Source organism: Phyllobates terribilis, unplaced genomic scaffold (genome assembly GCF_046119375.1).
Source record: "Phyllobates terribilis strain yellow unplaced genomic scaffold, ASM4611937v1 Scaffold_2__4_contigs__length_985480577, whole genome shotgun sequence".
NCBI lineage: Eukaryota > Metazoa > Chordata > Amphibia > Anura > Dendrobatidae > Phyllobates > Phyllobates terribilis.
This window is the reverse complement of record NW_027362762.1, coordinates 794,499,226-795,075,941: the sequence shown is the minus strand read 5'-3', so window position 1 is coordinate 795,075,941 and position 576,716 is coordinate 794,499,226. Positions and strand designations below refer to the sequence as shown.

General features: G+C 43.7%; 2 protein-coding genes and 1 pseudogene across 11 annotated transcripts; 2 read left to right on the top strand and 1 right to left on the bottom strand.

The window, feature by feature from the left end:
• Window positions 1-94,155: 94,155 nt before the first annotated feature.
• Window positions 94,156-116,455, top strand: RS1 (retinoschisin 1). The gene is made up of 7 exons (XM_073670735.1): window positions 94,156-94,207; window positions 101,991-102,059; window positions 106,547-106,572; window positions 111,989-112,076; window positions 112,383-112,524; window positions 115,339-115,534; window positions 116,303-116,455. The coding sequence occupies exons 1-7, from the start codon at window positions 94,156-94,158 to the stop codon at window positions 116,453-116,455; spliced, it is 726 nt and encodes a 241-aa protein (XP_073526836.1).
• Window positions 116,456-128,015: 11,560 nt separating this feature from the next.
• Window positions 128,016-535,583, bottom strand: CDKL5 (cyclin dependent kinase like 5). Of its 10 annotated transcripts, XM_073667416.1 has the most exons (22): window positions 535,440-535,583; window positions 501,629-501,730; window positions 441,409-441,449; window positions 363,710-363,895; window positions 353,788-353,959; window positions 349,137-349,171; window positions 270,905-270,950; window positions 238,124-238,260; window positions 215,399-215,519; window positions 204,198-204,257; window positions 200,195-200,285; window positions 195,898-196,087; window positions 170,818-170,898; window positions 167,247-167,404; window positions 163,704-164,718; window positions 158,501-158,605; window positions 151,040-151,142; window positions 149,345-149,468; window positions 140,533-140,629; window positions 134,413-134,535; window positions 131,435-131,554; window positions 128,017-129,199 (listed from the first exon to the last, which is right to left on the bottom strand). In XM_073667416.1, the coding sequence occupies exons 5-22, from the start codon at window positions 353,849-353,851 to the stop codon at window positions 128,816-128,818; spliced, it is 3,054 nt and encodes a 1,017-aa protein (XP_073523517.1). In that variant the 5' UTR covers window positions 353,852-353,959; window positions 363,710-363,895; window positions 441,409-441,449; window positions 501,629-501,730; window positions 535,440-535,583; the 3' UTR covers window positions 128,017-128,815. The 10 variants fall into 10 exon arrangements, with proteins under 10 accessions (XP_073523529.1, XP_073523527.1, XP_073523517.1 ...); XM_073667414.1 differs by lacking the exon at window positions 363,710-363,895; XM_073667415.1 differs by lacking the exon at window positions 501,629-501,730 and having other exon boundaries at window positions 535,440-535,573.
• Window positions 416,311-416,937, top strand: LOC141247870 (phosphatidylethanolamine-binding protein 4 pseudogene; annotated as a pseudogene).
• Window positions 535,584-576,716: the final 41,133 nt, after the last annotated feature.

Below are 576,716 nucleotides of genomic sequence, written 5' to 3'. Positions count from 1 at the left end.
ACCTCATTGTTCCATGGCCATCCACTGGGAGGATGGATGAGAAGACCACCTGCGCTCCCAATTCTTTCACTTTCTTGCCCAAGTCTTCAAAGTCACTGCAGATGGTTTCCAGGTCCTTTCTTGCGGTGTCATTTGTCCCCACATGTATTAGCAGGAATGGGTAGTGATCTGTAGGTCTGAAGAGTCTTGATATCCTGTCAGACACATCTTTAATTTTTGCTCCTGGAAGACAGCACATTTCTCTTGAGGTTATGTCTGGTCTGCAGATAGCAGCCTCTGTTCCTCTTAACAGGGAATCCCCCATGACCACCACTCTCCGTTTTTTCTTCACAACATTCTTCTTTCTCCATCCAGGAGGATTCTGAGGGCTTACAAGGTTATTCATTGCTGGCAAAGTCTTATCTTGCTGTATTTCTTCATGGTTCTCCTGCGAGAGAGCCTGGTACTGGTTCCTGAGCAGTATAGGTGCTGACTGCCTCTCTATCCTCCTGCTTCTCTGGGTCACATGCTTCCATTCCTCTGTTTCCTCAGGTGCAGTTCGAATTTCTTCTCTTTCTAAATCATGAAGAGATAATTCTGCTCTGTCTAAGAACTCTTCACCTTCCTTAATGATTTTCAAGGTAGTTAACCTCTCTTCTAGATTTTGCAACTTTTCCTCCAACAGGGACACAAGCTTGCATTTCTGGCATGTGAAGTTTGGCTTTTCCACTGGCAAGTCTGTGAACATGTAGCAGGATATGCAGCTCACCAAATGGCTCCTGGACTCTTCCATGTTCTTATTGTTAATGTTCTGAAAACTGGACCTTTGGTTTCAGCAGGTGACACTTCGATGGTTTCACCTTCAGGCCATAGCCTGCCAGGGCTTCGAACACCTCAGCCAGGTGTTTGAGATGGTCCTCGTAGGTCTTTGAATAGACGATCACGTCGTCCAGGTAAAGGAGGACCGTCTCGAAGTTTCGGTGCCCTAGACAGCATTCCATCAGCCGCTGGAAGGTCCCTGGTGCGTTGCAGAGCCCGAAAGGCATACAGTTGAACTCGCTCAGTCCCATCGGGGTGGTGAAGGCGGTCTTCTCCTTGTCAGCCTCTGCCACAGGAACCTGCCAGTACCCGCTAGTAAGGTCCAAAGTAGAAAAGAAGTTAGCTTATTTTAGTGCGGCTAAAGACTCCTCTATTCTAGGCAGCGGATATGCGTCTTTGTGGGTGATACGGTTGATTTGTCTATAGTCCACGCACATTCTCATGGTGCCGTCTTTCTTTTTGACCAGAACCAAGGGGGCTGCCCAGGGGCTACAGCTGTCTCTAATGACCCCAGCTTCTTTCATCTCTCTTAGCATGCCCCTTGCGTTCTGGTAGTGTGCAGGGGGTACAGGTCTGTGTCTTTCTTTTATCGGTGGGTGGCTCCCTGTGGGGATGTGGTGTTCTATCCCTTTTACTCTGCCGAAGTCTAGCGGGTGCTTACTAAAGACTCTCTCGTACTCCTGTACCACCCGGTAGACTCCTTGTTTTTGGTGCAGGGGAGTGGAGTCAGCACCCACATGGAGTTTCTGGCACCAGTCCTCCTATTGTTTCTGGGAGCCATTACCCTCCGCCTGTGGAGATGGAGGCAAGGGTTTCCACGGCCCTGATAGCTTGGTGTTCGACAACAAACAGTTTGGCGAGTGTAGCGTACCTGGGTAAGTGTACTTCCCTCTCCCCAATGTTGAGGATGCGGACGGGCACCCTCCCATGACGGACATCAACCACCCCCCGGGCTGTCAAAATGGTGGGCCTGCTGTCCGAGTACACGGGTTCTACCATGGCTTGGTAGTCTCTACCTCTCAACCCGATTGCAGTCCGACACCAGATCATCATTTCACTTTTGGGAGGCATGGAAATGGGGAATGGGTCACTCAGTCTTACGCTACCGATCTCACCACCAGACAGTTCTACCTGCTGCCGTCTCATCAGGGCTTTTATCTCCTTGTTGAGGACTCTCTGTTGGCTGGAACTAGCATTCACCGCCACCTGTTGTAAGATTACAATTACCTCTGAAAGACAATTTTCAATTATGTTAGTACCCACAGTTATTTTAGGGTGACTTTCATGACGGTCAATGTCCACAATAATCACTCCCTGTGCCGGCAGTTCAACTTTACCAATTTTAATGGTCATCTCCTTGAACCCCATCTGCGGCACGGGTAAGCCATTACTGGCGATGATGCTCAAGTTACTGTCTGGATACCGTGTGATATCAGCATCAGTCCAATACTGCTTAAAAAGTACATAAGGGATTGTGGTTACTTGCGACCCAGTATCCAGCAAGGCGCTCATGGGGATACCGTCCAGCACCACGGGTAAAACCGGGCGCCCCCCAACGTACTTATCACGCCAATTATAAGGGCCTGGTGATCTTATGCCTGGGGGTTGGCCCTCTGCACCAGGTTGGACCCGTTTAAATTACAGTACTTGGAAAGGTGTCCGGGCTGGTTGCATCGGCGGCAAATGGGTTGTCCATCCTCTGCGTAGCGGTCTGTGGGCCTCCCTCGGAACGACGGGATCCTCCTCTGTCGACGCCACGGGACATCCTCCGGACTTGAAGCCAGCTTGATGGGTCTTGACGGGTCCACTTGTAACGCCTGGACGGTCCTGGTCAACGCCGCGACGCTCCTGGTCAGCTCCTGGACTTGGTGGTGCAGGCCTTTCGACGGGGCTTGGTTCAGGGCCTGTGCATCATCCTCCACGGAGTCCATAGAGGAGGGCGCCGCCTCCTGGTGGTAGGTGATAGCAGGGCGCCGGGGGTTTATAGCGCCACTGGTTGCAGATTCACGGAGCACCCTTATGGCCCTGTCCTTAAATTGGGCAAAGGTCAGGTCGGGGTTCTGAAAGAACATGAGGCGCAGTTGGGCCCTGTGGGCACTAGACAGCAGACCTTCTATGAATTGTTCTGTTAGTAGCTTATCCGTTTCCTGCACACTGCCAGGGTCAGTTTGTTGAATAGCCCTCAAGGCTTCCTGCAGATTTAGGGCATAGTCTCTGATGCTGTCCTGTGCCCGCTGCTTACATCCATAGAACCTCATTTTAATCTCAGCGGAGGTACGTGTGTCAAAGGTACCCCGCAGCCGGGCCAGAATACCCTTCACAGTCCTTTTCTCCTCAGTGGGCCATGATTTTACCTCCCTTTGGGCTGCGCCAGTTAACTGCCCTGCTAGTATGCTGACCTTCTGTTCCTCTGTCAGGGGGTAAACCTGGAACAAACTGTACAGCCTTTCCTTAAAGTCAGTTAGGGCATGGGGCTCCCCTGAGTACTTGGGCAGCCAGGCCGCTCCAGGGATGTAGGGCAGGGAAAAGGGCATCACCGCTGCTGCAGCTGTGTTGGTGGTAGTGGGGGCCTCTGTGTCCGACATCTTCCTCCACCCTAGTCAAGCGTGGCCTACCTTCCGACGATCCTCTTCTGTAGGCCGCGGCTCCGCTGCTGCTGCTATGGACGAGGACCTGGCGTCGCGTCCTGATGACGTCAGCGTCGCTCTCTCTCCCTTCCAGGACCTTGCGCAGCATCGGTGCATGGGGCGGAGCTTCGGATCTCGCGCGGTTTTGACGTCCACGACCCTCTTCTTCCCGGGCGGCGTCCTGAAGATGGCGTCCGATGGCGGGAAGCAGCTGCGGATGGCGGGAAGACGGCAGAAGACGGCGGGAAACGGTCCAAGATGGCGTCTGATGGCGGGAATCGGCTCCTGATGGCGGGAAACGACTCCGGACGGCGGGAAACTTCGCCACAGGTAAGTTACAAAAGTCTTTTTCAGGCACGCAGTACCCGGTGGTTGCGGGCACGAAATCCTGCCGACTACGCCAAAGCTGACTCGCCCCCTGGGCCGTGGGGCACTTGGATCCGGGCAGTAGGGGAACGATGGGAGTAGTAGTGGCAACCCGGTTCCGTGGCTCAGGGTGGTTAGGCCAGTGGTAGTCCGTTATGCGCTGATGATTATGTCCGACTACGCCACCCGTGGATTGCGGTTATTAGGAACCGCCGCTGCATGCAGACCGCTGGGGCTGATGAGGTGTGCAGCTAGGGTAGTGTGACTCCCCACGGGAAGAGTGCGGCCCCAGGGCAGTATAATGGATGGTGGGAGTGATGGTAGTGAGAGTCCCAGTGCTGATAGTGTTGGAGGAGCAAGGAGCACACAGACAACAGGTTGCAATCCAGGGTCTTTACTGAAACAGGTAAACTGACCCATAAACAGTCCCAGCTAGGAGGGGACCTGGATGTCTGAGAGCAACGGGGAAATTGGCCCTGGTCAGGGTGAGGGTGTAGGCCTACCGTGCTTTCTGCGCTCCTTCTGGCTATCTCCTCCTGATAGGGTAACAGCCCACGTTTCCGAGCTTTCCGTGTTTTTTCGCCTGTATGGCCTGCGACGTGGGTTCCTTTCTGCTCCCAGCCTTGTACGGCTTTACTGGTCCCTTCGGTTGTGGCAGGGCCTCCAGGCTTCTTAGGCCAAGGAATGTACAGTCCCTTGCGGACTGGTTCTCTGCTGGGGGATGTGGAATCCTTCCAGCCTCAGACACCAAAGTCTGGTAAAATTAAGTCTTTTCTCTGCCAAGACAGGCTCTCTTCGCCTCTTGTCTCTGGCTTGTGGCTCTTCTCCTGCCACACTTCCTCTTAGGTGCAGTGCAACTGTCTGTCCCTGCTCTGCTGAGACACGTCTCAGTCCTGAGACAGGTCATCTGGGTTCTCCCTAACCCTGCCCCCAGCACCAGCTTTTATAGGGGCAGCCTGCTCCCCCTACTGGCCTGAGACAGGAGGCATTGCATGCTAATGTTCCCCTGACTAGAGAACCTCCCCCTTGCTCTCAGACACAGCTTTAATTACACTTGTGGCATCCAGGCCAGGGTGACACATATGCTGCTCCCCCCATTCCATGTATGGATGCTGTTTCCCCCATTCCATGTATATATACTGTTTCCCCCCCCATTTCATGTATATATATATATATATATATATATATATAATTACATCAACTTCTGTATGGACATTGTAGTACCTGTTCAAGAGATTCGGTGTTATGCAAACAATAAGCCATGGATTACAAAAGAGTTGAAACATTTACTAAACATGAAAAAACTGGCTTTTAAAAGGAAGGACAAGGACGCATTGAAAATTATACAGCGAGACCTAAAGGGGAAAATTAAGATTGCCCGTGAGGCATTCAGAGTTAAATTAGAAAATCAATTTGCACAAAAAAGCTCCAGAGAGGTGTGGGCTGGAATGAAGCTAGTGACTGGGTTTAAGGCAAGGTCGGAGCAGGGGGGTGGTGGACTTAGAATGGCTAATGAAATGAATGAGTTCTTCAATAGATTCAGCAATAAAGGTGCGGTAGCAGCAGGGAAGGGGGAGGAGGCCGGGGAACAACTAGCTAAATTAACAGGGGGTGAAATAGATCATTTCTCGGTCTCCAAAAATGACGTGAGGGACCAGTTTAGTAAGCTGGCCATTGGCAAAGCAGCAGGGCCTGACGGTCTCAGTCCACGTGTCCTCAGAGTGTGTGCAAATGAGTTGTGTACTGTCTTCCAGCATCTCTTTAACCAGAGCTTACAATCAAAGAGAGTACCAGTGCTATGGAAGACTTCCTGCCTGGTGCCGGTTCCCAAGACTACCTTCCCGGCTTCCCCGGGGGACTATAGACCGGTGGCCTTAACATCGCATGCGATGAAGTCCTTGGAGAGAATAGTACTTGCTCACTTGTGTCCGAGGGTGATGGCGCATACTGATGCTCTTCAGTTTGCGTACCGGCAGGGACTGGGGGTGGACGATGCTGTAGCGTCTCTGCTACAAACAGTACATTCCTTTTTGGACAATGATGGAACCACAGTGCGTGCTTTGTTCTTTGATTTCTCTAGTGCGTTCAACACATTACAGCCACTCTTACTGCTTGGAAAGTTGATTAAAATGGCGGTGGATGAGGGACTTGTGAATTGGATAATTGACTACCTGTCGGATAGGCCACAGTTTGTTAGGTGGGGGACGGCTACATCAGATAGTGTACTGAGCAGTGTCGGAGCCCCGCAGGGAACAGTGCTGTCGCCATTCCTCTTTACATTGTACACAGCTGACTTTCAGTATAAATCAGACCGTTGTCACCTCCAGAAGTACTCGGATGACTCTGTGATAGTTGGCGGTATTGGGAAGGACCAGGATGAAGAGGAATATAGAAGGGTGGTTGCGGACTTTGTAGTATGGTGCCAGGCTAACCATCTAGAACTAAATGTTAAGAAAAACAGGGAGTTGGTGATGAGCTATGGAAGGTGCAAGAAGGTATGCCTACCTGTTACCATTGACGGTCAGGATGTGGAGATGGTGGACAGTTTCAAATATTTGGGGGTTTACCTGGATAGCAAGCTAGACTGGAAGTGCCACATGGAGAAGGTCTACAAGAAGGGGATGAGTAGATTGTACTTCCTAAGGAAGTTAAGGTCTTTTAATGTGTGTGGCAAAATGCTTGAGGTGTTCTACCAATCCATTGTGGCTAGTGCCACCTTTGCGGCAATAATTTGCTGGGGTAACAGTGTGCGTGTTGCTGACGCCAACAAGCTCAACAAACTTATAAAGAAGGCTAGCGCGACGGTGGGCCTACAGCTTGGGACTTTTGAAGAGGTGGTAGAGGATAGGATTAAGAAGAAGTGCAGAGCTATAATGGGCAACAACACACACCCGCTTTATGAACTGTTTGCGAAACAGAAGAGCACATTCAGCAATCGCCTAATACAACTAAGGTGTAAAAAGGAAAAATACAGGAGATCGTTTGTTCCAACAGCTATGGGGGTGTTTAACAAATGTCTGAAAAGCAATGTCTAAAGCATTCCAAATGTTATGTTATCATATGTGTCATGTTCGAGATCTGTGTTCTGCTGCTGTGATACCGCAATTTCCTCCGGGATAAATAAAGTATATCTTATCTTATCTTATCTTATATGCTGTTCCCCCCTATTCCATGTATATATGCACCCCCATTCCATGTATATATGTTGTTTCCCCCCATTCCATGTATCTATGCTGTTTCCCCCCATTCCATGTATATATGCTGTCCCCCCATTCCATGTATTTATGCTGTTCCCCCCATTCCATGTATATATGCTGTTCCCCCCATTCCATGTTTATATGCTGTTCCCCCATTCCATGTATATATGCTGTTTCCCCCCATTCCACGTATATATGCTGCCCCCCATTCCATGTATATATGCTCTATCCCCCATTCCATGTATATATGCTTCCTCCCCATTCCATGTATATATGCTGTTCCCCCCCATTCCATGTATCTATGCTCTTCCCCCCCCATTCCATGTATATTCGCTGTTCTCCCCCATTCCATGTATATATGCTGTTCCCCCCCATTCCAAGTATATATGCTGTTTCCCCCCTTCCATGTATATATGCTGTTTCCCCCATTCCATGTATATATGCTGTTTCCCCCATTCCATGTACTGTATATATGCTATGCCCCCCATTCCATATATATATGCTGTTTCCCCCCCATTCCACGTATATATGCTGTTTCCCCCCCCATTCCATGTATATATGCTGTTCCCCCCCATTCCATGTATATATGCTGTCCCCCCATTCCATGTATTTATGCTGTTTCCCCCCCATTCCATGTATATATGCTGTTTCCCCCCCATTCCATGTATATATGCTGTTCCTCCCCATTCCATGTATATATGCTGTTTCCCCCCCATTCCATGTATATATGCTGTTTCCCCCATTCCATGTATATATGCTGTTTCCCCCCATTCCATGTATATATGCTGTCCCCCCATTCCATGTATATATGCTGTTTCCCCCCCCATTCCATGTATATATGCTGTTTCCCCCCCATTCCATGTATATATGCTGTTTCCCCCCCATTCCATGTATATATGCTGCCCCCCATTCCATGTATATATGCTGCCCCCCATTCCATGTATATATGCTGTTCCCCCCATTCCATGTATATATGCTGTCCCCCCCATTCCATGTATTTATGCTGTTTCCCCCCCATTCCATGTATATATGCTGTCCCCCCCATTCCATGTATTTATGCTGCTTCCCCCCCATTCCATGTATATATGCTGTTTCCCCCCCATTCCATGTATATATGCTGGCCCCCCATTCCATGTATATATGCTGTTCCCCCCATTCCATGTATATATGCTGTTCCCCACCATTCCATGTATATATTCTGTCCCCCCCCCATCCTGCTGGCACCGCTGCTCATCACATATAAAAAGACAAAAAAAAACATAATAAACACTCTTACTCACCTTCTTTCCTCTCCCGCGCCGCATCCTCTCCTGTAGCCAGCAGCTGACTCCAGCGTCCTAGCGACGGGGCACATGATGTCACTGCCATGCGTCCGGTTGCCTGTACGCTGATGTCAGCCAGCTAGTCAGCTGATTGGCCAGCAGCGTGTATTACGGCGCACGGGCCTGGCAACTCTTGCGCTGCAATACACTTCAGCTAGATGTGCGTCCGAGAACGCACATCTAGCTGAAGTAGGGACTGGCGTCGGCGGGCTCCGAGTACTCAGCTGCCGGGCATGGTCCGGGAGCGCTAGTGCTGCTGCGATGGTGGGAGGGCTCTGCGTGCCCCCTCTGGCACGCGTGCCATAGGTTCGCCAGCACTGGTCTAATCTAATGAGCACATTGCAAAGAACATATTACAAGTATTGAATCCCCTCTGCTGGATCCAACCTTGTAGATCGTTTGCCATATATGAGAGCAGAACTATAATCCACCTCTGCACCGACGGTATATGTGAAGATATTGGTTTATAATGAACAATCAATGGTGCAAGTAATGTATACCATAACTATAAGTGACAAGTAATGGTTGGCAGAGGACGGGGCACAGGTTTATCATAAGGGATATACATCTTTGCATTCTGCTGGAAGTTTTGGGTTATGTTAAGTAGATGAAGAATAAAATGTGATCTTTAGTCTTTTGCTGCATTTTGGTGCAACTTTGACACAATTTACAACAGAAGTGCAACAATCTCACAGCAATACAAGTCAATGGAGCCAAGCAAGACAGCATTGTCTAATATCTATAAACTGCTAAACACATAGAAAGGTTAAAGCGGTCACTTTGTGGTTATAAGTGATCACCAACATTAAACAGGGTTGTTCAGAATTATAGTCATGGCCGTCTTCTTTCAAAAACCGCCCCACACCTGCCTACAGGTTGTTTCTGGTAATGCAGCCAGGCTCCATTGAAGTCAGAGGGGCTGCATTTCAATTCCACATACAACGTGTAGACCGATGTGGCGCTGTTTGGGAAAAAAAGCAGCTACTGTATATTTTTGTGCTCCTGGAAAGCCCCTTTTTAGCTTGTTTAGAGGGTATTTTACTGTTTGAACGCTCAACAATTTTCAATATTTGTAGGGAAACCGACATCATATGTTTAATATCTCATGTGAAACGCAACATTACATGGTGTTCATTGAAACTGATGGAGTTTGTGTGTAATGCCCGGATGTATCAGGTCCTTTAGAGCTAGAAACGCTCTTTATAGGCACTCTCTTCCTCTGGCTAATACAGTGGCATCCTATGGGTTGCCTGGGGCAAGGCAAGAATTTTGAGCCCCTTAACCTGTGGAGCATTAGCATTCCCCGAGTCCCTTCCACCAGTCCAGAGGCCATGGCCGGTACATGATGGGGTTGGGTTTCCAGTTCAGATCCACTCTACTCTTGCAGTTTCTTGCACCTCATACACCAGATATCTTATTTCTGTTCCTCCTTCAGGTGTTCTTGGCCTCTGAGAAAGTCAGTGGGTGTCACCTGGCAATTAAGATGTTAAAGAAGAGACGACTATTAAAGGAAAGGAGGTCGACAGCGGCAATTAAAGAAAAACTGTTGTTGTAGATTGCAGAGCAGAGCCCCTTCCTTTGCGCCTCGTATGCCACGTTGCAGACATCGGTAAGAGCTTGCGCTTCTATCATTGACTCCTTTTACCTCTTAGCCCGTTTATATATAATCAGCACAATTCTAGTATAGTGCTATATAATGTAATATTATGTGAAGAATATCACCTGCCCAATATCTGCAAAAGGGGCTTGTAGACATGGGCATCAAATGGGGGTTTCTGGGTGTAAAATAAATACTTCTTTCTGTATTTTTTTTCTCTATCGAGGACTTCTCAAAGTATCAATATCACGATATTCTTATATAAAAATGTATTGATTTATTCTTGGATTGTCCATTAAAAAGAGTTATTGTGATAGTTACATAAAACAATTATATAGTTACAGAGTGATTGTCCATTTGTCCATAATTAGCTTAATAGTTGAGATTCACCCATCTTTTCCTGGGATTCTGGCTGGTAGATTGCGTCTGTCTGTGTCCAGCACGTGTGTCAGGATGACACCATGTCCGTTGGGCCTACATCAGTAGCTGGCTTACACACAGATCCTCGCCCTGTGTCCTGTGGAATGGCAAGAGGCCCCCCTGTCTCTAACATGGGCTTTTATAGGCCGGTCATATGGCACCTGCTCTTCTAATTATGGTGCTGAACCAAAAATACACAAATAGCGCATGTCAGCTAAAAACCCTAACTCGATGGCTGATGCAATCTACAGAATTAAGAATAAAATGAATATCCATAATTAATATTTAACACTGGGACATTTTGTGGGGTCTTAAAATGAGCAGCAAATTTTTGGAAGAAACATAAAATGAAGCATGACAGCTCATATCTTCATATTCAAGGGTGACTACTTTACATATAATCACTGGGAAACTGTCAGCAGGTTTGTCTTCAGTGACAACCACCACAATTCATTCTTTTATGGATCACTATGAATTATATCTTTGATTTAATGTCATCATCTCCTTCTCCCCAGGATCATCTCCTCTATGTGATGGATTACATGGCTGGAGGAGACCTCCATCATCTGATTAAGAACAAAGCCACATTTGACATTGAGACCACCAGGTAAGATTGGCCGGGGGTCTATAGGGTGAGCATAGGGGATTACAAGGGTTACAGAGCTACTCTGCCTCAGTTATACCCTTGTTTGGCCAGGAAGATTGATGACATCCACTGTCATCCACCCGGCACAGGCTGCGGGATAGAACAGATCTGTAGATGTGCAGCAATGAGTCCTCCATATCAGTGCGGATGAGGAACAGGGACAATTGAAATGTTTTTCTCTCTTTTCTATCAGGTTGTACACCGCTGAACTTACCTGTGGTGTCCAGTTCCTCCATTCCAGAGGGATTATACAGCGGTAATGAATTTTATAATATTCTCTTATAATCTTGTAGATTGGTTTTCGCTTGGTGTCATAGTGTGCCAAATGTCATCTGGAAAATATCAGTTTTACAACGGGAACGACAGGATGAGACTGAAAATGTCCATTTCGTGGGATAATCCAAACTATCCTCAAGACCTCAACCCCGAAATAAAGGACATGATTAACAACGTGAGTGGTCATATACTGTATATTGGAAATCAGGAAGCAATGTTGTAACGTGGGGGAAACACAGAGGCGTTACCCCAGGGGCCAAATTCTATGGAAAGCAATATTTCGGGATTAGGATTAGTTAGGGTTTGTTAATATTTAGGGCTAGGATTAGATATAGGCCTAGAAATAGAGCTAGGGTTAGGGTTGGAAGGGATTACGGATAGGATTAGGGTTCTGTCTAGGGTTAGGGTTACAGCTAAGGTATTAAAACATAAAAAATAGACAAAAAAATAAATAAACCAAGAGTAGGGAAAAAGTATTATAACATATCGTAGTGCGGCGGTGTTCACACTGTGCGAAAATAAGGCAGTGACCCAAGGAAAGTTCAACTGAAATGTCTTTATTTGCCAAAACTCACAACTCAAATGCAAATTCTGTCCTCCGGATCGCTCCAGGATATCCACATAGTCCATGTAAACCTGTTGCCATGGGAGACGGCCATGTCGTCAATTAGGGTTCATCAGATACCTTGCTTTCACAGGCCTGTGTTCAGCTTCACACAGGCTGGAATGGAATCTGTGTGTGACATGCAGAAATAGTGCTGTTGCCTCAAAAGCATCCAGCAACTGTAACACAAGCACAGGAGACAGGAAGTGTTGTGCTTCAGAAGCATCCAGTAACTAGAGGGGTTAACACAGTCACAGGAGACAGGGAGTGTTTTAGCAGAGCCCCAGGGGTATTGTGTGGAACTTGTTATTGTAGTCTGGCTGAAGGCAAAGAGGAAGGTGGTGTGTTATCTGGATCTGAGAGAAGGAAACTGAACAGGACTCAGATCAGAAAGAAACACAGGTCAGATAAACTCCCTGAACTAACAGTGCAGAGTATTATCGGGCATGAAGATAAGGACTGGAAGGAATTGTGTTACAGGGATCATCTCCCTCATCAAACCCTCCCCCCTCCATCTCCATGCAGGATAAAGAATGCTGTGTACTATTGAGTCCTTGTGAAGGAATAGCCTGTGGTTGTGTATGCATAGAAGTGTGCTGCTGAGAGATCTAATCTATTCTGAATTATGCTACTGAAGAGACTGTAATGCTGTGCCTTGTGAAAAAACTACTGTATTGTTACTGGAGCCGGTTGCTCAACAAACTCAGACTGTACTGTAAAGAAGATTTGTTGCTGTAATATCTCTGAATTGCACTGGCCGTGCTTCAGATTAAATTCCACAGTTAAACTGTTGAAAAAGACTCTTGTCAGATGTGTCTGGTCAGCAACTGAATCTATTGGGTGCCTGAGAGAAGCTGCAGCCTATGGTCGCCCTGAGTAACGGTTCCCCCAGGATTCCAAAGAATTCATGAATAGAGATGAGCGTTGTTCTACTCGAACTGTTCGCCAATCTCAAATTCGAGCTGTTTTGGGCGGTGTTCGAGCCGTTCGGCGAACACGAACGATTTGAGAAAAATTCGGCTGTTCGAGGTTATGTTCGATAACTGTTCGTGCACCAAAATCATAACTGGATTTTTTTTCAGTAATGATGAAAATTAATGTTAATACGCAGTTTGAGTGTACAGCGGGGTGGGGGGAGGGGCAGGGGATGGATCTCTGCAGGAATAATGAAGATCTCCATTTTTTTTTCTCTTTCCCGCATTTACAGTGGGGAGGTGCAATCTGTCAGCCTATCAGCAGCGCACACACGGAGCGAAGTGCTTTTTTCACACAAGCAAGGGCATGTGTCATTGGCAGTGTATGTCACATGTCCTTGCCCTATAAGACCAAGCCATTTTCCCCGTCGCCACCATTTTCTCACTGCTGCAGCTGCGTGTTAGACGGCACCGCTGTTGCTGTGTGCGCTATACCTTGTTAATTTCAAGCCAATTTTCGCACAAATCTACAGATAGCTTGGGAGTAGGGAATAGTTGTGATTGCAGTCCTTTTAAGGACTAGGTTACAGCATTTCCTACGACTTTTATCAGGCAGGTCTGTGCTCTTAAATAGATAGATTGTGGGAGTAAAGACTAATTGTAATTGCAGTCCTTTTCAGGACTAGGTTACATCAGTTCCCATCAGTTTTTGCCAGGCAGGTCTGTGCCAGTGCTGTGCAAGTTTTTTTCACAGCATTTGGCTGAATCTAGCAAAGCTAATCCTTTTTGGCCTATTGCAGAGTGTGTTAGTCAGTGGAGTAGCCTATCTGTGTTGCAAGATATACCACCTGTGTATAGAATACCAATTTTTTTACTGCACCTAGTGAAGTAAAATCTTTTGGGCATAGCATCATTCTATTAGTCCATCTATACTGACCTCCATCAGGTTGCAAATTGAATATAATTTTTTTCTGCATCTAGCTCTGAAAAAATATTTGGGCTTCTAGCAGTGTGTGGGACTTGTTCTATTAGTCCATCTATACTGACCTCCATCAGGTTGCAAACTGAATATAATTTTTTTCTGCATCTAGCTCTGAAAAAATATTTGGCCTTCTAGCAGTGTGTGGGACTTTCTCTATTAGTCCATCTATACTGACCTCCATCAGGTTGCAAACTGAATATATTTTTTTTCTGCATCTACCTCTGAAAAAATATTGGGCTTCTAGCTGTGTGTAGGACTTGTTCTATTAATCCATCTATACAGACCTCCATCAGGTTGCAAACTGAATAAAATTTTTTTCTGCATCTACCTCTGAAAAAATATTTGGGCTTCTAGCAGTGTGTGGGACTTGTTCTATTAGTCCATCTATACTGACCTCCATCAGGTTGCAAACTGAATATATTTTTTTTCTGCATCTACCTCTGAAAAAATATTGGGCTTCTAGCTGTGTGTGGGACTTGTTCTATTAATCCATCTCTACAGACCTCCATCAAGTTGCAAACTGAATTTAATTTTTTTCTGCATCTACCTCTGAAAAAATATTTGGGCTTCTAGCTGTGTGTGGGACTTGTTCTATTAGTCCATCTATACTGACCTCCATCAGGTTGCAAACTGAAAATAATTTTTTGTTTGCATCTAGCTCTGAAAAAATATTTGGCCTTCTAGCAGTGTGTGGGACTTTCTCTATTAGTCCATCTATACTGACCTCCATCAGGTTGCAAATTAAAAATAATTTTTATCTGCATCTACCTCTGAAAAAATATTTGGGCTTCTAGCTGTGTGTGGGACTTGTTCTATTAGTCCATCTATACTGACCTCCATCAGGTTGCAAACTGAATATAATTTTTTTCTGCATCTAGCTCTGAAAAAATATTTGGCCTTCTAGCAGTGTGTGGGACTTTCTCTATTAGTCCATCTATACTGACCTCCATCAGGTTGCAAATTAAAAATAATTTTTATCTGCATCCAGCTCTGAAAAAATATTTGGCCTTCTAGCAGTGTGTGGGACTTTCTCTATTAGTCCATCTATACTGACCTCCATCAGGTTGCAAATTAAAAATATTTTTTTTGTCTGCATCTAGCTCTGAAAAAATATTTGGCCTTCTAGCAGTGTGTGGGACTTTCTGTATTAGTCCATCTATACTGACCTCCATCAGGTTGCAAACTGAATAAATTTTTTTTCTGCATCTACCTCTGAAAAAATATTGGGCTTCTAGCTGTGTGTGGGACTTGTTATATTAATCCATCTATACAGACTTCCATCAGGTTGCAAACTGAATATAATTTTTTTCTGCATCTACCTCTGAAAAAATATTTGGGCTTCTAGCTGTGTGTGGGACTTGTTCTATTAATCCATCTATACTGACCTCCATCAGGTTGCAAACTGAAAATAATTTTTTGTCTGCATCTAGCTCTGAAAAAATATTTGGCCTTCTAGCAGTGTGTGGGACTTTCTCTATTAGTCCACCTATACTGACCTCCATCAGGTTGCAAATTAAAAATAATTTTTATCTGCATCTACCTCTGAAAAAATATTTGGGCTTCTAGCTGTGTGTGGGACTTGTTCTATTAGTCCATCTATACTGGCCTCCATCAGGTTGCAAACTGAATATATATTTTTTCTGCATCTACCTCTGAAAAAATATTTGGGCTTCTAGCTGTGTGTGGGACTTGTTCTATTAATCCATCTATACAGACCTCCATCAGGTTGCAAACTGAATATAATTTTTTTCTGCATCTACCTCTGAAAAAATATTTGGGCTTCTAGCTGTGTGTGGGACTTGTTCTATTAGTCCATCTATACTGACCTCCATCAGGTTGCAAACTGAAAATAATTTTTTGTCTGCATCTAGCTCTGAAAAAATATTTGGCCTTCTAGCAGTGTGTGGGACTTTTTCTATTAGTCCATCTATACTGACCTCCATCAGGTTGCAAATTAAAAATAATTTTTATCTGCATCCAGCTCTGAAAAAATATTTGGCCTTCTAGCAGTGTGTGGGACTTTCTCTATTAGTCCATCTATACTGACCTCCATCAGGTTGCAAATTAAAAATAATTTTTTGTCTGCATCTAGCTCTGAAAAAATATTTGGCCTTCTAGCAGTGTGTGGGACTTTCTCTATTAGTCCATCTATACTGACCTCCATCAGGTTGCAAACTGAATATATTTTTTTTCTGCATCTGCCTCTGAAAAAATATTTGGGCTTCTAGCTGTGTGTGGGACTTTCTCTATTAGTCCATCTATACTGACCTCCATCAGGTTGCAAATTGAATATAATTTTTTTCTGCATCTAACCCAGCCAATAGTTTTGGCCTAATACCACAGTTTGGCCACTCAGCTCTGCTCGGTTCCCATCCATTGTTTTTTTGTGCAAACAACTCCAGAATTTTGAATTAGTTAACCACCAAAATGAGTGGAAAAAGGCCTGCTGCTGGTGGAAAGGGGAATAGGCGTGTTGGGAAGGGGAAAAAAGGTTGTGTCCGTGGGGTAGGTGTTAAAGCAACAGTAACATCTGCAGAAGAAAGACCATCTTCCAGCCAAACTAAAATATCTACTTCTTTTAGCGGACAATGTGATAAGATCCCTTTCTTACGGCCACGCCAATCGCTACAAATTCCAGATGAGGCACAAAAACAGCAGGTGCTTCAACGGATATCAAGTGCTCCTTTAAGTGGGCTCTCCTCCACATCAACTTCAACATCACAAATACTCCAGTCCTCAAAGGTGTCACCCCAATCGCACTTGCTTCCTCACAGCTCCCAAATCTCCAGCTGCCCGTCTGAGTATGAGGTAGAACAGATGGTTGAGTCTGCAGAGCTGTTTACTCATACTATAGCCTGGGAATCAGAGGTCGACTCCAGGGCTTCTGTGAATCCAGATGAGGAAATGATCTGCACTGATGCCCAGAATCTTTATGAATCGGATCCAGGACCAGACGCAGAAGGTTCTGACCATAATGTAGACCCTCATTCCCAAACTGTAACTCCTGTTGGTGGAGACAATGAGGAAGACGATGATGAGACTCAAATACCTGATTGGAGCGACAACTTTAGTTTTTTGTCAGGGCAGGAACAGGTTGGCTCTGAGGACGACGGGTGTGATAACGCACAGGGTGATGATGATGAGGTTGGAGATCCCACTTACTGTCAACCCACAGTCAGCCAAGAGATGAGGTCAGCAGAGGAGGTGGAGGAAGATGCTAGTGACGATGAGGTCAGGTTGCGCCTTCCTGGACAGAGACGTAGTACTGGAAGCACGTCAACAACTGCATCCTCAAACACAACTCTGCCTCTCACCACAAGTCGTGGTGGCTCTTCAGGTCGCATGGGTGCTAAGCCTTGCATAGCCTGGGCATTTTTTCAGATCGATAAAGATGACCCAACTCGTGTTATCTGTAACATTTGTCAGCAAAAGCTAAGTAGAGGCCAAAAAATACATAGTTTGAGTACTTCATGCATGAACCGGCACATGGACATGAAGCATAAGTTGCAGTGGGAAGCTCAGTGTGCTACAATGCGGCCTAGCTGGCCGGGCCAACCACCGTCTGCCATATCTTGTGCATCCGCGGCCTCTTCATCCTCTGTGACTGGGGGGACAGCAGTCACACCTGTTTTGGGGCACCTGCCACCTCTTTACCCGCAACAGCCAGCGTGATTGGCAGGTCATCATTTTCTTTGGAGGTGGTAACACCAGCTGGTGTTGAGCGCTGTCCGACATCGATAGCACCACCTTTGGATCAAGGCAACCTAACATGTCCGCCTGCATCTTCCTCACAGACCGGCAGTTTGCCGGGGACACCCTTATCAACCCCGTCTAAGCACAATAGCCAGCCCTCGGTCCCTCAGATGTGGACAAGTAAAAGACCATTTCCTCCTAGCCATGAGAAAGCTAAGAGGTTGAATTTCACCATCTGCAAGCTCTTGGCTACAGAAATGCTGCCTTTCCGCCTGGTGGACACAGAGGATTTTCGAGACCTTATGTCCGTCGCAGTGCCCCAGTACCAGATGCCCAGTCGGCACTACTTCTCAAAGAAAGGTGTGCCTGCGCTCCACCAGCATGTCGCACACAACATCACCGCTTCTTTGAGAAACTCTGTGTGTGACAGGGTGCATTTCACCACAGACACTTGGACGAGTAGGCATGGACAGGGGCGTTACATGTCGCTGACTGGGCACTGGGTAACTATGGTGACAGCAGGACAAGGGGCTGCTGTCCAAGTCTTGCCTTCCCCACGAGTTGTGCGTCAATCCTCTTTATGTCAAAGTTCATCCACTGCTTCTGCCTCCTCAACCTCCTCTCGGTCTTCCACCTGCACCCAAAGCCTGTCTGGTCATGCCACAAGCTTTCTAACTGCGCAGAAGGGATCCTGCACACCTCCTTACTATGCTGGCAGTAGGGCTCAACGTCATCAGGCGGTTTTTACTTTGAAATGTCTGGGAAATGTGAGTCACACAGCTGAGGAGTTGTGGTCAGCTCTGGAGAACCAATTTCATGAATGGTTGTCTCCACAGGGAAGGCCGTGTGCGACAATGCTGCAAACCTGGGTGCGGCCCTTCGCCGGGGCAATGTCACACACGTGCCTTGTATGGCTCATGTGTTGAACCTGGTTGTCCAGCAATTTTTAGCCCACTATCCCAGACTAGATGGCCTTCTGCAGAGGGCACGGTCGCTGTGTGCTCACTTCCGCCGTTCGCATCCCGCAGCTCAGCGACTTACATCTCTACAGAAGTCGTTGGGCCTGCCACTTCACCGGCTAAAATGCGATGTGCCTACCCGGTGGAATTCAACTCTGCACATGTTGCAGCGACTGTGGCAGCACCGAAAGCCCTGGTGCAATACGTTCTGACGTATAGCCTGGGCCAACGAGATCCGGAGGTGAGGCAAATCACGCTGGAGGAGTGGTCTCAGATCAGGGACCTATGCACCCTTCTGCACAGTTTTGAAATGGCGACGAAGATGTTTAGTGCTGACGATGCCATTATCAGCATGACTATTCCGGTGATTTACATGCTGGAGCACATGTTAAACAGAATTCGGAGTCAGGTGGTGGCACAAGAGGAGGTGGAGGAAGTAGAGGAGGAGGAGTTGTATGCGGAAGGGCTAACATCTGCAAGGTCCAGACGGTCGGCAGCACCAAGGCGGCAGGCATGTGAGGGTGGGGGAGATGGTTTTACCAGGGCGCATCGTAGCAGCCAAACTAGTGAGGAAGGTGCAGGAGCCCAGGAAGAAGTGGAGGACGAACTGATGGAAGACTCATCAGATGAGGGAGACCTTGATCACATTTCTGTTGTGCGAGGTTGGGGGGAGAGGACAGAGGAAGGAAGCATGATTGTTACCTCGCCACCAACACAACAGGGACTTGGTGCTCCTGGATGCGCAACACACATGAGTGCCTTCTTGCTGCACTACCTGCAACATGACCCTCGAATTGTGAGAATTAGAAATAATCCTGACTACTGGGTTGCCACACTGTTAGATCCCCGGTACAAAAGTAAATTTGCAGAAATTATTCCTGCCATAGAAAGGGATGCACGCATGCAGGAGTATCAGCAGAGACTGTTGCAGAATCTTACATGTGCTTTTCCACAAAACACCAGTGGTGCACGTAGTGAATCTCACAGTTCCAACTTGCCAACCGTGGGACCGTCAAGTGTTCAGCACTCAAACCGTAACAGAACCACAGTATCTGCTGGTAACATCAATTTTGCGGAATCATTTCACCACTTTTTTAGCCCATCCTTTGCAAGGCCACAGGAGACAAGAAGTCTGACACATAGTCAACGCCTAGAGACGATGGTACAGGAGTATCTCCAAGTAAACATTGAAGCCATGACTGTGTCACTGGACCCTTGCTCTTTTTGGGCTTCCAATCTGGATAAATGGCCGGAGCTAGCCACTTACGCCTTGGAGATCTTGTCATGCCCCGCAGCCAGCGTTCTGTCTGAACGAGTGTTCAGCGCTGCTGGTGGTGTGCTGACAGATAAGCGCACGCGGCTCTCCACTGATAATGTAGACAGACTCACGTTCATAAAGATGAACAAATCATGGATCCGAAACGACTTTTCTACCCCTGTGTCATCCTGGGGAGAGTAAAAGCTTGATGATTGGTTAAAATCACCCTACCAACCGTTTTAAGCTTTCAAATTACTAATCATGTTTATCTGTATCTTGATTGGAAAATAATTTGGGCTTTGTAGCAGTGTGCAGCACTGATCCTATTAGCCCATCTATACTAAGCTCCACCAGATTTAAAATTAATAATAATTTTTAGCTGCATCTAGCCCGGAAAATAATTTTGGGGCTCCGAGATGCGCAAGACACATAAGTGCCTTCTTGCTGCACTACCTGCAACATGACCCTCATATTGTCAGAATTCGAAGTAATCATGACTACTGGGTTGCCACACTCTTAGATCCCCCAAACTTTTCGATCAACCTTTTCATTTTAATAAAGACCAAAAAAATGGTCATTTTTGAAATTATAAGCATTAGCAGGTTATTAGAAACTGAAATCAAACAGTTTTCAACTCAAAACTTTATTCTAGGTGATGTTACATTTTCACATAGGACCCCTTGTTCGAAAGGAGCTTCTGAACTCTCTCGTCCATTGAATTTGTCAGGTTTTGGATGGTTTCTGCTTCAATTGTTTTGCATGAGGACAGAATACCCTCCCAGAGCTGTTGCTTAGATGTGAACTGCCTCCCGCCATCATAGACACTCCTTTTGATGATGCTCCAGAGGTTCTGAATGGGGTAGAGGTCAGGGGAGCATGGGGGTCACACCATAAGTTTGTCCCCTTTTATGCCCATATCAGCCAGAGATGCAGATGTTTTATGTGCAGCATGAGATGGTGCATTATCATGCAAAAAAATGATCTTGCTGTGAAATACATGGTTCTTCTTCTTGAACCATGGCAGGAAGTGCTGTTTGAGAAAATCCACATACATTATGGAGTTCATCTTTAGCGCCTTCAGGGATCCTAAAGGGGCCGACAATCTCTCTCCCCATGATTCCAGCCCAAAACATTACTCCACCTCCTCCTTGTTGGCGCTGTAGCCGTGTTTGCGTGGGGTGTCCATCAACCAGCCATCCTCCACTCCATCCATCTGGACCATCGAGCGCTGCACGGCACTCATCCGTGAACAAAACAGTTTTGAAATCAGTCTTCATGTAATGTTTGGCCCACTGGAGCCGTTTGTGCTTGTGTGAAGTGGATAGAGGAGGTCGACAGGATGGCATATGCACAGCTGCAAACCTCTGAAGGACCCTGCATCTTGTTGTTCGGGGGACGTTGGAGGCACCAGCAGCTTCAAAAACTTGTCTGCTGCTATGACAAGGCTTTTTTGCCGCTGCTCTTTTAACCTGACGTAATTGCCTGTAGGAAAGAGTCCTCAATTTGCCCTTATCAGCACGCACACGTGTGTACTGTGAATCAGCTACATACTTCTTGATTGCCAAGACACTTCATCCTGATCATCGCACAATGTTGATTGTAGTCATGCCTTGACCTAAACACTCCACAATTTGTTGCTTCTCAGCAGCCGACACATCCTTTTTCTTTCCCATTTTGGCAGAAAATGTAGGCTGCTTAATAATGTGAGACAGCCTTCTTAAGTAGTCTTGCCTTTCATTGGACACACCTGCCAAACTAATTAGCACAGGTGTCTGCAATTGCTTACAGTGATATAAAGAGCCCTGACACACATCACCATCAATGAGTTTAACTGACAAACAAACAAATTCTTCCCTTATCACTCCTAAACACTTTTTGCATAATAATTTGGAACACAGTGTACATGTGCTTTTCCACAAAACACCAGTGGTTCACGTAGTGAATCTTACAGTTCTAACTTGCCAACCGTGGTCTGTATGGAGTTGTTCAATAAAGGGCCCAAAATTAAGATAACATAGATGGGAGAGGTCTCTATGAATAGGAATTCCTAAGTATTTGATACCCTGTGAGGGCCAGGCAAAGGGAAAGTTGGACTGGATGGAATCCTATATGGATTTGGGGAGGGAGACATCGAGGGCCTCAGACTTCGCTGCATTGATTTTAAAATTTGACCATGTAACAAAGTGATCTATTTCAGCCATAACAGCATGGATGGATATATGTGATTGAGTGATATATACTAGTACATCATCAGCAAATAGAGAGCACTTGTACTCGGTGCCTCCCACCTCAATCCACCTAATATTGGGGTTATGGCGAATTGATGAGAGCAGGTGCTCCGTCACTAGGAGGTATAAGAGAGGGGACAGAGGACATCCCTGCCTTGTCCCATTGGTGATTGTAAAAGGTGATGAAAATGTTCTGATGCACCCCCTGGGCCTTGGGACACCCGGAGCCGGACCCTTTTTGGTGGATGCTGGTGGATGTAGTCTTCGTGGCGGCGACCCGGTTCCGTGGCTCAGGGTGGTCAAACCAGTGGCGGAACTATTTATGTGGTTTTGATGTTTAAATGTCCGACTACGCCACCCGTGGATTGCGGTCAGAGTGAACCGCCGCTGCAGGGCAGACCGCTGAGGCTGGTGTTGTGGGTGCAGCAGAGCGTAGCATAACTCCCCACGGGAGGAGTATAGCCTCAGGGCAATGTATGCGGAGGATGGGGGTGATGGTGCAGGGCAGCAGCAGTAACGACACGGAGTCAGTGATGCAGTCCAGGGCCTTTACTCACAGTTCTTATTATCCAGACCACGTCTGCAGGTAACGGCTGCCCACGTCGTACTGTGCTCACCAGGTGAGGGGCTCAGACAACTCCCAGATAACTTTGGAGCGCTTCACAGGACCCCCTTTGTGTGTCCTTTGTCTGGCCTTTCTTACCAACCCTTCTGTCCGGCTGCCTCGGGCCTCCTCTTGGTAAACTTGGCGCCAGTTTCCCTGACCCTATGTGCTGCCCTCCTAGCGGGTGTAGCGAGGGACTGCGCCACATAAAATGTCACAGCCTCCGGTTTCTAGCTGAGGGTCGTTTCCTGCCTCCACTAGTTTCGGGGACCGGTCTCCTTTGACCTGACCCCTCCATGCAGGTGGATTCGGGCGTGCGGTGGCGACTCGCCCGTCCGCACCCCTGGGATCCCTTCGTTCCTGGAGCCTTCTCCGCTCCTCTTCCTTCCTTCTCCCTCTTCCAGGCCTGGGCCTCTGTTACTAGGCCCGCCTCCGGAGCAGAGCTCATGCAGAGCCCCTGCTCCCTGCCACTTCTGCTCAGACTTCTCTGCACTGAACTAAGATGGTGCCCACCTTTTATACTCCCTTCTCAATGCACCCAGGAACTGCTTCCTCCCTGCTCCTGCACTACAGGGTTCCCCTTCCTCAGTGTTCCCTCCCCCCACTCCAGCCAGGGACAGGGACTGTCGTGCCCATCTCAGGGGCATATTGGTCGCCCTGCCCCACGGCAATGTGGTGTAATGCATGCAGGTGTCGGGTCCTGATCCACACTCCATCCTTACCTGAGAGTGAGATATCACACCTCTGGGTGAGGTGCAATACCTCTGTAGCAACCGAGCCCTCAGGGTGCTACAGTTTCATTTATCTTCAGCCTAGGTGACGTATTGCGATACAGGGCCGTGATTTTGGCTATAAAAGGGTCCCCTAGACCCCTACCCCAAGCTTTTTAAGAGAATCATATATGGCGTGCCAGGAGACTCTATGGAATGCTTTCTCAGCATCCAACGAGAGTATCCAATTACAAATTTTTAACTGCATCTAGCCCAGGAAATACTTTGTGCCTAGTAGCAGTGTCTGCTAGTCAGCGGATTATCCCGGCTGTTAAGCAAGCTACACCACCTGTAGTTTGGACACTTAATTTTTTCAAAGGAAATGCTTCGGGACCACGGGATACTCAGTGAAGAGCATCAGGAGGCACCCCAAGGCATAGGGGCTGGGACTGGCAGTAGGATGCCTTGCGGTGGACAGCCGAACTCGATCCTTATAAAAGCTTTTTAACTGCAGCAGCTTTAGTGGACGCTACTGGAGCTGGAATTACGCGGCTGCTGGCATGAGACTTGCCCTCCAATAGATCCTTGTAAATGGATTTAAAGTGTATTCATTCAAATTAGAGAGACAATTTAAATTAAAAAGCTTAGAGCTGCCTCCACCACAGGGGGGCTCGCTCGACCCACCAGCGGACAGGCACCAGTATTGGGAGAGGGGGGCTGGCTGTCAGGGTTCACCGCGGCTCTGGCACAAACCCGGCGACACGGAGGTGGCACGGGCAGGAGCGGACTGAACGTGTCGGCTTCTCACTTTTTGGATTTTAGAAGGGCATGACATGCCTATATCTGTGTCTCCCCCTCCTTTTACTCCTCCACCTCTTTTCTTTTCTCATGACTATATGTACTTGTCACTTTTCCATGTGTTAGTTGTGTCTTCTGAGCAGTTTGTCAGCTTTTGGACACCTTTGAAGGTGTTTTCTATGTGTTTCTATGTGTTTTTGTTTGCCTGCCATTGGTTTTAACGGTGTTCGAAGGTGTTCGACGAACAGTTCGACGAACAGTTCGGCGAACACACGGGTGTTTGACGAACCGAACCGAACTCGAACACTACGGGGGTGGCTCAACACTATTCATGAAACCCGTTTCGCCCTATCTGAACCTAGCAGCGAGCTTGTAACATGTGGTCATGAGCCACTTGTAAGACCCGGGCTGGAGGGAGTGACCCGCCCCACTGCCACCTGTAGATAATCCCAAAATAAAAGCCCATGCCGGGTTTTCTTAAATCCAATTTAGCCAAATAGTTTGACCAAGTCCAAACTTTACTTTTATTCTGCACTGTAACCACAGCTATTTCTGTGATTGCAATGCACTCCAGCGGATTCAATATGCCTCTATCCTGGGGGATACATACTGTCCCTCGTATGTGATCCCCCTCACAGCCTCACAATATGTACGGTTATTTTTTTATTTGATGTCACATTTCACAGTATCATCATTCCTCTGTATTCCCCATGTGGTTGCAAATTTGCCTTGCATTCCCCGTGTAGGTGGTCACATTACCAGATGTATGTGTAGCACCCCGAGGGTTCGGCCGCTACAGGGGTATTGCACCTCTGCCAGAGGTGTGATATTCCACTCCCGGGTAAGGATGGAGTATGGACCAGGGCTCAGTTAGCTGCATGCATCACACACACCCCATTTCCGGGGGACAGCTCAACGGTGCTCCCATTTATACAGTAATGCAGGCACGACAGACCATGTCCCTGGCTGGAGTGGGGAGGGGGGAAGAAAACCCAGTGATGTAGGAGCAGAAGGGGACGGTTTCTGAGCATAGGTAGGAGCTCATTGGGTGCTGGTCACCTGAGCTCACACTCAGAGGGGAGGTATAAAAGGTGGGCACCATCTTAGGACAGAGGTCAGTCAGTCAAGTCAGTCAGTGAGAGGAGAAGACAGGGAGCGGAGGCTCTGTAGGAGCTCTGCTCAAAGGCAGGCCTAGGGTGAAGGCCGGAGCCTGGGAGGAGAAGGAGAAGTAGGCCTGGAGAAGAGGCTGAGGGAAGGAGGAGAAGAAGGAACAGGAAAGGAGAAGGAGTGACAGAGAAACAGAAGGGCTCAGAAACAAGAAGGCAGAGGGGACCCTAAGGACCAACATGAAATCGGGTGACAGGTCAGGCAAGAAAAGGGTACCAGATCCCAAATTGGTGGAGGTAAATTATCCCTCAGCCAAGAACCGGAGGTCGTGATCATCACTTGGTGCGACCCCCTGCTAAACCTTGCTAGGATGGCACCATATAGGATAGTGGGAAACGGGGCCCACGTTTACCCACATAGATCCGCGGCAGCTGGACAAAAGCTTGGTCACTGGTGGGGCACGAGCCAGAGGAAGGATAGAAGGGAGTCCTGTGCCATACTCCTGAATTGCCTGGGGGTTGACCGAGCCCCTCACCTGGTGGACGCAGCACGGCTTGGGCAGTCACTACCTGTACAGAAGTGGCTTGGAGTATACGAACTGTGAGTAAAAGACCCTGGACTGCAACACGTTGTCTTTGTGCTTTTTACTTCGCCAGCACTAACGGTACTGGGACTCCCTGCACCATCACTCCCACCATCTACACCTCGCTGCCCTGAGGCTACACTCCTCCCGTAGGGAGTCGTACTATTCCCTGCTGCACCCACAACACCAGCCTCAGCGGTCTGCACTGCAGCTGCGGTTAGCTCTGACCGCTATCCACGGGTGGCGCAGTCGGACATTGCAAAGCACATAGTAGACTACCACTGGTCTGACCACCCTGAGCCACGGACCGGGTTGCCACTACTACCCCCATCATTACATTGAAGCCCGGTTCCGAGTGCCCCAAGGCCCAGGGGGCGAGTCAGCTTTGGCGTAGTCGGCAGGATCGTGACCAACCCGCCACAAACGGGTATTGCGCGCCTGAAAAGAGACTGTTTCACTGTATTAAAAATGGCGCCCGCCCCAGAAGAACGGACGCCATAATGTGCGCGCCAAAAGACAACAGGAAGCCACCTCCCATCGTGGGCCAGGTCCCAGAATGGCGCCAAAGAAGGAGCCCACCCCCAACAGCCATGAGTGCGGCTGTGGAGATGTCCATCAAGGTGGGGGGGCTGCCCCTGAAAGTGATTGTCAGCAGATTGCCCCAAGACCACCCCCAATGGGGGTGGAAAAAGAAGAAAACTGCGGGGCCGGGTGTGGTTTGGATCAGTCTCACCGGACCACACCCGGAGATGGAGAGAGGAGCCAGCTCCAGTACTTTGGCGAGGGCCCTGCTACAGGCCGAACCACCATGCAGCTTCACGGAGCTGCTAGAACAGCTCCCCAGGGAAGACCCGGAGTATGTGTGGGCTGCGCTGGAGGAGTTGGACCGGAGGATGGTCCGGGTGCAGCGGGACGTGATTGCTGGGTGGAAGGAAGAGATGGCCCGGCGGACCGTGACCCAGCAGCAGGAGGCACCGCCACCACCCAGCAGCACGCCTGCCTCCGGGGGCGGTGAGAGTGGATCAGTGGCTGAGGACGACGCCGCGGAGGAGGCCATAGCCTCGGAGGCAGGTAACGGGGAAGTCCTTACCCCGAGTCCAGGGGCTGCAACCCTGTCCCTGTCTCCCGTCACGACACCCGAAGCCTCGGGAGCCGTAGCTGCCGCCACACCTCCCCCGCTACCAGCTAGGCCCCAGGCCGTAGACGCCGCCGTCGAGCCCCGCCCCGCGCCGTGCCCTTTAACCCCGGGCGCGACCGGAAGCCGACCACCGCACGCCTGGTCGCAAGGCCTAGTGCCCCCGGGCGCCGCTGCCCCGCCAACGCCCCCTGCCTCTGCTGTGCCACCCCCGGGTGCGACTAGAAGAAGACCGCTGCAGGCCTGGTCGCAAGGCCTAGTGCCCCCGGGCGCCGCTGCCCCATCAGCGTCCTCTGCCTCTGCCGTACCACCGCTGGGCGCGGATCTGTTCGCCCAGCACACCGGTCCGGATGGGCTCCCTTTCATCTGGCCCCCCGGATATGTTAACCCCCGCCTACGGAGAGGCCTGTCCGCGGAGGCCGGAGTCCCACCTGAACCTCTGATACCTGCTCCGGAGCCCATGGAAGTCTCCCAGCCCCCGCTTGAAGATGCCCAGTTTGAGTGGGACCCGACCGGAGAAAATCTAATGGGGTTCACCCAGGAGACACGGGCGGACGCAGCCCGCCGACGGGAGTCCTGTCGCCAACAGTTGGCAATGTTCGAGAGGGAGCAGCGGGAACGGCGTGTCCGGCAAGAGCAGCTACAGGCCCGAAGTGCAGAACAAAAGATGCGAACCCGGCGAGACCCCCGAGCTGCTCACGGTCCCCGAGCCACCGGGACTGTTGTAAAATTTCAAATGGAGCACGGCTGGGGATTCATCAGGGACCCGGACACGATCAGTGATGTGTTCGTGACCCGAAGAGACGTGGAAAGCCACCTGCCAGAGGGTCATCGTGGACGGGATTTGTATCCTGGCGACGTGGTGTCCTACACCCGACACCAAGGCGTGAAGGAGTGGTACGCCCTCCATGTTCACAGAATAGTAGAGGAGGAGGAACAGCACTACTCAGATCCAGAGTACCAAGAGGACCCGGACGGGTCTGAAGATCGTCACCATGAGGAGCAAGGCGCGGCTGGAGGGTATCGCTATCAGTGAACAGTGGCATACCATTGTATATAGTTACCCGACAGAGTACATGGGACTGTTACCTGCTAAAGTTGTCCCCTTCCCCAAGTTACCTGGCTGAGGACTGAGAACAGCCGCCCCTTTTCCTTAACCTGGCTGAGGACTGAGAGCAGCCATCCCCTTCCTAAAACTGGCCGAGGACTGAGAACGGCCGTCCCTGTAAATAGTTGCGCTTCCTAAAGCGCCCCCTATTGGTTTTATAAAAGAACTGCAACGTCTACCTCAAGACAAGTTTGCTAGAGTGTTGCACCTTTAAGAAGAATGAACACCTGGTCGCAAGTTGCACCGCGGCCAGTACCCAAGAATATGTTTTACTTAAAAATGTTTTATATGAAGAGTTTTATATGCTGCTACATGATAATGAGAATGTTTTATGTGACAAAAGAGTTCCGGTAGTATTAACAATGACAAAGAAAAGTGTTTCCCATAAAGGGAATTGAACAATGTCGTCCGTTTTCTAATGTGAAAAGTTTTGAAAAAGTTTTGCATGTCTTGTAATCAAATGTCTTTACTCTTTTCCAGCCCGAGGACGTGCTGTGGTTTACCAGGGGGGAATGTAGCGCCCCGAGGGTTCGGCCGCTACAGCGGTATTGCACCTCTGCCAGAGGTGTGATATTCCACTCCCGGGTAAGGATGGAGTATGGACCAGGGCTCAGTTAGCTGCATGCATCACACACACCCCATTTCCGGGGGACAGCTCAACGGTGCTCCCATTTATACAGTAATTCAGGCACGACAGACCATGTCCCTGGCTGGAGTGGGGAGGGGGGAAGAAAACCCAGTGATGTAGGAGCAGAAGGGGACGGTTTCTGAGCATAGGTAGGAGCTCATTGGGTGCTGGTCACCTGAGCTCACACTCAGAGGGGAGGTATAAAAGGTGGGCACCATCTTAGGACAGAGGTCAGTCAGTCAAGTCAGTCAGTGAGAGGAGAAGACAGGGAGCGGAGGCTCTGTAGGAGCTCTGCTCAAAGGCAGGCCTAAGGTGAAGGCCGGAGCCAGGGAGGAGAAGGAGAAGTAGGCCTGGAGAAGAGGCTGAGGGAAGGAGGAGAAGAAGGAACAGGAAAGGAAAAGGAGTGACAGAGAAACAGAAGGGCTCAGAAACAAGAAGGCAGAGGGGACCCTAAGGACCAACGTGAAATCGGGTGACGGGTCAGGCAAGAAAAGGGTACCGGATCCCAAATTGGTGGAGGTAAATTATCCCTCAGCCAAGAACCGGAGGTCGTGATCATCACTTGGTGCGACCCCCTGCTAAACCTTGCTAGGAAGGTACCATATAGGATAGCGGGAAACGGGGCCCACGTTTACCTGCATAGATCCGCGGCAGCTGGACAAAAGCTTGTTCACTGGTGGGGCACGAGCCAGAGGAAGGATAGAAGGGAGTCCTGTGCCATACTCCTGAATTGCCTGGGGGTTGACCGAGCCCCTCACCTGGTGGACGCAGCACGGCTTGGGCAGTCACTACCTGTACAGAAGTGGCTTGGAGTATACTGAACTGTGACCCTGGACTGCAACACGTTGTCTTTGTGCTTTTTACTTCGCCAGCACTAACGGTACTGGGACTCCCTGCACCATCACTCCCACCATCTACACCTCGCTGCCCTGAGGCTACACTCCTCCCGTGGGGAGTCGTACTATTCCCTGCTGCACCCACAACACCAGCCTCAGCGGTCTGCACTGCAGCTGCGGTTAGCTCTGACCGCTATCCACGGGTGGCGTAGTCGGACATTGCAAAGCACATAGTAGACTACCACTGGTCTGACCACCCTGAGCCACGGACCGGGTTGCCACTACTACCCCCATCATTACATTGAAGCCCGGTTCCGAGTGCCCCAAGGCCCAGGGGGCGAGTCAGCTTTGGCGTAGTCGGCAGGATCGTGACCAACCCGCCACAAACGGGTATTGCGCGCCTGAAAAGAGACTGTTTCACTGTATTAAAAATGGCGCCCGCCCCAGAAGAACGGACGCCATAATGTGCGCGCCAAAAGACAACAGGAAGCCACCTCCCATCGTGGGCCAGGTCCCAGAATGGCGCCAAAGAAGGAGCCCACCCCCAACAGCCATGAGTGCGGCTGTGGAGATGTCCATCAAGGTGGGGGGGCTGCCCCTGAAAGTGATTGTCAGCAGATTGCCCCAAGACCACCCCCAATGGGGGTGGAAAAAGAAGAAAACTGCGGGGCCGGGTGTGGTTTGGATCAGTCTCACCGGACCACACCCGGAGATGGAGAGAGGAGCCAGCTCCAGTACTTTGGCGAGGGCCCTGCTACAGGCCGAACCACCATGCAGCTTCACAAGGCTGCTAGAACAGCTCCCCAGGGAAGACCCGGAGTATGTGTGGGCTGCGCTGGAGGAGTTGGACCGGAGGATGGTCCGGGTGCAGCGGGACGTGATTGCTGGGTGGAAGGAAGAGATGGCCCGGCGGACCGTGACCCAGCAGCAGGAGGCACCGCCACCACCCAGCAGCACGCCTGCCTCCGAGGGCGGTGAGAGTGGATCAGTGGCTGAGGACGACGCCGCGGAGGAGGCCATAGCCTCGGAGGCAGGTAACGGGGAAGTCCTTACCCCGAGTCCAGGGGCTGCAACCCTGTCCCTGTCTCCCGTCACGACACCCGAAGCCTCGGGAGCCGTAGCTGCCGCCACACCTCCCCCGCTACCAGCTAGGCCCCAGGCCGTAGACGCCGCCGTCGAGCCCCGCCCCGCGCCGTGCCCTTTAACCCCGGGCGCGACTGGAAGCCGACCACCGCACGCCTGGTCGCAAGGCCTAGTGCCCCCGGGCGCCGCTGCCCCGCCAACGCCCCCTGCCTCTGCTGTGCCACCCCCGGGTGCGACTAGAAGAAGACCGCTGCAGGCCTGGTCGCAAGGCCTAGTGCCCCCGGGCGCCGCTGCCCCATCAGCGTCCTCTGCCTCTGCCGTACCACCGCTGGGCGCGGATCTGTTCGCCCAGCACACCGGTCCGGATGGGCTCCCTTTCATCTGGCCCCCCGGATATGTTAACCCCCGCCTACGGAGAGGCCTGTCCGCGGAGGCCGGAGTCCCACCTGAACCCCTGATACCTGCTCCGGAGCCCATGGAAGTCTCCCAGCCCCCGCTTGAAGATGCCCAGTTTGAGTGGGACCCGACCGGAGAAAATCTAATGGGGTTCACCCAGGAGACACGGGCGGACGCAGCCCGCCGACGGGAGTCCTGTCGCCAACAGTTGGCAATGTTCGAGAGGGAGCAGCGGGAACGGCGTGTCCGGCAAGAGCAGCTACAGGCCCGAAGTGCAGAACAAAAGATGCGAACCCGGCGAGACCCCCGAGCTGCTCACGGTCCCCGAGCCACCGGGACTGTTGTAAAATTTCAAATGGAGCACGGCTGGGGATTCATCAGGGACCCGGACACGATCAGTGATGTGTTCGTGACCCGAAGAGACGTGGAAAGCCACCTGCCAGAGGGTCATCGTGGACGGGATTTGTATCCTGGCGACGTGGTGTCCTACACCCGACACCAAGGCGTGAAGGAGTGGTACGCCCTCCATGTTCACAGAATAGTAGAGGAGGAGGAACAGCACTACTCAGATCCAGAGTACCAAGAGGACCCGGACGGGTCTGAAGATCGTCACCATGAGGAGCAAGGCGCGGCTGGAGGGTATCGCTACCAGTGAACAGTGGCATACCATTGTATATAGTTACCCGACAGAGTACATGGGACTGTTACCTGCTAAAGTTGTCCCCTTCCCCAAGTTACCTGGCTGAGGACTGAGAACAGCCGCCCCTTTTCCTTAACCTGGCTGAGGACTGAGAGCAGCCATCCCCTTCCTAAAACTGGCCGAGGACTGAGAACGGCCGTCCCTGTAAATAGTTGCGCTTCCTAAAGCGCCCCCTATTGGTTTTATAAAAGAACTGCAACGTCTACCTCAAGACAAGTTTGCTAGAGTGTTGCACCTTTAAGAAGAATGAACACCTGGTCGCAAGTTGCACCGCGGCCAGTACCCAAGAATATGTTTTACTTAAAAATGTTTTATATGAAGAGTTTTATATGCTGCTACATGATAATGAGAATGTTTTATGTGACAAAAGAGTTCCGGTAGTATTAACAATGACAAAGAAAAGTGTTTCCCATAAAGGGAATTGAACAATGTCATCCGTTTTCTAATGTGAAAAGTTTTGAAAAAGTTTTGCATGTCTTGTAATCAAATGTCTTTACTCTTTTCCAGCCCGAGGACGTGCTGTGGTTTACCAGGGGGGAATGTAGCGCCCCGAGGGTTCGGCCGCTACAGCGGTATTGCACCTCTGCCAGAGGTGTGATATTCCACTCCCGGGTAAGGATGGAGTATGGACCAGGGCTCAGTTAGCTGCATGCATCACACACACCCCATTTCCGGGGGACAGCTCAACGGTGCTCCCATTTATACAGTAATTCAGGCACGACAGACCATGTCACTGGCTGGAGTGGGGAGGGGGGAAGAAAACCCAGTGATGTAGGAGCAGAAGGGGACGGTTTCTGAGCATAGGTAGGAGCTCATTGGGTGCTGGTCACCTGAGCTCACACTCAGAGGGGAGGTATAAAAGGTGGGCACCATCTTAGGACAGAGGTCAGTCAGTCAAGTCAGTCAGTGAGAGGAGAAGACAGGGAGCGGAGGCTCTGTAGGAGCTCTGCTCAAAGGCAGGCCTAAGGTGAAGGCCGGAGCCAGGGAGGAGAAGGAGAAGTAGGCCTGGAGAAGAGGCTGAGGGAAGGAGGAGAAGAAGGAACAGGAAAGGAAAAGGAGTGACAGAGAAACAGAAGGGCTCAGAAACAAGAAGGCAGAGGGGACCCTAAGGACCAACGTGAAATCGGGTGACGGGTCAGGCAAGAAAAGGGTACCGGATCCCAAATTGGTGGAGGTAAATTATCCCTCAGCCAAGAACCGGAGGTCGTGATCATCACTTGGTGCGACCCCCTGCTAAACCTTGCTAGGAAGGTACCATATAGGATAGCGGGAAACGGGGCCCACGTTTACCTGCATAGATCCGCGGCAGCTGGACAAAAGCTTGTTCACTGGTGGGGCACGAGCCAGAGGAAGGATAGAAGGGAGTCCTGTGCCATACTCCTGAATTGCCTGGGGGTTGACCGAGCCCCTCACCTGGTGGACGCAGCACGGCTTGGGCAGTCACTACCTGTACAGAAGTGGCTTGGAGTATACTGAACTGTGACCCTGGACTGCAACACGTTGTCTTTGTGCTTTTTACTTCGCCAGCACTAACGGTACTGGGACTCCCTGCACCATCACTCCCACCATCTACACCTCGCTGCCCTGAGGCTACACTCCTCCCGTGGGGAGTCGTACTATTCCCTGCTGCACCCACAACACCAGCCTGCAGCTGCAGTTAGCCCTGACCGCAATCCACGAGTGGCGTAGTCGGACATTGCAAAGCACATAGTAGACTACCACTGGTGTGACCACCCTGAGCCACGGACCGGGTTGCCACTACTACCCCAATCATTACATTGAAGCCCGGTTCCGAGTGCCCCAAGGCCCAGGGGGCGAGTCATATGCATTTTGCAAACTTGCAGTCACAGACCCAACTAGACTCATCTAGCTTCTCTCAACTCTCTTCAATAGAGACAGAGTGATTTCAGACTTTTCATTTCAGCCTGAACCCCTTTATGACCACTCTTGTAGGCAAAGCCCCTTTGGGTAACTTTTATTCATAGATGTGAATTTAACTTTTTTTTTCTTCGTCTCACAGCATTTATTTTCATCCAGCATATCATCATCATCATCCAGATCGTCAATCATAGTTATCCTGTGATTATCATTGCTGTTCACCTCATGCAGAACATTTTTATGGACGAGCACACGATCATAATGCAACACATATCAAAATTTATCAATATAAAAATAGATTATAATACAATATAAGGGAAAGTGTGTACAAAAATGGAGGCAGTGTGAGTAATATAGTTAACACAGAGACTGCGGGACTGACCAACAAATCACTAATATGTCACATGGCATAGGTATTGTAAAATGACAAGAAGTATTGCAGTATAAATATATTAGGTAAGCCGGTGTACCGTGAGTTTCTTGAAGAATATGTATATACAGTATGTGATGCCCGCTATAAGGTGCTTACAGAAGTGCCATATACTGACAATCATAGAAAGATATAGCTAAAGGCAAATACCTGTGGACATGCTGACAAAGTATAGAGTTGGCCAGAATCGTCTAGGCCCTCGACGCGCGTTTCACTGCTGCTGCGGTTTTGTCTCCTGACGCCTAATATATTTATACTGCAAAACTTCTTGTCATTTTACAATACCTATGCCCTTGTATATTGTATTATAATCTATTTGTATATTAATACATTTTGATATGTGTTACATTATGATCGTGTGCTCCTTCAATATTCTCTATATGCTCATCTTTGCCTATTTATTTCAGTGCTGATTTATAGGTTATTTACTTCAGATATTATTCTGCTCTGTAATTGATCCACCAGTTTGAACCCGTAGATTAGCCAATATAACACACTGTGTACACAGTATTTTAAAATAAATACTTTGCTCAATAAATTTTTAGTACATAATAGATAAATGTATGGACACATTTAAGATTAGCCCTATATCAAGTACAGACCGATGATTATTATTCTGATCCCCTCCATAATATCATTCAGCATTTCCCACCTTCCATATAGGAACAGCTCCATTTCCTCTTGATATAGTGAATGAATAAACATCTTTTCTGCATGGTAATTGTGGTGAATATGATCTTTATAATTAAAAGTGACTAATCTAAAATGTTCTTCCATTTATAGGTAGAAAAAAGGAGGGACATACCACAGATATGTAAAGCGGTAATATACAACTTACAGCAGCAAACAAGAAAGCTAGTGTAAGTTGAGAGGGCCTGATGCCAAATGACGCTGCCTCCTCCCCCTTGACCTGGTGTTTCAGTTTCCACAGCATCTGCATTCTCATGATTCAGATACAGTTGAATACAATGGTGGAGCAGAGAGGACACATCCCTGCTCCACAATTCAGCCTGTGAATGTTGTGTTGTGTTCATACTGTGTTGGGGGGTACTGTAGGGACATCACACTGTGTTGGAGGACACTGTGCAGACTTCATTCTCCATTAAGGGGCACTGTGTAGGGCATCACATTGAGTTGGGTGCACTGCTGGCAAATTATACTGGATGCCATGTTGTATGCCTCTGCCATTCGTTCCTTCCATTTCCGAACGTACTCCGGATACATTCTCTAAGTCTCTGACACTGGAGTATCGAACATGATGTTGATTGGCAGTCTTGGCGATTGTCCATACAATAGGAAAAAGGGTGAGTAACCCGTTGCATCGCTCTTTGTACAGTTATAGGCATGTACCACTTTTGACAGAGAACTCTTCCAGTCTTTCTTCTCATCAGCTGTTAAAGTGTGCAACATCGACAATAATGTCTGGTTAAAACGTTCCACTTGTCCATTACTCTCTGGATGATAAGGCGTTGTGTGGGATCTCTGAATTCTGCAGTACTTTCCTAGCTTGGCAATGAGCTGGTTCTCAAATCCTCTTCCTTGGTCGTGGTGTAACCTCGTAGGGAACCCAAACCTCAAAGCAAAATCATTGAAGATCTTCTCTGCTGCTGTTCGACCCGATTTATTGGTGGTGTCATATGCTTGAGCAAATTGAGTGAAATGGTCCATCACCACCAAGATGTATTCGTAACCACCCTTGCACATCTCGAGATGTAGAAAGTCTATTGAGACCATCTCAAACGTATACGTAGTTTGGATGTTGCCCAGGTTGATGTGTTGGGACGTTTAACTTTCAGACACCCACAGTCCCTGGTCACGAACCTCTCAATATCTCTCTGCATGTACGGCCTGAAGAAACGTTCACGGATCAAATTTGTTGTCCTTTCCACTCCCACTTGTCCCATGTTTTCATGGAGTTCTTTGAAGATCAACCTACGGAATACTCTGGGTAGTACCAACTGACGGTTTTGTCCTCCTTTATGATACAGGATACCGTCTTCACTGAGGTAGAGCTTCGTTCATTCTTTAATTAAAACAGATACTGCTGGTGACTCATTGTCTCTCTCCCATTTACTTGGAAACTGATTTTGGTCCACATAAAGTAGTATTCTACCAATTATCTGATTTTCCCGTTGTGCTCTACGGATTTTCCCTTTTCATAGTTGTTGAATAGACCGGGGGTGATCTTGTTCTCTCGCTTTTATGGTGGTTTCCACCATCAACGGACACCACAATGGTGTGTCTTCCTCCCGATAAGCTTGTACTGCTTGGGTAGTGCTCTCAATTGCTTCCAGACTGACTTACTCCAATAATTCTTACATGAACTCCTCAGGCTCTAGTGGCATTCTCGACAATCTGTCAGCATCCACATTGCATTTTCCTGGCCTGTACTTGATGCTGTAATTGAAGTCAGCTAGTTCAGCGACCCATCTCTGACCCGTTGCATTCAGTTTGGCTTAAGTAAGGACATAGGTCAAAGGGTTGTTGTCAGGGTATACCTCAAACTCTTTGCTGTAGTAGAGATAATCTCTAAATCATTCACAGATAGCCCATTTCAATGCCAGGAACTCCAATTTTCCGGAATGTAGATGGTAATTCTTCTCAGCGTCTGTCAACGTTCTAGAACCGTAACCGGTGACTCTCAATTTTCCATCTTGATGCTGATACAGGGCAGCTCCCAGTCCAACTTGAGAAGCGTCACAATGAAGAACAAGTTGAAATCAGGATATCCCAAGATGGGTGGTTTTACCAGGTAGTCAACTAGTTCTTCCAATACCTCCTGGTGGTCTGCTGTCCAGAGAATGGGCTGTTGGGATGAAACAGCATTGTTTCTTTTAAGCCTGGTCCTACCCGCGTTCTTCTTTTTTTCCGTGGGTGTTGTTGTCTCTGTCGTCCCCCCCAAGAGGAGGTATAGTGGGGTGGCAATCCTGGAGAAGTTCGGAACGTAAGTAAGATAGTAGGATAGGAATCCTAATATCTGCCTCAACTCCCCGACGGTAGAGGGCCGCTTGTCTTTTAAGGCCAGTACGGGAGCGATTTCTACTGGGTCCATGGTATATCCTTCTCTGGACACAATTTTCCCTAGAAATCGGACTTATCCTTTGAACAGTTCACACTTATTTGGGGTTAACTTAACTCCGTGTTGTTGATACCGTTGTAATATGGTCCTCACGTGTTCAACATGTTCCTGGAAGGTTTTGCTGTGTACCACATTGTCATCCAAGTACGGCTGGCAGATGTTGTCCCTCAGTCCTTCTAAATATGTCTCCATGCTCCTCTGGAATTCTGCTGGAGCTGAACTGAGCCCAAAAGATATGCGTATCCTCTCATATAATCCCCACGGTGTGATGAATACTGTCAAGGGTCTACTGGACTCTTCAACAAACCCTTAGTGATATGTCTTACCCTGATCAAGGACAGAGAACCAGGTGCTTCCTGATAGGCTATCCAGCATAACTTGGATCTTTGGTATCGGGTGTCGATCAGGTACTGACTTTTGGTTTAGTTCCCGGTAATCACAACAGAGTCTCAACGTACCGTCCTTCTTCCTAACACAGACAATAGAAGAGGAATAAGACGACTTCGACTTTTGGACTCAACCTCTGTTGATGAGATCTTGTAAATATTCTTTCACTTCACAATGTAATGGTTTTGGCACAGACATGTAACTTATGGCTACTGGGGTCGCGTCTTTCAAATTGATTTTCAAATGCAACGATGGGATACAGCCTATATCAGAGTCATCTTTGGAGAACGCATGACACTCTTCTCTCAGCATCTGCTTTGTTACCGCTAGATCTTCAGCACACAAGTATTCCAGGGGTACTGGGGGATCCCAGGACCCTGAGGTGGGTTGCGCAATTTCCTCCCCTGGGCAACTCCTGTTCCTTGGTGGGGAGACTGGATTCACTGTAGGCCCCTGGGCTGGTCTCACACTGGCTGGATATAACGTTTTAACGGTTTCAGTGTGACCTAACACAATCTTTGGATCCAGTCTAATTTCGTGTTTCGTAGTATTCATCACTGGCACTGTCACTCGAGCAAACCCACCAGTAGGAATCGTAAGCACAGTCTCACCTTGAACTAGGCTTCTGGAAGTTCTGAGGAGTCTTTTGGCACAAACAGTCTTTTCCGGACTTTTCTTCCCGGTTCTACCCGGACTTCACACCTCACCCCCTCCATTTGGCTCGCAAGTCTACCTTGACTTCTTTTAGGTTCATTGTATTCTGTGCTTTCTTTACTCTATGAATCACGTTTTCCGCCACAGCATTGGATATTGCGAGTGATGTGGCGATTGCATCCACCACCAACACCCCTGTCTTGTGTTTCGTGATGACCTCACTGATTACATTATAACCCAGAATAGGAGCCTCTGCCACGTTCTGATCACTGGTCACGAGAAAAGGTACCAAAAGCTTGATGGTGTTGCTGTTCTTCGTGGCCCTGAGTTGGAAAGTCACTTCCACCCAGCCTATGAAAGGGATTTTGGTCTGGTTGACGGCTTTGACATGGAGTTCCACTGGTCCCAAGAGTTCTTTTAGTGACCGAAGGCAAGTGTGTGGCAGGTAGCGCCTTCTCCATTCTTCATTTAAAAGGCTCGCTTGGGGTCTGTGTCCCACAGTGCTTTTACTAGGAGTCCATTTAGCTGTCACTGTATAAAGCACCTTTCACCAATTTGGCTGACGAGGCTAACTTTACTGACTGAGGAATTCTCATCCCAGGAGTACATCGTTTGACCTCCGCACTGGGCATTAAGTATCTGATGCCCTGTCTCCCTTGCAGCTGTTGTAGACGGGAACACACTTGGGGATAGTACTGATGCAGCCATTTCACCTCATGCGCCGTTCTTGGGTTTGGTGAGATTTGGATTTGCTTCTGGGGCCTCCTCCGTGTCACGGTTACGAGTTGCCCCGCACTGGTAACCTCCTGTCTTTTAACCCACACGATCGTGATCATTGGCATTTCTTGGCATAATGTCCTTCCTCACCACATCTTAGACAGTGGACACACACCGTACTCTGATTTGATGAACGGCACGCTTCACAAGCCAGGTATCTTCTGTTTTGGAACTCACTCCTGGGTCTGAGGGATACCGGTCCTGGAACGAATCAACTTTTTCACCTCAATCAACTCGGCTCGCAGTTCTCCTATTACTTCCTCCCAGTCGACGCTGGCAGGCCTCTCTTTTGTTGGTGATTTAAGGTTCCCTCTCGGAGGTGGCACTGGAGGGTCTCTATGATGATCTTCGGACTGGCCATCGGGGTCTCCAACTTCAGCTGACTCATTTTGGTGATTTTAGGAGAAGAGCCTTTCTTTAACTTCTGTTCGCTCTCTGACTCCAAACTAGCGGCTTCATTCATTTTTTCAATTAGGACTTCGTCCAAAATGCCAGGATCTTCTAGGTACTGTTTCAGCTGCAACTTGATATCTTTGCTGATTAACCCCGTTCCCAATGATCTCAAAAACTTCTTCTGGACTAGTCCAACATCAAACTTTTCTTCTGCTTCTACATCTCTGGATCCAAACAACAGTCTATCCTTCAGTTTAATTGCTCTGAACAAGAAATTTTCGGGTGATTCATTATTTTTCTGTGAGAGGTTAATGAGTCGGTGGAACAATTTTGAAGTACTCTCTTCTTTATAGTGCCCTTTTAAAACCATCTTCAGCTGTTGCAAGGTCATTTGACTTTTAATTTCTAGCATACTACGGAGGTTCAGTCCTGGGATGATCACTTTCACCACCCGCTCAACGATCTCATCTGGCTGGTAGCCTTTCTGTAAGCCTGCATTGATCTGGTGTAACAAATTCCTATAAGACAGTCTCTCTTTCTGTTTACACTCTCCAATCTGACCCAGGATCTTGAATTCTTTCCTTATGGTGATTTGCGGTGTTACAGAGGACTGTCTCCCTGATTTATCTAATCCGAGCTAGTTAAAGGTCCTGTCTGAGTCTATCACCCATTCAGAGGTTTTGGTCGATTCCTGCAGGGCTGTTGTTAGGGCTTTGAATTGTTCTTTCAATTCCTGTAGTTCAGTCTGTGGACGGAGATTTCCGGTTTTGGTAATTGGTGCCGCCCCTCCATCCTCCAACTTCAACCTGGTTACAAACTGTGTTATTTCCTGGAAGAATGTCCCCATGACGTCTTCAGCTTCTTTCTCCCCCAGCTCATCCATTTTTGCATTAATGGCAGCTAACAGTTGCCTGCGGTTGTGTGCTTTGGAAATCTGTTCTAATGACATCTTTATATGTTCTGCTACTATTCTCAATTCTTCACAAGTTAACTGAAGAAGCAGCTCACTAATTCTGTCCAATTGTATTTCCACATCCATTGCTGCTAATGAATTTTCTTTAGGGCTGGTCTCCTTTAACTGGTGTAGCAGAGTTGAGTTGAGGTGCTGTGCTGCTGTGTTTTTCCAGACACTTTTCCTATTCTCCCTCTACATGCTAATTCCCGCTCAGGATTCCCCATATGGGCCACCAGTGTTACACGCATGCAGCTAGGTTCAGATAGGGGCGAGACAGGTTACATGAATTCTTTGGAATCCTGGGGGAACCGTTACTCAGTGCGACCATAGACCATGTTCTGCAGCTTCTCTCAGGCACACAGGTGTATTGACCCTCAGGCACAGACATGTAGGTTGTTTCACTTGCTGACCAGACACACTTGACAAGAGTCCTCATAAACGGTAGAACAGTAGCATTTAATAAGATGCCAAACAACCAGTGCAAGTTAAGTCTTGAGCAACAGGCTCCAGTGACAAACAGTACAGTTTCCTTAGCAGCACAGCAGTTCACAGTCTTCCCAGTAGTACAGTACAGCACAGTTCTAATGCAAAGGCACATTAATGAACTTCTTCACAGCACAGTGATATGGAGGAGAGGGGAGGGTTTGCTGAGGGAGATGATCCCTGTGACACAATTTCTTCCAGTCCTTATCTTTCTGCCTGACAATAGTCTGCACTGTTAGTTCAGGAACTATACCTGACCTGTGCTTAGCTTCACTCCTGACTTGAATCCTTTTCACTTGCAAGGGCCTTCTGTGAGATACAGAACTCACACACACCCTTTCTCTTCAGCTCCAGCCAGACAGTAAACAATTTCCCCACAATCCCCTTGGGGCTCTGCTAAAACACTCTCCTCCAGTGACTGCGTTAACCCCTCTAGTTGCTGGATGCTTCTGGAGCACAACACTTCATGTCTCATGTGCTTGTGTTACTTCTAATAGTTTCTGAATGCTTTTAAAGCAACAGCACTACTTCCGCATGTTACACTCTGCAACAGCACTACTTCTGCATGTCACATATATTGTGTTGGGACACTGTTGGGAAATAATACATTGGGGACACTGCAGGGGCATCATACTACAGGTATGTTCAGAGCGAATATAACAAAGCCAGCACCTGCCCAGTTTGGAGTCGGCTCTTTAGGCTGATGCATATACCTGACCCTGACGTGTACTGTATTCTTTCTTCCAGCATAAAGAGGACTTGGCATTTGCTCAAAAAAATTTCTTTAAATTGCTTGTAAAAATCCCCAAGCTCTCCTTGTCTCTGATGCTCTTTTCCGTTTTGCATGGCATTGCTGCAACTGGGCGTTTCTTCAAAGTATTCTAATTTACTGAGATAATGACTTTTGTGCTTTGATTGGCTGTAAGCCATAATCATCTACATTAACAGAGATAAACACTTGAAATAGATCACTCTGTTTGTAATGACTCAATATAATATATGAGTTTCACTTTTTGTATTAAAGAACTGAAATAAATAAACTTGTTGATATTCTAATTTTGTGAGAAGCACCTGTATGTTGGCGGCACTGTGTTAGGGTGCTCGGTGTTGGTGGCCACTCTGAGAACATCATGCAATTTTGAGAGCACTTTGGGGTAATCATGCTGTGTTGAGGTGTACTGAAGGGGCATCATATCGTATTAGGGGAATTGGTAGTGTTGGGGGACACTGTTTGGGCATCCTACAATGTTGGGAGCATGCTATGAGCATCACATTGTGTTGGTACACTGAGGTGACATCATAATGTTTTGGGGCAGGGAAAGGGCATCATATCATTTTGGGGTCACTGTGGGGGCATCATACTGTGTGGGGAGCACTGACAAGGCATCACATTCAGTTGGAAGTACTGGTGGGGCATCATATTGTGTTGGGGGCAGTGTGGGGCATAATACTGTGTTGGAGGAACTGTGGAGATATTGTACTGTGTATTGTAACAGTGTACTGTAGGGACATCATACCCAGCTGAGGGCACTGTGTGGACATCATGTGTTTAGGGACACTGAGAAGAGTATCATGCTTATACTATGTTGTGGGCACTGATGTGGTAACCTACTGTGTTGCTGGGAACTGTGGAAACATCATATTGTGATAAGGGTGCTGTGAGGACATTATACTATATTGGAGGAACTGTGGGGAAATTATACTGTGTTGGTAAAATAGTGCAGGGTATCATACTGTGTTGGGGTACTGTTGGGGCATAAAACTTTGTGGTGGCCACTGTAGGAACATCATACTGTGGCACAGTAGGGTCAACATAGAGTGTTGGAGGAACAGTAGGGTCATTATATTATGTTGGGGCACTGATTGACATTGTGGGGACGGCATAGTGTGTTAAAGTACTGAATGGGGAATCAAATTGTGGTGGGTGAAATATGGGGACAACATTTTGTATTGGGGCAATGTTGGAACATCAGCACATCATACTACTGTATATTGGGGACACTTTAGGAATATCATAATGTGTTGGGGCACTCTGACTGGGTTGGGAGGCATTCTGAGGACATCATACAATGCTGAGGGCACTGTGCACTGTGGGGGAACAAGACTGCATTGGGGGCACTGTAGAGAGTTTACTGCTTTTCGGTGGGCAGTGCGATTCTGAAGACAGTTTGTGTGGACCGCATGGCTGAGCCGCTGGCCTGAACTACGCGCTCTCCATTACTACTGTATGAGGCAGCTTTACCTCTGTAGCATCGGAGAAGTGCAGGGGGACTTTAGCTGGCCGGATCCAGAGACGCTGAAGCTACACTTATACCAGCACTGATAGACTGTAGTTTGTGGGAAAACTCATATGCAGATATATATTTTTTAGAATTTAATTATTTTTTTATTTCTGTATTACAATGTATTATTAGCAGGGGTGGATTAAGAGTAGCAAGGGCCCCGGGCAGTTTAGAAGGCGCGCCCCCCCCCCCACACACCTGATTTATCACGTGACATGTCACATGATCCCCTGTGATAGATCATGTGATAGTTCACAGGAAATTAATTTGGCACAATATTAATTGTGCTGCCTCATCTGAGAGCAGCACAATATTGGGGCAGATACCCTGATTCCAGAGATGTGTCACTTTTTCAGCTGCTTGTTGTCATTTTGAGAAAATCACCGTTTTATCTGCTGCAGATCTAGCAGCTCTCTGAATGCTGCGCTCTGTATAGCCCCACCCACACCACTGATTGGCAGCTTTCTGCCCATGCTCAGTGTACACAGAAATCTACTGATCAGTGATGAGGTGGGGTCCTACAGAACTTACTAGTCATCTAGTGATAATTACCTTCTGACAAATCAATGATTTTATCAAAACAACACTAAGCAGCCCAGTAAGTGACACATTACTGGAATCAGTGCCTCTAACCCTACATTATGCTGCTCTCAGATTAGGTGGCAAAAACCTGATGACAGATTCCCTTTAAAGGAGCTGTAAAGACAAAAAAGTTTGTATTAAAAAAAATACAAGCCATTTGTGAAATTAACTTTTTTTCATTGTTAATTCACATTAGACTGTATCTTCAACACTTTTGTCAGCAGGTCTTATTACAGACTCTGAATAGGGCAGCTCTCTCCCTCTCCCTCAGCAGAAAGTCACAGCATGGTTAAAAAACGGGATCTTTTATGATTTTCTCATAATAAATAAAAAAGGACATGCAAGTCCTCCAAACTATTTTCCGTTTCTCTATAGGGGAGGTCCTAAATCTTTCTTGTTCTTTAGTTGATCACATGTCAAAAAGGCAAAGCATTTACTATGAACTCGCCTAAAAAAATATACACTGGGAGAGTAATATCATCATCTGCATGTAAATATTCCTTGACTCTAAGGGCCCGCTCACACTGTCGTATAACACGGCCGAATGCTATGTGATGTTTTATCGGATAGGACTCGGCCCTATGTTATACTATGGGACAGTGCAGATCTGCTATTATTGGCATAAGAAAATAATCTCATTCGATATTCGGACCATGTGCACCCATACAAGTCTATGGGTGCACGTAAAACATTGGACTGCACTCGGATGTCATCCAAGTGCAGTCCGATGAACACTCACAGAGACTATAGAGAAGATGGAGAAATTAAGTTCTCCATCTTCTCCATATCTGTGCTGCGAGAGAATCGGATCACACTCAGTTGAAGCTCTGACAGAGTTTGAGCCGAGTGTCATTAGCATAATTGGCCCTATTCTCTTGCATGAGAGAATATATGACTTAGTGAGTGGACCCTAAAACTGAATAGTAGTGACGGACAGGCACCTCACAAGCGGGATCCATGTAGCTCTCAGATGTCATGTAGGTAGGGCTTCATTCCATGGGGTAGGGCTTAATTTCAAGGTATATAAAAAAATGGACTTCAAATAAAAATTAAATGAACACAAAAAGCACTAATTGAATAATTTTTTTCGTATTTATGTTTGCAGCCCCTTTAAAAACCCTTTGAGGACCAAGGCACATATATGTCCCATAGTTTTAAACTGGAAAAAAATTTGATTGAATAAAATTTAAGGTCCTCGAAGGTTTAAGTAGGTCATAAATTCATATGAATACTTGCTCATACAATTGCACATGCCAAAAGATGAAGAAGAACAGAATCAAAAATATGACATTAAGTGGAGCACTTACAGGTATTCAAGGTGAAAGAGACCAGCAAAGGCATCGTCTCGAATGACAGCAAATGAGTTAGAATTCAGCAAGCTGAAAATGAAGACAGCAGGTTAGAAGCGAACCAGACTTTATGGTGCTCAGAATTAGTCAAGCAGAATTTATTGACTGCTCTTGCAAAGCACTGAGACTCCCGCTGTGTATAGATGGCGCCGTGCGGCCTCCCGCTGTGTATAGATGGCGCCGTGCGGCCTCTCGCTGTGTATAGATGGCACTGTATAGATGGCTATGTGCGGCCTCCTGCTGAGTATATGTGTATAGATAGCTACGTGCGGCCTCCTGCTGAGTATAGATGCCGCACGGCGCTCCCCCCAGAGACAGCAGGAGGCCGCACAGCGCCATCTATACTCAGCGGGAGGCCGCACGTAGCCATCTATACACAGCAGGAGGCCGCACGGCAACATCTATACTCAGCGGGGGGCCGCACGTAGCCATCTATACACAGCGGGGGGCGCACGTAGCCATCTATACACAGCGGGGGGCCGCACGGCACGTCTATACACAGCAGGGGGCCGCACGTAGCCATCTATACACAGTGGGGGGCGCACGTAGCCATCTATACACAGCGGGGGGGCGCACGGCACCGTCTATACACAGCGGGGGGCCGCACGTAGCCATCTATACACAGCGGGGGGCCGCACGTAGCCATCTATACACAGCGGGGGGCTGCACGGCGCCCCCCCAGAGACATCAGGAGGCTGCACGGCGCCAACTATACTCAGCAGGAGGCCGCATGCAGTCATACACACACACACAAACATATACAGACACGCATAAACACATTTGAAACACAAAAATACATACAAACAGACATCACACAATGACATCTGCCCACACACACACACACAAACACACACACATACACAGACAGACATCACACACACACACCTGCCCACACACACATCAGTGTGTGTGTGTGTATGTATAGTGTGTGTGTGTGTGTATGTGTGTATGTATAGTGTGTGTGTGTATAATTTGTGTGTGTGTATTTTTTTTTAAGTTAAAAACAAGTAAAATGCATGTGGCATCAATATCAGGACTCCAGATATAAGGGCCTATTCACACTGAATTTTGCAATGCATTCATCTCCTCTTTCCAGGCTTCTATCTAAATCCCTGAAAAATGGCATTCAGATGGGCCTTGACATAGCCATTGATTTGAACAAAGGCAAACCGAGGCTAAAGTCTGAATCTTTAGGCTCCATTTGCTCTGCTTTCAGATGTCTCATTTCAGACAGCACAATCCTGAATTTCAGGGATTCAGTTGTAAGCCTTGTGTAAAGACCTGAATGCAGCGCTGAATGTAGTGTGAATAGGTCCTTACATCCTACACCACCTCAGGGGATTGTTGTTATAGAGTATTGCCCCTGGGTGGCCGCAGTTATGACCACCACCAGGGCTCGCGGTCACCCACCCTAGCTTTGGTATTCTGGGGAGCTGGTATAATGAATATCTGAGAAGAGCCCTAGAGAAGCAAGAACATTGGAGAACCAAGAGGTGGTGGCCTCAAGTCAGGTGTAGTGTTCAACAGGGCGAGACTTTCTAACCTGCCCACACACACACACACACACACATCTGCCCACACACACACACACCTGCCCACACACACACACACATCTGCCCACACACACACACCTGCCCACACACACACACACCTGCCCACACAGACACACCTGACCACACACACACACCTGCCACACAGACACACCTGCCCACACACACACCTGCCCACACAGACACACACACACACACACCTGCACACACAGACACACCTGCCCACACACACACCTGCCCACACAGACATCTGCCCACACACACATCTGCCCACACACACACACCTGCCCACACACACACACACCTGCCCACACACACACATCTGCCCCCCCACACACACACACACATCTGCCCACACACACACACACCTGCCCACACACACCTGCCCACACACACACCTGCCCACACAGACACAGACACACACACCTGCCCACACACACACACCAGCCCCCACACACACACACCTGCCCACACACACACACACACCTGCCCACACACACACCTGCCCACACACACCTGCCCACACACACACACCTGCCCACACAGACACACCCACCCACACACCTGCCCACACAGACACACCTGCCCACACACACACATCTGCCCACACACACATCTGCCCACACACACACACACCTGCCCACACACACACACACCTGCCCACACAGACACACACACACCTGCCCACACACACATCTGCCCACACACACATCTGCCCACACACACACACCTGCCCACACACACACACACACCTGCCCACACACACACACACCTGCCCACACAGACACACCTGCCCACACACACATCTGCCCACACACACATCTGCCCACACACACACCTGCCCACACACACACACCTGCCCACACACACACACCTGCCCACACAGACACACACACACCTGCCCACACACACATCTGCCCACACACACATCTGCCCACACACACACACTCACCATCCCCCGGCTCCATTCCTCCTGCCTGCTCTCTCTCCTCTCTGGTGGTAAGTAGCAGTACAGGCCGGGCGCGCATTGCGTGACGTCACAGCTAGGAGACACGGCCGCGCACAGGGCCGGGCCAGCACAGGGAAGTTAACTGCTGCAGTGTTGGCCCGGCCGATGAAGAAGTAGCGGCGGCCGCTGCTGGGGGGGGGGTCCGGGGTCCCCCCTCCCGCCACTGCTACCGGTATGTGCCGCGGTGGCCCGCACATATAATGAGGGCAATCCGGCATTAGACACCCCGCCCGGAGCCGCGGGCCCCCTGCAGGCTCGGGGCCCCGGGCGGTCGCCCGGATTGCCCTCATTATAATCCGCCTATGGTAGTGTAGTGCATCATAATGTGTTGGAGGGGCACAGTGAGGATATCATAGAGTGTTGGGTAATTTGTGGGGCAACATATAGTGTTGGGGACACTGTAGGGACATCACAATGTGTTGGGAGAACTTTTGGGTCATTATTCTGTGTTGGAGAGCACTGTATAGACATCATGCTATGTTGAGGGCATTGTGGGGGCATCATACTGTGTTGAAGGCAGGGCCAGACTGGCAATCAGCACATCTGGCCAACAGTCTGCATAGATTACAACACTGCTAACTGTATCGCCATCCTCATGTCACTGGTACTGTTAACAGCTTTCGTCAAGCACAGAGCCATTGGCTCTCTGCTCCGTCACCTACTCTAGAAGGATGCAGGCTACTTTTACCCTGAGGCCTGTTGGAAGTTGGAGCGGCTGACGCGCCCCCTGGGCCGTGGGGTACTCGGTAGCCAAGCCGGTCCTTTTCTATTGGGGTTGTCACGGTGGCAGTGACCCGGTCCGTGGCCCAGGGCAGTCAATAAAATAAAGTGAAGAGTCAATTGGGGCAATAAAGATTTGGGGATAATGTTCGTGACGCCACCCGTGGTATGCGACTATAGGGGGCCGCCTCTGCGGTGCAGATCCACTGGGGCTGATGATGACGCAGCAGAGAGTGCAGCTCTCCACGGGCAGAGCTAAGCCCCAGGGCAGTATATAGGACTTGATGAGGTAGATGTTGTTGGCAGGGACTCCCTGTGCTGGCTCTCGCCCTCCTGCCCTACGCCTCACAATCAGTGTCCCAAGCCAGTGGCCTCGGGCCTTGTCGGGCGACTTACTCTCAGTCCCCTGGACCCTATGTGGCCACCTTTTCAGCGATGTAATTGTGGATTTCGGCTGCAACACCTTGAAAATGCTGCGGCCTCCGGTTGGATAGCTGAGTCTGGTTGTTCTCCATTAGTCTGGAGCCGGTCCTCTTCTGCAGCACGGTCCCTCCACACGATGGCAGTTGGGTGGATGCGGGTCCCACGGAGAGCGTCAGCACTCCCGTGCCCCTGAGACCCCCTCTGTCTCTTCTTCCGTCTTCTGGGCCCCTTTCTATGGGCCCCCTCCTGTCTGGACCTGTCACAAGCAGGACCTTCCTCCTGGGCTTACAGCCCTGACTGAACCCCTTCTAGAAGGTTCCCTTTCTTCTTATACCCTCTGCTAGGGTGGTCCTCTTTGCTGCTTCCTCCACCCACACCCACTACATGGTTCCCTCTCCTTTGGTTCTTCCCCCCTCCAGCCAGGGACAGGGCTCAGCTGTGACCAAGTGCATCTTGCCCCGTCTGCTGGTCTGGAGTGGTGTAGTGCTGGATGCAGTTGTGTGGGTCCCGGGTAGTGTTACTTCCTTACCTGGGAGTGGGGTACCACACCTCTGGGTGAGGTGCAGTACCCCTGTGGCAACTGGACCCGCAGGGGCGCCACACAGCCACGCAACGAATATCGGGTGGTGTGATGACGTCAGTGCACCGTTCCACCCATTCCAGCTCACTGCAAGACAAGCCAGAAGAGGACACGGAGGCTGCAGTGGGTGAGTGAATGTAAGGTTTTTTATTTTTCTTATATTATTTGGCCTGCGAGTTGGATGGTGCGGGTATCATACTGTAAGGGGGGCCTTAGAGGACATCATAATGTATGGGGGGCTGTGCAGTACCTCATGCTGTGGAAGACATCATACAGTATGGGAGGCTGTGGTGACATTCATACTGTATGGGGGACTATGGGGACCATCATTTTTTTCCATGGCGCATGTGGGTCATAATACTGTGTGTGGAGGCTGTTGGGTCATAATACTGTGTGAAGAGGCTGTGGAACCATAATATTGTGTGGGGTGCTGTGGTGACCATAATAATATGTGGGGGTCTACGGGGACCATCATATTTTTTTGTGGAGCCTGTGAAATTGTAGGGGCCAGCCCTTATTGGACATTGAATGACACTGTGGCTTTGAAGTACTATGCTCCCCTCTGGGTTTTGTTGTTGGACTAGTCGCCTCTCCCTCCTGTTGTTTTTGGTTTCTGCTGAGGGAGATGAACCAGGAAGCAGAGGGACCTGTGTGTGTCTGAGGGAACAGAGAGGGTCCTGCTGGCTCCCTGATAAGGAGAGGCAATATAAAGAAGCTGTTAATCTATGGAAAGATAAGAGTACTGACTTTAGCAAGATTTGTTACCAGGATTGTGTCAAAGAGTAGAGGAATTCATCCCTTTTTCAAGAACGGTTTCCCTGATGACTGGTGACCTGAGGCAACAGAGAGCACAGAGTGTCAGCCATTCCTCAACAGTAACAACATTTGCCTGCTTACAAAGGAAAGAGATCCAATATACAGGAAAAAGGACTCAAGTGAATTGATTCAGCACAGTTACACCAGGAACAAGCGGCGGCCGCCATCTGGCATTGATCTATGCAATTGTGAGTGACTCACCGGTGTTGAATTGTGTTAGGGTTAAGCATAGTTTTCATTTGTTAGGACGCTGTAGCAGCGTGGCCCGAATAGCGAAAAGCCAGATAGAGAATTAACTTAGAGTAGTTTGTGAAAACTTGATGTGTACTGTTTATATTGAACTTTCATTGCCATAGCTGGAGCATAGCTTTGTGACTCTCTTCAGCTATATCTTCCTATATTCATGTTATTAATATTGTCATTGTAAATACAGTTATTCTCATTTCCCAGCATATAATTCCTTTGTACATAATAAAGCCGGAGTTTTGTTTCAGTCTTCTTGTCTGCTGTGCCATACTTGAATCCTGCCTTGCGGTGTTCTTTGGACACCTCTACAAAACCATCATACCTTGTATGTTTCCTGTGGTGTCATCATATGTATGGAGCCTGTTGGGCCATTATACTGTGTGGCGGGCTGTGGTAACAGGGCTGGCTCCAGGTTTTCATGGGCCCCGGGCGAAAGAGTCTCAGTGGGCCCCTTCAACACATGCCATGATTCATGATCCACAGATACGGCGTAGAGATATAGGTATAGTACAGTATAGAATAAATATGACCACCTATGCTGTGCCCTAAATAATCCCTACACTGTGCCCCGGAGTAAATAATTACCCCTTACTGTGCTCTTTGCAAAAAAATTACCCCACATTGTCAATTATGTTACATAGTGTCCACTCTGTCCCCTCTTATAAAATAATCCTATTGTAATGTTCCACTCCATATTGAGCCCCCTCTTCATACTGTTCCCCCACTCATTACTGAGCCTGTTCTTTACACTGTCCTTCCAATGCTGCCCCTTCTGCATTCTGATCCCCATACTGCCTAATCTCCAGTCACAAACTCCCCATATTGATCCATCTGCACACTGAGTATCCCCTATACTTCCCAATCTCCACACCAAATCCTCATATACTACCCAAACTCCATACAGAGCCACCCCCCTCTTTCAGACTGATCGCCATACTGTCTTATTTCCACAAAGTGACCCCCAACACTGCACCATCTCCATATTGAGCCCCAAATCATACAAAGTCCCCGTACACTGCCCCATCTCCACACAAAGACCCCATTACTAACCCATCTTTATAAAGTGCATCCCTATGCTACCAATTGCCATGCTAAGCCCCCTATACTGCCTAACCATCTCCAAAAAGAGTCCCCGTATACTTCCCCATCTCCAAAACAGAGCGCCCTATCCTGCCCTAACTTGATAAACAGCACACTATACTGCTCCATCTCCATACAGAACCCCTATACCACCCCATTTCCATACATAACCCCCCCATACTGCCCCATCTCTATACAGAACCCCCTATACTGTTTCATTTCCATACATAATCCCCTTATACTGTCCAATCTCCATAAAGAGCCCCATATACTGCCCTATCTCCATATAAAATACACTTACACTGCTCCATTTCTATATAGAGCCCCCCCTATACTGCTCCATCTTCATATTAAACTGCCCTATACTTCAGCATCTCCATAAAGACCCAGCTGTAATACTGCATCCCCATATGGGCCTGGGCGCCTTTCCATATTAATCCTTTATGTGTATATGGCCATGTCTTCAGCTCTACGAGCACTTACCATCTCCTGGCTGCTGCACCCACGCTGTCCGGTCCTCTGCGGTGCTTTCATGATGTCTGCAGTGTGATGAGATGAACTCATCATGCTGCACGTCAGGTGGGGAGAAGATCCCAGAAGTGTCGGCTCTTGTATCTTCATTTGCATTTGCGTCTGTAAAGATGCAAATACAAATGAATGACCGCATAATGTGCACTGCCTCCCCACACCCCCTGACGGCGAATGGGCCCCCCTGTTTGTTTAGGGCCCCGGCACTTGCCCGGGTGCACCGGGTCCTGACGACAGCCCTGTGTGGTAACCATCTTACTGTGTAGGGTGCTGTGGAGCATCATGCATTGTGTGGGGTTTGTTGAGCCATCATACTGTGTAGGTGGAGGGATGTGGGGAAATCATTCTGTGTGGGGCCATTTTTGGGGAAATCATATTCTAAGGGGGCAATAAAAAGGGTATCATAGTTGATGAGTACAATAAGGGGCTTCAGTAGGGGTAAAATAACTGAGTAAGTGCCGCAATACATATCCTTCTCCTTGTATTTCAAAGTTGGCAGGTATGCCCTAATGTGACTGCACTTATGTGCCATGATAGAACTTTTCCTATGAACTCCGTGATTTCTAATGTACTCCCCTGCTCAGAAGAATGATTACAATAATGAGGCACTGGGGGTCATTGTTATAAAGAGGCACAATGGGGTGGTAGCATTATTATATGTGGGCACAAGGGGATATTATTTCTATAGGGTGCTGTATAACTGTAAGGATGCACAGAGGAGTATTATAATTATGAGGAAGTACAGAGGGAGCTTTATTACTGTAAAAGGGCACAGAGGGGGCACGGTTATTGTGTGGAGCCTAATTGAAGGTTACTATTAATATGCAGGGCACATGAAGGACATTATTTTTGTGTAGAGCACTGGTTGTGGCTTTTATGGTTTGTATAGAGGTGGAGGAATCTGAGAAGGGGGCTGCAAAAGCAGTAAGCCAAAGATGTGTCTGTGTTATAGTTTGCAGGGACAAGATATGGATGGAAGAAGTAGTTATGGTGGTCTGGGCCAAATGGAAAAAGAAAAGGGAAACTAAATGAATATAATCAGTGAAACGTCATTGGTGAGAACCTGTACAGTATAAAAATTTATGGTCTGCACAACACTGGTGTGGGGATTATTATGGTCTGGTGGTATTTATCTGTTATATTGCAATATTATTTTTTCAATATTATTATTATTATTATTATTATTATTATTATTATTAAAGCTTATATTGTGGTATTATTGGTAAGATTGGTCTTGAAGTAAATCTTTACTTCCTCCAGGCATGGTAATATTAGTAATATTTATTAAAGAACCACAGTAAGGCATAAAATGGCAAGTGCAATCAATCATAGTTATAAGGTAAGCATAACTTAAATAGAATGCTTGTATATACTATTATTAATATGTGGATGTAATTACTGCTAGTATAAAATATACCATGACAGGCGCCAATAGAAGGTGAAATTCAGGGTAAATAAAGCATTTACGTTAGTTGTTTGGTGACATCCCCGCCGCCCCAACGCGCTTTTCGCCCTTTCTTCATCAAGGGACGTGAGTTTAGGGAGACGAGAGCCCATTTAAATAGGTTCAGACACCCAATCATGTGTAAAACAATTGCTTACATCTGTTTCATGGATGACGCTCTGGTTAATGATGGCACATGCGTCGTTGGGACTTGCCCCTCCACATGTGGATATTCCCGTTAGTGGGCCCGTGGACCGCAAGTGTTCCACCATTGCTAGGCAACGGCACATGCGCAGTTGTCCACCTTGGCCATTTTCAAGACGATCCAGGGGCATCCAAATTGGGCATGCACACTGCCAAACACGTTCTGAAAAGTGCCTACAGTGCTACTAGACTACTATCTGCTGCGTTTACTATGTGAACATAGTTTTTTACCCCAATTAAGATTGAATATGTATTTAGTGAATATAAATACAATATTTAGAAAGCAGCTATAGATTAAATATTATATATATATAATAATACCTAAACATACATTCATTCTAACAAATTAATAGTTAATCTAAGGGTATAACAATGTTCATGCTTTCCATAATTTAAACCATTAGGTGTGCCTATGAAATGAATAAGTCTGAGTGAGTGTATATGATTGATTAAACACAGAACCTGTGTATATTGAGACTGAAAAGTGTGAAGTGTAAATGAATATAAAATAAATGCATACACATACTGTATGTCATTATAAAATTTAAATAATTAAAAATGCAAACATCGCATATTGAGAGTGCATGAGTGAAAATAAGCACAAGAATTATGTAGGTAAAAATGTGAAGTGTGAATAAATATGATATATGTGTATACTCTCACATGTGTGAATGAATTTAAAATATATGTAAACCCTCACATGTCATAATAAAATTTAAGTCATGTAAATTATGAAAATTAAAAGTGCAAACATGGCATATTGAAAGTGCGAGTGAAATTGTACAAGTGAACTAGTCATCAAAAATAATGAAGATTGTGACACAATTAATTTCTTATACATATTGTCACACATATATATCGAAAATATGTGATAAATATGTGATAAAAAGGATTTAAAGCATACTAAATATCCATATTAGAATGCATAGGTACACATACAATGTGTATACCGTGGTATTATATTATGTTTGAATTAGGTGCTTATATATTTAGCACAGTACCATTTTGAACTCATGAGATCTGTAGTACTATATCATTGCATAATTTTATATGAGGTGGATATTGTAATTTGCATATGCACTTCAATCACAAATAACAATCCATTCACTCTCTAAAAAAGTATGTAAATTCAGTACTGCCTCTTATTTGCTTGCTATACGAGGTAAGGTGCCATACAGTGGTGGCCAAAAGTATTGGCACCCCTGCAATTCTGTCAGATAATACTCAGTTTCTTCCTGAAAATGATTGCAATCACAAATTGTTTGGTATTATTATCTTCATTTAATTTGTCTTCAATGAAAAAACACAAAAAGAATTGTCCTAAAGCCAAATTGGATATAATTCCACACCAAACCTAAAAAAGGGGGTGAACAAAAGTTTTGGCACTGTTTGAAAAATCATGTGATGCTTCTCTAATTCGTGTAATTAACAGCACCTGTAACTTACCTGTGGCACCTAACAGGTGTTGGCAATAACTAAATCACACTTGCAGCCAGTTAACATGGATTAAAGTTGACTCAACCTCTGTCCTGTGTCCTTGTGTGTACCACATTGAGCATGGAGAAAAGAAAGAAGACCAAAGAACTGTCTGAGGACTTGAGAAACCAAATTGTGAGGAAGCATGAGCAATCTCAAGGCTACAAGTCCATCTCCAAAGACCTGAATGTTCCTGTGTCTTCCGTGCGCAGTGTCATCAAGAAGTTTAAAGCCCATGGCACTGTGGCTAACCTCCCTAGATGTGGACGGAAAAGAAAATTGACGAGAGATTTCAACCCAAGATTGTGCAGATGGTGGATAAAGAACCTCGACTAACATCCAAACAAGTTCAAGCTGCCCTACAGTCCGAGGGTACAACAGTGTCAACCCGTACTATCCGTCGGCGTCTGAATGAAAAGGGACTGTATGGTAGGATACCCAGGAAGACCCCACTTCTTACCCCGAGACATAAAAAAGCCAGGCTGGAGTTTGCCAAAACTTACCTGAGAAAGCCTTAAATTTTTTCTAAGAATGTTCTCTGGTCAGATGAGACAAAAGTAGAGCTTTTTGGGAAAAAGCATCAACATAGAGTGTACAGGAAAAAAAAAGAGGCATTCAAAGAAAAGAACACGGTCCGTACAGTCAAACATGGCGGAGGTTCCCTGATGTTTTGGGGTTGCTTTGCTGCCTCTGGCACTGGACTGCTTGACCGTGTGCATGGCATTATGAAGTCTGAAGACTACCAACAAATTTTGCAGCATAATGTAGGGCCCAGTGTGAGAAAGCTGGGTCTCCCTCAGAGGTCATGGGTCTTCCAGCAGGACAATGACCCAAAACACACTTGCAAAAGCACTATAAAATGGTTTGAGAGAAAGCACTGGAGACTTCTAAGGTGGCCAGCAATGAGTCCAGACCTGAATCCCATAGAACACCTGTGGAGAGATCTCAAAATGGCAGTTTGGAGAAGGCACCCTTCAAATATCAGGGACCTGAAGCAGTTTGCCAAAGAAGAATGGTCTACAATTCCAGCAGAGCATTGTAAGAAACTCATTGATGGTTACCGGAAGCGGTTGTTCGCAGTTATTTTGGCTAAAGGTTGTGCAACCAAGTATTAGGCTGAGGGTGCCAATACTTTTGTCTGGCCCATTTTTGGAGTTTTGTGTGAAATGATCAATGATTTGATTTTTGCTTCATTCTCTTTTGTGTTTTTTCCTTGCAAGCAAATTAAATGAAGATAATAAGACCAAAGAATTTGTGATTGCAATCATTTTCAGGAAGAAACTGAGTATTATCTGACAGATTTGCAGGGGTGCCAATACTTTTGGCCACCACTGTAAGTATTCATATTGTTACATGTCTTTTGCAATCCTAATATCATTAACTTACCTCTATATGTTTACCTATGAATTGTAATATGGATATGTAGCACGCTTTAAATCCTTTTTATCACATATTTTCGCTAGATACAGTTAAAACCAGAAGTTTACATACACTATATAAAAAGACACATATGCATGTTTTTTCAATATCTGACATGAAATCAGAATAAACCTTTCCTGTTATAGGTCAATTAGGATTACCATAATTTCTAATATTTGCCAAATGCCAGAATAATGAGAGAGAGAGAATGTTTTAAGGCATTTTTATTACTTACCGCAAAGTCAAAAGTTTACATACTCTAAGATTATGAGAAAAACATGTATGTGTCTTTTTATATAGTGTATGTAAACTTCAGGTTTCAACTGTATGTGTGACAATATGTATAAAAAGTTTTAATCATATTAATTTTAATTATTTACTAATAAAGATTTACTATGGATTAATAAACTCTGGGTGTTGGGCTTTTTTCATGCCCGTACATATGCTTTAGGCCTGACTTATAGATGCCCACTGTCATAGCGTGGAGGAAGAACGCAGGAGCGGTGGCCATGGGGTCAAAATTCTTAGGGGAACAAAATTTCAAAAGATAAAAAAACAAAAAGAAATTACTGAAGACTTTGGCAGTGCACATGCCTCAGACTTCTGGCCGGGTTCCCAGGATCTCAAGGCGAGCGCCATTTGAACTGATCATCAACATGACGCTGAGAGTTGGATACTGTGGTAGATCCAGGAGCCCACCACTCTCCATCCTTAATGCCGCAGGCTGCTGTACACCTATGCTGTACACCGGCACAGGCGGCTCAATGACAGCACTGCACTGTGCCGCCTCTGCTGGCCGCTCTGTGTGCAGGTAGAAAAAAACCTTTCATGGATTAGGTGAGTATAAACTATTCTTTGTAGGAGGGGAGAGAGGGTCAGGGAGCTTCCACGTGTTCCAATTAGAAAAGGGTGAGGTTGGAATTAACGCTGGAGGGTGCCGATCCTGCTGGTGAGCACAGCCATAGTTGAAGAAGAGGGAGGATTCATTCCAGCACACCGACCAGGTAAAATGCAAAGAAGTTTATTTAGCCAGTTTAAAAGGAAAGGGGATTAAAACCACCCGACGCGTTTCTGTTGCCACAAATGCACCCTTAGTCATAGGATGTCAGTAAGAGAATGAAGGCTAGTATATAAAGAGAAAATCATCCAATCATGAATGCGGGAGATCATTACATAGAAAATACAACAGGTGTGAACACAAAGAACGACATGCTTCTCTAATCACAAGTGGGCAAGATTAACCCCTTTAAAGCCCATGACATACTAATACGCGTCTGTGCCCTGGGACTTAAGAGCCTGACCCGTATTAGCACGTCATCGCGATTGCGCGCACACACAGGCTGTGCGTGGCGCGATCGCCGCCGGGTTTCAGCTGATTGTCACAGCTGACACCCGGTACTATGTGCAAGGAGCGGTCCCGCTAAGGGGAGGTGATCCTCTTCCGGCCTCCAGCGCTGTCTGCAAAGGCTTCCCGGGTGTTGCCATGACGATCCGATGTCATCATGACAACATCCGGGTCACCAGATAGCAGGAAGATCTTTTGGTCATGCGCAGTGCATCTCCAAACAATCTTCTCACTGTGCAGCGCGATCAGAATAAAAAAAGTGAAAGTCCCAGAGTGGGACAAAGTAAAAAAGTAAAAAAACTCTCAGAAAGTGAAAAAAAAAATTAAAAATTTTTTAAAAAATATTAAAAAAAAAATAAAAAAAATAATCCACAAAAAAAAATATATAATGTACCCATCAATAAATATTATTATGAAAAAAAAAAAAACAATAAAAGTACACATATTTGGTATTGCCGCGTCCGGAACGACCTGACCTATAAAACTGTCCCACTAGTTAACCCCTTCAGTGAACACGGTAAAAAATAAAAATAAAAAACGAAGCAAAAAACAATGCTTTATCATCATACCGCCAAACAAAAAATGGAATAACACGCGATCAAAAAGACGAATATAAATAAAAATAGTATCGCTGAAAACATCATCTTGTCCCGCAAAAAACAAACCACCATACTGCTCCATCATCCGAAAAATCAAAAAGTTATAGTGTGACACCCCAGGGGTCTGGTTGCCACAGTAATAGAGATATTATGTCTGAGAGCAAGTGGGAGGTTTCTCTGGTCAGGAGCCCTAAACATGCAACACGGTCCGCCCAGACCTGGGAGGGGAGGAATCTGCCCTTTTAAACTGGGTCTGGGGCGGGATTAGAGCAGTCAGAGTCTGGAGAGGGAAAGTGAGATCAGGAGCTCTGGAGGAGCAGTAGCTGAAGTCCAGGGGCTGGAGCTGAGCAGAGTTCGCCCTGGACGAAGATACTAAAGCCGGACACAGGAGTCCGAGGCTGTGGGGACTGATATACACCCAGCAGCAGAAACCAGCCGGCAGGGGATTCCAGGTCCTCTGGCCATAGAAGCCCGGAGGCTCAGTCACAGAGAAGGGACCAGCGCCGCCATCCAGGAGCGGAGGCTAACAGAAGGCCCCAAGTCACCAGCCATACGGGTGAGCACCACACGGTATACTCAGGGACGTGGGCTACTTGTAACCGCTGACAGCAAGGTAGCCAGGAAGAGTGCAGATTAACGGGGAGGCCTACAACTCCACCTGGCCAGGGGAACTCCTGCTTGCTCGCAGACTGACCAAGCCCCTCATACTAGCCAGTACTCCCGGGAGGGTCTGCCTTGTACCATCAGTAAAGACCCTGAACTGCACCTCACGTCTCTGTGATTCCTTGCCGCTCCTGCACCATTAGCACTGGGACCCTCACACCATCACTCCCATCATCTTCCACATTAGCTGCCCTGAGGCAATACTTCTCCCGTGGGGAGTCATCCCATACTCAGCTGCGCAAACAACATCAGCTTCAGCGGTCTGCAACGCAGCGGCGGTCCCCACTGACCGCAATCCACGGGTGGCGTAGTCGGACACTTATTACAATACAAATAGACTGCCACTGGTTTGACCGCCCTGGGCACGGACCGGGTCACCGCCACGGAGGACTACAACCCCCAGCGATCCGGCTCCGGGTATCCCCCTGCACAGCACAGGGCCAGGGGGCGCGTCAACTTTGGCGTAGTCGGCAGGATTTCGTGCCCGCAACCACCGGGTACTGCGTGCCTGAAAAAGAGACTTTTATACTTACCTGTGGTGAAGTTTCCCGCCGTCTGGAGTCGTTTCCCGCCATCCGGAGCCAATTCCCGCCATCAGACGCCATCTTGGACCGTTTCCCGCCGTCTTCTGCCTTCTTCCCGCCATCCGCAGCTGCTTCCCGCCTTCGGACGCCATCTTCGGGACGCCGCACGGGAAGAAGAGGGGCGTGGACGCCGAAAGCGCGCGAGATCCGAAGCTCCGCCCCATGCTCCGCCCCACGCTCTGACGCTGCGCAAGGTCCTGAGAGGGAGGAAGAGCGACGCTGACGTCATCGGAGCGCGACGCCAGGTCCTCAACCCCGACGATCGACTGCGGAGCCGCGGCCTACGGAAGAAGAGCATCGCAAGGTAGGCCACGGTCCACTAGGGGGGAGGAGGATGCCGGACACCGAGGGGAGCTCCACTGCCACAGCCACCGCCAGCGCAACCGCTGCAACAGTCATGCCATTCACCATGCCCTATATCCCGGGGGCAGCCTGGCTACCCCAGTACTCAGGGGAGTCACATACCCTAAATGACTTTAGAGAAAGACTGGATAGCCTCTTCCAGGTGTACCCCCTCACAGAAGAGCAAAAAGTGAGCATCCTGGTGGCCCAATTAATCGGGGCAGCCCAAAGGGAGGTAAAGTCCTGGCCACCTGGGAGGAAGAGGACTGTCAGAGACATACTAACCCGGCTGAAAGACACATTTGACACCCGCACCTCAGCCGAAATAAAGCTCAGATTTTACGGGTGCAAACAGCGAGCACATGAGAGTATAAGAGACTATGCTTTAAACTTAAAAGAGGCCCTGAGAGCCATTAAGCAGGCAGACCCTGACAGCGTGGGAAATGAAGATAAGCTGTTGACTGAACAATTTATTGAGGGTCTACTGTGCAATGCCCACCGAACCCAGTTGCGGGCAATGGCCTTACAGGACCCTGACCTGGACTTTGCACAGTTCAAGGACAGAGCCATCCGGGTGCTCCGAGAACCGGCACCAGGTGGCGCTGTGACCCACAGGCGCCCTGCTATCACTTATCACCAGGAGACGGTGCCCTTGTCTGCAGGGCCTGTGGGAGCTGATGCGCAGGCTTTAAACAGTGACCCGGCTACAGACCTGCACCATCAGGTCCAAGAGCTAACTAAAAGCGTTGCCGCGCTAACCAGAACTGTGCAGTCTTTACAGGTCTCTTCTCCAGGAAAGATCCAGCTGTCATCCGGACCGGAGGACGTCCCGTGGCGCCGACTGAGGAGGACCCCACCGGCCAGAGGAAGACCCAGCGACAGATACAACGAGGACGGACGACACATCTGCCGCCGCTGCAATCAACCAGGACATGTAGCAAGGTACTGTCATTTAAACGGGCACAACCTGGGGTAGAGGGCCAACCCCCAGGCATAAGACCATCAGGCCCATCAAACTGGCGCGATAAATACGTAGGGGGACGTCCAATCTTGCCTGTGGTACTGGATGGCATTCCTATGAGTGCCCTACTAGACACCGGGTCACAGGTCACCACCATCCTGTACGTGCTCTTCAAGCAGTACTGGAATGACTCGGACATAACCCGCTACCCAGATGACGACCTGAGTATCATCGCCAGCAATGGTCAGCCCGTGCCGCAGGTTGGATTCAAAGAGGTGACCATTAAGATCGGTAAAGTCGAACTGGCGGCACAAGGACTGATAATAGTGGACATAGACCGTCATGAGAGTCACCCTAGAATAACCTTGGGAACTAATGTGATTGAAAATTGTCTTGCAGAGGTGATTCTCATTTTACAGCAGGTTGCCAAGAACGCCAGTTCCGGCCAGCAGCGTGTGCTCCAAAAAGAGATCCGGGCACTGATGAAGCGGCAACAGGTGGAACTATCTGGTGGTGAGATAGGTAGCGTGAGAATGTGTGACCCGTTCCCTATTGCCATGCCCCCAAAAAGTGAGATGATGATTTGGTGCCGGGCAGCTATTGGTCTAAGAGGTAGAGACTACCAAGCAATGGTAGAACCCGTCTACTCAGACAGTAGGCCCACCATTTTGACAGCACGGGGGGTGGTCGATGTACGCCATGGGAGGGTGCCCGTTCGCATCATAAATATCGGTGAGAGAGAAGTACACCTGCCCCGGTATGCCACGCTAGCTAAATTGTTCACCATAAACCAGAATTCTGTACAGGCCGTGGAACCCTTGCCTCCATCTCAACCAGAGGAAGGTAACGGCTCTAAGAAACCAGTGGAGGACTGGTGTCAGCAACTACATCTGGGTACTGACTCCACTCCCTCACACCAGAAACAAGGAGTCTATCGGGTGGTTCAAGAGTACGAGAGAGTGTTTAGTAAACACCCGTTAGACTTCGGGCGAGTAAAGGGGGTAGAACACCACATCCCCACGGGAGACCATCCTCCCATAAAGGAGAGATACCGACCCGTACCCCCTGCACACTACCAACACGCCAAGGGGATGCTTAGAGACATGAAGGAGGCTGGGGTAATCAGGGACAGCTGTAGCCCCTGGGCAGCTCCACTAGTCTTAGTGAAAAAGAAGGACAACACTATGAGAATGTGTGTAGACTACAGGAAGGTCAACCGTATCACACACAAAGATGCGTACCCGTTACCAAGGATAGAAGAGTCCTTAGCTGCATTAAAATCTGCTAACTTCTTCTCTACTTTGGATCTCACTAGCGGGTACTGGCAGGTTCCTGTAGCAGAGGCAGACCGAGAGAAGACCGCATTCACCACCCCGATGGGTCTCAGCGAATTTAACTGTATGCCATTCGGGCTCTGCAACGCACCAGGAACCTTCCAACGGTTGATGGAATGCTGTCTGGGACACCGGAACTTCGAGACGGTCCTGTTATACCTGGACAATGTCATCGTCTATTCCAAGACCTACGAGGACCACCTGAAACACCTGGCAGAAGTGTTCGAAGCTCTGGCAAACTACGGCCTAAAGGTGAAACCCTCCAAGTGTCACCTCCTGAAACCAAAGGTGCAATACCTGGGACACGTGGTGAGTGCTGACGGAGTGGCTCCTGACCCTGATAAGATCACCGTGATTAAGGACTGGCCAAGACCCTCCAGCATAAAGGAAGTGCGGCAGTTCCTCGGGTTGGTAGGCTACTACCGAAGATTCATTCCCGGTTTCACCAAAATGGCAGCCCCTATGCAGGACCTCCTGATAGGTCAATCTCGAAAAGCCAAAAACCAGAAGCCGCCCTTCAGGTGGGAAAAGCTGGAAGAGGAGTCCTTCTGCCAGCTGAAGATGGCCCTCACGGGGGATGAAATCCTGGCATATCCAGACTACAGCCAGCCCTTTATCCTCCACACGGACGCAAGCAACATCGGGCTAGGAGCCGTACTGTCCCAGATCCAGCAAGGGAAAGAACGGGTAATCGCTTACGCCAGCCGAAAGCTACGGCCCACGGAGAGGAACCCTGAGAATTATAGCTCATTCAAGCTGGAGTTCCTGGCAGTAGTGTGGGCAGTGACCGAACGTTTCAAGCATTACCTTGCCTCCTCCAAATTCACCGTGTACACGGATAACAACCCGTTGACACACCTGGACACTGCAAGGCTCGGTGCCCTGGAACAGAGATGGATGGCCCGTCTGTCCAACTTTGAATTCACCATCAAATACCGGGCAGGACGCTCAAATGCCAACGCGGATGCCCTGTCTAGAATGCCGAACTTACCAGACGTAGGGGAAGATCCAGAAGATCTGGAAGAAGTCGAGCTCCCTGCATTCCACCATCATGGGATTACCCTGTATTCCCACCGTGTGAAGGACAGGCGCTCTGTGACGTTCAATCCCTTGCCCCACTACAACTGGGCAGAAACGCAAGACAGTGATCCCGCAGTCCGTCTGGTGAAGGAAATGCTGACCCAAGCCGATGCCTGTCTTGACCCAGACGCTCCGGAGGAGACCAAGCAACTGTGGAAGGAGAAAAGTAAGCTGTTCCTCTACAGGGAGAAGCTGTGCCGGAGAATGGTTAACTCTCGAACACATGAGTTGACCTGGCAGGTAGTGGTCCCAAGACGAGACGCGGCTATGGTTCTGGAGGCATACCACAACGGAGCAGGACACTTCGGATGGAAGAAGCTGGAGTTCTTGTTGCGTGAACGGTTCTACTGGGTAGGCATGAGAGGAGCCATCGAGAGGTGGTGCAGAGACTGTGGCCCGTGCCACCTGAGAAGAAAAGACCGTGCCAGCCAGAAGACTCCCCTGCAGCCCATCATCACCAGACAGCCGCTGGAACTGGTAGCCCTGGACCATGTGAAACTGGCTCCAAGCAGATCTGGGTATGTCTACGCCCTAACCATCGTAGATCATTGCTCCCGGTTCCTGGTGGTGGTCCCGGTCAAGGACTTAACGGCTCAAACAGCAGTTAGAGCCTTCCAGCAGCACTTTTGCCGTCCACACGGGTACCCGGACCAAGTGCTGACAGACCAAGGACCAGCCTTTGAAGCGGAGGTCTTCCAGGAGTTCTGCAACCTGTATGGCTGCAAGAAGATAAGAACAACGCCCTATCACCCTCAAACCAATGGACTCTGCGAGAAGATGAACCAGGTGGTGATAGATCTGCTAAAAACATTGCCCCTGGAAGAACGCAGTCTGTGGCCTGAGAAACTGCCCGATCTGGTGGACCTGTATAACCACATCCCTGTAGGTTCCACCAACTGTACCCCGGCTTACCTAATGAGAGCAAGACCTGGTAAGCTGCCTATTGACCTGGATATGGGAGTCCTGACGCCTGAGGACACCTCGCCAGAGGCAGACTGGGATACAGAACGACAGCAGCAGTATCGGAAAGTACAGGAGAGCGTCGAGCGAAGTCTGTCTCAAGCTAGAGAAAGGCAAGAGAAGGCTTATAACCAGTATGCTCCCGCTGTTCCCCTGGTACCTGGAGAGCAGGTCTTGAAGAGAAAGAGGCGGCTCCACAAGTTGGACGACCAGTGGGAGAAGGACCCGTACACCGTACTGCCATCAAGCCATGAGAACCCAAAAATCTGCGTAATCAGTAAGGATGGAGGAGAAACCACAGCCATTGTCTCCAGAGACCCCCTGAAGAAGTGTCCCGAGCAGCTGCAAAGCCCTGAAGAAGATCAAGAAAACCCTCAACCCGCAGAGGAAAGGGAAGAAATGATCAGTACCGTACTCGGAGACTTCCCCCGGTCTTGGACACAAGTAAATGGCGCGGTCGTGGTACCCGTCCTCACCTTTCTCCAGCCAGCCCCGCAAGTGCCTACAGAGGAACCGGTAGAGCTGGAAGAGCAGCCGGCCCAAGAGGCAGAAGAGTCCACACCAGCAGTACAGGAGGATCAACCCTCTGCTAGTAGTGAGCCTGCCGTGCCCCTAGTGAGCCAAAGAGTGCGCAGAAAGCTGCCCAGCTTGCCCATAAAACCTCCTACACCCTGTAGTGCAGAACCAGTTAGTGAGCTCCGTAGGTCCACTAGAGTCACTAGAGGTCAGATGCCCGCTCGCTGGAGAATCTAAACCAATGCACTGTAAAGTTGACTGTTTATTGAAAAATGTTTATGGTTTATGTTTGTTGCCTGTTACTAATTATGTTTCTCAGTTACCCTGCAGATTTATTTGGACTAACAGGTTATGGACACTGGATAACCGGAACAGTTTTGTAGATAGTTGCACCTTGGTGCCTCTTGTGAAGACGGCCGTGGAAGAGAAAACCTGTCTGGCGTGGCCTACTTGCGGCCCAAAGTAGCTAGCTCCAGCCTTGCAGCCACGCCCAAGGACAACGCAAGGGGTTTGCTTTGGACAGGTCCCCTACTTCCCTTAAAACTTCACCTTGGGTGATATGGACACCCGGTTGCGGACACGCCGTGACCTCTACAGACTAAAGCTTCTTGTAAATATGTTGTCTTGTTATTGTTATACCTTGTATTTATGTTTCTTTAAAAAAATGTGTTTAGTCCCGGAGTACTAAAATTTACTAGGGGGGAATGTGACACCCCAGGGGTCTGGTTGCCACAGTAATAGAGATATTATGTCTGAGAGCAAGTGGGAGGTTTCTCTGGTCAGGAGCCCTAAACATGCAATACAGTCCGCCCAGACCTGGGAGGGGAGGAATCTGCCCTTTTAAACTGGGTCTGGGGCGGGATTAGAGCAGTCAGAGTCTGGAGAGGGAAAGTGAGATCAGGAGCTCTGGAGGAGCAGTAGCTGAAGTCCAGGGGCTGGAGCTGAGCAGAGTTCGCCCTGGACGAAGATACTAAAGCCGGACACAGGAGTCCGAGGCTGTGGGGACTGATATACACCCAGCAGCAGAAACCAGCCGGCAGGGGATTCCAGGTCCTCTGGCCATAGAAGCCCGGAGGCTCAGTCACAGAGAAGGGACCAGCGCCGCCATCCAGGAGCAGAGGCTAACAGAAGGCCCCAAGTCACCAGCCATACGGGTGAGCACCACACGGTATACTCAGGGACGTGGGCTACTTGTAACCGCTGACAGCAAGGTAGCCAGGAAGAGTGCAGATTAACGGGGAGGCCTACAACTCCACCTGGCCAGGGGAACTCCTGCTTGCTCGCAGACTGACCAAGCCCCTCATACTAGCCAGTACTCCCGGGAGGGTCTGCCTTGTACCATCAGTAAAGACCCTGAACTGCACCTCACGTCTCTGTGATTCCTTGCCGCTCCTGCACCATTAGCACTGGGACCCTCACACCATCACTCCCATCATCTTCCACATTAGCTGCCCTGAGGCAATACTTCTCCCGTGGGGAGTCATCCCATACTCAGCTGCGCAAACAACATCAGCCTCAGCGGTCTGCAACGCAGCGGCAGTCCCCACTGACCGCAATCCACGGGTGGCGTAGTCGGACACTTATTACAATACAAATAGACTGCCACTGGTTTGACCGCCCTGGGCACGGACCGGGTCACCGCCACGGAGGACTACAACCCCCAGCGATCCGGCTCCGGGTATCCCCCTGCACAGCACAGGCCCAGGGGGCGCGTCAATAGCTCTCAGAATAAAGCGATGCAAAAAAATATTTTTTTCTATAAAATAGTTTTTATTGTGTAAAAGCGCCAAAACATAGAAAAACGATATAAATGTGGTACCGCTGTAAACGTACTGAACCGAAGAATAAAGCTACCTTATCAATTTTACCACACGCGGAGTAGAAAAAAAAATAAAAAATTCCTGAATTGTTGGTTTTTGTTTATTCTGCCTCCCAAAAGCTGGAATAGAAAGCGATCAAAAAATGTCACATGCCTGAAAATGGCACCAATAAAAACGTCAACTCATCCCGCAAAAAACAAGTCATCACATGTCTTTGTCGGCCAAAATATGGAAAAATTATAGCTCTCAAAATATGGCGTTGCAAAAACTAGATTTTACAAAATATGTGTCTTTTAGTGTGTGACAGCTGTCAATCATAAAAACCCGATATAATTCTGGTATCTCTGTAGTCGCACCGACCCGAAGAATAAGGTCGTCTAATCACTTATACCGCACTAGAAACGGCGTAAAAAATAAACGCTAGGGCTGGGGTTGGGGTTAGGGTTGTGCTAATGTTAGGTTTGGGGTCAGGGTTGGGCTAGGGTAGATTTAGGGTTGGGGTTAGGGTTGTTTTTTTTTTTCAAAAGTAAAAAGCAACAACAAAAAAAAAAGATGACGATATGGCAACTAGTATTGAACGCAAGTGCTCGCTACTTGAGTTTGCATCGGGTGCTCGGTTATGCATTGAGTATCGCGGGTGCTCGAGTCTCCGCCCCATATGCTTCGCGGCCAAAAAAACCTCGCGGGGATTGCCTGCTATGCACGAGCGATCTCCGCATGTTTTTTTTTTGGTGTCTAATAACCGTGAAACATGCGGGCGGGGACTCGAGCATTTCACTTGGGCACCCATGATACATGGTGCATACCTGAGTACCCGATGCAAACTCAAGTAGCGAGCACTTGCGCTCAAGACTAATGACAACTTATTCATTATGATGACCTAATGTCATCAAATTCTGTGTCGTACCTCTGGGTTCAAAATGTTCACTATACCCCTTGATAAAATCCTTGAGGGGTGTAGTTTCCAAAACGTGGTCACTTGTGGGGGGTTTCAACTATTTAGGCACATCAGGGGCTCTCCAAACGCGACATGGCGTCCGCTCTCGATTCCAGCCGATTTTGCGTTCAAAAAGTCACACAGTGCTCCTTCCCTTCTGAACTCTGCCGTGCGCCCAAACACTGTATTTTCCCACATATGGGGTATTGGCGTACTCAGGAGAAATTGCAGAAAAGTTTTTGGGGTCCATTTTCTCCTCTTACCCTTGTGAAAATAAAAAAATTGGGGCTAAAACATCATTTTTGTGGAAAAAGTTTGATTTTTTTATTTTCACGGCTCCATGTTATAAACTTCTGTAAAGGACTTGGGGGTTCAAGGTGCTCACCACACATCTAGATAAGTTCCCTGAGGGGTCTGGTTTCTAAAATGGTGTCACTTGTGGGGGGTTTCCACTGTTTAGGCACATCAGGGGTACATCCGCTAATTATTCAAGCAAATTTTACATTCAAAAAGTCAAATGGCGCTCCTTCCCTTCCGAACCCGGCCATGTGCCCAAACAGTGGTTTTCCCCCACATATGGGGTATCTGCTTACTCAGGAGAAATTGCACAACAAACTGCATGGTGCAATTTCTCCTGTTACCCTTATGAAAATGCAAAAGTGGGGGCTGAAAAATATTTTTGTGGGAAAAAATGTGAAAATTTTATTTTTGCGGCTCAATGTTATAAACTTCTGTGAAGCACCTGGGGGTTTAAGGTGCTCACCACACATCTAGATAAGTTCCCTGAGGGGTCTAGTTTCCAAAATGGTGTCATTTGTGGGGGGTTTCCACTGTTTAGGCACATCAGTGCGCATTTAGCGCGCGCTGCTTCCCGGCCACGGTGCTTAGGGCGCGCGTGCGCGCGCTCCCCCTCTCTTAAAGGGGCGGCGCGCGCCGTCCTAAGGAGTCCCCGGCCAATGGCCGGAGGACTTCACCATATATAAGGCACCTCCTCCAAAATGGAGGTGCCCGAGCAATGTTGTTGCAAAGCCTTCACTCTGCTTCAGCCCTCAGGTCCCGTTTCCAGTTACCTGCCAGTCACCTGCCAGATTCCTGCCTGTTACCTGCCAGTCACCTGTCAGATTCCTGCCTGTTACCTGCCAGTCACCTGTCAGATTCCTGCTTGATACCTGCCAGATATCCTTTTACCTGCTTGCAAGCCTGCGGCCCGACGGTCTGCCTTCCGACACCTGTCAGTCTGTCTATGGACCAGCCTGCCCGCTCACCTGGGAGCACCCATCGGCTGCCTGCCTGCTAGCCTACCTGGAGGCTCCGCCGTCACTTGCCGTGACCACCTGCCAGTCCAGAGACTCTTGTCTGCTCACCTGGGAGCGCTCATCTGCTACCTGCCTGCTAGCCTACCTGGAGGCTCCGCCGTCACTTGCCGTGACCACCTGCCTGTCCAGAGACTCTTGTCTGCTCACCTGGGAGCGCTCATCTGCTACCTGCCTGCTAGCCTACCTGGAGGCTCCGCCGTCACTTGCCGTGACCACCTGCCTGTCCAGAGACTCTCGCCTGCTCACCTAGGAGCGCTCACCTGCTACCTGCTTGCTAGCCTACCTGGAGGCTCTGCCGTCACTAGCCGTGACCACCTGCCTGTCCAGAGACTGTCCCTGTCACTTGCCGTGAGTACCCGTCCTTCTACCCAGAGACTGTCCCTGTCACTTGCCGTGACTATCTGCCCTGCTACCCAGAGACTGTCCCTGTCACTTGCCGTGACTACCTGTCCTTCTACCCAGAGACTGTCCCTGCCACTTGCCGTGACTACCTGCCCTTCTACCCAGAGACTGTCCCTGTCACTTGACGTGATTACCTGCCCGTCTTCCCTGGGAGCCACCCGCTTCCTTACAAGGACCGCCCCCTTGTATAGTGGCTCAGAGGTTCCGCCTCCCAGACCCGTTACAGTTTGCTCGGGCCATGGAATCCGGTGTCTCCAAAGCTCCCTCGCTCTCGGACCTATGTCATGAACTGTCCCGTCAGAGGTCCCAACAGGAGTCCGTCCTGAGTCACCTGCGGAGTGTCAACTCTCGCCTGGACACTCTGTCTGCTCCACCTGCAACCACCGCTAGTGTCATGACTCGCAACCCGGCAGCACCGCTGCCCACCAATACCATGGTATCCTGTCCCGGACCCCGGCTTTCTGCACCTCCTCGTTTCGGAGGTGACTCCGCTCAAGCTCGGGGCTTCATAAACCAGTGCACCCTGCACTTTGAACTCTTGTCCCACCAGTTTATCTCCGACCGGTCCAAAGTAGCCTTTATCATGTCCCACCTCACGGGGGAGGCTCTGGCTTGGCTAAATCCTCTGTGGGAGAGAGGAGATCCCCTGGTGTCCGACCTGCCAGCCTTTCTCACAGCTTTCCGGAAAGTCTTCGACGAACCCGGATGGAAGACCTCATCCGCATCGTCTCTGCTACGCCTCGGTCAAGGAAATCTCACCGTGGGCCAATATGCCATACGGTTCCGTACCCTTGCTTCGGAACTGGCCTGGGATAACGACGCTCTGGTGTCTGTCTTCTGGGAGGGTCTGTCTGGCCGTATTAAAGATGAACTCGCCGGTCGGGACATTCCTACCACTCTCGACGACTTAATAACACTTGCCACCCGGATTGACATCCGATTCCAGGAGCGCGCCAAAGAGGTCACCCGAGAGAGGAGGTTTCCACGTCTAACCCCCACCTTCCAGAAACCCGTCACTCCCTCCGTTACTCCCCAGGCACACTCACCTGAGCCTATGCAGTTCGACCAGACCAAGATGGTCAAAACCCGTCAAGACTTACGCCGTGCCGAGGGGAGCTGCTTCTACTGTGGTAGTAAGGAGCACCGGATCCGTTCCTATCCAGAGAGGTCGGGAAACGCCTGTGTCTAGGATCGCTCAGAGAGGTCGCCCTAGACAAAAGTAAACCCTCTCCATCTCTGATGCTGTCAGTCTCTATCACCTGCGGAGAGAACCGCTATTTCGAACTGGCTCAACTTGACTCAGGAGCTGCTGGAAATCTCATTTCTCAGTCTCTGGTAGAGAAATACCGCATTCCCACCAAACCTCTGGCCGTACCTTTATCTGTCGCCGCCGTGGATGGGGGCCTCTTACCACATCCCATCCAACTCATCACCGAATCCATAACTCTGCAGGTGGGAATGCTGCATTCTGAGAGCATCTCCTTTCATGTTCTGCCTGGACTCTCTCACGCACTCTTGTTAGGCCTGCCTTGGCTCCAGAAACATGCACCCGTGCTTGACTGGCAGACCGGAGAAGTCCTTCGCTGGGGACAGGACTGCCATAGGACTTGTCTAGTTCCCGTTCATCCTGCTCGTCCTTCTCCTACCCCAGTCAGTCTACCCGGTCTACCTGTTCCCTATTGGTCTTATGCGGATGTCTTCAATAAAAAAGAAGCAGAGACATTACCCCCTCATAGACCATACGATTGTCCAATTGACCTGATACCCGGCTATACTCCTCCCCATGGGCGTATCTACCCTTTGTCCGCAGCGGAGACCCGGTCCATGTCAGAATTTATTGAGGAGAATCTGGCCCGGGGATTTATCCGGAAATCTACCTCCCCGGTGGGAGCAGGCTTCTTCTTCGTCAAAAATAAGGACGGCTCACTCCGTCCCTGTATAGACTATAGAGGCCTTAACCAGATCACGGTGAAGAATAAATACCCCCTTCCGCTCATTCCGGAATTATTTGACCGTCTGAGGGGGGCTAGAATCTTCACCAAGCTGGACCTCCGTGTGGCGTATAACCTGGTCCGTATCCGTCAGGGGGATGAGTGGAAGATGGCATTCAACACCCGGGACGGCCACTATGAATACCTGGTAATGCCCTTCGGTCTCTGTAACGCTCCTGCCGTCTTTCAAGAGTTGGTCAATGACATCTTCCGTGACCTTCTCTACTCCTGCGTGGTGGTGTACCTGGACGACATCTTGGTCTTCTCTCCGGACCTTCCTACTCACCGGAGGGATGTTCGTCAGGTCCTGCTCAGGCTCAGGCAGAACCACCTCTACGCTAAATATGAGAAGTGCATCTTTGAGCAGACCTCTCTTCCATTTCTGGGCTACATAATCTCTCAGACCGGCCTACAAATGGATCCTGAGAAACTGTCTGCCATCCAGAAGTGGCCCCGACCAGAGGGGTTGAAGGCTATTCAGCGGTTCCTGGGCTTCGCCAACTATTACCGCCTCTTCATACCGCACTTCTCTTCCCGGACTGCTCCTATCTCTGCGCTCACCCGTAAGGGTACTAATCCCAGAAGATGGCCGCCCGAAGCTGAGGAGGCCTTTCTTTCCTTAAAACAGGCCTTCTCCTCCGCCCCGGTGCTGCATCGTCCAGACGGCAACAAACAATTCTTCCTAGAAGTTGACGCTTCCTCCTCCGGAGCCGGGGCGGTACTTACCCAAAAGTCATCTTCCGGAAGAATGGTAACCTGCGGTTTTTTCTCCAAACTCTTCTCTTCTTCTGAGCGCAACTATTCTATTGGAGACCGTGAATTGTTAGCCATTAAGCTGGCACTGGAGGAGTGGCGTTACCTGCTCGAGGGGGCTCTTCACCCGGTAATAATTTACACGGACCACAAGAACTTGGCTTACCTTCAGAGCGCCCAGAGACTTAACCCGCGCCAAGCCCGGTGGTCCTTGTTTTTTGCCCGCTTTGATTTTGTTCTTCATTTTCGCCCGGCAGACAAAAACATCAAAGCTGACGCCTTGTCCCGATCCTTCCTGGTATCTGATCTAGAGGAGGAACCTAAGCACATCATTGATCCCGCCAGAGTAATGCAAGTGGCTCCCGTGAATCTAAATCGTCTCCCTCCCGGTAAGACGTTTGTAACTGTACCTGATCGGAAGAAGGTCCTACACTGGGGTCACTCGTCTAAGGTAGCTGGCCACGCCGGTCAGAAAAAGACCCTCCAGCTCATTACCCGGCATTACTGGTGGCCTACCCTGCACAAGGATGTAATAGACTTTGTTTCTGCCTGTGTGTCCTGCGCCCGCAGCAAAGTTCCGAGACACCTGCCAACCGGGCGCCTTCTTCCTCTTCCAGTACCTGATGCCCCGTGGCAGCATATTGCTATGGACTTTATAACGGATCTTCCTGTCTCTGCCGGTTGTACGGTCATTTGGGTGGTCGCTGATCGCTTCTCCAAGATGGCGCACTTCATTCCCCTGCCGGGTCTCCCGTCTGCACCCGAACTGGCTAAAGACTTTATCCGCCACATCTTCCGTCTCCATGGCCTGCCCCTCCACATCGTGTCAGATCGTGGGGTTCAGTTCACCTCACGCTTCTGGAGAGCCACATGTAAGTTGCTTGACGTCACTCTGGACTTCTCCTCCGCTTACCATCCACAGTCCAATGGTCAAGTGGAGCGGATCAATCAGAACCTGACCAGTTACCTCCGGCACTTCGTTAATGCCCACCATTCGGACTGGGTGGATCTCCTACCATGGGCCGAGTTCTCTTATAATAATCACGAGAGCGAATCTTCCTCCAAATCCCCGTTTTTTGTAGTCTTCGGTCAGCATCCTCGGATCCCATTTCCCGTCTCCACCTCGGTGGACAATCCAGCTGCGGAATCTCTCGTTCGCGAATTCTCCTCCATTTGGGAGAGTACCCGATCCGCACTCCTTCAGTCGTCCGAACGGAAGAAAAAACACGCTGACAAGAAACGCCTGGATCCTCCACAATTCCGTCCTGGAGATAAAGTCTGGCTCTCGTCCAAATATGTCCGGCTCAAGATTCCCTCCTACAAGTTAGGGCCTCGGTTCATAGGCCCACTGGAAGTTATCAAACAGATCAACCCGGTGGCCTATAAATTAAAACTCCCGGCCAACTTACGGATCCCTAACTCCTTCCATGTATCTCTCCTCAAACCCGTGGTACTTAACTCTTTTTCCAAGTCTACAGGTACGCCTCCTGCTCCGGTTTCCGCTGAGAACGAGTTTGAGGTAGAGAACATTCTGGCCACCAAAAGGGTAAGAGGAAAAACCTTTTTTCTGGTAGATTGGAAGGGGTTTGGTCCTGAGGGGAGAACGTGGGAGCCCCGGGAGAACATCCATGCCCCTCTCATCCTTGATAAATTTCTCTCTGGCCTAAAGAAGGGGGGCCTAAAGGGGGGGGTACTGTAGCGTCGGCGTCCCTGCCTCCTGCTAGGCAGGGACGCTGTTCCCCTCACCTCTCCGCTCTGTGCCCGGCGTCTTCCTCCCGCTCTGCTGGCAGCGCGCGCTGCTTCCCGGCCACGGGGCTTAGGGCGCGCGCGCGCTCCCCCTCTCTTAAAGGGGCCGCGCGCGCCGTCCTAAGGAGTCCCCGGCCAATGGCCGGAGGACTTCACCATATATAAGGCACCTCCTCCAAAATGGAGGTGCCCGAGCAATGTTGTTGCAAAGCCTTCACTCTGCTTCAGCCCTCAGGTCCCGTTTCCAGTTACCTGCCAGTCACCTGCCAGATTCCTGCCTGTTACCTGCCAGTCACCTGTCAGATTCCTGCCTGTTACCTGCCAGTCACCTGTCAGATTCCTGCTTGATACCTGCCAGATATCCGTTTACCTGCTTGCAAGCCTGCGGTCCGACGGTCTGCCTTCCGACACCTGTCAGTCTGTCTATGGACCAGCCTGCCCGCTCACCTGGGAGCGCCCATCTGCTGCCTGCCTGCTAGCCTACCTGGAGGCTCCGCCGTCACTTGCCGTGACCACCTGCCAGTCCAGAGACTCTTGTCTGCTCACCTGGGAGCGCTCATCTGCTACCTGCCTGCTAGCCTACCTGGAGGCTCCGCCGTCACTTGCCGTGACCACCTGCCTGTCCAGAGACTCTTGTCTGCTCACCTGGGAGTGCTCATCTGCTACCTGCCTGCTAGCCTACCTGGAGGCTCCGCCGTCACTTGCCGTGACCACCTGCCTGTCCAGAGACTCTCGCCTGCTCACCTAGGAGCGCTCACCTGCTACCTGCTTGCTAGCCTACCTGGAGGCTCTGCCGTCACTAGCCGTGACCACCTGCCTGTCCAGAGACTGTCCCTGTCACTTGCCGTGAGTACCCGTCCTTCTACCCAGAGACTGTCCCTGTCACTTGCCGTGACTACCTGCCCTGCTACCCAGAGACTGTCCCTGTCACTTGCCGTGACTACCTGCCCTTCTACCCAGAGACTGTCCCTGTCACTTGCCGTGACTACCTGCCCTTCTACCCAGAGACTGTCCCTGTCACTTGCCGTGATTACCTGCCCGTCTTCCCTGGGAGCCACCCGCTTCCTTACAAGGACCGCCCCCTTGTAAAGTTGCTCAGAGGTTCCGCCTCCCAGACCCGTTACACCTTATAGCTCCCCAATAAAAAAAAATTTTGGTTCCAAAATTGTGCTGATGTAAAGTAGACATGTGGGAAATGTTATTTATAAACTATTTTGTGTGACATACAGTACAGCAAAAGGTGGCTACTTTGAAGAACCTAGAATATAAGACATATTTTCAGTTGTTTCACACTTTTTTGTTAAGTATATCATTCCACATGTGTTAATTCATAGTTTTGATGCCTTCAGTGTGAATATACAATTTTCATAGTCATGAAAATACAGAAAAATCTTTAAATGAGAAGGTGTGTCCAAACTTTTGGTCTGTACTGTATCTCTCTGATTTAAGGACATAAAAATTAAAATTTTAAAAATTGCAAAATTTTAAAAATTTTCGCCAAATTTCCATTTTTTCACAAATAAAAGCAAGTGATATCGAAGAAATTTTACCACAATCATGAAGTACAATATGTCACGAAATATGTCAGAATCAGGGGGATCCGTTGAAGCGTTCCAGGGTAATTACCTCATAAAGTGACAGTGGTCAGAATTGTAAAAATTGGCCTGGTCATTAACGTGCAAACCATCTTGGGTTCTAAAGGGGTTAATATACACTGCTCAAAAAAATAAAGGGAACACTTAAACAGCAGAATATAACTCCAAGTAAATCAAACTTCTGTGAAATCAAACTGTCCACTTATGAAGCAACACTGATTGACAATCAATTTCACATGCTGTTGTGCAAATGGAATAGACAATAGATGGAAATTATTGGCAATTATCAAGACACCCTCAATAAAGGAGTGGTTCTGCAGGTGGGGACCACAGACCACATCTCAGTACCAATGCTTTCTGGCTGATGTTTTGGTCACTTTTGAATGTTGGTTGTGCTTTCACACTTGTGGTAGAATGAGACGGACTCTACAACCCACAGAAGTTGCTCAGGGAGTGCAGCTCATCCAGGATGGCACATGCGAGCTGTGGCAAGAAGGTTTGCTGTGTCTGTCAGCGTAGTGTCCAGAGGCTGGAGGCGCTACCAGGAGACAGGCCAGTACACCAGGAGACGTGGAGGGGGTCGTAGGAGGGCAACAACCCAACAGCAGGACTGCTACCTCCACCTTTGTGCAAGGAGGAACAGGAGGAGCACTGCCAGAGCCCTGCAAAATTACCTCCAGCAGGCCACAAATGTGCATGTGTCTGCACAAATGGTTAGAAACCGACTCCATGAGGTTGGTATGAGGTCCCGACGTCCACAGATGGGGGTTGTGCTCACAGCCCAACACCGTGCAGGATGTTTGGCATTTGCCACAGAACACTAGGATTGGCAAAGAATCACTGGTGCCCTGTGCTCTTCACAGATGAAAGCAGGTTCAAACTGAGCACATGTGACAGACGTGACAGAGTCTGGAGATGCCGTGGAGAGCGATCTGCTGCCTGCAACATCCTTCAGCATGACCGGTTAGGCAGTGGGTCAGTAATGGTGTGGGATGGCATTTCTTTGGAGGGCCGCACAGCCCTCCTTGTTCTCTCCAGAGGTAGCCTGACTACCATTAGGTACCGAGATGAGATCCTCAGACCCCTTGTGAGACCATATTCTGGTGCGGTTGGCCATGGGTTCCTCCTAATGCAGGACAATGCCAGACCTCATGTGGCTGGAGTGTGTCAGCAGTTCCTGCAAGATGAAGGCATTGAAGCTATGGACTGGCCTGGCCGTTCCCCAGACCTGAATCCGATTGAGCACATCTGGGACATCATGTCTCGCTCCATCCACCAATGTCACGTTGCACCACAGACTGTACAGGAGTTGTCGGATGCTTTAGTCCAGGTCTGGGAGGAGATCCCACAGGAGACCATCCGCAACCTCATCAGGAGCATGCCCAGGCGTTGTAGGGAGGTCATACAGGCACGTGGAGGCCACACACAATACTGAGCCTCATTTTGACTTGTTTTAACGACATTACATCAAAGTTGGATCAGCCTGGTGTGTTTTTCCACTTTAATTTTGGGGGTGACTCCAAATCCAGGCCTCCATTGGTTAATAAATTTGATTTCCATTGATGATTTTTGTGTGATTTTGTTGTCAGCACATTCAACTTTGTACAGAACAAAGTATTCAATGAGAATATTTCATTCATTCAGATCTAGGATGTGTTATTTGAGTGTTCCCTTTATTTTTTTGAGCAGTGTATATAAAATAAATAAGTTTAAAGTTCATCCCTTTTTGTGTCCAGACGTAAAATCCAGTATGTGACGCACCCCCTGGGCCATGTTGTGCAGCGTTGCGCATGCGGGGAATACCCGGAGCCGGATCTGATAGGGGTAGTAGTCCTCGTGGCGGTGACCCGGTCCGTGCCCAGGGTGTCAAACCAAGTGGCAGAACTTAGAATAAGATGTTATATTGTTCGACTACGCCACCCGTTGATTGCGGCTATGAAGCCGCCGCTGCAGGGCAGACCGCTGAGGCCGGTGGTACGGGTGTGCAGCGTGGATAGTATAACCCCCAACGGGAGGGGTATGGCCCCAGGGCAGCAGGCGAAGCGGGGATGATGGTAGTGATGTTATAGTAGTCCCCGTCCTAATAGTGCTAATGCGACAAGGAATCAGTGAGACGTACAGCTGCAGTTTTCAATGCTTTACTCACAGTTCTTTATCAGGTCCCTTGTGCGCAGTCAAGACCGCCCGAGTCATGCTGCGTCCACCAGGTCAGGGACTCGGCCAACTCCCAGGCAATTCCAGAGCGTGGTCCAGAGCTCCCCTCTCTTCCTTCCTACTGGCCGTCCCCACCAGGGACCCACCTTTGTCCGGCTCCCTCGGGCCTTCTGGTGGCGAAGCCTTTCCCGGTTTCCCTGACCCTATACGGTATGCCTTCCTGGTGGATATGGTGAGGGGTCGCGCCAAGACTTGACCACGACCTCCGGTTCCTGGCTAAGGATAATTGGCCTCCACCAGTTTGGGATCCGGTACCCTGTTCTGCCAACCCTTCACCCGTTATTCCGTGGGATCTTAGGGTTCCCTCTTTTCTTGCGTCTCTGGGCCTTTCCTGGTGTTTATGTTCCTTCTTCCTCTTACTTCTCTCTCTCTCTCTGCTTCAGGCCTCCACTTCAGGCCTGGCTCTGGAGCTGGGCCCGGACTGAGCCACAGCTCCCTGTCAGCCCTCTCTGGCTGAACTCTCTCAGACTGCACTCCTCTGCACCTCTCCTCTGTTCTATCATGGTGCCCACCTTTTATACTCCCTTCTGACACCCGAGCCCAGGTGACCAGCACCCAATGGGCTCCTACCTATGCCCAGAGTCCCTCTCCTGTCTGCTCCTACACCACTGGGATATTCCTCCCCCCTCCCCACTCCAGCCAGGGACAGACGCTGTCGTACCTGCACATCTATCTGGTGGGAGTACCGTTGATCTGTCCCCCGGAAATGGGGTGAGTGTAGTGTATGCAGCTAACTGAGCCCCGTTCCACACTCCATCCTTACCCGGGAGTGGAATACCGCACCTCTGGTTCGAGGTGCAATACCCCTGTAGCAGCCGAGTCCTCGGGGTGCTACATATGCTTCTCTGACAGTAAGGTATTTCTGCCAGTTATCTTCACGCCTGGGTTATGTGACTTTTTTTAGACCAAAAAATGCAAAATGGGTAAGCTCCCCATTATAGACAGAAACAAAATGTTTTGAGGCTCCCGAGTAAGTGCTGTTCTTACTATTAATGTTGGAGATATGCTCCACAATTCTTTGTTTTACGTTTCCTTGTAGTACAGCCAATGTAATGCATTTGACATGATAGGCACAAAATGCAATATACAACATATTTGGTGTCACAATTAATAATAGAGGTGATGTTATGATTAATAGTGGGAGATATTATGAAAGAACTGGTTCTACCCATTGCATATGTGCACACGTTACATCTGGTGCTAGTGTGGCGCCCCTGAGGGTTCAGTCGCCACAGAGGTACTACATCTAGTGGTGCCTCACTCTCAGGTAGGGAAAGGGTACTGTCCGGGACCCCAACACCCGCATTCAACACTACACTACTCCAGGCCGGCTGGAAGGGCAAGATGCGATGTGTTCTGCTGAGCTCTGTCCCTGGCTGGAGTGGGGGGAACCAGAGTGAGGGGGAACCTGAAGTGGGTGTGGGTGGAGGACGTAGACCAGGGGAGCACTTATAGAATAGATATAAAAAGGGGAGCCATCTTAGAGAGTCAAGTCAGTTTCAGTGAGAGGAGGAAAGGGAAGGGAGCAGAGTCTCTTCAGGAGCTCTGCTCCATAAGTGGGGCCTAGTAAGAGAGGCCCAGGAGGGGAGCAGAGGAGAAAGGCTCCGGTAACAGAAGGGATCCCAGGGGTTACGGTGAGTGCAGGACGGCACCCGTACGACCGAATCTGTCAAAAGTCAGAGGGATCAGGCCGCAAGAAGGGAACCGGTCCCTAGACTAGTCTTGTTACTCCAGGTCTCGACTAGAAAACCGGAGGCTTCTGACCTTTATGGTGCAGTCGCCACACTCGCACCCGAGTGGCCAAGAACGGTAGCCATTCAGGACCAGGGAACTCTAGGTTGCCCTGAAGGATCCGAGGACACCATCTTGGGGCTCAGTTTGCGAGGTGCAGGGCAGGATGGAGAGTCCCAGCGCGGGAAGTCGGCTGAAGAAAGGAACATAAAGAAAAGGGGGTCCCGCCAAGTACACTTGAACATCCTGAGGGACTGCTGAACCCCTGCCTGGCAAACACAGTGTGACGTGGGAGTCTGACACCTGGACAGTGTACCCGAGGAACCTAAAAAGAACTGTGAGTAAACTCGGATGACTGCACTCCACTGTCTCTGTCCGTTATTGCCGCTGCGCCATCATCACTCCTGCACTAGAACGCCCAGCATTCCGCCTACAACTTCGACACTGCCCTGGAGCTCAGCCCTACCTGTGGAGGGCTACACCAACACTGCTGCCCTAACATCAGCCCCAGAGGACCTGCTCCGCAGCGGCGGCTCCCTTTTGGCCGCATACCACAGGTGGCGTCACAAACTCTTTATACCAAAACCATCAATTCCCCTGTAAATAATATCCCCCTTTTGATTGACCACCCTGGGTCACGGACTGGGTCACCGCCACTGTGACATCACCCTTGGCAACGACCGGCCCGGCACCGAGTACCCCACGGCCCAGGGGGCGCGTCACTAGCACACTTGTGAAACCCTTTTGTTGTTAGCCAATTTTAATGTCGAAGTGGGATGTCTCAATGGACTAGGAGACAGTATTGCTGCCAAGGGTGAGTCCCCTCCAGGCGACACATCTACAACCCTTATCCCCTTCCTCTTTTTCTATTCTTTGCAGGGTTTTTATTCATGGTGGTGGCACAAAGATGGCATCATTTATTCAGGAGGGAGCACTCAAATGGCATCATTACTTTATATGGGGACATTAATTTCTAAAAGTGGCATTCAGTGGTGTATTATTTGTGTTACTATTACTCAGGTTGCCCCAGGTGCTGGCAGCTCACGTTGCACCACAGTAGATGCCTATAAGGTTAGACTGATAATGCATTGTAATAAAGAGATAAATCAATAAATCAAAATTAATGCATTATAAAAAAAAAAACATTTATTGCATGAGTCTGCCCACACAGTGAATGAAGATGTACATATTACTTGTGTGTCATGTAATGTCAACAAAAAAAAAGCTGCAAAAAGTGTTTATACTACATAACATCCTCCGCTGCGATTCACAAGGATTATATTCAGGGATTATCTCAACATAGTAGATAGGTAAAATTGCAGAGTTTATAAAAACAAGCGACATTGCAATTTACTTGTTTCTAAAAATCAAGAACAGAGAGATTTTTAAGTTTTTAGGTTACCACTCATAGCAAAGATTACCAGCCACCTCTGCAATCTATCAGTGTTGGCCGGTGTGTTAGTCATGAGTGCAGCTTCAATGTCCCAGGATTCGGCCAGCTTCAGTCCCCTTGCAGTTCTCTGATACTGCAGAGGTAAAGCTGCCTGATATAGCAGTATCGGTGAGCACACAGTTCGGGCCAGCGGCTCAGCCATGCCGTCCACCCAAAATGTCTTCAGAATCACACTGCTCATGAAAAAAGCAGGAAGCTGGGAGGTAGAGGACCGGTGTGCTCCTGAAGATTTAACATGAGAACAAAACTTTAATTGCCTCTAAACCCTTTCCACCACATCCATTCCAAAAATGATCTAATAGTCTAATCTAACAATCACATTGCAAAGAACATATAACAAGTGATGGATCACATCTGTCTGATCCAATCTTGTAGATTGTTTAGTACTGGGACATGCCAGGTGGGTGCAGCCATCATACTAACTGCATACGGGTCGTGTGGGTAGAAGGGGTGCAGAAGTTGCAATTGCAACTGGTCCCTAATGCCTTATGACCCCTCTGCCTTGTAAAAGAGCAGAACTATAATCCACCTCTGCACCTATATGTGAAGATATTGGTTTATAATGTACAATCAATGGTGCAAGTAATGTATACCACAACTATAAGTGACAAGTAGTCGTTGGCAGAGGCCAGGGCACAAGTTTATCATAATGGATAATACATCTTTGGACTCTGCTAGACATCTTGGGTTATGTTAAGTAGATGAAGAATAAAATGTGATCTTTTGTTGCATTTTGGTGCAACTTCGACACAATTTAAAACAGAAGTGCAACAATCTCAATGCAATACATGTCAATGATGGAGCCAAGCAAGACTAGCATGATGCCACTCCAGCATTGAACGGCTGCAGATGTCACAATACTTCTAATGTTCCATGTGGTTCCATGTGATGTCATGCTGCTCAGTGATGTTGCGTTGTTCTATGGCTGCAGGTGTCACTTCTAGGTGTTCCATGAAGTTACTTGTGATGTCATGCTCTTTTGTGTCATCACATAACCAGTGACTTATGCGCTCGGCCATCTTGATTCCTTCTGTGGACCTTTGCCATCTGACGAGTGAAGGTACATTTTTTCTTCCTTGTGCTCAGTGAACTTTTGATTGTGATAATATCACAACATGAGTATTAGAGCTGGAAAAAAACGGAAAAAGATCTCCAACAGAGAAGAGACCACTAGTTCTAACAACAAAAATGGTCTCTTATGTCAGAACATACATGTCCCTCATGACACCAGAGAGGACGCCAATGGGGAGAGGAATACCCCCAATGAGGCATCTTCACAGTATAACGTGAAGAACTCACATTCTCTCCAAAGAGAAAGAGAGAAGTCCAGGTCTCAGGATTCGAGGACAAGAGGCGAGGCTCCTTACAAAAAAAGGAGATTTATTGATGCTGCAGAGGGTCAAGCCCTAAACAGCCCTCAAAAAACTCAGGTGGACACCGGAGTTTTAAAGAGGAAGAGAGAAGAACAGGTGGAAGTGAAACAATCCATCACTGGAGGTGAAGGAACAAGCCAATCCTGTATTAATGTGGCCAAAAGACCAAAACCAGGCACCAACTTTTGCCCAGTAGCAGGTGAGATGGGAAATTAGTCTAAACAGAGGCATAATTCCAACCAATAGATGGTTGTATATAAAACTAAGTAATGACTTTAGAATAGCAAAGTCGGTGTGCAAAAAATGTGATCCTCTATGGACCATCTGTATTGCATCCAATTTTGACAGACACATTGCAATTATTAACAGAGGGAAGTGTATTTGGTTTAGTGAATTTCATTACCTGCCAGCGTATAAAACCAGGTGCCATATGGATGACAACACAGATGAAAAATTGTCTGTTTTTCTCTGGATGAAAATCAGACGATTTTTTATTATTTACTTTTGTGTAATTCGCCGAGCGATGATTCAATGTTTTATCCTCTTTATTTTTCACCAGGAGAAGACTCCATCCAGTCGGCCGACCTCTCACTCACTGTGCCAGACACCCTGTCTGTGGAAAGTTTCACCTACCACAAGGTTCTTGGTCAAGGACATTTTGGAAAGGTTTGTGATTCTTATTTTTCTCCAATTTGTACTTTTTTCACTAATGTCTATAAACTGCTAAACACATAGAAAGGTTAAAGCGGTCACTTTGTGGTTATAAGTGATCACCAACATTAAACAGGGTTGCTCAGAATTATAGTCATGGCCGTCTTCTTTCAAAAACCGCCCCACACCTGCCTACAGGTTGTTTCTGGTAATGCAGCCAGGATCCATTGAAGTCAGAGGAGCTGCATTTCAATTCCACATACAACCTGTAAACCGATATGGCGCTGTTTGGGAAAAAATCTGCTATATTTTTGTGCTCCCGAACAGTCCCTTTTTAGCTGGTTAGAGGGTATTTTACTATTAATAAGCCCAACAATTTCAGTATTTGTAGGGAAATAGACATCACATGTTTAATACACAACATTACATGGTGTTCAGTGAAACTGATGGAGTTTGTGTGTAATGCACGGATGTGTCAGGTCCTCCAGAGCTAGAAACACTCTTTATAGGCACTCTCTCATTCTGGCTAATACAAAAAGGCAGTGACATACTGTGGGTTGCCCGGGGCAAGGAAAGAATTTTGTGCTACCTAAGCCATGGACCATTAGCATTCCCTGAGTCCCTTCCACCAGTCCAGATATCAAGAGGCCATGGAGGGTTTGCAGTTCGGATCCACTCTGCTCTTGCAGACTCTTGCACCTCATACCCCAGATATCTTATTTCTGCTTTTCCTTCAGGTGTTGTTGGCTTCGGAGAAAGTCAGTGGACATCACCTGGCAATTAAGGTTTTGAAGAAGAGACAACTATTAAAGGAAAGGAGGATGACAGCGGCAATTAAAGAAAAACTGTTGCTGCATATTGCAGAGCAGAGCCCCTTCCTTTGAGCTTCGTATGCCACATTCCAGACATCGGTAAGAGCTCGAGCTTCTATCATTGAATCCTTTTACCTCTTAGCCCGTTTATATATAATCAGCACAATTCTAGTATAGTGTTATATAATGTAGTATTATGTGATTAACATCACCTGCCGAATATCTTGAAAAGGGCCTTGTACACATAGTCCCCAAATGGGGGTTTCTGGGACGTTTTGTGGGGTCTTTGAATATGTAACATCCTCGTCTCCTCCTCTCCAGGATCACCTCTTCTACGTGATGGATTACATGGCTGGAGGAGACCTCCATCATCTGATTAAGAATAAAGCCCCATTTGATATTGAGACCACCAGGTAAGATTGACCAAAATCTATAGGGTGAGCACAGGGGATTGGGTTACAGAACTACTCTGCCTCAGTTATACCCTTGTTTGGTCAGGTAGATTGATGACATCCACTGTCATCCACCCAGCACTGGCTCCGGGATAGAATAGATCTGTAGATGTGCAGCAATGCGTCCTCCATATTAGTGCGGATGAGGAACGGGGAAGATTGAAATGTTTTTCTCTCTTTCCTATTAGGTTGTACACCGCTGAACTTACTTGCGGCCTCCAGTTCCTCCATTCCAGAGGCATTATACACCGGTAATGAATTCTATAATATTCTCTTGTAACGTAGGTCATTATATAGATTATTTATGGGGTATTGCGAGGATTTACCCCTTCCCGACAGGGTAAATGTTCAGTTTCTTTGTTGTTTTTTATATCTCTATATATGTTAGTGATTAAAAAAACATTCAGAACTTTATAAAAAATAGATTGTTTTGTGTCGCCATTGTTTGACACCTGTAACTTTTTACATCAATGAAGCAATATATGATGAGGTGCTGTTTTTATTTTTAACTTTTTTGGGGTATATACAAAATGTAGATCACCCTTCATTTCACGGTGGCTCAGTAACCAAAAGATGTCAATTTCGGTGATGTGTTTTTTTTCTTCTTTACTCTGTTTTGTATACGGGTTAATTAGCTTAATATTTTCATACGTCAAACATTTCCAAACACATCTATACCAAATATATTTATTTTATGCTTAAGCTTTTATGGGGGGGTTCATATAATTTATTTTTTTAAAACTTTTCACATTTGGGACTTAGACCTGCGATCGTTTGATCACGTGTGATATACTGCAATGCTACAACATTGACGTACAGTGGGTACGGAAAGTATTCAGACTCTTTTACATTTTTCACTCTTTGTTTCATTGCAGTCATTTGGTAAATTCTAAAAAGTAAAATTTTTTCTCATTGAAGTACACTCTGCACCCCATCTTGACTGAAAAAAAAACAGAAATGTAGAAATTTTTGCAAATTTATTAAAAAAAGAAAAACTGAAATATCACATGTTCATAAGTATTCAGGCCCTTTGCTCAGTATTGAGCACCCTTTTGAGCTAGTACAGCCATGAATCTTCTTGGGAATGATGCAATGAGTTTTTCACACCTGGATTTAGGGATCCTCTGCCATTCTTCCTTGCAGATCCTCTCCAGTTCTGTCAGGTTGGATGGTGAACGTTGGTGAACAGCAATTTTTAGGCCTCTCCAGAGATGCTCAATTGAGTTTAGGTCAGGGCTCTGGCTAGGCTGGTCAAGAATGGCCACAGAGTTGTTTTGAAGCCACTCCTTTGTTATTTTAGCTGTGTGCTTAGGGTCATTGTCTTGTTGGAAGGTGAACCTTCGGCCAAGTCTGAGGTCCAGAGCACTCTGGAAGAGGTATTTAGCCAGGATATCTCTGTACTTGGCCGCATTCATGTTTCCTTCAATTTCAACTAGTCGTCCTGTCCCTGCAGCTGAAAAACAACCGCATAGCATGATGCTGTCATCACCATGTTTCACTGTTGGGATTGTATTGGGCAGGTGATGAGAAGTGCCTGGTCTTCTCCACACATACCGCTTAGAATTATCACCAAAAAGTTCTATCTTCGTCTCATCAGACCAGAAAATCTTATTTCTCATAGTCTGGGAGTCCTTCATGTGTTTTTGAGCAAACTCTATGCAGGCTTTCATATGTCTTGCACTGAGGAGAGGCTTCCGTCGGGCCACTCTGCCATAAAGGCCCGGCTGGTGGAGGGCTGCAGTGATAGTTGACTGCATCTCTGGAGCTCAGCCACAGTGATCTTGGGGTTCTTCTTTACCTCTCTCACCAAGGCTCTTCTCCCAAAATTGCTCAGTTTGGCTGAACGGCCAGGTCTAGTAAGACTTCTGGTGGTCCCAAACTTCTTCCATTTAATGATTATGGAGGCCACCGTGCTCTTAGGAACCTTGAGTAATGCAGAAATTCTTTTGTAACCTTGGCAAGATCTGTGCCTTGCCACAATTCTGTCTCTGAGCTCTTTGGGCAGTTCCTTTCAGCTCATGATTCTCATTTGGTCTGACATGCACTGTGAGCTGTGAGGTCTTATATAGACAGCTGTGTGCCTTTCCAAATCAAGTCCTATCAGTTTAATTAAACACAGCTGGACTCCAATGAAGGAGTAGAACCATCTCAAGGAGGATCACAAGGAAATGGACAGCATGTGACTTAAATATGAGTGTCTGAGCAAAGGGTCTGAATACTTATGACCATGTGATATTTCAGTTTTTCTTTTTTAATGCATTTGCAAAAATGTCTACATTTGTTTTGTTTTTTTCAGTCAAGATGGGGTGCAGAGTGTACATTAATGAGAAAAAAATGAACTTTTTAGAATTTACCAAATGGCTGCAATGAAACAAAGAGTGAAAAATTTAAAGGGGTCTGAATACTTTTCGTACCCACTGTATATAGTAAAAATCATCATTTTCTATCATGGGAGTAGAAAGATGGCAGCAATGGAGGCCGATAGACATAATCAGCAACCTGCAGCACTTGTGAAACTACAAGTCTCAGCATTTGCGGACAGTCACAGCAGGTTGAGTGCCACATACACACACCTACATACACACAGATACCCACACTATATACACAGATACACACCTACATATACAGCTGTACACATACTCGTAGGTATATTCACAATATGTCTATAAATTTATCTACATTCTCTCTAGTAACTATTTTTTCTTCTCTTCCAGAGACCTGAAGCCGTTAAATATCTTTATAGACAGCGACAGCCATGTCAGGATTGGGGACTTCGGCCTCTCGAAAATCAATGTATATGAAGATCAGAAAATTTCTGGATTTGCAGGAACTCGGAGATACATGGCTCCTGAAGTAAGGAACACGTCAGCATATTATATAGTGATTACTGGATGCCCTGTTACTAATAACAGATCATCAGGTTAAGAATGCAGAAGTGCCCCCCCAAACCACACTTTATACAGGGGAATCAGTGGCCCCCATACACTGCACAGATACCACACAGATGCCTCCCTTACACTGGACACAGGTAGATCCCACCGGGCTGCAACACACCCCCACTCTCGTCCAGAACACTGCACTCCCTTCTAGTGTGAGTCACGCCCCCTTCGGACCCCCATACTGTGCAGTACATGGAGGTCTGTTGTCCTCACCTGCTGGCTGTGCTACTTGTTGTTAAGCAAAGTCTCATCACTGGTTTGGCATTTGACGAGCAACGACTCATCCTAGAGGTTCCATAATGAATAAGTTCCAGAGACCAGAGTCATAGACCGAGATCGCTTCCAACTCACTGACCGTTTCCATCTCTTCCTCCTCTATGTTCTCATCACAGGTTTTCCGTGGAGAAAAATATGACGGAGTGGTAGATTGGTTTTCACTTGGCGTCATTGTGTGCCAAATGTCATCTGGAAAATACCCCTTCTACAATGGGAATGACGAGATGAGACTGAAAATGTCCATTTTGTGGGATAATCCAAACTATCCTCAAGACCTCAACCCCGAAATAAAGGACATGATTAACAACGTAAGTGGTCATATATATTGGAAGGCAGGAAGCAGTGATGTAACTTGGGGGAGTCAGAGGCATTACCCTAGGGGCCAAATTCTATGAGGAGCAATATTTCAAGATTAGGGAAAGGATCAAGGTTTGTTAGTATTGGGGCTGGGATTAGATATAGGCCTAGGATTAGAGCTAGGGTTAAGGTTGAAAGGAATCAGGGTTCTGTCCAGGATTAGGATTACAGCTAAAGTAAAAAAAAAAAACACAAAAAAATAATAAATATGAAGTATAAAAAAAAACATTATAACAATGTAGAATTCTATATTTTTAATTTTATGTCAGATTTCAACAAAAAGCAGAAACAAACTAGAAAGCCCAAGGGCAAGCTATACTGACGCCAGTATTATCTTTAGTTACAGTACATGTGCCCGGGGGATAAGGGGAACAATACTGGAGAGGTAGAAGGGACTCAGAGTGTGTGAACGCTCCACAGGTCAGGAATCACGAAATACTAACCTTGCCCCGGGCGCTGGCACCGCGCGCTACACCACTGCCAGGAAGAAGACATGATGGCTGATTGTCAGTCACCCAGGATGATGGACTCTTTTTCTGCTTATTCCTCAGCTTCTCTGTAAATCTCCTAACAAACGGAGATTATTTGTGAAAGAGCGACTCAAGACCCATCCCATGTTCGACACAATTGACTGGTTGGCATTAGAATCTGGAAAACTTTCTCCATCACTCCACATGGAGCTGGTAGGTACCTCTCTGGAGGCTTTCTTGGGAGATGACTCAAAGCAGTAATTGATATCAAATCTAGGTACAACTTTCGGGGACGGGTCTTCCAGGTATCTTGCAGGAAGTTATAATTTTGCTCCAGATATTAGTGAACTCTGAGGCCAAATTTTCTTTTCACAGACACCAGTGCAGGATGACGTCATTCCCGTTGTGACCATGCTAAACGCAAGAAAACTGCGAGGACCTCCAATAACAGCCGAGGAACAGCAGCATTTCATGAACTTCAGCAGTGTCAGTAGAAGGTGGAAAGATCTCCAGTCAGAGAACCTGCGGAGAACAATATCTAACTCCACCAGTTCTTCTGTACCAGGAGCCCTGATAAATAACGTGAGTCTTCTAACCCTAGATAATGTTTACTATGAAAACCAATCATGTTAAAGGGTTTGTCCAGGCTGAAATGAAAAGTCTGCAGATAATTATGTGATTGCAGACTGCCAAATCATAACTGTGCAATGCGCACGCTGTCATCATTCCTCTGTATTCCCCATGTGGTTGCAAACTTGCAGTCACGTGCCGACTAGGCTCATCTAGCTTCTCTCAACTCTCTTCAATAGAGATAGAGTGATTGCAGACTTTTCATTTCAGCCTGGACAACCCCTTTATGACCACTCTTTTAGGCAAAGCCCTTTTTGGGTAACTTATTCATAGATGTGAATTTAACTCCTTCTTTTTTCTTAATCTTACAGCATTTATTTTCATCTACCACATCATCCTCATCATCATCTGAATCGTCAATCATAGTTATCCTGTGATCATCATTGCTGTTCACCTCATTCACAGCATTTTTATTGAGGAGCCGCACAAACTGATGAAGACCTAAATTTACTGAACTCCTATGCCCAAGTGAAGGGTAGTCCTTCCATCACACTTCGTAGAGTTTTTCCCCACTGGGGTTTTTTTCCTCTACGATGTGCAGAAGGACATCTCTTCATAATTTGAGGCAAATTATGATCTCCTGTAGCTGATTAATCCATTCGTGAGACATCACATTCATTACAATATCTGAGAATGTTACTTTGTCTATGTGTTCTAATTCTTAATTGGAATGAGCGAGTCCTATTGTAGCCACTATTGGGCTTTAGTAGCCCTTTTCCCTCATTTTTATAATTCCTTATTGTAAGGAGTGGGCTTTGTGTATGGTCTGGTTTGACTGGAATGGTTATCTTTCCAATCCTTTCTGGATGAGTTGCCTTTACTAACATGGATTGAGCAAGAATATCCAGTATGAGATCTACATAGTTGTTTGCAACCATTGTTTTCTATGTCACTAATTTTAAGTCCTGATTGGAATAGATTTTATTGTCGCCACCATTGGGCTTCAGTAGCCCTTCCCTTTATTTTTTGGTAGCATTCTGAAAGCTGACACCCAGCACTCAGTGCCAAGCACCGCTCCCGGCACTTTAAGCCCCTAAATTCTATGATCGCTACAATCACAGCATTTAGCATGCAAGCAGAGGGAGGAAAGTCCCTCTGCTCTTGGAACGGCACCCCCACGTGAAGACGCGGGGGCCGATTGTAGCCATGGTAACCCAGGCACTAGTAAGTTAGTTAGATCATGCGCAGTGTATGATCTAACTAACTTGAGTCAATGCAGCACTGATAGTTATAAGGCATAGCAGTGATCCTGCATTGCTATGCCTTATAACTATGATCACAGTGCTGAAAGTGAAAGTCCCATAGTGGGACTAAGTAAAAAAGTAAAAAAATTGTAAAAATATTAAAAAGAAATCACAAAATAATAATAATAATAATAATAATAAAAAATATATTGTATCCATAAATAAATATTTTTATGAGAAAAAAAATCACAAATGTTTGATATCACCGCGTCCAGTACGACCCGCCCTATAAAAATGTTCCACTAGTTAACCCCTTCAGTGAACACTGTAAGAAATAAAAATAAAAAACTAGATATTATCATACTGCCGAACAAAAAGTGGAATAAAACGCGATCAAAAAGACAAATATAAATAAAAATGGTACCGCTGAAAACGTCATCTTGTCTCGCAAAAAATAAACCACCATACAGCTCCATCAGCCGAAAAATAAAAAAGTTACAGCTCTCAGAGTAAAGCGATGCAAAAATAATTATTTTTTCTATAAAATTGTTTTTATTGTGTAAAAGCGACAAAACATAAAAAACTATATAAATGTGGTATCGCTGTAATTGTACTGACCAAAAGAACAAAGCTGCCTTATCAATTTTACCACATGTGGAATGGTGTAAAAATAAATAAAACCAATTCTTCCACGGCAGAAGATTCCCTATCATTAGGCAGATGGAGACATTGCGGACGCTGTCTGACCTGTGATCCGGCGGCGTCCGTATTTTTAGGTGTGCATAAAAGCGTGGTCCAGACTAACTCTGCTGCCTCATAATAGTGAATGGATCCCTCGGAGGTTTCATCTGAATCACGTCACTCAGAGATTTAGATAGAAACCCTGATATAAGTGCTCAGCGTAGAGTGCAGGATAAATGTGATCCAAAATGTTATGTAAAAAGTTCCAAATTAAAGCTTTAAATCAATGCATATAAAAGCAAGTCCCCACTCAGGTCCGTCATATGTTGATGGAAATATAAGGGGCTTCCACGTTACTGGTAGTACAAAGGCTCTAAAAAAGTAAAATGGCTCCTCACCCCCCAAAATAAATTCAGCAAATTCTGCGCTCCCAAATCCAAATGCCCTCCTTCCTCCTCAGCCACAGTGTGCCTAAACCGCAGTTAGCGTCCACATGTTTGGCATTTCTGTAGGGATGAGAGCCTGCCTAATATATGGATGCATGTCTCCAGAAGCATGAGCTGGGCATAATGTACTGTTCACTACAATGCCAGTTTATAATTTTCACTTAGCAACATCCTGTTACGAAACTGGCATAACACTGCTGGAAACCAGTGGCTGAAGGAGCATGAGCAGGAACAGCAAGCAGTAGAAGAAGTTGTTGGAGTTAGCAAAAGGAGTTGTAGGAAATAATCAGTAGATAGGTGAGAACAGTGTGGGTAAGAATGTTCAGGAGCTGGAGACTGAAGGTAGGCTGACAGCTAGACACAATACTCAAGCAATGAGTGAGAGATCCATGCGGCTGTAAGTAGGCCCAAACAGAAAACAAGATGGATCCCACAGGTTCATATTCTGCCATCTTAGTAAAGGGCAATTGCAGAACACAACAGCAGCCTCCAGTGGTAAGGAGTGGGATTGCAGCACAATTATTAAGGTGAACAATGGCAGCCACTAGTGGTCACACTGTAGAAGCACAACATGAATTCTGACACATCCACTGCTGCTTGTTTCTGTAAAACACTCATGGAGTCAAAATCGTCACTACACCTGTAGATAAATTCCCAAAGGGGTCAAATTTGCAAAATGAGGTCACTTGAGGGGAGATTGTGCTCTTCTATCACTTAGCGACTATGTATATGGAGTCTGCAAACTATTCTAGGAAAATCTGTGCTCCACGAGGCAAATAGCGCTCTGTCCCTGCTGAGTCTCACTGTGTGACTAAGCAGTACTGTACAGCGGCATATTGTGTAATTCTTCATTCAGCAGAAATTGTGGGACAAATTTTAGTGCCATTTTTACCCATTTCCCAGTGTGAAAATGTAAAATCTGGGGTGAAAACAAAATTTTGGTAGTAAAAAATGTAATTATTTTTTCTTCTATGCCCAATGGTATACAATGCTGTTGGAGCTAAAATCATATTTTGTCGGAAAAATATTTTTTTTTCATTTTCACAGATCAACGTTGTAATATTCTGTGAAACACCGGTGGGTTCAAGGTGTGCACCACACATCTAGATAAATTCCTTGAAGGGTCTAGTTTCCAAAATGGGGTTTTCCACTGTTTGGGCACATCAGGGGCTCACCAAACGCGACATGACACCCGCAGACCATTCCATCAACGTCTGGGTTCCAAAACGTCACTCCTTCTTTTCTGAGCCGTGCTATGTGCCCAAACACTAATTTCCCCCCAAATGTGGGGTATCTGCGTACTCAGGAGAAATTGCACAACAAATTTTGGGGTCCATTTTCTCCTGTTACGCTTGTGAAAATGCAAAATTTGGGCCTAAAAAACATTTTTGTGGGAAAAATGTGTTTTGTTTTTATTTTCACGGCTCAACATTATAAACTTCTGTGAAGCACCTTGGGGTTCAAGGTGTTCACCACACATCTAGATAAATTCCCTGAGGGGTATAGTTTCCAAAATGGTGTCAATTGTGTGGTGTTTCCACTGTTTATGCACATCAGGGGCTCTCCAAATGCGACACGGTGTCCGCTAATTATTCAAGCAAATTTTGAATTCCAAAAGTAAAATGGCACTCCTTCCCTTCCAAGCCCTGCTTCGAACACATGGGGTATCAGCATGCTCAGGAGAAATTGCACAATACATTTTGGGGTCATTTTTTCCTGTTTCCCTTTCAAAAATAAAAAAAAATGGGTCTACAGTAATATTTTTGTGAAAAAAAAGTTAAATGTTCATTGTTTTCTTCCACATTCCAAAAATTCCTGTGAAGCACGTGAAGCGTTAATAAACTACTTGAATGAGGTTTTGAGCACTTTGAGGGGTGCAGTTTTTAGAATGGTGTCACTTTTGGGTATTTTCTGTCATATAGTCCCCTCAAAGTCACTTCAAATGTGATGTGGCCCTAAAAAAAATGGTTTTGTAAATTTTATTGGAAAAATGAGAAATGATCAACTTTTAACCCTTATAATTTCCTAACGAAAAAAAAAATTGTTTCCAAAATTGTGCTGATGTAAAGTAGACATGTGGGAAATGTTATTTTTTTTAACTATTTTGTGTGACATATGTCTCTGATTTAAGGGCATAAAAATTCAAAGTTTGAAAATTGCAAAATTTTCCAAATTTTTGCCACATTTCCATTTTTTTCATAAATAAACACAAGTCATATCAAATAATTTTTACCACTATCACAAAGTAAATTATGTCACGAAAAAACAATCAGTGGGATCCATTGAAGCGTTCCAGAATTATTACTTCATAAATTGACATTGGTCTGAATTGTACAATTTGGCCTGGTCATGAAAGTGAAAATAGGCTTGGGGTTGAAGGGGTTAAATATTTTATTATTTTATTTATAGCTTTTTAATGCTTCTTCACTTCATTACTGTTATAGTATTCTACATTTTTTCCATTATGTTACATTTTTATTATTATATATAATTATGATTTACATTATTATTATTGTTCATCCACATTTCTTGCTTGATGTTGCTATACCTTTAATTTATAGAAGGTATGTACCTCTGATATAAGATTTTAGATTCTTTTAAAAATATCCCTTCACTATATGTAGTCAGCAGAGCACATTCCAAAATATATAGATATAAAACCCCAGCTAGACCATTAAATTAATCCAGACCACAGGCTGAAAGCCAGGTGTAATTTAAACCATACAGCAGACACCAAAATAATTTTAGACCTCTGACCAAACTCTTCAAAATGATTTAGACTCCAAAAATCATCCAGACAATAGACCACACTCAAAAAATGTAAATATTGGATTTTTTTTCTCTTTTTTCACATCTAGAACTGATTTAACAGATTTTTTTTTATTAAAAATGTATTTATACGTTGTTTTTGCTGTGGTTATTGTCATCCTTATTGCTAGGATTTTCGCATTAACAGCAAAACAGCAGCTTCTTTTATGGAGCAGTTTTGTAACAATTTTGAATTTCACAGACAAAATATCTGTGACAGACACAAAAACGACTTGTGTGAATACAGCCTAAAGCTTCTTAGTGGTCCAATCATTAAATGACAATAATGTATCCAATGTTTTGATGACCCTCAATGACATGTTAAGAAGGTAGGGATAAAGTGCTTAATGAGGGACAGATTAGGTTAATCTCCCTCCCATGCTTTTCACCACAAAGATCCCAGAGTGAGACAGAAATGCATTTCCACAGAGGAACATCGCTATTCTTCTTTCTGTTTTGGCTGGAAGGTAAGGAAAATTCCTGCTAAATGTGCATAGTTACTCATTAATCTTTATAGCAAACACTATGAACACCAAGGGACAGTGCTAATTAGCCATGTAAGACATAGCTTGTTAACTTCCTTCTAGATTCTGCATAGAATGCTGTGACATACCGGGGCCGATTCACTAAAACTGGCATTGACCGCACTGTTAATAAAGGGCTGTGGTGGTGTATGATACACCTAAATCATTAAAAGACGCCACTTAGTGAATTCTGTGCATCTTCATAACGATGTACGCCTCTGTGCACCATGCCAGAAATACTACTCCAGTCAGGGGACAGGAGTAATATTTCTGGCATACGGTAAATTATGCCATCAAAGTGGCATAACTTATGATTAATTAGGCAAGTGGGCATCGCCATGCCCTGTTACTCCCATACTTTGCTGGCCAGGACTGGCGTAAAAACACCAAAGTCGCAAAATTTTTGTGCAACTTTGCATCGCACAGTAATTTTTCGATTTTTACTCTTTTACACCAGAAAATTGGAGCAAACACTTTGATGAATCGGCCCCATAGTGTGTTACATCTTATAACCACCAGTACTTTTTTCAATTAACTAAAAAAATACACATATATTAATATGTATCTTAAGGACTGTTATAATTAACAATAAACAAGAATTCCATACGGTGGTTGTGTATTTGACTGCATTTTGTTAGTCTTTAATAGTTCCTGGAATCTATTTTATAAGATGACTTATGCATAGTCAGTGATTACTTTGAGAAACTCAGTTTTCTGAACAAACTGTATTTGCATTTGAATTAAGGCAACTAATTAAGAGTTGAATTTCCATGTAATTCTATGCAAAAACCATATTCATATACACTAGTTGGGCATTAGGGTTCATTATTCCAGTAGATTCCAGTCCGCTCTTTCTCTCATTTTTACAAAAGTCTGAAGCCAGAGGACTTTTAGCCACCTGCTACTTCTTCAACCTGCTTACATCTATACTCAACTGGGAAGGGCATCAAGGAAAACTTAAAGAGTAACTACACTTCTACTTTCCCCCTCACTCCCCCTCCCCCCACATAAATCAAGATAACAAGCAGATATAAGAAACTTTGCAGTATATCTTACTGAAGAAAAATGCTTCTTTCCCATTTATAAGTTACTTTTTTTCCCTGGAGTCATAATTCACTCTCAAAATCTGCTCAAATCTGTCTTGAGTGAGTAAAAAAATACAGCTGCTACTCATAAAAGTCTATGGAGAGTGGAAGGAACTGTGGGGAAACAGGAGCAGAAAGAAAGAAAAAGAAAGGGCTGCGGCTCCTAGTGCGAATGGAAAATACTGGTGACAATGCCAGGTACAAGTCATATAAACGCCCCAATATACACACAGAAATACTTAAAAAAGAAAATCAGGAAGAAAAGGGCGCTTCCATGTGTGATATTGTTATAGCTATTGTAGGTGGTATATAAAATTAAGTGCTTACTTGGTGCACTACACAACCCAACTTACTAGTGTGCAAACTGAGCAGACTGCTGCCGGCTCCTATTCGCATCACTTCCTGGGTCTGTAGACAAGAGTAGTAGACAGGAAAATGGAAGTCCACTGGCGCAGTCTGATTAAAACCATTTTTATTGATGAGTAGAAACCAGGATAAAATTGTGGTAAATTACAAAAACAATAAAAAAAAATGTTAACATAAGTCAAATGACGGCGTTTTCGGTCCCCCACTACTGTACAATCTTCCACAGGTTTAATAGTTCAACAATGAACTATTAAACCTGAGGAAGGTCCTGGTGAGAGGCTGAAAATGCGTTTGTATGTTAACATTTTTTTTTTAATTGTTTTTGCAATTTACCACATTTTTTTCCTGGTTTTAACACTCCAGCAATAATAATGGTTTTAGTCAGACAGCACCATTGGACTTACTATTTCCCTATCTAATAATGTACACACATGATAGCTTGTTCTGAACAGTCAACTTAAAGTAACAAAAAATGGGGGCAATCTGCTCACCTGTCTGGTCCACGGCAAAAAGCCCTCCGTAGTAATATAGGTAGATCCACGTAGAAGCCAAGACTCATAGTATCCCATAGTATTCCAGTGCGGTCCTTACCTCAGACTAAGGACCGCACTGGTCAAAAACTAGTTGCCCGGATGACAGATTAGACGTGTGTCCATTCTCTGCCATTGTCATGTTTTTAATTAATTTTGTTGCTGCTCTTTTACACTCATGTTTTTAACCTGAACAATAAACAACATTTTTTATGGAATACAAAGAGTGCTGGCTTCTACGTGGATCTACCTAAGTCGCCTGAAAGTGCACTTACAATTTAGCTGTCATGGGGATACCACGACAGAGAGGGGCAGGAGGATTGTGACGTCTGGTTTCACGAACTCCTGCACTGGTTAGAAGTACTTCACCATCTTATTAAACAGTGCAGGTTTTTTCCTTGCTGGCAGTGCAAGGGTTAATTTGTTCAGTTGAAGCTCCTGTAGCTTTCCTATCTGGATTGTCTCAACTGTTCAGTGTTGGCCACTTCCATCTGCTATATATGCTGGCCTCTGGCACTTAGGAATTGCCAGTGTTAGTTCTTACTGCCTGGTTAGGAGTTGGAGGTGTAGTTTGTGGTTGGAGTTGGCGTTTGGAGATTTGGTCAGGAGATTGTTGCTTGGAGTTTTGTTTGTATGCACATCCTCATCCTCTCCTAATAGGATTCTTCTTCCTTTTACTCCCCTGTGTTCCACTCTGTTGTTTGGTGAGTGTATTTTGTATGATAGTTATTTTCATTTATCCCTGTCCGTTTTCCCTTGTTTGTCTGGTTAGTGTTATCCTATACACTTCAGCTTCCCACTTCCCTGGGTGGTGGGGGAGAAATATAAGGGTTGTTATAGGAGCATAGCAAGGCACACGAACCCGGCATCTCCACGTTCAGGAGTAATCCGGGGGACAGAGATAGACTAGGGCTTCCCTTGTTCTAGGGACCTGGTTAGCACTCACAGTCCCAAGGCACTGTGTGACATTATCCCTTTAGTGAATGTGATAGGAAAGTAGTGAATAAAGAATAAACTAAAAAAAATCTCAGCAAAAAATCAGCTTCAGTACTTGGAAGTATAGCAGCTCCTTTATTCTGGTGATCAGTGTCTTAGCAGGACAGGACCACATTCATCATATATTTTAATCATAATTTAATATGCCTTTAATGAATGGTAGTGTTGAACTGATTTCAGTGTTACTCTAAATGTATGCTTACTATTGGAATTGCTTCCTTCACAAATGGAAACAATCTGATAAAAAGGTAAGAAAGCTTCATTACCAGCCTATCGGACAATATACTGTCTGCTGCTTCCTCTACAAAAGTTCTTCCTGTTGCTTATGTAACATTTCGCATCACATAACACTGTCTGCCATTACTCACTTCAGACCTGGTCTTCATCGGTCTTTATCAGGGGGCTATCAATCAAATTTACAACATTTCAGTCATACAATCTAGGACAAGACTGAAGTGGGCATGAAGAGAAGATGGCAGTGCCAGGAGTCGATGATCCTGCAGGAGGAGTCAAAACTAAGTTTTTTATGAGCACCCAGAGGTCTTTTTAGATCCAGCCATATATGTTTAAATCATACTCAGACTAGGAAAGAGTTAAGAGACAATCTTCTTAAAGTATAAGCAAGCACAGTCGTAAACTAATGAACAGTGGACTGAAACAACCCTATGAGCAGGTGGGATCGAGCTCAGGATTTCAGAAACTAATAGACCATAAGATCAGTCATAATCATTTGGCCCGTCTTCCTTCCAACCTGAAGAAGTAATTTAATATCAGATCTCCAACATCTTGTCCTGTTAAGAAATAACTGAGATTTATCTGTTGTATACTTGGGAATTATTGGAGCAATGTCGTCAAAAACCACAGAATAAAGGTTCCTCGGTCATGATGAAAATGCAGGTGATGATACTTCTCCATACAAGCACTGAGAATATTGCCCTCTACTATGGATTATGGACCATGCCCCTTCTGCTTTAACCCTTCCTTCTTTCCTAATATTTCCCCCTAGGTTATAAAGTTTTACTTACAGGTGCATCTCACAAAGTTAGAATATCATCAAAAAGTTAATTTATTTAAGTTCTTCAATACAAAAAGTGAAACTCATATATTATATAGAGTCATTACAAACAGAGTGATCTATTTCAAGTGTTTATTTCTGTTAATGTTGATGATTATGGTTTACAGCATGAAAACACAAAAGTCAGTATCTCAGTAAATTAGAATAATCAACAAAAAACATCTGCAAAGGTTTCCTAAGCATTTAAAAGGTCCCTTAGTCTGTTTCAATAGGCTCCACAATCATGGGGAAGACTGCTGACTTGACAGATGTCCAGAAGGCAGTCATTAACACACTCCACGAGGTCCCAGAGTTCCAATTTTCATTTGGAAATCAAGGTCCCAGAGTCTGGAGGAAGAGTGGAGAGGCACACAATCAAAGCTGCTTGAGGTCTAGTGTGAAGTTTCCACAATCAGTGATGGTTTTGGGAGCCATGTCATCTGCTGGTGTAGGTCCACTCTGTTTTATCAACACCAAAGTCAGCGCAGCCGTCTACCAGGAAATTTTAGAGCACTTCATGCTTCTCTCTGCCAATAAGCTTTTTGGAGATGGAAATTTCATTCTCCAGCAGGACTTGGCACCTGTCCACACTGTCAAAAGTACCAATACCTGGTTTAAAAACAACAGTATCACTGTGCTTGATTGGCCAGCAAACTCGCCCGACCTTAACCCCATAGAGAATCTATGGGGTATTGTCAAGAGGAAGATGAGAGACACCAGACCCAACAATGCAGATGAGCTGAAGGCTGCTATCAAAGCAACCTGGGCTTCCATAACACCTCATAGAATCATAGAATCATAGAATCATAGAATGGTAGAGTTGGAAGGGACCTCCTGGGTCATCTGGTCCAACCCCCTGCTCAAAGCAGGATTCACTAAATCATCTCAGACAGAAGTCTGTCCAGCCTCTGTTTGAAGACGTCCATTGAAGGGGAACTCACCACCTCTCGTGGCAGCCTGTTCCACTCATTAATCACCCTAACTGTCAAAAAGTTTTTTCTAATATCTAATCTGTGTCTCCTCCCATTTAGTTTCATCCCGTTGCTTCTAGTCTTTCCCTGTGCAAATGAGAATAAAGATGATCCTTCTACAATGTGACAGCCCTTGACATATTTGTAGACAGCTATTAAGTCTCCTCTCAGTCTTCTTTTTTGCAAGCTAAACATTCACAAATCCTGCAACCGTTCCTCATAGGACATGGTTTTTAGACCAGTCACCATTCTGGTCGCTCTTCTCTGAACTTGTTCCAGTTTGTCTATGTCTTTTTTAAAATGTGGTGCCCAAAACTGTACACAGTATTCCAGATGAGGTCTGACCAAAGAGGAGTAAAGACCGATAATGACTTCACGTGATCTAGACTGTATGCTTCTGTTAATACATCCCAGAATTGTATTTGCCTTTTTTGCTGCTGCATCACACTGTTGACTCATGTTCAGTCTATGATTTATTAGTATACCTAAGTCTTTTTCACATGTACTGTTGCTTAGCTCTATTCCTCCCATTCTGTATATGCTTTTTTCATTTTTATTGCCCAGATGTAGTACTTTGCATTTTTCCCTGTTAAAAACCATTCTGTTGGTTGCTGCCCACTGCTCCAGTTTATTTAGGTCTTTTTGAATCCTCTCTCTCTCTTCTCTAGTATTAGCTATCCCTCCTAGCTTTGTGTCATCAGCAAATTTAATCAGCTTACCCTCAATTCCTTCATCTAAATCAGAAGATGTTGAACAATACAGGTCCCAGGACGGAGCCCTGTGGTACCCCACTTGAGACATTCATCCAGCTGGATGTGAAGCCATTTACAACCACCCTTTGAGTCCGATCACTAAGCCAGTTATGAATCCACCTAACAGTTGCCTGGTCCATTGCATACTTGGTCATTTTTTCAATAAGGATGGCAGTGCCACATGCTGATCGCCTCCATGCCACGCCGCATTGATGCAGTAATTGATGCAAAAGGAGCCCCGACCAAGTATTGAGTGCATTTACTGAACATACATTTCAGTAGGCCAATATTTCAGATTTTAAAAACATTTTTCAAGCTGTTATAAAGTAGTCTAATTTACTGAGATAATGACTTTTGTGTTTTCATTAGCTGTAAGCCATAATCATCAACATTAACAGAAATAAATAATGACTCTATATAATATATGAGTTTCACTTTTTGTATTAAAGAACTGAAATAAATTTACTTTTTGATATTCTAATTTAGCGAGATGTACCTGTATATTCCCTTATCGCTTATATTGTTAAAATTCCCCAGCTAAAAAGATATTGTTTAAAAAGGTAGAACAATCATGATTTTAAGCTTAGAGCTTGCTTAGTTTGTGGCTGCCCTGCTCCTCCATAAGAAGTTGGATGACTACAATGGTTAGGCATGGTGGTCTTCCCCTTTTTTTTAGGGATGACTTATAGTTAACACTGGCTCTGCAACACATTGAAGCATTCAGCAACTTCTGGTGACAACAATTTTTCATTCTTCCCACATATCAGTTTGGCTAAGTTCACACAAGCGTATAAAAAAAATCGTCTAATTTTAATTTAGAAAAAAAACACAATTTTTCATTTGTATTGTCTTCTGTATGCCATCTCTACGTACTGTTTTTACATACGGATGGTATAAATTTTTATACTTTAGCAGTGAATAACATTTACAAGACCAAAATACAGTTTCCTATGTTAATAATTTCAATGTATCCGTAAAAATTGCATGTAATATGGATGTTCTGTATGGGATCCGATTTTTTTTTTGCCTGAATAGATTTGAATAGGCGAATCTCATCTGAAATTCAGCAGAGAACAGTCCATGCTGCAATTTTCTTTCAACCGGACATTTGGTCCGTGTAAACGACCTGTCATCTGAACAGTCCTGTTGATTAACCTTGGTCAGTGTGCTGTCCGTGTAAGGTCATTTTTGGCCTTGGACTGAAGGTACAGTGGTGTGAACATGGCCTTATTCAACGCTAAATTTTTGTATCAGTGACCTACTGCATGGTATAAAATCATATAATATTATTGTGGCCATCATGACATTGCAAATAAGTACTGACCTGAACTGCAATTCAGGGTAAATATGGAAATCATCCGCTCACATTCTCTAGTGAATTGTCCGTGGCCTTTTCATAGGTTTTATTTTCCGGTTCTAATAATGATGCACAGCTTGGGTCCTTATTGCTTCTCATTTATCTTTCAGAACATTATTTTAATGGCAATTTGAAAAGCAAAGATATGCAAAATTATTATCATCAAACCAACTTGTCTAAGGTGACTACCTCTGTGGAGAGATGATTAGCGTAGTCTATAGTCTAACCAAAGAAAATGCCGACTGTCCACCGTATGATGAATAAGCTTCATTATCTGGTTACTGGAGAGGACATTACCCTGTATGTAATGAACAATAATGCTAGGGTATGTCAGACGCTTCATCAAAGATTTATGTTGTGCTGTGCTCTACGAGGCAGCAGATCCCCGCATGACGTCCCATCAGCATGTCTGCAGCTCCAGTGTGAACCCCCATACATTTTATAGCTGACACTATAATGTTAGAGAGAGTGCAACAAGTCCTGTTAGATGAGCTAGTCTAATTATGCCCAGGTCGTAGACATCATGTAGAGCACATGTCTAACAGGACATTGCAGAAATCTCTTTCTGTTTAATATTGTGTAATATTTGAGCTAACGATTCCCTTCATCCTGCAGTGGCTCAAGGAACTAAATCTTGGCACGATGACTTACAAGCTGATGGTGAGAATGACACATCAACAAAAGGTCTGGTCTGGTGTTTTCAAGGGTGCATTACTGTATCCATTTTTATGCAGGAACTGTCAAATATTTGCTTTCCAAATTAAAGGGAACCTGTCACGTTGTTCATGCAGTCCGATCAGTGGACAGCAGGGTATAGAAAAGGAGAAGCTGAGCAGAGTAGTATGTAGGTTTGTTGGAAAATATTCAGTATAACTTGTATTTTTATCTGTATGCATATGAGTCCAGTGGGTGGTAGTACTCAGTGACTGAAAGCTATATGCACAGTCATGCAGGAAAAACTGTCAATCACTGAATAGGACCGCCTACTGGACTCATGCATGCAAACATCAGAGATTTCAATAAATAAAATGCAAATTATATTGACACTTTTCCCCCAAAAAATATATCAATCAGACCTTGGGCATACATAGAAATTATAAAGCCCCATAGCAGAAGTCTTATAATGGCCATCACATAGCCCTCCAAACAGTATAATGGCCCTGACATAGCCCTCCAAACAGTATAATGGCCTCCACATAGCTCTCCAAACAGTGTAATGACCCCCACATAGCTCTCCAAACAGTGTAATGACCCCCACATAGCCCTCCAACCAGTGTAATGACCCCCACATAGCCATCCAAACAGTATAATGGCCCCTACATAGCCCTCCAAACAGAATAATGGCCCCCCACAGTCCTCCACACAATATGATCACACTAAGAGTACAATGTGCTCATTATTTTAAAAAATATACTCACCTCTCCTTGTTCCCCTGCTGCTCCGGTCTCTGCAGCATGTATTCTGAAGCTCTGCACAGCTTTGTGCAGAGCTGACATGTGAGAGATCAGACGCACAAGGAGAATGATGGAGGAGGGAGCTTATGGCTCCTTGTTCCATCACTGTTTTTAACTGTATATGCGTTAACGGTGCAGATATACTTCAAAGTGTGATGCGGCCCCCCTCCCCGAATCAATAGGCAAAAAATTTTTAATACCCTTTTTGGATATCCATAAGTGATGGAGTAAGTGGGTTCTCATGAGCCCCATATGTGAGCCTAAGAGCTGTGACCTTTTATATTATGTACATCCATAATACAAAATTGTCTTCCATAACAATTAACACTTGTTTAGAGTCATGACCTCGTAGTTTTCCTACACTAACTGTTTTCCTTGTTTTTTAACAACTTTCTTCTTGATAACACTTTCTTTAAGAATCTCATTGCATGCTGGTATACTCAAATGAAGCATCATCAGGGGTAAAAGCTGCAACCACTGCCACAGACCCTGCCCCCTACCTGAAACTAAGTATCATCAGAGACCTTTGTTTCAGGGGCTGGGATAGTCCCTGCTACGTCACTGTGCGATGTGCCCAATGACAGTGCGTTCTCTTGCTCGCTTAGATCAGTAGTTATGAGCGCATCCTGGATGCCAATACAGTTGAAAGCAATGATGGAAGAAGGGGCCATTCGCTCCCTCCTCTATCATTCTCCCTCTGGGTCTGAGCTCTGACGTCTCACCGGAGCGGGCATGATGACATCACTACTTCACACCAGCTGTGTCAAGCAGTGAAAAGCTTCAGAAGACATGCTACAAAGACCAAAGCAGCAGAGAAATAAGGAGAGGTGGGTATTTTTTTTTCAATCAATGAGAACATTGTATGGGCCATTATACTGTTTAGAGTGCTATGGGAGTGCATTATACTATATGGAAGGCTATGTGGGACTCATTATACTGTATGGAGGACTATGAGGGGCCCATTATACTGTATGGAGGAACATGTGGGCCCCTTTATACTGTATGGAGGGCTATGAGGGGCACAGTATACTGTATGGAAGGCAATGAGAGGCCCATTATACTGTATGGAGGACTAAGTGGGGCCCACTATACTGTATGGAAGGCAATGCGGGGCCATTATACTGTATGGAGGACTATGTAGGACCCATTATACTGTATGGGGGACTGTGTGGGGCCCATTATAATGTATGGGGGACTGTGTGGAGTCCATTATACTATATGGAGGACTATGTGGCACACAATATACTGTATAGAAGGCAATGTGGGGCCCATTATGCTATATGGAAGGTAATGTGGGGCCAATTATGCTATATGGAAGGTAATGTGGGGCCAATTATACTATATGGAAGGCAATGTGGGGCCCATTATACTATATGGAATTTACTGTGGGGCCCATTATACTATATGGAGGGCTATATGGGGGGCAATTATACTGTTTAAAGGCTATGTTGGGCCATTATACTATATTGAAGGCTATGTGGGACCCTTTATATTATATGGAGGGCCATGTGGGGCTCTTTATACTATATGGAGGCCTATGTGGGGCCCTTTATACTATATGGAGCGCTAATATATTATTTGGAGGTCTATGTGTGGGCCATTATACTATTTAGATGGCTATATGGGGCCATTGTGCTATTAGGAGGGCTATGTGGGAGACATTATACTATGTAGAGGGCTATCTAAGAGTCTTTATACTTTATGGAGGGCTATCTGTAGGACCACTATACTGTTTGGAGGACTATGTGGGAGCCATTATACTGTTTTGAGGACTATGTGAGGGCCACTGTACAGTTTGCAGGGCTATGTGGGGACCATTATACTGTTTGCAGGGCTATGTGGCGACCATTATACTGTATGAGAGAAATTATACAGTGTGAATGTTTGTGTGTGGTCCATCATACTGTGTGGAGAACTGTGTGGGGAAATTATGTTGTTTGGAGGGCTGTGTGGGGGCAGTTATACTGTTTGGAGGGCTAGTTGGGGACATTATACTGTGTGGAGGGCTGTGTGGTGGTCATTATATTGTTTGGAGGGCTAGTGGGGGCCATTATATAGTGTGGAGGGTTGTGTTGGGGCCATCATATTTTGTGTAGTGTTGTGGGGCAATTATACTGTATGGAGGGCTGTGTGGGGGTCACAGTTGGGGCATCATACTGTGTTGGTGTCACTATACTTTGCCATGTTGGTTTGGGGGGGGGAGCACAGTAGGGTCATCATACTGTGTGTGTGGAGGTTACTGTGGAGGAATTCACTGTGGGGTTAGTTATCATACTGTGTTTGGAGGGCACTTTTGTTGGCATTATACTTTATGGGGGTAATAAAAGGGGAATCAGAGACTTCACTTGGAGGAAAATTACTTTGTAAAGGCTGCAAAGCTGTGAGATATACTCTCCTGTGACCCTGCCGAATATTAAAGGAGTTGTCCACTACTATTCAAAATAGCCCAATGTGTTTTTATGTGGAATAGAAGCTTCTTTCTAATTACCTCCCTCTGCTATTTCTGCCTGTGAGAGGCGCTATCACTGGCCGCTCACAGGCAGCATGTGACCCCCGGCTGCAGCCGGCTCTGACATCCGCTGATGTCACGACAAGTCCAGGCCGAGGGTCCCTCTTCTGCATTCCACAGTGGCTGCTGGGTTGTGGATGGGGTTACCCCCCTGCGTCACACCCGGCATCCACCGCACCCTCTCCCTCTTCCCATTCATTGCTAAAGTGCAGGGTGGATGCTGGATGTGACGCGCGGGGTAACCCCGCCCACAGCCCAGCAGCCACCGCGGGGACCCCAGCGCTGAGTCACGCCTCACTTGAGGTGACGTCAGCGGGGGTAATGTGCTGCCTGTGAGTGGCCACAAATAGCGCCGCCCACAGGCAGAAACAGCAGCGGGAGATAATTAGAAAGAAGCTTCTTTTCATCATAAAAACACATTGGACGATTTTGAATAGTAGTGGACAACCCTATTAATATATTTTTGGGGGTAGGGTGGAGCCCAATTAGAAGTTCTACTATGAGGTACCATGATTTCTATATATGCCCCTAAACCGGAGTGCAGAGACCAGCGCTGCCCACCCAAGTGACACTTGCATCATCTGCCCCCTGATGACGCTTCGTTTGAGTATTCCAGTGTCAATTTGGATTCTTAAATGAAGCGTCGTGAAAAAGAAAGTTGCAAAAAAAAAAAAAGAAAAGGAGTTAGATAGTGTAGTTAAGGAACAGTAGGGAAGTTTTAATTAAAGTCTATTAGAAAATAGATTAGATTATGGCATGAAAATAGATAGACATTTATTTAATTAAAATTAATTTGCATTTTGGTCCATCCCTCTTAAATGATTTAAATGTAATTATTTATTGTTTAAATTATTGTTGAAGATTTTGAACAGGAAAATTGCACAATGGTTCTGTCATAAAACTATTTCCGTTCAATGAATGCAGCAGTTCATTACTACACAAGTTGAGCTTTATGTTCGTGCTTTTTTTAAGTGAAGGGATAATCTGCCCACAAAGAACTTTCAACTCTGAGACAATGAGGGCATGAATTGCTCTACGTTTCTGTTTGTTATTAGTTTAGGTTTTATGCTTTTTGAATATGATTACCAATGACTTTGCTTTAGATCAGATTCTCTATACACTATTATAAACAAATATATTATAATGGATGTGCTTTAATGTAATAAGTGTTTTCATAATAACCTCTTTTTCATTTTTTATGTCTTTAGCCTCCATTAATATAGTTAATAATGAGGTAAGAGACGCTTTTTCATTTTTACTGTACTGTTTCTTTTTCTATAAAAATGTGTAATATATTAAAGGCTGATCACATATGGCATTGGCAACATGACTATTAAAGGGAATCTGAGAGTGGCATTATGTAGGGGCAGAGACCCTTATTCCAGCGATCTGTCACTTACTGGGATTCTTGCTGTAGTTTTTATAAATCCCTGTTTTATTTGCTGCAGATCTAGCAGTTCTCTGAATGCTGAGCTCTGTATAACCCTGACCACACCACTGATTGGCTGCTTTCTGCATACGCTATAAATAGGCAGAAAGCTTCCAATCAGTGCTGGGGGGTGGGATCATACAGAGCTCAATAATATGGAGGACTCCCTGGCAGCAAGTTTACTAGTCCTCTAATAATAATCTGCTGATAAAATAGTGATTCTATCAAAACTACACTAAGCAGCCCAGTAAGTGACACATCACTAGAATCAGGGCTTCTGCACCTACATTATATTGCTCTCAGATTAGGTGACAAATCCTGGTGACAGATTCACTTTAATCCTTTACTTTTCTGGGAGGAAATTGAATGATCAGACATTTTAAATAGGCTGAAAATCTCTCCTGAGCACTGATGACTGTTTCGGATCACAAAGGGCACTCATTACTTACCCCCTCCATGCCGTTGGATTTTACAGATTTAAGTATTAGGAGGATAAAATGTGACTTATGGTCACATGATAGCAGAACACTAAGAACAATGTTATACCATGCCTAATGAAGAGACCTAAGTAGTTTCAAAAACTCGCTTTGTAAGATAATCTATTTTATTTTTGTTGGCCAGTAAAAGGTATCACATCTACTAGATTACTGTTTTGTTTCTCTTATTGAGAGCAATTCATCTTTTTTTCAACTGGATAATACAGTACCAAAACTTTTTTTTTCTTTTGGCAAAATACACTGCTCAAAAAAATAAAGGGAACACTCAACACATCCTAGATCTGAATGAATGAAATCTTCTCATTGAATACTTTGTTCTGTACAAAGTTGAATGTGCTGACAACAAAATCACACAAAAATCATCAATAGAAATCAAATTTATTAACCAATGGAGGCCTGGATTTGGAGTCACCCCAAAATTAAAGTGGAAAAACACACTACAGGCTGATCCAACGTTGATGTAATGTCCTTAAAACAAGTCAAAATGAGGGTCAGTATTGTGTGTGGCCTCCACTTGCCTGTATGACCTCCCTACAACGCCTGGGCCTCAATATCCCTCAATATCCTGATGAGGCTGCGGATGGTCTCCTGTGGGATCTCCTCCCAGACCTGGACTAAAGCATCCACCAACTCCTGGACAGTCTGTGGTGCAACGTGACGTTGGTGGATGGGGCGAGACATGATGGCCCAGATGTGCTCAATCGGATTCAGGTCTGGGGAACGGGCGGGCCAGTCCATAGCTTCAATGCCTTCATCTTGCAGGAACTGCTGACACACTCCAGCCACATGAGGTCTGGCATTGTCCTGCATTAGGAGGAACCCAGGGCCAACCGCACCAGCATATGGTCTCACAATGGGTCTGAGGATCTTATCTCTGTACCTAATGGCAGTCAGGCTACCTGTGGCGAGCACATGGAGGGCTGTGTGGCCCTCCAAAGAAATGCCAAACCACACCATTACTGACCCACTGCCAAACTGGTCATGCTGAAGGATGACTCTGTCACGTCTGTGACATGTGCTCAGTGTGAACCTGCTTTCATCTGTGAAGAGCACAGGGTGCCAGTGGCGACTTTGCCAATCCTGGTGTTCTGTTTCAAATGCCAAGCGTCCTGCACGGTGTTGGGCTGTGAGCACAACCCCCATCTGTGGACGTCGGGCCCTCATACCACCCTCATTGAGTCGGTTTCAAACCGTTTGTGCAGACACAAGCACAATTGTGGCCTGCTGGAGGTCATTTTTCAGGGCTAAGGCAGTGCTCTTCCTGTTCCTCCTTGCACAAAGGCAGAGGTAGCGGTCCTGCTGCTGGGTTGTTGCCCTCCTACGGCCCCCTCCACGTCTCCTGGTGTACTGGCCTGTCTCTTGGTAGCGCCTCCAGCGTCTGGACACTACGCTGACAGACACAGCAAACATTCTTGCCACAGCTCACATTGATGTGCCATCCTGGATGAGCTGCACTACCTGAGCAACTTCTGTGGGTTCTAGAGTCCGTCTCATGCTACCACGAGTGTGAAAGCACAACCAACATTCAAAAGTGACCAAAACATCAGCCAGAAAGCATTGGTACTGAGATGTGGTCTGTGGTCCCCACCTGCAGAACCACTCCTTTATTGAGGGTGTCTTGATAATTACCAATAATTTCCATCTATTGTCTATTCCATTTGCACAACAGCATGTGAAATTGATTGTCAATCAGTGTTGCTTCCTAAGTGGACAGTTTGATTTCACAGAAGTTTGATTTACTTGGAGTTATATTCTGTTGTTTAAGTGTTCCCTTTATTTTTTTGAGCAGTGTATGTTGGCGCTATATAAATATCCATCTGCATCGTTTGATTAACGATAAAGGAAAGTGCTTCAGACCGCAGGGGGGTCAGTAAAAAACACAGATACCATGCGATATATGCTTTTATTAGAAAAAATGGCTACAACTTGAAGGGGTAAACATGGAGTATTAACTGATATTTTGGCCAAAATATGCAAGCTTGCAACCTGCGTTCATACAATCATTGGGTTGGTTTAAAGTATAATTATATAATTATAACGAAAATATACAATATACTTACTGTATTTTTTGCTTTATAAGACGCACCTGATTATAAAACGCACATAGGTTTTACAGGAGGAAAATAAGAAAAAAAAATATTTTAAGCTAAATAGTGTGCTAAAACATTTAATTAATAAAATGTTATGTAACGGGGATCTGTGGATGACACACTTTTATGGGGATCTGCGGATGACGCGCTGTTATGGGGATCTGCGGATGACGCGCTGTTATGGGGGATAGGCGGATGACGCACTGTTATGGGGGATCTGCAGATCACGAGCTGTTATGGGGGATCTGCGGATGACGCGCTGTTATGGGGGATCTGCGGATGACGCGCTGTTATGGGGGATCTGCAGATGACCCGCTTTTAAGGGGGATAGGTGAATGACGCACTGTTATGGGGGATCTGCAGATGACGTGCTGTTATGGGGGATAGGCGGATGACGCACTATTATGGGGATCTGTGGATCACGCACTATTATGGGGATCTGTGGATGACGCACTGCTATGGGGGATCTTCGGATGACGCGCTGTTTTGGTGGATCTGCGGATGACGCACTGTTATGGGGATGTGCGGATGATGCGCTGTTATGGGGGATCTGCGGATGATGCGCTGTTATGGGGGATCTGCGGATGATGCACTGTTATGGGGGGATCTGTGGATGATGCACTGTTATGGGGATCTGCGGATGACTCACTGTTATGGGAATCTGCAGATGACGTACTGTTATGGGGGATCTGTGGATGATGCTCTTTTATGGGGATCTGTGGATGATGCTCTTTTATGGGGATCTGTGGATGATGCACTGTTATGGGGGATCTGCGGATAATGCGCTGTTATGGGGGATCTGTGGATGACACACTTATGGCGATCTGAGGATGACGCACTGTTATGGGGATCTTCGGATGATGCACTGTTATGGGGATCTGCGGATGACTCACTGTTATGGGAATCTGCAGATGACGTACTGTTATGGGGGATCTGTGGATGATGCTCTTTTATGGGGATCTGTGGATGATGCACTGTTATGGGGGATCTGCGGATAATGCGCTGTTATGGGGGATCTGTGGATGACACACTTATGGCGATCTGAGGATGACGCACTGTTATGGGGATCTTCGGATGATGCACTGTTATGGGGCATACAGTGCTTGGGTAGTGTTTACGGTATATTAACTGTGACTACGGCCCCCATCATCCTTCAGAATACACCTACCGTATGTACTGCACTGTCTGGATGCATTCTTATGGATGATTGGGGTTATTGTCATATTAAAATACAATAAACATTTTGACCTATTACCGTACAGTACAGTCCCTGTTTGACCACCACCCCCCTCATCCTTAAGAATACACCCACGTACTGTATACACATGGGTATGTTCTGAAAGATGAGGGAGGTGGTAGTCATACTTACAATAAACACTTTGGCCACTTATGGTACACTCCCTGGACTGTTTATACTAAATGTGACTACAATCTCCATCATCCTTCAGAATACACCCATTGGTATTGTATATTCTGAGGGATGATGGGGGTTGTAAGTTACTCCCCTTCAGTGTCTCTGCTCACCGCTGTAGATCTTGGCTTTCATACAAGGGACACTTTTTTCACCAACAGATCACTGATTGGTGGAGGCAGCTCAGCAGCGGCTCCGTCCACCAATCAGCATCCGGCCCTGCAGAGGGGGAGGAGAATCGCTCTCCTCTCTCCTCTGCGGTAAAGAAGGTCCTGGTCTGCTGCTGTGGAGCAGTGAATGCAGCTGACGTCATCCGGGCCTGCAGAGGGGGAGGGGAATCGCTCTCCTCTGCACTGAATGGACGACTCCTGGCCCTGTGCCTGCACGCCGCCCGCCGACCAGGATACACCGCCTGCAGCTCCCGCCGGCTGCCGCACACATCACCGCCGCCATACGGACTGCCCAGGGCCGCGGTGAGTGATGGCGCAGCTTGCGCTTTCATGTAAATGTGACTGTTCGCTTTATAAGACGTACTGAGTCTTTCCCCTCATTTTGAGGGGAGAAAAAGTGCGTCTTATAAAGCAAAAAAAACGGTATATAATTATATAACAGTGAAACAGAAACCAGAAATGGAGAATTTCTTAAAAAATATAATAATTCAAATAAGTTGATTGTTACTTTTATACTTTATTTTAATCAAAGCATTAAATGGAATCTGTCACCACTCACCAGGTTTTTGCTACCTCATCTGAGAGCAGCATAATGTAGGCAAAAAGACCCTGAATCCAACGATGTATCACTTAGTTTACTGGGTGCCGCCATTCTGACACGATCACAGTTCTTAGCTGTAGACTGCAGCAGAGCTGAGAAAGCTAACCCCGCCCACATCACAGCTAACCCGGCCCACCCCAGGCTCTCTGTGTATACAGTCTATAGACAATGAGCTGCTTTTCAAAAGAGGGGGCGGAGTCAGACTTGCATGCATGCACTGCTGTAGTCTGGACAATGATAATCACCAGGTGATAAAACCTTCATTATAAGTAAACAACACCACACAGCCTGATATGTGACACATTGTTGAGTTCAGTGTTTTAACCCCTACCTCATGTTGTCCTCAGATTACATAACAAAACCTTGCTAACAGATTCCCTTTAAGTACTATAGAAATAAGTATTGTATATAAAACCATGAAGAATGACTTGATCTATATTTGGTTTCCACAGTCGGTTACTAAAGCCTGTAAGTGTGACTGCCAGGGAGGAAGTGGATCAACATTATCCTCAAGAATCGCTGCAATGGATTGTATGCCAGGTAATAATTATGTGTGTGATGGGCTGTCCGTGGATAGTGCAACTGTTAAAGGGGTTTTCTGGTTTATAAAGCAAAGTCTGCAGTCACTCTATAGGACGGTGATGCACACACTGTCTCGATTTCCTTGTATGACCCCTGGCTAGGCTAGCTGTGGATTCCTCAGGCAAAATCATCTGTGTGCCAGGGGTGCTGCTACCAATCCCCCCGACATTTGCATTCTGATATAATGCAATTGGCCTAATACAGTTATATCCAGTCTTGCCGTCTGCATACACAATGTATATTCTTTATCTGTCTATTTTTCAGAATGTCCTTATCATAAGCCTATGGGATTTGAATCAGGAGCTGTCACAATCGATCAAATCAGTTGTTCCAACCACGATCAATACACAGGATGGTATTCATCCTGGACTGCAAACAAGGCACGGCTTAATGGCCAAGGATTTGGGTAAGCAAGTCACGTTCTGAAGTATGAGATACAAAGAACTATAAGAGACCCTAGTAAGATCATCTCTCGATATTGGAGGAATAGTGAAACAATGCATTTCAGTACGCTGTTTAGACCTTTTGAAGAGGTTTGGCTTCAACAAAACTGGTACCGTACTAAGAAAAGTGATAAGACTGAAAAAGTTGGATTTAGTATATGTAAAGACTCATTCAGATGTATTTTGTATCCAATTTTTTACCAGAGTTTGGTTAATTTGCAAGTTTTTGCCATCAGTTTTTCATTAGTTTTTCTGGAATGCAAAAGAAAACTGATGAAAGTTTCTTAAAGGAGCACTCCCATCAAAGGTTTTATCTTCTTAATACACTGACAAGCAAAAGGGTAACAATGTTTTGAACTTTTGACTTTCAGGCTCCATACCTCACCATCCAATATTGCTTCGAACGTGAGACTACCATCATTTTATAGACCTTCATCTTGGCTATCTCATAAATAAATTTGACTTACAACTATTTAGCATATGATCAGTTATGCTGATTTTTGTCATGTCACTGCATTGTTACTGTTTTGCTCTTGGTGGTGGAAAAATCTTTTCCTTCCTGTATACTACAAATTAAAACCTGTTCTCACATTTCTAATAGCTCAGTGTGTTATTAGGTTGATTCCCAAATGAAAGGTCACTGGTTTGAATCGAGGAGAAGCCATGAAGAAGATTTCACAAGAAAAGAGAAACAGCATCATCCAGCTCATCGATATCGGTCTCTCGGCCAAGAAAATTGTCAAACTGCATCATGTGAGCGCCATGACAGTTGGAAGAATATGAAATGAAGTCCGTCCATCCAATCAAAACCCAAGAGGTGGACGTCCAGGCAAAATATTGGAGTCAACAAGTCGGTTCATTACAAGGTCTATCAGTTCTGGCACGTCAAACATGGCTGTAGAGGTGGCTTGTACGCTTTGTAATAGTGAGATCACAGACGTCCATGCAAGCACGTGCAACGCATGTTACACAAGTCGAATGGTGGTTAAAAAAAAATGAAGGAGCCTTGATTTCAATATAGTCATAAGTAGCGTTGGCTTGAGTTTTCAAAAAAGTGCGAAAAGTGGACAGTAGAAGATTGGAAACGGGTGATTTGGAGCGATGACACGAAAGTGAATAGACTAGGCTCTGAAGGGTGCAAATGGGTCTGGAAGAAACAATGGAAAAAAGGGCTAAGGGATCAAGAACTAGAAGGAACTGTCATGTTCGGTGGAGGAAGCCAGATGATATGGGGTTGTTTCATAGCCAAAGGTATTGGATAGTTGACCAGGATTGATGGTGGTCTCAATGCTGTGCTATATTCGAGTATCCTACAAGACGAGTTACTTCGTACACTCGAATACTATGGGTATGAAAAGGACGACATAGTGTTCCAGCAGGACAACGACCCAAAGCATACGTCGAGATTGGCGAAAAATGATTCAATGACCATGAAGCAGAGGTGCTCGATTGGCTCCCACAGTCCACAGACCTCAACCCAATCGAACATGTGTGGGTAGAGTTGAAGAGAAAGCTGTATACATACCCAAGTGAGTTGACCAGTATGCACCAACTTTGGGAACGTGTAGAAGAGACCTGGGATCAGATTTTGGTGGAGACATGCTTGAACCTGATCGAGAGCATGCCCAGAAGGATTCAAGCAGTGTTGAAAGCCAAAGGTGGATTTACAAAATACTAACAAAATGATAACAATTTAGATTTTGTAGGAGCAAAACAGTAACAATGCAGTGACATGACAATAATCTGCACAACTAATCATATGCTAAATAGTTGCAAGTCAAATTTATGTATGAGATAGCCAAAATGACTCTCTATAAAGTGATGGTACTCTCACATTTGAAGCCGTAGTAGATGGTGAGAAATGGAGCCTGAAAGGCAAAAGTTCAAAACATTGTTACCCTTTTGCTTGTCACTGTATATTGCAGTCATCATATTATATAACGCTGTGCACTTACAATTGCTCATTTTGCCTTTCTACTCAGTTAATTCTTATCTTTTCTCTGCTCTATGTAGAAACACGAAGTCTATTTTCCCTGCAAAAATCATTCCCCTCTTCAACTACTGACACAGCTGCTCCCTCCTACCCCCTGCCAGTGACTTTTGCAGTGATTTATGACTCATACACCAAAAAGAGACTTCCTGTTTCTACATAAAGCTTAGAATTAACTGGATAGAGAAGAATTAACTGGATAGAAGGGCAAAAGAGCAATTGTAAGTACACAGTGCTATATTACTACAATATATGGACAGCACATGAAGCAGAGTGCTGCCTGATTTTTTCATGGACCCATAGACTTGCATTGGCAAGTTTGATCCGTGACTCCGATCAGAATTGGACATGACATCTGAATGAGCCCTTATTGTTCTTTTTTTGTGCTAAACATAAAAATAATGGGTCAAAATATCAACTTTGTGTTAAAGTTTAAAAAAGAATAACATGCACCTCTAAAAATATTTGGAACATTATACTCCAACTTACTTTAGCTTAAGACTGATGTATGAAAAGTCAGTGCTAATAAATCTCCCTCTTTATGTTGTAGCTATTTTGCCCTTACAATTTTGTTGTCAGTAAATGGTTTACATCCAGTGGATAAACTGTGCACAGATCTAATACTTGTCATAGATGAGATTTTGAGTTGCCATGTAATGCAACGTGCTGTCAGTGATGCCCAGGAGTAAATCTCTATGGGAGAAAGCTTACTGTATATGCTGGTGCCCTCCATATTCGGTGCAGGCAGGCATTGGTACTACCCTCTGTTATCTTTCCCCACATAAAGGTGTGCATGGTTATCCAAATTCCAAGATAATGGACAGTGGCTGCAGATTGACCTGAAAGAATTAAGAGTTGTATCTGGGATTATGACACAAGGAAGATGTGATACAGATGAATGGATGACGAAATACAGTGTCCAGTACAAAATTAATGATAGCTTGAATTGGGTTTACTACAAAGATCAAACTGGAAACAACCGAGTAAGTTCTCACTACCGTTACTAGGTGTACTAATGCTGCTTAATCTAAATATAGTGGTACAGGCAAAGGCATAGAGGAAAAATATCCAAAATGTCTGATACTACAGAATCCGTGCCCATCTCAACCTATAAGCTATGCCAAGAGTGCGCTGCATTCGCTCACGTTCTGCTGCCCAATTGACCACTTAAGTGCATAATTGGCAGCAGAGTAGATCTCTTCATTCAGCAAAGAGGACAAACTAGATGACCTCTGTATATGGCTTTAAATAAGGTTGTACAATTGCCAAAGAAGAGGACATTGCACAAAAAAATAACCAACTTTTACTTGTTAAATCACCTGCCATGCCAGTATGCCGCTCCGGTGCTCTCCACAAATCCTGAAGGCACGAAGTCACATAAACCATTCTTATGACCGCTGCATCCAATCACTTGCCTCTATAGTGGTCACATAAATGATAAACATGTCTTCGTTACAGAACTGGAGGGGAACACTGGAACAGCAGTGAAAGATTTAATGAGGGAGTAATGTTTATTTTTTATTATTATTATTTTATTATTTTTCTTTCTCTTTTGCAATTATTATTATTTTATTATTTTTCTTTCTCTTTGGCAACTTTTTTAAAACTTCCAGACAGCCCTTTATATATTTTAGATGTCTTTTTTTAGGTGCATTTTTCTAATGATCAACTTGAAACAAAGTGATTTTTATATTTGTTATTTTCTGTATCAACACAGCTACATTATAGAATCTAATTCTCTTTTTTACCAGGTTTTTTATGGAAACTCGGATCGAACATCTACAGTCCAGAATTTCTTGAGACCACCAATCATATCGCGTTACATAAGGATCATCCCGTTGGGTTGGCATGTCCGCATAGCGGTACGAATGGAGCTGCTGGAGTGCATGAGCAAATGCGGCTAAACTGATGATGCCGACTTATATAAATCATATCACAAACCATATTATGAAGTTTAGATGATGTTGGAGCAACACATTGCGTTTTAGTTACAACCACAGCACTTGGAACAGTTCAGTATGAAAAAATGTTCATTGAAATGTGAACATGGAAATGTGTTCTAGTGTAGAACAATCAATGTTTTCTCCAAAAATGTAGCTAATTTGATCTTGGCTTGCCTGTTCAGTGGAAGTTTAGAATAAAGGTGAAACCTGTCAGTAAAACCCTGCACTGAAAAATGTTAATTCTTCTCATGTTTCATGATCTTTCCAGCAGAGATGGATTGGGAAAGAAACAACTGGTCATCAATGGGGATCATATTCATGCTATCAAGTCCACACATACTGTATACACATCAACATCCCACTCTCCGATAATAAATTACTTGCCATCTCTAGAGCAGAAGATATAACTTTCTGTGCACATTACCTTTATTTAATAATTTATCTACCTAATTTATCACATTGTTCATATAAATGGCATTCGTGCACGCTTTACTTGTCTGGAAGTGTCACTATAGTGGCATACAGCACTCACAAATGTTTTATATGCACAAATAATAGTGTCATAAATCATTCTAATAAGTCACCAAAAGTCCAGTTATTATGGCAAAACCGACACTGTTGGAAGGTAAGAATGGCACACCTCTGTATATGTGGGCATAGAGGTGGATGGTGATCTAACTTCATAATGTCTTTTTGACGTTGGAAGAAGTGTCAGCTCTCCTGACATGTCTGTTTTAGTAAATTCTACAGTTGAGCAAAGAGATTCACGCTGCCCTGGTCTGGCGTGCCACCCTTGGCCCGGCATCCTTAGTTCCTCTAGTGCACACATGCCCATGGCCAAAACTGGCCCGCATGGTGATTATATTTGGACCGAGATACCACAGTCACCACCCCTATGTGGGGTCATTATTCTGTATGGAAGACTTTGCGGGGCCATTATACTCTTTGGAGGACTATGTGGGGCCATTATATTCTTTGGAGGACTATGTGGGGCCCATTACTATGTATGGAGGACTTTGTGGGGCCATTATTCTGTATGGAGGACTGTCTGGGGCCCATTATACTGTATACTGGTTGGCCCGCGACCTCGTCCTAGTTTTTCATTTTGGCCCTCTGTGTGTTTTGAGTTTGACATCCCTTTTCTAGTGTCATGATATCGACTCAGGCCTAATCACTAGGTTTCAAAAGTGGGTCCCAGGATGCCGGGCCGAAGATGCCAGTTGCTGAAGTGAAGACGTCATGGCTGCGGTGGAGGACCAGACTTGATACCGGCTCAGGGCAGCGCAAATCCTATTTCACAATTGTGAGTCTGTTTAGACTGCAAGATTATCATGAAACACACGTTCTTCTAAACGCTTGGCCATGATAATCTTGCAGTGTAAATGCATGTTTATCTGCTTTGAAATTATGAGCAGATTGACAATTAGATGTTACTATTTGCCTGGCCAAATGGGCATGTTACAACAAACTGACACTGTGGATTACAGTATATGTGGCAGCACACTCCAATATTCAAGGATTATTTTTGTAGTGCACGTCACAGATGACTCCACTATCTTGAACCAAAGGGAAATTCAGATAGCTAATTAAGTAGGGCAGCACACACTCTTTTCATTGTGCAGGTTTATTGGTCAAACACTGGCAACCCTTCTGGTATTGAAGCCCTCTATCAAGGCTGAGATGATAGTAGCAGGGAGCGGGCGACGGGGTCCTCAATGACTGGGCAGTGCAGATTGTGTAGGAACAGGTCCTTGTAAAATTGGTCCATTGTGTTTGGAGGATGTTACCAGTGCTTCTATATACAGTATCCATCATTCCTAGATAGTAGAAAGTTATTGCAGTGAACATCAGAGCTGGATTGTAGTAGGAAAGGGGTCTCTACCACCTTGTGTACCAATGTTAACATAGAAGGGCATGTTAATAATGAAATAATATCCAGCATTTCTATACAGGTATGAATCCTGGAAGAAGGATAACACAGTAGAGAAGTTGATGAAAATTAAACAACATATTTTTCAGATTTTAATTTCCTAATAACTTTAAGGGGTTCTCCAAGAAATGTACGAAAATAAATAAATGAAATAAATAATACACATTTAAATCTTGTATTTTTCTATTGTATGTTTTTCTACATAGCTTTGTATAGCAAAAAGCTACGCTTTATCTACTGCACTCCGTCAGGATTTCAAGATGGCAGATACCATAAATCACAATGTGTCCTCGATTTCAGAGGACGGGCTGCGTGAAGCCCAAGACAGAGGTGACATCGGAGCAGCATCCTGTCAGGTATAGTGAACGCAGATTCTACTGTTCAGTCAACCTGACAGGACATTGAGTGGAGCCGGACTAAAGGAGAAGATAAACATGTTTCTTTTGCTGAGAATGAACATCCATCTCTGACAGCCTGACAGTTTTACTGCATCTGTCTCCTGTCTTGTGCTTCACGCAGTCCGTCCTACTGTGTCCTGGCAGTTGCCATGATTAAAATTGTGACAGAGTGCGGTAGATAAAGCATACCTTTCTGATAAATAAAGGTATTTAGAAAAATGTTTAATATTTAATTGTGTATTATTTATTTAATTACATTTCTTGGAAAACCTAAGAGGTTTTGACCCTAAAATTCCTTAAGAACTACTTTTACTATAACTGAAACAAATCCAATCTCTTCTCTATCACTTTGTCGCAGTCCAAGTGATTTATGGGACAATAATACGACCGGTTTACAATTGCTAATTTTCATATGTAATAACAAGCTAGTTTTCAATTCAAAAGACCTTCATATAAATTAAAGTTGGCCAAACCCATCTAATTTGTATAAGGGCTTTCTTACTCTCTCCTTAAAAGATAGTGTTGGGGGAGAGAAAGTATAGGCAGTTTAATTTTGAATGCTCAATCATGGTTTCTGCACATTGTACTGTACATAGAAAACACGTGAACGCTGGACCAAGCATGTGTATGGGTAGTTAAGAAAGATAGATGTCTTATGAGTTTAGGTTACTCTTACAATGAGTGAAGACAGCAGAGACTACAACAAACAGAAATGATGATGGATCAAAAACTACGAGCAGCAATCTTCCACATTCCGCCATTTGTCAAAAGCCAGCAGCTGCTTTTTTCTGGATGGGCTCTCCTCCAAATAAAGTTGTATTTGTCCCTGTGCCTGCAATCTTTGCACTACTATGAAACCCTGCTATATTATTAATATTCTCATTTTAAATGTTAAAGAATATGAAAATTATCAAGATGGAGGAATATTTGCCCTGATCCCATCAGTATGTTAATAAAAACCATAGTCAAAGGTATTCTATGAACTATCCCTTAAATAAAGAGTCATGAAAGCACAAGAAAATGAGGCACATGGAGTACAGTATGCCCTTATGCCTATGTTACTTCACTCCTGGAATCAATTTTTGTAGTGTAAAACAAGGGGAATACAGAACACAACACATTTCTCATTAGATAAAATAATAAAATTACTGAGGATTTAAAGAAGGAAACACATAGAACAAAGCAAGTAAATTATTTTTTTATGTTTCAAAGCCTAAAATTCAGAAATAATATAACTAATTCAAGGCGGAATGTTTTTTTTTTAAAACAAGTAATTTGATATTGTATCTGAATGAATTTCATTCTATGAATTCATTATTTTGTGATTGTGATATTCTTCCTCCAAGAAGCTTCCATCAAGGTTTCCATGCATATTTTTAGACAAAAATAGATTTCTTACCTCACACTGAGATTAGACAAGAAACAAAGTAAGAAAAGGAGACTGATTTGCAGGTCAGTAATTGCGATAACTACATATTGTATTTTTGTAATGCCTGTCTACAATGGACTACAGTAATCCTGAAAAAAGAAAGAAGTTCAAGTAGTGCATGCACATTAGTATAAAGTTGCTCATTCTTGGAGTGATTTAAACATAGTATGGCTGATAATGCCGACAAACTATCATTGTCCAGAAAGAAGCCGGTTGTATTTTAAAAATTTTGTCCAATTGTTGATAAGTCACAAATGAACTTTCAGTGAAGAATTTACTCAGAAAAATGTCCTGTCCTTCACCGGCCGTTAATGGAATGTATGGCCAGTTTGAATGACTGTAATGGCCAAACTGGTATAAACCATGAATGTTTGATTTGCTCACCAGATAATTCTTCCTTCAACGGTTGTTCAACCAACAATCTGCTTCAATCTAATCAGTATGACCACCAAGGACAACACCTTCAAGGAGATTGTATGTTCTCTTCGTGTTTGTGTGGATTTACTCTTATATTCCAAAGATATACTGATAGATTGTGAGTCTAAAAATAAAGAAACCAAATACCCTCTTGAAAAAATGCTCTGACAAAAGCTTAACTTGGGTTTGGTGTTTGTGGCGCCACACTCTTCTAAATGGCGCTTCTGGATCATGAATTTTGAGAGAAGTCAAAAATGTTTTTTATTTTAGTCTTAAGGCTTTTTGCTTTAAAAAAAGAGTAAAAATGATTACTGTTCTTAAAAATGGCGCGAGTTTATAAAAATTCACATTTGATGAATGAATTTAGAAAATCTCAAAATGCCACATTGACATAAAAATAAAAAAATAAAGAAGTAAACTAAAGGCAACTTTAAAAAAGGTGCAAATCCTTTGATGAATTAAAAAGTCATTAATTAAAGAGTTACTCCAAAATACTGACGAAATGCAATGATGTATTGGGCTCTTGATGTTTTAAAAAAATGTAGAAAACATTGTGTGTGGGGAGGAGAGCCCTAATGGAAACTTACAGTTTATGTTCTCAAGAACAGGTTTTATCTTTGAGCCCTTCGTTTTTTTTCACTTTTTTTGTGAAAATTTGGCAACATCGCTGTTTCATTTCCATCTTAATATGGCAACTTATCATCCAAAATTAGAAGCTTGACTGCTTTTTACCAGAAACAGCATCAACAGTTCCTGTGTGATATTGCCACTCATTCCCATTCACTTCCATGGAATTATACAGCAAAACCAAATACAACCCATGGGCATGTGAGGTAGTAAATTTGGAAGAAGGTAGCCATGTGTTTTAATCTTATGCAACACCCTTAATGTTTGTAGATTACTTGACATCTGTCCTTGATGCAGCATGATCATTACTCTACTGTCTGTTGTAAGAGAATATGCTGAACAGCAATCTTGTGGCTAGCAGCCATCTTGGACAATCAACTAACTTTGCTAAAAGAGTTGAGGCTCTCCCCAGAATCGAGGTATAAAACAACCTCAGTGCCATAAAACAACCTCAGTGCCATTAGTAATGGATGGAGTCCAGTGAGACTAATTGGAACAGCCGCAGGGGACTGAGTTAATAAGTGGTATTGTATGGCAGTAAATAGTATACACTCATGGCCAAAAGTGTTGGCACCCTTGAAATTGCTCCAGAAAATGAAGTATTTCTCCCAGAAAATTACTGCAATTACACGTTTTGTTATACACGTTTTTCCTTTGTGTGTATTAGAATAACACAAAAAAACAAAGAAAAAAAGTCAAATCAGACACCATTTTACATATAACTTCAAAAATGGGACGGACAAAATTGTTAGCACCCTCAACTTTATATTTGGTTGCACACCCTTTGGAATAAATAACTGCAATCAATCGCTTCCTATAACCATCAACAAGCTTCTTACAACTCTCAAATGGAATTTTGGACCACTCTTCTTTTACAAACTGCTTCAAGTCTCTCATATTTGAAGGGTGCCTTCTCCCAACAACAATTTTCAGATCTCTCCACGAGTGAATTTAGATCCAGACAGATTGCTGGCCACTTCAGAACTCTCCAGCGCTTTGTTTACTTTCATTTCTTGGTGCTTCTTGAAGTATGTTTGGGGTCATTGTCCTGCTGGAAGACCCATGACCTAGGACGAAAACCCAGCTTTCCGACACCGGACACTACATTGTGACCCAAAATCCATTGGTAATCTTCAGATTTCATGATGCCTTGCACACAGTTCAGGCACTCAGTGCTATAGGCAGCAAAACAATTCCAAAACATCTTTGAACCTCCACCATATTTGATTGTAGGTACTGTGTTCTTTTCTTTGTAGGCCTCATTCCGTTTTGGGTAAAAGGGTAGAATGATGTGTTTTAACAAATCCTCTATCTTGGTCTCATCTGTCCACAAGATGCTTTATCAGAAGGATTTTGGCTTACCTACATTTTGGAAAACTGCAGTCTAGCATTTTATGTCTGTGTGTCAGCAGTGGGGCCCTCCTGGGTTTCCTGCCATAGCGTTTCATTTCATTCAAATATCGATGGACAGTTTGCGCTAACACTGATGCACCCTGAGCCTGCAGGACAGCTTAGATTTCTTTGGAACTTGTTGGGGCTGCTTATCCACCATCCGGACCCCCCTGCGTTGCAACCTTTCATCAGTTTTTCTCTGCCGTCCACGACAAGGGTTATTAGCTACGTTGCCATATGCTGTAAACTTCTTAATTGAGTTGCACACTGTGGACAAAGGAACATCAAGCTCTCTTGAGATGGACATGTAACCTTGAGATTGTTGATATTTTTCAACAATTTTGGTTCATAAGTCCTCCCACAATTTTCTTCTCTTTCTGTTCTCCATGCTTAGTATTAAATATACAGACACACAATGCTAAGATTGAGTTACCTTCTCCCCTTTTTATCTGGTTTCAGGTGTGATTTTTGATATTGCCCCCAACTGTTACTTGCCACAACTTTGTCCTGCTCATTTTGGGGATTTTGTGTGAAATGATTTCCAATTTGCCTTTTTTTGTGTTGTTCCAATACACACAAGGGAAATAAACATGTGTATAACAAAACGTGTAATTGCAATAATTTTCTGGGAGAAATATTTCATTTTCTGGAACAATTTCAAGAGTGCCAACACTTTCGGCCATGACAGTATACCGTATGTAGAATTAAGATAGAGACGAGAACCAAGGGCTGTGATGTAATGACATTAGCTAAAAGGAACATGCATTATGAGGTTTGTTTTCATACTCATAAATGTTGTCATGATTGAATTATTGCTTGCTGTGTTCTAAAATGTATACGCCTTTTTCCGCAGTATGTAGTTTTCTTTGTCTAGCCATGTATAAAAAGCCCCTTATACTATAGTTTGGGGCCAGTCCATTGTTACACCATCACCAGATTGCCCACCGTTGTTTTACTTGGCTGGACACCTGCGCGTGTCCGCGTGCTTCAGCTCACTGTCTCCTGGATCAGCTTTGTTTTCTAGAATAAAATACATTCAAATGTCACAAAAATTTTGCACAACTCGGTGGGCAAAAAAAAATTGCCATATTTTTTGCGACATTTGGCTTTTTTTTTACGCCATTTCCCGCCAGCACTGCCAAATTAGATGGAGCACGAGTAGGATGCGGTGTGGCTGGGACCGCCTGTTTAATTCATGAAAATTTTTGGTACTTTAGTGGTGTAAATTTCATCAGAAATTTCACCCAAAATTAGAAGAATGACTGCTTTCACCAGTAACATTTTTGGCGGCAGTAAATGCCAGTTGTGAGATGCACCTTATTCAATGAGTGACGTGCGCCTCTTAAGAAATTAAGATCCTCTCTCTCTCTCCCCACTGGCCCCATTGTACACACCAGTCTTAATGAATCGGGCAAAAAATATCCATTTTTTTTATCCCAGCTCTTCAGTTCAGGGGTCCTGTTGCCTTTTTGTGGAATGTTTTAGAATAGCAGAGTGGTCTCTGCATACATAGGATCTATAAAGGGGAGTCCCGTGAGCAGCCAAGTGACCGCTTTCTCAGTAGCCCAACTACATCAGTTTCTTTACAGGTGCTGAATAGCAGCTGAATGTGTCCAGTACATGCACAGGTACAGACAATTCCACTATCTGCATTTGCGCATAGGATTAACACATCAGCTATGGTGGATGCAATGGAAGAGGACTTATGGGTCAATCACAAAACTGGTCTCTTACCCATGCCATCTTCGAGCAGCAAGCGGCATTGATTTTGAAGAGCTGGGGTAAGGAACAAGAAGATTTCGATGGACAATAATGTATGGCATTATAGAAATTTTACTATTCAGTTCCCAACCCATTGAAAGTCTATACTTCCATGTGATGCGATAAATGGATAAAAGAACAATATTTTTGGTAATATCCATATATTTATGAACCATACTATGGATGAAGTGTAGCAGCAAATTCAAGACTGGAGGAATCTTAAGTATTTTCTGGCCCTATGAAAAGTATCTTTATTCTTTATGATATATTGGTAATATCAGGATACATACAAACAAGACAAAAAACCTGTCACCTTCATGTTCTACAAGTCGATGTGCAGCTTAACACGTGGGGTTTTGTGCTCAAACTAATGCAGAAAAAAAGTGAAAGAATCAGATCACCTGTTTTATTTCCTAACCTGTATTTGTAGAAAGATAGCAGCACTCTGACGGGTTAATGTGGCCATCATCTCCAGTTTTAGCTGTAAAGTTTCCGCTTAGCAGAAATACTGTTTGGTATTTGAACAGCGCTGTGGTACATCATGTGGTGCAGTATGGTACTAGATAAATGAACGACAAACACAAAATTCTACAGGACATTTTTATTTGAGAATTTAGGTATAATTTTCCGTGGGGGCCTCTTTCCTGAATATATTTACTTATTACTATTATGTAATGCAATTTTTCAGGGTTGTCTGTTATTCCGCAAAAGTGTTGTATTTTTACCTCCTTTTCAAAATGCCTGTGAAGGGCACACCATCCTGAACATGACCTACATGGACTAGGTTTATATAGGAATTGGGAAGAGAGAACTAGATAAACTATAGCTTAACCACTTATGAACGGGACTATTTGGGCCTTATTGATTAGCTACTTGTTTTTGTTTTTTGCATCTTAGTATTTCAGCAGCCATAATCATTCTTCATTTATTTGGATGTACGAGACCTTGTTTTACGCAAACAAAATAGATTTTTTTCCAGAATTATTTAGATTCATATATAAGTTACTTACATTTTTTTGCATTGTGAATACAGAAAGAAAGGTTTTCTGAATTTTTTACATCATTCACGTGTTGGGGGAATCTGTGTAAAGTGGCATCTTCCCCCACCCCACGCTGGACATTTAAATTTTAATGGAATCTGTATCCTCAATATACAGATACAGTTGAATACAATGGTACAGGAGGGAGCCGTTCACTACCTGCTCCACCATTCAGCCTATGCATCTGAGTCTCAGCACAGCAGACGTGATGACATCACTAGATCGAGCCTGCTGTCCATAGACTCAGTCCAGATGCTGCACAGAGAGAAGTAGCACATCAAGGGAAAAGGTTATTTTTTTTGTTAGGCAATACTTGTGGAATGCACTTTGGGGACATCACAATGTGTGTGGAACTGTGATGGCATCATACTGGGTAATGCGTGGGGGCAGGATACTGAGTGGGGGGGGAGGGCTGTGTGGTCATCATACTGTAGGTGAGGAGATCATGAGGGGAATCATACTGTTTGGGTGAACTACAGTAGCATCCTACTTTGTATGGAGTTATGGGGGGGCATCATACTGTATGTGGAGTGACCATGGGAGGCATCATACTGTGTTGGGGTTCTTTGGTATCATCATGCTCTGTGAGAAGTCTGTGGGGGAATCATTTGGGGTGAGGGAGACTGTTCATCATAACCTGTGGACCTATAGGGGCATTATACTGGTGGGGAGTCACTGTGTGTGCATTATGTTGTGTGGTATTGCTGTTGGGTTGTCATATTCTGCATGTGGGGGTACTGTGGGGGCAATATATATGAGGGAATTCACTGTGGGGGTTCATAGTATGTGTGGGGGTAATTTTTCAGGATATGAAAGGGATATCGTAGCATCTGTGAAAACCAAGGGGCTTCAGTAGGGTCATTATTTTTGTGAACATGCAATGCATGTCCCTCATCCTTTGTTTAAAAGTTGGGAAGCATGCCCTTCTGTGACTGTGCTTATATGCTGTGATTCTGCCTACTCCACCAAATACTTTTTGAGGGTGTTGGGAGACCCAATATAGACTCTTGTTATGGGGCCAAGTGATTTCTGTGTATGTCTCTGATGGTATTTTATGCCAAAGAATGTAATTTTTTTTGCTGACAATTTTTTTAAATTAAATTTTGGATTACATTTTTTACCCCCTTTGTTTTACTTTTTAAAAACTTTTAAACATATAATGTATTTGAGTTGATCGGACACAGGTTGCTGTTCTCAGAGTAATGCTTAGTGAGCCCTAACATCAGGCTAAGTATACAGACAGTCCTGAGGTCCTTTCTAAGTCTCCATGGCTGAGATCATTCAGTCAACAATCATGTCACAGGGAAATGCCTTCAAAAGAGAACATCGGTCATGCCACAATCACTCTTCGTTATGGCAACAAAGAGGTATAAACCAACAGGATTCAAGTAACATTTCCTCTTTCATTAGAAAGCCGAGCTTCTGCTACAGGGTGGCAGGGAATACCCATGATCATGTCGGGAAGAACAAGGCCCGGGCCTAACATAAAAACATGTATGGGAGAAGTTGTTAATACAGTCTAGTAAAATTCACGTATAACTACAAATACTGTTACTTTATCTAATTGAAAAATCTCACAGAAAAATAAATAGCCTTGCCAACACCAGGTCAGATTACCAATGTACTGGAAGGATGGAGCAGACCCCCATGGTAAAGGCGGGAGGGGGGGGGGGGCACAGGTGCAAAGGAGCTGCATCCTTCCAGTATTGGTAATCTTCCATGGTGTTGGCAAGGCTATTTATTTTTCTGTGAGATTTATGTTGAATTTATGTACTTTAACTAATTGCTTCACCTTTATAATTATAGATTGTTTGAATAAAGGACAAATATTGGTATGTCCACATGTTAAAAAGTGAATTTTACTCACTTTTTACATGATGAACAAATGGACAGATGGAAGGAAGGAAAAAAACAGACAAAGAAAGAAGGGAGGAAAGAAGGAAAAAGAAATACAGAAAGAACAAGAGAAAAAAAGAAAGAAATGAAGGAAAGAAAGAAATAAGAAAGTGAAAGAAAGAGAAATAAAGGAAAGAAAGAAATAAGAAAGTGAAAGAAAGAGAAAGAAGCAAGGAAGGAAAGAAAGAAAAAGAAAGACAGAAAGAAAGAAAAAGAGAAAAAAAGAAAAACAAAAGAGAGAAAAAAGAAAGACAGAAAGAGAAAGAAGGAAAAAGAAAGAAAGGGAAAAGAAAGAAAGAAAGAAAATAAAAAGACAAAATTATGCATTACAATTATAGAAAATATATTTTGTAAATGAAAATTTTCTCTATAGATTTTCTAATTGTCTCTGAAATCTTTGGTGAAAATTCTACAACATGGAAAGAAAAATAATTTTAATTGAGCTCTTGTCACTTACAAGGCAAAATGCCTTTGAAGCGGAAAGGAAGGAATATCTTCTGTCGAGCTGGGTCATTCTGACTTTCAGTAAGTTTCCCAGCAATAACATAAAGCAAACAATCAGAATAGTACCAGTCGAGTTTCCAAAGGAACCTTCAGACCTGCCCCTGTAGTCAGACAAGATTCACACTGCTGCAGGCACATTGACATCTCTAGTTTACTCCCTTTTATTAGAAGTACATTAATACTGCACAAATGTATAAAAATATGGCAGAGTTGTCATCATAACAATACTTTCTTCTCTATATGCTCGGAGTTATAAAAAAATGACAGTCATTTAACATATAAACAGACTACACACACAAATGTTTGCGTGTGCAGGTAATATATATATATTTATATTTTATATATAATACTCTTAATGCAATATATAAATGTTATACTGTAAGATTTCATATAAACTACTTTAGCTGTTGTACGGCTTCACAATGTATTTAAACAGCTCAAAATAACTTGACATTGTAACAATGATATGACTTCATGATGATAATAATCATAAATAAATATTACAAAAAATATCAAATATGGAAGGGTTAGTTCCTTAAAAATCTCTTGCTCTGGATAAACCCACTTTTACAGTATATTTAAAATATTGTTTTGTTCATTTCCCTGGATAAGGCCATTCGTTTGTGACGTATAAATATAATGGCGCCATTCTTTTCATTGTGTACAACTGGGGAGATCTTTTGGATCATGACAATATCTTTTTATAACACATTCTAATGTCACAAGGAAACTGGTAGCAGGTAACCAGACAATCAACAAAAGTATTAGTGGGTGGGTTTGCGGCACAGTGTAACCTCACACAAGCATATTGCACATAATCAATATAACTATAGGTACTTGCTTATATATTCTTTCACGCTCCTTCACCAAATTAACATACACCCAGAACTCATTTTGTGTACACACTGCCTTCTGCACACGGGTCAACTAAAGAGCGGTCTCTTTTAAGTCATTTAAATTTGGCAATCTGGTTCTTTTTGTCCGGTTAAAAGGCATCCCGTTCTGCCCGGGCTTGGCAGCCAGCTGGTCAGGGAAAGGAGGTCCCTCGCTAGTTCCCCTATTTACCGTGGAGACATGCCACAGAGGTTCTGGTTGTCCTGGAATCTGCAGTCCAGATCGGCTTTTTGGCTGTGGCTCCTGACGATGGACAGAGCTGGGAGGCTGACTCATCGGGTGTATTCTGGCTTCTGCAAAGGAAGGGGTTTTAGGTGGCTGGGTTGGCAATGGTTGAAATCTTGGATCTTGCGGTACTGAGTGATTTGAAGATGAAGAAGGGTGCAGAAGCTTCCACAGAGACTTTAGTGGTTGACTCTGGAATCATAAATGGGTACAAAAATTCACTGGAATGTATTAATATTAATGAGATTGAATGGGGGAGGGGGAGAAATGTTAAAGGGTCCATCAGTGTGTTAAAGCACCACGCTAGCGTTTTTTTTATTACAGTGCTGGAGTGGTGTCACTAATATAAGTTCCCTGACCCTAATATTATACTTAACAGCTGCTGTCTTCAGCTCTTCCCGGTGCCGCTTCAGTCCCGTGCCGCCATCTTGTGACTGCAACTTCTGACTGACCGGAAGTCAGAGGTAGCGGTCACAAGCTTTCAATGTAAGTCTATGAGATCCTCGCTGTGGCTCTCATAGACTTAAATTGAGTTTTGACTTCAGAATTCCCCAGCAAACACTAGAGCAATCTGGCAAGTCACAAACTGCTGGAGACTGGTAAGTATAAGACTAAAGGCAAGGAACTTGGATTAGTAGCACCACTCCAGTGCTGCAATAAAAAAATACTGCTGGAGTGGTGCTTTAAATGGGTAAGCCACTTTATTCTCATTTTTGCATATCACCTCACAAGGACAGTAGTTTTCATTGAATGTGTGATGCTTACAGCATTGCACACGTGCTATTCATGCTGTTTGTTGTGTTAGAGGAGGCTGGCAATGGACAGGTCAGGTCTATTGCCCCTCCAACAGTAGCGAAGGTCAGAGTAAACAATGGGGTGACAGCATAGGAATAAAGACTTTTGGCCAGGTCATCCTGTAACAATTTACTAGTAAGTGTTGGTTTCCGAGATGGGTGCAAAAATAAAGATAAAGTGGCCTACCCCTTTAAGAAAAACTTTGTGATATTGAATTTGCAGATCCTCACTGAGCAGTTCTTAGCAAATTTTATTGTGTGGATTTAAATAGATATCCCCATTATATGAGTTTTTCACTAATATGCTAATAATGAGCTTAAGATAAGTCACTAATATCAGATCAGTGGGGTTCTGATACCCGGCACCCTCTTCATCACACTGTTTTGTAGCCAATCCTGGGTACGACAAAGTTACGGTATATTAACTCCCATTCAAATATTAGGGGCTGTTGTACCCAGCAGTGGCTACTAAAACTGAACAGTGTGACGGATCTGTGGAGCTCCACTATGTACACTGCTTATATCCAGCCACAGCTAGAGCTGATCGCTGGGGGGATCAGAACCCCACCACTGTGATATTAATGACCTAAGCAAAGAAGAGGTTATTGATAACATACCAGGGAAAAACATCTTTAATGGGGATGCCAAAGTAAATCCACATAATAGACTTCGTTCAAAAGAACTGCTCACTGAGGGCCCGCAAAATTAAACACTGATCACAAAGTTTACACAAGTCTGAACTTGTAGGCCCTGAAGAGCAGTCCTTTTGAACCAAGCTTATTATGTGGATTTATATTGGCATCACTGTTGTGATTGGTGGATCCTCTGTTATCAGCTGTGTATAGAGGTGTTACCTGTCATTGCAATCCTGCCTCTGATGATAACGAGCCTACTGTAAACTGTTCATGAAATGACAGCATGTATGAGTCTAAAAAAGCCCCAGTGACCAGTGTGAAAATTGCAAGATTTTTTTTTTTTTTTTAATAAATATCGTGATGGGTGAAACAAACCGATTGCCAACATTTTTAAAAAATACAAGTGACACAAAAACCTGATCTAAACAATAGGACATTCCAGCATCTCTTTCATTTCATGGAATCAATGGTGCTATATAAATAAATAATAATAATAATCATTTATAACCCACTTGATCAGCATCAACTAGGAAGTGCGACAATGAGATTGAGATTTGGATTTGGACAACGTCCCTATTATAGCACTGAACTGTTATAACACAGACAAGATGTCACTTTAGTCGCTGATCAAATGGGTTGTGTGTGAAAAATGTTTTAGGAGTAGCTCCATTTCATATATAAAAAGACTTAAAGATTAAAGATTTCTACTCCTGGCCAACAAGACATTGACTGATTGCTAGAAGAAAGTTGGCCAAGTGCTTGACTGTGCCAATTTCGACTCCTTTAAGAATCTTCTACTTTTCTCTGGAGAAGTGAGGAAGGATGCAGACGGTTGGTAGACTATTAGCCCATTTTCAACTGCTCTCTGGTAGAGTACGCAGAGGTTTTCCTCCCCTAGAAACCCAATCTGTCAATAATGGCGACACTACACTGTGGCTGTCAGGAAAGTCAAAAACTGTAGTAACCTGGTGTAACATTGCCAAATCCAAAGAACTTACATGAGAGTGAATCTCTGCCATCTTGTCTGGACGCCACTCTTTGTGTCGGCTGCTTTTGTGGCTGGACGAGTGGGCGCTTTTCTGTATGTTGAGATGATCTTGACCATCTGTATTAGGCATCTATGTCACAATAAGATACAAGGTTCAGATACGAACAGGGACAAAAGTAAAAGCAGCAGCATTGTTTGTGGTCCTTTGGATCAGTTCTACATCGATATGCTACTTAGACACAGTAAAGGATTGAGAATTGTCATCTGGTATTTATTATTCTATTTTCTCTGAAGACTATAGAAAGCCAAAGTGATTGAGAACTGGGCGTTCAGCCATTCACGGCAAGTAGACACATCCCTTTTGGAATCAATACATTTTAGCATTTCACTTGGTAGTCGCTCTTCTCAGGATGTCAACATCATGACTGAATCAATAATGACACCTAGATCCAAAATGAGCCAGCAAATAACACTACTGCAATGGTACAATGAAGAAACAAAAAGATTCCCCTTCAGGTAGATTTCAGCCCACATATTACTCATTCCTCTGAATACTTTTCGCTATTCCGCATGCAGATTTCACCCTTTCCCGTAGCATTTACATGCTGTTAGTTCTAAGCAGAGGAGAAAATGATTGAGCAGAATATTTTATAATTTTATAGTTTTATGGGTAAAATTAAAAGAGTTTATGATGAAAACAAGTGTAAAAATCTGAACTTGGATAGGAATTGCTTTGGGAACATAAGGTATTTGTGTTGTGTTCTGGCCAAGCAAAAAAGTTGCCAAGAAATTTATCAAGGAGCACATTCTGCCTGGTCCTTTTCTCCTTAACTGTCTTTATTGTTGTACGATAATATATCACATTTTATATATTTTCGGTGTTTTGCCTAAATCTATAATTCGTTGCTATTTGCTTTATGAAAAATTACAGTGTATATGCAGTAAGCAAGAGCAACCAAAACTTAATTTGGGATTGATATGCTTGTTGGCCCATTAACTGGGTACACATAGCTTGTTCTTTATATGCTAATTAAACAGCCAAAGACTTGGAGCAATTCCGAGGAACTTGATTTCACTACTGCTTCCATGCCATATCTGCAGGGTGCAGGTAGTGATTCTGCCACTATAGCTAGCCATACACTTGTGCTGAAAGTTGGCCAAACCATTTGATTTTAGAAGGTTGGCTGATAATCTCATGTGAGCCTCGTGACTTATCACCAACAACATTTCTCAAAGGACAATCAGATCAACCATGCGAGTCAACTCATTGCCCAAGTGACTTGAAGTGACTTCTTCCACTCTCTTCATCAAACTAAATATGCATTTTCAATTTTCATCACTCAGCTATCATAAGTTTATGGACGACTTCCCTATATATTGGCATGTGTACCTACAACCAGGCAAATATTTTAGGATATATTTAATGCACATTGTATAGGCATAACTACATTCTTGTTTGAACAAATGCTGCATGGTACAGCTGACCATATAAATCAATGTTCTGTTATCATAAATGTCATGACAAATGTTTCCCGCTTTGCATGCATTATCTGTTTAATGGATATGTAAGATGCCCATGCTGCATTACAAAAATATAGTCCTAAGGTGCTGTCCTAGAAGGCTAAAGCCATTAGGTCACAGACAGTAAGGAGCACTGAATATGATAGTACAATGACTAGCTAGTGATGATAAACCTTGGGGGCTGGACAATTACTAAATTACTCTATATTCTAGAACTACAAAAGTGAAATCTAATATTTCCTGAAGTCTCGCGTTGTAAAAATTGGAATTTCCTAAAAAAAGGAGGTAGCCCTCAGGGACTTATGGTCTCATTTGCCTGATCCCCCATTTTGATGGATAAATAAAAAAATATGTAGCGTCCCATTGGAAAGCTATGATCTCTCTTTTAAAGTGAAGAGGGAAATAGTACTAAGCAGAGACCACTCCGCATCAGGAGGTGCTGTGGAGCACCACGCTACTTTCTATATTCTTGTTGGGAAGATAAGCAAACAGGAGTATTTTGGGAGTTTTATTTAATGAGAATGAATGGGTTGTCCAAAAAGAAAAATCACCTTTTGTTTGAACCAAATTTTTGTGTTACTTACATATTCTGATAAATTTTTTCTTTTTTTTTTCAGATCACAAATCAATAAAAAAAATTGTAATCTTGCAATTTTCACACTGGCCACTGTGTGTTTTTCAGACCTGTACTTCCTGTCCTTTCAGGAAGACTTTTCAGTAGGCTCCTTATCATCAGAGGCAGGATTACAATCACAAGTAACACCTCTATACACAGCTGATAACACAGGATCCACCAATCACAGTAGGTGATGTCACAGCTGACCTTGCTCCCCCCTCCCTTCACAATAAACTTTACACATGCTAATTAGATGCTTCAATACAAAAGATAGGATCTGAGTCTGTTCATTGCTAGAGTCTAAAGAAGTCCCATTGGCTAGGGTGAAAATTGCAAGATTTTTTTTTAACAAAGATTGAGAAATGGAAAAACGAAAACAATTAAAAAATGTACAATAAACACAAAAACCTGATTTAATTAATACTGTAGGTAATTTTGGATTACACGTTCCCTTCAAATTTTAGTGAGACTTAATATCTTTCTTGACGTATCACATCCAATAACCAGCACTTAAATTCTATAAATCGGTCTATTACAAGGAAACAACTGGTTTAACCCTTTCGTACTGCAGCATGGTAACATTGCAGAAATGTAATGTAAAAAAAGAATGTAATGTCCTTGGTGACAGACTAGTGGAAGTAAGCTGCCAAATGTGGCTTTGCCATGGAGATGGGCATATCTTTGTTAATGAGCACATCTTTCTCCATATGGTTCGGGTTCTAACAAAGTGCATTAAGATCAGGAAGTTGGAAAAAGGAAAGAAACCCTCTTGACAGCCCAAGTCCATGCTGTTTTATGTGATGGTGGAAGTATTAATGTTTTATTGCCAGCGTATTTAAAGAAAAGAATACCATCGGCAGATTGACTACAGGCAGCTTTTTCAAAGAAGAGCTGCGCTTTAAACTGTTCTTTGAACTAAAAAGTGGAAAGAGGCTTTTCTTGATGTTCGGTTTTTCAGGATCTGTGCATTCTGTCTGCAATATAAGATACAAATACACTAATTGCATGGATGCAGCATTACTACTGACGATTAGTTTTATCCGGTAATGATGACTTCTATTGCATTACATGAGTTCAAGGTTAAACAAGATATCCGCTCATAAGAAATATTTCCACATATTCTTTTTGCAGTAAATGAACCATCTCTTGTAAGTTAAGTGACTTTTTATTAAACTCCAAACTGAAAAAGGTCACACAAAACACAGGGTGAGTGAACAAAAATTCAGCAAGACAAACATCTCTTGCAAATGCAATCACCAGTCGCTTAAAAGAGTTTTCCCACAAAGTAAATTTTAATCACCATTTTAATCAATAGATCTTTGAATAATAATAACTTACACAATTGGATGTGTTTACATTTTTTTTTCCTGTTCTGTGATAATCTTATAAATGTGCCCCTGCTGTGTACTGTGTAATGGCTGTGTCTGACCGTACAGGAACATGGTCTGATCATACCACAGCTCCTGGGCAGGGGAGGAAGCAAAATAGAGTATAAAGACATTACAGCAGGGGGTCACAGCTGATTCTTTCTGTGAGGTAAAACATTGCTTAAAAACCAGCAGAGGAATGTTTTTCCTCACAAAAAGAATCATTTAATCATTTGTGATCCCCTGCTGTAATGTCTGTATCCTTTCTTTTGCTTTCTCCTCTATCCAGGAGCTGTGGTATGATCAGACCATGTTCCTACACAGTACACAGCAGGAGCACATATATAAGATTATCTCAGCACAGGAACTTTTTTTTTAACACATCAAATTGTGGAACTTATTATTATTTCAAGATCTATTGATTAAAAGTAACTTTGCTTGTGGGAAAACCCCTTTAATATCCAGTGACATTCAGTATATATTTGCTGGTAAGTGCTTAATCATACTCAACAAAGAATATATCTATCACGTGATGTTGTGGTTGCATGTCTTGTCTTTATGCCATAAATTACAATATCAGAGATACAGGTACATCTTACTAAATTAGAATATCATCAAAAAGTTAATTTATTGCAGTTCTTCAATACAAAAAGTAAAACTCAAACATTTGAAATAGATCACTCTGTTTGCAATGACTCTATATAATATATATATATATTTCTGTTAATGTTGATGATTATGGCTTACAGCCAATGAAAACACAAAAGTCATTATCTCAGTAAATTAGAATACTTTATAACAACAGCTTGAAAAGTGTTTTTAAAAAACAAAATGTATGTTCAGTAAATGCACTCAATACTTGGTCGGGGCTCCTTTTGCATCAATTACTGCATCAATGCGGTGTGGCATGGAGGCGATCAGCCTGTGGCACTGCTGAGGTGTCATGGAAGCCCAGGTTGGTTTGATGGCAGCCTTCAGCTCATCTGCATTGTTGGGTCTGGTGTCTCTCATCTTCCTCTTGACAATACCCCATAGATTCTCTATGGGGTTTATGGGGTTAAGGTCAGGCGAGTTTGCTGGCCAATCATTCACAGTGATACTGTTGTTTTTAAACCAGGTATTGGTACTTTTGGCAGTGTGGACAGGGGCCAAGTCCTGCTGGAGAAAGGAATTTCCATCTCCAAAAAGCAGAGGGAGGCATGAAGTGCTCTAAAATTTCCTGATAGACGGCTGCGCTGACTTTGGTCTTGATAAAACACAGTGGACCTACACCAGCAGATGACATGGCTCCCCAAACCATCACTGATTGTGGAAACTTCACACTAGACCTCAAGCAGCTTGGATTGCGTGCCTCTCCACTCTTCCTCCAAACTCTGGGACCTTGATTTCAAAATGAAAATTGGAACTCTGGGACCTTGTGTAGTGTGTCAATGACTGCCTTCTGGACATCTGTCAAGTCAGCAGTCTTCCCCATGATTGTGGAGCCTACTGAAGCAGACTAAGGGACCTTTTTAAATGCTTAGGAAGCCTTTGTAGGTGTTTTTTGTTAATTATTTTAATTTACTGAGATAATGACTATTGTGTTTTCATTGGCTGTAAGCCATAATCATCAACATTAACAGAAAAAAACACTTGAAATAGATCACTCTGTTTGTAATGACTCTATATAATATATGAGTTTCAATTTTTGTATTGAAGAACTGAAATAAATTAACTTTTTTGATGATATTCTAATTTAGTGAGATGCACCTGTAAATCTGATTCTGGCTTCATAACCCCTTGGATGCTGAACTCAATCGAGCCTGCAGCATCTAAGGTGTTTGACAGAGTAAGACAGCTTCCTATAATCTATTGTCCAACATTGCATGCAATAACAGTAAAACTGACCAGCCATAAAGTTTTGGAATATTGTGTATTACAAAGCTTTATTTTTCAACCAAGGAATTTCAGCTTAAAGGGGTTTTCCCACTATCAAAGTTAATTTTAAAGTATTAGATCTCTTGGAATAATAATAAGTTCCACAATTAGATGTGCTTAAAAAAATGTTCCTGTGCTGAGATAATCTTATAAATGTGCCCCTACTGTGTACTGTGTAATGGCTGTGTTTGACTGTACAGGAACAGGGTCTGATCATACCACAGCTGCTAGGCAGGGGTGGCGGGGTGGGGAAGGAAACATACATTTCACCATGATTACTGCGGATTCTTTTTGTGAGGTAAATCATTTCACTGTCTGTTTTTAAAAAATGTTTTACCTCAAAGATATAATTATTTTTGATCCCATGCTGTAATATCTGTGTTGTCTTTTGCTTCCTTCCCTGCCCAGGAGATGTGGTATGATCAGACCATGTTCCTGCACGGTCAGACACAGCCATTACACAGTACACAGCAGGGGCACATTTATAAGATTATCTCAGCACAGGAACATTTAATTTAAACACATCCAATTGTAGAAATTATTATTATTATTCCAAGATCTATTGATTAAAATGAACTTTTGTTTGTGGGAAAATCCCTTTAATATCTCTTAGTGGAAAAAAAAGGAAAAAGGGAAATATAAAGTGTAATAAAGTTTTATACTGACCCGAATAAATAAATTATTTCTGTGCTTAGCATAAAAAACTCTCACAATGGATTTGTGTTTTTTGATACCCACCAATAAAAAAATTAGTAAAAGCTTGTCAATAGTAATAAGCAAGCCAAAGTTTTTACTACAACCAGCCACACACAAAAAAATCCTTCATACAGTCATGTGAACAGAAACAAAGGAAAGTATGCCATTTGGAATGTGGCAACACATACAGTACAGACCAAAAGTTTGGACACACCTTCTCATTTAAAGATTTTTCTGTATTTTCATGACTATGAAAATTGTACATTCACACTGAAGGCATCAAAACTATGAATTAACACATGTGGAATTATATAGTTAACAAAAAAGTGTGAAACAACTGAAAATATGTCTTATATTCTAGGTTCTTCAAAGTAGCCACCTTTTGCTTTGATGACTGCTTTGCACACTCTTGGCATTCTCTTGATGAGCTTCAAGAGGTAGTCAACGGAAATGGTTTTCACTTCACAGGTGTGCCCTGTCAGGTTTAATAAGTGGGATTTCTTGCCTTATAAATGGGGTTGGAACCATCAGTTGTGTTGTGCAGAAGTCAGGTGGATACACAGCTGATAGTCCTACTGAATAGACTGTTAGAATTTGTATTATGGCAAGAAAAAAGCAGCTAAGTAAAGAAAAACGAGTGGCCATCATTACTTTAAGAAATGAAGGTCAGTCAGTCCGAAAAATTAGGCAAACTTTGAAAGTGTCCCCAAGTACAGTTGCAAAAACCATCAAGCGCTACAAAGAAACTGGGTGACATGAGGACCACCCCAGGAATGGAAGACCAAGAGTCACCTCTGCTTCTTAGGATAAGTTTATCCGAGTCACCAGCCTCAGAAATTGCAGGTTAACAGCAGCTCAGATTAGAGACCAGGTCAATGCCACACTGAGTTCTAGCAGTAGACACATCTCTACAACAACTGTTAAGAGGAGACTTTGTGCAGCAGGCCTTCATGGTAAAATAGCTGCTAGGAAACCACTGCTAAGGACAGGCAACAAGCAGAAGAGACTTGTTTGGGCTAAAGAACACAAGGAATGGACATTAGACCAGTGGAAATCTATGCTTTGGTCTGAAGAGTCCAAATTTGAGATCTTTGGTTCCAACCACCGTGTCTTTGTGCGATGCAGAAAAGGTGAACGGATGGACTCTACATGCCTGGTTCCCACCATGAAGCATCGAGGAGGAGGTGTGATTATGTGGGGGTGCTTTGCTGGTGACACTGTTGGGGATTTATTCAAAATTGGAGGCATACTGAACCAGCATGGCTACCACAGCATCTTGCAGCGGCATGCTATTCCATCCGGTTTGTGTTTAGTTGGACCATCATTTATTTTTCAACAGAACAATGACCCCAAACACACCTCCAGGCTGTGTAAGGGCTATTTGACCAAGAGGGTGAGTGATGGAATGCTACGCCAGATGACCTGGCCTCCACAGTCACCAGACCTGAACCCAATCGAGATGGTTTGGGGTGAGCTGGACCACAGAGTGAAGGCAAAAGGGCCAACAAGTGCTAAGCATCTCTGGGAACTCCTTCAAGATTGTTGGAAGACCATTTCCGTTGACTACCTCTTGAAGCTCATCAAGAGAATGCCAAGAGTGTGCAAAGCAGTCATCAAAGCAAAAGGTGGCTACTTTGGAGAACCTAGAATATAAGACATATTTTCAGTAGTTTCACACTTTTTTGTTAAGTATATAATTCCACATGTGTTAATTCATAGTTTTGATGCCTTCAGTGTAAATGTACAATTTTCATAGTCATGAAAATACAGAAAAATCTTTAAATGAGAAGGTGTGTCCAAACTTTTGGTCTGTACTGTATGTATATATATATATATATATATATATATATATATATATATATATATATATATATATATATATATATATATACACATACACACACATATATATGTATATGTTTGTTAAATATACAACGGCAAATATATTCATGAAGTTTTCTAGGAAATGACTCCAATTTTCTAAAGCTACTCTCCTTTATATGGCTTCTTGGAGAGAATGCTCCCAAAATGAAAGTTCTATACAAAGTATTGTAGTGTTATAGCGACCATACACTCGGCATGCACACAGATCTGTCACTTGCAGGCGGCCTAATCATGAATTTTGAGTTGAAAAAAAAAGATAGCAAAATAAAATTGGAAAGGAAGGAAATAAAAAGGACAAAAAAAGCACTGTTGGACAAAGTAAAAAAGAAGAAAAAGCCTATCAGATAAAAATTCCCATAAAAAACAGTCCTGTATCAAACTGATTAAAACTCATAACAACAAAGATTCAAATGGCACACAATGATCCCAAGTGAAATAAACAGAATTATGACAAAAAAAAAGAGAGCAAAAATGGATTCTAAATATACTCTCGATGTGGGCTGTATGGAAGTACATTTAGAATTAAAATTAACCATTTTTTATTGTTAAGAAAGCTGGATTGGTTTACTTAAATGTCATAAACTAATCTTACTGCCCTCCAAATTGTGCAGAGCCATAATAGGGAACAGACTTCTATGTGGCCCTTTGGCACATTTGTAAACCCCAGACATCAAACAGACAGACAGAGCATCTTTCTTCTGGATTTCATGTACATTTTTCCGAAATAAAATTGTGCCATGCTCTATCGGATGCTTATAATAGAGGAGTTCCCCTCTAGAAGTAGGGTAGGACATCTACTAGGGTAGACCTGTACTAGGGTAGGACATCTACTAGGTTAGGACATCTCGGACACACATTGGAGCCACGTAGTTCCTGTGGCTTTACAATCTCCAGTACACAATATTTCACTCTTAAGCTACAAGTATGAAGAATAATATTTGTAAAAAACGGGGTGAATTGAGTAATCTACAATTTTCCATTTTCTGTTACAATAGCTGATTTACTTTAGCCTTCAGCAAGGTTACTGTACATCCCCACGGGAAGTTTTAGCCACAAACTCATTGCAAAAATAAGAAAACATTACGTTACACAATTAAATCAACTTACAGCTTGAGACTTCTTCTTTTTCTTTTTTATAACTCGGAAAAAACTTTGCTTTTCCTTTTCTTTAATTTGTTCTGAATGGCTTTTTTCTGTTGCTTTCCTATACGAAAAAAAATATTATATATTAAACTTCAAGCACAACTTTATTTCCCTACAATATCGGAATCCAGTTAGTCATAAAATCATGGAAAGTAGTACATTTATTTCTTAATAATGTTTATGTTTTACATTGGGCCCACCTGCGAGAGCTCTCATTGTGTCCTGCTCCATCCACTTAGCCTGTCCTGTGTAGCAGAACATATTTCACGGAATTGAGTTTCAGTCCAGACTTTTCGGACATTAGTTTTAGATATTAACATATTACTAATATATAATAATAAATATCAGTTCTGAATACTAATTTTGGTTATTATGATAGATCCAATTACAGTGACAGGGAGATGGGCAGTAAAAGCCTAAAGTCTTGGGAAATCTTACATGTAATGCTCCCTAAGAAAAGTCATACAAATTACTGCTTCAATAAAGAAAGCAAACTGTATCTCTAATGGCATCCAGCAATAGATACTGCATAAGTCAACGCTAATCAATTAAAAAACCTGGAAACATGACTAGAGATTTGAATCAAGTCAGAGACACCCATCTGTAGTTGGTTGGTTTGGGGTTCTTGTCCCTCTTTTGTTTGGGGTTCTTGCCCATCTTTAGTATGTAACCCGTTGCTCGGTGCCAGTTAAAATGACTGGTCTAAGCCACTCATCATACAAAATCGGCGCATGTGCCCAAACTCTGTGTCTCCCCTATACAACCTGATTGACCACTGACTACTATTTGTAGGAGATTGTTCAAAGCACTATTAAAAGTTTTTTTTACAGGAATTAGATATTGTTGACCTATCCTTAAGATAAGTAATCAATATCAGATCAGTGGGATTTTGACTTCCAGCTCGTCCACTGTAGCTCCCGCAATGGCTGGATGTGCACAGTGTACAAAGCGGTAACACCACAGCTCCGTGCTCTCTGCAGTGTCCGTTCATGAGTTTTGTAGCGATGCTCTAATTTCCTTCAATGGGAGCTAAGCTGCAGTACCTGAGAATGGCCACTATACACGGCACGGCACTGTTGTGTTACAGCTTTGTACATGTGCACATTCAGCCATTGCGGGAGCTACAAATGCTGACGGGTGGAGGTGCCAGGTTCTGGACCACCACCATTCTGATATTGATGATCTATGAGTGGCCACCAAAATCCAACCCCTTTAAATATATAACTGGGGATGCAGACTGGGCAGTTTTACCAATTTTTCATTTGCATATAGGATAACATCTATGGAAAATATAGAAAGCCGGTACTATTCTACTGCAGAGAAAAGTCTTGATTGGTAAACTACTGTTTACTACAGCAAGAAAATATAAAGATGTTTTGTTTGTGAAAAACATAGGGGTGTGTGTGAATGCAGCTTTAAGTAGTTTAACAACTTGACTCTGACTTCTTCTAGAATTATACTGGTGTTTCAGAAACGATAGCATGTTCAATTATTCACAGCATTAACTCAGCAGCTATAGCAGGAATCCCAAGAGTAATGACTGCTAGGAGTCACAACCAGTGACCTCATTTTGAAGCTTCCCCTCCTAACGCAGGGAAACACACTGATGAGCTTAGCTCCACTTGTTTAAATTCATCATGCAAGTGTGCGCTCAATAAATAATACAGCAGAGAGCAGATGTAGGGAGTGCACCTTTTTGTCCAACTCCACAGGGAGCTGCTGTTATGACTTGTGATTTAATAACGTGGATGATATTGGGGCTGACAGAGAGAACTTCATCACATTTCCTAAAACTGCTCTTTTTCAAATTATCTTTTATTTTTAGGACACTTTGAACTCACTGAATATAATTTTACAGCATATCTCTAGATATGGAATTTATAGACATAAATGTGATGTAGTTATTAATTTGGATAACAGCCAAGTTTTCAATTACCATTCACTAATGCTAAATATGGCCAATATAGTTACTGCTTTTATGTCCATCCATAATTCACTGGATATATATCTATCTATGTTTGCCACAAGAGAGCAGGACTCCAGGAACAGCTGAGTGGACGACTATGCTTTGCTGCTTCCATAACTCCCATAGAGGTGAATAGGGTATGAAAACAGGGTAGCTCGCTTGTTTCCTCCTGTGGCCGATGCAAAAAGATAGCTATTCCTGTCTCAGCCATAAATGAGCCTTTAATATTTATACATTTTTTAGATTCTGCGCTCATTGATTTTCTAATACACTGTAGCTACATAGGGAAGTTCGGGTTCTATTGTCCTGTTTGTCTAGTTAAATGTATAGAATTTTGACTTCATGAAGCAATCACTAGGGGTAGCATGTGGATTACATAGGTACTATTGAGCTCAATGAGATCTGTAGAAATGGATGCCTTGCCTCTTCTGTGAGTTTGCTTACCAACCCCGGTTGTGTGAAAGTCACAACAGCCTATGAAGGCCTACAGGATACTACTCAACGTGCAACGTGTCCTTATCAAAGTTTTCACCAGCATTCTCTGATGTAGAAAAAGATCACAAAATGATCAGAACCAAATAAAACTCTTTTGGGTTCCCATAAAGGTTGTTTCTAATCCTGATTTTCTTGTTTTTTCTATATGCTTGCAATCTCAGTCTAGGACCGCCCAACCGGACTCCTAAGCAAAGAATGAGCAAAGATTTAAATAAATAGATTACAAGTTACAGTGGTGTGAAAAAGTGTTTGCCCCCTTCCTGATTTCTTATTCTTTTGCATGTTTGTCACACTTAAATGTTTCAGATCACAAAACAAAATTTAAATATTAGACAAAGATAACATAAGTAATCACAAAATGAAGTTTTTAAATGAAGGTCTTTATTATTAAGGAAAAGAGAAATCCAAACCTACAGGGCCCTGTGTGAAAAAGTGATTTCCCCCGCCTCCATAAAACATAAATTAACTGTGGTTTATCACATATTTGGGAAGCTGAGTTCAATTTCTCTAGCCAGGCACACACCTGATTACTGCCACACCTGTTCTCAATCTAGAAATCAGTTAAATAGGACCTGCCTGACAAAGTGAAGTAGACCAAAGGATCCTCAACAGCCAGACATCATGCTGCGATCCAAAGAAATTCAGGAACAAATGAGAAACAAAGTAATTGAGATCTATCAGTCTGGAATAGGTTATAAAGCCATTTCTAAAGCTTTGCGACTCCTGCAAACCACAGTGACAGCCATTATCCACAAATGGCGAAAACATGGAACAGTGGCGAACCTTCCCAGGAGTGGCCAGCCAACCATAATTACCCCAAGAGCACAGCGACTAATCATCCAAGAGGTCACAAAAGACCCCACAACAACATCCAAAGAACTGCAGGCCTCACTTGCCTCAGTTAAGGTCAGTGTTCATGACTCCACCATAAGAAAGAGACTGGGCAAAAATGGCATGCATGGTAGAGCTCCAAGACGAAAACTACTGCTGAGCAAAAAGAACATAAAGCCTCGTCTCAGTTTTGCCAGAAAATATCTTGATGATCGCCAATCCTATGGGAGAATACTCTGTGGACTGATAAGACAAAAGTTGAACTTTTTGTAAGGTGAATGTCCCATTACATCTGGCATAGAAGTAACACAGCATTTCAGAAAAGGAACATCATACAAACAGTAAAATATGGTGGTGGAAGTGTGATGGTCTGAGGCTGTTTTGCTGCTTTAGCACCTGGAAGACTTGCTGTCGTAAATGAAACAATGAATTCTGCTGTCTATCAAAAAATCATGAAAGAGAATGTCCGGCCATCTGTTCGTTCGCTGAAGTGCACTTGGGTTATGCAGCAGAACAATGATCCAAAACACAACAGCAAGACCACCTCTGAATGGCTTAAGAAAAACAAAATGAAGACTTTGGAGTGGCCTAGTCAAAGTCTTAACCTTAATCTGATTGAGATGCTGTGGCATAACCTTAAAAAGGCGGTTCATGCTAGGAAACCCGACACTGTGGCTGAATTGATCCTCTTCTTGTTCTATAACCTGCTATACACTGGACTGAGATACAGATTAGGGTTACCAGACATCCAGAGATTCCTGGACAGTCTGTAAAAAAGCGCATTCACCCCCCCTCTTCCCATACCGATCTGCAAAAATAAAACTTGATGTGTCCCTGAAGCTGGAGAAAATTATACAAATTATTATGATTGCAGTTATTATTTTTCGGTTCACAATGAATGCAGCCAATGTTCTCATATCTGAAGATCACTTTAGAATACTGATGATTTATCATGGTTTTCCAATGTGTCAGTAAAAAATAATGGCGGTCTGTGATTTTTTTTGATAAGCTGTTCACAAAAATTGAAAAATCAAGTTGGCAGCTCTGATTCAGATCACATTTTCATCATCACAGTTTCCTTTTAAAAACTCATCATTAAAGGGAACCTGTCACCAGAAAATTGCAGTCCAATCTGCAGGCACCATGCTATAAAACAGGGGTAGCAGAGTAGATTAATTAATAATAGATTTGCTAAAAACGATTCAGTATAACCTGAGTTTTAATTATTGAAATCATTGCTCTTTGTGGGATTTTCAGTCCAGTGGGCGGTCCTATCAGTGACTGACAGCTATCTCTCTATGCACACTTATGACCACCCACGGGACCGAAAATCCAGCAGAGATTTTAATGATGAAAGTCTGGTCCTACTGAATATTTTCTCACAAAACTATGTAACTATGTATCAATCTTCTCAGATACCCCTGCTCTATAACATGGGGCCTGCAGATTTCATTTAAGCCCAGTGGAGTAGTATCAGGGATTGCAGCAGCTTGAGTACTGTATTTGTACCTTATTTTTGTCATCATAGAAATTGCCATAAGAAATCACTGATTATTAAATAGCACATTTCTATTCCCTCCATTAATTAGTGCACTCTCTATGGAGTCCACTGATTTCCACATGCACCATCTAATGTTCCATTTTCCCAATGGCGGTGCTCCATGTACTAGTTGCCACTAGGTTGTCCTACAAATTACAGTAGAATAAGGGGAAAAGCAATATGACAAGATATGACCAGCTTATTTTTTATTAGCTCTTTTAACAAAAAGAGATTGTATAAGTGGACAATTGGTTTTCTCCTTTAGGTTTATTTTAGAGAAAACATAGAACTACGGTGTATAACAGAACAAGGAGAGCAGCAAAATGTCCCTGAAAGTTGTATTAAATTACTGGCATCTATTGTACCTGTGTGCCTGCAGTGAAGAGGAAGATGGAAAAATACACCCACTATTACTGGAGATTAAAGAATTTATATCTAAGTCAACAGCAAAAGAATAATGATGTGGAATGAAAGTATAAAGGCGCACGGAACCATGTGCAACAGATTTCCAGTGAGTCACATCGTTCCGAGCAGGATGCTCAAGTTCATCAGTTATCAAAGCTAAACATGTGCAGGTTAGTATGCTACAAAATAAAGAAATTCTGAATACATATCAATATATTGACTCTCAATCCTAGTTGTCAGAAGGGATGGCAGGCCATACTCCCAAGACTGTTCTATAGATCATGGACACCTACCAAGCTTCACTGGAACCTTGTATGAGTCCTCTATATCCGAATATACACACTATATACCCTATACATGGAGAATAAAAAATATTGCCACATAGGGTCAGCAGAAAAATGTAACATTCATCTGCTCAAAAGTAGGTGTGATAGTTATCAGAATGAGTCCATTAAAGCACAATTCCCTGTGGTATGAGGAGAAGATTGGAGTTCTGCCGCGGACTGCAAAGCGGATTTGCATGTAGAGTAGCCAAGCAGTAATTCAACAGAGCTAAACAGTTTGGTGTCTGTAATAATGGTGAACATGCTGTAGATCTTAAAATCTGAGAAGTCCTCACTTTTCTGCAATTATCTTTTTCTGGAGCCTGTGTATGGTGTATAAATACTCCACTTACATGCATTCCTGTCTGTATGCTAGGAAATTCTGAAATTTCAGTGTGTGAACAGGGCCAAATGCCTTCCAGAGTTTTGGGATAATCATATGTGTAGCAGTTACAGGCGCATCTCACTAAATTAGAATATCATCAAAAAGTTAATTTATTTCAGTTCTTCAATACAAAAAATTAAACTCATATATTATATAGAGTCATTACAAACAGAGTGATCTATTTCAAGTGTTCATTTCTGCTAATGTTGATGATTATGGCTTACAGTCAATAAAAATACAAAAGTCATTATCTCAGTAAATTAAAATAATTAACAAAAAACACCTACAAAGGCTTCCTAAGCATTTAAAAAGGTCCCTTAGTCTGTTTCAGTAGGCTCCACAATCATGGGGAAGATTGCTGACTTGACAGATGTCCAGAAGGCAGTCATTGACACACTCCACAAGGTCCCAGAATTCCAATTTTAATTTGGAAATCAAGGTCCCAGAGTCTGGAGGAAGAGTGGAGAGCCACACAATCCAAGCTGCTTGAGGTCTAGTGTGAAGTTTCCACAATCAGTGATGGTTTGGGGAGTCATGTCATCTGTTGGTGTAGGTCCACTGTGTTTTATCAAGATCAAAGTCAGCGCAGCCGTCTATCAGGAAATTTTAGAGCACTTCATGCTTCCCTCTGCTGACAAGCTTTTTGGAGATGGAAATTCCTTTCTCCAGCAGGACTTGGCACCTGTCCACACTGCCAAAAGTACCAATACTTGGTTTAAAAACAACAGTATCACTGTGCTTGATTTGCCAGCAAACTCGCCTGACCTTAACCCCATAGAGAATCTATGGGGTATTGTCAAGAGGAAGATGAGAGACACCAGACCCAACAATGCAGATGAGCTGAAGGCTGCCATCAAACCAACCTGGGCTTCCATAACTCCTCAGCAGTGCCACAGGCTGACCGCCTCCATGCCACGCCGCATTGATGCAGTAATTGATGCCAAAGGAGCCCCGACCAAGTATTGAGTGCATTTACTGAACATACATTTCAGTAGGCCAATATTTCGGATTTTAAAAACATTTTTCAATCTGGTGTTATAAAGTATTCTAATTTACTGAGATAATGACTTTTGTGTTTTCATCGGCTGTAAGCCATAATCATCAAAATTAACAGAAATAAACACTTGAAATAGATCACTCTGTTTGTAATGACTCTATATAATATATGAGTTTCACTTTTTGCATTGAAGAACTGAAATAAATTAACTTTTTGATGATATTCTAATTTAGTGAGATGCACCTGTATATGCTATAGGTGAAGCCTCCTAATGGTGAGAACGTGCAGATTTCGACCCGTCAATGAACCAATCACAAGTGCCGATTGACTGCACAAGTTGTTCTGTTCTAATTTACAAGGCTGTTTACATAACAAATGATGTGCCATTAATAACATGATTGTTCTGTCCCCATCTCCTTTTTACACGGATGAGGTGCTGCCTGATTTTATCATCCGATGAACATTGGGATTGTGATCACCGGCTTGTTTACACTGGCAGAAAATCAAGAATGAATTTGCCCAAAAAAAAAAAAAAATTTTTAGGAGAGCCTAATTTATTTGAAATTTAAAGTGGCTTAAATCCATCTGAAACAGATTGACTTATCTCTAGCAAGGGGCATTCCTACAGATATACCTCATTGTCTGCCCTACATGCCTAACACCATTGGGAACAGCAGTAGTGACCTCATTGAGAAGAATGTAAATATTACCATCTAGAGAGGACTGGAACGTCATGTTTATTTTCCTGGAATGTCATAACCGATCATTCGGGGGTGATTACTTCTCCAGTGGAGACCACCAGCTAGTATTGGAGACTTATAGGCCAGGCCATGCACTCTGTGAAACAGTATACAAATTATATCTCTTCTACGGGAGATGACATCCTCATCAAGGAGAATTGTGTTGCCTCTATCAAAAGCTTCTCACTCAGACATCCATTACAAAACCGCGGAATGAGGAAGGGCAAGAACTCTGGAACAGCTGTATGCTGATGGGTGTCTTTTCTCCTTCTAAAAAGACCTTGGTTTGCCTAAATATCCTAAAACATGCTCATTAAAGAGTTGGACAAATATTACTTTTTAGTTGCTATCTCTATTAGTTGGCACTAAAGAGCCAGTTGTCTTCCTCCTGGAGGAGGACTGGCCGATCATCTGTAATTAAACTGCAGCCGTGAATTTTAAGGCTTTTGTAGGTGTTGTGCTCCTATAACCTCCCCCAGGTGAGCACTAACATCACTCTCACCCTCTCCCATTCTGTTGTGCGCTACTGTCCCAACCAGATTTCAGCAACAGAATAAACATAGGATTCAGATCATTGGTTACTAGCCTTCCTTTTCTGAAGGTCTCATGAATTGAAGCACATGCTGCACACAGAGCCAGTTCTGACAAAATTGTCTCATGGTACAAATTCTTCAATAACGTAGATTGGAATGAAAACTTCATTCACCCTTCACGGCTCCACTCGAGTTTTATTATCTTCACTCTAACAAACTTTGGTTTCATATATATTATTATATATTGACGTGGCCCAACCCTGTCCAATCTCTGTCAGAAATCTCTCTATGGTGATGGGCCCAAGCATCTTATTACAGGATACCTGGATGAAAAGGTCATCAAAACGTAGGCATTTGTACACATCATGTGATCATTTTTAGGCTTAGTGTATCTATATTAAGAATGATTGCCCATAGTAGCAAATAGGAATATTATCTCTAAAGGTGGTATGGAAACTGAAGGAACACATGTCATGTGTAACACGTACATGTATATGCTCTATTAGATTGTGGTGTAATGTATTACCACCTCTTGAATAACCATAAACTACTAGTTCTCACCAATGATCAAAAGTGGTCTGTCTCTTCGAGTGATTTGTTCCGGCACTGCTGTCCGCTGGATGTGAGGAGCTTCGGTTTGACGCACTATTTTCATGAAATGTTCCCTCTGGCCGAGGTGATGGAACTATAGATGAAAATACTGTTATGTGCATCAAAAGCCAACAAAAACAACCACATCAGAAAAAATACTCTAAGTGCTCCGCTTCCCTCTAAATAAGGACTATTAATCTTCTTTACCTTCTATAAATGTAAAGATAAGGTCACTGCGATGATCACATTTGGAAAACAGATGGAAATATATATTTGTACAGTCAGTAAAGCTTTCGATAATGTTCCCAATTTTTTAAGAAATGAACTTCTTGAATCTAAAACACCAGAGCCAAAAAGTCCATTACGCATCATAAAAACATTTAAATCATATTTATTCCAAGTATTTTATATTGCTGTGGTTGAAAACACTTATCTTGGAAATTAAAGGTAGCAGGGCCATGGAGGGCTGATAGCAATGAGGCGTATTTAATGCTATCTACTTCTGTGAAGAGAAGACTCACCAATATTAATTTTCAAGAGGCTTTTTACGCAAAAAAAGTACTTTCTAAGTATTTATAACTTTGGCACAGAACTATTCAATCTCAGGTTTAATACTGGCCATTAGGTCTTGTTTTGTGGACTAGTACATTGACATTCAACTCAATGGGAAAGTTAAAGTGTAATTGAACTTTGGTAAAAAAAAAAAAAATAATAATTACATTTCGTAGTCTCTCAAAGGGATTGTCCCACCAACAAAGTACATTTTAATCAATAGATCTTGCAATAAAAAATAAGTTCCACAATAGGATACATTAAAAAAAAAAGTTCCTGTGCTAAGATAATCTTATAAATGTGCTCCTGCTAGGCAGGCCCGGGACAAGGGGTAGGTAAGGTGGCCACCCGCCAAGGGTGTTACCTCCTGCCTACCTGGGGGGGGTGCAGTTTAAAAAGAAAAAAATGACATTGCTGAATGTCTGCTGCAGCCTGGCACTTTCATCCGGCCGCAGACAATCAGCAAAGGGAAGACGGCAAATCACTGACCTATCATGCCGAATGAGGACAGGGAAAAAAGTCCTCTGTGCTGTATCTCGGTGCTCTGCTGCAGATTCAGCCTGGTCTGCTGCTCTGAACAAAGCAGGCAGGGCCCATAGGACGTTCCCAGATGGTGCTGCTGTGCCTCTGTCCTCCCTTTAATGCCTGAACTCACTCAGCAACTCACACAGGGAAGGAGCCGAGGAATCATTACAAGCACTGACGGTAGGGAGGGGGGGGGAGCGATGTCTGCAGCCATGGTGAGCCAAGGTCATGCCACAGCTCCTGGGCAGGAGAAGAAGCTGTCCTGTCTATATACTCTGCTTAGCTTCCTCCCCTGTCTAGGAGATATCATATGTACAGACCATGTTCCCGTATTGGTCATACACAACCATCACACACGACAACCCCTTTAAATTAACTGTAAATCGGTAGGTGTCAAGGGCCTGATTGCTCAAAAGACTGCTCAGAAGTGCACAACAAAGAAAGTCTATAGACTTGTTGGCATTCTTTTGAGCAATCGGTGGGAGTCTCAAGACCTGGACATCCACTGACCCACAGTCAATTTAAGGCACTACAAAGTATAAAATGTTCTACAAAACTTTAGTTATACTTTAATTGCTATAAGTTTACCTCTGTAGAAGCTGCCAACCCGTCTAGGGACTGTATCACTGTATATATGGCGGTTTTCTTTGGAGGACGGATCGTCAGAATGAGCATCATGATACGGTCCTCCCTATAAATGAAAATCAGAACATAATTTATAATCGGTGTCATGTGGTTTTGCAGTCACACCATAAAATATGATATAGATGTAATATGTGTAGAGGTGACTAATGCAAACAGATGAACAGAATATTAAAAAATGCAATCAGAGAGTCATTTTATATACCAATAAATGTCCACAAATTAGTTACTCCATAAATATTATTTTTCACCTTTTACAAAATAGGTAATTATTGGATCATTGGGTGTCAGAACTTATAAAAGCCAGCAAAAACATCAACATCAGGAAAAAAATGGAAAAAAATGGCTAGACCTAGAGAGAATATAGACTTCTGTGTAACACTCCTCATGAAAGCAAATTCTGTACGACACAGAACAAGTAAGGAATCCAGAGCTCAGAAGTTTGCAGACTTGTGAACGCAGCTCTGGCTTGGATGAAGAATACAAGAAAACTATGTTTTTACACAGTTACTTAGGGTGAGACTGTATGTAAAAAGGTGTTCACATAGGAGCATGCCATGGGAAATTAGCCCAGGACTGCGTAGTCTTTCTGTATACTCTATGCTCAGTCTGCCATAAAGAATGATAAAGGAAGGTGTCCAATAGTGATATTTCTTGTTCTGTGACCACTAAATGTTATTTATTAAGTGCCAGTATATCTCACTGCATCTGTTCTTCTCTGACATGATGTACCAGTTTCAAAGACAAAAAGCTTTCCTGTTGGAGACGCAGATGTGACCCACTTCTATGGAACAACTAATGTACATTTCGAAGTGCACCTGTCACCTACACAGAACAGCTACTTTACATGGGATCAGGCTAATAGAGATTATACATGACAGAGCGGCAGTCGCCCATTGCTGCTGAGAGATGAAACAATCAGAGGGGTTTGCTCCTTCTCCTCTCCCTGGAGATAATAGAGTCTGCACATTCCACTGGATTGACACTTTATTACCTGATATAATACTGTCCCTATTACATTAGGGCATCTGTATGTATATGCTGTGTTGCCCAATCCCCTTTCTTTAGATCATTCTATTTTAGTTCTAGCTTTTTATAACAGTTAGAACTCATCACTTTGATACTTTTTTTTAAACTAATTTACATTTTACACCAGACACTGCATAGAGGTCATTCTCAGATACTGCAGGTCCGCGTCTATATACCTTAATAGGACCCGAGCTGCAGTTCTCAGGAAATGGCCAAGCACACGGTGTATGGAGCTGTGCTGTTCCGGCTTTGTACACTGTCTACTTCCGGCTTGAAACAGCTGATCAGTGGTGGTATAGGGGGTCGGACACCTACTGATTTGACATGGATACCTTTCCTAAGTATTGTGTAGGCCATCAGTATATACAGTAGGTCCTAGACAACTGCTTTAGGTTGGGATCTGACTTCTGGTATTCTAACTATTTCAAGAATGAGGGGCCCCAAAATCCCTAATCTTTGCCAGAGTGCAAGATTTCCATCTCCATCTCTCCAATTTACTGTTAATGTGACCATCATAAACAGGTGAATAGGAGAGCAACAACATATGCTTGTCCTGCTTCTTGGGCAAGAACATTGATTTGGGCTCATCATTCTAGGCAACCCATACAGACCTAAATCTCCTTACTGCTCATAATTCCTTAATTTCTAACTTAAAGGGGTATTCCCATTTCCAAAATACTATCCCAATATGTAGTAGATGTAATAATAATATTAATAATATTAGCTAATACTTCCAATTAGAAATGTAGTATAATTATTCTGATAAGCTATATTGCTTACCCCAGGTGCAGGGCATTGCCACATGGGTCGCAGAAAGAAAGAGTCTACAGACGTTCATTGACTTTTATGGGGGACTGTTCTAGACAGTTTTTAATGTGTGCAAATTAAATTGTGCTAGAAGCAGGAAGAGGAGCTGAGATCACCTATTGTCTATTTGAAACCTGTGTTCTCAATCCTACAAGGTGTGATTATGACTGCTGAAAAAAGGTATCTACAGAACAGGAAGTTTTATTTCATTACAGGGTGATTCAGTCGCTACTTTATCCGAAAAAAATTGCTGTAACTTCTAAAAGACAGCTGACCGTACTGAAATTTGGACTGTACATACTTTGGTTCATGAGAAGTGAGAGTGCAAGAAACCTCAGCGACAGCAACGAGAAACATCCTTGTACCGAGTGGTCTCGCTGACTTATCACCCCGCCGGTAGTCTCCACTACTTTTTTTTTTTAAAATAATAAATAGTGATAAGAAATCTAAAAAAATTCTTAAAGTGTACCTATCTTTTCCTTGATTAATATATTTTCAGCATCTTACATGTCTTACAGATGGGTAGGGGTTTATGTTCGGAGACCACCACCTGTAGCTAAAAAAAATGCTCTGAAGCGCACTGTTTTGCAGGCAGAAGCACTGAGCTCCAACATGATCGTGCGCATAGTGTTGGCCCCCGCTGTTTTGCAAGACCTGTAACGGTCTCTTTACATGGGTCGACCAGCGGCACAATACGACCACTGATTGGTAAATCTTTACCGATCGGCAGTCATTTCAATTACAGTCAGATGGCAGTAAACAATGCACACGGAGCGATCTGTAATGAATTACTAAGTGCATTTAAATGGCCATGGCTCTCGGCAGTACGAGTCCCATTTACACAGGACGATGAACGGCCCAGAACGGTGATCTTTTGCTCTACACAAAACATAATTTCACCTGATGAACGAGAATTTTGCTTGTTCATTAAGTGATTGGCAGCATGTTTACACTGTAAGATAATCGTGAAACAAGCGTTTTTAAAAATGCTTGTTCACGATTATCTTTCAGTGTAAATGCAGCTATAATTAGGGAAAAGATATTTAAAAAATAGGTTTACTTTAAATATATGTTTAAAATAAAATTTTGATTTAAAAAATAGACCTTTTTCTGTTGACACTTTTTAAGCAGGAGAAATAACTCTGCTTCCATTGTTAAAGAGTAACCAAACTTTTTTTCTATTTAATTATTGATCACCTTTTGTAAAGCTATGAATCTTTGTAATATACTGCATTACTTTATTTTTGCTTCCTTCTATCTAGAATAGAATGCTGAATTTGTACTCCTATGTGAGCTTATAAGCTCACTCACTGAGTAAGGATCTTTGCTAGGCCTGTAGTTCAAATTAGCTACTAAGGTGCTGAGTTATGTTCTTTATGAAGGAGCCGCTGCCAGACCCCTTTGATGGTTTATCTCTTAGACGACAAAAGGAACAGATGTTACGAAATTGGACAGCCGGATCCTTATCTTCCCCAACATCATTAGTCGGGGGATAGTCAGGATGCAACTAAACATATTATACTGTCATCTGAGCTTGTTGATATCGATGGGTTCAGGCAACATTAGTCTAATGTGCATGGGGGTCTTAAAGAGAACCTGACACCTGATCCATGGGCAGCATGTATCAGGCACTAGCTGTGAGATCACAGCCAGGCATGTTTGACTGTGAAACGTAGTGGCGTTTCAGACAAAAATATACTCTTAGTAGCCTCCGGGGACTGAGACCACACTATAGACTAGTTGGACAGGCAGGTACCTGGTGGCTTCTCCCCGCACGCCGCCTGGATTGACAGGTCCCTATGTATAGACGCACACAGGGAGAGACCAGTTAATTTTCTCCAAGGTGCTGCACTTTCAGTACAGCGGCAGGGATCCTTCAGAACACTATTAACCTGCTGATTAACCCTATACCTGCAGGCTAATAGCGTTAAGCCCCCGTCACACTAAGCGAGATCGCTAGCGAGATAGCTGCCGAGTCAAAAGTTTTGTGACGCAACAGCGACCTCAGTAGCGATCTCGCTGCGTTTGACACTTAGCAGAGACCAGGCCCCTGCTGTGAGATCGCTGGTCATGTCGGAATGGTCTGGACATTTCTTTGATCGTTGAGGCCCCGCTGGGTAGCATGCATCAGTGTGTTTGACAACTTACCAACGACCTTGTTGACGACTCAGACACAGAAACACATAGGCGTGCATCGTTATACAGATCGTTGCGGGTCGCCGCATCGTTGCTGCGTCGTTGGGAAGCTCTGACTGTTTGACATCTCACCAGCGACCACATAGAGACGCAGCAACGATCCCTGACAGGTCGTATCCTTGTCGGGATCGCTGTAGCGTCGCTTAGTGACGGGGCCTTTATTGGACCTGACAAGTTCCCTTTAAGACAGCATGAAATAAGCAAACAACCCAGCACTTTCAGCATGGTGTTAAAGATAAAAGGAAGCAAAATAAGGTAATGAATCTATCTAGGTAAAGTGTACACTATCTGAAGTAGACAAGTGTATATTATCTTGCAGGAATATTCTTGTTCAGTAAAAAGACAGAAGCGCAGTAACATATTACATAGGCACAAATATCTTGCAAAGCAAGCAAGCATTTATTAGTTTGCATGCAAATGACGAACATTAAGAAAGCAAGCAAATTCTCCATTTATTTTTTTAAAGGAGGTAATGTTCTAGTGCGAACTTCTAGCAAAATATAAGTTTATTCTCATTACTAAACTACTACAGTGGTAAAGGTAGATGCAAATGCTGTCTCTGTATGGACCTTCCTGAGTTGACATTCAACTATTTTGCCACCTTATTTTATTATTAAAAAAAGTGTTGTTGTGTCAGTAAGCCTCTTCTTCCTTCCTCTTTCATGAGCTGATGAATAATTTGCAAAAGACTAGGACATGCCGTCTGACAACTCCACTGAGCTTGATAGGTAACTTGATCTCTACCAACCTCAATCACTCCTGGCATGCCATCTCAGGCTGTGGTATTATAGATTAATTCCAGTTGAAAACATCTTATATATATATATAGTACAGACCAAAAGTTTGGACACACCTTCTCATTTAAAGATTTTTCTGTATTTTCATGACTTTTAAAATTGTACATTCACACTGAAGGCATCAAAACTATGAATTAACACATGTGGAATTATATACTTAACAAAAAAGTGTGAAACAACTGAAAATATGTCTTATATTCTAGGTTCTTCAAAGTAGCCACCTTTTGCTTTGATGACTGCTTTGCACACTCTTGGCATTCTCTTGATGAGCTTCAAGAGGTAGTCAACGGAAATGGTTTTCACTTCACAGGTGTGCCCTGTCAGGTTTAATAAGTGGGATTTCTTGCCTTATAAATGGGGTTGGGACCATCAGTTGTGTTGTGCAGAAGTCTGGTGGATACACAGCTGATAGTCCAACTGAATAGACTGTTAGAATTTGTATTATGGCAAGAAAAAAGCAGCTAAGTAAAGAAAAATGAGTGGCCATCATTACTTTAAGAAATGAAGGTCAGTTTGTCTGAAAAATTGGGCAAACTTTGAAAGTGTCCCCAAGTGCAGTTGCAAAAACCATCAAGCGCTACAAAGAAACTGGCTCACATGAGGACCGCCCCAGGAAAGGAAGACCAAGAGTCACCTCTGCTTCTGAGGATAAGTTTATCCGAGTCACCAGCCTCAGAAATCGCAGGTTAACAGCAGCTCAGATTAGAGACCAGGTCAATGCCACACAGAGTTCTAGCAGCAGACACATCTCTACAACAACTGTTAAGAGGAGACTTTGTGCAGCAGGCCTTCATGGTAAAATAGCTGCTAGGAAACCACTGCTAAGGACAGGCAACAAGCAGAAGAGACTTGTTTGGGCTAAAGAACACAAGGAATGGACATTAGACAAGTGGAAATCTGTGCTTTGGTCTGATGAGTCCAAATTTGAGATCTTTGGTTCCAACCACCGTGACACTGTTGGGGATTTATTCAAAATTGAAGGCATACTGAACCAGCATGGCTACCACAGCATCTTGCAGCGGCATGCTATTCCGTCCAGTTTGCGTTTAGTTGGACCATCATTTATTTTTCAACAGGACAATGACCCCAAACACATCTCCAAGCTGTGTAAGGGCTATTTGACCAAGAAGGAGAGTGATGGGGTGCTACACCAGATGACCTGGCCTCCACAGTCACCAGACTTGAACCCAATCGAGATGGTTTGGGGTGAGCTGGACCGCAGAGTGAAGGCAAAAGGGCCAACAAGTGCTAAGCATCTCTGGGAACTCCTTCAAGATAGTTGGAAGACCATTTCTGGAGACTACCTCTTGAAGCTCATCAAGAGAATACCAAGAGTGTGCAAAGCAGTCATCAAAGCAAAAGGTGGCTACTTTGAAGAACCTAGAATATAAGACATATTTTCAGTTGTCTCACACTTTTTTGTTAAGTATATAATTCCACATGTGTTAATTCATAGTTTTGATGCCTTCAGTGTGAATGTACAATTTTCAAAGTCATGAAAATACAGAAAAATCTTTAAATGAGAAGGTGTGTCCAAACTTTTGGTCTGTACTGTATGTGTGCATATATATATATATATATATATATATATTATATATATATATACACATATCTTTTTTTAAATGGTCCTAATGGCATAAAAAAATGTTTTATTCACCTGCCTAATCCCCCATTGACCTCTCTTGTCCCTGCTTTTCCCTGGTCTCAACTTCCTAAACAGCCTACCCAGCCAACCACTAACTGAGATGCGTCACTGCATCCAGTGATTGGGGAAGCTGCCATTTCCTGGGTGTCAAGAGGGTCCAAGAAGTAGAGATCGTTTGGACCTGGTAAGCCCTGGCAGTAGCATCACTTTTTTTTTCTTTGTTATTTTTCTTATTTTTAAATATATTTCAAAAATATATATTGGCTGAACTACCCATTTAACCTTACCAATTCCCTGCTAAACATTGGCTGTAGCGGTGACATGTCCCTCCAATAACGTCACCATTGCAGGTAAAGATCAGATGCGGAGGTCACATGGTAGGTGGACACATCATTGATGGAGACTTGTGGAGAAAAGGGAAATGTCTACACAGAAGCAGCTGAGGGTTGGTTAGGTGAGTATTGCTCCTTTAGTTACTTTAGATTACTGTAAGCGGTTTCTAAAAAAAAAAAATCATGGGGTTTAACAACACCTTAAATATAATGCACTTGGAGCTCGAAATCCATTTTAGGGTCTGCTTTGGACGTGCATCTTCTGCTGCTCCTGTTTCCTGCCTAGGTTAGAAGGTTTGCCTGGAGCTGATGGACCTTTGCACATTGCCAAATGTCTGACCGGTCAACTGCTCCTGCCAACCCTACATTTTTCTTTTGAAGATTCACCCATGATCATCAATATATACTGTAGTCACTTTAATGCACATTACTGAGGATAAAGTTCTCGTTGATATTATTGTTAAGCACTGAGGCCTGAATTTATGGATCTAATTTGCTGTATATACAGATAATTGGAGATAATCACATATATACGGTACTCAATCATATTTGCTTAAATTTTAGTTTGGTTGTTAATATCCCTTTTTTACGTGATTCAGACCTCAGACTTTTGTCGTGAATGAAATGAAGCTGCGCCATCTCTGTTGGACTCTTTAGCTAGAGGTCTTGAGTGGATGATCCCTTCTGATGGAGCTGGGTCACCCTGCTAACAGCAAATAAAACAAATGGTTCATACAGTTTGTGAAGCAAGACAGCACACATATTGCCTGCTAAACAGGTTAGGCTTATATAGACCATATTACACGTATGCACAATGACACACAACACACACTGGGCTTTAGTCAATGGTTAAAACACTTGTCAAAAAACAGACCATTTTAGTAACGAGGTTTGCAATTTTAGCACAGAAGAGAAATATGTTTAAACCATTAGCATGGTGTTTAATTTGTTAAAACCAGCAGTAAAGAATGGAAAACAGCATTACTGTACATTTTGTATAAGCAATTACTATGAATAAAGGTCAGGAAATAAGCAAAGCACATAAAAGCAAGCAAATTGTGAATACGGCTGTGCTTTGTACTACCCAGGACACCACTTTTATTTGACAACCAAATTATGGCATTGGTAAGAACATCACTTTCTGTTGCAGAGGTCCTGAAAAACAGATTTCCTTAAAGCAATGGGGTACGTTGGCATTTATGAGAGTGAATTTATTTTGGTTTATAGGTGAAGAGCAAATTTATTGCAGAAATTTGGGGATGGAAAAATCCCTTCCATACAAGATAATGGGACTGTTATCACACAATGTGAATACATTTCTTCAAGCCTCATTTGGATGAAACTTATGCAACAAATTAAAAAATGTCAGCTACTTTGTTAATTGTGGTTTTGGCTATTGAGTTATCGTCTTATAACTAACGGCAAACATGATTCTAACCATTGTTAGCAGTTTTATGGGATTTTTATTTTGCCTCTATGTGATATTAAGAAAAAAAATAGCTATTATCTTAAAAAGAAACCTTTAATGTTGTTCTTGGCATTCACTAATAAAGCTCACTAGCCCGGGTGGGCGTCTACATCGAGAGCAGTTCGGTTTTACATGCTGTAATCACATCCCCTGATCTTGGGTGACATCAAGTCAGGAGGACGTCAGTCATGTTCAGGTGGACGTGATTACAGCATGTAAAGCCGAAATGCTCTCCGCGTCGAGCCCATACGGCTAATGAGGTTCAATAAAGGTTTATTTTTGTGATTAACTATCATCTCAGGAATCAGAGGCATAAATTAGATGCTTGATTAACTTTCTAATTGGTACTGGGCGGTACTGAGATTTGGGGGCTCTGACCGGTCCTCTTTAAGCAGTACCAGTTAGCACATCCTAGATTAGTAAATACTTTCGCAAGTTTCCCATTGTTATTCTGCTGTCAGTACATTATGTATCTCCTAATTAAGATACTACTACAAATGATCTTTAGTCACCACCCTCCTTAAATGCTTATCAGCATTTAGCGACTCAATGGATAAGGCCCAACCTCAGTGTCTGTTGAGCTCCATCAGTCAAAGGTAGAGGGGTAGGATTAGCGAGTTCTCAGCGGGTGCTAATGTTGGTCTGTACCCACCCATGGGACCATACGGCACTGATTACATAGGCAACTTTTAGAGGTATTCCAGACTGAAATGGGGAATGGAACTGATCATTAGGATCCTAATTACAAGGCACATGTTAGGAGAACTAAAGGGTTCATATTGACTTTTATGATTACCACATCCAATAGGTGGCACTAGAGTTCCTGCCTGCTTCCTCTCTGAAGAGGCTTTTTGCAGTTTATAAATATGCACAGTTTTCCAAATTTGTCCATATATCTTGAAGGGATTATCTTATCAGCGACAACCCCTATCAAAATGAGAGCTGATTGCTCCGCATCTTGCTCCTGGCAATACCAGCAAATAGCTAATCTTGTCAGGGAAACGTGGCCAGTCAGTCAAGCAATTCAGATTTATGGTTGTCCATCCGATACAAGGACGGATCAATCCTGGCAGAATAAGAGCTACTTGTACACAATGGCTCTCAGTTCTGGCTTATAGGGGTCTTCAGAACGGAGGACATTTTATGATATCCATATAATCTAATAGGTCATGTAGACAGGGGCTGTCATCACGAGAGAACCCTTTTACTAATAAATTACCTAAATTTAGGATTTTGCTTTATAATCAAATATATTTACCTAAATTTAGGATTTTGCTTTATAATCAAATATATTTACCAGGAGACTTTATTGCTTTGAACAGTGCAAATACAGAGATAACCAAACACCATAGTAATAGCATTTAATTGATGATTTGTAATCCTGATGGACCAATACATAGGCTATCAGTCACTCGTAAAGTCGTCCTGTTTACTGTAGATGTCCTAAATTGGCCAATCTCAAAGTTCATATAAATTCCTGTAAAGTGAATACTCCCTGGAGTTTCTTAGAAAGTTAGAACAATCTTGACAAAACCCTAGCACTGGGGTCCTGGGTTCAAATCCTACCACGGACAACATCTGCAAGGAGTTTGTATATTCTCCCCGTGTTTGCGTGGGTTTCTCCGGGTTCTCCGGTTTCCTCCCACACTCCAAAGACATAGTGATAGGGAATGTAGATTGTGAGCCCTAATAGGGATGATGTCTATAAAGAGCTGTGGAACTAATGGCGATATAAAAGTGAGTAAAATAAATAGATAAATTATTTACCGATCCCAAGTAGTTTATCATTATGGAAGAGAATAGTTAAAAAGGTATTCAGGTTGTACAAGAAATTGGAAAATATTTGCACAACCCACACACTAACACCTACTCGCTCGCACACCAAACACGAAGAGTGTTGTTTATTACCATAATACATTTGTTACTGTTTTAAGAAACAGCCTTACAAATGGAACAAATATAGAACGGCAAAGCAAGGCACAATTGAAGCCGAGCGTACAAAAAGCATGATTATCAAAAACTAGGCTAAAGCTCCATTATAAACTAATTCCGCCGAAATACAAATTATGCTCAGTGGTGCAAGATAATAGAGGTGTTTTGAGGCAGCAAAGTTTGCTATAGCCTAAAATTAAATTATTATGCTCCCTGGAAATGAATGAGTTGAAAGAAAAACAATGTCCTAAAAATAAGACGATGTTGTTCAGAAAAGGTAAAACGATAGCAGGACGAATAGCTGATATGTAAAAGGGGAACTTTAAGATTTTTCACTTGATCTTATCCAGTTAAGAAGGATTGATAACGTGATATTAGGATACAAAAATCTGTCTGAATACTGGGAGAGTTTTATTAAAAGCGGAACAAAGAAAAAATTAAATATGGATCTCTGAAAACTGAAAGGTGGAATCTGATTGCTATGATCTATTACTCTACTTTTGCCGTGAACTAATTTTGGTAAGTCTCCTACATGCCTCGCACTGGAAGAGATAATCAGAAACCACAAATTGGGAAAATATCACCAGGAAATCCACATAACCAACTAGACCCCTTTGCTGTGCTAGTGAATCCCAATTATGATCTAAGAACCACAGTAGTCCGAATAATAACGCTAAAATTGATTCCCATGTGTGTCCATTTTATGGCTTCTTATTATTAACATTGTATGGGCAATTCAGAAGATAATAGAGTTTTTAATTACAAACTTTCTTGTGTGTGACATGGACAGAGGTAAATCAGAATACAAAGCCAAATGTCCATCTACTGTATGCTCAATTACCTAATTGTGGATGGGTAGTTTTCTGGTTATTCTGTAGCTGATACAATGGTAAATTCAGAATTCTGTATCCGTAGATCTTTTATGGTATCATTACCTCTATATATAGGTAGTATTTTTCTTCTTCTATTGTTTTTCAGTGGTAATCCTAATGTTAATCGCTGAACCTTTATTCACATTAATAAATGGATCAGAAAAAAATCCACTTGATGCCGCTTTTACCAATACACTACCCAATATAACATGGACCAAGAAGGCAACCAATGAGAACATATAACTCTACCAAATCCTTACTACTTACAGAGCACCATTAAAGTCACTGTCATATTTACTGAATTACTAATTAAAAATTAGTTTCATTATGATGTACAATACTGACCATATATACGAGAAACCTGTTTTCTGAAATTTAATGTCTGTTTTTATATCTGCACAACTATAAATTTAGAGTATGTTCACATGGAACACAAGTCTTTTGGACAGATAATCCACTGGGATTGAATTGACAGTAACGTCAAAGTGGATGAGATTTTATCAAATTTCATTCACAAACGGAGCTAACAATCTGTGAGGAATCAGCACTGACATTGACCAGAATGTGACTTAAAGGTGTATTCCCATCTCCAAGATCCTATCCCAATATCTAGTGGGTGTAATAATAATAATATTAGCAAATACCTCCAATTAGAAATGTAGTATAGTTTTTCTGATTCACTATGTCTCTTTCCTCATGTGCAGGCATCGCAGGACCTTAGGTATCCATGGTTACGTCCACTGATAAAGTCACAGTTAGTTAGCAAGTTGCCAGTGGTCGTAACCATGGATACCTAAGGTCCTGCGATGCCTGCACATGAGGAAAGAGACACAGCGATTTAAAAATACTATACTACATTTCTAATTGGAGGTATTTGCTAATATTATTATTATTACACCTACTACATATTGGGATAGGATCTTGGAGATGGAAATACCCCTTTAAGACTGCAGATTTTTACAGAAGATTTTGTCCTTTGCAATACATAATAATGAACTCCACTACAGATCTGCAACAAATCTGCATGTCAGCTTCGCAGAATTTGCTGAAGATTCATCACCGATTTTTTTTCTGGTAAATTCACGCTCCATATAATGTATGTAAATATATATATTCGAGTTGAGCAAAGAAGTAGGATCCTGGTGCAGTGGCCATGTTGGTAGTCAACGGCAGCTTAACCAGAGCCCTGCAAACCGCCTCCTGCCTGCAGGCATCCCAGTCGCCTCTTCTCTTAAATAGGCCCGGAGGGACATAATCATTGTGACGTGTCGTATGCATGATGTTGCCCAGGAGTACTTATCACAAGAAGCATTGGGGATGCCAGAAAGTTCACAGGACTCAGGTCTGGCGGCCACAGACTACCAATATAGCCACTGAATCAGGATCCTGCATATCTTTTTGACTTGGACTTGCTTCAATTCTCAATTGTAAGAAGAAGTCAGATAAGCAAAACGGTGGATAAATTGTAAATATATACTATGAAATCAAACTAAAAAAAATGAAATTAAAAAATGCATGAAAATGTAACCAACCCTAGTATTATCTTCTGTGCAATCTTCACGCGAAGAACCAACAGATCTGGTCAATGTTCGATGTTGTACCTGAGGAGATAGCAACTGTAGACTGTTGGCCCTAGATGCCATGCCTTGCCCAACACTTAGTCCTGGGTCATTTCCCTTAACCCTCACTCTGTCCCGACTCACATACATGGAGTGTCTGTGAGGGCGTTGCTGGGAGGAGAAAGGACTAGTGTAACCCAGGCCATATGAAAATGATTCATGAGGAGCTGACAGTGAGTGAGTATGACTACCATCCATCTGATCCGGAAGCTTCAGCTCCTCCATAGTTCTGGAATGTCTTGTGGTAGGTCTCCTTGACTCCAAAGATCCTTCTTTCCTATTAGTCCTTCCAGAGGGGCTTAACATAGCTCTATTGTCACCATGCCTAGGACCAGCAGGGCTAGTTGGAGAATTTAAGTCATGACAGCTAGATGGAAAATATCTACTGTTAGGCTCCAGTCCTTGCCCTCTACTCTCACTAAGATTTCCCACTGACTTTGAATCTGTCAGAACACCATGACTTTTTGAATAGTTCATGTAAGAACCGCTTTTCCTTGAAGACTGTGGAATGGTATCAATGTAACTATGTCGAGCATGCTTTTCTCCAGGCTGTAAGCTGCCAGTTTTTCCTTCCATGAATGAATGCCTATTGTGCTGGGAACGTGAACTTGATTTCATGTATTTTGTTCCTGGCCCTTCACTGGTCTTTGGCTCAGTACCAAAATCAAATTCATTCTTAGACTTTGCTTCCTTTGGACTAAGAAGGTGTGGCAAATTGTTATTGGACATATCCTTGTTGCCAGACCCACTTTGGTTGCTTTTTTTTGGGTGGACTGTTGGACTGTGAGATCCTGCTGGATGACTCCCATTGATGAAAGTTTCATTTGGTGGATGAGTTTCTTCACTTCTTTTTGGTCCAACAGAAAGACTTTGCACATCTTTACTGTTTGATCTGTGATGTGGCTGAGAACTTTTAGTAGACGGTTTCCTAAAGAATAAAATTCACAGAGTAACTTAGAGAAAAAAATCACCCTAATACACTCTAATTGCTAGTTTACTACAGTAAGACATCTAAGAATATGCCTGAAAAAGTCTGTTCACCCCTATTTTCAAAACATAGAGGAGGACAGAGATAATTGGAAATCACTGAAAAATAAAGATGGAAGTATAGGAGGTAGTTTAGACTGTTTAAAAATTATTTAAAGAAGTGATCCCAATCACCTTGCTTTGGGCAGTTTTAAGAAAATGGGTGGGAAACCCCCTTTTACTGGGTTGTCAAGGACTTGTACATTGATGGTCTATTCTTAGGATAGTTCATCAATATCTGATTGGTGGGGGTGCGACACTCAACATTCCCGCCGATCATATGTGCAAGGTGCCGGCGCTGGGCGCAAATGCTCAGTTGTGGAGCTGCACAGCTTCATCAACTGTATAGTGGCAGTGGCTGGGTACTGCACATCCTCTATTCTAATCTATTGGGGGTGGATATGCAGTACCTAACCGCGGCTACTATACAGTTCATGGAGCTGTGCAGCTCTGCAACCGAGCACTTTCACCTGCCTCCGGCACCGGAAACAGGTGATTGGTGGGGGTTTCTGGTGTCGCACCCACACCAATCAGATATTGATGACCTATCCTAATGAGAGGCCATTAATGTAAGAGTCACGGACAACCTCTGCAAGTAATTTGAGTAATTTACTAGTATAAGAACCTAGAAAACAGTATTCTGAAAGTCTATCTTGCATCATATTCATAGAAGCTGTTGTCCATACATTTTTTTTAGATACAAATGATGATCTGATCATGGCATTTATGGGGAGGGGATAGACATGCTAATTCAGTCATAAACAACAATATTAACATCCCTGAATATTAAGTACACTATGTAAAATATATCCTGTATTAAAGTGTTTAGTGGAACTGTCTGGATTTACATTAACTCATATGTTTGATACAGAAGAGCACAAGATACAAAAATTACAAAATGAAAACATGGTAGAGGAAAAGAATACAAAATTGAAATCCATGCCAGGACTTGATTTATGGCAAGAATAAATTAGATAAATTAAGAAATAAGTTAGATAATTTAGATTCAGCTATCATCAACTTGTGAGTGTCAATGCTCACAGAACTAATTAGCCTACAATTGGTGGCTAAAGTGTACATGACTATCACCAAAACTCTTAGTATCCCGGTTTCAATGATTTCAAATGTTAAAGGGGTTGTCCAATACTAGGACAACCCCTTCTCGATCTGAATGTTGGCCCCATGAAAATAACGCTTTTATTCACCTCCGACCAGCCGCAGCTCTCACCCCCTCTTGATTACGTATACGTCTGAAGGTGGGGATAGTAGTTAGGTACCGGGCTCATGTGTCATAACAACCGCATGTGAGCCCCGGGAATGCGAGTGCCAACACGGCTGAAACAGCGCAGGCTTGAGAGGCGAGTATAAGTGTTATTGTTTTATCAGGCCCAAACATTCAGCTCGAGAAGGAGTTGTCCTAGAAGTAGACAACACTTTTAAGACGTTTCCTACTCATGGAACAGTCAAAACTCATTCAGGAAACAATATAAAGAGGATAATTGATTAGAGAACTCTACGAAATTAGTTTCAAAATGTGGGGAACAAAACCTTGCTCTATGGCCAAAGGCTAAGGAGGACCCCATTGCTAAAGAAAGGCATAAAAAAGAGAGACCTTGAACATGTTACATGGCCAATAAAATTAGAGGATTATCAGAGCATTTTAGAGCTTAAAGGGGTTGTCTGGTCTAAAATGAAAAGTCTGAAGTCACTCTGTGTGATAGCAGACTTCTGAATCTCCCCAGTGCCTGCACTGTGCGCGGTGAGGTTTTGACAGTTTCTGAGCTGGGAATGGCGGTGATGTATTCGATATGAATGCTCCCGGCCAGAGCCCGTCTAGTGGGCTTGGCCTCGCTCCATACACTTCTAATGAGTGAGGCTGCACCCACTAGACACCACACCCACTGGATGGCCGCATCACTAGACAGTATAAGTGTATGGAGCGAGGCTGCGCCCACTAGACTGGTTCTTCTCAGGAGTATGCATAATGCATACATGACCATCGTTCCTGACTCAGAAACAAGCGACTCCTCGCGGCACACGATGCGTGCGCTGGAGGTATTCATGAATCTGTAGTCACACAGAGTGACTGCAGACTTATTAATTTAGACCAGACAACTCCTTAATGTTCTCCCAAGTTTAAGAAAACTATTTTGAGTTTAACAAAATGGGTCCTAAAGTAGGATAATGACCTAATGGTTCACGGTTGGTACATATCCAATTGTTTCTAAAGATAATGGCTTTTTATAATAAACAAAAGCGCCAACGATGCTATCTTTCTGAGGCCCAACATTTTTTAGATTAGTTCAAATATTACGTAAGTGAACCATATTATTGTCTTGTTTTAGAAATTTTGATGAAATCTTCAAAGTTTTACACCAATTGTTTTTACTTTGGAAAAAATAATGACATTTTACTTAAAGAGACAATGACCTGCTTGATGAGTTACTGTCTGAGTGATGAGTTTTTCTCTTGGATGATCTTGAAGGAGAGCTCCCACCACGATCCAAGAGTCTTTGAGTCTGAAATGCTGGGTGGTTTAAGCACTGTTCGGTCAAATATCTATCAGATGGATTTAGCTTCAATAAGTTCTGGATAAAACAAAGTTTCATTTAGAATAATGAAGACAAAAGACTAAGAAATAAAACGGGGCATGTGTAAAGAGGAAACATCGATTGAGGGAGCAATTAAAGAAGTACTGCCGTTTCAAAAAAAAAACTTGTGACAAGTCAAGTTTTAGTCTGGTATGTATACTGAGACCTCCATCAATTGCTGATATGAAGGGACAGAAGTGTTCAGCTGAGCAATGCTGTCCTTGGTTACTGAAGATGGGCACATGGGGGCCGATACATCAAAGTATCTATGCCAGAAATATGGCATAAAACACTTTAAATAGTCATAAAATTGTTGTGCAATGTGGAGTATCATAAAAATTTTGTGATTTTTGGCTTTAAGCAGCAACGCCAAATTGGCAGAGCTGTGGAGGAGCCAGGGCAAGACGTGACATGGCTGCGCCCACGCATCAAAATTTTTTAACAAACCAAAGATTAAGATTTAGGGGATCATTTCAACAGGGTTTTCTAAGACATCGACAACAATTAATGGTGTTGTTTTAGTAACAGAACATTAATGGTCATCAATATCAGATCAGGTTTGCGTCTGACACTTGGCCCTGCGACTGATTCGCTGTTATCAACTCTACCTGCGACTGCGTGTAAACACTGAGCAGAGCTGCAAAGTACAGCTCCATTCAATGTGTTGCAGCTGCTGCTGGGTACTGCAGAACAGCTGCTATTCAAAAGAATAGGAGGTTTTGGATACAAGCTGTTGTGCAGTACAGCAAAAGCTTTTCAGCTCCGCTCAAAATGTTTACATCAGGCAATGCTGATCGATGGGAGTGCTGTGTGTCAGATCCCCATGGGTCTGATATTGATGACCTAAACTGGGGATAGGTCATCGATATTCTACTACCAGACAACCCCTTTAACAGCTACTTTCTAGTCATTATTACCAAGCTTTATAGGTCTAATTTACAACATCTGTTTCAACTATTTTGCTGCCTAATGGCCATTGAATGGTGCTTTCTCTCTGACAAATAACCAATTGACAGCTAATTTGGGGAAGATTTATCAAAACTATGAAAGGTAAAATGTTTTTACTACTTACACAACCAATTACAGTACAACTTTCATTTTACCAGAGCAGTTTAAGAAATGAAAGCTGAACACTAAATGGTTGCTATGAATAATAAAGCAGACTATTCTTTTAGACAATTTTGGTAAATGAGGAATTATTCTTTAGACATAGTGGAGGATTTTTTTGAAATCACTAAAATTGGAGTGAAAAGTGCAGTAATATAAAAGAAAAAGGCCATGTTTACTGATACAAAGGAAGGTTGGAAACCTGTTCCTACTAAAATACGGAGAAGCCAGATGGGGGCTGACAGGGGAAAAAAACCCTTGTACATCTACCATTCAGAAGTCATTGCCACAATCATTTTTGTAGAATACAGTCTGGCCTTATGATTTTCAAAGAAAATTAGAAGTCAGCACTTTGTCTAATATAATATTATGATGGGACCAATAGGCAGCTAATGACCATGGAGGACTAGACGTAACCGTGTCACTAGTAATATTTGTAGAATCTTTGCTTCTATAAAAATTCATGAAACTATAATAATAAGCAACCACCCCCTGCAAAATGGTGTAAAAGGGAATGTTTATTAGCATTTTGTACTTATGCAATATCATTAATATTCGGAGGAGCATTGCGTGGCTTATATGTCTTCTGATACTGACGTGGCACTCTCCACAAGAAGAAACTTTACCCCTTAGACCTCATACCTTCAAAGGGAATCTGACAACAGTTTTTTGTCACCCAATCTGAGAGCAGCATAATGTGGAGACTGAGACCCTGATTCCAGCAATGTGTCACTTACCAGGCTGCATGCTGTAGTTTTGATAAAATCACTGTTTTATCAGCAGGACTACCATGTAGTCCTCCATATTTGTGAGTTTTGTATAAACCCGCCCCCATCACTGATTGGCAGCTTTCAATGTTCATATACAGAAAGCAGCCAATCAGAGGTGTGGGCGGGGTTATACATAGCTCAGCAGTTTGAGAGCTGGTAGATCTGCACCAAATAAAACAAGGATTTTATCAAAACTACAGCAAACAGCTCCTTAAGTGATACATTATTGAAATCAGGGTATCTGCCCCTACATTATGCTGCGCTCAGATGGTGACAGATTCCTTTTAATATAACATGGTGGCTTGTCTTTATCTTACTGGAACTATTTAACCTGCCCTTGTATCAATAAGTAAGGCTTTTTAGGGATAGATACTGTGTTCTTCCAGTCGTAAAATAAAATCATAAAATCCCAAGTAAAGCTTTTTCTCATACTAGTAATTTATGAATTACTTGTGTAGATGTAATGGCCAGAGGAGGTTAGGATTATGGATACAACTACAATAATTGATCCGCAAAACACGACTTTTGTAACTTTTACCATGTGAATTCGAGCTAGGAAAAGTAACTCTATGGAAGTTACAGAAATAGCGTAACACAGCCCGCTTAGTTATTTCCATATTCCCAACCATCTCTGGTCACTACATATAAATAGGAATCCCCATCACAGCTACGAACTTCTGGGATGAGCATACTCCTCTAACGACCAATCAGATGTTATGAAAAAAATCGATTGAATGTTTTGCTCAAGGTGGGACATGACGTCTCTGATCGAACGACATCAAGTCTCAGGGAAGTCAAGCAAACAAAATATTTGTTCCATTTATTCGCAGCTTGGAGTCATGAAACTAGTTAAAGTTGAGATTTATCTGTAAAATGAAAATATTTTTTTTGTGGCATGACCGTTGTAATATGTCATAAGCTGCCACACGATCATATTGAAAGTCATTAGACGACATGTCACATTGCGACATTGTGATCTTCATGACACATGACCAGAGTAACACTAACCTAAATGACATGTCTTTGGCCAGTTTAAGCCATACTTCCCTCTTTAAGACACAAAAACGAATCAGCCATACAAATCACAGCTGGGAAAGGTGTAGGGTTACCTGCTGAGACTCTCATTAACTACATTTCTGTCTGCTCATGAATTTTTTATATCTTTTCATTTCCTAATGATATATTATATGTCATATTCACTTTTACATAGCAGACAATTTGTAAAAAGCTAAAAGTACACAGTCCTGCTATAAAAGGCAGAAAAGTAACCTTTAGCAGTACAACATATGCTGTGTACATAAATATCTATCAATATGTCTAGTTATATACTTGTGTCTGTCTATGTATCTAGCTCTATATATAATGTATGCATATTACTATAGATTTTAGTATCTTTAGCATTTAGACAAGTCTAGCATCAAGCTAAAAAGTTTAAAAAGTGAAGTTACAATATAAGCTGCATACATTAGTTTCATATACTAGTAAATGTGCAGGTTTCTCAGAATTTCTACATGGTATAGTACATGCTCTTACCTTCATGAGGTCAAGTAAAACACTACTTATGATACCCAAGTATCGTCTTTCCAAAGACTGAGGATGATTGACAGCAGGAAACTGGAAGAAATCACAAGCAGACAAGAACCATTAATATATGTAACAAAAGGGAACAGGTACCGATAAAATGAAATAATAAAAACATATGAAACAGAAACGATCTTCAAAACATAAAAAACACTGTACATTATGACAACAAAGCAAAAATAGAAAAAAAACTGAGCCTTGGAAATATGAAATAATATTTTAGGAAGTCTACAAAAAATGTTCCTCTTTTACTGGATAGGTGATATTTGTTAAATCAGTGGCACTGATGAATGTAGCATAGCGCAGAGCTTGACTATCATTATCACCACCATGGACACTAACTTCTCATGACCTCAGTATAAGGCCATGTTCACACGTTCAGTATTTGGTCAGTATTTTACATCAGTATTTGTAAGCCAAAAGCAGGAGTGGAACAACCAGAGGAAAAGTATAATAGAAACACATCACCACTTCAATATTTATCACCCAATCCTGATTTTGGCTTACAAATACTGAAGTAAAATACTGACCAAATACTGAACATGTGAGAGTGGCCTTACATGTAGGGAAGAACCAGTGGAGAATGGGGGACATGAGTCCAGGCAATTAGTGGAGGATCACAAATCTAACAATTATCCTCTATCGACTACTGTATATAGGTGATAATTATTGTAGCCTGGAATATTCCTTTAGACAACTTTGTAAATTAATTGTATCATTTTTCTTGTAGAGTTAATCCTAAATTTCACAATGTATTATCCAGGAGATGCTGTAAATGGAAAAGTGCACGCAGTAAGGTGACTCTATTAGAAGGAGAAAAGGTATCGCTCACTTAGGAGGTTACAAGAAAACCACCACAAAGACTGTCGCTGCTGCCTTGTGGTTGGGGGAACAGTGAGTTGGGAAACAATGCCTTAGGCTAAGTGCCCACAATGCAGAAATGCTCTGGATTTTTTCCTGAGTGTTTCTGCATCTCCCTGGCAGAAAAAACACATGCGGATTGTACATGCGGATTATACATGCGGATTGTACATGCGAATTGTACATGCGTTTTTCCTGACAGGGAAAAGCGGAAGTGAAGCGTTCTTCACATGCATTTCCGCATGCGGGTTCACAAGCGCTTTCCAAGCGATTTTAGCATCACTTGGAAAGTGCTTGTCAACTTGGTCACACTATATAAATCCATGCAGCCAGCATGGATTTATATAGTGTGACCGAAAGAATGTTTAAAAATAAAAAATAAATCTATACTGACCTTCCGATGGCCCCCGCAGTCTTGCTTCAATCCGTCTTGGCTGCCGGCACATCGCGGTACACTGAAGGACCTGCCGACGTCAGCATCGCGTGACCCGTCACATGACTATGACGACATCGCTGGTCCATCGCGATCTGCCGGCATGAGAGGACGAGCGCAGCGGGGTTCATCACAAGGTAAGTATAACATTTATTTTTTATTTTATTCTTTTTTTTTTACAGTTTTCTATGGTACCCGGGTCTGGAGGAGAATCTCCTGTCCTCCACACCTGGGTACCATCCGCACATTGAACGCATGTATTCCGCATGTGGTTATCTAGTGAAGCGGAATACATGCGTTCTAATGCAAGTCAATGGCGGCGAAAACGCAGCGCTTCTGCAAAATAATTGGTAGTGCCGCGTTTTTTTCCGCAGCGGAAATTTCCGCAGCATGTGCACAGCATATGCGGATTATCATTGGGGAACATGGCAGGCCTTCTACCATGCGTTTTTTAAGCGTTTCTGCAGCGTTTTTACCGCTGCGGAAACGCTTAAAAAACGCATTGTGGGCACACAGCCTTAGAAAGATTTTTAAGCACATTTTTCCCTCACCCACACCTCACTTCACATTTGTGAAATTATCAGCCATGCTGTTTATTGGCTGGTCTTCCAAGGACACTTCCATATGGCATACAAAACACATATATTTCAAAGGGGCATTGCCACTAGTACAGAAATGTGAAAAAAGTGCCATACAATAACATGCAGAGTATGTCCAAAAACATGTAGTGTGCATGCCACACATGCACACATACATATATACATATTATATATATATATACACTGCTCAAAAAAATAAAGGGAACACTTAAACAACAGAATATAACTCCAAGTAAATCAAACTTCTGTGAAATCAAACTGTCCACTTAGGAAGCAACACTGATTGACAATCAATTTCACATGCTGTTGTGCAAATGGAATAGACAATAGATGGAAATTATTGGCAATTATCAAGACACCCTCAATAAAGGAGTGGTTCTGCAGGTGGGGACCACAGACCACTTCTCAGTACCAAAGCTTTCTGGCTGATGTTTTGGTCACTTTTGAATGTTGGTTGTACTTTCACACTCGTGGTAGCATGAGACGGACTCTACTACCCACAGAAGTTGCTCAGGCAGTGCAGCTCAACCAGGATGGTACATTAATGCGAGCTGTGGCAAGAAGGTTTGCGGTGTCTGTCAGCATAGTGTCCAGAGGCTGGAGGCGCTACCAGGAGACAGGCCAGTACACCAGGAGACGTGGAGGGGGCCGTAGGAGGGCAACGACCCAGCAGCAGGACCGCTACATCCGCCTTTGTGCAAGGAGGAACAGGAGGAGCACTGCCAGAGCCCTGCAAAATGACCTCTAGCAGGCCACAAATGTGCATGTGTCTACACAAATGGTTAGAAACCAACTCCATGGAGGGTGGTATGAGGGCCCGACGTCCACAGATGGGGGTTGTGCTCACAGCCCAACACCGTGCATGACGTTTGGCATTTGCCACAGAACACCAGGACTGGCAAAGCTCTGTGCTCTTCACAGCTGAAAGCAGGTTCACACTGAGCACATGTGACAGACGTGACAGAGTCTGGAGACGCCGCGGAGAGTGATCTGCTGCCTGCAACATCCTTCAGCATGACCGGTTTGGCAGTGGGTCAGTAATGGTGTGGGGTGGCATTTCTTTGGAGGGCCGCACAGCCCTCCATGTGCTCGCCAGAGGTAGCCTGACTGCCATTAGGTACCGAGATGAGATCCTCAGGCCCCTTGTGAGACCATATGCTGGTGCGGTTGGCCCTTGGTTCCTCCTAATGCAGGACAATGCCATACCTCATGTGGCTGGAGTGTGCCAGCAGTTCTTGCAAGATGAAGGCATTGAAGCTATGGACTGACCCGGCCGGTTCCCAGACCTGAATCCGATTGAGCACATCTGGGCCATCATGTCTCGCTCCATCCACCAACGTCATGTTGCACCACAGACTGTCCAGGAGTTGGCGGATGCTTTAGTGCAGGTCTGGGAGGAGACCATCCGCAACCTCATCAGGAGCATGCCCAGGCGTTGTAGGGAGGTCATACAGGCACGTGGAGGCCACACACAATACTGAGCCTCATTTTGACTTGTTTTAAGGACATTACATCAAAGTTGGATCAGCCTGTAGTGTGTTTTTCCACTTTAATTTTGGGGGTGACTCCATTGGTTAATAAATTTGATTTCCATTGATGATTTTTGTGTGATGTGAATGTGTTTCATTCATTCAGATCTAGGATGTGTTATTTGAGTGTTTCCTTTATTTTTTTGAGCAGTGTATATATATATATATATATATATATATATATATATATATATATATATATATATATATGTACATAGATAGATAGATAGATAGATAGATGGATCTATATATATATATATATATATATATATAGATATATACATATTATATGTAGCAAAACAAAGAAATAACAGGGAGCGCCAGAAGAAATAAAACTCCAGGGCTTATGATTATTCGTTTTGATCGTTATTTCATAAGATACCAAGAAATTTCTGCAGATCAAGGCAGAATAATGTTTAATGCTGTGTGAGTTAATGTTCTTTGATCATTTGATTTTGGGTTCGATTCAAAGGCATGCAAATTCTCCAAAAATTCATCTGCAACATACTTATACAGGTAACTTGGCATTAAAATGTATGCAAAACACGTATATTACTTACCGGTAATGTGTTTTTTCGGAACCCACGACGGCACGAGAGAGAGGATCCGCCCTTCAAGAACAGGAAACCTTCAAGATAAAAAGGGCGGCGCCTCTCTCTGCATCAGTGGATTACAGAGCATGAGAAGACTCTCCGGTTAGAGCACATCATTTTATTAACGATAAACGAACTTCACCCATGTGAATCCTAAACACCCACCAACCGGAAGGTGAACACCATAGTAATAGGGAGGGAATGTAAAGGTGCCGTCATGGGTTCCGAAAAAATACAATACCGGTAAGTAATATACATGTTTTTCTGTCACCCATGACGGCACAACGAGAGAATTACAGAGAACTAAGTATGTAAGGGAGGGACCATGGCCTGCAGAACCCTTCTCCCAAATGTGAGATCAGAGGAGGCAGAAAGGTCAAGTCTATAGTGATTATAGAAAGTGGACGGAGATGACCACGTAGCCGCCTTACATATTTGCTCAATGGGCACGTCCGCTCTTTCTGCCCAGGAAGCAGCCATGCCCCGTGTAGAGTGGGCCTTCAGATTCTTAGGAGGATCTCTGCCTGATCCCGTATAGGCCATCGTGATGGCTTCCCGGATCCACCTTGATAGAGTGCCTTTTGAGACCTTTGATCCCTTTCGGGAGCCCTGAAAGGAGACAAATAGGGCCCTATCCTTCCTCCATGAGCTTGTGGATGCTAAATAATATATAAGGCATCTCCTGACATCCAGGGTATGAAATCTTTCCTCCTTGCTATTTTTTGGTTCAGGACAGAAGGAAGGTAGGGCTATCTCCTGAGACATATGAAATTTAGAAACAATTTTAGGAAAGAAAGCAGGGTCTGGTCTCAAAACTACCCTATTGTCTAGCACTAAGGTAAAAGGTGGATCTGCAGACAAAGCCTGTAACTCACTAACCCTCCGTGCTGATGTTAAGGCCACCAGGAGTATTGTTTTTAGGGTGAGTGATTTTATGGACCCTGAGCTAAGGGGCTCAAAGGGAGAACCTGTTAACGCGTTTAGCACTAAGTTTAAATCCCAAGAAGGGACCCTTATTATAGGGGCAGGATTGGCTCTACTGCATGCCTTCACGTACCTGGAAATCCATCTGTTACCGGCCAGATTATAATTATACAAGGCCCCTAAGGCAGAGATTTGGACTTTTGTGGTGCTAACCGCTAGGCCTTTCTCCAGCACTTTTTGAAGAAATTCCAAAATGGCTGTTATGGGAACCCCCCTCCCCCCAGGGAGAATCCCTGAGATGACAAGAACTTCTTCCAGACTCTACTGTAGATTTTAGTAGTGATTGGTTTCCTACTACCTAGAAGAGCAGTAACTAGATTCGATGAGAAACCCCGACCCTCTAGGAACGACCTCTCAAGTTCCAGGCCGCTAAGTGCAATCCTTTCACATGAGGATGGAATATAGGACCTTGAGCAAGAAGGTCGGGAATCTCTGGAAGAATCCAGGGGTTCGTGACTGACATGCTCCTTAGCCAAAAGAACCATGGTCTCTTGGGCCAGAAGGGGGCTATGAGGACCACACGAGCCTGATCCTCCCGGATCTTCCTCAACACTGCTGGAATTAGGCACGTTGGGGGAAAGGCATAGGCCAGACTGAAATCCCATCTGCACTGGAAGGGGTCTACTACTAAAGGGTTTTCCGTGGGATTCAGTGAGCAGAACTTTTTTAACTTGCTGTTCTGACGGGTTGCAAACAGGTCGACCTCTGGAGACCTCCACATGGCCACTAGCTGGCGGAAGACTGAGTGATTTAGAGTCCATTCTCCCTGCAATAATGGCCTGCGACTTAGAAAGTCTGCCTTCGTGTTATCCTCTCCTCTGATATGAAGGGCCTTTAAAGAGAGAACCTTTCCTTCCACTAGAGAAAATATCCTCTTCGCAATCTGCATTAGTGATTTCGAGCGAGTTCCCCCCTGGTGGTTTACATATGCCACCGTGATCTGGTTGTCGGACAGAATTTTTATGTGATGTCCTCGTAGAAGGGGTAAAGAAGCTGATTAGTGCCTTCTCTACTGCTCTTAGCTCCCACATGTTGGAAGACTCCAGACTCTCCTCCTCTGACCAAGTCCTCTGTATCTGTTAGAACCCTCCTGTTAGTTCTTTTTCTATTTTGTTGGTCACATGACTTTCTGCCTATATAATCCAGCTCCGCCCTTCTGGCCTTGCTGGACTTCAGTGTTACATTTACTCTTAAGCTAGCCAGGTGCCTTGTACCTAACTCTGTAGTTTGCTTGGTCTTTGGACCACTAGTACTTTTTGTTTGTTTGTCTTTACTCTGCTACAATTTCTGTTAGGAGGTGTCCAACTATATCCCAGTCCTTAGGTCTTGTAGGGACCCCTCCCTTATATCTATAGGTCTGCGTTCAGACTAGCCGAGGACTTAGGCGGGTCTGTTCACAAGGAACAGGTCCGCCGCTGCATCGTAGGGAATCAGCTTAGTCCTATTGTAGGGACAGTTTTCCTATCTTTCCTTAGTGCTTGTAGCAGTTCATAACAGTAAGTCCAGCCCAAAATAAAACACTCTAAGGAAAGTAATCCAGATATCAGCATGGTGTCGGTTCAGGAGTTGGCTCAACGCCTGCAGGGACTGTCTTTGGAGGTGGCAGAGCTCCAGCAACACGCGAGTAGCTGTCCTGGAGCGCATTTTGTCGAACCGAAGGTAGGACTGCCAGATTTTTTTTATGGTAAACAGCAAGATTTTTTTTCCTTTAAAAACGCTTGTTTATTATATTTTCGTTTAAGACCCAGATCCTCGGGGAATGAATCACAGCGCATTGGGTTTATAATGTCACTTTTGCGCAAAGAGCCACAGGGATGGGCCTTTTCTCTACAACCTAATGATCCGTGTTTTAGATCTGTGAAAGATTTTTTTTTCTGCTATGGGGTTGTTGTATGATGATCCTGATCGAGTCTCATCTGCTGAAATGGAATTAAGATGTTTGAATCAGGGATCAGGTGATGTGGAAAATTATTGTACATACTTCAGAAGATGGTCGGCCGAAGTGGAATGGAATGACTCAGCATTAAAATGTCTGTTTCTTGTTGGTCTAGGTGAAAGGGTTAAGGATCTGCTGATTGCCTTCCCAAAACCTGGAACCTTGCAGGAGGCAATGCAATTAGCTATACATGTGGACAGGAGACTGCGTGCTAGGATTAATGAAGAGAAATCTACTGCTATGGCAGCTCCTAGTTTTCAGAGGGTCTGCTCGGAAGGTGGAGAACCGATGGAGATTGGGGCGATGTCACCCCACTCTCAGGAAAAAGACCGCAGGTTTGCTAAGGGATTATGTTTTTATTGCGGTAAATCTGACCACTTTATTAAGAACTGTGTGCTTCGCTTGAACAAAGGAAAAAAAAAAGGTCAGTTAAGCCCGTATAGCTTGTTTAAAATCAAAACGAGTATTTCTTTCTGGAAGCACCTCATTCCAGGAGGAGTTGATTGAATTTCGGGTATTTGTGGATTGTAGTTCTACACTCAATGTGATTGATAAGGGATTTTTGGAAAAATTTAAATTAGAATCCAAACTTTTGTCATCTCCTATTTCTGTGGTTGCTGTTGATGGCTCCCCCTTGAAATGTATTACTCACAAGGTTTTTGAATTTCCCCTCACCATTAATGGTATTCACCAAGAGAATTTGGATTTGGCAGTATTAAATAATTTGTCTTCTCCAGTGGTTTTGGGGTTACCTTGGTTAAAATTGCACAATCCTGTACTGGACTGGTCTACCCATGAAATTAAGTCTTGGAGTCCTAAGTGTCATGATAAATGTTGTAACGGTCGCATTGCTGCTGTGGAAAGAGGGGAATTACCTGTATCTATTCAGGATTTTTGGAAGGTTTTTTCTGAGGAGGAGTCGCAAGTTTTGCCTCCTCATAGGGACTATGATTGCACCATTGAGTTTGTTCCTGGAGCTACTGTTCCCAAGAGTCGCTTATTTAATCTGACTATCCCTGAGAGAAAGGCCTTGGAGGAATACATACAGACAAGCTTGGCCGCCGGTCACATTAGACCTTCTAAGTCTCCTGTGGCTGTTTGATTTTTTTTTTGTAAAAAAAAAGGACGGCGGTTTACGTCCATGTCTGGACTTTCGCGAAATTAATAAAATTACCGTACGCAATTCCTACCCACTGCCATTAATTCCTGACTTGTTCAACCAGTTAGTGGGGGCCAAGTGGTTCTCTAAAATTGATCTCCAGGGGGCATACAATTTGTTACCTATGAAGGAAGGTGATGAATGGAAAACTGCTTTTAACACTCCGGTGGGTCATTTTGAGAATCTGGTTATGCCTTTTGGTCTTACCAATGCACCAGCGTTTTTTCAGAACCTTATTAATGACATCCTAAGACCGTTGATTGGTAAGAATGTGGTGGTGTATTTGGATGACATTTTGATTTATTCGCCGGATCTGGAGTCTCATTGGCAGAGCATACATGAGGTATTGCAGTTGTTAAGTGACAATTCGCTTTTTGCTAAGCTGGAGAAATGTGAGTTCGCTGTGCAGAGAATTAGTTTTTTGGGCTACATTATCTCCAGCGAGGGCTTCGAGATGGACCCGGTGAAGGTTCAGGCGGTGCAGGAATGGCCTAGGCCTATTGGTTTGAAATCGATACAGAGATTTTTGGGTTTCGCCAATTATTACAGAAAATTCATAAAGAATTTTTCTATAATTGTTAAGCCGCTGACCGATCTCACCAGGAAAGGTGCGAATACGGTTCAGTGGACTACGGAGGCCATTGAAGCTTTTGTGTTTCTCAAGGAGAGGTTCAGTTCTGCCCCCATCTTTATGCAGCCTGATGAGACCAAGCCTTTTTTGGTCGAGGTTGATGCTTCTTCGGTGGGGGTCGGGGCTGTTTTGTCTCAGGAAAACAAGGATGGAGTACATCCCTGTGCCTTTTTTTCCAAAAAATTTTCTGAGACCGAACTTAATTACGATGTTGGTAATCGGGAATTGCTGGCTATTAAACTCGCATTTGAACATTGGCGTCATCTCTTGGAAGGTGCTAAATTTCCCATTCAGGTTTTCACTGATCATAAGAATCTGATCTATCTTGATGCTGCCAAGCGCTTGAATGCCGGTCAGGCTAGGTGGGCACTTTTTTTTTTTGCGGTTTAATTTTTCTGTTACTTACATCCCGGGTACCAAGAATGTAAAAGCTGATGCTTTATCTCGCAGCTTTTCTCCCATGGTTGGTACCGAGGAGGAGGAGAGCATTTTACAGGAAGGTGTTGTGATAGCAGCATTGGACTCCGTTTTGGAAGATGGGATTCTGAAAGCCCAGGAGGATGCCCCGTCTAACCCTCCCCATGGGAGGTTGTTTGTGCCTAGGAACTTTAGGAGAGATTTGTTTGTGGAGTGTCATGAGTCTCGGTTGGCAGGTCATCCAGGAATTTCTGAAACTAAGAGACTTGTAGGTCGCAGTTTTTGGTGGCCTGGGTGGCAGAAGGAAGTCATTAAGTGGGTGCGTCAATGTACTGTGTGTGCTAGATCTAAGTCTTCACATACTCCTGCTGCGGGGTTGCTTTGCCCTCTGGAGGTTCCTAGTGCACCTTGGACGCATCTTGCTATGGATTTTATTACTGACCTTCCTGCCTCTGAGGGTTTCACTGTCATCTGGGTGGTTTTAGCAAGATGTATCACTTGGCTCCTTTCATCAAACTGCCCAGCGCTAAGACACGCGCTAAGGCTTTTGTTAAGGAAATTGTCAGACTCCATGGCGTTCCTACCGACATTGTTTCCGATAGGGGACCTCAGTTCGTGGCTCGTTTTTGGCGTGCCTTTTGTGACAGGTTGGGAGTTCATTTGTCATTTTCATCTGGATATCATCCTGAGTCTAATGGACAGACAGAAAGAAAGAACCAGGATGTTGAACAGTTTTTGCGTTGTTTTGTAGCTGACAAACAAGAGGGGTGGTCTGAGTTTCTGCCACTTGCTGAATTTGCTCTTAACAACCATACATCCTCTTCTGCTGGGTGTTCTCCTTTTTTTTGTTGTACTGGGAGACATCCGTCGTTTGGGTCATTCTCCAAATTGGTGTCGGCTGTGCCGGAGGAGGAGAATTTTTCCGGTGATTTGGAGAGAGTTTGGACTGATGTACGTTGTAACCTTCAAGAGGCTAATGAAAAATCTAAGAGGTACTTTGACAGGAAACGTCAAGAGGTTTTGTTTACGGTTGGTGACATGGTTTGGTTGTCCTCTAAGAATCTGCGGTTGAGGATTCCTTCTAAGAAATTGGGCCCGAAATTTGTAGGGCCGTTTAAGGTACTTCAGGTAGTTAACCAATCTGCTGTTAGGTTGGAGGTTCCCACCTCCTGGAAGATTAATCCGGTGTTTCATGTTTCCTTATTGAAAAAAGCTGAGGTTTCGGATAGGGACGCCACTGTCTCTGTTCCTCTGGTGGTGGAAGACGGTGAATATGAAATTTCTCGCATTCTTAATTCTAGATGGCATAGAGGGAGATTGCAGTATCTCGTCGCTTGGAAAGGCTTCGGTCCAGAGGATAACTCCTGGGTAAAGGCGGATGATGTCTCTGCTCCTAGACTTGTCGGAGCGTTTCACAGGAGGTTTCCTGATAGACCTGGGCCTGGAGGATCCTCATAGAAGAGGGGGTACTGTTAGAACCCTCCTGTTAGTTCTTTTTCTATTTTGTTGGTCACATGACTTTCTGCCTATATAATCCAGCTCCGCCCTTCTGGCCTTGCTGGACTTCAGTGTTACATTTACTCTTAAGCTAGCCAGGTGCCTTGTATCGAACTCTGTTGTTTGCTTGGTCTTTGGACCACTAGTACTTTTTGTTTGTTTGTCTTTGCTCTGCTACAATTTCTGCTAGGAGGTGTCCAACTATATCCCAGTCATTAGTTCTTGTAGGGACCCCTCCCTTATATCTATAGGTCTGCGTTCAGACTAGCCGAGGACTTAGGCGGGTCTGTTCACAAGGAACAGGTCCCCCGCTGCATCGTAGGGAATCAGCTTAGTCCTATTGTAGGGACAGTTTTCCTATCTTTCCTTAGTGCTTGTAGCAGTTCATAACAGTATCGGGCGGTTGTCTAGGTGCGCCCCCCACCCCCTGGGGCTGGCGTCCGTAGTAATCACTCTGGTAAATTGGGGAACCCAGGGGACGCGTGTCTGGAATGTGTTTGTCTCTAACCACCAGTACAGAGACTGAATTACATTTTGTGGGAGTGTTAACCTGCCCTCCAGATGTCCCCTGAGGATGATTTTGTTCTTTAGGACATCCCACTGCAATTCTCTTGAATGAAATTGGGCCCAGCATACCGCTGGGATGCAGGAGGTGAGGGACCCCAACAGAGACATGGCCCCCCTGAGAGTCATTACTGGGTCTTTTATGGCTGTCAAGACTAAATTTTTTATTTTCTCTCTTTTCTGCTCGGGCAGGCGGCATTCCTGTCGAACCGAATCCAGAGTAAGGCCTAAAAAGATTTGAGTTGTATGCGGGATCAGTTTTGATTTTTCTAGGTTTAAACACCATCCTAAGTTTTTTAAGATGGTGCACACCTGATCCACTTGGGCCAGGCAGTGATCGTAAGTTTTGCCCACTATTAGGAAGTCGTCCAGGTACGGAATGATCAATCTGTTCTCCTCCCTGAGATGAGCCATAACCTCCGCTATAAGTTTTGTGAATATGTGGGGCGCTACTGCTAGGCCGAAGGGAGGAGCTCCGTACTGGAAGTGCTTGACAACTCCCTGTACAGTTATGGCTACTCAGGTATTTTTGAAAGTCGTGATGGATTGGCACATGGTAATACGCATCCTTTAGGTCCAACACTGCCATGTAGCAGCCGGGGAATAGAAGGCTTATCGTTGATTTTATCGTTTCCATCTTGAATGATGGAATGTTCAGGAATTTGTTTAGGCCTTTCAAGTTGAGGATGACTCTGTATGAATTATCCGGCTTCTTTATAAGGAACAAGGGGGAATAGAACCCTCTTCTTTCATCTTGTGGCGATACCTCCAGCAAGACGTTCTTTTGCAGGAGACTGGAAATCTCTTCCTCCAGTGCCCGCTGTTCTGGTAGAGAGGATCTTAAGGCACTCGGGATAAATTTCTCTGGTGGGCTCCTCAGAAATTCCAGTTTTAAACCTGATTTTACTAAATTGAGGATCCACTTGCTGGAAGAGATCCTTTCCCAGGCTGGAAGGAAGAGAGAGAGCCTCCCTCCCACCTGGGATAGAGTGTCATTGTGGCGGTTTGCGACTATCCTGGGAGGGCCCACCGAACAAAAACCCTTTCCTGGAACGATCCTCCCATCTAGATTGTTCTGTGGACGTCCTTCTGCGGCCAAATTTCTTCCCCCGAAAGGACTGCTTAAAAGTTGAGAAGGAAGATTTAGGAAATCCTTTTTTGTTGTCACCTGCTTTCTCCAGAATTGTGTCAAGAGAGGCACCGAAAAGAAAATCTCCCTCACACGGAAGAGAACATAGTTTTTCCTTCATTTGTATGTCCCCCGGGCAACATTTCAGCCAGACTGCTCTACGGCCGGCATTAGACAGGGCTGCAGATCTTGCTGCTAATCTGGCAGAATCCGCAGAGGCGTCCGATAAGAAGCAGCTGCTCCTTTCAATACAGGTAGAGAGGCCAGAATGGAGTCCTGTGACTCGTTGTTCTTAACCTGGTCTTCTAACCTGTCTAACCAAATCATAAGGGATCTTACTTTACAGGTTGCTACTATGGCCGATAACTCCCAAGTACCCTTAAGGAAGGTATCTACCTTTTGGTCCAGTGGATCCTTCAGCATCCCTGTATCTTCAAAAGGGAGAGAAGATTTTCTAGAAGCTTTGGATACCGCAACATCAAGCTTCGGGGCTTTATTCCAGGAAGCAGTATCTTCCTCACTAAAGGGATATTTCCTTTTGAAGGAGGATGGAAGGGGACCCTTTTTCTCCGGCCTATCCCACTCCTTCTTGATAAGTCCCTGCACCTTATCATTAATTGGGAAAACTCTGTGTTTTTTCCGATCCAAGGTGCCGAACATAATATCCTGTACCGATTTTTTTGACTTCTGGTCAACTAACCCCATTGTGGACCTGACAGCTTTTACTAAGCTATCCACATTTTCCAGGGGAAAAATATGACCTGTGCCTGCCTCGCTATCCGAAGAGGAAGAGTCAGTGGAATCATCTAGCATTCCCTCATCGGATTCAGAGTCTGAAAGGGTGGGTGGGGTTTTTGCCCTATGGGCCTGGGATGCTTTGGAAAACGACTTAAATGATTTTTCTACCTCAGACCTAATGAGGGTTTTTAGATTTGAAAAAAAATCCGGAGTTCCCTCCAAAATTGTTTCCTCAATACATGGCTGGCATAATTTTTTGGGCCAGTCTTTAGTCAGACCCCATTCACACAGGGCACATACTCTGTACTTGAATTTCCCCGTACATTTTTTTAGGGACATCCTGACCATATAAGGAGGAAGGAGAGGGAGAGAGAGAGACAAAACAGAAAAAAGTCTACATTAATACGTCGACTTTCACGTAGCTCACTCACCACCCAGTAGATAAAAACAGGGTACCGGAACGGGAAGCAGGACGGTATCCGATACTTCTCCTCGGGAGTCCGCGGAATCATCAATCCTGCAGGAGCTATGCTGGCTGGATCTTGAATCCCTGGTGCTGTGAGTCCCAGAACGCCCACTGCTCTTGCTCTGCGGTGGACGCTGCTCCTGGGTGCGCTTCTGGTGCTGAGGCTGCCACGGCTGCTCCATCTCCTCGGGCTGCTGCAGCTGCAGCATGGACTGCTGCTCTTGCTGCTGATGCGGTGGAGAGGGCTGCTGTGAGGCCATTTGCACTGCGCCCCTGCCTGGCCGGTGATCTACCCTTAAGCACCCTTATGGTGCCAGGGAGATCACCGGCCGACGTCCCCGCAGCTTCCGGTACCTCCCCCGAAAATTACATCATCAGGGGGTCAGAGGTCCCGGCACGTGTCATCGGGGAGCGACTTCCGCGTCGCTTCCGGTCGTGCCCCGTGACGTCACATCCGGGAAGCGGGGTTTGCAGGCTACCATGCTGTGTAGGTGCTGCAAACCCCGTCCACACGCGGGGAGACCACATGTCGGCGCCCCCCGCGGCGCTTCCAGGAACCACGGGACCGGCCACAGCAGAGACTGTGCCCGGCCAGCACCGATCGGCCCCGGCCAAGGTAAGATGACTTGCTGCTGTCGCCGCCGACGAGAAGGAAGGTCCCTCATCAAGGACAGGAAACCACTGATGCAGAGAGAGGCGCCGCCCTTTTTATCTTCAAGGTTTCCTGTCCTTGAAGGGCGGATCCCCTCTCTCGTTGTGAAGTCATGGGTGACAGAAAAAACAGCCATTAGCAACATGTAAACTGAAGCTCTAAAAACACCTGTAGGCTTTGATTCAATTATTTTAAATACTAATTAACAAGGTGACGACACTCCTTGGTTTTGTAGATGATGCATGGCTTTAGGGTTAAAAAGAAAAAAAGAAGGTGTTATCATATAGTTATTGTTCAAACTATATTTGGACTCAAAAGCAACATTTTAGCCAAAATACAGAGGGGAATATTGAAAGGAAAATGTGGAAAATGCGGAAAATGCAAAGGAAAGGAACACAGCAAGAAAAATGACAAACTAAGCAGAACTTACCTACTAAAGCCCCTGCCACTCCAGTGCCGCCTCCCCACTGCTCTCTCCAGCTCTTTGCTAACAATACTGCAGCAGTGACATCACATCTACAACCAGACTTGGACTGGACCACAGGGGAACAGATGAATTCGGTGATGGACCCCTGCGCAGGAGTGGGCCTCCTGTTATGATCTGCTACAAGCACTAAGGAAAGAAAGGAGATCTGTCCCTACAATAGAACTAAGCTAGATCCCTACGATGTAACGGGGAACCTGATCCTGCGATCAGACCCGCTAAAGTCCTCGGCTAGTCTGTACGAAGACCTATAGATGCAAGGGAGGGATCCCTACAAGAACTAGGGACTGGGATAAAGTTGGACACCTCCTAGCAGAAATTGTAGCAGTAAAAGACAAACACACAAAATAGAACATAAAGGTCCGAAGACCTAGATAAACTGACTGAGAAAGGTAACTAAGCACCAGGCTAACTTAAGAGTAGAAATTACAATGAAGTCCAGCAAGGCCAGGAGGGCGGAGCAGGATTAAATAGGCAAAAAAGGTCATGTGACCAGCAAGATAGAAAAAACCTAACAGGAGAGTTCTAACAGTACCCCCTCTTCTATGAGGCTCCTCCGGATCCCCTAGACCCAGGCTTATCAGGAAACCTCTTGTGAAACGCTCTGACAAGTCTGGAAGCAGAAACATCATCCGCCCTCACCCATGAGTTATCCTCGGGTCCGAAACCCTTCCAAGCAACGAGATACTGCAAACTCCCTCTATACCGTCTAGAATTTAGGATGCGGGAAATTTCGTATTCCCCGTCCTCCACCACCGGAGGAACAGTGGCAGAGGCGTCTCCATCCGACACATAAGCTCTTTTCAACAGAGAAACATGAAACACCGGATTAATCTTCCAGGAGGTAGGAACCTCCAACCTAACAGCAGATTGGTTAACTACCTGAAGCACCTTAAAGGGCCCTACAAACTTGGGACCCAATTTTTTAGAAGGAATCCTCAACCGCAGATTCTTAGAGGACAACCAAACCATGTCACCAATAGCAAACAAAACCTCTTGCCGTTTCCTATCAAAGTACCTCTTAGATTTTTTGTTAGCCTCCTGAAGATTACCACGCACATCCGTCCAAACTCTCTCCAAATCACCGGAAAAACTCTCCTCCTCAGGCACAGCCGATACCAATTTGGAGAATGACCCAAAATACAGATGTCTCCCAGAACAACAAAAAAAAGGCGAACAACCAGCAGAAGAGGATGTATGGTTGTTAAGAGCAAACTCAGCAAGTGGCAGAAACTCAGACCACCCCTCCTGATTGTCTGCCACAAAACAACGCAAGAACTGCTCAACATCCTGATTCTTCCTTTCTGTCTGGCCATTAGACTCAGGATGATATCCGGATGAAAACGACAAATGAACTCCCAACCTGTCACAAAAAGCACGCCAAAAACGAGCCACGAGCTGAGGTCCCCTATCTGAAACAATGTCAGTAGGAACGCCATGTAGTCTGACAATTTCCTTGACAAAGGCCTTAGCGAGTGTCTTAGCGCAGGGCAGTTTGATGAAAGGAACCAAGTGACACATCTTGCTAAAATGGTCCACGACCACCCAGATGACTGTGAAACCCTCAGAGGGGGGAAGGTCAGTAATAAAGTCCATAGCCAGATGTGTCCAAGGTGCACTAGGAACCTCCAGAGGGCAAAGCAACCCCGCAGCAGGAGTATGTGAAGACTTAGATCTAGCACACACCGTACATTGACGCAGCCACTTAATGACTTCCTTCTGCCATCCAGGACACCAAAAACTGCGACCCACAAGTCTCTTGGTCTCAGAAATTCCTGGATGACCTGCCAACCGAGACTCATGACACTCAACAAACAAATCTCTCCTAAAGGTCCTAGGCAGAAACAACCTCCCATGGGGAGTGTTAGATGGGGCATTCTCCTGTGCTTTAAGAATCTCATCTTCCAAAACGGACTCCAATGCAGCAATCACAACACCTTCTTGTAAAATGCTCCCCTCCTCCTCAGCACCGACCATGGGAGAAAATCTGCGAGACAAAGCATCAGCTTTAACATTCTTGGTACCCGGGATGTAAGTAACGGAAAAATTAAACCGCGAGAAAAAAAGTGCACACCTAGCCTGACGGGCATTCAAGCGCTTGGCAGCATCAAGATAGATCAGATTTTTATGATCAGTGAAAACCTGAATGGGAAATTCAGCACCTTCCAAGAGGTGACGCCAGTGTTCAAATGCGAGTTTAATAGCCAGCAATTCCCGATTACCAATATCGTAATTAAGTTCAGTCTCAGAAATTTTTTTTGAAAAAAAAGCACAGGGATGTACTCCATCCTTGTTTTTCTGAGACAACACCGCACCGACCCCCACCGAAGAAGCATCAACCTCAACCAAAAATGGCTTAGTCACGTCAGGCTGCATAAGGATGGGAGCAGAGCTGAACCTCTCCTTTAGAAACACAAAAGCTTCAATGGCCTCAGTAGTCCACTGAACCGCATTAGCACCTTTCCTGGTGAGATCGGTCAGTGGTTTGACAATAATAGAAACATTTTTAATTAATTTTCTGTAATAATTGGCGAAACCCAAAAACCTCTGTATCGATTTCAAACCAATAGGCCTAGGCCATTCCTGAACCGCCTGAACCTTCACAGGGTCCATCTCAAAGCCCTCGCTGGAGATAATGTAGCCCAAAAAACTAATTCTCTGTACAGCGAACTCAAATTTCTCCAGCTTAGCAAAAAGCGAATTGTCAATTAATAACTGTAATACCTCACGTACGCTCCGCCAATGAGACTCCAGATCCGGTGAATAAATCAAAATGTCATCCAAATACACAACCACATTTTTGCCGATCAAAGGTCTAAGGATGTCATTAATAAGATTCTGAAAAAATGCTGGAGCATTGGTAAGACCAAAAGGCATAACCAGGTTCTCAAAATGACCCACAGGAGTGTTAAAAGCAGTCTTCCATTCATCACCCTCCTTCATGCGCAACAAATTGTATGCCCCCCGGAGATCAATTTTAGAGAACCACTTGGCCCCCACTAACTGGTTAAACAAATCAGGAATCAATGGCAGTGGGTAAGGATTGCGTACAGTAATTTTATTAATCTCACAAAAATCCAGACAAGGACGTAAACCGCCGTCCTTTTTTTTAACAAAAAAAAATCCAACAGCCACAGGAGACTTGGAAGGCCTAATGTGACCGGCGGCCAAGCTGGTCTGTATGTATTCCTCCAAAGCCTTTCTCTCAGGAATAGTAAGATTAAATAAACGACTTTTAGGAAGAGTCGCTCCAGGGACAAATTCAATGGTACAATCATAGTCTCTATGGGGAGGCAAAATTTGTGACTCCTCCTCAGAAAAAACTCTCCAAAAATCCTGAATAGGTACAGGTAATTCCCCTTTTTCCACAGCAGCAATACGTCCGTTACAACACTTGTCATAACACTTAGGGCTCCAGGACTTAATTTCATTGGTAGACCAATCCAGTACAGGATTGTGCAATTTTAGCCAGGGTAACCCCAAAATTACTGGAGAAGGCAAATTATTTAATACCACCAAATCCAAATTTTCTTGGTGAATACCATTAATAGCGAGGGGAAATTCACAGACCTTGTGAGTAACACTCTTCAAGGGGGAGCCATCGACAGAAACCACAGCAATAGGGGATGACAAAGGTTTGGGTTTTAATTTAAGTTTTTCCAAGAATCCCCCATCAATCACATTCAGAGTAGAACCACAATCCACAAATATCCGAAATTCAATTAATTCTTCCCGAGCAGCAGTAGTAGCAGAAAGAAATACCCCCTTAGTATTTAAACAGGCAATACGGGCGTAACTGACCTTTTCTTTTTCTTTGTTCATACGAAGCACACAGTTCTTAATAAAATGGTCAGATTTCCCGCAATAAAAGCACAAACCTTCAGAAGATCTGCGGTCTTTTTCCTGAGAGCGGGGTGCCATCGCCCCAATCTCCATCGGCTCTCCAAAGTCAGTACAGACCCTCTCAAGACTCGGAGCTGACATGGCAGAGGATTTACTCTCATTAACCCTTGCACACAGTCTTCTGTCCACCCGTATAGCTAATTGCATTGCCTCCTGCAAGTTTCCAGGTGTGGGATAAGCAATCAGCAAATCCTTAACCCTTTCACCTAGCCCCGCAAGAAACAAACTTTTCAAAGCTGAATCGTTCCACCCCACCTGGGCAGACCACCGACGGAAGTGAGAACAATATTTTTCCACATTACCTGATCCGTGCCTCAAACGTCTCAATTCAGTCTCAGCTGATGAGACACGATCAGGATCATCATACAACAAACCCAAAGCAGAAAAAAAACTATCCACTGATCTAAAGCATGGATCACTAGGTTGGAGAGAAAAGGCCCATCCCTGAGGTTCTTTGCGGAAAAGTGACATTATGAACCCTATGCGCTGTGATTCATCACCAGAGGATCTGGGTCTCAAACGAAAATACAACAAACAAGCATTTTTAAAGGAAAAAAATTCTTCTTGATCGCCAAAAAATAAATCAGGCAAACGTACCTTTGGCTCCACAAAATGTGCTCCAGAACAGCTACGCACGTGTTGTTGGAGCTCGGCCACCTCCAGAGAGAGTCCCTGCAGGCGTTGAGCCAAATCCTGAACTGACACCATGATGGAAACTGGAAGTCTTTCCTTAGAGATATTTTTGGGCTGGACTTACTGTTATGATCTGCTACAAGCACTAAGGAAAGAAAGGAGATCTGTCCCTACAATAGAACTAAGCTAGATCCCTACGATGTAACGGGGAACCTGATTCTGCGATCAGACCCGCTAAAGTCCACGGCTAGTCAGTACGAAGACCTATAGATGCAAGGGAGGGATCCCTACAAGAACTAGGGACTGGGATAAAGTTGGACACCTAGCAGAAATTGTAGCAGTAAAAGACAAACACACAAAATAGAACATAAAGGTCCGAAGACCTAGCTAAGCTGACTGAGAAAGGTAACTAAGCACCAGTCTAACTTAAGAGTAGAAATTACAATGAAGTCCAGCAAGGCCAGGAGGGCGGAGCAGGATTAAATAGGCAAAAAAGGTCATGTGACCAGCAAGATAGAAAAAACCTAACAGGAGAGTTCTAACACCTCCCACCTCCCTATTTAAGCAATAGTTTCCACAATACTCTTGCTTCTCTATTACTGTCAAAGATGACATCTCAATCATTTAACAAACTACTCAGTGTATTATTATATAGAAGCAAAGGTTAATTTGTGAAGGAGTATAATATAAAATTTGCATGTAGCTGAATAGTGGGCCCCAGAGTCAAGGTTACTGGTGGCACCACAGTCTGACACTATCTACAACAATGACCGCTGCAGTCAATCAATGGAATCAATGAACGCAGATGGCATGAGACTGCTAAACCTCGTGACTGGCTGCAGCTATGTCAGCTCAGACCAGCAGCGAGCAGATGAGAGGCAGTGGCTTCTGTAGGTAAGCTGCTGCTTGGTTTGGTCTTTACAGCATAAGCAGCCTTGGTTTTAATAAAACCAGACAATCTTTTGTACTTAGGTACCCTTTACATGAAGTAAAATATACTTACTTTGCAACTCTTGGACAAATAACTAAAATATGTAATTGCGTCCACACAAAAAGAGGAACTTTCTGTTCCCTTATTGTACAATAAATCAGAAGACTTGGAAAGATTGTTCCTGGGTTCTGTGCCATAACATGCAATTTATGGCTCATCCTAAAATAATAGGCTTAGAAGGCGAGGAAATAGAAAAATCGTGTATTGCCGGGGTCTATTTCGCAAGGATGGGATGGATACAGAACCTTAAAGCCACCTTTCAGAATGCTAATGCCAAGTTTATTACATTCAGAAAAACAAACATTTCATTTAAAAAGGTAAATATTGAGAATAAGGTGTCAATGTTTTGCTATACATTTAGCAAACTTACTTATAGAAGACTTTCATAGCAGAGAGATGTAAAATTACACATAAAGATACAGCAGTGACAAGTGTGTTTGCTTTTAAAAAGGGAAATGACCTTAATCTTGATGTGTTGGTTGGAACATATACAAAGTGGCATAATGGTGTACTTGTTACTTGTAGTTATCATTTCATGAAATCTGAGCATTATAAAGCAACTAGATGGTGGCCCGATTCTAACGCATCGGGTATTCTAGCATATGCCTCCCGACCCTCCTTTATAATGCCCCATGCAGGAAGTCACATCCCCCCTATATAATACCCCATGCAGGATGTCACTTGTTCCCCCATATAATGCCCCATGTAGGATGTCACCTCTCCCCCCATATAATGGCCCATGCAGGATGTCACTTCTCCCCCCATATAATGCCCCATGCAGGCTGTCACATCCCCCCTATATAATACCCCATGCAGGATGTCACCTCTCCCCTATATAATGCCCCATGTAGGATGTCACCTCTCCCCCCATATAATGGCCCATGCAGGATGTCACTTCTCCCCCCATATAATGCCCCATGCAGGCTGTCACATCCCCCCTATATAATACCCCATGCAGGATGTCACCTCTCCCCTATATAATGCCCCATGTAGGATGTCACCTCTCCCCCCATATAATGGCCCATGTAGGATGTCACCTCTCCCCCCATATAATGGCCCATGCAGGATGTCACCTCTCCCCCCATATAATGCCCCATGCAGGCTGTCACATCCCCCCTATATAATACTCCATGCAGGATGTCCCATCCCCCCATAGTGCCCAATGCAGGTCCCCTATGGCCCCATACAAAAAAAAAAAAAAACAATACTCATCTCACTGCTTCTCTGGACTCGAGCGCAGCCGGCATCTTCACGCTGTGCGCTGTGACCGGTCAGGAGAGAGCGCGGTGTAAAGACGTCACCGCGCCCTCTGACCTGAAACGTCACAGAGCATCAGCGGAAGACACAGGAGCTGCTGCGGAGGCACGGGGAGGGGTAAGTATGATGCCGGGTGCCGGGGTCCTGATCGAGCGGGGGGAGGGACGGGAGGAGAGGAGAGGGGAAGGGAGAGGAGGAGAGGTGAGGGGAGGGGAGGGGAGAGGAGGGGAGGGGTAAGTATGACGCCGGGTGCCGGGGTCCTGATGGAGGGGAGAGGAGAGGAGGGGAGAGGAGGGGAAAGGAGGGGAGGGGAGGGGTGTCACACTTGTCCTCGGGAGATAAGAAGCCGTAGCCGCTGATCTCCCGACAATAGCCGCATGTAGGTCAGCGGCGCCTGCGGTCGGGGGACTTATGCTGCGAGCAGCCGGCTGCATCGCCGCTGACCTCCGTGCCGCACATGACCCGCTAACGGCCGCCATGTTTTTCTGAAATGCCGCGTCGCTGATTGGTCGCGGCCGGACCAATCAGCGACCCGGGATTTCCAGGACAGACAGACAGAGACAGACAAACAGAAAGACAGACAGACGGGATAAGACAATTATATAGATAGATGTACATAATTGCTTGGATCATTTTCCATTATCAACCCCTTACCACCAAAGCCTATTTTCACCTTTCTGACCAGACCAAATATTTCAATACTGATTAGTATCACTTTATATGGTAAGAAATCTAGAATGCCTCAACATATCCCAGTAATTCTGAGACCGTATTTCGTCACACATTTTACTACATATTAGTGGTAAATTTAGGTTGAGATGATTTGCATTTATTGATGATAAAATTGGAAGTTTGATAAAAATATTGAAAAATTCACAATCTTAGAACTTGGAATTTGTATGCCCTTAAAACAGATGGTCATACCACTAAAAATTAACGAATAACATTTTCCACATGTCTACTTTACATCAGCATCATTTTTAAAATCTATTTTATTAGGGACCACTTCACATTTGAAGTGACTTTTGAAGGGACCTTTATGTCAAAAAACGCCTAAAAATTACCCCATTTTAAAAACTTCACCCTTCATGGTATTCAAAACCACATTTAGGAAGTTTGTTAATCCTTCTGGTGCTTCACAGGAATTAAAACAAAGTGCAAATAATAATTGAAAAATTAGTTATTTTCCACAAAAATGTTGTTTTAGCCACAAATTTTTTATTTTGTGGCAAGCGTAAAAGGGGAAAATGGATGAAACAATTAGTTGTGCTCTCCTGAGCACGACCATGCACCATATGTGGTCAGAAACGATTGTTTGGGCAAATGTCAGGGCTCAGAAGGGAAGGAGCGCTATTTAAATTTTGGCTGGAACAGATTGCAGACACCATATCGCATTTGCTGAGCCACAGATGTGCCAAAACAGAAGAAACACCCAAAAGTAACCCCATTTTGGAAACTACACCCCTCAAGGAATATATGTATGGGTATTGTGACCATCTAGGTCGCACAGGTTCTTCACAGAACTTGATAATATTGGAACGTAAAAATGAAAAATTAAATTTTTTATGCAAAATGTTGCTTTAGCCCCAAATTTTTCCCTTAGTTAAAATTAGAAGGAGAGAATGGACTGCACAATTTGTTGTCAATGTCTCCTGAGCATGGAAGGGAAGGAGCACTATTTAAACTTTGGAGCACCATTTTGGCTGGAATAGACTGCTGACACCATGTCGCATTTGAAGAGCTCCCCGGGTGCCAAAACAGCAGAAAACCCCGACAAGTGACCAGATTTTGGAAACCACACCTCTCGAGGAATGCTGAAGCACGGCTATGTACAGCACAAACGATTGGATGATTGCAACTTCTTCCTTGCAAAGTCCCATAAGAGTACTATTCAACACAGTAAAAATTGAGAACAAGTTTTTAAAATATATGAAAAAATAAAAAATCCCACAAGTTCAAATCACCCCCTTTTGCCCCATTAAAAAAAAAAAAAAATACTCATATTTGGTATCGTTGCGTTCGTAAAAGTCCAATTGGTAAATAGCATAATGAGAAGAAATTCAAAACGCCAGAATTATGTTTTTTTGACCGTCGCAACATTGCAATAAAATGCAATAAGAGGTGATGAAAACATATCTACTCCAAAATGATATCAATAAAAAGGTCAGCTCAGGGCGCAAAAAAAACCCTCACACAGCCCTGTATCCCATAAAATGAACACGTTATGGGTTTCAGAAAATGGTGACACAACCCAAAAATTTTTTCTTACAAATTTCAGAATTTTTTTCACCACTTAAATAAAAAAATATATATACATATTCGGTATCTAGGTACTCATACGGATCTGGAGAATCATACTGCCAGGTCAGTTTTATCATATAGTGAACATGGTAAATGAAAATAAAAACAAAAAACAATTGTGGAATTGCACTTTTTTTTGCAATTTCAAGGCACTTAGAATTTATTTCCCACTTTCCAGTGCATCACATGATAAAATGGATGTTGTCATTCAAAAGTACAACATGTTCTGGAAAAATCAAGCCCTCATACAGCTATGAGGACAGAAAAAATAAAATAATAAAATAAAAAAAAGTTATGGCTCCTGGAATAAAGGGAGGTAAACACATAAGCGCAAAACCGGAAAATTGCAAGGTCATGAACGGGTTAATAACCTTGGTTACTCTTCTCTGCACCCATTCTAGTACAGCTATGTCCTTCATGTACACTTGAGCCAAAAATTGTACCCCACATTCTAAGTGGGATCGCACTAGTGACTTCTATGGAGGCAAAACTATGTTCTTGTCATGAGCAGCTATGCCTCTTTTAATGCATGGCATGATTTTATTGGCCTTGGCAGCAGCTGCCTGGCACTAGTCACTAAAGATGAATTTGCTGTCCACCATTACACACAAGTCTTTTTCAATTCAGTTTTATCCAGTGGTTTAATATACAGTATAACTGTTTGTTTTAACTGATACTACCGGTAATTTGGAGTAAAACAACGTTTTGGTCATCATTGAGCCGAGATTTCAATCTGCGCATGCGCTGCCACCGTTACCATTTTACAGACACTTTCAACCAGATGGATCTGCGCGGCTAGGAACTATGAAGATACTTACACCAGAGGTAACTGAGTGGCCGTGGCAGAGATGGAAACCCTAGCCACAGCCCCACCCCACAGGCCTGCCCTGATGCATGAACAGCTTATTGCAGCAAAATTTCTAATGGTGATTAAAGAATAACCAGGCTGCGGATTTCTACAGTGAAGGTACCTTTTAAATCAGTAGCACAGCGCCTTTATGCACATACCTTTAGTTTACAATACCTGATCCTGATGACAGGTTCTCTTTAAACAGGTTTTCTGAGACTTTAATGATCATAGAATGTCCATTATAATGTACAGAGGAACAAATATATGTTTCATATAATGATAAATGTATTAGCGTATCCAGTGATCTAGCATAAACCTGGACCATAAAGCTTGTTGTCTATTGCACTTTGATATAATATAGAGACAAACAAATCCTCAGTACACCAAAGCAAAAAATATTTTAATTGAACATTCTTCGAACTTACCCGCATCCCATGAAAACGAGGATTGCTGTAGAACAGCTTCATTTGCTCTGGTGGAAGAGGTCCTAACACCTTCTGGATTGTGAAAAGTTGATCAATTTCACTTTCTCCAGGAAAAAGTGGCTGGCCATCACTCAGCTCTCCAAGGATACAGCCCACAGACCACATGTCAACAGCCTTCCCATATGGCGCCCTAATTAAAGACAAGAATTTGAAAGATGAAGAACATGAATTCTGTTTTGCACCCTTTCTTGATCTAAACAGCTTCTAAGAGCAGGATGATGTGTTTTAGCATCAGAAAGATCTTTAAAACATTCAATCCAGTTCTGATAATTTTTCCCCAGACTTCAGGGTCACGAAAAGATATCTAATGAATCTAGAGTAAAAGCATTGTTTGTGCTGTGCTATCTTCACAGAAAATAAATATAAATAGAAAATAAATAGTTTTATCTATTTTATAGGTCCCCTATTCTTCAAAGTGTTTACGACAGAAACCTGGTGTAAAACACTTTGAAAAGTTACAAAATTTTTGCCCAATGTGAAGAGGTGCAAAAATTTTGCAGCTTTTGTCTTCACACCAAAATAGGAAGAGCTGAGGAGGAGCCAGAATGGAAAGAGGCTCGGCTCAAATGGGTCTGCCCCATTGATTTCATATTTATATCTATTATTTTTCCTTTTTCCTCAATTTTTATGCCTGGATACTTCAAAAGTACAGAATGATAACGTGACTTATATAACCGTAAACTGTCTGGTAAATCTCGGCAAAGCACTCAACCCAAAAAGTTATTTCCTTCAACTGTTATAACACAGTTTGTCAAACTTCACACGTGTATAGCAGAACTGAGTATTAATGCTGTGTCAGAGGGATGTTACTTAAGCTGTACTTTCAAAGGTTCTTAAAAGGTGCAATTATACAGTATGTAACAAACACTGAAGCAAAACTGGGTTAATTAAATTAGCCTATTCCTGCTTGAAGCAAATGCTTGCTCTAGTTTCTAAAGAACTGTGGAAACATTGTTCCATCCCCACAAGAGCTGAATACAGGTGACTGCTCACCGTGCATCTCTACCATTCCTGATCCGTGCTATTAAAGAGTCAATAAAGATAATGGGGTCTCATACTTGTGATAAAAAGCAGACAACAGGAAACAGCTATTTATTGTGAAGGAGGACATGTTGAAGATATGCGTATTGTTTCCCGCTACGGCAAAGCTTCACAACAGCTACCTGCTATTATTCCATTAGATGTCTTTTTCTCTCTATTGCTTCTTTGTGTTCTATGTGGTCATTATTTTACCAATTTATGCCCCTTTACTGGAGTGACTATATGAAAGCTTAGACATCTGTGGCACCCCAGGGGTCTGGTTTCCACAATAACAGCAATGTTATGTCTGAGAGCAGGTGGGAGGTCTCTTGGTCAGGGATCCTATGCATGCCACACCTCCTGCCCAGTCCTGGGAGGGGAAGAACTTCCCCTATATAAACCTAGGGCTGAGGCAGGGTTAGTGAGTAGAGAAGAAGTAGAGACAGAGAAGAGAAGCAGATATAGGAAAAGAACATCAGGAGCTCTGTGGGAGCAGTGCTATAAGGAGTCAGGGGCTGGCAGCTGCAGAGCTCGCCCTGACTGAGAAGCTATCACCGGACCCGGAGTCCGAGGCTGTGGGGACTAATCTTTACCCAGCAGCAGAAACCGCCCGGCAGGGGATTTCAGGTCCTCTGGCCAAGAAACCCGAAGGCACGGTCACACGCGTGGGACCAGCACCGCCGTCGTGGAGCGGACGCCACTAGAAGGCCCCGAGTCACCGGCCATACGGGTGAGCACCACACGGTACACTCAGGGACGTGGGCTACTTATACCCGCCTCTAGCAAGGTAGCCAGAAGAGTACAGTCAGTTTGGGAGGCCTACAACTCCGCCTGGCCAGGGGAGATCCCATCTGCTCAAGGACTGACCAGGCCCCGATCGCTAGCCAGTACTCCGGGAGGGTCTATCTTTATCACCAGTAAAGACCCTGAATTACACCGCATCGTCTCTGAGTGATTCCTGCTACCCCATCATCCACGTCGGCTGCCCTGAGGCCATACCCCTCCCGTTGGGGGTGATACTATCACGCTGCACAATCCTACCACCGGCCTCAGCGGTCTGCCCTGCAGCGGCAGCTCCTTCGCAGCATTCAACGGGTGGCGTAGTCGTCCAACATCTACCGCTAATACAGCGCCACTTAGTCTCACTCCCTGGGCACGGACCGGGTCACCGCCACGAGACTACAACCCTCAACAGATCCGGCTCCGGGTAAGCTCCCGCGTGCGCAACGCTGCGCGACACAGGCCCAGGGGTGCGTCACATCCTAAAGAACCAGAGGATGTCTAAGCTTTCATATAGTCACTCCAGTATAATATACAGTATATAGTATAATCATGACCAAGCTTCAGCAGCAGAAGACAATGGTAGATGTATCTTCGGATCTTTATTCATTTCTTTCTTTAAACAAAATTAACATAGAATCACCTTGAAGACAAACATAGTTCATCACTCTGATAACAATGTAATCCAGAGATAGAGAAAATGCTAATTAATTTGCTATTCTTTGGAATAATTCCCAGACTGCAATGAACAATGGGGGCAGAATATCTGGCTCAATATTACAGATATGCCAATTATTTTAGTGAATTTTAATATTCTCTTTTATATAATGATTCCTGGAACTACATGAAGGGAACCGACCTCAGGAAACCAGGTAAAGGTAGTGTTTAATGGTTTGAAGCAACAGGATATGTTCCACTAACCATGAATATAAATAGGGATTCTTTCTGGGTCATTAAAAAGCCCTACTTTGCATCACTGACCAAGCACTTCTCATGTTTGCCAGAGGCAATTTTAATTAAACACATGGGTTAACAAGCATCTAGGACCAGAATGGTCCATCAGAGGATCCAGTGGTAAACTCAGGTTCTATCACAATAATAAGCACCTACAGCAGAGCTCCAAGTGGAGCAGACATTGGAGCCAATCATGTGCCGCTTGGGTCTATTTCTTGGTGGTTCACAATACGTTTTAGACCTTAGTAATGATGTATCTTGTGTATAACAGAGAATGCAATGCTATGAAAAATTATATTGAACATTTTTTTTTAAAGAAGGGCAGCAAATCAGAATCATTGTCTCCGCTGAGTGCAGGGAATTTCAGTTTTCTTTGCGCAGAGTTCACAGGCAATCGACTAATATAGGGTACCACCATTTGAAAGAGGTCACTATGACATGGCAGGCATGAGTGGTTTTTCTTTGGAGGGTGTTTTTTGGTGTATTTTTTCCAAAATAATTCTTATTTCTGTACTACTATTACTATATGATTATATTATTACTATAATTTATATTAACCCCTTAGAAACACACTTTTCAAGGCCATATCTGGAACATGGGATCTAGTTTGGGGCTCCAAGCTCTAGAAAGGATATTGGAAAGTTAGAGAAAGTTCAAAGGCGGGCAAGTAGATTAATAAGTGGGATGGGAGGTATCCTTAATAAAGAGGGACTTGTCTGCTTAGAAAAAAGGTGATATCGTTTAGATGTAAGATTACATGTTGTCAATACAAAGAACTGGAGGATGACTTATTCCTTTGAAGGACCTTACAAAGGACTAGGGACATTCATTACGTGAGTAGAATAGGCAATTTTGACATCTACATAGGAAAGGGATATTTACAGTTCGTGTAGTCACTGTGGAACAACCTACCGCAAGAAGTAGTAACGGTAGACACTATATCAGCATTTAATAAAGAGCTGGATGCTATTCTAGTTATAAACATGTATACTTGATTAAACTCGATGATCCTGTGTCCTTTTTTAACTTGCATTTAAAACATCATAAGTCATTAGGTTTAATGATTATGAAATGTCTGATAGAGTCACATGAAAAAGCCAACAACAAATAAAATAAAAAGTCACATTAATACATGTTCTTTTAGCCAATTAAAAATGAAAAACAATTGGAGTTCATGGGTAAAAAATGCCATAAAGTGACAGAAAAATCACCATACCTAGAGAATAATGTAAATTTGAAAAACTGCAGCAATATAAAAAAAACTGGAAGTACGCTGAATAAAAAAACAAAAAAAAAATCCCATCCCATTAAAAACACAGTAAGTGTCCTCCTGCATATCATAGTTTCTTATTGACTTTTGCCTCCTGGCGAGTGTCGGTATCAGAAGAATAGACTTCCACATAAGGTGAAATTGTTCCTTCCTGACAGACAATCTCTAAGCAACTTAAGTGTCATCTTTTAAATGATTTAGTAAAATCCTCACCCCAGAAGCAGCTCAGGAGAACGGTACCATCGTGTAGCCACATATTCAGTGTAATTGGCATTGCTGCCTTCAGACAAATTCCGTGCAAAACCTGAAAAAAGAAAATATTTCATTCTCATCTTTGCAAACATGATTAAAGAGTTATTCCCTAAACCACAAGTTATCCGTATCTATAGTGCCTTACTCGGCTTTATCCGGCAGCCCCATTAACAATGAATGAAATGGAAGTAGAGCAAGAACAGTCACAGGCAGAAGAGGCTACTGTGCACGAACAACACATGGGCTCTTTGCAGTCCAATAGCTCAGCATAATGCACAATTTTGAGCCCCTTTACCTCTTGGGCCCCTGTGTGACTGCACAAGTTGCACCAATGGTATGTACACCCCTGAGGCATAGCATGAGAACCTTTGCTCCATTCAGAATGAGACTGCAGAGCCTGTTTTCAGGGTCCCAGAGCCTTTTTCTCAGGTACAATGGAGTTCCAGCCAGTCAGACCCCATCGATCAGCATTTATCTCCCATTTTATGGATAGGTTATAATTAATTTTTTGGGGGTATGACCCTTTGAATAAAAAAAGTACATCATGTCTTTCTTTATGGAGCACTTTACTTGACATTGGCTCCTCACATTTTGCATCAGTGTAGAGATGGATGTTCTAGCAGTCAAAACACCATCAATGACCCCTTAAAAGTAGGGTTGTCCAAGTAGAAGAAAACTATTTACTGTAGATGTCTTTAATGAAATAATATACAACTTACACACATACTATCCTTATCAAATGTCCACAGATGCCCTGCTGTTTTACTTCCACCTTAGGTTAGATATGTAACTAATGATGTCTACAAGGCTGGCTGTTGTGTTTCAATAGATAACCAAGCCACTTTTTGTTTCGTGGTGGATTCACTGACATAGAAGGTGCCAGGTTTAGGAACTGACATGGGCCAGTCATCCACGCCCGTTCATAAAAAGGTCACATGCCAACACAGGAATTGCTCTTCTGTGGTGAACCCAAACTGGAAGTGATGCGGTTAAATAATATTGTCGTAAAATTGTCTGCATTTATTGTGGTTGAATAGTGGAGTGTAACATGGCATTCGAGGGGGTTTAAATAGCTCACAGTTCCACTCTAGCTGTACACCATACAGTTGCATCTCCGTGATAGCTCTCATATTCACTCAATTTACACAGTTTTCAGGAAGATGCGGGAACGCTCGAATTGTGAGTGATCTCAAAGCGTGAACTCCATGTAGAGATGCTACTACATCTGATGCAATTGGAAATGCTGCGACTTGTGGACCCGCGACTCTAGTGTGTAGTGTTAAGATATCTGAGCTGGAATATCGAAGACACATGGTTAGATTAGGATGTCCGTCAAACGAATTTCAAACCATACCTCCACTTCTCCCTCAATGGCATCTATATTGCGATACTCATCAATTCCTCTTTTTATACACTCTAAACATACATGGACCGGATCAAAAATACCTTAGACTGGATGAAAATATAATAAATCTTGGACCAGAGGCAATCAAGGTTTATTATGTTGTCACCCGGTTCAAAGTAGTTTTGATTTGGATGAATCTGGTCCAAGGTTTATAATGATTTCATCTGGTCCAGGGAGTTTTTAATCCGGTCTACATATATTTAGAGTATCATAATTGTAATATAATGCCATTGAGGAAGGATCGGAGATATATGTGTTTGGTTGACATCATAATCTGACCAACTTTATACAATATTCCAGCTCAGATATATTAGCATTATGCACTTTAACCACCAGTCACAGCAATATATCTCTTGCAATAGCAACTACATCTATCTTCAACAACAATAAATGCATGCAATCTTTTAAGACTGTACCAACATTTTTTAGTTGGCTGGAGTAAAAATTGACTATTATTTGTGAGGGCCATACAACAAGTGACTTTTTCTTTTATTTTTACTGCTACAATTTTCTTCGTATTTTTACATTTTTTCCTTGTACCAGATTTTTGTTATTCAGTACATGTAGAATTTATCAGGTTTTATACTGTTAAAAGGAACCTGTTACCAGGCTTTCCCAATATAAACTACAGCCGCCACCATTAATGATTTTTTACAGTATTCTAGCCAGTAGTATATAAGTTCCCAACTCCCTCTGCATAGCCCAAAAAATACCTTTTATAATCCCTCCATACAGGGCGGCCCAATCCAATGGGCACCGCTGGTCTTGCTTCAGGAGCTCCTCTCTCGTCTCAATCCCCGTCCTCCTGCTGGCTTCATGTGGATGACACGTCCTACGTCATCCACACAGTGTCCCCCAATCGCTCGTATGTGCAGGTGTACTTCACTCTGCTCTGCTGAGGGTAAAGTACTGTAATGCGTATGTACTGGCTTTACGTGGGGTCATCGGCGCTCTTTGGCCTCTCCTGGCGCATGCACATCACAGTATTTTGCTCTGCCCTTAGAAGGGCACAGAGAAGGATACCTGCGCAGGAGCGCGATTGGGGATACTGTGTAGCTGACGTAGGAGGTGTCGTCCAGATGAAGCAAGCAGGAGGACGGCGATTGCAGTGACAGAGGAGGCGCCAAAGAAAGACCAGCGATGTCCATCAGACCGGACTGAACTGTATGGAGTGATTATAAAAAAGGACTTTTTGTGCAATGCAGAGGGGGTTGGAGGCTTATATACAACTAATACTTAAACACTGTAAAAGAGGCAGTAATAATGGTAGCTATAGTATAAATTGGGAAAATCCCCGGTGCCAGGTCCCCTTTAATATAAGTCTAAATCAATGCTAAGAGGTATTTTTATATACTATATTAAAGTAAACGGATCTCAACACTGTGATATCTGGCAATCAGTTATTTATTTCTAATCCCATTTATTCTCACAATTAAGTATTTGAGTTATTGCCAGCACTCTCACTGTTGGGAGGTTTTTGAGTGCAGGTCTGTCCCCTATACCAATCTTTTGACATCTAAATATATATTTCCTAAATACCGGCAGCACGGTGGTTCAGTGGTTAGCACTGCAGCCTTGCAGCGCCAGGGTCCTGGGTTCAAAGGACAACATCTGCAAGGAGTTTGTATGTTCTCCCCGTGTTTGCGTGGGTTTTCTCAGGGTTCTCCGGTTTCCTCCCACACTCCAAAGACATAGTGATAGGGAATGTAGATTGTGAGCCCCAATGGGGACAGTGCAGTGCTGATAATGTCTGTAAAGCGCTGTGGAATTAATAGCACTATATAAGTGAGTAAAATAAATAAATAAATACCTAAATAGAAATGTGCAAGGCTCAAAATCAATAAAAAATATATTCTTTATTGGATAACAAAATAATTAAAAGCACAAAAGTCAGACATAAAATACTAAAGGTAAGTAAGTGATAAAAAACTCCCTTGTGTGAATACTACAAATCAATACAGAGTTATATTGTGTGCAATCACAGTATTGAGGACGGATACTCAATGGGTACAAGCCAAAATAGCCAGATAAACAGGGAGAGAGTGATATCACATAAAAGTACCCATAATAATAGTAATACACAGTGGCATGGAGTACACTTTACCTATCAAAGAAAATGCACCCGACGTGCATTTCGTGTCAAGCTTCGTCAGAGGGTATAGATTTTTTATTGATTTTGAGCCTTAGTTGTTTAGGTATTCTTGAATTTAATAGTGCATTTTGGCCCCTTATATATTGCTCCTTATACTCATGTAGGTGTTTTATATATATTTTTTAGCTGAACAACCCATTTTACAACCCGTTTTATAAATGGCAAATTATAGGAGACAGCAATATTGAAATAACAGATATTAATCATTGATATGCGCACAGTACAGGCCCAATTTATGCATAGCTATGTTAGTTCCAATTTTTACTTATATTTTCTTTTTTAGATACGCTACTGCATTTGTGATTTCTTGTAATCAAACTTATTTACTAATTTATGGCTAGTGTTAAATGAGAATGTTTTCCTTATTGAGAAATATATACAAAATGTTTGTGTTGTAAGTAACTTACCAAAATCACAAAGCTTTAAGATATCATTGTAGCTAATTAAGAGGTTTTCTGGTTTGATGTCTACGAGACAGAAACAAGAGATCAGAAGTCACAAAATAACATCTTTATGACTTATGTATGCAAAGAAAAATATTAAAACTTCTGACATATCTTGCTTATACAGTGCCTTGAAAAGTATTTCTACACTGTGAACTTTCCCACATTTTACACCTGCAAACTTAAATGCATATTATTGGGATTTTATGTGGTATACCAACACAACGTAGCAAGTATTTGTGAAGTGTAAAGGAAATGATACATGGTTTTCAAATGATTTTAAAAATATAAATATGAAAATTGTGACGTGCATTTGAATTCAGCCCCCCTGAGTCAATACATGTAGGACCACCAATTACTGCTGAAAATGTTTTGGAGCATGTCTCTACCAGCTTTGCACATCTAGAGGCAGATATTTTTGCCCATTCTTCTTTTCAAACTAGCTCAGTGAGGTTAGATGGAGAGCGTCTGTGAACAGCAATTTTCAAGTCATGCCACAGATTATCAATGGGATTTAGGTCTGGACTGTTAGACTGGTACTGGGCCATGCATACACATGAATATGCTTTGATCTAAACTATTTCATTGTAGCTTTGGCAGTATGTTTAGTATCACTGTCCTGCTGGAAGGTGAACCTATGCCCCAGTCTCAAGTCCTTTGCAGCCTCTAACAGGCTAATTAGTGCTCTCACTGCTTGGAATGTCAGTTTAGGTGGACAGCTATGTTTTAGTAGGTTTGCGGTTGTGACTTTCTTCTTCCATTTTTGAATGATGGATTGAACAGTGCTCCATGAGATATTCAGAGCTTGGGCTATTTTTTTTTATTTTTTTTTATATAACCTAATCATGTTTTACTCTTCTTCACAACTTTATCCCTGACCTGTCTGGTGTGTTCCTTGGTTTTCATGATGATGTTTGATCCCTAATATTCTCAAACAAACCTCACAGAACAGCTGAAGTTATACTAAGAATAAATTACACACAGGTGGAGTCTATTTACTAATTATGTGATTTCTGGAGACAATTGGTCACTCAGGATTTTATTTAGGGGTATCAGATAACAGGGAACTGAATACAAACACAAATCAAAAGTTTCATATTTATATTTTTAAAATAATTAAAAAAAATGTATCATTTCCTTTACATGTCACAAATACTTGCTACTTTGTGCTGGTATATCACATAAAATCTCAATAAACAAACATTTAAGTTTGTGGGTTTAACACGAAAAATGTGGAAAAGTTCACGGGGTATGAAAAGTTTTTCAAAGCATTAAAATTAGACCATTTTGATATCCAGCTCTAGAGGTGAAGCATTACATGTGCTCATTAAATCAAATGCAAAGCAAACTATCAAAATCAACAAGGCTTACAAATAGCTGTGGATAATGACCACTGATTCATTATGAAAGGAATCAAGTGTAAGGTCTCACACAGTTGCATGACAGCATCCCGAAATCTACAAGTTGTATGAAGCTGTAATACAGCACACCAAGAATATCACTTTTATTTAAGGTTTTTTTTCAGTTGCGGACCCCACTGGTTTCTGACCCATAGGTTTTCAGTACTTTAGCATTGTTAGCGCAGAGGAGTATTTATCTATGTTTGCATTTAGTCACCATTCCCCACTCCAGTGGTGTTAGTTCCATTTGCTGCTCTAATGCTTACGTAATTATGACACACTAGTTAGCATGGGTGCTTATGAACTTTAGTACTCAAAAAATATTGTTAAACTAAAAACTATATACACCTTGAATAAAAAGATATTTTTTATTGTGCTTTTCCTTCCCAAGTACATAGGTAAAGGGAATCTGTCAGCAGGTTTTGCCATGGAATCTGAGAGCAGCCCAATATAGGGTCAGAGAGCCTGATTCTAGCGATCCATCACTTACTGGTCTGCTTGGTGTAGTTTTGATAGAATCCCTGTTTTCTGTGCGGGAGATGTAGTGCTGGTCAGAATACTGAGATGTGTATATCGCCACGTGCACCCCTAATTGGCAGCTTCCTGTGTATACTGTGCAAGCAGCCAATGAGTCAGTCATGGGGTGGGGTTACACGGATTAACTGGACTTCCTTGCATGAGACACCAAGTCCAGTAGTGATAATCTCCTGCGATAATTCACTGATTGTATTGAAAATACAGCACACAGCCTAATAAGTGATACATCCCTGGAAACAGGGTCTCAGCTCCTACATTATGTTGATCTCAGATTAAATAGCAAAATAGCAAAAATCTGCTGACAGTTTCCTTTTAAGCAACTATCTAAATAGTCTTCATTGCAATTTTCTACAATTCGTCACTGTAGTTACAGTAAGTCCTATATTTAGCTCAGTGCTTTTGCAAAAATGTTATAAATGAATCAGAGCTGCTGCTCCTGGTTCTGACTTCTGTTTGCTCTTCCTCCCCCTTCTCTCATTGTGAGAGATAGCAGCAGGAATGGGGGATAGGGAAAAGATTGTACACAAATCTCTAGAGCATGGAGAGGGAGAAACTATTTCAGGGAAGGTAGAGAAAATAGGCTATAGAAAAAGAGAAAGCAATAAAGAGTAAATAAGTGCTGGATAGAAGCTGGGCTTATATATTGCCTAAAAAAAGATTTATATAAAACTGATGACTTCAACTGTAACAGTTTCTATATGCTACAAAGGTCCCAGCATTTGATCCTTAGTGATGTTGTTACATGATTATATGGCTAATTCCACATGCCCACTGTTTTTTTAGTGCTTTATCTTTCTTTGTTTGAACATTGTAAATAATTTGTTTGTTATTAATTTTAAGTTATTTGTTGTGGTTTCCCCCATTCACGCACATATCTGCCTTTAACCCCTTCACTGATTTTTCGTTTTATTTTTTTTCCTCCCGTTTTTCCAAGAACCATAACCTTTTTATTTTTCAGTCTCCATAGCCATATGAGGGCTTGTTTTTTGTGGGACGAGTTGTACTTTTGAATGACATCATTCATTTTATCATGTGATGCAGTGGAAAGCAGGAAAAAAAACTTCCAAGTGCGTTGAAGTTGAAATAAAAGTGCAATTCTGGAGGGGGGTTTATTTATTTACCATGCTCACTATACAGTAATATAATTCTCCCGGTCAGTATGATTACACAGATACCAAATATCTATTTTTTTTTTTTTATTTAAGTGAAAAAAAAAAATTGGAAATTTGTAAAAAAAAAAACAAACAAAACAAGCTTTGCTTGTGTCACCATTTTCCAAGACTGGTAACGATTTCATTTTCGGGATATGGTGCTATGTAAGGGATTCTTTTTTTGTGGCTTGAGCTGACATTTTTACTGATACCATTTTAGGTAGATACTATGTTTTGATCACATCTTATTGCATTTTATTGCAATGTTGTGGCAAAAAAACCAAAACGTAATTCTAGCATTTTGATTTTTTTCTCTTGTTACGCCGTTTACAGATTGGATTAATTTATACTCTGATAGATGTATTTTTTTATTGTTTTATTTTCAATGGGGCAAAAGGGGGGTGATTTGAACTTGTGTTTTTTTATTTTGTTCATATTTTTAAATTTATTTTTCTTACTTTTTACTGGATTTATTAATCATCTTAGTGGACTAGAAGCTGTGATCGTATGATTACTTGTGCTATCCATAGCAGTTCTGCTGTGTACAGTGAAAATAACGATCTCCTATGAACGAGTACAGGCTGGCTTTCACAGGAAATCGTCATTACTAGTACAGGTGTCTTCAACAGACCGCTGGCTGCCGTGACTACTCATTGGTGACCCGTGATCACATCACGGACGCGCCGTTGGGCACGTGGATGATGCGCCCCTCTGCCGGCGCCTGTCAAATGTCGCTGTCATAGATTGACAGCACATCTAACAGGTTAACAGCCATGGGCAGAGCCTAGCTGCACATGATGGCTGCTTAAATCAGCCATCATTTTCAGGGAAAGACGTGGGCTTAGCTTGCGAGCCTGTATCAAAGTCAGGGACGCGATATATGACGTACATGTACGTCATATGTTGTGAAGGGGTTAAAACGTGGGAAAAGTCATGGATGTTTTGTTTGCGCAGACAGTCTGAAAAATGACTTAACAGAGAAATTCTAAAATAAACTTTTTATATGAATGGCCAATCAAACATTACATAGTTAAGAAATGGTATAAAAGGCATTTAACGTTCTATTTAACTAAACAACCTAAAAAATCCTCTTATGAAATGTAATAATTCCTAAACAGCAATATAGTAAACCAAAAAAGAAAAGTGGAGTAATATCCACTACAATTATCTCCTTGAAGAGAGAGCAAAAAGAATAAGGAAGGGAGATGATCTGTGATCTCAAAAATATTAACTTTATTAAACATTATAGTATGAAATATATATACATAGTGAGCAGACAGCTAAAAAAAAAAACAGAGTCTGCAGGTAGCACAGTCGAATCTTAATGACCCAGTCCCTGTCAGAGTATACAGTACATCTTTAAATGAAAATAAAGTAAAACTTAGCCATATATCCCTTCTAATCTAATTGTAGTGATACGAGTATATATAAAAGAATATCTTGATTTACATTATAAACCACGATATGGCACCATACTTAAATATAAGCAAAATTGGTCATACTTTATGAAATTGTTTAATATCTTCCCAATATGGAAAGATGATAAGTCATATGACTGCAGTAGCTGAAGGCTTCCACAAGGTACATTGCTGTCACGGGTGTGTCAGATGTGACAGACAGTCGTCCTGCAGTTGGTTGCAGAAGATCTCTTCGTTTCGCATTGCAGACACCTTCTTGAATCTGTCTCACACTAGGACCCAACTGCTACCTCCCTCCTGCTATTTGACACCCAGGCCTGGGTGTTTAAATACTTTCAGTTTGCAGCAGGGAGGGGCCGGTGATATTCACATGTTCCCTTGTGAAGGCTTGGAGCTTCTGCAGTCTGCTTACTTCCTCTCTGATGCTAGGAGGACGTTTGGTGTAATCTCTCTGAAGTTGGCTCAAGCTAAGTTATTTTTGCCCGTGTGTCTCCCTTGTTGTCTTTAGTTGCTAGTGGGGACTGACTAGTGCTCATCCCCCCTCCCGTTCCCTATCCAAGCGCTAGGGAAATGTTCCTGTGCGGTGATTGGTGAGGAACCATTATAGGGATGATCGGGTATTTTGGAGGACATTTGGTGAAATCTCTCTGAAGTCTGCTCAAGCGAAGTTTCTTCACCTTGTGTTTTTCTCCCTTGTTGTATTTAGTTTATAGTGTGGACTGACCAGTGCTCACCCACCCCCTTCCCTATCCAGGGCCTAGCTCTAGAGATTTACAGGGCTTAGGTTTTCTGTTCGGCGATTAGTGAGGAACGAATATAGGGATGGTAGGGGAGACAGGTTGATATCAGATCAGTCTCCCCCTTTCCCTAGTGTCTGGGCTCTCTTCCCCTCTTCCTTTCGTGTTGCACTTAGTCGTTCCCACACTTTGCGTGACAATTGCATTACAGTCAGACAAGTTAGTTAGCAGATGAAATAATTATATCTGCAATGTAATATCTAGAATATGTATTGTAAGGACCATATGTTAATCTAGTTTGGTATTTACTAACTTTATAGTTACAATAGCTACCATTTAACTGCATTGTGTTAACAGCACAGAATATCAGTATGACTAAAAGCTCCCTGGGAGCACATGATTGTTACCTGCAGCATGGAAGGAGGATATATCATACTAGTATTCCTCCTCTTTCACATAATCATAATAATAATAATAATATTATTATTATTAATAGTAAATCTTGATAGAATATAGTAAGGACAGATGCAACACATCATAAATGACATAAGGGAAATGGTGCAAATAATATCTACAGTAATATGAGTGGTTGATACCTGAGGTCATGTTATTTACTGAATCTGTACCAGGTACCAGCACGGGGGACCTGTGGCACCTCGACATATGTTTCACCCTCTGGGCTTTTTCAAGAGGTGTGGCCAATTAAAAACTGGGCTCTTTAAATAGTATGTTGCGAATAGACAAAGTGAAACCTGTGGTGACTAATCCTGTGTGATAGCGAGGGGCAGACCAGCAGCATGCGTGCCAGGGCCTTGCCAGCAGAGTAGGTCACAGTCAGCATGTGTGTAATTAAAGATGGACCAATAATATAATGTTTGAGAAGGTTCTGTTACCTTCCTGCAATGTGTTCAGAAACAGGATTGGATGCAGCCACTGAATGGCAGACAGATCTAGCTCCACCCACAGAACTTGACTCTCCTAATCTGAATGTCTGCCTTTCTTTCATGCCCTTTCCACTTGCAAACCATCTCAGCATCTCTCTAGCTAAAGATAAGTGACACTAGAGAAGATACAGGGTATGGGAAGTCAAATGGGAGGGATACACCTAATGGCCAGGACTTTATAACTTTTTTTTTTGGGTGGAAAACATGATTTGGGTAAATAAAAAAGTAGTCATTGCATTGGCCATCAGGTAAGTAAAAGTTTATTGAAACAACTGCAACTATTTAAACCTTGGAATTCTTTAAAATGTCATTCAAGACAAATATTAATAGGAAATTATCAGGATCTCTTTTTAAATAATCAATCTATTTTATAATTGCTACAGAAACAACACCAGCATTTTTGCGCTATTTTCCAAATGCCTTATAAGCCATTATAACTAAATGTGCTTTCATGTCTCACATTAGTAGATGAATGATGTTATTGTTAGAAGCAAAGGATTGGGCATGTGGAAATACAACTTGTCAGATACTTTATGCCTCTGATGTCATATGTTTGGGGAGAATTGGGAAGCAGCCATACAGATATGTAATGGTTGATACAACCGAAATCAGCAGGTCAGCAGATTTTGCTTTCATTTGTTTAGACACCCTTATACCCAAACTAAGGGTATGTGCACACGATGAGGTTTTAATGCGCTTCCGTGGCGTTTTTTCTGCCGCGGAAACGCATTAAAACCGCTGGTTAACAGGTCTGCCTTGTATAGCAATGGTAATCCGCATGTACCATACACATGATGCGGAAATTCCGCTGCGGATTACCATTGCGGTAGAAACCGCAGCATTACCATTTATTGCGCGATTATGCGGCGAATTCGCGCCCATTGACTTGCATTGAATCGCAGCAAACCCACAGGTATAATATCTATACATGCGGATTTGCTGCTTTTCAATGACAGTCAATAGGAGAGAAAAAACTGCGGAATAGCACTGTGGGTGGTACCAGCATCGGGAGAGGAGGCTAATACTCCTCTCATCCAACTGCCGTTTCCGCTGATAACAGCGGGAGCGAAGTGGATGAGGGGAGCAGCAGTCTGCTCTTCCCAGCCCGCGTGCCTGTGGTAGTAAACAAAAGAAAAAAAAAAAGTAAAAATAAAAAAATAAACGTTTATATTCATCTGTCTGGTGCCCCCCCCCCCCCCGTGTCCTCCTGGTCCCCAGCGATGTTCTGTCCCCGTCGGCCAGCGGTACACTGCAGGGAGCGGGCTCGCACCCCGCAGTGTACCGAGCTGCCAGGCCCTTCAAGGACATCACTGATCAGCTGATGGTCACGTGACGAGCAGCTGATACTGACGTCACCGCTCAGCTGATGGTCACGTGACTGCTCAGCTGATCAGCTGATCTTCAGCTGGTCAACCCCAGTGAGCTCCTGTAGCAATGTACACTGACGGGGTGATTTTACACCCCTGTCGGTGTACATTGCTGTCTTCTTCAGCAGTGACATCAGTGATGGCTGATGTCACTGCTGTAGAAGTGACCCAGATTGCTGCGGGACACTTGGCATAATCATGGACTGCGTCATTGACGTCGGACAGGTGAGGGATATGGTTGTTTGTTTTTTTAATTTTTTTCAGGAGATTGAGGGCTTCGTGGACGGAGGGTAATAAAAAAAAATTGTAGAACTGTGTGTGTAGTTTATTTCATTAAAATATTATGGCAGTGTCTTTTATTGAAAAAGCGCCAACCATATTACTACGCGGTTAGTAATGGGGTCTATAGACGCCCTCCATTACTAACCTGGGCTTCACGTCAGCCGCCAATACAAGGCTGATGTGAACCCCAACCCCATTACCCCACTGCTACCACTACAGGGCAGTGGGAAGAGCGAGGCTAAGCACCAGATTTGGCGCATCTCATGGGTGCGCCATTTCTGGGACTGCTGAGGGATATTAATAGCCGCGGAGGTGGCTAGTATTCATGGCCCCTTCCCTGGCTATTAATATCAGCCCGCAGCTGTCTAGTTTAGCCTTCGCTGGTTAGATTTTATAGGGGGACCCCATGTAAATTTTTTTCTGGGGTCCCCCTGTAATCTAGCCAGTAAAGGCTAAACAAACAGCTGTGGGCTGATATTAATAGCCAGGGAACATTGTTGGCTAATGGCCCCTTCCCCAGCTACTAATATCAGCCCTCAGTGGTCGGCTTTCCCTCTGCTGGTTATAAAAACTCCGTGGGAGCCCACACCATTTTTTTTTTTATTTTAGGATCTGTGCCCACGTACTGGACTTAGCAGCTCCTTGGACGCAAATTTTTGCTGCGTCCAAAACATTTCATTCTATTGAACACAGGTAAATCCACATGTGTTCACTGAACCATGTGTATTTACCGCATTCAATACATTCTAGTGGTCAAATTTATGTTGCCGAGAGTAGCAACTCCGCAAGAGTATTTGACATGCTGCGGTCCTGAAAGACGTGCCGCATGTCAGTGTCCGTGGGTGATTCGCAGCCTGTGATGCACGCACAGTGGACATGGGATTTCTAGAAATCCCATCCACTATGCTACAACATCTGGATGCTGCGAGATTGAAGCTGTATAAACACGCAGCGTCAAACCTGCAGCGGCTCCTGATCGCGGCCACGTACCCAAACTCATCTGCAGCATGTCAATTTCTGTAGCAGACACGCTAGTCTCCACTGCAGATTTTGACCGATTGAAGTATTATTATATGTGGTGGATTCACATGTACCAACAACAAAACTGCAGCATTAGAACATCGCGTTTTGGACGCAACAAAAATATGCTGCGTTCAAAGCGCTGCTGAGTGCTGATTGGAGGGCGTAGTGGCTAACAAACCAGCTGTGGGATGTTATTTAATGTCCAGGGACCATGTTTGCCTAACGGCACCTTCCCAGGCAAAAAAAAAAACAGCTTAAAGCAGCAGCATAAATTACATGAATAGAAATGCTAATGAAGATTGGGTGAATGGGACTAGCTGACACCCAGCTCTTTTGTTTGGTGAGGACAAGGTGTCAATCAGACCTTTTCAAGACCAAACTTAATTAAATTAAAGTAAGGAGTTAAATAAACAAATAGACACAGAGCAAACACTTTATTTGAATTACAGCAGACAAATTCTTTACTCATTTAAATGAACCAATATACTCAACCTAGTTATGTGGTTTAAGCAATGTCCCACCCATTAACTTTATTTAGCTCCAAAAAGCATTCATTGATGTACAAAAACATTTTTTTAAAAAAGCACGTAAAAAACGCATCAAAAACACATGTAAAATCTGCATGCGTTTTTTCTGCCAGTGAGAGGCAAAAACGCTCAGGAAATTTCTGCTTCAAATCCGCATCATACGCACATACTCTAAATCTCGTTCTACTGAAACAATCATACATGTGTTTGAGTGTTACATCTCAACACATGCACAATTTAAATAAGAGAGAGAAAAGATAAAAAGTTTGCTAGGGTCTATAAAAAAATTGTAAAAAGTTTAATGTAAATCCATATTCATATCTATGGAAATCTATTCAAATGGATTTCCATTAAACTTTTTGCATTTATTTATGGAAGTTGGCAATTTTTTTTCTTTTTCCTCTGTTAATCTGTCAAGGATATGAATCTGGAGAGTTTGGACTCTCCCATTTTTTGCTGGTTCTGTTATGAATGATGCCTAAGAATGAAATTGTAAAAGAAGTTGGTCACTACTTTTTATTGATGGCTTAGCCTTAGAATAGGCCATCAATACCTGATTGCTGGGAGTGCTACACATGGCACCACCGCCGATCATCTGTTACCGGCACCGGCCAAAAGTTCTCGGATGCTGCCAGAACACAGCAGCTCCATCAAAACTATAGTGGTAGCGGCCGGGTACTACAGATCTACCCCCTATTAATGTGAATAGGGGCTGATCTGCAGTATTTGCCTGTGGCCACTATAGTAATGACGGAGCTGCTGTGTTAAAACAGGATCCAAGAAATTCTAGCCGCTGCGGGTAACAGCTTAGCAGGGTACTGGGTGTAGCAGATCAGATATTGATGGCCTATCCTGGGGATAAGCCATCAATAAAAAAGCAGTAGGAGTAACTTAAAGAGGTTGTTCACTACTTTTTCATTGATGACTTTTCCTTAAGATAGGTCATCAATGTCTTATCGGTCGGGGTCCGACACCCCCACCGATCAGCTGTTCTCAGTGTCGACGGCGGCGGCCTGCAGCCGTAACTGCTCGATTGCGGAGCTGCTCTGTTTTCGGATAGTGGCCGCCACATGGTACTGCACGTCCGTAACCTATTCAAATCAATAGGAGGCAGATGTGTAGTACCCTGCCGCGGCCACTATCAGAGGACAGAGCAACTCCGCAATCTAGCAGTTTCGGCTGGCGGCTGCTGCTGCCAGATACAGCTGTTCAGCAAGGATAGGTCCTCCATGAAAAAGTAGTGGACAACCTCTTTAATACCTATATTAGAAGATAGCAATTGCACCATTTTATTCATTTCTTACCAAGCTTTTTGTCTAAATATATATTAGCTTGGCTTATTCTGTCAAGTTACAATCAGTAATACTCAAGTATTTCTTAGTTATATCTCTTATATCCAAATGCAAGAACGTGACAAGATTGACATTGCAGCTCCTTTAGAATCTACAATCCTTTACTGCAATTATTGTTTGCCAGTCCCTTTACAAATATATAGTTTGTAAATTTGGCATTTTAACTGTTCCAGTCTATGGGCATCTGTATTGCCGACTGTCTTCTGTTGTCACATTTGAAACAGAAAGATGTAAGAAACAATTATAACAAAATGCAAAAAGTGTTACAAACAATACAAAGTATGAGGACCACTTCTATTTGGTATTTCTGGCTGTACGTAGAATGCACTTTACAAAAGTAGAAGTTATTTTTACCAAAGAGCAAAGATCTCAACACCTGATTACGTCTTGTAAAATTAGAAGCACTGTAGATATAAGAACCTCTCACCTCTATGAACAATGTCATTCTTGTGACACCAATGGATTGCCTTGATGAGCTGATAAATGTAGTTCTTGACTTTTTCCGGAGGAACTCCATTTGGCATTTCTTCCAATAATTCAAGCATGTTCTAAATAAGGAAAAGTACAACAGGGTTCAGTGTTAATCTTATTACACATTATTATCACAGCTCATTTCAGCTTCTTAAACCCACTTACAATCTGGTGCATTTGCCAGCCAAAAGAATGATGCCAATGCAATCATGGAAGCACAGCCTATGGGTCACAAGCCAGTTCCATACAATGTACCCATGCAAAAAATGTGTATTAACTGGTCAAATTAGAGGATACAGAGGCTTTGCCCTGTGCAGCATGAATAGAAGGAAATATGATTCATGTATTCATTCTGGCAAACTGTGCAGTTCACCAACTGCGGACTAATCATGAGAACTATATAAGGCCAGGTGCACACGTTCAGTATTTGGTCAGTATGTGTAAGCCAAAACCAGGAGTGGGACAATCAGAGGAAAAGTATAATAGAAACACGTCACCACTTCTGGATTTATCACCCACTCCTGGTTTTGGTTTACAAATACTGATGTGAAAAACTCTCCAAATACTCAATGTGTGCACGTGGACTAACGAAGATAACTGCAAACTCTGTATAAGGCTACATTCACACAATGAGCTTTTGATGTTACAGATTTTCTGCACCATTTCTGCCCCCATTCAGTAAAATAGGTTACTTGCATTTTTCTGAAAATACACAGAGTAAAAAACGCACCAAAAGCTCAGTGAGAACGTAGCCTAAAGCAGTGTGGACTGGCGTTGTTTTATAAGAAAATGACCTTTTGCCAAGATATTTAACCTTTTATCTAGAACATACACGTCAAACTCTGGCCCGTGGGCCAAATCTGGCCCGCAGGATGCTTTTATTTGGCCAGCCACACAAGAACCACCACCCCTATGTGCGGCCATTACTCTGTATGGAGCACTATGTGGGGCCATTATTCTGTATGGAGGACGATGTGGGCCCATTATTCTGTATGGAGGACCCTGTTGGGCACATTATACTGTATGGAGGACTATATTGGGCCCATTATACTGTATGGAGCACTATGTGGGCTCCATTATTCTGTATGGAGGACTATGTGGGGTCCATTATTCCGTATGGAGGACTATGTGGGGTCCATTATTCTATATGCAGGATTATGTTGGGCCCATTATACTGTGTGGAGGACTATGTGGAGCCCATAATACTGTATGGAGGACTATGTGGGGTCCATGATTCCGTATGGAGGACTATGTGGGGTCCATGATTCTGTATGGAGGACTATGTGGGGTCCATTATTCTGTATGGAGGACTATCTGGGGTCCATTATTCTATATGGAGGACTGTGTGGTGCCCATAATACTGTGTGGAGCACTATGTTTGGCTCATTATTCTGTATGGAGAACTATGTAGAGCCCATAATACTGTATGGAGGACTATGTGGGGTCCATTATTCTGTACGGAGAACTATGTGGGGCCCATTATTCTGTATGAAGGACTATGTGGAGCCCATAATACTGTATGGAGGACTATGTAGGGTCCATGATTCTGTATGGAGGACTATGTGGGGTCCATGACTCTGTATGGAGGACTATCTGGGGTCCATTATTCTATATGCAGGACTATGTGGTGCCCATAATGCTATGTGGAGCACTATGTTTGTCCCATTATTCTGTACGGAGCACTATGTTGGGCCAATTATTCTGTATGGAGGACTATGTGGAGCCCATAATACTGTATGGAGGACTATGTGGGGTCCATTATTCCGTATGGAGGACTATGTGGGGCCCATTATTCTCTATGGAGGACTATGTGGGGCCCATTATTCTGTATGGATGACTATGTGGAGCCCATAATACTGTAAGGAGGACTATGTGGGGCTCATTATTCTGTATGGAGGACTATGTTGGGCCCTTTATTCTGTATGGAGGACTTTGTGTGGGCCATTATACTGTATACTGGTTGGCTCGTGTCTTTGTCGAAGCTTTTCATTTTGGCCCTCTGCGTGTTTGAGTCTGACATCCCTGATCTAGAACACTGGTCTCCCAACTTTGGCTTTATAGCTGATACAAAACTACAACTCCTAGTATATCACAACAGTGATTTCCTAACTGTGGCTTTTCACCTAATACAGCAATCACAATTTGGCCCCATCAAAGTTGCTGAAATCCTTACGTTTGTGCATTATCCTGCTTCCAACACACTATCTTCGAGAACTAACTGTGCACATGCTGCTTAATACATCTCACTTCTTGACAGGTGCCACTGTCACTTGACAATTCCTGTTAGTCACTTCACCTGTCAGCGGGGTTTAATATTATGGCCAATCATCTTTTAATTATTGATCTGGGCCAGTGGTTTCCAGGAACCTTGAGGTTTCCTAAAGAGAACTTGTCACTGGAAATAGACAAGTTATATATTTTTTTACCATGTGAATGCCACTGTTCAACTAAATCTGTCATTATTTTTCTTTCTTGTTGCTTCATATATATTTTCATTCCTGAGATATGGCCCCTCCTTTTTTATGTAAATCTAGTCTTGTTAACCAAGGGGGCGTGATCATCAACTCTTCTCTCTGTGCCAGATCCTTTCCCCTCTGCTTCAGCCGCTGGATGGGCATGCCCATGTGGTTAATAAATCTTGTTTAGGTTTGATTACTCCTTCCTGAGAGCACTCGGTGGGGCTGTTGGCTATTTAGACTCCTGAGCCCCTGACTTCTACTTCCATTTGAAAAATTCTGCTTAATTGGTCTATAGCCCTAGTCTTTGCTCCTATTGAGACGTATCACAATTTCTGACCGCGGCTCCTATTTTGACCACTCACCTACTTTCTGATTTTGTCCCTGACGTGATCTCTTCATATTGACCCTTTCTTGCAGCCAGCTAGCTCCAGCGACCCGCAGCTGACTCCATGGCCCCAGCCAATAGGTCCCTGTATAAGTCCAGTTCCCTGTATATGGGTTAAAGAGTAAAGTCCAGGGCAACCCCTGGAATCTGGTAAACTTAGTGGCTTACACTAAGCCTGTACATGGAAGCTCGATTAATACTTGCCAGGTTTTCATGATTAGTGCAACCGTGACACTTACATGGAAAAAAGGGCCATATCACAGAAATGGAGACGTGCATGAACAAAAGAAAAATAACACCAGAGTCAGGATAACAGCAGCATTTAGAATAGGTAAAATTAAATATTCATGGCAAATGACAGGTCTTCTTTAAAACCTGGTTGGAGGTTACTCAGAACACAGCAGCATAAGTGCTGTTAATGAATGGCAGTATAATTTTGGACTGGCCAAAAATGCTCAGCATGTTTTATTTAAGGTGAAAATGGCAATAGGAATTACTTGGGAATGAAAACTTAACTCAGGGTTTCCCTTATGGAGAGAAAATTAAAAGCCAATATTCTAAGGTCAGTGTTCCCCAAACTGTAAGACTCTCCACAGTTCCTGGTGTGGTAAAGCTTATCTGGTAATCTGTGCACTGGCCTTTCTCTAGAAGAAGCAATCTCTGATTTGGCTACCTAACAAACTCTTATTTTAAAGTTCCATTAGCTTCAGGAGACAGTCTAGGACAAATCAATCTAATTTTCTTTATTTTTTGGCATTTTGGGTAAGGAGACATTTCAGTGCAGCTGCTTCGGGGCCCAGAGGTGGAGGGGGGCCCTCCGGCACCAGCGACTATTTTAGCTGGATGTGAGTCTCAGGTTATGCATAGTGTTGTCCCATTATTACATAGTATTATGTCTTGTTACATATAACACCGTCCTTTTCAAAGTGTATTCTTGTTATTTTTGTTAGTAACAGTGCCTCTCTCTATTACATAGTCCTCTCTTATTAGATATAAAATGACTACTGATGGGGCAGAATCTGACCAGAAGACCAGTCCGTCAGCCGCCTCCATCAGAAAAGAAGGTTTACCATGCTCCATCAGCCGTCATTTCATTCTATATCTGACTAGAGAGGACAGTATGTAATACAGAACAGGGGGCTATAAATAACAAAAATAACGAGAAACTGATAAGTAAGGGACGGTGCTGTACATAACAAGAGCAAGGTGTAATAAGGGACGGCAATATGCATAAGGAGAGGAGACTATGTAATATATATATAGCTTGGTTGCCATAAAAGGAGTGGGGCCCAAACTCATTTCTTGCACAGGGGCTCCAAGCTGTCAGTGTCCGCCCTTGGGATATTTCAATATATGCTAACGACGTTATGATATATTTAGAAAATTAGGTACTCCCGAAGATGGCCTTTATTATACAAGCAGCTCGGAAGAATTTCTGGACTTATAGTCGGCTAACCGCAAACAATCTTGATGCTAATTAACAAGGAAATATTCCTGCGTTTAAAAATCATAACTAAAGGGGAATCTTTCAAAGACTTAGGGATAAACACATTAAATTAGATAATTCAAAATAACGTGTCCTGGTTTCAATAGCACAGCGTAGCATCAGTGAGTAATTTAAAAAAACAGGAGGCAAAATTATTTTGGGGTGCCTAAAAAATGCTCAGCATGGTTTTAGGTTTTTCTTTAGGTGAAATGGGAATAGGAGTTGCTTGGGAAAAAGTGAGACTCACAGGATCCCCTATGGTAAAACAATCAGGAACTGAAGGTCTAGGCCAGTACGTCTCAAACTATGAGGTTCTCCACAGTCACAGCTGAAGCACATTTTAGGAGGAAGTTTGTGCACAGGCTTTTTTCTAGCAGCAGCAATCAATCTTTTAGCTACATAACCTACTTCTTTTGCTTCTATTTTAATGTTTCAAAAGGTTCAGGAGACAAATTCTAAAACAAATCAATTGAATTTTCTTTAATTTAGGCATGCATGACATCTAATGGTAAGGTCCAGACATCATAATATCCTGGCTAGTGAGGTTCTTGTAGAAAAACAGTGAAAATCCCTGGTCTGGGCAATGGTTAAAGGGGTGGTCCGAAATCCAAATGTATTTTCATCTTTAATGGCTATCTATTTGATGCCATAATCTAAACTATTTTCTAATACACTTGAATAAAAAAAATCCCTATCCTTCGCTAACTACACTATCTAACTGATTTTCTCTCTCTTTTTTTCTACTTCCTTTTTGATGACGCTTCGTTTGAGAATGGCAGCGCATGCTGCGATACTCAAACAAAGCGTCATCAGGGGTGAAGATGGAGGCAGTGACCCTGGCCCCTCACCAGTGACGCTTGTTTCAGGGGCTGGACTAGTTCCTGTGCGATGTGCACTGTGTGATGCGCACAATGACAGTGCGCTCTCTGTTACCAGCTCAGATCAGCAGTAAAAAGCAGACAGGAGAGCGCATTGTCAGAATACCAGGCTTGCAGAGACCACCGCTGCCCCCACAAGTGACGTCACTCACTTGCAGGGGCGGCGCTGGTCTAACTGATGACGTTTAGTTTCAGGGTGTGGGTAGAGGCTGCAGCATGCACTGGGATTCTCAAATGAAGCATGATGAAAAAGGAAGTAGAAAAAAAAAGAGAAAATCAGTTAGTGTTGTTAGGGAAGGATAGTAAATTTTTAATTCAAGGATATTAAAAAATAGTCTATATTAAGACATGCTGAGGATTTTAAGAACGTGAAATCTACACCAAATATGCAGTATGTGAATCCAGCCATATGTGCTCAGTGTCCACGGTCACACATGCTCAGTAGCTCAGTCTTATCAGCTTGATTGTGTTTCCCGCTACCAATATTTATCAGCGAGCCAGGAGGAGCTTGTTAACACTTGCAGTGAACACATTAAAATGTGAAAAATGTATACGTTTTGTGAAACAAAACACACAAATATCACATTTAACTGCGAAACATTCCCATTGATAATTTGATTTAATTAGAGAGAACTCTTCTGTAAAATAAAAAAGTCAAATGATAGCAAAGGGCAGCAGTTGCACTTTAGGAAACCTGATGTTACGGTGCCGGGTGGTGGAACCACTGTGCCGTGGTACAAGGAGGGACTGGAGAGGCGTAACTAGGGCCTCACCCGGACCGACCTTGGCTAGATGTCGGGTTAGTCGACTGCGTAAACCATGGAAGGACTGGGAAGGTGAACCAGGTGCTACTCCGGGGCCAACCTCGTGTGAGAGCAGGCGACTCCCACAGGAAGGATGACAGACGCTGACTGGCACAGCAGATAGGCACGGTTGGTAGGCAGGCACGGCGGGTAGGCAAGCATGGCTGGTAGGTAGGCAGGCGGGGACGGCTGATAAACAGGCTGGCAGGCAGCACTGGGACCTGAGGGCTGACAGGAGTGTTAGACACTAACAGTTGACATTGCTCAGGCACCTACATCTTGTGGGAGGTGCCTTAAGTAGTGGATGTCCTCCGGCTATTGGCCCCTTTAAGAAACATGGATCACGCGCACTTGCCCTTTATCACAGTGCCCGGGGATCTGTGTGCGGTGCGCGCACCCCGGGTGGGCACAGCGTGGGAGGCAGGAAGAGGAGAAGGCGCATACAGGACCCAGGTCGCGGCGGTAAGAGGGTCGGCGTCTCTTCTGGGGGAGAGAGGCATAAGGCAGAGACACCAGTGCACCACTTGATAAACTAACATGAGGGTAAACTTGTATGTTAGATACAGAAATAAAAAGATTCCATGGCTCTTTAAAATGTTCATGGTAAATTTCTATCATTTTCTGACTTCCATGCAGAGTTTCTAATTTGAATATGATTGCAATATGAAGCCACTAATCAGAACATCGTCGTGTAACGGTTTGAAGGCTACAGGGTTTCTCCGTATCTAGGACACAAGTCACGTTGATTACTGTGTAGGAAATAAAATGAGAGACTGCACAGCGCTGAGATCCAAGCAAGGTGTTTGAAGCAGAACACTGCCATATGCCATCCTAATAGAAGACATTGAGAGGCTAAAAATGCCCGTAGTATAATAAAACTGGCACCGTTTACCAGAATTAAACTGTATGAAAAAAACATGTAAGCAAATAAGCAACAAGCAAATAACCAGTGAGAATACAACTGGGAGAAAACAAACGGGACAAAGGATTTTCCAATCTTCTAAAGTGATGACATATCACTAGGATCAACTATCACTTTATGATCAGAGGAGTCTGACCTCTAGGACCCCAACCAATATTAACATTGAAGGGGACAGAGTACAATGTCATGCAAGTAACTGCTGGGTGACTATTCAAGTGAATGGGGCAGAGCTGTAATTCCTTGCATTGCAAAGCAGCTTGGAACAGTGATAACAAAAAAAGGGGACACAGCGAGAAGCCAATGCTGTATTTCCTTAATTTTCAGGATTGGTGGAGGTTCGACTATCGCAATTTTAAAGTGATGGCATGTTATAGCAGTATGACATCAGTTTATAATATGGGCAAACTGCTTTAGAATATACAATATTGTTTGTGCAAAGAGACAGGTACAGTACAATTATTTTAGTTCAGCATTAATTGGAAATAATTACGTTTTGGATTATTGGACTAATTTAAATTAGAATATAAAAAGTATATAAAGCATATAACAAAACTATAACTTCAGACCATGGATTGGAAACACTGCACAAGGACATGCTCTTTTAAAGGAAACCTTTTAGTGAAACCCAAACCATTGGCATTATGAATCAGAGCCTGGCTACCTGATTGAGGCCCGGTAAGTTTTTCTCTGAAGCACTCTGCATGTAAGGCTTTATTCACACATCAGTATTTTGGTCAGTATTTCATCAGTATTCGTATGCCAAAATCAGAAGCGTCTCCAAACAGAGAACAGGTGTACATTTTTCAGTTATAGTTTTTCTTTGATTGTTCCACTCCTGGTTTTGGCATACAAATACTGATGAAACATTATGACCAAATACTGACACGTGAATAAGCCCTCAGAGAAACCATAGTTTACAGAACCAGTCAGGGAACCTAGAGACCTGACTAGTCTAGTGTGGCCCCGGGCTGGCTTCTCCTCACATTGCTCTAGTTGATTGGTAGCTCTCTTCCAATGTACACATATGAGAAAGATGTGTCAATCACTTGGAACGCTCCGGCTCTTCAAATTATATTTTCTCTAAAGCAATGCCAGAGCGATTCAGAGAAAAACATACCAGACTGCAATGGTGCAGCTAGACTCTGATTAATGCTGTCCGTGGTTTGAGCAGCATAACTCGACTGACAGCTTTCCCTTTAACAAGGATAATTGCAACACACAATATTCAATTTACTCACACACTTAGTCACTTTATTAAAGAACCTTCCCTTTCACAACTGGAGGTTCAGAGCGGAATAAAATGAAATGGGAAGTTTTCTGTGGATCAGTTTTAAGCTATGGCACCACTATCAGTATTTGGTCAGTTTTTTATATCAGTATTTGTAAGCCAAAACCAGGAGTGGGACAATCATAGGAAAAGTATAATAGAAACACATCACCACTTCTGTATTTATCACCCACTCCTGGTTTTAGCTTACAAATACTAAGGAAAAATACTGACCAAATACTGATAGTGGCACCATAGCCTTAGTGTGAATCACCATTGGGCCACGTTCCTCCTTCAGTATTTGGTCAGTATTTTACATCAGTATTTGTAAGCCAAAACCAGGAGTGTGTGAACAATTCTATTATATTTTTCCTCTGATTGTTAAACTCCTGATTTTGACTTACAAATACTGATATAAAATACTGACCAAATACTGAGCGTGTGAACGTGGCCTTAGGGTAGGTTCACATGACCGTATTCTCTCCATTGGAGAAATGTAATCTGATTATTCTGATCAGACTCTGTTCAGAGTTTGATCAGTGTCATGAGTTTTTCTCAGCTGTGGAGAAAAGAAAGAAAAAGCTTCTCAACCTTCTCATTTCTGAGAGTCTGATGTCATCTGAGTGCGGTCTGATTTTTTCATGGACCCCCAGACTTGCATTGTCGATTTTGATCTGACACTTGGATCAAAATCGGATATGTCTTTGACATTTTCCTCAGACCACTCAGTCTGAGGAAAAAAATCAGACAGCCCCATAGCACTCGTACCCATGATGTTCTATCTGTGAAAACCACCGATAGTGCTCTTCTGAGAAAATTGGTCGTGTGCACAAGACCTTAAATTGGGAAATACAAGTGATCCACATAACTTCATGCAAAGCATGGCTTTAGGTGCTACACTTTCCGTGTCCATTATTTAAAAAACTGCCAACCTTGTGGAGTTTTCTTATTCAATGTTGTCAAGAGTATACTGAGAATGGCAGTATGGTGACTCAGTGGTTATCACTGCTGCTTTGTGGCGCTGTGGTCCTGGGTTCAAATCCCACCAATGACAACATCTGCAAGGAGTTTGTATTTCTCCCGTGTTTGTGTGGGTTTCCTCCGGGTCCTCCGGTTTCCTCCCACACTCCAAATACATACTGACAGGGAATGTAGGTTGTGAGCCCCGATGGGGACTGTGCCAATAATGTCTGTAAAGCGCTGTGGAATTAATGGCGCTATATAAGTGAGTAAAATAAATAAATAAAATAAATAAATGTGCAAACATCCAGCAAGACATCCACAAAAAACTTGTGGACAAAAGGGGTCGTAAGAGAATATTTAAAAAAATGCAGTAGACTAAAGTGGTCAAAAGAGAATGTTAAAAAAATGCATCCGAATACAACGCTTGTGTTCAAATCCAAAATCCAGATTAATGTTGCACCAGGCTGGTGCGAGGATTAGAATTTGGCACCAGCAGCATAAATTGCTTAACCCTTCTTCATGGAATGGAATCGGGGAATTGTTTGGACACAATCTGGGTCCTCTGTGGATGCACATCAGAACAATGGGGCATCATTCCCTCAGGAAACTTTTTACCCTATGTCAGAAGGACACTTTCTGCAAGGCAATGCACCATGCCACAAGACTCCTATAGTCAACAAGAATTCCTTGCTTCCCCTTCACGGCAGGGCTGTGGATTCGGAGTCGTTGAGTTGGAGTCGGTGTCCATTTTGGGGGAGTCGGAATCGGTATAAAATGGACCGACTCCAACTCCTAAAATATATAATAAATTGGGTACAATAGTTGAATGCAGTTTGTGGAGAATATTTTTTCATGAGAATTTGGGAAAGTTATGAAATGTCCTATAAATGTCTGTCCTATTCCTGATCTAAGGGTCTAGACTTTTAGCTCAGATGAATCTGTGCTACAGTAAATTTATCACTTAAACATGAGCCATGTACGAGGGAGTCGGAGTCAGAGTCGTGGAGTCGGAGTTGGAGTTGGTGTCATGGAAATTGAAGAGTCGGAGTTGGAGTCAGAGGTTTGGCTTACCGACTCCACAGCCCTGCTACACAGTCCCTAGGGCTTAATCCTATAGAGCATCTCTGGGATGAGGTAGAAAGCAGTTCACAACATGTCAATACCTTCATCTAATTTACGGCAACTGCAAAATGCTAGACTGTCTGCATGGGCCAATAATTGTACAGAAAGATATAAACACCTAGTGGAATCTATACCCGGACGCATTGCTGCACTTCTGTAGGCCAAAAGAGACCCAAGACGCTACTACAAGAATACCCCTTCTCACAGCATTTCCAATCACTGTAGGAGAAAAGCAGAATGACTCCAAGACAGTTTTCTCTTACTAATTTGCCAGTAGTGAAGTGCCCATGGACAGGGAGGGTGCTGCACAGGATGGACCTATCCTCTCCACAGGTCTCATAGGTATGCACTTGTGTCACATAACCACTTGCCTATTTTATTTATATGACATCTGCAAAGCTGAAAACAAGATTACCTTAGATGTGTGAAGGTACACAGATAGCATAGCTGAGTTTGTCATTTGATATGACTTACAGTGATATTTTATTTAGAACCTTAACTTTAAGAAGGTTCAAATGTCAAGAAGTTCATTAAGAAACAACATAAAACATATAATGGCAACAAGAAAAAGCAATCTGCTCACCTGTCTGGTGCACGGCAAAAAGCCCTCCATAGTGATATCAGTAGATCCACGTAGAAGCTAACATTCATAGTATTCCATAAAAAATTAAGTTTATTGTTCAGATTAAAAACATGAGTGGCAATGTCACGCACAGTGTAAGAAAGACTAAGTGCAACATGAAGGGATGAAGGGAAGGGAGCCCAGACACTAAGGAAAGGGAGAGTGGAGACCCCTAGGCTGATCTAATATCACCCTGTCTCTCCCTACTGTCCCTATATTGGTTCATCACTAACTGTCGAACAGGAAACCTAAGCCATGTAAATCCCTAGACCTAGGCCCTGGATAGGGAAGGGGGTGGATGAGCATTGCTCAGTCACCACTATAAACTAAAGACAACAACGGAGACAAACACGAGGTGAAGAAACTTCACTTGAGCAGACTTCAGAGAGATTTCACCAAACGTCCTCCAAAATACCAGAGAGGAAGTAAGCTCACTGCAATTGTTCCAAGCCTTCACAAGGTAACATGTGAATATCACCGGCCCCTCCCTGTAGCAAACTGAAAGTATTTAAACACCCAGCCAAGGGTGTCAATCAGAGCAGGAGGGAGGTAGCTGCTGGGTCCTAAAGTAAGACAAATTTAAGGAGGCGTCTGAAATGGCAAATGAAGTGATCTTCTGCAGCCAGCTGCAGAGCGACTGTCTGTCACATCTGACACACCAGTGACAAAAAAGAGCAGCAACACAAATATTTACATATATTTTTAATTACAATGGTAGGGAATGGACGCATGTCTATGTCCAGCCTGGATGCCTGAATAGAAGTGTGTCCATTCTCTACCATTGTTACATACTTTTTTTTAATTCTTTGTGTTGCTACTCTTTGCCACTTATGTTTTTAATCTGAAAAATAAAAGTAATTTTTTATGGAATACTATGAGTGTTAGCTTCAATGTGGATCTACTTATACAACATATAATGGCACAACTTACTGTGCATGAACCTTTTATAGTAACAGTTGTAAGAAGGTTGCAACCTCTTTTTATGAATGTGATGCCAGCTAACTGTGCTATAGTTTTACCAAGCATGTATGCCGCCTAGCTATATTAGTAAGTAACCTGGCACTGAAATGATTGCCTGCATCCAAAGGTTACTGTGCCATGTGGCCCCAGCCTACTGAACATCTTCAAAGACACATTACTAACCCAAACCCCCTTTTCTCCCACTCCAGAAATCTCATGACTTCAGCCTTCTTTACATTTGTACATAGCAGTGGTATTTTACCATCTGCCATCATTATTGAGAAGAATATGATTGCCCCATAGCAGCATCCCTAGAATAACTTAAAAGGGGTCTCTTTCATTTCATGCTAAAAATCAAAATGAGTCTATGCCCGAGTACGAAATCTACCGAATCCGTACCATCTTCAGTACTTGCACTGCCGATGGGTAAGAACTTGAAACAGCTGGGTGTCTGGTTTGGTTAATATAAGTTTTCTTCCTTTTTGGAAAAGAGTTAATTTGCATATTTTTTTGCATATCAGCAAGTTTACCCTGATAGATAGCTTAAAGGGGTTCTCTGGGAATAGAAAAAAATATAAGACAGACAATTTTAATTAGCAAATCACACTAGTTTTATCTAGAGAGGTAAAAACTGTGGTACATCAAAATGGCTACCATCTTGGTACAATAACAGAAACCTGTTGCAGAATGTAAGTAGGACAGATACTTGTATGTACTATAGGAATCTTTGCCCCTTCTCTTCATGCGTAGATGTGCTCCCGAAAGGCTGCTCACACTGCTGTCCATCCAGTCTTTCTGATCTAAAACTGGAGATATCATGGGTGTTGAGGAAAGAAGAGTCTGATCACACTGCTGTCCACCCGGTTTATATGAACTAATATTGGACATACCAGGGGTGCTAAGGTAAGAAAAGGATGCCATACTGCTGTCCACCTTGCCTTTCTGATCTAATACTGTAAATACCAGGTATGCTGAGGTATAAAGAGACCGATTAAACTGCTGCCCACAATGTATTTTTGATCTAATACTGGAGATATCAGGGGTGCAGAGGAAAGAAGAGACTGCTCACACTGCTCTCCACCCTGTATAACTGATCTAATGCTGGAGAAACCAGAAGTACTGAGACAAGAAGAGATGTAATACTAAAGATCCCAGAGGTGCTGAGGGAAGATGAGGCAGTTTACATTGTTTTTCATCTTGTCTTTCTGAATGCTTAGTGGCTGCTGTGACCAGGAGATACCTTTACAGTACGTGAGTTTATTTTAGGTCACTAAAAGGTCATAGCAGTGGAGCTTCCTACAACACATGTTCATAGACATTTGTTCTATTAAAACTTTAAATTAATGTACTACATTGATCACCTCCCTAGACCAGGGATGTCAAACTCAAAACATGCAGAGGGTCAAAATGAAAAACTTGGACAAAGTCGCAGGCCAACCAGTATACAGAATAATGGGCCCCACATAGTCCTCCAAACAGTATAATAGCCCCACATAGCTTCTATACAGTATAATGGGCCCAACATAGTCCTCCATGCATAATAATGGCCCCACATAGGGGTGGTGGTTTTCGTGTCAAATATAATCACCCTGCAGACCAGATTTGACCCACGGGCCAGAGTTTGACACATATGCCCTAGACAAAATAAGTCTGATTTTCTAATTAAAGCTATTTAGGAATTTATATAAAATTACATTTTCTTTCTTTTTTTTGGATTCCTGGAAAACCACTTTAACTTTAAATAAGAATCAGAATTCTGCCAACATGTGGTCCCTAATTGCTAATCTCTGGTATACAGAATACAGAACAGTTCAACTATATATGCCTGGGAGAGTCAATTAATTAAATCACAATGGAGTGCATAGTATAGAAGCAAAAATAGGGAAGATAGGATAAGTCTTACATATGTACGTACATACACTACAGTTCAAAAGTTTGGGGTCATTTAGAAATGTCATTATTTTTGAAAGAAAAGCACTTTTTTTTCAATGAAGCTAACATTAAATTAATCAGAAATACACTGTATACATTGTTAATGTGGTAAATGACTATTCTAGTTGCAAACGTCTTCTTTTTATTGTAGTATCTACATAGGTGTATAGAGGCCCATTTCCAACAACCACCACTCCAGTGTTTTAATGGTACATTGTGTTTGCTAACTGTGTAAGAAAGCTAATGGATGTTTAGAAAACCCTAGAAAATCCTTGCACAAGTATGTTAGCCCAGCTGAAAACGGTTTGGCTGATTTGAGAAGCTATAAAATTGACCTTCCTCTGAGCTAGTTGAGAATATGGAGCATTACATTTGTTTGTTCTATGAAACTCTCAAAATGGCCAGAAAAAGAGAAATTTCATGTGAAACTCGACAGTCTATTCTTGTTCTTAGAAATGAAGGCTATTCCATGTGAGAAATTGCCAAGAAACTGAAGATTTCCTACAATGGTGTGTACTACTCCCTTCAGAGGAGAGCACAAACAGGCTCTAACCAGAGTAGAGAGAAAAGTGGGAGGCCCCGCTGCACAACTGAGCAACAAGACAAGTACATTAGAATCTCTAGTTTGAGAAATCGACGCCTCACAGCTCCTCAACTGGCAGCTTCATTAAATAGTACACGCAAAACGCCAGTGTCAACATCTACAGTGAAGAGGCGACTCCGGGATGCTGGCCTTCAGGGCAAAGTGGCAAAGAAAAAGCCATATCTGAGACTGGCTAATAAAAGGAAAAGATTAATATGGGCAAAAGAACACAGACAATGGACAGAGGAAGATTGGAAAAAAGTTTTATGGACAGACGAATCAAAGTTTGAGGTGTTTGGAACATTTGTGAGACGCAGAACAACTGAAAAGATGCCGGAAGAGTGCCTGATGCCATCTGTCAAGCATGGTGGAGGTAATGTGATGGTCTGGGTTGCTTTGGTGCTGGTAAAGTGGGAGATTTGTACAAGGTAAATGGGATTTTGAATAAGGAAGGCTATCACTCCATTTTGCAATGCCATGCCATACCCCGTGGACAGTGCTTGATTGGAGCCAATTTCACCCTACAACAGGACAATGACCCAAAGCACACCTCCAAATTATGCATGAACTATTTAGGGAAGAAGCAGGCAGCTGGTATTCTATCTGTATTGGAGTGGCCAGTGCAGTCACCAGATCTCAACCCCATTGAGCTGTTGTGGGAGCAGCTTGACCGTATGGTACGCAAAAAGTGCCCATCAAGCCAATCCAACTTGTGGGAGGGGCTTCAGGAAGCATGGGGTGAAATTTCTCAAGATTACCTCAGCAAATTAACAGCTAGAATGCCAAAGGTCTGCAATGCTGTAATTGCTGCAAAGGGAGCATTCTTCGATGAAAGCAAAGTTTGAAGGAGAAAATTATTCTTTCAAATAAAAATCAATATTTCTAACCTTGTCAATGTCTGGAGTATATTTTCTAATCATTTTGCAACTCATTTGATGAATAAAAGTATGAGTTTTCATGGAAAACACAAAATTGTCTGGGTGACCCCAAACTTTTGAACGGTAGTGTATATAGTATATTATCCCGACAAAATCCTAGAAAGAACCTATTCCCTGCCTTGCCACGTAGGTTGGGCCCCTAACAAACGATATGAGACCCCCGCTCCTCAATGGCTATCCCTACAGTATCCCTTTTGAATCCCTTCCCTAGGGTAACAATATATATACACTGCTCAAAAAAATAAAGGGAACACAAACAGAATATAACTCCAAGTAGATCAAACTTCTGTGAAATCAAACTGTCCACTTAGGAAGCAACACTGATTGACAATCAATTGCACATGATGTTGTGCAAATGGAATAGACAATGGATGGAAATTATTGACAAATATCAAGGTACACTCAATAAAGGAGTGGTTCTGCAGGTGGGGACCATAGACCACATCTCCGTACCAATGCTTTCTGGCTGATGTTTTGGTCATTTTTGAATGTTGGTTGTGCTTTCACACTCGTGGTAGAATGAGGCGGACTCTACAACTCACAGAAGTTGCTCAGGTAGTGCAACTCATCCAGGATGGCACATCAATGCGAGCTGTGGCAAGAAGGTTTGCTGTGTCTGTTAGCGTAGTGTCCAGAGGCTGGAGGAGCTACCAGGAGACAGGCCAGTACACCAGGAGACGTGGAGGGGGCCGTAGCAGGGCAACAACCCAGCAGCAGGACCGCTACCTCCGCCTTTGTGCAAGGAGGAACAGGAGGAGCACTGCCAGAGCCCTGCAAAATGACCTCCAGCAGGCCACAAATGTGCATGTGTCTGCACAAACGGTTAGAAACCAACTCCATGAGGGTGGTATGAGGGCCCGACGTCCACAGATGGGGGTTGTGCTCACAGCCCAACACCGTGCAGGACGCTTGGCATTTGCCACAGAACACCAGGATTGACAAAGTCGCCACTGGTGCCCTGTGCTCTTCACAGATGAAAGCAGGTTCACACTAAGCACATGTGACAGACGTGACAGTCGGGAGACGCCGTGGAGAGCGATCTGCAGCCTGCAACATCCTTCAGGATGACCGGTTTAGCAGTGGGTCAGTAATGGTGTGGGGTGGCATTTCTTTGGAGGGCCACACAGCCCTCCATGTGCTCGCCAGAGGTAGCCTGAGTGCCATTAGGTACCGAGATGAGATCCTCAGACCCCTTGTGAGACCATATGCTGGTGCGGTTGGCCCTGGGTTCCTCCTAATGCAGGACATTGCCAGACCTCATGTGGCTGGAGTGTGTCAGCAGTTCTTGCAAAATGAAGGCATTGAAGCTATGGACTGGCCCGCCCGTTCCCCAGATCTGAATCCGATTGAGCACATCTGGGATATCATGTCTCACTCCATCCACCAATGTCACGTTGCACCACAGACTGTCCAGGAGTTGGCAGATGCCTTAGTCCAGGTCTGGGAGGAGATCCCACAGGAGACCATCCGCAACCTCATCAGGAGCATGCCCAGTCGTTGTAGGGAGGTCATACAGGCACATGGAGGCCACAAACAATACTGAGCCTCATTTTGACTTGTTTTAAGGACATTACATCAAAGTTGGATCAGCCTGTAGTGTGTTTTTCCACTTTAATTTTGGGGGTGACTCCAAATCCAGGCCTCCATTGGTTAATAAATTTTATTTCCATTGATGATTTTTGTGTGATTTTGTTGTCAGCACATTCAACTTTGTACAGAACAAAGTATTCAATGAGAATATTTCATTCATTCAGATCTAGGATGTGTTATTTGAGTGTTCCCTTTATTTTTTTGAGCAGTGTACTGTATATTGTGACAAAGTCACTGGCAAAGTGCTGGAGGGGAGGTATGTTTCACTTAGGCTATTAATTTCAATGATTTGAAACCCAGAAGTTTTGCTCCAGCACACTAAGTGTTGTGAGGGTATAAGCAGCCATTTTAAGGGCTGGGTTTTTGAGAACAACCATCGAGCGGGTGGGAGGTAGTTCTCCATATCTCCACCCCAGGGTGTGCTCTGGGGTTTAAATAGATGGCCTGCTGAGGCATTTGGTGTTTAGTGTGTCTGGAGAGGCTAACTCCAGAGAGTTGGTCCTGGTTATTGCCAACCTGAACCTTTTGTTTGCTAAACCCTGAGCGGGCGGATCATCGCTACCACAAGGATTGCGCTTTGTGTTACCACTTTGTTTTGTTTGGCCCAAAGGGCCGTGTGTACTTTGATGAACTCTATGTTGGTTTATGACACATTCTAATAAACCAACAAAAAATTTAAAGATACAGCGTACCTGTGTCTACCTCCGTACCTCCGAGTGCAGTCAAGTGAGCAGCCCTACCACTAAATATATATATATATATATATATATATATATATATATATATATATATATATATATATATATATATATATATATATATATATACATATACATATACAGTACAGACCAAAAGTTTGGACACACCTTCTCATTTAAATTTTTTTTCTGTATTATCATGACTATGAAAACTGTACATTCACACTGAATGCATCAAGAATATGAATTAACAAATGTGGAATTATATACTTAACAAAAAAATGTGAAACAACTGAAAATATGTCTTATATTCTAGGTTCTTCAAATTAGCCACCTTTTGCTTTGATGACTGCTTTGCACACTCTTGGCATTCTCTTGATAAGCTTCAAGAGGTAGTCACCGGAAATGGTCTGCCAACAATCTTGAAGGAGTTCCCAGAGATGCTTAGCACTTGTTGGCCCTTTTGTCTTCACTCTGCGGTCCAGTTCACCCCAAACCATCTTGATTGGGTTCAGGTCTGGTGACTGTGAAGGCCAGGTCATCTGGCGTAGCACCCCATCACTCTCCCTCTTGGTCAAATAGCCCTTACACAGTCTGGAGGTGTGTTTGGGGTCATTGTACTGTTGAAAAATAAATGATAGTCCAACTAAACGCAAACCGGATGGAATAGCATGCCGCTGCAAGATGCTGTGGTAGCCATGCTGGTTCAGTATGCCTTCAATTTTGAATAAATCCCCAACAGTGTCACCAGTAAAGCACCCCCACACCATCACACCTCCTACTACATGCTTCACGGTGGGAACCAGGCATGTAGAGTCCATCCGTTCACCTTTTCTGCGTCGCACAAAGACACGGTGGTTGGAACCAAAGATCTCAAATTTTGACTTATCAGACCAAAGCACAGATTTCCACTGGTCTAATGTCCATTCCTTGTGTTCTTTAGCCCAAACAAGTCTCTTCTGATTGTTGCCTGTCCTTAGCAGTGGTTTCCTAGCAGCTATTTTACCATGAAGGCCTGCTGCACAAAGTCTCCTCTTAACAGTTGTTGTAGAGATGTGTCTGCTGCTAGAACTCTGTGTGGCATTGACCTGGTCTCTAATCTGAGCTGCTGTTAACCTGCGATTTCTGAGGCTGGTGACTCGGATAAACTTATCCTCAGAAGCAGAGGTGACTCTTGGTCTTTCTTTCCTGGGGCAGTCCTCATGTGAGCCAGTTTCTTTGTAGCGCTTGATGGTGTTTGCAACTGCACTTGGGGACACTTTCAAATTTTGCCCAATTTTTTGGACTGACTGACCTTCATTTCTTAAAGTAATGATGGCCACTCATTCTTCTTTACTTAGCTGCTTTTTTCTTGCAATAATACAAATTCTAATAGTCTATTCAGTAGGACTATCAGCTGTGTATCCACCTGACTTCTGCACAACACAACTGATGGTCCCAACCCCATTTATAAGGCAAGAAATCACACTTATTATATCTGACAGGGCACACATGTGAAGTGAAAACCATTTCCAGTGACTACCTCTTGAAGCTCATCAAGAGAATGCCAAGAGTGTGCAAAGCAGTCATCAAAGCGAAAGGTGGCTACTTTGAAGAACCTAGAATATAAGACATATTTTCAGTTGTTTCACACTTTTTTGTTAAGTATATAATTCCACATGTGTTAATTCATAGTTTTGATGCCTTCAGTGTGAATGTACAATTTTACAATTTTCATAGTTATGAAAATACAGAAAAATCTTTAAATGAGAAGGTGTGTCCAAACTTTTGGTCTGTACTGTATATATATTATTATATATATATATATATATACACACACACACATACATACATACATATACACATACACAGTAGCATGTAAAAGTTTGGGCACCCCTGGTCAAAATTACTGTTATTGCAAACAGTTAAGCAAGAAGAAGTTTAAATGATCTCTAAAAGGCCTAAAGTTAAAGTAGACACATTTACTTTGTATTTTAGGCAAAAAATATGTATATTGTCATTTTTACACTTTAAAAATTACAAAAAAGAAAACGGGCTGGTGCAAAAGTTTGGACACCCTTGCAGATTTGTGTTCTCAGATAACTTTAACCAAGGTTTCAGACTTTAATTAGCCTGTTAGGGTTATGGCTTTGTTCACCATCATCGTTTGAAAAGGCCAGGTGATGCAAATTTCCCAGCTTTACAAACACCCAACCTCCTCTAACCTTCTGCCAAAAAACAGCAGCCATGGGTTCTTCTAAGCAGCTGCCTAGCACTCTAAAAATGAAAATAATGGAGGCCCACAAAGCAAGATAAGGCTATAAGAAGATAGCAAAGCTTTTTCAAGTTGCCCTTTCCTCAGTTTGAAATTAATTAAGAATTGGTAGTTAACAGGAACAGTAAAGGTCAAGATAAGGTCTGGAAAACCAAGCTAAATTTCAGTGAGAGCTGCTTGTAGGATTTCTAGAGAGATAAATCAGAACACCCGTTTGACTGCCAAAGACCTTCAGAAAGAATTAGCAGACTCTGAAGTTGTGGTACATTGTTCTATTGTTCAGAGACACCTGCACAAATATGGCCTTCATGGAAGAGTCATCAGAAGAAAACCTCTCTTGCGTCCTCACTATAAAATTCAGTGTCAGAAGTATGCAAAAAAAACCATCTAAACAAGCCTGATGCATTTTGGAAACAAGTCCTGTGGACTATTGAGGTTAAATAAGAACTCTTTGGCCACAATGATCAAAGGTATGTGTGGAGATAATTTCAGGAAAAGAACATCTCGCCAACCATTAAGCATGAGGGTGGATCAATCATGCTTTGGGGTTGTGTTGCAGACAATGGCATGGGGAACATTTCACAGGTAGAGGTGTAGCGCCCTGAGGGTTCGGCCGCTACAGAGGTATTGCATCTCAACCAGATGTGCGATATCTCACTTCCAGGTAAGGATGGAGTGTGAATCAGGACCCTGACACCTGCATGCATTACACCACATTTCCGGGGGGGCAGGGTGACCGATATGCTCCAAGTAGAACACGACAGTCCCTGTCCCTGGCTGGAGTGGGGGGAGGGAACACCGAGGAAGGGGGAACCCTGTAGTGCATAGGAGGGAGAGGGCAGTTCCTGGGTGCACCTAGAGGGAGGTATAAAAAGTGGGCACCATCTTAGAGACAGAGAGAAAAAGTTCAGTAGTTGGGAGAGAAGGAGGCTGGGAGCAGAGGCTCTGCATGGGCTCTGCTCCGCGGGCAGGCCGGAGAGAGCGGCCGGGGCCTGGAGGAAGGAGAAGGAAGGAAGAGGAGCGGAGGAGGCACCAGGAACAAGGAACGAAGGGACCCCAGGGGTGTGGACCGGCGAGTCGCCACCGCACGCCCGAATCTACCTGCGTAGGGGGGTCAGGCCAAAGGGGAAGACCGGTCCCCGAAACTAGTGGAGGCGGGGAACTACCCTCAGCTAGAAACTGGAGGCTGTGACATTTCAGGTGGCGCAGCCCCTCGCTACACCCGCTAGGAAGGCACCACATAGGGTCAGGGAAACGGCGCCAAGGTTTACCAGAGAAGGCCCGAGGCAGCCGGACAGAAGCGAGGTCACTGGCGGGGTATGACAGGCCAGAGAAAGGACACACAAAGGGTGTCCTGTGAAACGCTCCAAAGTTATCTGGGAGTAGGCCGAGCCCCTCACCTGGTGAACACAGTGCACCATGGGACGTTATGACCAGCTGTAGTAACGTGGATAAAGAACTGTGAGTAAATACCCTGGACTGCATTACAGGACTCTGTGTTGTTACTGCTGCTCCCGCGCACCATCACCCCAACATCCACACTTGCTGCCCTGAGGCTATACTCCTCCCGTGGGGAGTTATACTATCCTCTGCTACACTCACAACACCAGCCTCAGCCGTCTGCCCTGCCAAGGGTGGAGTAGTCAGACATTTAATCACAAAACCCTATAAATAGAATGCCATTTGGGTTGACCACCCTGAGCCACGGGACCGGGTCCCCGCCACGCAAGGACTACAACCCCTAGCATCCACAACGGGTCCGATTCCGGGTATCCCCACACACGCGCGGCCCAGGGGGCGCGTCAGAGGGAAGAATGGATTCAATGAAATTTCACTAAATTCTTGATGCAAACATAACACCATCTGTAAAAAAGCTCAAGTTGAAAAGAGGATGGCTTCTACAAATGGATAATGATCCTAAACAAATATTAAAATTCACAATAGACTACCTCGAAAGGCACAAGCTGAAGGTTTTACAATGGTCCTTACAGTCCCTTGATCTAAACATCATTGAAAATCTGTGGCTAGACCTCAAAATAGCAGTGTATACAAGACGACCCAGGAATCTCACAAAACCGGAAGAATTTTTCAAGGAAGAATGGATGAAAATCCCTCAAACAAGAATTGAAAGACTCTTGGCTGGCTACAAAAAGCGTTTACAAGCTGTGATACTTTCAAAAGGGGGTGCTGCTAGGTACCAACCATGCAGGGTACCTGAACTTTTGCATATGAAAATATATCTTTTGTCTAAAATACAAAGAAAATGTGTCATCTTTAACTTTAGGCCTTTTAGACAATTTCATCTTCAACTTGCTTAACTGTTCACACTAAGTAATTTTGATCACGGGTGCCCAAACTTTTACATGCTACTGTATAAATCTATATATGAATATATATGTTCCCTTTATTTGAAGACTTGTCTTATCTTCCCTATTTTTTGCTTCTATACTATGCACGCCATAGTGACCTAATCAATTTACTCTCTGGGGATATATAGTTGAACTTTTTTACACAAATTGATATTGATTCTTTGGTTTATTCTATATGCATCTTTTTAATACGGGATATTTTAATAGTTCTGAATAAAGGTATATATTTTAATAGGAGTGTCGTTTTTTTCTGGCATTAAATTGACAATGTATACCATATTGTTCTATTTTCTGTGAGTTGTATAGAATAAAGAAAAGCCAGGATATGTGCTTTATACGTGTTGGCAAAAATAGGGCTCTACATTTGCCAGTGACATTTATTCACAGACGGCCTTATTCCAGACGCAGGTGCTTGAACTGGATTTCCGGATGACATTTTGATCCACTTACCTTTTCAACATATTCAAAGACTAGGTATAATTTTCCTCTTCTTCTAAATGCTTCTTTCAGCTCCACTATATTTTCTTGCTTCAATGTGCGAAGCATTTTAAGCTCGCGCAGCGTCGTCTCCTTGACTTCTTCATTTTCTGACAAAACACAAAAGGGAATAGGCCAAAATTAAGGGTGTAGTGACAATGCTGCTCTGTGAAATAAATTATCTCTTAAAGTTGGTGCTTTACTCCTATTCTTTTTCTTAAAGAAGGTGAATTGAAGAAAAACATCCTAATTGCACATTTTCAAACTTCAAACTTTAAACTTGTTCTTAACAATAAATGCGTTAAACACCTACACAGTTTTAAGCCTCTCGATTTAGGCTGTCATATGATCTGCCAGCATCAATTTTCAGGTCTTGATGAAGAATTTTTTATTAGGGATATTGAATGAATCACATGTAAATTATTGTGCTAATTAAATATTAATATATTAAATGATTAAATTAATGTATTATTAATCCCTGTTATTCTTAAATAGTCATTGCATCTCCGTGGATATGTTGCCTTGCATGGCTTGAGTCCTGGGTTTGTATCCAACCTAGGACAAGATCTGGATGGAGTTTTCTCTGTATCTGCACAAGTTTTATACCAGAACATACTAGCAGGTTACCAGACTTACTATAAAATTGGTCTTAGTGTCTGTATCTAATAACATTAAGGGAAATCAGACAGCATTATACTAATGTGAGTGACGACAATCACTGCACACTATAATGGCATCCATTTAACAGATGTGAGGTTTTCAATACCTTCCTATAATGTATCTGTTTAACACATTGGCGATGGATGCTACTGTTATGCTTCCGTTTAAAGCATCCATCACCCATAGACTATAACTAGATCCATTTGACAGATAAGATTTTTCATAGCTTTTCTTGTTAAACAAATGCCATAACAGCCTATGGGTGATAGATTCCACTTTTGGGCATCTGTCAAGATAGACAGTAATGGCATCCATCCATCCAGGTACGACAGAAAAAGATATTGAAAAACTTATGATGTATATGTTTCCCGGATGCCCAGCAGTCACCCATAGGCCACCCATCCGTCACCCATGTTAAAGGGGTTGTCCACTACTTCTATCGTGCCCCAAATATACTCAGCTGCAGCAATCTCAATTAAGTCTGAGCAGAAATCCTCTGAAAAGCCTGCAAGCAATTAACGACCACTGATTGGCAGCAGCGGTCATGTGACATAACTTCATGTAACCGCTGGGAGACATTGACAGTAATATGAGCTGGGCATATGTGGGATTTTTTTTTTGGGGGGGGGGGGTGGAGGTGGAGGAGGAGGTGCCACTTCAGAATTATCCATTAGTTGACAGCTCCTTTCAGAAAAAGTATAGATTTTTTACCAAAAAAAAAACAAACAAAAACAAATGTGGAATAGCAGTTTTTTGTAATTTCACAGCACTTGGATTTTTTTCTTGTTTTCCAGTACACGATATGGTAAAACCAGTGATATCGTTCAAAAGAACAACTTGTCCTGCAAAAAATAAGCCCTCACATGGCCATATTGACAGAAAAATCAAAAAGTTATGGCTCTGGGAAGAAGGGGAGCAAAAAACGAAAACGGAAAATGCTCCGGTCATGAATGGGGTTAAAGATTCAACATATGACAGCAGCCTAATGAAGTGCATATACTTTGTGTCACATAAATGATACTCCTTGTAACATGCATGGTTCATTTAGATAAATAAAGTAAATTTAAAGGTGTGGTCTGGCACCTAAAATGTATTTTCTAAACATCTATCTAGCCTTCAAATGAGTCATCATCAGGGGTTGGAGATAGAAGCAGTGACTGCCTGCTGATGATGATTCATTTGAGGGTGGTGCTAGAAGCTGTGGGGCGGCACTGGTGTCACTCACTGCTTCTATTACTGGCCCCTGACAACGTCTTTCTTCACAGAAGCTATGGCAGCAGTGGAGACAGAAGCAGAGTGCCGGCGCTGTACTCACATCTGCCACAACATCCATCACCCATTGGCCAGGACATCTTCAGATGGGGCCGGCGATTCAAGAAACTAGTGAGTAACTGCAGCGTTGCCCCCTGTGACGTCCTGTTGCAGGAGGGGCAATGGGCGCTGCAGAGAGTGAGTGCAGCCCCAGCTTCCTGTGTCGTTTGTCTCAAACGAAATGTCACAGGAAGTAAAGTAAAAAAAACAAAATTTAGGGATTAGTTAGATAGGAAATGTATGGAAAATTGTTTAATAAAGGAAATGACAAAAGTGGTGAGGGTGTAAAGATAGATAATTAGAAAATACATTTTAGGTGCCAGATCACCCCTTTAATATTAAAAATCTGTAAATTAATTAATTTTCCAGTACAGAAACTGAGTAAATGGAAATAATGAAAACTTGAGGTAAAAAGATGCAAATCTGCACCTATTACTGTTTGGAAAATGTGAAAAAAATGCTAAATCTGGTTATAAGTTGTTACTAAAACTTGTCATCCTGTAGCCAATTCCTAGAAATGTAAACATTGCACCTAAATGTCCAAAACTTTATTCATTTGATTTTTAATAATGTTCCACTTTTAGAAAAAAAATGAATGTCCCTCTCCCCACAAAATACATGCTACTATACAGAATGGATTCAATTCACACCTCCACCAGACGGTCTCCAGATGATAAAAACATTCCCACAAACTTGCCACTTGCAACTAAAAACCCTAAATTTGATCTCTTTGACTTATCATTAGGAGGCATCACCCCTTACACCTCATGAACAAATGTCTTGCTGTAACATCTCTTAGATGTTGTGCCCCTTGTCTTATGAATTCATTTGGAATCTTGTCTGAAGAAGGAGCCTCTGTGCTCTGAAAGCTTGCATATATATATTTTTTTCTGGTTAGCCAAAAAAGGTATCACTCCGAGAATACTTGTCTCATTTTTGGGCATAAAAGTATTTTCATCAAAATGTTAAAGGGGATGTTTAATTTAGAAAGAGAAAACGCTATTAGTCAATGCTGATTAAACGGAGGGACTCAACGTGTCAATTGGAACTGTGCCCACCCAGGATACAATTATACCAAGCACAGATCAAAAAGTGATAAAAGTCAATGTAACAGCGCGATAATCTGGGCTGATATGCAACAGAAAAGCGTACAACATAAAATGATAGAGGCCCCCAAAAAGCATTTTCGATCTTTGAATTAAACCTAAAATTACAGGAAATAAAAGCAAAAGAAAAAAAAGTAGATGAAATAAAAAAAACATATAAAATAACCTCCTTGACTCTTACGCAATCACCCTAAAAAAGTAATATAAATTAATTAACAGTAGATGATAATGGACACAAATAAAAAGCCCCTTTTAATGTAACACTATATACTGGTGTATCTCACTAAATTAGAATATCATCAAAAAGTTAATTTATTTCAGTTCTTCAATACAAAAAGTGAAACTCATATATTACATAGAGTCATTACAAACAGAGTGATCTATTGCAAGTGTTTATTTCTGTTAATGTTGATGATTATGGCTTACAGCCAATGAAAACTCATAAGCCATTATCTCAGTAAATTAGAATACTTTATAACACTTGAAAAATGATTTTAAAATCCAACTGTGCAAAAAAAAAAGTACAAAACAATTTGTCAAGGCGTAGTGGAGTACGGTTGCGCAAAAAAAAATTGTGACTTTTTAAAACTAGAAAATGAGGAATTAAGTGAAAGCAACTGTATATATACAGTCATGGTCAAAAGTGTTGGCATCCTTGAAATTGTTCCAGAAAATGAAGTATTTCTCCCAGAAAATTATTGCAGACACACGTTTTGTTATACACATGTTTAAATCCTTTGTGTGTATAGGAACAATACAAAAAAACTGAGAAAAAAGGCAAATTGGACATAATTTCACACAAAACCTGAAAAATGGGCCGGAAAAAATTGTTGACACCTTTGCAAAATTGTGGTTAAACAATTTTGTTTCAAACATGTGATGCTTATTCAAACTCATCTGTGGCAAGGAACAGGTGTGGGCAATATAAAAATCACACTTGAAACCAGATAAAAATGGGAAAAGTTGATTCAATCTTTGCATTGTGTATCGGTGTGTGCCACAATAAGCATGGAGAACAGAAAGAGGACAAGAGAACTGTCTGATGGCTTGAGAATAGTGAAGAGTGAGCATGCTCGCTACTGCTCGGTGCTCGCCTGAGCATCTCACTGCTCGGGATGCTCGGCGCTCGCTGAGTATTTCCGGGGTTGCTCGGCGGGAGCTCGGGTCTCCTCCCTGCACGTTTTTGGCGCTCTTTAGAGCACCAATCAACATGCAGCGATTGCCTGCCACTCACTGTAATGCCGTAGCCATGTTGGTTGTGGCATTACAGACCTGGCGCCGCCATGCTCGGTGCGGCGTCAGGGAGAGATTTGCTTGTGTATTAGGTAGTGTAGGGAGGAAAACCGTTCATTACACATATCCGTCTTAACAAACAGTCCTTTGGAGGACTAACTAATCCATCTGCAGAGATATCCGGCAGGTAGGGTGTATAGGCAGGCAGGGTATATAGCAGACTGCAGTGCATATAGCACAAGAGACTCCATTCCAATTCTGCCTTCTGCTGCTGTTAGATATTTCTATACAAAGGCCCAGGTCTCAGGGGCCAGGAATACTTTTTTTTGGATCTTAATCCTCATTATTTGCTTAAAAAGCAATCCAGAGAACACGGTTTTTCTGCACCATTTGCTTGTTGGCACTGCAGAATACAGCCAGGTCCTTTCCATATTAGAGCGCTAGAAGTCCAGCTATTTAAAACCGTGTTTTCTCCGTCAAACGGAACATATACGTTGTCAGAAATTACTGCCATTTCTGGCCTCCATTAAAAATTTCCTTTAGTGTGTCAGTGAAGCAATTCACATCAGTTTGCTGTTCAAACTACTTGCCTACAGGCCAGGTATTTAAAACTCTGTTTTCTCCGTCACACGGATCACATATAAGTTCGCTCCAAACTCAGTCATTTGTAGTGAGCAGGGAAGATACTGTCCTCCATTTAAAATGGGAAAGGCACGTGGCAAGGGACGGGGAACTGGACGTGATGGTGATGGTGCAAGCAGAGGCCGAGGACAAGGCTGTGGGTAAGCTTAAATTGTGCCACAACAAACACCCACATCTTCTCGCCTGACCTTCCTGTCCCAATTGCTAGGGGACCGCAGCACACCACTATTGAACCCAGAGCAGTGTCAAAAGGTTGTTGGTTGGATAGCGGATAATGCTTCCTGTCACTCATCCAACATCACCACCCTGTCTTCCACACGGTCAAGTCTCAGTAGCCGTGAGTCTGGACCGCGTATTCCTCACCCTGATCCTCCTTCCTTCCACCATGCCGAGTGCCCGGAGACAACTGATCCCACACTTGGACATTCTGAAGAGCTGTTCACTTTTCCATTTATAGATTCGGGCCTCTCGCCCGGTCCACTTAAAGCGGGGCAAGAGGAGATCACGTGTAGCGATGCCCAAATATTTGAGCAGCCACAGTCACACAAAGGCGACGGTGGGAACGTGTCACAAGAGGTGGACGATGATGAGACACAATTGCCAGAAAGTCAGGAGGAGGACCAGAGTGCGGAAGTGGAAGACGAGGTGGTGGATGATGTAGTAACTGACCCAACTTGGCAGGAGGACATGCAGAGCGAGGACAGCAGCACACAGGGGGAGAGAGGCAGAGCACCCCAACAGGCAGGAAGAAGCAGTGTGGTGGCCGCAGACAGAAGGCAGGCAACCGTTCTCCATAACACCAACACGAAGGAAGTTGCCAGTACAACTGTTAGGACTTCCCGAGTCTGGTTGTTTTTTAAAGACTCTCCCGATAACCCCAAAAAGGCCATTTGCACCACCTGCCAGGCCAGCATCAGCAGGGGTGGCAAAAAGACCAGCCTGACCACCACCAGCATGATCTGGCACATGGCAGCAAAGCACCCGACTGTGTGGGCCGAACCCCAGGGTCCAGGAACAGTGTCTGCAGGTGGCACCATTGCTTCTTCCGCAGTTGTTCATGCAAGCCAATCCCCTGTCCATGGTGCATGCGAAGATGCCTCCTGCCCTGCACCTGTCATTGCACACTCTCAAGTAGCAGCATCAGGAAGCACATCCATGTCCTTGTCCCAGCGCAGCATTCAATTGTCCATACCCCAGTCCTTGGAACGCAAGAGCAAATGTGCAGCCAACGCCCCACAGGCCACACTACTAAATTCTCACACTACACGACTGCTTGCGCTCGAAATGTTGCCTTTTAGGCTTGTGGAGACGGAAGCATTCCGCAACCTGATGGCGGCGGTTGTCCCTCGATACTCGGTCCCCAGCCGCCACTATTTCTCCAGGTGTGCCGTCCCCACATTGCACAAGCACGTGTCCCAAAACATTAGCCGTGCCCTAAACAACGCAGTTACCGGGAAAGTCCACCTAACCACGGACATGTGGACAAGTGCTTGTGGGCAGGGACGGTACATCTAGCTGACGGCACACTGGGTTAACATAGTGGAAGCCGGCACCCAGTCGGACCTTGGGACGGAACACGTCCTCCCGACGCCATGGATTGCGGGCCCTAGGTCAATCAGGGTTGCCCCCATGGTCTACAGCTCCTGCACCTCATCCTCCTCAGCCTCATCCTCCCCTTCAGCCGCCATTTCCGAAATGACCACATCAGTCACAAGCTGGAAGCACTGCAACACTGCATCGGCCAAGCAGCAACAGGCTGTGCTGAAGCTAATATGCTTAGGTGACAAACCACACTATACTGAAGAGTTGTGGACAGCTCTGAAAGAGCAGGCAGATCTGTGGCTCACACCGCTGACCCTACAGCTAGGCATGGTCGTGTGTGACAATGGCCGGAACCTGGTGGCAGCTCTGAGGCGAGGCGAGCTCACACACATACCATGCCTGGCCCAAGTGCTTAACCTCGTGGTTCAGCGGTTTCTCAAATCCTACCCGGAGCTGCCGAATCTGCTTGTTAAAGTATGCCACCTGTGTGCCCATTTTAGAAAGTCAGCTACAGCTTCCGCCACCCTTGCCGTGTTTCACAGCGTTTGCAGCTTCCGGCTCACAGACTGGTGTGTGATGTCCCCACGCATTGGAACTCTACACAGCAGATGTTGGGAAGGATTCGTGAGCAGAAGAGGGCAGTTGTTGAGTACCAGCATCAACAAGGCCATCGGTATTCAGTTCAGACTCCACACATAAGACCTCAGGAGTGGACATGGATGTCAGACATATGTACCATCCTCCAAAACTTTGAGGACGCCACCAAGATGGTGAATGGCGATGACGCCATAATTAGCGTCACCATCCCGCTTCTCTGTCTTCTGAAACGCTCTCTGCTCACAATCAAAGAGGATGCATTGCAGGCGGAGCACGATGAGATGGAGCAAGGAACCATACAGGGTGATTACACACAGCCAAGCCTCACCTCATCCCAACGTGGATTGGGTGACAATGAGGAAGAGGAGGAGGAGGAAGGACAGGAGCTAGTTTCATGCACTATAGACTGTACTACCTGCACAGCTGTCATACCGTCTGTTCAGCGTGGATGGCCAGAGGACAGAGAGGAGGAGGAGGAGGAGTGCATGGTCAGTCATCCTCTTGCTGAGGACACGGAAGTCTTGCCTGTTAGTAGTCTGGCAAGCATGGCTGAGTTTATGTTACGCTGCTTTCCCATGACCCTCGCGTTCTCAAAATTTTGGGTGACCGTCATTACTGGTTGGTGACACTTCTAGACCCACGCTACAAGGAGAACTTTATATCTTATTCCTGAGGCGGACAAGTCTACAAAAATGGGGCTGTAGCAGAAGGCCCTTGTTGCGGAACTATTAAAAAAATTCCCATCTGAAAACACTGGCGGCAGAGGGCACACTTCGTTGGACAACCAAGGAGTACAGGCGAGAGAGACACAACTTCAATCCAGCAGAGGCAGGGGAACACTGTCAAAGTTCTGGGAGAGTTTTCATCCTCCACCACATCACCAGGGTGACCGTGGTCCGTGATGCAACACCCACATAATTTTTTTAAAGGGTATTTATGATGCCCGTAAAAATTTTTTTTTATACAGTATGTTCATGTGTACCCCCTAGGCGTAAATGTTTGTCAGCCCATACACTTCGTGCATGGGCATTACAAGTATAGGAGGCCCGCTCCTTTCTAATGGGAACATTTTTTTTTTTTTATGAGGCCCTCCTCCACGTCTCTTCCAAGGGGCATTGAAGTGCCTCCAAATTTTTGGCAGCCCTTGCATTCACTGCATAGGCCAACACTATGGGAGACTCTCTCCTTTCTAATGGGAACTTGTCGTTACTGTGGCCCTGCTCTATGTCTCTTTAAATTGTTAGTGGGGTTTTTCCTAAATTTGGTCAGCCGTTAGACTCACTGCATACCCTATAACTGTATAGCAGACTCTCTCCTTTCTAATGGGAACATGTCGTACTCATTACTGTGGCCCTGCTCTCTGTGTCTTTCAGAGTCCCTCCATCATCAATGAAACAGGATGTGTCTGATGATGTGTCACACACCACATTGCCAGATAAGGTTGTAAAATGTTAAAATGACATTTCCCGGTGAATGCATTTGCCTTAAAAAATAACATAAAAAAACAAACAGTAAGATCTTTCTTTAGTATAAAAACAGAGTCGCCAAGGTAACCTCAATGTAATCACATTGTTCAGCTCCTGCACCTCCTCCTCCATCTCCAAAATGACCACATCAGTCACAAGCTGAAAGCACTGCAGCACTGCCTTGGCCAAGCAAGCGGCAAGAGGCTGTGTTGAAGATAACATGCTTAATGCTTAGGTGACAAACCACGCAGCGCTGTAGAGTTGTTGAAAGCTGTAACACAGCAGCTTGATCTGTGGCCCTCACCGCTGAACATACAGCCAGGCATGGTCATGTGTGACAATGGGCAGAACCTGGTGATGGAGAAATGACAGCCGGAGTAGATACAGTTTCCCTCTATGCCAGTCCTTTCACCGAACTAAAGAATATGGCTATGGTGAAATACAAATCCCACTGAGAAGCTGTTTCAGATTGAAAAACATTGGGCCCACCAGAGGATTTGATTCTGAGGGCTCACCTTTCTCCCCCACTCAAGAGCCCCATAGCAGCTGCAAAGTTAGCGCTATCATGAACTCTCCTGATGTAGAAGCCAGGGACCGTCCAACCCTGCCGAGAAGCAGCCCTGGCTAAGAAAAGTGTGTGGGAACTTTCCCGGACACTCTATGGCTGCTTTTTTTACTGCGGTGGAAACCCACACAAACAAGGGGAGAACATACAAAATCCTTGCAGATGTTGTCCTTGCTGGGATTTGAACCCAGGATCCCAGCGCTGCAAGGCTTCAGTGCTAACCACTGATCCAATGTGCTGCCGTTCACCCTCTGATGTCTAACAGGCTGGAGAAACTTGCACCTACTGCCACTCTATCTTCAGCTCCTTTGTGAGAAACTAATATATTTGGGAACTCAGTCTACCAAATAAAATTCCTGAGAAGGAAATTGGGGAAGGCTTCGCTACTGGTACTGGGGCAGTGCTAATACCATGGCTTCATACCATAGTTCACTGGAAATATTCTAGGCTGGTAAGAGGCAAGCAGATTCCCACAGAAAAGTACCAGCAGTTATGTTCAGGGACCCGCACTTGTAGAAGGCGGAGACAACACCGGGAGAAATAGTGGCGGCTGGGGACTGAGTATGGACAGGAGGCATGAGGTTGTGAAAAGCTTCTGCCTCCACTAGCCTAAAAGACTACATTTCAAGTGAAAGCAGCTTTAGAGGACTTCCTGGGAGAAATGACAGCTGGGTAGATATGGTTTCCCAAGTCCTTTCACCAAGCTAAAGAATATGGCTGTGGAGAAATACAACTCCGCAAAAAAAGCTGTGGACTGGCTCCGTACCGTCCCTGGCCCCATTCACCTGTCCACGTGTTTGTGGTTAGGCGGTCCTTCCCAGTAAGTGCACTGGGGAGGGCACGGGTAATGTTGTGGGACCTGTGCTTGTAAAAGGCGGAGACGACACAGGGAGAAACAGTGGCGGCTGGGGACCGAGTATGGACACTCGGCCGCCGCCGGCATGAAGTTATGAAAAGCTTCCGCCTCCACGACCCTAAAAGGCCACATTTCAAGTGAAAACAGCTTTAGAGGACTTCATGGGAGAAATGACAGCTGGGTAGATATGGTTTCCCAAGTCCTTTCACCAAGCTAAAGAATATGGCTGTGGTGAAATACAACTCAGCAAAAAAAGCTGTGGACTGACTCCGTACCGTCCCTGGCCACATTCACCTGTCCACGTGTTTGTGGTTAGGCGGTCCTTCCCAGTAAGTGCACTGGGGAGGGCATGGGTAATGTTGTGGGACCCGTGCTTGTGGAACGCGGAGACGACACGGGAGAAACAGTGGAGGCTGGGGACCGAGTATGGACACCTGGCCGCCGCCAGCATGAGGTTATGAAAAGCTCCACGAGTCTAAAAGGCCACATTTCAAGTGCAAGCAGCTTGCGTTCCAAGGAATGGCGTAGGGACAACTGAACGCAGCACTGGGACAAGGAAGTGGACGGTGATTGTTGCAAGTCAGCAACGACAGGTGCATGGCAGGAGGCATCTTCGCATGCGCCAAGGATCACTTATGATGGGCACACTTTTAGGCAGTGACCTGGGAGTCAGAAATGCTTTTAGAGGCCTTCCCTATGCTGTTCCCATGTCTTTTCAGCACTGTATGCATGTGTCTGATGATGTGTCACACACCACATGGCCAGATAAGGTTGTAAAATGTTAAAATGACATATCCCAGTGAATGTATTTGTCTTGGTTGAAAGCAATGCAAAAGTGCAAAAACGCATCAAAAACGCTACGTGTGAACATAGCCCAAGGTGTGGAGGAGTATTTTTGGTTTTGGTTATTTATTTTGCCTTATATACAAATCATTACCCTGGAAAGGATGTTCCTTAACATATTTCCCAGGAAAATCCATTTAGGTTTCGTTTTTGTATGTTTTATTGTGAGTCCGTAAAAGTGGCATAATACTCTGACAACGTTGTTGGACAGCAGTGATCTGGGAGTTAGAGATGCTTCCAGGGGTCTTCCCCATACTGTTCCCATGTCATTTGAGCACTGTTCCCATCGATTTGGCCAATTTTTAGGCCCTCTGCAGGCCGCCGGGGGGAGCCGCCTGAAAAATGCTCGAGCTTCCCATAGACTTACATTGGGCTCGTCGCTCGGGTCGAGCACCCGAGTATTCCAATTTGTTCGACCCGAGCCACAAGTACCCGAGCATTTTAGTGCTTGCTCATCACTACTTGAGATCCAAAATAGCAACAATCTCAAGGTTACAAGTTTATCTCCAGAGATCTTGATGTACCTTTGTCCAAGGTGCGCAACATAATGAAGAAGTTTACAACCCATGGCACTATAGCTAATCTCCCTGGATGTGGACGGCAGAGAAAATTGATGAAAGGTTGCAACACAGGATAGTCCGGATGGTGGATAAGCAGCCACAATCGAGTTCCAAAGAAATTCAAGCTGTCCGGCAGGATCAGGGTGCATCAGTGTCAGCACAAACTATCCATCGACATTTGAATAAAATGAAACGCTATGACAGGAGACCGAGGAGGACCCCACAAAAGCTAGACTGCAGTTTGACAAAATTTACGTGAGTAAGCAAAAATCCTTCTGGGAAAGTGTCTTGTGGACAGATGAGACCAAGATAGAGATTTTTAGTAAAGCACATCATTCTACTATTTACCGAAAACGGATTTAGGCCTACAAAGAAAAGAACACAGTACCTACAGTCAAATATGGTGGAGGTTCAAAGATGTTTTTGGGGACGTTATACTGCATCTGGCACTGGGTGCCTTGGCTTTCTGCAAAGTATCATGAAATCTAAAGATTACCAAAGGATTTTGGGTCTTAATGTAGTGCACAGTGTCAGAAAGCTGGATTTGCATTTCAGGTCATGGATCTTTCAGCAGGACATTGACCCCAAACATACTTCAACAAGCACCCAGAAATGGATGGAAACAAAGAGCTGGAGAATTCTGAAGTGGCCAGCAATGAGTCCGGATCTAAATTCCATAGAACATCTGTGGAGAGATGTTAAAACTGCTGTTGGGAGAAGGCACCCTTTAAATAAGAGAGACCTGGAGCAGTCTGGAAAAGAAGAGTGGTCCAAAATTTCAGTTGAGAGGTGTAAGAAGTTTGTTGATGGTTATAGGAAATGATTGATTGCAGTTAATTATTCCAAAGGGTGTGCAACCAAATATTAAGTTGAGGTTGTCAACAATTCTGTCCAGCCCACTTTTGGGGCTTTGTGTGAAATTACTACATGTCCAATTTGCCTTTTTTTCCTCTGTTTTTAGTTTTGTTCCAATACATCAATACATACAAAGGAAATAAACATGTGTATAACAAAACATGTGTAATGGACAGTATATGTCAATATTAAACAGAAAGAGGGGCAAATGTAATTGGCACAACTAAAAAAAATAAAAATGTAGAGTAAGGGGACATGATGTAATATTAATGTATTATACTCATAAATATTCTGGAAACAGAATTGTTGGATGCAATATGAGTTTGAATTGGATGCCATACTATAGTAAATAACTTATTTATTGTTTCCTCACGAATGGCAAAGAAAATATCTGAGGAATCTTGATAAATGTAAGGAGGTTAAGAAACAGGCTTATAGGTTGTCAAATTAAAGTTCCCTTCACAAGTTCTAAGATGTCACATAACACATTCAGAATATGGAACACCTTGTCAGGTCCATTCTGGTTACACAGTTGTCAACCTGTCAGAAGGAAAGAATGGAATTGCTTCCCCGAACAGACATTTCCTTCCATGGTACAAGTAATAAATAACACAAGCTGCAAACCATTAATTTTCAAAACTTATGCTCAAACTTTGTGTTTTGCTGTAAGCATAGAATGGCAGTTTCCCGATGAAATGTCAGCCATGCTTTCCCTTCTAATCAAAATTACATGATGTGACAGATTTTGTTTGAGACATGTGCGAAACGCGTTGGAGCTTGTCTAGGAAAAAACTGGAACTAGGAATCTCTACATGGGCAATATAGAATTATGACAACCATATACTGACAAAAATATCTCTATCCTAGAATAAAAATCTGGGACTCCGTATAACCATTCCTTTCATTCATATTTTTGCCATTTTATTTCATGTTAAATTTAGAACAAATTATGCAGGAGGAAAGGTGAGGGCGTTGTACAACTGTCAAAAGAATGTGCTGATTATAAAGAATACACCGAGTATACACATATTATTTACATATACACCAGCGAAAAATTATTTTTACTACAACGATGTATGGACATGTAAGTAGTCTGGAAACACATTTTTACAAATTATTGCTAGAAACAGTCAATACATTTTTGACTGACATTATTGTAAAGTCTGTCCATGTGAGGTGTATGGAAAGGCCTTTCTGATTCAGCTTTGGAGGGAAAGCCATTAGTTGCTTGCTATGGATGGAAAGAGTAAGGTCACAGTGGAGGTTAGCAGAGTCATGTAGAGCACAATTTTTCCCTGTGGGGGGCAGTTTATGGGGTAGATTGCTGTTTCAGTTCTGTAGGGTTGGATACCTTGAAGTTGGTGTTATGCCGAGGAATGTACTACAACCCTTGGCAAAAATTATGGAATCACCGGGCTCGGAGGATGTTCATTCAGTTGTTTAATGTTGTTGAAAAAAAGCAGATCACAGACATGGCACAAAACTAAAGTCATTTCAAATGGCAACTTTAGGGCTTTAAGAAACACTAAAAGGAATCAAGATTAAAAATGTGGTACTCCGTAAGGGTAATTTTTTTCAGACCAAGCAGAGGAAAAAAATTATGATATCACTCAATTCTGAGGAAAAAATTATGGAATCACCCTGTAAATTTTCATTTCCAAAACTAACACCTGCATCAAATTGAGATCTCCTCGTTAGTCTGCATCTAAAAAGGAGTGATCACACCTTGGAGAGCTGTTGCACCAAGTGGACTGACATGAATCATGGCTCCCACATGAGAGATGTCAATTGAAACAAAGGAGATGATTATCAAACTCTTAAAAGAAGGTAAATCATCACACAATGTTGCAAAAGATGTTGGTTGTTCACAGTCAGCTGTATCTAAAATCTGGACCAAATACAAACAACATGAGAAGGTTGTTAAAGGTAAACATACTGGTAGACCAAGGAAGACATCAAAGCATCAAGACCGGAAACAAAAGCAATATGTCTCCATAACAGGAAATGCACAACAAAACAAATGAGGAACGAATGGGAGGAAACTGGAGTCAATGTCTGTGACCAAACTGTAAGAAACCGCCTAACGGAAATGGGATTTGCATACAGAAAAGCTAAACATAAGCCATCATTAACACCTAAACAGAAAAAAACAGGGTTACAATGGGCTAAGGAAAAGCAATTGTGGACTGTGGATGAAAGTCATATTCAGTGATGAATCGCGAATCTGCATTGGGCAAGGTGATGATGCTGGAACTTTTGTTTGGTCCGGTTCCAATTAGATTTATAAAGATGACTGCAAGAAGAGAACATGCAAATTTCCACAGTCATTGATCATATGGGGCTGCATGTCAGGTAAAGGCACTGGGGAGATGGCTGTCATTACATCTTCAATAAATGCCCAAGTTTACATTGATATTTTGGACAGTTTTCTTATCCCATCAACTGAAAGGATGTTTGGGGATGATGACATCATTTTTCAAGATGATAATGCATCCTGCCATAGAGCAAAAACTGTGAAAACATTCCTTGAAAGAAGACACATAAGGTCAATGTCATGGCCTGCAAATAGTCCGGATCTCAATCCAATTGAAAATCTTTGGTGGAAGTTGAAGAAAATGGTCCATGACAAGGCTCCAACCTGCAATGCTGATCTAGCAACAGCAATCAGAGAAAGTTAGAGCCAGATTGATGAAGAGTACTGTTTGTCACTCATTAAGTCCATGCATCAGAGACTGCAAGCTGTTATTAAAGCCAGAGGTGGTGCAACAAAATACTAGTGATGTATTGGAGTGTTCTTTTGTGTGGTTTTTTTCATGATTCCATAATTTTTTCCTCAGAATTGAGTGATTACATAATTTTTTCCCTCTGCTTGGTCTGGAAAAAAAAATACACTTACTGAGTACCACATTTTTTATCTTGATTTCTATTAGTGTTTCTTAAAGCCCTAAAGTTGCCATTTGAAATGACTTTAGTTTTGTGCCATGTCTGTGATCTGCTTTTTTTCAACAACATTAAACAACTGAATGAACATCCTCCAAGCTCGGTGATTCCATAATTTTTGCCAGGGGTTGTATAATGTCATATGTATGATTTAGGTGGTAGATTTTGGTGTTTTAAAGGTAACAGCAATTGTTGACTCTTGATATTTTCCTAAATGAAAGTTTGATAGGATCGATATAGTCTAACATGGCTTGCTCTCTGTCTTTATTTAAAATGGAGCTGCACTTTCAATAAAAACTTTGAATAAATAAATAAATAGTACAGGTGAATAAAAGAAACTTTGTAATACAGGTTATCAGAGAAAAAAGCTTCCTTTTCCACTTATCAGACTCTTCTTCTCCTCCCCCCTTGTCATCCACTTTAAAATAAAAAAAATAAAAAAAAACAGTTCAAATCCATCTTGCTCAGACAGTATACTCTCCAAGGAGAAGAGGAGGAAGAATGAGCGAGGAGCAGGGAAAAGAAACAAGCAGAGGGAGAAATAAAAATATCGAGGTGAGCTTTCTAACAAATCTTTATCTAATCCTAGAGCTGATTTAGAGCTTAACAATGCTGTATAAATTTCCTCCATGTTGCTTGTCTCTGTGTGCTAAAAAATGAATGAAGAGTAAGAATTCCTCTCTGCATGCCGTGCTATTTATGGCAGAGATCACAGCAGCTGGTCTTCTTTTCCCAGCTCCCACTTGATTGCAAATTAGAGATAGAGCATGCAGAGGATAATACTGGTAAATATGCAGGATACAAGTCAAAAAATGGCCAGATATAGTGTTATTCTTCATGTGCACACCGGACAGCTTATTCTGAAAAGTTACTTAAAAGTACAATTACCCTTTTCGACTCCCGACCACTGCTCCATTCATTCTCTATAGGCAGCGCTTGGTGGCCCACTAGGGAGTTAATGGAGCAGTGATAGAGCATGCACACTGCCGCTCCACTCTAAGGGGTATAAAAGTTTTCTGTTCTGCCAATCAGTGGGGTCCACTTGGTTAGACCCCCACTGATCAAAAGGTTATCACTAGTGATGAGCGAGTATGTTCTGTTAACCCTTTCGGCGAGTATGCTGGGGCCGAGCACCGAATAGTTACTGCTGCTCGGTGTTATGTTTGAATCGCTCCCGTGTGCATGATTTGCGACTGTTTGACAACTTTAATACATGTGAGGAATGTCTATTTCTTAAGCATTCCTTACATGTACTAAAGCTGTCAAACAGCTGTCAGGAAAACGCATGTACAATCCGCATGCGTTTTTTCTGCCAGGGAGATGCAGAAACGTTCAGGAAAAAATCCGGAGCATTTCTGCATCGTGGGCACATAGCCATAGATAGTTTTTTTTGTTAAATCTGAGACAAATCTCGGACAGACCTCATAACACTCTTCAGTAAACACTTTATTCCCCATTTTGTAAAGTGTAAACTCTCTGAAACCTGAAGAATCATCTCAATTCACAGTCAGCGCCTTTCATTATTACCGCACGCTGATACTCTGAAATAGATATACAGTACATGCTGTAGTAAGCCTTGGGTGAAATGTCATCAGCAAGAGTTAGAAAGAAGTTGTGACAGGTCTGGAATGATTTAGCAAGGTTTTCGAAGCAACTTCCAGAATCTAACTATAGCAAGGAGTCTTGCAGAAAATCTTCACACTTGGTTACATTCATCTATTAATAATTCAGTTAACATGCACTTGGGTAAAGATTCCACCAAACAACAGCTACTGATATAGAGAGGTAAATTAATAAAAAACACAACATCTTATGTCAAGAGGAAAAAACTCAATACAAGAATAGGCGTACTGGGGTCAGGCTCAGCCCAGGCCTGATGTTTTATCAGAGGACAACTTAGGACCGCAAATAAGTTCACAACACATGTAGTCACTTCAAAAATATATGTAATGGAGGCATAGATATAGATGGGGAAGAAGGATAAGAATATGTGGTACACACAGCGACAACCACAGCCCCCAATAGCAGTGATAGTCACAGCGCCCATAACAGTACCAGCTATGGGCTTCCAAAAAATGGCAGTGACAGCCCCTATGAGGGTAGCACAAATTCAGGCAGCACAACGCCTTTGTAGCAAATAGGATATGAGCACACGTCTTAGGTGAGCTGGCCACTCCTAAAATTCAAGTATCCATGCAAATAGAGAAAAGCAGAACAGCACACCAGAGTCTTACAAATTTGCCTAAACCATACATTTAATTAGTTATTCCAGATCCAAGAAAAGCAACGTCAGTGTAATTCTTATTAATTAAATGCCGCGTTTCCGATCAAGAGAAGTTTTATCAGCCAGGGTGCGTCAAGAGGTCTTGAGGATCCTATTGATAAGGCGCTAAAGGTGGTGTGGACCTAGCAGTATGTAGAGCGCTAGAGTGTTGTGAACCATGAGAGGCGCACCCACAGCAACTTACTTCCTCCTGGCTCCTCTTCTTCCACGTTAAAGGGGATATCGTAAGCAAACATAAAAGTTTCCTAAGGGCTTGGATTTTAAAAACAAACTGATACTGGCATTCACCTGGATCCAACACGGGCCGCTCCATGATCTGCACTAAGAAAGGAAGAGGAGATGTGAGCGTTCAACTAGCAACAGGACCGGGGTGGACCATGATTAGCTGCATCAGTAAGATGACTTGAGCAGTGAGTTATCAAAAAAAGTCCAATGATGCACTGTTCCAGTCACCTGACCACTGCAGCCAATCTCAGACTACAGTGGTGCAACGGTGAGGTCTACTCCTCCTCCTCCTGTCTAAGTACAGACCACGGAGTGTCCTGCGCTGGATCCAGTTAAGTGCCTGTAGGTAAGTAACAATTAGTTGCTTTCTTTTGGCCTGGACAACTCCTTTAAGGCATCTAGGCAGGTGGCAATATGACTTGCAAGAACGCCAAGTTCCCCTGCTCAGTATGCTGCCACTTGCTGGCTTGTAGCAGCTATGTAAATAAAACTGGACACCCATGGCAGCATCTGGAGAATTGATGTCACCATAGATCTTTTTTCGGAGTTATGGAAACGATGACTTACTATGGGCCAGGTCTTGATAAAATGGTATCGGTGTCATCAGTGTTTAGCATCAGTGTAACATCAATGTATGGTCCGTGTGTTCATTTTTACCATCAGTGTGTCAGTGTTTTGGAAAAATAAATAAATTATAAAGCTTCTTCTATACCTTGCAATGTTAAAATACAGACACTGTTACCATCCGTATTCTGGATGTGTCTATGATTTATGAGTTGATGTTTTGTCTATGTTTGATGTTTTATTTTTGTAACCTCTGTAAAGGGAGCATGGTGTACAGGAACTGATGCAAATGAAACAGACAGTGCTTCACAGGAAGAGACATTGATCCTCTCAGCTGTATTGCCATGGCAACCTGGGGGAGGAGGAGCAGCATCAGAGGACAAGACTGATTGGCTGAGCAAGCTGGAAAAGGAGGGTGTTATTAATGTCAGGCTAAATTCAGAAAAATTTGTGCCATTCTGCCACAACCAGATCTTTTAGACGATGTGCAAATGGGACTCGGGCATGGCAAAAATCCAGGAAGTTTGATGGTAGGTAGGGACCCCTAAATCTTTGTGTATCTGGCTGAATTATTTTCTGCATTTTTAGTTTACATACAGAAACAGAATCAAGGGGTGCCTACTGAAGAAAACACACTTTTGAAAGCAAGCTCTATTATACTTTTTCTGGTTGTTCCAGTCCTGATTTTGGGTTACAAATACTGATGTAAAATACTGATCGTGGCCTTGCTGGCAGTATTATCCTATCTCCAGCTTAATACATTACCCTATTAACCCCACATCCGGTATATTTTGCATCCAGATACTACCTATTGTGCAGGGCTACTCACAAAAGTCACCTTCTGAAGACCTGCTCTTTGTAGCGGTTTACTAGACCTGGTACTAATTAACAAGGCTGGCAGGTGACCTCGAGCCAACCCGAGCAGCAGATTCGGGAACCTCTGATATACTGCAATTCTGCAGTAAGTAGATAAATAACTATTTTCAGAGCTACACAGCCAGCACCTGCCCGGTTTGGAGTGGGCTCTTTAGCCTGCTGCATATACCGGACCCTGAAGTGTGCTGTATTATTTCTTCCAGCATAAAGAGGACTTGCCACTTGCTCAAAAAATTGCTTTAAATTGTTTGTAAAAATCCCCAAGCTCTCCTGGTTTCTGATACTCTTTTCCACTTTGCAAGGCATCGCTGCATTGCAAAGATATTCACATTTATTGCTTTCGGGGTGCAGTATGTGAAACTTCAGCTTGCAGTCCAACTGGGTGTTTCTTCAAAGTCTTCTCTGGGAGCATGTGCTTCCACCCATCCAAGATGATGGTGATGCGCACCCTGGACCGTGGGGTACTCGGTAGCCGGGCCGGTCGGTGCTGGGGGTGTCATAGTAGCAGTGACCAGGTCCGTGACCCAGGGCGGCCAATTAAAGGGAAAGGTAGAAGGGGAATAAAGTTTTTATAGATAATGTTCATGACGCCACCTGTGGTATGCGGCTATATGGGGCCGCCGCTGTGGTGCAGATTCTCTGGAGCTGATGGTGACGCAGCAGAGTTGGTTCAGCTCTCCACAGGCAGTGCTTAGCTCCAGGGCAGGATATAGTGATACTATAGGGTAGATGTTGTTGGTGCGGTGTAGTGCAGGTGATGGCGCAGATAATGACCAGTCCACAGCTTAATGGCGGTTTCTTCCTATCTTTACTTGCGGTTGTTAAGCAGACCGGGACACGGGTACTAGCTGGTAGTAGAGGTCCGGGCAGCCTGGAAGCAAGTTGGGAATCCGCCTCGCCAGGTGGAGTTGTAGGCCTTCCCTCTGCGCTAATCTCTTTGGCCTTGCTGCTTGTAGCTGTGCTGCAGCACTCGTCCCTGAGTAAAACATCTTTTCCTCACCCGTATGGCAGGCAGCTCGGGCCTTCTTTAAGTGTCGCTCCCACGTGGCGGTGCTGGGCCCTATGTGCTGCTGAGCCTCCGGGCGTCTGGTGGGGCCAGGAGACCTGCAGTCTCCTGCCCTCCGGTTTCTGCTGCTGGGCCTTCAGTGCCCCGCAGCCTCGGACTCCGGTTCTTCTGCGCTCCTCTCTGGGGTGAGCTGGCTTACAGCTCCACTCCCCAGGTCCTTCCTCGTCGCTGTCCTGAATTCAACTCCTCTCAACTAACTCTTACTAACCCCGCCTCCAGATCACAGTTGCTAAGGGGAGGAGCTCCCCTTGCTGGTCTGGAGCCAGGAAAGTGTTGTATGCTGATTAGGGGACCCCTCCATGCTTCCAGGCATGGCATCACCCCTTGTAAGGGAGGCAATGCCACTGTGGCAATTACAATTCGGCAGCTGATCTTGAAATCTCAGATGCTGTTAAGCTGTAATTGGCTGCTTTATTCCAGACAGAAACAGATGCAGTACTACATAAAACCTAGAGACTGTCATGACATTGCTCTTAGAAGACAGCATTGTTCATACAGGGGTTTTACGTGGATTTTGAAGCAGAGCAACCTGAAATCCAGATCAAAAAGTATTGGAGTATTTGAAGCAGTTTTGTTGTGGATTTTGGAGAGGATCTGTTATAAAGTATACATTAAAAACCTTTGCTAGAACATACCCTAAATTTCTTATGAAAAGCAACATACAGTAGATTTCTGGATGAATTTAGATGACCGGCTGTTAGGTGCAGAAATACTAATTGGCTGATCTGTGCTGAAAATGTTGTTAAAGTGTATTCATGGACCCTAGACATATCTCAATTCTGCGACAGCAATTGCTTTACTGTACTGTAATAATCTTCAACAAAATCACTGGGATGAACTTGGTGAAATGAACAATGCTGCTAGAAGCCTGAACATTTATTAGACTCATTGTAAAAACAGCAGTGAAACACAGCAAAGTCCTGAAGATAATGTAACACCAATACAAAAATAAAATACCATGATTATCTGTAATGGACTCCACTGCTTGCAACATATGACAAAAGAAAATAAAGACAGTTGTGTTCATCTAAAGACATGCTGAGCCTCTTGCTACAACAACTGGCAGAACAGTATGAAAGGCCTACTTTAATATGTGTATTGTAGCCTATGAATAAAAGTCTTTTATATCTGTGAACACTTTGCTTCTAGCTACACCGAGACCACATTCATCACATACGCAGAAAATCATTCAGACGTATGTAAGAAGTACAGGGCACCCATGTGTGATTTTTGTGCTCCATGGTGCATAGTACTCCTTGATGTGAGCACCATAACCCCTTTAGGCCTGAGCATCGCTGCTTGTACTGCTTGGACACCCCTGTGGTGTTACATGAGTGGTGACGTGATTAGCATTTCACCAGCTTAGAAGAACATAGAATAAGTCCCCTGGGTGGCATTGCAGGAAATAGGAGCTCTACCAGTTTATCAAACCCTTAAAATCTAATATTTATTTCAATATATTTAAAAAGACACCTATAGTCCCAAGTGTGAACAACAGGAAAACAAAAACAATACAAATATCCAGTCAAAAATAGACGGACGACTGAAATAGACCAATTCATTAAGTCCATAAGCCATTCGTGGGGTTGTCTCTTATAGCTGTATACGCATATATACTACCAAAGGTTTAGTGATCATACACGGACAGCCTAATCAGCTTATATAAATAATGTCACAGGCAAACCCACACTGACGATTTCAACTTCAACTTATGAAACAGATAAACCACCCAGGATAACCACTTCGGGCCTATACTACCCTAAAAGATGCATCTGCTAGCCCTGACTGGCAGTGGGGATTGGCACCCTAGATAACGAGGATTTGGCACCACCGTTCCACGGCGGCTATCTCTCACTCGCCCTCTCTGTCCCTATAGTAAAAGTGCTATGGGCACCTATGCTAGACAGAGTCCCACTATCTAGAAAGGGGCAAGCCAGAAAAAAATGGATGTGTTACTTATTCTGATGTGCATGGAAGGAGATGAAGAATCAAAACTCTGCCTCTAAACCTTTGGTAGTATATATGCGTATACACCTATAAAAGCTTCTATCCCTCACTTTCTCCTTCGGCCTCTCTCAATGGTCTTCCGCAGCCACTCACAAAGATGGACACCCTGGTCCTCATCTTCACCCACCTCTGTTGCCTATCCAACCTCTCTAATTCACCTCTCCCTCTTTGTGACCACAACTTACTCACATTCTCTTCCCTCTCCTCTCCAGGTCCACAATCCCCCATCCAGAAACTTGCACACCCTCGCAGAAATTTCAAACACCTTGACTTACACTCACTCTCTGAATCCCTTCTCCCACTTACAGACATAAATTCCTTACACGATGCAGATGCTGCTGCTGCTTTATATAACACCACAACAGCTGCAGCTCTCAATTTGGTCGCCCCCCTCACACATACCAAAGCTCACGCAATCAACAGGCAACCCTGGTACACCAGCCTGACTAAAGAACTGAGACTGGCTTCCAGAGTTGCTGAACGGAGATGGAAAAGGTCCCACGCCAACAAGCACTTCATCGCATTCAAACAGTCACTCACTACTTTCAAGTCCACATTCACTGCAGCAAAACAAACCTACTTCTCATCGCTCATATCCACCCTGTCTCACAACCCTAAACAGTTATTCAGTACTTTCAATTCTCTCCTCCATCCCCCAGCTCCCCCTCCCTCCTCACTCATCTCAGCTGAAGACTTTGCCTCATTCTTCAAGCCGAAGACTGACAACATAAGGCAAAGCTTTAGCCACAAGTCCCCACAGCCCCTTCTCATAACTACTCAACTCTCCTCCTCCAAAACCAGCTTCTCTGCCATCACGGAAGATCAAATTTCCTCTTTACTCTCCAAGTCACACCTCACCACCTGTGAACTGGACCCAATCCCGTCCCACCTCATCCCAAACCTCAGGACAGTCTTCATCCCAACCCTAACCCACCTCTTCAACCTGTCACTAACAATTGGTGTCTTCCCCTCATGCTTCAAACATGCCTCGATCACACCCATCCTCAAAAAGCCCTCCCTTGACCCATCCTTTCTGACTAGCTATCGCCCCATCTCACTTCTCCCCTATGCCTCAAAACTACTGGAACAACACGTCCATTTTGAACTGTCCTCCCACCTCTCCTCCTGCTCCCTCTTTGACAGCTCACAATCTGGTTTCTGACCTCACCATTCCACTGAAACTGCTCTGACTAAAGTCATCAACGACCTACTGACCGCCAAATCCAAGCGACACTACTGTCCTCCTCCTCCTGGACTCTCTCATCTCTCGGCATCACAGACTTGGCCCTATCTTGGATCTCCTCATACCTAACAGACTGGACATTCAGCGTCTCCCACTCACACACCACCAACTCATCTCGCCCCCTATCTGTCTGCGTCCCCCAAGAATAAGTTCTAGGACCCCTGCTCTTCTCCATCTACACCTTTGGCCTGGGACAGCTCATAGAGTCTCACGGTTTTCAGTACCACGTCTATGCTGATGACACACAGATCTACCTCTCTAGACCTGATGTCACCTCCTTACTAACCAGAATCTCACAAGGTCTGTCCGCTATTTCATCTTTCTTCTCTGATAGATTCCTAAAACTTAATATGTAAGCTGAATTCATCATCTTTCCACCATCTCACTCAAACCCCCCACCTGACCCATCTATCAAAGTCAATAGCTGTCTACTCTCCCCAGTCCCGCAAGCTCGCTGCCTGGGGGGAACCCTTGACTCTGATCTCTCCTTCAAACCTCATATTCAAGCCCTTTCCACTTCATGCCGACTCCAACTCAAAAATATTTCCCGGATCCGTACATTCCTCAACCATGAATCTGCAAAAACCCTAGTGCACGCCCTCATCATCTCCCTTCGACTACTGCAACCTCCTGCTCTGTGGCCTCCCTTCTACCACTCTCGCACCCCTGCAATCTATCTTAAACTCTGCTGCCCGACTAATCCATCTGTCCCCCGCTATTCCCCAGCCTCTCCCCTCTGCCAATCCCTGCACTGGCTCCCCACTGCCCAGAGACTCAAGTTCAAGACCCTAACCCTGGCATACAAAGCCATTCACAAACGGTCTCCTGCATACATCTATGATCTAGTCTCCCGCTACCTACCTGCACGCAACTTCCGATCCTCACAGGATCTCCTTCTCTACTCCCCTCTTCCCACAATCGAATACAAGATTTCTCCTGTGCATCCCCCACACTCTGGATCTATCTACCCCAACATATCAGACTCTCGACCTACTGACAAGCCTACAACCTGCAGTAACCCTTGCTGCATGACCAGCTGTGCCCTCACCTACTGTATTCTCACCCCCCCCCCATTTCTAGATTGTGAGCCCTCGTGGGCAGGGTCCTCTCTCCTCCTGTATCAGTCGGTGACTTGTTTTTGTTCAAACTATTGTACTTGTTGTTTGCTATGTATACCCCTTTTTCACATGTAAAGCGCCATGGAATTAATGACGCTATAATAATAAATACTCATAATAAGAGACAACCCCACAAAAGGCTTATGGACTTATTTAATTGGTGTTTATTTCAGACGACCGTCTATTTTTGACTGGATATTTGTATTGTTTTTGTTTTCCTGCTGTTCACACTTCGGACTATAGGTGTATTTTTAAATATATTGAAATTAATATTAGATTTTAAGGGTTTGATGGACGCACTGTTATTTCCCTTAAGATTTATTCTGCTTATGTAAGGCTCTACCAGTTTACCAGAAGAGGTGCTAAAAGGTGGAAGTAAGGAAAAGTTCTGGGTCATTGTTTGTCTTTCATGGGACTGGTAAATGCCAACAGAGTGTAAGTAGTTGAGCTGGTCGAAACTATTAGTTGATGAACCAGAGGGAATGTGATGTTGTGCTTTTACTGTACACTTTGTAGTTGTGGGATTGTCTTTCTGGGTCCTTTGTATTTTAACCTGTATGGCCATAGCCAGGACTTGTGTCAGTAACTTCAATAAGCTCAGTAGGTAGATTATACTGCACTGAGGGGTCTAAGTGGAGCTTACATCAGAATCACCGATTCACTTCAGTTAAGGATTCTTAGTAATAGGCAAAGAGCCAAAGTATGCATCCCTCACTTTGACTGTGAAGGTACTGACTGAAATCAACTAAGTGTGAGAGACCACCCAGCTGCAATATCCAACAATACTATATAACTTTGAGTGACCTGCTGCACCTGTTGTGTGAGGTTTAAGCTACTGTAAATGCCCACTTATGGGAAAAAAATAAAAAAATACAGAGATTAATGGGAAAAACTGCGCAGTAAACTTTTGTGTGCTGCAAAGTTAAAAGGTTTATCCAACTTATCAAAATTGTTTTCTGCAATATATTAAAATCAATAGTTATGTGCGAATGTGATTTTCATTAATAAAAACATGACTTTTTGTAAGGCACTTAATAAAAACTGAAATCCACAAAATAAGTAATTCACAAAATGTGACAATGTAATAAGTACATAATCATTGTTGCATGGACACTTTACTGTACCTGAATAAACATGACGGATACTAAAGATTACAATATCAGACCACCATCACAGATTAATTGACAAGCCATCCAAGTATTGACTGAAATGGTCATTAAAATATACTGCTGCATAACTCATTTTCGGTACATTTTTCTGACAAGGAAAAATGTAAAGAAGGGGTTAATGCCGTGCCCATGGCTGTACATTGCTGGATTACATTACGTCATAGACAATTCATTGGTTTTTTTATTTTCTCTTTTTTACTGCAATGTGTTATAGCTTGCATTGATTTTGTACATCCGCTGTTTATTTTTCTTCATCCTCTTATGTCCTATTTGCAGTGGCATGCTGTGAAGAACTATACCCCTAAAAAGATATATCTATACTCCTTCATTCAAACAATCCAAAGATAGCTATCTTGTCAATATTGTGAAAATAGAGGCAATATAATAAGAATGAAAATATTCTATTCCAGGATGAATAAAAAATGCATTGGCACAGACGTGGAAACTAATTTCTGTTATATTTAGCTGTCAGCTGATTGTGGAAATGAAATTAAAACAAAAAAAAGTTAAGAGCCCTATTATGTGATATACAGCATATATAATATTTGTACCTGTACAGAGAATATTTTAGTTAATAAGATAATAAAACCACATTTGATTGTTTCAAACTGACTTGCATTGTCCAGGCTCCCACCACATTGCAAAGTGCTCAAACACCTCCACAAGCAGCTGTTTGAATTTCACTCGCACATACAGTGCAATTAATGGTCATTGTTTGGTGCCTCCACGTATGTAATTTACTGCAATTACACATGAATTAAAGACCTTGTGGGATGAAGGAAATGGCAGATACAAGACAAGGCTCAGTTTATGGCAACCACAGGAATATTCCAGATTTATATAAATATAAAGATACATATCATGTTAGGTGAGAGGTATATATACGTTAAGTGACTTAATATAGAGAACAAAGAATACAATCAATAAGTCTAATAAGAGGACTACAAAGTGTAATTTTCAATTACACATTAATGTTTCCAAAAAAAACCCAAATGACTAAAAAATTAATTAAAACAACTTGTTTTATTTTCCAACATTACAGGAGCTCAGTACATTATAGGAGCTCAGTATAGCTATTGGCTCAGTGTTTTCTGAATTGAAGAGAGCCATTCTGCATACCATTTTCTCGGGAGCATTGTTTGCCTCAGGCTGAGTTCACACGATGCGTTTTTCATGCGTTTCCGCGGCGTTTTTGCAGTTGCGTAAACGCCGCGGAAACGCATGAAAAACGCATGGTAGAAGGGCAGCAATGTTCCCCAATGGAAATCCGCATGTGCTGTGCCCATGATGCGGATTTTTCCGCAGCGTAAACGCTGCGGTCAAAAATCCGCAGCATGTCAATTAATTTTGCGGAAACGCTGCTCTTTTGCCGCCATTGACTTGCATTAGACCGCATGGAATCGGCATCACTGTATATGTTGATGCGCTTTTCATGCGGTCTAATGTGCGGATGGTACCCGGGTGTGGATGAGAGGACTCTCATCCAGACCCAGGTACCATTAAAAAAAAAAGAATAAAATAAAAAATATATATATTCTCACCTTCTGACGGCCCGCGCTGCGTCCTGCCGGCTTCCCGGGCACTTCGCGGTTGAATGAAGGACCTTCGCTGACGTCAGAGTCATGTGACGGGTCACGTGACGCTGACGTCGGAAGGTCCTACAGTCTTCACTGCCGGCAGCCGGGACCGATGAAGCAGGACACCGGGGGCCATCAGATGGTAACGTATAGATTTATTTTTTATTTTTTGACATCACACACTATATAAATCCATGCCGGTTGCATGGATTTATATAGTGTGAAGTTGACAAGCACTTTCCAAGTGATGCTAAAATCGCTTGGGAAGCGCTTGTCAACCCGCATGCGGAAATGAAAGTGAAGACCGCTTCATTTCCGCATGTCCCTGGCAGGAAACCGCATGTACAATCCGCATGCGTTTTTTCCTGCCAGAGAGATGCAGAAACGCTCAGGAAAAAATCCTGAGCATTTCTGCATCGTGTGCACATACCCTTATGAGACGTCTTAGACCAGCTGACAGTCTCTGTAAAGTGAGGTATGTACAGTACTTGCCTAGACCAAGATCAGCAGCCTTTCACCCAGCCAACCAGTTCCCCAATCTATACTGATGAGGCTCAAGAACCCCAAAACAGCCATCTCAAGAAGGAAGTCTCTTTTCTTTAGAGAATACTCTGGTTCCTTCACCTTGCAAGGTCTGTTTAAATGGTCTGACAAGGTCTTTTTGGTTAGCTACCTCCAATAGGTGGCCCCAGAGAGACAGATTTCTTCTGTTAAAGAGCTAATTTGAAAACTTAAATGTAAAAAAGGCAATTCATTTGCCATAAATCTGTAATTTCCTTCTTGTGAAATCCGTTCTCTGCATCTAACATTTTTATGTTGCTTCTATACCTCTCGGTTACTAAGATATGGCCGCCGAATCTTCCTTGTATGTAATCTTTATCTATATATCATTGTGATCTTCAACTCTTCTTTATGGATGTCTTCTTAAAGACCATGCTCAGTTTGCTAAAATAGAAGATTTACATATAGGGAAGAAAAGCCATATCTCAAGAACAAACAGGAGCAGGAACGAAAAAAATATATGATGTTAGATGTAGGTGTAAAGTGGCACTTAGAATAGGTAAAAAATATATACACTTCTCAAAAAAATAAAGGGAATGCTAAAATACCACATCCTAGATATCACTGAATGAAATATTCCAGTTACAAATCTTTATTTATTACATAGTGGAACGCATTGAGAACAATAAAACATGAAAATGATCAATGTAAAACAAAATTAATATCCCACTGAGGTCTGGGTTTGGAATGATACTCAAAATCATAGTGTAAAATCAAATTACAGGCTGATCTAACTTCAGTGGAAATGCCTCAAGATAAGGAAATGAGGCTCAGTATTATGTGTGGCCTCCACGTGCCTGTATGACCTCCCTACAAAGCCTGGTCATGCTCCTGATGAGGCAGCGGATGTTCTCCTGAGGGATCTTCTCCCAGACTTGGATTAAAGCATGAGTAAACTCCTGGACCACATTGTGGTGCAATGTGGCGTTGGTGGATGGAACGAGACATGATGTCCCAGATGTGTTCGATTGGATTCAGGTCTGGGGAACAGGCAGGTCTCACAAGGGGTCTCAGGATCTCATCTCGGTACCTAATGGCAGTCAGGCTACCTCTGGCGAGCACATGGAGGGCTGTGCGGCCCTCCAAAGAAATGCCACCCCACACCATTACTGACCCACTGCCAAACCGGTCATGCTGAAGGATGTTGCAGGCAGCAGATCGCTCTCCATGGCATCTCCAGACTCTGTCACGTCTGTCACATGTGCTCAGTGTGAACCTGCTTTCATCTGTGAAGAGCACAGGGCACCAGTGGCGACTTTGCCAATCCTGGTGTTCTGTGCATTTATTTGGAGGGCCGCACAGGCCTCCATGTGCTCGCCAGAGGTAGCCTGACTGCCATTAGGTACAGAGATGAGATCCTCAGACCCCTTGTGAGACCATATACTGGTGCGGTTGGCCCTGGGTTCCTCCTAATGCAGGACAATGCCAGACTTCATGTGGCTAGAGTGTGTCAGTAGTTCCTGTAAGATGAAGGCATTGAAGCTATGGACTGGCCCGCCCATTCCCCAGACCTGAATCCGATTGAGCACATCTGAGACATAATGCCTCGCTCCATCCACCAACGTCACGTTGCACCACAGACTGTCCAGGAGTTGGCGGATGCTTTAGTCCAGGTCTGGGAGGAGATCCCACAGGAGACCATCCGCAACCTCATTAGGAGTATGCCCAGGCGTTGTAGGGAGGTCATACAGGCACATGGAGGCCACACACAATACTGAGCCTCATTTTGACTTGTTTTAAGGACATTACATCAAAGTTGGATCAGCCTATAGTGTGTTTTTCCACTTTAATTCTGTGGGTGACTCCAAATCCAGGCCTCCATTGGTTAATAAATTTGATTTCCATTGATGATTTTTGTGTGATTTTGTTGTCAGCACATTCAACTTTGTACAGAACAAAGTATTCAATAAGAATATTTCATTCATTCAGACCAAGGATGTGTTATTTGAGTGTTCCCTTTATTTTTTTGAGCAGTGTACAAACCTATAGGGCCCTGTGTGAAAAGGTGACCCCCCTCCCCACCTTAAAACATAAATTGACTGTGGTTTATCACATCTTTGAGAAGCTGAGTTCAATTCCCCTAGCTGCACACAGGCCTGATTACTGCCACACCTGTTCTCAATCAAGAAATCACTTAAATAGCACCTGCCTGACATAGTGAAGTAGACCAAAAGATGCTCAAAAGCTAGACATTATGCTGCAATCAAAAGAAATTCAGGAACAAATGAGAAACAAAGTAATTGAGATCTATCAGTGTGGATAAGGTTATTATGAACAATTTTTAAAGCTTTGGGACTCCTGTGAACGACAGTGAGAGCCATTTCCACAAATGGCGAAAACATGGAGCAGTGGTGAACCTTCCCAGGAGTGGCCTGCCAACCAAAATTACCCCAAGAGCGCAGTGGCGACTCATCCAAGAAGTCACAAAAGACACCACCACAACATCCAAAGAACTGCAAACCTCATTTGCCTCAGTTAAGGTCAGTGTTAATGACTCCACCATAAGAAAGAGACTGGGCAAAAATGGCATGCATGGCAGAGTTCCAAGACGAAAACCACTGCTGAGCTCGTCTCAGTTTGGACAGAAAACATCTTGATGATTGCCAATCCTATGGGAGAATACTCTGTGGACTGACGAGACAAAAGTTGAACTTTTTGGAAGGTTTATGTCTCATTACCATTTCATCTGGCCTGGAAGTAACACGGCATTTCAGAAAAGGAACATCATACCAACAGTAAAAAATGGTGGTGGTAGTGTGATGGTCTGGGGCTGTTTTGCTGCTTTAGGACCTGGAAGACTTGCTGTGGTAAATGGAACCATGAATTCTGTGGTCTACCAAAAAATCCTTAAGGAAAATGTCCGGCCATCTGCTTGTGACCTCAAGGTGAAGAGCACTTAGGTTATACAGCAGGACAATGATCCAAAACACACCAGCAAGTCCATCTCTGAATGGCTTCAGAAAAACAAAATTAAGACTTTGGAGTGGGTTAGTCAAAGTCCTGACCTTAATCCGATTGAGATGCTGTGGCATGACCTTAAAAAGGCGGTTCATGCTTGGAAACCCTCCAATGTGGCAAAATTACAACAATTTTGAAAAGATGAGTGAGCCAAAATTCCTCCAGAGCATTGTAAAAGGCTCATTGCCAGTTATCGCAAATGCTTGATTGCAGTTGTTGCTGCTAAGTGTGGCCCAACCAGTTATTAGGTTTAGGGGGCACTCACTTTTTCACACAGGGTCCTGTATGTTTGGATTTCTTTTTCCCTTAATAATAAAGACCTTCATTTAAAAACTGAATTTTGTGTTTACTTGTGTTATCTTTGTCAAAGATTTGAATTTGTTTTGTGATCTGAAACATTTAAGTGTGACAAATATGCAAAAGAATAAGAGATCAGGAAGGGGACAAATGCTTTTTCACACCACTGTATATGTCCCCAATCTGCTCTGCAAGGCACACAAAAAAGTTTTATTATACTTACAGACAGCACAGACCGCTCAGATGGGCGTCTCTGGTCCTGATCCGGCGCCTCCTCTCTTCTTATGACCGCCGTCCTCCTTCCCTGCTTTGTGTGGATGAAGCGTCCTATGTCATTTAAACAGTGTCCTCCATCACACTACTTCGCAGTCAGAGCAAAGTATTATAGTGCGCATGCACCAGTTTTACCTATGGGTCATCGGCAATCTTTTGTCTTTCCCCACACATGCTCATTACAGTTCTCTGCTCTGCCATCGGCAGGGCAGAGAGAAGTACACCTGCATAAAAGTGCGATGGGGTCATTGTGTGGAGGACGCGTCACCCACACAAAGCAGGGAAGGAGGACAGTGATTTTAAGAAGAAAGGAGGTGCTGAATCAAGACCAGAGACGCCCATTGGTCTGGACTGCGCTGTCTATAGGTATAATAAAAGCTATTTTTTATGACCTGCAGAGCGGATTGGGGACACATATACAGCATACTAGTATGTTGTAACAGAGGGCTTACAGGTGCTGGCCCTACTTTATATGGGGAAAACCTGGTGGCAGGTTCCCTTTAAGGTTAAACCCCAGAGAATTAGGTAGCCTTCATTTCTGGGTACAGCCAAAAGCCAAATCCATAGTAGCTTAATGGGTTCACATCATCTACTGTTGGGTGTATGATACTAAGTGATAAACTACAGAATGCAACTTCACATAAAAGAGAATCTGTCAGCAGGTTGGACCACAATGATAAAACCCAAGACAGAAACAAAATAAAAAAAATAAATAAATAACAACTCTGCTGTAAGTATGTATTTATTTAATTTACTTTGTTTCTGTTTTGGGTTTTGACTGTTTTTTGGCCAGTGTGAACATGATCCTATTTTGCATGCATACCAACTTAACTCCAGTCCATTTCTTTTTGTTTTGGACCACTATGATGTAGAGCACACATGTCAAACTCTGGCCCGTGGGCCACATCGGGCCCGCAGGGTGATTTTATGTGGCCCACCAGTAACATCAACTTCAGGGCCCCACTTTTCAGCTACACGCAAATATGACTTTACCCTCATTCACACATTTCTATAGCAATAAACTGGGTTGACTGTTTAATTAATAAGAAGCTGCCTTTGTCTGTATAAAGTGAATCAAGTGTATTGTGCCAAGTACTGCTCATATAAGAGGGTGGTGGCCCACTCCTACACAGGGGCCCACCGGAGGATTCTTCTGTTCTCCTGTGAGCCAGTCCGAGCCTGTAACCATCTATTACAGATCATTCTGCACACCGGTCGGGGGTCGATTAGTGGTAGTCGATCCTTGTAAACAGATCATAACTACCAGTGTGATTGTACTCTGCACTGTAGCACTTCCACATAACAGTTAAATCTATGTATTGCCATATAATATTAAAGTCATATCCAAAATCATACATACCTTCGCTGTCTTTAAACTTTTTAATTGCCACAATTTCCTTTGTTTCCTAGAAAAAGAAAAGTGACATTTTAATCCGGATCTCATGTTTTATAAGGTGTTACTGTTCAATAATCCAAAATGAAATGCATTAAATGAGTTCTGGGTGCCACCAAATGTACACTTCTGTCATTCAGCATCAATAGCACTCATCTCAGCTTAGTTACGTGTAAAACATCAATGTTCAGATGTCAATTTAGATATCATTACAATGCTGTGATGATCTGATCCCATGTTTCACAAAATGTCTTGCACGGGTGATCCGAAATACAAATACATTTTCATTCTAAATTCCCATCTATTTAATGTAATAATCTAAATAATTTTCTAATATACTTTAAATATTCCCTATCCTTCCCTAACTACACTGTTTTTCTTTTTTTTTCCTACTTCCTATTTGATGACGCTTTGTTTGAGAATCCCAGTGCATGCTAGGATACTCAAGTGAAGTGTCATCACAGGTGAGAGGCTGCGGTCACTGAAACAGATTCTGCCCCCTCCCTGAAATGAAGTGTCATCAGTGACACTCATTTCAGGGGCTGGGCTAGTCCCTGCTTGATGTGCACTGTGCAATGTGCACAATGACAGCGCTCTCTCTTGCTGTCTCTGATCAGCAGTAACAAGCCAGCAAAGAGCACACTGTTAGTGAGCGGTTGTAGGGGCGCAGCGCTGGTCTCTGAACGCCGGGTATTCTGACACCACAAACTGACATTGTACTCCGTTGCAGGCTCGGTACTGCTGGTCTGAGCCAGTGAGAGGGCGCTGTCATTGTGCACATTGCACAGTGCACATCTCACAGCCTCTGAAACGAAGGTCACTGATGACGCTGTGGTTCAAGGAGGGGGCTGCGTTAGTGACAGCTGCCTCAGCCCACTGATGATGCTTCGTTTGAGTATCTCAGAATACACTAAGATTCTCAAACGAAGCGTCACCAATAAGGAAGTGTAGTTAGGGAAAGATAGGGAATTTTTAATTAAAGTACAATAAAAAATTGTTGAGATTATGGATTTCAATATATAGGGATTTAGGATGAAAATTAATTTGTATTTCAGACTACCCCTTTAACTACGCTTCCCTCTCTGTAAAAAAATAATTAAGAATAAAATGAATATCCGTAATTAATATTTAACACTCTCCACACACAAATAACAAATTATGTACAGTCTTTGGCAAGGAAATAAACAAGGGAATCTAAGCAATGTCTAATGGCTCATTGAGATGAGCTGAACGCAGCTAATTAAGAAATTCTGGTCAGAATTCTATATGCACAGAACGATCGTTAATAAGGTTGCTCTGTGCACAGTGACTATCATCACCAAGAGTACATCTCCTGTTTAGGGCTCATGCAGGCGTCCATGCAATACGGTCCGAGCACTGACCGCAGGACTCCCGACCAGAGGGTGACAGCTTCTTTTAATTCTATGAGGTCTGTAATTCCAAGGCTAGTCTGCATTGCGGTCCGTGCTCGGACAGTGTTGCACACATATCTGCATGAACACAGGACGATTTTAATGGCTGCATGAACAATTTTTTCATCTGACGAATGATCATGTTCACACGAGCCATGTACCCTTAGACCTGTGTAAAACATAGCAGAGTCCTCAACCCAACTCATACTTCATAGGGCTTATACCATTTTTTGTTAAACCAATTTAAAACTATCCTGCATTATGTTTGGCATAGTGGCATCAGCAAAAGAATGAATATCAAATAGAAGTCAATATACAGTGGCTGGCAGCTTGGAAGATATTCTCTAATAAAGCCCATAATTATGCAGCTTGCTTTTGGAACATAGAACATTACTAAAACGCCATTTCAGTGTACAGAATACAGAGTTTCCGCAGCCTACATGACTGCAGGTTGTATACAAGCAGTTATTTATAATGAATCCAAAATGATATATTAGCACTGCATTCTATACATGTAACATAAATGTAAAATGTACCGTACATCAACAATTTCCATTCACCACTAAATTTAGACTAAATACAAGACGTTGCTTTTAGTTGTGCTTTGGTTCTCACATTGGATTTTTAAAGGGGTTGGCTCGAGTTCTTAAATGGTTAATATTGAAAAGTGCCTGTAAAAACAAGTAACTTTTCAATTTACTTTTTATTAAAAAACCTCTTCATGCTTTAGAACAAATTTTTTTTTAATTCTATAGTTTACAGCTCGCTGACACCTTGCAGTCTCAGAGTGGCCTGCTAACCAAGGCAAGAAGAATGCACCGCATGCAGGCTCTATGCCCTTGAGCTTGTAAGCGCCACTCTGAAGCTGGCCGGATGATTGGATCCGACCAGCTCCAGTCCCTCTGTGCTTCTCCAATGCTAAAAGGCAAAGCTGCCTCTGCTAGGACCATGGGAGAGTGCTCAGATGGGAGGGTGCTCAGTTTGGACCAGCTGTTAGTCTTCAGGAGCGCACCGTCCCCGACAAGCAGGAATCTGGGAGGCAGTGGAGCAGTGCACTCCCAAATATAGTAGATTAGGACAATTCCCTTAATTTACCATATCTTTTAGGAGGACTAAGTATTTGAAGTTTCCATACACTAGAAACAGGTCCCACAGCTTCAGAGGCATGGCAGAGGCAATACCAAGTCAGGCTGCACAAAGACCCTTTCCCATAGACTCATGTGCAAATGAAAAAGAATAGAGAATCATAAGTCTAATCTTCTCACTTTCTTAGTGGCTATCTGCTCTAAGTAATTCAAATCAATAAAGTCAACATTCCCTATAAAAGTCTTGTTAGAAAAATCACTTCAAGCACTGCATTAAAAATAAATGCACTTCAAAAAAGGAAAACAAATATACTTAAATTTTTTTTTTGTTTTAATACTTAAAGAGGTTGTCCACAATTGGTGAAATCTTTGGCTAGTGCCACTGCTTGCCGAATGCCAAAGGTGTGTTGTAATGCATATACCATTAGGATTCAGCTCTGCTTTCCAGTTCCAGCAGTCATTACGTGATCGCAAGTATACAGGCTAAAGTCTCAGTCAGACGCATCCGAGTTGCCCAAATCTCCATATATTATAATATATATATACACTACCGTTCAAAAGTTTGGGGTCATTTAGAAATTTCATTATTTTTGAAAGAAAAGCACATTTTTTTTTCAATGAAGCCAACATTAAATGAATCAGAAATACACTCTATGCATTGTTAATGTGGCAAATGACTATTCTAGCTGCAAACGTCTTGTTTTTATTGCAATATCTACATAGGTGTATAGAGGCCCATTTCCAACAACCACCACGCCAGTGTTTTATGTGTTTGCTAACTCTGTAAGAAGGCTAATGGATGTTGAAAACCCTTGCACAAGTATGTTAGCCCAGCTGAAAACGGTTTGGCTGATTTGAGAAGCTATAAAATTGACCTTCCTTTGAGCTAGTTGAGAATCTAGAGCATTAAATTTGTTTGTTCTATGAAACTCTCAAAATGGTCAGAAAAAGAGAACTTTCATGTGAAACTCGACAGTCTATTCTTGTTCTTAGAAATGAAGGCTATTCCCTGTGAGAAATTGCCAAGAAATTGAAGATTTCCTACAACGGTGTGTACTACTCCCTTCAGAGGAGAGCACAAACAGGCTCTAACCAGAGTAGAAAGAGAAGTGGGAGGCCCCGCTGCACAACTGAGCAACAAGACAAGTACATTAGAGTCTCTAGTCTGAGAAATCGACGCCTCACAGCTCCTCAACTGGCAGCTTCATTAAATAGTACACGCAAAACGCCAGTGTCAACATCTACAGTGAAGAGGCGACTCCGGGATGCTGGCCTTCAGGGCAAAGTGGCAAAGAAAAAGCCATATCTGAGACTGGCTAATAAAAGGAAAAGATTAATATGGGCAAAAGAACACAGACATTGGACAGAGGAAGATTGATTTGTCTCTCGACAAAACTTTTTTCCAAAGTTTGAGGTATTTGGATCACACAGAAGAACATTTGTGAGACACAGAACAACTGAAATGATGCCTGACGCCATCTGTCAAGCATGGTGGAGGTAATGTGATGGTCTGGGGTTGCTTTTGGTGCTGATAAAGTGGGAGATTTGTACAAGGTAAATGGAATTTTGAATAAGGAAGGCTATCACTCCATTTTGCAATGCCATGCCATACCCTGTGGACAGCGCTTGTTTGGAGCCAATTTCATCTTACAACAGGACAATGACCCAAAGCAGACCTCCAAATTATGCATGAATTATTTGGGGAAGAAGCAGGCAGCTGGTATTCTATCTGTAATGGAGTGGCCAGCGCAGTCACCTGATCTCAACCCCATTGAGTTGTTGTGGGAGCAGCTTGACCGTAAGGTTGCAAAATGTGCCCATCAAGCCAATCCAACTTGTGGAGGGGCTTCAGGAAGCATGGGGTGAAATTTCTCAAGATTACCTCAGCAAATTAACAGCTAGAATGCCAAAGGTCTGCAATGCTGTAATTGCTGCAAAGGAGCATTCTGTGACGAAAGCAAAGTTTGAAGGAGAAAATTATTCTTTCAAATAAAAATCATTATTTCTAACCTTGTCAATGTCTGGACTATATTTTCTAATTATTTTGCAACTCATTTGATAAATAAAAGCATGAATTTTCATGGAAAACACAAAATTGTCTGGGTGACCCCAAACTTTTGAACGGTAGTGTATATTATATATATATATATTTATTTAAACCAATTTAATGATTTCTTAGATGACACGCCATTTGACACTTTCCTGCTAATGGATCATGCCAATCAAGTTTGTTTCAACAATTTTTGTTGTACATTTTTATAGGTACACTTCGCATACATGATTAATTCATTCAATTCTTTCTTTTTGTCCTGTATTTACTAAGAATATGACACCCATCTTCCTTAGCACAACAACGGTTTTTATGCACAGCCCCCCAAAAACTCAACAGTAGAATTTATAAGCCACTTAGCAATGATTTTCAAAGGGTTGGAGGAAGCAGCTGCCCAGCCATGCCTACATGAGCTATGGTTTATGCACGCTTCAGTCTCTGAGCCAACTCGTGCATCAATTAAGTATGGACATTTTTGTGACTATAAAATGAGTCAGGAAAGGAAAATCAATCATTTATTAAACAGACAATGACAAGATAAAACAGCCTGCTGTCACAGTCGCAAGTGCCATGCTATAAACAGGGATTTACAAATAACACTGTACATACAGCTGCCGGAGGTTACCCGGAAACTCTACAGATATTTTTCTATTCTTCCTACAGTCAAATTGATAAATTGGGATTTACATTTGGTTCACAGTTTTTTCTTACTATTATAGCAATGAAATGATTAAAATCCTTACCACATGATGTTTAATTCACTTTATATGACAAAGTGATGGACAACCCTTTCTTAAAAAAAGACCTTTCACAAAATTTTTCATGTTGAACTGCACACATGATGTAACAGTGGCTGCAGAATGGAATAAAAAAAATTTGGGGGGGTTAATTTTGCCTCTCAGTTGCGGAGATAATGAATTAACTTTAGTTAAGTCCAAGTGGGTATTATTAGATACTTTTCACTGGGGGCTTGTACTTCTGCCTCCTTTATGCCACTGACCAATCATAAGCAGGCAGCTACATTGAGGTGCAGAAGCATTACACAGCACAGAAGTTCTGGAAATAATAACAGGAGTTACTAGCTCTACACTTCTGTGCTGTGTAATAGATCTTCAGTGCTTATATAGGCTGCACACTCTAGCTGGCAGAACCTGTGGACTCTGATCATGGGACCCTGATGACATCACCACCGATTCTTCTGCACTTTTATGTTGCTGCCTGCTTATGATTGGTCAGTATCATAAATGAGGCAAATATACAAGCCCCAGTGAAAAATATCTAATAACACTCACTTGGACTTAAATGGGTTGTCCCATGAACAAAGTACATATTAATCAATAGGTCTTAGAACAAAAATAAGTTCCACGATTGGATGTGTTAAAAAAATGTTCCTGTGCTGTGATAATCTTATAAATGTGCCCCTGCTGTGTACTGTGTAATGTCTGTGTCTGACCGTACAGGAACATGGTCTGATCGTACCACATCTCCTGGGCAGGGGAGGAAGCAAAAGAGTATACAGACATTACAGCAGGGGATCACAGCTGATTCTTTCTGAGAGGTAAAACAAGTTTAGAAACAGGCAGGGAAATGTTTCACCCCACAGAAAGAATCAGCTGTGATCCCATGCTGTAATGTCTCAATCCTCTTTTGCATCCTCCCCTGACCAGGAGATTTGGTATTTTTTTTTTTTTTACACATTCAATTGTGAAACTTATTTTTATTCCAAGATCTACTGAACGAACTGTACTTTGTTCATGGGAAAACCCCTTTAAACTAGAGTTAACTCATTAGTTAACACAAAATCAAAAATAGCCTCTAGTGGTCTTAGCAGTTTGACTTATGGTGTTATGGGCATGGGTAGGTGATGGCCTAGGGAACCACCTCACGACAAAGACTGAGGGTGCCAGCAGCGATTTCATGCACATCACATTTTTGCAGTGTTTTTGCTGAAGATAGTGGCAAGACCATGAAAAATCTGCAATTTATTGTTTATCTGTACAGGTCATCAAACCAATGAGAGGATCTGCAAAACTCCATAAGAGGCCATTAACAGTCGGTTTTGTTCTTCTACAAACATTATGCTGGGCAATTGGATCATGCGTTAGTTTTTTTTTACATCTGGATAGGGAGGGATACGATACGATTGTTTGAGCATGAACATATATAATATTATACTCTGCTATCGAATGCGCTCAACAACAGTCAGCACAGGTATTCCCCTATACAAGAAATAAATGAATAACTATGTTTACCTGCCTCAATGAAGCCAAGATTTTCTTTTAATACTGCTTGGATATTCTGCATGTAACAATAGCAAATTACAATATTGTGAGGCAGCAAGTGACTTGAAGGGGTTAGCCCATTAAGCAGCCCAATATATATTTATGGCTGGAGTCACTATGGAAACCAACTTTCTTGAAACTATGAATCATTCTTTATTCTTTGAGAAGCAAGCTGCAATTCTGTTCAGCCTCGGCTGTGCAGCTACATGACCGTGGCTGCTGACTAGGTGTTAAGCAATAGTGCACAATAATAACAATAATGTAGGGGTCATCCGGTTTCAGAAGAAAAGTCTGCAGTCACTATGTGAGTGCAAGCTGCTGAATCGGGACATTGTGAGATGAGCACACTGTCACGATGGCCCTATTTTCCCTAAGCGGGTGGTCGGTCATGTGACTGCATGCATGCGATTTGCATACTTATGATCACGTGGCGTTTAGTTTCACCCTGGTTTCTTTCAATAGAAGGGAATTGAGGAGAACGCAGGAATCTATTGAGCACACGACCACAAGTGCAAATTGCATACATACAGTCATATGCCCGGCTACCCATACAGGGAAGCACACACACACTGTACACCACTCGCACTGAGAATACAGAGGTATGGCGCAATTCAGCAGTCTGCAATGACATAGACTGACTGCAGACTTTTCTTCTGAGACCGGACAGCCACTTTAATACTGGTGGTCTCCAAAGAATATTTAGACTAAAGAGGATATTTTTATATTGGTCACATGGATAAATGTGAGTGTACTAAGACAATAAAGTGAGACCACTATGTTATCTACAAACACCTTATGTCCTATAACTACAATCATTGCAGGTTACATAAACCTTAAAGGCGTTTTCTAGGCAAAGAATGCTCTAATGCTGGGTTTCTTGATCACGTGATCTCTGCACTCTTTATTACCCAGCACCTGGCTCCCATTTCCTGCTGGACATCAGTGTTGTAAAGCTCGTGCTCTGGCTAAGTAGCCTGGTTTAGTTCTTCTTGCTTTGGACTATTGTTATCCTGGGACTTCTTGTTCCACCAGTTTTGTTTCCTTTAATTTTCGTTTCTGCAACTAACTTTTCTGTTAGGAGGTCTCCTGCTTTTGCTCCAAGACCTTAGATCTTTTAGGGACCCCTTTCCCTTTCCTACAGGTCTTCGTTTGAGTTCAGTGCAGGAGTTTCGGTCGGGCTATTCATAAGGAATAGGGCACCCACCCCAGCGTAGGGTAAAGCCGAGTCTCAGTGCAGGGACAGCTTTTCCCTCCTATTCCTTAGTTCTAAGTTGCGGAACATAACAGTATGTCCAGCCGCATTTAAAAAAATAGAAAAAATGTTTTTTGTTTTTTTTCTCCTCTCCTCTTCCTGGATTTTCTTCAGTATGTGTACCATCCAGGAGCTTGCTCAACGCTTGCAAGGGCTGACTCTGGAGGTTGCCAATCTTCAGCAGTACGTGAGTAAATACTCTGCAGAACGCTACAAAGAACCTAAGGTAGGATTATCTGAGTGTTTCTCTGGGAAACTACAGGATTTTTTTTTCATTTAAAAATGCTTGTTTGTTGCATTTTCGGCTCAGACCTAGATCTTCTGGTAGTGAACTACAGCGTGTAGGAATTATTATGTCTCTATTGCGTTAGGAACCTCAAATCTGGGCGTTTTCCTTGTCTCCTGTTGATGACTGTCTGAGGTCTGTGGAGGCATTTTTTGATGCTATGGGTTTGCTATATGATGATCCTGATCGGGTTGCATCAGCTGAGGCAGAGCTCAGACGTCTCAAACAGGGTTCTCTTGATGCTGAGAGTTATTGCACCCTGTTCAGACGATGGTCTGCAGAGGTCAGGTGAAATGACCCTGCACTCAAGTTTCAGTTTCTGGCAGGCTTGAGTGAAAGGGTTAAAGATTTGCTCATTGCATTCCCTGCACCTGATACTCTGCAAGTTGCCATGCAGTTAGCTATCCGTGTGGATAGAAGGTTGAGGGCTAGACAGAATGAGGAGAAGTTTCCTGTATTGTTGGATTCTGTTTCTCACGATATTCCTGCCGACACTGGGGAACCTATGCAAGTCAGGGTAATGTCATCCCGTTCCAGGGAGAGGGACAGGAGGTTCTCTGAGGGACTTTGCTTGTATAGCGGTAAGGCTGATCATTTTATAAAGCAATGTGAGGTTCGCTTAAGGAAAGAAAAAAAAATGGTCAGTAGAAATAACACTCCCGTTCACATTGCGTTTTTACATTCTGCTGGGGTGTTTTTTCCTGGTAATACCACCTGTCAGGGTCGTTTGATTGAGTTTCAGGTTATGGTGGATTATGGTTCTGCACTTAATTTGATTGATCAACAATTTCTTGAAAAATATAAGTTTGATTCTGAACCTTTGTCATCTCCTTTTCCTGTGGTGGCGATTGATAATACTCCCCTGGAGCATGGGAGCATTCTTCGAAAGGTCACTGGGTTTCCGCTTACTATAAATGTGGAACATCAGGAGCAGATTGACTTATTTGTACTTGCTAAGTTGCCTTCCCCGGTCGTCCTGGGGTTGCCCTGGTTAAAAGCACATAATCCTTTGCTAGACTGGTCGTCTGGTTCCATAAGATCCTGGGGTCAGGGGTGTTATGGTAAGTGTTGTAATGTTCACATTGCGGCTGTTGTGAAGGGGGAGTTACCTGAACCCATTCAGGATTTTTGGAGGGTTTTTTCGGCGGTTGAGTCAAAGCTTTACCACCTCATAAAGATTACGATAGCGCTATTAACTTCGTCCCTGATAATAAGCTCCCTAAGAGCCGGTTGTTTAATCTGACAATTCCCGAGAGGGAGGCTTTGAAGGAGTACCTTCAGACAAGTTTAGCTGCAGGTCACATAAGACCCTCTAAGTCTCCTGTGGCGGTTGGGTTCTTTTTTGTCAAAAAGAAGGATGAGGGTCTTAGGCCATGTCTGGATTTTCGGGAGATTAACAAAATCACCGTGCGCAATCCTTACCCGTTACCACTTATTCCAGATTTGTTTAACCAATTGACCGGAGCTAAATGGTTTTCTAAGATTGACCTTCATGGGGCATATAATTTGCTGTGGGTGAAGGACGGAGATGAATGGAAGACAGCGTTTAACACCCCGGAAGGACATTTTGAGTGTTTGTTGATGCCTTTTGGGCTTACTAACGCCCCTGCATTTTTTCAACATTTCATCAATGACATTCTGAGACCCTTGATCGGTAGGAGTGTTATTGTTTATCTGTATGACATTTTGTTTTATTCATCGGATCTTGAGTCTCATTGGCAGAGAGTCCGCAAAGTTCTTCAGATACTGTGAGATAACACACTCTTTGCTAAATTGGAGAAGTGTCAGTTTGCTGCCCAGAAAATTAGTTTTTTTGGGTTACTTTGTCTCTTGTGATGGTTTTGAGATGAACCCAGTGAAAGTTCAGGCTGTGCTGGAGTGGCTGAGGCCTGAGGGTTTGAAGTCCGTACCGAGGTTTGCCAATTATTACAGGAAATTCATAAAGAATTTCTGTTATCGCTAAACCCATTACTGATCTCACCAAGAAGGGTGCTAATTCAGTCCAATGGTCCACTGAGGCTATTGAAGCTTCTGAGTATCTCAAGAAGCAGCTCAGCTCTGCTCCTGTTCTTATCCAGACGGATGAGACCAAACCATTTTTGGTTGAGGTGGATGCCTCATCTATAGGCGTAGGAGCAGTTCTATCTCAGGAGGGTGAGGATGGGGTGCATCCCTGTGCTTTCTTTTCCAAAAAAATTTCTGAAACAGAGCTCAACTATGATGTTGGGAATCGTGAGTTGTTGGCTATTAAACTCGTGTTTGAGCATTGGCAACATTTTTTGGAGGGGGCTCGACATCCTATACAGATTTTCACTGATCATAAGAATTTGATTTATCTGGACGCAGCTAAACGTTTGAATGCCCGTCAGGCTAGTTGGGCACTGTTTTTTGCCCGGTTCAATTTTTCCGTAACCTTTGTCCCAGAGAAAAAGAATGTTAAGGCTGACGCTTTGTCTCGTAGTTTCTCTCCAGCGGTGAATACTGAGAGGGAGGAGTGTATTTTGCAGAGAGGGGTGGCGGTGGCCGCATTGGATTCTGAGTTGGAGAATAGCATCCTAGGAGCTCAGAGTGCGGCACCAACTAACACTCCGTGTGGTAAATTGTTTGTGCCTAGAGCCTTGAGGAGAGCGTTGTTTGTTGAATGTCATGAATCTCAGTTGGCGGGTCACCCAGAGATTTCGGAAACTAGGAAGTCTATTGGTCGGAGTTTCTGGTGGCCAGGGTGGCAAAGAGAAGTCATCAAGTGGGTGCGTCAGTGTTCTGTGTGCGCTAGGTCGAAGGCCTCTCACGCTCCGGCTGTGGGGTTGCTATGCCTCTTGGAAGCTCCTAATTCGCCATCGACGCACCTTGCCATGGATTTTATCACCGATCTTCCTTTATCGGAGTGTTTTTCTGTCATCTGGGTTGTTGTGGACCGGTTTAGTAAAATGTGTCATCTGGTTCCGTTCAACAAGTTACCTTGCGCCAAGACTCTTGCTAAGGCTTTTGTGAAGGAGATTGTCAGGCTCCATGGTGTTCCCATGGACATTGTTTCTGATAGAGGACCACAGTTTGTAGCTCGCTTTTGGCGTCCTTTTTGTGACAGATTGAAAATTCATTTGTCATTCTCGTTGGGGTATCATCCAGAGTCCAATGGACAGACGGAAAGGAAGTGGTCAGAATTTCTACCACTTGCGGAGTTTGCCCTTAATAATCATACTTCTTCCTCGGCTGGTTGTTTTCCTTTTTTTTGTTGTACTGGCAGGTATCCATCTTTTGGTCCACTTTCCAAAGTTGGGGCTGCTGTACCGGAGGAGGACAATTTTTCTGGTGATTTGGAGAGGGTTTGGACCAGTATACGCCTGAACCTTAAAGAGGCTAACAGGAGATCAAAAAGGTATTTTGACAAAAAAAGAAAGGAGTCCTTGTTTGCTGTTGGGGATATGGTTTGGTTGTCCTCTAGGAATCTTCGTTTGAAAATTCCTTCTAAAAAACTGGGGCCTAAATTTGTGGGTTCTTTCAAAGTGGTTCAGATTGTCAACTTGGCAGCTGTGAGGTTGAGCATTCCCTCGTCCTGGAGGATTAATTCTGTGCTTCATGTGTCGTTACTTAAGAAGGCGCACATGCCTGATAAGCAGGCGAAGCCTAGTGTTCCTCCTGTTGATGAGGACGGTGAATTTGAGATTTCTCGCATTTTGGATTCCAGGTGGCATAGAGGAAGATTACAGTATCTTGTGTCCTGGAGAGGTTTCGGCCCCGAGGATAATTCCTGGGTGAAGGCCGTGGACGTCTCGGCCTCAAGGCTAATTAAGGCTTTTCACAGGAGATTTCCGGTAAGGCTCGGCCTAGAGGATCCGGACGATCCAAGTAAAAAGGGAGGTACTGTTAGAATCTATGTTGTTTTACTATCGGCCATCTTGTTGTGGTTTGCTGGCTTCTAGTCTTTTCCTCTGGTGCTGGGTTTCTTGATCACGTGATCTCTGCACTCTATATTATCCAGCACCTGGCTCCCATTTCCTGCTGGACATCAGTGTTGTAACGCTCGTGCTCTGGCTAAGTAGCCTGGTTTAGTTCTTCTTGCTTTGGACTATTGTTATCCTGGGACTTCTTGTTCCACCAGTTTTGTTTCCTTTAATTTTTGTTTCTGCAACTAACTTTTCTGTTAGGAGGTCTCCTGCTTTTGCTCCTAGTCCTTAGATCTTTTAGGGACCCCTTTCCCTTTCCTACAGGTCTTCGTTTGAGTTCAGTGCAGGAGTTTTGGTGGGGCTATTCATAAGAAATAGGGCACCCACCCCAGCGTAGGGTAAAGCTGAGTCTCAGTGCAGGGACAGCTTTTCCCTCCTATTCCTTAGTTCTAAGTTGCGGTAGAACATAACAAAAATATAGTTAAGATATTTGGCCAGGAACCACAGCCGGAGACGAGACTAGTCTAGTGCCACCCCTAAAAGCTTTTCCCGCTGTGGTAGACACCTGTCAATCACCTGTTGCGCTTCTGGAAGAAGCCGTTTGGGTGTGATGCCGAATTACCGTAATCTTGTCTCCAACTATGATCCCCAGGCGGGTCATTTAAGTGCTGGAGCGTTTCAGAAAAAAATATACCTGGCTTGCAGATAGGCTCTGATTCATGCTGCCTGTGGTTCATGAATCGGGTGACCGGTTTCCTTTAAAAATAATAAAAGAAATGATACTCATGAACACTGAGGCCTTTTAAGTCCTTCTCTAGTGCTAACCAAGACCCCATTGTATTGGTGCACAATATAGGGACAACAGGGGCAGTAGCCCTGGGTGTAAAATTCTTAGGAGTTCCCAGGGCAAGTGTAACCTTGACTCTGAAGGGTATCAGCATCAATAAGACATTGATACTGTTGGATCTTCCCTGCTCTACAAATCCGTTCTGTGCTGGTCTATGTACAGGGAAGAAGGAACTTGGTCACTCAAATCAGGTGAGTGTAAACTTTATCTTTTTTTGTGAGGGGTGGCATGAAGGTGGCATTATTACTTTTGGAGAGGGCATCATTACTTTTTAATGTGGCACTAAGGGTGCATTAATACTTTCTAAAGGAGGAACTTAGGGGACATTATTTGTCTTAATATGGCACTCAGGAGGCATTATTTGCTTTCAGGGAACTACTTAGAAGTAACAGTACTTACCTTTTCCTAGGCACTGGCAACCCATGCTATGTCACTGCTGCACTGTGCTTCCTGGTCCTGTCTGTTGGCAGAAAATGGTTGCTCAGCCAATCACTGGCTGAGGCAGGTCACAACTGCAGCCAGTGATTGGCTGTGTTCACGTCCTTTGAGTAGAGGATATGGCCAGGAAGCACAGACACAGCACAGTAGAAAATTGGCCAGAGTTTGAGCAAGACCTGGATACGATTGGTAAAGGTCAGTATCAATCTCTTTCTTATTTTAAACCGTTCAGAGCCCTTTTAAAAATCATCACCTGAAAAACCCTGGAAGCTTGAAGAATCTTCAGAATACAATGGCTACTAAGTATGGTTCATTTATTTAAGTTAAAATCATTAAAAAAAATACTAGAATAAAAATAAATCTCTTCAAACGGTATATATAACTTAGCATATCTCCCCGAGAAAGCCTGCACTAGATATCCTCTTATAGAACATTGCTGCAGGAAGAAGCAGCCCATCATGGGACTCAACCTAAAATACAATCAGTTTAGAAATGCAAGAACATTGCAGAATGCTGCAGCACATGCTCAGGACCAAAAGATCAGTCGATAAATGGAACAGATACATTTCCTAATTTACAGCAGTATCAACCCAAAAACCTACCGGTACTTTCTCTATCCCAGTGATCACTCTGTAATGCCTAATGCTAATGACATCCACGTTCAATTTTCTAAGAAAGATTGGAGGAACCATAAAGTGAAACATTTTGGTTGTGGCTCCTAAGTTTAGCCTTAGTAGTAAAAATTTACTATCATGCTAATTACATACATAGATCATTAAAATAAGTTTTGTGATTTATATCCTGTTAAAAATTAAAACATATGACATTAACTTGCTAGTATAACACATAGGGTTGAGGAAAACGATTTGCAGAACGCTGGTCCAACAGCCACATCAGTATTTTGTGCCAGAGCCCCTTATGCGTCGCCCTGCAACGTAATGATGTTGCGGAGGCTTAATAATCCGAAAAGGCTCTGGGGATGCCACAAGTAGTAGTAGGTTCGCAGGTCTCGAGCTTTGCAGCCACGGACTACCAATGTGGTGGCTGGACCAAATTCCTGCACATCTTTTTGCTCATCTCTAATGGCACCTGGTATTCAATGTGTAAAGAAAATTGCAAATCCCTCCTATGAGCTGAGTGCTGGCGGATACAAATTCAGTTACTCTCTCCCTGCAGAGCAGCCAACAGGAAAAAAGCTTTCTACCCTGCTTATCAGGAAAGCATCACTGTCTGTAGCAGTATAACATGGAAGAATTCTTCTGCAGTGTAAGTGAGAAGAAACAATATTATCAGCTGCCAGAGGGGGAAGGAGGGTGGTTCTGCTCAGAACCTCAGTGAAATTATTAAAAGGGTATTTTGTTTACAGTAGAAATACTGCAGATTACTCAAAACAGCTATTAACAGCCTTTCAGACCTTCCAGTATGAAAATTAATCATTGGTTAACCCCTTTAAAATGCAGGGCCTGTGTGGGTGGTGCAGGACACAGGGATTGTCTCTTGACTAGTGTTGAGCGATACCTTCCGATATCAGGAAATATCGGATCGGATTGGATCGGGCCGATACTCAAAAAGTATCGGATATCGCCGATTCCGATACCGGAAACCAATGCAAGTCAATGGGACACAAATATCGGAATGAAAATAAACCCTTTCTTTCCTTGTAGGTTAATTCTACATGAAGGAAAACAACTAACAATAATGTAGAATGTATTGGGGGAGGTGGTTGCCCAAATCGATGGGAACAGTGCTCACAGTGAAACATGAAAAGCCGGCAATTCAGAAGCGGCATACACCGGTATCCGACAATTTAGAACAGAAAGAATAGAGCTTCACACATAGATTAGATAGATAGAAACATGTCAGTCACATATATAATAAGTACAGTGACAGTGTTGCTTACTGTACTTGTCATTTAGTGTAAAGGATTTATTTAAAAAAATATTAGTGTTTTCATGCACCGTCTCTTTAAAAAAGCCGGCCGGCAATTCAGCAGCGGTACCCGACAATTTAGAACAGAAAGAATAGAGCTTCACACATAGATTAGATAGATAGAAACATGTCAGTCACATATATAAGAAGTACAGTGACAGTGTTGGTTACTGTACTTGTCATTTAGTGTTAAAATAAAGGATTTATTAAAAAAAAAAATTGGCGTGGGGTTCCCCTTAATTTTAGTCTCTAGCGGAGGTTAAGCAGACGGCTGGGGCAGATGTTTGAAGTCTGGGAAGGGGGTAATACCCATGGAGCTTCCCAGGCTACTAATACCAGCCCCCAGCTGAATACCTAGCCTTTACTAGCTATTAAAATGGGGGACCCCAAAAAAAAATGACGTGGGGTCCCCCCTATTTTAATAGCTAGCAAAGGCTAGGCGGACAGCTGGGGGCTGATATTAGTAGCCCAGGAAGGGTGCCATGAATATTGGCCCCCTCCCAGGCTAGAAACACCAGCCGTCAGCCGCCCCAGAAATGGCGCATCCTATTCTGGCACTTAGCCTCGCTCTTCCCACTGCCCTGTAGCGGTGGCAGTGGGGTAATAGGGCTGGGGTTGATGTCAGCTTATAATGCCAGCTGACATCAAGCCCAGGTTAGTAATGGAGAGGCGTCTATAAGACACCCCCATTACTAACCCCATAATCAAAGTTACAAAAAAACACAAACACCCAGAATAAAGTCCTTTAATTGAAATAAACACGCAATTCTTTATTGTTCTAAATTAAACCATACTTACCATCATGCCCATTCCAGCTGAAGCCAACGATCTCCTGCAATAAAAGAAAAATAATAAACCAACATCATCCTTACCTTTACATGGTTCCCAGGACAGCTCCAGCTCTGCTACATCGAGATGACAGGCTGGACTGCAGCAGAAAGCTGCCATCCAGCCTGTCATCCCGCAGACACTGAGAAGTGCAGGTATGCTTGCGCTCCTCAGTTTCTGGCTGTGACGGCATCCAGATGAGCCGACAATGAACTCAGCTCACCTCATGCACGTCACTGACAGCGTGGGAGAATTCTCCTGCGCATGCGGTGAGCGTGAGAGAATTCTCATGCTGAAGCGCTTAGCGCAGGAGAATTTTCCCACGCTGTCAGTGACGTGCATGAGGTGAGCTGAGTTCATTGGACATGACCTCGGCTCATCTGGATGCCGTCACAGCCAGACACTGCAGAGAGCAAGCATGCCTGCGCTTCTCAGTGTCTGCGGGATGACAGGCTGGATGGCAGCTTTCTGCTGCGGTCCAGCCGGTCATCTCGATGTAGCAGAGCTGAAGCTGTCGTGGGAACCATGGAAAGGTAAGGATGATGTTGCTTTATTATTTTACTATTATTAAAGGAGATCGTTGGCTTCAGCTGGAATGGGCGATACGGTAAGTAAGGTTTAATTTAGAACAATAAAGAATTGTGTCTTTATTTCAATTAAAGGACTTTATTCTGGGTGTTTGTGGGTTTTTTTTAACTTTGACTATGGGGTTAATAATGGGGGTGTCTTATAGACGCCTCTCCATTACTAACCTGGGCTTGATGTCAGCTGGCATTATAAGCTGACATCAACCCCAGCCCTATTACCCCACTGCCACCGCTACAGGGCAGTGGGAAGAGCGAGGCTAAGTGCCAGAATTGGCGCATCCTATGGATGCGCCATTTCTGGGGCGGCTGACGGCTGGTGTTTCTAGCCTGGGAGGGGGCTAATATTCATGGCACCCTTCCTGGGCTATTAATATCAGCCCCCAGCTGTCTGCCTAGCCTTTGCTAGCTATTAAAATAGGGGGGACCCCACGTCATTTTTTTTGGGGGGTCCCCCATTTTAATAGCTAGTAAAGGCTAGGTATTCATATGGGGGCTGATATCAGTAGCCTGGGAAGCTCCGTGGGTATTACCCCCTTCCCAGGCTTCAAACATCAGCCCCAGCTGTCTGCTTAACCTCCGCTAGAGCCTAAAATTACGGGGAACCCCACGCCAATTTTTTTTTAAATAAATCCTTTATTTTAACACTAAATGACAAGTACAGTAAGCAACACTGTCACTGTACTTCATATATATGTGACTGACATGTTTCTATCTATCTAATCTATGTGTGATGCTCTCCCTTTCTGTTGTAAATTGTCGGGTACCGCTGCTGAATTGCCGGCCGGCTTTTTTTAAGAGACGATGCATGAAAACACTATTATTATTTTTTAATAAATCCTTTACACTAAATGACAAGTACAGTAAGCTGAGCGCTGCCATCCAGCTTGTCATCCTTCAGAGACACTGCAGAGCGCAGGCATTATGGGAACTTCCGATTCCGGTATTCGATATTCTAGAAGTATCGGAACTCAGTATCGGAACTCCGATACCGCGAATATCGGTCGATACCCGATATTTCAGTATCGGAATGCTCAACACTACTCTTGACCTTTAAGTATATTGCTTATGTAGTGTGCAAAAAACCTTTAATGTGCACAGTTGAGTCAACCTATGCTGCAAAATGGAAATGTCTTTATATTTTGATTAGTTAAATTAAGTACAAATTCCCATTCAATTGTTTTACAGTATAAACCCCCGGATATTTTTCTCACATCGATGAAAGAAATCATGTACATTACATTCACCTTGAAACAGGTCCCCTGCCAGCATGAACTTCGCAAACCATACAGCTCAATGAGAGTCTGCAGATTTTCCTCTACTGACAGATTATGTCTGCTGAACTGAATGGGGAATATATGATACTACGCAGCGGTGCCCAGTGACAGCTATACAAGTGCTATTTTTATCTTTCCAGCTGTGTTCCACTGAGATGGAAAAAATATTAAACTCTAGAGGAATGGCAGAATGAATACATAACATGACTATATATTCTCAATGTATGTAGGTGCACAGGCTTTATAATATTATTATTATTATTATTATTATTAATGCCTTCCTGAAAAATGTACTTGGATATTGGTACCTATCATAATAATAATATTTTTTTTTGCTTCAATGTGATAATAACTACAGGAATCTATCACTGACTCAGCTTCAGTGTGTATGACCAACTATGAGAACAAAATTCACAAAATTTAAAAATGTTGCTAAATTTTTGCAAAAAAGTGTTAGGCTAAAACTAGAACAATGGTATTTTACTGAATTCAACTGAAAATCTTTCCATTTTCCTGTTATAGGCACATCCAGAATTCAATGCCAATCTTTCCCAAAGTTGCTTTGGCATGTCACAATAAGGTGACCACAACTAGTGCGCTTTCCTCCATGTGTAGTCACAGTGCATTCTTAATGCTGGCTTCAGCCTTTAAGTAGCCACGCACATTAGATGTAATTCAGCTAAACTTGCCATTTTCAACATTGTCAGCTAACCATCTAATGTGCATGACGTCCTCATTGGGGAGATAAGGATCCGGCAGTTATATTTCAACTACCTGATTTTTCTGTTCTCAGTGAGATACGTCTCTGCCAGATGAGTCTTACAGTGTCTACTCCCCTCTTCCTACTCTTTATTCTACTTAAAAAACATGCACATGTAGGTCACAGAAAGTTGAATAAAATCTGCGATCCGATGTCTTATTCCAGAGAAATACACATTTTTGTTAAATGTAAATGAGCTGTTAAGACCTATGGGTGGAACAAAGAGCTCCCTAAGAATCTGCCTCCAGCGCATACTTTAAATGAAAGGTGGAGTTACCAGTGTGAGAGATGTATTGACTGACAGTCTGCTCTCCTAATTACACTGCAGAGCCGTGTGTGATTATAACTGAAACAGTACAACATTAAACAGATCTGCAGTTGTTCTCTCATAATGCTTCAGCTTCCATCTAACAGGCAGTCGGTGTTACAATACAGCAAAGCTGTGAGAGCTGCTACTGCAAATTTGTTTGTAATGACACAAAGTTCAGTTCTATTGGTCTGTGTTAGTTACATGTCTCGCACTGGTAACTCCCCATTTCATTTAAAATGAGCTCTAGAGGCAGATTTTCTGGGAGATCTAGGTCCAGCCCATAGATTTTAACAGCTCATTAACATAAGAAAAACATGGATTTCTCTGTAATAAGACATGAGATTGCAGATTTCAAGGTATCATTTATTCACCTTTCTATGACCTGTTTTCCCATATAGATGGCTTATTAGGATAGATCCAACTGACAGATTCCTTTTAAAGAGATTTCCCAGTAGCAGAAAGTTTTAATGGCGAGAAAGAGTGTAATAATTGAACTATTATACCGTTACTTTATTGCTCTGCTCAGGCCGTGCTATGTAAGTGCCCTTTTATTGGTCCTGCTTCCTTCTATTCTGCTTTCGTCCTAACACAGGTGTTGAAGTGTATGAAGAGTATTGTTTTTTTGTTTCATTAGCACAGCCATCCTGCTACACACGCAGGTGGCGCACGTGGTTCATGGACACACTGTGCCACAGACCTTGGAGGGGCGTAACTAAGCAGCTACCTTTGTGTTCACTGGAGCCTCTATTGGTGAGGTCAGGCTTGTGCGGCAGGTAGCTGCCAGGTGCCACTCCAGGGCGGCGGGCGGCAATAGCCGCTGACCCCAAGGGTCAGAGACGTTAATTCAGACAGGGAGTCCTAGACGGGGCAGGATGGCCACTTGGGACAGGAACAGACTGTTCAGCTTCAGGATAGCAGGCAGGACTGCCACTGGGACAGGTTAAAACTATGCAGTTTCTGGAAACAGTTCTGGAGCTCGCCGCACTAGTACCAGGGATACGGGTTCGGGACACTGGCTGCACAGGGACCAGGAGACTTCGGATTCAGGACTGGCAGCACTGGGGCCAGGGACTCGGGTTAAGGTAGTACCGACACGGTTTCAGGATGAGGATACCACCAATGCGGTCACCAGGAACATGGACAACTATACTAGACTAACGGGAACTCTGGATACGGGAATAACTTTAACAGACTAAGGACGGGGAACCTGGCAACATACAGTTGCACACGCCAACACACGGAGCACTAAACTATAGGGGTTGCTCAGGCATTTCCCAATTGGATAGGGTGCCTTTTATACAAGATGCCTCAAAGCTATCGGCTGGAGACACCTTGCATGTGTATACTTTAACTAAATGCCTTCCAGCTGTTAGCTTGGGGCATTTACCATATGCGCGCATTGTCCTTTTAAGAGCAGGGGGGCATGCGCGTGTGAAATATGCACGCCACTGGAATACAGTGCGGCGTGCACAGGAGAGGACATGGAGCACGCCAGGACCACGCCGAAGGGCCGTTGCGATGAGTAAGCTGGCGTCTCTGCATGGAGGATGAAAGGAACATCATGCAGGGGCGCTGACCATGGTGTTAAACATCCTTTTCTCTGTCACTGATAAATCAGACATAGAAGGGGGCTATCTTATCCACTGAACTGAGATTGAAGGCCTGCTCTGTTATCATATCACTGACACAGCCTGTATCCGAACTAATCCAAAGGGTAAAGGAAGTAAGACCAAGAGAGGGACACTGAAATAGCATGACCAAAGAAGACATGAACAGTCTACACTATTAGTGCAATTATTTTACATTTCCTAAACAATAAAACATATTTCTTCCACCAAACATCACACTAAACTTGAATTTTATTTGTATCTGTGGAAAAATATGGAGATCTAAAGATGTACATTAGTTTCAACATATCAAATTTCAGAGGAACACTTGCATTTTTTAGGAGACAAAAGTTAACAATTCAGTATTAATATATTTTATGTTCTATGGATGATATGTAGGACTTTGTCATGAGGCAGCAAAGTAAATTTCAGCACCACCATGTTTATCAATGAATTGCCATGTTTTTTGTTTAAACAATGTAGGACTTTGTTAAATGTACTATTTGTTATACAAAAAACTCTTTAAGATGCGTGTGCAGAACCACTTTAAGACACGTTGGCTTCAAATATTTTAAGAACCTATAAGAACAGTTTACAAGTGGACAAAGGTAGACAGTAGGTATACATCTGTAGTTTTGCCTTGAATATAAATGTAACCAAAGGCAGGTAAGTCATTAGCATTGTTATCAGGATTGGAAATAAAGTGAAATAGAGGTTCATAAGTCAGGAAAAACAAATAAGAGGTTAAATTTCCATATTCTGCCTTTGAGTCATACATACGGCATCAGAAGAAATGTGTACATTTTCAATTTTCTCATACTGGTTAATTGGTATAGAAAATGTAGCAATGTCATTCTGCCCACACACTGAAATGGATAGAAAGATGATCGATGATTTCATGCTATTAATTACTGGGTCATTTCCTATAATTAGTGTGAAAATACAAAATGTCAGGTGAACATACTGCTCTCACATTAGTTCAATCAGTGAACTATGCTATAGTATCGGGCGAGGTGGCCAACCATCACTCCTAGCAAACTATATGTAATTAAGGGGCAAGAGCAGATGTCCCAAGCTGTAGCTATTATGGTAAGGTTGTGTTCACACATTGCAGGTTATTGAAGTAATCTTTGAAAACACTATGCAGCTTTGCTGCCATTTTTGAAATCATAAATATGTTCTAAGTATCATATGTTCTAGTGTAATAGTGAGGAAGGATGTAACCTTCCTTTGGCACTGAAGTAGTTAAAGAAAATGTTCCCGGAGTTAGACCTCTCTGAACTGTTAGGCCAAAATAAGGGGTTAGCTGCAGTGGTCCAGCCAGCAGAGAAGAGGGGGAACTTAGTGCCCTGATCAAGCCTCGAGTGTTTATAGAGCTTGTTCCTGACATAATTCCTTGTGGGCTGCAGTACTTGTAATCGGCCACAAGATGCCACTGTCCCAGGTGCAGATGACAGGTTGAGTCTGCCAGCAGTATTGCAGACAGTGAAGGGGTTAAAGGTGTGTGATGACAGCCCACAGAGGGTGGGCACATCAGGAAAATCTCTGCTTAGTTTCCAGAAGCAGGAAGTGATGAGTAGTAAGAGTTAGGACAGTGAACCATACAGGCAGCCTGACTATATGGTAGCTGCTAGGGTAGACGGGAGCTCCATACCCTCAGACAGTGGGATCACCAGTGTAAAAGTCTCCCTACGCAAGAGTCCTGTTGGCTGGCCGGAGAAACTCAACGGAGGTATTGAGGACCCGGGGCACTCCTAGTCTGCAGGTAGCAGAGGAAGATAAATAGGACTCCAGCTAAGACGTGGGGGAGATATCGGATCCGGAACACTGTTGGTATTGCAGAAAAGTCTCTTGGGCTAGAGATTAGAGTCACAGAGATGCTTCACTTAAAGAGGGAACCAGGGCTGAAGATGTTGCCAGCGCCTGTGAGGGAGATAATAACCTGTCGGGCCTAATCCATTATATCTGCCTGTAAATATTGTACATATTCCTCTTCCCCAAGTAAAGTCCAAGTTCTAGTTAAGAACCTTGTGTCCTCTGAATTTATTGCTGCCCTGGTCCCAGAAGAGAAATGCCTGGAGACAGCCGCGATCGGATGGTTGGAAGTAAGTGGAGAGCACCACATACACAGCTGTACATCAGCGGGAGGACACGTATTGTCTGTAGGGTGCCAGAGCGAGCAGGGGCTACAGCTCGCCCACGACTACCTCGCTGGGGCACCTTACACTAGGACGAGTAAAATTAGGAGAGTCACTTGTAAAGAAGTATCTGGATATACTTGTAGGTCACAGACTAAATAACAGAATGCAAGGCTTCTTTGCTATAAGAACTACTAATCTGTGTAAGGCTAGAGTCATGCGACCGTATTTGCAGTCCAATTATGCCACTCACACTCTGATCAGAGTTTGATCAGAGTGTGATCATAGTGTGATCCCATTTTCTCAGATGAGGAGAACATGGTAAAAAAAATTCTCCATCTTCTCCATTCTGTTAGTCTGTGAAAATTGGACAGCACTTGGATTTTTTCCCCGGACTTATCGACTTGCATGGTCGAGTGTGATCTGAATCATTCAAATCATGCATGCTGAGACTTGGACATGTTCACGGCCCCACAGAATAACAATGGTCCGAGTGTGATATGATGTTTTGCCGGATCGCACTTGGACCGAAAATATGGTCGTCTACACGAGCCTTAATAGTCTACTTGAAGAACTAGTAACAATAGGAATTTGGTTTAAAAAAAAGCTTAAATGCTTTTTAGAAGAATGTTGAAAAAACCCTCTTCTCTACAGCACAGAAGACCTAGCCACCCCTTGTACTGCTGGCATCACCGATAAGCTATGAAAACACTACTAGAGCATATGACCATTGAGCCCACTGTCTGCAGCCGTCGCCTGCGAGATACTTGGGGAAGGGGGTCACTACAGACCTTCTACGCTGAATTGGAGGAAACGGGGGAGGTGAGTATTGGATTTGGTTGTTGTATTTTGTTTTTTTTCGTTTTTATAACATTTGCTGCTTTTTTATTTTTTTCAAAGGTTGGATAAACCTTTTAATTGAAATGTACAAATGGTTAAATGAATAATTTACAATTAATTACTTAAAGGGGTTTTCCCACAAACAAAAGTTCATTTTAAAAATTGTGTCGACCGTGTACGGAACATACCACATCTCCTGGGCAGGGGAGGAAGCAAAAGACAACACAGATATTACAGCCGGGGATTGCAGAGGATTCATTTTGTGAGGTAAAATATTGTTTAAAAACAGACAGTGAAAAATTTTACCTCACAACATGAATCCCCTGCGATCCCCTGCTGTAATATCTGTGTTGTCTTTTGCTTCCTCCCCTGCCCAGGAGATGTGGTATGTTCCGTACACGGTCAGACACAGACAATTTTTAAAATGAACTTTTGTTAGAGGGAAAACCCCTTTAAAAGAAGAAATTAGGAAAAATAAACAAAGCGATACTGTGTTGGAGCTAACTTCAGTAATAACGTGATAACTGTATTGTTAAGTATCTACTAAATCATCCTGACCATTTTCATATTGTTACTAGCCTAGTGCCAACTGGCAGCGACTTACTTCTGACTTGGTGCCAAGTTTTAGTAATAAAATGTTACACCTGGTGAAACTGCTGCACAATGATATCTGCAGCTGCCAACAAATAAAAAGTCATTTTTCTCCAAAGCCATTACATGTACTAGAGAATTTTAGTGTATAATGAAAAAAACAAAAACCCGGAACACAACAACAATATTGCTCCATGAAGTGACAAAGTGTCTACTGGAGAATATCTTCTATATAACGATGGAAGCGTCCTTCTGTCCGAAGCCGGGATGGGCGGTGCCGGAGTCAGGCGAGCGCATACCGCCCTATAGCGCCATTTTATTGAGGACACTGTGTATGCTAATTCGTAGATACAATGTTTTCAACAAAATGGCGCTGGATATAGCGGGATGCGCACGCATTTACTGCAGCGCCATTTTATTGAAGAATTCTACTACGTCAACATAGCAGTGAGAATGCTCCGGCCGTCGCCATTATCCCTATGACCGGCACGTGCGCACTGCTATGTTGACGTTGTAGTACATTACTTCAATGCCTCTGGCAGTTTAGAAGGCTTGGGCCCCCCCAGATACCGGGTGTGTGACTTGACATGTCACATGATCCCATTTGATAGATCATGTGATAGGTCATGTTAGTAACACACGCAAATTTTTCTCTTATGTACAGCGCCATACATTACAGAGCAGGGGTGAGAGACCGTGACTGTTCTGGAGGCCAACCAATAGGCTGAAATTAATTCAGCTCAATATTACCATAGTATCTATAATATACTTACCTTGTAATGACTTCACATCCTGTTCCATCTAGATGTGTCCGGATCTCAGAATTCCAAGCAGCAGAAGTTCGTCGACCGCCATTTTGGGACACCCAAGTGATGGGTGTCTCAATATGGAAACCGCTGGTGGTACCAGCCTCTTCCGCGGTACCACCAGCGGAACACCGTCGCACACACACACACACTGCATACGCAGTACGCACAACACACACACACACACTGTATACGCCGTACACACCACACACACACACACACACACTGTATACACACACACTGTATACGCCGTACTCAACGTAACACACACATGGTACCACCAGCGGAATACCGTCGCGAATACGCCGCCTCCGGTGAATGATTCACTGACCGCTGCCATCTTTGTACAGGAGGAGCACATGCGAAGTTTTAATGTGACCGCCGCTATCTGCCTGCACAAAGATGGAGGCGGTCTGATTTACTGCGCGGGGAGACAGCTCAAACGAGAGAACACATGAGGGAATTAGACAGCACAGGGGTGGAGAGAGAGAGCAGACAAGGGGGAGAGCACATGGAGTACACAGGTCAAAGAAGAGATCACATGAGAGGAGAAGACAGCAGATGGGGGAGAGAGAAAGCGCACAGGGGGGGAAAGAGACAGAGCACAGGGGGGGACAGCTCAAACGGGACAGCACATGAGGGGAGAACACAGCACAGGAAGGAGAGAGACAGCAGACAAGGGGGATAGCACATGAGGTAGACAGGTCAAAGAAGAGATCAAATGAGAGGAGAAGACAGCAGATGGGGGAAAGAGAGAGTGGATAGGTGGGTGAGAACATGGGGGGAGGGGGAGATTCTCAACGCTGCAAAGTCTGCCCCCATCGTGACATTACCGTCCTCCCGATGCAATAGCATCGGGCCTCCATCTAGTAAAAAATAATTATTATTCATAATTGTATGACTTAATATTGAGCAGAATTAAGTATCCTGACATCCCCGTATATACAATATGAGCCCCCACATAGCCCCCTCAATCAACAACCAAAGTGATCACCCTATGGGACCCTTAGAAATGTAAGCCCTAACAAAATAAACTTGAAAAATTCTCTTTTTATTTAGTTTAAAAACCCCAAAACATACAGACATAAATACACACACATAGCACAGAAAAACAGTGACATAAAAAAGAGCAGAAATGCGGGGAATTGGAGACTAGTTTTGCCCTTCACAATTCCCTTCTTGACAGTGGAGGTTGGCACCCTAAGTTTACAAGGTATGGCGCCCCCCCTCCTCGTCGACTGCCCCTCTGTAGCCCGACCACTACTCTAACTGACCAGGCATTCTCAATAGGTGATCAGATAATATTTAATAAACATTTATAAAATATAGATACTAGTAACCCTTCAGACCATAAATGGCCAGTTAAGTGGCAGTATAATTAAGTCACAAAACATCCATATAACTCACAGACACGTGAGGTATATAGCCCATACATACAGTATGAGCCCCCACACAGCCCCGTACATACTGTTTGAGCCTCCACAAAGCTCCCTATGTACAGTATGAGTTCCCACATAGCTACCTAGATTCAGTATGAAAACTCATTTAACTACCTATATAAAGTATAAGCCCCACATAGCTCCCTGCACAGCATCAGCATGCATCCCCACACAAGTAACATCACCCCCTTCTCCACACACGCACTCAGCATGCAGCCCTACATGAGTGACATTATCCTCTTCACTATGCAGACCCATGTGAGTAGCATCACTCCCTTCACAACACATCCCACAGCCCCACGCAGCCACCTTGCATGCAGCCTCACAAGAGTGACATTACCCATTTTCCCTTGCAGCCATCCAGCATTACCCACCATTCCCCGCACAGCCCCACATCACTCCCCCTCCACAGCCCCCTTCTCCACAATGCCCCTCATCATCATCATCCCCATCATCATCATCATTCCCCCTCCTCACAGCCCCCATCATCATCATTCCCCCTCCTCACAGCCCCCATCATCATCATCATTCCCCCTCTTCACAGCCCCATAATCATCATCATTCCCCCTCCTCACAGCCCCCATCATCATCATTCCCCCTCCTCACAGCCCCCATCATCATCATCATTCCCCCTCCTCACAGCCCCCATCATCATCATTCCCCTCCTCACAGCCCCATCATCATCATTCCCCCTCCTCACAGCCCCCATCATCATCATCCCCCCCTCCTCACAGCCCCCATCATCATCCCCCCTCCTCACAGCCCCCATCATCATCATCATCCCCCCTCCTCACAGCCCCCATCATCATCATCATCCCTCCTCACAGCCCCCATCATCATTCCCCCTCCTCACAGCCACCATCATCATCATCCCCCCTCATCATCATCATCCCACCTCCTCACAGCCCCATCATCATCATCATCCCTCCTCACAGCCCTATCATCATTCCCCCTCCTCACAGCCACCATCGTCATCATCCCTCCTCACAGCCACCATCCCCCCTCATCATCATCCCACCTCATCATAACCCCATCATCATCCCCCCTCCTCACAGCCCCATCATCATCCCCCCTCCTCACAGCCCCATCATCATCCCCCCTCCTCACAGCCCCATCATCATCCCCCCTCCTCACAGCCCCCATCATCATCATCATCCCTCCTCACAGCCCTATCATCATTCCCCCTCCTCACAGCCACCATCGTCATCATCCCTCCTCACAGCCACCATCCCCCCTCATCATCATCCCACCTCATCATAACCCCATCATCATCCCCCCTCCTCACAGCCCCATCATCATCCCCCCTCCTCACAGCCCCATCATCATCCCCCCTCCTCACAGCCCCATCATCATCCCCCCTCCTCACAGCCCCCATCATCATCCCCCCTCCTCACAGCCCCCATCATCATCATTCCCACTCCTCACAGCCCCCATCATCATTCCCCCTCCTCACAGCCACCATCATCATCATCCCTCCTCATCATCATCCCCCTCCTCACAGCCCCCATCATCATCATCCCCCCTCCTCACAGCCCCATCATCATGATCCCCCTTCTCACAGCCCCCATCATCATCCCCCCTCCTCACAGCCCCCATAATAATCATCATCATCCCCCCTCCTCACAGCCCCCATCATCATCATCATCCCCCTCCTCACAGACCCCATCATCATCATCCCCCCTCCTCACAGCCCCATCATCATCCCCCCTCCTCACAGCCCCTATCATCATCAACCCCCCTCCTCACAGCCCCCATCTTCATCATCATCCCCCCTCCTCACAGCCCCCATCTTCATCATCATCCCCCCTCCTCACAGCCCCCATCATCATCATCACCCCCCCTCCTCACAGCCCTCATCACCCTCCCTCCTCACAGCCCTCATCACCCCCCCTCCTCACAGCCCTCATCTTCATCATCATCCCCCTTCCTCACAGCCCCCATCTTCATCATTTCCCCTCCTCACAGCCCCCATCATCATCATTCCCCCTCCTCACAGCCCCCATCATCATCCCTCCTCCTCACAGCCCCATCATCATCCCCCTTCTCCACACAGACCCTCATCACCCCCCTCTTCTCTATACAGCCCATCATCACCTTCCCCATGCAGTCTCACGCATATAACATAAACCCTTTTCCTGTGAAAGCCCCCCATAAGCAGCCTTATACAAGTAGAAGTGGCCATTTCCCTATACAATACCATCATTCACACTTCTTTGCACCCAAAATTCATCTCCAGCCCACTCACACTGAGCCCTGTGTCCTCATTCCCATCTGCACACAGCTCCATCATGCAGCCTCTCTGTCCGCTTCAGCAGCCACAGCCCCAGCTCCACGCTGCTTCCTGCTATCGGATCTTCACTGGATTGAAGGAAGCCCCGCACAGCCCCTTGCGGTGACATCATCCCCTCAAAAAATCAAATCCACTCTATACGCTACCGAGCTGCAGATGTCGGTGCACAAAGGATTATATGAGGGCAGTCTGGCTACGGGACCCCTGGAGCCTCGGGCCCCCTAGAGCCCCGGGCGGTAGCCCAGATTGCCCTCATTATAATCCGCCTATGGCCTCTGGAGTCAGCATGTGCGCATACCGTGCTATCCGGTGCCATTTTATTGAAGACACTGTTTATGCAAATTTATAGACAGTGTCTTAAAAAAATGTCGTCGGATAGCGCGGTATGCGCACGTGCTGATTCCAGAGGCATTTTATTGAATTAATGTACCACAAAATCAAAGGGAACTTGTCACCAGAAATAACACTGTTATAGATATGCGGTTAACAGCGTTATTACACTGCCTGGCACCAGCATGGAGCCGAATGCAACAGGGAGAAAATTAATTTTATTCTCCCCACCAGCATTCAGCTTCAATCATGGGGGTGGGGGGCAGCGCCGGTTCAGTCACCACTTTGAGTATACATAGCGGCTGCTGTAACCGCTCACCCGTACTGACTGACACTCCCTCTGCATTGGGGCCGACTGTCAGTCAGAGCCGGGGGCGCGGTTACAGGAGCTGCTGTGTAACTGTAGAACTGGTTCAGCAGCTAGTAATCTAAAGTGCTATTCACATGTCCGTGTTTTATACAGACCATGCAGAACATAAGGAGACAGGTCCATTTTTTTCCGACAGCACGGATTACAAGGGCCATTATAAGTCTATGAGTCTGTGAAAAACATGTTCAGCACATGGATGGCGTCCGTATGCGGTCCATGATTAACATTGCAAAGTATTGGAGAAGATTTGTCATTTCTTTATTTCTTTATCCATCCGTGAAAAACACTGATGATAAACGGATGGTAAAAAATGGAGAAATGGCTGAAACATTGATGGTAAAAATGGACACGCTGATGACACCAGTAGTACGTGTGAATGAGGCCTTATACAGCGAACACCCGCCTACAACTGCCATGTTCAGAGCTTGCTCCAATAACTGCAGTTTAACCCTTTAGAAGTTGAGGCCAAAAGCGATCAAGAGGTGCAGCTAGGTGGTCACGGGAGCAGTGGCTTAATGAAGGTCTCTGTTCCTGCCATGTAAGTACTTATATTTGGCCCAGCAACGTTATAATGCATACAGGACAATACACTCTGGAACAGAAGAAAAATGTAAAACTGTAAATAAAAACAAAACAAAAAAAAACTTAAATCGCTTTCTCATTTGGCAATAGAAAAATAAATAAAATATATAAGTAAAGATAAAATCTCAAAATAAATAAATTAAAACATATTGAGTATTGCTGAGTAACCCAACTATTAAAATTGCTTAATTTCCTTCTGTGTAGTCAATGGTGAGGAAGGAAAAGCAGATTATAGAATTGTTGTTTTGCAGTCATCTCCCCTCCTAAAAAGAATGTAACAAGAATCAAACAAAAAGTTGTATGTGTACCAAGATAACACCAGTAAAAACAAAAGCAACAAGCCCTGGCACAGCTGTATTTATTTTGTAAAGTACGAGCTATTACATTATTACATTAAGTAAACCTTTTTGTGATTGCAGTAAATTTTCAGTTCATAAGACATTAGCCTTATAATCCCTTAAGTCACAAGTTGCATTCTTCCTCAAAGAGCCTAAGGGCCTGTCTACACGACTTGCTGACCCATGAAAGGGAATCTGTCAGCAGGATTTGACACTCCACAATATTTCACACTCCAAACTATTTATATGTGCATGTAGCTCTTTCAGAGACAATTCCGGCAAACTTTACATTCCTGTGTTACTGAGAAATCAGAACTTTAATTGATATGCAAATGATGCATATGATGAAGAGCTATATGTAGCTCTGAAGCCTCTGTCACTCCAGCTCTATCTCCCACCCAGCGACGCCTCCTCTTGCTCGACTGATGGCCCCTTTTGCCTGAAGTCACATAGCATAAAGGCTGTCAGTCAAACAAGAGACAGCGCTGGGCAGGGAATAAAGCTGGAATGACAGAGGCATAAGGTCAACCGTAGCCCACCAGCTTCATTTGCATATTTATTCAAGTGCTGGTTTCTCAGTAATGGAGGAACAGACTGGCCATGTAAAGGTAATGCTGGACTCTCTAAGAAAGAGAAGAGGTACATGTACAATATTAATAGTTTGGAGGGGTAAAATCCTGCTGAGAGATTTCCTTTAAACTCAATACTCAGAGAGTAGAACGAAGCATGCAACTCTTCTTTGGTCCAACCCTGAGATGAGTTTTCTGTATTCAAAGTCAATACGTTTATAACAAAATGACACAAAATTGATCAAACTCAGATAGAAAATCGTCTGTTTTTTTCACGCTTTTATATTGATCTGGACACGGCATAAATGGATGCCAATGTAGATATTTTTAAATAACAAACTATTGCAGGACACGGCATCATACTTTTATTTCCCAGGAATAGAACACAACCCCCCCCCAAATATAAATACAATGTAGTGGATGGCCTGACGAAGGCACTAGTTATACGCTGAAACGTGTTGTTTCAATAAAGTGACCTAATATCTACCTATGACCTGTACTTTCTAGCAGCGTCGGGTGGTTCCTTGCCTTTTCATACTCCACTCCTCATACTGTGACTGTCATTGTGCATTACTGACACAAGGAGGAGCAACAGCTGGCTTACATCTTGCAAACTTCTGGTCAGATACCAACTTGTTATGAGCACATCTTGCCAAAGTGACAAGTTCCACTCTGTGTACTTTGTTTCCTGAAACCACTACAATTTGGAACACCGCTTATCGTCTTTTTCCTTTAGAGCGAAAATTTTATTTTAATTAGCCATTTATGTCTTTCAAACTAGAGCTAAAAGGACTGATGCTCTGAAGAATGCATCAAATAACAATTTTTAGCCATGCTTTTACTGTGAAGTAATCTAGCAAGTGCCCAGTTGCAACTCTAGCGCTTTTTCGATACCAAAAGCAAGTTTGCAGCCCTCTTACAAATATCATAGACTTTTGCAATGTGAACCTCTGTGCTTCCTGCTGATCTGCTCAGGACTGTGCTAATGCCATGTTGGTGTCATGATATGTTGCTATCTGTAATTCCATGTTGTATGCGATGCGATGTATTTATATGTATGCTTTGTAAACAGGTTTCTAAGATGCAACACGTAGACAAGGACAAGGCAGAAGTAACCACCTTAACCATTTATTTTCTTAACACAGATATAAGGAGAGGATAATTTCGTAGATTATTCAAATACAGCATATTAAAAGTATACAATATTAGCATAGATGTCAATAAATACACAATAACACTTGCAGCAGGAATCCTCTACTCTATCTACTTCTAAATAGGTACAACGTCCGCTACAATAAGAACGCCACTAAAATGGTTCTCCAACACGGTTCACTTAAGTTACAGGCACTAACAGAGGTCACCGGTATTTCCCGCTAGTCCACAAATCCTTCTAAGCAAGTCAAGTAATGCTCTACAGGCCCTTCTCACACTGGCCGGCCCTCATCCCGTCTGCTGCGTTGGAAGTAACGGCCCGGTTCACTTGTGCCTTCTGACCATCACAGTGGACGCCCACTTCCGGATTGGGGTTCGCACCTGGTCTTTGGTGCTTGACTTGCAATGGTCCTCTATTGAGCCAAGGTAGATGAGCCTGCGCCTCGGATCTTGACCGGCGTAGGCTGGTTCATGGGTCTTGACTGGCGACGGGCTAGGCCTCAGGTCTTGACTGGCATAGTCTGGTTCACGGGTATTGATTGACAACGTTTGTAACCCACTTACTGGCTCAAGACTACCCGCTGATCTAGGCCTCCAAGCACGTACCGGTGACTCAGCTGAGGCGTCCCTCACAGCACACGTCATGCTGGCTTCACTTGGTGCCAATCTTCTTACCGCCTTGTCACTCTGGTCTTTTATATCGGGTAGCTGCGTCACAGATGTAACCTGACCCGGTGCTCTCTTCCCGCAAAACACTTCCCCCATCCTTTAGTTCGGCAGGGCTCAGTTTGAACAGTAGGTGGCACTCTCCAGCCACAAAGGCCACACAGCACTGGGGAATCTCATCTTTCATGGCACATCCCCTTACACTGCGACCACTGTGTGACAGATCCAGTGAAGTGCTGCACTTGTGATCTGAGGGATTGCAGTTGTGTACATAGAATAGAATTTGTAGGAAGACATGGTCTAACATACCCAGACAGTGGGCCACTGAGAAGAAAGAGTGATGTCTGAAGTGATGAATGCAGAGCATGAAGGGTTAACATGCTAAGCTTGCCTTTAGAAAGGCTGAGATATTGGGAGTGTGGAGTTGGCATTAGCATGTCTGCCCACTCCACCTTGATGTTTGGAGAGCGTGCTGCTTGAGCTAAGAAGTCGGCAGACAGAAGGAGGCAGCAACTTAAAGCCCATATAGTAAGCTAGAAAGTAAAGGGTAACACTTGCCAATTGGTGTGCCACCCCAGTGCTACAGAAGAGCATATAAGAAGCTCCATTGTGCACTGGAGTAGTTATACTTTGCACAAGGAGGAAGAGATAAGTCCTCTTGTATGAAAGAACCACCATTACAGACAGATTGGCAAAACAGAGGCACAAAGAGGCTTATTCCTATAAGTGAAAGATGAAGGAGACAAAACGACTGTCTTTATGAAGTAAGTGCTGCTGATGTAGTTGCTAGCTGACGTTTCCAAGTGTGAGCAAAGTATTGCCAATGTTAGCTAGTTGTAAACCAACTTTCCCCCTCTGTTCAAGTTGGTTACCTCTTAAAGAGATGTTGTAACCATCAAGCTTGTTAACTTTTAATAATTAAAATTCACCTAAACTACTGCTGCTGCCCATTTGGACTGTTTTTGCCATCCCAGTGTGGGCAAACCATTCTGTACACCAACGGCCAGTGTATCCATACAGCTTAAAAAACAAGTTTGGGGGAACCTTGTTGAAATATTAGATCAATACATTGCAAACAATTTCTTACACATATTGTTAAACAAAAACAGATTATGCCAAGCAGCATGAGTCTATCCAATAAGAACAGCTGCAGAAAAGTTGCATTCGGTAATCAATTGTTTTCTTTCTATAAATCATATTACAAAAATGTTAAAAACTGGTTACAGATTACAAACAAACATGTCTGTAAGCCTGACCCTGCACACGAGTGCTAATTCACTATAGAGGAGCAGAAGAAGTGGAGTAACACCTGAATTAAGAATCAGACAACAAATGGGGTTTGTGCACATTTTTTTATACATCTATATATGAGCAGAACTGTCTCTAAGGCCACGGCCCCACTATCAGTATTTGGTCAGTATTTTTTCTCAGGAGTGGGAGCCAAAACCAGGAGTGGATGATAAATGCAGAATTGGTAACTTGTTTCTATTATACCTTTTCTCTGATTGTTCCTCACCTGGTTTTGTCTCCCACTCCTGAGAAAAAAATACTGACCGAATACTGACCAAATACTGATAGTGGGGCCGTGGCCTAATAATCAGAGTATCAATTAAAGTATTATAACTGTGCCTGAGATGAAAAAAAAATATTGAGAATAAAAGTAAAAGAAAATATGCTGGATACCTGCAGTAGCCACTAGGGGGAGGTTTCATGTTATGGAGTTCAATATACAAAAAGGATGTCAACAATATTTCATAGAGGAATATATGTAATAAAATGTAGACTATATCTGAATAAAGGCTTATTATATCTATCTTATAAGATATATAGATAGAACATAAATGTTATGGCTCTTAAAAAAAACAATGGTACTAGTCTGTACAAGTTACCCAGAAAGCAGAGAGAAAATTTCCACAATGAAACAAAGAACAATGACTGCATTTATTAGCTATTAATAGCAGAAAGCAAGTGAGGATACTAATGTTTAGTGTTACTTCAAGACCCTCCCCCGCACATTATTGAGGCTTGTTTGCCTCATTATATGTGTGCCAGTTACCAGATAACCTTGCTTTTTGCTTTCACTTCACGTCGTTGACTTCTTAGTATGCTTGGATGAGTTGTATTTATAACAGCAGTCAATTTAAACAAGTAGAGCTGTAGTGTAAAGCACGGAGGAGAGAAAAAACAGCATCATGAACCTCTGATGAGACAGGTTGTGCCTGCTAACGAACTCAACGTGTAATACAGCTAAGCACTAGTGTGTCACCCTGGCCTGGATGCCACAAAATGTAATAAAGCTGTGTCTGAGAGCAAGGGGGAGGTTCTCTAGTCAGGGGAACATTAGCATGCAATACCTCCTGTCTCAGGCCAGTAGGGGGAGCAGGCTGCCCCTATAAAAGCTGGAACTGGGGGCAGGGTTAGGGAGAACTGGACGACCTGTCTCAGGACTGAGACTTGTCCCAGAGCAGAGCAGGGACAGAAAGTTGTATTGCACCTAAGAGGAAGTGTGGCAGGAGGAGAGCCACAAGCCAGAGACAAGAGGCGAAGAGAGCCTGTCTTGGCAGATAAAGGACTTAATTTACCAGACTTTGATGTCTGAGGCTGGGAGGATTCCACATCCTACAGCAGATAACCAGTCCGCAGGGGACTGTATATTCCTTGGCCTAAGAAGCCTGGAGGCTCTGCCACAACAGAAGGGACCAGCACAGCCGTACCAGGCCGGGAGCAGAAAGGAACCCACGTCGCAGGCCATACAGGCGAGAGTACACGGAAAGCTCGGAAACGTGGGCTGTTACCCTATAAGGAGGAGATAGCCAGAAGGAGCGCAGAAAGCACGGTAGGCCTACACCCTCACCCTGACCAGGGTCAATTTCCCCATTGCTCTCAGACATCCAGGTCCCCTCCTAGCCGGGACTGTTTGTGGGTCAGTTTACCTGTTCTAGTAAAGATCCTGGACTGCAACCTGTCGTCTGTGTGCTCCTTGCTCCTCCAGCACTATCAGCACTGGGACTCTCACCACCATCACTCCCACCATCCACTACACTGCCCTGGGGCCGCACTCTTCCCGTGGGGAGTCACACCATCCCAGCTGCATACATCATTAGCCCCAGCGGTCTGCCTTGCAGCGGCGGTTCCTAATGACCGCAAATCCACGAGTGGCGTAGTCGGACATAATCAACAGCACATAACGGACTACCACTGGCCTGACCACCCTGAGCCATGGAACCGGGTTGCCACTACTACTCCCATCGTTCCCCTACTGCCCGGATCAGAGTGCCCCACGGCCCAGGGGGCGAGTCACTAGCTGTGCCCTATCAGATGAAGGTCAATGCTTTGCAAGCGAAGGACGAAGCTTTCCAAATGACAGAGAGAGGGTCCCCGGCTCCCTGCTGTTCTACCTTATGTCACTGGCTGTATTACTGTGGTAACCCTTGTTCTTGTCCCCACTTCAAGGAGTGTTTACTACTAGTTCGCTATTCTTATCAGCCTTTATAAGAGGCATATTTTGGGACACCACACTGGTTAGTGGAGTTGATTAGTGCCTTATATCTCTTGACAGCACACAAATATTTATAGGTTCTTTTTGCACTTATGGTTATACATTGCTATTTTGTATTAGATATTGACATTTCAGGGTGTATATTCTTGTCCAGGCGTTTTCCCATCCAGTTTGTCTGTATTCTTCTTATCCTGTTTTGCCTCTTTACGAATGTTGTCTATGTATTTGATTTCAGATGTATTAATAAAGTTGTGGTTTTCCCTCAGTTATTGCCTTGCATTTGTTCTCTTGATACGTGTTGCCGTTTATAGTGCAGGACACATGGATATGGGTAGGAGGAGTAGGGGTGTCTTTCAGAGAAGAGCTAAAAAGCTACATGGAATACAGTGTAGATGCAACATGCTAAACCACTGTGGGTACAAGGAGCGGGCTGCCAACATATCTAGGTGTTCCTTTTGCCCTAATCTGACCTACTTCAAATGTAAAAAGATTCTTAAAGGGAACATAACAGCTGTCCATGGGCAGCATGTATCATAATATGGCTGTATGCGGTCAAAGAAAACCGAGACTGAGCTACACGGGAGGCTAGTCAGACAGGCAGGTCCCCAGTATCTTCTCCCCGTCCGCTGTTCTGGAATGACAGGTCTCTCCCTGCATGCAAGAGTAGGGAGAGATCCATCACTCCTGGGGAGCGGGCAGGGAGAAGCTGCCGGGGACCAGCCTTTCCAACTAGTCTCCCACGAGCCTTGGTCTCTGGCAGCTTTTAAACTATCTTTTTCTCTGAAAATGAAACAATGTCTCAGCAAAAGTCTGATACATGCTATCCGATCCATGGGCAGCATGTAACAGCTGCCAGGTTCCCTTTTCAGCAGAGCTGGGCAAAGTGCGGCTCATGGGCCACATCTGGCCCTCTGGCTGTTCCAGTCCAGCCTGTGGACTGAGACAGCCGAAGGGCTGAAAACAGTGGCCCACAGGCTGCACTATGCTTTCGCCCGTTGCCCGCTTCCCAATGTCACCACTATCTGCATCCTCTGGATCCATATGGCAGTGAATACATTGGTGCAGGAGGGGGGGGGCGCCGACTCCTTCTTTCACAAATCATTGTGTGAGACAGCAGACGCGATGATGTCATTGCATTGTGTTCGCTGTATGGTGCCTCAGTGTAAGGAGACAAGAGCAGAGTGCCGGGGGAACGGGAGTGAGCTATATGTTGTTGCTTTTTTTTCATATGTGTTATGTTTGCATGTATATAGGAGGCTATGTTTGAGCTCATATTGTATTTAGAAGGCTATATGGGGGATCATACTCTATTTAGTAGGCTATATGGGGGATCATACTCTATTTAGTAGGCTATGTGGGGGTTCACACTGTATTTAAGAGGCAAACGAGGGGCTCATACTGTATTTAGGAGGTTATGGGGGGCTCATACTGTATTTAGGAGGATATTTTAGGTAGGGCTTCCACTAGGAATTTCGGGGCCCATACTGGTAAATTTTTGGAGCCCCCATGAGACTCCACCCAGGCTCCACCACCAACCCCGCAGCCAGAAATAGCCCCCTCACCGGGCCAGAAATAGCCCCCTCACCGGGCCAGAAACAGCCCCCTCACAGGGCCAGAAACCCCCTAGCAGCCTCCCCCAATCCTCATACATAACACTGCCCGCTAATGCCTCTGTGGCCTCCTCACTGACACACACAGACAGACACACAGACAGACACACAGAAAGACACACAGAAAGTCACACAGACACTGGTCCACACACACACAGTCTGCCTACCTCCTCCTGCCGCTGCTGAAGTCTGCGTGCCTATCCCAGGTCCCAGTGCACATGTGGCACGCTGTTACTCTACTCCAAAATGAAAGTGAGCACGCAGTGTGTCACATGACTGGCGTCAGGACCATTATGCACTCGGTGGCGGTTTAAAGGTATAGAGCTCATTTCCAGCTGCTGGGTGCATTAAGGTCTGAACTGTTGCCCCTTACTCCCTGAGGCCCGGGGAGTACAGGTAAAGAGAGGGGGGCCCGGGCCCCCCTTTTTGCTTCTGTTCACCGGGCCCCATACAGTAGTAAGGGCAGTAATGCCCTGATGGTGGCCCTGATTTTAGGGTTCATATTGTATATAGAGAGGGTATGTGAGGGCTCATAATGTATATAGGAGGCTATGTGGAGGCTCATACTGTATATATAGGGAGCTATGTGGGGGTCTCCTACTGAATATAGAGAGGCTATGCGGGGACTCATACTGTATGAAGGGGGTTGTGTGGGGGCTCGTAATGTAAAGAGTGAGGCTGTGTGCAGGCTCATTCCGTATATAGGGGGATGTCAGCATACTTAATTATGCTTAATATTAAGTGAGAATATTAATATAAAATAATTATTAATATTAATTTTGAGCAGAATTAATTTCAGCCTATTGGCTTGGCCCTCCACAACATTCACGGTCTCTCATGTGGCCCCCTGAGAAAATTAATCGCCCACCTCTGCTTTAGAGTAAGGTAGCCACAATAGTACACTTCCATTTTCACTGTAAGAAGCAACACTCATAAACCACCTTTCAGAAGTTTACCAATACTCTGAAGATCACTCTCACCCCTTCACAATTGCCCAGTCTTTAAAACATTTCTCAAAATTAGCAATTGTTAAAATGGCTTCTCGTCAGCTCTTCTCAGACAGATCACTCGTCTCTTCTATCCTTGCTTTCTACCTATTCTACTTACAGTATTCTCCCAACTTCAGCAGGGCCCTCTTCACCATCCCGGGTCTATGCTTTGTATATACATATTTCCTTAATGTATAATTTATACCCCTAACTGTGAAATGCAGGACATGATGAATAATTTTGCAAAATTTGCAGTCTGAAAACTTTTTAATATTAGAAATCCCAATTTTCTGCTTTTTTTCCCGCACACACTGAGCACAGAGTCGAGTGCTAAATGCTCCCGGCTTTGCCTTTAAGCCTTTTTACTTCTAAAACTTCTCAGTTCTTCATACAAGTCCTTCCCTGGGGAAAATACAAAGCAACAGGAATACATTTTGCCTGTAGAAGATATAATATCATTGACGCAATCCCATCCTTCTACCTACTGGACGTGCTCTCACCAACACCATGAACAGAAGGATATTCTATGGAGGTGCAATGAAAGTTTCTAAAATGAGTATCTAGACATTGGGAATGCTTAAGTCCGCAATAAAAAAATCATCAAACTGACAAAAAAAAGTCCCAAATGCCTCTGTAAGGATGATAATGATGTACACTTCTTCTCCTGAAGTGAACGATATTAAGCTGCAGCAGATAAGTCGTCAGCCTTCATCCATAAACATTCAGCAAAAAAGAATCAATTACTTGTGTTGGGGCCACGCAGAGACACAAATCAGGGATTGACCAATTTCTATATTGCTGCGCTGAGAGTCTAAACCGTTATATAATGCTATGTTATGTAACTTATTAATCGCTACGTCAAAGCCATTTTCCATTTGTCATTTATTCCACTACTGAAGAATTATTGGTGAAAGGAACAGTAGAGGCCTGAGGTCTCTTCATCCACACATTCACTTCATATACAAGATGTCCACTGCCTCCCACGTCATGTCATCTGTGCAGGGGGTTAGCGACAGGCTTCTCTGTAACATATGGACCTTACTTTAAATATTACATTGGGGTTTCATTGAGTTACGTCTTTTGCACCACAAAGCACCTTCACAGCATCGTGTGCCATATTCATTAACGCGTCTCTCCATCCTGACAATAAAAAGTGACTTTATCTTACTCGTTGCCCTCAGTTTGCCTCCTCCCCCCTCATATTTCAGCTCCCTTTATCCTGCTTCCAAGATGGCTGCTGTAATATGATGGAAAGTGCAGTGATAAGTCCAAACCATCCTCCGCTGCCTATGGGTGGAGAGCTTTGTTTTAGAATTAGGCCACGTGCACACGTTCAGTATTTGGTCAGTATTTTACCTCAGTATTTGTAAGCCAAAACCAGGAGAGGAACAATCAGAGGAAAAGTATAATAGAAACACGTCACCACTTCTGGATTTATCACCCACTCCTGGTTTTGGCTTACAAATACTGAGGTAAAATACTGACCAAATACTGAATGTGTGAACGTGGCCTTACCAATGCTCTCCTCATGCTACTGCGGTGGTCATCTTGGATGCAGGAGAAAGGGAACTCCGATCTGAGCAGAGGAGGTAGAGGGAGGCGTATGGAAATGCCAAGTGGGGTGACGGTATATGAGAGATGTATTCTCCCTTTTCTGCCCCAGGGATGTGGGTGACTTGTAACATGACATACACCGTTTGAAAAATATACTTCAGTTATTGAGCCCGGCCCTGTCCTTTAGGGCAGGGTTCCCCAACTCCAGTCCTCAAGACCCACCAACAGGTCATGTTTTCAGGATTTCCTTAGTATTACACAGATAATAATTCCATCACCTGTGTAATACTAAAGAAATCCTGAAAACATGTTGGTGGGCCTTGAGGACTGGAGTTGGGGAACACTGCTTTAGGGGGTCTTACTTGCGGTAGCTCGTTACAACCAAAGCAGAAAAGTGGAGTTCATTTCTTATTTTAAATAGATTGTACAGTACAGGACCATAAAGCCTTTTCCTTCTACCACCTCACAAACATTAGAAAAAAAAAGTATAAAGTAAATAAGTCCTTCAGTCTGAAATCTATTGTTTGAATGTGATTTGCTCCAATTTTCTAGCACAATTGTATTGAAGAGGCTGAAAACCTGTCCTGATCCAACCTGTCCGACTGACACATCGGCAGAGCTTGCTCCAACTTGCTTTACCTTAACGATATGGTAAATTATTATTTTAGTTGGATTTTCTCTAAATGCTTTAGGATCAAAAGATCTATCTGCAAATATTAGTTATTTATTGAATGATATGTATTTTTTGTTCTCCTAGAAAGACTGCCACTCTACTACAAGGGTTGTGTCTAGTACTGCAGCTCAGCACGTTTTACCTGGTAAAGCCACGGCCCCACTATCAGTATTCGGTCAGTATTTTTTCTCATGAGTCGGAGCCAAAACCAGGAGTGGGTGATAAATGCAGAATTGGTGACTTGTTTCTATTATACCTTTTCTCTGATTGTTCTTCACCTGGTTTTGGCTCCCACTCCTGAGAAAATGCTGACTAAATACTGACTAAATACTGACCACACTCTGCCCGGAGTAGAGTTGTGCTGCTTTTGGTGCAGGTAATTCTAGAGCTTCTATAGGGAAATATGAAAACAGACAAGTTAGGAAAAATGAAATAGTCCTGGATTAACGCCTTCACGCCATTTTTCATTTTTTTGCCTTTGTTTTTTTCTCTCCTTCTTCCAAGAGCCATAACTTTTTTATTTTTCCATCAATATAGCTGTATGAGGGCTTGTTTTTTTTGCGGGACTAGTTGTACTTTTGAATGACACTATTCATTCTACCACATACTGTACTGGAAAACAAGTAAAAAATCCAATTGCGTTGAAATTGCAAAAAAAAATGCAATTTCACAATTGTTTTCTGTTTTTTTTATTTAGCATGTTCATTATATGGTAAAACTGACCATCAATACGATTCTCCAGGTCAGTAAAAGTATGCAGATACCAAACAGCTATAGGTTTTTTTTATTTACGTGGTGAAATTTGTAAGAGAACAAAAATTTGCTTTTGTCGCCATTTTCCGAGACTCGGAACGTTCTCATTTTTTAGGATATGGGGCTGTGAAAGGGCTTATTTTTAGCACCCTGGGCTGATGTTTTTACCATTACCATTTGGGGGTAGATACAATGTTTTAATCGCCTCTTATTCCATTTTATTGCAATGCTGCAGCAGTCAAAAAATCATAATTCTGGCGTATTGATTTTTTCTTTGTTATCCCAATATATAATAGGTGTAATAATAATAATAATATTAGCAAATGCCTCCAATTAGTAATGTAGTATAGTTCTTCTGATTCGCTATGTCTCTTACATCATGTGCAGGGCATTGCAGTAGCTTAGATATCCACAGTTACGGCCACTAACAACTATCTGCCACTATATGAATGGTCATATCATGGATAACTATAGTACTGCAATGCCCTGCACATGGGGTAAGCCTCATAGCGAATCAGAATAACTATACTACATTTCTACATGGAGGTATTTGCAATTATTATTATTATTACACCTACTACATATTAGGATAGGATGTTGGAGATGGGAATACCCTTTTAAGGTCCATTTACATTGTGTGATTCATATCATTAAACAATAGCTAACCGGTTGATGGATGTTTAGTAGCCTGTTTAGACAAGTCAACTCCGCTTCAGATGTGCACAGAACGATCAGTAATGGATCCTTCAGAGCATATATGTGGTCATTGTTCTCGGCAGCACAGGTCTTGTGTACACAGGACGATGCGCTATCGAGAAGAATGTTTAGACTGCACTATTATTGTGAAAGAGCTCAGCAGCAAGGTAGACAGTGCAAGAGACTTCTGGAACACAGAAAGGAGCAGCTCGCAAAATGCATCATTGGCAGTACTTGCTGTTTGGTAGGAGCAGAGCTTACTTTGTAATGTATTTAGAAAAATGAATATATGATCCTCACAAGTCCTTCTCTACTCCCCTCTTATCTCCTCTTCCCACAATCGCATACAAGATTTCTCCCGTGCATCCCCCCTACTCTGGAACTCTCTACCCCAACATATCAGACTCTCGCCTACCGTGGAAACCTTCAAAAGGAACCTGAAGTCCTACCTCTTCCGACAAGCCTACAACCTACAGCAACCCTCGCTCCACCATACCGCTGCACGACCAGCTCTACCCTCACCTACTGTATCCTCGCCCATCCCTTGTAGACTGTGAGCCCTCGCGGGCTGGGTCCTCTCTCCTCCAGTACCAGTCGCTGACTCGTTTTTGTTCAAATTATTGTACTTGCTGTTTCCTACATATACCCCTTTTAAACATGTAAAGCGCCGTGGAATTAATGGCGCTTTAATAATAAATAATAATATTGTACACACTCCTTCATTATAATCATTTTCTATATAACTGGAGGTACATTTTCAGTATCTATAAGCAGCTTGTTTTTGAATCAATGCATGAAAATATAAAAAACAACATCAGTTCTTGTGGTCCAGCTCTTGATCCCACTCTGTGCTGGAGCTGTACACTTTTCGTATCAGGCAGCACATTTTGGATAATGTTGGAAAAAAATATTCTACTTAAATAACTTGCAGTAAAGGGAACTTAATTATAGTAATTTTAGAAAAATAAAATGACAATTATCCCATTATAGCCACACTAAGTAATCAGAAATGCCAAATACTACATCAACCAAAGACGCAAGAGTGCTCTTTAATAGGGACTTCACATTCCCCATGTTAAAATACTTGTACTGTGCATTACTAGAAACCCCACAGAGCTATGTCCCTTCCTAATGAATAACTATTGATGTCTAGCTCTCTGTAAAATAACTCCGCTGCTATTAAAAGGATGTCGGATGACCTTAGAACATTCCTGCAGGAGTCAGCAAGGCTAATTATTGAAAATCTTTAATATCTTGATTTTTAAGGTCAGTAAATGTATAAAACTTCTCAACGTCTACTATTCTTTTCACAAAGAAGAAATAACAGAAGAAAAGTACCATTATTGAGAATTATTGGAATTGCACCATTAAGATGAAGACAACCTGTGGCTATATGGTTGTTGAGGGACTACATGTTCCAGTTTTAATAGAAGGACTATCGTAAAAAAAAAAAAAGGGGGGCTGGTAAAAGGGTAATGCTGTGAAATATTCCACATAGTACTGCAGTTAGTAAAAAAAAATTAAGGGATCTTTAATATTTGAAATGATAAGACCATTAATGAGGAGCTGTCAGCTTTCCTTATTTATCTGTTTTAGTAAATAGCCATTTCCCATAAAATAACAATTCTTGAGCATTTTTTAGGGCTCTTCATTGTGCTAGTCCTCTGTTACTTCTCCAACAAATGTATGACAACTGGTTGTCATTAATACGGGGGTGACTCTAAACAGTGACACTGTCCAACCAGTGCTAAAAGTGTTAGACTTTTGATAAAGCGAGGGGGTAAGGGCTGTATTGTCCCAATTTTTTCCATAAAAAGGCATCTACTGTCTATATCTACATGCAATCTATACCTCTGCATCCTTAAAATTCAGAGTGCTTTGACGCTGAAAACACCAATGATTCCAATGGGTCAAAAATACTTCTGGATTGCAATATTCCACTGAAACTCTGACATGTGCGTGACTTTCTGCCTGCTGGAAATGCGCAGTGCACTGATGTGACGGGGATTGTACATCCAACTTCATTGATCATTCCCAGGCAGGCAGTAAGTCGCGAGAATGTGAGAGATTTGCTGTGGCCCAGCGAAAAAGTTAATGTGCGATGGATGTCAACATTCTCATGGGCATGATTACAGGATCCCAGGAGAGACTAGTCTGGGGGAATCAACACCCCTCCGGACTAGTCCTACCTCATTTGCATATAACAAGCCTGACTTAAAAAATAGGATTTTTTTAAAGGAGAGAAACATTTCTATGGCACATAAAGGATTTGGTTTTAACTCATGCCAAGACTTATCTAACGTTAAGGTGGCGGTTTATTAGAGACATTGGAGCTGACATGTTCACTTTAAGTTGAATATATGAAACATATATTTGCTTATAAATTACGTTGCGTTACACTGGATATCCAATTTTACAAGTAATTGCTGTTACATCGACTTCTCCCAGAGTGTTAGTACTTTGCTCCAGTTTCTGCTCTGTGTGGCACCAGGCAATTTGATGATATTGAAAAGTAGGACATTACAAGTAGCTCTTCAGCACGAGGCTAAAACACTTTGCATCTGAAAGAGTAGTGATCCAACCTTCATGCTCAGAAAAATCCAAGTATTCTGTAATTTAGAAAGTTTTTGGGGCAAGAAAGTTTTTTTTTTTCAACTTAATAACTCTTCATTTGTTTCATCAACCAAATATCAATTAACAGAAGAAGAATATTTGAGGTCTGAAATAGAACAAAAGGCCTAACTCTCTAATACAGGGCCTATAGTTTGGCTGGCAAGCTAGGGGACAACTGTGGCTGGCATCTTGCGTTGCATCTGTGACAAGCCATGTTGGAAGCATCAGAGCCACTATTAAGAACAATGCCTTCTCCTGTCAGAGCAGAAGTCTACAGTGCCATCAGATATAGGATGTAAATTACAAATTTGTTAGTAAGTACTTCAGATTAGATGTACAATAAAGGGGTTAATGTATTAGAAATTATCAATTACTTGCTGTTATGTAGTAGCAACATGTTTCGCAGCATGGTACTGTGGTCAATCCCTGTCCCCAATAGAACTCACAAGCTAGTTTATCGATTTCAGAAACAAAACCAGGACTGTAATGCGTGCAGGACCAAAGTAGTTTAAAAAAAATAATAAATTGGAGCTTTTATTAAATATACAGGTGCATCTCACTAAATTAGAATATCATCAAAAAGTTAATTTATTTCAGTACAAAAAGTGAAACTGATATTATATAGAGTCATTACAAACAGAATGATCTATTTCAAGTGTTTATTTCTGTTAATGTTGATGATTGTGGATTACAGCCAATGAAAACACAAAAGTCATTATCTCAGTAATTCAGAATAAATAACAAAAAACACCTGCAAAGGATTCCTAAGCATATAAAAAGGTCCCTTAGTCTGTTTCAGTAGGCTCCACAATTATGGGGAAGACTGCTGACTTGACAGATGTCCAGAAGGCATTCATTGACACACTAAGTAAATGCAAAGTAAATTTTGCATTTCATTTGGAAATCAAGGTCCCAGAGTCTGGAGGAAGAGTGGAGAGTGGAGAGGCACACAATCCAAGCTGCTTGAGGTCCAGTGTGAAGTTTCCACAATCAGTGATGGTTTGGGGAGCCACACAATATCTTTCTGTTCAAGGACTCCCTCTACCTGAAGCTGAAGAGGCACCGTGATGGGGGCAGCTTGTACTCCATCATATGATAATCTCTTTCTAGGGCAATTTTTCAACACAATACCAATTCTCATGTTGCTTCTGCAGTGTAAACAGCCTGCATGTCAAAAACATGCTACCATGGTCTGCAGCATCTTCAGACTTATCTTCCATTGAGCACATCTGAAATGTCATTGGTCGGCAACTGCAAAGGGAACTGCCAACAGCAGATATTGATGATTTAAGTACCCAAGTGCATTCAGCATAGCAGAACTAACCTCGGACTGCGTGAAACTCAATGTTGCACAGCGAAAGCCCCGAAACCTGAAAGATCTGGAAAAGATCTGTATGGAGGAGTGGGCCAAAATCCCTGCAGCAGTGTGTGTAAACTTGGTCAAGAACTACAGGAAACACCTGACCTCTGTAAATGCAAACAAAGGTTTCTGTGCCAAATATTATAGACCTCTCCATTTTTTGTATGTGGGAAAACTTGCAAAAATCGGCAGTGTATCAAATCCTTATTTTCTCCACTGTATATAGTCATGGCTGTAAGTGTTGGCACCCTTAAAATTGTTCCAGAACATTAAGTATTTCTCCCAGAAAATTATTGCAATTACAAATGTTTTGTTATACACATTTATTTCCAATGTATGTATTGGAACACAAAAAAACAGAAAAAAGGCAAATTGGACATCATTTCGCACAAAACCCCAAAAATGATCTGGACAAAATTCCTTCCTATAGCCATTAACAAGCTTCTTACACCACCCAACTGGAGTTTTGGACCACTCTTCTTTTGCAAACTGCTCCAGGTCTCTCATATTTGAAGGGTGCCTTCTCTCAAAAGCAATTTTAAGATCTCTCCACAGATGTTCTATGGGATTTAGATCCGGACTAATTGCTGGCCACTTCAGAACTCTCCAGCACTTTGTTTCCATCCATTTCTGGGTGCTTCTTGAAGTATGTTTGGGGTCATTGTTCCAATAGAAGACCCATGACCTAGGATGCAAATCCAACTTTCTTACAGTGGGCACTACATTGCGACCAAAATCCACTGGTAATCTTCATATTTCATGATGCCTTGCACACAGTCAAGGCACCCAGTGCCAGAGGCAGCAAAAAAAAAAAAAAAATCTTTGAACCTCCAGCATATTTGACTGTAGGTACTGTGTTCTTTTCTTTGTAGGCTTTATTCCGTTTTCCGTAAATCGGTAAATCGTAGAATGAGGTTCTTAACCAAAAAGCTCTAATTTGGTCTCATCTTTCCACAAGACACTTTCCCAGAAGGATTTTGGCTTGCTCACGTACATTTTGGCAAACTGCAGTCTATTTTTTTTATGTCTCTGTGTCAGCAGTGGGTTCCTCCTGGATCTCCTGCCATAGCATTTCATTTCATTCAAATGTTGACCAATAGTTCGCACTGACACTGATGCTCCCTGAGCCTGCAGGACAGCTTGAATTTCTTTGAATTTCCACCATCTGGACTATCCTACGTTGCAACCTTTCATCAATTTTTCTCTGCCGTCCACATCCAGAGAGATTAGCTAAAGTGCCATGTGTTGTAAACTTCTTGATTATGTTGCGCACCATGCACAAAGGAACATTAAGATCTCTGGAGATGGACTTGACAACCAAAATTGATGAAAAATATCAACAATCTCAAGGTTACAACTTGTCAGTTATCTTCTCTTCTCCTCTTTCTGTTCTCCTGTGCTTAGTGTGGCACACACACACACACAAAGCAAAGATTGAGTCAACATCTACTGTATTTATCTGGTTTCAGGTGTGATTTTCATATTTCCCAAACCTGTTACTTGCCAGAGGTTTGAACGAGCGTCACATGCTTGAAACAAAGTTGTTTTCCCACAATTTTGTCTGGACCATTTTTGGGGTTATGTGAAATGATGTCCAATTTCTCTTTTTTCTCAGTTTTTTTGTGTTGTTCCAACATAGATCAAAATAGAAATAAACATGTTGTAAGGTGGCTGCCGGACATGTCGTGGACGGGAAGTATGTGTCCCTGAAGTGATGTATGACCCAGAGAAGCAGGCTCCAGCATACATAGTGCTGAGAGGAATTTAATGGGCCCGGATTACAGGGCCGTTTTTTACGAGCAGCTGAAAGAGCTGGGGGGGGGGGTGGGGGGGACAAACTGCTCACCTCTAGTCCAGGTCATGGAAGGCTAATTTAAGACAGCTGCGCCTGTCTTTGTCTGTCTGTGTTTGTTGGGCAAGGTGAGCAGACCTTGCATGTGCTTCTTAGACTCTGCAGGAGGCAGAGAAAAGCACCTTGTTTAAACGGCTGAAGCCGTGCTGCATGGACTTGTTATTTTGAGCTTTGTTCTGTTATTCCTTTTTGTGCCAGGAAAAGGCAATTACTTTTGTTTCTAAACTGGTGTATAGACACTAAATAAACCACCAGTTTGTTTGAACCCGTGGACTGCATCATTGTGTGAACCCATGCCTACCTCCATTGTGGCTCAGTGAGTACAAATCCCTACAATTGGTGCTAGAAGCACGGGCACAGATCCCAAGTGGCAGTGTGACTGCTACAAGAAGACGTATATGTCCTGGGTGAAGTCGGCCATAAGCCAGCAAGTGTCGCCGGACAAGATGTGGGACCTGCTTAAACATATCTTGCAGGCACAGCAGGCACAACAAGCGCAGCACCAGCAGCAACTTCAGCAACAGCAGGCGCAGTTTCAGCAGCAGTACCTGCAGAGCCAGCAAAGCATGCAGCAGAGCCAGCAGAGCATGCAGCAGCAGCATGGGAAGCAGCTGCAGCAGCTATGGGAGCAGCAGCAGGAAACAAATAAACTTCTGATTCAGCAGATCCAACAGCAGCAAAGACAAATGGAAATCTTGGCAGAGCAGATCTGTTGCAGCACGACTGCCACATCCTCAGGACCAGGTGATGACTCACACATCAGGAAGACGGTAAGAAGAGCATTACAAAAGATGACCCCGGGTGATGACGTTGAGGCGTTTTTGACGGTCTTTGAGAGGGTGGCAGAGCGGGAGAAATTGCCTTCAGAGCAGTGGGCGGAGGTACTGGCGCCATATTTGACAGGCGAGCCGCAGAAGGCCTATTATGACTTGGCCTTGCAGGACGCAAAAGAGTACGCTAAGTTGAAAACTGAGATTTTGGCACGCTTGGGAGTGACTGACTGTCAGGGCGCAACGGGTGCACCACTGGGCCTATTGCAGTGACAAAACCTCCCGGGTCCCAGATGTTCGACCTCCTACACCTGGTCCAAAAGTGGTTGCAACCTGAATCTTCCTCCCCAGCGCAGATGGTGGAGAAGGTCGCTATAGACAGGTTTATACACTCTCTCCCAAAGTCAGTGAAATCCTGGGTTGCCCAGGGAGATCCCCATAATGCCGATGACTTGGTGGGGTTGGTGGAAAGATACCAGGCGGTTGAGAGTCCGTTGGGAAAACAAGGGGTCATAGCCTCTCAATACTGGGGTTCCCAAAAGGCGCGGACACCCAAAAGAAGGGAGCTAGTGCCACATCTGGGGGGCGTCCTAGAGTTCGAGAGGGGTCTGAGTTGCTGCCCAAGGTCCCACCCCATAATATAGTGTGTTGGAGATATCATACCCCTGGCCAAATTGCCGCCCGGTGTCCCATAAACTCTGAGCCAATGGACTGCAACATGGGCCGGCATTGCTCTTATTTTGCCTACCCCGCCTGCAGCGCGGTTCGTCAACATGGCGAGGGCCCTCAGGCATGCTCAGTGTCAGTAAACGGGGCACAAGTCTCTGCACTATTGGACTCAGGAAGTTTAGTGACCCTGATAAGGGTCACACTCCCTCATCGGCTGGTTCCTGGGAAGGTGGTGGGTGTCCGGTGTATCCATGGGGACGCTAAGAACTATCCTGTGGCCCAGGTGGATGTAAACACGGACTGTGGCACCACATCTCATGAAGTGGCGGTCGTTAAGGACCTATTGTATCCCATAGTAATTGGACGTGACTTTGCATTATTCTGGGAAATGTGGGGAAAAGAGGGGACACCTGGTTGCTCGGACGACAGCCACATCGCCCCTAAGGAAACTTACCCACAGAACATAGTAGATGAGTTTCCCATGTGTGTGCTGGTGGGCGATGAGGATGAAGTAGCATCCCTTGAGGCCAATATCCCTGAGCTGGAGGTGTCAGAGGGAAGCTTTGGAACTGCCCAACTCAGGGATTTAACTCTGAAAGGGGCCTTTGAAAATGTTACGGTGTTAAATGGGGTGCCTCAGGAATCAGGGGCTGACACTCGGTTCCCTCATTTTGCTGTGAATGGGGATTTGCTGTACAGGGTAACCAAGCCAAGGGGTGAGGTAATAGAACAGTTGCTGGTGCCAACACATGGCTCATTCTCATGTGTTGTGTGGTCACCTGGGTGCAGACAAGACTCAAGAACGGATCATCCAAAGATTCTACTGACCAGGTTGCTATAGAGAAATAAAGAGTTATTGTGGTTCCTGCCCCACATGCCAGATAACCTCCCCAGTGGCCCACTTCCGCAGTTCCCTAGTGCCCCTACCAGTCATCGAGGTTCCATTCGAACGCATAGCAATGGATCTAGTGGGGCCTCTTGTCAAGTCCGCCCGAGGGCATCAGTATATCCTGGTGGTATTAGATTATGCTACACGGTATCTGGAGGCCGTACCACTACGAAACTCCTCCGCCAGGTGTATAGCCCGGGAGTTAGTCCACATGTTTTCAAGAACGGGGTTGCCAAAGGAGATCCTAACAGATGAAGGAACTCCATTTATGTCAAAGGTCATGAGGGAATTGTGCAAGACACTGCAGATTGCACAACTGAGAACCTCCGTGTACCATCCCCAGACGGACGGACTGGTCGAGAGGTTTAATAAAACCTTGAAAGCAATGTTGAGGAAAGCAGTGGAAAAGGATGGCCGAGACTGGGACTACCTGTTGTTCGCCATCAGGGAAGTTCCCCAAGCTTCCACAGGTTTCTCCCCATTTGAACTGCTCTATGGACGACACCCTCGAGGACTCTTGGATGTGGCGAAAGAGTCCTGGAAAGCTGAGACCACTCCCTATAGGAGCGTAGTGGAGCACGTTGCCCAGATGCAAGAGAGTATTGCCCACGTGATGCCTATTGTGAGGGAGCACCTCCTCAAGGCACAAGAGGCACAGTCCAGGGTGTATAATAGGTCGGCCAGGGTGAGATCGTTCAACCCAGGAGATCGAGTGCTTGTGCTAGTGCCCACAGTGGAGAGCAAGTTCATGGCCAAGTGGCAGGGCCCCTATGAGGTTGTAGAGAAAGTGAGGGAAGTCAACTATAAAATCCACCAACCAGGGAAGAGGAAGCCCTACCAAATTTACCATGTTAACTTGATTAAGCCATGGCAAGAGAGAGAGCCAGCGGAAGCTCCCTGTTTAGTGGCTGAGGCTGAGGCCGATGTGAAAGGGGTCAAGGTGGCAGAGTCACTGTCACGTGCCCAAAAGCAACAGTGCAAAGAGTTGTTACAGTGAAATAAAGACCTGTTTTCGGAGTTGCCAGGACTCACTCAGGTCACCGAGCAAGAGTTTCTCACACAGCCTCATGTTCGTGTCAATCTAAAACCATACGGATCCCGGAAGCCCGCAGAGAGGTGATCTCAAAAGAAGTAAGGCGGGTGCTTAACCTGGGAGTCATTGAAGAGTCCAAAAGTGGATGGTCCAGTCCTATAGTCTTCGTGCCGAAACCAGATGGGGAATGGCGGTTTTGCAACGACTATAGGAAGCTGAAGAAGGTCTCAAAGTTCGACGCCTACCCAATGCCTAGGGTAGATGAGCTTATCGAAAGGCTAGGACCCACTCGGTACATCACCACTCTGGACCTCACCAAAGGATATTGGCAAATTCCCCTGTCCAAAGACGCCAAGGAGAAGACAGCCTTCTCGACGCCAGATGGATGTTATCAATATGTCAGGATGCCGTTTGAGTTGCAGGGAGCGACGGCCACCTTCCAGAGAGCCATGGACCGGATCTTAGCACCCCACAAAAAGTATGAAGCGGCCTACCTAGATGACATCGTCATATTTAGCCAGGACTGGGAAAGTCATCGAGACAAAGTTCAAGCCATACTTGATGCCCTAAGGAAGGCGGGCTTTACTATCAACCCGAAGAAATGTGCCATGGGGATGGAGGAAGAGAAATACCTAGGGTACGTGGTTGGTAGAGGGGAAATAAAACCACAAATAAATAAGGTCGAGGCGATCTTGAACTGGCCACAGCCCCTCTCGAAGAAGCAGGTCAGGGCGTTTCTAGGCATTGTGGGCTACTATCGAAGATTTGTCCCTAACTTTGCCCTGGTAGCAGCCCCGATGACGGATCTTCTGAAAGGGACGAAGTCAGCTATGGCCAAGTGGTCCCCGGAAGCAGAAGCGGCCATCCAGGAATTGAAACTGGTCTTCTGTAAACAACCAGTCTTGGTGGCGCCCAACTTCTCCAAGGAGTTTGTGGTCCAGACGGATGCATCGGATGTCGGGCTGGGAGCAGTCTTGTCCCAGGAGATTAACGGAGAAGAACACCCTGTAATATACCTCAGTCGGAAGCTCTCCACTTGTGAGAAGAACTACTCCATTGTAGAAAAAGAATGGCCATTAAGTGGGCGTTAGACACTCTGAGGTATTACCTGTTAGGTAGAAGGTTCAGGTTAGTGTCAGACCATGCCCCACTGAGGTGGATGAGAGAAAAGAAGGGGAACAATGCCAGAGTGACTAGGTGGTTCCTGGCTCTACAAGATTTTAGCTTCCGGGTAGAGCATTGGCCTGGGAAACAACATGGGAATGCTGATGCCTTGTCAAGAGTTTATTATATGGTGACAGAAGGTGCCAAGCCCCCCGGCTTTGGGCGGGGGGGGAGAGTATGTAAGGTGGCTGCTGGACGGGTCGTGGACGGGAGGTATGTGTCCCCGAAGTGCCAAGCTTCGGTGATGTAGGACCCGGAGAAGCAGGCTCCAGCACACATAGTGCTGAGAGAAATTTAATGGGCCCGGATTACAGGGTCGGGTTTTACGAGCAGCTGAAAGAGCTGGGGGGTGGGGGGGGGGGGGGGCAGCTGCTCACTTACCTCCAGTCCAGGTCTTGGAAAGCTAATTTAAGACAGCTGCACCTGTCTCTGTCTGTCTGTGTTTGTTGGGCGAGGTGAGCAGACCTTGCAGGTGCTTCTTAGGAGGAGGCAGAGAAAAGCACCTTGTTTAAACGGATGAAGCCGTGCTGCATGGACTTGTTATTTTGAGCTTTGTTCTGTTATTCCTTTTTGTGCCAGGAAAAGGCAGTTACTTTTGTTTCTAAACTGGTGTATTGGCACTAAATAAACCACCAGTTTGTTTGAACCCGCGGACTGCATCATTGTGTGAACCTGTGCCTACCTCCAACGCGACTCAGTGAGTACAAATCCCTACAATGTGTATAACAAAATGTGTAACTGCCATAATTTTCCAGGAGAAATACTTCATTTTCTTGAACAATTTCTAGTGTTCCAACACTTTCAGCCATGACTGTACAGTCATATGAAAAAGTTTGGGCACCCCTATTAATCTTAAGCTTAATGTTTTATAAAAATTGGTGTTTTTGCAACAGCTATTTCAGTTTGATATATGTAATAACTGTTGGATACAGTAATGTTTCTGCCTTGAAATGAGGTTTATTGTACTAACAGAAAATGTGCAATCTGCATTCAAACAAAATTTGACAGGTGCATAAGTATGGGCACCTCACCAGAAAAGTGACATTAATATTTAGTAGATCCTCCTTTTGCAAAAATAACAGCCTCTAGTCGCTTCCTGTAGCTTTTAATGAGTTCCTGGATCCTGGATGAAGGTATTTTTGACCATTCCTCTTTACAAAACAATTCCAGTTCAGTTAAGTTTGATGGTCGCCGAGCATGGACAGCCTCTTCAAATGATCCCACAGATGTTCAATGATATTCAGGTCTGGGGACTGGGATGGCCATTCCAGAACATTGTAATTGTTCCTCTGCATGAATGCCTGAGTAGATTTGGAGCGGTGTTTTGGATCATTGTCTTGCTGAAAGATCCATCCACTGTGTAACTTCAACTTTATCACTGATTCTTGAACACTATTGCCAAGAATCTGCTGATACTGAGTGGAATCCATGCGTCCCTCAACTTTAACAAGATTCCCAGTGCCGGCATTGACCACACAGCCCCAAAGCATGATGGAACCTCCACCAAATTTTACTGTGGGTAGCAAGTGTTTTTCTTGGAATGCTGTGTTTTTTTGCCACCATGCATAACGCCTTTTTGTATGACCAAACAACTCAATCTTGGTTTCATCAGTCCACAGGACCTTCTTCCAAAAAGAAATAGGCTTCTTCAAATGTGCTTTTGCATACCTCAGCCGACTCTGTTTGTGCGTACTTGCAGAAACGGCTTCTTTCGCATCACTCTCCCATACAGCTTTTCCTTGTGCAAAGTGCGTTGTATAGTTGACCGATGCACAGTGACACCATCTGCAGCAAGTTGATGCTGCAGCTCTCTGGAGGTGGTCTGAGGATTGTCCTTGACTGATCTCACCATTCTTCTTCTCTGCCTTTCTGATGTTTTTCTTGTCCTGACACTTCTGGCCTTAACAAGAACTGTCCCTATGTTCTTCCATTTCCTTACTATGTTCCTCACAGTGGAAACTGACAGGTTAAATCTCTGAGACAGCTTTTTGTATCCTTCCCCTGAACAACTATGTTGAATAATCTTTGTTTTCAGATCATTTGACAGTTGTTTTGAGGAGCCCATGATGCCACTCTTCAGAGGAGATTCAAACAGGAGAACAACTTGCAAGTGGCCACTTTAAGTAGCATTTCTCATGATTGCATACACCTGGCTATAAAGTTCAAAGCTCAATGAGGTTACAAAACCAAAAAATGTGCTTTAGTAAGTCAGTAAAAAGTAGGCAGGAGAATTTAAAACAAGAAAATGATAAGGGTGCCCAAACTTATGCACCGGTCAAATTTTGTTTGAATGCAGATTGCACATTTTCTGTTAGCACAATAAACCTCATTTCAAGGCAGAAACATTACTGTGTCCAACAGTTATTACATATATCAAACTGAAATAGCTGTTGCAAAAACACCAATTTTTATAAAACATTAAGCTTAAGATTAATAGGGGTGCCCAAACTTTTTCATATGACTGTATGTGTATGTTTATAAATATTTCTTTATCATAACTTGATTTTAATAAGATACTGATATGAACTGCAAAGAGTATAACTCTCACATTTTGTTCTGCAAAACTTTGTAAAACTTTTAAAATAAGAAAGTCTAAACAACTACACAATCATATTAGAAAAATATAATAAGGTGAGCCAGATCGACATCTGACGTGTAAGTATTGACGGTAAATACATCATGAATTAAGCCTTTTACTGTACTGGAATTGCTGCACACTAAACCGAAACTTCCTGTGTTTATCACAAACAAAATCTGGATAGCACATGTAATGTCAGCATTCTGGTTAATATCTCAGCTGTAAGAAATTTCCAGAGGCCAAGACGGGAGAGACTCTAAGGTGACAGCTAAATCCTTTAGTCATCATCCAGACACTGCAATGAAAAAAATATGTGCTCCTAAAATTGTAATAACATAATTGTATGGTGGTAACAGCATGTTAGCGTGTTTATCTACACTTATTAAGCCATCATTCAAGATGCTATTAAATGCGTTGATGTAAATAGGATTCTACAAGCCCTTGTGATCCTAATCTCAAGAGAACCCGAGTAGTCACCATTCTTGACATGTCTGTTTCAGTAAATACTTGCATTAACCATCAAATATTTAGAATCATCAGTTATCTCCTTTGTAATGTACCTCTATTACTCCTCCTAATATTTTATAAATAAATTGACAACTGGGTGTTAACTTTGAATAGTGAGTGAGGCCTACATTTCTAGTAATATTAACCCCTTTAACCCCGAAGGTGGTTTGCACGTTAATGACTAGGCCAATTTTTACAATTCTAACTGTCACTTTATGAGGTAATAACTCTGGAACGCTTCAAAGGATCCCACTGATTCTGAGACTGTTTTTTCATGACATATTGTACTTCAGGATAGTGGTAAAATTTCTTCAATATGACTTGCGTTACTTTTTTCATGCCCTTAAATCTGAGAGATACATCACATAAAATAGTTAATAAGTGACGTTTCTCACATGTCTACTTTACATCAGCACAATTTTAGAACCAAAATTTTTTTTGTTAGGAAGTTATAAGGGTTAAAATTTGACCAGTGATTTCTCATTTTTCCAACAAAATCTTCTTTTTTTTTTTTTTTAGCAACCACATCACATTGGAAGTGACACCAATCTAAAAACTGAACCCTTCAAGGTGCTCAAAATCACATTCAAGAAGTTTATTATCCCTTCAACTGCTTCACAGGAATTTTTGGAATGTGGAAGAAAACAATGAACATTTAACTTATTTTGACAAAAATGTTACATTAGACCCAATTTTTTTTTTTGCAAGGGTAACAGGAAAAAATGAACCACAAAATTTGTTGTGCAATTTCTCCTGAGCACGCCAGTACCCCATATGTGGGAGAAAACCACTGTTTGGGCACACAGCAAGGCTCGGAAGGGAAGGAGCGCCATTTGACTTTTTGAATGTAAACTTTGCTTGAATAATTAGTGGACGCCATGTCGCGTTTAAGGAGCCCCTGATGTGCCTAAACAGTGGAAACCCCCCACATGTGACACCATTTTGGAAACTGGACCCCTCAGGGAACCTATCTAGATGTTTAGTGAGCACCTTGAAGCCTCGGGTGCTTCACAGAAGTTTATAACATTTAGCCGTAAAAATAAAATTTTCACATTTTTACCACAAAAATGTTTTCAGCCCCCAATTTTGCATTTTCATAAGGGTAACAGGAGAAATTGCTCCATGCAATTTATTGTGCAATTTCTCCTGAGTACGCAGATACCCCATATGTGAGAGAAAACCACTGTTTGGGCGCACGGAAGGGAAGGAGCGTCATTTGACTTTTTTAATTTTAAATTTTGCTTGAATAATTAGTGGACGCCACGTCGCGTTTGGGGAGCCCATGATGTGCCTAAACAGTCAAAACCCCTCACAAGTGACACCATTTTCGAAACTAGACCCCTTAGGGAAATTATCTAGATGTGTGGTGAGCACCTTGAACCCCAAGGTGATTCAAAGAAGTTTATAACATTGAGCCGTAAAAATAAAATTTTCACATTTTTCCCACAAAAATGTTTTTCAGCTCCCAATTTTGCATTTTCATAAGGGTAACAGGAGAAATTGCACCATACCATTTGTGGAATCCCCCCACAAGTGACTCTATTTTGGAAACTAAACCCCTCAAGCATTTTATCAAGGGGTATAGTGAACATTTTGAACCCAGAGGTACGACAGAATTTGATAACATTAGGTCATCATATTGAATAAGTTGTCATTAGTCTTGAGCGCAAGTGCTCGCTCTTTGGGTTTGCATTGTGTACTCGGATATGCACCATGTATCGTGGGTGCTCGAGTGACATGCTCGAGTCCCCACTCCGCATGTTTCACGGTTGTTAGACACCCAAAAAGACACCGTGCATGTCAGGCAATCCACGCGTGTTTTTTGTGGCTGTATAACAGCTGCAAAACATATGGGGCGGAGACTGGAGCATGTCACCCGATGCAAGGTAAGGTTTTTCCTCTCCTTGCTCCCAGAATGCTGCAATCAACTTCGATCGCAGCATTTTGGGGGTTAATGTGCTGGGAGCAGTGCGCGACCGCTTCTGGCACATAGTACCGGGTGTCAGCTGTCAGAATCAGCTGACACCCGGCGGCGATCGGTGAGGCATAATAATACGTACATGGTCATTAAGGCCCAGGTCACAGACGTTCTATTACGCCTCACGTCAAAAAGGGGTTAAAGTTATTCTGTCAGCAGGTTTTTGCTATTGAATCTGAGAGCATGCTATTGAATCTGAGAGCAGCATGATGTAGTAGCGAGAGAGCCTTATTATAAGGATGGGTCACTTACTGTACTCCGAAGTATAACAGTACAATCGTGGTAAAAAGTTTTGAGACTGAGTAAATTTTGGTTTTCACAAAGTTTGCAGCTTTAGTGTTTTTATATCTGAATTAGAATTGAATTCTACTTGAATTTGGCAAAATTCTACAGAATGATGTTTTTTTGGCACTTTATTCCGACATTCTGCTGAACCGTAGAGGGTAGACAAAAGGTTAAAAAACAACAAAAAAGTAATACTCATCTCACCAGTCACCTGAACTGCTCACTCCGCCTCCCCCTCATTCGGTCCTCGGCAACACTTCTGCGTACTAAAACCCTGGACATATTCATACTAGGCAGGGACTTCTGGCCACAACTAACCCGGAGATGTATCTGTGCATGTGCAGAGACATCCTGAGCCTAGTTGTGGTCGGACATCTTGGCTTAAAGTGAACGTCTTAAGGTTGCAGCACAAGTCGTGATATCACGACGTGCGTTACGACCTTAGGAGGAGGCGTACTCTAGGCCTGAATGTCTCTGTGCATGCGTTTTGTAAGGTCTTTGTGACGTCGGGCCATTTCAGGCCTAGTGATTGCTGGAAGTGCTGGCCCAGTGTGAAGATGCTTGTGATTTCAGAATGCGGCAGCAGTCATAAGAAGTGCCGCAGACCGTAAGGAGTGACAATGAGCATGATGGTGAGCAGTGAGGAATTAATTGTTTTTTTTTTAACATCTTATGTTTACTATGGGGGCTCTCCAGACTCTAGAGCAGGTGTTCCCAATACGAGGCTCGAGAGCCACATGTAACTTGTGGGCTCAAGATGTGTGGCTCGTGGCCGTCTGCCAACTTTGTGCATTAGCACCTGTTCTAGCAGCCAGCTATGAAGAGAGGGTCTCCAGATAGTAACTTTTATGAGTAGGCCAGCACAGTAGAGAAGATTTAGATAAATATACTTGCGGGGAGGAAAGAGAAAGAGAAATAAATATAGTAAGCTGGAGATAGGATGATACTGTTAGTTAGAGGGAATCTTAAAGCTGGATGCGAGTGTGTGAAAGGTGTGCTTGATCTGAAAATACCAAATGAGGGTGAAGTGGGAATCCTTGGACGTGATTATGCTGCCTATATGGGCGGAATGTCTCAATGTGCTTTCTGTAGGGAAGTTTTGGCAGTCATCATACCGGAAATGGTGTGATCCGAGTATCACTACTGGAGTGGGGAGAGGGCCTGGATGTGGGGAGCGACCATCTCTCAGAGTTGAATATGCCACCCAAGGTAAGAAAGGTTGGGGAGCGCTAGAGCATAAGAAGGGACATTCAATTTGTGGAGAATAAAGTTGCAGAAAATAGAATTTCCCAGTAAAATCTGTGGAATTTGGCAAATTCGAATGATATCAGATTTGCTCATCTGTAATTCCTATGCTGTACTGAAGTACAATTATAAGCATTTCATAAGTTTAATTGACAAATACATCAAATTGTACATCGATCGGCAGAAGAGGGATATTTTTGTTTTTATCCCTGACAGTGCACGTTTAACCCCCATTACAAAATCAGATGCCCAATCGACACTCCATTCATTCTATATTCTATATGGGTCTGCCGGAAAAAGCCAAGCAAAGTGCTCATCAGCCCCACAGAGAATGAATGCAGTGGTGTTCAAGCATGCACACTGCCGTCCATTCTAAGGAGGATAAAAATGTCCCGTTCTGCCAATCAGTGAGGGTTGCAGTGATCGGACCCCCACCATCAACGAAGTAATTACCTGAATATGACTTGGGATATTAGTCAAGCCAAAGATGGATTGATGAAGTGACTGTTTAGGTATACAGGAGCAATGGGGGGATGGAGTATTGCCAAGTTGCCCTATTTTTTATGTCAATCAGTCTTTAAAATAAATAAATAAATTGGTATACTGGACAATCCATAAAAAGGGTTGGACAGTGACTTGTAGGGTAGCACCAGTGAGATAGTATGAAAATAAGCTCTCTCCCAGAGGGAAGGAAACTGAGCATTGCCAATAAGACTATACACACCTAGCCTCCTAAACCGCTAAAACGGCATTAAAATGATTTAAGATAATATGTTAGGCATTTTAACATTTAGTCTTATTGGGTATGAAGCATATAAAGTAGTTAACGAATTGCAGAAAAATTTAGTTTTCTTTTTTTTTTTTTTTAAACAAAAAAATCTTAAAAATAATAAAATCCACTTTAGACTTTCACAGTGAGGTTTGTTTTGGCCATTGTTATCTACTAAAAGCTATATTTATAATGGATGTGGGCATGTAAGAAATGAATGGACTAAAGTGATGTATCACAGGGATAGGTTTTTTAGTCAATTATTTCAGCTTTTTGACAGACAAAAAGTCCTAAGGATGTACGCTAGAGACACAAGGCTGAATACAAATGGATAAAGATTAGGAACACTGAGATAAGTCATGAACAGAATAATACAAAAATAATGCAGGCATTGTAAGCAATACAAAATGAATAAAAGCTACCAAAAGTTTTGCATAAGAGGCCCTTCAGGCTTGAGCTATACGACTGCTGCAAGTTGTGCGAACATAACAAAATGCCTGCTGCTGTATAAATTATTTTTTTTCTTACTTTTAATTTCCTTTCTAGAAATTGCCTGTATGACAAAAGTTCAAAAACAACTAAAAGATTTATCCCATGTAGTATACATATTCATGTACAATGAAAAAAACTGTACCAATCGAGGTGTTAAATTAGTACCAAATCTCTCATCTATTTGTTGTGTTCCCAAGAAGCTTGTATCTCTGTGACTTTGGAATACCTGCATACTATTATGACTGCCAGAGGAAGTTGGCTAAAAAAAAGCTACCTCGGACCGAATTGGTGCTAGGAACTCTATCCAGCAGATCTCTGAGGAAACTTAAGCCTTCACTCTTAAACCCCTATACAAGGATCTGGACTTACATCGGAGTCTGCTGGTTTGCTACCAGGGGCTGCTGGCTGGAGGAGCAAGTCTCAGGCAAGGGAAAACTAGCTAGCCAAGTCAGTAACTACCATATTTTTCAGACTAGAAGACGCACCGGACCATAAGACGCACCTAGGTTTTAGAGGAGGAAAATAGAAAAAAAAATTTAAGCAAAACATGTAGTCATGATGCCCTGTTAAGGAGGAGGGGGTCTGCTGCTGACACTGTTATAGGGGTAATATCCCACAATTCTGTTAATATCCCCCATCCTGGTATATATGGCCCCCATCCTGATCCGGATATGCATGATACCCCAATCCACCATCCTGGTATGCATGGCACCCCAATCCCCCATCCTGGTATGCATGACCCCCTCATCCCTCTTTCTGGTATGTATGGCCCCCCTCATGCCTCATCCCTGTATGTATGGCCCCCCTCATCCTTATATGTATGGCCCCCCTCATGCCTCATCCCTGTATGTATGGCCCCCTCATCCTTGTATGTATGGCACCCTTCATGCCTATATGTATGCCCCCTCTCATTCTTGTATGCGTGGCCCCCCTCATCCCTCTTCCTTTATACGTATGGCACCCTTCATCCCTGTATGTATGGCCCACCTCATCCAGGTATGCTTGGCGCCCCCTGTTCCCAGTCACGCTGCACAGAAAAAAAAAAAATATACTCACCTCCTCTCTCCTCCATTGCTGTGTCCCGCTCTGCCTCCTCAGGGTTCTCACTGTGTGAGCCGCGCATGGCTTAACTGCCTTGCGCCCTCACACAGCGAGATGCTGTGCTGGAATAGTCACAGCTCCCCACGCCGGGACTGTGTGCGTGGGGAACAGTGACCGTTCATTCTCCATAATAGAGCGCACACTGTACCCGCAGCACGGCTCCTTCTGCACTCGGCTGTCAGCGTGCCTGCTATTAAAGTCCATGAATATTCACCACACCCATGGGAGTGGTGAATTTTTATGGGCTTTAATAATGGGGCATACTGACAGCCGAGCACAGCAGGAGCCGCGCTGCGGCTACAGTGTGCGCGCCATTAAGGAGAATGAATGGTCACTGCTCTCCACGAACGCAGTCCCGGCGTGGGATGCAGGGACTATTCCGGCACAGAGCTGGACACAGTGCTGGAGGAGAGAGGAGGTGAGTATAATTGTTTGCTTTTTTTCTGTGCAGCGCGACAGGGATCAGGGGGTGCCAAGCATACCAGGATGAGGGGGGGCCATACATACAGGGATGAAGGGTGCCATATATACCGGGAAGAGGGATGAAGGATGAGGGGGGCCATACATACAGGGATGAAGGGTGCCATACATACCAGGAAGAGGGATGAGGGGGGCCATACATACCGGGATGAGGGATAAGGGGGGCCATACATACAGGGATGAAGGCTGCCATACTTACCAGGAGCCGCGCTGCAGGCACAGTGTGTCGGCTATTAAGGAAAATGAATATTCACTGCTCCCCACGCCCATCGGCGTGGGGAGCAGTGAATACTCATTTTCTTTAGTAGTGGGCACAGTGTAGGCTGCAGCAGGCGGCTGCTGCCTCCTGTGCCCCGCTCATCCCCCGCTGCCACTCCACCCCAGCTCCTCCACCACCACCAGCCGAACATATGTTCGGACTAGAAGACGCATCCCCCACTTTCCTCCAAAATTTTGGAGGAAAAAGTCTTATATTCCGAAAAATAGGGTACATCAAGGAAATAAACATAAATCAAAAGCCGTAGTCAGAGAGATAGCTGGGGTCAGATGGGAGGTAATAATCAGTCAGAGACTGGTTGATCAGGCCTAGGTCAGGAAAGTGTAGAGAACAGAATTAGACAAAGTCAAGGTACAAGTTATGTCTGTATCAGGAATTGAAGAACAAGCAAATATCAGAGTCCATGTAGCTTCCAGGCACAATACCTGGCAACTAAAGTAGGATAGTGGGAGTTACATATAGGGTGTGGTACTGACCCATAGGCCACAGCAGGGGGATGATTACACCTGCTGGACAGCTGAATAGCGCACACCTATTAACAAGGCTGAGTGGAACCACAGGTTTGAGCTACACTAATTTCTGGCTGGACAGCATATGTGCTATCCAGAGACCCTGGCTACAATATCTCCAGCACGTCTTGCCGAGTGAATGCAATGCCACCTGGTGACTTAAGCAGTTATAGCTGGGGCAGATCCGGATGACTGGCTTATGGCTGGGTTCACTGATGGAACTCCATTTGGTATTGCTCAGAGAAGCTGCTGGTAAGCAGACATTTCTACACGTACCACTTAAAATCAATGGGCAATCGTATTATACAAGGTCACAAGTCCTTTAGAGAAAGCGAGAGAAATGCTCTTTGAATCAAATTTACACTGTCCCTGAGCCATGATATCCTGGAATATCCTTAATGTCCAGTATTACTGCAGAGGAGACAGGTCATGAAAAATGTCCCACATATTATCATTTTCAGCACACAACTGCTTTATGGTACATAATTTCAAATTAACTAGTAGTCCCTTGCAGAAAATGAGAAAAAAAAATTTGTACAGACAACCTCGGGTTAAACAAAACCAGTAGCTGAGAAATTAAGCAGTAAGAAGTAGCGGTACATTCTAACCTGTTGGGTTAATAGATTAATAAAGTGAGCGGCCTCTGTAAAAAGAAAAAAAAACTTTCTAAGGGCAAGGAAAGACAATTATAAATGATTTTAGACATTGTTCACACAAGGTCATGTCTATATGTGGTCAATAGGGAAAAAAAGGCCCAAAAAATGCACTTATCTAGCGCTTGCTCAAGACATACCCTGCCAGACATTAGCTAAATCTTAAGTAGCAAATATATAATATGTCAGTGAGTACTTCACAAATGTAAAGCAGAAAAAAACTATAGTGTGCCAGTACTTCACACTGGGTGATTACAGGAGAACCAAATGCCCGTAATCCCACAAATCAGCAAAAATAAAGGTTTGCGCCATGACAATTCTCTACTTTAAAGGGAAGCAATCATCAGAAAATGCCTATTGTTTAAATCAGATGTTTGTGTTACATGTATTTAAAATACATTTTCTTTTTTTCATTTCACAATTTTTATTTAAAAATTAAATTAGTAATCTTGCAATTTTCACACTGCTCACTGGAGCTTTTTTTAGACTCATAATTCCAGTCTCATGTATCCTTCTTTGTATTGTGTATTTACTTGCATCAGTGATGTTGAAAGCTATGCTGTTGGCAGTGTATTTTCCATCAAGGACACCCAAGGTGGACAGGTTTCAACAGAGGTGCCACACTAAGCATACTGTCCAGCGCCAGTCGGCAGCAGGATGTTGCGTGATGAAGTGGTTTGTATTGACTCCTTCATGGGTGCCACATTACTGAATAGAAAAAAGGCCTGGCAATCTACTTCCATATTATGCCAAGAAAACTTGATGGAAAGTACAGCTAAAATAATTTGATACAGTGCTGGAAAATGCGCCCCTAGGTTGGAAGGCACTCTACAAGCTACTGCGGAAGAGCCAATGGTTGACCTGTGTATGATCAATGCTCATGACGCGAGAGGATCAAAGCCACAAGGTTGTCTTTGTGTTGATGTCACTGGTCAAAAGGGAAGATCAAAAGATTCAGGGATATCATAAAGTTTGGAACTTGGAATGTATGAACCATGAACCAAGGTAAACTAGACACGTCAAAGCTGAAATGGACTGAATAGGACTCTACTTACTCAGAATTAGCGCATTAACATGGACTCAATTCGTACATTTCCAGTGAAAAGAACATTGGGTCTACTATTTTGACAATGATCACCGAAGACTAAATGGTGTTGCTTTTATCCTTAACTGTACATTGGCCGGCACTGTTCTAAAGTACAATGCAGTCAGTGATAGAGTCATCTCGATACAACTACAATGAGAGTCAATCCACTTCTCAGTTATACAAGTGTACTCACCAACAACAGATGCTGAGAAAGAGTAGGATGTTGAACTATTCTACTATCAAGTTCAAAAGGAAATTGACAAGACGCTAAAACAAGACTTACCCATTATTATGGGAGACTTGAATGTAAAACATGGCACCATTTTTGGAAACTTTGGATTTGATGAACGAAACGAGGCTGGAGGAGTATTCATTGACTTTTCTAATACAAATTATCTGTCAATCATGAACAGCTTCTTCCAAAATCATAAACTGAGACTCTACGCATGGATATCACCGAAGGGGGCTTATAAGAATCAGACCGACTACATACAGTCATGGCCAAAAGTGTTGGCACCCTTGAAATTGTTCCAGAAAATGATTATTGCAATTACACATGTTCTGTTATGCACGTTTATTTCGATTGTGTGTATTGGAACACAAAAAAAACAGTCAAATTGGACATAAATTTCACACAAAACCTTCAAAATGGTCCAGACAAAATTGTTGGCACCTTTCCAAAATTGGGGGTAAATAACTTAGTTTCAAGCATGTGATGCTTGTTCAAACTCACCTGTGGCAAGTAACAGGTGTGAGAAATATTAAAATCACACCTGAAACCAGATAAAAAAAGGGAGAAGTTGATTCAATCTTTGCATTGTGTGTCTGTGTGCGCCACACTAAGCACGGAGACCAAAAAGAGGAGAAGAGAACTGTGAGGAGGTGAGAACCAAAATTATTGTAAAATATCAACAATTTCAAGGTTAAAAGTCCATCTTCAGAGATCTTGGTGTTCCTTTGTCCACGGTGCGCAACATAATGAAGAAGTTTACAACCAATGGCACTGTAGCTAATCTCCCTTGAGGTGGACGGCATAGAAAAATTGATGAAAAGTTGCAACGCAAGATAGTCCGGATGGTGGATAAGCAGCCACAGGGTGCATCAGTATCCACGCAAACTAACCGTCGATATTTGAATGACATGAAACGCTAAGGCAGGAGACCGAGGAGAATCCTACTGCTGACATAGACATAAAAAAGCTAGACTGCAATTTGCCAAAATCCTCCTCTGAAAGAGTTTTGTGGACAGATGAGACCAAGATAGAGCTTTTTGGGAAAGAATATCATTCTACTGTTTACTGAAAATGGAATGAAGCCTACAAAGAAAAGACCACAGTACCCACATTTAAATATGGTGGAGGTTCAAAGAGGTATTGGTGTTGTTTTACTGCGTGCAAGGCATAATGTTTTGCTGTGTAGAAGGCATAATGAAATCTGAAGATTACCAAAGGATTTTGGGTCGCAATGTAGTGCACAGTGTCAGAAAGCTAGGTCATGGGTCTTCCAGCAGTACAATGACCCCAAGCATACTTCAAGAAGCCACAGAAATGGATGGAAACAAAGTGCTGGAGAGTTCTGAAGTGGCCAGCAAGGAGTCAGGATTTAAATCCCATTGAACACCTGTGGAGAGATCTTAAAATTGATGTTGGGAGAAGGTACCCTTAAAGGGAATCGGTCACCCCCTGGGAGATATCAGACCTCTATTATGGGCATACATGTTTACTTTTCTATAATCTATACATACCTGTATGGCCCATAGTAGAGGTTTGATTGCAGAGAAATGTGTTTTTTTATCAACTCAGTTTTGCACATACTTGGCGTCCCCTGGACACCAAGAAATCCCCGCCTATCTTCTTAGTAATCCCCGAAATCCCTTCCTATGTGTTTAGTTAGCATATTACAGAGCGCACTTTGTTCCCTCCCGGCCCAGTTTGTCTGTGCCCTGCACCGCAGGGATCTATTGCGCAGGCGCCGGGGAGTCACAGTATAACAAAACAAGTAATTTCAATAATTTTCTGGGAGAAATACTGCATATTCTGGAACAATTTCAATTTCGGCCATGACTGTATGTGTTAGCCAAAGATGCAGGTCGTTGATCATTACCATGAAAACAAGGCCAGGAGCTGACTGTGGACCTGATCATGAATGTTTGACATCAACGATTAGAGTCAAGCTGCGCAAATGGACAAGACAACAGGCCGTTTACAACTTTGATTTGACCAACATACCTGAAGTTTTTTTTTTTTTTTTTTATAAAAGTCTGCAAGACCAATTTACATAACTGGACACAGATGAAAGCAAGTCTGAGGAATTACGGACAGATAAAGACTATTACTTAAAAAGCCAGTAAGACAAACAAGAGGCAGAAGAGAGCCCAACAGTGCCATTAACAGAAGAGACCCTAAAAATCATAGAAGAAATAAGAATGGAAAAAGCAAAAGGTAACAATCAAGACACAGACAACATCAGTAAAAGACTAAAGAGAGCTGTTCAAGCAAATAACTTTTTACCAAAAGATATGTACAGAAATAGAAAGCGAACTTCTGGGGGCTAGACCAGGAGGTCATGCCTAAAGATCAAAGAGATACAAAGATAGTTTGTTCCTGTTGGCGTCTTTCAATATGACCGCTCTTGGTTGAAACTAGCTGAGCCAGGACAGATCAAGGAAAGATGGAAAAGTACATGAAACACCTCTACAAGAATGACTCAGTAATGTGGGAAGAAACTGATACTGAAAATGATAGAGAGTCGGACATCCTGAAAGATGTAGTCGTTGCTGCAATAAAGCTTCTGTCAAACAACAAAGTGCCTGGATATTTCAATAGAGCTAATAAAGTCTTCTGAAGCAGCAGTTGATGTCATCACATGCCTGTGTCAACAGAAATGGACAACTGGAAAATGGCCCAAGGACTGGACAAAATCGGTGTTTATTCCTATTCTGAAGAAGGGAGATGCTACCGATTGTGGAAACTATCGGACTATTGCGTTCATACCTAATGCCAGCAAAATACTACTGAAAGTCCTACAAAGACAGTTACAGACTTATCTTGACAAAGAGCTGGCAGAGGAACAAGCAGGATTCAGAAAGAGCAGAGGAAGAATAGATGTGATTGCTAACATTAGATGGATAATGGAAAAGACAAAGAATACAACCAGGAGATCTATTTTTGCTTCATCAACTACAGCAAAGCCTTCGAGTGTGTTCATCAACATAAACATTGGAATACCATGTAGGATATGGGTGTGGCGAACCATCTGATAAGCCTCAATAGGAACCTTTACATCTACCAAGAAGCAATAGTCTGAACTAAACACAGCGACACGGCATGGTTCAAAGTAGAGCAAGGCGTCAGTTAAGGCTGCATCCTGTCACCATTTTTCTTCAATTTATATGCAGAAGCTAATTTCAGGAAGGCTAGACTTGCCAAAAAAGAAGGAATCAAAATTACTGGACGAATCATCAACAATCTTAAATCCACATCCATACGACATTGATAGAAACAAGCGTAGTTGGAATGAAAGATTTATTACGGAGTGTCAAGATAGGAAGCTCAAACATGGGACTACTACGCAGCACAAAGAAGACAAAGGTATTGATTACTGCCAAGTATGACCGGGACACATTTGGCATGGACAGTGACAAACTGGAAGTTGTAAAGGACTTCAACCTACTCGGATCGATGATCACTCAAAATGCTGCAACGGCACTGGAAGTCAATACGAGAATAGCTATGGGCAAATCAACAATGAAGTCATTGTATAAGGTCTTCAAATTGAGGAACATATCAATGGCAATGAAGACACGGCTTGTACATACTTTGGTCTTTCCTGTGGTAACATATCGATGCAAAACCTGGACAATAAAGAAACAAGACAGAAGAAGAATCGAAGCCTTCAAAATGTTGTGCTAGAAAAGGATTTTATCAATGCCATAGATGGCAAGAAGAATAAACAAATACATTTTGGAAAAAATCAAGCCAGACATGTCACTCAAAATAAGGATCACCAAGCTATTACTTGCCGACTTTGGACACATCATACGAAGAGACCAATCACTGGAGAAGGACATCATGGTCGGAAGAATAGAAGGAACAAGGTGAAAAAGGAAGACCAGCAACCTGATGGCTTTATACTATCAAGATAACGGCAGAGAAGACCCTGGTGGACCTACAGTACAGACTAAAAGTTTGGACACACCTTCTCATTTAAAGATTTTTCTGTATTTTCATGACTTTGAAAATTGTACATTCACACTGAAGGCATCAAAACTATGAATTAACACATGTGGAATTATATACTTAACAAAAAAGTGTGAAACAACTGAAAATATGTCTTATATTCTAGGTTCTTCAAAGTAGCCACCTTTTGCTTTGATGACTGATTTGCACACTCTTGCAATTTAAATAATAGGTCAATTCATAATAGCTTCATTTTAAGAATGCATCAATACAAACAACATTCACCTCGACTGCCTTTGTCCATATGCCCAGGACACACGTCCCCCGTCCCCCCCCATGTAACAGAAAGAAGAATCACTATTGTAGAATTGTTTCCATTCTGATGGACCCATATGATCCAAATATTAAATAGATATAGGTTTACTTGACTGACTGGCATGTAATGCTAAATCTCCCCACTTTAAGTTAATAAAGCATTATCATCAGTGATCAGCTGACCACCATGGCACCCTTTTTAAAAATTGGTTGTTTTCATTAGACTTACTCCTTTAACACAAACACTTACCTAGAATATCCTTGTACTGGTACTGGGAACTCTCCCTACTATTGCTCCAATATTGTGTTTTTTGTAAAGCATTTATCATTGTGGTGTAATTGTGATGGTGGTGCGTTCTGGGTGACATAATGACACCAGCGAGTCATTTAATATGCACAAGCCCCTAGATGAGAAAACCCTTCTATTTTTGAGCAAGCTAAAATGTATTCAGAAATGTATTCTATGGTATTTTCTTCTTTAGACAAGAATAATGCAGCATAATTGTATGAAAACATTTAGCAACATTAAACTTGGTGACAATCCCAGACAGTTACTATAGAAACAGATCAGAGAAATATTAGGGTACGGGCTCGAAAATCTACAACAGCACGTTATTTGACACAAACTCATATACAAATAATAAGGCAGACATTTTTGGATTGGTATGTATAAAAGAAATCCTGGACTAAAATCCTTGGACATTAATCAACATTGTCCTTCCAGCACATCATGGGAACTGTTCAATGGCTTCTTAAATCACCACAATTGCATTTTTTAGTAGTAATATTGTTACACGCATGCTGCTAGGTTCAGATAGGGCGAGATGGGTTTCCTGAATTCATTGGAATCCCAGTGGAATAGTTACCCAGGTCGACCATAGGCTGCAGCTTCTCTCTCAGGCACACGATAGATACAATTGCTGACCAGACACATCTGACAAGAGTCTTCATAAACAGTTGAACAGTGGAGTTTAATCAAGTACGGCCAGTACCATTGAACTCTTTGAAGCAACAGGCTTCACCACAGTACAGTCTATAAAAGCAGGCACAGTAACGTCAGTCTCTTCAGTAGCATAATTCAGCACAGATTAGATCTCTTGGCAGCACACTTCTATGCATACACAACCACAGGTTTTTCCTTCACAAGGACTCAATAGTACACAGCATTCTTTATCCTGCATGGAGATGGAGGGGGGGAGGGTTTGATGAGGGAGATGATCCCTGTGACATGATTCCTTCCAGTCCTTATCTTTCTGCCCGATAATACTCTGCACTGTTTGTTCAGGGAGTCTATCTGACCTGTGTTTAGCTTCCCTCCTGACCTGAATCCTGTTCAGTTGCCTTCTGTCAGATACAGATCACACCACCACCTTTCTCTTAGACTCCAGCCAGACTAATAAACAAGTTCCCCACAATCCTGTCTCTTGTGACTGTGTTAACTCTTATAGTTGCTGAATGCTTTTGAAGCAACAGCACTACTTCCGCATAATATACTTACCAGCTGCCACTTTCTGCTTTTCCAGGCGCCACTCTGGTCCCAATCCACCATCTTGTGACCACAACTTCTGACTGACCGGAAGTCAGAGGTAATGGTCACAAGCTCTCAATGTAAGTCTATGAGATCCTTGTACCTCCACTCAGACTTACATAGAGAAGTGACCTCCGTCTCGCCCAGCAAACACTGGAGCGATCCAGTCAGAACCAGCAGAAGACGACCGCAGCGGCGCTGATAACAGAAGAAGATGGAGTCTGGTAAGTAGAATACTAGGGGCAGGGAGCTTAGATTAGTAGCACCATTACAGTATTGCAATGAAAAAAAACACCAGAGTGGTGTTTTCAATATAACACATGCCAACACTAGATGAAGGGTAAGGGCTCTTGTAAGGACCCATATATGTATTATATAACTACATATCTCTACTGCACCATACACAGGAATGCTCAGCCAAACATCCTGAGTTCTTTATGAGAGAACCTCTGACCATGGCTTCTCTCCAGGGAGAACAAAAGGATCCAATGTTGGATCTCCAACAAGCCGAGTCTTCTATTCCAGACATCTTTGGGATGAACATAGGGAGCACCCATACACATAAGACAGTTGGACAATGCTGCCAATATATCGGTGGTTACGCCGACTTTAGTGCAATGTGTATATAGGTCTTAAGAAGAATGGCTCTAGTTTGTAATTATGTTAAATGGTAATCAACCAATGTCAAAGGGTGTCCCAGGATCAGGAGCTGTATCCATGTGTCAGTGTATATTTCACATACTAGTTACTCCCTCATACTGGCCCCATCTATGAAGGAGAATATACCCCAATCTTAGGTATATATACACATTGTATTACTCTCAGAAGTTTTATTGACATATAAAAAAGTAAAGGGGATATTGTGTATCATGTCGTACAAACATATTTTATTGAAAAGGTATGTTTAGAAATGAAAGCATATATTCGTGTATAACTGGAAAGCCGCATTTCCCCCCTTTTTTTTTTTTTTTTTAAAGTTCCATATGATGTATTTTGTATCAAGTATTGAAGAGATTCCCTCTACCTGTGATGTATTATATATAGGCGTGTCTTTGTAATATTTAATTTGCAATATGGCATTAACATACATTTTTAATGAGCATTAACAATGACTTGTTTCTAGCACGGTAGGATTTGTCCTACATGTACACCTGGATAAGGACAAATCCAAAGGGCTGAATACTTTATCCACAATCATAGCTGGAGCGTTTGGCTGCTTTTCTCCGGAAGCAGCGCTTCTCCTGCCCATCGGCTATGTCTGATGTTGCTTCTCATTTCCTGACTGACACAAGACATAAGCCCATTCTGTTTTCTAATTCAGAACAAGCCTTTTTATAAATTACTATTTAACACCGGTACATAACGAGCTTTGGATAAGAAGAGCGTACAAGTAAAACAAAAATCCCCCTTCCTTGAAGCAGCAAACAATTTAGAAAGCCTCCATGCTGCTAAATGGTATTTTACACACTACTGGATATTGTAATCTCAAAATTAGCATCTGATGGGTTTAATAACATCTGCATCTATGATTTTAGGACAAAGACTTTTTGGACCTATCGGTGTAAAAAGTTCTTATTTGCACATATAAAACAGATACATCCACTTTTAATTTCTTGACAATCTTTGCTTTCATCATTGCACCCACACACATTATCAAAAAGGTTTAATTGGTTATTTAGGAATCCTTCCATAAGAAATAAACTCTAGTGGCTAGAACTGGAGAACAAAGTCATTTCTGAACAGGATTTCCTTCTACAGTACCTTAGGGCCCATAAGGGCAGGTGCAGATGACTGTATTTTTGGTCGGTGTGCAATCGGATAAAACATTGGATCACACTAGGACCAATGTTATTTTATGTGGTTGTGCACATGTCTGATAATTTCCTCAGACAGAGGACAGGAACATGGTTGATTTGCATCCAATATTCAGATTGCGCTCGACCATGCATGTCAATGAGTCTGTGGAAAAAAATTGGACTGTACTCCGATGACATCTGAGTGCAGTCTGATTTTCAAAGACTGACACAGTGGACAAGATGGAGACATTTTTTTTCCCATCTTCTCATAAGAGAAAATTGAATCAAACTCTAATCAGCATAATCAGCCCGATTCTCTCAGATGAGAGAAAATACGCTAGTGTGACTCTAGCCTAATAGTGTCAGGAACAGGGACCATTAGACAGCTCTTATTCAGGTGGGTCAGTCTAACTGTGCATGTAGAAGAGAAAGACGCGAGTGTAATTTTGCAGCAGCACTAGTTTTGCAAAACTGGTCTAATCTGTCACTATCAGCCAAAAAGTATTTATCAGAACTGTAGTCAATGAGCTCATCGCTAATGCAAAGTTCTACTTCAGTCACCTCTAATAACGAAGAGGAGTCTAGGTCACAGAGCTCTATTGATGTACACAGGTTGCTGTCTCAGCAGGAAGGCTCGCAGCATTGCGTGTAGTGTCAATATTAAGACCGTGCTATTAACAAACGCTCTCTACTCCCCCATTGATTACCTTCATGAAATATTCACAGGTTACTGCATGTGCTTCATTCCACATGAAACCTGCAGAGGCGTGTGGGTAGAACAAAATTAGCCAGAGGACTGGTAAATCATTAACCCAGTGTTACCCAGTCTAATTGGAAATACAAATACACTAAAAAGGTAAAAACATGCAACCAACATATCCTCTAACCAGCCGCAGACTGTCAATCAATAAGGGACAGTTATCAAAATGGTCAGAAACAAAGTGAATTAACAGAAACTAATCAGAAAATAAATCAAGAACTGATGTTGTTGCATTACTGCTTCCTTTTTGTTACAATTAAAACGTATTTCCATATATCTAAAAGTGTCAGAGAGACTGGAAAGCACTACCTGTAGTTTATCTTAAAAAAAACTGCATTGAAAACTCCATGTGTGAATTCTGACTTTTTGGTTGCTATCAACTAATAATAATAATAATAATAATCTTTTTATTTATATATAAACTGACTGCAAACCTAAAAACTACTGTGTAGTTGGTGATCTGCTTGGCAGTAGGAACTACATTGTTGGTGTTGGTGTTAACTTTACTTTTTACCTACAGGTGAAGTCATAAATTTACATACATTTAGGCTGAAGTCATTAAAATTCATATTTATCCCTTCCACAGATTCCAGGTCTACAGTAAGATGTTTCGGAAATCTACTTTGTACATAGCATGAGCAATATTTCCAGCAAATGTTCACAAACAGACCATTTCATTCACTATATCAGAATTCCAGGGATTTACATACAACAAGTTGACTCTGCCTTTATGTTTTGGCTTTCTAGACTAATTGATATGATTTGAGCTAATTGTAAGTGCTTTTGTGTCTGTATTTTGACACCTACTTGCCTCTTCGCTTGACATCAAGGGAAAATTGAAATAAATCAACAAAGAAAGCAGAAAAAAAAGAATTGTAAACCTCAACAAGTCTAGTGCAATCTTGGGAGCAATTTCCAAGGGCCTGAAGTTACCAAGTGTATCTGTTCAAATGATAATTTGCAAGTTTAAAGACAATGGAACCACACAGTCATCATACTATTCAGGAAAAAGAAGCACTCTGTCACCTGGAGATAAATGTAATTTGGTGCGAAAAGTACAAATCAATCCAAGAACAACAGCAATAGACCTTGTGAAGATGCTGGAGGAACCAGGGAAAAAAGTATCAATAACATCAGTAAAACCTGTCTTAATTCAACATGACCTGAAAGCCAACTCAGCAAGGAAGAAATCACTGCTCCAAAGCTGCTATAAACAAAAGTCAGGTAATAGTCTGCAACTTCACATGATGACAAAGCTCTTAGTTTTTGGAGAAATGTCCTCTGGTCTAATCAAACAAAAATTGAACAGTTTGGCCATAATGACCATCATTATGTATGGAGGAAAAAATGGAGAACATTCCTCACTAAAGAACACCATCCCAAACATGAAACTCGGAGTTGGCAACATCATGCTGTAAGGGTACTTTGTAGCAGGAGGGACTGGAAAGCTTTACAAAATAGATGTCATTATGAGAAAGGAAAATTACGTAGAGATATTGAAGAAACATCTCAAGACATCAGCCAAAAAGTTAAAGCCATGGCACAAATGGGTCTAATGGTCAATGACCCCAAGCATACTTCCAGAGATATGGCAAAATGGCCTAAGAACAACAAAGTGAAAGTAATAGAGCCATAAAACCATGACCTCAAGCCCATACAAAATATGCGGGCAGGTTTGAAAAAGCATGTGTGAGCATGGAGGCCTAAGAACCTGACGTATGCCAATTCTGCCAGTAGGAATGGACCAAAATTCCAGCAACTTACTGTGGCAAGCTTGTGGACGTCTGCCCGAAACAAGTGACCCAAGTTAGACATCTAAAGGCAACTCTACCAAACACTGATCATGTGTATCTAAGCTTCTGAGCCAATAGAAATGTGATGAAAGAAAAAGAAGCTGAAATCATTGTTTCTAGTATTGGATTATAGTAGTAATCCTAAGAGAGGGATGTGTACGAGGAGGAATTGTAAGAAATGGTGTAAAACTTTATATAAGTATTGCAGGTTCTCCTCCTTGATAATGCAGCCTTCGTCGCAGGCTGCTCAAAATGGCCACTGACCGTGGAGCAGATCTGTCCATCAGCTTCTAATTGAAAAACAGCTGTGTTTTTCAATTGGTGGGGGTTGATTGGTAGATCTTGTCACATGCTCTTCCTTCAGCGGCCATTTTGATAAGAGAGAGAGTAGTGCAGTCTGTGAGGAAAGCAGCCCTACATGAAGCCAACATGCTCAAGTCGGGAGACTCACGACCAGACTGTGCATTAGCATTCCATTCTCTCTGAATGAGCCCTTAAAGGGGATCTGTCCGATCTCCTGTTTTACTAAAAAATTGTATTCCATTTAATATAACAATAGTGGAGCATCTTCTCTTACATTTTGATATTGTTATGCTCCTCTATTATTCCTCTTAGAAATGTATAAATAATTTGGTAACTTTTTGGTTATTTGTTGATGGAGTGTCCCTACACAGTTTGTCCAATCAGAGTTGTTCAACCTTTTGACAATTTGACAAGGGTACTGGTAAGCACCATAAGTAAATTTATTCCTAAATTTCTAGGAGGAATAACAGACATGTCAGGAGAGCTGACAGGTCCATTATAATGGATAATATTCTACACTATTTTAATTACAAAAAGCATGAAAAATAAAATGCATTAAAAGGAACCTGTCACCAGGAAAATGCAGTCCTCTCTGCAGGCACCATGCTAGAGAGCAGGGTGAGATGAGCAGATTGATATATAGCTTTGTGAGAATATGTTCAGTATAACCTGAGTTTTAGTCACTTAAACTTCTGATCTTTCTGGGATATTCAGGCCAGTGGGTGGTCCTATCAGTGACTGACAGCTTTCTTTGTATTAGTGTGCATATAGGACAGCTGTCAATCACAGATAAGACCGCCCACTGGACTGAATATCCCAGAAAAATCAAACGTTTAAATGATTAAAACCCAGGTTATACTGAACATATTCTCACAAAACTATAGATCAATCTGCTCATCTCCCCCTGCTCTCTAACATGGTGCCTGCAGAGAGGACTGCATTTTTATGGTGACAGGTTCCCTTTAAGTAACTAAAATAACAGGTATTATGAAACTGGCACCAAGTCTGATGAAATCCTCTCTATGCAGTACAGTTGGTATTTTAGTCTTCAGACTATGCCGCCTTTCAAGGTGAACATAATAGAAGTCGCAGAACGCTCTGATTGAGTTCTATGTCTTTCACATTGGACTGGTGAGATAAGACTAATTTTCAGTCTCTGCAGACACCAATCTTGCCTGGAAAAGGTTACATTACCATTGACTTGTAGGTAAAAAATACCTTGACAAGTCGTACATTAGCGCAAATACTCTATAAGGTGCAGCTATTACTTACACCAACATCATTTATCAGAATACAGCAAATGTGTCCAGCGGATACTTGTTACATCTAAGTGCCACATGGCAACAATTATAGAAAGACCAGAGCGCAGGGGTTAGCCTTGGCATCTATTAACTAATGTATTTGCATCAGAGATGTTTTCTTCCTTCCCATCACAATTAAGTCCAGTTTTATGTGGAGCAAAGATGTAATCAGCTTCTATAGACAATATCTGAAAAGCAATTTCCACCTTGTTGTTGGTCACTATAACTTTCCAAAGAAGCTGCCAAGTGGGCAGTGAGTGTAATTAGCTATGTCACAGGTCATGGTGGTAGTAATAACCGTGACGTAGCATACCACCTGAAAATATATACTATTATATATAGGTGTTGTAGTTTAGGTCAACATCCAGGAACATAGGATATTAAATCGCAACCCAAGGGTAAGCCATGTACATAGAAAAGGGTAAGTATAATGCATAGTGCTGCTCCAGTGAATGTATGCCCATCTGAAATCCACAGATCTCTCATAATCTACCAAGGATAAAGGAAAAGTTTACTTAAAAAATCTGTTTTAAAGCTCCATGTTAATTTTTATATAGAAGACATTGCTGAAATTCTTAGTCATGTAGTCCGTACAACTTTGTATAATGGCATGATGCAGAACATATACATTTTAAAAAGATTTCAATACCTTTCCTCCCTGCCAGATGTTTTTTCCCTATTCAGTTAGGTTCTCCCTAATGGTCCTCTTTTCACTTCCCATCAAAATATAACCCTCTGTAGTCTCCCTACCTAATCTCTGCTGGTAGCCCAAAATCTCTGGGGGCAGGTTCTTTCTCTACTCCCTCCCCGATGCTCTTAATCACAACTCAGCTAGATCATCTGCCGAGCTGTGAATGGCAGCATCCGGGAGGGAGAGGTGAAGGCGCACACTCCCAAAGAAAACTCTGAAGAAATGCCCTGTTGCACTACAATCAGAGATTTCACATATTGCGCTCCAGAAAAAAAAAGTGAATATCTCTGCAATGGAGCACACAAAAAGGAAACGAGTAGCAAAACTAGGGGATATTAGGGATTTTTACCAGGTATTTAACTCATTTTTTTTGAGCAAGTGACAAGTCCTCTTTAAATATCCTAAAGCATTACTATGGCAATTTGTAAGGCCTACTTTGTTTTCACTTCATAGAATTTTGATTTTGGCTCTCCGATCTGCATAAAACAATGCAAACAATTGTTCTCACCTTGTGTCGACATTTAAGCACCACTCCATAAGCACCTAGAGGTAAAAAGAGGAGAACTAGTTACAGTAATTGTGTACATTACTTCATTCTGGCAAATCAAGATTACTATTCCGTGTATTATGAGTCACTCGAATGCATTTATCTACACCATTACCATAATCCTCATACTGTGCAGCATGTGGAGGACCTGCCAGCTCTCCTGACAAGTCTGCTTGAGTAAATACTTGTATTGTGTTGTGCTGTGCCTCTGTTATTCCTACTGGAAAAATATGAATAAATGTATAACTAGCATTCCCAGAAATGAGCGAATCTAAAAAGATTCAAATTCGCCAAATCGCCAATTGATAAAGTTTACTAGAAAATTCAATTTGTAGTGAATTTATTCTCTATGAATGGAATGCACCTTATAATGCTTTTGTGTCTGGAGAGACATCCCCAGGGCAAAATAAATCTAAGACATAGAAAAGAAAAACAATGAATACCCCTCCGATTACCTTCGCTGCTCAATGTCCCCGTATGTTCTTCAATGAAACCCCAGGCATCGTCACGCTAGACCGGGACTTCTGGTCACGACTAATCCCTTACAGTAAGCATGTAGGTAGAGCACACATCCTAAGGCCGCAGGGCACATAGAGACCGGATGTGCCGAGTCAAGTTGCGGCTGGAAGTCCCAGCTTAGCGTGTAATTGCCGAGAGGTAATCAGTGAGGTATTAGTTTTACATTTGTGTTTTAACCTTTTGCAGGCCCTTAACAGTTCACCAAAATGGCAGACAACCAGCCACCATATTACTGAATTCGCATGGAGCGAATGACAAAAAGAAATCAGTATTCTGATGAATACATATTTTTTAAAAATTCAAGTAGAATTTAATTCCACTTGAATAAATTCACCCAACTCTAACCATTTCCCCTGTCAGTGACCCTATACATGCTGACACTGTCCAATTACTACTACTACCAATGACAGATCATGTAATGACACACATATAGCTGTAAAAGTGACCTTCTTTTTATTTTATTTTTCTGAAAGTTTTTTAGGGGGATATTAATATTTATGTAATGGTGGTCCAATTCCCAACACCCCAATAGATGGACTTATTGAAGTGGTACAGCTTTGTACATTGTGTAGCAGCTGTGAATGGCTCTGCTAGCTATAACCAACCTTTGGGACCTTCATATGTCTCGGGAAAGGGCTCTGCTGTGCACCACTGGGAACGTTCGTGGCCAGGCCTATGCGGGAGGGGCCCCGACGAAACCAGCGACAATTTCAGCTGGCAGTGCATCCATCTCTCTTCACTGTAATATATGCCACCAGCCAATCACAGGACAGCAATTGATGTCGGCAGAACATCAAAGTCACCTCCCGGCCTCTGCGCCAGGTATGGAAGTGGACACTGAACGTTGTGGGAGCAGGGTAAAGGAAGAAGAAAAGTTAATTTTTTTTATTTTTTTTTTTAATTACGGTAAGTTGAAAAAGAGAGGCAGAACACAGGACATTTTTACTTAAATGGGCCCAGGATGATGTATATTAATATAAAAATGGGCTCAGTATGGAGTATATTATACCAGCAAGGGGCTCGGGATGGGGGACAGTATTATAGGAAGGGGCCCAGGACAGGGGACATTATGATAGGAAGGGGCCAGGATAGGGGACATTATTACGGCAAGGGAACAGAATGGGGAACATTATTATAGGAAGGGGCAAGGATGGGGGACATTATACCATGAAGGGGCCCAGGATGGGGGACATTATTGTAGGATGGGGTCCAGGATGGGGAACATTATTAAAGAAAAGAGCCTAGTATGGGGGACATTATTACAGGTTGGGGCCAATTATAGGATGGGGCCAAGGGTTGGCAATATTAATACAGGAGGGGATCCATGATGAGACATTATTAAATAAAAGGGCCAGGATGGTTGACATTACTACAAGAAGTGACCCAGGAGACATTAGTACAGGTGGAGGCCAGGACAGGGAACATTATTACAGGAAGGGGCCCAGGATGGTCACATTATTATAGAAAGGGGCACAGGATAGGGACATTATTAAATAAAAGGAGCCAGGATGGTTGACATTATTACAAGAAGTAGCCTATGATAGGACACATTATTACAGGTTGAGGCCAGGACAAGGGACATTAATTACAGGAAGGGGACAAGGATGGGAGACATTATTAAAGGAAGAGGCCAAGGATAGGGGACCGTATTACAGGTTGAGGCAAGGACATGGAATTATTACAGAAAGGGCCTCAGGATGGGGAACATTAATACAGGAAGGGGGCCAGGATGGTGACATTATTATAAAAAGGGGCCCAGAATGGGGGACATTATTAAATATAAGGGCCAGGATGGTCGACATTATTACAGGAGGTGTCCCATGACTATTACAGCTTGAGCCCAGGACAGCGAACATTATTACAGGAACGGGGCCAGGATGGTGACATTATTTTAGAAATGGGCCAAGGATGGGGGACATTATTAAATAAAGGAGCCAGGATGGTTGACTTCATTATAGGAAATGGCCTATGATAGAAGACATTGTTACAAGTTGAGGCCAGAACAGGGGACATTATTACAGTAAGAGGCCAAGGATGGTTGACATTATTACAGGAAGTAGCCTATGATAGGAGACTTTATTGCAGGTTGAGGGCAGGACAGGGTGGCATTATTACAGGAAGGGGCCAATGATGGGGGACATTATTACAGGAAAGGGTCCAGGATAGGGGACAGTATTACAGGTTGAGGCAAGAACATGGAATTATTACAGGAAGGGCCCCAGAATGGGAGACATTATTACAGGAAGGGGATCAGGATGGTGACATAATTATAGAAAGGGGCCCAGGATGGGGGAGATTATTAAATATAGGGGTCAGGATGGTCGATATTATTACAGGATGTGTCCCATGATGACATTATTACAGGTTGAGGTCAAGACAGGGAACAATATTATTACAGGAACAGGCAGAGGATGGTGACATTATTATAGAAAGGGGCCCAGGATGGGGGACATTATTAAATAAAGGAGCCTGGATAGTTTACATTATTATAGGAAGTAGCCTATGATAGGCTATGGCCAGGATATGATATGATATCTTATTACAGGTTGAGGGCAGGACAGGGGATATTATTACAGGAAGGGACCAAAAATGGGGGACATCATTACATGAAGGGGCCCAGGATAGGGGACATTATTAAATAAAAAGGCCATGATGAAAACATTATTATGAGAGGGGGCCAAGACAAGGGACATTATTACAGAAAGGGGCCAGGTTGGGGACATTATTATAGGAAGGGGCCAAGACAGGGGGACATTATTACAGGAAGGGGTCAGGATGGGGGGACATTATTACAGGATGGGGGGACATTATTACAGGATGAGAGACACTATTGCATGAGGGTGAACAAGTGTTTTTGTAAGATCTAAAATGCTACAAGGGTCCATACATCTGACCAACATGCAGGTGGGGGCCCAGGTCCAAATTTTGCACTGGGACCCACTGGACTTTAGTTACGCCACTGGCTCTCTCCATTCACTTGTGTGGTATTTCCATAAATTGATGAGCTAGTATGCTCTGCATTTTTTTGGCATTCCCATAGAAATAAATAAGTGCTGCACATCACCACCTGTCCACTGATAATGACATGCAACAGGGTACAATTCTTGAGATAGATATGGGTGCCAACATTTATGGATACAATATCTACATCTGTACAAACATGATGCAGGTATTTTGTGCTTTAATATTTTTTTTAAAAGTTAAGTATTTTTTTTCCATGTCACGATCTCTATTTAAATTAAAAATTATAAATCTTGCTATTTTCACACCAGCCACTGGAGCTAGACTCACACTTCCCGTTGTTTCAGGAAATCCACATGTACATTAGCCTCAATGAACAGACTGTGATCATATCTTTTTTTCATTGAGGCATCTAATGAGCGTGTACAATTGAAATTGTGAAGGTTAGGAGGAACAGCGTCAGCTGTGACATTGCCTATCGTGATCAGTGGATCCCAAGCTATCAGCTGAGTATAGAGCTATTATCAGTCAGTATAATCTTGCCTCTGTAGCCATAGTTGCCATTGTGAAAATAGCAAGATTACTAATTTTGTTTTTTAATAAACATCGTGAAATGAAAAAAAAAATAAAACATTGGCATTTACCAAAAAAATACATTTAACAAAAAAAAAAAAAAGATTTAAACAATAGGTCATCATTTTCTGACAACTAATCTCCTTTAAGGAGCACCTTTTCTTGGAACTCGATGCTGCGCCACTCTTCTGTTATCCATACTAGAAAGGAAAGTGGAAGAGAATTCTGATAAAACGCGATTCCCTCCAGACATGAGCTTTTGACACTCATCCATCGGAGAACAATTAGAGCTTTTCATGTTTCACAGAATCTTGGTTCCCTATGTGGTAAATTACCTCTACTGGACACTGCAGTCAATTTCATTCTGATGGAAATCTAAGCCGAAATCTTTTCTTTACTAAATGTAATTGAGTTTTACATTTCAGCATTTACTTTAAACCCATAACATGTGCTAGAGGTTGATTTGAGAAGTTTAAATTTCATTGGATACGGTATATAAAACTTTTCAGATTTTAATTTTAGATAGAGTTCATCAGTTTTTGGAAATTCTGAAACGTACCTTCACCTACAACTCCAAGGACCTCAAATTTATTCATCACATTACCAAGATTAGGAATCTTCATGAAGACAAACACGGCTTATGATGACAGCCACGAAACATGGCAGAACGGAGGTATGAGGGAGAATCTTCACGGCTTACTTGTCTCCAAATGATTGCATGATGCTTTTACCTATGGGAGTAGAACACAAAAGTTATCATCCAACTGACAATTTACCATTGGGTCCATATTACATTTTTAATTTTAATTGGTCATAAATCAGTTTAAAAGATGTTTCAGAAGAAAGACAACGACTACAAACTCTGTAGTCAGAACAGCATTCTAGATGAGACGATTGAGCAAGGTTAAACTTGACGGACCTATGACTTTTTTCAACCTATATAACAATGTAATCTTTTGAAATTCTAATTTGTCAGTTGCAAATTTTTCCCCAAAATTGCATTAGCTGCGAATTGAAAGTACTCCAAAGACTCCATCAGCCCTGAACTGTTGTATATAAAACTATTCTTTTTCCCCTCATACTTTAATCTTCATGCACTATCTATACAGTCTTCTTTGCTTTATGACTCTCCCCCTACCTCCTTAAGCGGTGTCTTCCTCTCACTATCCAGATTCACCAGAAAATGGCTGCTGCATTCTCTGCTTCTGATTTTATACAGGCTATTATTATTATTATTATTATAGAGCAGCTATTTTAGGCAATTTGTATGAAGTAAATTTCAAACTGTTTTAATTTCTAAAAATTCAACAAAAGTTCAATTTGCATTGCATTGATTTGAGCATCTCTTACTGTGATATATATATATATATATATATATATATATATATATATATATATATATATATATATATATATATATATAGAAGATAAACTGTCCAAAAGTTTTTAAATAAACTCTATTGCAAAAATGATTTTTAAGCAAAAATATATTTAAAAATATATGCATCTAAGTAAAAAGATAAAAAAGGAATGCCCGACCCCCAACAGTGTTCTCATAGTTTCTGGGTTATAGGTATGACTTTAACCTTGCAAAATTGGTAATAGGTGTATAAATGAGTCTATGTCTATAACTGTCTTATTAGGCTTGTAGGCATGAAATAAAAAAATAGCTGATAAAATTCTGATTGAAATAGATCCCAAGCAAAAAGCCTGAAATACTGTATAGATTTTCCAGTTAGGATTTAATTTACCCTATTACAATTTAAGAAAACTAAAAATAAAGCTTAGTTTTCTAACAGATGGTCATGACAAAACAGAATCTCTTCTGTCGGACTGTGTATGACAACTTCACATATTATTATTATTGATGCATCCAGTCAAAAAGAAAATCACTTTGCTATTTTCAGAAGCCAACAATAGTACTGCCAAATATAGAGCTTTATAGATTTTTGCCATATGGAAACTCTCAGTCACGATACAGAAAAGAACAGGAAGGTAGAACATTTTATGTAATGATGACAATGCATTGTGTGCCATATTGATGAATACGGCAGTGGTCAATAATTCGTTGGTTTCCTGCTGTTGCAAGGATCTCCGTGAGAGTGAATATAGCAGATGTATAACAAAATATGCACTTTTTGGCCATAGATTCAGTTCCTCATTTTATCTGTGACGAGAAAAGAAAGCTATAGGTATTAGGTCGGGACTGAAATATCAATTGTACAGTCAGCTGACAAAAAAAACATTTAAAAATAAATAGTGCAAGCTAAAAGTTAATTATCTGTTCTAAAGAGTCACAAATTTTGGTACATGCTACTACTTGCCCGAAAATTTGGGATATTTCCCTTCCCATGCAATATTTGAAAAAGGGTAAGAAAAGTGGATGGAGTGGGGCAGCACAGAAAGTATCTGACAAATTTAGCAATATAAGGGCAGGTGCAGACTGCCGTATTATCGGTCCGAGTGTAATCCGATAAAATACTGGATCGTACTCGGACCAATGTTAGTCTACGGGACTGTGCACATGTCTGAATTTTTTTCTTGCACAGAGTCTGTCCAACAAAAAAATTGCTGCATGTCCAAGTTTGATCCCAATATTTGGATCGCATTTGGCCCAGCAAGTCAACAAGTTTGGAAATCATGGATGACTTCTGAGTGCAGTCAGATTTACGCACACTGAAACAATAGAGAAGATGGAGAAATTATGTTCTCCATCTACTACTCACATTCGAGAGAATTGGATCACACTATGCCCACACTTGGCTCAAACACTAATCAGAGTTTGATCAGAGTGTCATTTGCACAATCGAATGAGAGAATCTACAGCTGTCTCTAAGAGCCCTAACAAAGAGAAAATGGTGCAAACTGTACTGCAAATCTATGTTTACACACAGCAGCCGTATATTTCATTTTTAGTCACAGGGGTGTACCTCGTAAAGGGAACCTGTCACCTAATACTGCCTAAGGCGTGGAAAGCATGAATCAGAGCTTGGCTATATGTTAAAATGTTCTGACATTTCATAGAAAATCTACTTTAAAGATCCAGCTGGAGAATGAGACTTGTCCGGTGCCACCTCTGACCGGTTTCTAGGTGATTGACAGTTCTCTCGCTATGAGAGAGACCTGTCAACCACCAGTAGGATTAACAGGTTGCCGGATATTTATAACATATTTTCTCTGAAAACCTGAAGCATTTCAGAGAACGATATAAGTGGCTGCAATCATGCACCCAAACTCTAATTCATGAGGCCCGCGGTTTGGGCTGCGTGAATCAGATGACAGGTTCCCTTTAAAAATAATTGCCACTAGTCACTCAGATGAACTATATTTTAAAGACTGGTGTATGACTGGCACCAACTGAACCATCAATGCTAAGTTATGGATAAAATGTTGCTAACAACCAATTTTTCAACTAACTTGTCAAGAATAATGTCAATGATTTTTCTCATAAAGTCCAAAAACTTCTATGATGATTGCTTAACCACTCCACCCTGAGGAGGCTGGGTATAGTTAAGTTATTTTCTATAGCTTCAACCCTATAGGACAAGAAAAAGTAATCCCCGACAACCCTTTTAATGTTGCTCAGGCGTCATGGGTGTTGACGCTGAAAAATGTTATAAGGTTAACAGCAGGAAGGAATTTCATCTCTGAAGGGAATTTTAAGCATAAATTTTTGAAAATACTTGAATTCCATTTTGCCAGACTACACAATGTGCCTGATCGGCTCCATTGTGTTGGAAAGCAGCAGAAAAAGCCTGGGCAGCTATTTTATCTACAAACTGATTTAACTGTTGGATGCCAGCCAGCACAATATCCCCCATTGCTAACGACACAGCCAATTGAAGAACTTCCCATGTGTTCCCAGTGAACAGAATTCTTACACATCTGATATTTAAAACTGAAGGAAAGAAAAACAAAACTGAACAGAAATTGGAGCCCGAAATCCATGTAGATTTAAGCTGCTACTCTTGTATTTCTAGAACAGTGAGCAGCTCCTTGGAGTAAACATTCAGATTTCCACCCAGAAGTTTCATCTGGGTTTCCAATTATTTTGGGTTGTGGGTAAAAATATGATTCTTGTTAAAAGATGGTTTTGTCTCATGACATTCACCATTAAGTTGAACATGATCTCCAAGTAAAATTAAACTATAATGAGAAGCCATATTTACTAGAATTAAATAATGATTCAATGGTGATTCATTCAGAACTGCATGAAAATCTACGCTTTTTTACTTGAATTAAATGCTCTATATATTAGATTACGGAAAAAGTGATAGTCAAGAGGAACAACTGCCCAAGAGGTCTACATAATGGAAAGGAACTGGAAAATGAAAATGTAATAGGGGAAGATTTATTCTACACCACAAACTGAAGTACAACGGGCATGAAAAGTTTTGTAGATGACGTGTACAAAACAAATGAAGGATGAGCACCACTCTCCAATGTACAATTAGATCAAAAAGTGAAACACAAAGTAACAAACAATAAAATGATTCACAATCAGACCTAACAATCATAATTAATAAAGTTCCCAAACACAATTTAAAAACCAATAATACCACGTAATGACTCTAGTTGATCAAAGCAATTTCAACAGAATTCAGCCGTAAATTGTAAAAGTTTGGGGCAACCGTGAGTTGCGCAAAAATGTTGCAACTTTTGGTATTTTCACATCAATTTCTCCTTACTAAACAAAAACGGCCATAGTTGGGGTGGGACAGGGGCACGGTAGGGGCATGATGCCACAGCTTGTCTAATTTACAGAGACTGGAACAAGATTTCTGACATAGCGCATGGAGGTACACACCACTCTTCAGACACTCCCGATTCATGAAAGCGCATGTACCTCTCCATGAATTAGGAGTATCAGACTCCACGACGGTCCTTCATCAAGACCGGTGAGAAAATCGACGACCTTAATTTTTTTTTGTTACTTTGTGTTAGACTTTTTCATTTGATTTTACATTTTGACATCTTAGGGCGCACATTGGAGAGGAGTTCCTGCATTACACAAGGCAGGTGCCGTGTGTTTCCTCCAACTATCATATTATGGGGAATTTTTTCTAGGTTTGCATTTTAATTGATTTTAGCTGAGTGTTTACCTTTATATTTGTGTTAATAAAATTAATAGATTTTTGCTTAATTGTTGAGTGTGCACAGATTTTTTTCTATGTGGTTATGTTTCTTGGAGTATTTGTAGAATACATGTGGAATATTTAAAGGGATTGTCACACAATTACTACTCCTGTCCATATATTTTATCATAACTTACTGATGCCATAAAGTACAACCAAAACCCTTTGAGAGCCATAAGATAAGTCTACTTTTTGAGCCCATGCATAACATGGTCGGCCATTCATTTCTATGGCTGGAATGTAATGTTACATTTCTCCAGGAAAAGCCTCTGACAAAACGGAAGCTGGAAACTTTTCAGAAAGTGGTTGTCTTCAGGAGATGACCCTTTTAGCTTAGATGGTTTTAAATACTGTCAACAACACAGAATATATAGCATTTCAAATAAATCTTTAGAAATGAAATGGTATATGGGTGTGGTTTGTGAGACATACCCTTTACATGCCTAAAGCTACAATACTCTTCTTATAAACATGTTTGAGATCTCTTGTCATATACATTGCTTTTTTTTTTCCACTTAGAGCCCAGACCAGTCCTATAGCTAGTAAAGTCTATTGCCAGAATTATTTGCAAAAGTAATTCTCTTTATTTTGTGTGCACAGTCAACTAAGTCCAACAAGTATTACAGAGAAGTCCAGCTCACCTTCTGGGATCTTTCTACTTTCACATCAAATCGCCTGTGAATTTCGAGTGAAAGTTCTTACTCATGGTGTTGAATTGTAGACAGAGCATTATATTTATGCCCCAACTCATTAAAGATCCACATTACACCTGGCAAACGAGCAAAACACTTGTTTGTTGGCGGAAACGATCTTTTGATTTGCCCAAAGATCATCGTTCTCGGCAGAGAATTGTCCTGTGTAAACGAGAGTTGTGCTGCTGAGAACAATATGCGCACTGAATGATCCACACTCATTAGTATGGGTGAAGTCTGTAGCAAAAACGCTGAAAGAATTGACATTCTGTAGATTTACATCTGCAGCACATCTGGAAGGAAGAAATAAGCAACGTGTGCATGAGACTTCAGGAATCTCATTCCTGTGCTGGAATTAGGAAATCCTTTGTGACAAAACTGCGCAGAAAAAAAAACATTGTGTGCACAGACCCTTACTGTGGTTATTTACCTTTTATCTAGCTATGAACCACTGGGGATATTCTTGTAAATACTCTAAATTGATGTGAAGAAACAATGTTAATCCAATGTTTCCAAAATAGAGTTATACATTGTATAACAAGGTGTGCTGGTCTTCTCTATGGTACATGCTCCTACAGAAAAAAAACAAAAACAAACCAGTATTCATAATGGATGGGGCAGACGGCCGTAGATTCTCTTTTCCAAGAGAATAAGGCCGATTATGTAAATGACACTCTGATCAAAAAACGTCTCCATCTTCTCCATTCAGTCAGAGAGTGGAAATCAGACTGCACTTAGATGTCATCCGAATGCAGTCCAAAGTTCCCCACGCACGCATTGACTTCCACGGCTGAGTACAATCCAAATATTAGATCAAACTCAGGCATGCGTGGCCCCATGCGCTAACATTGGTCTGATGCGTTGTCGGATCACACTTGGACTGAAAATACACTCATCTGCACCTGCCTTAAAGTTGGACCAGAAAATGTGGGCGATTCTGAATGAGCTTACTGTATTCCAATGATTTTTTTTCTTACAAAGCGATGACAAATTTTACTCAGTCCCATATTTTTAGCTACTCAGGGCGAGCATGTTAAAAATATTGAAAGTCTCTAACAAAATGTTGCCTTCTTGGCTCGAACATTTCCAGTGATAAGACTAATTGAAAACCATGCTGATTAGATCTGATCTGGAAAACAAAGTCACATAAAAATATATTTCAAAATACTAAAGATATGGCTAGAACCTAGTTACTGATACACAGTGGTGTGAAAAGGTGTTTGCCCCCTCCTGATTTCTTATTCTTTTGCATGTTTGTCACACTGAAATGTTTCAGATCACAAAAAAAATTAAATATTCGACAAAGATAACACAAGTAAACACAAAATTCAGTTTTTTAATGAAGGTCTTTATTATTAAGGAAAAAAGAAATCCAAACCTACAGGGCCCTGTGTGAAAAAGTGATTACCCCCTAAACCTAATAACTGGTTGCGCCACCCTTATTAGCAACAACTGCAATCAAGTGTTTGCTATAATTGACAAGAAGTCTTTTACAACGCTGGAGGAATTTTCGCCCACTCATCTTTGTAAGATTGTTGTAATTCAGTCACATTGGAGGGTTTCTGAGCATGAATCACCTTTTTAAGGTCCAGCCACAGCATCTCAAATCGGATTAAGGTCAGGACTTTGACTAGGCTACTCCAGGGTCTTCATTTTGTTTTGTAATGTAATGGGACATACACTTTCCAAAAACTTTAACTTTTGTCTCATCAGTCCACAGAGTATTCTCCCATAGGATTGGCAATCATCAAGATGTTTTCTGGCACAACTGAGACAAGGCTTTATGTTTTAGCTCAGCAGTGGTTTTGGTCTTGGAACTCTGCCATGCAAGCCATTTTAGCCCAATCTCTTTCTTATGGTGGAGTCATTAACACTGACCTTAACTGAGGCAAGCGAGGCATGCAGTTGTTTGGATGTTATGGGGTCTTTTGTGACCTCTTAGATCAGTCTTTGCTGCGTTCTTGGGGTAATTTTAGTCGGCCGGCCACTCCTGGGAAGGTTCACCACTGTTCCATGCTTTTGCCATTTGTGAATAATGGCAGTCACTGTGGTTCGCTGGAGTCCCAAAGCTTTAGAAATTGCTTTAAAACATTTCCAAACTGATAGAACTCAATTACTTTGTTTCTAATTTGTTCCTGAATTTCTTTGGATCGCAACATGATGTCTTCCTTTTGAGGATCTTTTGGTCTACTTCACTTTGTCAGGCAGGTCCTATTTAAGTGATTTCATGATTGAGAACAAGTGTGGCCGTAATCAGGCCTGTGTGTGGCTTGGGAAATTGAACTCAGCTTCTCAAAGATGTGTTAAACCAGTTAATTTAAGTTTTAGGGGGTGGGGGCAATCACTTTTTCACACAGGGCCCCATAGGTTCGGATTTCTTTCTCTCTTAATAATAAAGACCTTCATTTAAAAACTGCATTTTGTGTTTAATTGTGTCATCTTTGTCTAATAGTTAAATTTGTTTTGTGATCTGAAACATTTAAGTGTGACAAACATGCAACAGCATAAGAAATCAGGAAGGGGGCAAACACTTTTTCACACCACTGTATTACTATAATCAACCTTTTACTGATCGCTAAAGAGACAGAACCACAACTCACTTGGTGATACACGTTATGGATTTTTCACTGTACTGAAACATACCCCGTATAGCTTCCTCTCTGCATTATTGACTACATGTGTATTGCAACTAGAGATGAGCGAACCCAAACTGTAAAGTTCGGGATTCGTGCTGGGCACTGTGCTGAACTCTGAACACACACATCTCCAGGAAATCTCCAGGGGGCAGGAGACAGATTTTCCAGCTCCAAAGTTTGGGTCACCATTTATTTCTATTGGCTTCGAGTTCAGATTCAAGCTTGGATTCAGTTCTGGAACCCGACCGAACTTTGGACTTAAGTTCGGTCAAAGCCAACGCGCCCAGTCTGCTCATCCCTAATTGCAACGTGTATAATGTTGATACTTTACTATATATTGTAATCTTCATTTTTTTTGTTTGAAACTTTATTATGTAGCAGGAATTGAAATGTTACCATGTCTATTACAACTATGTGCATGCAGATTACATAGGTGGAGTCCATTTTTATATAAGCAGCAACATCATTTGATTACATAATTGTACATCGCTCTTGGGCTGATTACCTTATTAAGGGATATGACTGTTGCTATTTTTTTACATTTATTGTCAGATGATAAAATAGCTGTATAGATTTTTATACACGCCATGCAAAACTGGTTATGTCTTTTTTTTTTTATGAGATTTTAATAGATGTAGAGCACTTTCTATTTTATTGCTTTTTTGGGGGGGGGATTTCATAGAATCATAGAATGGTAGAGTTGGAAGGGACCTCCTGGGTCATCTGGTCCAACCCCCTGCTCAAAGCAGGATTCACTAAATCATCTCAGACAGATGTCTGTCCAGCCTCTGTTTGAAGACGTCCATTGAAGGGGAACTCACCACCTCTCGTGGCCGCCAGTTCCACTCATTGATCACCCTAACTGTCAAAAAGTTTTTTCTAATATCTAATCTGTGTCTCCTCCCATTCAGTTTCATCCCATTGCTTCTAGTCTTTCCTTGTGCAAATGAGAATAAAGATGATCCTTCTTCAATGTGACAGCCCTTGAGATATTTGTAGACCGCTATTAAGTCTCCTCTCAGTCTTCTTTTTTGCAAGCTAAACATTCCCAAATCCTGTAACCGTTCCTCATAGGACATGGTTTGCAGACCGGCCACCATTCTGGTTGCTCTTCTCTGAACTTGCTCCAGTTTGTCTATGTCTTTTTTAAAATGTGGTGCCCAAAACTGGACGCAGTATTCCAGATGAGGTCTGACCAAAGAGGAGTAAAGTCCGATGATGACTTCACGTGATCTAGGCTGTATGCTTCTGTTAATACATTCCAGAATTGTATTTGCCTTTTTTGCTGCTACATCACACTGTTGACTCATGTTCAGTCTATGATCTATTAGTATACCTAAGTCTTTTTCACATGTACTGTTGCTTAGCTCTATTCCTCCCATTTTGTATATGCTTTTTTCATTTTTATAGCCCAGATGTAGTACTTTGCATTTTTCCCTGTTAAAAACCATTCCGTTAGTTACTACCCACTGCTCCAGTTTATTTAGGTCTTTTTGAATCCTCTCTCTCTCTTCTCTAGTGTTAGCTATCCCTCCTAGCTTTGTGTCATCAGCAAATTTAATCAGTTTACCCGCAATTCCTTCATCTAAATCATTGATAAAGATGTTGAACAATACAGGTCCCAGGACAGAGCCCTGTGGTACCCCACTTGAGACATTCATCCAACTGGATGTGAAGCCATTTACGACCACGCTTTGAGTCCGATCACTAAGCCAGTTATGAATCCACCTAACAGTTGCCTTGTCCATTCCATACTTGGTAATTTTTTCAATAAGGATGGTGTGAGATACTTTGTCAAATGCTTTGCTGAATTCAAGATATACTATATCTACAGCATTTCCCTGATCCACCCAGCCAGTGATTCTGTCATAGAAGGAAATTAAGTTAGTCTGACATGACTTGTTAGTTACAAACCCATGCTGACTCTGGTTAATCACTTCATTGTTATCCAGGTACTTACATACATGTTGTTTAATAATTTGTTCAAAGATCTTTCCTGGTATAGAAGTCAGACTCACCGGCCTATAGTTCCCTGGGTCCACCTTCTTCCCCTTTTTGAAGATAGGAACAACATTTGCTCTTCTCCAGTCTTCTGGGACTTCTCCTGTTCTCCAAGAATTTTCAAAGATTATGGGGAGTGGTTCTAAAATTTCTTCTACGATCTCCTTCAGTACTCTGGGGTGTAATTCATCTGGACCTGGAGACTTGAACTCATTTATGTTAGATAAATATTCCCTCACAATCTCTCTGTTTACAGATAACTTGGATTCCTCTATTCCTTTAATAGGACAGTGAAGATCAGTAGATGTTACATTTTCTTTCTGAGAGAAAACAGATGCAAAATAGGAATTAAAAAGTTCGGCCTTCTCAACATCCTTTCTTACCATTTCACCATTTTCATCCTGTAAAAATCCTATAGCATCTTTGACTTTTCTTTTACTTTTGACTAGAGATGAGCGTTGTTCTACTCGAACTGTTCGCCAATCTCAAATTCGAGCTGTTTTGGGCGGTGTTCGAGCCGTTCGGCGAACACGAACAATTTGAGAAAAATTCGGCTGTTCGAGGTTATGTTCGATAACTGTTCGTGCACCAAAATCATAACTGGATTTTTTCTCAGTAATGATGAAAATTAATGTTAATACGCAGTTTGAGTGTACAGCGGGGCGGGGGGAGGGGCAGGGGATGGATCTCTGCAGGAACAATGAAGATCTCCATTTTTTTTTCTCTTTCCCGCATTTGCAGTGGGGAGGTGCAATCTGTCAGCCTATCAGCAGCGCACACACGGAGCGAAGTGCTTTTTTTCACACAAGCAAGGGCATGTGTCATTGGCAGTGTATGTCACATGTCCTTGCCCTATAAGACCCAGCCATTTTCCCCGTCGCCACCATTTTCTCACTGCTGCAGCTGCATGTTAGACGGCACCGCTGTTGCTGTGTGCGCTATACCTTGTTAATTTCAAGCCAATTTTCGCACAAATATACAGATAGCTTGGGAGTAGGGAATAGTTGTGATTGCAGTCCTTTTAAGGACTAGGTTACAGCATTTACTATGACTTTTATCAGGGAGGTCTGTGCTCTTAAATAGATAGATTGTGGGAGTAAAGACTAATTGTATTTGCAGTCCTTTTCAGGACTAGGTTACATCAGTTCCTATCAGTTTTTGCCAGGCAGGTCTGTGCCAGTGCTGTGCAAGTTTTTTTCACAGCATTTGGCTGAATCTAGCAAAGCTAATCCTTTTTGGCCTATTGCAGAGTGTGTTAGTCAGTGGAGTAGCCTATCTGTGTTGCAAGATATACCACCTGTGTATAGAATACCAATTTTTTACTGCACCTAGTGAAGTAAAATCTTTTGGGCATAGCATCATTCTATTAGTCCATCTATACTGACCTCCATCAGGTTGCAAACTGAATATAATTTTTTTCTGCATCTAGCTCTGAAAAAATATTTGGCCTTCTAGCAGTGTGTGGGACTTTCTCTGTTAGTCCATCTATACTGACCTCCATCAGGTTGCAAACTGAATATAATTTTTTTCTGCATATAGCTCTGAAAAAATATTTGGCCTTCTAGCAGTGTGTCGGACTTTCTCTATTAGTCCATCTATACTGACCTCCATCAGGTTGCAAATTAAAAATAATTTTTATCTGCATCTACAGTACCTCTGAAAAAATATTTGGGCTTCTAGCTGTGTGTGGGACTTGTTGTATTAGTCCATCTATACTGACCTCCATCAGGTTGCAAACTGAATATATTTTTTTCTGCATCTACCTCTGAAAAAATATTGGGCTTCTAGCTGTGTGTGGGTCTTGTTCTATTAATCCATCTATACAGACCTCCATCAGGTTGCAAACTGAATATAATTTTTTTCTGCATCTAGCTCTGAAAAAATATTTGGCCTTCTAGCAGTGTGTGGGACTTGTTCTATTAGTCCATCTATACTGACCTCCATCAGGTTGCAAATTCAAAATAATTTTGTGTATGCATCTAGCTCTGAAAAAATATTTGGCCTTCTAGCAGTGTGTGGGACTTTCTCTGTTAGTCCATCTATACTGACCTCCATCAGGTTGCAAACTAAATATATTTTTTTCTGCATCTACCTCTGAAAAAATATTGGGCTTCTAGCTGTGTGTGGGACTTGTTGTATTAGTCCATCTATACTGACCTCCATCAGGATGCAAACTGAATATATTTTTTTCTGCATCTACCTCTGAAAAAATATTGGGCTTCTAGCTGTGTGTGGGACTTGTTGTATTAGTCCATCTATACTGACCTCCATCAGGTTGCAAACTGAATATATTTTTTTCTGCATCTACCTCTGAAAAAATATTGGGCTTCTAGCTGTGTGTGGGTCTTGTTCTATTAATCCATCTATACAGACCTCCATCAGGTTGCAAACTGAATATATTTTTTTCTGCATCTACCTCTGAAAAAATATTGGGCTTCTAGCTGTGTGTGGGTCTTGTTCTATTAATCCATCTATACAGACCTCGATCAGGTTGCAAACTGAATATAATTTTTTTCTGCATCTAGCTCTGAAAAAATATTTGGCCTTCTAGCAGAGTGTGGGACTTTCTCTGTTAGTCCATCTATACTGACCTCCATCAGGTTGCAAACTGAATATAATTTTTTTCTGCATCTAGCTCTGAAAAAATATTTGGCCTTCTAGCAGTGTGTCGGACTTTCTCTATTAGTCCATCTATACTGACCTCCATCAGGTTGCAAATTAAAAATAATTTTTATCTGCATCTACAGTACCTCTGAAAAAATATTTGGGCTTCTAGCTGTGTGTGGGACTTGTTGTATTAGTCCATCTATACTGACCTCCATCAGGTTGCAAACTGAATATATTTTTTTCTGCATCTACCTCTGAAAAAATATTGGGCTTCTAGCTGTGTGTGGGACTTGTTGTATTAGTCCATCTATACTGACCTCCATCAGGTTGCAAATTGAATATAATTTTTTTCTGCATCTAACCCAGCCAATAGTTTTGGCCTAATACCACAGTTTGGCCACTCAGCTCTGCTCGGTTACCATCCATTGTTTTTTTGTGCAAACAACTCCAGAGTTGTGAATTAGTTAACCACCAAAATGAGTGGAAAAAGGCCTGCTGCTGGTTGAAAGGGGAATAGGCGTGTTGGGAAGGGGAAAAAAGGTTGTGTCCGTGGGGTAGGTGTTAAAGCAACAGTAACATCTGCAGAAGAAAGACCATCTTCCAGCCAAACTAAAATGTCTACTTCTTTTAGCGGACAATGTGATAAGATCCCTTTCTTACGGCCACGTCAATCGCTACAAATTCCAGATGAGGCACAAAAACAGCAGGTGCTTCAACGGATATCAAGTGCTCCTTTAAGTGGGCTCTCCTCCACATCAACTTCAACATCACAAATACTCCAGTCCTCAAAGGTGTCACCCCAATCGCACTTGCTTCCTCACAGCTCCCAAATCTCCAGCTGCCCGTCTGAGTATGAGGTAGAACAGATGGTTGAGTCTGCAGAGCTGTTTACTCATACTATAGCCTGGGAATCAGAGGTCGACTCCAGCGCTTCTGTGAATCCAGACGAGGAAATGATCTGCACTGATGCCCAGAATCTTTATGAGTCGGATCCAGGACCAGACGCAGAAGGTTCTGACCATAATGTAGACCCTCATTCCCAAACTGTAACTCCTGTTGGTGGAGACAATGAGGAAGACGATGATAAGACTCAAATACCTGATTGGAGCGACAACTTTAGTTTTTTGTCAGGGCAGGAACAGGTTGGCTCTGAGGACGACGGGTGTGATAACGCACAGGGTGATGATGATGAGGTTGGAGATCCCACTTACTGTCAACCCACAGTCAGCCAAGAGATGAGGTCAGCAGAGGAGGTGGAGGAAGATGCTAGTGACGACGAGGTCAGGTTGCGCCTTCCTGGACAGAGACGTAGTACTGGAAGCACGTCAACAACTGCATCCTCAAACACAACTCTGCCTCTCACCACAAGTCGTGGTGGCTCTTCAGGTCGCATGGGTGCTAAGCCTTGCATAGCCTGGGCATTTTTTCAGATCGATAAAGATGACCCAACTCGTGTTATCTGTAACATTTGTCAGCAAAAGCTAAGTAGAGGCCAAAAAATACATAGTTTGAGTACTTCATGCATGAACCGGCACATGGACATGAAGCATAAGTTGCAGTGGGAAGCTCAGTGTGCTACAATGCGGCCTAGCCGGCCGGGCCAACCACCGTCTGCCATATCTTGTGCATCCGCGGCCTCTTCATCCTCTGTGACTGGGGGGACAGCAGTCACACCTGTTTTGGGGCGCAGACCTGCCACCTCTTTACCCGCAACAGCCAGCGTGATTGGCAGGTCATCATTTTCTTTGGAGGTGGGAACACCAGCTGGTGTTGAGCGCTGTCCGACATCGATAGCACCACCTTTGGATCAAGGCAACCTAACATGTCCACCTGCATCTTCCTCACAGACCGGCAGTTTGCCGGGGACACCCTTATCAACCCCGTCTAAGCACAATAGCCAGCCCTCGGTCCCTCAGATGTGGACAAGTAAAAGACCATTTCCTCCTAGCCATGAGAAAGCTAAGAGGTTGAATTTCACCATCTGCAAGCTCTTGGCTACAGAAATGCTGCCTTTCCGCCTGGTGGACACAGAGGATTTTCGAGACCTTATGTCCGTCGCAGTGCCCCAGTACCAGATGCCCAGTCGGCACTACTTCTCAAAGAAAGGTGTGCCTGCGCTCCACCAGCATGTCGCACACAACATCACCGCTTCTTTGAGAAACTCTGTGTGTGACAGGGTGCATTTCACCACAGACACTTGGACGAGTAGGCATGGACAGGGGCGTTACATGTCGCTGACTGGGCACTGGGTAACTATGGTGACAGCAGGACAAGGGGCTGCTGTCCAAGTCTTGCCGTCCCCACGAGTTGTGCGTCAATCCTCTTTGTGTCAAAATTCCTCCACTGCTTCTGCCTCCTCAACCTCCTCTCGGTCTTCCACCTGCACCCAAAGCCTGTCTGGTCATGCCACAAGCTTTCTAACTGCGCAGAAGGGATCCTGCACACCTCCTTACTATGCTGGCAGTAGGGCTCAACGTTATCAGGCGGTTTTTACATTGAAATGTCTGGGAAATGTGAGTCACACAGCTGAGGAGTTGTGGTCAGCTCTGGAGAACCAATTTCATGAATGGTTGTCTCCACTGGACCTGAAACCAGGGAAGGCCGTGTGCGACAATGCTGCAAACCTGGGTGCGGCCCTTCGCCGGGGCAATGTCACACACGTGCCTTGTATGGCTCACGTGTTGAACCTGGTTGTCCAGCAATTTTTAGCCCACTATCCCAGACTAGATGGCCTTCTGCAGAGGGCACGGTCGCTGTGTGCTCACTTCCGCCGTTCGCATCCCGCAGCTCAGCGACTTACATCTCTACAGAAGTCGTTGGGCCTGCCACTTCACCGGCTAAAATGTGATGTGCCTACCCGGTGGAATTCAACTCTGCACATGTTGCAGCGACTGTGGCAGCACCGACAAGCCCTGGTGCAATACGTTCTGACGTATAGCCTGGGCCAACGAGATTCAGAGGTGGGGCAAATCACGTTGGAGGAGTGGTCTCAGATCAGGGACCTATGCACCCTTCTGCACAGTTTTGAAATGGCGACGAAGATGTTTAGTGCTGACGATGCCATTATCAGCATGACTATTCCGGTGATTTACATGCTGGAGCACATGTTAAACAGAATTCGGAGTCAGGTGGTGGCACAAGAGGAGGTGGAGGAAGTAGAGGAGGAGGAGTTGTATGCGGAAGGGCTAACATCTGCAAGGTCCAGTCGGTCGGCAGCACCAAGGCGGCAGGCATGTGAGGGTGGGGGAGATGGTTTTACCAGGGCGCATGGTAGCAGCCAAACTAGTGAGGAAGGTGCAGGAGCCCAGGAAGAAGTGGAGGACGAACTGATGGAAGACTCATCAGATGAGGGAGACCTTGATCACATTTCTGTTGTGCGAGGTTGGGGGGAGAGGACAGAGGAAGGAAGCATGATTGTTACCTCGCCACCAACACAACAGGGACTTGGTGCTCCTGGATGCGCAACACACATGAGTGCCTTCTTGCTGCACTACCTGCAACATGACCCTCGAATTGTGAGAATTAGAAATAATCCTGACTACTGGGTTGCCACACTGTTAGATCCCCGGTACAAAAGTAAATTTGCAGAAATTATTCCTGCCATAGAAAGGGATGCACGCATGCAGGAGTATCAGCAGAGACTGTTGCAGAATCTTACATGTGCTTTTCCACAAAATACCAGTGGTGCACGTAGTGAATCTCACAGTTCCAACTTGCCAACCGTGGGACCGTCAAGTGTTCAGCACTCAAACCGTAACAGAACCACAGTATCTGCTGGTAACATCAATTTTGCGGAATCATTTCACCACTTTTTTAGCCCATCCTTTGCAAGGCCACAGGAGACAAGAAGTCTGACACATAGTCAACGCCTAGAGACGATGGTACAGGAATATCTCCAAGTAAACATTGAAGCCACGACTGTGTCACTGGACCCTTGCTCTTTTTGGGCTTCCAATCTGGATAAATGGCCGGAGCTAGCCACTTACGCCTTGGAGATCTTGTCATGCCCCGCAGCCAGCGTTCTGTCTGAACGTGTGTTCAGCGCTGCTGGTGGTGTGCTGACAGATAAGCGCACGCGGCTCTCCACTGATAATGTAGACAGACTCACGTTCATAAAGATGAACAAATCATGGATCCGAAACGACTTTTCTACCCCTGTGTCATCCTAGGGAGAGTCTGTAGTAGGATGAAGTAGGTGCTGGTAAAAAATCCGCGCTCCTCCGTAGTGAAGAAATATGACGAGAGATTGTATAATTAAACAATCTTGTAGTTTATTGTTAAAAGCTACGATTACTACGCGTTCCGTGGACGTCCCGTCCACTTCCTCAGGTACATAGCTGATGTAGACCGATTTATCAAACGGTCTTATATACATAAAACTACACGTGGTGAAAAAAAAAAAAAAAAAAGGCCCGCTGTTATTCTTGGCGCCAAGACCAACCAACGGTTTACAGAGAGACAGTGAAATTATTTATAAATAGATTAAATAAAATTATTGGTCGACTAATTACACTCTTATGCAAATAAAATGAAAACCATAGAACAAATAATTAAAATGACCTCTGAAATGTAATGATCCAAATGTATTATTACATTTATAATTCAGCATACCAATTCCTTCCATGCATTTCCCGAGGTCTTCTACACTAACATCTATATACATATGCCACAGCACATAATAAGAACTAAGTATCTCAGCATTCTACAGCCACACAGCCATCTCCTCATTCCCCCACTCTTTCCTACAACCTGCCCCCTTCTATTTACACTGCTACTGATAACATACATAATACACCTTTAGCAGACTAGTACGTCCCACGGAGACTAGTTTGCATTTTCTTCTATTCCTTTAGTTCCCTGTCCTCTGTCAGTCAGCCGATGAGGTGTGAGATCCAGCACAGTGATCTGGAAGATTTTATCTCCAATACATTGTAATATACCAATCGTTCAGGAGTTTACACACTTGCGGTCCTCAGTCATCTCTACATGCCCGTCCTCCCTCCTTCCCCCCCTTTCCTCACTGACAAACACCTCATACCCAATACACTAATAGCAGGCTTGCACCTTCTGCCATTCCTTCAGCTCTTGGTTTTCTGCCTGTCAGCCGACGAGGTGTGAGGTCTGGCAGAGCGGTCTGGACGCTCTGATCTTTCACACATGATACAATAGAGCTAGGACTTTGGGATCGCATACACTGCGGTCCTCGATCAACTACAAATGTTTTATCCCATGTGCTTTAATATAAATGTAATAATACATTTGGATCATTACATTTCAGAGGTCATTTTAATTATTTGTTCTATGGTTTTCATTTTATTTGCATAAGAGTGTAATTAGTCGACCAACAATTTTATTTAATCTATTTATAAATAATTTCACTGTCTCTCTGTAAACCGTTGGTTGGTCTTGGCGCCAAGAATAACAGCGGGCCTTTTTTTTTTTTTTTTTTCACCACGTGTAGTTTTATGTATATAAGACCGTTTGATAAATTGGTCTACATCAGCTATGTACCTGAGGAAGTGGACGGGACGTCCACGAAACGCGTAGTAATCGTAGCTTTTAACAATAAACTACAAGATTGTTTAATTATACAATCTCTCGTCATATTTCTTCACTACGGAGGAGCGCGGATTTTTTACCAGCACCTACTTCATCCTACTACAGACTACCTACAAGATCCCTAGGGATTCTGTGCTGTCTGCAGCCCTTCGTCACTAATTCTTACATGAGTTGTGCATTTCACAACTCATAAAGGTGAGCACATTTTCTTTTTACCCACTTGGTTGTTGTTGGATAACAGCGCTATTGCGCCCCTATCTTTCTACTTATATCCTGGGGAGAGTAAAAGCTTGATGATTGGTTAAAATCACCCTACCAACCGTTTTAAGCTTTCAAATTACTAATCATGTTTATCTGTATCTTGACTGGAAAATAATTTGGGCTTTGTAGCAGTGTGCAGCACTGATCCTATTAGGCCATCTATACTAAAGCTTCACCAGATTTAAAATTAAAAATAATTTTTAGCTGCATCTAGCCCGGAAAATAATTTTGGGGCTCCGAGATGCGCAAGACACATAAGTGCCTTCTTGCTGCACTACCTGCAGCATGACCCTCATAATGTCAGAATTCGAAGTAATCATGACTACTGGGTTGCCACACTCTTAGATCCCCCAAACTTTTCGATCAACCTTTTCATTTTAATAAAGACCAAAAAAATTGTCATTTTTGAAATTATAAGCATTAGCAGGTTGTTAGAAACTGAAATCAAACAGTTTTCAACTCAAAACTTTATTCTAGGTGATGTTACATTTTCACATAGGACCCCTTGTTCGAAAGGAGCTTCTGAACTCTCTCGTCCATTGAATTTGTCAGGTTTTGGATGGTTTCTGCTTCAATTGTTTTGCATGAGGACAGAATACCCTCCCAGAGCTGTTGCTTAGATGTGAACTGCCTCCCGCCATCATAGACACTCCTTTTAATGATGCTCCAAAGGTTCTGAATGGGGTAGAGGTCAGGGGAGCATGGGGGTCACACCATAAGTTTGTCCCCTTTTATGCCCATATCAGCCAGAGATGCAGATGTTTTATGTGCAGCATGAGATGGTGCATTATCATGCAGAAAAATGATCTTGCTGTGAAATACACGGTTCTTCTTCTTGAACCATGGCAGGAAGTGCTGTTTGAGAAAATCCACATACATTATGGAGTTCATCTTTAGCGCCTTCAGGGATCCTAAAGGGGCAGACAATCTCTCTCCCCATGATTCCAGCCCAAAACATTACTCCACCTCCTCCTTGTTGGCGCTGTAGCCGTGTTTGCGTGGGGTGTCCATCAACCAGCCATCCTCCACTCCATCCATCTGGACCATCGAGCGCTGCACGGCACTCATCCGTGAACAAAACAGTTTTGAAATCAGTCTTCATGTAATGTTTGGCCCACTGGAGCCGTTTCTGCTTGTGTGAAGTGGATAGAGGAGGTCGACAGGATGGCGTATGCACAGCTGCAAACCTCTGAAGGACCCTGCATCTTGTTGTTCGGGGGACGTTGGAGGCACCAGCAGCTTCAAAAACTTGTCTGCTGCTATGACAAGGCTTTTTTGCCGCTGCTCTTTCAACCTGACGTAATTGCCTGTAGGAAAGAGTCCTCAATTTACCCTTATCAGCACGCACACGTGTGTACTGTGAATCAGCTACATACTTCTTGATTGCCAAGACACTTCATCCTGATCATCGCACAATGTTGATTGTAGTCATGCCTTGACCTAAACACTCCACAATTTGTTGCTTCTCAGCAGCCGACACATCCTTTTTCTTTCCCATTTTGGCAGAAAATGTAGGCTGCTTAATAATGTGAGAGAGCCTTCTTAAGTAGTCTTGCCTTTCATTGGACACACCTGCCAAACTAATTAGCACAGGTGTCTGCAATTGCTTACAGTGATATAAAGAGCCCTGACACACATCACCATCAATGAGTTTAACTGACAAACAAACAAATTCTTCCCTTATCACTCCTAAACACTTTTTGCATAATAATTTGGAACGCAGTGTACATGTGCTTTTCCACAAAACACCAGCGGTTCACGTAGTGAATCTTACAGTTCTAACTTGCCAACCGTGGTCTGTATGGACTTGTTCAATAAAGGGCCCAAAATTAAGATAACATAGATGGGAGAGGTCTCTATGAATAGGAATTCCTAAGTATTTGATACCCTGTGAGGGCCAGGCAAAGGGAAAGTTGGACTGGATGGAATCCTATATGGATTTGGGGAGGGAGACATCGAGGGCCTCAGACTTCGCTGCATTGATTTTAAAATTTGACCATGTAACAAAGTGATCTATTTCAGCCATAACAGCATGGATGGATATATGTGATTGAGTGATATATACTAGGACATCATCAGCAAATAGAGAGCACTTGTACTCGGTGCCTCCCACCTCAATCCACCTAATATTGGGGTTATGGCGAATTGATGAGAGCAGGTGCTCCGTCACTAGGATGTATAAGAGAGGGGACAGAGGACATCCCTGCCTTGTCCCATTGGTGATTGTGAAAGGTGATGAAAATGTTCTGACGCACCCCCTGGGCCTTGGGACACCCGGAGCCGGACCCTTTTTGGTGGATGCTGGTGGTTGTAGTCTTCGTGGCGGTGACCCGGTTCCGTGGCTCAGGGCGGTCAAACCAGTGGCGGAACTATTTATGTGGTTTTGATGTTTAAATGTACGACTACGCCACCCGTGGATTGCGGTCAGAGTGAACCGCCGCTACAGGGCAGACCGCTAAGGCTGGTGTTGTGGGTGCAGCAGAGCGTAGCATAACTCCCCACGGGAGGAGTATAGCCTCAGGGCAGTGTATGCGGAGGATGGGGGTGATGGTGCAGGGCAGCAGCAGTAACGACACGGAGTCAGTGATGCAGTTCAGGGCCTTTACTCACAGTTCTTATTATCCAGACCACGTCTGCAGGTAACGGCTGCCCACGTCGTACTGTGCTCACCAGGTGAGGGGCTCAGACAACTCCCAGATAACTTTGAAGCACTTCACAGGACCCTCTTTGTGTGTCCTTTGTCTGGCCTTTCTTACCAACACTTCTGTCCGGCTGCCTCGGGCCTCCTCTTGGTAAACTTGGCGCCAGTTTCCCTGACCCTATGTGGTGCCTTCCTAGCGGGTGTAGCGAGGGGCTGCGCCACATAAAATGTCAGAGCCTCTGGTTTCTAGCTGAGGGTCGTTTCCTGCCTCCACTAGTTCGGGGACCGGTCTCCCCCTTTGGCCTGACCCCTCCACGCAGGTGGATTCGGGCGTGCGGTGGCGACTCGCCAGTCCGCACCCCTGGGATCCCTTCATTCCTCGTTCCTGGAGCCTTCTCCGCTCCTCTTCCTTCCTTCTCACTCTTCCAGGCCTGGGCCTCTGTTACTAGGCCCGCCTCCGGAGCAGAGCTCATGCAGAGCCCCTGCTCCCTGCCACTTCTGCTCAGACTTCTCTGCACTGAACTAAGATGGTGCCCACCTTTTATACTCCCTTCTCAATGCACCCAGGAACTGCTTCCTCCCTGCTCCTGCACTACAGGGTTCCCCTTCCTCAGTGTTCCCTCCCCCCACTCCAGCCAGGGACAGGGACTGTCGTGCCCATCTCAGGGGCATATTGGTCGCCCTGCCCCACGGCAATGTGGTGTAATGCATGCAGGTGTCGGGTCCTGATCCACACTCCATCCTTACCTGAGAGTGAGATATCACACCTCTGGGTGAGGTGCAATACCTCTGTAGCAACCGAGCCCTCAGGGTGCTACAGTTCCATTTATCTTCAGCCTAGGTGACGTATTGTGATACAGGGCCGTGATTTTGGCTATAAAAGGGTCCCCTAGACCCCTACCCCAAGCTTTTTAAGAGAATCATATATGGCGTGCCAGGAGACTCTATGGAATGCTTTCTCAGCATCCAACGAGAGTATCTAATTACAAATTTTTAACTGCATCTAGCCCAGGAAATACTTTGTGCCTAGTAGCAGTGTCTGCTAGTCAGCGGATTATCCCGGCTGTTAAGCAAGCTACACCACCTGTAGTTTAGACACTTAATTTTTTCAAAGGAAATGCTTCGGGACCATGGGATACTTAGTGAAGAGCATCAGGAGGCACCCCAAGGCATAGGGGCTGGGACTGGCAGTAGGATGCCTTGCGGTGGACAGCCGAGCTCGATCCTTATAAAAGCTTTTTAACTGCAGCAGCTTTAGTGGACGCTACTGGAGCTGGAATTACGCGGCTGCTGGCATGAGACTTGCCCTCCAATAGATCCTTGTAAATTGATTTAAAGTGTATTCATTCAAATTAGAGAGACAATTTAAATTAAAAAGCTTAGAGCTGCCTCCACCACAGGGGGGCTCGCTCGACCCACCAGCGGACAGGCACCAGTATTGGGAGAGGGGGGCTGGCCATCAGGGTTCACCGCGGCTCTGGCACAAACCCGGCGACACGGAGGTGGCACGGGCAGGAGCGGACTGGCCGTGTCGGCTTCTCACTTTTTGGATTTTAGAAGGGCATGACATGCCTATATCTGTGTCTCCCCCTCCTTTTACTCCTCCACCTCTTTTCTTTTCGCATGACTATATGTACTTGTCACTTTTCCATGTGCTAGTTGTGTCTTCTGAGCAGTTTGTCAGCTTTTGGACACCTTTGAAGGTGTTTTCTATGTGTTTCTATGTGTTTTTGTTTGCCTGCCATTGGTTTTAACGGTGTTCGAAGGTGTTCGACGAACAGTTCGACGAACAGTTCGGCGAACACACGGGTGTTCGACGAACCGAACCGAACTCGAACACTACGGGGGTGGCTCAACACTACTTTTGACATACCCCCAAAATCCTTTTTTATTGCTTTTGACATCTCTTGCAAGCCTTAATTCATTGTCTGCTTTAGCTAACCTGATACGTGCCCTGCAGGATCTGCAGACTGCATTATAATCTTCTTTAGATATGCCTCCCTCTTTCCATTTGATAAACATTTCTTTCTTTCTTTTTAGCATGTGTTTAAGTTCTGTGTTCATCCATCCTGGTTTCCTTAAATGCTTACCATTCTTCCTACTTTTCGGGATTGTTAACGATTGCGCTTTGAGAATCTAATTTTTAAAAATTTCCCATCCTTCCTGGACATTTTTGTCCTTAAGGACATCCAGCCATTGGATCCCTCCTATTCTCTTTCTGAGTCGCTTAAAATCAGCCTTTCTGAAATCTAACCTTGAAGTTTGAGTCTTCACATGTCTTCCTCCTCTAGTTATCCAAAATTCTATAACAGCATGATCGCTGCCTCCTAGGGTCTCAGCCACTTTTACCTCCTCAACCATTTCATCCCTGTTTATAAGGATTAGATCCAAACTAGCAGATCCCCTTGTTTTCTCCCCTACCTTTTGGAAGATAAAGTTGTCAGCAAGAGAGGATAAGAATTTGCTTGACCTGTTAGTTTTACTTGAGAGAGATTCCCAACAAATGTCTGGATAGTTGAAATCTCCCATGACCACTACGTCATATTTTTTGGAGAATTTGGTCATTTGATACATAGAGTTCATCCATATCTTCAGCTTGCCCAGGTGGCCTGTAGTAAATGCCTACAATGGTGTCCTTTCCGTTGTTCTCTCCTTGTATTCTTACCCAAACAGTTTCCACAGAACTCCCAGTCTCTGCTTCAATCTCTGTGCAAATATACGCTTTTCTAACATACAATGCGACACCTCCTCCTCGTTTATCAAGTCTGTTTCTTGCAAATAGTTTGTATCCTTTTAGCCTTGTATTCCAATCATGTGTATCATCCCACCAAGTTTCAGTGATTCCAATGACATTATATTCCTTTTCCTGCGTTAGTAGTTCCAATTCTCCTTGTTTGTTGCCCATGCTTTGTGCATTTGTATAAAACCATTTTAGTTTGTGATTGGTTTCTCTTCCTCCCATATTTTTATTATTTACATTTTTTTGTCTTTGTTCTTCCTTTCCACTTCCAGTAGCAGAGATCTCAATAGTATTTGTCAGCTGTATGGCTTTTTCTGGCCTTTTGCTTCCCTTCCCACATTGTTCTAGTTTAAAGCTCTCCTGATGAGTGTAGCAAGGCAACTTCCAAATACATGTTTTCCAGTCTTCGTAAGGTGCACCCCATCTCTAGCAAGTAGTCCATCATATAGGTAATTCATTCCGTGATCCAGAAATCCAAATCCTTGTTGACGGACACCATCGACGTAGCCAGTTCACCTGTAGAATCTTATTCCACCTCATTGTTCCATGGCCATCCACTGGGAGGATGGATGAGAAGACCACCTGCGCTCCCAATTCTTTCACTTTCTTGCCTAAGTCATCAAAGTCACTGCAGATGGTTTCCAGGTCCTTTCTTGCGGTGTCATTTGTCCCCACAGGTATTAGCAGGAATGGGTAGTGATCTGTAGGTCTGAAGAGTCTTGATATCCTGTCAGACACATCTTTAATTTTTGCTCCTGGAAGACAGCACATTTCTCTTGAGGTTATGTCTGGTCTGCAGATAGCGGCCTCTGTTCCTTTCAACAGGGAATCCCCCATGACCACCACTCTCCGTTTTTTCTTCACAACATTTTTCTTTCTTCATCCAGGAGGATTTTGAGGGCTTACAAGGTTCTTCATTGTGGGCAAAGTCTTATTTTGCTGTATTTCTTCATGGTTCTCCTGCGTGAGAGCCTGGTACTGGTTCCTGAGCAGTATGGGTGCTGACTGCCTCTCGATCCTCCTGCTTCTGTGGGTCACATGCTTCCATTCCTCTGTTTTGTCAGGTGCAGTTCGAATTTCTTCTCTTTCTGTATCATGAAGAGATAATTCTGCTCTGTCTAAGAACTCTTCACCTTCCTTAATCATTTTCAAGGTAGTTAACCTCTCTTCTAGATTTCGCAACTTTTCCTCCAACAGGGACACAAGCTTGCATTTCTGGCATGTGAAGTTTGGCTTTTCCACTGGCAAGTCTGTGAACATGTAGCAGGATATGCAGCTCACCAAATGGCTCCTGGACTCTTCCATGTTCTTATTGTTGATATGTTATGAAAACAGTGAAAAACGCTTGCGGAGACTCTTCACTTATCCCAAAATGCAGTGAGAATATGCAAATTGTCTCCTCAGGACTCCTCCCCTGGTTCGATATAGAGTAAATTTACAACATTATACCAACAATATATTACCATGCTGCGCTTTTCCTTCCTGTAAAAAAACAGACACAAAAACCCCCCCAAAAAAACGGAATCTATTTGCAATTGGGTTTTTCTGTTGGTATTTGCTTCCATTATGTAATGGATTTGTTCTTTGCATTACTTTTTTTTCTCCATCTAAAAGACGGAAAAGAGAAAAATAAAAATACAAAATGCAGGTGTGAACAGAGGCTATTTACAAAATTATTTTTTTTCTCAGCTGCCTGATTCAAACTGTCCGAAAATGACCTTACTCATTCAAAAGCAAACTAACAAAAAAATAAAATGAGTCCACAAATTGCGCACATGGACCAATTACGCGCTCATGTGAACAAGTCCTTAGAAGTTCACACAACCACAGCCATAGAAAGAAAGCTTGTATTGCATTGGAGAAAATGACCCAATAAACATTTTTAATTGCTACTAATAAATGCATAAACATACAATTTAGTACAACTTAGGAAGTTTTAGAAAATACGGACACTACCTTTTATTCTATAAAACAGCTACATAGAAACAGTTTCTGCTACTTCGATCCCGGTAGGAGTTTTTAATTGATATCAGTACTCAGATTCAGAATTAGGCAGCTGAAAAGGCTTTTATAATTAGCGCTTGTTTTGATGAGACATAGTCGATGAGCAATCCCATATTACATAATCAAGTGGAGCACAGATTTCATAGAAAGCAATCAAAGGTCAAATGCTAGTTGTAATGAAGCAAATCAGAAGAACTGGGCGGCATCCAGTACCCGGCACATAGTACCTGACATTTTGGCAGGATAACGCTGTGTGGGGGGATCTGTAATCCTCGAATGTAGGAAGAATTACATAAAAATTCTAATACAATAAACAAAGAGGGTTAGAACAGAGTCAGCAGCACATCTGTCACACTGCTGGGAATCCAAAGTAACGTTTCCATCAAATCAGGTTAATTGTAAAATGAACATTGCATAAAAATAACACTAATTAGGCCACAAAAACTCACATTAGATAAATGAATTGTTTAGAATTAGTCATCAAAGATGGTTCTCGCAATGTGAACCTACAGGTGGCGTCGTGTTGGTGCACCAAAGTATTCTAATCTTTACAGGCTTATGAACAAGTAAGGACACCCCATTGGTTGGTTCTCATGTGTCATGACTGTACCGCTCATGGGACTTGCCTAGGAGAATAATTTCAGCTGTGCGATGATGGGGAGACTTCTTCACTGCACAGTTCATTTCACCACTATCCTCCACATGGGACATAGATCTGGTCTTCGACTTGGCCATTCAATAACCCGTCAAATCTTTTTCATGTTGGAATTAGTCTTTACTCCCACAGTAATCAGAGGAGCCATTGGCAATGGATGCAACAGTATTACTGACATCAAAGCAACTGCCCCACTTGTAAGTTAATGAGGTCCTTCAGATACCAATGGGATCCATCATATAAATTAATGAATTTTGTAGGAGCGGAAGCTCGATCGATCCGTGTAGCTTACTGGTATGCTTATGGCCAGTTTCAGGCAGGTTTAAGACAGATGTATTTTGGCATCTAGTGTTAGTATCCTTTAAATGCGTACTCCCATCTCCACATTTACTGTCTGCAGTCAGGGGCCAGAGATGGCTAGAATTACACAATCAGAAGAGCAGGCAGTGTTACTTCTATGGGAGGGAAGGATATAGTTTAGCAAGGCAACTAGTTTCCATAATCCTGGCCACCTCTGGCGGCTACATATAGATACATATGGCTATAAATGGCTGAGAGGGGAATATCCCATTAAGAGAACTTTAATATTGATATAAAACCCATATTAGTCTAATAATGTTCTACACATTCAGAGAAATGCTCACAGAGCAGCACAGTCATTACTGGGAGCATTCAGTGTGCTCTCATCTCCAGCTCAGAACATAACTTGGGAAGCTGAGGCTCTGCACATTTCCCTTCTTCTGTCATCCTTTCATAGCCAGATCTGCAATGATAAGCACTAAGTAACTGGTAATATACATAAAATGTACTTTATAAAACTGCTCCTTGGCTTGTATCCTGCTAAGGATGACTCATAGTACACAAGACTAATATTATACATGGCTGGACGCCCTTACTTCCATCATTGCTTGGCAGAGTCAGTGCAATTGCAACATTTATCCTGCCAAAGTTACTGTAAAATATCTGTGAACTCCCTATAATACATTTCATTTCTGTATCAAAATCCTGGATCAATTTTGTGTGGCACAGCATTGGGTATGTGTTAGGTCAGATTGTGAACAGACCCCATACACTATTTTGCATTTTAAAAGAATTAAACCTAGAAACGAGTGATCCAAGTAGTTAAAGGGAAACTGTCAGTAGGATCAAATCTCCTAAGCATTTTATATGGGCATGTATCTCATAGGAAGCTGAATAAAATGACACCTTGATATCTGTGATCCAATGTCTTATTCCAGAGAAATAAAGATTTTTCTTATTATGTAAATGAGCTGTTCAGGACTATGGGCCGGACACTGATCTGCATGAGAATCTGCCTTCATTATTTTAAATTAAAGGGGACATTAATTCCATTTAAAACGATTGGTGTAATTGGAAAGTGCCTGTAAAATCAAGAAAGCTACCAATTCACTCTTTACTAAAATTGTTCACAGTTATTCAGACTTTTTTTTAAAAAATTATTGTTTGTTACTTATGGTCTATGTCACTAGCCACCACTGCGGTATAGCAGCATTGGCCGAACACGCACAATACTTACAACCTCTTTCCAATAGGGCTTGTAAGTGCTGCTCTGAATCTGGCTGGCATCTCCTGAGTGCGCTGTTAGCTCCTGATCCTAGTCAGCTTGAGTGCTACTGTGCTCCTCCAATATTGCAGAGTCAAAGATTCCTCACATAACAGCATCCGAGAATGCACAGTATGCACTAGGGTTGTACCGATGCCACTGGTCTGAACTATCAATCACATATGAGTCCCGCTTTCCCAGCAAGCAGGTAGTTAGGAGGCTGGGGAGCGGTGTGCTCCAGATTAAAAACATGGTAAATTCTCGCAATTATTTAAGCTTGCTTTTTGTGCAGACTTCTGAAATACTGATGCAAAATACAGCAGTGTGAAAGTGTCCCAAGGGAAGCCCCCTTAAATAATCTGCCACTAGCTGGTAATTTTTTTTATTTTTTTTTTAGAAAGTTTAGGTTGTGCTTCGCAATGTGGCCCAAAGCCCAAGTGCCCTCACTTCTATTCAACAAGGCTGAGTGATTATCATGAAGAGCCTCCGGCAGGTACAGTGTCGTGGAATAATGTATTGCTCTGAATAAAAAGTAATGTATAAATAACTATGGGGAATCCTGAGGACAAAGTCCATTTAGGACAGTAGGACATAAATACACACAAATGCACACAGGTAATAAAGGCATCCCGAAACCTGACTATTAGGTTTATTTTTAAAAATGTGCAAGAAAAGATGAAACACCGGTGGATAAATTGCCGCTAAGGGAGCTGGATATTTATAGATCAAAGTCAGTGACTTCCGAGGAAAGCAATCCGGTCCTACAGTCGAATAAAAGAAAATGTCGCTTTTCACAAAGTCTTATACAGTAAAGTCATTTCTGAAAGTTTAGTTCAACTAACATGCTCCTTACATTATTACATGCCGGCTTTCATCACCGCATCACTCGGAAACAGCTCTCCAGCACACACCCCCAGAGACGACCATGAATGCCCCTTACTTTCTTTACACAAAATAGCGTTAAAAATCATTGAATGTCGCTTCTACTTCCCAAGTCTTTAATAATAATAATAAAAAAGTGGCATCTTTTATTGCTCGTAATAAAAGTTTCTATTATAATGCTGCCCATACAAGGCGGCACTCTATTCATTTTATAGTCTGTGGTTATATCCTATAAATATCATCCGGTGACATTTTGCTTCCCGGGGAAGTTAAAATTGCCGCTTCTATCTATATGCATTAAAACAAAGGTTGCCACGGTAACTGATGGAAATTCAAGTAATGAAAATAAGCTTTGAATCTATAATGATGTCAGGCAGCCATATAGGTATGACTTCATGGCTTAAAATGTTGCTATATACCATTTCAGAGATGTAAAAGTGTGAAAAAAAGCAACATTTTATTTTGCAATTTCATTTTATTACGTTCTGAAGGAAACACAGCTATTAAAAAAAAATTCTGTTCAATAATACCTATAAAAACACACATAAAAGCACCTAAATAACAAAAACAGACCAAAAAGGGACAGGTTTAACCAGTTCAAGACTGGGCCATTTACCCCTATTCCTGAACGAGCACATTGTCAGGTTTTTTCGTACATGCAGTTTAAAAGAGCTGCAAAAATTTTTCTCATTCAGATATTCAAATGATTTTTGCGTCTTTTTCACGATACATGAGGCAGTAAATATATGTCACTGTAACATTCTCTTTTTTTTTTTCTTTGCTAATATCAGGCGATATCAGTGGACAAATAAGGGAAAAAAGTATCTGTTATACCCATTTTTTTTTTTTTTTTATATGACCACACAGGACCACTAAAATAAATTAAAAAATGTGTTCCCCATTCAGTAACAATTATTTTATATAGGACACGTTTCAGTTTTTTAAAAATTTTTTTACAGGGGCGGCGTTATTGGATCGACAGTGGAATTTTATTCCATTTATTTATTTTTTACCTGTCATTTTGTTTTATTTATTTTCTCATCTTATTTTTCATTTATTTTATACATTGTGCCCCCATGGAGCCATAAAAATCTTTGGGGGGGGGGGGGATTTCAATATTTCAATTTCCATTTTTATTTCCCTGTATATTAACCCCAGTTATAATTCAAATGCAACCTCATGACTATGACGCGCCCCCTGGGCCATATTCAGGGGATACCCGGAGCCGGATCTGGATAGGGGTAGTAGTCCTTGTGGCGGTGACCCGGTCCGTGCCCAGGGTGTCAAACTAAGTGGCAGTCTATGGCAGTAGATGTTAACTTGGATGTCGACTACGCCACCCGTTGAGTGCGGCTTTGCAGCCGCCGCTGCAGAACAGTCCGCTGAGGCCGGTGGTATGGGTGCAGCGATGATGTTATAACCCCCAACGGGAGGGGTATGGCCTCAGGGCAGCAGGGATAGATGATGGGGGTGATGGTGGTACACGAGCGCAACAAAGACAACTCGGAGTCTTGGTCGTGCAGTTCAGGGTCTTTACTCACGGTTACTCGGTTACTGCTCCAGGCCACCGCTGCAGAGGTGGCCGCCTGTGTCGCGCTGTGCTCACCAGGTGAGGGGCTCGGTTAACTCCCAGGTCTTTCTGGAGTGCTTTGCAGGACCCCCTTTATGTCCCCTGTCTCTGGTCTTCAACCCCACTAGTGACCACGCTTATGTCCAGCTGCCTCGGACCTTCTTGGTGGGCAAACGTTGGCCTGCGTTTCCCAGGTCCTATGAGGTGCCTTCCTAGCGGGTGTGGTGAGGGGCTGCTCCACATGTAATGTCGCAGCCTCCGGTTCTTAGTTGAGGGTAGTTTCTCTCCTCCACTAATTTGGGATCCGGTTCCCATCTTCTTGACCTGACCCCCCTACTCAGGTAGCGGCGGGCGTGTGGTGGCTACCAGCCAGTCCACACCCCTGGGGTCCCCTCTGTCCTTCCTGGAGCCCAGTCTGCTCCTCTTCCTCTTTCTTCCCTCCTCCAGGCTCAGGCCTCCTGACAGGGCCTGCCTGTGGAGCAGAGCCCATAAAGCAGCTCTGCTCCCTGTCTTCTCCTCTCTCAACTCACTCCCTTTCCAAGATGGTGCCTCCCTTTATACTCCTGTACAGAGTGCACCCAGGATCTACTTCCCCCACGCACACACTACCGGGTTCCCTTCTCTAGGTGTTCCCTCCCCCCACTCCAGCCAGGGACATGCTCACTCGTGCCTGCATAACTAATGGGAGCACCGTCGAGCTGTCCCCCGGAAATGTGGTGTAGTGCATGTGGGTGTTAGGGTCCTGAGCCACACTCCATCCTTACCTGGAAGTGAGATATCGCACATCTGGGTGAGATGCAATACCCCTGTAGCAACCGAACCCTCGGGGTGCTACATTCCCCCCTGGCAAAACCCAGCACGTCCGCGGGCTGGAACTGAGCAAAAGACAGGGTATACATTAGAACATGCAAATTTTTCATAAACAACAAGTATAACAGGTATCAACATTCAGTTTCCCTTTATGGGAACGGCTCTCTCTTAAACGGTATAAGTGCATATGTACTGTTCTGGAACTCTTTTTCATAGTAACACATTCTAGCATATAAATTTTTCATATAAAACATTTCTAGCAGCAGATCCACGAAGAAGTCTCTTTATAACAGGTCACAGTTTATTCTGCAACCAGGTGTCCATTTTCCTAAAACAGGGAGACGTAACCAGGTAGGGGTCTGTCCTGCCCAGAGTCCTTAACAGTCTTTTAGTCCATCCTGGGTTACGCTCCACTAACTGTACAAAGGATTCCTGGTAAATCCACCAAGGACTCCTATACATTACTAGAAACACATAATTATTTACAGGATATGGCCGCTCTCAGTCCTCGGCCAGGTAGGGGTGGCTGTTCTCAGTCCCCAGCCAGTTAGAGGGAAAAAAGGGGTGGCTGTTCTCAGTCCCCAGCCAGGTAGGGGGTAAGGGAAACAGTTCTCTTTCTGTCCCAACGGGGACCACACTCTTAGTGGAAACAGTCCCACAACAGTCCTTATACCCGGTTGGGTAACTATTTACATCTCCTCTTTTACCGTTTACGATTAACGGTGTGCTCCACACGCTCCTTTCTCTTTCTCAGGTTCAGACCCGTCCGGGCCCTCTTGGTACTCGGGGTCTGAGTGGTACTGTTAATGACGCCCGGGGTCAGGGGGTGCGACTTTGGGCCTGGGCGCGGGCTAGTGGTGGCAGTGCCCAGGTCTGGAGGGCTCGGCTGCAGGGCTTGTTGCGGGGTCTGGAGCAGGTCTGCGTCTGCAGCGCCCGGGATCGGCGGCTCCACCGGGTGGCCCGGGAGCAGGCTGACGCTGGCAGCGTCCGGGACAGGGAGACTCCTCTTACCTGCTCCCGCGACCGCTCCTGCGTCACGCGTCTTCTCCTGGTGCTGGTCGGGGCCCGCGACGGCTGGGGCGCTGCCGATGCTGGGCAGCTTAGTCTGCTGCCGGTCCGCCATCTTGCTGTCCGTTCCTGGTGTCCTCCTCCCCCCTGGTGGACCGTGGCCTACCTAGCGATGATCCTCTTCCGTAGGCCGCGGCTCCGCAGTTGATCATCAGGGTCGAGGACCTTCCGTCGCGCTCCTGTGACGTCGGCGTCTGCTGGGCTCCTTCCAGGACCTTACGCAACGTCCGGACGTGAGGCGGGACTTCAGTTCTCGCGCGCTTTCGGAGTCCACGCCCCTCTTCTTCCCGCGCGGCATCCTCAAGATGGCGCCCAATGGCGGGAAAACTCCACAGATGGCGGGAAGAAGGCTGAAGATGGCGCCGGATGGCGGGAAAACTTCACGGATGGTAAGTTTTAAAAGTCTCTTTTTCAGTCACGCAGTACCCGGTGGTTGCGGGCACGAAATCCTGCCGACTACGCCAAAAGTTGACGCACCCCTGGGCCTGTGTCGCGCTGCGTTGCGCACGCGGGAGCTTACCCGGAGCCGGATCTCTTTAGGGTTGTAGTCTCGTGGCGGTGATCCGGTCCGTGCCCAGGGAGTCAAACTAAGTGGCAGTCTATGGCAGTAGATGTTAACTTGGATGTCGACTACGCCACCCGTTGAGTGCGGCTTTGCAGCCACCGCTGCAGAACAGTCCGCTGAGGCCGGTGGTATGGGTGCAGCGATGATGTTATAACCCCCAACGGGAGGGGTATGGCCTCAGAGCAGCAGGGATAGATGATGGGGGTGATGGTGGTACACGAGCGCAACAAAGACAACTTGGAGTTTTGGTGGTGCAGTTCAGGGTCTTTACTCACGGTTACTCGGTTACTGCTCCAGGCCACCGCTGCAGAGGTGGCCGCCTGTGTCGCGCTGTGCTCACCAGGTGAGGGGCTCGGTTAACTCCCAGGTCTTTCTGGAGTGCTTTGCAGGACCCCCTTTATGTCCCCTGTCTCTGGTCTTCAACCCCACTAGTGACCACGCTTATGTCCAGCTGCCTCGGACCTTCTTGGTGGGCAAACGTTGGCCTGCGTTTCCCAGGTCCTATGTGGTGCCTTCCTAGCGGGTGTGGTGAGGGGCTGCTCCACATGTAATGTCGCAGCCTCCGGTTCTTAGTTGAGGGTAGTTTCTCTCCTCCACTAATTTGGGATCCGGTTCCCATCTTCTTGACCTGACCCCCCTACTCAGGTAGCGGCGGGCGTGTGGTGGCTACCAGCCAGTCCACACCCCTGGGGTCCCCTCTGTCCTTCCTGGAGCCCACTCTGCTCCTCTTCCTCCTTCTTCCCTCCTCCAGGCTCAGGCCTCCTGACAGGGCCTGCCTGTGGAGCAGAGCCCATAAAGCAGCTCTGCTCCCTGTCTTCTCCTCTCTCAACTCACTCCCTTTCCAAGATGGTGCCTCCCTTTATACTCCTGTACAGAGTGCACCCAGGATCTACTTCCCCCACGCACACACTACCGGGTTCCCTTCTCTAGGTGTTCCCTCCCCCCACTCCAGCCAGGGACATGCTCACTCGTGCCTGCATAACTAATGGGAGCACCGTCGAGCTGTCCCCCGGAAATGTGGTGTAGTGCATGTGGGTGTTAGGGTCCTGAGCCACACTCCATCCTTACCTGGAAGTGAGATATCGCACATCTGGGTGAGATGCAATACCCCTGTAGCAACCGAACCCTCGGGGTGCTACATTCCCCCCTGGCAAAACCCAGCACGTCCGCGGGCTGGAACTGAGCAAAAGACAGGGTATACATTAGAACATGCAAATTTTTCATAAACAACAAGTATAACAGGTATCAACATTCAGTTTCCCTTTATGGGAACGGCTCTCTCTTAAACGGTATAAGTGCATATGTACTGTTCTGGAACTCTTTTTCATAGTAACACATTCTAGCATATCAATTTTTCATATAAAACATTTCTAGCAGCAGATCCACGAAGAAGTCTCTTTATAACAGGTCACAGTTTATTCTGCAACCAGGTGTCCATTTTCCTAAAACAGGGAGACGTAACCAGGTAGGGGTCTGTCCTGCCCAGAGTCCTTAACAGTCTTTTAGTCCATCCTGGGTTACGCTCCACTAACTGTACAAAGGATTCCCGGTAAATCCACCAAGGACTCCTATACATTACTAGAAACACATAATTATTTACAGGATATGGCCGCTCTCAGTCCTCGGCCAGGTAGGGGTGGCTGTTCTCAGTCCCCAGCCAGTTAGAGGGAAAAAAGGGGTGGCTGTTCTCAGTCCCCAGCCAGGTAGGGGGTAAGGGAAACAGTTCTCTTTCTGTCCCAACGGGGACCACACTCTTAGTGGAAACAGTCCCACAACAGTCCTTATACCCGGTCGGGTAACTATTTACATCTCCTCTTTTACCGTTTACGATTAACGGTGTGCTCCACACGCTCCTTTCTCTTTCTCAGGTTCAGACCCGTCCGGGCCCTCTTGGTACTCGGGGTCTGAGTGGTACTGTTAATGACGCCCGGGGTCAGGGGGTGCGACTTTGGGCCTGGGCGCGGGCTAGTGGTGGCAGTGCCCAGGTCTGGAGGGCTCGGCTGCAGGGCTTGTTGCGGGGTCTGGAGCAGGTCTGCGTCTGCAGCGCCCGGGATCGGCGGCTCCACCGGGTGGCCCGGGAGCAGGCTGACGCTGGCAGCGTCCGGGACAGGGAGACTCCTCTTACCTGCTCCCGCGACCGCTCCTGCGTCACGCGTCTTCTCCTGGTGCTGGTCGGGGCCCGCGACGGCTGGGGCGCTGCCGATGCTGGGCAGCTTAGTCTGCTGCCGGTCCGCCATCTTGCTGTCCGTTCCTGGTGTCCTCCTCCCCCCTGGTGGACCGTGGCCTACCTGGCGATGATCCTCTTCCGTAGGCCGCGGCTCCGCAGTTGATCATCAGGGTCGAGGACCTTCCGTCGCGCTCCTGTGACGTCGGCGTCTGCTGGGCTCCTTCCAGGACCTTACGCAACGTCCGGACGTGAGGCGGGACTTCAGTTCTCGCGCGCTTTCGGAGTCCACGCCCCTCTTCTTCCCGCGCGGCGTCCTCAAGATGGCGCCCAATGGCGGGAAAACTCCACAGATGGCGGGAAGAAGGCTGAAGATGGCGCCGGATGGCGGGAAAACTTCACGGATGGTAAGTTTTAAAAGTCTCTTTTTCAGGCACGCAGTACCCGGTGGTTGCGGGCACGAAATCCTGCCGACTACGCCAAAAGTTGACGCACCCCTGGGCCTGTGTCGCGCTGCGTTGCGCACGCGGGAGCTTACCCGGAGCCGGATCTCTTTAGGGTTGTAGTCTCGTGGCGGTGATCCGGTCCGTGCCCAGGGAGTCAAACTAAGTGGCAGTCTATGGCAGTAGATGTTAACTTGGATGTTGACTACGCCACCCGTTGAGTGCGGCTTTGCAGCCACCGCTGCAGAACAGTCCGCTGAGGCCGGTGGTATGGGTGCAGCGATGATGTTATAACCCCCAACGGGAGGGGTATGGCCTCAGAGCAGCAGGGATAGATGATGGGGGTGATGGTGGTACACGAGCGCAACAAAGACAACTTGGAGTTTTGGTGGTGCAGTTCAGGGTCTTTACTCACGGTTACTCAGTTACTGCTCCAGGCCACCGCTGCAGAGGTGGCCGCCTGTGTCGCGCTGTGCTCACCAGGTGAGGGGCTCGGTTAACTCCCAGGTCTTTCTGGAGTGCTTTGCAGGACCCCCTTTATGTCCCCTGTCTCTGGTCTTCAACCCCACTAGTGACCACGCTTATGTCCAGCTGCCTCGGACCTTCTTGGTGGGCAAACGTTGGCCTGCGTTTCCCAGGTCCTATGTGGTGCCTTCCTAGCGGGTGTGGTGAGGGGCTGCTCCACATGTAATGTCGCAGCCTCCGGTTCTTAGTTGAGGGTAGTTTCTCTCCTCCACTAATTTGGGATCCGGTTCCCATCTTCTTGACCTGACCCCCCTACTCAGGTAGCGGCGGGCGTGTGGTGGCTACCAGCCAGTCCACACCCCTGGGGTCCCCTCTGTCCTTCCTGGAGCCCAGTCTGCTCCTCTTCCTCCTTCTTCCCTCCTCCAGGCTCAGGCCTCCTGACAGGGCCTGCCTGTGGAGCAGAGCCCATAAAGCAGCTCTGCTCCCTGTCTTCTCCTCTCTCAACTCACTCCCTTTCCAAGATGGTGCCTCCCTTTATACTCCTGTACAGAGTGCACCCAGGATCTACTTCCCCCACGCACACACTACCGGGTTCCCTTCTCTAGGTGTTCCCTCCCCCCACTCCAGCCAGGGACATGCTCACTCGTGCCTGCATAACTAATGGGAGCACCGTCGAGCTGTCCCCCGGAAATGTGGTGTAGTGCATGTGGGTGTTAGGGTCCTGAGCCACACTCCATCCTTACCTGGAAGTGAGATATCGCACATCTGGGTGAGATGCAATACCCCTGTAGCAACCGAACCCTCGGGGTGCTACAACTACATAGCAGAGCTGTCCGAAACTCCTATGACCCAGCCGCTCCGGCTCCCACCCTATACACAGCAATCACATAACCGCTATGTATGGAGGCGGAAGTGCCATCAGAGCTTCCTATTACTGTGCACATGGTGCGTCTTTAGCACTGTGTGTACAGCAACAGAGAAGACACAGACGGTAATAAACCATCTCTGCCTTCTCTATGGGGACTCCGGCTACTATATGCTGACGTTTTAGAACGTCACTGCAGTGTAGGAGTCAGACCACCCTGACGTTTTGAATCTATAGCCAGTCCTGAAGCAGTTAAAGAATAACCATGGTTTAAGTTTTTATTTCACAAATCAATAGCACAGAAAAAAATAAGAAACTTTGTAATATATTTTATCAGAGAAATCTGCCTCTTTCTCCTCCAGGACTGATCTTTCACGCTCAATTCAAAAGGTAATATCTGTGTCCAGTAAAGACTGATTTTCCCATTACTGAGATCGGAGATGGCAGGTGGTGCTTAAAATTCTATGGAGAAGGGAGTAAGGAGGAAAAAGAGGCAGACCCAAACATTTTGCTGCAAGTTCACCTGAAACCACAGTTACAGTTCTACCTAGAACTTTATGAGTTTCAACTGTCGTAGTAATGAGAAAGTATATTCAGTGAATACAAACTTTTACCCGTGAATTGAAAATTTAAAGCACCACTTCATCGTTTTTTTTTTCCACCACTGATTGATTATACATTCAACCTCCGGCGACTTCACCGTTTTTCGACACCGGTCCAGTCCCGTGGTGACATTTTGTGAGCGTAGCCTCTGAGTGGCCGGATCTCAGAATCTACATCACAAGCTTTCAATGCAAGTCTATGAGAGACAGAATGAGGCCAGAACATGGCTCTCATAGACTTACAAGTGACCTCTGGCTCACTCCATGAAAGACTGGAGCAGCCAGCAGGTCACAAACTGCAGGAGATGGACCGGAGCGGCAGTGAAAACAGATTAAAACGCTAGAAGGTAAGTATCAGACAGGGGGCGGGGGACTTGGATTTTAAGCACCACTCCAGCGGTTAAATAAAAAGAAAAACGCTGGAGTGGTGCTTTAAAGAATAAATGGTGAGTACTGAAGGATAAAGAAGCAGATTTCTGTGAGAAGATATATTACAAAATTTCTTATTTTCACTTTTTATGTGTACGATTGATTTATGAAAAAAATAAAACAACAATTACTTTTGAAGTCAAGGGGTACGTATGAATACCAGAAGACCTTATGCATGAAGCCGCTGAAGGATAATCAAATCTACAATGGAACAGAAATGATTCCAAGGGATTCAGACCCTGCCAAACGAAGTATTCCATGAAAGCTTGGCACGGTGTTCAGATCTTGCTGCTTCCACAGTTGAAGATACATGGCCATCTGTTATTATACTACTGTATGTACTGCCTGTATTCAGAAGTAGGTGGGAACCTCAGCCTACATATTTCTGAAGTACTTAACCCCTGGTGCCTGAGCAGAACAGACAACATGGATAATTCAATGTACAGTTTAAAAAAATGTAATTTTGGTTAAATCGGTACATTTTTTTCACAGCAAATAAAATGACTCCCACGCCCTATTGACTCCTTATCCCAAGCAAAGAACAGCGAGGAGGTCGAGGTGCTTTCCATTGACACTTGTGGTGGGAGTTATCAGTTGATCAAGCAGTTATATTGGCCACACTCATGCTTGCCCACCTCTCCTCTTCATTTTTTTGTCTATGAGGTATGTAGCCAACCACTTTAGTAGCATCGAAAAATTTCTATTGTAAAACGAAGACAACCCCAGAAGATCAGTCACGTCCCCGATCATCTGCCTCACTATCGCTTATTGGGCTATAAGACACCTGGCTGCAGAAATCATCTTCCCCCTCTACCTTGTATGAAGTAGGACAAATAGATCAATATTTTCTCTTTTTTTTGTGGTTTTTCGTTCCCGTTTTTCCAAGATCTATAATGCTTTTTTATTTATTTTTTTCCATATGAAGGTTTGTTTCTTTTGTGAGACAAGTTATAGTTTTGATAGACACCATTCATGTAACCATACAATTGACTGAAGAACAGGAAATAAAATGCTAAGTGGGATGGAATTGTGAAAAGATGCACCGTAATTCCGCCACTGTTTTTTGAGTCTTTTTTAAACTTGTATGATAAAATGACCTGAAAGTAAAACTTTTCCAGGTCAGTATAATTTTGGTGATGCCAAAGTTGCATTATTTTTTTATTTAAGTAGTGAAAAAAATTACAAAAGTTTGTAAAAAAAATGTTGGTTTGCTCTCCATTTCCAAGAACTGTAAAATTTTTATTCTTCACTTGATGGTGCCATCAGAGGGCTCCAATTTTGCCTTCCGATCTGACAGGCTTATTAAGGCCACGTTCAGTATTTGGTCAGTATTTTACATCACTTATTTGCAAGCCAAAACCAGGAGTGGAACAATCAGTGGAAAAGTAGAATAGAAACACGTCATCACTTCTGGATTTATCACCCACTCCTGGTTTTGGCTACAAATACTGAGGTAAAATACTGACCAAATACTGAACATGTGAACGTGGCCTAATACTTATTTTGATTACATATGGATACAGATGTTTTGATCACATGGTATTTTTTAGGGAGGTATGGCAACCAAAAAAAACACAGTTCTAGAGTTTTGATTTTTTTTTTTTTTTTTAAATCTTTATGGTATGCATCATACAGGTTAGTAAATATTATATTTTGATAGCCTGGACTTTTACAGATGTGACAATACCAACTAAGCTTTTTTATTTCTTTATTTTCAAATGGGAGGAGAGGGGGATAATTCGTATTTTCATTTTTTTTTTTATTTTAAAATCTTTTTATTTTATTCTTTACGTTTTCATCCTCTTCTTAGGTGACTTGAACCTAAGATCCTTTGATTGCTTGCTTATATGATGCTGTACTGTAGTACGCTATATAGTGTATTCATCCTGTCGCTGTTCGTCACAGGAGTTTGAAGTTAGCAGCAGGGCTGTGGAGTCGGAGTCGAGGAGTCAGAGTCGGTGCCCATTTTGGTTGGTCCATTTTATACCGACTCCGACAATATATAATAAATTGGGAACAGTAGTTCAATGCAGTTTGTGGGGAATATTTTTCATAAGAATTTGGGAAAGTTATGAAATGTCCTATAAATGTCTGTCCTATTCCTGATCTAAGGGTCTAGACTTTTAGCTGAGAAAAATGTGTCCTACCGTAAATTTATCACTTAAACATGAGCCATGTATGAGGGAGTCGGAGTAATGGAGTAGGAGTCAGAGTTGGAGTCGGTGTCATGGAAATTGAGGAGTAGGAGTCAAAGGTTTGGCTTACCGACTTCACAGCCCTGGTTAGCAGCCATAGGGGCCATCAGTGCCCTGTGTTTGTGTAAGAAGATGGACAAGTGAGAAGATTCACACAGTTAATGCCTAACCGAGTGTCTGTAAACGAGCACCACCATCTGCTTGAAAGCGAACAGGAAAGTAGAAAGCACAAAGAATTACATTAGTAGGAACTAAAGAGAGTTAAACACATGTTCCCTGAGGGAAGAGGTTGAAGGAGACATTAGGTCAGTTGATAGCTGTGGCACAGTTAACAATTATAAAAGGCCCAGGAGGGTAGTGAAGGGGAGAAGTTCACGCCTGGATTTGTGGCAGGTCAGACGTGCAGTGCAACACAATTGGCTTACAGTCGCCATTATGAGTAGGAACTGAGTAACCAGATCAGAGTGAGAAAACGAGTAACCAAACCCGAGTAACCAGACCCGAGTGAGGAACAGAGTGACCAGACCCGAGTGAGCAACAGAGTGATCAGACCCAAGTGAAGAACCATGTATTCAGATCCTGGACCAGAACCGGAGACGGGAGACTAGAGCTGGGAGATTGGAGATGAGTGAGCAGGGCCAGGGCTGAGAGAAGACCAGGCCACAGAAGAGGGACGTTCATGTGAGCTGTAGCTTCCGGTGTAGACGTACGGCTCAAAGTGGATTGGGGCCGTCCTTCAGTGGACGAAGGCGACCAGCGTGACGGGTGTGCAAAGTGACTCATTCATACGGTACTTGCGGCCTAGAAGCAGAGTATCGTAGACTCCCGCTAGGGCCTGTACGACAGTCCGTATTGTTTAGAGAGTGACAAAGACTATGGTGATAGGCCCGATAATACTGTGACGCACTTCTAGTGGAGATGTTAGGTGCAACACACCACTCACGATAAAAGTTGTTTACTTAATAGAATTGTGTTAATAGAATTGTCTTAATACCCAGTATAGCCAAATTGCTGTATTCTCATTGTATAATAATTTACTGTAATTTCACAGTTTGCTTTACCCTTTGATTTTGTGCATCTATGTTCCTGTTTACAATCGCATTACAGGGGGACCGATGGGAGTCGACATGCTTGCGTACCAGCGACCGCGCTGTTTATATAGCACTGTCGGAGATTGACATTGGCATCTAAATGGTAAAACAGAAAGGATCAGAGTTCAGAATTTTCACATATTCGAGTGCACTCAGGAGGTGCTGGTGGACAAGAGTGGTGTCACAAGATACACAGACACAAGCTCCAGCTGCTCTTAGAGCCACATGCCGGCTGTGTAACACATCCAGCATCTTCTGCTTGTGGAGCGCTCTCAGCTCCTGAGTCCTCTCTACAATTCTGGACTCCAGTATTGATGCACAGTTATGTCAATTTGCACTAAGGGATAAAGGGATTTCCCACTACTCATACTGATGACCTATCCTTTTCATATGAACAACAGAAGGCCTTACTAAAGAAGCTGCTGAAGAACAATCAACATTGTACTCTACATAAGTCATAAAATAGGATCAGTGCGGGGCCGACACCCAGAACCCCCACTATTAGCTATTATTACCTATGATTGGCTATGCTTTCCCCATTACCCTTCCCTTAGCTAATCCCACCGTGCCCACGTACATTTTCAGATGGTGAACAGCTAAGAGAGAAGCAAGAAGTTAACCCCTGTGTTCTCAATGATTTCTTTTTATTACATGCAGAAAATCTTGCTGACTGACAAGCAGTAAACTTTCATTATTCATTTCTAGTTTTAGTGTTCCTGTAATTACAGTTAGGAACAACGGTTTGCACTGGGGGACACAGAAAAGACCCCTGTGCAAGAACAATGTATGGGCCCTTTGCAGCCCAATATCTCATCATAATACACAGTTCCACCTGCTTTGGAGGTAGTAGTGGGCACCTCACCTCTTGGACCCATGAGGCCGCACAGGCTACAACAATTATGTCCGCCCCTGACGGTTAGTGTACGATAGTCTTCATGCATTTTCTTTATGTACAGAAGTGAAGCTCTGCCGTCTGTGCCCAGCATCGCTTACTCAATTTGAGTCAAGTGATTGTCCCATTGTCCTTATCAGATGAATGTTAGTATTTCAGCTTCGGCTTTCTGTGCCTTAAGAACAAACAAAATAACAGATATTTTTATAATTGCACGGTAAGGTCACTTTCCTGCAGATCTGTTACTTGCGTTGTTTTATTCTGGAAAGTTGTATGCCACAGTTGAAAACGAAACAAATTACTATTGCTTTTTCCTGTGACCATTTACGTGGCTATTGTAAAAAATAAATATATCCTTTTTCTGACATTTTTTGGTCTTACGGCAGGAGCAGAAGCGTTAAAAGCCATCAGACCTTTGTGACTCATCCACAGCTTCATCTTCCTCAGTTATTAGAGAGCAGCGGAGAGTAATTGTTGTTCAATTTAGCCATACAGTCACGCCTATTGTAAGGGTGATGGGTCCGAGAGTCTCAATCACCCAGGAAGCAAGTGTGGTATACCGCATGAACACGGCTGTAATTAGGGGCCATGCAGCCAGCTTTCTAAATACAGACCATTCAATCACATAACCCATATCTTCTGATGGAAGACTTTTATACTGGAGAAATAATTTAATATGTATTGGACTGCAATTTACAACATTTATACAGAAGAATACACTAAATAGTTGCTATTATTCAGTTTCATATTATAATCATAATCTTAGGGTATCTATAGCCAGAAAAATCCACGTCCAAAAACCACATAAAAAATACAACTTGTTAAGGTTGAAAAATTGCCATAAATGGAACAAAATGCACAGCAACGTCAAAATGATATTGCTGTGCACATGTTCCATCTAGCGTCACTTCTTTTAACCGCTTCAGGTTTTGGAAATGCTGCAGCAGTTAAAAGAATATTCATTCTTCCACTGGGAAGCCGCCCCCTCTCTATACTTAAAGGGAACCTGTCATGTCTCCAAATGCTTTTAATCTGCAGATATGGGGTTAATCGGCAGGTTAATTGCATTCTAAAGCCGTGCGGCTTCTGCTCTGAAAGACTCGCTACCAGGAGGAACGAATTTTATTCTTCCCGGCAGCTTACAGTCATAGAGGCGCAGCCGGCATGGTTTCAGTCTTGTTCAGTCCATAGTGAGCGGTGACTGTAAGCACGCCCTGGCACTGCCTGACAGCCAGCTCTGTACTGATGCACTGCTGAGCTGGCTATCAGTTAGTGACGGGGCGTATTTGCAGTCACTGCTCACTGTGTGACTGAAGCTGCACCAGATGCGCATCTATGGTTGAAAGCCGCACCGCTTTAGAATGCTATTAACTTGCAGATTAAACCCATATCTGTGTTATAACAAGTGTTTTTTGACATGATAGGTTAACCTAACAGTATAGAGTGATTGCCAGGAAATTCGCTTGGGAACCTCAGCAGTTGCTACCCCATGTCAGAATAGCACAATGTAGGGACAGAGACCCCAATTCCAGAAATGTATGACTTACTGGGCTGCTTGCTGTACTTTTGATAAAATCACTGGTTTTATTGGCTGCAGAGCTACCATTTCTCTGTATAACCCCACCCACACTTTTGATTGTCAGCTTTCTGTATGGGCGGGGAAGAGACCCTAATTCAAGTGATACGTCATTTACTGAGCTACTCATTTTGACAAAATCCTTGTTTTATCTGCTGTAGATCTAGCAGTTCTTTGAATGCAGAGCTCTATATAACCCCGCCCCATCACTGATTGGCTGCTTTCTGTGTACACTGTGCATGTGGTGTGGGCGGGGTTATACACTGCTCAGCATTCAGAGAACTGTAGATCTGCAGCAGAGATAACAGTGATTTTTATCAAAACTGCACTAAGCAGCCCAGTAAGTGATACATCGCTGGAATCAGAGTCTCTGTCTCTACATTATGATACTCTCAATTTAGGTGGCAGAAACCTGGTTACAGATTTCCTTTAAGGAGTAACAGGTATGTTACTGAATCATGGCTAATTGTTGTTCGTTAAATGATTGTCAATGCTCAATGAGTGAAGGACATAGTTTTAAATACTGATTTTTATTACAGCACTGGAGTGGTGCTTCTAGTCTGACACTTACCCGCTGACATCTTCATCTTCTATTGGCGCAGCTCCGATCAGTCTCCAGCAGTTTGTGACTTGCCAGATTGCTCCAGTGTTTCCTCAAGCGAGCCGGGGGTCACTTTTCAATGCAAGTCTATGAGAGCCTGGTTTTGTCTTCGTTCTGGCCCTCTTAGACTTACATTGATTGCTTGTTGTGACCATTACTTCTGACTTAGGTCAGTGAGAAGTTAAGACCGCAAGATGGCGCTGCAGGACCGGAGCGGTAGTGCCAATAACAGGTGAAGGCAGCGGCGGGTAAGTATAATACTAGGTGCAGGGACCTTAGATTAGTAGCGCCACTCCAGTGGTGAAAAAAAACCAAAATGCAGCAGTGGTGCTTTATGGCAAGGGCTAATGGCAGCTTTGGTCCCACAACATCAATTATTAGAAAAATCGCACAACCAAAAACATTGTGCAGTTACTTGCTGTTGCAAGACTATTTTTTTCTTTGAATTGACTTTAAAAGAAAAAAATGTTTGAAAGCAAGTGGTGTCACAAGCTATTTGCATTGTGGCCGATGATGACAAAATGAATGCCTCTCCATGGAGCCATATCAACAGCGGTGATCCGCAATATCAGGGCGCTTTTCTTATCCTGGCTTGTACTTAAGCTTTTCATGCTTCTTTCACAGCAATTGGTGCATCTGATGAAGGTCAATGATTTGACTGAAATATAATGCTTTTGTTTGTGGATTGCACCTATGAATAAAACACATTTCTTCTTGAGTACTAGGTTTTCAAGATTATTATTACTATTTTTTTTTTTTTTTTTATAAAGGGTCGGGCCCCTACTTGTGCACCAATACCATGGGGGGTGCCTTGTTCAATTATAATAGAAGAACATAATGTAATTTTTAGTTGCAAGTCACATTAATTTTAATTCTATTAATTAATGTGACTTGCAACACATTTTTTTGGAATAATTGCATCACAGTCATGAGATCCAACGCAACCACACAAACATTAGATGCAATGTCACAATGCAACATTACAATCTTCATGTTGTGCAGTCTAAGTTACTGTGTAGCCCAAGCCATGAGGCACTAGTCGATTGAAAGTCTCTGACTAGTCACTTGCCTCAGTAGTAGCCACCTATAGAAGAGGCCCCTCTGCCAGAACAATATATGAGCACTTTGCAATCCAGTAGCACATGATAATGAGCAATTGCACCTGGTTAGGAGGTGGTAGTGGCCCCTTACCTTATGGTCCCTTGTGCGGCTGCACAGGTTGCACCAATGGTATGTCCACCCCTGGCTTGCCTGTGACTTGCTACTGTGAGACAATTTCGCACCGGAGATTTGGTCAAAAATCGCAAATAGGTCACATGTGAGTCGCAAGACTTTGAAGTCTTTAGGGGCAAAGTTGAACACTCAACATAACCCCAATGAAAATCAGTAGATGCCATGTTGCAGTGCGACACCAGAACCTACAAGTGGCCATGTAGCCGTAACCAAAGGGGTCACAAGTAATTACAATTATGTAATATTGCCTTTTTGACCTGAACCACTATCTTGGTGACCTGTTACTAATATGAAATATTAATTTACTTAAACAATGTTTTTTAAACCAGCAATAAAAAGTAATTATCTATGCATGTGTAAAGGAGACCATAAATCCACGGCGCGATAAGGAACACTACACTCCAATTCTTTTCTTTGGAAAATGTTATCCTTTTACAGTTAGATAAACCTACAAGAGATTAACATGAGTCACAACCTAATCACGAAGAGTGATTAATAACTGCTGGTTCATTTATGAATCCTTTTACTACGTAATTTCTGTAACCAGAGGGGGGCGCTCACTTAATCCCATTTTAATCAAGCTAAGGTAAAAAAAAGGAATAATGCTGCTATATATTTTCCTGACAGTATTTGGAATTTGACACTTTAACAAGATCAGTCAGTGGCGGAGTCATTTGCAATCCAGATTAAATTACGGCATAATCTGCCATCCTGGTAATAAAATCCTAATATGAATATGCTTAGCAGTGTGTTTGTCCTTGGAACATCTGTTGTGCTGCGGTGCTCTAAACGAAGTATGACAAATAACGTTTGGCACAGCTTTTCTCTCGGAGGTATATCTCGGGAAAGATTTTTCTGTTTGTAATAGATAAAGATGAGCAGCAGATTTCGGTTGCAGAGTTTGGACCAGATGAAGACATATCTTAAAAAATAGCAATTGCTCCATGGAAACTAACTCGTTCTGGGACAGACCCAACACATATCGTCCCAACTCAATTATATCATAGCAGGAAGCAAGCGAGAAGCACTCAGCCAATTTAGCACGTTCTATAGCGAAGGGGTAGTGAACATTTCCTGTGTCTGATATATAGCCCAGTCTTTCCTTTGCGTAAATAGAAAAAAAAAAAAAAAGATAGACAATGTTTTTTTTTTTTTTACAATAATTATGTAGATATTGGATAAACGCACAACCTCAGTTCTCTCCACCGTAGCCTTGATTATCAGCGTTTCACAGAAGAAGATAAGACCTTCCATGTGATTTCCTCTCTCTGGGTTATTTATACGGACCAACAATGATCTAACATCACCATATTGGTCAGTATCAGATTCAGGAGTCAGGACTAGCACTAGAAGCTGCATGGAAGGCCTTCTCTTCTTCCACGAAACACCGATGAGTAGACGTCACATTGATGAAAACTGAGACTGCACATCTGAAAAGCCCTGAGTAATTTAGTCCCGGGGCCAGAAATGTCAGCTGGCCAATTAGAAGAGAGAAGTCCTGTTTATTGGTAAGCCATGTTTTCTGGTGTTTCTGGTCAACCTATTCTATGACTGCTCCTACACGGCATGACACCGCCCGACCCCAACGACTCACTCGGGGAAGGGTAAAATGGGGTTTTGCTTTGGGGACCTATGTATTCTATGTACACCCCTGGGTGTAGATCCACAATTTGGATCTGTACCTAGGTTGAGACTAGAGGTCAGTGACGCATGTCCTTCCTGGTGCGGTGCCCCCACATCCAATCAGAGAGGTATCTGCTCTTTATTCATTTCTAAAGCTATGGAAACAGTTGATCAAGCATGTGTCCTGAAAAAGTGAGTAAAAATCAATTTACAAAGGATATATATAAAATACCAATAATATGTAACTATGAAAAATGAAGTGTAGGAACCAAAGGGCAATTTTATACACGTCATGATGCATCCAAGGGCTTTTGGCATGGTTTATGAAGACACATCCGATCAGCATTGTTGGCATTGTTGATGTTGACCATTTTGCTGGTACTATTTTTTTTTTTTTTTTAGAAATGCATTGTCTATAGGTGGCACTGATACAGTGTTATTAACTGAGGCCCTTTAGATGTCATTACGGTCTATGGGGTTTAAATACAAAAGACTACAGAATGCTCTTCCTACAAGTAACACACACTGCATATTTAGGAGGAGATTTATTATAAACTGTGCAAGTAAAAAAAAAAATTAGAATAACTTCATAATAATCAATTACTTAGAAAAAAATAAAGGCTTGAATGTGATTAATTGCAAATGGAAACCACTCACTCCACCTTTCCTTTTCACTAGCTCTGATAAATCTTTCTAAATGAATATAGTGATGACCAAAATGGGTTGGATTTGTGCCTTTAAATCTGTGATCTATGAAAGTCCTGAGATTTACTGCAGCTCACATTTAATAGGAGATTGTTATCATCCAGACCTTTCGGTCAAAGTGACAATTGGAAATAAACATGCCCTTGTCACTAAAGTTACAAAAAAAGTGCCCAAAATCAACAAAAGAAGATCCATATGCCATAAATGTCTTTGATGGGAAAACCCTATCAAAGTTTGTGTAGCTGTTTAAAGAGCAACAACAACAAGAACGAAAACCACAATTTATTTTGCTTCTAAATATTGCATTTTGTTAAAATGTTTTCAGAACTGTTTTTATGGAAACCAATAATAATAATGACCCCACACCATGTAAAAACTGCAATCAATGTGAAATATATACAAAACAGGAGACACTATGGTTTTACCTTTAGAGAATGGTTTACTGTATTGTCCTCTCTGTATGTAATCCTGTTGGCATTAAATTCATGACCTAGTGAAGATGGCCCAAAGTCATATTCATACGAGTTTGAAAGTCAACCACAGGCCACGGTACCACTATCAGTATTCAGTCAGTATTTTTTCTCAAGAGTAGGAGCCAAAACCAGGTGAGGAACAATCCGAGAAAAGGTATAATAGAAACAAGTCGCCAATTCTGCATTTATCACCCAATCTTGGTTTTGGCTCCCACTCCTGAGAAAAAATACTGACCGAATACTGATAGTGGGGCCGTGGCCTAAGACTGGGTTCACACTGTGTTTTTAGGCCTCAAGGAAAAGTACCCAATGTATACATTCAATGGATGCTGTCACAGATGCCTAAGAGTATGTTTACACATTCAATGTTTTCTGCAGATTTTGTTGTGGAAATTTTTGCAACTGTCCCATTCATCAAAAAAATCCCTATTCAGGTGGATGGACCTGATTTCCATTTCCAGTGTGAATTCACTCTAGTAGAGGCTTTAAAATTACCCATGTACTAATATGGGATATTTTCAAAGAATACAATTGATGGGTGCCGCTGTTAGGCATGTGCTTCACAAGCCCGTCACCCATCCAGCCCAAAATTATGCCTCAATTTGGTAAATCATCAAATTCTCTTGAGAAGAAATTCTACCCTGCTCGCCGCTCAGTTTTCTCGTTCCCACATTGCTTGAAAGTAGAGACAAGCTAATTTATTTGCAGGACCCCGATCCAGCAAATACATCAGTATTTTGTGGTTGCCCAACGAGAGTCCTGTGAACCGCCTCTTACCTTCTGACATCTCCACCTTCTTTTTGATTAGCCAGCCTGGCACATTGTCATCATTGTGGTGTGATGCACAGGCTGGCTAATCAAAAGTAGAGCAGGGATGCCAGCAGGTAGGTTCGGCAACCCCGGAATAATAAACTGGATCAGGATCCTGTGAATCGATTTGCTCATCTTTACTTGAAAGTGTTTGTCCAGGATAGACCCGTGTGATTGTATGATTCATCTAAACTGAGCTTGCAAAAATCCTTACTTTTTGTAAAGTTTCCACCATATGTGAACATACCTTTATTGTGAACCTGAAACTGCCTGTTAGGACCTACCTTAAATATATTTTCTAATATTTTAACCATTATTCACAGGTCATTATGAAGCCGCCTCCACACATTCAGGTGTGTCCGAAAAATACTACTAGTAACAGCATCTTTTGGGAAAATTTAGCAGGACCACACTAAAAAAAAGGAGACAATTAGGAGCTTTGACTTAGCTGTGAATTTGCAGATGCCTGTCTATTTTGAATGTACAAATTAATTTTAATTGGAAGACACAAAATATATATATAATAAAAAAAAATAGTAATGTCTAACAAATGGTAAAGGAGAATATCAACACATAAGGCCAGTTATTACAAAGAGTTCAATAAAGATTGTATGGTATATGGTCAATGCCAGGGAAAAAAAGCAGAACTGAAATTATTTTGCCTGACTCCTCCAAAAAAAATAACAAGAAAAAAATATTCATTTGATTTTAACACTAAGCTAAATGAACCGCAACAAAAACCTTACACAACAACGTCAACAGAATAAAAAATAATCCCAAGTAATGCCTCTCGCAATGTCGCAGAGCAATAAATACAATGTTTCCTATACACCAAAATGAGCTGCATCCTTGAAGGGGTAGGCCATGTTCACACGTTCAGCATTCGGTCAGTATTTTACCTCAGCATTTGTAAGCCAAAACCAGGAGTGGGTGATGAATACAGAAGTGGTGACGTGATTCTATTATACTTTTCCTCTGATTGTTTTTTTACCTCAGTATTTGAAAGAAAACCAGGAGAGGAACAAATACTGAACATGTGAACGTGGTCTTATGCTCATGACAACTGGTGAGCACACAGGTTTTTTTTCTCAGTTTGCTTTGCCTTCCTCTGAAGTGGTCAGTGGCTCCGTCCATGCTTCTTTTTTGTGCTACAGAAAACAGTGCAATTGAGAAATAAAAAGACTGTCCTTATTAATATTGTCAACCGCCCTCACATCTCTCCACAACGTCCCTGACAAACACCTACAAGCTGTCCAGAGAGGCTTAGCAATGCCCTGTCCACTTGTCTTAATACTGTCTGAAAGCCAAATCAAGCAGCATTTCCTGACAGCCAAAGCTTGTTTTGTGTTCCTAGTTTACTAAACCAATTGGCACAGTAGCGCAGCCTGTGGGCTCGTCGGTAATGAATAATTACAACCAGGCCCATAGAAATAAAACAAGCATGAAAAGATAATATTTATATTACAGCATAAAATATGGATATAATGCACTGAGCAACATAAAAAGAAATATAATATAATATAATAATATATATATATATATATATATACACACACACACAGAGTACAGACCAAAAGTTTGGACACACCTTCTCATTTAAAGATTTTTCTGTATTTTCATGACTATGAAAATTGTACATTCACACTGAAGGCATCAAAACTATGAATTAACACATGTGGAATTATATACTTAACAAAAAAGTGTGAAACAACTGAAAATATGTCTTATATTCTAGGTTCTTCAAAGTAGCCACCTTTTGCTTTGATGACTGCTTTGCACACTCTTGGCATTCTCTTGATGAGCTTCAAGAGGTAGTCACCGGAAATGGTCTTCACTTCACAGGTGTGCCCTGTCAGGTTTAGTAAGTGGGATTTCTTGCCTTATAAATGGGGTTGGGACCATCAGTTGTGTTGTGCAGAAATCTGGTAGATACACAGCTGATAGTCCTACTGAATAGACTGTTAGAATTTGTATTATGGCAATAAAAAAGCAGCTAAGTAAAGAAAAACGAGTGGCCATTATTACTTTAAGAAATGAAGGTCAGTCAGTGCGAAAAATTGGGAAAACTTTGAAATTGTCCCCAAGTGCAGTTGCAAAAACCATCAAGCGCTACAAAGAAACTGGCTCACATGAGGACCGCCCCAGGAAAGGAAGACCAAGAGTCACCTCTGCTTCTGAGGATAAGTTTATCGAGTCACCAGCCTCAGAAATCGCAGGTTAACAGCAGCTCAGATTAGAGACCAGGTCAATGCCACACAGAGTTCTAGCAGCAGACATATCTCTACAACTGTTAAGAGGAGACTTTGTGCAGCAGGCCTTCATGGTAAAATAGCTGCTAGGAAACCACTGCTAAGGACAGGCAACAAGCAGAAGAGACTTGTTTGGGCTAAAGAACACAAGGAATGGACATTAGACTACTGGAAATCTGTGCTTTGGTCTGATGAGTCCAAATTTGAGATCTTTGGTTCCAACCACCATGTCTTTGTGCGACGCAGAAAAGGTGAATGGATGGACTCTACATGCCTGGTTCCCACCATGAAGCATGGAGGAGGAGGTGTGATGGTGTGGGGGTGCTTTGCTGGTGACACTGTTGGGGATTTATTCAAAATTGAAAGCATACTCAACCAGCATGGCTGCCACAGCATCTTGCAGCGGCATGCTATTCCATCCGGTTTGCGTTTAGTTGGACCATCATTTATTTTTCAACACGACAATGACCCCAAACACAACCTCCAGGCTGTGTAAGGGCTATTTGACCAAGAAGGAGAGTGATGGGGTGCTATGCCAGATGACCTGGCCTCCACAGTCACCAGACCTGAACCCAATCGAGATGGTTTGGGGTGAGCTGGACCGTCGAGTGACGGCAAAAGGGCCAACAAGTGCTAAGCATCTCTGGGGACTCCTTCAAGATTGTTGGAAGACCATTTCCGGTGACTACCTCTTGAAGCTCATCAAGAGAATGCCAAGAGTGTGCAAAGCAGTCATCAAAGCAAAAGGTGGCTACTTTGAAGAACCTAGAATATAAGACATATTTTCAGTTGTTTCACACTTTTTTGTTAAGTATATAATTCCACATGTGTTAATTCATAGTTTTGATGCTTTCAGTGTGAATGTACAATTTTCATAGTCAAGAAAATACAGAAAAATCTTTAAATGGTCTGAGTACAGACCAAAAGTTTGGACACACCTTCTCATTTAAAGATTTTTCATGACTATGAAAATAGTACATTCACACGGAAGGCATGAAAACTATGAATTAACACATGTGGAATTATATACTTAACAAAAAAATGTGAAACAACTGAAAATATGTCTTATATTCTAGGTTCTTCAAAGTAGCCACCTTTTGCTTTGATGACTGTTTTGCCCTCTCTTGGCATTCTCTTGATGAGCTTCAAGAGGTAGTCACCAGAAATGGTCTTCCAACAATCTTGAAGGAGCTCCCAGAGATGCTTAGCACTTGTTGGCCCTTTTGCCTTCACTCTGCGGTCCAGCTCGCCCCAAACCCTCTCGATTGGGTTCAGGTCTGGTGATTGTGGAGGCCAGGTCATCTGGCGTAGCACCCCATCACTCTCCCTCTTGGTCAAATAGCCCTTACACAGCCTGGAAGTGTGTTTGGGGTCATTGTCCTGTTGAAAAATAAATGATGGTCCAACTAAACACAAACCGGAGGGAATAGCATGCCGCTGCAAGATGCTGTGGTGGCCATGCTGGTTCAGTATGCCTTCAATTTTGAATAAATCCCCAATAGTGTCACCAGCAAAGCACCCCCACACCTCGTCCTCCATGCTTCACAGTGGGAACCAGGCATGTAGAGTCCATCCGTTCACCTTTTCTGCGTCGCACAAAGACACAGTGGTTGGAACCAAAGATCTCAAATTTGGATTCATCAGACCAAGCACAGATTTCCACTGGTCTAATGTCCATTCCTTGTGTTCTTTAGCCCAAACAAGTCTCTTCTGCTTGTTGCCTGTCCTTAGCAGTGGTTTCCTAGCAGCTATTTTACCATGAAGACCTGCTGCACAAAGTCTCCTCTTAACAGTTGTTGAAGAGATGTGTCTGCTGCTAGAACTCTGTGTGGCATTGACCTGGTCTCTAATCTGAGCTGCTGTTAACCTGCGATTTCTGAGGCTGGTGACTCGGATAAACTTATCCTCAGAAGCAGAGGTGACTCTTGGTCTTCCTTTCCTCATGTGAGCCAGTTTCTTTGCAGCGCTTGATGGTTTTTGCAACTGCACTTGGGGACACTTTCAAAGTTTGCCCAATTTTTCACACTGACTAACCTTCATTTCTTAAAGTAATGATGGCCACTCGTTTTTCTTTACTTAGAATTTGTATTATGGCAAGAAAAAAGCAGCTAACAGTCTATTCAGTTGGACTATCAGCTGTGTATCCACCAGACTTCGGCACAACACAACTGATGGTCCCAACCCCATTTATAAGGCAAGAAATCCCACTTATTAAACCTGACAGGGCACACCTGTGAAGTGAAAACCATTTCCGGTGACTACCTCTTGAAGCTCATCAAGAGAATACCAAGAGTGTGCAAAGCAGTCATCAAAGCAAAAGGTGGCTACTTTGAAGAACCTAGAATATAAGACATATTTTCAGTTGTTTCACACTTTTTTGTTAAGTATATAATTCCACATGTGTTAATTCATAGTTTTGATGCCTTCAGTGTGAATGTACAATTTTCATAGTCAAGAAAAAAAAAGAGAAATCTTTAAATGAGGTGTGTCCAAACTTTTGGTCTGTACTGTATATATATATATATATATATACACACATACATATATACACGCACAAACACACATACATATACATACATTTATGGTGCACTATGCAGAACTGTGGCTGCTTTGAGGTTCTGGGAGAGGAGGGTCTAGATTGTAGCAAACAAGCAGGAGAAAATAAACACCAGGCAAAACCTGGCACTGTAATGTGGGGCAAGTCCTGGCATTTTAATGGGGGGCATAACCTGACACTGTAATGCAGGACAAAATCTGGCATTGTAATGTGGGCCAAAACTTAGCATTGTAATGGGGGGCAGAACCTGACACTGTAATGGAGGGGCAAAACCTGGCACTAATGTGATGCAAAAACTAGCACTGTAATGTTGGGCAGAACATGACACTGTAATGTGGGGCCCATTTTAATCATTGCTGTAGGGCTAACTGCTTTCCTGTACACATGCATATCTTTTATTGGAATGGTTGAGTTAAATTTTTATTACATAATAAAGTGGTAAAAATTTTAATTAATGTTATTTTAAGAAGTCTTTTTACATATATGTTTTACCGGAAACCAATGGTGTTGGAAAGTCATAACAACCAAAACACCACACAGAGAGCAGGTTTCATCACCTGAAAAAAACTCAGTGCATTAAAAATGCTCCATATCATACTTTTATTTTCATTAACAGCCAAGACGCAGACCCTACTCTTTATATGACTGCGGCTTCTCCTTCTGCTCTAAACCCATACAAGACTGCGAGCTCACACCATACTTTCATTCTTCCTACAATACCTCTCACCCTTTAGAGATAGAGTACTGTATAGCTGCTTGACAATGCTGCTGTGATCCAGGACTTTATTTAGTAAGTACCCTCTACACAAATAGGAAGAATAGAATTCAGAGTTTGCTGAAGATATTAAGGTATTCTAGCTCAGAGGTCCCCAACCGCCGGTCCGCGGACCAGGACCGGGCCGTTGGGGTTTTTCAGCCGGTCCGCGGGGAGAGGGGGCCCCTCCAGCCTCCAGCAGGGCCGCCATAAGGGCATGACTGCCCTGACTCCAGTATGGGGCCCGGCCGGTAGGAGCCCCCTCGGAGCCCCCCTCTTGTGCGTCTCTCTCCTCATGGGGCCCCCGGCCGCATGCTAAGCGCCGGGTCCGGGACATCTTAGCGCTGCGCTGCTGCGGCAGCACCTTCATGGCGCCGTCACATGGCCGGAAGTCAGGAGAACCTGGTGTCAGCGATTTGGACGAGCGCCAGGATTCTGCAGGGATCGCATGGGGGTAAGTATAACAAGTTTTATTTTTTTTTAAATACAATTAACTAGGAGTGGGGGGAATGGGAGATGCACATGGGGGGAGGGGAGAGATGAGAGATGCACATGGGGGGAGGGGAGAGATGAGAGATCCACATGGGGGGGAGGGGAGAGATGAGAGATGCACATGGGGGAGGGGAGAGATGAGAGATCCACATGGGGGGAGGGGAGAGATGAGAGATGCACATGGGGGAGGGGAGAGATGAGAGATCCACATATGGGGGAGGGGAGAGATGAGAGATGCACATGGGAGGGAGGGGAGAGATGAGAGATGCACATGGGGGGAGGGGAGAGAGATGCACGGGGGGGTGAGAGATGCACGGGGGGGTGAGAGATGCACGGGGGGGATGAGAGATGCACGGGGGGGTGAGAGATGCACGGGGGGGATGAGAGATGCACGGAGGGGATGAGAGATGCACGGAGGGGATGAGAGATGCACGGAGGGGGATGAGAGATGCACGGAGGGGGATGAGAGATGCACGGAGGGGGATGAGAGATGCACGGGGGTGAGCTGCACATGGGGGGGTGAGAGATGCACATGGGGGGGTTATGTTTACATAACTTTGTTGCCTTATGAAGGGCGGGGGGGGCCCCCAAAAATTTCTTGCACAGGGGCCCACTACAGTCTGTGTCCGCCCCTGGGATGAAGTAAATGCAGCTGAACAGCAGCTGTCAGGACAGCTGCCCTGTCCTGCTGCAGGGCGTGATGGGGCCTCAGTGATGCGGCTCCTGGCACAGCACATTATGTGGGGCTCCTGGCATAGCTCCTGGCGGGGACCTGGTCTACACTATATGATAAGTATGCACTAAACTCCAAATCCCTCCATTACCCCGCCCCCATATGACCAAAGCCCCGCCCACCCCACCCCCTCCTTGCTGGGCCATGGAAAAATGATCTTGCTTCAAGCCGGTCCCTGGTGCAAAAAAGGTTGGGGACCACTGTTCTAGCTTATCTAGATTCGTACCATATATATACAGGATGCGACATGATGGCTATACTGCTGCCACCGACTTCTGTTTTACAGGGTCTGCACAAATTAACAAAGAAAGAAGGGGGTATAATTTTTATCCTGCATTATTGGTAAAGTTGACAGACAAACAGTACTGTGGCTCTTATGAGGATGCAAAAACATGGTGTGAATCTAGTCCATCCATCTATCTTCTCTAAGACAGGAGTAATTCATGGCTCCATCTACTCTGCCCCATCAGAAGCTTCATCTTACAAACTCATAGGCCTATAGGAAGATATTTGTTAAATGGCTCACTGGGGGTAAAAAAAATTACATTAAAAATTAGATTAACAGTAATTTCTGATGTTATTCCCTTCTTATACAATGCTCACCTACTACGAGGATATTATTATTATTATTATTTATTATTATAGCGCCATTTATTCCATGGCGCTTTACATGTGATAGGGATATACATAACAAAAGCATTTACATAATCTTAACAAAACGAGTCAGCGACTGGTACAGGAGGAGCGAGGACCCTGCCCGCGAGGGCTCACAGTCTACAAGGGATGGGTGGGGATACAGTAGGTGAGGGTAGAGCTGGTCATGCAGTGGTGTTTACTGCAGGTTGTAGGCTTGTCGGAAGAGGTGGGTCTTCAGGTTCCTTTTGAAGGTTTCCACGGTCGGCGAGAGTCTGATATGTTGGGGTAGAGAGTTCCAGAGTAGGGGGGAAGCACGGGAGAAATCTTGTATACGATTGCGGGAGGAGGAGATAAGAGGGGAGTAGAGCAGGAGATCTTGTGAGGATCGGAGGTTGCGTGCAGGTAAGTACCGGGAGACTAGGTCACAGATGTATGGGGGAGACAGGTTGTGGATGGCTTTGTATGCCATGGTTAGAGTTTTGAACTGAATTCTCTGGGCAATAGGGAGCCAGTGAAGGGATTGACAGAGAGAAGAGGCCGAGGAATAGCGGGGGGACAGGTGGATTAGTCGAGCAGCAGAGTTTAGGATAGATTGGAGAGGTGCAAGAGTGTTGGAAGGGATGCCACGGAGCAGGAGGTTGCAGTAGTCGAAGCGGGATATGATGAGGGCATGCACTAGTGTTTTTGCAGAGTCTTTGCTGAGGAATGCACGGATCCGGGAGATGTTTTTGAGTTGGAGTCGGCAGGAGGTGGAAAGGGCTTGAATATGTGGCTTGAAGGAGAGATCAGAGTCCAGGGTTACCCCAAGGCAGCGAGCTTGTGGGACTGGGGAGAGTGAACAGCCATTGACGTTGATGGATAGGTCGGATGGGGGATGTGAATGAGAGGGTGGAAAGATGATGAACTCTGTTTTATCCATGTTGAGTTTTAGAAACCTGTCGGAGAAGAAGGATGAGATGGCGGACAACAGACATTGTGGGATTCTGGTTAGTAGGGAGGAGATATCGGGTCCAGAGAGGTAGATCTGTGTGTCGTCAGCATAGAGGTGATACTGAAAGCCGTGAGACTCTATGAGCTGTCCCAGGCCGAAGGTGTAGATGGAGAAGAGCAGAGGTCCTAGAACTGAACCTTGGGGGACACCGACAGATAGGGGGCGAGATGAGGAGGTGGTGCGTGAGTGGGAGACGCTGAATGTCCTGTCTGTTAAGTATGAGGAGATCCAAGATAGAGCCAAGTCCGTGATGCCAAGAGATGAGAGAATCTGGAGTAAGAGGGAATGGTCCACTGTGTCAAAGGCAGATGACAGGTCCAGAAGGAGGAGGATGGAGTAGTGTCGCTTGGATTTGGCATTTAGTAGGTCGTTGGTGACTTTGGTCAGGGCAGTTTCAGTCGAGTAATGCGGTCGGAAGCCAGATTGTAGACGGTCGAAGAGGGAGCAGGAGGAGAGGTGGGAGGACAGTTCAAGGTGGACATGTTGTTCTAGAAGTTTTGAGGCAAAGGGGAGGAGTGATATGGGGCGGTAGCTGGTCAGAGAGGAAGGGTCAAGGGAGGGCTTTTTGAGGATGGGTGTGATTGCGGCATGTTTGAAACATGAGGGGAAGACTCCGGTTGTTAGTGATAGATTGAAGAGGTGGGTTAGGGTTGGGATGAAGACTGAGGTGTGGTTAGTGATGAGGTGGGATGGGATTGGGTCAAGTTCGCAGGTGGTGAGGTGTGAATTGGAGAGTAAAGAGGAGACTTGACCTTCTGTAATGGTGGAGAAGTGGGGTTTGGAGGAGGAGGGTTGAGCAGATATGAGGAGGGGTTGTGTGGACTTTAGGCCAAAGTTTTGTCTGATGGTGTCAATCTTCTGTTTGAATAATGAGGCAAAGTCGTCGGCTGAGATGAGTGAAGAGGGAGGAGGTGCTGGGGGACAAAGGAGAGAGTTGAAAGTGTTAAAGAGCTGTTTAGGGTTGTGAGATAGGGAGGATATGAGAGATGAGAAGTAGGTTTGTTTTGCTGTAGTGAGTGCGGACTTGAAATTAGTGAGGGATTGCTTGAATGCGATGAAGTGCCCGATGGAGTGAGACCTTTTCCATCTCCGCTCCGCAACCCTGGAGGCCCGGCGCAGTTCTTTGGTAAGTTTAGTGTGCCAGGGTTGCCTGTTGAATGTGCGAGGTGTGGTGTGTGTGAGAGGGGCGATCGAGTCTAGAGCTGCAGCTATTGTGGTGTTATATGAAGCAGCAGCAACGTCTGCATCGTGCAAGGAATTTATGTCTGTGAGAGGAAGGAGGGATTCAGAGAGAGAGTGTAGGTCAAGGTGTTTGAGATTTCTGCGAGGGTGTGTGAGTTTGTGGAGTGGGGATTGTGCACCCGGAGAGGAGAGGGTAGAGAATGTGAGGAGGTTATGGTCAGAGAGAGGGAGTGGTGAGTTAGAGAGGTTAGATAGGGAACAGAGGCGGGTGAAGATGAGGTCCAGTGTGTGGCCATCTTTGTGGGTGGGTGTGGAAGACCATTGAGTGAGTCCAAAGGAGGAAGTGAGGGATAGGAGCTTAGAGACAGACGAGTGGGGAGTGTCAATGGGGATGTTGAAGTCACCCATTATGATAGTGGGGATGTCAGTGGAAAGGAAGTGAAGCAGCCAGGTAGTGAAATGGTCTAAGAAGGTGGTGGCTTGCCCTGGGGGTCGGTAAACGACGGCCAGTTGGAGGTTGGAGGGGGAATAGATGCGCACACAGTGCACCTCAAAAGAGGGGAGTGTAACGGAGGGTGGCAGTGGGATTTTGGTGAAAGCGCAGAGTTCTGATAGGAGGAAACCTACGCCTCCACCATGTTTGCCATTGGGGCGGGGGGTGTGGGAAAGGTGGAATCCGCCATATGAAAGGGCAGCTGGGGAGGCTGTGTCAGAGGGGGTGAGCCAGGTTTCGGTGATGGCGAGGAAGGAGAGTTTGTTTGTAATGAAAAGATCGTGGATGAAGGAAAGTTTGTTGCAGACAGAGCGAGCGTTCCATAGAGCTCCTGTTAGTATAGCTGAGGAGGTGGGTATTAGTTGGATGGGTATGAGGTTAGAAGGGTTGCGACAGTTTGAGGAAGGTCGTGGATAGGAGGTAGAAGTGACTGTGGGGATATGGCGAGGAGGACCAGGATTTGGAGAGATATCTCCAGCAGTGAGGAGGAGCAGAGAAAGTGTTAGCAGGTGGGAGAAAGAGAGAGCATGAGGTGGCTGTCTGTGTTTGGAGATCCAGGATTGAATGTTGAGGAATAATTTGGAGGAGGAGGTGAGATGAATGGGGAGAATAGAGGGAGAGATGAAGAGTTTCTTACTTGGTGTAGGGATTTGAGGGGTTATTAGAAAGTGGAGGACTATAGAGGAAAAAGTGAGAGCTAACAGAAACATAGTTAAAGGAGAGTAAGTGGTCAAAGTGTGGGTTACCTGACTCCTGCCCTGACTAACTGCCTCTGAAATAACTGCCACTTCTCTCCGAAGCCACTTTGCACAAGAAGACGATATGCCATAACTTTCTGATCTGTTAGAGTCCAACTGCTTGGTCATCACCATTCCTGAGATTGAAGAGGCCACAAAGCTGCATTAGATCTGAGGCCTCTTCCCCATGATTGTCCTACTCCAGGCCAACCCCAGCGGTTCTCCTAGCCCCCCACTCATGTGAATGTGACTGTACTGCAGACCCCTGCACAGCCAGTGGTCTGAACCACTAAAGTCACCGATGGTTTGTTGTAGCACTGATTTTTCCGAGGTTCTGAGAGTACCAATGTGATTCTCTAGAACAGACGACCGCTCTACTTCTCTTTGGCATCAGTGTTGCTGGTCGGCTAAAATGGAAGCTGCGGCAAATTGGTTTTCATGATTCACTAACGCAGAGAAGACACCACTATTACTAAAGCTACTCTGATATTAAAATACATTGGCGTACATGAAAGTAAATGTAATAAAGATTAGCGCACACTTTGATACATTTCCGTAGGCATTCGGTCCAGCGACTTTAAGCTTGTGCTGTAGGTCAGTGAATAATTCCTGTATAGAATTACTGCACGGCATGACAGAATTAAGGAAAAGATAATGACAATATTAATTAAAGTATCCTAGACGGCCCGAACAACAAGGATATTTTATGTCCTTCAGAGGGATAGCGAGCGCTCAACTTGTTAGAGGCCAATCAATTTCTTAGCCTGTGCCATATGTTGCAGGGTCTGAATGTGCAATCATCTGAACAGAGATCAGGAGGAACTCGCTGAATTAAACACATTGCGTTACAGTGTAGGAGGCATGCTCGGAACAGATGCTGACGGAAATAGCCAATCTATATGCAGAATGCGCACTGAACAGTCAGCTCTGCAGAAAGCTGTTGTCTCTTCAGATCCTATTCGGAACACAGCACAGAGACTTTTACATTCAAACATTCTGAATGAACCCCCTGTAGAAATGGACTATTAAAAAGAGATATTTTGGGGGGCATTCCATTTTGATACATCAAATGTGATATAATGTAAAAAAAAAAAAAAAAAAACCTTTGAGCAAAATTTTTGATGACAAAGTAACAAGCTAAAATGTTAACACATCTAGGGAAAAATGGCATATACTGAGTACACCCTACAGCTAGACGTATATAAGCCTGAGAAGGGGAACTAGGAAGAAGCAGGTGCTCCGCTAAATAAGTCATCATCTGTAATTTAAGGAGGAAATGAAGTCCGGTATTGGCTAAATCAAACGATCTGAAAATAGACAACTTTAATCACATCCCCACACAGGCAATACAACCTTCATGAGTAATGTAGCACTTCTGCACAGCAGTGCTGAGTATCTGCGCATTATAACTAAATCTGAGCTGAAGCTGTTATCAGCCATTTCATAGGCAATGGAGAGATGCCTGATTACCCCGTCAGCCAGGATGCATGACATTATGTACAAGCACTTTCCATTTTCTGCTTTCTATTGCCTCCTCCCCATATATCAGAGCTTTCAATTTTGCAACCTGCTGTGTTATTACAAAACTATTCCATGGACACCCAAGTGCTCATTCAAACCTGATCAGGCTAAAGTTATTGTTTTACCAGGAACTAATTTGAAAAGAATAAACCAAACTGCCATAATATTAAAAAAATAACATTTTATAGGTGCTCCGTGAAACATAAAAATAGTTTTCACCTGTCTAGACTTGGATTTCACAAGGTGTCCAGCCTTAGTTCTTACAGCAATTTGTGCTACATGCAGTAGCTCTCCTCTGGGACCAAACAGTAAGGCTAGCCTTCGTTCTTCATGAGCATCAATGAGCATTAAAGGGAATCTGTCAGCAGGTTTTTGCTACAGCATCTGAGAGCAGCATGATGTAGGGGCAGAGACCCTGATTCCAGATATGTGTCGCTTGCTGTACTTTTGATAAAATCACTGTTTTATTGGCTGCAGAGCTACCATTTCTCTGTATAACCCCACCCTTACCTATGATTGTCAGCTTTCTGTTTTGTACTGTGTACAAGTAGAAAAATCAATGTGGCCAGGATTATACAGAGCTCATGAATATGGAGGACTAAGATGGATCAGAAATATTTTCATTTACATGTATAAATATATGTGTGGTCAATACAAAGGACTGGCACATGACTTATCCCTTACAAAGACCTTAAAAAGGACCAAGGGGCATTTATTAAGTGAGGAGAAAGGCAATTGTAGCGGCTAAGTAGGAAAGGGTTCTTTACAGTAAGAGCAGTCAGACTGTGGAATGCCGACAACAAGAGGTAGTATGGCCGACATTATAACAGCTTTTAAAAAAGGTTGGATGCTTATCTCACAAGAAAGGGCATTGTGGGTTATAATCTAGCAATAGAGAATGTATAACTGGTGGAGAAAAGTTGAACTTGATGGACCCAAGTCTTTTTTCAGCTTATGTAACTATGTAATACATGAAACATCCCACATGACCCAATTTTTGCCATCACAATTTAGACCTTGTTAAAGTCAAATGGGATCCTTACATTTGCCAAGTTTTAACCATCAACAGAACAGTCGCTGCCAGCAGAGCTAACAAGGAACTTCGCAAACTATGACATCATAGAAGCTCAGAACTTTACTGTTGTTAAACACACCAGTCTAGAACCACTACAGGTGACAAATGGGTAAGTTAGGCTTTCTCGGAATCTTCTTATCCTTCCCATCATTTTTCTCCTGTATTCCTGTTTCATGTGACTTTGAGACTCTCATTGGAGAAGATGCCAAGTTCTGCAGTGGAAACGTCCATGTCATATACCCAAACATGGGTGATGTCTCCTGCCTTTACATACCAGACTGCTTTGAGTACCCAGACAGCTTAATCAAAGTTTGGGGCCCTCCTTGGATCAAATTCTCTAAAGCCAAACCAGAAAAAATGTATACCTTGATTATGGTGGATCCTGATGCTCCAAGCAGATTTCAGCCAACATACAAATTTTGGAGACACTGGTTGGTCGCTGATATACCTGGTCATGTTCTTCTTAAAGGAAGACATGTAACAGGAAATGTTTTATCTCCATACCGCCGACCAAATCCACCAGCGCAGTCAGGATATCACAGGTACCAATTTCTGATCTACATGCAATATCCAGGAGTTTCTCCATCACTCCTCCCAGGTGAAGAACATTTTGAGTCATGGGACGTTAATGCTTTTGTCCTACGCTGGATCCCAGGATTCCCAGTCGCTACTACTCAATTTATGATCCAGCATCCTGATCGCTCTGATTTTGGCATTGGGAATAATATTTAATGTATGAAATCCTTATCCGTGGAGCAGAATATGTGACATTAAACAAAATCTTCATTCTCATATGTATTGACTATGCGTACTCAGTGCAATATAAATCTGGATTAGCTACACCCATGCCGTTCCAAAGTAGCATGTTCCACTAAAAGGTACTTACTTACTTCTACAGTAGCATTATCATTATACAGGACTTTTACATATGAACTGCTTATTTTCAATCATCCGAGTCATACAAAGAATGCCTTCCAGTGTGAATAGTACTTCTACCCTGGTGAAATAGTATACATCTGAACTAAAGTATAAATTAGAATAATCGTCAAAGCGGAGTGTGTAACCAATAAACATTTATTATGTCATCGTTTTTCCTCATCAAGGGTGAACATTTCAAACACGTTAACAGAGGTTACATATTATTCTAGAAGATTGGAGATTTATTCCATTTAGAAAAAAATAAATAACGTGTATGATTTTTCCATTTCATCAAGTTAAGGCTTTTATACTGGAATACAGATCCACAGAAAGGCAAAGCCTCACACGAGGCAAGAGCTAAATTTCTACATCTTAGGCTACACCAACGTATATTCTGTCATCTGAGAGAATTGGACCAATTATGCAAATCTTATTCTAATCAAACTCTGATCATAGTGTGATCCAATTTTCTCAGATGAGAAGATTGAAAAGAAATTTCTCCATCTTCATTGTCAGTCCAGAAATCAGACTGCACTCAGATGTCACCCGAATGCAGTCCGATGGTTTCCACGGACTCATTACTTTGAATGGCCGAGTGCGATCTGAATATCAGATCCAACTCAGGCATGCTGCGATTTTTTCCTCTGACCGACTCGGTCTGAGGAAACAATCTGACATGTGCACGGCCCTATAGCATAACATTAGTCAGCGTGCGATCTGAAGTTTGTCGGATTTTACTTTGACCGAAAATAAGGTCATGTGCACGAGCCCTTTGGGACAAAAATCCTTCCTGACCACAAGTATGGAAATCAGAATAACTGCAGCTCAATGTCAGCAATCCAGCACCCATACCTTCTAATAAAAAAGGGGTCGTCTTATACTATTAAAAGGGTAAAATTGCAAAGTACTTGTTAAAACAAGCAACCTTGCAAATTACCTCTTATTAGAATTCCTCCCGTTCTCAAGAAGTTGATGGGTTTCCTAGGCAAGGGGAGCACTTGCAAGCTCCTGTCTATACAGCTTGCAAGCGCTGCTCTCAAGGTGGACAGATTGCTGGATCTAGCCAACTGCAGGACCTCTTCTCTCCTCGGATTCTGCAGAAGCTTCCGCTTGCAGAGTCAGAGAGCGGGTCATATTTATTACTACTGTTCAATTTTTAGACATCGAAATCTTAGGCTAGACAGTCTTAAAATGCACCAGATTTAACAAAGTGGTTCACGCCGTAGGATAAATCAGGCTATTTTTAAAGGGAAACTATCACTCGGGTCATGCTGCCCAAATCATGGGCAGCACGAATCAAAGCCTGGTGGCATGATTGCAGCCAGGTGTGTTTTTCAAAGGTATGTATACAAATAGGAAGAGACCTGTCAATCATCTGGAGAGGGCCTAAGGTCCTGGCTGGTCTTCAAATTATGCCCTCTCTGTCACTGATGCTGCTCATTAATATACCATCAGGGTGGACATCTGCAGCCACTGATTGACTGTGACTCACCCCCTGGGCCAGTGCTGTAGTGCGGCGCGCGTGCGCGCGGGGAATACCCGGAGCCGGATCCGATGGGGGTAGTAGTCTTCGTGTGGCGGTGACCCGGTCCGTGCCCAGGGTGGTCAAACTAAGTGGCAGTTATTGGTATGATGGTATTAGTGTCCGACTACGCCACCCGTTGAATGCGGCTATGAAGCCGCCGCTGCAGGGCAGTCCGCTGAGGCCGGTGGTACGGATGTGCAGCGTGGATGGTATAACCCCCAACGGGAAGGGTATGGCCTCAGGGCAGAGGATGAGGTTGATGTTGGGAGTGATGGTGTGGATGTCCCAGCACTAATGGTGCGACAAGGAAGCACGGAGACGCGAGGGTACAGTTCAGGGTCTTTACTGATGGTACAAGGCAAATTCCCCCGGGAGTACTGGCTAGTAGTTGGGGCCTGGTTAGTCTGCGAGTAAGCCGGAGTTCCCCTGGTCAGGTGGAGTTGTAGGCCTTCCCGTTAGTCTGTACCCTTCCTGGCTACCCTGCTTTCGGCGGTTACAAGTAGCCCACGTCCCTGGGTATACCGTGTGGTGCTCACCCGTATGGCTGGTGACCTGGGGCCTCCTGTTAGCCTCCGCTCCGGGATGGCGGTGCTGGTCCCTTCGTTGTGACTGAGCCTCCGGGCTTTTATGGCCAGAGGACCTGGAATCCCCTGCCGGATGGATTCTGCTGCTGGGTATATCTTAGTCCCCACAGCCTCGGACTCCTGTGTCCGGTTTTAGTACCTTCTCCCAGGGCGAGCTCTGCACAGCTCCAGCCCCTGGCGCTTCTCCTTGGCTCCTACAGAGCTCCTGAGGTCTACCTGTCCCTGTTTCTGCGTGTCCAGACCAGACTCCGTCTCTGTCTGGAACTCCTCTCTCTAACCCTGCTTCAGCCCCAGTTTTTATATAGGGGAAGTTCTTCCCCTCCCAGGACTGGGCAGGAGGTGTGGCATGCTTAGGATTCCTGCCCAGGAGACCTCCCACCTGCTCACAGACATAATACTGCTATTACTGTGGAAACCAGACCCCTGGGGTGCCACAACTGCAGCACTGACATGACCTCATGTCACGCGAGCGTCGGGGCACCTGGCACCGACATCGATGAAACGGAGCCGGTGCAGAAGGGGAGTATAAGCTTTTCTTATTTTACGCGGCATTTAAAAAGGGGTTTTCCAAGTAGCGGACAAAATCTGTAATAGATAATATCCTATGTAACTATAGTAAAATTACTTTAAGGGCTCATTCAGATGTCAGTTTTTTTTTTCACGTACAAGAAAAATGGACTGACATTCATCAGTGTCTTGAGAGTTTCATCAGTAATTTTTCACCGTTTAGACAAAAATTTTTTCCCACCTTCTCCTATCTATCAATCTTTGAAAACAGACAGCACATGGATGCCACCCATAGACTTAATTACCGATTTTGATCCAACAATTGGATCACTATTGGATATGTCTCCGTGATTTTGCATGGACCACTCGGTCCGAGGAAAAACTCTGACATGTGAACAGCCCCTTTGACTGTCATAGGTACGAGTGCTATCCATGAAAAAAAAAATGGATAGCACTCTTATGTGAAAACTGATGAATGAATAAGTCCTTAAAGGGGTTGTCCACTACTTTTACATTGATAACAGCTGATCAGCAGGAGTCCCGCGATCATACATTGATGCCCTATCCTACGGATAGGGCATCAATGTAAAAGTAGTGGACAACTTCTTTAATAAATTTTAGATTTACCCTTACATTCTGCTGGAGTACATTCACATATGGCAGATTTGTGAGAAAAAAATCAGAGTTTTCTGAATGAAACGGACGATTTTTTTATACGGTCGCGTGAACTTAGCCTAACAGATAACCCACCAGTAAACACATTACTGAAACTTTTCTTATTACTTGACTTGACTTCCTCATCTATGTGTGTCCTTGAGAGAAATCAGCATCTTGTGCAATTACAGGGGATTACGCGCCTATTTTTGCATCAAATCAAAACGTGCCTTACATACATAATGACAAGTGCCACGGAAAAACATCCTTTTACTGTAGACCATAGTAATACAGGTCTAAGAACGCAGATATTTTGGTAAACAACCTCATTTGTAAGATTTATATCTCAAACTGTGCAAGCAATTTTATTTCACAGTCGGTCACAAGGAGTATGAATGGAGGCTGGCAGCACGCTGGACAGCAAATTTTATTCAGTGGGTGATTCCTGCACTGGCTGTGAAAAACTGCCCATCGGTGTGTTAGTACGAAAATATTCACCTTTTCCTAAAGGAAAATAAAGTGAAAAAAAAAAAGATACAACTTTCAAATATTCTATTCGTCATCAATAAGCATTTGCTAAAAAAGTATCACCCTACGAGCTCATTCACAGGTCAGTGATTTTTCTCGTATGCAAAAAACGAGTGTAAGGCTGTGTGCCCGCGATGCGTTTTTTAAGCGTTTCTGCAGCAGCAAAAATGCTGCAGAAGTGCTTAAAAAACGCATGGTAGAAGGCCTGCCATGGTCCCCAATGATAATCCGCATGTGCTGTGCACATGCTGCGGAAAGTTCCGCTGCGGTTTATCATTGCGGAAAAAAACGCAGCACTACCAATTATTTTGTGGAATTGCGGCGTTTTTGCCGCCATTGACTTGCATTGGAACGCTTGGATTCCGCATCACTGGATCTGTACATGCGGAATCCAAGCGTTTCAATGTGAGGATGGTACCCGGGTCTGAAGAGGAGGAGACTCTCCTCCACACCCGGGTACCATAGAAAACTGTAAAAAAAAAAGAATAAAATAAATATTATATTTACCTTCTGATGGCCCCGCTCTCCTTGTCTTCACTTGCTGGCAACTCGCGATGGACTGAAGGACCTGCGCTGACATCATAGTCATGTGACGGCAGGTCCTTCAGTGTACCGCGAGCTGCCGGCAAAGGAGGACGGAGCTAATAAAGACTCCGGGGGCCATCAGAAGGTAACTATATATTTATTTTTTTATTTTTTAACATTCTTGCGGTCACACTATATAAATCCATGCCGGTTGCATGGATTTATATAGTGTGACCAAGTTGTCAAGCACTTTCCAAGTGATGCTAAAATCGCTTGGAGAGCACTTGACAACCCGCATGCGGAAATGCATGTGAAGAACGCTTCACATCCACATGTCCCTGGCAGGAAAAACGCATGTACAATCCGCATGTACAATCCGCATGTACAATCCGCATGTACAATCCGCATGTACAATCCGCAGGGAGATGCAGAAACGCTCAGGAAAAAATCCGGAGCATTTCTGCATCGGGGGCACATAGCCTAAGTGTTTTTGGTCAGTGTCAGTTTTTACCATCAGAGTAAGGTCAGAATTTCATTAGTTTTTCTGGGATGGAAAATAAAAAAACCTGATGGTTTCTCAAGCTTCTCATATCAAACAGTCAGTGAAAAACGGACAGAAAATGAATGGCATCCGAGTGCTGTCCAATATTTTCACAGACCCATAGATTTGCATTAGCAAGTTTGTTCCGGGACTCAGATCAAAATCAGTCATGATTCTCAGTGATTTTGTATGGAAAATATATGTACAGTATATGTGAACAAGGTACAAGTTCTATTCGGGAAAAACAAAGGTAAAACCCATACGTGAAAAATTTATGATGCAACATTTTTTCCGAGTTTTTTTTTTCTGGATTCACACAGGATGAGGATATTAGTCTTCATCCCACTTTTATTATAATTATGTTATCTAAAAATTATATTCTAAGGCCTCGATTCATTATTTAAGTGTTTTGTTTTTTTTTCATCATACTTTTTCCCTGGCAGATTTTGCGCTAAATACATCAGAATGGGGGCACAGTTTTTGATGAACTTGAATTCAAAATTGCTTATTTTTGGCTCTTGTGCTTTTCTTGACATTAATGTGATTGTTCAGCATTTTTCTTCATTTAAACAAGTCCAAAATCGGGTTCTGATGAATTTCTTAATGTATCAGAGTGATTAGAGCTCCATTTTTCTGATACCGAGCCGCAGATCTCCTACATACAATATTGTTTTTTCCTAATATAAATGATTAAAACTTTCCAATGTTCCAATTTCAGATCCTCTCTCCTGGCTCCTGAACCTTGACTTGCTTATTTGGGCACATTCAAGATTCATCCTTCTCACTGTGTTATTGATATAATGATGGGGGTAGTGGCTGGCGGGCACAGTTCATTAGCCACAATCAGCCCTCTTTTCTGTAATGGCAGATGAAGTGAGCTAGCCTAACTATTGAACTGAGCCAGCCACCTTCAAGCATTCATCAACATTGAGAAAAAGGAAGCTGTGTCAGTGGATCCAGAACCAGGAGAAGGGGCCCAAATCTCCTTTGATTAATGATTTTATTACCATTTGGGAGTAGCTTACAGCATACAATTCAAATATTAATATAAAATTCTACATCTCCATCTAATGGAGGTTGCAGACAGTTTCACTTTACGTGACAGCAGACTTGTGAATTCTCACAGCACGTACAGTGAGCACTGTCAGGATTCTCCAGCGATGATGGCGAGACAGAGTATGCATTCTCCTGGACACATTCTGACTAGACTGTGTCTGGCCTCGCTCATCACACTTGTAATAAGTAAGGCCGTGCACATCTAGTCGGAATGTGGCCAAGAGTATGCATATTGTATACTTGTAAGCACATATTGCCCACTCCCGAATTCAGCACCAGAGAATCCTTATAAGCGTGTTGTGCATATTGTTAGGATTCACAAGTCTGCAGTCACACAGAGTGACTGCAGACTTTTGTGCCAAACCCGGACAACCTCTTTAATGTCTCATCCAACATATGATTTTGGGACTGAATGGAGGAGAAGACTCAAAGCCATCTTCCAAATCTAATGCAATGTAAAGTCTCCTTGGGAGAACAGAGGTTTTTATGTAGAGAAGTAAGGAACCAATTTCACATTAATTGATGGTAATTCTGGAATGAGATGTTGAATCCGCACAAATAAAATATTTGGGCGTCCACATATTTTTGGGCAAGGGTGTTATGCGGGATGCTTATATACTTAGACAGTGCTCACAGTCAGCTGCATAAATAACCATTATTGTTCAGGAAAAGAAGGTTTGAAGAAGACACATTGGTTAATATCCGATTTTACTCAGCGATAAATCCTTTTAGCTAAGCACTTGTGAGTGCTTCATACCCCTTACTGACAGGATAAAACCAGTCATTTCTGAATTTATTTATTAGAAATATCAACTTCCTGGAAAAAAAAATGACTACCATGCATCTTTCTGATCGAATCACCTAAAGCAAAAATGTACAGCAATTAGTCAGAGAAGACATTTCAAGGTTAAGTATAGAGAATGCTACAAGCTATGTACAGAACAAAATACTGTCTATTAAATATAGACGGTCAATGCCATGTTCACACTACCATGAACTTCCCTTTTAAAAAAAGATTTGTTTTGCACAATGGTAAAAATAATGGAACATTAGACAGAACAGAGGAAACGGAGTGTCATATATAATACATATTGAATGTGACTCGCGGACAATCATTTAGGACCGCTTTTTTTTTTTTTGAAAGCCCGGAATCATGTTTCGAGTGCGCTTAAAAAACTGACAAGTGCCACAAAAAATGCACTTGTCTACAGTCAATCGTAGTTCTATCCCACATGAGAAAGGGCCCCAATAAACCTGTCCTCGTCCCTCCAAGCCAGAAGGCCACAGCGAGGGCCAGGGGCAAGGGGCCTCCCCTAGCCAAAGTCAAGTGAGACCCAGTCTTGCTCTTAGCTTTTTCCTGGGTTCCCATATAAGCTAGAACTAGGAGCCATTAAAGGGGTATTCCCATCTCCAAGATCCTATCCCAATGTGTAGTAGATGTAATAATAATATTAGCAATTACCTCTAATTAGAAATGTAGTATAGTTTTTCTGATTCACTATGTATCTTTCCTCATGTGTCGGCATTGTAGGACCTTGGGTATCCATGGTTACGACCAACGATCTAGTGACAGTTAGCTAGTTGCTAGTGGTCGTAACCACAGATACCCAAGGTCCTGCAATGTCCAGCATATGAGGAAAGAGACAGCGAATCAGAAAAACTATACTACATTTCTAACTGGAGGTATTTGCTAATATTACTATAAATTATTACACCTACTACTTATTGGTATAGGATCTTGGAGAGAGATAGGAATACCCCTTTACCCTTTAAGGTCAGCACCCCTCCCTAGAGAGGAGAGCCAGGGTTCAGGGGGTGAGCAGAACCTGATGGCCACATAATCTCCATTAGACCTATCAGAAGGGAACCCGTAAGGGAACTGCATGCTGATAAATCCCAGTGGCAGGACACACTTGCAAAGGGTGGCACATAAGTCAAAACAAATTGAATAAATAATTAAGGTGTTTCTACTGTAATACTAGCTGGACCTTCAACCGGGAGTTTTAAAAAATTCCCCATCCTTGCCAAAAGGTCCAGAAACGGGTGTGTGTTCAAATAAGAATGAAAATGTGAAGTGTTTGTGACGCGCCCCTGGGCCTTCTGTGTCGTGCGGCATCGCGTGCACGGGGGCTTACCCGGAGCCGGATCAGATGGGGGTAGTAGTCTCGTGGCGGTGACCCGGTCCGTGCCCAGGGAGTCAAACTAAGTGGCGAGTCTATTAGCAGTAGATGTTGGATGACTACGCCACCCGTTGAATGCAGCTTTGGAGCTGCCGCTGCAGGGCAGACCGCAGAGGCCGGTGGAAGGATGGTGCAGCGGGGATGGTATAACCCCCAACGGGAGGGGTATGGCCTCAGGGCAGCCGACGTGGATGATGGGGGTAGCAGGAACCACTCAGAGACGATGCGTGTAGTTCAGGGTCTTTACTGGTGACAAAGATAGACCCTCCCGGAGTACTTGCTAGCGATCGGGGCCTGGTCAGTCCTTGAGCAGATGGGATCTCCCCTGGCCAGGCGGAGTTGTAGGCCTTCCCAGCTAACTGTACTCTTCTGGCTACCTTGCTAGAGGCGGGTAAAAGTAGCCCACGTCCCTGAGTGTACCGTGTGGTGCTCACCCGTATGGCCGGTGACTCGGGGCCTTCTAATGGCTTCTGCTCCACGATGGCGGTGCTGGTCCCACGCGTGTGACCGTGCCTTCGGGTTTCTGGGCCAGAGGACCTGCAATCCCCTGCCGGTCGGTTTCTGCTGCTGGGTAAGGATTAGTCCCCACAGCCTCGGACTCCGGGTCCGGTGATAACTTCTCAGTCAGGGCGAGCTCTGCAGCTGCCAGCCCCTGACTCCTTGTAGCACTGCTCCCACAGAGCTCCTGTTGTTTCTTCCTATGCTGCTTCTCTTCTCTACTCTTGTTCTCTCTCTCTCCCCCTCTCAACTCTCTAACCCTGCCTCAGCCCCAGGTTTATACAGGGGAAGTTCTTCCCCTCCCAGGACTGGGCAGGAGGTGTGGCATGCATAGGATTCCTGACCAAGAGACCTCCCACCTGCTCTCAGACATAACATTGCCGTTACTGTGGAAACCAGACCCCTGGGGTGCCACATTTGTGCAAAAGTGCCAAAACTCAAGTGGTTTTCCCATTCCCAGTGAGTTAGGGCATCTTAGGGTCACCAATCCTGGAGCAATTCGGGTTTTAAACTTACCAGCCCCAATGGTTTTGATCCTGGAGGGCCAGGTTTTCCACCAGATGACTATATAAGCAATCCAGCGTACTAACCAGCGCACTGTACCCAGTGTGCATAATGTATCAATCTACTAAGGGGCCCGCCACTCGAAAGCCGCCTTCTCGAAAGATACTACACTTGATCTTAGCCAAAAGGCCGAAAAGCGATCATTTATGACCTCTGCTGTGATTTTCATACAATAATGTGATTAGAATTGCAATCAGATGATAACCTTGGTGCCCACACTACATTGCTCCTCCACAAGCCTCTCCTATTGTGAGACACCCTTAAAATTACATTCTAACAGATACCAAGATTTTAATAGCGCATGTGGTTTGGACAACCCCCATTTTACCCACTAGAGGATGGTTTCCTCGCTGATGGCCACAACAAAAAGTTCCTCTCATCAGAATACCTGGTTTAGCTTATTCCTTTAATTGAGGTCAGCATATTGCCTCATGAAATAAAGACTAATTTTTGGGGGACCTTGTGCTTTAAGACATTGTTTAATTCAGAGGCGTTTCACGGTTAATGAGAAGTCCATAAACAATACTACACATGTTATAGCTTTGCCTAGCAGTACCCAATACTTTACCCACTACTGCATATCTACCTATACATACTGCTCAACATTGAAAATGTAACTAGAAGAAGGAAAAGTCATGCAATTATGGAAATCACAGGATCGACAGACATGTTAATGATGTGCAAAAGATGAAAAAATGGCAACAAAATTTTCAAAACATTTTTATTAATTCAGAAATCCCCGCACTTACACGCCTTTGTGGCTAATAATGAGGTTATTAATGGTTGTCTGAAGAATGTTCTGCACGATGAATGTACCTGGGCAACCAATCATCCACGTTAATATGCAACATTAAAAGTTTCTAAACACTTCCAAAATCTGTTTGCTGAAAACATTAGAGATTGATCCGATTTGGGATCCTAAAAATGTAAATAGAATTATACAGTACAGGACCCATCATTTGCATGGGGACAGAAGTATCATAAAATGCCTTCTGCTTGCCTCCTTTCCAGGAGCTTTACGGTTTTAGCTTGAACAAAAACAGATAAATCTTATAAAAAATGGCTCTATTAAAGCACCATTGCAGCGTCTTTTGTTTTTTTTTCAGCGCTGGAGTGGTGCTTCTAATGTAAGGACCCTACACCCTGATCTTATACACACTCTCCGATGTCTTTACCTATTCTCAGCGCCACTCCAGTCCCACAGTACTAACTTCTGACCGCAACGTCACAAGCTCTCAATGCAAATCTATGAGAGCCAGAACAAAGCCCACTTATAGACTTGTATTGAATTGTGACCTCCAGCTTGCGCCGTGAAACACTGGAGCGATCCGGGAGGTCACAAACAGCCAGAGACCGACGGGAACGGCAGTGATAAAAGGTGAAGAGTAGGATCAGGGACCTTAGATTAGAAGCAACACTACAGCGGTAAAAAAAAATAAAAAAAAAATGATGGACTGGTACTTTAAAAAAGGAAGAAAAACGGAAGCTACTTTAAGCCTTGTAATTTCTAAATTCACCAACCTAATGCTACAATGAAATCTGAATTAGTCCCCTTACTACCTTAAGCCACCAAGTTGTAACCTCTATCATTAGTCTACATACAAAACTGGAGATGAGTGGGTTAAAATCTGCCCTGCCAGTAGTCCAGTAATCAGCAGCAGGTGGGAATTAAAGAGTGCGGTTTATTTGTCAACGCGTTTCAGAGTGACTTCTTCATCAAGACATTGTCCTGATGAAGAAGCAAGTCACTTCGAAATTCGTTGACAAATAAACCGCACTCTTTAATTCCCTCATGAAGTAGTAAGTCACTCCATGATGCTTTGACAAATAAACCGCATCTTTTTAATTCCCGTCTCCTGCTCATTATTGGACTACTGGCAGTCCAGATTTTAACCCACTTGTCTCCAGGTTCACAGTCTCCACATCATGGATTGCAGCAGCCTTTTTCTAGGATTTCACAGGGGTTGTTACTTCGCAAACCAATCAGGTGATCTTGCCCGGTTCTTATCTCCCGGTTTCTTCTTGGATAAAACCCTATTGCGCTTATTATCTTTCCAGCCTCTCTTGCTCATTAATTATAGTCTAAATGTACATCATCCTATGTGGCCTCCATAGACATGTTAAAGGGAAACTGTCAGCAGGATTTCACACGCCAAGCTATTTATACACACACATGTAGCCCTTTCAAAGACAAGTTCAACAATACCTTTAAATGGTCAGTCCGTTCCTCCATTACTAAGAAATCAGGGTTGGAATTAATATGCAAATGAAGTTGAAGAGCTGTGTGTAGATATGAAGCCTCTGTCACTCCGGCTCTATTCAGCGCTGCCTCCTGCTTGACTGACAACTCCTTTGCTTTAAGTCACACAGCATAGAAGCAATCCAATAATGATTAACTTGCTTTATTATGGCATCACAAATACTAAAAACAACAGCAACGTTTCGACCTCTAGTCAAGCTGGACAAAGACCCAGACCTATACTTAAGGCCGAACATTGCTGCAGTTTCTGAATTTTGTAATGCCAAAATAAAGCAAGTTGATAATCATTGGATGCTGAAGCCACAAACTTACTTTAATTTTTCTTGGGAAGAAGCGATCAACCCACATTTGGCTTCCATGCATCTACATGGTATTGAAGCTTGATGCAGTCTCAACACCTTTATTGAACAGCATAGAAGCTGTCAGTCAAGCAGGAGGAGTCAGTATTCGGTCAGTATTTTTTCTCAGGAGTCGGAGCCAAAACCAGGAGTGGGTGATAAATGCGGAATTGGTGACTTGTTTCTATCATACCTTTTCTCTGATTGTTCCTCACCTGATTTTGGCTCCCACTCCTGAGAAAAAATACTGAACGAATACTGATCAAATATTGATAGTGGGGCCATGGTCTTACATTATCAGCACAAAACTGTTCTGGCTCTGGATATCGTTTCTACTCAAATATTTTTGCTTTTATTTCTCAGGTTTTAAACTCATGTAAAGCTTCATGGCTTGGGTTTCTATGGGCATTCAGTTGCATGCAAGCCTTAGAGCACCAAGCACAATGCCAAGCATCAGATGGAGTGGTGTAATGCACATTCTGAAGCAGTGCACATATATCCTGTGGAGTGATGAATCACACTTCAGCGTCTGACAGATGAGTCTGGGTTAGCAAATGGCAGGAGAAAAATACCTGTATGACTGCATTTTGCCAACTTCCTCCAACACTTTGGTGGAGGAGGATAATGCTTTGGCTGGTTTTTCATGGGTTAATCTAAACCTCTTAGCTCCAGTGAAAGGAAATCTTACTGCTTCAGGATAGAAGGCATTTTGGACAATTGTAGCTTCTACCTTAGTTGTAACAGTTTGGGGAAGAACCTTTTCTGTTCTGGCATGACTGTTTCCTCGTGTACAAAGCAAGGTCCATAAAGGCATTTTTAGGCGAGTTTGCTGTGGAAGAACTTGACTGAACCTTACAGACCCCTGACCTCAACTTCATAAAGCACCTTAGGGATGAACTAGAATAAAGATAGCGAGCCAGGTCTTCTAGTCCAATAGCAGTGTTTGACCTCAAAATTCCCACAGACACCACCAAAATTTGTTTCGCTACAAAGGAGGGACCAACTCCATATTAAAGGGTTTGTCACCTACTTTAACATTGATGGCCAATCCTTATGATAAATCATCAATGTCTGATCAGTGGGGGTGTGACACCCCGTACCCTCGCCAATCAGCTTTTCTTGGTGTCGTCAGCAGCCAGAACTGACCAGTTATGGAGCTGCACAGAGCAGATCTGTCTGTCTATTGTATAGTGGCTGCGGCAGGGTACTGCACATCCGATCCATTCAAATCAATAGGGGGCAGATGTGCAATACCTAGCTGCGGCCACTATACAGTAGACGGAGTAACTGATCACTTCCGGTAGCCACCAACAGAACAGCTGATAGGCAGGCATGTCACACCTCCACTGATCAGACATTGATGACCTATCCTAAAGATAGGCCATCAATGTTAAAGTAGTGGACAACCTCTTTAATGACAGACTTTAGAATGGGAGGTCATAAATAGTCCTGTCCTTGAATGTAGGTGTCCTAATACTTGTGTCCATATAATGGACATTTTCCTTGCAATAAATTATAAATGCCTCTAAATCTATTTGATCATCTACAGAAAACGTGAAACTTGCTGTACAGTCTACTTTATATTATCTACATGAATATGAGGCAGACAAGGTCTGATGCATTCCCACTCATGTTCTACACAAGACTATTATTCTATTGTGATTGACAAGAGCGGCCTTCAAGCGCTGACAAGATCTTCTCCGCCACGTGATATTTCCGAGCACTTCTATGAGTCACAAATGACAAATCAGTAAAATAAACTATAAAATAGCAAATACACAACCATCAGATCTTAAGCTTTATTTTGACCTCTGTACTGTGATTAATAGAGGCAGTCAACTTCCAGATTGCATATATTATTAAATAGATCTCCTAGTCTTGAAGAGGCTAGTGTACTTACTTGAAAATTAAAATTAGCAATGGATGCTTCTTGAAAGTTTTCATTCTTGATATTAAAATGAGCATTGAGAGAGCTGGAGTAATAAAACATACCAATTGTATGAAGAGGAAAAACTTTCAAAAAGGATTTTACAGACAATGATCTTCAAAGCAATCCGCAGTAAAAAAAGAGTGATTTCTGTGCTCACCGCCTATGTTGCGATCTCTCCACTGACTAGATATGTGGGTGCCGCTCACAGTGCATCAGGGGAAAGGGAAGAAAAGGAGCTAGCACTTTTGAGGAACATCTTTATTTGTGCATTAGTAAAAAGTTATGGTTCAATATTAAGCTCTGACACGTTTCCGATGTAGTCACGTAGTTCTCTACGATTAAGGGCGTGAAACGTGTCAGAGGTTAATATGGAACCATACATGTAACTTTTTACGAATGCACAAAAAGAAAACCAAGTTCTTAATCTTCCTTGGAAGCGACAGCTCCTTTTCTTCACTTTCTCCTTATCTTCAAAATAAGTTAACCAGCCTCATCAGGTCCAAGATATATTTAATAATGTATGTGCTTTATATTATAAAATCTGGTGACTGATCTGCTTTAAGGTTCATATTTCCTCTTGAAGTCATCCTGCTCTGTAGCTTGCTAACAGCGTAAGAGTTTCTTGCTCCATTACATATTGTCCTAGTTCGAAAAACTGACAAAATACAAGATCCCTCCACGTACTACTAGGAGAAGCTAAAGCGCTCATTTAAGATGTGTTCATCTATGCAGCTGTGTAAATATTTCCTCAGTGAGCCTACCTAGTGGTGGCTGAAGTCAAAAGGTTATCATTTAAAGGGATTGTCTGGTTAGAATATCCTCAGGATAGGTCATCAATATCAGATCGGTGGAGGTCCGACACCCCCACTGATCAGCAGTTACAAGCTCTGTGCAGCTTCTATTCAGAAAAAGGAGCTCCTATGCTAAAGAATAGGACCTGTTCCGCAGTACCAAGCAGCTGCCACTACACACTGAATTCAATATATTTACATCTGGCCAATGCCAGAACCTTTAACAGCTGATTGGTGGGGATGCCAGGTGTTGGACCTCCACTGATCAGATACTGATGAACTAGAAGTCATTACTGTACTCTGACCATACAGCCCCTTAACCTCTATGGCTGGACAATGGCAAGTTGGACACTTGGAGATGAGAAGTGGGAATAACCAATATGCACATGCAACTTTTACTAGGATGTCTTTTCCCACTCAAGCAAATATAATAAATCACTGAGGTCACACTACTGATATTACTGTCATGCAAGGTGTGGGAAAGACTAAGTGCAACACGAAGGGAAGAGGGGGAGGAAGCCCAAACACTAGGGAAAGAGGGAGTGGAGACCCCTAGGCAGATATAATATCACCCTGCCTACCCTACCATCCCTTTATATGTTCCACACCTATCGCCGAGCAGGACCCTAAACCCTGTCCCTAGAGCTCGGCCCTGGATAGGGAGGGGGAGGGGTGAGCACTGGTCAGGCCCCACTACCAACTAAAAACAACAAGGTAGACAAACAAAGGGGATTAACTTAGCTTGAGCAGACACCAGAGGAGTAATGCCAACTGTCCTCCAAGGGCACCAGGGAAGAAGCTAGCTGACTGCTAGTGCTCCATGCATTCACAAAGGTACATAGAAGTATCACCGGCGATTGTCTGGAGCAAACTGAGGGTTTTTAAACTTCCATGCAAGGGTGTGTCAATAAGCAGCAGGAGGGAGGTCACCACTGGGTCTTAAAAGGAAGAAGGATTAAGGAGGTGTCCGCAATGCCAAGTGCAGTGACCTTCTATAGCTAGATCCAGAGCGACTGTCTATTACACCGGACACATCATGACAGTTACTTTTCTACATTCTCTGCACAAAGCTAAAAAGGGGGGAATTTCCTCAGTTATAAAAAAAATACCTGCAGTTTAATGGCCGTATGGTTTACAATCGCTTCAGCTAAGCAGCAGTTTCTCTGTGCTGCTCTTTCAGTAAAAATGCTACAAACAGCATATTTGTATTGTGTATAAAAATAAGAGGAAGAAAGTAATAGTGTGTTGGGCTGTGCTGTGAAACCAAATACTGTAATATATATATATAAAAATTGCTAGAACATATTTGGAAAGGCATATGCACAAACACATAGGAAATCCATACAATGCCTTGTATCCATACATTTTTTTCACAATACACCCACAAACTTAAATGTATTTCATTGGGATCTGATGTGATATACCAACACAAAGTAGCAAGTATTTGTGAAGTGTAAAGGAAATGATAATTTTTTTTTTTTAATTTAAAAAATATAAATCTGAAAATTGTGACGTGCATTTCTATTCAGACCCCTGTAGTCCGATACTCCTATACAATAGAATAGTTTCAATGATCCAGTCAAAGTCCAGACCTAAATCCCATTGAAAGTCTGTGTCAAGAATTGAAAATTGCTGTTCACAGACGCTCTCCATCCAATCTCACTGAGCTTGAGCTAGATTGGACATAAGAATGGGCAAATTTTCTTCAGCCTCTAGATATGCCAATCTGGTAAAGACATACCCTAAAAGACTTGCAGCAAGAATAGCAGCGAAAGGTGGTCCTACATATTATTGACTCATGGGCTAAATAAAAATGCATGTCACAATTTTTAGATTTATATTTTTTAAATAATTAGAAAGCCATGTAACACTTTACAAACACTTGCTACTTTGTGTTAGTATATCACATAAAATACCAAGAAAAAACATTTACATTAGTGGGTATAACGTGAGTGAAAAAATGTGGAAAAGTTCACAGGATATGATTAGATTTTCAAGTCACTATCTGTGCCTTCATGAAGTGCTGCACTCTGTCTTCCTACAGGATGTATTGAACATGCTATGATTATTTTTCCCGCAGAATCCATCCATTGCACAACATCATCATAAAGTCCAAAAATGTCAATGCTAACACGTATAAGGTAGGATAGTGTGTTGTCATCAACTTAATTGTCCAGTGAGAAAAAAGATAAAAGTTTCCCTTTAAAAAGACAAATAAATATTATTACATGATTGGAAAAACTAATAAGCTCCATTACGAATGGTCACAATTGTCTTGTAATTGTGCAAAAAAAATAAAAAACAGCCAACACAGTGACACATTGGTTATTGCGGTGGTTGCAATTAATTGGTGGAGCCAAAATAAAACCGCTTATAAATTAGGAAGCAAAACTCCTGTTCGATAGTTCTTCGCTACATTTTTGTTACCATTTTTACCCCTGTGTAAAACAGACCGTTTTTCTCCAATGTTTGCCTCCGTTTTGCATCTGTATTTAACTTATCCCCAAATATGTTAATGGCCAAAAATGGACAGCACACAACGTGTACAACGAATGTGTGAATGTAGCCTGACAGGTGGGCTCTAGAGTATTTATGGGCTAAAACTTGTTTGTTGGCAACAGTTTTCTGTTCGCTCCCCTCTGATCTGCCTGGAACAATAGGAGCTACATATACAAAAATCAAGGAATTTTCATCATAGGGAACCATTCAGATGGTTTTTACCCAACAATGAGCCATTCTGCAGTCTCCAAATGTGCCCTTAGAAGCTTCTATTCAATGATTTTTGTGAATAGGAAGTTTAATGCTGCTGTCCAGTCAAAGTGTTGAAGACACTGCAAAAGTCGAGTCAAGCTGTCCACGCCCCATATCCGAAATACTAAGGTATTAAGTTGACACTGTTTTGATAAAGAGTGTAAAAGCCACCCCACCGCCACAAGGTGCACCCAATCAGGATAGTCCCTAACTCTAGTATCTCACCTCCCTATGTACCAGCAGGCCTCAAAACTGAAGGGGGCAGATCAGGATCTACACCTGACTGTTTCAGATCTGCCTGTGGAAAGCTAAACAAACAAGGAGCACAGCCCAAAGAGGAAATGGGGAATGGCCTCTCCCTCAATTGTAATAAATACAAGGAGCTAAAATACATGCGCCAGCATATCTGTTAATGTAAGGAGTAATGTGCAGGTGAGGTCTGCTGGCACATAGCGGGGCGATTTCTTAGAGTTAGGGACCATCCTGATCAGGTTCACCTTGTCGTGGTAGGATGATTTTTACGCTCTTTAGATCAAACTAGTGTCAACTAAGTACCCCATTTATTTACATGTACTATTACTATCAATTTAACTACTATTTGTTTATTTACTTACTGTAGGGTATCTACTCATTTTTTGTCATCCTAGGTTTTCTCTGTATTACCCCACCCACACCACTGATTGGCAGCTTTCAGTGCACACTGCATAGGCAGAAAGCTGCCAATCAGTGGTGGAGGCAGGGTATACAGAGCTCATGAATCTGGAGAACTGCATGGCAGCAGGTTTAGTTCTCTAGTGATAATCTCCTGCTGAGAAGACTGATTTGATCAAAACTACAGCAAGCAGCCCAGTAAGTGACATACAGCTGGAATCAGGGTCTCTATTTTTACATTATGCTGCTCTGAGATTAGATGGCAAAAACCTGGTTACAGATTCTCTTAAAGGATGTGATGGAAACCTGTACTATTAGATCAGAATAGCCCTTTAAAGCAGAGGATTTGGGAATGGCTTTCCTGCTTCCATAGGACAGGATTTCATCTCATTTTAAAAAGTGGAACTAAATCATGTGCTTGGTTCTCTTACTATTACAACAGATAATTCAGCCCAAGTGCATTTCATTTAATGCCCCTTTTGTATTTATAAATATTCTATTTTTTATTTTTTTTTTAAAGACCCCATGCTTCTCTGGAAAGGTGTCACCTATGATTAGAGACATAGTCATTGACAGCAGAGAAAGCAGATTTCTGCTGGGTTTAGAAGAGCATATTATCTAACAGCTGAAAATACCAGTGATCCAAATATGAGCTCATATTAAGAAGGCTGCTGCTGGTACGAGAAGACCAAGTTCCTCATCCTACGCTTCTGTTCTCATAGAGGCAACATTGGAACAGAATGACACTGCAATAAGAACAGGCAGTGATGCAGGCTTATACAGGGAAGCATACTCTACGTGTTATGTCCAGTATATACAGTCGTTTACTTGTACATGGGATCCACATTTGCAGCTGTTTATGCCGTTAGTAGCTTCATTCTGCATTTTAACAATGAAACATAATGTAAAAAATAAAATCTGCATCCAGAAAATGTATGAACGTATGTAAAAGCCCTTGTTACAGGTTGTATAGTATCTATATGCATATGATGTTTTGCAAAAGAAGAAACGTTCACATTTTTACATTGTATATACCAAAGAACAAAATATTTGCAGAAAAGATGTTGCATACTTTGTGTTGTCCTATGAATCCTTATATTTTTTTACACTAACATTAAAGGGACTTGTCCAATACTATAATATTGATTAAAGGGAATCTGTTAGATTACATAGCAAAAACCTGCTAAGTGCAGCATGAGTTATTGGCAGAGACACTGATTTCAGTTATGTGTCACTTATTAGGCTATGTGCTGCTTCAATACAATGAGTGTTTAACCCCTTTACTACCTTGGGTTTTTCTATTTTCGTATTTTTCTCCCCTTCTTCCCAGAGCCATATCTTTTTTTTCCATCAATATGGCCATGTGAGGGCTTATTTTTTGCGGGACGAGTTGTGCTTTTGAAAAACACCATTGATTTTACCATATTGTGTACTAGAAAATGGGAAAAAAAATTCCAAGTGCGATTCGACAACTTTTTTTTTTTTTTTTTTAACCATGTTAACTAAATGCTAAAACTGACCTGCCATTATGATTCCCCAGGTCATTACGAGTTTGCAGATACCAAGCATGTATAGGTTCTTTTTTATTTAACGGATTCTCGATTTTTCGTGATCTGGGGCCGGGTGAAAGCTTATTTTTTTGTGCTGAGCTGACGTTTTTATTGATACCATTTTGGGGTAGATACGATGTTTTGATAGCCTGTTACTGTATTTTAATGCAATGTTGTGGCGACCAAAAAAAAAAAAAATTCTGGCGTTTTGATTTTTTTTTCTCGTTACGCCATTTACCGATCAGATTAATTCTTTTTTTATATTGATAGATCGGGTGATTCTGAACCCGGCGATACCAAATGTGTGTTTTTTAATGGTTTTATTTTGAATGAGGCGAAAAGGGGGGTGATTTGAACTTTTATATATTTTTTAATATTTTTAAATACATTATTTTTTATTATTTTTTTTTTACTTTTCAATTGCTTCAATAGTCTAGAGACTAGAAGCTGCGATCATCTGATCGCTTGGATTGCACATAGCAGGGCTTCAGGCCTGCTACGTGTAATAAAAATGCTCATCTGCTATGAACGCCGACCGCTGGGCGGCGATCATATCAGATCAGCTATAACCACCACAGGGGTCTCCTGCAGACCCCGGGTTCTCATGCCAACGATCATATGACGGGCGCGCCGATGGGCGGGTCTTATGACGCGCATCCGGCTCGTGTATGTTAAATGCAACTGTCAGAGTTTGACAGCGACGTTTAACATGTTAACAGCTGAGGGTGGATCGTGACTCCACCCGCAGCTGTTAGGGGCACATGACAGCTGATTAGCTCTGCTACATGCCATATCTAAAAACAACTGCTGCACCCAGTCAACTAAGTGATACATTGCTGGAATCAGGGTCCCTTTTCCTGCATTATGCTGCTCTCAGGTGAGGTAGCAAAATCCTGGTCACAGCTTCCCTTTAAGATAGGTCATCAGTACTACATTGGTGGGGGGCTAATACCAGGCACCCCACCACTCAGCTGTTATAAACGCCAGCAGTGGCCGGATGCAGACAGTGAACAGAGTGGAACAGCACAGCTCCACAGACTGTATAGTGGCTGCTCCTAGGTACTGCAGATCAGCTCTTAGTCATTTGAACACAAAAATGTCCCCTGTGTGAATGAAGAGGTGGTGCACATGCAAGACCACCACTCCATTCACTGTCTATTATTTTATTATTATATTTAGCTATAAATTAGGAATATATTAATTCTAAAATGTAAAGGTTACAATGGTGCACCTGATACTACAATAGCTTGTCAGTCTGCAGAAGAATCCCCACGGACAGGACGTATAATGTAGGACAGCCTCGGCTCTCTAGTAGGAAACTAATAAAACCTCTTCTATTCCTAAAAAATGAGACAAATAACGCTACGGCTACGATTCATTAGGATTTGCATTTTGCACACCAGTCTTAATTGTGGAAGGGCTGGAGTAAGATGTCCTACATGTATAAGGAAGCATGACTGTTAAAAAGGACCGTGTACCAGTTTAAGCATGTTAAACTGGTTACATCGTGGAAAAGTGCTGAATAAAATAGCTTTTTTATTTTTTTATTTTTTATTGGGTGTTTCTGATTGCTAAGGCTCTACATTAAGAGGTCAATGGTGTCAACAAGCACGTGGTGCTGTAGGAAACTCAGTAACAAATTGGGTCAATTAGAGAACACGTACGCCAATCTTGTGCTATTTAAAATAGAATAGAGAAGTAGACAAGGTTAAATAGCAATACGTTGCAACTGTTTACTGTTGTTGGTGTTTCTTTATTCTGCACCAACGTGTCAGATTTGTTGTGATTTATTTAAATATATATATATATATATATATATATATATATATATATATATATATATATATATATATATATATATATATATATATATATATATATATATATATATATATATATAATCACAAATATTTTAGTGCTAATCTGTAGCATTAGGCCCATGTTATATTATGTTTGCTTGGTTTCAAAAATTATAATGGTGGCTCAGTGGTTAGCACTGCAGCGCTGGGGTCCTGGGTTCAAGTCCCACCAAGGACAACATCTGCAAGGAGTTTGTATGTTCTCCATGTGTTTGCGTGAGTTTCCTCCTACACGCCAAAGACATTGTGAGCCCCAATGGGGATACTGATAACAAGGTCTGTAATGCGTTATGGCATTGTATAAACAAGTCAAATAAATAATATAAAAAATTCTGGATACAGCACTGCCAAATGTTAGACTTTTTATTTGTCTAGTTTTCAGTGCATGATTCCTGTGAAGAAAAATTTGATACATTTCAGTTTTTCACTTTGCACAAATCACTTTCATGAAAGAAAACAAAAAAGACAAAGTAAATGCTTAATATACAGAAATAAATAAAATAAACAACACCCGTTCTTGAACAGATTACAGATAATAAAGTAAGACACAGCCTTGCATGGAGAGCAACGTTGGAGAGATATTCTCTTCAAAGATGAATTCCGGTTTTCACTGTACAGGGCACATGGCAGACTGTGTATATATAGCGTTGCGTGGGTGAGTGGGTTGCTGATGTCAACGTTGGGAATCGAGTGGCCCATGGTGGCGGTGGGATTATGGTATAGGCAGGTGTTATGGACAACAAACACAGATGCATTTTATTGATGTCATTGTGAATGCACAGAGATACCGTGATGAGATCCCGAGGCCCATTGTTGAGCCATTCATCCACGACCATCACCTCATGTTGCAGCATGATAATGCACGGCCCCATGTTGCAGCATGATAATGCACGGCCCCATGTTGCAGCATGATAATGCACGGCCCCATGTTGCAGCATGATAATGCACGGCCCCATGTTGCAGCATGATAATGCACGGCCCCATGTTGCAGCATGATAATGCACGGCCCCATGCTGCAAGGATCTGTACACAATTCTTGGAAGCTGAAAAAATCCCAGTTCTTGCATGGCCAGCATACTCACTGGACATGTCACCATTTGAGCATGTTTGGGATGCTCTGAATCGGAGTATACATCAGCGTGTTCAAGTTCCTGCCAATAACAGCAACCCTGCAGCCATTCAAGAGGAGTGGACCGACACAGGCCACCATCAACAACCTGATCAACTCTATGCGAAGGATATGTGTTATGGCAAGAGGCAAATGGTTGTCATACCAGATACTGACTAATTTCCTGACCCCTTCCCTCAACCGGCCTCCCCAAATGTGTATAATTGCACATTTTAGAGTGGCCTCTTATTGTGACCAGCCTAAGGCACACCTATGCAATAATCATGCTGTCTAATCAGCATCTTGATCTGCCACACCTGTGAGGTGGATGGATTATCTCTGCAAAGTGCTCACTAAGGCTATGTGCCCACGATGCTGAATTGATGCAGATTTTTCCTGAGCATTTCTGCATCTCCTTGGCAGAAGAAATGTATTCAGATCTTACATGTGTTTTTTCTGCCAGGGAGAAGCGTTTAAGCGTTTTTGCATGCATTTCCGCATGCGTTTTTTCAAGCGCTTTCCAAGCGATTTTAGCATCACTTGGAAAAGTGCTTGACAAGTTGGTCACACTATATAAATCCATGCAACTGGAATGGATTTATATTGTGTGACCAACTTACGCTGCTTTAAATGCAGCATCAATAGTAAAAAAAAAAAAAAAAAAAAGAATTAAAACGTAAAAAAAACCATTATACTTACCTCTCCGGCGGCCCCCGGTCTCCTCTCCGGTAGAGTCCTGCGGTGTTCTGAAAGGACCTGCGGTGACGTAATTTAGTCAGCTGAAAGGTCACGCGACCGCTTTTTTTTTACTAATGGTACCCGAGATTGGAGGAGAGTCTCCTCTTCTCCAGACCCGGGTACCAACCGCACATTGAATCGCATAACATCCGCATGTGCACATGTATACATGCGATGTTATGCGGTTCAATGCAAGTCAATGGCGGCGATTTCACCGCGATTACGCACAAGAAATAGTTGTGCTGTGGATTTTTCCGCAGCGGAAATTTCCGCAGCATGTGCACAGCACATGCGGATTATCATTGGGAAACATGGCAGACAACTTAACAAGCGCTTTTAATGTGTTTTCGCGGCAGAAATGCCCCTGCGGAAACGCATTAAACCCGCATCATGGGCACACAGCCTACCACAGATTTAGACAAATTTGTGAACAAAATTTAAGAGAAAAAGGTCATTTGTGTACATAGAAAAAGACTTAGATCTTTGAGTTCAGCTCATGAAAAATGGGAGCAAAAACAAGTGTTCAGTATTTTAGTATCAACAGTGTTTATATTTTTGTTCAGTGTATATATTTGTATATGACCCACCAATTTATACTAACATCAGGCACATGTTATGTATAGACCCCTATAACATTGTTTCAGACATCCAAACACCAAATAACACGGTTACCTTCCCGCGCTCCTACTAGCTCTGCTTTCCAGCTTTCGTATGTTTGCTCGCAACTCAACCACTTTCCGACATGTGCCGTACACAATATGGTAAAACCAACGGTGTCGTTCATAAGTACAAGTTGTCCCGCAAAAAATAAGCCCTCACATGGCCATATTGACAGAAAAATAAAAAAAGTTATAGCTCTGGGAAGAAGGGGAGCAAAAAATGAAAATGCAAAAACGGAAAATGGCCTGGGGGTGAAGGGGTTAATGCCTTGCCTTCTGCTCAGTATCTCCGCTAGGCTAGGGTACATGTACTGCTGATTGAAAATGGGATCCATGTGTACTCTTTTGTATATATCGGGTGTACATAGTTAGAAATGCAATAAGTCCTGAATTTAACCTACATCAAATGTATATAAAATGCATTTAGGCTAGATTAAATCGGATTAGAGGAAGATAAAGGAAAGAAAATTAAAATACAATCCACTTACCCAATTCAGTTATGAGTCTTAAAACACCATGTTGGCTGCACCTGTAGGGTAAAAATAGTACCAATCAGCATTTATAATTCATGGACTGTGAATAAGATGCATATAAGTCAAATCAAATAAAAGTATTCCAGAAATATGCCAAAAAATAAATTAACATTTTCAGGTACTAATGTTTTTTAAAAATAGGGTAAATGAGAATTATTTTTTTTATAACACTTCAACTCCTAATAAATTTTGAGTTTCTACTCAGTTTCTTCTTTCAAAACACAGCAAAAAGACTCTTTCTGCATATAGCATTCCCAGAGGAGCATTGCATGTCCTATAAGTCCCCATATGCCAACTCGGTGCTTTCCACAAGGAGAAACTTTACCCCTTAGACTAGCTGTACTGTCGTTACTACCCGCATGTCCATGGGATGACACTGCTTGAAAACAAATGACCAGCAAAGACCATCCACTTGGTGCAGCCCTATGAGATAGATAAAGGTTTCAGGATGACCATTATTGAGATTGTTCAGTTTAGGAGAGAGCTTAATCTATCATGATGACAATCAGTAAGAATGTGCAGCGGTATGAGAAACCAAAATTCATTATCATCGCCATTTCTTCTGTAAAGTATAATAAATAAATGTTATGATCTGCAACAAGTACTAAGGAAAGATAGGGGAAAGCTGTCCCTACAGTAAGACTAAGCTGAACCCCTATGATGTAGCGGGCTGCCTGTTCCTAGCGAACAGACCCGCCTAAGTCCTCGGCTAGTCTGAATGAAGACCTATAGCATAAGGGGAGGGGTCCCTAAAAGAACTAAGGACTGGCACAAAAATGGGACACCTCTTAAACAGAGAAGTTGTTGCAGAACACAAAAAGGCAAACTGACAAAAAGGTACTAGAGGTCCCAGAAGGACCAAGACAACTGACAGAGAAAGGCACAGAAGCACCTGGCTAGAGAAACAATCAAACACTGAAGTCCAGCACAGCCAGAAGGGTGGAGCTGGAATATAAAGGCAGGTGGTCACATGACCGCAAAACACAAGATGGAAAAACAAACAGGAGGGTTCTAACAGTACCCCCTCTTTTATGAGGATCCTCCAGATCCTCCAGACCCAGGCCTATCTGGAAACCTCTTGTGGAAAGCTCTAACAAGCCTAGGAGCAGAGACATAATCCACCCTTACCCAGGAGTTATCTTCGGGACCGAAACCCTTCCAGGAGACAAGATACTGTAATCTCCCTCTATGCCATCTAGAATTCAGGATACGTGAAATTTCATATTTGCGGCCTTCCACCACAGGAGGAACTGTGACAGTGGCGTCCCTATCTGACACATCAGCCTTTTTCAACAAGGAAACATGAAACACAGGATTAATCTTCCAGGAAGTAGGGATATCCAACCTAACCGCAAACGGGTTAACAACCTGAAGCACTTTAAATGGACCCACAAACTTAGGACCCAGTTTTTTTTTAGAGGGAATCCTCAACCGCAGGTTCTTTGAGGACAACCAAAACATCTTTATCAATGATTTAGATGAAGGAATTGAGGGTAAACTGATTAAATTTGCTGATGACACAAAGCTAGGAGGGATAGCTAATACTAGAGAAGAGAGAGAGAGGATTCAAAAAGACCTAAATAAACTGGAGCAGTGGGCAGCAACCAACAGAATGGTTTTTAACAGGGAAAAATGCAAAGTACTACATCTGGGCAATAAAAATGAAAAAAGCATATCCAGAATGGGAGGAATAGAGCTAAGCAACAGTACATGTGAAAAAGACTTAGGTATACTAATAAATCATAGACTGAACATGAGTCAACAGTGTGATGCAGCAGCAAAAAAGGCAAATACAATTCTGGGATGTATTAACAGAAGCATACAGTCTAGATCACGTGAAGTCATTATCGGTCTTTACTCCTCTTTAGTCAGACCTCATCTGGAATACTGTGTACAGTTTTGGGCACCACATTTTAAAAAAGACATAGACAAACTGGAGCAAGTTCAGAGAAGAGCGACCAGAATGGTGACTGGTCTGCAAACCATGTCCTATGAGGAACGGTTGCAGGATTTGGGAATGTTTGGCTTGCAAAAAAGAAGACTGAGAGGAGACTTAATAGCTGTCTACAAATATGTCAAGGGCTGTCACATTGTAGAAGGATCATCTTTATTCTCATTTGCACAAGGAAAGACTAGAAGCAATGGGATGAAACTAAATGGGAGGAGACACAGATTAGATATTAGAAAAAACTTTTTGACAGTTAGGGTGATCAATGAGTGGAACTGGCGGCCACGAGAGGTGGTGAGTTCCCCTTCAATGGACGTCTTCAAACAGAGGCTGGACAGACATCTGTCTGAGATGATTTAGTGAATCCTGCTTTGAGCAGGGGGTTGGACCAGATGACCCAGGAGGTCCCTTCCAACTCTACCATTCTATGATTCATGTCACCCACAGTAAACAAAACCTCCTTACGTTTCCTGTCAAAATACTTCTTGGACTTCTTGTTAGCCTCTTGAAGGTTGCAACGTAAATTAGTCCAAACTCTCTCCAAATCACCAGAAAATTCACCTCCTCCGGCACCGCCGACCCCAATTTGGAGAACGAACCAAAAGACGGATGTCTCCCAGTACAAAAAAAAAAGGAGAACACCCAGCAGAGGAGGATGTATGATTGTTAAGAGCAAATTCTGTGAGAGGCAGAAACTCAGACCACACCTCTTGATTAATTAGCAAAAATTGAATATATAGATCGATAGGTTATATTCAAGGAGTTACCCAAGTAAGTCAAAAGCGTCTATTAAATCTCCCTTCGTTATATCTTTAGAAATTACATAGAGTAATCATATAAGTTAGTTTAGATACTTTATTAAACACAGCACACAGAAAACCTTTATAAAATGTCATCTCCACCCATAAAAACACCAATAAAAAGTTCTGGGCAGTGTGGTTTACAAATATCCTTAAGGCATATAGATAGTGGTGAATGCCAATACAAGGATAATACTGGTATATCCCTTTAAAGGTACAGGGAATGAGTACACTTCTCTCCAATCAAATGTCAGAGAGCTTTTCATAAGTAGTACTCTGATATAACATTATATGCAGGGTGAATAGCATCATATTCTTTCAGGGATACAGGAAATAAGTACACATCTCTCAATTCAGATACTTTTAATTGTATGCATAGTAAGTGATTTACAAGAAATATTTATATAAAGGGTGACTATAGGTTTCTCTAATCAGCATTAAGGCATTATAGACGTGCATGCAGTATTCCAAAGTATATCATTACATGAACAACATCATATTCTCACAGGAATACAGAAAGTAGTTATACATCTCTTGAATCAAATATTAATAAGACACTACATAGATGTATACAGCAATCAAATATCCACCATTAATCATGTATGTATAAAAGGATTGCTATAATCAGGCATCCAGATACAGACCATAAGCCATAGTAAAAGGTTCCACACTGCCCAGCACCCCTACGCGCGTTTCACGTCTTTGCTTCCTCGGGGGGGGGGGGGCACACCTCTTGATTGTCCACCACAAAACAATGCAAAAACTGTTCTACATCCTGGTACTTTATTTCTGTCTGTCCATTAGACTCAGGATGATACCTAGACGAAAATGACAAATGGACTCCCAACCTGTCACAAAAAACACACCAAAAGAGCCACAAACTGAGGTCCTCTATCAGAAACAATATCCGTGGGAATGCCATGAAGCTTGACAATCGCCTTAGCGACTGTCTTGGCGCAGGGCAACTTCATGAATGGAACCAAATGACACATTTGACTAAAACGGTCCACGACCACCCAGATCACAGTAAAACCCTCGGACACAGGAAGATCAGTAATAAAATCCATTGTGAGATGCGTCCAAGGCGCACTAGGAACCTCCAGAGGGCAAAGCAACCCCTCAGCAGGAGTATGTGAAGCCTTTGACCTAGCACACACAGTACATTGACGCACCCACTTGATGACTTCCTTCTGCCATCCAGGCCAACAAAAACTGCGACTGATAAGTCTCCTAGTCTCCGAAATTCTTGGATGACCTGCCAACCGAGACTCATGACACTCCACAAACAAATCTCTCCTAAAGGCTCTAGGCACGAACAACCTCCCATGGGGAGTGTTAGATGGAACATCATCTTGAGCTTTCAGAATCCCATTCTCCAAAAAGGAGTCCAAAGCCGCCACCACAACTCCTTTCTGTAAAATGCTCTTCTACTCCTCGGCACCGACCGTAGGAGAGAAGCTGCGAGATAAAGCATCGGCTTTAACATTCTTAGTACCAGGGATATAGGCAACAGAAAAATGAAACCGAGAAAAAAAAAGTGTCCACCTAGCTTGACGGGCATTCAAGCACTTGGCAGCATCCAGATAGATCAAATTCCTATGATCTGTGAAAACCTGAATAGGAAATGTAGCGCCTTCCAAAAAATGACGCCAATGTTCAAATGCGAGTTTAATAGCCAGCAACTCCCGATTTCCAACATCCTAATTCAGGTGGGTTTCCGAAAATTTTTTGAAAAGAAGGCACAAGGATGTATTCCATCCTTGTTCTCCTGAGACAAAACAGCTCTGACCCCCACCGATGAAGCATCGACCTCGACCAAAAAAGGCTTGGTCTCACCAGGCTGCATAAGGATAGGGGCAGAACTGAACCTTTCTTTGAGATACTCAAATGCTTCAATGGCCTCAGTAGTCCACTGGACCGTATTTGCACCTTTCCTGGTGAGATCAGTCAGAAACGTAACAATTACAGAAAAATTCTTAATGAATTTCCTGTAATAATTGGCAAAACCCAAAAATCTCTGTATAGATTTCAAACCAATAGGCCTAGGCCATTCCTGCACAGCCCGAACCGACACCGGGTCCATCTCAAAGCCCTTGCTGGAGACAATGTAGCCCAAAAAACTAATTTTCTGCACAGCGAACTCACATTTCTCCAGCTTAGCAAAGAGTGAATTATCACTCAATAACTGCAAAACTTCACGTACACTCTGCCAATGGGACTCTAGATCTGGTGAATAAATCAAAATGTCATCCAAATACACAACCACATTCTTACCAATCAAAGGTCTCAGGATGTCATTAATAAGGTTCTGAAAAAATGCAGGTGCATTGGTAAGACCAAAGGGCATCACCAGATTCTCAAAATGACCTACTGGAGTGTTAAAGGCAGTTTTCCATTCATCACCCTCCTTCACTCGTAACAAATTGTATGCCCCCCGGAGATCAATTTTAGAGAACCAGTTGGCCCCCACCAACTGGTTAAACAAGTCAGGAATTAATGGTAATGGGTAGGAATTGCGTACGGTAATCTTATTAATTTCACGAAAATCCAGACATGGACATAAACCGCCGTCCTTTTTTTTAACAAAGAAAAATCCAACTGCCAGAGGCAACTTAGAAGGTCTAATGTGACCAGCAGCCAGGCTAGTCTGTATGTACTCCTCCAAGGCCTTTCTTTCAGGGATAGTCAGATTAAACAAGTGACTCTTGGGAAGAGTAGCACCCGGAACAAACTCAATGGCGCAATCATAATCCCTATGAGGAGGTAAAACTTGCGACTCCTCCTCTGAAAAAACCCTCCAAAAATCTTGAATAGGTACAGGTAATTCCCCTTTTTTCCACAGCCGCAATGCGACCGTTACAACACTTATCATAGCACTTCGGACTCCAAGACTTAATCACATTAGTAGACCAGTCCAGCAAAGGATTGTGCAGTTTTAACCAAGGCAAACCTAAAACTACCGGAGAGGGTAAATTATCTAATACAACCAAGTCCAAACTTTCTTGGTGAACTCCATTGATAGTGACAGGAAATGCAGCAACCTTGTGAGTAATACATTTCAAGGGAGTGTTATCAATTGCAATCACAGAAATAGGTGCTGACAAAGGTTTGGATTTCAATTTAAGTTTTTCCAAAAACCCTTTATCAATCACATTAAGTGTTGAACCACAATCCACAAATACCCGAAATTCAAATCAACTTTTCCTGCAAAGTAGTACTCCCAGAAATAAATATTCCTGCAGAGCGTAAACAAGCAATACGGGCGTACCTGACCTTTTTTTTCCCTTTACTTAACCCCTTAACCCCCGAGGGTGGTTTGCACGTTAATGACCAGGCCAATTTTTACAATTCTGACCACTGTCACTTTATGAGGTAATTACTCTGGAACGCTTCAACGGATCCCCCTGATTCTGAGAATGTTTTTTCGTGACATCTTGTACTTCATGATTGTGGTAAAATTTCTTCGATATCACTTGCGTTTATTTGTGAAAAAATGTAAATTTGGCGAAAATTTTGAAAATTTTGCAATTTTCAAAATTTGAATTTTTATGCCCTTTAAAACCAGAGAGATATGTCACACAAAATAGTTAATAAATAACATTTCCCACATGTCTACTTTACATCAGCACAATTTTGGAACCAAAATTTTTTTTTGTTAGGGAGCTATAAGGGTTAAAAGTTGACCAGCGATTTCTCATTTTTCCAACAAAATTTACAAAACCATTTTTTAGGAACCACATCAAATTTGAAGTCACTATGAGAGGTCTTTATGACAGAAAATACCCAAAAGAGACACCATTCTAAAAACTGCACCCCTCAAGGTGCTCAAAACCACATTCAATAAGTTTATTAACCCTTCAGGTGCTTCACAGGAATTTTTGGAATGTGGAAGAAAAAAATGAACATTTAACTTTTTTCACAAAAATGTTACTTTAGACCCAATTTTTTTTATTTTCACAGGGGTAACAAGAAAAAATGGACCCTAAAATTTGTTGTGCAATTTCCCCTGAGCACGCAGATACCCCATATGTGGGGAAAAAAACACTGTTTGGGCGCACGGCAGGGCTCGGAAGGGAAGGAGCGCCATTTGACTTTTTGATTGTAAAATTTGCTTGAATAATTAGCGGACGCCATGTTGCGTTTGGAGAGCCCCTGTGTGCCCAAACATTGGAGCTCCCCCACAAGTAACCCCATTTTGGAAACTAGACCCCCCAAGGCACCTATCTAGATGCATAGTGAGCACTTGGAACCCCCAGGTGCTTCACAAATTGATTAGTAAAAATGAAAAAGTGTTTTCTTTTTCACTTTTTCATTTTTACTAATCAATTTGTGTAGCAAATTGTGTGAGCTGGAATATAAAGGCAGGTGGTCACGTGACTGCAAAACACAAGATGGAAAAACTAACAGGAGGGTTCTAACAATAAAATCATGAAGCAGTCATAGCAAAAATAAAAAATTACCAGCAAATATACAGCCTGTTCATGAACTAATACTTCCAATCTATCTGGTACATCAACGTAATAGTATATCAAGGTCCTTTGGTAGTCACCTTGAGATACTAGTATTACACCAAAGTCAAGGTGATCAGACGGCCACTCCTACACAATCCACTAGTGGAAGGAAAGCAGTAGTATACAACACAAAACAGCCAGGATCACAGAAATCTTTGTACCTGGTAGTCAAAAGGGTTGTCTAATAAACAATATTTATCACTTATACTTAGGATAGGTGATAAATATTTGATCAATGGAATCCAACTACTAGGATCCCCACTGATCATGAGAATGGGGGTACCAAAGTTCCCTATGTGAATGGAGTAGTAGGTTGTTCACTTTTTATCTTAGCAGCCAGGTCAGTACTATGTGACCGCTGAGTGGGAGACATCCGAATTTGCCTCTTACCTGATAGCATCCATAGCTCCTCCTTTGATTAGCTGGGCTGGCCTGGCGTCATCATTGTGTGGCGCCCCTGAGGGTTCAGTCGCCACAGGGGTACTGCACCTCATCCTGAGGTGTGGTGTCTCCCTTCTCTCAGGTAAGATGGGAGTGCTGCATGGAACCCCAAACACCTGCATGCAACACCACACTGCACCAGGCCGGATGGAAGGGCAACATGCAGAGCGTAGCTGCTGAGCCCTGACACTGGCTGGAGTAGGGGGGAACCCAAAGTTAGGGGGAACCAATAGTAGGTGTGGGTGGAGGAAGCACTGATACAGTAGATATAAAAGGAAGACATCTTAGTTCAGGAGGTAGAGCAAGAGGTGGAGTGTTGTGAGGGCTGTTCAAAGGAACAGTCCGGGAGCAGAGGCTCAGCCAGAGCTCTGCTCCACAAGTTAGGGCCCAGGATAGAGGCCTCGGAGGGGAGCAAGGAGTAGGCTCCGTTCTACAAGAGGATCCCAGGGGGTACGGCGCGCGCAGGAAGGCACCCGTACGCCTCGCTCCTGCCAGGTGTCAGGAGGGATCGGTTGCTTCATTCCAATCCCCAGGGGATCAGGTTGGTCCCGGATCCGACGTACAGGAAGGACTTCAGCATACCCGAGCGGGATTGAGAGTGGGCAGCGTAGGACAGCGGTGAGAAGGACCAAGTGTGAAGACGGTCAAAGTAGGAACACGAGAAAGTGGAGTTCCGCCAGGCATTCCTAAGCTGCTTGAAGAAGGACTGAACCCCTGCCTGGTGAACGCAGCGCGACGAGGGAGGCCTTCACCTGTAAAGTGCACTTGTGAATTGCCTAAGAACTGTAAGTAAAACCTTGGACGGCTGCATCGAACAGCCTCTGTCTGTTTCTTCACCGGCGCCATTAATCCTCACCGCACTACAACGCCCAGCGCACCATTCCATCTATTTTTACACTTTCCTGAGGCCCGCTCTGCCTGTGGGGAGCCGTACCATCCTTAGCTGCCCTGACATCTGCCTCAGAGGACTGTTGCAGCGCTGGTGATCCTCACCAGACACCACAGGTGGCGTCACGAACTCTTTGAACATTAGCTAATAATCGGTATTCCCTTTTGTGCACTGACCGCTCTGTGCCAGCCACCGTGTTAACCCCAGTGATCAGCCACCGGCCCCTGGGGGCGCGTCAATTGCACTGTGACGCACACAACGTTGTGCCAGTCCGGTTAATTAAAAGAGCAGCTGCTTTCCTTTGGCAAAATGGGTCAGAAGAGAGATTTGACGGGCTCTGAAAAGTCCAAAATTGTGAGATGTCTTGCAGAGGGATGCAGTAGTCTTGAAATGTCCAAACTTTTGAAGCGTGATCACCGAACAATCAAGCATTTCATGGCAAATAGCCAACAGGGTCGCAAGAAGCGTGTTGGCCAAAAAAGGCGCAAAATAACTGCCCATGAATTGAGGAAAATCAAGCGTGAAGCTGCCAAGATGCCACTCGCCACAAGTTTTGCCATATTTCCGAGCTGCAACGTTACTGGAGTATCAAAAAGCACAAGGTGTGCGATACTCAGGGACATGGCCAAGGTAAGGAAGGCTGAAAAATAACCACCTTTGGACAAGAAACATAAGATAAAACGTCAAGAATGGGCCAAGAAATATCTTAAGACTGATTTTTCAAAGGTTTTATGGACTGATGAAATGAGAGTGACTCTTGATGGGGCAGATGGATGGGCCAAAGTCTGGATCAGTAAAGGGCAGAGAGCTCCACTCCGACTCAGATGCCAGCAAGGTGGAGGTGGGGTACTGGTATGGGCTGGTATCATCAAAGATGAACTTGTGGGACCTTTTCGGGTTGAGGATGGAGTGAAGCTCAACTCCCAGACCTACTGCCAGTTTCTGGAAGACAACTTCTTCAAGCAGTGGTACAGGAAGAAGTCGGTATCGTTCAAGAAAAACATGATTTTCATGCAGGACAATGCTCCATCTCATGCATCCAACTACTCCACAGTGTGGCTGGCCAGTAAAGGTCTAAAAGAAGAAAAAATAATGACATGGCCATCTTGTTCACCTGATCTGAACCCCATAGAGAACCTGTGGTCCATCATAAAATGTGAGATCTACAGGGAGGGAAAACAGTACACCTCTCGGAACAGTGTCTGGGAGGCTGTGGTGGCTACTTCACGCAATGTTGATCGAAAACAGATCAAGCAACTGACAGAATCTATGGATGGAAGGCTGTTGAGTGTCATCATAAATAAAGGTGGCTATATTGATCACCTTTTTTTTTGTTTTTTGCTTTTGCATGTCAGAAATGTTTATTTCTAAATTTTGTGCACTGATATTGGTTTACCTGGTGAAAATAAACAAGTGAGATGGAATTATATTTGGCTTTTATTAAGTTGCCTAATAATTCTGCACAGTAATAGTTACCTGCACAAACAGATATCCTCCTAAGATAGCCAAATCTAAAAAAAACCCTACTCCAACTTCCAAAAATATTAAGCTTGGATATTTGAGTCTTTTGGGTTGATTGAGAACATAGTTGTTGATCAATAATAAAAATAATCCTCTAAAATACAACTTGCCTAATAATTCTGCACACAGTGTACTATAGAGATAGCATGCAACCAGACAAAGCCCACCAGCACCATCTTTTGTGGTTAGGGCATACCGTGACCGGGGCTGTCACTCAGTGGTACAACTGCAGGGCATACCTGACTGTGTAATGGCAGAAGAAGATTTAAGAACTTGATATAAGACTACAGATAAAGAATTTATATTTCCTGAGTTTTATGTTAATAATAACAGACTGTAGAAAAACTGCAGCAGACTAAACCCTTGTGTTATATATGGCTGTCAACTATGAATTTAGGGCAGCAGTAGCTGGAGATGAGCTGTGTCCATCCATTGTGCATAATAAGCGAGTAAGAATAGCAGAAGCCCTATAGCACTGTACATCAAGTAAATTGAAACCAGCACATAATTCAATTCATGCTTGAGCATCTTCGTATGAGAGGTTGTGAGCACTGCTCGGATACAACACAGTACATGAAGAGGTTGTGATCTTGGAGCATGGCTAATGACCTTCCCAGTCATAGTCAATATGCCAAGCAATGTCAGCCACAATACTGAATTCACCCCAATAAAAGCCTAATACATTACATTCCAAGTTGCTTTTATTTAATGCACATTAAATGGAACTTCAAAATGTCTGAGATACATTCATGTCCGGCACAAATAGGAAATGACATTACAAGTATAAAATAAATACTAATGCAAACGTAAAAAAGCAGAAAAATGGGGGTTACAGCTACAGTGCCTACAAGTAGTATTCAACCCCCTGCAGATTTAGCTGGTTTGATAAGATGCAAATGAGTTAGAGCCTTCAAACTGCAAACGAGAGTAGGTTTTATGAACAGAAGCATAAATCTTACAAACCAAAAAGTTATGTTGCTCAGTTGAATTTTATTAAATTTTAAACATAAAAGTGTGGGTCAATTATTATACAACCCCTATGTTTAATATTTTGTGGAATAACCATTGTTTGCAATTACAGCTAATAATCGTCTTTTATAAGACCTGAACAGGCCGGCACAGGTCTGTGGAGTTATCTTGGCCCACTCCTCCATGCAGATCTTCTCCAAGTTATCTAGGTTCTTTGGGTGTCTCATGTGGACTTTATTCTTGAGCTCCTTCCACAAGTTTTCAATTGGGTTAAGGTCAGGAGACTGACTAGGCCACTCCAACACCTTGACTTTTTCCCTCTTGAACCAGGCCTTGGTTTTCTTGGCTGTGTGCTTTGGGTCGTTGTCTCGTTGGAAGATGAAATTACGACCCATCTTAAGATCCTTGATGGAGGAGCGGAGGTTCTTGGCCAAAATCTCCAGGTAGGCCGTGCTATCCATCTTCCCATGGATGCGGACCAGATGGCCAGGCCCCTTGGCTGAGAAACAGCCCCACAGCATGATGCTGCCACCACCATGCTTGACTGTAGGGATGGTATTCTTGGGGTCGTATGCAGTGCCATCCAGTCTCCAAACGTCACGTGTGTGGTTGGCACCAAAGATCTCGATCTTGGTCTCATCAGACCATAGAACCTTGAACCAGTCTGTCTCAGAGTCCTCCAAGTGATCATGAGCAAACTGTAGACGAGCCTTGACATGACGCTTTGAAAGTAAAGGTACCATACAGGCTCGTCTGGAACGGAGACCATTGCGGTGGAGTACGTTACTTATGGTATTGACTGAAACCAATGTCCCCACTGCCATGAGATCTTCCTGGAGCTCCTTCCTTGTTGTCCTTGGGTTAGCCTTGACTCTTCGGACAAGCCTGGACTCGGCACGGGAGGACACTTTCAAAGGCTGTCCAGGCCGTGGAAGGCTAACAGTAGTTCCATAAGCCTTCCACTTACGGATGATGCTCCCAACAGTGGAGACAGGTAGGCCCAACTCCTTGGAAAGGGTTTTGTACCCCTTGCCAGCCTTGTGACCCTCCACGATCTTGTCTCTGATGGCCTTGGAATGCTCCTTTGTCTTTCCCATGTTGACAATGTCTGAGTGCTGTTCACAAATTTGGGGAGGGTCTTAAATAGTCAGAAAAGGCTGGCAAAAGAGATCTTTAATCCACACATGTGAAGCTCATTATTCTTGGTGCCTGAACTACTTCTTAATACTTTAGGGGGACCAAACAGAATTCTTGCGGTTTGAGGGGTTGAATAATAAATGACACTCTGAATTAACTTTTAACGTTTAAAAAAAAAAAAAATAAAAAATTTGCTGCAGTGCATTTCCCACTTCCAGGCTGATCTACAGTACAAATGTCACAATGCCAAATTAATTCCGCATGTGTCAACCAGCTAAATCTGCAGGGGGTTGAATACTACTTGTAGGCACTGTATATGAATCTATATGGTTTAAGGGAGTCTGTCACCCCCAAAATTCTATGTAAATCACTTAAACAGGTATTTTGGGGACTTAGCACCTATAAAATCATACCTGTTCTATAGCTTAGTGACTTCGGGCTACTGCCAGCTCTCAGGGTTGGCTCTTGTCTGCAGTACAGCACCAAGCAGCGGCGGCAGACATGAGCGATGAGAGCCAGCAATAACACTACGTGAGTGTGGCTGTGACGCGCCCCTGGGCCTGTTTCGCGCTGCGTTGCGCACGTGGGAGCTTACCCGGAGCCGGATCTCTTGAGGGTTGTAGTCTCGTGGCGGTGATCCGGTCCGTGCCCAGGGAGTCAGACTAAGTGGCGCTGTATTAGCGGTAGATGTTGGACGACTACGCCACTCGTTGAGTACAGCTAAGGAGCTGCTGCTGCAGGGCAGACCGCTGAGGCCGGTGGTAGGATTGTGCAGCGTGATAGTATAACCCCCAACGGGAGGGGTATGGCCTCAGGGCAGCCGACGTGGATGATGGGGGTAGCAGGAACCACTCGGAGACGGTACGGTGTAGTTCAGGGTCTTTACTGGTGACAAAGATAGACCCTCCCGGAGTACTGGCTAGCGATTGGGGCCTGGTCAGTCCTTGAGCAGATGGGATCTCCCCTGGCCAGGCGGAGTTGTAGGCCTCCCAAACTAACGATACTCTTCCGGCTACCTTGCTAGAGGCGGGTATAAGTAGCCCACGTCCCTGAGTGTATCGTGTGGTGCTCACCCGTATGGCCGGTGACTCGGGGCCTTCTAGTAGCTTCCGCTCCACGACGGCGGTGCTGGTCCCACGCGTGTGACCGTGCCTTCGGGTTTCTGGGCCAGAGGACCTGCAATCCCCTGCCGGTCGGTTTCTGCTGCTGGATAGGAGTTAGTCCCCACAGCCTCGGACTCCGGGTCCGGTGATAACTTCTCAGTCAGGGCGAGCTCTGCAGCTGCCAGCCCCTGACTCCTTGTAGCACTGCTCCCACAGAGCTCCTGATGTTCTTTTCCTATATCTGCTTCTCTGTCTCTACTTCTTCTCTACTCCCTAACCCTGCCTCAGCCCTAGGTTTATATAGGGGAAGTTCTTCCCCTCCCAGGACTGGGCAGGAGGTGTGGCATGCATAGGATTCCTGACCAAGAGACCTCCCACCTGCTCTCAGACATAATATTGTTATTACTGTGGAAACCAGACCCCTGGGGTGCCACATTCCCCCCTAGTGAATTTTAGTACTCCGGGACTAAACACATTTTTGTAAAACATAACAAGTAAAAACAGAAACAGTACAATAAAGAAAGACATTAGGATGGTCACGGCATGTCCGCAACCGGGTGCAGTTTTGAAGAAAAGCAAGGTGTCCATTTCACCAAAACAGGGAGACGTAACCAGGTAGGGGTCTGTCCTGCCCCGAGTCCTTAACAGTCTTTAGTCCATTCCTAGGTTACGCTCCAACCAATTGTACAAGGATTCCCGGTAAATCCACCAAGGACTCCTAAAAATAACTAGAAACACATAATTATTTACAAGTAACAGACAGGTGACCACAAATAAAACAATTTAAACACTTCAAATCCTCCAACGTGCGGGTAACTGGCCTCTAGTGGCCCTAGTGGACCTACGGAGCTGACTGTCTGGCCCTGAACTACAGGGTGTAGGAGCTGTCAAGGGTAAACTGGGCAGCTGTCTACGGGCTCTTTGGCTCACTAGGGGTACGGCAGGCTCACTATGAGCAGAGGGTTGATCCTTCTGTTCTGCTTGTGTGGAGTCTGCTGCCTCCTGGACCGGCTGCTCTTCCAGCTCTACCTGTTGCTCCGTAGGCATTCGGGATGCTGGTTGGAGGAACGTGAGGACGGGTACCACAACTGCACCATTGACTTGAGTCCAGGACCGAGGGAAGTCTCCGAGCACAGTACTAACCATATCTTCCCTTTCCTCTACGGGTCGAGGGTCTTCTTGCTCTCATTCTGGGTTCCGTAGCTGTTCGGGACACTTCTTCAGGTGATCCCGGGATACAATGGCTGTGGTTTCCCCTCCGTCTTTACTGATGGTACAAACCTTTGGGTTGTCGTGGCTTGAGGGCAGTACGGTGTACGGGTCCTTCTCCCACTGGTCGTCCAACTTGTGGAGCCGTCTCTTCCTCTTCAAGACCTGCTCTCCGGGTACCAGGGGAACAGCGGGAGCATACTGGTTGTAAGTTTTCTCTTGTCTTTCCCTAGCGAGACAGAGACTTCGCTCCACGCTCTCCTGTACTTTCCGGTACTGCTGCTGCCTCTCTGTGTCCCAGTCTGCTTCTGGTGAAGTGTCCTCGGGTGTCAGGACTCCCATCTCCAGGTCAACAGGTAGCTTACCAGGCCTTGCCCTCATTAGGTAAGCCGGGGTACAGTTGGTGGAACCTACAGGGATGTAGTTGTATAGGTCCACCAGGTCGGGCAGCTTCTCAGACCACAGACTGCGTTCTTCCAGGGGCAATGTTTTCAGAAGATCTATCACCACCTGGTTCATTTTCTCACAAAGTCCATTAGTTTGCGGATGATAGGGTGTCGTCCTTATCTTCCGGCAGCCATACAGAGTGCAGAATTCTTGGAAGACCTCCGCTTCAAAGGCAGGTCCCTGGTCTGTCAACACTTGGTCCGGGTACCCGTGTGGACGGCAGAAATGCTGCTGGAAGGCTCTAGCTGCTGTTTGAGCTGTTAAGTCCTTGACGGGGACGACAACCAAGAACCGGGAGTAGTGATCCACAATGGTTAACGCGTAGACGTAGCCACTTCTGCTTGGGGTCAGTTTTACATGATCCAAGGCTACCAGTTCCAACGGCTGCTTGGTGACGATGGACTGAAGGGGGGTCTTCTGGCTGGCACGGTCCTTCCTTCTTAGGTTGCACGGGCCACAGTCTCTGCACCACCTCTCGATGGTTCCCCTCATGCCTACCCAGTGGAACCGCCCGCGCAGCAGGAACTCCAGCTTCTTCCATCCGAAGTGTCCAGCCCCGTCGTGGTATGCCTCCATCACCATGGCTGCGTCTCTTCGTGGCACCACTACTTGCCAGATTAGTTTGTGCGTCCGGGAGTTAACCATTCTGCGGCACAACTTCCCCTTGTAAAGGAACAGTCGACTCTTCTCAGCCCACAGTTGTTTGGCTTCCTCCGGAGCGTCTGGGTCAAGGCGAGCCTCTGGCCGAGTCAGCATCTCCTTCACCAGTCGGACGGCAGGGTCACTGTCTTGCGTTTCCTCCCAGTTGTAGTGAGGCAAGGGGTTAAACGTAGCGGCTTGCTTACTCCTTACCCGATGGGAATACTGGATAGTCCCATGACGGTGGAACGCGGGGAGTTCGACTTCTTCCAGTCCCTCTGGATCTTCTCCTACGTCCGGTAGGTTTGGCATCCTGGACAGGGCGTCCGCGTTGGTATTGGAGCGTCCTGCCCGGTATTTGATTGTGAACTCGTAGTTGGACAGACGGGCCATCCATCTCTGCTCTAGGGCACCGAGTCTTGCCGTGTCCAGGTGTGTCAACGGGTTGTTATCTGTGTACACGGTGAACCGGGAAGAAGCGAGGTAGTGCTTAAAGCGTTCGGTGACTGCCCACACCACTGCCAGGAACTCTAGCTTAAATGAGCTGTAATTCTCAGGGTTTCTTTCGGTGGGTCGCAGTTTTCGACTGGCGTAAGCGATTACTCGTTCTTTCCCCTGCTGGATCTGGGACAGTACGGCTCTTAGCCCGATGTTACTTGCGTCGGTGTAGAGGATAAAGGGCTGGCTGTAATCAGGGTACGCCAGGATTTCATCCCCCGTGAGGGCCATCTTCAGCTGGCGGAAGGACTCTTCTTCTAACTTCTCCAATTTGAAGGGCGGCTTCTGGTTCTTGGCCTTCCGGGACTGGCCTATCAGGAGGTCCTGCATAGGAGCTGCCTTTTTGGTGAAACCGGGGATGAATCTGCGGTAATAGCCTACCAACCCGAGGAACTGCCGCACTTCCTTTACACTGGAGGGACTTGGCCATTCCTTAATTGCGGTGATCTTATCAGGGTCGGGAGCCACTCCGTCAGCGCTCACCACGTGTCCCAGGTACTGCACCTTTGGTTTTAGGAGGTGACACTTGGAGGGTTTTACCTTTAGGCCGTAGTTTGCCAGAGCTTCGAACACTTCCGCCAGGTGTTTCAGGTGGTCCTCATAAGTCTTGGAATATACGATGACATCGTCCAGGTACAACAGGACCGTCTCGAAGTTTTTGTGGCCCAGACAGCACTCCATTAATCGTTGAAAGGTTCCTGGTGCGTTACAGAGTCCGAACGGCATGCAGGTAAACTCGCTAAGTCCCATCGGGGTGGTGAATGCGGTCTTCTCCCGGTCCGCCTCTGCTACAGGAACCTGCCAGTACCCGCTAGTGAGATCCAAGGTAGAGAAGAAGTTAGCAGATCTTAAAGCAGCCAAAGACTCCTCTATCCTTGGTAAGGGGTACGCATCCTTGTGTGTGATACGGTTGATTTTCCGGTAATCTACACACATCCTCATGGTGTTGTCTTTCTTTTTGACTAAGACTAGTGGAGCTGCCCATGGGCTACAGCTATCCCTGATCACCCCAGCCTCCTTCATGTCCCTAAGCATCCCCTTGGCATGTTGGTAGTGTGCAGGGGGTACGGGTCGATACCTCTCTTTTATGGGAGGATGGTCTCCCGTGGGGATTTGGTGTTCCACCCCCTTGACTCGCCCGAAGTCTAACGGGTGTTTACTAAACACTCTCTCGTACTCTTGAACCACCCGATAGACTCCCTGTCTCTGGTGTGAGGGAGTGGAGTCAGTACCCAAATGTAGTTGCTGACACCAGTCCTCCATTGTTTCCTTAGAGTCGTTACTTTCCTCCGGGGAAGATGGAGGCAAGGGTTCTACGGACTGTATGGAATTTTGATTGATGGTATACAATTTGGCTAGCGTGGCATACCGGGGCAGGTACACTTCCCTCTTCCCGATATTTATTATGCGAACGGGCACCCTCCCATGGCGTACATTGACCACCCCCCGTGCTGTCAAAATGGTGGGCCTACTGTCTGAGTAAACTGGTTCTACCATTGCCTGGTAATCTCTACCTCTCAGACCAATAGCTGCCCGGCACCAAATCAACATTTCACTTTTTGGGGGCATGGCAATAGGGAAAGGGTCACACATTCTTACGCTACCAATCTCACCACCGGAGAGTTCTATCTGTTGCCGTCGCATCAGTGCCCGGATCTCTTTCTGGAGCACTCGCTGCTGGCCGGAGCTGGCGTTCTTGGCAACCTGCTGTAAAAGGAAAATCACCTCTGCAAGACAATTTTCAATTACATTAGTTCCTAGAGTTATCTTTGGGTGACTCTCGTGTTTGTCAATGTCTACAATGATCAGTCCCTGTGCTGCCAGTTCGACTCTACCGATTTTAATGGTCACCTCTTTAAATCCAATCTGTGACACGGGCTGACCATTGCTGGCGATGATACTCAAGTCGTCGTCAGGGTAGCGGGTGATATCCGAGTCATTCCAGTACTGCTTGAAGAGCACGTACGGGATGGTGGTGACCTGTGACCCGGTGTCCAGTAGGGCACTCATAGGAATGCCATCCAGTACCACGGGTAAGACTGGACGTCCTCCCACATATTTGTCGCGCCAGTTCGATGGGCCTGGTGATCTTTTTCCTGGGGGTTGGCCCTCTACCCCAGGTTGTGCCAGTTTAAAGGACAGTACCTTGCCATATGTCCGGGTTGATTGCAGCGGCGGCAGATGGGTTGTCCGTCCTCGTTGTATCGGTCGCTGGGTCTTCCTCTGGCCGGTGGGGTCCTCCTTGGTCGATGCCACGGGATGTCCTCCGGTCCGGATGCCAGCTGGATCTTCCCTGGAGTGGAAACCTGTAAAGACTGCACAGTTCGGGTTAGCGCGGCAACGCTTTTAGCTAGCTCTTGGACCTGATGGTGCAGGTCTGGAGCTGGGTCATTGTTCAAAGCCTGCGCATCAGCTCCCACAGGCCCTGCCGACAAGGGCGCCGCCTCCTGGTGGTAAGTGGTAGTGGGGCGTCTGTGGGTCACAACGCCACCTGGTGCCGGTTCTCGGAGCACCCGGATGGCTCTGTCCTTGAACTGTGCAAATCCCAGATGAGGGTCCTGTAAGGCCATTGCCCGCAACTGGGTTCGGTGGGCATTGCAATATAAACCCTCTATAAATTGTTCAGTCAACAGCCTGTCCTCGTCTCCCACGCCGTCAGGGTCGGTCTGCTTAATGGCTCTCAGTGCCTCTTGTAGGTTCAGGGCATAGTCCCTTATACTCTCGTGTGCTCGCTGCTTGCACCCGTAGAATCTAAGCTTGATCTCGGCTGAGGTGCGGGTATCAAAGGTGTCCCTCAGCCGGGTTAGTATCCCTGCAACAGTCCTCCACCCCCAGGTGGCCAGGACTTTACCACCCTTTGGGCTGCCCCGGTTAATTGGGCCACCAGGATGCTCACTTTTTGCTCTTCTGTGAGGGGATACACCTGGAAGAGGCTATCCAGCTTTTCTCTAAAGTCATGCAGGGTATGGGACTCCCCTGAGTACTGGGGTAGCCAGGCCGCTCCCGGGATATAGGGCATGGTGAAAGGCATGACTGCAGCAGCGGTGGCGCTGGCGGGGGTTGAGGCAGTGAAGCTCTCCTCCGTATCCGACATCTTCCTCCCCCCTAGTGGACCGTGGCCTACCTTGCGATGATCCTCTTCCGTAGGCCGCGGCTCCGCAGTGGATCGTCAGGGTTGAGGACCTTCCGTCGCGCTCCTGTGACGTCGGCGTCTGCTGGGCTCCTTCCAGGACCTTACGCAACGTCCGGACGTGAGGCGGGGCTTCAGTTCTCGTGCGCTTTCGGAGTCCACGCCCCTCTTCTTCCCGCACGGCGTCTTCAAGATGGCGTCCAACGGCGGGAAAACTCCACGGATGGCGGGAAGAAGGCAGAAGATGGCGCCGGATGGCGGGAAAACTTCGCGGATGGCGGGAAGAAGGTAGAAGATGGCGCCGGATGGCGGGAAACCTCCACGGATGGCGGGAATCTTCACCACTGGTAAGTTTGAACAGTCTTTTTCAGGCACGCAGTACCTGGTGGTTGCGGGCACGAGATCCCGCCGACTACGCCAAAAGTTGACGCGCCCCTGGGCCTGTTTCGCGCTGCGTTGCGCACGTGGGAGCTTACCCGGAGCCGGATCTCTTGAGGGTTGTAGTCTCGTGGCGGTGATCCGGTCCGTGCCCAGGGAGTCAGACTAAGTGGCGCTGTATTAGCGGTAGATGTTGGACGACTACGCCACCCGTTGAGTACAGCTAAGGAGCTGCTGCTGCAGGGCAGACCGCTGAGGCCGGTGGTAGGATTGTGCAGCGTGATAGTATAACCCCCAACGGGAGGGGTATGGCCTCAGGGCAGCCGACGTGGATGATGGGGGTAGCAGGAACCACTCGGAGACGGTACGGTGTAGTTCAGGGTCTTTACTGGTGACAAAGATAGACCCTCCCGGAGTACTGGCTAGCGATTGGGGCCTGGTCAGTCCTTGAGCAGATGGGATCTCCCCTGGCCAGGCGGAGTTGTAGGCCTCCCAAACTAACGATACTCTTCCGGCTACCTTGCTAGAGGCGGGTATAAGTAGCCCACGTCCCTGAGTGTACCGTGTGGTGCTCACCCATATGGCCGGTGACTCGGGGCCTTCTAGTAGCTTCCGCTCCACGACGGCGGTGCTGGTCCCACGCGTGTGACCGTGCCTTCGGGTTTCTGGGCCAGAGGACCTGCAATCCCCTGCCGATCGGTTTCTGCTGCTGGATAGGAGTTAGTCCCCACAGCCTCGGACTCAGGGTCCGGTGATAACTTCTCAGTCAGGGCGAGCTCTGCAGCTGCCAGCCCCTGACTCCTTGTAGCACTGCTCCCACAGAGCTCCTGATGTTCTTTTCCTATATCTGCTTCTCTGTCTCTACTTCTTCTCTACTCCCTAACCCTGCCTCAGCCCTAGGTTTATATAGGGGAAGTTCTTCCCCTCCCAGGACTGGGCAGGAGGTGTGGCATGCATAGGATTCCTGACCAAGAGACCTCCCACCTGCTCTCAGACATAATATTGTTATTACTGTGGAAACCAGACCCCTGGGGTGCCACAGCTGCAGAGTTCAAGCAGTGTGTTCTCGCTTGAGAGCTGTCAATCAAGATATGAGGTCCTACATGCAAATTGAAGGGGTGTAATAGTGCACTGTGCCCTTGACCAAGCAAGGGGTGCCTTGAAGCCCCCTCATTTGCATATTAAATAATTTTTATTTTAGGTCACCTAATTCACTAAAAGCTATTCTACATGTATGATTTTTATAGGGACTAAGTCCCCTACGTACCCTTATAAGTAGTAGAGATGAGTAGAGACTGAGTTTAAGTTCCGTACATTCAAATTCACTGTTGTGAAAGTGATAATGCCCATGAATGTATTACAGCACTTATAGTTCTATATGGGGCGCTGCGTTACGGAGGTATACAGAGGTCTGTAATCAGGCATATACATCCTACACCAGATAAAACAGCTATCCTTCACTAGCATGGCTTCTAGGGGAGATAATATAGGACCATAAGGATCACCATAACAGCATAAGAACCCTATCACTTACAGCGACATTACAGCTGATGTAGGATTCATCCCTTGCTTTGCAGTAAAAATTTTAGAAGTAGCCCGTAAATTTGCATAGAATTGTTCTATTGCATATGCATACGGTTGTGATAAAATCCATTCTTATCCACTGTACCATAATTTAGTCGCATCTAGTGACTATGAGCATCTGCTGATCGGCTGCAGTGGTCATTATTTGTCTGTGCTTGAAGAAACAGTCTCCTGGCTCTTTCTTCACAGTCAGATGGAACATGGCCACTGATTGGCTTCAGTGGTGACTCTGCTAAAAGTGGAATCCATGAGACCAGCTGGGGATACCAGCAGCAGTACAAAGTAGCAGCACAGGTCTAGTGAATAGTTGTTTTTTTTTTATTTTAGCACCACCCTGGGCCCATTTTTAGGGTACTTGCACACAATATATTTTCAGGACGCCACCTAGAACCTAAATAGAAGGGTGAAACTACTATGGTGGTCATGTCAGACTAACTTAATTTCCTTCTATGACAGAATCACTGACTGGGTGGATCAGGGAAATGCTGTAGATATAGTATATCTTGAATTCAGCAAAGCATTTGACAAAGTATCTCACACCATCCTTATAGAAAAAATGACCAAGTATGGAATGGACAAGGCAACTGTTAGGTGGATTCATAACTGGCTTAGTGATCGGATTCAAAGAGTGGTCGTAAATGGCTTCACATCCAGTTGGATGAATGTCTCAAGTGGGGTACCACAGGGCTCTGTCTTGGGACCTGTATTATTCAACATCTTTATCAATGATTTAGATGAAGGAATTGAGGGTAAACTGATTAAATGTGCTGATTACACAAAGCTAGGAGGGATAGCTAAATCTAGAGAAGAGAGAGAGAGAGGATTCAAAAAGACCTAAATAAACTGGAGCAGTGGGCAGCAACTAACAGAATGGTTTTTAACAGGGAAAAATGCAAAGCACTACATCTGGGCAATAAAAATGAAAAACGCATATACAAAATGGGAGGAATAGAGCTAAGCAACAGTACATGTGAAAAAGACTTAGGTATACTAATAGATCATAGACTGAACATGAGTCAACAGTGTGATGCAGCAGCAAAAAAGGCAAATACAATTCTGGGATGTATTAACAGAAGCATACAGTCTAGATCGCGTGAAGTCATTATCACACTTTACTCCTCTTTGGTCAGACCTCATCTGGAATACTGTGTCCAGTTTTGGGCACCACATTTTAAAAGAAGACATTGACAAACTGGAGCAAGTTCAGAGAAGAGCGACCAGAATGGTGACCGGTGTGCAAACCATGTCCTATGACAAACGGTTACAGGATTTGGGAATGTTTAGCTTGCAAAATAGAAGACTGAGAGGAGACTTAATAGCTGTTGTAATGCAGCAGCTTGTTGCATTGCTAAAATGTCCAGAGGGTGTGTTCTGGCTGACCATGTACCTCCCCTCAAGTGACTGATCACATGCCTGTGACATCACAGGTCCTGTGTGCACAGAAGGATATATACATCCTGGTGGTTTTGAAACAGTTAGGGAGAGGCCTGGTGAGGCAAGAGGCTAGATCCCTGCGTTTGGGACGCCAGTAGCCCTGGAAGGCAAGTGGCTTGGAGACCACGGCTGGGGAGCCTTAAAGCCATAGCTGTGGCAGAACAGAGCTGAGAGAAGCAGCTAAGACCCGGCAGAGGTAAAAATGGTTCTTTATATGGACATTGATGCTGTACCTTGCTGAAGTCTGTATCTGAAGCCAAGCGGGCACAGCTGCCACTGAAAGGCTCTAGGATATTATGTGTGTAACATTCCTGCGAGCCACTGAGATGGACTATGTTATAAGCAGTTTATGACGTGTAATAAACTGCTGGACTTTAGTTTACTGGAAAACGTGGCTTGTGTGCTTTAAATGACCCAGTGAAGTGAGTGCCCCAAAACATGATCAATACCGCTACCTTACACTGTCTACAAATATCTCAAGGGCTGTCACATTGTAGAAGGATCATCTTTATTCTCATTTGCACAAGGAAAGACTAGAAGCAATGGGATGAAACTAAATGGGAGGAGACACAGATTAGATATTAGAAAAAACTTTTTGACAGTTAGGGTGATTAATGAGTGGAACAGGCTGCCAGGAGAGGTGGTGAGTTCTCCTTCAATGGACGTCTTCAAACAGAGGCTGGACAGACATCTGTCTGAGATGATTTAGTGAATCCTGCTTTGAGCAGGGGGCTGGACCAGATGACCCAGGAGGTCCCTTCCAACTCTACCATTCTATGATTCTATGATTAGGTGCTATACGTACTCTGTCCTATGAAATAGGGGGTCCAGGTCAAAGCGCGCTATTCTTATTCATGTGAATGTAGCATGGAGATGGTCCGCGCCACAATCATGGCAAAATAAGCAAACATGTTAGAGGGAATCCTTCAAAGAATTGGGGTTATACTGTAGAAGCAGGACCTGAGGATTTGATGGGAAGTGATGTACTGGGGGGATCTGAAGAGCTCTACTAAAGCCTTCACCTAAAATGACAATCTCCACTTGAGGCTCTGTTCATATCGGAATCCACGATGCAGTGCTGGGTCCGTCATATGATGGATGCCAACGGACCCTGACAAACCACACTAATTTTATATTAGCTCCATTGAGTTCACCATAGTGCTCATTGTTTTGATGGAAAGAATTGCTGTGCTTGATACAAAATTCTACACCTACAACCATAAAAAAAATAAATTTTATAGTTTTTCGTGATTCTTGCACAAAGTCAAAATACAAACAGCAATCAACCGTAAGAGGTTTCTATGGAAATCAATAGTTTTTTTCTAATTAACATATAAATACTAGAACACATAAACAAGTTCACGTTACAGAACTCTGGCCATCCAATACTCTGTTGCTAATTTTCTTTTCTTCTGATGTAAAAAAAACAACAAACAAAAAACAAAAAGGCGAGCTACATTAATATTAGCAAATGCGTCACATCAATCCACAACCTAAACAAATAATTAAAAATGTATTATTGACTTTAATTATGCAACAAGACAGACTTTGTCCTTCCACTTTTCACACACCATAAATCAAACCCCAATTCAATCGATGTCAGGTTACTATTGTAAACAATTAATTTTTCATGGTGTATACTGTATAACTTCCTATTCAATACAAGAAAGTACACACCGATGTATACTGCTATACAACACTGAGCTGAACCATGTAGAGGAATACAGCCTAGTGTTTCCTCTCATCATTTCAAAAGGAAGTGGTCTATTGTCAAAATGTCATCCAAAAGGAAAAGAGTCCATAGGCATCGACAAATTAGTAAAGCCTCTACTGTTAAATCACATTTTGATCATTAAAACTACAGTAGCCGAGTGGGAAAAAAACCCTCAAACTTTTGTACTACTGCTGTTTCGCAAGCTCCAGTGTTTTGTCAGGGCTTCAGTCTTTCTAAAACCAATCCCCTCATATACAAACATCTTAATTTTCATAATATAGATACTTATAAAGGACACATTCATAAAAAAAATTAACTATTGAGTACAGAAAAAGGAGTCTGCCGAGTAAAAATACATTTGCAACAATACCATATAAAAAAATCCACTATAGCTTAACCGCATATACAGAAAAGAGATTCATATCATTAGGATTACTTAGGCCCAGACGTCCCAATGCTCATACTCTACGAATTAACTCAGACTCTATTTAGAGTGATAGATTATGTTTATTATTTGCTACAAGGAGCTGCCGAGGTCTTGAAAATGTATGGTGAGCATGTGAAACAGCTATAAGGTGCACATTTTTTCCACATAATGCAAATTTATTAAAAACAATTTTTACAAACTAGTAAAAACCACAGGATTCATTTCCTTTCAGACTGTAGCTCTGGATATTGTATCTGTAGAGTTCCAGAGCACAACCAAAGTATATGTGTAGCAGGACTTCATATATTCTTGAAACATTTCTTGAAACTTAAATGGCATGTTCATTTTATCTTTTTTTTTTTTTTTACAAATGTTTGGGACAGAATTTTTGTGGCACTAGTGGCATAGCATGGGTTACCAGGGTCCAGGGCAAGATAAGTATTTTTTTCCTGATAATTTTTGGACCATTAGTCCAAAAATGTTAAAAATAAAATTATACATTGTTATATATTTTTTTACTTTCTATTTTTGTATTATATTTTTGTGCTTTTTTATGAGAATATTTTATTTTATTATCCTAGCCCTAAACCTAACTCTGTCCCTAACGCTATCTTGAACCCTAGTCCTATCCCGAGCTTTAGTCCCATCTCTAACCCTAGTGCTAACCCTATCCTCTTACCCTAATCATAGTTATTATTATTTATTTATATAGCGCCATTGATTCCATGGTGCTGTACATGATAAGGGGTTACATACCAAATACAGATATCACTTACAGTAACAAAAACAATGATAGACTGGTACAGAGGGAGGAGGACCCTGCCCTTGCGGGCTTATGTTCTATAGTTCTAACCCTAGCCTTAACACTAGTCCACTAGTCCCAACCCTAACCCTAGCTTGGCTTAGAAAAAGTTTGTATTATAATGTCAGTCTTTTTTTTATTTAATTTTCTTACAGGTGATACATTTTTAAATGCAGGACAGCAGCCCCAGCAGGTGTCTGTCTCTCCTCTTGCAAAGTTACAACTGACAGAAGAGGCAGGGAGCTGTAGGAGAGCACAGAGCAGCCTTTTTCAACTCAGGTGCTGCCTATTCAGTATGCAGAAGTCGAGACAAGCATGTAATCAGTTGTTGAACTCTGCATAGGTAGCAAGTGAGATGACAAATATGACAAATCTCACTTTAACATAGTTAGCGATTTGTTATCTCAATTGCTGCCTGTGCATTAGTCAAGATGAGTTTGACATGCAGTGACCAAAATGACAAAGCTCACTTCATCATAGTAATAGCTTTGTTACCTCGTTCTCTATTTATGCAGAGAGCAGGAGCCCATGGCAAATTCAACTCGACTACTGCACTCTGCATAGGGTCATGTCAAAGAGGCCCTAGCTGTTTTAATCATCTAGTTCTCCAGCTGCCAAGAGGGCATCAGAACATCCCTGCACCACATGAAAAAGAAGCGGCAGTGGGAGTTGGGTGTGAAACCTTTCTCCCTTATAAAATCTGGCATCTGGGAAAACTGCCCCAGTGACCCCCCCATGCTATGCCACTGTGTGGAGCTTACAAATATATAAGTACTTGCAGCGCTGGGGTCCTGGGTTCAAATCCCACCAAAGACCACATCTGCACGGAGTTTGTATGTTCTCCCCGTGTTTGCGTGGGTTTCCTCCGGGTCCTCCGGTTTCCTCCCACATTCCAAAGACATACTAATGGGGAATTTAGATTCTGAGCCCCAATGGGGACAGTACCGATGATGTCTGCAAAGCGCTGTGGAATTAATAGCGCTATAAGTGAGTAAAATAAATAAATAAAATAAAAAGTACTAGAGGTTACATAGTTACTAGTGATGAGCGAGCATGCTCGGGTGTTTTCTGAGTATCTTCAGCGTGCTCGGGTGTTATATTTGAGTCACTCCGTGTGCATGATTTGCGACTGTTTGACAGCTTTAATACATGTGAGGAATGCCTAAGAAACAGGAGAGCTGTACTGTTTGTGAGGAAAGCAGCACTAACAAGTGGATATCGCTTCATAAAGAATGAGAACCTGTAATACTTTATGGATCATATGGTGAATGGGGCAGTGCCACTCTTTGATAGGCTTATTTTAGCCTGTATATATTGTCTATTTTATTAGCAATTAAATGATTGAGCTCAGTTCATATTAGTATTGATACTCTTCATAACGGAAGCCATAACAGTTTGTTTCATGATCCATTGTATAGCAGGTACCAATGGCACCAGACGCACACCATTGTCTACTCTCTTGAAATTCTTGTTTCAGTAAGAACTTGTATTACACATGAAACGATGGTGAAGTGTCTTGTCTTATAACTCAGCGCGTCTCTGTTATTGCTTCTAGAAATGTATGAATATATACAGTATACTGTATACAACTGGGCGATAACAAAGAAACAGCACAATACAGATCTGCAAGTCAAAATACTCCAGAATTGTCATTTCACAGAAAATACAGGTGTCTACTAAAACCCATGTTAGAAAATCTCTTTGCTTACCCCTTCCCGCAAAGGAATGTACTATTATATTATAATTATGTTATTCTAACCAGAATAGGACTTAATATTACATAAGATGGATGGAAAAGACACAGGAGTTGTGTCAGTGTCATTAGCAGCATGTACAGCCTTACATACCCAAGCAACAGCAGTGATTATAGCATTCTTCAATGGCAAGATTGGGCTTCACAGGACCCCATTAGAATGGCGCAGAGTTTGAGTATGCGCCCCTCAGCTCTATTCTGTGTGACTGCTGGAGATAGCCAAGTGCCGCACTATCTCCAGCAGTCCCAGAGTGAATAATGGAGCGGATGTGTGCATGCTCCTCCTTCGCTCTATTCAGACAGAGCTCGGCAAAACTTTAACTTCTAAACCTGCTACAAACCATTTAAAGCCTTATTCATTCCTTGCTAGATTTCCTCAGTATTTTGCAATAGTCTTTTAAAGCCACAAAGACTGGATGATACACAAGAGAAATGTAATGGAAAGACCCATACGCCGTCTCTTTTACTGCACGCATGCCATATTTTAGCTTTAAATTATGATAAGGTTGTATATAAGTAATCAAATGACCACTACAAGTTTCCCAGTGGAACAAAAAAAAAAAATAAAATTGGGATGAGCAAAGTTTAATTAAATTAAAAAAAAAAATCCCCTAGAAAAATAGAAAGTAGTTATATATTGTATTTAAAAAAAAAACAAAAAAACATTTAATCAGCAAAAGTCGGCAAAACAAAAAAACTACATAACTGTGGCATCACCTTAATCATACTAAGGCCACGACCCCACTATCAGTATTTGGTCAGTATTTTTTTTCAGGAGTGGGAGCCAAAACCAGGTGAGGAACAATCAGAGAAAAGGTATAATAGAAACAAGTCACCAATTGTGCATTTATCACCCACTCCTGAGAAAAAATACTGACCGAATACTGAACAAATACTGATAGTGGGGCCCTGGACTAATACACAGAATAAAGTTATCACTTTTCTTTACTGCATATTACAAACCCTTCTGCAAAAAAACTAGCATGGAAAAAAAACTATAACTTGTCCTCCAAAGAATAAGATACAGCTCTTACAATAAGTCTAAATAGGCTTAATCCTTAATGGGTTATTCACAACTTGTGTTCAACTGCCTCTCACTTCCTTGTTTCTGCGGTGTGCGTGTGGGGGTGGAGTATGAGGCAGGCACATGGCAGGGAAATGTGATGTTAGGGATTACGAGAACTGCTCTGGTAGCAGTCACAGGTGAGAACCATGGGTTTCTGATTTTGCAGGACTGATAACAGTCAGGGGCTGATAGCTGCTCAGCTCCTTCCCTCTCCCTAACTGCGGTATAGAAATCTATGTACTACAGAAAGTTGATTGAGATATTAGGAGTTAACTGCTCAGTATGGAATGCATCTACTATGCACTCTCGGCTAGGCTTTGGTGGTCAATCTCCTTGGCAATAAGCTGTACACTATGTAAAATAAAAGCTCTCACAGCAGGAGAATGACAGCAGATAGAAAAGGCAAGTCAACTGCAAACCTGTTTTTTTTCATACGGTCTAACTAAAGCATTGTAAAAGCATGAGAATACCCCTTTAAGCGTTTAAAGTATTTGTCCACCTAAGACAATATCTTTTATTAAAAGGGTCACCTGATGATAACTTTGTCACACTACTCCCAGGATCAGATGTAAAATATGTGGCAACCAGGAGGCAGGTGTTCAAAAACCCTGCAGCTCCAACACCGGAAAGATAATGTATCGCAAAATTCTAATTAATATCAATGGACAATTTATGGATTTTTTTTATACCAGAAAACCCAATCAAGGCCATTTAATAAGACTGAAAATAAAACATGTGAATATCAGATTTTAAATGAACACGAAAAAATGTTTGTTTGCAAATACAAGCTCTCTTAAGTAAAACTAATTAAGAAGGAAATATAAAAAAAATGTTGTTCTCGATTGTTTAAGATCTTATTTCCAACAAAAACTTTTTCTGTGCGGAAACAACATGCGTTGACCTGATACGGTAACGTAGTCACTTGTTGTATTACAGGTGAGCTTCCAACACGTGCACTTGAGACTAAACGATCATAGTGAGCAAACATCACGCACGCCAGCTTTGTAGCACTGTTTAGCACTAGAGGGGAATTAATCTTGCTATTCCTCCCTAAGAGCAGATGTCTGAACAGAGTTATTAACATGTGTCTGCCTATAATCAGAGCTTGGACGCCTTTAAAATAGCATCTGCTTACAAATTGGATGCTGAGGAATTGAAGTTTGGTAATGCTTTTCTTGTGTCGGTGCCAGGGCATTCTATTTGTGGACATGCCCATTGTTATCAGGAGTTAAATCACAGGCTTAAGCAGCATAAAGTCCAAACTATCCAATGGCGTAATGTGTTGTAGTGTAGGATCCTACGTCAGTCTCTTTAACCATAAATTCTCATTCTGTGATACGTGTACCCCCTACACACAAGGGATTGAGCCTGTTGAATATTTTGCTGCACATCATTTTGCGACTCTGCAAATCTGCATTTCAACAATTTTGAGATGTGGGTGGAAAAGAGGATGTGACAAATAGCTATAAGCCTGAATTTTCTAACTGCAACTTTTTAGCATCCCACTTGGAGAAGGAGTCAGGGGAAGGGAGCAAAAAAAAAAAAAAAAAAAAATAATATATAATATATATATATATATATATATATATATATATATATATATATATATATATATATATATATATATATATATATATATATAAAAAAAAACATCTCCGGACAAAAGTGTTTTATTATATTGATATACCAAATGTATCAATCATTGTGTTACTCTGGTAAATTCCCCCCCCCAACAACTCTAGTGGGTGCTCACGCTGTGTATTTGACAGGTGCATTCTGTGTATTTGACAACTGTGATGTTTATAGTCTTGGGAAAATTGAAAGTACTCTGCTGAGCAATGTTCAGTTCACAGACACTGGGCCAGATTTACTAAAACCAGTGGGGTACAGCTAATAGCAGCAGACCACATGACCACTATGGGGCCCATGAGTTGGAGGTGGGGGCTCGGTACCAGCGCCTCCCTCGCCTGACATTGCACTTTCAACTTAAACGGCATCCGGGATGCTGAAAGAATTGAAAGCAATGATAAAGGGGGAGCTATCCGCTCCCTCCTCCATCATTTTCCCTTTCCCTGAGCTCTGGCGCCTCAGTGCAGCAGGCGATGATGACACTACATCGCGCCGAGCAGTGCAGAGCATTCAGAAAACTTTCTGCACAGATCGGAGCAGCGGGGGAATGAGGAGAGGTATTTTTATTTTTTTAATTCAATGAGGGCCATTATACTGTTTGGAGAGCTAGATAGTTTGTAGCGCAATTTTGCCATATTTTTACAGCAGTATTTATTCTTTATGTAGAGAATAGAAAATGTTTTTTCCCCACTTTTAATGTTAGTTTGATATATTTTTTTACATTTTTCAAACTTTTTTTTTTTACTTATTTACCTTTACCTATTTTTAGTCACACTAAGACTTGAACATGTGATTGTTCACTTGCTTGTCCAATATACTATAAAGCTTCGGATGCAGTGGCATCTATCTTTGGGAACAAAGGATTAGGAAGGTTAAATTCCTACTTGAGGGACTGCAAGATGATGGAGGACTATTGACATGCACCAGTGAGATTAAAATTACTGTTGTAACCCTGTCAAAAATCTAATGTTTTTGAACAGTTTATTTCAATTTTTGCATGCATTAGAGAAGCATTTTGCACCCCTTCCTCCATATTTGTCAGTCTTCTTTTCAATATTCCCATAATTATTCTGTGCTTGGGTATCAGGCACCTCTATACTAAATGAATTATGCTCAATGACAGATTAAATGTATCCCTTTAAATGTAATAGAAGCACAAGACATAAGAGGGAGCAATATATTCAAGGCAAAATTGAATTTTTACTCCTCATCTATGTGCTATGAACACAAGCCTGTTCTAGAACTCCAAGCACAACATACTTCAATGATGCCACAGTATTTTTTGGATATGTTATTGTGGCACCCCAGGGGTCTGGTTTTCCACAGTAATGTAATGTTATGTCTGAGAGCAGGTGGGAGGTCCTTTGGTCAGGGATCCTGTGCATGCCACACCTCCTGCCCAGTCTTGGGAGGGGAAGAACTTCCCCTGTATAAACCCGGGGCTGAGGCAGGGTGAGTCAGACAAGGAGAGTGGAGACAAGAAGCAGCATAGGAAACAGCAGAGTTACAAGGAGTCAGGGGCTGGCAGCTGCAGAGTTCGCCCTGACTAAGAAGATTCTTTACCGGACCCGGGGTCCGAGGCTGTGGGGACTAACTCCTACCCAGCAGCAGAATCCGTCAGGCAGGGGATTTCAGGTCCTCTGGCCCAGAAGCCCGAAGGCACGGTCACACGCGTGGGACCAGCACCGCCATCGTGGAGCGGAAGCCATTAGAAGGCCCCGAGTCACCGGCCATACGGGTGAGCACCACACGGTACACTCAGGGACGTGGGCTACTTACATCAGCTTCTAGCAAGGTAGCCAGAAGAGTACAGTCAGTTTGGGAGGCCTACAACTACGCCTGGCCAGGGGAGATCCCATCTGCTCAAAGACTGACCAGGCCCCGTTTGCTAGCAAGTACTCCGGGAGGGTCTGTCGTTGTTACCAGTAAAGACCCTGAACTACACCGTACCGTCTCTGAGTGGTTCCTGCTACCCCCATCATCCACGTCGGCTGCCCTGAGGCCATACCCCTCCCGTTGGGGGTTATACTATCACGCTGCACAATCCTACCACCGGCCTCAGCGGTCTGCCCTGCAGCAGCAGCTCCCTGGCTGCACTCAACGGGTGGCGTAGTCCTCAACTATTTACTACTAATAGACTGCCGTCTAGTTTGACTCCCTGGGCACGGACCGGGTCACCGCCACGAGACTACAACCCTCCACTGATCCGGCTCCGGGTAGGCTCCCGCGTGCGCAACGCAGCGCGACACATTCCCAGGGGCGCGTCAACTTTGGCGTAGTCGGCAGGATCTCGTGCCCGCAACCACCGGGTACTGCGTGCCTGAAAAGCAAAGACTGTTCAAACTTACCAGTGGTGAAGATTCCCGCTATCCGTGGAGGTTTCCCGCCATCCGGCGCCATCTTCTACCTTCTTCCCGCCATCGGTGAAGTTTCCCGCCATCCGGCGCCATCTTCGGCCTTCTTCCCGCCATCCGTGGAGTTTTCCCGCCGTTGGACGCCATCTTGGGGACGCCGCGCGGGAAGAAGAGGGGCGTGGACTCTGAAAGCGCGCGAGAACTGAAGCCCCGCCTCACGTCCGGACGTTGCGTAAGGTCCTGGAAGGAGCCCAGCAGACGCCGACGTCACAGGAGCGCGACGGAAGGTCCTCAACCCTGACGATCCACTGCGGAGCCGCGGCCTACGGAAGAGGATCATCGCAAGGTAGGCCACGGTCCACTAGGGGGGAGGAAGATGTCGGATACGGAGGAGAGCTTCACTGCCCCAACCCCCGCCAGCGCTACCGCTGCTGCAGTTATGCCCTTCACAATGCCCTATATCCCGGGAGCAGCTTGGCTACCCCAGTACTCAGGGGAGTCACATACCCTGTATGACTTTAGAGAAAAGCTGGATAGCCTCTTCCAGGTGTACCCCCTCACAGAAGAGCAAAAAGTGAGCATCCTGGTGGCCCAACTAACCGGGGCAGCCAAAAGGGAAGTAAAATCCTGGCCACCTGGGAGGAAGACTGTCGCAGGGATACTAACCCGGCTGAAGGACACCTTTGATACCCGCACCTCAGCCGAGATTAAGCTTAGATTCTACGGGTGCAAGCAGCGAGCGCATGAGAGTATAAGGGACTATGCACTAAACCTACAAGAGGCCCTGAGGGCCATAAAGCAGACCGACCCTGATGCGGTGGGAAACGAGGACAAGCTGTTGACTGAACAATTTATAGAGGGTTTATATTGCAATGCCCACCGAACCCAGTTGCGGGCAATGGCCTTACAGGATCCCCATCTGGACTTTGCACAGTTCAAGGACAGAGCCATCCGGGTGCTCCGAGAACCGGCACCAGGTGGCGTTGTGACCCACAGACGCCCCACTACCACTTACTACCAGGAGGCGGCGCCCTTGTCAGCAGGGCCTGTGGGAGCTGATGCGCAGGCTTTGGACAATGACCCGGCTCCAGACCTACACCATCAGGTCCAAGAGCGTTGCTGCGCTAACCCGAACTGTGCAGTCTTTACAGGTTTCCACCCCAGGGAAGATCCAGCTGGCATCCGGACCGGAGGACATCCCGTGGCGTCGACCAAGGAGGACCCCACCGGCCAGAGGAAGACCCAGTGACCGATACAGCGAGGACGGACGACCCATCTGCCGCCGCTGCAATCAATCCGGACATATGGAAAGGTACTGTTCTTTAAACGGGCACAACCTGGGGTAGAGGGCCAACCCCCAGGAAAAAGATCACCAGGCCCATCGAACTGGCGCGACAGATATGTGGGAGGACGTCCAGTCTTGCCTGTGGTACTGGATGGCATTCCCATGAGTGCCCTACTGGATACCGGGTCACAGGTCACCACCATCCCGTACGTGCTCTTCAAGCAGTACTGGAATGACTCGGATATTACCCACTACCCTGACGACGACTTGAGTATCATCGCCAGCAATGGCCAGCCCGTGCCACAGATCGGATTTAAAGAGGTGGCCCTCAAAATCGGTAGAGTCGAACTGGCCGCACAGGGACTGATCATTGTAGATATTGATAAACATGAGAGTCACCCAAAAATAACTCTAGGAACTAACGTAATTGAAAATTGTCTTGCAGAGGTGATTTTCCTTTTACAGCAGGTTGCCAAGAACGCCAGCTCCGGCGAGCAGCGGGTGCTCCAGAAAGAGATCCGGGCACTGATGCAACGGCAACAAGTGGAACTCTCCGGCGGTGAGATTGGTAGCGTAAGAATGTGTGACCCTTTTCCTATTGCCATGCCCCCAAAAAGTGAAATGATGATTTGGTGCCGGGCAGCTATTGGTCTGAGAGGAAGAGATTACCAGGCAATGGTAGAACCAGTTTACTCAGACAGTAGGCCCACCATTTTGACAGCACGGGGGGTGGTCAATGTACGCCATGGGAGGGTGCCCATTCGCATAATAAATATCGGGGAGAGGGAAGTGTACCTGCCCCGGTATGCCACGCTAGCCAAATTATATACCACTAATCAAAATTCTATACAATCTGTGGAACCCTTGCCTCCATCTCACCCGGAGGAAGGTAACGGCTCTAAGAAAGACATGGAGGACTGGTGTCAGCAACTACATTTGGGTACTGATTCCACTCCCTCACATCAGAAACAAGGAGTCTATCGGGTGGTTCAAGAGTATGAGAGAGTGTTTAGTAAACACCCGTTAGACTTTGGGCGGGTCAAGGGGGTAGAACACCGCATCCCCACGGGAGATCATCCTCCCATAAAAGAGAGGTATCGACCCGTACCCCCTGCACACTACCAACACGCCAAGGGGATGCTTCGAGACATGAAGGAGGCTGGGGTAATCCGGGATAGCTGTAGCCCCTGGGCAGCCCCACTAGTTTTAGTCAAAAAGAAAGACAACACCATGAGGATGTGTGTAGATTACCGGAAAATCAACCGTATCACACACAAGGATGCGTACCCCTTACCAAGGATAGAGGAGTCATTGGCTGCTTTAAGATCTGCTAACTTCTTCTCTACCTTGGATCTCACTAGCGGGTACTGGCAGGTTCCTGTAGCAGAGGCGGACCGGGAGAAGACCGCATTCACCACCCCGATGGGACTTAGCGAGTTCACCTGCATGCCGTTCGGACTCTGCAACGCCCCAGGAACCTTCCAACGATTAATGGAGTGCTGTCTGGGCCACAGAAACTTCGAGACGGTCCTGTTGTACCTGGACGATGTCATCGTATACTCCAAAACTTATGAGGACCACCTGAAACACCTGGCGGAGGTGTTCGAAGCTCTGGCGAGTTACGGCCTAAAGGTGAAACCCTCCAAGTGTCACCTCCTGAAACCAAAGGTGCAATACCTGGGACACGTGGTGAGCGCTGACGGAGTGGCTCCCGACCCCGATAAGATCACCGCAATTAAGGGATGGCCAAGCCCCTCCAGCGTAAAAGAAGTGCGGCAGTTCCTAGGGTTGGTAGGCTACTACCGAAGGTTTATTCCCGGTTTCACCAAAAAGGCAGCGCCTATGCAGGACCTCCTGATAGGCCAGTCCCGGAAGGCCAAGAACCAGAAGCCGCCCTTCAAATGGGAAGAGCTAGAAGAAGAGTCCTTCCGCCAGCTGAAGATGGCCCTCACGGGGGATGAAATCTTGGCGTACCCGGACTATAGCCAGCCCTTCATCCTCTACACCGACGCCAGTAACATCGGGCTAGGAGCCGTACTGTCCCAGATTCAGCAGGGGAGAGAACGAGTAATCTCCTATGCCAGCCGAAAACTGCGACCCACCGAAAGGAACCCCGAGAATTACAGCTCATTTAAGTTAGAGTTCCTGGCCGTGGTATGGGCAGTCACCGAGCGCTTTAGGCATTACCTCGCTTCTTCCCGGTTCACCGTATACACGGATAACAACCCGTTGATACACCTGGACACGGCAAGACTCGGTGCCCTGGAGTAGAGGTGGATGGCCCGTCTGTCCAACTACGAGTTCACAATCAAATACCGGGCAGGACGCTCCAATACTAACGCGGATGCCCTGTCCAGGATGCCCAACCTGCCGGACGAAGGAGAAGATCCGGAGGGACTGGAAGAAGTTGAACTCCCTGCGTTCCACCGTCATGGGACTATCCAGTATTCCCACCGGGTAAGGGGTAAGCAGGCTGCTACGTTGAACCCCTTACCCCACTACAACTGGGCGGAAACGCAAGACAGCGACCCTGCCGTCCGACTAGTGAAGGAGATGCTGACTCGGCCGGAGGCTCGCCTTGAACCAGACGCTCCGGAGGAAGCCAAACAACTATGGGCAGAGAAGAGTCGACTATTCCTTTACAAGGGGAAGTTGTGTCGCAGAATGGTCAACTCCCGGACGCATGAACTACTCTGGCAAGTAGTGGTGCCACGACGAGACGCAGCCATGGTGATGGAGGCATACCACGACGGAGCTGGACACTTCGGGTGGAAAAAGCTGGAGTTCCTGCTGCGCGAGCGGTTCCACTGGGTAGGCATGAGGGGAACCATCGAGAAGTGGTGCAGAGACTGTGGCCCGTGCAATCTGAGAAGGAAGGACCGGGCCAGCCAGAAGACTCCCCTGCAGTCCATCGTCACCCGGCAACCGTTGGAACTGGTAGCCTTGGATCATGTAAAACTGACCCCAAGCAGAAGTGGCTACGTCTACGCGTTAACCATCGTGGATCATTACTCCCGGTTCTTGGTTGTCGTCCCCGTCAAGGACTTAACGGCTCAAACAGCAGCTAGAGCCTTCCAGCAGCACTTCTGCCGTCCACACGGGTACCCGGACCAAGTGCTGACGGACCAGGGACCTGCCTTTGAAGCGGAGGTCTTCCAGGAATTCTGCAATCTGTATGGCTGCCGGAAGATAAGGACGACACCCTACCATCCGCAAACTAATGGACTTTGTGAAAAAATGAACCAGGTGGTAATGGATCTTCTAAAAACATTGCCCCTGGAAGAACGCAGTCTGTGGCCTGAGAAGTTGCCCGATCTGGTGGACCTATACAACCACATCCCGGTAGGTTCCACCAACTGTACCCCGGCTTACCTAATGAGGGCGAGACCTGGTAAGTTACCTGTTGACCTGGAAATGGGAGTCCTGACACCTGAGGACACTTCACCAGAAACAGACTGGGACACAGAGAGGCAGCAGCAGTACCGGAAAGTACAGGAGAGCGTGGAGCGAAGTCTCTGTCAGGCTAGGGAAAGACAAGAGAAGACTTACAACCAGTATGCTCCCGCTGTTCCCCTGGTACCCGGAGAGCAGGTCTTGAAGAGGAAAAGACGGCTCCACAAGTTGGATGACCAGTGGGAGAAGGACCCGTACACCGTACTGCCCTCAAGCCACGAGAACCCGAAGGTCTGTACCATCAGTAAAGACGGAGGGGAAACCACAGCCATTGTGTCCCGGGACCACCTGAAGAAGTGTCCCGAACAACTGAGGAACCCTGAAGAGGAACAAGAAGACCATCGACCCGTGGGAGAAAGGGAAGATATGGTTAGTACCGTGCTCGGGGACTTCCCTCAGTCTTGGACTCAAGTCAATGGTGCAGTTGTGGTACCCGTACTCACCTTCCTCCAACCATCATCCCAAGAACCTACGGAGCAACGGGTAGAGCTGGAAGAACAGCCGGTCCAGGAGGCAGAAGACTCCACACAAGCAGAACAGGAGAATCAACCCTCTGCTTATAGTGAGCCTGCCGTACCCCTAGTGAGACAAAGAGCCGGTAGACAGCTGCCCAGTTTACCCTTGACAGTTCCTACACCCTGTAGTTCAGGGCCAGACAGTCAGCTCCGTAGGTCCACTAGGGCCACTAGAGGCCAGTTACCAGCACGCTGGAGAATTTGAAGTGTAAAAATAGTTTTATTTATGTTTATCTGTGTATTGTTGCTTGTGTATAATTTTGTGTTTCCAGTTGTTTTTAGGAAACCTTGGTGGATTTACCGGGAATCCTTGTATATAGTTGGAGCGTAACCCAGGATGGACTAGAGACTGTTAAGGACTCGGGGTAGGACAGACCCCTACCTGGTTACGTCTCCCTGTGTTGGTGAAATGGACACCTTTGCTTTTCTTCAAAGACTGCATCCGGTTGCGGACACGCCGTAACCATCTTATGTGTTTTTCTTATAGTATTGTTATTGTTATACTTTGTTATGTTTTTCTAAATGTGTTTAGTCCCGGAGTACTAAATTTCACTAGGGGGGAATGTGGCACCCCAGGGGTCTGGTTTTCCACAGTAATGTAATGTTATGTCTGAGAGCAGGTGGGAGGTCCTTTGGTCAGGGATCCTGTGCATGCCACACCTCCTGCCCAGTCTTGGGAGGGGAAGAACTTCCCCTGTATAAACCCGGGGCTGAGGCAGGGTGAGTCAGACAAGGAGAGTGGAGACAAGAAGCAGCATAGGAAACAGCAGAGTTACAAGGAGTCAGGGGCTGGCAGCTGCAGAGTTCGCCCTGACTAAGAAGATTCTTTACCGGACCCGGGGTCCGAGGCTGTGGGGACTAACTCCTACCCAGCAGCAGAATCCGTCAGGCAGGGGATTTCAGGTCCTCTGGCCCAGAAGCCCGAAGGCACGGTCACACGCGTGGGACCAGCACCGCCATCGTGGAGCGGAAGCCATTAGAAGGCCCCGAGTCACCGGCCATACGGGTGAGCACCACACGGTACACTCAGGGACGTGGGCTACTTACATCAGCTTCTAGCAAGGTAGCCAGAAGAGTACAGTCAGTTTGGGAGGCCTACAACTACGCCTGGCCAGGGGAGATCCCATCTGCTCAAAGACTGACCAGGCCCCGTTTGCTAGCAAGTACTCCGGGAGGGTCTGTCGTTGTTACCAGTAAAGACCCTGAACTACACCGTACCGTCTCTGAGTGGTTCCTGCTACCCCCATCATCCACGTCGGCTGCCCTGAGGCCATACCCCTCCCGTTGGGGGTTATACTATCACGCTGCACAATCCTACCACCGGCCTCAGCGGTCTGCCCTGCAGCAGCAGCTCCCTGGCTGCACTCAACGGGTGGCGTAGTCCTCAACTATTTACTACTAATAGACTGCCGTCTAGTTTGACTCCCTGGGCACGGACCGGGTCACCGCCACGAGACTACAACCCTCCACTGATCCGGCTCCGGGTAGGCTCCCGCGTGCGCAACGCAGCGCGACACATTCCCAGGGGCGCGTCATTATGGGAAGAGCAAATTTATTTGAAAGTAATTCTAAAATGTGATTAATAAAAAATAAATAAAAAAAACACCATTACCTCTACATACTTCCTGCACAAAGCATACAAACCTTATTATCACCAACTATCAAAGTCTTCACCAACCCCATTGTAAGTCAGCTCATTCTTACCATTTTTTATCTCAGGCCTTCAGTAAAAAATGAATTACAGGAAATATTGACAAGCTTCAAAAGTTTATTTTAAATGAAAATGCTAAGAAAAATAATAAAAAAAAAAAAATGTAATTTTCAATTAATAATTTTTTTCAAGCTTTAATATGTTAACGCCATTGCTTAGCAACAGAGACAGTGTTCTGCTGGCAGCACATAGATCCTTGGTAATACTCGCCATTCAGAAGGGTTGTTGCATGTGAACAGGTGAAGTACTTACTTTCCCTTTTGATTTATTGAATGGAAATATAATTTTATTACTTGAAGCATATCTACAGCTTTGTAGGTTTTTTTTTTTTTTTTTTTGCTCCAATGCATCCCACAAACTCCCAAAGCCTTTATAGCCGGATCCGGTAGACACACTCCCACCTGCCCCCCATCACCTGGATGATTGCTACCATGGAATAGAGGACAGGTGGAAGACCTGACATGCTGCAAACTGCAGTTACAGTAGAAAGGTGGAGTGTTGTGCTCACCCTCCACAGGTCCACCGCCGACTCCTGCAGTTTTGGCTGCAGTGTTCACATCGACAGCACACATTACTGTCGTAGCCAATCACTGAGCTCTATGGCTGTGCCAAAATCGACAGCACAAGCCATTGAGCTCAGTAATTAGTTACATCAATTATGTGTGCTCTCGACAAATGTCACCCCTGCAGCCAAAATCCAGAGACCGGACTAGCGTCGGTGAGCCGGCGGTTGAACTGGAGTGGATGATTAACTGCAACGTTTGTTATTTTGGCTAATTTTTCAGCATTTAAGGTCCACTTTCCTGAAAGTGGACAACCCCTTTAATGATGCCTACCATCTGCTAATGGAAAAACATTACAAGTGAAAGCATATCTTTCACCAGCAGATGGCAGTCTAAACAGAGTTGAAGAGGAGGAAGAGAGAAAAAGATTCACAACTCCAGCCAAAACGCTGCCCAATGGAGCCAGGATTCCCAGCGCTCCAGAAATTCCTGGATAGTCTGTAAAAATAGTGAACTTTTTCCCTATCCATAAAAAGAAGACCCAAATTAGCAGCATTCCAACTTAAAAAGGGAAGAACAAAAAAAATTGATGCATTTTTGATTTTAACAACTGCACCTTCAGCCCAATCCCACCTCCTTCCTCCCTGACCCTCCATTCTTTTGAAGTGCATTCTGTCCATATCTACTCCTCCTTGAACCTCCAAGTGGCCATCATATACCGACCCCCGGGCCCAGACACTGACATTATTGACCACTTCTCCACTTGGCTTCTAGACTTTCTTTCTGCTGACATTGCCACCACCATCATAGGCGACTTCAATATCCCACTGACACCCACCAGCCTGCGGAGCGGCGCTGAAAGAAAGCACACTTGCAAGAAGACTTCACAAAGTCAAAGAGCAAAACAGACATGAACATCTTGTCTAGTAATGGTAGTTGGACATATCATTAAAAATACATAAATAATTAAGTCGAGGGTTGTTACTGCTCCTGTGTCTGGGTCATGGTAACCGCATTTGGATTACCACCAATTACTTGCACCCCATCTTGGCGGCCAGCAGCACCCTAAATCCTGCTAGCTCTAGATATGATGCCATATGGCCTAGAAGACTCGACCTTTTTACAGTCCACCATATACAGAGCCAAAAGTTAAAAAAAAAAAGTAATAAATAGTTTGAGATTTCAACAATATAACTGACACATTCAGGAGGATGAGATGAATAAAAATGCAATCAGACGTCTATGGAATATATTAAATTCTGTCCACTTGTTTCCCTCTCATACGAGCCATGTTTCTAAGCTGAATCTTGATTGAATTGTGATTGGCACTTATGTGAATAGCAATAGTTTCTTACTCATTCAGAAAAGAGTGGTGGCATTAATTCCTAGAGATGGATGTTGAGGATTATACCGGGAACCTAGTCTTGGCTCAAATACGCTGTGGGATCACTTGACTTGATGCTGCATTAAGTTGCTCTACAAAACCCTGATAAAATAATGCTGCCTCGCACCTGAGAAGCTAATTGGAATCCGCACTGTAGTGCTTGTTAGCCCCTCCGTGAGCATCACTGACAGATCAGCTTTGCCGTAACTATCCACTCGTTCAGAAACAGAAGTTAGAAGTAGGAAACTTTTATTGGAACCACCGATAATAAAGTCTGTAGTGAATTTCTTCATGAGGAGTATCGTTTCTGATAACTTTAAATTGTATGATCTTAGAACAGAGTCATAAGAAGATAAGAGCCTGTTACTGACTTCCCGCTGAGCTGCCATTTTATAAATCAGGAAAATCAATTTATTACATATATTAAAATTGTTGTTCACTACTGGACAACCGCTGCTTAAAGAGGTTGTAGGGTCTTCTGATAAAATCCCACAGTCACTATGTGACTGCACGCTGTGAGGACTCTGGCTCTCCTGTGTCCATGTAACACATCTTCAGATGCTGGGGCAGCTGGAAGGACATTACACATCAGTACTGAGCAGTGTAGCAGTGAGTCTAGCACTGGGGTGATATAAAACGCTTTCCAGAGAGCAGCAGCACAAAATCTCTGTCTGTGCTTCTCTCACTTACTTAAAGCGAACCTATCAGCAGGATTTTGCTAAGTAAACTACAGGTAGTGCCATGTTGGGGCTGCTGCACTGATAAATATGATACCTGAGGCGAAGAAATCAGTCTTGTGGTTCTTGTGTAATCAGTGTTGAGGTTTTAGTTAATGATATGCTCGGGAATTGGATGTTTCACCCCCAGCAGTTTGCCCCCAGGTACATTTCATCCCCAGCATTTGGCCCCCAGGATGTTTTGCCCCACACATTTCACCCCCGCACATATCGTCCCCAGTTCGCCCCGGTCCGGGGGCTAAACGTGCAGGGGCGAAATGTGCAGGGGCGAATTTTCCTGGGGGCGAAATGATAGGGGCAAAATGTGCGGGAGCAACCTGCTGGAGGCAAATTGCTGGGGGCGAACCTTTCTATAACCGATATGCTCATACTCCGGGGCGGGACTGTTGGCAGGGTCTTATCTTGGTGTCCTAGGCCAGATCAGCAAGAAAAGACCTGTTCACAGGCCACCCCTCTGTCTCTCTGGCTGTCTCTATGATGAGGAACGTACTTGTGCTTTGGGGCGGCCTGTGGGCAGGTCTTATCTTGCTGATCTGGCCTAGAGCACCAGGAAAGATCCTGCCTACAGTCCCGCCCCGGAGAACGAGCATATCATTAACTCAAAACTGCAAACACTGATTACACAAGAACAATAAGACGGATTTCTTCACCTCATGTATCATATTAATCAGTGCTGCAGCCCCAACATGACACTCTGCCTGTAGTTTACTTAGCAAAATCCTGCTGACAGGTTCGCTTTAATAAGTCTCTTATATTCCCTTGATTTATACAAAGTTTGACCACGGCCATGACCTTTCAACTTTCAGATTTGTAACATGTTACTTTTAAATGGAAACCTGTCACAAAGATGCTATTTAACTGCACAATTAGGGGTAATCTGCAGGTAAATATGGCTTAAATCCTGTATGGCCGGCTTACTACAGCACAGCAGTGGTTACAGTGAGAAAAAAACCTTTGCATGCTCCTGCACTTTGACAGCCTGCTTTGCACACGTACGCTGCAGAGCAGACTGTCAAATATGAGGGAGTGATCATACTGTAAAGTGAGCGGTGACCATAACTACCCCCTGCACCACCCCCAACGACTGGAAGCAAGCGGCTGCAAGGAGGATATAAGCTCATTTTCTCTCTGTAGCCACTGCTCCAGCTATGCAGGATTTAAAAGCTCCATTATAAAGCAGCAACAAAGGTGCGCTGCTGCCCAGTAGCCAAAGCGGAAACAGAGGAGGCACGAATCAGCACAGATGGTACAATAGTCTTCTGTAAAGGCCCCCATATGCACTAGAGGAGGGTCAGCCAAACAGACCTGCAACCTCCCTGGTCTTCCCATCTCGAATGAAGTCGGAGTTGAAAAGGGTAGGTAATTTTTAATTTAACCCCTTAATTAAATGTGATGTACATTTTTCATATCACAGGTCGCTGTGTGCTCTGTATAGAGGAGGCTCAGAAGCTAAGCCACCTTCATATGTGACATATACTTGCCGTGTTACATAGCCAGCATCTTACTGTAAAAGCAGTGGCCAAAGCTAGCTCCGATCGCTGCTGTAGAACATTTAGATGTCACCATCAGTCACTGACACTGCCGCCAGCACTTGCTCACAATAAAAATAGCTGCCCTCATTTGTCGTTTTGCATAATCCTGAAGCAGTCAGTCTTATAGACCTCCTGCAAAGAACGGTTGATCATTTTCATCTGCGAGTAGTCAAACTCTGCCCTCTGTGTTTAGTCTTCTTTTGCCTGGTCCACAAAGGGAAGAACAGAAACGTTTCTGCTGTAGACCGTTGTTTTACAGGCATACAAAACACAGCAAGGAGGAGGGAGAAGATGGGATATCTCCAGACATGCACACATATAAAACTCAGGTTTTAACCCCTTCCTGATAAACGACCCACATGTATGTCAGATGTCGGGAGAGTGTGCACAGTATGGAGCGGAGCAGAAATTGAAACCACTCCATACACTTTGGATACATTTTGTTGCACATTTTGTTGGATGCATTTTGTTGCACTTTATATTTGTGCAAAAATTTGTGGGCTTTTAACATTTTATGTCGTTTTTGCTACTTTAAGTGGTTGTAAGCTGGGCATCGTTAACCATGCAAATAAGATTGAAAGGGTATCTGTCACTATGAATATGCAGTCCGATCTGCAGGCATCATGTTATAGAGCTGCTGATTAGAGTTATATATGGTTTGACGAGAAAAGATTCAGTATAATCTGTGTTTTAATCATTTAAGCCTCTGCTCTTTCTGAGATTTTCATTCTAGTCCAGTCACCCACTGAGAGTTTCAGTCCAGTCGTCTACTGGTCCTATCACTGACTGACAGCTATGTCCATATACACACTTCTAAAACAAAAAAAAAGCTGTCAGTCACAGATAGGACAGCCCACAGGACTGAAAGTCCCAGAAAGTTTAAATGATTAAAACCCAGGTTATAGTGAATCTTTTCTCGCAAAACTATGTATCAATCTACTCATCTCCCCCTGCTCTGCTCATGGTGCCTGCAGATTGGACGGCATTTTCATTGTGACAAGTTACATTTAAGTCTAATTGATCTGTTTTTTATACTTTTCAAATAGTCACAAAAAGTCACTATAGTAAGGTGCTAGTGTAAAAAATTGAAAACCAGTTCTAGATAAAAAAAAAAAAAAAAAAAAAGAAGTGTTAACTGTAAATATTCGCCACATTTATCAAATATCAAACAACGTTTTGATTAATTTGGCGCAAAAAATGGCAATGCAGCCACAAGCAAAAGAGATTTAAAAAATTCCTCAGGATACATTTCCCATAAATATTCTCTTGGATATACAAGAATGTACAAATATGAAAATCATTTTCTCAATAATACTTGTAGCTTAAAACAAAAGGAAGAAGAGAAAATGTCTAAACACATAAGTTGTACCATTGATCAAACTTAAGATTTTCTCTTATTAATAATGGAAAAACCATAAAGAAAAGTGCGGAATGCTGTGATATCTTTTTTTTTTTTACAATTTTTTGTGGGTTTTCTTTTTAGACCGTAGATGTTTATCATAAATAAGTCAACACTACAATTGGTACATCACAACATAGCGTACATTATGTTCTGAATAAACCTGCAGAAAGTGTGAAAAAAAAACCCAAACTATTACATTCCCAAAGTATTCAGCCAACAGTTTGATGGAAAAAAAATAAAGCTTTAGAATTAAACACTGTGCACTGCGATCGCTTGTTGACATTACTGGTACTAAAATAAATTGCTTTTCATTTTCTGTAGCAATAGTCTAATCTCACAAACTGGGAGTATAACAAGACCGATAACCTTGAGCTCAGCATTACTGATTAGAAAAAAAATAAATGTATAAATAAGGCAAATTCAGATAGCTTCCCCATAAAATAAGTGCTTCTAAATATGTTCTTCCCTTAACTATTCACAAAACAAAAAAAGAACTGATATTTCAATAATTCAAGTATAATGAAAGGTCCAGAGTCTCAGGATCCTCCAGAGGGACAACAGAAAAAAAAATGGGAGTCTTCTGTATTTATTCACAAGGGAGTTGTTCATGTTAAAGGGGATCGGTCAGCAGGTTTTTGCTATGTAATCTGAGGGCAGCATGAGACACTGATTTCAGCGATGTGTCACTTGTTAGGCTGTGTGCTGTTTTTTCAATACAATGAGTGTTTTATCAGCAGGAGATTATCACTGCCTGGACTACAGCTCATGAGAGCCCTGGTTCAATCATGCTCTCAGCACTGATTAGCAGCTCACTGTCAATAGACAATGTACATAGAAAGCGGCTAATAAGGGGTGTGCACAGAGTCAGCTTTATGAGCTCTACTACATCTAAAAACATTGACAGTTTACTGGGCATAGCAGTTGTGATACAAAGTGATACATAGCTGGAATCAGGGTCGCTGTCTCTACATTATGCTGCTCTCAGATGAGGTAGTAAAAACCTGGTGACAGATTCCCTTTAATGGTGTCTGCCTTAAAGTCCATTTCAAAGTGAAAGTCCTATTACACTCTTTTTTTTAATGTAGGCCGTCTGTCCTCAGTAATGCAGCATACCTTACAAAAAGAAATTTCAAAATGTCCCACATAACAAAGAGAGGAGGGAGTTGGGGCTTTGTGCATACATTGCACTCAAACATATTTCATATTGCATTAAGTGTCTGAGCTCCCTCTAGTGGCTGCTTTCGGTAGCCAGAAGTTTATTATGGACTCTGATGTCCATATAGAGGTTTTGCAGCTTACCGAAAATATGGTGCTGTGACTGCTATAGAGATAAAGGAAAAGGTTTCAGGATTCTGCAGAACTTTGGACCTAAAAATAGGATGGTTTTAAAAGCTTGAGATGCATTTTTAAAGTATAGGTCTTCAGAAGATTATTCCAGAAAACTAATAACCGTCATTTTTCATCTCGGTATTAACAATACTAGTTGGTCTTCCTCTGGTGTATTGCACTTAGTTGTTGTGGGATGATGATGGGATTTTAATGGTCATCCTATAACCTATACTAGATGTTTAATATTTTTGCAAGGATTTGAATCCTTTCCTCAAAAAAAATTGTCTTTCGGCTTTTCAAAGCCTTTTTATTATTCTGTGCGTTTTGTGTTTTCTCTATATTATTGCACCACATGCATTTTGGATTGTAAATGTTGATAAGTTTGTGATCATGAATGATCCCTGCTCCTGTATTCTCGTATATGACATTTCAGTCCTTTATTGTGTCCCCCTATTGCTTGCATCCTGGTCAAGAAGTTTATATACCTTTTGTCCTCGACCCCAGCCGGTCCTTGACCACATCTCTATATCCCCCATCTCTCTGGTGCTTCATCATCCTGCTGTTATTGACTATGACAAGCTGTAAATTCTCGCTCCTGGCACCGAGCCTTAATGTCTATATAAAACAACTGTTCTTTAATTATATTTACAGGATAAAAGAATAAGGAGTCTCTAAATTTAGAGCACTTAGCTTAACAAGATCATGGATGTGCCCTCAATAGCTAACTAATGTAATAAACCACTTGAAGCGAAGAACAGAAAATTAGCACAATAATATGTAAAATGTATTTTAGAATCTGAGGTCAAAGAGGAAACACGTTTATGAAAATATATCTATGTTATAACATTGAAATACGTTCTTCGCCTCGTCAATCTACTTGGAATATGTCCATTGCTGACCGGCACATGGCTTGTATAATAGAAATTAATATTTTATTCTGGGACTTAAAATATATAGACTATAAAGTTTTAATTCACTAAACTAAATGTCATAAATGCGGTATCTAACTTTGCCAAAATGCATTATTTGCTCCCCATTAATCTATCATTGAGTAGGTCTGGATATGTTGAAATGATCAGATTTGATCTTGTACTTTATTGGTTTATGAATGCAGGTGTAACTATTTGAAACCACTGAGTTACAGATTGATAAAGATCCTCTTACTTGTAAATTGGTCGGACAAGTATTCATAAAAAGCGCTTGTTTCTGATCTGTAGCATTAAATTTAGAAGGCTCGACGAACAAGTAATCACCTAGATCTCCGTTGGCTGATCAAAGTTATCATGTAGACTTGAAAAATTATGGTTGGGCAGCATCATATCCATATCATGAGAGGGTGCTGCATTAATAATTGTCTGTCTCAATGTAGTTTGCATCAACCCATGTAAAAAGGGTCTTTAACCCCTTAACCCCCGAGGGTGGTTTGCACGTTAATGACCAGGCCAATTTTTACAATTCTGACCACTGTCACTTTATGAGGTAATTACTCTGGAACGCTTCAACGGATCCCCCCGATTCTGAGATTGTTTTTTCGTGACATATTGTACTTCATGATGTGGTAAAATTTCTTCAATATCACTTGCGTTTATTTGTGAAAAAAAACGGAAATTTGGCAAAAATTTAGAAAATTTTGCAATTTTCAAAATTTGAATTTTTATGCCCTTAAATCAGAGCGATATGTCACACAAAATAGTTAATAAATAACATTTCCCACATGTCTACTTTACATCAGCACAATTTTGGAAGAACATTTTTTTTTTTTGTTAGGGAGCTATAAGGGTTAAAAGTTGACCAGCGATTTCTCATTTTTCAAACAAAATTTACAAAACCATTTTTTTAGGGACCACATCACATTTGAAGTCACTTTGAGAGGTCTTTATGACAGAAAATACCAAAAAGTGACACCATTCTAAAAACTGCACCCCTCAAGGTGCTCAAAACCACATTCAATAAGTTTATTAACCCTTCAAGTGCGTCACAGGAATTTTTGGAATGTGAAAGAAAAAAATGAAGATTTAACTTTTTTCACAAAAATGTTATTTAGACCCAATTTTTTTTATTTTCACAGGGGTAACAAGAAAAAATGGACCCCAAAATTTGTTGTGCAATTTCCCCTGGGCATGCAGATACCCCATATATGGGGAAAAAACACTGTTTGGGCGCACGGCAGGGCTCGGAAGGGAAGGAGCGCCATTTGACTTTTTGATTGTAAAATTTGCTTGAATAATTAGCGGACGCCATGTTGCGTTTGGAGAGCCCCTGTGTGCCCAAACATTGGAGCTCCCCCACAAGTGACCCCATTTTGGAAACTAGACCCCCCAAGGAACCTATCTAGATGCATAGTGAGCACTTGGAACCCCCAGGTGCTTCACAAATTGATTTGTAAAAATGAAAAAGTGTTTTTTTTTTTCACTTTTTCATTTTTACAAATCAATTTGTGAAGCACCTAGGGGTTCCAAGTGCTCACTATGCATCTAGATAGGTTTCTTGGGGGGGTCTAGTTTCCAAAATGGGGTCACTTGTGGGGGAGCTCCAATGTTTGGGCACACAGGGGCTCTCCAAACGCAACATGGCGTCCGCTAACAAATTGAATGGAAAATCCGCTGGAAGCTGGAAGAGGAGGTGAGTATCTGCGATCACCTCCCCTTGCCACCGCAATGCTGCGATCGACTTCGATCGCAGCATCGCGGGGGTTAATGTGCTGGGAGCGGTGCAGGACCGCTCCCTGCACATAGTACCAGGTGTCAGCTGTGACAATCAGCTGACACCCGGCCGAGATCGCGTCCGCACAGCCTGTGTGCGCGCGCGATCGCCATGACGTACTAATACAGGTCTGGCTCTTAAGTCCAAGGGCACAGACGCGTATTAGTACGTCAAATGTTGTTAAGGGGTTAAACGACCGTTGATCGACTAACCATATTCCTTGCTTAAAGGTATGTGCACACTGTCTTTTTCAGGTGAATTACACCTGTAACTTCTCTCAAAAAGTGCTAAAAAAATGCCAAAAAGAATGAACTTATGCACTGCAATGTACAAATGTCTTGCTGTGCATATTTTCAGTCACAGCTTCTTTTAACCGCTTAATGCCTTTTGAAGAGGCAAAGTGGTTAAAAGAAGTAACCTGACCATTCACTCAAAATTAATACATACAATTTTAAAAAAAAACATGCAAAAGATGTCAGAAAAGACTTAAAAAAGATGCTTCAGGAAAAAAACTGCTGGCATTTGCCTCAAGCATCTTTTGAAGGAAAAAACTCAGTGGGTAGACAAAGAGTCTCAGCTGCTCTGAGTTGTTACCTTAGCTTCACCTACAGTGGTCAGTCTGGGCAATGTTATTTCCATGAACGACTGAGATGGGAATAACTTTAATTTGTGCATGTAGAGAAAGAAGAGCGGCACTCACTGATGTGTTTAAAAATTCAGTCCTTTATTCCATACTTCGGGACGTAGACATGGTGTGCAGAGAAGCAGGGAGTGCGGGGAGAGGAAAAACAGAGGACGACGGCTGTTTCGCGTTAATGCAACTCTTCTACGGAACTTGTTGTGATCTTAGAATATCACTGCTCTCGGCAGCACATATCCTGCTTACACAGGACAAAGTGCTGCCAAGATTGAGGATTATCAAGCAAGCTTGAAAATCACATCAGCTGACAAATGAGTGCTTTGCTAATTCGTCAGGTGATTGGCAGCCTGTTTAGGTAGGCCAATAATAGGGAAAAGAGTGATCCTAAGAATGATCATTCCCAAATTTCAACCAGAGAAATTCCACCCTAACTCAGTGTAATCTATGACAGTAATAATAAAATTTACAATATGGGTAATTAAACCCATTAAAAGGAACCAGTCATTAAATGCATGCAGCCCCAACCACCAGCAGCATGAATTAGAGCTTGGCTGCACAATTGCAGCCTGCTATGTTTTACTCTTAAATCATGCAGCATTTCAAAGAAAACATAGTTTGGAGAGCCGGCCAGGGACCATAGGAAGAGACCTGACTGGCCAAATGATGTCCCCGACCAGAGGAAGCAAAGGAAAGAGTTGTCTCAAGACATTAGAAAGAAAATTATAGACAAGCATGTTAAAGGTAAAAGGTTATAAGATCATCTCCAAGCAGCTTGATGTTCCTGTGACTACAGTTGCACATATTATTCAGAAATTTAAGATCCATGGGACTGTAGCCATCCTCCCTGGATGTGGCCGCAGGAGGAAAATTGATGACAAATCAAAGAGACGGATAATACGAATGGTAACAAAAGACCGTCGTTGTTTTATCCAAAGTGGACTTCATGGGAGACGACCAAGGAGAACACCATTGTTGAAAAAAAAAATCATAAAAAAGCCAGACTGAAATTTGCCAAACTACATGTTGACAAGCCACAAAGCTTCTGGGAGAATGTCCTATGGACAAATGAGACAAAAATGGAAGTTTTTGGCAAGGCACATCAGCTCTATGTTCACAGACAGAACAATGAAGCATATCAAGAAAAGAACACTGTCCCTACTGTGAAACATGGTGGAGGCTCTGTTATGTTCTGGGGCTGCTTTGCCGCATCTGGCACAGGGTGTCTTGAATCTGTGCAGGGTACAATGAAATCTCAAGACTATCAAGGGATTCTAGAGAGAAATGTGCTGCCCAGTGTCAGAAAGCTTGGTCTCAGTCGCAGGTCATGGGTCTTGCAACAGGACAATGACCAAAAACACACAGCTAAAAACACCCAAGAATGGCTAAGAGGAAAACATTGGACTATTCTGAAGTGGTCTTCTATGAGCCCTGACCGAAATCCTATTGAGCATCTTTGGAAAGAGCTGAAACATGACGTCTGGAAAAGGCAACCTTCAAAACACGAGACAACTGGAGCAGTTTGCTCATGAGGACTGGGCCAAAATACCTGTCGAGAGGTGCAGAAGTCTCCTTGACAGTTACAGGAATCGTTTGATTGCAGTGATTGCCTCAAAAGGTTGTTCAACAAAATATTAAGTTAAGAGTACCATCATTTCTGTCCAGGCCTATTTCATGAGTTTAATTTTTTTTAAAATTCTGTGGAAGCCAGGTTGAAAAGCAATGACTGACTTTCATTTGTTCATTTTCATAGATTTTTAATTTATTATTACTTTTATCAGATTCGAGTTATTTCTGTGACCATTGTGGGTTTTTCTTTCATTAAACGAGGGATACCAACAATTTTGACCACGTGTGAATATATATGATCCTATATATTCTTAAATAAGTCAACATAATAAGCAGAGGAGTGTAAAGTACTTTTCATTCCAAACTCAATCATACAGTGGTAATTTCCCACTTTGGATATACAATCCCATAAAAATAAGAACCACTGGGCGGTTAGTTCTATGCGTACAACAGAGGGCTAAATTGCTCAATAATCTTAGACAAATAGCATACCATTCTCTATTATTTTGCTAGATCAGGATAAACCACATGTCCTTCCTGCATTCAAGGTTACACGCTGTTCAGAGCAAACTATGCCAAATCAATGCACAGACTGACAAAGGCAAAGTCCATAACCCAAAGCGCAAACAGTTAAGACTTCAATATAGCCATAGGACAGTACAACTTGGACATGGGATAACAGCTATTTAGCTGCAGAAGAACTCCGATTTATAGAAGAATGAAACAAACAAGACAGGTCATTTCATGTAGAAAATTCGACTCACCACACACTATTTGTTGGAAGATAACATATAGATGTCTTTTGCTGGGTTTCCTTTCAATATATGATAATGAATAATACAGAAATGTAAGGCTCAGCTCACACTACATCTTGACCTGTGATGTTGATACAACATTGTTACCATCCATTAGCTTCATCTTTAATCCCATTTACAATAATAGAAAGAAATAGTATAAACGATGTACATAGCGTTATGGCCGAAGATGTTGGCACCTTTTGCAGTTGTCCCAGAAAATGAAGTATTGTTCCCAGAAAATTATTGCAATTACACATGTTTTCTTATACACATGTTTATTTCCTTTGTTTGTATTGGAAAAAACATGAAACAGAGAAAAAAAAAGGCAAATTGGACATAATTTTACACAAAACCCCAAAAATGGCCTGGACAAAATTGTTGGCACTTTTCCAAAATTGTGGATAAACAACTTTGTTTCAAGCATGTGATGTTCATTCAAACTCACTTGTGGCAAGTAACAGGTGTGACTAATATGAAAATCACACCTGAAACCATATGAAAAGGGGAGAAGTTGACTCAATCTTTGCATTGTGTGTCTTTGTGTGCCACACTAAGAATGGAGATCAGAAAGAAGAGAGCTGTCTGAGGACTTGAGAACCAAAATTGTTGAAAAATATCAACAATCTCAGTTACAAGTCCATCTACAGAGACCTTGATGTTCCTTTGTCCACGGTGCACAACATAATCAAGAAGTTTACAACCTATGGTACTATATCTAAAATTGATGAAAGGTTGAAGCGCAGAATAGTCCAGAAGGTGGATAAGCAACCCCAGTCAAGTTCCAAATAAATTCAAGCTGTCCTGCAGGCTCAGGGTGCATCAGTATCAGCGTGAATTATCCATCAACATTAGAATGAAATGAAATGCTATGGCAGGAGAACCAGGATGACCCCACTGCTGACACAGACATAAAAAAGCTAGACTGCAGTTTGCCAAAATCTATGTGAGTAAGCCAAAATCTTTGGGATAACGTCTTGTGGACAAATGAGACGAAGAAAGAGCTTTTTGGTAAAGAACATCATTCTACTGTTCACCGAAAACAGAATGAGGCCTATAAAGAAAAGAATACAGTATCTACAGTCAAATATGGTGGAGGTTCAAAGATGTTGTAGGGTTGTTTCGCTGCCTCAGGCACAGGGTGCCCTAACTGTGTGCAAGGCATCATGAAATCTGAAGATTACCAAAGGATTTCGGGTCACAATGTAGAGTCCAGTGTCAGAAAACTGGGTTTGTGTCCTAGGTCATGGGTCTTCCATCAGGACAATCACTCCAACCATACTTCAAGAAACACCCAAAAATGGATGGAAACAAAGCTCTGGAGCGTTCAGAAATGGCCAGCGATCAGTCTGGATCTAAATCTCATTGAACATCTGTGGAAAGATCTTAAAATTGCTGTTGGGCGTGGAGAGCAACGAATATTCATTTTCCTTAATAGCCGGCGCACTCTAGCCGCAGCGCGGCTCCTGCTGCCGCTCTGCGGTCTTTGTGCCCACTATTATAGCTCATGAATATTCCCTACAACCCACTCCCATGGGTTGTAGTTAGTGTTGAGCGAGTATGTTCTGTTCCGAGTATGCTCGGGCGAGCAGAGTATTTACAGCTGCTCGGTGATATGTTTGAATCACTCCCATGTGCATGATTTGCAACTGTTTGACAGCTTTATTACATGTGAGGAATGTGTAAGAAATAGACATTCCTCACATGTAATAAAGCTGTCAAACAGTTGCAAATCATGCACACAGGAGCGATTCAAACATATCACCGAGCAGCTGTAAATACTCGGATCTCGGCCCGAGCATACTCGGCGAAAGGGTTAACAGAACATACTCGCTCAACACTAGTTGTAGTGAATATCCATGGTCTCCAATAGCAGGCACACTGACCGCAGAGCGTCAGCAGGAGCCGCACTGCAGTAGATTGTGCTGGTTATTGAAGAGACTGAATGGTCACTGCTCCCCACGCACAGAGTCCCGGCGCGGGGAGCAGTGACTATTCTAGCACAGCATCTCACACTGTGTGAGGGCGCATGGCAAGGACGCCATGTGCGCTCTGCCATGCGCGGCTCACACAGTGAGTCTTGGCAGCAGAGCGGGACAGCGCTGGAGGAGAGAGGAGGTGAGTATGATTGTTTTTGTTTTTTTTGTGCGCAGCATAATGGCCATACATACCAGGATGGGGGATCAAGGGGTGCCATGCATACCAGGAAGGGGGATAAAGGGGTGCCATGCATACCAGGATGGGGGATCAAGGGGTGCCCTGAATACCAGGATGGGGGATCAAGGGGTGCCCTGAATACCAGGATGGGGGATCAAGGGGTGCCCTGAATACCAGGATGGGGGATCAAGGGGTGCCATGAATACCAGGATGGGGGATCAAGGGATGCCATGCATACCAGGATGGGGGATCAAGGGGTGCCATGCATACCAGGATGGGGGATCAAGGGGTGCCATGCATACCAGGATGGGGGATCAAGGGGTGCCATGCATACCAGGATGGGGGATCAAGGGGTGCCATGCATACCATGATGGGGGATCAAGGGATGCCATGCATACCAGGATGGGGGATCAAGGGATGCCATGCATACCAGGATGGGGGATCAAGGGATGCCATGCATACCAGGATGGGGGATCAAGGGGTGCCATGCATACCAGGATGGGGGATCAAGGGGTGCCATGCATACCAGGATGGGGGATCAAGGGGTGCCATGCATACCAGGATGGGGGATCAAGGGGTGCCATGCATACCAGGATGGGGGATCAAGGGGTGCCATGCATACCAGGATGGGGGATCAAGGGGTGCCATGCAAACCAGGATGGGGGATCAAGGGGTGCCATGCATACCAGGATGGGGGATCAAGGGATGCCATGCATACCAGGATGGGGGATCAAGGGGTGCCATGCATACCAGGATGGGGGATCAAGGGGTGCCATGCATACCAGGATGGGGGATCAAGGGGTGCCATGCATACCAGGATGGGGGATCAAGGGGTGCCATGCATACCAGGATGGGGGATCAAGGGGTGCCATGCATACCAGGATGGGGGAATCAAGGGATGCCATGCATACCAGGATGGGGGATCAAGGGATGCCATGCATACCAGGATGGGGGATCAAGGGATGCCATGCATACCAGGATGGGGGATCAAGGGATGCCATGCATACCAGGATGGGGGATCAAGGGGTGAAATGAATACCAGGATGGGGGATCAAGGGGTGCTTTTGAATTGTGGTTCAACAGAAAAATAAAAAAAAATTAACTAATGAAAATGGCCTGGACAAAAATGATGGTACCCTTAATATTTTTTTTACACAAGCTTTTGAGGCAATTACTGCAAGCAAATGATTTCTGTAACTCTCAATGAGATTTCTGCACCTGTCCACAGGTATTTTGGCCCACTCCTCATGAGGAAACTGCTCCATCAATCTCAGGTATGAAGGGTGCCTTCTTCAGACTGCATGTTTTAGCTCCTTCAATAGCTGTTTGGAGATGGTCTTATAGGTTTTACATTTAACATGTTTGTATATTATTTTCTTTGTAATCTACTGAGACATCCATCTCCTTAGCTTTCTATGTTCCAGGTTTATGATACCAAACAGTACAGTGACTACTTTTCAACCTTCGAATAGGCAGACTCACTGATTACAAGCTTGTAGACACCTGTGATGCTAATTACAGAACACACCTTAGTTTTACATGTTCCTATGGTCAAATTATTTTAGAGCTTTTCTAGGGGAGCATCATTTTTGGTCCAGGCCATTTTCATTAGTTAATTTTTTTTTCTTTATTGAATCACAGTTCAAAAGCAAATATGTCTGATTTTCATTAGCTGATATTCAGTAAATTTAAAATTCCCACTTACTTTTGTAAGTTTCAAATTATTTCAGTGACCATTTGTGAATTTTTCTTAGTTTAACAGAAGGGTACCAACAATTTTGTTCACGTCTGTATCTGCGGGTAAAGAGTTATCCCGCAAGAGGAAAAAAAAAACAGCTGCTTGTTAAAAGTAAACTTGGAGTTTGTAATTACATACAACCAGCAGCAGATATAATTGAGAAAAATTCCATCACTGCTTTTTACCTGTTACCTCTTCTTTTGGGTTCACTCACAAAAGAAAAAAAAAAAAATCTGTCTCATTCTCATCCAGGAGAGTCAGACTATTTTCTCTCAATTGTCATCCATATGCAATCTGTTATTTTACTCAGCAGCTATTAATCTTTTACAGGGCCATTTACAATTTCCTGTGCTACAGAATTGTAATATTTCCGTAAAAATCAGATGCTATACTGATGGTCCGTATGGCATGTGATTTTTTTTCTTGCACTGTCCGATTTTGGAGTGAAATCACAGCATGCTGCAATTTTTTTTTCTCATGCCGAATACAGCTGAGAAAAAATCCGCAGATCCGCACTGCCTCATTGAACAACAACGGTCCAAGCGTAATCCGATTTTTTTATCGGATTGCGCTTATCCGATTTATAAGCCAGTATCTGCGAGCCCTAAACCTCATTCTTCTCTATTACACACAGGAATATACTGTAGATTATCTGTCATGAAGTAAGATAGCATTGTACTACTGCACGTTCATAGTCTTCCTCTAAACATTGGTATATCCCCACTCATAAGCAGGAAGTCTTAAGGAAATGACAAAATAGTGAGGCAGTGAAGAACCCGGCTTCAGCTGACATAATGGCTCCTTTCGTAAAGTGCCAGAGCTTTGATCACTAAATTAAACAGGATTTTTTTTTTTACATTTTTTTTTCTAACCATGTATATTTGAGAACAGTTTTACATTTTAGTTTCCTTTTACTTCATGAAGTTTTCGTGGGAGTGATTGGTGAACTTTAAAGCGTACAGTGCCTTAATATTTTTGTTCTACTTTCATCTGTACAATACAGCCATTGACCATTAAAAAATATTATAGTTACTTCAATGTTAGATTAGGTGCACACATTGCTGCCAAGAGACAAAAACGCATATGGTTTACTTTAATTTTCTGAAGATCTTTAGCAAGTACAGGTGAAGCACATAAAAACCACCTGTACTTTCCAAGGATCCACACCAGTCTGTGGTAAGCCAGGTACATGGCATTCTACTGCTCCAATGGATTCAATGCGTGAACCAAACTGGAAGAGTGATTTCGAAAATTATATTATAGTAAAAGATAGCCAGTTATGTCATTCACTAACCACAATGACTGGCTCCAGAGCCTTGCTTTAAACATTGCTCTCTAGGATGAAACTTGTATCCCTCTGCAGTTTAGTTCTATTTGAATATATACACCGTGAACCTTTGATTCTTTATCGTAGAGGTTATTGCATCAGTGCAGGAAAATGTAAACCTCGATCTTAATGCTTTAGTGTTAGAATTCTAACTTGAGCCTTTTTTTTACTTTAAACGTTATAACATCTGTGATGACCAACAGGAGGTAAGGAAAATCTTCCTCTCCCTGTCTGGAGTTATGAGAAGTTATGTGATTGCTTAAGCATGAACGGTGTTCAATTTCTAAAGCAAATCCTATTTTTTGGCCTTAAAAGGGAACCTGTCACTTGATTCATGCTGCCCAAACCACAGGCAGTATGAATCAATTGCAACCAAGTATGTTTTTCTCTGAAATGCTCAGCGTCAAAGATACACTGCCAGGGGGGTTGAGCAGATCCACCCGCTGTTAGCTTTTTGATCAGGAGAACACAACTCCACTGCCTCCAATCGTCAGGATAATTGCGCAATTGTCTGACGAGTGATGGAGAAGACGGCGACTTCTTCCACTACTAGGCCAGTTATTGGGGAAACTCACAGTGAGCATATGGTATATACACCTCCGATTCAAACGCATGAAGTGAAATATAAATATATACTTATTTTTCTTTTTTTCTTTTACACACCACTTTATATAGATAGATCTATCTATACACACACACACACACACACACACACAGTAGTGTGAAAAAGTGCTTGCCCCTTCCTGATTTTTTTTCTTTTGTTTGTCACACTTAAAATGTTTCAGATCACAAAACAAATTTAAATATTAGACAAAGGTAACACAAGTAAACACAAAATGCAGTTTTGAACTGAAGGTCTTTATTATTAAGGGAAAAAGAAATCCAAACCTACAGGGCGCTGTGTGAAAAAGTGATTACCCCCTAAACCTAATAACTGGTTGGGCCACCCTTAGCAGTAACAACTGCCATCAAGCGGTTGTGATAACTGGCAATGAGTCTTTCACAACGCTCTGGAGGAATTTTGGCCCAGTCATCTTTGCAAAATTGTTATAATTCAGCCACATTGTAGGGTTTCCGAGCATTAACCACCTTTTTAAAGGTCATGCCACGGCATCTCAAATCGGATTAAGGTCAGGACTTTGACTAGGCCAAAGTCTTAATTTTGTTTTTCTTAAGCCATTCAGAGGTGGACTTGCTGGTGTGTTTCGGATCATTGTCCTGCTGCATAACCCAAGTGCGCTTCAGCTTGAGGTCATGAACAGATGGTCAGACACTCTCCTTCAGGATTTTTTGGTAGACAGCAGAATTCATGGTTTCATTTACCACAGCAAGTCTTACAGGTCCTGAAGCAGCAAGACAGCCCTAGACCATCACACTACCACTCCCATATTTTACTGTTGGTATGATGTTCCTTTTCTGAAATGTTGTGTCACTTCAACTCCAGTTGTAATGGGACATACACCTTCCAAAAAGTTCAACTTTTGTCTTGTCAGTCTACAGAGTATTCTCCCAAAAGTCTTGACGATCATCAAGATGTTTTCTGGCAAAACTGAGACAAGCCTTTATGTTCTTTTTGATCAGCAGTGGTTTTAGTCTTGGAACTCTGCCCTTTTTGCCCAATCTCTTTCTTATGCTGGAATCATGAACACTGACCTTAACTGAGGCAAGTGAGGCCTGCCATTCTTTGGATGTTGTTGCGGGGTCTTTTGAGACCTCTTGGATGAGATGTCGCTGCCCTCTTGGGGCAATTTTGGTCGGCCACTGTTCCATGTTTTCACTATTTGTGGATAATGGCTCTCTGGAGTCTCAAAGCTTTAGAAATTACTTTATAACTTTTTCCAGATTGATAGATCTCAATTACTTTGTTTCTCATTTGTTCCTGAATTTCTTTGGATCGCAGCAGGAGGTCTAGCTTTTGAGGATCTTTTAGTCTACTTCACTTTGTCAGGCAGGACCTATTTAAGTGATTTCTTGACTGAGAACAGGTGTGGCAGTAATCAGGCCTTTGCGTGGCTAGGGAAATTGAACTCCGCTTCCCAAAAACGTGATAAACCACAGTTAAAACATAAATTGAGTGGGGGGGGGGGGGATCACTTTCACACAGGGCCCTGTAGGTTTGGATTTATTTTCCCTTAATAATAAAGACCTTTGTTTAAAAACTGCATTTTTTGTCTTATATTTAAATTTGTTTTGTGATCTGAAACATTTAAGTGTGACAAACATGCAAAAGAATAAGAAATCAGGAAGGGGGCAAACACTTTTTCACACCACTGTGTATAACCCGGTAAGATTACTGGCAGCTCTGCAATAACAAAAAGAATCTACTGCCACCAATCGTTTATACAGGCTGATTGGACACCCATTACAGGTGGCATATGGCTTCAGGGATGCAGTTTACAGTGCAAAAGCAACAGAGCTATTCAATTTTATATTTAATCCAGAAAGATAGGCAGTGTTTATAAAAACGATTCAAGATGATACAAAATGGGAACAAAACAATTTGATATATACAACTACATAAAATAAAAGGGATAATGAAGGAAACTTACTAAACCTGATGTCAAGGAAATGGCTCAGAGCTAGAGGAGGGAGGCACTCCGATTGGAAAACAGGCAGAACCTACAGCGAACAGTGCCTTCCAAGTACTGACAATTGACCCGGACCCAAATATGGCTTTTTATTAGCTCTAAGTTACACACACACACACCCCTCCCCTTGATGAACTTCAGATGGCGGCAGATTGTGGGATGTTCTCAGGCCTTCAGAATTTTATGAGATCCCTAAATTACAAGATATTTTCGCCTCTTAGGTCCCAGGCATTAGATATTGACGTCATATTTTTTATCATGATTTTACTGTTACATAGAGACCAAATATGGCAGGTATAGCCTCATCTATCGCACTGTTATTCAGTTACAGGGATTCTGGTGGCCATACAGTGATGTGAGTGAATGTGTCACATCCTTTGCTAAAACGAGAAAAATCTATATCTCATAAATATCAAATCAATACAAACCCCAATATTCCTATCTGGACCCTGGAGCCAGGCTGTCTATAACAGATTCTTTCAGTTTCCTTTCATCATAGGAAGCTCAACCTGGTGAACACAATTCTCCTCCTAGGGTAAAAAAAAAAAAAAAAAAAAAAAAACATTCAGCCTGGTTGTCATTTTCCCAGAGAAGACCTTTCCTGTTTAATTACTTGTACACTGCAGGGATCTTCTGCTTCAAAAGAGGGTAAAGCGATCTCTCTCCCTATTTCCCTTCTTTGAATTATTTTCTCTTACTTCCTAGCTATACAAAATTTTCCCTTCTTCGCCATATGTTCAGTGTGAGGTCTACGTCAAAGAGTTTGAAGTGTAAGCTTTTCTCCCAGATGTTCTATGTGAGGGCTACATCTGGAGATGTCTTATGGATTTAAATTTTTCTATGACACTCCGGCACTTGAAGCGCTGACTGGATACCATAGCAAGATATGAGACTGGTCCAGTGCCGCTAAAGGGTGATTGACAGGTTTCTCGCTAAGTACACACATGGGAGAGACCTGACTATCACCTGGCATGGTGTGGGGAGAAGCCGGCCAGGGACAGCATCAAACTAATGGTCTCTCCCTATGGTCTCAGTCCAGCTACTCCAACTATAGTTTCAGAAAAAAAATATACCTGACTGCACTCATGCATGTGCTTTGGGCAGCAAGAATCGACTTACAGGTTCCCTCTAAAGCTCTATCTACAATATATTTTTAAATGTATAATTATACACTTTTCAAATGTAACATTAATGTTTTTAGAATGAAAAAAATTAATTTCTACAGTCACTTTATGCAACTGCAGATTGGCAAATACTGACAGTGTACAATGTGCACAATGGCAAAATTCCCTTCTGTTTCCACTTTGATTGGGTGGTCAAATGACCACAAGTATGTGATATGCATATATGCGGTCACACGCCGACTAGCTTCTCAGTCACTTTTCTCTATGAGAAGATAGTTGGTATGTGACCTCGTGTATGCAAATTGCATTGACCGCCTGCTAGAGGGCAATAGAAATAGAGGGCAATCCTGACAGCGGCACAGTGTCACAAACAGTGACTGCAAAAGTCGAGCTAAGGAAATCCTTTTTCAGGGATATTCCAATCTTGTACATTTAAGTAGTGATCAGAGAGTATGTTCTGTTAACCCTTTCAGCGAGAATGCTCAGCCATTATGTTTTAGTCACTTCGTGCACATGCCTATGTTTTAGTCACTTCGTGCCTAAGAAGCAGGCATTCCTCACATGTATTAAAGCTGTCAAACAGTCGCAAATCATGCGCATGGCGTGACTGAAACATAACACCCGAGCACGCTGAAGATACTCGGAAAACACGCGAGCATGCTCATAAAACTCGAGTAACGAGCATGCTCGCTCATCACTACATTTAAGCCATCAATGGTACCTGCACCCATTTTGATAACATGGCCCTTTAGGCCTCTGCTGTCAGTTGAAGAAGTGGTCAGAATTCCCATATAAATTAATGTGAATCATGACCACTATCCCACTGACAATGGCACTCATCAGGGTTCCATTCTTGAGATAGAAGTGGATACTCTTACTGTGCCACATATCGACTGTACATTTTATGACACATCGCTTAGATATGCCATAGGCGAGCAAACAATCAAAGATTTATGAAACTGTCTAACCAATAGCAACTCAATAGATCACAGCACATCAAATAAAAAAGGTGATATGTACTAATATGCCCAAATGTAGTGATTATAAAGTCAATTCAAGTAAAAAATGACCTCCCCGAGGAAGGAGGACGGTGCCTCTGAAATGCATAGGGTTTCTATGGGCAAAAAGACTCTCCAAGAAGAGCCCGGAGCTAGTGATATCACAAACGCTCAGGGCGGCAGTTTTCTTCATTCTGTGTTTGAATCAGTGTGACCGACCGGAACGCTGAGAACACTACGAACTACGACATTGGATGCACCGTGATTGCCCTAATGGCTACCTGCTATCTCCAGGTAGAAAACCCGCATGGTTTTACCATGGATCCTCATATATACAGGTAGTTTGATTACAGTCATTTGGCACTTGAATTGTCTTTATAACTAGTGTTGAGAGAGCATGCTCGACACTGCTCGGTACTCGCCCGAGCATCTCGCTACTCGGGATGGTCGGCGAGCACCGAGCATTTCCGGGTTACTCGGGCGGGAGCTCGGGTCTCCGCCCTGCACTTTTGGCGCTCTTTACAGAGCCAATGAACATGCAGGGATTGCCAGCCAGTCACTGTAATGCCGCAGTAATGTTGTTTGTGGGCATTACAGTGATTGGCTGGCCGCACAGCGTCACCTCGAGTATTTAAAACCAGGCGCCGCCATCTTGGACACAGTCGCCCGGGATCAGACAGTGTAGGGAGAGTGCAGCTGAGTTAGGGAGAGATATATAGTGCGAAATAGTTAGTGTAGGGTCTCTAAAGGCTGCCAAATCAAACAGTCCTTCTCAGGACTAATATCCATCCCAGATATCAGGCAGGCAGGCTATATAGGAGATGCAGTGGTTATACCAACAAACAGTGCATTACAGTCCTGTGTGCTTCTGCTGGTCAATTTGCTAGAGAAAAATCCCCCGGTCTCAGGGGCCAGGAAAAATCCTTTTTTTTTTTTTCATCTAAATCCTGTATTTTTTTTCCCCTCAGTCAGACTGTACAAATACGCATCTTATTAACCTTTTTGGTATTCCTCCCCCCCCCCAAAAAAAAAAAAAAAAATTGAGCGTGTCTGTGACTGTTCAGACACCAATATATCTGTTTAAAAGATTCTGGTGTAGGCAAGAGAAATAGAACTGTGGTTTTCCTCTTCCATGATTCTAATCTCCTTTTTATTACCCTTTTTCCATTGATAGTGCGAGTGTAAGCTATTATATTTAATTTACAATGGGCAAGGCGTGTGGCAAGGGACGTGGAACTGGACGATTCTGGTGATGGTACGTGTAGAGGACAGGGCCGTGGCCAAGGTGAAAATATTCCACAACCAACAGCCACATCTTCTCGCTCCCACTTCTTGACCGCATTACTAGGGAAGCACACTACAACACCAGTATTGCGAACTGATCAGTGTGAACAGGTTATTAATTGGATAGCAGATAATACTTCCAGTTATCTGGGCACCACCACCTCCGGTCTGTCTTCCACACGGTCAAGTTTTAGCAGCCGTGAGTCTCGACCACATACTCCTCCTCACCCTGATGCTCCTTCCTACCACCATGCTGATTGTCGTCAGACAGCAACTGATCCCACACTTGGACACTCTGAAGAGCTGTTCACTGGTCCATTTCCATATTTGTGCCCCTCGCCTGCTCCGCTTGAAGTGGTGGAAGAGGAGATCCCATGTAGCGATGCCCAAATATTTGAACAGCCATGGCCACAGGAAATCGACGCTGCCAATTTGTCACAAGAGGTGGACGATGACGAGACACAATTGCCACGAAGTGAGGAGGATCGTGGTGCGCAAGTGGAAGAGGAGGAGGTGGTGGATGATCTAGTAACTGACCCAACGTGGCAGGAGGACACGCAGAGCGAGGTCAGCAGCACACAGGGGGAGGGAGGCAGAGTACCCCAACAGGCAGGAAGAAGCAGTGTGGTGGCCGCACACAGAAGGCGGGCAACAGTTCCCCGTAACACCAACACGAGGGACGTTGCCAGTTCAACCGGTAGGTCTTCCAGAGTCTAGAATTTTTTTAAAGACTCTGCTGATAACCCCAAAAAGGCCATATGTTCCACCTGCCATGCCAGCATCAGCAGGGGTGACAAAACTACCAGCCTGACCACCACCAGCATAATCAGGCACATGGCAGCAAAGCACCCGACATTGTGGGGCGAACCCCAGGGTCCACGACTAGTGTCAGCGGGTGTCACCACTGCTTCTTCCGCTGTTGTACGTGTAAGAGAACCGAAGGAGGAGGAACAGGAGCTGGTATCGTGCGCTGTAGACGGTAGTACCTGTACAACTGTCATACCGTCGGTTCAGCGTGGGTGTCCTGAGGACAGGGGGGAGGAGGAGGAGGAGAGCATGGTCAGTCGTCATCTTGGTGAGGACACAGAAGTCTTGCCCGTTACCAGTCTGGCATGCATGGCTGACATTATGTTACGCTGCCTTAACAGTGACCTTCGCGTGTGTCAAAATGTTGGGTGACAGTCATTACTGGTTGGTGACACTTTTAGACCCCCGCTACAAGGAGAACTTTCACTCTCTTATTCCTGAGGTGGAGAGGTCTACAAAAATGGGGCAGTACCAGAAGGCCCTTGCTGCAGAACTCTTAAAAAAATTCCCATCTGAACACGCTAGCGGCAGAGGTCACAGTTCATTGCCCAACCAAGGCGTACAGGCGAGAGAGACGCAACTCCAATCCAGCAGAGGCAGGGGAACACTGTCAACGTTCTGGGACAGTTTTCTGAGACCCGCCCAGCTTACAGGCCCTCAGGCGCGGGGTATACTCACAAGGAGTGGAAAGCTTCAAAAGATGGTGAGGGAGTACCTTGCCGACCGTGATTCCTCTGTGCCTTTTAATTATTGGGTATCCAAGCTGGACACTTGGAATGAACTGTACGCCTTGGAGGTCCTGGCCAGCCCTGCCACTAGTGTGTTATCGGAGCGCGTTTTTAGTGCCGCTGGGGGAATTATAACTGATAAGCGCACTCGCCTGTCAACTGACAATGATGACCAGCTGACCCTTATCAAAATGAACAAGGGCTGGATTGGGCCAGACTTCTCATCACCACCAAATGACAGCAAAGTAACATAAAGTCAAATCCACTGTGTTATTTCGGGAGGTGTATTCCCATGCACCGCTTCACACCCACACATGGGTATACGCTTCCTCATTTCGGCTGTTTTTTGCTCTTCTCCTTATCCTCAGCCTCCACCACCACTATACCACCAGGGTGACCGTGGTCCGTGTTGCCAGCATTGCAAGTTCCTCCGTCCTAATTTTTGGCAGCTTTTGCTTGGAAGGCATAGGCAAAGACTATGGGGGACCCAATCCCCAATAATGGGAATAATGTTTTTAATATGCTGTACTGCATGGCTCTTGTAAGGGGCATTGCAAGTTCCTCCTTCCTAATTTTTGGCAGCTTTTGCTTGGAAGGCATAGGCAAAGACTATGGGAGACCCAATCCCCAATAATGGGAATAATGCTTTTAATATGCTGTACTGCATGGCTCTTGTAAGGGGCATTAAAATCATCTTGTTAAGCTACTGCGACCTCCACCACTCTTCCAAGGAGCATTAAAATGGTCTTGTTAAGCTACTGCGACCTCCACCACTCTTCCAAGGGGCATTAAAATCGTCTTGTTAAGCTACTGCGACCTCCACCACTCTTCCAAGGGGCATTAAAACCGTCTTGTTAAGCTACTGCGACTTCCACCACTCTTCCAAGGGGCATTAAAACCGTCTTGTTAAACCACTCTGAACTCCACAGCTCTTCCAACGGGCATTGAAATGTTTTTAATTAACTCTAACCTCCACGACTCTTCCAACAGGCATTGCATTTCCTCCTAATTTTAGTCAGCTTTTGCTTTTCAATGCATAGGTGAACACAAAGGGAGACCCACTCCCCAATAATGGGTAGAAGGTTTTTAGTACGCTGTAATCCACGTCTGTCTCAAGGGGCATTGCAGTTCCTCATAATTTTTGGAAAGCCTTCCATTCACTGCTTAGGCCAACAGTGTACAGGAGACCCAGTTGCTATAAATGGAAAAAACGGTTTAGTTAAGGCCCTCTGACCTCCATGTCATTTCCAAGGGGCATTGGAGTGCCTCGAAATTTTTGGTGGGCATTGCACTCACTGTATGCCCTATAACTGTGTAGCCGAACCGCTCCTTTTGGTACAGAAACATATCCTACAAGACATGTGTGGTTGACTGGCCTGATATTGATGTGAATGGTCCCTGTTCCTCCTGCTCTTTCTCCTTTTCCACCACCTTATCCATCATTCATCACCTGAAGCTTTGTTTTAACGGGAGTCATAGAACTGGGATAGTAGCAGGAAAACATCCAGCAATCCTCGGAGGAGGTAGGATATGCGCCAAGACGCTGCCCACCTCAGGCCTAGCCGCTACTACATACATGCGCTTCCATTCCAAGGAACAAAAAGCTAAGGAGATGGATGGTCTCATGATCATGAATAATTTACTCGTTGTGTAGGAGGCCGACCACTGCTGCCGTCTACCTTCTGAACTTTGTTTTGAAGCCTGATTGACCCAGGACCCGCAATTCTCTATGTCTGGAGGACGTGTTGCATCCCAGTGTCCAACTGTGTCCCGGCTTCCACAATATTAACCCAGTGTGAAGGCGTCAGTGAGATGGACCATCCCTGGCCACATTCACTTGTCCACGTGTTTGTGGTTAGGCTGTCCTTCAAATAGGGGCGGCTGGGGACCGTTTATGTACACCCGGCCGCCCCCTGGCGGCTGGGAACCAAGCGTGGACACCCGGCCGCCTGGTGGCTGGGGACTGAGTATGGATACCAGGCCGCCGACGCAGCCATGACGTGGTGGCCAGATTCCGCCTCCACATGCCTAAAAGGCCCAATTTCAAGTGCAAGCAAGCTAGCAGTATGGTATTGCAGCCTGGGGGTGGGTGGGTGTCAGGCTGCATACTTGCACTTGCATTGCAAGGAATGGGGGAGGTACAACTGAACACTGCCCTGGGACAAGGTCTTGCAAGTCTGATGCGGCAAGAATCACTTCTGATGGGCACACTTTTAGGCAGTGACCTGGGTGTCAGAGATGCTTCCAGGGGTCTTCCCCATGCTGTTCCCATGTCTTTTCAGCACTGTATGCAGGTGTCACACAGCACATGGCCAGATAAGGTTGTAAAATGTTAAAATGACATTTCCCGGTGAAAGCATTTGTCACGGTTGAAAGCAATACAAAAGTGCAAAAATGCATAAAAAATGCTACTTGTGAACATAGCCCAAGGTGTGGAGGAGTATTTTTGTTTTTGGTTATTTATTTTACCTTATACACAAGTCTTTACCCTGGAAAGGATGTTCCTTAACATATTTCACAGGAAAGCACTTTCAGTTTCGTTTTTGAACATTTTATTGCGAGCCCGTAAAAGTGGCTTAATACCTCTGACCACGTTGTTGACAGCAGTGACCTGGGGGTCAGAAATGCTTCCTGGGGCAATCCCGATGCTGTCCCCATGTCATTTGAGCACTGTCACTATCGTTTTGGGCACTTTTTAGGCTTTCTACAGACTGCCGGGGGTGCCGCCGCAAAAATGCTCGGGTCTCCCATAGACTAACATTGGGCTCGTTGCTCGGGTCGGGCTCGTTGCTCGGGTCGAGCACCCGAGTATCACGGTGAGCTCGGCCCGAGCTTCGAGCACCCGAGCATTTTAGTGCTCGCTCAACACTATTTATAACCACTACATTTGGACATATTACCACATATCACTTTTTTTTTTTATTTAATATAATTTACGGCAGCACAAAGGCAGATAGTGCAATGATTTATACAGCTTTATGTACCTAATAATTCAATCAAATTTTCATTAGAAGTGGAAGCGCTGGTTTATTCTTGTATTTGTAAATCACAACACAGCTTTCATTTAGGAGCATAAAAAATATAAGCTGTGCCGTGATTGGTTGCTATAGGTAAAGAATGCCCCAATGTCTTATCTGAGTCATCTCTTTTTGAACAATGTTTTTAAACTATTTTAAATGTCTTAGGGCTTTTCTTTCCCTAAATTGGCTTTTTCTCAGTAATTTCCATTACAAGAGTTATTACACTGTATATAAATTGTGGGTGTGAAATCACACTGTTTTAATAGCATGAACACAAAGCTGTGCATTAGCGTATGAGCACACAATCAGGCCTCTCTTCAGCTGTGACAGCAATAAATCTAATGGTAATGGAACGGAGACCATTTTATGATTTGGAAGACTGCCCGGCCACACGCCAGTGAGTACACAAATAAAAAGACTAGTCTCTTGGCTCCTAGGTCATCGCTATTCAACATCATTGTAAAGTTAAATTCCAACTCAGTGTGGGTAAGCTGCACATGTCTGACAGGCAACATGGCTTCATACTAATTCAGTGAATTTTCTCATTTTTAGTATACACCCTTTAACAACTTCAACATGGCTCCAAGGGACGCTCTGCGCATGTCCAGTTTTCAGCGCTAAACCAGCCTGCATGACTTGTGTCATGAACAGCAGCCTTGATCGCACATCAGTAACGTCCTCGCGCTGGCCGTTTTGGAGCGACATCCATCATGTGCACTGAGCAGCGCCCGGTAAGATGGCACCTAGAATTTGTAATAATTCTCAGCTGTTTAGGATCCTCCCCTCCTCCTGCCATTACACTCCATGAGGAAGCTGAAGCGAAACGCACATTGGAATGACTGGCGGAGGAATAGTCCAATCTCAATCATACAGTCTGGTCTGAATTATTAAACCATCACTCCTGCATTTTTTTTATTGCAGCTCTACTCCTAGTCTTATACTTCGTAGCCACCGTCTTCTGTTATCGGCGCTGCTCTGATTGGTCTTTTGCATTTTGTGTCCTGCTGGATCACTCCAGTGTTTGTTGGGCGATCTGGAAGTCACAACTCAATGTAAATGTATGAGAGCCAGAACGAGGGTATCACACTGTAGACTTCCATTGAGAGCTTGTGACCGTTACCTCTGACTTCCGGTCTGACAGAAGTTGCGGTCGCAAGATGGTGGTGTGGACTGGAGCGGCGCCGAAAAAAGCTGAAGATAGTGGCTCATATGTATAAGACTAGGGTCAGGAAACTTACATTAGTAGCACCACTCCTGTGCTGAAATAAAAGAAAACGCTGCAGTGGTGCTGTACTCATGTTTACTTATTTTGCTTTTTCGCTTTTTTTTTTTTTCACACATGCTTACACACAGTGGCATGGCAATTACCATATTCATGTTCACAGCACAGGTTCAGTGCAATATCTTTAATATTTAATCATATTATGTATATATGACGCCGAGGAGCTGGGGAGAATGAGCCACTCCAGTGAGCGGGGCCCAGAGCTGCGCTGAGCTCAGAAGCGGTGTCCTGTCACTCAGTGAGCTCAGCTCAGTGCAGGTCCCCGCTCACTGGAGCGACTCATCCGTGTGTGTTCAGTGTGAGACACTTTTGCGGACCATGCAGCGTGTAAAAAAGGGACATGTCAGCGTGTGGAACACATGGACACACGTTCTGAGATGTGCACAGACCTATAAGATTTGAATGGGTCTGCGTGTGTCGGTGTCTCTGGTACGTGTGAAAGAGCCCTAATGAAGTGGTTATACTTCTTTCAATGTTTGCCTTTTTGGAACATTTCTTTTTGGTTTATATAGTTGGTTAGTATTCATTGGCTTTCATACTTCTTATTGGTACTTCCTTCTAAATCAGGATTCACAATTCAGTGAACTGCAGGTAATTCCTATCCCAAGAGTTTGATAAAAAAAAAATGATTACAACTCCAATGGCTGTGGGTCTTTTGTGTCAGACTGGGGCAGTTTTTTTTTTTTTTTTTGCATTTTTAAATCTGCAGCACATGAATTCTTTGTACCAAATCAGCAATGGAAAAGGTGAAATCTGCAGCAAAATCCGTATACAACACATGTAGATTCTGATGCAGATATGCTGTGGAAGAATCCACACCAAATTTACAATGTGTGAACCCGGCCTAAAACCATGTGGCAGACATTGAGCATTTGGTTAGTATTTTACATCAGTATTTGTAAGAAAACCAGGAGAGGAACAATCAGGGGAAAAGTATAATAGAAACACGTCACCACTTCTGGATTTATCACCCACTCCCGGTTTTGGCTTACAAATACTGAGGTAAAATACTGAACAAATACTGAATGTGTGAACATGGCCTAAGGGTCCTTTTACACAGGTAGATTTTCTGTTCAAAACAAGCTCAAACTGATGATGGCAAGTTGATCATTGTTAGTTTAGCTGCATTTACATGGGGCAATCACCGATTCTTTATGTGACCTAGCAATTTTTAGGGATTGTTCTGTCCTCATGAAGTTTTATTACTGCTGACCAAGTCTGAGTAAGAGTGAATTTAAGTGTAACTATTACACCAAATGTAAGGAATCCATAAATAGAAAATGGGCTATCATGAATGGATATGAACACTGCATTAGCCGCACTGCTTTGAAGGTACCAAGTAGATCCCTGGTTTTCACCCCTATACAGGGATCTGGCCTTAACTGCATGGGCCCCCGTGTTGTATCAACGGAGTAGCTGCTGGCTGTTGGAGCAAGTTAAGGGAAAAAAGTCAACATAGTAAGTAACAACCTAAGGAATAGGAACCAAGAGAAAATCTGATCTGATCCAGAAATGTAGTCTAGGGCAAATCAATCAATTCTAACCGATAAAAGGGCACCCAAATGTTAAACATGAGAACTGTTTAAGCTGTGTCAGAATAATGATACAGTATAGCAATCCAAATATAATGCATCAAGAGGGACAATGGTATTTAATTAGACCACCACGAGTGCAACTTCTGATTAGTAGGCTGACGGGCCTTGTGGTTAACCGGCCAGTGGGACTGATCCCATCTCTAACAGTCTTATCAGTCAATTTGCGGCACTGTGTCAGATGAGTGGACAAAAAATTGCAAAAGACAGTTGCACCATTTCACGATTCCAGCAACCAGCTTGAGTTTTTAGTGGACTTATAGGCATCAGTGACAAATCTTAGGTAGATGGGGTAACTGGATCCTGGGATCTGTCCAGCTTTTTACAACTGTATGTAGTGAAAATGTCAGACATTAATTGTTGGAGTATTCAAGAGCTACAGGTTTATGCTGCAGGGACTGTCTTGAGCAGACAGCAGATGGTTGTGTAGACTGTTACAGCTTGTTGAGGTGTGTAGTTCCTCCTTAGACTGCACTTTATGTCCTCATTGGGTTGTGCGTGCTCTCGTCCTGTAATACTCCATGTCGTGTTGATAAAGATAATGGTTGATGACTGTCTGACGTACGACAGTTCATTCTCCCACAGTGTCTGAGTGCAGAACAATTCTGCTGAAAGCTGAAATCTGCAGCATTTGACTTGTCACCAGGTCAAAAATGGCCTAATTTCATTCCCATTATGCCTCTGAGTATTTCACCCTTGTTTTCATATGGTCCTATAGATATTGGCTTTTTTAATTTTTACATTTCTTTTGCAAGGCGGTGTGGTTCACAAAATAATAATACAGAGCAGCTTAAAGACATACCCCCAGAGAATCTGTAAACCACGCTCCCTTGGAAAAACCATGAAAATTAGCACTAAATAAAGAGGCCCATAGTTCTGTAATCATATGGCGGATAAAAAAAAAAGATAACATTTTTCAGAAGAGCAACAAAAATAAAATAAAAGCAAAAACTGGCCACGTTTGACTTGGTGAAAGCTCCTTTTTTAATAACTATTTTGCATAATAATAGATGGTATATATACACACACAATCCATCCGTACAAAAACTTGTCCATTAAGCAATAAAATAAGATGTTGCATGACTGATAAAATGGAGTTTAATTATTCTTCAATGGAAAATGTGTTACTTCACGGTAATCTTCAGTGTAGATTACAAGACGTATCTCTGCCGAGGTCAAACGAGGTGGTGAGCTTGTCACTTCGATATCAATGAAACCTCATAACACTTTCTGCTGGCTGACGTCTGAAACATACCATAATGTCCAAAGCCATTAAGAGTTGATAGGTTACTTGAATTCTGTTTGACACAAGTCATTCTGCTGGCATCACATTTTAACATCATATTCAGCACTTAATTATCTGCGAGGAAACCAATTTATTTCTTAAATGCCATCTGAAAGTTTCCAAAAGTATCCTCTACATTTTTTTTAGATTCAGTTTTGTAGCGGATTTCATAGCATATATACTAACGTAACAGGAATAGCCCCAATAAAGTGTTATATATAACAGCATAGCCCAACAATCATAAATGTATGCAGTCTTATAAATGATGCATAGGACAGACCTTAGGAATACAAGGCATTAAAGGGAAACGGTCAGCAGGTTTGTTTATATGTAATCTGAAGGCTGCATTAGGTAGGGGCTGAGACACTGATTTCAGTGATGTACCACTTATCAAGCGGTCAACTGTTGCTTAAATACAATGAGTGTTTTATCAGCAGATTAACACTACAGGACTACAGCTCACATGCATCCTGGTCCAACACTGCTCCGACCACTGATTAGAATCTCAATGTCAATATACAATGTAAAAAAGCTCCTAATCAGGAGTGTGGGAGGGGTTAGCTTTCTGAGCTCTGCTACATCTAAAAACTCTTACTGTGTCACAACTGCTGCACCCAGTAAACTAAGTGACACATTGCTGGATTCAGGTTCTTTTCCTACATTATGCTCCTCTCAGCTGAGGTAGCAAAAACCTGGTGACAGGCACAACATGCCGCATTATTTTGTCCAGCATATTGGGCTGGATCTGCGATGGAGTCCCCAAGATGAGCCTCCAAAGCAGATGTTAATAGAAGCTTAGCTGGTGACTGATGCATGCGCAGAATGAAAACGATTCCTTTACCCATAGATGTGGGCTCGCATTGAGAATTCTCTGCTGTGGGCAATTAATTTTCATGTCCCCAAATAACTGGATGTGGCGAGGTCTGTGGAGGACACAAGACGCAATATCCAAATCAATCATCCAAAGATGGGCTGAATAAGCAGATTCATCTGGACACATGGGCTCTCTGGATACACCCAGAGGACTCCTCAGCCCGGGAGCGGACACAGACAGAAGAGGCCCCCGTGTAAGAACAGTTTATGGGCCTTTTGCAGCCAAGAACTCATTGTGATGTACAATTCCACCTCTTGGGCCCGTATGTGGCTGCCCAGGTTGCATAATGGTATGTCCGCCCGTTCTTCAGCGCTAATCAACATATAGTACAGAAGTTTTTAAATCTTTGGACGTGCTCAGATTTGGTCCATAGCCATAAGTTAAGAATAGTGTTGAGCGATACCTTCCGATATCAGGAAATATCGTATCGGATTGGATCGGGCCGATACCCAAAAAGTATCGGATATCGCCGATTCCGATACCGGAAACCAATGCAAGTCAATGGGACACAAATATCGGAATGAAAATAAACCCTTTCTTTCCTTGTAGGTTAATTCTACATGAAGTAAAACAACTAAGAATAATGTAGAATGACATGAAAAGCCGGCAATTCATCAGCGGCATTCACCGGTACACGACAATTTACAACAGAAAGAATAGAGCTTCACACATAGATTAGGTAGATAGAACCATGTCAGTCACATATATAAGAAGTACAGTGACAGTGTTGCTTACTGTACTTGTCATTTAGTGTAAAGGATTTATTTAAAAAAATATTAGTGTTTTCATGCAACGTCTCTTTAAAAAAGCCGGCCGGCAATTCAGCATCTGTACCCGACAATTTAGAATAGAAAGAATAGAGAATCACACATAGATTAGATAGATATAAACATGTCAGTCACATATATATGAAGTACAGTGACAGTGTTGATTACTGTACTTGTCATTTAGTGTTAAAATAAAGGATTTATTTAAAAAAAAATTGGCGTGGGGTTCCCCTTAATTTTAGGCTCTAGCGGAGGTTAAGCAGACAGCTGGGGCAAATGTTTGAAGCCTGGGAAGGGGGTAATACCCACGGAGCTTCCCAGGCTACTAATATCAGTCCCCAGCTGAATACCTAGCCTTTACTAGCTATTAAAATGGGGGAACCCCCCCCAAAAAATAACGTGGGGTCCCCCCCAATTTAATAGCTAGCAAAGGCTAGGCAGACAGCTGGGGGCTGATTTTAATAGCCCAGGAAGGGTGCCATGAATATTGGCCCCCTCCCAGGCTAGAAACACCAGCCGTCAGCCGCCCCAGAAATGGCGCATCCATAGGATGCGCCAATTCTGGCACTTAGCCTCGCTCTTCCCACTGCCCTGTAGCGGTGGCAGTGGGGTAATAGGGCTGGGGTTGATGTCAGCTTATAATGCCAGCTGACATCAAGCCCAGGTTAGTAATGGAGAGGCGTCTATAAGACACCCCCATTACTAACCCCATAGTCAAAGTTAAAGAAAAACACAAACACCCAGAATAAAGTCCTTTAATTGAAATAAACACACAATTCTTTATTGTTCTAAATTAAACCATACTTACAGTCACGCCCATTCCAGCTGAAGCCAACGATCTCCTGCAATAAAAGAAAAATAATAAAGCAACCTCATCCTTACCTTTCCATGGTTCCCACGACAGCTTCAGCTCTGCTACATCGAGATGACAGGCTGGACCGCAGCAGAACGCTGCCATCCAGCCTGTCATCCCGCAGACACTGAGAAGCGCAGGCATGCTTGCGCTCCTCAGTGTCTGGCTGTGACGGCATAAAGATGAGCCGAGGTCATGTCCAATGAACTCAGCTCACCTCATGCACGTCACTGACAGCGTGGGAAAATTCTCTTGCACTCAGCGCTTCAGCGTGAGAATTCTCCCACGCTGTCAGTGACATACATGAGGTGAGGTCATGTCCAATGAACTCAGCTCACCTCATGCACGTCACTGACAGCGTGGGAAAATTCTCACGCTGAAGCGCTGAGTGCAGGAGAATTTTCCCACGCTGTCAGTGACGTGCATGAGGTGAGCTGAGTTCATTGGACATGACCTCGGCTCATCTTTATGCCGTCACAGCCAGACACTGAGGAGTGCAAGTATGCCTGCGCTTCTCAGTGTCTGCGGGATGACAGGCTGGATGGCAGCGTTCTGCTGCGGTCCAGCCTGTCATCTCGATGTAGCAGAGCTGAAGCTGTCGTGGGAGCCATGGAAAGGTAAGGATGAGGTTGCTTTATTATTTTACTTTTATTGCAGGAGATCGTTGGCTTCAGCTGGAATGGGCGTGACTGTAAGTATGGTTTAATTTAGAACAATAAAGAATTGTGTGTTTATTTCAATTAAAGGACTTTATTCTGGGTGTTGTGTTTTTTTAAATACTTTACTAGAAATTCATGGTGGTCATGTCTAATATTGGCGTGACCCCATGAATTTCGGGCTTAGGGCCAGCTGATAATGCCAAGCTGGCCTTAACCCCTTTATTACCCAGTGAGCCACCGCACCAGGGCCCTGGATGAGTTGGGTACAGCGCCAGAAGATGGCGCTTCTATGAACGCGCCATTTTCTGGGGCGGCTGCGGACTGCAATTTGCAGCGGGGGTGGCCCAGAAAGCTTGGGTCTCCCTGCGCTGCGGATTCCAGCCCCCAGCTGCCTAGTTGTACCTGGCTGGGCACAAAAATAGGGCGAAGCCCCACGCATTTTTTTTTTAATTATTTCATGAAATTCATGAAATAATTAAGAAAAAAAGGGCTTCCCTATATTGTTGTGTCCAACCAGGTACAAATAGGCAGCTGGTGGTTGAGGGCAGCCCGTTCCTGCCTGCTGTACCTGGCTGGACACAAATATAGTGCGAAGCCCCACGTCAATTTTTTTTAAATTATTTCAGGAAATTCATGAAATAATTAAAAAAAATTGATGTGGAGCTTCGCCCTATATTTGTGTCCAGTCAGGTACAGCAGGCAGGAACGGGCTGCCCCCAACCACCAGCTGCCTATTTGTACCTGGTTGGACACAACAATATAGGGAAGCCCTTTTTTTCTTAATTATTCCATGAATTTCATGAATTTAAAAAAAAAATATGTGGAGCTTCACCCTATTTTTGTGTCCAGCCAGGTACAACTAGGCAGCTGGGGGATGGAATCTGCAGCGCAGGGAGGCCCAAGCTTTCTGCCCCCCCCCGCTGAAAATTGCAGTCCGCAGCCGCCCCGGAAAATGGCGCGTTCATAGAAGCTGGATGCTGTACCTGGCTGGCATACAAAAATATGGCGAAGCCCACGTCAAAAGTTTTGGGAAAAATTAATTAAAAAATAAATAATAATTTAGGGACTGCATCTTTATTAACTCCTCAAATGTCATTTAGTGTTAAAATAAAGGATTTATTTAAAAAAAAAATGGCGTGGGATCCCCCATAATTTTAGTCTCTAGCGGAGGTTAAGCAGACAGCTGGGGCAGATGTTTGAAGCCTGGGAAGGGGGTAAAACCCACGGAGCTTCCCAGGCTACTAATATCAGCCCCCAGCTGAATACCTAGCCTTTACTAGTTATTAAAATGGGGGACCCCCCCCAAAAAAATGACGTGGGGTCCCCCCTATTTTAATAGCTAGCAAAGGCTAGGCAGACAGCTGGGGGCTGATATTAATAGCCCAGGAAGGGTGCCATGAATATTAGCCCCCTCCCAGGCTAGAAACACCAGCCGTCAGCCGCCCCAGAAATGGCGCATCCATATGATGCGCCAATTCTGGCACTTAGCCTCGCTCTTCCACGCTGCCCTGTAGCGGTGGCAGGGGGTAATAGTGGTGGGGTTCATGTCAGCGCCAGCTGCCATGAAGCCCAGGTTAGTAATGATGGGCGTCTATAAGACACCCCCATTACTAACCTACAAAGTGTTAAAAAGAAAACACACACTACACCCAGAAAAAAATAATTTATTTGAAATAAAACACACAATTTTATTTAATTCTTAGTTTACTAAAAATAATAGTTACCTGTCCACGTTCCTGCGCTGATCTCCCATGCACAGCTGTCACATCTGGAGATGGTGACAGCTGTGCATGGCTGCTGTAAGCTCACGCTGCCGGGAACACGTCCGCTCCCGGCAGCGGGAGCCCCTGACTGAGGTCACCGGAGTGCATTCAGTCAGCGCTGCTCCGGAGACCTCCTTTACGGCAGTGCTGTACCGTGGGAATTTCTCACGATACAGCAGGGCCGTAAAGGAGCTAACCGGAGCAGCGCTGCCTGAACTCCGGTGAACCCTTACGGCCCCGTCATTCTAGCGGTGGCAGCGGTTCAAAGCGGTCACATTCTATGTGGCTGCTCTGAACTGGAGATCTTCGTGGGACACTCGTGGACTACTACGGAGGGGTAAGGATAAGGTTGTGGTTTATTATTTTATATTTTATTACAGGAGATCGATGGCTTCGGGGAATTAGGTGTCTAGGTGAGTATAGGTGTAGTTTTTTATTTTTTACTTTATTTTAGGTGGCGATCGGCGGGGACAGGTAATGTATGAACTAATTTATTGTAGGTAACCACTGGCCACCAATGACATGTATTTAACATTTATTGGGGACACAGTAGGGCAATTTATATAGCAGGATCAGGCTGATGGGAACTACTGCTCCCATCGAGCTGATCCTGCTGGCACGAGTGGACGGGGGACAGACATAGGCCGATGGGAGTAGTAGTGTCACATCGGCCTATGTCTGCCTGCATGCACAGACACCGCGCACACCCGCACAAACATCGCACAGACACCCCGCACACACCAGCAGACATCGCACACACACCCCGCACACACATGCACAGACACCCGCACACACACTAATCATGACCGGTCTGATGGTCTGGGAGGTGAGGCTGACCTGTGCGGCCGTGGGAAAGTTCATGTGAGTTCATGCAGTCAAGCATGAACTCACATGAACCCTGAGGGCACCGCGGCGACTTCAAATGAACAGCTGATCGGCATCACCTGATACCTCAGCTGTTCATTTGAAATAACCGGCGGGAAAGCGCAGCACAGAACGGGAAAACCGGCGGTGAAGTCTTTTCACTGCCGGCTTCCCCGCCCGGGTCCTTCGCTCGCCGCTCCTTGGTGCTGCGCTCCCCGCCCGGTCCTAACTTACGATCGGGATTGGAGGTGGCGAGGGGAGCGGAGGATCGGGGTGGGAGGCTGCGGGGAAGCAGTATGGGGCTGTGTGATTGTTTAAAAGCCGGCGGCTTTTTACCGCCCGCCGGCTTTTAAACAATCAGGAGAATTCTGGGATGGCATTCTGATGACAGGCTGGATCGCAGCTGAGCGCTGCCATCCAACTTGTCATCCTTCACAGACACTGCAGAGCGCAGGCATTATGGGAACTTCCGATTCCGGTATACGATATTGTAAAAGTATCGGAATTAAGTATCGGAATTCCGATACCGCGAATATCGGCCGATACCCGATATTTCAGTATCGGAATGCTCAACACTAGTTAAGAACCATGCTTCCATCTACTAAAGTGAGTTGGAAACAGTTTCAAAAAGTAAACCTGGTGACAGGTGTCCAACACTTGGTTCAGATGCCTTCATAAAGGCAAATACTATGGAGTCAGCGGAGACTTTGTGAAGATCTACACGGCATGCAGTAGAAACAGCAGGAGGAAAACTTAGGGGCCCAGAAGATTGATAAAACATGTGACAGATGCACGATATATGTATGGTTGTCTACGGGATCTAAAACAGCAGGGACACTAAACATAAAACTCACTCAAAGTCGTGAAATAAAACTCTTATGTTCCTGGCTTCTCGACGCAGAAATGCCTATGTCCCGCTAAAACATCAAAAAGGACAGAAAGCATTCTTTTAACAAGGAAATACATAGCAAGGATGTTACCCTCCTTGTTTTAATACAAGTAACTAGTCGCAGGAAATCCTCTTATTTTTAAGCTACATTGTGAGAGCAGGAAATAACAAAAAGTAAAGTGAACAGTTACATATTTACTAGACGTACAACTTTATTATGATGGTAACATGAATGGCCTTTTCATGTAAGTTCACGGCCAACATGGTGGTATCACAAAGGATGTAACAAGCAGAATCAACAAAGTGCTGAAGAATGCGGAGAGACCTTACCCTTTACAGATAACTTATCATAAATATTAACAGCTCACTTCTTACTTTGATGAATACCAGAAAATGTCACAGTTAGTTCTTAACATAGTGCAGCATTTCTAAATCCTTGTGATGTGACTTACAGATTTATTCCCAAAAAACAAAGTTATCCCCTATCCACTGGATTGGGGATACCTTGCTGATTGCTCAGGGTCTGAGTGCTGGGACCACCAGCGATGCCAAGATTGTGGCTTTAGAATCCCAAAAATGGGGCTCCTTCATAATGAAACGGAGATGCGCATGTGCAGTTTCCGTTCCATTTACTGTCTATGGGACTTCCAAATGCAGCACTTGGCTAATCATACAGACAATGAATGAAGCAGAGGTCGCACATCAGCACTTCCGCTCAATGCAGGATGAGATTGCATAGCAGCATTTTCAGGGTTCTAAAGCCCCAATCTCGGGATCAATGGGAATCCCAGCAATCTGATCCTTCACAGATTAGCAAGTAATCTCCTATCCCATTATGGATATTTTTTTCTCGTGGGTGGGGGAAATACGCCTTTAAAAGGGATTTATAACAATATGTATATGAAGCTTGAGAAAAGCTCACACCTAGAGCTTAAACGTCGGCAATATGGTCCACTAAACAAATTTTTCAATTGGTATGCAGTCTCCATTTTCTTTGAAATATATATATATATATATATATATATATATATATATATATATATATATACATACATATACAGTACAGACCAAAAGTTTGGACACACCTTCTCATTTAAAGATATTTCTGTATTTTCATGACTATGTAAATTGCACATTCACACTGAAGGCATCAAAACTATGAATTAACACATGTGGATTATATACTTAACAAAAAAGTGTGAAACAACTGAAAATATGTCTTATATTCTAGGTTCTTCAAAGTAGCCACCTTTTGCTTTGATGACTGCTTTGCACACTCTTGGCATTCTCTTGATGAGCTTCAAGAGGTAGTCACCGGAAATGGTCTTCCAACAATCTTGAAGGAGTTCCCAGAGATGCTTAGCACTTGTTGGCCCTTTTGCCTTTACTCTGCAGTCCAGCTCACCCCAAACCATCTCAATTGGGTTCAGGTCTGGTGACTGTGGGAGCCAGGTCATCTGGCGTAGCACCCCATCACTCTCCTTCTTGGTCAAATAGCCCTTACACAGCCTGGAGGTGTGTTTGGGGTCATTGTCCTATTGAAAAATAAATGATGGTCCAACTAAACGCAAACCGGATGGAATAGCATGCCGCTACAAGATGCTGTGGTAGCCATGCTGGTTCAGTATGCCTTCAATTTTGAAAAAATCCCCAACAGTGTCACCAGAAAAGCACCCCCACACCATCACACCTCCTCCTCCATGCTTCACGGTGGGAACCAGGCATGTAGAGCCCATCCATTCACCTTTTCTGCGTCGCACAAAGACACGGTGGTTGGAACCAAAGATCTCAAATTTGCACTTATCAGACCAAAGCACAGATTTCCACTGGTCTAATATCCATTCCTTGTGTTCTTTAGCCCAAACAAATCTCTTCTGCTTGTTGCCTGTCCTTAGCAGTGGTTTCCTAGCCCCTATTTTACCATGAAGGCCTGCTGCACAAAGTCTCCTCTTAACAGTTGTTGAAGAGATGTGCCTGCTGCTAGAACTCTGTGTGGCATTGACCTGGTCTCTAATCTGAGCTGCTGTTAACCTGCAATTTCTGAGGCTGGTGACTCGGATAAACTTATCCTCAGAAGCAGAGGTGACTCTTGGTCTTCCTTTCCTGGGGCGGTTATCATGTGAGCCAGTTTCTTTGCAGCACTTGATGGTTTTTGCAACTGCAGTTGGGGACACTTTCAAAGTTTTCCCTATTTTTCGCACTGACTTACCTTCATTTCTTAAAGTAATGATGGCCACTCGTTTTTCTTTACTTAGCTGCTTTTTTCTTGCCATTATACAAATTCTAACAGTCTATTCAGTAGGACTATCAGCTGTGTATCCACCAGACTTCTGCACAACACTACTGATGGTCCCAACCCCATTTATAAGGCAAGAAATCCCACTTATTAAACCTGACAGGGCACACCTGTGAAGTGAAAACCATTTCCAGTGACTACCTCTTGAAGTTCATCAAGAGAATGCCAAGAGTATGCAAAGCAGTCATCAAAGCAAAAGGTGGCTACTTTGAAGAACCTAGAATATAAGACATATTTTCAGTTGTTTCACACTTTTTTGTTAACTATATAATTCCACATGTGTTAATTCATAGTTTTGATGCCTTCAGTGTGAATGTACAATTTTCAAAGTCATGAAAAAACAGAAAAATCTTTAAATGAGAAGGTGTGTCCAAACTTTTGGTCTGTACTGTATATATATATATATATATATATATATATTATATATTATATATTATATATTATATATTATATATATATATATATATATATATATATATATATATATATATATATATATATATATATATATAAAGTTGACAGATTCCTTTAGGATAGACCATAAATGTCAGGGCAGTGGGGTCAGCTGGCTGGAGGGGTATTGGGTCATTTTCAAGGCGCTGCTCTGTAGACTTTGTAGTGGCCGTGACTGGTACTGCGGCTCTACAGAGATCAGTCCTATTCAATTGAATGCGACTGAACTGCACTGCCAGATACAGTTGCTACAAAATGTATGACAGCTGTGCCTAGGAAACAATGAAGGGGATGCACCACTTTCTATCAGCTGATTAGTGGGGGTGTTAGCTATTGGACGCCCATTAATTTGATATATATGGTCAATCCTAACAATATGCTATTAATTTAGATTAATTTAAATAATACCCTTTTGACAGGTGCATAAGATCAGGTACGCTGTTCCTTATATTTCTGCTCTGATGATTTGTAAGTGTTGTTAATATGAGTGAAGGAAACAATTGAGAGCAACAACAGCTCAGAGTAAATCGATAGGGTCCGCAAAGTCATGGGATGGAAGCACTAAGCGCACAGTGCACCTGTACTAACACCTACTAGTAAGTACCAAACTGAAATTTAAAGGGGTATTCCCATCTTAAAATAAATGTTCTCATGAATGCAGAGATACTTGCAAATGAAAAATGAGCTGTAAGCTTCCCTTTAAATGTAATCTGTCAGCAGTTTTTGCCATCTCATCTGAGAGCAGCCTACTGTAGAGAAAGAAACTCTGAATCCAATGATGTATCACTTAGTTTACTGGGTGCAGCGGTTCTGACACAGAGTTTTTAGATTTAGCATGCAGTAGAGCTGAGTAAGCTAACCCCGCCCACACCAGGTTCTATGTAGATTGTCTATTGACAGTGAGCTTCTTATCACAGAAGGGGGGCGGAGTTGGACAAGTGCCCAAGCGGTAGGTAGTCACACTAATGATAATATCCCGGTGATAAAACCTTCAGTGTAAGTAAACAGCACACAGGCTGATATGTGACACATCATTGAATTCTGTGTTTTAACCCCTATTTCCTGCTATCCTCAGCTTATATAGAAAAAAACCTGCTGACAGATTCCCTTAAACTTCTATAGAAGTTCTAGAAATTGGTGAGCAAGCATCCGGTGCGAACCATATTGCTACAATCTTAGTGGCTGAAAAAGTGTGATTGTGTGCCAGTGAATGGCAATCAGCTCCGGAGCCTCTGTCATCACAAAGTCAATTTTGCCAATTTCACCCTTTTATCATCACATAATAAGCAGCTATGATACAGGCAATTTTACTATGACCCATTTTATTACCAGTAATTGTCTAAGGAGAATAATTCTTGCTGTGCACCTCTCAGTAATGAGTGTGGTCTAGGCTGCGTTCACATGTTGAAGCCGCAAAAGCATTTTGTTGAGGTGACTGTTCTAAAATCGATGTGTATTTCTGCACAAAATTATGCATTTTGCCGCAACTGTGCAAAAAAAAAAAAAAACACAACATGTCTGCTAGGTGTGAATGCAGCCATATAATGTATGTCTATACCTTTCTTGAAGCTTCGCCTTGGTGACTGCCGGAGGTTGGGGTCTGACTTAGCAACCCCATGCAAGTCAAAGATAAAAAAAGGCGCAGAAAGAGAAAGGAAAGAAAAAGAATATGTCTGGGTTTAAGATATTAAACAATTATCATCACAACAAAGTGTGTTGAGACTTTACCTACATTAAAGTATAAAGTGGATTAAACTACATAAAAAGTATAGATAAAATGGATTAAACTGCCTAAAAGTAAAGCTAAGTCATAAAATGTCTGCCAACAAAATATATGTACAAGTATATGTCAGTGCAAGCGCTGTGATCCATATACACACAACAGACACCCATTCATTGCACAGTGTTACCATCTGGAAAAACCATCACTGCAATGTTTGCATACCTAAACTCTTCTCGTCCCAATACATACCTAAGTCAAAACATTTTCCATATAGGAAAAAAAAACAAAACGGAAATCTGGAGCCCAGTGTTAAACACATCCGTATGGTACGACATCGTACAAGTCACTCAGTGTAGAGAGTGTACACTTATAATTAGCTTTTCTAATTTGTCATCCCACTGAGCAGAACACATTGGAGGGCAATAATGTGGACAAATGCTCCAAGAGCGGCTCCTTCAGCTGCATTAATTACTGAACAACATTTTAAAATACCGTTGACAGATTGTGAACTTAGAACCAGAAAGTCATAAACCAAATGACTCATGGCAGATACCGACATACGCAGTCATCTATAGCAATCCTGCCCAAATATATGCACACAAAATGAATTTATAAACCTAGAATAGGATAGGAAAACTATATGGCATTCTACCGGGGCGATAAAGCTGATTGTAAATCAGCGCAATCACTGAGATAACCATTTTGGTATTATACAGACAGTATCTACAGCAATACATGTAGGTATCAATACGTCTGTATATCTTTTGCATTGAGCAAAATAATGGTAGCAGCATATACTGTATATGTAAGGCTTCAATCACTTAATATTTACCAGCTGCAAGAAAGTCTGATATTTCACTGGATATTTTCATTTAAATGGAGTACCTCCTCCGATTGGTGCTGCTCCGCTGATTCTGGGACAGTTTTTCTTTTTCTTCTGTGCCCCTCCCGTTCCACACTTATGCCCACTGGTAATACTAGTGAAATTGTTTCCTTCAACCAATAGGGAGTATTCCACAGAAAGTTTCTGTAGGCGTGGCTGTGTTTTGATTGGCCAGCACCAGAGGAGAAAAAGCAAAAGACCACAGAGATTTTCTATGGTACACGCCCAGTTGGTTGTAGGGAAAAATGTTGCATCGTTTGTTTTTTTTTTTCAGGGGGGCATAACTTTAGAACAGAGGGCAGAGAAGAAAAAGAAAAACTGTTTCAGTATCAGTGGAGCAGCACCAATTTCAGGATATTCTCATTTCCAGTTAAAAAAAAAAAAATCCAGTTAAAAGGTTCTAATTTTTATGATATTCAGTCATATTTTCTCCCTTTGCTTTTTAGGCTGCGGTATTTCTTACATTTTTATAAATCCTAGATAGGAGGGACTACATTAAGTGATGATATATTGTATGTTTCATAGAGTTTCAGTCCACTATATTCATGTACCTGCTTGTACAGGCCGGTATTCAACTGGTTGTTGGGATCGATGTATTAAAGCGCACCCCAATGAAAAATATAATGTGCTTGTATCTCATGGGCTCTACTTGTGCGTATGTGGGAGCCTTCTCCTTTGTAGGGTTATCCCTAAGTCTATTACCTATCCAGTGGATCAGTGGTGGTTTGAGTGTTGGGACGCGACTGCTTTTGGGTGTTACTATTCCCCCTTGTAAAAATGGGGTGGTTCTACAAATCTAGCCCCAATAGAACTGACTGGGTAATGGTAGACTGTCATAAATTTCTAGTAGGAACAACAGAGGAACACTGCAACACATTAAAAAATGCTCCAGAATTGTTATTTCATGTCAGCTGAGCTGGTAACTCCTCTTTGGGTGATGGGATCAACACAAACACTGTAGGTAACAATGTCTAAATTCTCCATGGCTGTTTTGGAAAGATTTAGTTCAGTGTTAAAGGGGTTATCCAGTGAAAACAAGTTCTTATCTATCCACAGGATATGTGATAACTTGTTGATCTGTTGAAGTCCGAACGCTGGGTCCAGTACCGATCGGCTGAACAGGGAACTTTTATTCCCATTTGTCACACCAGGTGTGAGTGCAACACAGAGAGTCACGCCAGGTGTGAGCGCAACACAGAGAGTCACGCCAGGTGTGAGCGCAACACAGAGAGTCACGCCAGGTGTGAGCGCAACACAGAGAGTCACGCCAGGTGTGAGCGCAACACAGAGGGGAAAGGGAGCCCAGACACTAGGGAAAGGGGGGAAGAGGTGACCTCCTAATCTGGACTAGCGTCACCCTGTCTCCCCCTAACGTCCCTATACAGCCTCCACAGCTGTCGCCGATCACGTGCCTCGCCTTACTATCCCTGGTGCAAAGCTATAGTTGGGGGTGGAAGGAGATGAGCACTAGTCAACCTCCACTAGCACTCTAAAGACAAAAGGGGAAGACACAGGGGAACAAAAACTCAGCTTTAGAAGAATTCCAACAGAGCACACGGCCTCAAGACTGCAGAGAAGACGTGATGCTGCTTCAGCCAAGTTCCAAGTAGAAATGAGTATAACCGGCGGCGCCCACCTAGACACACCAGGTATACAGTTATATGAAAAAGTTTGGGCACCCCTATTAATCTTAAGCTTAATGTTTTATAATAATTGGTGTTTTTGCAACAGCTATTTCAGTTTGATATATGTAATAACTGTTGGACACAGTAATGTTTCTGCCTTGAAATGAGGCTTATTGTACTAACAGAAAATGTGCAATCTGCATTCAAACAAAATTTGACAGGTGCATAAGTATGGGCACCTCACCAGAAAAGTGACATTAATATTTAGTAGATCCTCCTTTTGCAAAAATAACAGCCTCTAGTCGCTTTCTGTAGCTTTTAATGAGTTCCTGGATCCTGGATGAAGGTATTTTTGACCATTCCTCTTTACAAAACAATTCCAGTTCAGTTAAGTTTGATGGTCGCCGAGCATGGACAGCCCTCTTCAAATGATCCCACAGATGTTCAATGATATTCAGGTCTGGGGACTGGGATGGCCATTCCAGAACATTGTAATTGTTCCTCTGCATGAATGCCTGAGTAGATTTGGAGCGGTGTTTTGGATCATTGTCTTGCTGAAAGATCCATCCCCTGCGTAACTTCAACTTTATCACTGATTCTTGAACATTATTGTCAAGAATTTGCTGATACTGAGTGGAATCCATGCGTCCCTCAACTTTAACAAGATTCCCGGTGCTGGCATTGGCCACACAGCCCCAAAGCACCAAATTTTACTGTGGGTAGCAAGTGTTTTTCTTGGAATGTTGTGTTTTTTTGCCGCCATGCATAACGCCTTTTTGTATGACCAAACAACTCAATCTTGGTTTCATCAGTCCACAGGACCTTCTTCTAAAAAGAAATTGGCTTCTCCAAATGTGCTTTTGCATACCTCAGCCGACTCTGTTTGTGGCATGCTTGCAGAAACGGCTTCTTTCGCATCACTCTCCCATACAGCTTCTCCTTGTGCAAAGTGCATTGTATAGTTGACCGAGGCACAGTGACACCATCTGCAGCAAGTTGATGCTGCAGCTCTCTGGAGGTGGTCTGAGGATTGTCCTTGACTGATCTCACCATTCTTCTTCTCTGCCTTTCTGATATTTTTCTTGGCCTGCCACTTCTGGCCTTAACAAGAACTGTCCCTGTGTTCTTCCATTTCCTTACTATGTTCCTCACAGTGGAAACTGACAGGTTAAATCTCTGAGACAGCTTTTTGTATCCTTCCCCTGAACAACTATGTTGAATAATCTTTGTTTTCAGATCATTTGACAGTTGTTTTGAGGAGCCCATGATGCCACTCTTCAGAGGAGATTCAAACAGGAGAACAACTTGCAAGTGGCCACTTTAAGTAGCTTTTCTCATGATTGCATACACCTGGCTATGAAGTTCAAAGCTCAATGAGGTTACAAAACCAAAAAAAGTGCTTTAGTAAGTCAGTAAAAAGTAGGTAGGAGTATTTAAAACAAGAAAATGATAAGGGTGCCCATACTTATGCACCTGTCAAATTTTGTTTGAATGCAGATTGCACATTTTCTGTTAGTACAATAAACCTCATTTCAAGGCAGAAACATTACTGTGTCCAACAGTTATTACATATATCAAACTGAAATAGCTGTTGCAAAAACACAAATTTTATAAAACATTAAGCTTAAGATTAATAGGGGTGCCCAAACTTTTTCATATAACTGTATATACACCCAGACTAAAGGGAGGTAGTTGCTGGGTCCTAAACACAGCCTCCTATCTAGGCAGCTATCTGCATTGCCAAACGTGGAGATTTCCTGAAAACCACTGAAGGGCGACTGTCTGTCACCACTGACACACCCATGACACCATTAGAATGAAGCCGCAATGTGCATGCTCAAACGCCACTCCAGTCATTCTCTTTGGGGCTTTCGAGTGCTGCACTCGGCTTTTTCCAGCAGCCCAAGAGATTAATGAAGCGGTGGTATCCTACCTCCCGCTCGATTTTGTAATCGGGATACAAAAATAATGTAGTTACAAAAATTTTGTAATGGGGATCCCCGTTCTGCCAATTGGAGCGGGTCCCAGCAGCCGAACCCGCACTGATCAGTAAGAAATCACCTACCCTACCTGGACAAACCCTTTAAATAGGTGTATCAATCATATTTGTAAGGCATCTATTAAGCTGCACAGATCCTCGTATCTTGACCTATCTGGTTTCTGCCCATCTGAATTTTATACTGTGATAACAACCACGCCCCTCCACTGATTAGCAGCTCACTGTCAATATACAATGTACACAGAGAGCTGTGGTGTGGGAGGGGTTAGCTTTCTCAGCTCTGCTATGTCTAAAAACTCTGATTGTGTCACAACGGCTGCACCCAGTAAACTAAGTGATACATCGCTGGAATCAGGGTCTCTTTTCCTACGTTATGCTGCTCTCAAATGAGGTTGCAAAAATCTGGTGAAAGATTCCCTTTAAGTAACTAAACAATATATAGCCAATTTCTAAAAGTAAATAAGCAGAAATATTCATGACATACAACTACTAATGAGAATATGCACCTTCTGAACCATGGGAGCAGTATCAGATCAGAAAAGGACATTTTTGCAGAACCATAGAAGAATTTCAGGCAATAAGAGACATCCTTTTAATCACATGATTAACCCTGCACAACACAAAACGTGTATTTAAAAGAGGAGATGAAAGCATAGAAAAAGCAAAAACATTAACTAGAGGAAAAGGAAATCCTGGAGAAGATTAGACTATCACCAGGATCTATAGACCAATAAAACCAGCACCAGACAACCCTGCAGCCAAAACCCCTACCAATGACCGTGTGCCGGGACACAACCCTGGCTCCTTGGGAGGCAGCATTTATTTGTATGATTTATATGTTCACTTCATCTTTGGCCACAAGTAAGAGAATGTTAGAGAATGTGCTTACTGCTTCTTGGCATGGCTTATTTTAGGCAGTTTTATGCTACTAATTGGTTACATTTACTATTTCTTGCTCACATTGCAAAAATAAAATATAAAGTGGAATAAAATTGTATAATTTTACTCTTTGCTTCTCTGCTATAGGCACAAAAGCTGTCATATGTAATAGTGAGAGGGGTAACAAGATCTGACTGCGACCTGCAGCAACAAGTAATGAGTGTCATCAACGGCATCTCGGCAACAAAGGGAGCAGGACTGTATTACTACCACATGGAAACAACTAGATCATTGAGCACAATGACCAGTAATGGGGGTTATTTGGATTTTTGCTCCTTTATCATTGTTGTTCCATCTAATTATCTATCAGTTAAACTAAGGCCGGTTTCACACATCCAACATTCACGGTACATGTTGTCCAGACCCGAACTCAACAGCCTCATTTATTCCTATGAAGGTGTTGAGTTTGGGTCAGGAGACACACGGGAGGTCTGGATATCGCAGGCGGTAGGAGGACCATGAATGTTAGATGTGAGAAACCGACTTAGCTAAATGTAGATTTACACAAACTGGCCGGCAGCACTACACAACCGTAGGTCAGCTACTTGTTTGCTGATCGGAGATCGGTTAATAGTCAGTTTACACGGGCTGACCCCTGAATGATCTGTAGTAGATTGTGTGCACTGAACAGACAGTCATAATTCTCAACGGCGCGAGTCCTGTTTATACGGAACAGTGTGCAGCGGAGAACGATGATCTTGAGAGCAAACTAAAAGATCATTTCACCCAACGAACAAGCATTTTTCTTGTTCATCAGGTGATCGGCAGCCCGTTTAGGCTGCAAGATTATTGTGAAATGAGGGTTTCTAAGAATTATCATTCACAATAATCTTGCACAGTAATTTATGAAGAACATAGGTGAGGAGTCAATAGTTACTTAAAGGGGTTGTCGTATTAAGACAACCTCTGTCCATATGCCCTATTTGTATATTATAAATTGCGAACCCAGGCTCAGGACCCCTTATGAGGCAGAGCACCTCTACGATAGTGGCTTTCGTTCTGGAAGTGTTGAGCCATCCTTGTATTGCATGAAGGGCCATTCTGTACATTTGAATGGCAGCCATGTAATCCAACACACAGGCCTGGCTGGAATTTTTAATGGGGTTGTTCACTACTGGACAACCCATTCTAAATTGGTAGTGTCACCCACATGAAATTAAAAGAAAAAAAAAATCATATGCCCACCTTCAGGACCTGGGCAGCCCTGGAAATGTAAACGCTATCATTTCTAGAAGTCACTTGACACCAGTATATCACGTGACCGCTGCAGCCAATCAACGGATGCTCATCAGCTGCAGCTTTCAGTATTCCATCAGAGTAGATGTCCAGCCCTTTTAAAAGGTGGCCATAAAGTAACTGACAAGTTGGCTGACCTGAGCAGCTGTAATTAGTCCTGGAGAATGAATATTGATTTTATAGACTGAAAAACCTGTACGGCTACAGACTTTCTGTAAGTGTGTATTCACACATTGCAGTCATATGTCGGTTCATGTTTTACAATCGCCCAGAAATGCCATCGAAAGGCAAATGAAAGGTTTAGAGTGTAGCCGTCATTTTTCGCCATATATATATTTTAGACACTGCAAATAGCTACTGATTGGCGAGGGTCAAGACCCTCACTGATCGCACTAAACACCGCTCTGACGTGCGCAGCTCTCGCATGCAGCGTGCACACGTAGCGGTGTATGGGCTCAATACCAAGTCTATGGGGCTCTTCACCACATACAACAGCTGCGCACTGCAGAGAGGTGTTTAGTGCGATTAGTGGCGGGTCTTAGTGCCCCACCGGTCAGTAGCCATTTGCATTGTCATATAATATAAAATATATATATATTTAATTACAGTTACACTTTTTTTTAAAAAAAGCGTTGAAGATGTTGCTATAAAGCGTGGGGTCCGCACGCTGTGGTTCTCAAGGTGATGAGACACCACTACTCTTGGCAAACAGTGGCCGGCTATCAAATCATGCTGGGAGTTGTAGTTTCACAAGAGGTATAAAAGGACACAGGTTGAGGATCACTGCTGTGAATATACAGCCATTTGTACCCGATCACCATCATACACAGAGTTTCCATAGAAGTCTATGGAGATTTCTGTCCCCACCACTGCTAAGGATAACAATGTGGCAGTGAGGAGTAATTGCTACTTATCAGTGACTGAGATTTCCCTTTCACATTCCAGCGCTGTTACCTGCGGATGGAGCAGAAGTGACAGCTTCAGATACGTGACATTGAAGCTGACCTGTCACCAGGTCAAAAGTAGCCAGGTTTTGCTGGTATTTTATTCCCGCGGCTGCCCTGAGTATTCTGTTTTTTCTTTCTTTAAATCCCCCATACAGTTCCATAGATCTGGGTGTTTTTATTCAGTGCTAATTTTTATGTTCTTTACCAATGGGGTGTGGCTCAGGGTAATAATGCAGAGCAGCCTAAAGACACGCCTCCAGAGAATGCCATGAGCCACACCCCTTTGATAAAGACCAAGCAGAAAAGCTTTCTTTCCTGCTCATAACTTGATAAGTTTAACCCCCCCCCCCCCATTAACAAGACTGAATTCATGGAGCAAAACGGCAGAAAAGGAGTCTTGTTGTCTGACATCTTATCACAGTTCAGTTTTAATTTTTTAGTTTAGCTTAAAAAATGAAAGTTGGATTCTGATTGGTCATTATGGGATACTTGGCATTATTCTACTTATGTCATGACATGTCACAAGCATCAAATCACGGCTTGTGGAGGATTCCGGCGACGCAGAAAGGAGACAGAAAAAGGGAAGTATATTTGACATCCTTTTTAATACTCCTGTCAGAACTCTTAGGTTTTCCTTAGATTTGCTATTAAAAGCCTTTAATTTTTAATTAAAGTAAAAAACAGTGTTCTACATAATCTACTAACTCGAGCTATGGTAAGACTGGTAACAATGTCACTGTAAAAAGGTATTTTGTACAGAAACATATGTCACAACCCTGTCTTGTCAATTTTCAGAGCGGGGTCTCCCACCAGCGGAGAACCAACCAATCAGACCACAGGCGATCTCCTATCCTAGTATATAAGGGATATGGGAAAGGCTGAGCACGGGGTTCGAGTGCAAGGCAAAGAGTAGGACCCCCTCACATACTGAAGGCAATAACACTGCGTATCCCACTTGGCAGACTAGGAGTTGGCTGGGGAACAATAAAAGTGCAATAGGGGGTCATCCAAATTACAGCGTTTAGGTAAATGGTGGTACCGCTCACCTGATGTTATGTGAAACCCAACACTGTAAAGGTATCAAATAATGACCCCAGCTGCTGCGGCACCGCAAGTTGGCAAAACAACGGAGTATTCAGCTGTGGGTAATCTGCACTGCTGGTGTCATATCCAACAAAGGAGTCCAATCGAGAGAGGGTAAGGCCGTGGCCCCACTATCAGTGTATGGTCAGTATTTTTTCTCAGGAGTGGATGATAAATGCAGAATTAGTGACTTGTTTCTATTATACCTTTTCTCTGATTGTACCTAACCTGGTTTTGTCTCCCACTCCTGAGAAAAAATACTGACCGAATACTGACCAAATACTGATAGTGGGGCCATGGCCTAACAGTGCGGTTTACTCTCTACGCATTTCGAAGGATCCTTACTTTTTCTTCAGCAGAACCACAAAGGTACAAATCTTTGTGGTTCACCTGAAGAAGGATACTAAACGTGTAGAGAGTAAACCGCACTGTTACCTTCCCTCAATTGGACTTCTTTGTTGGATATAACACCAGCAGCGCAGAATACCCACAACTTCCAAATACACTAATACTCTGCAGACTACATGCCATGTACTAAACCCCCCAGTTTTAAGAATAAGAGAATATGGATTGATTAGAGTGAATTTACTTCTTTTGGTACCGAGCTTACCCTGGGGGCAGAATAAACAATAGTGATCATATTCCAAATAACCCATCTGGCCGCTGCAGCCAATTGCTTGTCTAAGTATACTAAAACGTGGGATGAACGGCAGCGGTCAAGCTGGGTATACGGGGCACCTCCACTGCGGGCAAGGTAAACACAAGACCAACGGGGACGATCGGAGATTTGGCTTTAGCACAGGGGTCATGAAATGGGTGAGTGTAACTGTTGTACTTTCAGCATTATTGCTTCATACAGACTGATTTTAATTAACTTGGATATCCCCTTCAAAGGACAAATCTGCCTAGTTATGCCATATGCAGTATGCAGAATATGTACAAGGTAACAACAACAGAGATTTTTCACTCAAGACTTCAGGAAAGCCCACCTCCCACAGGGTCCTATTCACTGTCCCCACCTTTCAAAGTAGAAGATAGAACTAAAAATACAATGAAATCTTTTCTCTTTGTGTTGCCCGTACTTCCAGGCACTTGAATATTCATTCTTGCATATATTGGTCAATCTAAGGGGCGCCACATCAAAATACATGCAACTACCATCTGCACATCAGGAATAGGTGCCCAGCTTCCATCTTCATAAAATTCATTTCTATTCTATGCATAACTGGGAAGTGGCCATTTTCACAGCAACATACATCTCATTCCAAACTGAACACAACAGATCAATTAATAGGAACTCTGCATCCTTCCCATACAGCAAGTGCCATCCAAAAGATAGACAGATATGAGATAGATATGAGATACATAGATACGAGATAGATATGAGATACATAGATATGAGATAGATAGAGAGATAGATATGGGATGGATAGATATATATATATATGAGATAGATATGGGATAGATATGGGATGGATAGATATATATGAGATAGATATGGGATAGATATGAGATAGATAGATATGAGATAGATAGATATGAGATAGATAGATATGAGATAGATAGATAGATATGAGATAGATAGATATGAGATAGATATGGGATAGATAGATATGAGATAGATAGATAGATAGATAGATAGATAGATAGATAGATAGATAGATAGATAGGATACCCGGCCTGTTTATCCAGGATGAGGCCATGAGAACACATCTTGCATACACAGGTTCGCACATATGGAGAATCCTCCATTACATACATGGCTGGTGTCTGCCATGAGCAGGGGCCGGATCACCCCTCTGCCTGCAGATACCACATGTTATAAACAGTTTGGCCATGAGGAGCCAGTGCACCCACCCAATGCTCGGGTAACAATGGGTGCCATCCAGCATTACTCCCTGCACAGCTGGCACAGCAGGATGCCCATACTGTGGAGGATGCCAGTAGGTGTCAGCTGTGATGGAGACTGGTTGCACACCGCTCATGCACGGTGAGCCCGGCTCAGCCACAGTGGCAGAGTGATGGAGAGGAGCTGCATGCGATCGCTGCCAGTGTGGCCGGGGGATGCTGCCAGGTGTCCTGCCTGCACACGATGGGCAGTGAGGGGGCGTATGGCAGAGATTCCAGGCAGCAGTGGGGCTGACGCAGAGGCGATGCAGGGGTCGTATTCAGGTGGGATTCCCTAAGTGAAGCTGCTGGAGGGGATCCCACACCCCGGGGCACAGGGAAGCCCGGCTCCTGCCCTGCTGCCAGCGCTGTCACTCACCTCTGCCCGGGCTCCTCTCCGCACCTCCTCCTTCTCTCCTCTGCCGCTGTTTTCCTATCTGGCTGCTACTGAATACCACCAACAAGAGGAAAACGACAGTCCACGCCCAACATCCGCTTTACCACGCCCTCCGGCCACGCCCCTCTGCGCCAACACCTGCCCACTCTTCCTGCTAAGCAGCGTCTCCTCAGTGAGCTTCAGTTGAGCCACTGTGGATGCTGACCAATAGGAAGCTGGGCAACAGCACAGCTAGGTGACTGATCATAGAGACAACCAATAGGAGTAGTCGGAGGCGGGCACTGTAGGGAGGAGGGCGATACTGCAGGTGTGGAATGCGGAGGGACGGGATAGGCAAGGGAAGATGTAGGGGCGGAGACTTGTTTGTCTCCTAGGCAACCTTCAGTGGAGGCGTCCTGGGTGACAGATGGGGGCGTGGCTATTATAGGACACGCTTTCTCCATGTCCAGTAGCTTTAGGTGGCTGGAGCGGGAGGCTGCGCCGCTGGAGCTGTGCTCAGGTGCTGGGTTATTCATGACGTCAGGAATCACTAGTGCATTTGTGATGGAGAGAAAAGATAGCAGTGACATCCGTAGCCCTGACAGCATCAGCTCAGAGCAGAGGGAATCAGAAAGGCAGGCGTGTGTACCAAAACAGCGCCACACATATCCACAGGTTGCATGTGGCATTACAGCTCAGCTAGGTTCACTGTAGGCACAACGCATGGTGGGTCACGTGCGACACTGGTTCTGGAAGAAAGCAAGTGTAGTGTCCAGACTCTGCACAACCCCTTTAAGGCCATCATTTAGGCTAAACACTGTACAGTACCGAGGCTGTACATGTAATGGTTTCCTGCCTCTTACTGGAATGTGCACATTGTAGATCCAGACTGAAGGCAGCAAAACCATGAAGGAAAACATGGAAACAAGGGCGCAGCTTCACCCAGCCCTGCATTGCCCACACCGGTCTGGGTGAGGATCCTGGAGGGTGTGAACAGTGCCTGCGCCTCCGTGCTCCATTCTACAATTCACAGTCCAGTCAGGCACTGCCGTGAGATCTCTGGCGTAGGGAACGATACAGCTCTGAGTTGCGCCTAAGGCTGTGTGCCCACGATGCGTTTTTTAAGCTTTTCCGCAGCAGCAATTCCGCCGCAGAAACGCTTAAAAAACACATGGTAGAAGGCCTGCCATGTTCCCCAATGATAATCCGCATGTGCTGTGCACATGCTGCGGAAATTTCCGCTGCGGATTATCATTGTGGAAAAATCCGCAGCACTACCAATTATTTTGCGGAAGTGCTGCGTTTTCACTGCCATTGATTTGCATTGAAACGAATGGAATCCGCATCACTGGATCTGTACATGCGGAAGTCAAACGTTTGAATGTGCAGATGGTACATGGGTTTGGAGAAGAGGAGACTCTCCTCCAGACCCAGGTACCATAGTACCTGTAAAAAAAAGAATAAAATAAAAAATAAATATTATGTTAACCTTCTGATGGCCCCCGGTGTGCTTGTCTTTGCTTGCTGGCAGCTCGCGGTACACTAAAGGACCTGCGGTGATGTCATTTAGCCATGTGACGGGTCACGCGACTGCTGACGTCGGCAGGTCCTTTAGTCTACTGCGAGCTGCCAGCAAGCCGAGAAGCATCGGCTAAAGACTCCGGGGGCCATCAGAAGGTAAGTATAGATTTATTTTTTACCATTCTTTTATGGTCACACTATATAAATCCATGCCGGTTGCATGGATTTATATTGTGTGACCAAGTTGTCAAGCACTTTCCGAGTGATGCTAAAATCGCCTGGAAAGCGCTTGTCAACCCGCATGCAGAAATGCATGTGAAGAACGCTTCACATCCGCATGTCCCTGGCAGGAAAAACGCATGTACAATCCGCATGTACAATCCGCATGCACAATCCCCATGCGTTTTTTCTGCCAGGGAGATGCAGAAACGCTCAGGAAAAAATCCAGAGCATTTCTGCATCGTGGGCACATAGCTTAAATCTTGCAACTTTTCAAAGGTTTCATGTCAGAATTCTATTGTGAAAGCTTTGATGAATCAGGTACAAGGAGTAAAGGAACGTGTGAAGCCAACCAGAATGTGTTAGAAAGAATCTGTCCGTCTGTATGGGTTCGCCAGGCTCAGGCAGCTGAATAAAATGACACCTTAATATCTGCGATCTGATGTCTTATTACAGAGAAATCCAAGTTTTCTTATATGTAAATGAGCTGTTCAGGACTATGGGCCGGACACGGATCTGCATGAGAATCTGCCTCCAGAGATTATTATACATGAAGGGGAGTTACCAGTGTGATGATCCTGCTGACAGGATTACTTTAAACCTTAGGTTATTTATCTGTCTCTCATGCATCTCCATCAGGTATACCTGGAATGGCTTTCCAATGGTCTTGAAGGAATTCCCAGAGGTGCTGAAAACTTGTTGACTGCTTTGTCTTCACTCTGTGTCCAACTCATCTAAACCATCTACATTGGGCTGAGGTCGTGTTATTGTGAATATTATGTCACCTGACGCAGCACTCCTCCCCCCCTTGGTCACATAGCCCGTACATAGCCTGGAGGTGTGTTTTGGGTCATTATCTTGTTGCAACATAAATGATGGTCCCATTAAGTGCAAATAAGATGGTATGGCATGTCAGTGCTGAATGCTGTGGTAGCCATGCTGGTTAAGTGTGCTTGAAATCTAATATATAAAGCTGAATGTGTGTATGTATATGTATGTGTGTATGTGCGGGATTGGCATCTGCACCGTCGGAGCTACAGCCACAATATTTTGCACAGTCACACGTCTGGACCCTGAGAGCGTCATAGGCTATGTTGTGAGGCGAAATTTTAACCCCGCGAGTTCCAATTCACCAAACAATTTTGCCCCTATCTACATAATGGGGAAAAAGTGAAAGGAAAAGTGTTGGAGGCAAATTGAAAGCTGCCACATGTGAACAAGGGAGAATTAAAGAATGAGAGCGATGGCGCCAAAGAGTTTATACCGTACAGTTGCTAAGGTGGGGCCCCGACATGGGATACTCATACTCACCACACACGGGGATATGAACACACACACAAAATGCGCCACACACTACCACGTGCTTGAACACATATACCCCCCTCAGCACACACAAAACGCATCTCACAAAGATTTATCAGGCTGCCAATAGCAACCAATCACAGCTCAGCTTCTATTTTGCTACAGTTAATTAATCTGAGCTGTGATTGGTTAATATAGGCAACAAAGGACATTCTCAGTATAACAAAGCTTGTGTAAGGTAATAAGTAGTGTTGAGCGAACATGCTCGACACTGCTCGGTACTCGCCCGAGCATCACGCTACTCGGGATGTTCGGCGAGCACCGAGCATTTCCGGGTTGCTCGGGCGGGAGCCAGTGATTGGCTGGCCGCACAGCGTCACCTCGAGTATTTAAAACGGGGCGCCGCCATCTTGGACACAGTCGCTCCGGATCAGTCAGTGTAGGGACAGCGCTGCTGATTTAGGGAGAGATATAAACTGCGAAATAGTTAGTGTAGGGTCTGTAAAGGCTGCCAGATCAAACAAACAGTCCTTCTCAGGACTAATATCCATCCCAGATACCAGGCAGCCAGGCTGTATAGGAGACACAGTGGTTATACCAGCAAACGCTGCATTACAGTCCTGTGTGCTCCTGTTGCTGAAATTGCTGGACTTAGCACCAGGTGTCGGGGGCCAGGAAAAATCCTTTTTTTTTCATCTAAATCCTCCTTTTTTTTCCTCCTTCACACTGTACAAATACCCGTTTTATTAACCTTTTGGTGTGTCCCCCCCCCCCAAAAAAAAGCGTGTCTCTGATTTTTCAGACACAAATATAACTGTTGAAAATAGTCTGGTGTAGGCTAGAGAAACAGAAGTGTGGTTTCGTAGTTCCACGGGTCAAATCGCTGTACTATCCAGTTTTTGGCCTTTGTTATCTTAAAAAAAAGCAGTTTGAGTGTGTCGCTCACTATTCAGCGCAAATATCTCTATTTAAAAAAGTGTGGTATACCCCAGTAAACAATAACTGTGGTTTTGCCATCCCACGGTAAAAAATCTCTATTATTCAGCTTTTGGTAGTTTTTTCCGTAAAGAAAAACAGTAGTGTCTCCTGACTGTTGTGACACAAAAATATATCTGTTGAAAATAGTCTTGTGTAGGCCCGACATCCCAGTGTGGTTTCGTAGTTCCACGGGTCAAATCGCTGTACTATCCAGTTTTGGGCCTTTGGTATCTAAAAAAAAAGCAGTTTTAGTGTGTCGCTCACTATTCAGCCGCAAATATCTCTATTTAAAAAAGTGTGGTATACCCCAGTAAACAATAACTGTGGTTTTGCCATCCCACGGTAAAAAATCTCTATTATTCAGCTTTTGGTAGTTTTTTCCGTAAAGAAAAACAGTAGTGTCTCCTGACTGTTGTGACACAAAAATATATCTGTTGAAAATAGTCTTGTGTAGGCCCGACATCCCAGTGTGGTTTCGCAGTTCCACGGGTCAAATCGCTGTACTATCCAGTTTTGGGCCTTTGGTATCTAAAAAAAAAGCAGTTTGAGTGTGTCGCTCACTGTTCAGCCGCAAATATCTCTATTTAAAAAAGTGTGGTATCCCCCAGTAAACAATAACTGTGGTTTTGCCATCCCACGGTAAAAAATCTCTATTATTCAGCTTTTGGTAGTTTTTTCCGTAAAGAAAAACAGTAGTGTCTCCTGACTGTTGTGACACAAAAATATATCTGTTGAAAATAGTCTTGTGTAGGCCCGACATCCCAGTGTGGTTTCGCAGTTCCACGGGTCAAATCGCTGTACTATCCAGTTTTGGGCCTTTGGTATCTAAAAAAAAGCAGTTTGAGTGTGTCGCTCACTGTTCAGCCGCAAATATCTCTATTTAAAAAAGTGTGGTATACCCCAGTAAACAATAACTGTGGTTTTGCCATCCCACGGTAAAAATCTCTATTATTCAGCTTTTGGTAGTTTTTTCCGTAAAGAAAAACAGTAGTGTCTCCAGACTGTTGTGACACAAAAATATATCTGTTGAAAATAGTCTTGTGTAGGCCCGACATCCCAGTGTGGTTTCGCAGTTCCACGGGTCAAATCGCTGTACTATCCAGTTTTGGGCCTTTGGTATCTAAAAAAAAAGCAGTTTGAGTGTGTCGCTCACTGTTCAGCCGCAAATATCTCTATTTAAAAAAGTGTGGTATACCCCAGTAAACAATAACTGTGGTTTTGCCATCCCACGGTAAAAAATCTCTATTATTCAGCTTTTGGTAGTTTTTTCCGTAAAGAAAAACAGTAGTGTCTCCTGACTGTTGTGACACAAAAATATATCTGTTGAAAATAGTCTTGGGTAGGCCTGACATCCCAGTGTGGTTTCGCAGTTCCACGGGTCAAATCGCTGTACTATCCAGTTTTGGGCCTTTGGTATCTAAAAAAAAAGCAGTTTGAGTGTGTCGCTCACTGTTCAGCCGCAAATATCTCTATTTAAAAAAGTGTGGTATACCCCAGTAAACAATAACTGTGGTTTTGCCATCCCACTGTAAAAATCTCTATTATTCAGCTTTTGGTAGTTTTTTCCGTAAAGAAAAACAGTAGTGTCTCCTGACTGTTGTGACACAAAAATATATCTGTTGAAAATAGTCTTGTGTAGGCCTGACATCCCAGTGTGGTTTCGCAGTTCCACGGGTCAAATCACTGTACTATCCAGTTTTGGGCCTTTGGTATCTAAAAAAAAAGCAGTTTGAGTGTGTCGCTCACTGTTCAGCCGCAGATATCTCTATTTAAAAAAGTGTGGTATACCCCAGTAAACAATAACTGTGGTTTTGCCATCCCACGGTAAAAAATCTCTATTATTCAGCTTTTGGTAGTTTTTTCCGTAAAGAAAAACAGTAGTGTCTCCTGACTGTTGTGACACAAAAATATATCTGTTGAAAATAGTCTTGTGTAGGCCCGACATCCCAGTGTGGTTTCGCAGTTCCACGGGTCAAATCACTGTACTATCCAGTTTTGGGCCTTTGGTATCTAAAAAAAAAGCAGTTTGAGTGTGTCGCTCACTGTTCAGCCGCAAATATCTCTATTTAAAAAAGTGTGGTATACCCCAGTAAACAATAACTGTGGTTTTCCTCTTCCACGGTTCTAATCTACTCTTTATTACCCTTTTTCCATTGATAGTGCAAGTGTAAGCCATTTTACTTCATTTACAATGGGCAAGGCGCGTGGCAAGGGACGTGGAAGTGGACGTTCTGGTGATGGTTCGTGCAGAGGACGGGGCCGTGGCCAAGGTGAAAATGTGCCACAACCAACAGCCACATCTTCTCGCTCCCACTTCTTGACTGAATTACTAGGGAAGCCCAGAACAACACCAGTATTGAGAACTGATCAGTGTGAACAGGTTATTAATTGGATAGCAGATAATACTTCCAGTTACCTGGGCACCACCACCTCCGGTCTGTCTTCCACATGGTCAACTCTTAGTAGCCGTGAGTCTCGACCGCATACTCCTCCTCACCCTGATGCTCCTTCCTCCCACCATGCCGAGTGTCGTCAGACAGCAAGTGATCCCACACTTGGACACTCTGAAGAGCTGTTCACTGGTCCATTTCCATATTTGGGCCCCTCGCCTGATACGCTTGAAGTGGTGGAAGAGGAGATCCCATGTTGCGATGCCCAAATATTTGAACAGCCACGGCCACAGGAAGTCGACGTTGGCAATCTGTCACAAGAGGTGGACGATGACGAGACACAATTGCCAGGAAGTGAGGAGGAGGATCGTGGTGCGCAAGTGGAAGAGGAGGAGGTGGTGGATGATCTAGTAACTGACCCAACGTGGAAGGAGGACATGCAGAGTGAGGCCAGCAGCACACAGGGGGAGGGAGGCAGAGTACCCCAACAGGCAGGAAGAAGCAGTGTGGTGGCCGCAGACAGAGGCAGGCAACCGTTCCCCGTAACACCAACACGAGGGACGTTGCCAGTACAAGCGGTAGGTCTTCCAGAGTCTGGAATTTTTTTAAAGACTCTGCTGATAACCCCAAAAAGGCCATATGTTCCACCTGCCATGCCAGCATCAGCAGGGGTGACAAAACTACCAGCCTGACCACCACCAGCATGATCAGGCACATGGCAGCAAAGCACCCGACTTTGTGGGGCGAAACCCAGGGTCCACGACCAGTGTCAGCGGGTGTCACCACTGCTTCTTCCACTGTTATGCGTGCAATAGAACCCCCTGTTTGTGCAAGGCAATCCCCTTTCCATACTGCATGTACAGATGCCCCCTCCTCTCAGTCTTCACTTGTTATGGCAGTTTCTCAAGAAACAGCATCAACGTCCACGTCCCACCGCAGCGTTCAATTGTCCATATCCCAGACCTTTGAACGAAAGCGGAAATTTGCAGCTAACGCCCCACAGGCCACAGTCCTAAATTCGCACATTTCACTACTGCTTGCATTGGAAATGCTGCCTTTTAGGCTGGTGGAGACGGAATCCTTCCGCAATCTTATGGCGGTGGCTGTCCCTCGGTACTCGGTCCCCAGCCGACACTATTTTGCCCGGTGCGCCATCCCCGCACTACACAAGCACGTGTCCCAAAGCATCTGCCGTGCTCTCAACAACGCAGTTACTGGGAGAGTCCACCTGACAACGGACACGTGGACAAGTGCTTGTGGCCAGGGACGGTACATCTCTCTGACGGCACACTGGGTAAACATAGTGGAAGCCGGGACCCAGTCGGACCTTGGGACGGAACACATCCTCCCCACACCGAGGATTGCGGGCCCTATGTCAGTCAGAGTTGCCCCCACAGTGTACAGCTCCTGCGCATCCTCCTCCTCCTCCTCCTCATGTTCAGCCTCCATCTCAGATATCACCACATCAGTTACAAGCTGGAAGCATTGCAGTACTGCCTCTGCCAAGCGGCAACAGGCTGTGCTGAAACTCATAAGCTTAGGTGATAAACCTCACACTGCTTGTGAGTTGTGGACAGCTGTGAAAGAGCAGGCAGATCTGTGGCTGAGACCGCTGAACCTACATCCCGGCATGGTCGTGTGTGACAATGGCCGTAACCTGGTGGCGGCTCTGAGGCGAGGTGAGATCACACACGTACCATGCCTGGCTCATGTGCTTAACCTCGTGGTTCAGCGGTTTCTTAAATCGTACCCCGAGTTGCCAGATCTGCTCGTGAAAGTACGCCGCCTGTCAGCTCATTTTCGCAAGTCGGCTACAGCTTCCGCCGCCCTTGCTGTGTTGCAGCAGCGTTTGCAGCTTCCGGCACACCGACTGGTGTGTGATGTCCCCACACGTTGGAACTCTACCCTCCACATGTTGCAAAGGATTTGTGAGCAGAAGAGAGCAGTTGTGGAGTACCAGCTGCAACAAGGCCGTCGATATTCAGGTCAGACTCCACACATAAGACCTCAGGAGTGGACCTGGATGTCTGACATATGTACTATCCTGACAAACTTTGAGGAGGCCACCAAGATGGTGAGTGGCGATGACGCCATCATTAGTGTCAGCATCCCACTTGTCTGTCTTTTGCAACGCTCTCTGCAGAGAATTAAAGAGGAGGCATTGCAGCCAGAGTATGATGAGATGGATCAAGAAGCCGTAGCGGGCGATTACACACAGCCCAGCCTCATCTCATCCCAACGTGCATTGGGGGACAATGAGGGAGAGGAGGAGGAGGAGGAGGAAGAACAGGAGCTGCTATCATGCGTTGTAGACGGTAGTACCTGTACAAGTGTCATACCGTCGGTTCAGCCTGGGTGGCCTGAGGACAGGGGGGAGGAGGAGGAGGAGGAGAGCATGGTCAGTCGTCATCTTGGTGAGGACACGGAAATCTTGCCCATTACCAGTCTGGCACGCATGGCTGACTTTATGTTACGCTGCCTTAACCGTGACCCTCGCGTTGTCAAAATGTTGGGTGACAGTCATTACTGGTTGGTGACACTTGTAGACCCCCGCTACAAGGAGAACTTTCACTCTCTTATTCCTGAGGTGGAGAGGTCTACAAAAATGGGGCAATACCAGAAGGCCCTTGCTGCAGAACTCTTAAAAAAATTCCCATCTGAACACGCTAGCGGCAGAGGTCACAGTTCGTTGCCCAACCAAGGCGTACAGGTGAGAGAGATGCAACTCCAATCCAGCAGAGGCAGGGGAACACTGTCAACGTTCTGGGACAGTTTTCTGACACCCGCCCAGCTTACAGGCCCTGAGGCGCGGGGTACTCTCACAAGGAGTGGAAAGTTTCAAAAGATGGTGAGGGAGTACCTTGCCGATCGTACCAGCGTCCTCCGTGATTCCTCTGTGCCTTTTAATTATTGGGTATCCAAGCTGGACACTTGGAATGAACTCGCTCTGTACGTCTTGGAGGTCCTGGCCTGCCCTGCCGCTAGCGTTTTATCGGAGCGTGTTTTTAGTGCCGCTGGGGGAATTATAACTGATAAACGCACTCACCTGTCAACTGACAATGCTGACAAGCTGACCCTTATCAAAATGAACAAGGGCTGGATTGGGCCAGACTTCTCATCACCACCAAATGACAGCAGAGTAACATAAAGTCAAATCCACTGTGTTATTTCGGGAGGTGTATTCACATGCACCGCTTCACACCCACACATGGGTATACGCTTCCTCGTTTCGGCTGTTTAATCTTCTTCTCCTTATCCTCAGCCTCCACCACCACTATACCACCAGGGTGCCAGCATTGCAAGTTCCTCCGTCCTTATTTTTGGCAGCTTTTGCTTGCAAGGCATAAGCAAATACTATGGGACACCCATTCCCCAATAATGGGACTTATGTTTGTAATATGCTGTACTGCATGGCTCTTGTAAGGGGCATTGCAAGTTGCTCCGTCCTAATTTTTGGCAGCTTTTGCTGGGAAAGCATATGCAAATACTATGGGACACCCACTCCCCAATAATGGGACTTATGTTTGTAATATGCTGTACTGCATGGCTCTTGTAAGGGGCATTGCAAGTTGCTCCGTCCTAATTTTTGGCAGCTTTTGCTGGGAAAGCATAAGCAAATACTATGGGACACCCACTCCCCAATAATGGGACTTATGTTTGTAATATGCTGTACTGCATGGCTCTTGTAAGGGGCATTGCAAGTTGCTCCGTCCTAATTTTTGGCAGCTTTTGCTGGGAAAGCATAATCAAATACCATGGGACACCCACTCCCCAATAATGGGACTTATGTTTGTAATATGCTGTACTGCATGGCTCTTGTAAGGGGCATTGCAAGTTGCTCCGTCCTAATTTTTGGCAGCTTTTGCTGGGAAAGCATAAGCAAATACTATGGGACACCCACTCCCCAATAATGGGACTTATGTTTGTAAAATGCTGTACTGCATGGCTCTTGTAAGGGGCATTGCAAGTTGCCCCGTCCTAATTTTTGGCAGCTTTTGCTGGGAAAGCATAAGCAAATACTATGGGACACCCACTCCCCAATAATGGGACTTATGTTTGTAATATGCTGTACTGCATGGCTCTTGTAAGGGGCATTGCAAGTTGCTCCGTCCTAATTTTTGGCAGCTTTTGCTTGGAAAGCATAAGCAAATACCATGGGACACCCACTCCCCAATAATGGGACTTATATTTGTAATATGCTGTACTGCATGTGACGCGCCCCCTGGGCCGTGTGTACACGTGTGTGGGATACCCGGTGCCAGGTCTCTGGGGTCTGTAGTCTCCGTGGCGGTGACCCGGTCTCGTGGCTCAGGCTGGTCAAACCAGTGGCAGTCTTTCTTAGGTTTTGAGGTTAATTGTCCGACTGCCCCACCCGTGGATTGCGGTCAGGGAGTACCACCGCTGCGAGGCAGACCGCTGAGGCTGGTGTTGTGTGCGCAGTATAGAATGGGATAACTCCCCTCGGGAGGAGTATAGCCTCAGGGCAGTGAGTGTGGATGATGGGGGTGATGGTGCACGAGCGCAGCAGGAATGACTCAGAGTCTTTGCAGTGCAGTTCAGGGTCTTTACTGATGATTATAAGGTAGACCCTCCCGGGAGTACTGGCTAGCATAAGAGGCCTGGTCAGTCTGTGAGCAAGCAGGAGTTCTCCTGGCCAGGTGGAGTTGTAGGCCTCCCCGTCTGTCTGCACTCTTCCTGGCTACCTTGCTGTAAGCGGGTAGAAGTAGCCCACGTCCCTGAGTGTACCGTGTAGTGCTCACCCGTATGGCTGATGACTTGGGGCCTTCTGTTAGCCTCCGCTCCACGACGGCAGTGCTGGTCCCTTGCTTGTGACTGAACCTCCGGGCTTCTATGGCCAGAGGACCTGAAATCCCCTGCCGGCTGGTTTCTGCTGCTGGATATACAAGTCCTCACAGCTTCGGACTCCTGTGTCCGGTTCCTATTGTCTTCTGCCAGGGCGAGCTCTGCTCAGCTTCCAGCCCCTGGTCTTTAGCTCCTAGCTCCTACAGAGCTCCTTGCTGTTACTTTCCCTTGCTCTCACTCTGACTCTGACTGTTCTCTGACTCACTCAACCCCGCCCCAGATCCAGTTTATAAGGGCAGAATTCTCCCCTCCCAGGATTGGGGCAGGAGGATGTTGCATGTTTAAGGGATCCTGACCAGGAAACCTCCCACTTGCTCTCCGACGTAATATCTCTATTACTGTGGTGACCAGACCCCTGGGGTGCCACACATGGCTCTTGTAAGGGGCATTGCAGTTCCTCATAATTTTTGGAAAGCCTTCCATTCACTGCTTAGGCCAACAGTGCACGGGAGACCCAGTTGCTATAAATGGAAAAAAAGGTCTAGTTAACGCCCTCTGACCTCCATGTCATTTCCAAGGGGCATTGGAGTGGCTCGAAATTTTTGGTAGGCATTGCACTCACTGTATGCCCTATAACTGTGTAGCCGAACCGCTCCTTTTGTTACAGAAACATATCCTACAAGACATATCTGGTTGACTGGCCTGATATTGATGTGAATGGTCCCTGTTCCTCCTGCTCTTTCTCCTTTGCCACTACCTCATCCATCATTTATCACCTGAAGCTTTGTTTTAACGGGAGTCATAGAACTTGGATAGTAGCAGGAAAACATCCAGCAATCCTCAGAGGAGGTAGGATATGCGCCAAAACGCTGACCACCTCAGGCCTAGCCGCTACTACATACATGCGCTTGCATTACAACAAAACAAAGCAGATGCTAACTTCTATCATCCTCATCATGCTCCTCACCTTGGCACTCTCAACTGCCCTGATGGAGAAGTCAGGGCCCACCGGAGGAGTCTGATAGTCCGGTGGGCTCGGCCAATGCTGCCCTAAAGCAGGCCAGGCTAAGAAAAGTGTGGGAAAGGTTACCAGGACAAATAGGGGTGGCTGGGGACCAAGTATGGACACCCGGCCACCCCCTGGAGGCTGGGGAGCAAGCGGGGACACCCGGCCACCAGGCGGCTGGGCACTGAGTATGGATACCAGGCCGCCGACACAGCCATGGCGTGGTGGCCAGATTCCGCCTCCACATGCCTAAAAGGCCCAATTTAAAGTGCAAGCAAGCAAGCAGTATGGTATTGCAGCCTGGGGGTGGGTGGGTGGCAGGCTGCATACTTGCGCTTGCATTGCAAGGAATGGGAGAGGTACAATTGAACACTGCCCTGGGACAAGGACTTGAATGGGGATAGTTGCAAGTCTGCAATGACAGGTGCAAGGTGGGAGGCATCTTCGCATGTACCATGAACAGGGGTTTGGCATGCACACACTACAGCGGAATAGGCTCTCCTTCCCACTAAATGCACTGGGGAGGGCACAGGTAATGTTTTGGTATACGCGCTTAATCTTATGTATAAGGCACACCAGGACAAATATGGGCGGCTGGGGACTGAGTATGGATACCTCGCTGCCGAAGCAGCCATGAGGTAGTGGCCAGCTTCGGCCTCCTTCAAACTAAAAGGCCCCATTTCAAGTGCAAGCTAGCAGTATGGAATTGCAGTCTGGGGGTTGGGTGGGTGGCAGGCTGCACACTTACACTTGCATTAAAAGAAAACATAGCAGATGCTAACTTCTGTCATCATCATCATGCTCCTCACCTTGGCACTCTCAACTCCACCGATGGAGAAGTCTGGGCCCACCGGAGGAGTCTGGTTCTCTGGTGGGCTCGTCCAATGCTGCCTAAAGCAGGCCGGGCTAAGAAAAGTGTGTGGGGGGATGTTCCAAGGAGAAATAGGGGCGGCTGGGGACCGTTTATGGACACCCGGCTGCCCCCAGGCGGCTGGGGACCGTGTGTGGACACCCGGCCGCGGGGCGGCTGGGGTCCGAGTATGGACACCCGGCCGCCGGGCGGCTGGGGACTGAGTATGGATTCCAGGCCGCCAACACAGCCATGAAGTGGTGGCCAGATTCCGCCTCCACATGCCTAAAAGGCCCAATTTAAAGTGCAAGCAAGCAAGCAGTATGGTATTGCAGCCTGGGGGTGGGTGGGTGGCAGGCTGCATACTTGAGCTTGTATTACAAGGAATGGGGGAGGTACAATTGAACACTGCCCTGGGACTAGAACTTGCATGGGGATAGTTGCAAGTCTGCATCTTCTGATGCGGTAAGGATCACTTATGATGGGCACACTTTTAGACAGTGACCTGGGAGTCAGAGATGCTTCCAGGGGTCTTCCCCATGCTGCTCCCTTGTCTTTTCAGCACTTTATGCATGTGTCACACAGCACATGGCCAGATAAGGTTGTAAAATGTTAAAATGACATTTCACGGTGAATGCATTTGTCATAGTTGAAAGCAATACAAAAGTGCAAAAACGCATAAAAAATGCTACTTGTGAACATAGCCGAAGGTGTGGAGGAGTATTTTTGTTTTTGGTCATTTATTTTAACTTATACACAAGTCTTTACCCTGGAAAGGATGTTCCTTAACATATTTCACAGGAAAAAAGTTTCACTTTCGTTTTTGAACGTTTTATTGTGAGCCTGTAAAAGTGGCTTAATACCTCTGACCACGTTGTTGACAGCAGTGACCTGGGGGTCAGAAATGCTTCCTGGGGCGATCCCCATGCTGTCCCCATGTCATTTGAGCACTGTCACTATCGTTTTGGGCACTTGTTAGGCTTTTAAAAGACTGCCGGGGGTGCCACCGCAAAAATGCTCGAGTCTCCCATAGACTAACAGTGGGCTCGTTGCTCGGTTCGAGCACCCGAGTATCACGGCGAGCTCGGCCCGAGCTTCGAGCACGCGAGCATTTTAGTGCTCGCTCAACACTAGTAATAAGATGTCAGTTAGGGTGTGTTGGTGGTAAGGCTGATGTCAGTCACATTACTTCTATGTGAGAGGATATAGAAACTGCCAGTTACAGACTATTTTTACCACAATAATGCCTCATAAGAAAAGGAATTTCATGGCACGAATGTCAGCTGATGTGAAAAGAAAAGCTGCATTACGGGCCAATGAAAAATGTGAAGACCGAGAAACAAGGCTGACACACAAGAGAACAGCAGCTGCTTCCTCAAGAGCCAATGAACTTTCTGAGCAGAGGGAAGCGAGGCTTGCAGACATGAAAACAAGAGCTGCTTCCTCAAGAGCCAATGAACTTTCTGAGGAGAGGGAAGCGAGGCTTGCAGACATGAAAACAAGAGCTGCTTCCTTAAGAGCCAATGAACTTTCTGAGGAGAGGGAAGCGAGGCTTGCAGACATGAAAACAAGAGCTGCTTCCTCAAGGGCCAATGAACTTTCTGAGGAGAGGGAAGCGAGGCTTGCAGACAAGAGAACAAGAACTGCTTCCTCAAGAGCCAATGAACTTTCTATCTATTTGTTTTGTGGTTGTTGTGTGGAGATTACATTTTTGTTAACACATTCTATTTTGCTAACAGCAGTTATTAACCCGGGCGAAGCCGGGTAGTACGGCTAGTTTGGAATAAATCACTAACAGGATCACCAGCAAAGCACCCCATCTCCATGACACTTCACCCCATGATTCACAGTATCCACTGACTTTTTTATGTCTCAAAAACACATGGTAGTTGGCTATAATAATAAATAACAATACAAAAAATCTAAAATTTTGACTCATCAGACCACAGTAAATATTGCTATTGATCTGATGTCCAACCTTTGTTTTTCTTGGCCTAAACAAGTCTCTTTTTCCTTGTGCGGTCCTCAGTAGTGGCTTCTTTGCAGAAATTTGATCTGATTCTCGTAGTGTCTCCTGGACAGTTGATGTTGGGATGTGTTCATTACTGAATATCTGTGCATCATTTATGAACGTTGTTATCTGAGGTGCTGCTGTCAGTTTATTGTTTCTGAGGCTTGTAACTTTGATGAACTTATCCTCTGCAGCAGGATCTTCATTTCCTGGGACAGTCCTCATGAGAGTCAGTTCCATCATAGCTATTGATGGTTTTCAAGACTGTACTTGAGGATAACTTCAAGGTTCTAGCAATTTTCCAGATTACCTGAACTTCATGTCATAAAGTAATGGTGGATTGTCGTTTCTCTTGAGTAAATCTCATCATATTCTGGCTTAGAACAGTTGTGGAATAGGACTGTATGTAACTATGTACCAGCACTGCCTTTGTATCATGCCGGTAATGCCTTCTCAGCGCCGGTCTACTCACTGCGGTCACCGCTCTGCTTCTCGTGTCAGGCTGTCTCACTGAGTTGCCTCTTGCAGCACTCCCAGTAATGCTGAATATTCCTGTGTCTCGTCATTCCCTTTGGTCTGTACAGTGCGCCCGCTGTGTTTCAGGAATTTGTTAAAGATATCTTCTGGGGCCTCCTCTATGTTTTTGTGGTTCTGTATTTGGATGACATCCCGATTTTCTTTCCCTATCTACCTACCCATGGAAGACACATTTTTCAGGTTTTGCAGCACCTCCGGAAGAAAAATTTGCCAAGTTGTCCAAATGTGTCTTTGAAAGACATTCCTTGCCTTTCCTCGGCTACATTGCTTCCAGCCAGGGTCTCGAAATGGATCCAGAGAAGGTTTCTGCTATTCTCGCCTGGCCTCATTCCCAAGGCTTGCGTGACATCCAATGGTTCATGGGTTTTGCTAACTTCTACAGACAATTTATTCCGCATTTCTTGTCTCTCATGGCACCCATCTCCACCATAACCAATAAGGGCGCTAATGCCAGAATCTGGACTGAGTTGGTAGTCTCGGCCATCGAGCACTTGAAAGAAGCCTTTGCATGAGCTCTGGTGCTGCACCATCCCGACCCTAACAAACAGTTTCTCCTGGAGTTGGATGCCTCCTCTATCGGTGCTAGGGCAATTCTTCTGCATAGAATCCGTCCTTTCCTCAACCCTCAATCTACTAAACTGCTTGTGCATGCCCTCATTATCTCCCGCCTTGACTACTGCAACATCCTCCTTTGTGGCCTACCTGCTAACACTCTCGCACCCCTCCAGTCCGTCCTCAACTCTGCTGCGCGACTAGTTCATCTCTCGCCTCACTACTGCTCTACTACCCCCCTTTGCATATCCCTTCACTGGCTCCCAATTGCCCAGCTTATCCAGTTCAAACTACTAACACTGACCTACAAAGCCATCCATAACCTTTCTCCTCCATACATCTCTGAACTAATCTCCCATTATACTCCCTTACGTAATCTCTGGTACTCCCAAGACCTCCTTCTCTCCTCCACACTTATTCGTTTCTCATCCAATCGCATCCAAGGTTTCTCCCGAATGTCCCCCATCCTATGGAATTCTGTGCCTCAACACGTCCGATTAGCCTTCACATTTGGATCCTTCAGACGGAACCTGAAAACCCACATCTTCAAACAAGCTTACAGCCTGGCATGACCTTGCTTGGTGCCACCTCAACAACACCGGAGCTACCACAACCCTATAACCTACTGTCTCCTTCCCCAATCCTGTAGAATATAAGCCCGCAAGGGCAGGGTCCTCTTCCCTCTGTACCAGTCTATCATTGTTAGTTTGTTTACTGTAAGTGATATCTGTATTTGGTATGTAACCCCTCCTCATGTACAGCACCATGGAATCAATGGCACTATATAAATGAATAATAATAATAATAACTTTTCGGGGGAAGTCTGTTTCTTGTGTTTTTTTCTCTAAACTGTTTTTGCCAGCCAAGCTAAACTATACTATTAGGGATCTTGAACTACTGGCTATTAGGATGATGCTTGAAGAATGGCAACATCTACTGGAAGGCGCCAGTCCTCCAGTAATAAAATTCATTGGCTTTAAGAATTTGACCTTTATGCAGACTACCCATTTAAATCCTTGTCAAGCCAGGTGGGCACTCTTCTTTGACCGTTTAGACTTTGAGTTGCACTTCCTGCAGAGAAGAATGTCAAAACAGATGCCTTTTCTCGATCCTTTGATGTGTCTGATTCTGAGGAGTAGTCACAGCACATTGTTAACGCAGCTACGATCCTTGAAGCGGCTCCTGTTTGTAAAAGACCTTCTGTCACACTAGGTATGGAGAGAGCCCAGCGTATAATGATGTGAAAAGAGGAGGGAACCCTACTACTAGGGAAAGAGAGAGTGGAGGCGCCTAAACAGATCTAACGACAAACCCTGACTCCCCTATAGACCTTAAATAGGTTCTACACCTATCGCCGTGCAGGAAACTTGGCCCTAGCTGACCCTCAGACTAGGCCCTAGGTAGAGAGTGGGAGGGGTGAGCACTAAGTCAGCCCCACTACAAACAAAAGTGCACACAGGGGAAACAAACAGGAATACACTTAGCTCCAAGATGACACCGGAGAAAGCATGGCAACAATCCACGAAGGAACTCCAAGGTAATTCTAGTCGACTACTAGAATCCCAGGTCTGAATAGGTATAACACACTATCACCAGAAACTCTCTGAGGATCTGAGTGTATTTAAGGACACAGCAAGGAAGTGCTGATTAACAGCAGAAAGGTGAGGATACCTCATGGTCCTAAAGGGAAACGTATAATCCCCAAGCAAGGTGAGGAACACCACTGGGTCCTAAAGAAAGAGGAATCATAAAATTATCAGGGAGATGTTTGTAAGGCCAAACGCAGTGACCTTCTACAGCCAGACAGCATATGACTGTCTGTCAACCGTGACACACCCATGACACCTTCCTCCTGGTAAGACCTTTGTTCCTTCTGTAAGGAGGAGGAGAATTCTGTCCTGGGGACATTGTTAAAGATCACAGCCGGGAAGGGGTTCGAGCAGATCCACCCACTGTTACCTTTGTGTCACGAACAGCCCTCTGCTGCCCCCTATTCTCTGGACAATTACACAATTGACCGACGATTAACGGAGGAGGCCGCGGCTGTTTACAATACTAGACCAATTATTGTGGAATTCACAGTGAGCGTATTGTATATATACGATTGATTCCAACGGGATGCGGTTTACAGAGCAAGAGGAACCGAACTATTAAATTTTATATTTAATCCAGAAAGATAGGCAGTATTTATAAAAAATATAAAAAAGATTTTATATAGGGAACAAAACAATACAGCATATACAATTACACAAAATAAAAGGATAAACAAAAATCTGGCCACAGAAATGGCTCAGAGCTTAGCGAAGGTGATTGGAAGCATAAACAGTACACACAGTGAACTTTGACTTCCACAGATTGACCAAGAACAATATTTGTCATTTGCTTTTTATTAACACAAGTTACCTCCCACCTGGTGACTCATAGCAGGGTATCTCTTATCCTGGGGGTCACAGGAGGGAGATATTACCGTCATATTTTCCACTGTGATTTTACCTGTACACAGATATTCAATTGGAGCGATTCTAGTGGTCCCATGGGGATATGAGTGAGTGTGTCACATCTGTCCCTGCGCTACAACGCCGAAAATCTATATCCCATTGATATCGGATCGATACAAAACCCCAATATTCATATCTAGTCAATATCGGATCGATACAAAACCCCAATATTCATATCTGGTCAATGGAGACCCCATGGCTGGGAGATTCTCATCAGGATCTTTCGGTGGGAGGAAGCTCATCCTGGAGAACAGAATTCTCCTCCCTGGAACAAAGGAACCCCTGCTTCTTGAATATACCGATTTAATACTCTATATTTTGACCCCACAATAGATATCCTGTTTTAATCACCTGTCCCGGCTTGTTTAAAGGGTGTTTTAAAGAGTTTTTCTCACTTCCTAGCTATACATAATTTACTTTCTGCCCTCATATGTTCCATTGTGAGGTATTACTTCCAAAAGGGGTTTGGTTTGTCAGTTCATTCTCTTGAATATGTCTGATGGTTTTTAATTTTTTTCTATGACAGACACAAATCCAAGCTGGCCAGCCATGTGGCCAGCCAAGCTGGCCAGTCAACTGAGCTGATTGCCTGCCGTTTCGCTGGCCAAGGATGGTTGGGACTTTGTAACTGCCTGTCCTCAATGTGTCAGAAACAAGGTCCCCATGAACAAGCCTGCTGGTCTCCTTCAACCTCTGCTGGTTCCTTCCGCCCCGTGGCAACATATTGCCATGGATTTTATCACGATCTTGCCCCTCTCTGAGGGTTACAACACCATCTTGATCGTGATGGACAGTTTCTCCAAGATGGCTCACTTCCTTCCCCGGTTGGTCTCCCCTCCACTCCCAAGCTCGCCATGCCGTTCTTTCAGCATGTATTTCATCTCCATGGTCTTCCTCTCCACATTGTCTCTGATCGTGGGGTCCAGTTCACATCAAAAATTTGGAGACCTCTTTGCAAGCTACTGAATATCCAGCTGGATTTCTCCTCCGCGTACCATCCTCAGACCAATGGGCAAATGGAACGGGTCAATCAGATTCTTGAGAACTACCTACGCCACTTTATCTCTGCCCGCCAAGATTATTGTATACAGTTACTTCCTTGGGCAGAGTTTTCCTACAACAACCACATTGAGGAGTCTTCCGGAGCATCTCCATTTGGCAGCAGACTCGGACCTCCCTTCTTAAGGCCATGTCCCAGATGAAATCTCATGTTGACGAGAAGTCCTTAGCCTATCTAACGACCCGGGGACAAAGTCTGGTTAACTTTCCGAAACATTCGCCTGAAGGTGTCCTCCTACAAGTTTGCCCCTCAGTACCTTGGACCATTCAAAATCCTCAAACTAATCAATCCGGTGGCCTACAGTCTTTAGCTCCCAGTGAATCTAGGGATTCTGAACTCATTCTACCTCTCGCTCTTGAAGCCGGAGGTGTTGAATCGCTTCTCTAGACCCCTTACTCCTGCCTCTACTTCTGTTTCGGAGGGTCCCTTGGATGTGTTTGAGGTAAAGGGCATTCTGGATTCTAAGAAGGTTCGGTGAGGGACCTTCTACTTGATTGATTGGAAGGGCTTTGGTCCTGAGGAGAGATCTTGGGAGGCTGCTGAAAACATCTGCACCCTTACCATTCTTGAGAGGTTTCTCCATTTGTCTAGCAAAAAAGGAGGGGGCATAAGTGGTTACGTCAGTAACTCGCGCCTACACAGCGCCGTCCTACGGTCACCGCTCTGCTTCTCCTTGAGTCAGACCGTCTTGCTGAGTTGCCTCTTGCAGTAGTCCCAGTACTCCTGCATCTTCCTGCTGTCTCCACCTAGCTATACGTAGGCACAGCCAGTCTCTGCAGGAATTTAACCCTGCTATGTCCCGCAGAATATAGTTTCCCCGGCCTATCCCCTGCCAGCAGGGAATATATTAGGCAACTCCTTCCTCCACTCTTTGGCTGAGCTTTGGTTCCTAATGTAGTTTGTCTCCTAGTATCCTGTCTAAGCGCATATTCGTATTTATTCTCCTGTTACCGACCCGACTTATATACCCATTCTGTCTGACCTCTTCGCTCCTGACCTCGGCTTTGTATTCTGAACCTGTGCTGCCTTCCCCGACCTCAGACTGTCTGACTATATCTCTGCCTGTGCCCTCTGTACCACGTATCCATGCCTTGACCCATTGGTCAGCTGCTGCAGGTCCGGGCACTGTCCTTGAGTGGCACTTGGTGGCCACCCTTAGGCCCAAGCCTATCCTCACCATCAGAGGCTCTAGTGAAAAGCCACTTAGTCACTCCCCTCCAGGTATAAGCCCGGCCAGTGCCACAGTGGGTCCACAACAACCGCCGTCACCCTCTGTAAAACACACCTGATAGTCTCATACACTTTTTGAAAGCCGATGATTCCTCAAATGAACTTTTAATGAGGCATACCTATTCACTGGAAGCAATTCCAGGTGTCTACCTGATGAAGAATGCCAAGGGGGTATTAAACTATCATTAGAGTAAAATGGGGGTACTTTGAGGAATGTAAAGATTAGGACAAACTGGGGCCGAATAATCAAAGGTTCTATACCACAAAAATGGCAGAAAAAATTTGAAAGGTCGATAAATGTTTGCGCAATGCAGAGTTGCGAAAAAATTTTGTGACTCTTTTGACTATTTCACTCCAGTTTGAATCATCTCCTCAGAAATGAGCAGAGGCGGAATGGGGATTGGCCATGCCGACCTGTCAAATTAATCAAAAATGCTGGCGTTTTCTATGCCAATAATGCTGCTACAGGCCCGTATGCCACTAAGGAGATGCACTGAGTTCAGTGAAATTGGCGCCATGTACTTCAACAAGACTGGTTTAGCACAAGCGCGCGCTACGCCAATCTTGATGAATCAGCCCCATTCTGTGGGGTTTTTTTTAAGACTTGTTTCTTTGCTCCTTGTTTCTATATGTGTTCCTTTATGGTTTTGCTGCTTTCAGTCTCAATCTACAATGGACACTTTCCACATTTTCCAATAAGAACAAGGAAAACCATTGCATGAACTTGTGTGTCCAAGCATTTGACTGGTATTGAATGTAGTCACCAATGTCACATTATGCCCCCACAGAATCTCATTAAAAGAAACCTGTCACCATGAAAATGCCATCCAATCTACAGGCGCCATATTATAGAGCAGAGGGAGCTGAGTAGATTGATATACAGTATATGTATATATTTTTTAGAAAAGATTCAGTATGTCTTGTGTTTTCATCATTTAACCCCTTCACCCTGGGTCATTCTCCTTTTTCATTTTCGCTTTTTCCTCCCCTTCTTCCAAGAGCCATACATTTTTTTTATATTTCCTTCCATATAACCATATAAGAGCTTGTTTTTTGTGGGACGAGTTTGACTTTTGAATGGCACCATTGATTTTAACATACAGTGTACTGAAAAACAGGAATACAATTCCAAGTCCTGTGAAGTTGCAAAAAAAAGTGCAGTTTCACAATTTTTTTTTATATTTACCAGGTTCACTATATGGTAAAACTGAACTGGCAATATGAATCCTCAGGTCAGTACGAGTACGCAGATACCAAACATGTATAGTTTGTTTTTTATTTAAGTGGTGAAAAAAAAAGCAAGTTTTTGCTTTTGTCGCCATTTTCCGAGGCCCATAATGTTTTCATTTTTTGGGATCTGGGGCTGTGTGATGGCTTATTTATTGCATAATAGAGATGGCCACGGCACTACTATATAATGGTGCACAAGTAGGATCCAATCCCCTTCAATGATACATAAGAAAACTTGGCACTTAGAGTAGATGAAATTAAACGCGTCTGTTGAAGAGTGTGTTTGAACCAGCAGTGGACACCGCACCGCGTTCAGCACTTCCTAGTGACTCAGGGGATGAAACACAATCTGATATTTTTCAGTTGGACAATAAGCACACCGAGGAAGATCTAATGTAGACCGAATCGCTTGTGAACCTTTATTGTTGGATTGCATATTAAATAATTTATTTAATTTGATCAACTTTGAGTGCCAGGCTTATTTGTTGCGTCCTGTTCTGACATTTTTATTGATACCATTTTGGGGTATATACTATGTTTTGATCGCCTGTTGTTGCATATTATTGCAATGTTAAGGCGACCAACAAAATGTAATTCTGGAGTTTTTGATTTTTTTCTCGTTACGCCTTTTACCAATCGGATTCATTTATTTTATATTTTGATAGATTGGACATTTCTGAATGCAGCAATACTAAATATGAGCATTTTTTATTTGTGCAATTGTTTTATTTTCAGTGGGGCAAAAGGGGGTGATTTGAACTTTTGTGTTCTCTAATTTGTTTAATATTTTTTAAAACTTTTTTTTTCACTTATTACTTTATTTAATAGTCCCCTCACTCCCACCCCAGCTCTGTAATATGGGGACTGAAGATTGGACTACATTTTCCTGGTGGCAGGTTCCCTTTAAAGTGTCATCTCCAGGAGCTTAGATTTCACTGTTTCCTTTAAGATTTCTCTTCAAGTCAATCAAGTGTCCAGATAATTATTCACAGAGATCTGTATTGTGAACACTATGTTTCCGTGATGACATAATAGAGCCAGGCGGACCCAGTGAAACAATCTTCTGTTCTTATCAGTATGTGCATACTATTAATACAGTGATAATAAGTCTTGTGCTAATACTGGAAGGTTGGATAATAATAAAATATGACACATTGTATTAATCAGGTAGGTTGGATCACAACACAATACAATATATGCTTATATGATTATACAGTATGATCGATTCTACTATTTGGATAATAATAGAATATGACACATTGTATTAATCAGGTAGGCTGGATCACAACACAATACAATATATACTTATATGATTATACAGTATGATCGATTCTACTATTTGCTCAGAATGTATTTTTTCATTGAAGGGGTAGTGCTGTAACCATTTTTCCCACAGGACAGGAGTTAAAGCGCACCTGTCTGCAGGATTGTGCTTACACTGATTAATATGATACCTTTGTTGATGAAATCTGTCCTGTGGTTCTTTTTATAATCTTTATTTCATTTCTGAGATAATGATATTCTCGTGCTTCAGGGCGGCCTTTGGGGAGGGGCTTTATCTGGTGCTCTGCTTGTTTATTCAGCTGTATGGCTTCTGACAGATCACTGTGCCTTCAGTGACTTGCCTACTATTTTAAATACTGCCCCGCCGCCCGCGTATGCGCAGTAGCATCTCTTGTTTGCAGAGAGATGCTACTGCGCATGCGTGGCCAGCGGTGCCATAGTGCTGCAGGCAAATTTATTTTCCTCCAGCAAAATGGCGCCGCTAGCGGCGCTTGCGCAGTAGTGTCTATCGGCAAGGGATAGATGCTACTGCGCACACGCGGGTGCCATTTTGCTGGAGGAAAATAAAGATTAAAAAAGAACTACAGGATGGATTTCATCAACAAAGGTATCATATTAATCAGTGTAACGGCGCCCACCTGACAGTGTATGTGGTTTACTAAGCACAATCCTGCTGACAGGTGCGCTTTAAAGCAACCGTCCACCTATGCACAGAATTTTACTATGCATTCCTATAGGCATCAAACCAGGTGCCCTCCTTTTGATTCTGGCTGTCGCCATTCAGAAGTTCACGGGCCCCTCTGGGGGGGGGACTTTCCCCAACACTGGCACATCCCATGGCATTGAAGGGGTAGTTTATAGTTTTCACATCACTCCACTTACCCCTGTAGTGGCCTTTTAAAACAGTGAGAAAAGTGTCCAGAACTTGGAAACAGAAGCAGCGGAGAGAAAAGCACCAGATATGTCCAAAATGTAAAGGGATGTATAATCAAATTATGTGTCTGAGATAGCGGGTTGATTTAAAGGGCCATCTGCTACTGGGCAACCTAATCAGGATTTACTGTTGCTATTAATACTCTGTCAGAGTGGACTTCTGCTATGGCAGAATATTTGAGGGCTGCAGCAGTTACATAACATGACAGTGTCACGTGACCAGCATGGGACAAGGCGTACACATCAGAGGAAAGGTGCAGGACGAGTAGGTATGCATGAAAGGGTTAAGAAGGATGATACGTGACTGCTAACATCATCCTGATTGACTGCTGGCTCCCCGCAGTTAGGCAACAGAGCATAGTGGATAAGAAGCCCTGCCCTGTGAATATGACGACAGTGGAAGCCGCTGAATCGCCAGCAGGAGCGGTCTGTGACTACTCTGTCCTGGCAGAGATCGGTGTCGGACAGAACATGCAGGTAGTTAGCAAAAACCTGCTTGATAGTTCTTAGGCTAGTAGTAAGAAAATTGATTTAGTCCTGGATAACCCCTGGAACCTAGCCTCAACACTGCCTGCAATATTCCTTCATTAGCAGACTACAGGCTGTGTAACAACAGTCTGCCCTGTTCACAAACTACAAGATGCCGGACACAACCAGAGATTCCAAGAAAAACAGTTGACAAATTTACAATCAGGCATCCGTTTGTTAAGGAGAATTTCAGATAGCGCTAATATTATTGTATTGCTACAGTGAAGGAAATAATTATTTGATCCCTTGCTGTTTTTGTAAGTTTGCCCACTGACAAAGACATGAACAGTCTATAATTTTAAGGGTAGGTTAATTTTATCATTGAGAGCTAGAATATTTAAAAAAAAAAATCAAGAAAATCACATTGTGTAAATTAGATACATTTATTTGCATTTTGCAGTGAGAAATAAGTATTTGATCCCTCTGGCAAACAACACTTAATACTTGGTGGCAAAACCTTTGTTGGCAAGCACAGCAGTCAGACTTTTTTTGTAGTTGATGATGAGGTTTGCACACATGTCAGGAGGAATTTTGGTCCACTCCTCATTGCAGATCATCTCTAAATCATTAAGATTTTGAGGCTGTCGCTTGGCAACTCAGAGCTTCAACTCCCTCAATAAGTTTTCTATGGGATTAAGGTCTGGAGACTGGCTAGGCCACTTCTTGACCTTACTGTGCTTCTTTTTGAGCCACTCCTTTGTTGCCTTGGCTGTATGTTTTGGGTCATTGTCTTGCTGGAAGACCCAGCCACGACCCATTTTTAATGTCCTGGCGGAGGGAAGGAGGTTATCACTCAGGATTTTACAGTACATGGCTCCATCCATTCTCCCATTGATGCGGTGAAGTAGTCCTGTGCCCTTAGCTGAGAAACACCCCCAAAACATAATATTTCCTCCTCCATGCTTGACAGAAGGGACTGTATTCTTTGGGTCATAGACAGCATTTCTCTTCCTCCAAACACGGCGAGTTGAGTTAATGCCAAAGAGATCAATTTTTGTCTCATCTGACCACAGCACCTTCTCCCAATAACTAACAGAATCATCCAGGTGTTCATTGGCAAACTTCAGACAGGCCTGCTCATGTGCCTTCTTGGGCAGGGGGACCTTTCGGGCACTGCAGGATTTTAAACCTTTAAGGCGTAATGTGCTACCAATGATTTTCTTGGTGACTGTGGTTCCAGCTGCCTTGAGATCATTAACAAGTTCCCCCTGTGTAGTTTTAGGCTGATCTCTCACCTTCCTCATGATCAAGGATACCCCACGAGGTGAGATTTTGCATGGTGCCCCAGATCGATGTCGATTGACAGTCATTTTGTATTTCTTCCATTTTCTTACTATTGCACCAACAGTTGTCTCCTTCTCACCCAGCGTCTTACTTATGGTTTTGTAGCCCATTCCAGCTTTGTGCAGGTCTATGATCTTGTCCCTGACATCCTTAGAAAGCTCTTTGGTCTTGCCCATGTTGTAGAGGTTAGAGTCTGATTGATTGATTGAGTCTGTGGACAGGAGTCTTTTATACAGGTGACTATGTAAGACAGCTGTCTATAATGCAGGTAACGAGTTGATTAGGAGTGTCTAACTGGTCTGTAGGAGACAGAAAGCATAATGGTTTGTAGGGGATCAAATACTTATTTCTCACTGCAAAATGCAAAAAAAAAATTATCTAATTTATACAATGTGATTTTCTCGATTTTTTTTGGATATTCTTTCTCTCAATGTTAAAATTAACAAACCCTTAAAATTATAGACTGTTCATGTCTTTGTCAGTGGGCAAACTGACAAAAACAGCAAGGGATCAAATAATTATTTCCTTCACTGTATATATGCTAATTAGTGAAACACCAACATTTAAAAGGGTTGTCTCAAGTTATTGAATGGATATAAATGGGTAGAATTAAAAAATGCTTGAAAAACCAAGTAACTTTGCAGTTTACCTTTAATTAAAAATTCTCTCCATTCTCAAGATTACAGGGAAGTATCGGTGACCTCAGTTAGGGCATGTGTAACAAACAGAGGCGCCTACAGAAACGTACGATGGTGACGGGCCTAGTACTGGGAGTGACGTCTGTTAAGCTGAGATATACAGTCCCTATTAGTTGTTCAACTGCTAGATATTAAGCATAGTGTACTGTATATAAATAAAGTGTTGAATAAGGTATCACACTTAATGTAGTAAGTGTCATAACATACTGTATTACTCTTGTTGCTATTACCTATCATATCTTGTGTACTTGCATATACGTATATAACTATAACTAAATTTTGTTTCTGTGTTAGAAAAATAAATAGTGTCGGTTGACTACCACTGCCTTCTCATTGCCTGCGTTGTTGCATCTTAGTGACCTGCTTACATTTTGCGTAGCCGGCAGGATACAACATTCCAGTGCAGAAACGGAGGATCAGACAGTCACCATGTCCACCAAAGGGAGCATTTCCCTGGAGACTATAATAACAATTTGCCAAAATTTACGGGAAGTAATTAGTTGCTATGGAACTGGGTGGAGCGACTGAGGAGCTTGTTGCGCATACACTCCATGACACTTGGGTATGGGGTATCCCCTACCCAGAGGCCAACAGTACCGGCCATAACATATTACATGACTTGCCATGATGAAATATATTTGTTTTTACCTAAATATGAGTGGGACTATTGAGTATTTCTACTTTTCCATTTGCTAATACTGATTCTGCATTACGTCCGTGTGACGCTTGTTGCTTGCTGAGTTTTGAGAGCTGCAGAAGGCAGTGTACAGGCAGTGTACTGTATTGTAGGCTGTCTCATATACTTCACTTTTGAAGGTCACTGATTGTGGCTTCAGTTTACATCTGCAATAAAAACATAAAAATTCTTCAACAAACACATGTGTGCACTAAATGAATCAAAAGAGACCTCTTCTCGTATCCCTAATTGCAAAATGCTTTGTTCCTGTACTTCTTGTTGACTTTGCTCTTGCAATTAATTATGTCATGATTTTAAATATCTGCTTATTAATTGACTAACTCAGTATGAGTAATTTGAGAGATTATTTCTGTAGGGCGGAGTAAGTCATGTTGGGACACAGTAGATGTTTATACAATTAATAATTATACAATTAATTAAACTAGCACAGGTTGGTGGTGATGTAAGTCATGGTGGCCATGTCTAACCCGATGAGGTAGATTTTTAAAGTCCTTGGTCCGGATGAGCAATTTTAATTCAGCACGGACAGATGACAGCAGCAGGACAATCCAATTGGAACAGTGGAGGCAGGTGCGACAGGACGGCAACTGGAGTTGCTAAACTCGATATACAGTAGCCAATAAAGCAGAGTAGTAGTCATGGCAACTTGTGTAGCATCCTTGGACAGCAACGTAGCAAAGTTCAATCAGCAACTAGGAATCAGCAAAGTAGAGCTGAATGACATGAGAGAGTCCAAGGCAGTGCTGGCCAACAGCATAGCAAAGGAACCCAGCGATGTAGCAGAACTGGGTTTATCACAGAAGTCTAAGGCAGGGGTGGCCAATGGTATAGCAGAGATACCCAGTGAAGTAGCTAAACTGGGTTTGTCAGGAGGTTCTAGGGCAGCAGCAGCCCATGGTAGCGATATGGACACCAACTCCATGAATACTCAAGCAACGTCCTGCTATGTGAGTTGGCTCAAAAAGCCTGGGAGCTTGACGTCACAGGAGTGTCGTGTTGCCATGGTAAGCCATTGCACAGAAAATCAGAGGGAGCCAGCTCAGGCAGGTGGAGGATGTAGCACTCGGATTAACAGTGGTTATGAGCACCTAGTGGGCACAGCAGCTGACGACAATGATGTTACTGAATAAGAAACACTATACAAAGACCAAGACTAATATGATCACCATACAGTGACCGTATAGTGGTAGATAACATTTAAAGCCAATGACTCAAGAGTGCAGTTTTCAGCACGTTTAGCACCAGAATACCTTGATAGTTCTGAGAATTCATTGTATTCTGCACAGATTCAAGACACCCCGTGCCAGATGCAGCAAAGCAGCCCCAGAACATAACAGAGCCTCCTCCATGTTTCACAGTAGGTACAATATTCTTTTCTGTGTATGCTTCATTTTTGCGTCTGTGAACATAGAGCTGATGTGACTTATGAAAAAGCTCCAGTTTTGTCTCATCTGTCCAAAGGACATTCTCCCAGAAGCTTTATGGCTTGTCAAGATGCATTCTAGCAAATTCCAGTCTTGTTTTTTTTATGATTTGATTTCAACAGTGGTTTCCTCCTCGGTGCACTTTGGCAAAGACAGTGACGGATGGTGCGATCTGACGCTGAGGTACCTTGACCTTGGAGTTCACTTCTAATGTATTTGGAAGTTGTTCTCGGCTCTTCAGTTACCATTCATATTATCCGTCTCTTCAATTTGTCATTAATTTTCCGTCCCTTTTTTATCTGAAAATATGTTGGTAAATATGAGATACCGCAGATGTGACCTGTAGAATTACTACATTGAAGACTAAGCAAATTAATAAAATAGTGATCAGATACAGTCACATAAAAAATAATTAAATCAAATGACTTATGGTGATGGCTTCTCTGGTCTACCTCCATCTGGCCCAGACTGTCGTTTTTATACCCATGACTCGCCTCTGCAGTTGTCAATCATACAGAAAAAAAAACCAAGCGATATATGTAAGGCTATGTGTACATTAGTGCTATTACGTCTGTCTCATGAGAGATACCACTGGTTCTTTCATTTGCACAGGAAAAATGCCACCGTATGCCGCAGTATCCTTAATGTCTTCTGATGACATCTATGGAGAAATGAACATCATGCAAGTTCCTGATTTGTCTTCTCACATCAGTTTCTTAAAAATTCAATTCATCCATTTCTTAGTTATGGATCTCTGAAAAAGTTAAATCACAACACATAAGCAGGCAATGACAGTTGTTACAGGATTTGTTATCCATCTTTCCCAGTTACATGAGTGACAAAAGTCCTTTGTTACACAATATCTCACAATTCACATGTGTAATTGTGAGACTGCGGGTTGGGACACCTGTACTTGTAGTAATAGTGGACATATCACTCCCATTAATGTTATTAAATGGACTCTGTCAGCACAGAATAACTGTTCACACCTAGTACAGGCGTTCGGTACATCATGGCGGGGCCAAACATTTAAATACACCTTCCCACCTGCTTTTTGCCATCTACAGTTGAAACCAGAAATTTACATACAGCCCCCGCTAACAGGAGCTCTATGGAACGCTCACTCCATCTGCAACAAACTTTCCTACATCCATGATCTTTTCATTATTAACAAACTTTCCTTCCTTGGCATCACCGAAAACTGGTTCACCGCCTCTGACACAGCCTCTCCAGCTGCACTTTCGTACAGTGGATTCCACCTTTCCCACGCCAAAGCAGCAAGCATGGTGAAGGATTTGGTTTTCTCCTGTCAGATAACTGCGCCTTCACTCAAATCCCACTGCCGCCCTCCGTTACTCTCCCCTCTTCTGAGGTGCACGGTGTGCAAGACCCATTATGCTGTGTTGAGGACTATGTGAGGCCATTATACTGTATGGAGGACTATGTGGGACCATTATAGTGAATGGGAGGACTATGTGGGCCCATTATACTGTATGGAGGACTATGTGGGGCCCATTATACTGTGTGGAGAGCTGTGTGGGGATCACAGGTTCGGCATCATACTGTGTTGGGGGTCACCATACTTTGCTGGGGCGGTACAGTAGGGTCATCATACCATGCATGTGTAGGGTACTGTAGAGGAATTCACATATAAATGTTTCAGATCACAAAACAAATTGAAATATTAGACAAAGATAACACAAGTAAACACAAAATGCAGTTTTTAAATGAAGGTCTTTATTATTAAGGAAAAGGAAGTTAAAAAAAGTGATTGCCCCCCTAAACCTAATAACTGGTTAGACCGCCCTTAACAGCAACAACTGCAATCAAGCATTTTAGATAACTGGCAATGAGTTTTTTAGAACGCTCTGGAGGAATTTTGTCCCAAGCATCTTTGCAAAATTGTTGTAATTCAGCCACATTGGAGGGCTTCCAAGCATGAACCGACTTTTTAAGGTCATGCCACAGCATCTCAATCGGATTAAGGTCAGGAATTTGACTAGGCCACTCCAAAGTTTTAATTTTGTTTTTCTTAACCCATTCGGAGGTGGACTTGCTGGTGTGTTTTGGGTCATTGTCCTGCTGCATAACCCAAGTTCACTTCAGCTTGAGGTCACGAACAGATGGCCGGACATTCTCCTCCAGGATTTTTTTGGTAGACAGCAGAATTCATGGTTTCATTTACTACAGCAAGTCTGCCAGGTCCTGAAGCTGCAAAACAGCCCCTCACCATCACATTTCCATCACCATATTTTACTGTTGATATGATGTTCCTTTTCTGAAATGCTGTGTTACTTGTACACCAGATGTAATGGCACATACACCTTCCAAAAAGTTCAACTTTTGTCTCTGCGCTCTTGGGGTAATTTTGGTTGGCCGGCAACTCCTGAGATGGTTCACCACTGCTCCATGTTTTCGCCAATTTGTGGATACTGGCTCTCACTGTGATTCACTGGAGTCCCAAAGCTTTAGAAATGGCTTTATAACCTTTTCCAGACTGATAGATCTCAATAACTTTGTTTCTTTATTTCAGAATTTCTTTGGATTGCAGCATGATGTCTAGCTTTTGAGGATCTTTTGGTCTACTTCATTTTGTCAGGCAGGTTCTATTTAAGTGATTTCTTGATTGAGAACAGGTGTGGCAGTAATCAGACCTGTGTGTGGCTAAGGAAATTGAACTCAGCTTCCCAAAGATGTGATAAACCACAGTTAATTTATGTTTTAAGGGGGAAGGGGGCAATCGCTTTTTCACATAGGGCCCTGTAGGTTTGGATTTATTTTTCCCTTAATAATAAAGACCTTCATTTAAAAACTGCATTTTGTTTATTTGTGTTATCTTTGTCTAATACAAAATCTACATTTGTTTTGTGATCTGAAACATTTAAGTGTTACAAATATTCAAAAGAATAAGAAATCAGGAAGGGGGCAAACACTTTTTCACACTACTGTATTTAAATTAGGCCATTGGGCCATATGCTTTTTACTGCTCTTACATACCTTATTATATTATTCCAGTATGCCCCATTTGTGATTATGTGTTTATATTATTCTAAGATCTATTAATTAAAATGTACTTTGTTCATAGGACAACCCCTTTAAGTTTGTATCTATATGAAAAGGTTCATCGTTATATTTGATGATAAGGAAAAACTTCCTCAATTGTAGACTTTTTTTAATGAATATCAAGGTTGGTCTGCGACTTTGTACAAGTTTTTAATTTTTGCCCTCTGTGTATTTGAGTTTGACATCCCTGCATTAGAGTGAGACCAAGCACACAGTATGTGAATGAGTGTAATTCTCATGATGCTCTAGATTTGTTTGTAAACTTTTTCAGACTTTTCAAAAATACTTGTTACACTGACATCTAGTGGAAAGTTGTATATTTGCACATAGAATGAAGTCACTGGAAAAACTGTAGATCGATAGGCATTACATAATAAATATCTGATCACTAAGGGCTAAATTTGCCATCCCAAATTTTTCTTTATACTAAACAACTTATTCAGAAATCTTAGGAAGTCAATTGCAGACAAATTGGATTAGAAATAATACATGTGTACAGTGGTGGCCAAAAGTATTGGCACTAGTGTTGAGCGAGCACTAAAATGCTCGGGTGCTCGAAGCTCGGGCCGAGCTCACTGTGATACTCGGGTGCTCGACCCGAGCAACGAGCCCAATGTTAGTCTATGGGAGACCCGAACATTTTTGCGGCGGCTCCCCCGGCAGTCTGTAGACAGCCTAAAAAGTGCCCAAAACGATAGTGACAGTGCTCAAATGACATGGGGACAGCATGGGGATCGCCCCAGGAAGCATTTCTGACCCCCAGGTCACTGCTGTCAACAACGTGGTCAGAGGTATTAAGCCACTTTTACAGGCTCACAATAAAACGTTCAAAAACGAAAGTGAAAGTGCTTTCCTGTGAAATATGTTAACCCCTTAATGACCATGGGTCTTTCTGTTTTTGTGTTTTCCTTTTTTGCTCCCCTTCTTCCCAGAGCCAGAACTTTTTTAATTTTCGTTCAATATGGCCATGTGAGGGCTTATTTTTTGCGGGATGAGTTTTACTTTTAAACACCATCACTGGTTTTACCATATCGTGTGCTGGAAAATGGGAAAAAAATTCCAAGTGCAGTGAAACTGCAAAAAAAATGCAATTCCACAGTTGTTTTTTGGGTCCTTTTTTTACCACGTTCACAGATTGCTAAAACTGACCTGCCATCATTATTTTCCAGGTCGTTACGAGTTCATAGACACCAAACATGTATAGGTTCTTTTTTATTTAAGTGGTGAAAAAAAAATCCAAAGCTTGCTAAAAAAACAAAAAAAAATGGCGCCATTTTCCGAGACCCTTAGCTTCTCCATTTTTCGGGATCTGGGGCCAGGTGAGGGCTTATTTTTTGCGTGCCGGGCTGACGTTTTTATTGATACCATTTTGGGGTAGATCCGATGTTTTGATCGCCCGTTATTGCATTTTATTGCAAAGTTGTAGCGACCAAAAAAACGTAATTCTGGCGTTTAAATTTTTTTTCTCGTTACGCCGTTTACTGATTGTATTAATTCTTCTTTTATATTGATAGATCGGGCGATTCTGAACGCGGCGATACCAAATATGTGTATGTGTTTTTTTTTTTATATATATATATTTTATTTTGAATGGGGCGAAAGGGGGGGTGACTTAAACTTTTATATATTTTTTATTTTTTTTATTTTTTTAAAAACTTTTTTTTACACTTTCTGCTTGCTTCTATAGTCTCCAGAGGAGACTAGAAGCAGCAGTTGTCTGATTGCTTCTACTGCATACAAGCGATGAGCAGATCGCTTGTATGCAGGAGAAATGCTCACTTGCTATGAGCGCTGACCACTAGGTGGCGCTCATAGCAATTGAGACATGACAACCACAGGCGTCTGCTGCAGACCCTGAGTTGTCATGCCCACCCATTGGTGACCCGCGATCACGTGACGGGGTCACTGATGGGCGGGGCTTAGGACTCCCGGAAGCGCGAGTTAAATGCCACTGTCAGAGATTTAACATATTAACAGCCGCGGGTGGATTGCGATTCCAATAATCAGCTGACATGTGCTCGCTTCAGTGCGGGCTCACCGCCGGAGCCCCCGCTGAACCGGCCTTCCCGACCTGGTGCGTACTATTACTGACCAGGTCGGAAAGGGATTTAGGAACATCCTTTCCAGGGTAAAGACTTGTGTATAAGGTAAAATAAATAACCAAAAACAAAAATACGCCTCCACACCTTGGGCTATGTTCACAAGTAGCATTTTTTATGCGTTTTTGCACGTTTGTATTGCTTTCAACTGTGACAAATGCATTCACCGGGAAATGTCATTTTAACATTTTACAACCTTATCTGGCCATGTGCTGTGTGACACATGCATACAGTGCTAAAAAGACATGGGAACAGCATGGGGAAGACCCCTGGAAGCATCTCTGACACCCAGGTCACTGCCTAAAAGTGTGCCCATCAGAAGTGATCCTTGCCGCATCAGAAGATGCAGACTTGCAACTATCCCCGTGCAAGTCCTTGTCCCAGGGAAGTGTCCAATTGTACCTCCCCCATAACTTGCAATACAAGCGCAAGTATGCAGCCTGCATGTGGAGGTGGATCTGGCCACCACGTCATGGCTGCGTCGGTAGCCTGGTATTCATACTCAGTCCCCAGCCGCCCCGCAGCCGAGTGCCCACACACAGTCCCCTGCCGCGTGGGGGTGGCCGGGTGTCCATAAACGGTCCCCAGCCGCCCCTATTTGTCCCGGTGCGCCTTATACACAAGTGCGCATACCAAAACATTACCTGTGCCCTCCCCAGTGCATTTAGTGGGAAGGACAGCCTAACCACAAACACGTGGACAAGTGAATGTGGCCAGGAATGGTCCATCTCACTGACGCCTTCACACTGGGTTAATATTGTGGAAGCCGGGACACAGTTGGACACTGGGATGCAACACATCCTCCAGACATAGAGGATTGCGGGTCCTGGGTCAATCAGGCTTCAACACAAAGTTCAGAAGGTAGACAGCAGCAGTGGTCGGCCTCCTACACAACGAGTAAATTATTCATGATCATGAGGCCATCCACCTCCTTAGCTTTCTGTTCCTTGGAATGCAAGCGCATGTATGTAGTAGCAGCTAGGCCTGAGGTGGTCAGCGTTTTGGCGCATATTCTACCTCCTTCGAGGATTGCTGGATGTTTTCCTGCTACTATGCCAGTTCTATGACTCCCGTTAAAACAAAGCTTCAGGTGATGAATGATGGATGAGGTGGTGGCAAAGGAGAAAGAGCAGGAGGAACAGGGACCATTCACATCAATATCAGGCCAGCCAACCACACATGTCTTGTAGGATATGTTTCCGTACCAAAAGGAGCGGTTCAGCTACACAGTTATAAGGCATACAGTGAATGCAATGCCTACCAAAAATTTCGAGGCACTCCAATGCCCCTTGGAAGTGACATGGAGGTCAGAGGGCCTTAACTAAACCGTTTTTTCCATTTATAGCAACTGGGTCTCCTGTACACTGTTGGCCTAAGCAGGGAATGGAAGGCTTTCCAAAAATTATTAGGCACTGCAATGCCCCTTGAAACGGACGTGGATTACAGCGTATTAAAAACCTACCCATTATTGGGGAGTGGGTCTCCCTTAGTGTTCGCCTATGCATTGAAAAGCAAAAGCTGACAAAAATTAGGAGGAAATGCAATGCCCGTTGCAAGAGTCGTGGAGGTTAGAGGTAATTAAAAACAACATGTCAATGCCCCTTGGAAGAGCTGTGGAGTTCAGAGTGGTTTAACAAGACGGTTTTAATGCCCCTTAGAAGAGACGTGGAGTTCAGAGTGGTTTAACAAGACAGTTTTAATGCCCCTTGGAAGAGATGTGAAGGTCACAGTAGCTTAACAAGATGGTTTTAATGCCCCTTGGAAGAGACGTGGAGTTCAGAGTGGTTTAACAAGACAGTTTTAATGCCCCTTGGAAGAGTGGTGGAGGTTACAGTGGAATAAAAAGACAATATCAATGCCCCGTGGAAGAGACGTGGAGGTCACAGTAGCTTAACAAGACGGTTTTAATGCCCCTTGGAAGAGTGGTGGAGGTCGCAGTGGAATAAAAAGACAATATCAATGCCCCTTGGAAGAGTGGTGGAGGTTACAGTGGAATAAAAAGACAATATCAACGCCCTGTGGAAGAGACGTGGAGGTCACAGTAGCTTAACAAGACGATTTTAATGCCCCTTACAAGAGCCATGCAGTACAGCATATTAAACACATTATTCCCATTATTGGAGAGTGGGTCTCCCATAGTCTTTGCCTATGCCTTCCAAGCAAAAGCTGCCAAAAATTAGGAAGGGGGAACTTGCAATGTCCCTTACAAGAGCCATGCAGTACAGCATATTAAAAACATTATTCCCATTATTGGGGAGTGGGTCTCCCATAGTCTTTGCCTATGCCTTCCAAGCAAAAGCTGCCAAAAATTAGGACAGAGGAACTTGCAATGCTGGCAACATGGACCACGGTCACCCTGGTGGTATAGTGGTCGTGGAGGCTGAGGATAAGGAGAAGAGCAAAAAACAGCCGAAATGAGGAAGCGTATACCCATGTGTGGGTGTGAAGCGATGCATGGGAATACACCTCCCGAAATAACACAGTGGATTTGACTTAATGTTACTCTGCTGTCATTTGGTGGTGATGAGAAGTCTGGCCCAATCCAGCCCTTGTTCATTTTGATAAGGGTCAGCTTGTCAGCATTGTCAGTTGACAGGCGAGTGCGCTTATCAGTTATAATTCCCCCAGCGGCACTAAAAACACGCTCCGATAACACGCTAGCAGCACGGCAGGCCAGGACCTGCAAGGCATACAGAGTGAGTTCATTTCAAGTGTCCAGCTTGGATACCCAATAATTAAAAGGCATAGAGGAATCACGGAGGACGCTGGTACTCCCTCACCATCTTTTGAAACTTTCCACTCCTTGTGAGAGTACCCTGCGCCTCAGGGCCTGTAAGCTGGGCAGGTCTCAGAAAACTGTCCTAGAACATTGACAGTGTTCCCCTGCCTCTGCTGGATTGGAGTTGCGTCTCTCTCGCCTGTATGCCTTAGTTGGGCAGCGAACTGTGACCTCTGCCGCTACCGTGTTCAGATGGGAATTTTTTTAATAGTTCTGCAGCAAGGGCCTTCTGGTACTGCCCCATTTTTGTAGACCTCTCCAACTCAGGAATAAGAGAGTGAAAGTTCTCCTTGTAGAGGGGGTCTAAAAGTGTCATCAACCAGTAATGACTGTCACCCAACATTTTGACAATGCGAGGGTCACGGTTAAGGCAGCGTAACATAAAGTCAGCCATGGGTGCCAGACTGGTAACGGGCAAGACTTCCGTGTCCTCACCAAGATGACGACTGATAGTGTTGAGCGATCACTAAAATGCTCGGGTGCTCGAAGCTCGAGCCGAGCTTACCGTGATACTCGGGTGCTCGACCCGAGCAACGAGCCCAATGTTAGTCTATGAGAGACCCGAGCATTTTTGCGGCAGCACCCCCGGCAGTCTGTAGAAAGCCTAAAAAGTGCCCAAAACGATAGTGACAGTGCTCAAAAGACATGGGGGCAGCATGGGGATCGCCCCTGGAAGCATTTCTGACCCCCAGGTCACTGCTGTCAACAACGTGGTCAGAGGTATTAAGCCACTTTTGCGGGCTCACAATAAAACGTTCAAAAACGAAACTGAAACGGTTTTCCTGTGAAATATTGTTAAGGAATTTCCTTTCCAGGGTAAAAACTTGTGTATAAGGTAAAATAAATAACCAAAAACAAAAATACTCCTCCACACCTTGGGCTATGTTCACAAGTAGCATTTTTCATGCGTTTTTGCACTTTTGTATTGCTTTCAACCGTGACAAATGCGTTCACCGGGAAATGTCATTTTAACATTTTACAACCTTATCTGGCCATGTGCTATGTGACACATGCATACAGTGCTGAAAAGACAAGGGATCAGCATGGGGAAGACCCCTGGAAGCATCTCTGATCCCCAGGTCACTGTCTAAAAGTGTGCCCATCAGAAGTGATCCTTGCCGCATCAGAAGATGCAGACTTGCAACTATCCCCGTGCAAGTCCTTGTCCCAGGGCAGTGTTCAATTGTACCTCCCCCATTCCTTGCAATGCAAGCGAAAATATGCAGCCAACCACCCACCCACCCGCAGGCTGCAATACCATACTGCTAGCTTTCACTTGAAATGGGGCCTTTTAGTTTGGAGGAGGCCGAAGCTGGCCACTACCTCATGGCCGCTTCGGCAGCGAGGTATCCATACTCTGTCCCCAGCCACCCGGCGGCCGGGTGTCCACGCTCGGTCCCCAGCCGCGAGGTGGCGGCCAGGTGTCCATACTCGGTCCCCAGCCGCCCTGATTTCTCCTGTCACCTTCCCCCACACTTTTCTTAGCCTGGCCTGCTTTAGGGCAGCATTGGACGAGCCCACCAGAGAACCAGACTCCTCCGGTGGGCCCTGGCTTCTCCATCAGGGGAGTTGAGAGTGCCTAGGTGAGGAGCATGATGATGATGATAGAAGTTAGCATCTGCTTTGTTTTCTTGGAATGCAAGCGCATGTATGTAGTAGCGGCTAGGCCTGAGGTGGTCCGCGTTTTGGCGCATATCCTACCTCCTCCGAGGATTGCTGGATGTTTTCCTGCTACTATCCCAGTTCTATGACTCCCGTTAAAACAAAGCTTCAGGTGATAAATGATGGATGAGGTGGTGGCAAAGGAGAAAGAGCAGGAGGAACAGGGACCATTCACATCAATATCAGGCCAGTCAACCAGATATGTCTTGTAGGATATGTTTCTGTAACAAAAGGAGCGGTTCGGCTACACAGTTATAGGGCATACAGTGAGTGCAATGCCTACCAAAAATCTCGAGCCACTCCAATGCCCCTTGGAAATGACATGGAGGTCAGAGGGCGTTAACTAAACCTTTTTTTCGATTTATAGCAACTGGGTCTCCCGTGCACTGTTGGCCTAAGCAGTGAATGGAAGGCTTTCCAAAAATTATGAGGAACTGCAATGCCCCTTACAAGAGCCATGTGTGGCACCCCAGGGGTCTGGTCACCACAGTAATAGAGATATTACGTCGGAGAGCAAGTGGGAGGTTTCCTGGTCAGGATCCCTTAAACATGCAACATCCTCCTGCCTCAGTCCTGGGAGAGGAGAATTCTGTCCTTATAAACTGGATCTGGGGCGGGGTTGAGTGAGTCAGAGAACAGTCAGAGTCAGAGTGAGAGCAAGGGAAAGTAACAGCAAGGAGCTCTGTAGGAGCTAGGAGCTAAAGACCAGGGGCTGGAAGCTGAGCAGAGCTCGCCCTGGCAGAAGACAATAGGAACCGGACACAGGAGTCCGAAGCTGTGAGGACTTATATATCCAGCAGCAGAAACCAGCCGGCAGGGGATTTCAGGTCCTCTGGCCATAGAAGCCCGGAGGCTCAGTCACAAGCAAGGGACCAGCACCGCCGTCGTGGAGCGGAGGCTAACAGAAGGCCCCAAGTCACCAGCCATACGGGTGAGCACTAGACGGTACACTCAGGGACGTGGGCTACTTCTACCCGCTTACAGCAAGGTAGCCAGGAAGAGTGCAGACAGACGGGGAGGCCTACAACTCCACCTGGCCAGGGGAACGCCTGCTTGCTCACAGACTGACCAGGCCTCTTATGCTAGCCAGTACTCCCGGGAGGGTCTACCTTATAATCATCAGTAAAGACCCTGAACTGCACTGCAAAGACTCTGAGTCATTCCTGCTGCGCTCGTGCACCATCACCCCCATCATTCACACTCACTGCCCTGAGGCTATACTCCTCCCGAGGGGAGTTATCCCATTCTATGCTGCGCACACAACTCCAGCCTCAGCGGTCTGCCTCCAAGCGGTGGTACTCCCTGACTGCAATCCACAGGTGGCGCAGTCGGACAATTAACCTCAAAACCTAAGAAAGACTGCCACTGGTTTGACCAGCCTGTGCCACGGGACCGGGTCACCGTCACGGAGACTACAGACCCCAGAGACCCGGCACCGGGTATCCCACACACGTGTACACACGGCCCAGGGGGCGCGTCACATGCAGTACAGCATATTACAAACATAAGTCCCATTATTGGGGAGTGGGTGTCCCATAGTATTTGCTTATGCCTTGCAAGCAAAAGCTGCCAAAAATTAGGACGGAGCAACTTGCAATGCCCCTTACAAGAGCCATGCAGTACAGCATATTACAAACATAAGTCCCATTATTGGGGAGTGGGTCTCCCATAGTATTTGCTTATGCCTTGCAAGCAAAAGCTGCCAAAAATTAGGACGGAGCAACTTGCAATGCCCCTTACAAGAGCCATGCAGTACAGCATATTACAAACATAAGTCCCATTATTGGGGAGTGGGTCTCCCATAGTATTTGCTTATGCTTTTCCAGCAAAAGCTGCCAAAAATTAGGACAGAGCAACTTGCAATGCCCCTTACAATAGCCATGCAGTACAGCATATTACAAACATAAGTCCCATTATTGGGGAGTGGGTGTCCCATGGTATTTGCTTATGCTTTCCCAGCAAAAGCTGCCAAAAATTAGGACGGAGCAACTTGCAATGCCCCTTACAAGAGCCATGCAGTACAGCATATTACAAACATAAGTCCCATTATTGGGGAGTGGGTCTCCCATAGTATTTGCTTATGCTTTCCAAGCAAAAGCTGCCAAAAATTAAGACGGAGCAACTTGCAATGCCCCTTACAAGAGCCATGCAGTACAGCATATTACAAACATAAGTCCCATTATTGGGGAGTGGGTGTCCCATGGTATTTGCTTATGATTTCCCAGCAAAAGCTACCAAAAATTAGGACGGAGGACCTTGCAATGCTGGCACCCTGGTGGTATAGTGGTGGTGGAGGCTGAGGATAAGGAGAAGAAGATTAAACAGCCGAAACGAGGAAGCGTATACCCATGTGTGGGTGTGAAGCGGTGCATGTGAATACACCTCCCGAAATAACACAGTGGATTTGACTTTATGTTACTCTGCTGTCATTTGGTGGCGATGAGAAGTCTGGCCCAATCCAGCCCTTGTTCATTTTGATAAGGGTCAGCTTGTCAGCATTGTCAGTTGACAGGCGAGTGCGCTTATCAGTTATTATTCCCCCAGGGGCACTAAAAACACTCTCCGATAGCACGCTAGCGGCAGGGCAGGCCAGGACCTCCAAGGCGTACAGAGCGAGTTCATTCCAAGTGTCCAGCTTGGAT

Bases quoted from the DNA above. Each gene is read 5' to 3' on its own strand.
- CDKL5 (XM_073667416.1), bottom strand. From the start codon at position 353,851: ATGAAGATTCCTAATCTTGGTAATGTGATGAATAAATTTGAGGTCCTT. The intron at 196,088-200,194 runs GTGAGGATTTTA...GTCTTTAATTAG, and splicing joins TCTCCTGAGCTGCTTCTGGG to GGCGCCATATGGGAAGGCTG. The intron at 134,536-140,532 runs GTAAGTTGATTT...CTTATATTGCAG, and splicing joins AAAAGAAGAAGTCTCAAGCT to ACAGAATGCACAGATCCTGA.
- RS1 (XM_073670735.1), top strand. From the start codon at position 94,156: ATGCATTTCCACAGAGGAACATCGCTATTCTTCTTTCTGTTTTGGCTG. The intron at 106,573-111,988 runs GTAAGAGACGCT...TGGTTTCCACAG, and splicing joins TTAATATAGTTAATAATGAG to TCGGTTACTAAAGCCTGTAA. The intron at 112,525-115,338 runs GTAAGCAAGTCA...CCCCACATAAAG, and splicing joins CTTAATGGCCAAGGATTTGG to GTGTGCATGGTTATCCAAAT.